The sequence below is a fragment of the Struthio camelus genome, chromosome 1 (assembly GCF_040807025.1).
Source record: "Struthio camelus isolate bStrCam1 chromosome 1, bStrCam1.hap1, whole genome shotgun sequence".
Taxonomy (NCBI): Eukaryota; Metazoa; Chordata; class Aves; order Struthioniformes; family Struthionidae; genus Struthio; species Struthio camelus.
In genome coordinates, this window is record NC_090942.1 from 204,155,304 (window position 1) to 204,679,597 (window position 524,294).

General features: G+C 40.8%; 6 protein-coding genes, 1 long non-coding RNA gene and 1 other non-coding gene across 20 annotated transcripts; 4 read left to right on the forward strand and 4 right to left on the reverse strand.

Moving 5' to 3' along the window:
* The first annotated feature begins 2,644 nt into the window (after positions 1 to 2,644).
* PSPC1 (paraspeckle component 1) lies at positions 2,645 to 66,228 on the forward strand. 5 transcript variants are annotated; one of them, XR_011138702.1, is made up of 11 exons: positions 2,719 to 3,210; positions 4,971 to 5,272; positions 7,930 to 8,025; positions 9,053 to 9,249; positions 14,600 to 14,684; positions 15,371 to 15,479; positions 34,292 to 34,349; positions 38,220 to 38,389; positions 62,175 to 62,281; positions 64,901 to 65,020; positions 65,304 to 66,228. XR_011138702.1 is itself a non-coding variant. In XM_068930291.1 (9 exons), the coding sequence occupies exons 1-9, from the start codon at positions 2,839 to 2,841 to the stop codon at positions 42,367 to 42,369; spliced, it is 1,575 nt and encodes a 524-aa protein (XP_068786392.1). In that variant the 5' UTR covers positions 2,645 to 2,838; the 3' UTR covers positions 42,370 to 43,091. The 5 variants fall into 5 exon arrangements, 1 of the variants encoding a protein (XP_068786392.1); XR_011138701.1 differs by having other exon boundaries at positions 64,901 to 66,228; XM_068930291.1 differs by lacking the exons at positions 62,175 to 62,281; positions 64,901 to 65,020; positions 65,304 to 66,228 and adding an exon at positions 42,184 to 43,091 and having other exon boundaries at positions 2,645 to 3,210.
* A 3,688-nt stretch (positions 66,229 to 69,916) lies between these two features.
* Positions 69,917 to 95,132, reverse strand: MPHOSPH8 (M-phase phosphoprotein 8). 4 transcript variants are annotated; one of them, XM_068930287.1, is made up of 14 exons: positions 94,831 to 95,132; positions 90,207 to 90,362; positions 88,431 to 89,285; positions 84,885 to 84,981; positions 83,513 to 83,764; positions 82,874 to 82,999; positions 82,699 to 82,787; positions 81,365 to 81,505; positions 80,444 to 80,530; positions 78,454 to 78,608; positions 75,867 to 76,021; positions 74,272 to 74,399; positions 73,584 to 73,667; positions 69,917 to 72,699 (listed from the first exon to the last, which is right to left on the reverse strand). In XM_068930287.1, the coding sequence occupies exons 1-14, from the start codon at positions 95,074 to 95,076 to the stop codon at positions 72,658 to 72,660; spliced, it is 2,613 nt and encodes an 870-aa protein (XP_068786388.1). In that variant the 5' UTR covers positions 95,077 to 95,132; the 3' UTR covers positions 69,917 to 72,657. The 4 variants fall into 4 exon arrangements, with proteins under 4 accessions (XP_068786388.1, XP_068786389.1, XP_068786391.1 ...); XM_068930288.1 differs by lacking the exon at positions 83,513 to 83,764; XM_068930290.1 differs by lacking the exons at positions 82,874 to 82,999; positions 83,513 to 83,764.
* A 1,936-nt stretch (positions 95,133 to 97,068) lies between these two features.
* PARP4 (poly(ADP-ribose) polymerase family member 4) lies at positions 97,069 to 149,605 on the reverse strand. Of its 2 annotated transcripts, XM_068930293.1 has the most exons (36): positions 149,349 to 149,438; positions 148,825 to 149,003; positions 143,970 to 144,102; positions 141,072 to 141,267; positions 139,915 to 140,038; positions 138,661 to 138,739; positions 137,609 to 137,722; positions 136,678 to 136,827; positions 135,240 to 135,377; positions 132,942 to 133,115; positions 130,841 to 131,001; positions 128,109 to 128,246; positions 126,802 to 126,900; positions 126,401 to 126,584; positions 125,498 to 125,651; positions 124,850 to 124,974; positions 123,008 to 123,139; positions 122,737 to 122,823; positions 122,081 to 122,245; positions 121,137 to 121,183; positions 119,610 to 119,691; positions 119,024 to 119,161; positions 116,960 to 117,152; positions 116,655 to 116,725; positions 115,703 to 115,890; positions 113,751 to 113,850; positions 109,604 to 109,774; positions 109,102 to 109,182; positions 107,330 to 107,410; positions 106,411 to 106,506; positions 104,170 to 104,319; positions 102,212 to 102,889; positions 101,625 to 101,723; positions 99,344 to 99,446; positions 98,314 to 98,446; positions 97,069 to 97,696 (listed from the first exon to the last, which is right to left on the reverse strand). In XM_068930293.1, the coding sequence occupies exons 3-36, from the start codon at positions 144,093 to 144,095 to the stop codon at positions 97,546 to 97,548; spliced, it is 4,908 nt and encodes a 1,635-aa protein (XP_068786394.1). In that variant the 5' UTR covers positions 144,096 to 144,102; positions 148,825 to 149,003; positions 149,349 to 149,438; the 3' UTR covers positions 97,069 to 97,545. The 2 variants fall into 2 exon arrangements, with proteins under 2 accessions (XP_068786394.1, XP_068786393.1); XM_068930292.1 differs by lacking the exon at positions 148,825 to 149,003 and having other exon boundaries at positions 149,349 to 149,605.
* CENPJ (centromere protein J) lies at positions 149,529 to 166,179 on the forward strand. The gene is made up of 17 exons (XM_068930294.1): positions 149,529 to 149,665; positions 151,272 to 151,784; positions 152,536 to 152,659; positions 153,403 to 153,705; positions 154,852 to 154,999; positions 156,006 to 156,111; positions 156,408 to 158,019; positions 159,522 to 159,654; positions 160,537 to 160,702; positions 161,707 to 161,943; positions 162,591 to 162,690; positions 163,723 to 163,820; positions 164,445 to 164,543; positions 164,655 to 164,795; positions 164,945 to 165,029; positions 165,124 to 165,244; positions 165,849 to 166,179. Exons 2-17 carry the CDS (start codon positions 151,395 to 151,397, stop codon positions 166,039 to 166,041), a joined length of 4,056 nt encoding a protein of 1,351 aa, XP_068786395.1. The 5' UTR covers positions 149,529 to 149,665; positions 151,272 to 151,394; the 3' UTR covers positions 166,042 to 166,179.
* A 1,019-nt stretch (positions 166,180 to 167,198) lies between these two features.
* RNF17 (ring finger protein 17) lies at positions 167,199 to 224,326 on the reverse strand. Its single transcript, XM_068930295.1, has 38 exons — positions 224,241 to 224,326; positions 223,542 to 223,633; positions 222,756 to 222,847; positions 221,964 to 222,028; positions 220,818 to 220,873; positions 219,269 to 219,368; positions 216,894 to 216,974; positions 215,219 to 215,319; positions 214,208 to 214,379; positions 212,384 to 212,460; positions 210,344 to 210,418; positions 208,449 to 208,738; positions 205,150 to 205,227; positions 202,796 to 202,957; positions 201,393 to 201,582; positions 200,812 to 200,983; positions 199,285 to 199,475; positions 198,070 to 198,208; positions 197,528 to 197,681; positions 196,534 to 196,649; positions 194,038 to 194,158; positions 193,184 to 193,301; positions 188,289 to 188,510; positions 187,310 to 187,460; positions 184,493 to 184,611; positions 183,622 to 183,712; positions 182,630 to 182,745; positions 182,003 to 182,310; positions 180,647 to 180,810; positions 179,693 to 179,812; positions 178,550 to 178,630; positions 177,587 to 177,712; positions 173,399 to 173,509; positions 171,498 to 171,654; positions 170,387 to 170,522; positions 168,847 to 169,036; positions 168,335 to 168,436; positions 167,199 to 167,353 (listed from the first exon to the last, which is right to left on the reverse strand). Exons 2-37 carry the CDS (start codon positions 223,619 to 223,621, stop codon positions 168,338 to 168,340), a joined length of 4,821 nt encoding a protein of 1,606 aa, XP_068786396.1. The 5' UTR covers positions 223,622 to 223,633; positions 224,241 to 224,326; the 3' UTR covers positions 167,199 to 167,353; positions 168,335 to 168,337.
* A 59,788-nt stretch (positions 224,327 to 284,114) lies between these two features.
* LOC104149896 (uncharacterized) lies at positions 284,115 to 309,395 on the reverse strand. The gene is made up of 3 exons (XR_695421.2): positions 309,048 to 309,395; positions 308,705 to 308,951; positions 284,115 to 289,192 (listed from the first exon to the last, which is right to left on the reverse strand). It is a non-coding gene; the product is annotated as an uncharacterized lncRNA (long non-coding RNA).
* Positions 309,396 to 330,373: 20,978 nt separating this feature from the next.
* TRNAV-AAC (transfer RNA valine (anticodon AAC)) lies at positions 330,374 to 330,446 on the forward strand. Its single transcript has one exon. It is a non-coding gene; the product is annotated as a tRNA-Val (tRNA).
* A 93,132-nt stretch (positions 330,447 to 423,578) lies between these two features.
* On the forward strand, positions 423,579 to 488,332 carry ARHGAP20 (Rho GTPase activating protein 20). 5 transcript variants are annotated; one of them, XM_068930297.1, is made up of 15 exons: positions 423,579 to 423,730; positions 433,776 to 433,861; positions 454,769 to 454,939; positions 460,395 to 460,544; positions 462,344 to 462,385; positions 463,324 to 463,408; positions 465,948 to 466,025; positions 470,023 to 470,089; positions 472,063 to 472,245; positions 477,140 to 477,318; positions 480,255 to 480,416; positions 481,842 to 481,951; positions 482,996 to 483,185; positions 484,552 to 484,666; positions 486,266 to 488,332. In XM_068930297.1, exons 1-15 carry the CDS (start codon positions 423,629 to 423,631, stop codon positions 487,324 to 487,326), a joined length of 2,781 nt encoding a protein of 926 aa, XP_068786398.1. In that variant the 5' UTR covers positions 423,579 to 423,628; the 3' UTR covers positions 487,327 to 488,332. The 5 variants fall into 5 exon arrangements, with proteins under 5 accessions (XP_068786398.1, XP_068786399.1, XP_068786400.1 ...); XM_009683789.2 differs by lacking the exon at positions 423,579 to 423,730 and adding an exon at positions 433,179 to 433,249; XM_068930298.1 differs by lacking the exon at positions 472,063 to 472,245.
* Positions 488,333 to 524,294: the final 35,962 nt, after the last annotated feature.

The window sequence follows — 524,294 nt, forward strand, 5'->3', positions numbered from 1 at the left end:
CAGAACTTCTCCTGTGATATGAGTTATAGTTATTAAGTCAGAACAATTTAAATTGATGTTCTTAACAGAAGGAAAGGATTGGAACATCAATTTTGAGGGAACCATTTTAGCTCACTCCAAAACTGTTTTCCTTAACGGGTGTCAGTGGTAAGGAATAGGGATCGTCATGCCACAAAGACTTTGGGCAGTTAGGTAGGAGGTGAACTGTCTGTGACTGTGATGATGAACGAGCAAGGGCAAAGTGTTAGATGATACAATGAGAATGAAGGTGAAAGAGTGACTAAATGGAGCAGAATTCAGGTTCTTTTAGTATGGCACCCTAAAATGTTTGACTGTAGAGCGTGTGCAAGTAGTTCCTGTTTGGCAGAGTTTAAAAACAGAATGCAAGTATGTGCGTATGCTGTGACTGTGACTAGGCAAGTTAAGGATGCACAGGTGAGCATCTGTGTTAAATAAGCATTTCTGTTTTTCTCATGTCTATTTATCATTTTCTTGTTTCTGAAAGTTGGAATTTTATAAAACTAGTGCGAGATAATATTCAGTCTTTTTAATTAAGCTTTTTATCCGTTGAATTCCTAGAGTTCCTTTTCTTTAAACGCAACAGAAATATTTCTTCTAGCAATCAGTAATGATTTGCTATGGAGACATTGCTGTAGCTAAGGAAAGGTAAAAATGTGATGGAATGTATAGGCACTCCTTTGTTCCTTCTGTCCGCTTCTTATAATATATAGGAAATCATGGTTGCATATTTAAATAGTTGTAACTTTTATTACTAGCATGATTTGGAAGGCTGTGCCTGGAAATCTTGGCAATTTTATTACACAGTGGTGGCAATAACTACTATGCATCTCCCTTTTTTCACTTACGTAGCTTTTGCTTTCTACCATGTATAGTCCCGTCATTATTCCTAACATTTCTTCCACTCCTTTTACTTTCTTATTTAAAAAAACTATGGTTTGCCATAAGTTGGTCCCTTTTTTATATAACATTCATTATTGAATCTCAAATATATTACAAACTGCTCTTTGGACAGTCCAGGTGATAAAGCTGTAAGGAAGGGGTCCATCCTGCTTCTCTCCCTGCGTATCTCCAACACAGCCCAACTTCCTGCCTTTGCTTGGAGTAACGACCTTTCTTCTCCAGTCTATATTTTCTGATTTTCAGAGGTTGAAATCTTTGTTCATTTCAATACCCTATACCCAGGAGTCTCTACTTCAGGAACAGGTAGTCTGAGAAAGTGACTCATGCTGTCTGGGGAAGTTATGGTTTCTCCAGATCCTGGTTATGCGCTTAGAGATAACAGGAAGGGGATTGAGATCTTTCTTGTACCTCAAATGAGGAAAAAAAAAAAATTAAAAGAACTTATAGTATTCCCCAAAGGACGTAGAAATTCGAGCAACAGGTTGACACCTGTTTTGGAATTAACTTCTTGAACATCCTACTTGATGTTGCTTTTTCAAAGAACGGTCCCTGCCCTGCACTAGCTAACATAATTGTTAAGCATATGAGACTCTCTGGGCTTTTTCAGTGCCATAGTTTTATTAATAAATTATACCATTATTTTATCCTGCAGCCTTGCTCTGTTATCCATGGAGTTCCCTTGCTTGATGCCATCCTACATGGGCACCTGAAGCAGATGGGCTACTGCAGTAACGGGAGCTAAGGAACTGACTATTTCATCAGGGTTTCTGTGAGGCCCCAGGCAGGCTAATGGGCTCTTCGTCTGAGATAGTGCGCAGCAGCCTAGTTACCTGTTGCGCACGGATCAAGCCAAGCTACTGTGTCTGACAGGCAAGCAGGTGCCAAACTGTAGTTCTAGCTGTAAGAGGGCGCGCAGGAATAAGCAAATGTCTGAGTTCACAGCTCTCAGAAGCGAGTCGTCACCTTTGTAACAAAGCTGTTGGCCTGTAAGAAATTGTTCTAGCAGCCAATGTAACAAAGTCCGTTCCCACACAGATTCGTCTCCCCCATCTAACTGGGTGAAGTCCTTTCTTGCAGGGTCCCCAGGCCCCCCTCTGTGGCCTTTCCAGTGCTGGGACCCCTCATCCCCTGTGCAGTCAGTCCGTCTCCTGCCGCATCCCAGCTGTCTCTCACGCTATCTGTGCCTCCCCCTCCGGCAATAACCACAGGTCCCCCCGGCCGCTGCTGGCTTGGGGTGGGCACGCGTGCTGATTGCCTGTCAGGGCTGAGCTCTGCCTGCCCTCTCCTCAGGGGAGACCCAAGCAGGGCGTTCGTTTAACCCGGCAGGGATCGTAACGAGGCCTGCAGGGGCCAAGCGCTTGAGAGACCACTGGTCTCTCGGCTAGGGCTGAACTCCGCGGCTCTTCGCGTGGGCGGCCGAGGCCCCGCGGGAACCGAGCTGCCAGAAGGGCAGAAGCAGCCAAGCTTCCGGGCGGGGAAGTCCCTAGCGCTCTCGGACAGTGACACCCCGGCTAAGCATCTGTCTCCGCGCACGCAAGGACTCTTCCCCGGCGGTTTGGAGGAGGCTCAGCCGCAGCCAGGCGCTGAGAGAGAGCAGCGCCGCCCGGAGGAAGGCGGGACGCTCGCTCCGCCGCCCCCGCCCCCCGCCCCGGCCGCGCGGGCGGGCGGGCGCGCCCGCGCATGCGCACGCCGCCCCCTTGCCCCAGCAACCGGCCGGGGGGACGCTACTGCGCAGGAGTAGGGGCTGGGAAGGGAGCGCGGCCGTTGGCGGGCGGGGCTTTGCTCAGGGACGTTACAACTCGTCGGGGTTGGTAGCGGCGCCATTTTGAATTGGCTGCGGGTCGGAGGCGGTGGTTGCTGAGCTCGGCTCCGCGTCCCTCGAGAAAAGCAGCGAGAAAGAAGGAGCGAGGTCTGAATATGGCAGCGAATAGAAACTTGAAGCAAGTGCGGATCGAGAATAGCTCCCCAGCGACGCCGCTGGGCATGGTGGGGGGTGGTGGCAGCCTGAAGGGACTGCGGGGCCTAGAAACGGAGAGCGAGGCAGCGGCGGCCATGGCGGTCGTGCCGGGCAAAGAAGCTGGCGATGAAGAGCAGGAGGTCGGCTTCACTATCGACATCAAAAGCTTTCTCAAACCCGGGGAGAAGAGCTATACACAGCGGTGCCGGCTGTTCGTGGGGAACCTGCCTACCGACATCACCGAAGAAGACTTCAAGCGCCTCTTCGAGCGCTACGGGGAACCCAGCGAGGTCTTCATCAACCGCGACCGTGGCTTTGGTTTCATCCGCCTGGTGAGGGTCCGCGCGAGCTTGGGTGGCCGCCCCGTAACCCAGGGGCTGCCTTTGTAAGTGGGAGACTCCTGGCCCCGACGCCGCCCGCCTTTCCCCGCCGGACGGGTGTAAAAAGGACAGTAACTGCCCCGCATACTCTTCCTCTCTTTGCCACTAATGCAGTTTCCTTAGCTTCCTCTTCCTCCCCCCTTTTCCTTCCATGCATCCACGCAGCACGCCTGCATTTTCAGCAGCCTTCCCAGCCCCTGGCGTTTAGGCTTCCCCCTCGCTACTCGGCCTCTGCGCTGGTTTCAGGTTCTGTCCACCAGTTACCGTCTGCGTGCTGGTGCCATGGGTACTCCTGCAGCCTGTTACTTTTGAATGATGGTAGATGGAAGATGTGTTTGCGCGATCTCCTTTGCGTAAGGATGTCGCGTAGTGTAATAAAGGTTATCGTTAAGCACGTTTAATTGGTAGCTTGTTACAGTATTTTAGGACTGGAAATTTTCCTTTGTGCTGAAGTAAATTTCATCCCGTACGGTTCATTATGAATACAGATTTTGGCGTATGATGAAAACACGTTAGTTAATTTTAGAAATCTTTCAGTAAAGACTGTACAGTATTTCTTTAAAATACTGCTGCTCAGACATCCTGAAAACTAAGGATATGCAATTTAAATATTGGGAACTTAAGTTGATCAAATTAGTGGTGTCTCGGTGAGAAGTAAGTGACTAGATTTTTGTGCAGTTCGATCGATATTAACTCAAGTTGAGCACGCGAAAAGGGGAAACATTCTAAAAGCTTGAGATAACTGCGTTTGTCAGTTTAACGTGCAGGATTATTTTTCATGACTGCCATATTGAGAATGCACTGATTGATACTGTTACAATAGCTTTACAGTGCTTTGGGTGTCCATAACTATGATTTTTGATATACTATACTCCTTAGTTTTTGTGTTTGGTTGTCATTTTAATAATGACTTCTGTAATGTTGCTGTACGTTTTCCCTTAACAATCCTCGAATTTTTTTTTTTTTTTTTGGAGAAAGTGCAGCAGGTTTACATGTATTATTCAGATGTGTGTATAATGACACAGAGAACATGGCAGTGATCTAAAGAACCGTTTCCCTAAATATAAAGGGTTGCAGGTATCAACCTAAGTGAAAATCTCTGAAATAAAAGGGCAGTTATTAAGGAAGACTCTCATGGGTCTGTGTGCAGAAAGCACATAAATGAATACAAAAGCCAAGAAGGATATTAGAGCAAATTATTTGTTGATGAAGTTGGAGTTACACCGCCATTAAGTGTTCATCCAACAGTAATGAATGTGATAATGGCAAAATAGTCATTCATTTAAAAAAAAAAAAAAAAAAAAGCTCCTGTAGTGTAATCTTTGAAAACACTGCTTCTTACTATACAGAGATAAGGATGCAGGAGATAGACGTTGGAGTAGATAGATGTGAAAAAGCATGACGTTCTCAGCTCTACTGCAAGTGCTTTGTGAAGCAGCACATACCAAATTAACATTGAGGAAGAAAAGTAAGTTCTCAAATGTGCAGTTAAAGTTTGTGCCTAAGGCATATTTCAGAGTAAATCATATTGGGAACACGAAGGTACGTTTTTGAAATCGGTGGACAGAAACTGTAAAAAAGGAAGTCAAATGACCCTAATGCTAATATGCTCAAGGTTTTTTTAAAAAGCTGTTTTCCTCAGGGGAGTGGGAAACTGATTTCTGTTGTCTTTGAAAACAGAATATGTAAAATATATTTATATTTTGGAAAAGGAATCTAGGACACTGGCTGAAATAGCAAAGGCAGAACTTGATGGTACTATTTTGAAGAGCAGACCACTTCGAATTCGATTTGCTACACATGGAGCTGCCTTAACAGTCAAGAATCTTTCACCTGTGGTTTCTAATGAGCTGCTGGAACAAGCATTCTCTCAATTTGGCCCAGTGGAAAGAGCTGTTGTTGTAGTAGATGATCGTGGCAGAGCTACAGGAAAAGGTTTCGTAGAGTTTGCAGCAAAACCTCCAGCACGGAAAGCTCTGGAAAGATGCAGTGATGGGGCATTCTTGCTAACAACGTAAGTTCACAGGTTTTTGTTTGAATTTGTGTGTGTATTTTTTATGTGAAGAAAAGCAGCATTTGTTAGCGTTCCTCACTTTTATTTTCAAATAATGGAAGCCACGAGGTGAGAAATTAAGGTGATTTACGTGAATACCCAAAGTACTCCTAATTTTTTGGTGAGGAAGAACAGCCTTTTTTAGTTGACTAGCTGTAAGTCTTGCAATTACTGTATGGAAGTCTGACGGCAAAATTATTTCCTGTTAACTTTTACTTCTCTATATAGTAAGACTTTTCCTATTTTAATTGATTTTACTATTTTGGTTATTTTAGTAAGAATGTGGCGAAACAAATTATATTCCTCTGCCACTTGGTGAAACTGTGCACTGAATTACTGATGATATTTCCGTGGACTCAGGAATGTTTTTGCTTTTTTCTCTGTTCTTAAAGTTGTACTTGTGGATTGAAAGGATAGATTTTATATATTTTTATATATATAATATTTATATTATATATATGCACACACGTATATATTTGAAAAAGAAGGCTTAGATTCTGCAGAAGTTGATGGCAGAGATCTTTGGAAAACTCTATATTTCTAGGCCAAGCCAGCTTGTGAGTTACAGCATTTATCTATATCTCATTTCTGTAATTGCTGAAGACAGTTGTCAGTGTTAACAGCTGTACTTTCATGTATTCGCTAGTGACATTTTCAAATGCTTTCTTAAAGACTGTGTGAAATGATAGATGTGCAAGAATATATTTCATTTTTATGGTTTTTTTCCTCACTTGGGAAAACAAGGATGTGGTCCCACAGCATTGAAGATGATCTGAATGCTTGCTGCCATCGTATTGGGGAAGTCTCAGTTCTCCTTCCCTTCCTGCCATGACTATGCTGTTGATATTTTTCCCCCTTGAAAACTGTATTAGATACTTCTGTAAACCACCTGAGCTTACTAAAACAGCAGAAAACTATTCAGCTGTTCTTGTTGGTTTCATATTCTGGCTATTCTGGCAAGTGAAAGTGCTTGCTAACACAGGCATTCCAAATATCAGGCAGAGGAGAAGATAAACCAGGAGAAATTTTTCCCCGGAGGAGATTGCAGGTGCGGAGAGGAACTCCTCTTTCTGATGCTAACGAGCTTTTAAGTCTGGTCTGTCACTGAACTGCATTATCTGGATGGGTAGCTACATAGTAAATTTAATCTGAGTAAGTCTCTGCTACTGTCAAAAGGTACCAACAATTTGCTCTTATCCGCTGAGTTTTCTTGGCCTTAGTGTTTGAGTGGCAGCATGGTGAGCCAAACCAGGTAACTGATCTAGTTCAGTGAACACTACAGTGTTACATGAGTGCTATTCTTGGCCTGAGGGATGTGGCAGGGGAAAAAGAAGCTAGGATGTTAGGGAGGAGGGTTTTCTTGTTTTATCAGCTGCATAGATTTGTTGGATTGAAGTGACTATCTAACCATGGCCCAAGTGAACAAAAGGCAGTTGATTGTAGTCTTGCTTAGGAGGCTGACACGTTCCTTAATGAACAGTTGCAGGCATAATTGGTGCGATTTTGCTACCATGATATTTTCTTTGATAGTTTGCTTCAGAGCCTAAGATTTTACATTTTTAGATTAAATCCCTTTACCTAAATAGATTTGATTCACATATTAAAAGACTTTTTCCTATCAAACCCAGGCATTTGAAGCATTAATTTGGAGAGGTAATTGTTTTTTTTAATCGCAAACATACTAATTCTCCAGTTTAGTTGTGTTTAAACGCCAGAACTATTAGCACTTGTCATACAGATCGTTTTAGGAGCAGTAATTGCTAAGTTGTGATCTGTGATTCCGGACTTCATTTTTTTAATCTTCTTTGATGCCCAAAGGTTTCTTTCTCAGCTGTCCACATTATTAAAATGTTTTGAGGGCCTCTATTGATGGCCTTTCTTCCTGTGGAAAAGATCTGCAAGGTGATATAAAGGTGTGGAATGCTGTAATTAAGCTTTTGGTCAGTACTTGCCCCTCTGATTACTTCAAAAACACCTTCCTTCAGTTCTCTTTTTCTGAAGATGAATTAGGATACGGATTTGTGAGAGTATGGTAGTTTGCAGAATGGGTTAAAATAACCTAAGCAGAAATGATTTTCTGATGACCAGAAAATTAATGCCAAATTATCAGATTGTTTTTATTTGTAGAATAATTTTCAAAAGTCACTGTCCCTTTTCCATGTAAATATGAACAGAATAGGTGTTGGTCTGTTTTGGGTTTGTTTGGTGCTGCCCAGTCTCATTGAGGCCCCAAATGGCATTGCCTCAGTAATGAAAGTAAAAAGATAGTTCCTTCCTAAATATTTTGTAATTATTTGTAGAAGGTTTTGAGATTTTGTTTGTATGTTATTTAAATGTCAGCAGATTATACTTATAACAGCAGGTAGAATTATATCGTGGAAGAAAACGATGTTTTCTAGGCAAAGTAGCTCGTCCTGAATGTGAAACGCGATCATTTCTGAAGCTAATTTTTAGCATCAGATTTGTAGGAATGTTACGATTTAAGAAGGAATGGTAAGACTCGGGAATTGTAAATGCCATATATTGTTACTTTTCTGGAGTACTTACTGGGAAGACTAAGGTAACTTTGTAAACTGTTCCATTTATGAATCAGTTATTCAATTGAAATTATCTTCCAGAACGCCTCGACCTGTTGTTGTAGAACCAATGGAGCAATTTGATGATGAAGATGGGCTCCCAGAGAAGCTAATGCAGAAAACACAACAATACCACAAGTAAGTTTGGTTTAGCTTTATTTCATAAAACATGATTTATATTACTTGGCTGGTTTAGTAAATATACGCTATTTTGAGTCTGTGTGATAGAAGCAGACACAGTGTTTTGTATGTTATGCTGTCCTGTGTCCAAGGACTAAATAGGACCTTATCAAGATTTCCTAATCAAAATTATTGAATTATTAAAATTCAAACTCGTATTGTTGGTTTAACATTTACTAAAGTATTTAGATTTTTGGCATCCACTGAAATCAGTTGGAGCTTGGTGTTGGGTAAACATCGCCTTTTGTAGATTAAGAGTATGGTTTGATCCTGCAGAGATTTGTATACCCACAGGTTATTATCCTGTGATTAGCCCCTTAATTTTTTGTAAAGTCAATGAGATCTAAGTCTTTGTAGCTTCCAGGCTTCAGATACAATTTTGTTGAGTATGTTAAGAGAAACTGAGCTTTGAGCATGAAGTGAAAGAGGTGGTCGCCTAATCTGATTAGAGAAAATAAATATTTAATGTGACAATTTGATTGCTATTTAAAAGTCGTGTTACTTGAAGCTAAAATGATTATTGTGATATGCTTGTGGAATACCAAATTTTAAAAATCTTTGTTCTTAGTTTAGAACGTTAGTGTTGAAATGTTAAATAAAATGTTGACTTTTTTTGAGAGGTTCTAATATTTTGAATTGTCTAAGTTTTATTTGTTTGAACAATTTGCTTTATGAATTGATCATTTGCTCTAGAAGGCTGAATATAGTTAGTCTGGTATCACAGCTTTTAAGTATTTGTATCAATGAAAAATGAGTTTCTGTCTTAAGCATATTGAATGGGTTTTTATTTGGGCAGTTTCTCTGCCAGTTGTCTTAATGGCTAAATCTAACATTAAGCTTTGACCAGCTGGTTCAGAACGTTATCTGACAGTTTGATTTGCAGTCGGAACTATACTTGAAGTGATTGTTTAGAAATGCTTTGCCTGCTACAGCTATTGATCCAAATGCATGCTTCTGTACATTTTAACTGCGAAATTTTTCTTAGGGAAAGAGAACAGCCTCCACGTTTTGCTCAACCTGGAACATTTGAGTTTGAGTATGCTTCACGCTGGAAGGCTCTTGACGAAATGGAAAAGCAACAGCGTGAGCAGGTTGACAGGAACATTAGAGAAGCCAAAGAGAAACTAGAAGCAGAAATGGAAGCAGCTAGACACGAGCATCAGCTAATGCTGATGAGGCAAGGTAAAAATGAGATAATCTATTAGTTTAAAGTTTGTTTTGTCACACATTTTCTTCATGTAGCATATTGAGCTGTATGTTAAACTAGCAATTTTGGTAGACTACTTTTAATAAAATGCATAGAACTAAGAAAAAGGAAAGTAATATTTCACCTTAAGCATACTCCTTGATTATTTGCAGATACGGATTAAGAAACAGATACCTATAAAAGAAATTGTGGGAAAAGGGAGACTTCCCAAGGTTATTTTCTTCACTTGAAAGTTTGTCTAGTGCGAGTAGTTTATGTAAAAAGATTGAATGGTAACTTCATATTCATCAGTAAAATTTGCTTTCCGTTTTCAGTGTTGCGTATGGTACTAGATTGGACTAAGCAGAATTTGTGGGCTCTGTGCAGGAAAAATGGAAAAATAGCTGGTACTTCTTATGGCTGTTTTGTGTACCTCACGCACAACTTCAAGTATCCCGACAGCTAATTATATAGAATTTTTTTCTTTGAAATCCAACTGAAAATTCTGATGTGGGTATATAGTTATATGTAAAAATAACTCAAAGGCATTTTGTCACTAATTTAATTTGTTAATTGAAATTGTAAAATCCTATGTCCTTCTGTAATTGTTTGGACACCTTCTCTGCCTCTGGCTGCTGTTTTTCCCCCATCCTCCCCCCGACTCCAGTTTTGGGGCAAAGAAATCCCACTAGCAATTGCTTTCACCCCCTCCCTTTGAGAATGGAACTGGGTGGAGTTTGTTTCTTGGACGGAGAGGAAAGTGGCAGGGCAAGTATTTACTCCCTTGTGCTTGTTAGCCTCCTCTGCAGAACACTGTAAACGTGTAATTATTGCTTTTCACACTGCTCCCCGCTCAAAACCATTGAGTTATACTTTAGTTACCCCTGTGCGACTTCAGGAATTGCAGGACTTTTGAGTGGATAATGCTTAAATATATTGCAGATCTATCAGAAGGGAATCTCAAGGCTCTTTGCACAAATGAGGCACTGAAAGTTTTTATAATTTGTTAAAAGAAATCTTAATTTAAGGGAAACTATTAGATTGTAGTACTGTACAGTACTTAGTGTGATAGGTTGAGTAAGAGTACCTGGTCATTTTGAAAGGGATTTGAAATTCTTGAGATTCTAGGGAATTAGATGGGTTTCAAGCCTTAAACCCAGGTAACTGATATATAAACTTTGTTGCAATTATTTCATTTTACTTAATGTTTAATTTTTAAGAAAGAACATGCAGATAGTGCAGCTTTTCTCTAAGATTGGTTTATTTTGTGTGTGTTTTTTTTTTTCTGATGACTTGTTTTATGTATTGAGAATCTCCATATTGGCCAGATTAAGGTGGTATAAAATTAGCTCGGTGGCCTCAAAGAACCTAAATGTGTAGGTTACATTGTTTGCCCAGTTATTCTGAATGTAAACCTACATTTTTAAATTTTTTAAAGTCTATTTAAAAATATTTTTTAACTGGAGAAGAGTTTACAAAACATTTCATTTTTTATTTTTTAAATGAAATATATAAATCTACTGCAGATGCAAGTTGTCACTGGAAAAAAGTTTACTTTCTTTTTTTTAAATAGATATGCTTGCTCTTTGTCAGAAACCCTAGGGTTTATATAAGATCTTGTACTGAACTACAGAGCAAACACTAAAAATAAATCAACTGTTCTGAAATGACCGATAGTTATTGTAGCACTTAGACTTTCAACTGTTGAGTTTCTTAATTTATCTTTTAATTGAGGAAAATGTTAAAGCGCTTCATTTCGAAGTGGGCCATGTGTATCTTGTAGATGAGGAATACAAATGTTACTGTAATGTAACAACAGTACATATTATACATAGTACAGTCCTTTCCCTTCCCATTTACCCAGTTTCTCTCTCTCTCTCTCTCTCTCTCTCTCTCTCTCTCTCTCTCTCTCTCTCACACACACACACACACACACACACACACACACACACACACACACACACACACTCTTAAATATATGTTGTTTGTGAAGTTGGTTAGCTACTGAAAATACAAGTTGAATATGTTTATCATTGACTTAACTAATTGGTAATATTTGATAGTAGAAATGATTCAGTACCAGAATTGATATGGTTACTTTCTTAGAATTTCTTTAGCTGTCAAAGGGAGGATTAAGGATTATTTTCTGTTAAATTATCATGTCTTAATCACATTTTAAACTGAGACAAGAAAACAATGACCTATTTTATTAAGATAAAAAAAGTCTTAATGGTGAAGCATGGGAGAACAGCTTAGATATGCCCTGTGGATAATAGGGGTTCTTTTAGGGACAACAGGAAAAACGGTATCCCTTTTTTGAGCATCTGTTAACGTCTGCTTTGATACGGAGTTGGAAGAGTATTCCTTCTCTTAAAGAACCATTAGAATAAGGACATTTTCGGTGCTGATACTGAGAGTGAAGAAACATGCTTCTCATTAATACGGGAAGAGGTTTTTTCTTTTTTCCCCTCCCTTTTTGGTTGGGAGAATACTTCCTCTGATACAAGTAACTTGAATTTTGCTCAGATACTCAGTGTTCTGCTTATTCATCTGCTGATTTTCAGCTTGCCAAGCTCTAGGGGTCAGTAAACAGATATATCTCTGTTTAGTTTTCCCTTATCAACTTTCTGGCTTCAGTGTATATGAAAACAAGTTAATTTCTCCTGTCTTTAGTTTTTAGTTTCAGGCATTAGCTGCTTCTGAATCTTGCTCGTGTGAACAGTGTTTCTGGGTCTGGGTAGTTCACAACATGCGAAGAAGATTTATTACATTGACGCCTTTTAAGAAAACATCAATGAAACTTTAAGCATCAGAAGCTAGTATGAATATTTCTGTGTACCTGATGCGTAAGACACAGATTTCAAAGTGTTTTGAAGTAGTTAACTTGAAAATGAAATGTAAAACTGCCATATGCTGAGTGTCAGGAGCTAAAAAGAAGATAGGAAGGATGTATTATAGTTTACATACTCCTGATGAAAGGGGCGGGGGGGGGGGAAGTTTTTATAGAAATTGTTTTCCCTGATTTAGAGAAACGAGATCATGTTGGCTTAACTACTCGTGTTTTCATGATATGATGTTATTACCGAAGGTAGATACTTCATTCTTTTGATAGGTATAATTTTTCACTCCTAACTGTAATATTTTGAGAGAATGAGTCAGAAGTTATTTGTAAAGCAGAATACATATTTCCAGAAATAAGTAAATTGGCATAATATTTCTAGTCTACATATTGCTGAAATGCTTCAGAATTTTGTAAATATTTACTCATAATAGGTGATTAAATAGTTTATTAAAGTAGTGGAAAACTTGACCAAATTTAATCAGAAACTTATTCTTTGTGAGCCATGTAGAAACTTGGCATTTGTTTTCCATTTTTAGAACCTGAAAATCAGTTAAAACAACCTAAAAATTCTTTTTGAACTTGGTATTCCTACTTGTAGGATTAACTCTCGAGGTGAGAGTACACTTTCACCTGCACTCTTTGCTCTGCAGAACATTGAGTATAAGATCAAAAACATGCCTTTTTAAACATAGGAAGGTGCCGAAGCTAGCATGCTGCGCATGTAATGCTCTCTGTCTGTTTTCCTTTTCACAGGTGTCTATTTTAGTGCTGTTCCCTTCTATTCAAAGAAGGGGCATGTGTGCAACACATGTCAGTCCAAAATTACCAGCACTGCACGTGTCTTAATATGAGTGGCTCTGTGCACAGCCTGAACCTCTTCATCTGTATTTTTATTTGGCTAGCAAGGCTTTGTGTTAACATGGTCACATGGTACTGAACTGTAAATGGGCATGTCGAGCTTTAAAGTAGTGACAGTTCTAGGACAGGCAATAATTATTATACCATGAAAATGTTCGGAAGGAACTGAAAAAAATAGGACGATACACCTTAGAATAAAGGGGAGGAAGTGATAAATTCATAGCAATAAGTGACAGAGAGGAAATCCTGTTTTCATGTATGACACAAGAAAAAGGACATGCTACATAATGCTGAAAGGGGATAAAGGCAGAACTGTTAAGGAAAGCTCTTGTCCTATGTGTTTGTGGTGCTGCCCAAGTGAAAGGATAACAGCTGTGGCCAACTCCGCTAAATAAAGCGCTGTTGAAAAGAAACAGCCTCAGATTTTGTGATCTGAGTGAAGATTCAATGTAATCGTTATTCTGTTGGTGAATGCTCCCCAACTCTTCCGCAAAATTAACAAGCCTGCAGAATTTGCTTAAGAAAGGACTTGTATTGTCAATAAGGAAACTATTACCTAATAAAAATCTTGTAATCTTATTTGTTAGAAAGTAAAATAAATGCATGATATTTTTTTACTTTACTATCCGAAAACTACAATGACCGGTAAATTCTAACAAACTTAAATTGTAATAGTATGTGATGATGCGAGTTTGAAGAAAGTAATGTGCGCAGCCAATAAAAATGCATTAGAGAGGCTAAATGCATAGAGAAGTGTGTGTAGTAGTCTAAAGCATAAAAGGCATAAGGTAGAGTGGCATGGTGGAACTTTCCTCCTGCTGTCCATAAATAACGCCATGTTGCCAAAGTCTTGTGAAGACAGAGAAGGCAAACAGTTGGTTGTTTTTTTTTTTTTTATAACGAAAGTCAGAATTAATATTCTTCAAAGAAATATACGTTTCCAGGAAGAAATCAATAATGTAACTGGTCGGAAACAAATGCAACTAAAAGTAATGACTGTTAATTGGGCCCTGCTTTTCAAGAGCATCTTTAAGTGCTTTTAAAGGGGATAGGGTCATTCTCTATGGCAGCATTAAAGATTTTGTTAGTTGGAAGTCACTTTATAATCACAGCCACGTAATAAATCTCTGCAGAAGCTCAGATTGCATGAAGTTTATTTTTCTCTGAAGTTTATTTAACCGTTTTCTGAAGTATGCCATGCAGTAGCCTGCACTGGCTAATGGAGAAAATAAGTCATGTATCTTGTACTAGTTTTCTTGCTAGTGTGACTTTACCTATGCACAGCACTATGATAAAATTGATGCTTTGCCCTAGATTGAAAAGTAAGACATAACAAAAGTGATTCAGTCTTTTCTCTCGTTTTATTTTTGTCTGCTTCAATTTTCTGCCCCATACCCTGCTTTGGAAGTTGCAGTCTTGTGCCTTTCCGTGCATGTGTGAACCTTCTTCGATCCAGTGTGTTTTGTCATACGCCTATCCTACCTAGTTCCTTTCCATAAAGCTAAATAACGTCAGTTAAATGCATTAAGAAATCTCTTCAGTTTCAAATTTGAATCTCAGAACTGTAACGGTAATAGCGATTTTTGTTGTGTTGCCACATTGCTAATTGACAGCTTTTGTCTTTATTACATTTTCAATGCTTTCAGATCTCATGCGGCGCCAAGAAGAATTGAGGCGTTTGGAAGAACTTCGGAATCAAGAACTTCAGAAACGCAAACAGATACAATTGAGGTATTTTTGTCTTGTACTATGCAAAGGTGTGACAGTGTTTTAGACGTGTAACTGCTGCAGGCTTGCTTGAATTCAGATATTCTAGTTTGCAGAGCTTACTTTTGATATCAATTATAAACATTTCTGCTATTTAAAAGTGGTTTTTAAAAGCATAATGAAGGTATGATGTTTCCGTCAAATTTCTTGACCAGAAATCACTTAAACTAATATGAAAGAACGGTTTCAAAGATTCTTGGTAGTTGGTTTTCGTTTATTTCAACTCTGTTAGGCCTGCTGTGAATATTTGAACTTTATACATAGCTTTCAAACGTCTTAACATTAAAATGTTATGTTCATGTTTATTATGATGAGGTATTTTAAACTTGTATAGGAAGTCTCATTGTAGTAGATATGAACATGTTTCTAACATTCATGGGCAGTGATCTGGGGTTGGAACATTGTGGCTTTTGGCAGTATTGAAATGTTTTAATCCAAAGCTGCCCCCCCCGAGTATTTCAACCTACTTACCAGTGTGTATCCAGAAATGACAGGAAGAGAATTATTAATATTCTGAATAGCATGCCGTACGCTGTATAAAACTTCAAACAGTAGTTCTGTTAATATGCTTGATGCAATGCCTCAAGACCCAATAAAAGCCTGAAGAGGTCAGGAATCTAAATGATTGTATTTTCTGAAACGTTTTCTAGACATGAAGAAGAACATCGACGTCGTGAAGAAGAGATGTTGCGCCAGAGGGAACAGGAGGAATTAAGGCGACAGCAGGAGGGAGGATTTAAGCCGAATTTCATGGACAATGTAAGTAGAATTCTATCTGATTAAAGTCTAAATTATAAAAAAAATATTTTCTTTGGTAATGTTTTAATGTATATTCTAGGAGAAGCTTATTGAGCTGCCTTTCTCTTTTTTAGTGTTTTCCTTCAGGTTTCCATCATTTTCTTAGTGGAGTAGCACAAAAGTTAGCGGTGTAGTTTATTTTCTTACATCGTGGCATCACTTTTTTTTTTCTCCCTACAAGCTGGTGATGCATGATTTCAGCTATGTAAAGGTGTTCAGATAATTATTTGTCTTTTTTATTCAGGAAACTAAATTGCTACTTCTGTCCAAGAAAATCATAGGATTTCCTACGTAGGAGGTCATGTGAAAAGATTTATGTCCACATGAGGATGTCGCCAGGTTTCACTGAAGGTTTATATTTTAAACCAATTTAAACTGAAAAAAAGCTTGCTTGAGTTAGTTTGGTTTGTACTTAATTTATTAAGGATAATAAACTTCAAAAGCAAACTGGGCAGTGTCAGCAATGATCCTGCTGCAAAACTAAGTGAGGAAAATCTCTCGATCATTACTAAAGATAATTTACAAAGAAGAAAAATTTGGCCTCTATTATTTAATTTCTACATTATTTATATTAGTACTTTAGGTATCTTCTGCCCCTGAAGACTCATCCTGAAGATCTAGCAAAATGGTGGTATCAGAGGAGTCAGCTTCTAAATTTTCATGTTGATCTATTTTGGTGTAAAGGGTATGATTTTTTTTTTTTTTTTTCATAATAACCAAATGGGCGCATCCTGTGTATTGCAAATGCTTCAGTAGAAAGATACCTTTTACTGTTAAATCTCTTTTTAGGGAGGAAGGGATGAATAAGCTATACACACAAGGCTTTTTAATACTGTTGTACTAACTTTAGCTGTTGTAAGGAGTTTTGCTCCCCTTTAGAAGTACAACTTTATGCATGAAAGAATTAAAAATAAGCTCTCGGTTTTTCAGCTACTTTCTGATTATTTTGTGGGACCAATACTTATTGTACATTTTGTACCATTACACATTCTGTAGGGTTGAGAAAAACTTAGCAAGTATGTTCTAAGACATGCTAGCACGAGTTAGAATATAAAAAAATTTCTTGTTCTTGGCAGTGATTTTTTTCTACCACCCCATATCCCTTAGAGTTTGTAGTAAAGATATGTAGGGGCAGAAAGTTTCCTTTGTGATATTAGTCCCTGCTATCAGTTGATTTTGCTGATGACTTTTGCTGATTGCTTGCAGTAGAAAAGTCAGTCATTTACTTCTGTATGTGCTTACACTGTGAAAAACAAAGCTTCTGAATGTGCATTTTCTTTGAGGTGATAAAGATCAAGAAATAAAAGCTCATAATGCCTGTTAGTACATACCAGCATATTATTAAACTGTAAGTAATATTTTCTGAAATAGCATCTTAACAACTGATGTAATTTAAAAATACCGTTTACTGATGGTGACTTCTCTAGTACCAAATTTGAAACTTCAGTTCATCTTAATATCCTCATACAATCTTTTGGGTTGACCAAACTTCCTGACCATATAAACCGCGTGTGAAAATTATCCTTTGGCTAGGAGCCATGAGAGCCATGCTACTCACTTCAGTGAGCTGTGGGGAAGGGAAGCTGGGGAGCCAGCCCAGAGGGATGGAATGGCAGGAGCTCTCAAATTCCATTGCTCTGTTACAGGATATCGATGGCCTATACCCTGCAGCTTGGGTGCTTGGAAAACTAGATAATGTTGGCTATAGCAGCTTTTACTGGTTTGCTTCTTGCAGCTGTCTGGAGTAAGGTTACTTAGGTTGCTTGAACTGCTTGCCACAGTTTGGCCATCCTGGGGCTTATCTACGCAGTTAAATTCCTAAGCCTGGGTGAGTAGACGGTGTTCACGCTGGTGTGCTGGACATGGCGAAAATGTAATGTAAGAGGGGAAGAGGTATGGTTCAAGTGGAAAGCACTTCAATCATTATGCAAAATTGTTGTGACTTCTATATGATGAAATTTTGGGGGGAAAAGTAAAGGTGGAAGATTTCAGAATGGTTTGGAAGCGTTTAAGTAGCTCTCCTACCAAGTTGCGTTATTGGAATTTTATGTTCATCTGTAACTCACAATACACTGCAAGAATATATAGATGCAGTTGTGTAGTGACGGCCCTACCAAAACTGGTATAAGGTATATATAGGAATATATAGTGTAGCTGCTATTGAATTTTTTAATGTCAAGTGAACTTGAAATGGCGTATCCAACAATTTAAATTATCTGTTCTCTCTAGTCTTCTCCAGGATTTTTAGTATTCTCGTCATGTGTTGACTTCTGTTTTACTTTTAATGTTTTCTGCACTTTAAAAGAGGAAGAATTAAAAATGGAAGTGATATATTTCTTCTTTTAGCAACAATTTCTAATAAAAGCAGCTCTGAAACTCTTAAGCATGGCATATAATTTAATAAGCATTCATTATGACATCTTTAGTTAACTACTTAAGTTGTGATGTGCAATTGGAAGTTTGACAACATCTCTGCATTTTGGAGCAGACTAGAAATGTAAACCATTTCTGGATGCATCTTAATTTTCAGTTCAGTGGAACTTTTTTTACACAATTAAAGTGTTTGATTCATTATTACTAATACTTTTTTACTGCAAAGCTTCCATCTGCCAGTTTTTCCTAGTCTTATATTACCATTGTACATACAGGGAAAGAAGTTACTTCTCCGTTTTAAAAGTTTAAACGTTGCCTCTCTAGTAAAACTCTGCTTTATGATACTAATGGATATTTTTTTTACCATGTGAGGACTTGGTATGATCTTAATTTTGGAAAGTCCCTGTAATGTTTTATACTCTTCTGCCAACCACATATGTAGAAAAAAATAATTTTTTCTAATACTTGTTTTTGTTTCTTAAAAGCTTTGAAAACTAAGCTTCCTTCACTTATATCCTATCCTTTTTTTTTTACTGTTCACTGTAAAAGGAGGACATAAATGGTAAGTGCAATGGCAACCAGAATCAGATTCCCAGGCTTCCAAGTTTAAGTTTCTTCCTGTATCTTTTTCTTAGCTTGTTAAAACTTGGATATTTTAGTATGATTTGAGAAATGTCATTCACATTTACAAAAAAAAAAAAAAAACCCAACAAAAAAAGCGCCTAGTAAACACACTTGAATCAGTTACTGGTTTTCTTGGTTTAGTTACAGTGGACAAAAATGTTTGCTGTATGAGGAATTTATTTTCCTGAAGCTGTTTTTGAAGATCCTGTTCATGGTGATGCTGCATATTCAAAACATTTGATTGTACTGATGCTAATCTAATGGGCAGACTAGTGAATGCCCGAACAATTTATTATGGTAATTGTGTGATCTCTGGTAGAGAATTGTCGCTGAACTTCATGTTGCTCAGAGTTTTCCCTTGTTTTCTGGAGTTAGTTGAAATCTGCTGGTATAGCTCAATATTCCAAGTTCCAAGTTAGCTTAGTGAGCAAGCTTTTTTCCTGTAATGTTTTGATAATGGTAATTTTACATACATATATTTTTTGCTGAAAGAGAAACTTACCGATAGTGATTCCAAGCAGTATTTTATCTATCAACGGCACAAGTATCTTTTTAACTGCAAGTATAATCCTCTTAAGTGCTAGTAGTATGTTAACTATTTAAACTGTACAGTGGTTAGTAGCCAATTGTGAATGGCTTACACAGATTTACAGTACTAATTTTGAATTAATCTTTATACCAAATCATTCATTCCAGTATATGGGAGTTATTTTTAATTCGTGTCAGTGACTTAGAGGAATGAAAAGTGAATGATTTGGATTTAGTGGTATTAACATTCTTTTAATTTGTCTCTAAAAGAAATCAAAATATGCAGGAATCGTTTTCTTGGAGTTTTATGATGCACAGATTTATTTCTGTAGTAACACTGTAAAATAGGTGGGTACTGTACTAAATTAAAATAATATAATTACTGTTATACAATATTGCCTTTGCAGTTCTTATTCATGGTTTAAAAAGGGGATGAGACTTTTGGTCCCTGTTTCTGGGGCCCCTCCCCCCCCCCCCCAAACACACACACTCTCCAAAATAATATTGTCCCCTTTTCCAAATGTAATTTGGACTCTGAGGAACTATTTCTTGATAGTTCATGAGTTTGCACTTGTGAATGATTTCTGTTCTTTCAAGTTAGACTATTTCTTAAACATATCTACGTTGCTTTTATCTCTTAATATTTTTAAAAGTTAAGTGTAGATGTCCGTTTTACTTGCTAAAATAAAGCTCCGGTGTTCAGTTATGTTGCGTAAGTATCAGCCTAAGATGGCAGCCGCTAAAGCATTGGAAATTGCTTGAACAGCAGAGATGGTAGTGAACTCAAAGCGGAAGCTGGAGGGCGGATAGGGGCATGAGGATTTAAAAAAATGAGACAAACCCAAAACAACACTGAAGCATTCATAGGTTCAGCGATACTAAAAACTTATTTGGAAGAAAAAAACCCAACTCTATCTTCATTCTACCTTTTTTTTTCTGCTCTTCTTTGGAGGAGAAGTTTATAAATGCAGCTTCCCCTTTCTTTACTATTTTGAGCCTACTGAGGCACATCTCATCTCTTACTTGTACATTCAAGTACCATGGGCTAAGTAGTAGACATCTTTTTTGAAAAGAGAAGAGAATCGCTTATATTTCCTTAGACTGCTGTAATCCAGTGATTTGTTTTTGCACTTCCTGACTCTAGCTGAATAGAACTGTCTTTTAGACTTCTGATTCTATTACGCTCCAAAAGCCCCAGTTATATAAGAACTTCGAGTTCTCAGTGAATGCACTCTTCTTTCTTGTCTTATTCAAAGCAGTTAAGGAAATTTTCCAGTAATAAATTCATTAATTAAAAATCTCCAAAGATCTTTTCAAATTTGACCTGTTTTCCACTACTGATAACTTTTGGTTATTTTCTTTATCCTGACAGCCTAGTGCACTTCATGTGGCTGATTGCAGTGTAATCTCTGAGGTTGTATGAATGTAGCTAGTCTGTGTTCCTTAACAAACTCCTGTAAAGTTAAACAAGCTGCCTGATAAAACCTCTTTTGAAGAGTTTGGGAAAGATGAATTGCCTCCCTATTGCAATCTAGCATATATGTTTGTGGAAAAAATAAGTAGTTAATGTTTGACACCTTAAAAGACTTCTTAAGGTAAAAGCAGCTTGGAGAAAGGCAATTCATTAAATGCAGAACTAAAAAAACCCCTGTTTTCCTGCAGTGTGTTCACTTCAGTGATCAAGCTTCTTCCTATTCATAAAGCAACATAGATTAGGAGATTGTATATAGGCAGTCTGTGTTTTTGTGTGTTGTCTTGGTTTTGGCAGTAGCATTATTTTTTATTTTTGCAAATTGCAGTGATGCCTATTGTTAGGCAGATGCTTAAATCTTGGTCTTGCATTTCCTTTGTGCCCCAAACAGCATTTGAAACACTAAAGTTGGTGTCTTGGAGAAGAATTATAATGCCTTAACAGGCTTTAAAATATTCCCGTTATATTTTCAGAAGCTAAATAAAATAATTTTGAGACTTGGAAGCATAATAAAGGCCAGAAATAACTCAGCTGTCATATATGCTTTTAGTATAAAAAGACACTGCATGAAAATTATCTTTAACCGTCTTTGTATAGAATATTGTGCGATGTATACATTTTGCATACCAAAGCTATTTGTGAAGTCAGATAACTTTTTGGATATAATCAGCATTTGTGTTATGACCATTTTAAGATGGTTCATAATTGACTTCTTAGATTGTTTTGATTGTATGAAGGATGGTATAAAGGTAATTTTTCAGTAAAGGAGCAAATATCGTTACAGCGTTACCTTCATTTGTAACTTTCCGTTTCAGCGTGTGTGAACTGTGAATAGTTAGCGTAAAGGATTACAGCTTTCCTTAATTTAAGCCCTAATGTAGATATTTAGGAGACACTGTAAAATTTTGATCTTTTAACTCTGTTGCAATCAAATTTTAATGTCTGTACAAACGGCTTCGGAACTTACTGTGGTTTCTTTATATGAAATTGCAAACAGGATAAGTAACTGCTTGTAAATAATTTTTGTGTCCTTCGATGTGTTGCAAGATTTGCATAAATCTCTAGTATGAATTCAAGTGTTGTGGTACTACGCATTCCCAGATTTGTTCTGTTTCACAATAATTGATTCTAGCACCTGTTTTTTAGATTGTCTGGTTTTGTTGATAAATTAACTTTCTTTCAGTAAAACTGATGAGTCAAGAAACGATAAGAATATGCTTCTGAAGATATTTCACATGCAATGGCAAAATTGCCATCAGCTCTTGGCAGCCTTAGTAGTTTCATGAGGCCTCAGATATAGGGGATGCCATTTTTGTTGACTTATTTATGGAAAGACTTCAGGTGCATTTGATGTGCTTGTTTATAGAGTACTGCATTTGTTTACTTAGTTTGTCCTGCTTTACTGATTTTATAGATGCAAATGAAAGTTTGTTCCCTCTTAAAAAGCAGATTTAATATAACTGTAGTTCCTTTCCGTAGTTTAATGTAACTTCTGAATGTTGTTATAGCTGACAAGCTAAAAATGAGCCACCTAACTTTAATCAAACTTCCACAGATGCCAAGTTGTTAATTTTTTTCCCCCTCTTTTCTGACAAGTAAGAATGAGGCTTCTATAAATAAATGAGAAAGCTTTTGTTAAATAACTGTTTTGTTGATAAATGCTCTACATATTTTAAAGAAGCTAAAATTAATACTTGCCCTAATCATTTTCATTTTCTTTTCCTCAGCTACTGGAATTAAGTTTTGACTTGGAGTTTGTACATGTATTTACCCAGGCTAAGAAGAGATTTAACTTTTGAGTCCTAGATGTCTGCTTGGTACCTATTTTGGACTCATCCACCTGTCTGAATCCTGAGATCTTACTTGGTAGCACTGAGAGTTGCAGCCAAGATAAGCTCCTGTACTTAGAAATTGTTACCTTTCTTCAAAGTGTCCTGGTCTTTAAAAAAAAAAAAAAAAAGATAAAACACTCAAGGAGTGATAAGTGAGTCCATAGACAGTATTTTTTTTGATGTGAAGAATCCTGTCAATGGATCTGTTTGAATTAGTGTGAGGAGATCTTATTTTTAGATCTGATTTCTTTCTCCGAAGATGCAATGCCTTCTAAGTAGTTTTGTCTGTCTTGGTGTGAACTGTAAGCTTCTGGCCTTTTGATCAGTCTCTAATGCTCTACACCAGTAGCTTGAAGTATGAAATTTTTAACAGTGGACATGCGGTAAACTCTGGGACCTAGAAATGAGTCTACCTTAATGAGGTGGTCTGGCGTTTGATACCAAGCTCAGTGCTATTCCTTGATTAAAATATTGAAAGTTTTTTCTCTTGAATCTTTGACAAGCCTCATTTGTGTAATGCTGTAGATGTCAAGTAGACTTATCTGAGTACCAGGACTGCTACTTGTTTTGGGTTATTAAATCCTCCATGAGAATATGGTATTTAATTCTGATAGGTCTGTCTCCCACTGAGTGTTTTGTTAGGTATCATTTTAATTTTTCAGGGTTTTCATGATATTAGCTTAATTAGCTTCTTTTAACAAGCAGTGTTATTTGCAGAGCGGGGGAAGTATTTGAGACAACTTTCTGTACTGCTTTTTTTGTAACTGTTCACATGGGGAGCTTGGTGGATGGAAACTCCTCTTTAAAGTTTTATAGGAGTGAACTGAATTCATTAAAGGTTAAAAGTTTTTTCAACTGTTAAGATTTCCTGCAGTGGCTAATGGCTCATTAATTTGTGTGAGATGAAGGTGTGATTTATATTACCATGCCTAGATCTCACTGCTTTTACTAGTGTAACTGAATGCAGTTGTGTTGATTATTCTGTTAATGGCAAATCCTAGGGCTGTTAGCTGGTAAGCATCCCTTCTAAATGTTTTCATACAAAAATATCTACTGACAAAGACAATCTAAGGTCAAAATTATGTTCTTCAAGCTTTGTTTCTCTTCTGTATGGAATGTTGAAGTTTTTATAAAAAATTTGCTCGTTTGAATTACTTCCTCGTTCCCCCTCCTCCTTTGTTAGTATCTGAATTATTTAATATTTGCTTATCTTTATGTGAACTTGCATGTTTTTTTTAGGTAAGAATCAGTAAGTCTTGTTTGTTCCTGTTGCAGTCTAATTCCCACTGTGTCCCTAACATGATTCTGACCTTTGGGTCTGTAGCACCTGTATAAAAAAAAGTTTTTGTTGTTAAATATCTTTTGCTGGAAGCAGACACTGTAGCTTAAGAGTTCCTGTATGTGGGCTTGAAACAAGGGTTTTAACTAGAAAGCAGTGCTTTTCTTATTCCATTTGGATTTGTTCAAATGACCAGCTGCTTAAAGCTTTGGTTTAAAAATACTAAAATTTGCTTCATGCATTGCCTTTTATATTTGAATACAACGGTTCTGATTCAGAAAAAATTAGGGACTTTCTTCATTCAAGACTACTTAATCTCCCTCCTGTGTCATAGTGAATGGCTTCCAGGTGGTTTAGTAGTGCTGACTGGAAAGCTATGGAGCAATGAGAGGGAGTGTCATTTTCATGCCAGGAAGTTTCATTGGTGCTCCTTTGTGTATGTTCTGCATTTATAAGTGCTGTGTGTTTGGACTGGCCAGAATTGTGTTAGGGAAGTACCTAAGCATTGAACTTAAACATTCTGAACTTAAACAGCATTGGTGACTTGTGTGCAAAAGACTGGATATATTTATGTTAGAAGTTTCTTCTACAGGATCTTTTTGTAGTGGTGAGAATGTACCTTCCTCTTCGTTTGAAAGTTTGGCTTTCAGTTCCGTTTTGGCAAACACCTGCGTGTTCTAACCACTTGGTAACTCAGGTCAGTTACAGAATAGCAACTACAATTGCATTTAATATTTTTCAGTTGTTACAATTTAATAACTATATATAGAATTTTCTTGGTAGTGAAAAATGTTAATTTAAGAGAATCTAGAAAATAATCATATTTCGTTTACTGTCATTATAAGTAGTGCTGCTGTTAGAGCAATTTAAGTTGATGTAGCAAGGTTGTTGTATTTGATGTGCCATTGAAGAAATGGTTGCATTTTTACATAAACGCAGACCTTACGATAAGCCTTCTTTGGCTTCCAAGTAAATGTTCATGTCTTGTCCACTTCATCTCATACTTGATTGTGAAGTTGAAGATAACGCTTTTTGAAACATCTAATGTTCATTTTGTTAGTTTGAATATTTACTTCGGCTTGTTTCATGTGCAAAAAAAGCTATATGTGCCAAATCTAAAATGTTACATTGCTTTCTAATGCCCAATTTTTAGTTAAGTATTTTACGATGTTACTTCTGCGTGATAGCCGGTACAGTTAGCTTGTTTGTTACCGGTTAGATAGCCCTTCAGCTCTACACCCACCGAGGGGTGAATTGTGGAGCGTATCTTAAATGAAATCATTTGGAACTTGTTCTTGTGAAAGTACGTGGATGCTTCCGCGAATGTAACATTTCTCCTTTGGTATTTAAGTATTCTCATGCCATTCCTTTAGCTAAAGTAAAAGCAGAATGACTCTAAGATGAGCTTCCACATAAAATCCTCTAGTATGCTTCCAAAAATGAGAATATATTGTGAATGTAGTGTGAATAGAGTGTGAACTTTGAAGATATGGTGGACATTGCTTTGAGAAAATAGTTTTACAGGTAAGTAAACAGTACAGTGCCTGAAATTGATTTTTCAGTTGATTGAAAAAATACATACATTATGTTCAGCTACTGAGCTGCATTTAACTTGTGTTTTTTCATTACTGTCATTCATAAAATGAAGCTAATACGGAACAGGAAAAGTGTTTTCAAATTTTGGTTCTGTGGATCTTGAACAGATCTTGACTCCTGGTGAGCCAAGTTCATTGACAGAATGTTTTAGTGAGGAAGTGACTATCAAGAGTTATTGTATATATTTCTTATTTAAATTTTAAATGATTTGCATATTTGTGAAGCTGTTCATCTCTTCTAAGCATCTCTGTCCCCTGAAAAGTTTTAAGTATTTCCAAATTCTGTCATAAAACTTTGCTTCTCCAGTGTTTAATCTTCATTGTGAGTGATAGTCAATAAGATCGAGGGGAAGTTTTGACTAGATTAAATACCTCTCTTGATTGCTATCAAATAGTCAATAATGGTGGGGTCTGAAAAAAATTCTTTCCTTGTAAAAGAAGCTACTCTGAGGGAGCACTTGATCTGCATAGCCATAGACAGCAAAGGGAGTTGGCAAGGTTTTTTTTTTTTTTTTTTAAACTGAGCAGATGAGATGATGATGATTGATTACAGCATGAAAGTAAAATGTTAGAATTTTATTCTTAGCTGCTGTTGTTAATATGCAGTGGTTTGAAGCCAGATTTTGCCATCGGTATACATTAATTTTTTGGCTGGTGGATAATGTTTTCTGCAGGTTGTGAGAAAATGGAAAAACTACAGTTAATTCACCTTTTTATTGAGTTTTATTCTGTGGTACTTTATACGAAGGGAAGTGAGAAGTGGTGAGAAAACCTCAGAAATTAATAATATCTTGAGGCAGTACTTTAAACAGTATTTCTCAAAATGCAGAGAAGCATCAATTAACTACAAGACTAAAATTAATTTTGCAGAAAAGACAAATTTCAGTAGGGAACAAAGTTCTATATTCAACAGAGTAGACTCTACCATAAATCTTTGCTAATCTTACGCTCTTTTCTACTGTAGCAGTTTTATAGATTGTCATTTGAATTTTTGGCCCATAATAAAGTGTTCTCAAAGTATGAGTTTTGTGTATAATGAAGCTGTAATAGCTATGAAATTTTTTTTCGTCTTTCTGTATAGGTGTATCTCACAGAATTAGGCTTTCCTCTTACCTGATACAAAGTCTAAAGAAAGCACATAAGCTTTTGCAGTAAAAATGAATTTTTTGTTTTTATTCAAGTTGTTGAGACTTCCGATTTTTCTGTCGAAGATTGCAGTTGTCAGGCTTTGTTTCTGAGGTCACTAGAAAAAAACTTTTAGAAAAGTCTGTTATAGGCATATAGACAACTTCTGTAGTAGTAATGACCACTTTTTAATATTGGAGATGAATGTTACTGCATGCTGACCTGTGACTGAATTCTTAATTGTCTCCCTGATAAAATTTCACAAGTGCCTTTTCGTGAATGTCTTTAAAAAAAAAAAAAAAAAAAAAAAAAGCTTTATATTACTACTTTCTTTCTGGCTTGGATAGTTAAGCATTCTGTTCGCTTGCTCTGAGATAAAGAACAGTGATGACTGTCCATGTTTTTTTCTGTTTTGAAGTTAACTTGTCTTCTCTAGTTTATTTGCCATATTTCATATACTTCAGAGAGGTGACTGTATTCTGCTTCTCACAAGGTAGCAGTGAGAACATTTCTCCATTACGTAACAATGCGGGTATTTTGGTCTGTTTACATAATCTAGTTTCTAACCCTTCTTTAATCTCTAAGCTAAAATTTTGAAAAGATCACTTGTTGACAATTAGTTGAGTGAAGAGGTACTGTCAGTGAATTATTACAAATAAGTTTCATGCTAAGATACTAGCTGTTTTCAGTTGACTCTTGAAAGAGTTTCATCCAGCTCTTAAGTCATCTTCTTGCATCAGTTTTTTTCTACAAGATTCTTCAATTTTCTGTGCTCTGATTGTGATTCAGTAGCTGAAAAACACTTCCAAACTAACTGGGATAAGCCCAGTATGCCCAAAATATGGAATTCGATTCCAGAGTAGCAGTAGTCTTTGGGAGCCTTGACTGTCATGAAAAACAAATTATTTCCTCTTTCTCTGATGGTATTTTAGTCCACACTTTTGTGTAAATAAACTGTACCTCTGATCTAGTTTTACGTTTTGATTGTGAAAAATATATATACAAAAAATTTATATACATCTGCTAAGATGTTATAAGGTTGCTCTTTTACAGAATAAACGCGAATGTTTTGACTTTAAAAAGAAATAAGAGAAAGAGGGACATGTGAAATACAAGTAAAAATGTGATTGAGCTAATGGTTCTTATGCGTTACAAAGAAGATGTAAGAACGTGTGGACTAGTGTCTCTTATAAACAGAAGTTGTATTTGGAAGGTATGAAATTTAATTTTTCTTGGCCAAGACACAAGAACAGCAAGTATGCTATATTAATAAATTCAGCTGTCCTGTGTTGGATTAGATTTTGAGGACAATTTGAAAAATTTTAAAAGTTGTATGAAAACTAGTCTTTAAAAAAAGCCTTCAGCAGTATCTTTGAGGCAATAGCAATAGAAGGATTCTTCATTCTTGAATGTTTCCAGTACTTGTAATCAGATTGCATTATAATAAGACTTTCACCGCGATAGATGACTAACTTTGAGTGTTAACATGTACTTGTGACTCTCAAGTATTTGATTAATGAAGTTGTACAATTGAGTAGGGTCCTATCCATTTTCTTAATTTTGTATAAAATGAACTAGTGTATGTTACAAGGCATGTTAAGACTGACATTTTAAATACAATACTGTGTTAGTTGTCTTGCACGTTACCAACTTAAACTTAAAACTTTCCTTTGCAATAATATTCACAAGCTCAAAAGTTTCTAATACTTATGCATTGGCTTTACGATACAGTCTGTATATGCTTTTAAGGAATAAATTCAGCTTAAAGAAGAGTTAGTTTTTGGCCTATGCTAACTCCTTTCGGTTTCTCTAAGGGGTTTAGATGCTGAGGTCTTCTCTTGGCAACAGAGGGCTCTGCAAAAGGTATAGAAGGGAAGTAAGGGAAGGTCCTACGAACGCTGAAGACCTTTCTTAACGTTACCCAAACAAAAAGCAAAGGACAAAGACATGCAACGTGGAAGTTTTTCACAAATTAAAGCTTAGTAGGGGAATAAACTGTATAAATGCTTGGTTTAAACAAGTAATTCTTGTACCTTTTTTTTGTTCATTCATTTTTAAAGACATTTCCCAATTTTAATAATCACATTACTTTAGAGTATTATTGAAATTATGGGATTATTTAAGAAATGCACAGAATTAGTAATAAAAATTTTTTCCATAAGGGAAATCATAATTTTTGGTCGACAACTGTAATTACCATTGTAACTACCATTAGGAATGCTTTTCCAATAAATGCTAAAAGTGTATGTATGTATACATACACAAATGTGCATATATATATATATATATTTATATGTAAAAATGTATTGGAATATATATCTGTGCCTATTTCATGTAATGTATATTGCTGTTCTTTGAGTCTTGCAATATTGGTATTTTTAGCAGTGTAACTTAATCAGCGAGTCAGCTTCATCAGTTCTGTTCATGACCTGAATCATCAAGGAGGAAATTGGCTTAAACTATCTTCTCTAGCCTTATTGGAATGTCTTTCTTAAAGACCAAGTCCTGTTGACAACTTATTAAACCTAATGAAAATTCTTGTCATAATATTTGCTCTGTGAAAATAGGACTAAATAGCCTCACATATATTTTAGCAGTTGCTTAGTTTAATGTGTTTGCCCACTAAATTTTGTGTGATACAGGAGAACTCCTTTTTTTGAACTGCTCCTGCATGGGAACCGTCATTTGGTTCACAGACTGTAGAGTAGTTTAGGTTGGAAGGACTTTCAGGAGTCATCCAGTACAACTCTTTTAACTTGAAGAGGGTCTAACTGTAGCTCAGGTTACTCAGGGAGATGTGTGGAAATCTTGTATTTTGAAATTAGATCAGTATTTTTCATTTACAGTTATTTAAAGTTACTACCTCTGGGATAATTGGAACTATTTTTGGTTACTGTAACTTCAGAGATTTTACATACAGGTCCTGATCTGTGAGTAAAAGCTGAAGGTGAAAGGTAAGAAGGGGAAGGAGAAGGCTTTTTTACTTCAACTCCTAACTGGCAGCTTAACTTTTAATGAGCTAGTCATTGGAGTGAACTGGTAGAAATTCTGAGGAAAACATGCATAGTATATACTCACAAATATCCCATATATTCTATTTTTGGGTGCCCAGCGAGTGATTTTTAACGGCTTCAATGATTAATGTCTTTAAAATGTAGCCCTCTTTCAGTTAACTACAATTCTGTGTAAATCAGTAGCTGATAGTTGCCATTCTGTTCTGTCAGTCCATGATGGAAGGGAAAAATTTATGATTGCAGAAAACTATGCCAGAATTACTTCCTGGAAAGACGTTTGGAAATAGTTCTTCTTACTTGGAAGAACTTAATGACGTAAGCCAGACTTAGAAGAAAACAATACATTCGAGTAAGAGGTACAGAAATGTCTTACCTATTTTGTCAAATGTGAAGTTTGCCAGAGAGCAAGTTCAGATTCCACCTAATGAGAACAGGTAAGAAAATCAGTAGTATGAGTTAATATTTTGTGGTGAACACAACTGTGATAACTGTGTAGTTATTTATGAAGTTGCTGATTTTTGATGTGCAAATATGGCTGATATGGGAAATATGTTTTAATGAGGTTTTTTTGGATGCTGTATCTTATTTTGGTCACCATGTTTTAGATGAAAGGTGAGTGGCTAATTTCACATGAATCAGAAATTGCATTTCTTGGCCACAGACACTTGAAGGGCACTATATCATCTGTCTTCTGATATCAACAGATATTTCCGTTGGTATCTTTTTCATGTGCTAAGTTATCCAATGATAAATATTCCATTTCATATAAATCTTTTGACAGTTTTGTTACAATGAAAACTGTGTTATTTGGAGACAAGGTTTTAAATTTCTTTAGACTGCTTAAATTACAAGGCATGTTCCCAGGAAAAAAAGTAATGTCAGTTCGTCAAAACAGTGTCAGTAATCTCGGTTAAAAGAGGTGGTCAGTTTTGTCACTACTTCTGTTTTCATTTTCAATGTGAGAGGAATGGCGTCTGATGAAAGCTCTCCTGTATCTCATCCAGGTTCCTTTTCAAAACTGATAAATTTCATGATGTTATGGAAAGTGGATTTAAGAACGTACTGATATCTTTCAAAGATTAGAAGAATCATCCTAGCAGTTTTCTGTTTACCTAGACTATTGATATCAATGGTGATTGAAATGTAAGAGCATTGCTGTGCATGGTATATACTGAATGCTCAAGAAATCTCATATACAATGCTTGTAGAAGGGCAGAATCTATGATATATTAAATATAGAATATATATGTAATTTGAAAACAGGGAATGCTCAATATTTCCATGCAGATCTAGTTTCTACCGTTGACATTAAAAGGAATTGAGAATGTGAGGAAATCTCACTTATTTTTAATACTGCACCTAAAATAACTAGCAAGTACAGTGCCGTAGTTGCATTTCGGTCAGATTTTCTAAAAGCAAATTATTCATGTAAATACAACCGTTTTGAGGTTTGTTGGTATTACTGAGTTCTAAAGTCTATTATTAGAATCATGCAAAAGAAGTCGCAGGAAATTTGTGTTTTGCATTGTGTGAAGAGTTGTCCTTTGACAATAGTGTTTGCTTTCCTGTGATCCCGTTGTCCTTTCTAGGATTTTCCTGAAGTTTATATTACACTTTACTACACACCCTTTGTCTTTCATGGTCTACTTTTCCCCCTGTAATTGTATATCATCCGTTTTTCTTGTTCTCTTCCAGTTTGAGTCCTTTTACCAGATACTGTGTGACTTCAGAGGTTCTTAACTGCCTCCATACCTATTTCTCTAGTAACAGTTTAACCCTCCTCTCTCTAGCTACTCAGTTTTAACTCCTTGTTATGAGTACTTATGGGTGGCTTCAGGAGAAGGGTTGAAGCAGGCCACTACTCAAAAGAAGAATGGGCTAGTGAGAAAAGAAGCCCTGAGATGATCCATGTCTCATTGTTATGCTCTACAAAGAGTTTGAGTATCAAAGAACAGAGCTTTCAGGTGGGCTAGAATATCAACCAGCTGTGACTCGGCTGCTTCGTCATAACTGCTTATTGATATTCCCTTCTTTTTGATATTTTAGACATGCCGTAGAATGGTGGACTTAACTGCAGTAACTTGTTCATACACACATAGTAAAAAGTCGTCTAGGTCATGATCTGTCTGGGTTAGGACTGAGTTTTTGTCACCACCTGGGCTCCTTCGAATACGAAATTCTGTAAATGATCTTATCTAAATATATTTTTACAGTTACTGTGTCAAGTGTTTAATTACGTTCATGATGCATGCTGTCAGTTGACATTTGAAGCTGAGTATTTCCTCTGATAGGGGATTTATCTTATATGTGTTAATTCACTGTTAAGTTTATAGATGAAGAACTTCCCCATGCCGAAAATTCATCAGGATCCTCTTCCTATTGCTCCAATTTGTAGCAGAGTAATAGTTTTCGGTAGGTGTGTTGACAGATTAATAGACGGCAGAGATCATAAGTGACTTCAGTGGATCTTCAGTCTAAAGCTCAAGTGTTTTTTACATGGTAATAAGTCAACCCCAAAGTTAAAGATACAAAGTGGCAAATACTTACTTGGAGCTTTTTTGTTACAAAGATTAAACTAGCCAAAAAAAAAAAAAAAATTCTGCAGCCCTCCATCCCGCTCACTTCCCTTTTACCTCCCATTTGTTGTACTCAGTGTTAATTGAAGACTTGTAGCATTTCTGGCAAACTGAGAAATTAAGGGTGTATTAAAGCTTCTGTCCTTCACAAAGAAAACTAGTTAAAATTCTAGTAATTAGCTACTTCTGTAGCTCTGTATTTAATATTCTTGTCTAACTGGTTTCGTACTTGGCAGTGCCTTGTATAGCACACTTCACGTAAAGTACTGTACGGTGGAATCCGAGATACTTAAATTCTTGTGTTGTGTGTTGCAAGAATTGGGAGTGTCCCAAACTAGATTATGGGCAGTAATTCAAAGTCCGATACGTTCAGCTGTAGCTAAAGAGTATCCCATGTCTGTTTATGGCTTCTCTGAGGTAATTTGTTTATACACACACAAACGCTTGCACATCCACACGATGGATGTAAATAGCCATGGTATCGTTCTACCACGTTTGGCTAAGGATTGGTATTAGAGATGAAATACCACATTTTTTCCTTCTAATCTCCTCACGTCAGGGCTGATGTATAATAGACTGACATCAACAAAGTTGTATACTAATTTTTGTGACGAGCTGGTATCAATTTGTGGATCTGATTGCCCCTTACGAGGATACTGATACTACTTAAATGCTAGTAGACATTGCTCTGAAAGGTTTGACAAAGTTGCATGGTTCTGTGGGTTATGAAGGTTTAAGGTGGGTTGTAGGATCAGAAGAGGAGGTCCTTAAAACGTTCATAAATTGGCTTTCGCAGCTGGACCTTAAAAGCTGCCTCTGGCTTTTAGTTACGAGCCTAACTTTTCTTCTCTTCATTAAATGGCATTTCATATGAAATGGTGTTTAATCATTATTCTTATATTAAATACATTTACTGGGATAATATGATTTACCAGAAACAAACCAATTGACCCGAGAACTTTTTTCATATACGTTATGACAGTTTCCTATACCAGGACATTTTTACAAAACTGTTGACTCTCTTCTGTCAAATACTGATGATTGCCGCTTTAAATGTGCGAAGGTAGAAGACTCAGATTTGTCATCCAAAACACGACTGAATGAAAAAGGACCTTTTTGAAACTGTAGAAATACTATGTATGCATTTTGACGTGATTAATATTTCAGTTTAAAATTTGCTTTTTGCAAGACTGATTCAGTTGCTCAGGATAACGGAATTTGTTTCAAAGGGCATCTCAATTAATACTCTTAAATCGTAAGTGGAATGATTTTCAGAAAAGCAGGTAATATTTTTTTCTTTTCATGTATGGTTATTGTCAAGATGCATGTGAGTGCACTTGAGGGTGGAATATACTTTGGCCTTCTTGCAGAAGATTTTTAATGAAGAAAAATGTTACTTATTTTTGGTATAAATTTGATTCATTTTTCATTTTGAACTGTAAAATTTGTTCTGTCGTACTCTTGATGTAAATAGCAATATTAAAATCATCTGGAATTTTAGTTTTCTGTGATAGGTGTACTTTGTTCTCCCCTAAGTGATATTTGCCACTCTGGTACTACCTTTAGTTTTGAGTATTGTTTCGTTGCAGGGCGTGGTTCACGATCAGTGACATCAGAAATTTTTTTTTCTGGTGGCTGATTGAGAATCAGTTGAATCTGGATCAGTTTGGCATGTCATTGTATTTGTCTGTTTAGCATAAATGCATGTTACATGGTTACATGCATGTTACATAATGCATTTTTATGCTAGCTGCAAGAAGATGGTCGATATCTGATCTGGCATAACAATAGCATGGTATAAGCGATTCATCAAAAAATGTACCACCACTGAGTTAACAGTCACAATTATTTGAACAAAGTTGAACTGTCAGATTGGGTTCATATGCCATAGTAATCAACAGAAGCATTTTTGAGACATAAAACCAGATTGACTGTATTATTGAACCACGGCCATTAGGCAACATGGTAATAAGATCTCTTTCTTTACGCTTTAATACGTAAATATACTGCTTTTTATTAATGAAAATACTGAGTGAAGGTGGATTTATGTGCAGTTGATCACATTACTATTTGGAGACTTTAGACAGCTGCATCTGATAAATGGAACTTGTGATTGATATTATCTTCCTTTAGCATTGTGCGAAAATGCACAACATTGAACTTGCTACTGCATTCCATTTTATAAAACCAGGGGAATATATATAACTTTATTCCTTATACAGTTTTGTGATCAGTGGAAACATTTAAAATTTTTAAACATTTAAAATTTTTAAAACTTTTTATTTTCGTGGAGTAAATGGGAATGTGTAAGTTCTGAGAATGCTAGGTTGACCATGAAAACTATGTTTACTTTCAGAGAGAACAGGAAATGAGAATGGGTGATATGGGTCCTCGTGGAGCAATAAACATGGGAGGTAGGGATCTGAAGGAAAAAGGCTTCTGTAATTTAAAATTTCGTTTCTTTGGGACTGTACATGTTACTCATGGGTACTATTCATCTGTGACAAGTACTGATTAAAAGGAATAAAGAGTTTTGTATTAGGAAATACAAAATCTCACCCATTTTGCTTCCAAACAGCTTTTTGTTTGTTTTTTTCCCCCAGGGAGTATCGTTGTATTTTATTTTTAGTATACATGGGAGGAAGAAATGCACAAGTTAGAAGTAAAAAGGCAAGAAGGAGGATACTCTTCAATTTATCTGATAGAAGACTACTTTCTTTTTGTTTAAGAAGTGTTCAGGGTTATTTTGGGGGGCTACCTGATCAGAAGAAGCGAGACTGTAATTGCATGCAGTGAAATGATTTAGAACTTAAAATAGGTCAGTTTTTGTTGACATACTCAACAAAAGATTAATGAATAACGGGATTGGTATTTTAGTTTATTGCAAGTCTGTACTTGTGACTATTCTCAGTTCACTTTTGTGATTTATCGTATTGTCACTGCTAAAAACTGTTACTGCAAAGTCTCAAAAAGTACGTTCTTAATAATTAGCACTTGCTGCATATATTCAGACTGAAACAATTAGTATTTTTTTGTTTAACCAGAATATCTGCTTTTAAACAAAACTAAACGTGGAATATTTCTTAAAAAACAATCTTATTAAACAGTGTTAGCTGTCAAAATAAGTCATTAGGAAGCTTCCTAATACTTACAAAAGAACTTGCAGACTTAAGACAAGTTAGTATCATTCTTGTGTATTATAAATTTGAACGTATATACAAAGTTTATTAAATGTTATGGCTTAACTTATACATTAATGTATTTGTTCTGTCCAGGTTTTGAATGCCTTACTCGCTTTGATGCGTTCACCAACAGCAACACATTTACAAATGTGTAGAACTGAATTATTTTTCTTTTGGAAAATATTTTTAAAAGCTTTAAAAATCACTTTAAAGGAAGACGTTGTGAAGGTCACATAATCTAGAAATGATATTCTGAAGCATACATTTTGACTGATAATTTTTACTTTATAGTTTTATTTTTGCCTATTGTTTTCATGCCTTCTACTTGAAAGTTCCATTTAATTGGGAAACTTTTAAAATATATTGTGAAAACTTCTAATGCTAATTTTCCAGATCTACAACATACGCTTTTTGCATATGGATTTTAAACCTTTCTAAACGCCTGTGTACGCATAGCAGTCAGTTCACAGCCCTTCACTTTTCTTACTAGTTTTTAATGCTTAATATTTACGTCCATTGTAGTCTTGTTTTATAAGGCTTCAGATATGACTTTTTTGGTTTAAACTTATTAACAGTGACTGCTTTTAGAAATAAATGTGCAATTCCAAAAGAACTTACAGTAACAGCTAATTGCCTTTTTAAAAGGGGAAAATATCATAGCAAGTAGGTAAAGATGTGCTTTTTCCACAGCATACAAATTTTAGGTTACTTTGCTGTAGAGTTTTTTTTTTTTTTTTTAAAGCCCAATAGAAAGCACTGATGTAACAGTAGACCTTTAAACAGTAATCCTTTAATTGTTTGCCCTAATGTATCTTTCTCTCTTACTATTGCTATTGGAACTGTAACTTTATTTTTAACTGGCCTTTACACGTGCTACTTGCAACTTTTATCTGGGACAGTGGGGAACTGGGTTGTCTTCAGTAGTTGAAGAATCTTCATGATAGGGTTATTGGAAAGCAAGGCGCACCTTTGTGCTGCATTTAAGTAGTGTAGAGTTGACTTGTGCAAAAGCACTCACCTGTACGTTGTTTGCAGCAAGCAAGTTCTGAAAGGATACATGAGCCACATGATAGCTTTTGACTGGATCTGCAGTGCTGGGTCCAGCTAATAAGCCTTTCTGTAACGTAGAGAAGAATGACTTTATGGGAATTCTCTCCTTTGAGGATTGACTGTGGCTTATTACCAGCTGTGCCAGACCTTGACGTGTGCAACTTGGGTATTTAGAGAGCATGCAACTTTGTCATGGTTAAAGGGTAATTGTACATTAATTGCATGTGGCCAGCTTGGGCTATGCCAAGTTTAATTAGTGCCCTGGTAAGCATGCTATAGATAGTAGAGCATGGAGTGGTTTTAGTTAATTGCAGCACCAGCACTGAGCACTGGCATCATGATAGTCGTGCTGGGTATCTTTAGCCTCTGAAAACAAAGGTCGCTTATGTTGGCAGTTCTGTACTCCTCTTCCTTTCCTTCCATATTTAGTCCTTAAATGGATGGCACTAAAAACTAGTTCTATGGCATACTCAGCAGTAGTTTTCTCTTGGATTGCAGAACCTGCTTCTACCTGCTCCATGAACTAATCTGGCTTATGGGTATGTAAGAAGCGCATACAAAGGCCTTAACTCTGGCGCAGTGGTGTAGGGAGAGGTCTTGGAGAAGCATCTTGGGGCCAAACTCGGACGAGTTTTGCTTTTTGAAAACCATAGGGCTTTTCCATCTCTAATATAGTTGTGAAACACCTGACGCATGCCACTGTGGTTGCATGAATTATTTTTGCTAGACAACTTGCATTTGGCACTAATGTAGATGATCAGGCCAAAGTCTCCAATTTTAGCAGCAATATCTTGGGTGTAGTGATTCACTGACTGCTGTGATACTTGTGCTCAGTCCAGGTTATAAAGATGGATTTTTGCATACATGCAGATGGTCAAAGAACTGTATTTGGGCTAAATGACCTGCTTACAATGATGCTTGTTTTTATATTTGCTACTGGAAAAGTTGTTATGATGAGGGGTTGATTTTTGGAATGGAGAAGATGAATAAGTTTTAGTCTGGCAATGTATCTGTTATTTCTTGATTGGGCTCAGGTGTTGCCATGACTTAAAACATGGGCTAGTTTCCAAAGGCACACTTTCTTCTGTTACCAAATTTTGGATGCACACTCTTCTTTGAATAGAATGGATTATCAATGTGGAAAAACAGTGCATCACCACCAGTCTTAAGGTTGATGAAATCTTACAATAGCAGACATTAATATGATTTATATAATCAGATCTCTTCTTTTATGGCAACATTATAAAGCATTACAAGTGCAATTTTACTTACCTGTTGAGTGTATTAGTGGGTACTGGCGGAGTGATGTTTCCTGGCAGAAACATGTTTCGCTGTTAAATATTGTAGCTAAATGATCTCTTCAAAGGATGTTTTTGAATTTTTTTTTTACCTCCTACTGTGAATCATAATTTTGGAGGAGGCTATGTTCCTTTTTCAAATGCCATTTTCAATGATACAAAACCTTTCCTTAATCTTCTGATATTTTTACTATAATAAATCAGATGTAAATGCTAGATTTCTTTCTGCCCTGTTACAAATCATGTAAAGTTGAGTAGTGCCACTCTTTGCTATTGCTTTTAGACATTAGACTAATATCCTGTAACACAGTATACACCTAACATTAGTATTGGAGGAACAGTTCTTGAAAATGTGTTCTTAATATGATGTTATAGTCTTGAAAGAGACAGGTTGCCTTTATAGCTATCAGTTATTGCAAGTTCAACTCAAGTTTTTTCTAATTTGTGATGTGTACAGTATATATTTATTGGATGAATGTTTACATTCCTGTGCAAAAAACAATAGAGCTATATTTAGCTGCAAAATTCATGATTCTCAAATAGAGAAGGCAGATTATATAATGCAAAATAAAGGGGTTAATGAATCTGTTTAAAAGCAGATGATTGAGATAAATGTACAGTCTCAAAGAACAGAATTTTTCATATTTCAAGTGTTGGAAGTCTTGTACATTTGGCTTTTTAAATGCTGTAAATTGTTTGTTTATTCTTGTAAAATTCAGATAGGACAGCTCTAAGTATAGATTGTTTTGCATAGATGCGTTTAGCCCAGCACCTGCTGGTAACCAAGGCCCTCCTCCAATGATGGGTATGAATATGAACAACAGAGGAACTTTACCTGGCCCTGCAATGGGTCCTGGTCCTTCCATGGGACCAGAAGGAGCTGCAAATATGGGAACACCAATGATGCCAGATAATGGAGCAGTGGTAACGTATCACAAATTTAATTACTTTGAATAGCTGTCATGTTTCATGGCACATGTTTGTTACCAAAGATATTTTCACACTTAGTAAGGGTGTGTTGTGTATTTTGAGTCTGTTAAATGTAATTGGTAAGACTTGCTTGTTCACGGAAATTGTTTACAACACAGAAGGGAAATCTTTGTTTTATGTTAGAAGAAAATTGTGAAAATCCTACCCCCTCAGGAACGGGGGGTGAGTTCTTTGGTCAGTAACCAGACTCTTTAAACTGAGAGTGGAAGGTACAATGATTCTGGTGAAATTTTGTATGTATTATTTGTTGTGAAAAACTGTTACTGATGCAAGGAAATCACTTCTGTGAAATGTAGAAAGAACGATATACCAGAGTAACCTGTAAATTGAGGTATTCACTTTTTTTCCTCTTTTGTGAAATTAAATTGTGTATATTAGCCTGTTTTTCTAATAATCAGATGATCAGTTGGATGTTGGAAACTGTGTAGTGTGAAGATATCTTTGTGTAAACTACCAATTTTTTAAAGTGATTTTAGTGTTCATGTTTTTTCTTTCTAGCTGTGCATTGAACACACCAGTAGAGATTGTGACAGTAATTACACCCCTTAAGAGAATAAGTATGCCAACAACTGTTAGGGATAATGGCTATATCAACATAAGAAAAACAATATTGCCTGGTTGTCAAGGGCAAGTAGGAATATGCTGTTGACATTTGGAACTTATTTATCAAGAGCAGATATGCTATTGGTCTGCAGTCAAAGCGCTAGCTATTTTCACTCTATTCTCATAGCCATTCATTTTTCCTATCTGTAATGTCTTATGTAGAGAAACAACTATGTCATTTTTTAATACCTGATTTTTACATGTTCTCAGTATTCTTGTGTAATAGATATCTGAGATGTTCTGGTGATAGAGTGATATAAAGGAGTATGTGGTGTAAACGGTGATTCCATTATAGTTTTACTGGAACCACTGTAGCATTGTATAGATTACATTTCTTTTGTATACCCTTCTCAAAAGAAGAAAGAACAGAATCAGTCAGTGACTGAGTGGCCCATATTATGAAGTGTTGGTAAAATCCTTTGTTCCTTGGAGGAAACTGAGATTTTGGTTGAGTGCAAAATATATGCTGAATCTGGTCTTTATCGGTTAGAAGAGAGGATCTCACCTCACATCATAGGAACCAGCTCGTTTTATCAGTTGAATCATTTCTCCCAAAGGGGCTGGGGAAGAAGTACTGTTGTCAGAGATGCTTTTTGCTAGAAACTGTTGTGTTACTGCATTGTGTCACTTCTGAACCTGCCCCTTCTCCTCCCCAAGATATTTCTTGTTAAGTTTTTTTTCTACTTAGAAAAAGAAATAATAGGGAAAATTGCTGGTGCAGTTTTACAAGACTGAAGGTTGGAGAACTTTATTTTGATGTTCTCACGTCCCCTCTGGAACATTCTCGTGTGAATAGTTATGAGGAAAGAACATGGGATCTTACATCTCAAACTGTTGTTTTTCTACAAAAAGTCATTTCAGGTATGGAAACACAGGAAACGTACTGACGTTTCAAATGGCTGGATAGAGTGATAAGCATGTCCAAAAAGACCACAAATAATTCGACTTGCATTTTCTTCCTGCGTGTCACTGAAGGACAAATTGAATAGATGCTTTTTTTCATTTTGCACTTTCAAGGTTTTGAATTTGAGGAGGGCAGGCCTCTAGAGAAAGGCATGCCCTTCTTGTATTTTTGCTGTTTTTGGAAAGATACCGTTAAATCCTTTGAGGACTCTCCTAAAATGCTATTGAACTAAATTTTTGTTTCTGTTGAGAGAAAATAGACAACAGGAGTTATAGTCAGTGAAGAAATGTAGTTTTCTTTCTCTCTCTCTCTCTCTCTCTCTCTCTCTCTCTCTCTTTTTGTTTTTATATTGGATATTCTCTTGCATTTCTTCTTAGTGTTACTTTTATTTTTGCTATTAGAATATGGTCCTGCCACTGCTATCTTTTGAGATGCAAAGTGTCTTTGAATTTAACATTTTGAAAAATTACTTTTTTCATACTTTATTGTAGATAGTTATTGACTGCTGTTTTCTTTTTGGGGGGGAGAGAGAGAGGTCCTTGGTGAAAATAGTTGTCCTTTGCCCAGATGTTAAACTGAAAATTTATAGGAGTATGTAATTAGCTATTTATTGAAATTTGTTCATATCTGTTGCTAGCAAGCTGGCATGAGCTGGACAATTCTTAGCTGTCCACAGTGCTGCAGTTTTTAAGGTAGTTTGGGGCAATAGTAGATCTTTATGCTGCTGCTGCAGTATCTGTTTTAAAACAATACATTTCTCTAGACAATGTTAACATTTTAATGATATGTATATTAAACACTCATGGTCTAAATTGCATATAATTATTTCTATATAGATGTAATAAAATGCTGCTTTAAAAAAATACATATTATATGTGTATATATATTTTTATATATATATATGTATTAGCAGACTTTAGAGCTGTTGAGCTCTGGAATTATACTTTCAGAAGAATTCTCCTCTGATTCGGGCATATAAATAAAGTGGTAGTTTTTCCTTTTCTTGTTAAACTCTGAATACCTGGGTAGTTAATGTAGATCTCTGTACAGAAGGAATTTCTTTTGAAAGTATAGCTGTTCTGAACAGCTTAATGATGGCTTACTTGAAGACCTATCTGCACTATATGTGTGTCTTTAGTAGCTGATGTTATGTTGAGGTAATGTTTTAGCCTTTATCATGTGGGGTTTTGTTTATAAACACTTGCAAAAGTGCTGAACGATAACTACTCCAGTGCATATATGCTGTTTTGAGTCTTAATTGTTATAGCGAATGTATATGTAAGCACATTTAATGTCAGGCATAGAACTAAGGAAAATCAGAAATGTGGAACAACTGGATTTTTCATCTCTTATCGATATTTCAGGTTAAGCTTTAGGTATTTACCAAGATATTTTTTTAAACTAAGTGTAGTCCAATTATTAAATAGCCAGTTTCTGCAGATAAAGCATTTCCGTCCGTATTATCTATAGTCAACCTTTTGTATGACATTTTAGGAATATTTAACTAGACTTCTAAAATTCAATTGAGATGAATATAAGCAGTGATAAAATTAATAATTTGACTATACTTAATTTAAAAAAGTACCTTGATAAATAACAACCTGAAAACTTAAATAGCCAAGTTCTGCAGATAAAGCATGTCAGTCCATATTACCTGTAGTCAACCTTTTGTATGGCATTTTAGGTATATTTAACTGGACTTTTAAAATCCAATTCAAATGAATATAATGAGTGATAAAATTAATTTTTCAGGTTATATTGCTATTAAATAGACATGTGGTCTGCAGAAAGACAAAAGCTACAAATTAATTTTTTTTCTAACTTGACAGTATTTCTGTGTCAATTCAGTTAATGGGGAAGCATTGTAGTAGGTAGGTAAGGCAGAAGAGGACTTAGGTATAAAATTGTTGTTTGCTGTCTCTTCTGTTACATACAGAATAAGTATTGCTTTGTGTTCAGATATACCTGAAGGGATGAAGTTACATTCAACACCAGAGTTGGTCTTGTTCTTAAATTTTTAATTTGTTTTACAAAGTTGGAGCATAATATTAGCAGTCTTTAATTTTCAGCTCCTTTTCAATAATAACTAATTGAATTGCTCCTTTCTTCCCTCTATGTGTGATCCTGATTCTGCTGGACTATCTGCTGAACTTCATGACAACATCACTTGTGGTTTTTGTTGTAACTTACATTTGGCATGTTCCAAATGGACTGATACTAGCATAATGAGAGATTCCCTCAAGGAGGTCCATCACAGATGGGTTCACCTCTGGTTAGTAGAACGGGCTCTGAAACTCCTCAGCCGCCAATGAGTGGTGTAGGTGCCGTGAGTGGTGGACCTGGTGGCTTTGGTAGAGGAAACCCAGGGGGCAACTTTGAAGGACCTAACAAGCGTCGCAGATATTAAAACTTACTTCATTCCTTACTGTTTAGAAATTCCAGTAAAAAATATACGGTGGTATGCCTTTATAATTTTAGCTGTTACCTGGAAACGGTTTTATTGTTATTGTAGTCTTTAAAGCAGTTTCTTTTGTAAAACTTTTTTGTATTCAGTCATAGGCTTTGTAGCATAGAGCAGAAGTGATGCAGATCATTATGTAAGGCAATGTGTTTGTGACTCTAGCAAAATAACAATATGTGACTATGCTGTAAAACATGCAGTTATCTGATTACAATAAAATATAAAAATCACTTGAAAGGATTTTGGAAATGTTATTACTAATACTGGGCTAGAGTAATTTTATCCTGAATTGTAAATGGTATCATTTTCATTCTTAGTATGTAGTTTCTCCTATGTGTCAAGAAAATTCTATTCTTAATAGTGAATCTGTTCAGCTAGAACTGCATGTTGCAGTACATATTATGAACAATTTACACGGCAACTTCTTAAAATTTGCTTTGACTTTTGAAGAGCATCAGATTTTATACAGAGTGCTCTCTTAAGGGTACTGTGTTCCGGTATCTCAGTCTCCCTTTGCAAACTTAGTCACAAGAGGCTTATAAGCAGGGTCCATTCAGTATTCAAATTATTTGAAAATTTAACTTTGAAAAAAACTTCAGTAAAGGAATCTGTATGTATGTTTTATTCATAACCGAATGAATGGATTTAAGTAAACTATATACAACATACTTCAGTGTGTTCTACTGATCATTAAGGTATCCTGCCATCGCAAGGGAGGAAATACCTATGCTAGCTGGTTTTAAAGCCTTCCGCTGTCTAATGCATTATCATAAGTATATGTTTTTCCCATGCCTGGCTTGAACAGAAACAAGTCTGTTATCAGTGGTTAATTGTTCACTTCAAAGGCAAATGTGTGTTTTCCAGTTGAAATAATTGTTCACTTAGAGTATTAATGTACATTTAGAAGGAGCTGAGCATAAGTATTCTTGATAAATGGTTTGTAGAATGATAAATTTAGAAAAACACACCATTTCTGGTACAGTAACTCAGACTGGACTTGCTGACTGAGTGATGTGATAAAACTAATGATAAAGCTATTAGGAAGCTTATTGAGATTCAAATTTTGTCAATGATGGAAGATGATGGAAAAGGCCTATTAGTTCTAATCCTCTAATGACAAGAAAGTATGCATATTATTGGTTACTGTTGCTTTTTTTTTCCTGCACAAAATAATTACAATGTGTTAGTTTTTTTTGTTTCTCACTCACATTTTCACAAACAGAACTTATTAAAATTTGTCAGCATAAATTGTGATGCTAAATTGATTCAAAACCGATTTGCTATAACAATGTACCCTAATTATATCAGAACAATTATATAGCTTAAAGCATGGGATGCAAGCTGCGGAGTGTATGTATTCGTTTTTAATATACATCTGTGGTAGTCTTGTTGAATTTAATTGTGAACAAATGGGTAACAGGAGAAATAGAGGCATTGCTGGCATTCTGGAAGTACAGTATTTGAACTGTCAGTGTTGTATGGCGTAAGTTAGCGATCCAGATAGAATTAGAGTTGCTACATGTGTAGGTCCTCACCTATCTTTTCCTAGACTCTTAACTTGTAATGCTTCTGTTTTTTTGCTCAGTGATTTGATATAGTTGTCTCATTTTATCGTTTGTAATGCAATAGTACGGTAGATTTAAAGTTTGAAGTACTGGTTGCCCTACCTGATATTTGTAGCATTTTACAATACTCATTCTTCCAAGAAAGCCACAACTGGTTTTACTGAGCATGCGATCCCTAACACTTGAGAAAATAGCTGGTTTTCTCATTAAGGGCAAAGGTTCGCACATAGCTACTACTTAAGCTTTCTAATTTGGTGTTATGCGCTCAGTTAAAAAATACAGTTTACGTCAGTATGAGTTGGGGTGCCTAAATATTAGATTACTTGTGTTCCATCTTTTCAGACGTTGTTTTGAACACAACATTTTCATTGGGATTGAGAAAGATAGAACTGTTGTGATTTATTTAGTAGTTATACACTGTAAAGCTGTAAGGGGAACATGTTGAAAAAAATGTAATTTCAGTTAGGTTCCAGTGGTCTGTTTTTTGTATGGCTCCCCCCCTCGGCCCCCACTCCAAAGGAGAAGACTCGTTCAGGCCTTTTAGGTAACTCTCTTGTATTTGTCCAGGTATACACCTGGTTCTCTCATCTCTGTAGTATCTGAATGTTTCAGAAGTTCCTTAAATATACAGTATCTGTTGAAAATGGTTCATTCTTTCCTTGCCAGCTTCATGGTATTTTAAGTGCATGTTTTTTACTGCATTTTTTTCTACCAAGCAGAAGTTTGTATTTTTTTCCTGAAGGTTGTTGTAGAGTTTAATTAATGTTAGTGATTTTCATTCCACAGTCTCTCTAAAACTATTCAACTTGGATAGTTCTAGTGATGCTAGCAGGGATTTATCTTCTGTCCTTATTACAGAACGTTACCTAATCTTTTTTGGAAAAAAATCCATGAACAAAGCCATTAAGTCCTTAAAAAGGCCAAGTACTGAAATGTTGAATTTGGACAAGGTTTAAAGATCTCATAAAGAATTCCTTTTGTTGCTGATGACAGACTGCCAAATTCTGGTCACAATAGAAGTTTTCTTAGGGCTGCCTGGTTGTGTTTATATTTGTATATAGCTCAGTAGTAAGACAGAGCTATGTTTTCTTGTCTGTGGGGGTAACTGGTCCTGGGTATGTAGTGAATGTATAGTACTATTAGGAAAGGAATGATCCTAACTTATTTCTTAAAAATGATAGGTAGATGCAGCTAAAAAGCTTCTTTTGCTTCAAGATACTGCTCACATGCAGGTAATGATTTTCTTTTCTTATTCCTCATCTGTTTTACTATCTTTCCCCCACCCCGTGTACATGTGTACTTAAGCTGTACACTCTCTCCCCGTCCTGGCTGACTAGGAAGCAGAGTGAGGTCCTGACTAATCTTCCTACGCGCTGTTGTAATACACATAATTGTTAATAGCAAAGGATATGAAATTGGTAACTATTGTGAGATTGCTTTTTGGTGATCCTTACTGAGATTTTAGGATATTCCTCAAATTTCTGGGCAAAATACTTGATTTTCATGTGAGACACTGTCTTAGTACTTCCATATTGTAAAGTTTTAATGTTCTACTTTAAAAAAAAAAAAAAACCAAAAACAGAAAAACAAAAACAAAAAACCCCATAGAGCATATCTATGTTTTACATTTTTATAGAAACAAAATAGAAAGACTACTTCATGCTGGAGTCATGAAAATTAATCTCTGCACGAGTTTTAATCAGCCTCTGGTTCATGAGCTCTTGGTGGTCACTATAATAGCAGAAGGTAGCTTCCAAAATATAAAATTAAAAAATGCATGTATTCATGTTTAAACGATGGGAAATAAGTAAATGTTCAGAGCGGTCCCTATATAATAAGGTAATGGACAAAACTATGCAAATGCATTTTTCTTTTGTAAACGTTATGTGGACCATCAATTTAAAGCCTTTAAGAAACTTTTATAATACTATTTAGAAAAGTATTAGGTCTTTGCTTTTTTTTTTTTTTTTTTTTTCCCCCATAATGGCTGCTTGCTGTTGAGACAGGAGGGAAGTGGTGGGAGCACTTGAAATACTGTGAACATTGTTACTTCTGTACAGTGATATTTTCCAAATGGTCCGAGGTCCAGCATGCATAACTGCATTTGCGTTTGTCATGTTGGTTATTTAAAAGGAAGCTATCTGGCACTTAAACAAAAACTATTTTGGTTGTTAGTTCATTTCTGTGTAGTTCCTTCTGTCCGGGTTCCTAATCAGAGAAAGAATATTGATAACTTGTTGGTGATCCAGGCACACTAAACTATAGTCTTTTTCTAAGAATACTTAAAATATAGTGTGTATTATCTAAAAGAAAATTCCTGATCTTAAGATATTTTACTGTCTATATCTCTGTTTTAGACTGAAATCCAGTTGGACCTAAAGATAAAATAAATGGGAGACGAAAGGTTTGAACCTCCTTTTTCTTGTATTAGAACAAAACGATGAAACAGAAAATGGCAGGAACACAATATGACCTAAATAAGTTTAATCAGAATGCAATAGGATTTCATCATATGCATTCTTTGAGTAGAATTCTGATCTAAATCATATTGTTATATTTTAAAAAGCTATACCAAACTTTTTGTGTTTTACGCTTTTAATTCTGTTTTTTTTGGCAGTTAAAAATAGAATCATTTGCAATTATAGATTCTTTTAATAAATTTATTACAAGAGTGCATCAACTTTTATGAAGTACTGATTGTTAAACAGTTACATACTGCCTGGAGATGACTTGGGTGAAATAACTTATCTAATTGGAGATTTTCAGATAAAAAAACAAAAAAAAATTCCTTAAGCTTCTCAAAGACAGAACATGCTTTGAGGTTGGAGGTCCAGCAAATAGCAAATGAGTTTTGTGCTCTGATGGCACTAGGCTTATTTTACTTAAGCAAGTGGCAGAAAGCAGTTTTTTGTCATGCATCTTAATTCAGTGTATCTTTTTTTTTGTATAGCAAGGTGAATGAAAATTCTTCCCTTCTCCGTTAAGTTGAAATAAAATATAAATTGATGAAATAAAATCTTGAATGATTTTAAAGCAGGGAAAGCTAGGTAGTGGCTGATGGAGTCAGCTTAGGTTGGACCGCAGAGATATGGAGAGACTCTCATTCCCTTTCCTGAAACTTGGAATAGTGCGTATATCCATAGATAGTTCTATGCAGTCTGCATCCATCATGTCTAGTTAGCTTGTACTTGGGCCTGCACTGTGGGACTTGAGATATCCAGCAGACTTTTCAGATGCTATTTGTGTTCTCAGGTATCCTGAATTTATTAATTTGGGTGCTATGCTATGCAAACATGTGGAGCCATCTTGGAATTCAGTACATTGCTTGAACTGTTTGCTCATTTGAGGTTAATATTTCCTCCTGTTAAAACTTCCTGATCCTTGAACATACTATTTGCAGAGAGACAGTGGCCTGTGGAAAATGCAGGGACTGGACATTACTCTTTTAGATTATTGGCTATTTTGTAGCATCTTAGTGGCAGCTTGGGACTTCATCTTAAAAGCATTTGTTTTTAATGAAATCCATTTGATGCAATAGGAGGACTTAATAAACAATAAAAGTATCGGGTAAAAGAACCTGCAGTACATTGCAGGTACTTTTTTATCTTTGTCTGAAACTTGTGTTTTAGAGGAGGTGAAATAAACTGAATGTTGAATTTTCTGGAAAACGGTACTCCTGAAACAAGCCCTCAATGTGTTCATTTTCAGTGGGATAGATTTAATAGGTCTTTTCCATCTTAAACTTCCTTAAGCTATAAAGAAAATTAATATAACTGAAATTTGGAGGTATTCACATTGCGTAATTTCAGCATGACTTCTAAAGTCAGGCAGATAAGTTAGATGTCCATTTTAGTAAACAGGAAGGAGGTGAGTTTCTTCAGAAAAGCAGTTTAGAACAGGTACTGTTTTTTCTAATTGAATAAACCATTCAGAGTTTAAGTTGAGAGATAAGTATAGCCTCCTTACGGGTAAAAAAATCACTTTAAAACTGCTTTCACTTAACGATTCTATTTTTACATCCAGTCATACTAAAAGAAAAAAATCCTTGTAGATATGGATAAACTTGCTGTGTAGTTCCTCAAATCGGGAACAAAATGCTGTTCATAGGTATGAGATTCAAAAGGACCTTAATCGTGTTGCTGCATACACATGTGTTGATGTGGTTTTTTTACTTTGCTTTGGTACATGGCTTGTTTAGAGCTTCTATTGTTCCTAGTTTTATTAGTGCTTTTATATCTATTTTTTGTAGAGCAACATATAGCTGTATAAGTTGTTTGAATTGACATGCTTACTTATTGTATGTAGAACATCAGTGCTTCACTTAAAAGAAGTGCAGTGAGAATAAAGATATTGTTCTTGCCTTTAATTTTGAAGTAAAAAAGATTGCACAGAACCTTGAACCAGGAATAAGCGTCCTGTGTGTAAACTGAAAAAAGTGGGAGGAAAAAAAAATAAAGTAACGTAATAAAAATGGGAGGATTGTGGTTTAATTTTGTATCTACACCAAATGTACAAAAATAACTTGAAAAGCTGTCATACATCTAAACCACTGAAACAATGAAACTATTTTTAATGAAAAAGAAATACCAGTTATTGAATTTTTGTAAGTTTCAGATTTAGTGTTGTGCACATTGTCAAAGAAGGTCAAAGTAACCAACTGAATAACTGAAATGGGTTAAGTATCCGAAGAGAATTTAAACGTTCACTGGGCGTGGGGGGGGATTGTAGTTGAAGGATAACTTTCTTTTATGTAGGACTTAATTTTTGTGGCTGAATACAGCAGTTGTATACAGTGTGCACTTCATGTTTTTGTAAATACGAAATACCTGATTTTAAGGTGATGTGCTTCTTGTCTAACCTTTTGTAGACTTAAAAACTTACTTACAAATTTATGTATTGCAGCCAGAGAAGTGACAAACAGAAGATTACAAGAATATAATAATGAGACATTTTTTCTCTTCCGCCTCCCCCCCCCCCCCCCCCCCACACACACACACACACACTGGACAGGGTTAGGATATTTTCATGAGCCTGTTCTTGCCTTAATTTCACTATAATCAATTTTTTATTTTTAATTATGTGAGAGGGGAAAGTGGCTTTATTCTCCGTAAATATTTCAGAGAACTAAAGAAAAAAAAAGTTTTTGCCATACTAAATAACCATATATACCTAACCAAGGCGGAAAGAGGAATTATAATAAATCTCTTAAAAACATGTAAAAATAGCCAGGAATATTTGTTATAAATCTTTTTATAGGTGACTGCTCTTGCTGTTCTGAGCATTTTAATGTGCTTCCTTGATTTTTTTATTTAGTTTCATAATGGTTACCATAGTTATTTGATTAGGTAGATACAATATTTAGTTTAAAAAAATAAATGCTTCCCTCTGGGTGAAATAACCTATTTACAATTATTAAAACTGTTAAGCAAGGTTAATGCTCATGCTGTGATTATAGACACCTGATAGTTGAAACTAACCTTCTAAACTTTTTTATCCTGTATAATTCATGTTGGTACTGTCTTTTTTCTACTTCTTCAAAAAAAAAAAAATTATTCTACAGTACTGTTGCTAAGCTTGAAATACGTTTATCTAGTGTAAAATTGAGGGGCAAAAACTCCAAAACTGTAAGCCAGCTACTGCAGTGGTGTAGAATGCAGTCTCAGTGAAGTGCAAGCTGAAAATGATCTTTTAAAGTTGCTTCTGTTTTAAATATTTGTATGTTTATGGGAAATCCTGAACAAATTTGAAATCTGAAAACGTAAATATTGTTTAGGTAGCATAGCTTAATCTGTGTGTGTGTGTGTATATAAAAAAATAATAGTTCAGTACATATATTGCTGCAGATAAGGATGATTCTTCCTTTGCCTTCCTTGCTGCTGTTCCTGCTGCCTGCCTGCTTTGTGCCACTCTTGCATCTCTGTGCCCCTGCAAATGAGCAGGGTCAGAGAAACCCGCTGAAAATTGCACATCCTGCTTATTTCATTGTGGAGGGACTGAACAGCAGGGGGTGGGCACTAGAGCAAGACTCTCTAACTGCGCAGGTGTAGGCCAATTTGTGCTGTATCTACGTACTCTGAAGAGAACGTAACCTTATATATGTTCTCAGTAAGTGAGTTTAAAGGCCTTTCCAGTCTGAATAGCCCAGTTCCATTTTACATTTAGTAATGCTTGCCTAAGAAGGCAAGAATTTGAAGTACTGAAGAATTAACTTACTACTGAAATGTTTTACTATATTATATTGCATGTGAGCTTGATCCATCTCTTCACTTTCTGCAGTTTTTTAGAAGGTGATATGTAAGCCAGTAATACATGGAAAATAGTGTTCTTCACAACTACTCCAGGAAAGATAATCTGCACAGTTGCTTTAGCGAAGCAAATGTATTCACGTCGTATTTTTTCTTTGAAGAAAATGCATAAAATGTAGTTCCAAAGATGGGAAATGCTGTATTTTAAAAAATGCTAACGTTCTTCATTGTTTGATACAATAGCACTGCGTTGTTCCTTTTATTACTGTAAGCACTTAAGGGAAGAAGCATGTGAAAGGTAAGCTGCAGCTTCAGTTTTAAACAACTTTGGATCAAAAGCCTTTTCCAGAAGTGACAGTGTAATAAAACAATAGTTGATCTTCTGTTTTGTTGCATTGTGGGGCATGAGGCTTCTAGAAGTTCTGGCACTGTGTGAGTAACTGTGCCACATCTGAAATTTTCAGAACCAGAGTTGTGCCAAATAATGGAAATAAAGTTTCTGAGTTAGTATGTGGAGAATGTAATTATCACATTTCAGAAACTAAACATTCAGAGTTATGAAATTATAAACTGATTGTGATATATCGAATTACTGGTTTGTAAGTGAAAATTATGTCAAGTTGCTTGGTATTAAGGGCTGGCTATGCTTTTAGAGCCGCCATGGTATAAGAGTCGATTGTGACTGTGTTATCCTTTGCATAGCTTTTGTAATGTTACTTAGGTTGATGCATGTTTCACCTCATTAATTCTTAAATCGCAGTTGTGTGTATCTCATGGTTTATTCACCCTCACTTTTGAGTGCAAAAATCTCTCTAGAAGGGAGATACTAGGACGTTTTTATCTGTTATGTAACTGTCACGTTTAGGAGTCTCTCTATGGCTCCTTAGTTTTGTGTTCACTGTGCATGTTCTGTGCAAAAGATGTTTTTCCCGCCACTTACAGAGAGAAAGAATATCGAGCCATTAAAATGGGTTTATTAGGAAAGTAAACGGAAGTGCTGAAGATACCTAATACTATTTCTAAAATGACCATGGCTCAGGAGAACGAAATCACGTGATACATCTTTCTGCATGATTACATGTAGATTTTATTCCACTTTTGGGCCATTTCAGTATTAATGTTAATATATTTTTTTCTCAGTTAAATCTTGATAGGTAATGTTCTGTTTTTAATACACACACATATATAAGTAAACTAATAAAAAGCATTTGAAGATATTTACTCTGAATGATACTAAGTCTCCAAATTGTATTCAACATAACATAATTTCATCATTTTTAAAGTGAAAGTTAAAAACTGTCCTGAGTGGGAGTAATACAATCCACTGTGTTTAAAAAAAATTTCTGTGCAGAATTTGTGGAGGAATGTTGCTCTTGTTTGAGTTGCATTGTGTTAATGGGCATGTGGTTGTTTACTCTTTAAAGTGGGAAAATTGTGTAAAATTTTTCATTCTAAAGACTTAAAAATGCCATTTGTCTGAATGAATTAGGTCTAACAGCTGGATAAAATTATGTCAACATCTCAACCAATAGGATTGGTTAGATTAGGCATGTGCTTTATTGTGGCTAATGCTGTGCAGTAAGAGTATATGAAATGAGACAATTCCGGTGATGACAGTTACTGAAGACTGATGCTATGTTTTGCTTTTAAGCCCAGTTAGATAAAAGCTGATCTTAGTTCAGCCTTATTCTTACTACCTTTGAACTGAACTCTTTTTTTTTCTTCTTCCAGTTATCTATAAACCTGAATTTCCTAGGTGACTGATACTTTTGGGGAAATAAACGCTAATTTTAAAACTCTGCCCGCAACCCTGATACTATATTTGTGTTTGTACTTTATTGCTGTAATAGTTGCAGAGGTATTACTTTCGGGATAATTGTTTAAAAATCAGGTATCTTCAAAACTGCCTCGTGTCAAGGAAGCTGAATGGTGTATCTTTCGAGAAAGAGGGAAGACTTTTTTTTTCTTAGTAGAAATTTTAGATATTTGAAATATTAGAGCTCTAAATACTTCACTGGACTGCACTGGAGTATGTGGAATCCTATAACCTTCGGTTAGTATAATGGTGAAAGTTCAGCATTTTCTCCCCTTCCCCAAAACTTTAGAAGAAGCAGAATGAGGAAGTAATGTGATATACTGACTAAAGTTTTGGGCTGAATCTTGCCTCTTTGAAGACTGTCACTGACCTGTGGGTATCCTGATCCATCCCCTTTAGAATTTCATTTCCTATTTTTTATTCAGAGATGTCCCGTTATTGTAAATGGCTCTAACATTTCCTGATGATACGAGCTGTATAAAACTTTATTCAGGGGATTGTAATATTAAGCCTGACAGAAATAGGTTAGAGGAAAGAGATGATGTCAGATGCACAGTAAAAACCGTTCTTCTTCTGATTCTGCAAGTCATCGTATCTCCCCACGTGTGTTTCGTTAGTATATGAATATTGTTGTATGTTTTAATGTGTTGTGAGGTTAAAAAGGATTTTCAGCACTTCATGCTGAGAAAAAGTCTTGTATCAATTCTGGTGTAATTTCATTTCAAAGTTTCTCAGTAGTCCAAATAAATACACAACAATTAAGTGACTGGATACAGTAGAAATCTCTTTTAGATGAGTGTCCTTCCTTGACTCGTGGGCATGTGGAGATACTAATTTCGAAAAATAAAAGTAAAGGTGCCCTTCATGGATTTACAGATGTGGGAGATCCTAACCTGGAAAAGCACGAAGATTTGACCTCATTTTTCAGTTTCTCTAACTCCTTTTCTTGTAAAATTTGTGGAAGCTACCATTAGAACTAAAAACCTCAAGTATGACTCTTGATAAACTTTATCTAAAATTCTTGACTATTGTTTCAGAGTTCTGCTATAAATTAAACTGATTTAATGTAAATGTGTAAATAAAATACATGCTTTAATGGACAAAAATAAGTCTGAAATTCTATGTTTCATTAAGGAATGGAGAACAAGAATAGTAACAACGTGGAATTGGCTAGATTTCTCTCTAGATTTGTCTACGTAAGCTAAAAGGAACGGAGATGGAAGTCTGTGGATGAGTTGCAAGCAAATGCTGAAAATACTGCTGGAAGAAAAAAAAAAGTTCACACGTGGGATTTGATTTTGATTCTTTTACTTCTTCCAATATAGACGTGTACATTCAGTCATGAGTTTAGAGAGCTCCTATTGAAAAACAAATGCATCGCAACCCTGGTCTTGCTCTAATGGCAGGAATGTTTTGTCTTTGCAACAGTAGCCCTGACAGTGTCAGACAAGAGCAGAACTATGAGGATTTACGTTTAGGAAGAGTGTTATTCTCTTGCCAAAGTGATAAATTTGAGTAATGAATAATTTAGCAGTCAGCACCTTAGGTAGCTTGTCTGTTGATTGGATATATATACAGCTATAATTTTTTCCAGTTCTTTGAATCAAGTAATGCCTTTGGTTATTTCAGGAGTCACTTTTCCAGCCTCAATTGTGATGTTCATTTTCCAAGGGCACTTAAAGTTTTCCTTATCTCCTCCTCTGTTTAGAGAATTTCAGTCACACAGTGGTAACTACTGTAATTTGCAGGATGGGGGTGATAGAGTTACGGAGTACTTGAATTGGCCCTTGCTCATGTCAGCTGCGGGCTACTTGGCTTACACCTCCTTGTTCAATCGTTGCAGTATACTCCCAGATGTTACCTTTTATGAATTATAAATACGGTGTTCCCAAGGTGCTGATCTGAGCAAGCTTGAATAGGAGCTTAGGAATATTATATCCAAATTTTTAAAAAATACAAAGCCGTTAGACTTGCACTATCAACAACACAAATTCATTTGATATTTCATAGTGCTATACTAAGAAAATGGCTATGTTGGATGACTGTTTTGGTCTCCCGAGTTACTAATTTTCTAATGAAGAAGCTATCCCAGTTCTACCTTTGTCTCCAGGTGCTCAATTTGAGCTTTAAACTGTTTGGCTCTTTGAATTTGTTTTAGTTCACACAATGTGGTGTGAACTAGAATCACTCAAGCTTATGGATAAATAAGCCCTATGACAGCACAACATGCAGTCACATGCTGACCAGATGGAAGATTTTGTAGAATCAAGAGAAATTGACCAAAATAGATTTTAAATACAACCAAAGTACAATTAAGAGGAAGCAGGAACAAAAGTTGAGCAGGATAGGAGAGCTAACTGTAAGCTCTTTGGTGCTCTTCCATTAAAAATAGTAGAAGAGTCTGATAACAGGTAAATGTTCTTTCTGCCTTTCAAAGAAATTGATATATCAAACAGTACGCAGAACTTTGTATTTGAAATGTGGACTTCATCTGAGAAACATGGAGCTTCTTTTCAAGACATAGTAATGCATCTTTGTCTGTAGCATCTTAGAATGGATGTTTTTTCTTTTGTACATCAGAAACAGGTAACTATGAAGCAACAGTTTCTATATTTTAGTCTATTCCTCAGCACTTTCTCATTAATGTGTTACCTACAAATTTGTCACCTGACACGTACCTGTAACTTATTTATACATGTACGTTTTAAAATATGTGAGCATTTTAGTATGGGCTTTCATCATAAAGTCTGAATGAACCCTGTGTATGATTAAAACTAATGTTAACGGTCAGTCTGATTCAGAATAGCTTAGTCTTGAAGATGATGCCGGTTGATGTGACTTGCATATCTTCCATACGTAAGATGACAACAAAAGGAACTTCCCTATTTCTTACCATGTGGTCTTAACCTGGTCCTGTGCAGAAGTGTTTGCATTATTGAAGACCTTTGTAGTTTGCTTTCACATGAAGGAAGTTTTAGCTAACTGGAGTGTCTTTCAGGAATTAAAAAAGGGATAATTTTAGTAGCAGTCCTAAAAACATCGAGATATCTAGCAGTTCAATCTGTTATCCAAACTTGAAAATACTGCTAGTATCTTGCTTTACTTCAGTCCTCTTTATTACACACTAGCAGGTACTTCCTTCGTTCCACTAATATGAGAGCTCAGGCTTTGGTTCGTTTGTTTGACGTTCATTTAGAACTATTTCACATTGGGGAGGAAGAATGACTTTTTATCCGATAGGAATTTGCCACTTCCTGTTCAAATTAAAACGGGAAAAGTAAGATGGTAACTAGGAAGTGGAGATAAATCTTTAGTGGAGGGTCAGTAATACGTTCGGTTGTACAAGGACAAAGACAATGTCTGAGTCCCAGCTTGCCAGACGGTAAATTTTGCATAATAATAGGAAGTTGAGAACGTCTGCTCTAGTGTTAGTCAAATTCACAGAATATTCTGCCTTAAAAACCTATCACAGGTTCCTTGGTGTTACTATGCACAAATTTAGCCCGGGTCTGACTAATAATTTGCGTAGACTAGGCAAGTGCAGGCTTTCTTTGCTGTAAAGACTAGATATGTCATTGAAACGCACAGGTAAATTACTTCATGTCTACAAAAGTTAAGTTTTCATGAGAAATGTTACCTTTATTCAACATTATCTTGTCTTTTTTTTTTTTTTTTTTTTTTTTTTTTTTGTAAACAGGTCTTATTTCAATGGACCAGTACAGGATAGAGCATTTGCAGGCTACACTGCAAATTATTAATGCTGTGTTTTCATCTTTATTGTGAATACAGCTTCCATTACCTAACTCTTTCCACTCCAGTGCAAGATCCTGTTTTTTCTACCAATTATGACTTCATTATAATAGTTGCTATTTACTATAATAGAAGTAGCTGTTTTGTATTTGTCATGGTGAAGCAATCGGAGAAATGAAGTCAGTATTCACCCAATAGAATTGAGCATAGAAAATGAATTATTTAATTGCAAATAACAATTATCAAATCTAAATAAACTTTTAACTTTATTGATCTATATATGTTAACGTACAAAGCTATTATGTGCTTAACTACTGAATGCTTCCTGACCAAGAAAGATGTATATGTTGTTCAGTACTGCTGTATGTTACGTTTTCGAATGAAGCACTTCAAAGATGAAAGTTCTTTGAGTGAAACTTGAGCTGTTGATCTTTACGTAGACCATACGACCACAAGCTGCCCTTCCCTTTCCCCCAGCACAATCATATGGCTTAAGAAGTTTTAGCCCCACAAAGATTTTTCAATTCTGCTGTCATTATTTTGGAAGAGGAAGTTAGGACACTGGCCTTACTTGGCACCTGCTGCAAAAATGACAGGTAAGGAGTCTTACAAGAGGGAATGGGGAGCATTGCATAAAGTTGTATAAAGCAGCATTGCTAGTGCTTATTTTGGAAGTAAATGCTCTTTACATCAGTCTTATGATTCCTTAGTAACACAGTTTTTATGCATTAAAGGGAAAGCTGGGTTATGCACAATCCCGGAAGTTTCAAGGGAAACTACCATTTCTTTTTCCCAGTTTTTGGAAGTTCAAAAATATCCTCAAACTGCTGAGGTAATCACATCTCAACTGTATGCAGGTATTCTTCTGTAATACAAAGTCCGTGGTGATTTTTCAGTAGTGTTAAAAATACGTGAAAACCATCTCATAGGCTTTGCCTATTCACATCTTTTGCTGCTTTAAAAACTTTTAATTATTTCTAAACTAAAATTGATAGTAAAACTATCAATTTTATGTCTCTAAATTTTTCTTAGTGGTGCTCTCATCTCGAACTGCATAGTTGTAAACTTGTTTGCGCAGTGCATAGCACAGTAATATCCTGCCTTTTGACTCTGTGTTAGTAGGACTAGAGTAATACAGACACTACTTGGATTTGTGCTAGCTGTGCTGATTCAACTATGCGTAATTTTCAGCAGACTCTGTTAAATTTGTTCCAGGTTGTGTGTGTGTAAACACAGGCTATAAATGTCTGATTAGATGAACTCTGTGTAAAGTTTCTGGAAAGTGACTTAAACAGGCTTATGAAATGCTGACTGTGACTTTAATGCTGGGTGATACAATGGTTTTGGATCCTTTTGATCTGTCAGATTTCTTTTTTTTTCTTTTTTTTTTCTTTTTTTTTTTTTTTAGTTAACTAGTTAAGTCCCATGCATTTGTCACTGTTTCTAGGTGAAAGATGATGAGGTTTAGGGGTTTTCCCTTGCTGCTTCAGCAAATTACTTCATAGCTGTTCATGATAAGGTAAAATACCATAAAATACTCATGAACTTAGCAACTGTGTAAAACGGTATGTGACTTCTGAATGGAGAAAACTGTATTATTACTTTGATTTTGTTTTCAGACCTCTCGGTATGAACGCAGTCATTGAGAGTAGAAATCTGAACATCAGAAGGAACCTTCTGCTGTATTAATGCCAACAGATAACAAAATGGATAATTATGGAAATCACTTGCTTATTAGCTGGCTATTCTGGCTCTCAATTTGACAGGGGGTGTTAGTGAGCGATATAGAGAGTGGGCCAGTAATCCAAATGTGTGACTGAGTTGCTGTTTCATGTAAGAGTATTTTATTGAATATGTATGACTACAACCTCATAATTATTGCATTATACACAAATTTACAATTTTGTTAATTTCATTCCGTTGTGGAATAGAAATCTGGGTGGTAGTTGAGAACTTGGTTCCTTTCTGTTGATCACATCCAAAGCTCTTGGAAATCATCGAGAGTCCTTAATTTCTGCTAAGAAAAAAATTGAACTTCCTTTCATATTAAATGCACAATCTTACATCTAAGAAAGCAATGACCCACCCCCAGTCTACTTTCATGACGTTTACAATGTACTTATCAATTTCAGTGTCTTCAAATTTGTGTCTGTCTTAAGCTGCATACATAGGTGCAATCCTTGCAGTTTCTCTTCAGATATTTTCAAACATATGCATCATCCCCCAAATAGTTAAGAAATAATTCAACTTCTGTATGAGTGAAGTCTTGTATTACAGGCAAAATAGAAGAAATGTGTCCCTTGAACATAATATTGTCACTGGTACTTTTTTGTTGTCTAGTCAGCACTAACTGCCCCTATTTCTTATTTTTGGAGATCTGATTACTATGTTCACATTCCTCATTCTGTTCAAGGTGCTTACTTCAGATATGTTATCGCTTGTAAACTGAAAAACATAAAATAGATGTAAAAATTTTTAGTCTTTTTCAAGGAAAATGAATGCCTTGTTGGCTAAGTTCCTGTTGTCCTTTGTTTCTAGGACCTTAATTTTGCTTTGTGAGCCTAATTTTGGTAGTGTTTATTTTTTTCCTCAGATGTTTGTGTGTACATATCCTTCAAGGAAAATTTTGTAAACATAGGATTGGAAAATAGTATTTTGGAGTTCTTCTCCTGTGATTGCTGGCAGCCACGCAATGATGTCCACTTGATACTTGATCGCTTAATCTCTGATGGTTTTATTGTTGCTAATGTACACTTTTGGCTTCAGCAGGGTCTACTTGTGATTAAGGTGAGCAAGGTTCAGCCAGACTTGAGTAAAGACTAAGAGAAAAAGGAAGAGGACTTTGATCCTCTCCTCCAAAAAGATTGTTTGACCATTTAAAAATGTTTAGCACTGTATCTTCTGTTAGTACTTTGATGGTCACCGTTGTTATCTGTTACCTTTTAATAGGAAGTCCTGAACAAATGCAGATAGGAACACAGCTCTGCAGATCATCTGTCTTGGGGGTTCCCTTTGTTAACCTCTGGTAAATGACCACAAGGGATTGTGTGTTATCCTGAGAGCAACTCGGAACTGGAATTCGTCCTTTCTATGTGACGGATAGTGGGCATGCTACTCGCAAAGTGATACGTATTCCTGCTGATGCACAATGCCCTATGGTCCACTTCAGTGGAAGTCCAAATTTACCTATGCTGCTGTTCTATGTCACTAGGTAATTTTTTAAGTAGACATAAAGTAAAGGGGAAAATGAGGGTATTATGAAGGGAAAGCTCTTTGTTACAATAGCCAGCAAAGGGTTTACCCTGTTAATTAAAAAAGGGCGGGGGGTGAGCTACCTGTTTTCTCAGTCAAGACAGTGAAGCTGCACAGCTATGTATGCTCTGAGAAGGAAGCAACAGTATCAGCATGCGAGATAAATGTAAAAGGTGCTTCAGTGTCACAGATTGTCATGGCTTTCTGTTTCTGCTGGGTATGTTGCTCTGGCAGTCTGGAGCTTGTCTCTCATACCAATTTTGTATCGGGAAGATGGGGAATACTATGCTAAGCTGAATGTGTATAACTTGTGAGTTAGGATAGCTTGTACTGAAGAGCTTGATTTTCCTTTTTCTTTGACAATGGCACAGTATATGCATAGTACTGTATTGCTTCATCTTATGTGCTTGCAAAGCAGTGCATCTGTTCTTTTCAGAATATGCATGTTTATCATGCTATCAGCCATTTAGAATATTTCAGATTCATTTTACCAGGAACCTAATCCACTTACTGAGCTTTAATTATTTTTTAGAATAATTAAAAGCTTTATTTGAATGAAGAAGATTCAGTGTCTGTTACTTGAAAATAACTGTTTGGCTGTGTTTCTGCTCACTCTCATGATTTCCTTTCTCAGCATTAGCTGCCAGGTTATGTTCAGGTCTAAGAGTAATTGCTGTTAATTAAAGTGTTTCATGACACTTTTAGGGTAGAGTGACTGGAATGATCTTTCATTTCCTGTGGGGATAGAATTTTGAAGAAACAGTCCAGCAGTGGATATGTATTCTTAAAAATCACTCTATATAATCTTTTTGTAAATAGTGATGGTAAATGGAGTAATCAGTAACACTACCATATGATCTTGCTGGCTGGTTTTAGGGGTCATTTTCAAAAACATAGCAAGCAGATTTATTTGGGAGTTTAGCTACAACTTTGTCACTTGCATCTTCATTTTAGTTGCGAAGAATGTGGCTCGCTGCATTCTCTTCACTAAGTCTGAGTGGCCAAGAAAGAGAAAACACTATGTACTGGCTGTTAACAGAAGCTGGAGAGACTGTTAAGTTATTTGGGGGAGTTCAGCCTTGCAGTTTGTTGTTGGGGGGGTGTGTGTCTAACATTAGATTTTTGCATCATATTGAAATGCAGACTGAATATTTGGCAGTTTGTCATTGTGGTTTCCTTTTAAGAAGCATACGTTTAATTTTCAGTCACTGAAGTAATTTCCCCGTTTGGAGGTGATGTCTCTGGTCTCTGTCCGCATTGTAACTCTGTCCAGACATCAATTCTAGCCTGATCTCGAGTTTGACAGTCATATCTATGGTGATGCTGTACCTGACCTGTTAACTGATTTTAATAGTAGGGGCTTGCTTATAAAGGATAGTAGGCTGTGGTCTGTAATACCTGTTTTTAATAAGAAAGTATTCATCCAGCGGAAAGTCTGTATTATGGAATAGATAATAGAATTTTTGAAGTTGGGTACTTCCAACTTTGCAAAGTTCAGTAGTTGGTGAAGCAAGCTACCCCATGGAAAAACAAACAAAAGTGTGGAAGGGAAGTAAAAGGGAGAATTGATGAACTTATTGCAACTTTTAATAGGACTCGGTCATTAAATTGAATTGCGCCAACTCTGAAATCATATTTAGTCTGAGCTGCTAGCTTCAGACATTCTTCAGCGGTATCTTATAAGGTGAATGTTGCCCTTGTTTTAAAGTGTGGAATAATTTGCACGTGTCACTTCTGAGTTGCTTTTTGAGGCTGTTTGTTAAGTGAAGCTAGCCTAATAGGTGCAACTCGTGTATGGCTTTCCAAAGTAATTCTTGCAATAACAGATACCTTGCAAGATATGCCAGCAGTTTCTGAACTTCGAGCTGGACCTCAGGATGCTGGTAAATGTTTTATCAAAGAGCATACAGAGCTGCTCTTGTGCTGCTGTTGTGATCAGAGGCTCTCCAGTCAGTCTTCGACGTCTTTAGGGTTCCTTAGCTATGCAGCATGTTTCTGTTTCCCCAGCCTGAGTCATGGGTTGGGTTAAACCTATCAAACATTGCAGTACTTGCATATTATTTTAAGTTTGAGGTACGTGTGGAGACGCAATTTTTAATCAAGGGAGGAGGGAGGGAATGTGTATGTGTAAGTGAGAGTTGTTTTGAAGCCTAAATGACTGGGAGAGGGAGCTACTGAAGTTTAAACACTTCTGAATTACTATTTTGCATGTAGAATCTGGAAGAAGATGCTCAGAGTTATCACTATGTAGAGCTCTGAATATATTTACAATAGTTTTAATATATATATTAATAAAAGTAGGAAAAGAATTATGCTCTGACTTGTTCAAAGTTGTAACCACATTTACTGCAAATGCAAGGAAATTATTACAGAAGATTTAAAATGGCAAATGTCTTTGATATCAATTTCTAATACTTTTTAGCTTTTAGTATTGAAATATATTTTAGTGCATGTAATTCTGCTCTAAGATGTTATTATACAATAGGACATTTTACTCAATTTGTATCTCATGTAATTCGGTTGTATTGCTTTTTTATAGGTAGTTTACCTACCTATTTTAAGTATGAGGAGAGTCTATTTCTGCTTTCATACCTTCAAGACAAGTGCAGTGAGAATAGTTATCTCACATTTCATTAATAACACTGTGTGATGTGCAGGGATCCCAATTATTTCAGTAGCAAAGCATGAGAGGGATGATACTTTTGGTCTTGTGTATCGGCAGACCTAGCAGAAAACAGTCTTGTTTGAGTATGTGTGTTTTAAACACCCTCCAATGAGAAGATGAAACTTAGGACGAGTGCCAGGAGTGTCCACAGAACAGACCTGCACTTACTGCACTTCAAGCTGAAATAAGAAAATGTAGGAACTTGTTATGGTTCTTGAACCAACTAGTTGTTAAACATAGGGGAGTGAGATTCAATTTAAAATCTTCAGAGTAGAGAATTCTACATACATGCAACTACATGGTAAGAATGACTAGAGAATAAATGGATTTGTCTGATACTGTAAAGTCTCACTAAGACTTATTTCCCTGTTAAAAAGTGGGTATTTGAAAAAAGAAGCTGTTGTATTTTCCAGTTTGTTTAAAATGTTCTGCTTGTTTACTGTCTCTTTATTTTTTAGGTTACTATTACAATATTAAAATGCAGATGAAGACAGGCTTGTGCAGAATCCTTCTGCTGCCTTATGAGTACATAAAGGAAAGATCCTAAACCAAGTTTTAGTATAAGGTATGTATTAGGATATTTAGCTTTTTTCAGCAATTACTGAAATTAGGAATCTACCTTTTGTTCACATTTGCCATTTGATTATATACTTGAGCTAATACTTGCTTTCAGATAATAACGTCTGTTCTTTGCATAGTTCCTGTCATACATTAATGTTTTCGAAGTACTTGAAGTATGTGTACACAGCCTTTTGCAGACAGCTCAAAATCTGGCTAGCCCTAATGCCTCTTATCCCCAAAAGCCATATGCTACACTAATGCAGCTATGCCCAAGCTAATGGATTTTCTTGATGCCTTGCGTTGAGAATCCAGTTTGTATGAACACCATTGTAGTTTCCAGATCTGAACCATCTTTGGGATTAGCAGGGAGGCACTGTGGGAAGAATCTGACTCTTGGTCTGAAAAGCTGTTTACTCTGTAAAACCTGGGATGGAATTCAGTTGCGTTGCACATAGGGATTTAGTGAAATCTACCCTAGGTGTTGGCAGCGTCTGTGTGGGACTGACAGATACAAGTTTTAATAGGAGATTGATACAATTTGGTTTAGTAGTTCTAAATTTCCAAAACATCAGTTACTTTCATAAAGTACAAATCATTTGAAATACTGATGGGATTTAATTTAGATTTGCAAGTTGTACTGATACAATGAGGAATTTGGGTAAGCTCTCTTTTGTGTTCATGTTTGGCCTAGTGATCATCATATGAGAGCTGTCTCTATTTCTCTATTTACTGTTAACACATCTATAATCAAGGTATAGTCTGTAATACTCAGTACATCCTTCTTTGCTATCAGAAGGGTTCTTTTCTTCATTTTTTACCGATTTCCAAGTCAGCTGGCAAATTAAGTGTGGGAAGCAGTAAAACCTGCGAGAAGTATAAACATTGCAGGGTCCTTATTCATTCTATAGAAAAGCATAGGAAGAAAAGGGCAAAAATGAGAAAGATTTTTTTGTGCAATAATATATCTCAAACTGTACTGTGAATTACAACTAATAGTGGAAAATTTTGTATGTGGTCTTTGATTCTCAATACGAAATAATTCCAGATTACTACCTGAGAGAGGTAGAATTAGATAATTACGCTCCCCACAGAAGCTCTGTCTCCTTTTTGTACCTCTTTCTACCTGCAGTATCTTGTTATATCTGTCACTTAAGTAGCACTGCTCTGTAAATGATTTTTCAGTTTCCTCCATGTGTGGCTCAGATAAAGAGTTGGAGCTCTCCTCCCTAGTGTTCAGGTGCACCCCAGTAACTTGCTGCATGCCCGAGTGCCTGCTGCTGGCTACTGGAAGTCACGTTGTCTCTCCTGAGCCCTGTAGTACTAACTCCCATCTCACCCCTGCAGTGGAAACTGGGGGCACATACTTCTTACCCATTAAAGATGGTGGTGCTGAGGAGCCAGGATAACTGGCAGGCGCTATGGGTTTGCTTTGCTCATTGCTAAGGGGTTCCTTGTTATTTTCTAGTTGCTGCAAAATTGTAATATAACAAAACTAAAAACATTGATTCACAAGGTCTAAAGCAGACAATACAGCTAAAACTCCCCCTTACCCCCCTGCAAACAATGAAGTGGTAGTAGGAAAAGCACTTGATTTATGTATACTAAGTTTAAATCATGAGAGGTCTTTCTGTCCAGCTGACCATTTGTCTCGACCGAGTAGCTGTTAGGAATTCAATGGTTTTGCTGATCCCTACATATCAGACTGCAGCCGTGCAAAAGAGCTATTTGAGAGCCTCCACGGAGAAGGTTAGCTTAGTCATTGTTTGGCAAGCTTCCCGGGAGTGACAGAATTTTTCTCCCCTCACTTCTTCTGTTTCCTTCCTGTGAAGGGAAGAGAGGATGGCCAGGGTGACTTGCAGATACAAGTGTTTCTTTGATGAGCTAAATAATGACTCTTTGTCTCAATGGAGTAATAAAATCCTTTCCTCCTTTCCCCCACTATTCATTTGCATGTGCACACTTCATGTTACAGTCCCAGACTGTAGTGTGAACCTGCCTAGCAAACCCCAACACCCTACTTAAATTGCAATAAAAGTTGAGAAAAGATGAGATTGAAATGTGACTGGATTGGATTGTACCTGGGACATACTGTGCAAATGCAAACTGTACGACTTTGCAAAAGACTGTGGGAGAGTGAGCCAAGTCAGTCAAAATTACACCTGCTCAGTTTGGTCTTTCTCAACCTTTCGATGAGCAACGTTTTGAAGAGATGAATGCTGGCTTCAATATAGGTGTCATTACTTTACCTTCTTCAACTTTAGAAATAAATTTGCATACAGTTTTGTTATACCAGAAAGTCTACTGGGCTCTGATTTAATTTTTAGTGAAGTTAAAATGTTCTGTCAGTCTTTCTGCTGCTGAAATACCTAAAATGTAGTAGAGAATTCTAGACAACTGCTTGACAGTGCTATTTAGAAAAGCATAAGCATTTCCCACCTATTGATCTATCCGACTGTATTTGCTAGTATTTTTGCAAGTTTCTCTCTAGTTTGCTATTTGCTGCAGATCAGTTACAGAAATACTTTCTCAGGCAGTTTTTTTTTTTTTTTTAATCACCGAGTATCTCTTGTAACTCTTCACCCTGAATCTTACTTCCTGAAAATGTTGTTCTACCTTGCATTAGGTTTTAATGAAAGCTACTGGTGGCTGTACGGCCTTGAAAACGGAAGATAACTTTCTGCTATACCACGAGATTGTGTGCAAAAATTTGTTCTTCAAGTCAGAATTAAAAGAACCGTCTGGGGTGAGAATATATGTTTTTAGTCATAGAACATATACAGCAGCTGGGATTTTTGTGATGAAACCTGTGTCCTGGGTACTAGATTAGCAATCCATTTGAGTTTGTTTGCCTTATTTGTCTGTGCAACATCTGTGTTTTTTCCTTCATTGTTCTCTATGCCCTTGGACACTCAAGTAATCCTATTATCCACTAAAACTGTAATTAAATCTGTGGCGCCTAGCTGAACAGCAGAGGGGGATGAATTCATAAGTCTCACTTAAGCTGTATTTTTTTTTTTTTTGGACAGTTTTAGTAGTCCTGCAGACCTGAGCAAATAGGGCCAAAGAATTATTTGGGAAATGTAAAATGATGGGAGAGTAATCATCAGCATGGAGACTTATCAGTACCGATCTGTTTACCTGGTTTGCTCCCCCCACCAACCACCCTAGATTGAAAAAGAAGCACTGGGAAAATCTCATGATATTCAAGATACCTTTTCCTCTCTGAGGAGGAGACAAGTTACATTTACAACAACGGTGGTGATATCCAGGGTTAAGCAAAGTCAAGCATTTTATAACAAAACTGATGTGAGACAACTTTGATGTCTAACTTAGGTTTTGACTCCTGCTACAGTCTAGACTGTACTAGTAGGTTGCTTTAATTTTCAGGTCTTCAGTACTGGTTTCTGGGAAATGGCATTGTTAAAAGGATTTAAATTAGTACATGCTACAACTGGAGTCAAGGTAAATGATGCATTAAAATACTGTTTCTAGGTTAAATTTTTTTTGATTAATAAACATTATTGGAGGTACGTAAGAAAATATTTTAAAGCACTAATATATAACAAAAGAAGAGAAAGTACAGTGCTTCTTGTATTTAAACAAAAAAACAATACTCTGGATTTTGTTTAAGCTGCAGTACCAAGTTTAAAATGGAACAGTAATAGTAGTTACTCAGTGAATTTAGAAGAACTCTGAGATGATGTTAACCAACTGGGACATTAAAGCTGCAGTGAGATTTCACTCTCTATGCAGTTAAGTTTCATACTTGCATGTTATGATAAAAATGATGCTTTTTGTCTTAATGTGGCCAAAGAAAAGACGAACAATGAAAAACAATGAAATGAAAATTAATTTTGATGCATAAGATTTTAACACTGTACTGTAACATATCACCAGTGTAACTATATATTTTTTAGGGTTTCTGTTTCTAATAAAACTATTTCAAATTAATTTGTGAATTACAGGGTGTTTGTTTTGCCTTCTCCAAAATCTGAAAAGGCAGCCTACATGAATAGAGGGACTGTCAGCAACCTCATGAAGGTCAGCAAAGGGAAATGTAAAGCCCTACACTGGGGACAGCGTAACTTCGTGCAGTAATGTAGTCTGGGCCCAGACGGGCTAGGAAGCAGCTTTGCAGAAAAGGATCTGGGTGTCCTGATGGAGAGCAAGTTGAAGGTGGCCAACCATGTCATGGGCAGTATTAGCAAGAGTGTAGCCAAGCAGGTTTAAGGGAAGTGATCTTTCCTCTCTTCTCGTCACTTCTGAGACTGCAGCTGGAGCACTGTGTCCAGTGTTGGGCTCTTTGGGACAAGAAGGGTGTATGGAAGTGAGTCCAGTGGAGGCGACTGAGATGACAATGGGCTGGAGCATATCACCTAAGTGGGGAGAGAGAGCTGCGTCTAGTTCAGTTTGTAAAACAGAAAGGTGGGCATGGGTGGGAAAATCTTACCGCTGTCTTCTACTACCTAATGGGAGGGTGTAGAGAAGAGGAAGCCAGGCTCATCTTGGAGGTGCTCAGACAGGGTAAAGGGTGACAAGATGCAAATTGAAACAAGGGAAATTCTGCTCTTAGGAGAGCATGTGGGGACTGCAACAAGTTACTTGGAGAGTTTGTGGAACTTCCACTCAAAGCTCAACAAGCCCCTGCATAACCTGAAGGTAGCACTGATATCCTTCAGGAGGTTCTCTCCAAACTTTTTTTATGAATATGTACACTGGGAATGAGGAAGTCTTCTACAATTTTCTGTGTATTCAGGATACAGAGAAGGCAGAGTTATTGAATGCTGCCTTTGCTTCAGTCTTCACTGCTAAGGCCAGCCCTCAGGAATTCCAGACCCTGGAGACAAGAGAGGAAGTCTGGAGAAAGGAAGACTCTCCCTTGGTGGAGGAGGATCAGGTTAGAGATCTTTTGTCCAAACTTGACATCCATAAATCCATGGGCCCTGACGGGATGCATCTGCAAGTGCTGCGGGAGCTGGCGGATGTTATTGCTAGGCCACTCTCCACCATCTTGGAAAGGTCCTGGAGATCAGGAGAGGTGCCTGAGGACTGGAAGAAAGCCAATGTCACCCCAGTCTTCCAGAAGGGCAAGAAGGAGGAGCCAGGAAACAACAGGCCTGTCAGCCTCACCTCCATCCCTGGAAAGGTGATGGAACAGCTCCTCCTGGAGGTCATCACTAAGCATGTGGAGGACAAGAAGGTGATCAGGAGTAGTCAGCACGGATTCACCAAAGGGAAATCATGCTTGACCAATCTGATAGCCTTCTATGACGGAATGACTGGCTGGGTAGATGAAGGGAGAGCAGTGGATGTTGCCTGCCTGGACTTGAGCAAGGCTTTGGACACTGTCTCCCATCACATCCTCCTAGGTAAGCTCAGGAAGTGTGGGTTGGAGGAGTGGCCAGTGAGGTGGCTTGAGAACTGGCTGGATGGCCGAGCTCAGAGGGTTGTGGTGAATGGCGCAGAGTCAAGTTGGAGGCCTGTGGCTAGCGGTGTCCCCCAGGGGTCAGTCCTGGGTCCAGTCTTGTTCAATGTATTCATCAATGACCTGGAGGAAGGGACAGCGTGCACCCTCAGCAAGTTGGCTGATGATACTAAACTGGGGGGCCAGGGGGTGACTGACACACCAGAAGGTTGTGCTGCCATTCAGAGGGAGCTGGAGAGGCTGGAGAGGTGGGCGGAGAGGAACCTCCTGAAGGTCAACCAAGGCAAGTGCAGGGTCCTGCCCCTGGGGAGGAATAACCCCATGCACCAGTACAGGCTGGGGGTTCACCTGCTGGAAAGCAGCTCTGCAGAGGACGTGGGAGTCCTGGTGGACAACAAGTTAAGCGTGAGCCAGCAGTGTGCCCTTGTGGCCAAGAAGGCCAATGGTCTCCTGGGGTGCATTAGGCAGAGTGTTGCCAGCAGGTGGAGGGAGGGGATCCTGCCCCTCTACTCAGCCCCTGTGAGGCCTCACCTGGAGTGCTGTGTCCAATTCTGGGCTCCCCAGTACAAGAGAGACATGGCACTCCTGGAGAAAGTCCAGTGGAGGGCTACAAAGATGATTAGAGGGCTGGAGCCCCTCTCCTCTGAAGAAAGACTGCAAGAGCTGGGCCTGTTTAGCCTGGAGAAGAGAAGACTGAGAGGGGATCTCATCAATGTGTACAAATATCTGAAGGGGGAGTGTCAAGAGGATGAGGCCAGCCTCTTCTCCGTGGTGCCCAGCAACAGGACAAGAGGCAACGGGCAGAAACTGAACCACAGGAAGTTCCATCTGAACCTGAGAAAAAACTTCTTCACTGTGAGGGTGACTGAGCATTGGAACAGGTTGCCCAGAGAGGTGGTAGAGTCTCCTTCCCTGGAGACATTCAAAAGCCGTCTGGATGTGATCCTGGGCAATATGCTCTAGCTGCCCCTCCAGGCACTAGGTCATCTCTAGAGGTTCATTCTGACCTCACCCATTCTGTGTTTCATAGCAGTGCTGTAAAATACCTGAGCCTTTGAAGTCTCTCACTAAGGCAAAAAGAGCATTTGCAGTCAACGCTGAGCTAAGTGGAACAGTGACTGTCCTCTGTTCCTCACTTATTGCTGCCCCCTCCCCTTTTTTTTTCCCAGGAGGTTTTTTTTTTTTCCCCCCCACCCTTCTTTCCTTGTTGTCAGCATGTTCTGCTTTTTTTTGGTAAGAAAAGGAAGGAAGAGGTAAAGTCTCTCTTTTTTTTTTCCCCCCCCTTAATTTTCACTGCTAACTCAGTCCTCTTTAAATGTGTACTTCATGCTGTCTGGACCACTGATGTCTTTCTTTTGTCTGTTTTTTCATAATTTTTTCCCTAAGCTGTTTGGTTGGGGGGGGGGGTGGTGGAAATCAGTGATTATAGGCAGGTTCAGGATCCAAAAAACATTTTCCTCTGTATGAAGGACATCATAAAGGAAAACTATACCTTGGCACAGTGGCAGGATTCACAGCTTGCCATTCATGCCCATACTGCACCTGCAGCTTAAAAAAAAAGGTGTTCTTCATAGTTCTTTCACATTCTGGGCTATAAAGAATAAGACCTCATTACAGCACTCTCTCCAGAAGGAAGAGCTAACCCCCACCCCCTGCTTCCCAGTCCTGCACGTGTTCCTGCGGCATGGTGCAACAATAGAGCCTACTTTTTTTGAAAGACCCTATGGGATTTCAACAGCTATCTGTACTCTGGGGTAGTTGCCTAAGGCCATTATCAACATTTATAAGCTGAGATCATCCCTGTATCTTTCCTAAAAAAGTGACACTGAAGTACCTGCATGATGCCATTCCTACAGCAGCTCCATCTATGCTCCCATGATAGACAGACAGCTGTCTGGACGACTGACCCAAGGGGAAGAGATTTTATACTGGATATTTTCCAATACTTTAAGGAAAGGGAGATGTTGAAATCAGAACCATGAAAGTTGGAAACAGCCGTTTTAAAATCATTAGTACAGCTAGAAGACTGATTTTTGTGTCCCTTCTCAGTATTTCACCTTACTGAAAACATCTACAACACTAATGGAGCAGGATTGATATTAACATAGCAGAAAAAGATCCATTCCTAGAATGCCCAAGACTTATCTTAAAGATAATATCATAAAGTAGTTTGGCCCAAAGTCTAAAAAATAAATAAATAAAAATGGCTCCCAGTAAAGGTGTGTAGACTAGAATTTATTAGGACAGTCCTCAGATACTTCAAACAATCCTAACTGGTTGAGACTGCTGCTGCAGACTGTACTGTCTCAGGGACTCATTAACTTTTCCGGTTATGTCTTGAAACAGCTTTCTTCCATCCAGAGTGATCATAAAACATCTCCTCCTTTTTAAAACGGGTGCTCAAAGCCCAAAAAGCCTGTGAGAAAGTCAGCTAGCACCATCCACCAACTCCCAGTATCTCTGAAGCAAGCCAGGAACGCAAGTACTGAATGCAAGCCTTCAGAACAATTTATTGCCATGGCAGTTTATAGTTACCCCAGCTGCCTTGCTCTGCTGATAGCAGCGAGAAGAAACTGAGTAAATACTTCAGAAGTATTTCTCCAGAGTGCCTAAAGAATTGGCTTTTATTGTAGCTACTTTCTCTTCTTTCTTTGACCACCAAAACTTTTTCTTAGCAGTTGGGTAAGAACATGTAGTAAATTAGACACAACAGCTTCAAACACCTTTTCAGTAAGCCTTTTATGCATCTTCTGCAGGGATCTTTGTATCACCAACCAAAGAGAGAGATGGCTGTAAAAACCATCCCTTAAATAAGAGCATCATGAACTCAATTTTAGTCCTCTTGCTCGTAAAATTCCTCCCTCTCTTCCTCAAGCCTCAAATACAACCTGTGACAAACTAGTTACTATGACAACTCTTGGAGCATTACTTAATTTTTTAGGTTAGACTGTACAACAGTATCTAAATAGCCGCTAAATTATTGTATGGACATTTGTTCAAAAACCTTCTGTTCCCACCTTTTACAGTCCTTGAACAACTCAAACTTATCACTGAGGTGTACTATACACAATTTATCGCACATACACTATACTGTTAAATGTACAATGCAGGAATAACTGAGGAATGGGTAATCACAATACATGAAAACTGTCACTCCAATATATGAAAACATTTAAGAATATACCCTATCCTTATTTATCTTTCAGGATTATTTCATGATACCTAAGTTTAAAAATTCATGAACAGTGACTACAAAGAAATGCAGCTACACAAAACTCCCAAGTGCTGGTAGTGAACATACCTGATTCTCAACCAGTGCTCGTTCTTGAATCTCAGGTGTTTAGGCTTTAGCAAAACAATGAGGTATTTAGCATATTTCAAAAGAGGTGTTGGTAACAAGTCTGTTCAAAACCAGACTTGTTAATATCAATACTGTTTAAGCAAAAAGATAGGCAGCTATTTTAAATGGAAGTAGAAGTGAGTATTTATATGTCATGTTGCTGTTCTAGTTTTATTTAGCTTAATGTGACATTCCACAAAATAGAAATAGTGTGCTTAGTTATTGTAATTTGGCATCTCTTAATACGAAAGTTTTAAACTTCTAAGAACCAAAAATTAAAAATTGGTTCATTGAACTTTACATTGAAAAGTCACAGTTTTTAAAAGGATACATAATACATTTGCACCATTTTGATGGTGAACACTCAAATGCAGTAAGAATCTATCCACAATAGTTTTGTTAACAATATAGGCACATAGCGGCATGTAAACTACACCTGGCAACCAGAACAGCAAAGGCACAATCTGGATTTTTTTTTTTTTTTTTTTTTTTTTTTACTTTTCAAGAGGTTGTTTAATTTACAAACAAAAAAAAAAATTTCTATACTTCATGCAGAAGTTTTACATTTGTATTTTATAGCACAGAACCGTTACAGAACTGCTGTCAGCTGATAAAATAGGTCAGTTAAATTAAAAAAAAGATAGCAGCTCTTTGCACTGAGGAACTGAATATTTGAATTCGAGGGCAATACACGTTCTTATCTGTCAGGTTTAGAATATCTGAAATCCTCTGTGTATCTTTTTGTCTACAAAAAGCATTGCCTGCACATTTAAAGTAGGTACAAGTTTTCTGGTTTACTGTTTTCAGCTTGTATTTGTTCTCCCATCTGTCACTTGACTAAGTACTCAGAAGTTAAGATAACTGTAGAACTATCAGTTGCTTCTCTAATACAAAAGTAGTTTTAAAACACTGATATAACTAGGATTCCCACTGTGATCCTCTAAGAATCAAGCCTATTCAGATCTTTTTGTTCATGCCTGCAAACAGACTTAACTGTGGCTGTCTAAAGGGAATCACTAAGCATAACTGCTTTCTCACAGTAGAAAACGCTTCAAAGCGGAACACAGCCCCTAGCAACTCAGAGTCAAGTCTAATGCCGTAACTTCAAACGGTAGCTCTGCCCACAGCTCTAAGAACATGACAGTTTTGCATTTTACATAGAAACATTGCAGTTAGGACAAGTAGAAAATTTTAGTTTACAAATGGAAAAGATTTTTCTATTAAAAAAGACATTTCATGTAGTTACGTTAAATAGTTCTTATATGCACCATTCCACATTGTGGAAAAGCTGAAATACGCAGTCTGGACTCCACAAGTTAAAGAAAAACAGAATTATATGTATTGGCACAAATACTTACATCTACATCTGTACAAAGTAAAAAAGAGAAAAACACCACCCAAAAAACTGACAACCCTGTCCCACCAGTGTAGCATGTTCACCTGCTCCCCAGCACATACTTTCCTATATGACTGCCAATGAAGGACAGTGAGATGGGACTTAGTCTCAAGAGTGTGGTGCCAAAAAGTTCCAAACTGCTTTGTCAGTCTCTAAACATAGGAATCAGAAGTATATCAAAAAAAAGTCAGTCTGTTCAACACGCTTGCAACTTTGAGGTCACTGCAACTGCACTCTGTAGGCTCCTATTAGCAGCTTTACCTGTAAAAGCAAACAAAGGTTGCATATAAAAACTGTTCTCACGTACCTGTGTTAAAAACCTCTGCCAGCCTAAGAATAGCACGAGAAAAGGTTGCTAGTGGCTGAGCAAGCAAAAGTTGCTTACAATCTGTACCCACTAAACAGACAGACAGGCTTGGGAAAAAAATTCAAATACATACGTTAGTGGAAGGTGTTTAAACAGTTGACTCCCACTCTGGAGACATACATGTACACTTCTATTCGCATATGTATACTGATGACTTAGTATTACTTAAAAAGTGTTCAAGTACAGTAAAAAAATTTAAGAGTAGGGGAAGTCTTAATTCAGAAGATCTAGAGAATTTACAGGTATTTCTTCTGTGAATAGTGCTACCACAACAGGACCTGTTAAATCATCTTTTAACATCTCTTGGGACTACTGCCAAAATTATCTGAACGCATACAACATGGTTATGCAGACTATTTAAAAGCATACTGCGTTTTTTAAGTAAGTGCTTCCAAGTTCTTCTAATCACAGAAGCAGAGTGTCTGCTGCTACATGCAGAAGGACAACTGACACTCCATGCATCTGTTAGTTGTTAAATTTGCAATACAGACAGAAAGAATTTTCAACTATAACATTACTTTATCTTGGCTCAATAACTGCTCCCGCTACAGCAGGAACATGTTTACTTAAGATGGCACTAACATTCTCCTCAGTAGTGCTCCTATCTGAGTTCTGCCAACCTCACCAGACAGAACCTTAACTAACGGGAACAGGGTTGAGGAGAAAGTGAGAAATCCTAAGTAGTTTTACATTTACAACATACAACTAGAAGCACTTAAGACTACGGAGGAGTTACTGCACAACAAATTAACATACGTATTTTGAGAGCAGTTTGTACCTTGGCAGTAGGAGCTTCTGCCAACCGTATAAAAAGCTTGTTAAGGCCTGCAGTAGGGCTGAAGGAATAAATAAAGTGACTATCCTAAAAGAAAAAAAGAAAGAAAAGGAGCAAGTTAATGACAGGATGTGGCCAAACATGCTATATGAGCAGACTCTAGAACATGGCATTCAACCTACGCATTTTTGAAAAAAAAGTCCTGAATACTGTAAAGACCCTTTGGTGCAACCACAGAGAAAAATAAGAGGACTTTAAAAAGTGTGCATAATGATGCATTTAACAGAAAAAATATAAATAGAAATCACTAGAAATATGAGGAAGGTTGTTAAAACAATACAAAGTACTTACACTGAAATAACTTGGGTCAAAAATTTGAGAGGCTAGGTGAATTTGAGAAGTAAAAGAGCTTTTAAATTCAGAAATCTCATCTGCCTGCTCATACCTTAAATTCTGATGTCCCTGCCTTTTAAGGCATAATTTTTTAAATGGAATCCGATATCTGCAAGCTTTGCAGTTCCGCTGTATATAAAAAGAAAAAAATCAAGCTTCATGTAACACCCCCACCCCCAATGTGACAAGCAAATGCTGCAATATTACAATTACAATACTCAAAATCCAGGAAGCCAGGTTGTTCTATAAAGATTTTATAAAGCAGTTTATACTCAATTAGTTATATGGGAAGATTTACCAAAAATACAGGAAGCTGGAATTTATCATTTAAAACCACAGCTTGCACACTGCATGGTCCACAGAGTCGAGCAATGACTTCTTTACCAAAGAAATTTGAATGGAAAACAAACAGAAGAATTCCAGATCCTAGGAAGGGAAGACAAGTAAGTCATATGACCCTGAAAGAAGACCCAGAATTTAGAACAATTTCTGAAGACAACCTACACAGGTACTGTAGCCCCTTGTCATTTCTGAAGAGCTGGAATTTTTTTCAAAATTACACAGCACTGCACACTACATACTAAAGGCAATGCACTGGACACTTTCAAATCTTTTTTTTTTTTTTTTTTTTTAGCATAAATATTGAACTTGATGCAGCATCAAAGCAATAACGCAGTTCAGAACTACCAGAACTCCAGTCTCCCAACCCAGGCTCAGAGCGCAACTGCCTTTGTCACTAAGTTAAGGTCTTCCAACAGCAGGAACAGTTTTATGTGGCTACTAGATGAAAAAGCAAAACGGATATAGCAATTCTCATGTGTACTTCACCTCCATGTTTATAGGTTTGTCTAGAGAGAGTTGTAAAATTTAATGTAGTCTGGGCTGTGTTTTCTCTTGGGAAGGGAAACTGAATCTCAACAATTACAGATTTTAGGAACTGAAATTTAACGAGCAAGAATCTTCAATACCCTTAAATACCTCAAGTTTCTCTTAACCCATGAACAAATATAATGTTCCTTAATTCTATAAAGCATATTTAATCAAGAATTGGAAAACACTGAAACTCATACTCCAGTTCCTAAATAGAAAAATGGACCAACTCAACCACTTACAACCTTTAAGCCACAATTCAGTCACAGTAATGTATTATTTAGAGAAAAATCAGTATCAGTAGATAATGATTCTCCTTCCCTGATAAACTCAAAAGGCAAAAAAACCATCCCCCAAAGCTGAGCAGAGATTGCTATCCAGATTCCTGACAGAATGAGGAAACGTTCCAAAACGTCCTGAAAACACGATTCACAGCTTTTCACAGGGGCCTAAGGACAAAACGGAGCTGACTGTCTCCGAACAGCAAACTGACACTGGCTTGTTTTTTACAGTACTTCTAGACTGCCTTTGTAAGAAGTACTGTAAGATTGCCCTTACAGTACTTCTGTACTGTAGAAGTATAGTAAGAGTAAGAGCGCCCTTACTATACTCCCAGGACAGCAGCGTGTTAGGTACCGTACACAAAGAGGATGATCCACTACTTTCTTTTTGGAGCATGCTCTTAATTAAGATTTTTCAAAATTGTTCTTTTTAAGGTAAACCACTCCTTTCCTATAATACTTGTCATATAGCCAGTATAACCCATAAACAGCAGAAGGTGCCCTGTGTGACAGCACCAACTCTTGGAGGTGGGGAAGCAACACACAAAACCCACTCACGATGCATCAAAACTTTGCTCCTCTTCTCCCTAAAACAGTACCTCCCACTATCAACTCCTACAATCCACAGTCTTTGATTATAAACAGCACCCTCAATGTATAAATATTGGAAAGGCAGACAAGAAGTTTCCAAACACACTATTCTTTCTACTTTTTTTTTTTTTTTTTTTTTTTTTGGAACTACCTTCTGGCACATTTTGTGGGGGTTTATAGTTAAAATCCGTAGAAAAGTCTGGCCCTTCACAGAGACGATGACATGCGATTGGGAAGACTGGCTCCAGCAAAGCAAGACGAGCTTCAAAATAATCCCTGATGGTATCTTCGGCTACTCTTGAGAGCCTAAACAAGCAAACAAGTGAGGCTTGTACTTCATATACTAAAATTACTTTACCAGACAGAGATTTAACGAGAGCTGAAGCAAAAAAGGATTCCAGATTACCTGTTTTAGATTCCTGATTTCAGGAGTGAATGCCTTCATCATTAGCATTTATGCATAGATGAACCCCAGGTCCTGATACTTTATTAATAAAACATTTTATCAGTGATCTGTTTGTGAAATTCATCTATCAGGTCCACGAAAATAAAAGTCTGAGACAAGCGCACTGCAGCAGATTCCAAAAATTCTCACTAGCCACAGGCTTTGAAAACTGTATGTAGAAAGGTGTCCCTGAAACATTGATCTGTACAGTCAGACTGATTCTGCTGTATTGCAACACAGATTCTGCTGCACAGAAATAGACAGCTGCCTCCCCAGCATGGCTGCTGCGCTGACCTGACTGCAAGTACAATGTATAAATAAAAATAAATAAATAAATAAATAAAACATTGTATAATTTTACTGATGATACTAAGCTGGCAGAAATGCAATTCCCAATTAAACTCTACTAAAATGCAGTTTAAAAGCAGTTTAAAAGTAGCAACACTATCATTAAAAAGCCAATGGCCAGATGGAGCCAAATTAAAGGGTGGTTTTTTTTTTTGTTTTTTTGAATTTGAGCAGGCAACTTAGCCTTCAAAAGAGAGTCCACATCTAACCAATAGTAACTGTCACTTTTACAAGCAGGTTTATGAAGTAATCCTTTTAGGAAGGCTTTTTTCATACAAACAGGTTTTAAACGCTTTTTCAAGGCAAAGGTTGTAACTGGAACTCTGGAGGCCCTGACTCTCAGCTTTATAGCTTTTTCAGCTATTTTTCAGAGCGTTCTTCCCTTTTATGCTAGTTGAGATTATCATCTCCGGAACCTAAAACTGAAGTGTTTGAGCTGAAAGAAACCACAAGAACTGTCATATCAAAGCCAGCTTGGAACGCCTATCTACTTTTATTTCCAGATGCTAGAGGAAACAGTATAAACAATATGGGAAGTTATAAAAGTTGTCTTTTTCTTGGTACAGTGTCCTGGTTTCCGGCAGTCACTGCTCTTCAGACATCCAAAATCAGAGTGCACTCAGATCATACCTCTCTTCTGGCCTGCTTAATCCCTTCTGAACTCCGCTATGTATTTGAGTTAAACTTTCTACAGTTGCAAGATCCATAATTCAATTGTTTTGTGCAAAAATATTTTTGCCTCAAGCCTGTCACTTAATCATTTAACTGGACGGAGGACTTCTAAAGTATTCTCTTTTTTTACATTGTGATCTTTCAGTCTGTTCCAAGGTGACATGTTCCGCCTCACTTAGCCTATCCCTACGAAAGCTACTCACTTCCATTATCTCCGATCATCTTTACCTTCCCTTCCAGCTTTTTTCCCCTTCAAACGCTTCATTTGTGTTTGAAACACGGCGACTGCAATGGCACGTGTTATTTAAGAAACATGGGCACCATGGATTTACATTTTATTTTCAGTTCCTCTCCTACTATATTATTTTCCTTTTTGACTGACAAGAAGCACGGAACTGATGTTTTCAGATAATTATTCATATTATGAGTTCAAGATCTTCCAAAGCTCATTCTTCAGGATAGTCAAAACTGAAGATGACAGATTTTGAACAGGCAATGAACTGGAAAAGGCATCAAATAGTAAAGGGAAGCGCTAAGATCATCTTTAAATACTTATCCAAGTTTAGAAACTCTTGGTTAAGATCTTCTGACCTAATAGGTTAGCTCATGAGTATACTTTTAAATTGATATTTAAGGAGGAGCTTACTCTTCCTCCTCATCTATTTTTGTCTCCCTTTGGCATCCAATCAATTCAGTGTATTTTACATGATCATACCACATGAACACTCCATATTCTACCTACACTGCACAGCTCTTAAGTCATTCTATTGAACGATTAAGATTTTTACTTCCATCATTTACTGTCTTGAAAGCTTCACCTCTCTGGCATGATGTTCTTGAACCCTCAGCTCAAAACTGAGTAAATAGTCAACAGCATCTAAATTTTATCTCCTATCTTCAGACTTTTCATGTTTTTTTTTTTTTTGGGGGGGGGGAGGGAAGAAAATTCCTCATCGATTTTTAATGCTTTTAGGCAAATTGCTTTATTTAGTGAGTTCTTAATAAGAATTTACATTGAACTGTCTTGTGTCTATGCACTTCAAAAATTTTCCTGTTTGCTGTATTTCTAGTTTGAAGAATGTCTTTCACTTCCAGCAATTCCCCTTTTCACCTTTCCATTTCACATCACTTCTTAGTTAGCTTCCTGCCCTTAGATCTGTGTTCTTTTCTGACATCACCCCTTTCCCCCCCCATGACTTAAACCAAAACTGACACGTCCAATATTTCAAACTTTACCAGAACACACACAAAATTCAAAATACAGTTTACTTACGTTTCCAGATGACTCTTGAGCTGCTCATATACCAGTACATTATTACACTGTTTAGCAAAATGAAGTGCATTGTTTTGATGCTTTGACAAAATGTTACAGTCCGCTCCACTTTCAATCATAAGTCGCACAATATCAGAATTTCCTCTTTTACAGGCCTGTGCAGAAAGTGAGTACAATGGGGAAGAATGGACAACAACAACAATCCCTTTAAAATAAAACCAAAACGTTGAAGAAAGCAGAATAGTTGAAGTGAATTTAAAAAAAAAAATATCCACAATTAGTTACAGTTCAGAAAAGACGTCTTAAAGCATTCACCCTTTAAAAGCTAACAGAACTTGGAACTTAGGATCACACTGCAGAAATATTTTATTTTTATCCAGGCAATACTACACACCGGATTCCACAGAAGTATCAACATTCAGGGTTCCCAAATGCACTTAATGAGAAAAAAATGTAAAGTCAAAAAGGGAAGAACAACAACAAAACAAAAAATCTATAAAGACGACTGTATTCTGCTAGTCTATAGAAACTACAAAGTTTCTTACGACTGTTAACCAAAATAAATGGGTTTCTGTAAAGTATTCAGAATGACTAAAGTAACACTTTAAAGTGTCTGTTTCTAGAAGTCTCAGTTCAAATGCGACTTCAGATGTACAGTAAGTTAAGACAACGTGCCCCAAGCTATTATTTAAACGTTAGTTACTGTACCAACAGCGTTAAGCGTCCACGGCTTTTAGTGTTGTCTGCAAGAATTTCAAGGCATCTCAACTGAGGTCTTGACAATGGTACAGGAAAGCCTAAAGAAATCCTTGCTTTGAGGAACGCAAGTACTCTTGGCTGCTCGTTTTCAAGTAGGTAATTCAAAAGAATTAGAAAAACGCACAACAGAGATTTCTGTCTTCATGAGGCCTTGCAGAAGGTAACTGGCCATTTGTTTCACATGTGAACTTTCAGCTGTGCTTTCTATCCATAATCTTAAAAGTAAATAAAAAAATCCTCATAGAAAGGAATAAAGCGTCACAACTTTTTTAAAGTAAGATCCAACACATAAGGTTTTATAAAAGTGACTTGATAAACACACTTAACACTTGACCAGTAAGTTACTGGAAACAAAGACCCTGTCCTTCGCACCTGCACAGCAAAACAAGTATCCAGAATAAATAATTGCAGGCAGCCCATTAGCGGTATGTATAGCCATGCATTAAACATGAAAAACACGCCTTCAAAACCTGCAAAGCTCAAAAGAGAGGTTCATGGAGGTAGCCAGAAATCTGAAAAATCTGGGCTAAAGTGACTGAGCCCAGTCACCACAAGCCTATCATGACTGTTCTTTACAGAAGATGTGAATTCCCTAGGCTTGCTAAGCCTTGCGGAAGGGAAGAGAGAACCGCCACCGTTACCATCTTGGACAGAAAATTTTTTGTAATGTCTTTTGCAGTAAGTTTATCAGGAAGGGGAATTTTAATATCAGATAATTCCACCAAAAATTAGAAACCAGTAAGAAGAACAAAGACTCTTTTAAAGGTCTTGACATTTTCCCAGTAGAACAAAATACAGTGTTCTTTCTTTTAGGGTGTGTGTACGGAGAGCACAGAAGAGTCTCTTCATCCCAGGATCCCAGTAAGAGATCCAATTTACAATCACAGCATCTCCCAGGTGAGAGATGCTCCCTTCTGGAGTTTTTTGTGTTCCTGCTAACAAACAGATTATCTTAGTTTTAAGACCACACCCCAGACCCAGACAGTGGAAGAAGATGATGAACTACATTTAACACTGTGTTGACGGCATGTGGAGCCACTGCTTGAAGTAGTATGTTAAAAGATGGATCAATGCACCGGCTGGAAAAACTAAGAGTAATTTTCTATTTCAAACGTAGCACACGTTCCCTGACTAAACCAACTCTGGAAATGAGCCTATGTCTTCAGCCCTCCATTAGCTTGTCAAAGGCCAAGTATTATCTATTATTAAACCACGTCAGGACTGAATTTACCTTCATTAAGGCAGTTTCACCACTGCTCTGCTGCATGTTCACATATGCCCCAGCTTCCAGAAGAATAGCTACTGTGGTTAGAAAATTCTTAAAAAACAAAATCACAACACAAGTAAGTATAGAATATTTTGTGTTTTGGTTTCAGAACATAAGAAAACCTTTATTTAACATCCATCAGTAAAATCCAAAACACGAGCCATGACACAATTAACGTTGTTCTCTCCTATTGCTCATAAAGAGCAATTTATACTCAGGCAAGTAGATGGCCTGGAGTATCTACAGTTCTTACTTTTTTCTAAATCCCGTAATAAGAAACACCCCCGGAAGAAGACAGGTCTGCCCTAATCACCAAACTGGAATTAAGCTCCCTTTCGGCCTTCTATTTCCTGTACTCCTAAGAGCAAATGAGTCAACTTGAACAACAAAAGTGCGCTCCGTGAAACATCCTTTAAATCAGTAGTCAAGTTAGTCTTAATTTGAGAGAAGGGCTTGCCACCGTCTCTATCGCCCTACTCTCAAGTATTAAACCCTGCTTAATGAGAGATTTGCTCTCAAAGTCTCCCCAGCTCAGATCCTGTGTAGCCAGAGAACGTAATAAACAATTCTAAAGACCTTCAGCCCCCAAGATAGGCATAAGTTCAGAATTACCATTTGCCTCATGTTTCCTTCTAGCTAGCCCTATGATAGTCCCTCCTCAGGGCAGGGTTTTGGGATCACCTACAGGATGTCTCTAAACTTTTTTTTTTACGCTACAGTAACCACAGCCATCTAAATTATGCAGTTTAGGTCACCCTGCTGCGCCCAGCTGCCTACATTTTAGGCGTTATCCAAAGGGCAGAGTGAGGGTGGGATCTAAATTCGTTACCAGTTTTACATGCAAATACGACAGCCAAGAACTATAAATATGATGAAGAAACCAACCTTTTCAGCTGCATGTATCAATGCAGTTGTTCCATTCTTCTGTCTACCATTTACTTTAGCTCCTTTTCTGATTAGGACCCGGAGAAGGTCATCATGCCCACCTGCAGCAGCAAGCATTACTAGGGTCATTCCACTTGAGTCCTGCAACAACAATTGCCATAAATCAAAGCTGCAGAACAAATTGCAAACGCGTCAAGAGATTTCACCAAAAAACAAACAAAAAAGGTCCAAACAAAAGAATTCACACATACATAACGACAAGACACTGACAATCTATCAGCTCCTACTTCTCTTCTTCTACAGGCCTTACTGTGAGCCCCATAACCCACAAAACATTTAATATTCTGAAGAGCAGAGCAACAAGAAAGATCAGAATGGTATTTGAGGGTGGGAAAACCACAAGACTGTAGAAGAACTGGCAGCCGTCCAAGAAAAGAAAACAAAACAAAAACCCACAAAAACGTCTCCATTCCTTGATCCCTAATGAAGACAATAGCTCAAATTTATTTAAAAACAAAACACCCCAAGACAACTTATATTCAGGTACTCTACATTCAGAAACAAAAGGGTTTTTTTCATTTTTGTGGGCTTAAGTCAGCTACTATCACAAAGCTGCTTTCAGATTTAATCCAAGTATAAATATGAAGAGATCTCCGAGTGGCCAGTCTCCTCATTCTTGCATTTTCCACCAGATACTACAGTTCAAAAATCACGTACTTGCCTCAGTAATTCACTTGACACCTTTACTGCTACCCAACAGAAGTTTTAGCATGATTTATGGTCAAAATGTTACATAACATAAGTAAACAAGATCACCAGTTAAAATGCAAGTGTAAGATTTTAATTCTCAGAATTTCCTTTGAAAGGATCTCAAAAGATCCTTGAAAGAAAAAAACAATTAGAGCACAGCGCAGATGAAGCAGCAGCAGAAATCAAATTTCAAATGGAGTGAAGCGGTCCCGTCAGCCAAACAGAACATTCTATTTCTGTTTGCTTGTATAGATATTTTTCTATTTTAGTCACTTGACCTGCCAGATTTCATCATACCTCATACCATGTAGAGTCCTACATTTAATATTCAGTTAAATCCACCAGGCAACTCTGTTGCTAATCTGGCTATTGGGATACTTTTGTCAAGCTTTACTTTTTCTTTAGAAGAAATGAGGAACAAATATTGAAACCTCAAATTCTACTCTGCCTTTTCTCTTGTGCTTATGTTCACAAGGTGAGACAGGAATCTGCTACTTGCAAGGGAGGGGAAAATCTTTTAAAATATTCTAAATTTGTGTTGTATTTTTTCAATAATTTGCCCCCCCCCCCCCCAGAAGAATTACCTCTTGATCTAGATTGTATTCTTCATTTGACGAAAGAGCCATCTTCACTGTCATATAATCTCCATTTTTAACAGCATCCCTCAGGAGAGCTGTAAAATAAATTTAATAAAGATATAGGATATTTCTCTTCGAAATGACAGATAAGAAATATCCCTTCCTCCCAGCAACTACTCACTACTTGATATCGGTTCTGTTGAGACATGATTCTCATCTTCTCCATCAAGATGCTTCTGAAAGTCTTCTAGTGTCAGCCATTCTAACTGCATGTCCATACCCAAACTCAAGACTTGTTGCTTGCCATCTATCATATATTTGATTTTATAGAAGAAAACCATAAAATAAGTAACAAGTAACTAATAAATTGCCAACTCATTCACTGCTTGCCACTCCTTCAATGATCGGCAGTGCGACCTTTTTTTTTTTTTTTTTTTTTTTTTCATTCAAATTAACTCCGAAATTCAGTGCGGAATGGCTCCAAATAATGAAGGCTACATTACAGAGAGACATAAAATGCAAGTTAAAAAAAATGGGGGAGGGGAGGGTGCAACTGCCAACAGTAAGTTTTTGCTTGAAACCACCCATTCATTTGGTCTAAGAAACTAGGCTGAAGCGTTCACAAATGATGAACGCTCCATTACTGTAACAGGAAAAACATAGTGCATACTATGAAAAATTATCAGCGAAATTTAAATAAAAACATTGTTTGAGCCTCCCATGAGACAAGAACTGGAGCACCAAAAGACGTAACTAGGAGCGGAGAAAAAAATTAAATGCAAGTGCTCAAATTTCCCTTAGGTTTGTCACTACTGCTCACCAGAGTTCTCCTCCATTTGACACACATCCACTACTTCTCGATCACCTTCTGCAGCAATGTAAGTCCATGTATCTGTCTCGTCTCTTATACTCCTCCTTTCCTTGTACACCTTGCTGTCTTTTGATTTTAATTCTTCCACAAATTTATAGTCTAGACAAGATTCTTCTCTTTTACGGTTATTCTCAGAATATTCATTTTTTTCCTCTGAAGCTACATTAAACAAGTCAAATGCACTTTTGATGTCCTTATAGCCTAGAATATAGTTTAAAGACAGATACCAAGAGTGATTATTTGAGTCACTATTGCATCATGAAGTCTGAGTAAGTGACTAGAGTCCATTTTAAAAAGCCTACTCCCTTTTCAGAGGTTAATCATTGTTTAAGCACGGCAATAAGCTTAATAGCATAAACCAAAATTAGAGAGAGCTAGTTTGCCTTCGGCTACCTTGGCAACTCTTGAGTTGATTGCGGTGAACACAGTACTATCTTCTCTTTAAAAGAAAAATATTAATTTAGAATTATGCATAAATCAATACTTTGAAAATATCATTCAATATTTCTGATGAATGTACAAAGGACACATGCTATGTAAAGAACAATAAGTATTCAGTCTGTTTGTCGATTCTTTTTTTAAGCATTGTAAATATCTATTCTACTTCAAGTGAAAGATTTTTCCGTAATAGCAGCCATTTGGCACACCATAGTTCTTCCTACACCCATTCATAATCAAAAAGTGGAGTTACCTAGTCTCCCCCTCAATTCATCATCAGAGTAGTAAAAAAATGTATCCTGAATAAAACCACCCAGAATTTTGCTGAGATCAGGAGTGGTAACGTTAATATTGCACTATACTACTTAGAATTGAAGTAACAGGCACACAACCTAGACGTTTTTCTTCACATTTCAGAGCATCTTGTTTTGGTGATACTGTAAGGCTTACACAATATAACTCATCCTCGTGGCTAAAGCAAGAGGCAAGAAACCCACCTCAAGGGAAACCACCACCTTCTCTAAACATACATAGTGCAAATTCATTGCATTGTCAATACACCACTGAAAATGGTCAAGAGTTAGATGAATTCCTCCAAAAAGATTATCATCACCAGCATAACGTGGAAGCATAGTTGACAATACCAAATGAAAAAGGGCAAGATCTTGAGTTGTCTATGAAAACTCGAGATTACTTTCATGCTTCATACTCTTAACATACCAACAAAGCCATTAAATAGCAGACTTCTGCTTGCTAAAAATAAAAGCAGAAATTGATGTTTCTGATGTGCATTACAGAAACACACAATTCTGCTCTGGTGGAAATAAGAGGAGTATGCCCCAAATGGCCTTTCCCTTCTCTCTTTTAAGCAACTGGCACTTACTTTTTAGGCCCTTTTGTTCTCTTCTGCTCTTCTCTTCCTTCTCAGACTCTTTTTTTTGTGATTTTTCTTTTGTTTCATTTTTCTTTACTTCTTTCTCCTGTCATAAAAAAAAAAAAATTAAAGTGGTGGAGGAAAAAAAGAACCTCCTTTTACCACTCAAATGAGACCATACACTTAGAATTAGCACTACTCAAAACTGCACGTAACACTTGCGGACACGCCCAAAAATTAAACTGGTCACAGTGGAGTTATTCTGTGAAGGCTTCTCAAGTAAGAGAACAGATGCCATTTCTAAAATAAAAGGATAAGGCTTCAATTCTTACTTTCACAGCATCTCAGCCATGCAAGGTGCTTTATGGCATGAGATGCAGATATACCAAAACCAGCTTACATTTAAAATTAGACTACATCACAACTCGCCAAACTGAGAACAAAAAACCTGCAAAGACAAAAAACAACAGGAAACCTATTCTACTTAACAACACAGGTCTTAAACGTTAGTTGTAGCTTCATTTGTGAGTAGTTAGCAGGTAGAAACTAATACTCTCTGTTAGTGGCATTCTCTTTACTGTAACTGAGATAACTGAACTCCCATCATACTAAGGCTACAAAATAAGGAAGTATGAATAAATATCTGAAATATTTAAGTGACTGCAAGTATTTATTTACTGGAAGAAAATTTAAAATTATGAACTTAATTTATTTGTTCTGAAAGCTTAACCTGAATAGAACAGAAATACCGAAGAGTTCTTAGCACCTTCATAGCATTGTACTCAAAGTAGTTATGACAACACTGGCTTCAACTGTAACTGAGAACACTAGATATTTGTACACATAAGGTTCTAGGTTTCCCAACTTACACATGAAGAAAATCGTGGCAACAGTAATTTCTTAAAAAGGGACAATCACAAAAAAAAAAATCCACCAAAAATATTGCACCCACACAAAAGACTGAATTTAGCAATATCCAGTATTACAAGAGGACTTCATGGCAGATATGGAGATATAATCAAATCCACCAGAATAAAACTCAACTACCTCCACCAAAGGCTGCCCTTCTCCTCCTATGAGCCTCTCTCTACATTCAGCTCGCACATTCTGGGACATGGCTTTGTGTCAGCCCGACACTACCTTCTATGTGCAATTGCATGGACTTTGTGAAAAACCACCATCAAAAGAAACCCCCAAAAGACCTACAGACTATTAATTTAACCTTAAATGTTACCATTTTCTAGACACAGGACAAACTTGAATTAAAACTGAAAAAGTTAATATAACATAACATGTTAGCAGAACTGAGACATTTAATCCTTCTCCTCCCTCCCCATCCAAAACCCCAGCTTTTGATCACTAACATGGTTAACGAGTAGCACAGATAGCTGTTATTCCCTGTACATGCTCAGTAATTAGGAGGAGATAAAAATTCACCAAAGGGATTACCAGATACTTACTAAACAGAAGAGCTGCTAAAAACAGTAATCTTGAATTCTATTCCAGATTTTAGATATCAATTAGATTCATAACATACCCTACATGTTTATTTTTGGAGCCAAATCAAAGAGAAAGCTTCAACATATGGAATAACTTCAAACAGAGAATGTTATATTATAAATTGACATGACAGTATTCTGTGATCAGCTAAATAAGGAAGGACGTGTAGTTGAAACACGTGAAATGATAATACCTGGAATAAATAATCTATTTGGGAAAATAACTTAGTGAAGTTAAAATAAAACAAAAAAAACCCCACCATACAAAAACAAAACACTCCTAAGGCCCCCACCAACCCACCCACATAACGAGTCCACAGCTGCTCTGCAGAATAACCAGTTACAGAAAACTTTGTTCGAGTTTCCTACAGAAATCGAGCAAAGAGCAGACTGTCTTCTGCTTCCCTGGCACATCCAATCTACAGCAGCTCCAGGAATGCAACCATAAGAAAGACCTACAGCTTACTGACGGTGCTGTGCTCGCTGAAAAGTCACAAGCAGACACATTTTCATCTGATTTTTTTCATGTTTGGGGAGACAGGATTTTTATATCGCTGGTAAATAAAACAGAACTCCAAAGATGCAGAAATCAGTGATTATAATCAGATATTTCTAATGAATACTATTGCCTCAAACCATGATAAAAATACTTGGAATAAGAAAAGGCCATGCAATTTCAGGAATTAATATACTCGGGAGAGTTATTTAAATAACTTTTTGAGACGTGGCTATGCCTCATAGCTATTGCTTAGCCTTGTTTACAAGAGCTTTCACCATTAAGCTCCAGCAAAATAATATTTTACGGAGTAATTCTGGAGTACAACTACATGTAACATTTCTATTCTCTATCCAAAAATCAATTTGCTTATGCTTAACGTGGCCTACTCTATACATACAACAGTCTTAAGCAGAGGACCACAGCTGAACCTACAGAAATGAAACACTTGCTGCCATGGAAGTATGACCTCAGGAAAGCAGAATGCAATCTAGTAAGTTTCAAGGTATTTTGGCTGCAATCCTGTTATAAATCAGAAAGTGGTTTCCTCTGTGCAGCCAACAAAATTTTTGAAACTGCAAACTGTATTAGGGCATTTTCAAGCAGCTGAAAATTTTTTTTTCCCCCCGAAAGTATCTTTTCCTCAGAAATATTCTAGAAATATTGCTTCAATTTTTTCCATACCTACACATTTTTTTTTCTTTTACCACCCCATTTTTCTGAAAACAATATTGTCCTCAGTGGATAAAGATAAGAAATACGCTAACCAGTGACTGGATTACTTAGAGCCTATACGACATTTGTAATCAATACAGAATCAAGTCATGAAACTAAGCATCTTGTATATACACCACAGAAATTCTGGCAAGACAAGCCACCTGCACAGTTACCTGGGAGACCTGAGTTCAGAAGCAATTTCAGCATTCCAGTTCTTAGGTAGGTGCTGACTGATTGACTTTTGAGAAAGATCAAGTGTTCGTCTTACCTCAGAAGTGCACTTCGCTGTGCAACGCTGGATGAATAGTCGCTAGAAGAATGAATGCCTTACCGTACAAGCAGACTATACAAGTGGAAAGAAGTCAAACTGAAGCATTTGTGGAAGGCAGGGGAAACAAGAGGCTAAAAGTAACAGTACATATTTGCAGAACCAGTAAATTTCATGTTGAGTAAATAAACATAACAAGCAGGATAAATTCTTACTTTTCTGGACACTTGGAAAAAAACTGATTATATATAAGCTTGGTTTTGGAATACAACTTTAAGATCACCTCTGATAATGTGCCTCTTTCCTTCAATACCTTGTATCCACTCAGATCACATTTAAAGACACTCTTCTCTCCTAAGGTGTTCCCTCCTTCATAGTGTTCAGAATCCAGAAATTTTTCAGTCTCTCCCCACAGACTGCACAGGGGGTCTTACCTTTCTTTTCTTTCTCATAAACTTTCCAACTTGTATTTTTCTCTTAGAAACCAGAAACAGCAGCCTACGTCCCTCAAGTATCTGCCTGAGGTAAACATCCACCTTTCCTCCCCTGCTCCCTGATGCGTTGACATTGCTTACCTCCCCAGCTGAATCGGTTGATTTGCGTCCTCTTTCATCAGTGCCCAATTTTAAGCCTTTCTGCACCAGTGCAGGAACAGGTGACACTTTCTCCACCTCCGCAGCAACTATTTTTACTTTTTCTTGACTTTTTTGCCTTTTGTGCATGCTTTTCTTCTCTAAATAGGTATCCTTAGTCTCCACTTTTCTACCTTCCTCTTTATAATCTTCAACTTTCTGAAGTTTTTTCTTCTTTCTTTTAACCTTAACTTCAATACTATCATCTTCATTACTTGCTGATCCATCAAGATGCCTATCAGATATTGAATCCTTCTCAGCAATTTCTTGTTCCAGCCTCTCCTTTCCACTTTTTACCTTTTGCTTCTCCCCTTTATTTTCAGAATATAAGTCTGAATTTTCATTATCAGCTCCTTGAGAAAATGCATCATCTAAAGTACTTGATTCCGAGTCAAACTGAAGGTCTCCATGCTTCTCCTTCCGTGATTTTTTATTTTCTTTAGAGTCCTCTTTAGATTTTAGTTTTAAATCTTTAGTTTCTCCCTTCTTTTTCTTGACTTCTTTAGTGTCTTCTTTCTTTTGCTTCTTTGGATCTTTTGAATCCTCCCTGCTTTCTGAAGTCCTTTTTTTCGGTTTTGAATCCGAAACCAAACTATCTGAAGAATTTTCACGTTCTATTCTGGGTTTTTCTTTGAGTTTTGCAGACTTAGACTTTTTCTTCCTCAGATCATCTGGGCTTCTATCCTCTCCATCTTTCGACTTTTTCTTTTTCTTCTTTGGTGAAACATCTTCTTTTGTTTCACTTTGCCAGTCACTGTCAGATTCTGCTTCAAACACATCATCATTTAGAGAAAGTTTCTATAATGTAGGGAAAAAAAAAAAGATTTATTTCCCCATTAAGCCGTATAACTTAAGTGTAAACAAAAATGAAACCCACAGAGATTATGATTACAAGTAGTGAGGATGAGGGGAAAAAGTCAACGTCTTTAAACACTGCAAACATCATTCTTCATTGCCAAATTGTAGAATTGTAATGTTTATGAATTGCATCTCATTTACCTAAATCACACTAGTAACTGCTTGAAACAGAATCAACACATGAGCAAACTAGATCAACCAGACTCCCAGAGCCAGATACCGGAAAAGAACTCAATCTGACTCTCTTCGACATCAAAACCAATTAACTTGATTTTGAAAAATTATCTACAGCTTTCCCAGAAGTTGGGTACAAGCTTTCAAAAAAAGATTCTTAATCATGATTTTGAAGCTAATCGAACAGTTCTTTAAAAAAAAAAAAAAAAAGGCTACATGCTTTACTCTTGCAATTAATTTTTTTTCCTTTACTCCCGCCTCATCTAATTCAAGATTTAACAAGCAAAAGCCATCATCTTCTTCCATATGAAGCAGAAAGGGGAACTGAGCAAAGCATCCAGCTTCAGGAATACAACAATGTATGTGTGGAAAGGGAAAGGCGGCTGCTTATGTTGTTGGAACACCAATAAAAATGATCATCTATTACTTACATAGTCCCATTAAACACCAAAATAAAGGTGAGATGGATTTAGAGTCTGTAAGTGAACTCGTCAATTCAAACAAATTCCCTAAACACAGAGCAGCAGAAATACTCAGTTTCACCTGAAGCACAAAACACTTTCAGACTGGAGAGATTTAAATCTTCCCTAATTCCATATCCAGTGCCGTCCTTTCTCCCTCCTGCCATTACCAGAGCCTAGATGGGGAAGATGCCTTCAATATACAATACCAAAAGGTGAAACACACCTGTATGTCCTTTTTAACAGGTTTAGGCTTATTGTCCACAATTTTTTTTCTGAATTCAAGCAGCACTTCTTTGCAGTCTTCCAAATGAATCTCTGGTTCCCAGGTATCATCATCAGAGGTGTATCCCTTCCATCGTACTTTGTAGAGAATTTTACCCTGTAAAAACGACGACAAGAGCAGCAACATTTCATACACACAACACAGCACAGTATTGCTCTGTCTACTCATTCTTGTGGATCTCGGTGGATAAATCACTTGACATATATGAGAATGAATTTTAATGAGTTCAACCTGAAGTCGACATAAGAATTTCTTCCATTATTTCTATCAGCATCATGTACTGAACTAGAGAGGTGTTAAAACACTTCAGAAGTCAGTGGTTTTATCCAAAATATTTGTAGTATCTGAAATTTCTTCAGAAAAAGCAGCAGCAGTGAACAGATCATACAGCCCCAGTCATTTTAGCAATAGATTTTTTGACAGCTGCAAAACTAAATGTTAATATTTTTAACTTTTAATATTACTGCTATAAAAATTTCAAGATTGAATTGCTTCTTTTTGCTGAAAAGTTATGCAAAATCTAACGATCAATAATGCAGTCATACCATTCATTTGATTTTATAATGGAATTTGTAACTTAGGCTAGATTTGTAGTCAGTGCAGCTCCTGATAAACTGAAATACCAACAGTCAGGAAAAAAACGGGGTCCTTCAACTAAATCTTGACAAAACCCGAATTTCTGTGTTTCAACAGAGTTGCTCTTGATGATTTCAGTAAAGATTACATACCACAGCCCTAGGCCAGTTATTTCAATGGTATTTAACCTCCCTATAGGAAAAAATGTAACTTTTATTCTCTCTCTCCCGTTTTTTCACTAGGTTAGAAAGTCTTTTACCATTAAAAAACAAAAGAAAACAAAACCTAAAAATTTCTACCAAATCACCTCTTGCCCTTTTCCTGAATAATTTAAGTAGTCTGCATTCTTACGTCTCTCAGCACAGACTCATTTTCCTGCTGAGAGACAATTCTTATTAGCTTGGACTCAACGTAATCCTAACTTTGCCAGACAAGTTGCAACTCACAGCCTTCTGCACCAAGCTTGACTGAAAAGCACTGGCAGACACGTCCTATGAAATCAGTGTGGCCATCTTTAATGATTAAACCTGCAGTCTCACTAAACAGACATATGACAAAAACCAACACCAAACTTAACAAAATCCCCTTTCCACATAAACACATACTGAATACCAGGCAGCATAACCATTCCTTAACTTATTTTCTGAAGGGAAGTCTATAATCAGCAAATGTACTAAGCAAAGCACCTTTGGGGATGCAAAACAGCAGTCTGTCCGTCTTTCAGAAACGGGCTCATAATGCTCCCAAAGATCCTATGCTGTTAATCAAGCTTGGAGAAGGGAATCCTCAGAAGCACTGCCATTTACCAAATATATTTTCACAATTGTATATTTTTGCCAGAGTACCGTTAACCGCTTTCCAAGGTCTTATATATGCCACTCAACTTCAGGAAGCAAGCTGATTACAATCTTTATTAGCATTTTACTTCACAGCCACATAAATAAGTAGCCTATATTCAAACACAGTAGTATACTTCCCCTGTTGCAATTTAACTTAACCACATGCTTCTGATTCAGCATCAAACCACGTTCATCTGTCTGCCTTTCTTTCTTTTAACGGGGTCCCTCATCATATTAGCAACTAGTAACCCTCTTACTACAATCGCAGAACAATTTCCGTCGCAAGAGATCTCTGGAAGCCAACAAGCACAATCCCCTGTTCAATGCAGGTCCAACCAACCACATTAGGCTGCTCAGCCATTTGCCAAGTCAAGTTTCAAGGATCTCCAAGGATGGATGTTGCATAGCTCCTCCAGACCATCCTCACAGCAAGAAATATTTTCCTAGTACCTAATCAGATTTCCCTATGTTCCAGCTTGTGTCCGCTATCTCTTACCCTTTCGCTGTTCACCTCTGAGAAGGGTCTGACTCTGTCCACTCTACTCCCTCCCATTAAGTAGGGTAGGCAGTGCTATGGTCAGCCCTGAGCCTTCTCTCCTCAAGTGGAACAAACCCAGCTCTCTCAGCCTCTCCTTGTACGTCCTGTGCTCTAGCCTCCTTATCATCTTCACGGCCCTTTGCTGGATCCACTCCAGTAGGTCCAGGTCTTGTCCTGGAGAGACTAAAACTGGACACAGCCCTCCAGATGCTGTCTCACCAGTGCTGAGTAGAGGTGAAGAAATATCCCCCTCGATCCACTGGCTACGCTCTCGGATGAAGCTGCAAAAACTCTTTGCTGCAAAAACCGCTGAATTGTGTTCAACTTAACTTGTTCATGCGGTGCCCCATGTCCTTTTCTGCAAAGCTGCTTCCTAGTCAGTCAGCCCCTCGCCTGCCCCACAGTACAGGGTTGCTCCAGTCCAGATGCAGGACTTCTGAGTTAGCTACACAGTTATCATTACACCTTTGTAACTCCGGTACAAAGGAAGTCAGAAGTCCTTTTTAATTAATTGAGAAAGCTGGCTAAAATAAAGTCTAATGTAAATGTAAGTCTTTCAGTTTACATTACATTTAAGAAACCAAAGTGAGACTATTCAGCTGTTGAATGACTGTGTTCAGTACACACATGAATGATACAAAATTGCAGCTTATCAAAGAGAATTAAATGAAAAAAAGAGATTGATGTTCATCATACTAAAGATGCAGGGACTTTCACTCATCTGCCAAAATTATTTTACACATATCATTATTTGTTCTGTCACTTACAAACGGTAGAATATTTTAAAACATTTTTATACTGCTGTAGTTCCTATGAGAGTTAGTCATGGCCCAAATCAACTCTTACAGAAAGAGGATACCGCCACGTAATTAAAGAGTAAAATTAAGGTTACCTGCTTATACGCTATGCCACAATTTGTCTTGGAGCCTGTTATTGTAGAAGAATTTTTGAACAGTACAAGCAGCTTTCTAGGCATACAAAAGAGGAACATTCCCAAACTTTTGTTGCCAACTGTCTTAAAGAGGACACCTCAACGTTTCATCCATCAGTAGGTCCAACTTCCCAGCCCAATCCCATTCTGGGAGCACTGGCTCTCTCCACCAGCTCCAGCAGCGTCAGGGCAGGGAATAACAACAGCTTCTCCGGGCAGCGCCGTACAACTGGCCGTACACTCAAGTCAGCCCTGTCCAGCACAGCCGACCTGCTCAGGCCACATATCCTGCTTGGAAACCTGCAAGCTGGGAACCTCCTGTTAAACGCAGACTACGTTAAACGTATGCTACTGAATATAACTTTTTTTCAGTTCCGCATACCCAACAGTATATAGCTCAGGACCTGCTACAGAATAAGCTGTTTACAGGAAGAAGGTGGCAGAAAAAGGGAGTAGGAGATGCCTGTCAGCACATAAAACTTTCTGGTTTTTTTTAGAAAAAGAAAGGACTGTATTCCAAGTACACCGATGTTCTTTAGAAGCGCGTGCAGTGGTTTGACTCTCCAATACACACGTTTTACGCTCCATCCTTGTAACGGAAGGGTACTATTGCATTTAAGCCTGACTTACTATTTGGATCAACGACTTGTAGACAAAACTACAAATATTATCTCTGAAGCATAACATTCTTAAGGCATCAGTACACAATCTAACTGTGACAGCATCGTGAACATATAAAAAAATTCTTGGTCCAAAGGTTCTCTGACCTGAGTTTCAAAATCTTGATACACTAAGCAGGCAGACTTCTATACCACCATGTGTTTGACTGAAGCCTAAAGTCACACTAATAAATTAGTTAAAATAAACAACTTGCAAACACAGACTCATTTGTTATTTTTTGCATTTGAAGTTTATGAAGTTTTAGAAAAATTTCAACCAATTCAGGCTGCTTTCAAAGAAGGAAGAGAACAACGTATGATCTTTCTCTCTGAAGAAAGAGAGGAGGGGCAATATAGTTAGTTATTTTAACTGAAAGAAAGTCTCTCTGCCTATAAGGCTTTCACAGATTTTATATGCCAGTATCGTTTCTCAGTAAATATACTTTTAAACTACTTCAAGTTCTTCACTACATTCAAGCCTGCACATTTCAGCACTCTAAGCCTACATCAAAACATAATCATAGGTCAGGCAGAAGAGCAAAGAGTAGTTTAACACTACAAGGAAAAAGAAAAAGGAGGAAAGATATTTTAAATATGTCTTACCTCAAGTTAAAAAAAAAAAAAGCTTCCTTGCATAGCTGCTACCGTTTTAAGTTACAGTTATAACGGAACTGCACTTTTCGCGTGTTTTTGGTGAAGTAAAGAAGAAACGGGCAGGAAAAGCTGCCTGAAACATCACTCGCTACCTGTGCAGCCTGCAAAGCCTGGCTGCAGAGAAAGCGAGGGAGAGCACCACGCGACCAAGCCCACCGGGCCGGCCCTGCTGCCAGCGCAGGCAGGCGGCCGCCCCGGCCCGCCGCGCTCCCGGGCGCCTTCCCGGCGGCAGGGCAGCCCGAGCGCCGGGAGCCGCCGGCCCCGCCGGGCCGCAGGGCTGCGCGCCAGCCCGCCCAGGCACCCGGCCCCGCCGCGGGGAGGGCGGCCGTGACAGGCGGCGGCGGCGGCGCCACCGCCGCGCACTCACCCCCTCGGTCTTCACGTCCAGGATCTTCTCCACCTCGAACACGTCCTCCTCCTCCTCCTCGCTCTCGCCGCCGGCCGCCGCGCCCGCCGCCTTGCCAGACCCGCCGCCGCCGCCGTCTTCCTCCTCGTCCTCCTCGTCCTCGGCCGCAGCCGCCGTCTCCTCCTCTTCCGCCGCCCCCTCCAGCCTGGCCGCTGCTGCCGCCGCCGCCGCCGCCGCCTCTGCGCCTCTCTCGGCCGCCGCCGCCATCTTGGGCCGAATTTCAAACGACAACGGGGAAAAGCGGCTGCGACATCCACCGCCGGGCGAGGAGGCGGCGGGGCGGCCGCCGCAGCCAATCGGCGCCCCGCCAGCCCGTGACGCACGGAGGCGGGGCCCAAGCCTAGGGGCCTCCGTGCCCTCAGCCTGGCAGCTGGGTGCGGCCAATGAGCGGCGCTGGCGGCGGGGCCGTGACAGGGGGCGGCCGCCGCGTCTGCAGCCGCCGCCGGGCGGGCGGGGGCGGCGGTCAGCGCCGGGCCCCGCGCGGCGGCTCCCGGGGGCCCCCGGCCCGCCCTTCCCGAGTGCGAGCGATCGCTGAGGAGCGGCCCGGCTGCCCGCTCCCGCCCGCACCCCTGGCGCAACGCGCGGCGGGCAGGGCCCCCCCTGGGGACAGGAAGCCCTTCGCGGCAGCCACGTACTGTTTCAGTTTCTGGGGCAGTGGCCCGTCGCCGGGGAGAGGAGGGCACTCAGCCCTAACGGCGTAGCGAAAGCAGGGTTTTGTATTCGCACTGTTGACCTTTCTGCCAAGAGATGGAAGTGCCCAGACGAGGTTGCCTTGCCCAAATGAAAAGACAGAGCGCGTTTGATTATCCAGGCACAGAGATACTCTTCAGCTGCAGAGGCACGAGGGTTTGGGGAGACGCACAAAAGACACGTATATAAACGCCTCAGGAAGAGCTAGGCGGTCCCACTGGCAAACGGGCTTTCTCACTAGGGAAATAAAAAACCCCTTTGAATATCATAGTATTTTGCATCTTAAAAACAGGTGTGCCTGCCTATGGGAAATTATTTTGTGTAATACACACGAGGAAAAAGAATAACCTTTTTTTGTGAGAAAAAGCAAAGAAACCCCATCCTAGTTGCTTGTTTAACTGCCTTTCCTAGTGCTAGAGGGTTAACGTATCCCAGAAACTGTTTCTTACAGAACGCGCATCACTTAAATGAAAGTCAGGCTTCAGTATGAACGTATGCACTCTGAAAGCGCCTGTACAGGCTGCATTGCTACAACAGTGAAAATGCAAGGTGTCACTATTTAAGTAATTTAACGGCAATGAAGGGGAAAAAAAAATCTTTCATTCAGATTTTTGCCAATGCTCCCTTTCTAAGGTGACTCAGTCATCAGTTGACCAAAGACTTAACAGCAGATTTAGAAGCTGGTCTATCATTGTATAAATTCAGGAGTCTTTCTAGGTCTTAAGACACAGATATCCTCTTCCTTTTCAAAAAAAGTGCAATGCAACTCTTTCATTATTTACAGATGTGAAAACAAGGATTCAAAGCATTGTAGAATAGAAGGATCTCAGGATCTCTTCTTAGCAACTGCCTGTACTTACGCAGGATCAAGTTTATCTACTCCACCCACTGGAGATATTAAGCAATGCTTAACTTCTCATGAAAACACCTATGAAGGAGATTGCAGTTTGTTGCTCTATTATTGCTGGAAACCACTTCATGTTTCCTAGGGCAAGGTAACATGCTACCCATGGTGGCTGTTGAATCTGCTGCTTGAGTATTTTCAAGAAATGGTTGGACAAACAACAGAAGAGTATGCGCCGTACACACTTGATCCGGCCTCAGTGCCTGCAATTGTACCAAGTCCCTAGCTGAAGTTCCTCAGACCACAAAGTACCAGGCTATCATTCTGCACAGCTGTTAATCTAGAAGATATTCAGATGTCCATTTAAACACCTGGCAAGAAGTACATTAAATTAAATCACTTTTACTGTAGTTTTGTTACTAGGCTTCAGTATTTGGCCCGGTTTGAAATAACGTTAGTCAGTCAGCTTTTTTCTTGGGATAAAATCAGAATACAGAGTAACAGCAGAATAGAGAGGGACCCCGTTCATTCTCCAGAACTGACCTATGTATTCACAAAATTGACCTATGACTGGTAAGAAAAGCAGTGCAGGAGAAAAGTAACTGTTCTGCTGTTTATATTTCAAGGCATCCTGAATGAGTTACAAAACCAATTGAAAACACTGATACGTTACAAAGACATTTATTACTTCTTCCTTAACGACATTCTAATACCTGTCCAAACATGCACTGCAGTATTTTTCAATTGAGTTGCTATTACATTACACTTTATTTACACAGTACCATTACTGAAGTATATAAGAGTTTGGAAGAAATCAAGACATCCAAGACATTATAAAAGCACTAATAATGTGCAGTGCACCACAGAGATTAATGTCAAATAATTAATTCAGGTATTCAACGGAGTTACAGATAAGTTTACTCCTACTAAAATACTACATACATACAATTAAGACTTATTAGAAAATTCCTTATCTCCATACCTTTAATTGAAGCCTAACGAAAATTATTGTTCAACAATAATAGAGGATCAAATGTCTTCATTTAAAACATTTTATGCAATATTGCAAGGAAAGCTAACTGCTGTTTAATCTTAAAGAATTGTGATGTGATTAAATATTTTAATAAGATAGAGAATTGATGCTAGTTAAACTGGATACCCAATATGTTCTTGGTGGCAGAATCCCAGTCCTTCCCAAGTTCAAGTCGATAGCAAATAGCTGGAAACCGTCTGTCCACTCTTCTTACCCACTCTACTGCTTTCTTGATCAACTCAAAAGCCCAATGAACAACACTGTGGGTCGAAATAAAGCTTTATTATAATAAAAATCTTGTAAATCCCCCAAAGAAGCAAAAAGACATTTTCTTCTAACTACAGTCATTTGAAAGAGAAAATTATCTAGAGCACAACAAGCCAGCCTGTATATAATATCTGATATAGAAAAATCTGTTCCTCCCCTCGCCTGCCTGCCCCCTGCCCCCCCCCCCCCCGGATCTTTTCGGCAGCTTCCACATGGAAAGTATGTAGACTTATGAAAGACTACAAAGGGTAAGGTTCAACAGACACAAGTTACATTAAGGAAAAGTCTGATAGACTTTTTTCTTCCTAATTTCCAAAATAAGTGTAGTTAAACACTGGCACAAATTGCCCAGAAAAGTGGTGGAATCTCCATCCTTAAAAGTATCCCAAACTCAGCTGGGCAAGATCCTGAACATTTTGCAAACATTTTGTAAAGCATTCCCTCCTTCATCCATCCTCTTAGAAGAGGCCATATGCCACCAATATCATTAATATTTTCCATTCCCTTTTCTAAGCCATATGCTGTAGCATAGTCATTGACTTTCCATAATAATCTTCTGTATGTTGAAATATTAGTACATTAAATTATGAGACCATATTCAAAAGCACACCTTGAGGTTGATAAATCATCCAGTTTCATCAGTGATTTGAAGACTATCCCTTTCAGTTGCTGCGAGCAACGTATGAACTGTAGCACAAGAAGAGTAGCAATCAACTGCAGTATCTTTTCTTTTCCATTGTGACCTAAGGAACAAGAGAAGGGAAGTAGTATTCCTATTTAAAAGATCTCCTCAGCAGAAAAAGTACTTTCCACAAAGTACTCTGTAGCATTTTAACACAGAAGTTGTCCTGATACTGCTTAATTGTTTGACTATACCATCACTACTATCACCAGTATTCACATTACTGATTTGGAAGACATGCTCCTGGCTTTCAAACTTAAACTTGGTAACGCTCTCTTGGGATTTCTGCAGTTTGTGTTTGCTTTGGTTGTAATCTCCTTTGATTTTAAGGCATACAATAATGGAAAACTTGTAAGACTTTTGTCCTTTGATGAAGCATTGCGTCCTCTAATAACTCTGAAAGAAAACTTTATTTAAAAAAAAAAACCAAAACAACAAAACTATCTGCTGACAGCAAAGAGCTACAACATACAGAATGGAACTGCAGGCAAAGTGTGTATAAGCAGAATGTATACTGCATGCTGGAGACAGTGGTGGAGGAACAGAATTATATAAATACTATTCATAGTATTTGAAGTGTGAAAAGCAGACGCAGTCTCAGTCTCTCTCCTAGGAGAGACTTTCCTTCCTTTTTCTTATCCAATTAGACTTTAATACTTTAATATAGCAGATACAGTAACTGAGACAAAAGAACCTCTACCACTGTGCCAGTTATCTCACATCCTCCCCATATTCCTACCGGAGATGTCCTTAGCAATCGGGACACTATATTGTCAGAGAAGTTGAGAAGAAATTGTATTATTAAAACTAGATCCTTGTGGAACAATTTAAGTTAGAGATCCATTTAAATTCTGGGCATACCTTAGCAAAAGTTCCTCTAGACATACAGCGTAATTACACCTAAAAATATGAAAAGTGATGCAATTTACTGATTTTTAAATGAGAGAGAATTATTTACCAAGTGACTGAATGCCTTTTCCAATAAGGAAGTCATTAATTAAATAATCAACATCAAATTTCAAGATTTTTCCCAACTGTGGACTGAGATTCCAAGAGCCATCCTATGGAATAAACAAAGATATGGATAAGCCAAGATTCACGACACTCAAAACGTATTTGATAGGAATAAAATAACAGACAGAAAAATTATTCAAAAATAATCAAAAAGCTTACAAAAACTCACAAGCTGAAATCCACACGATCAACTTAAGTGATTCAAATATTAAACGTCAAAAGCATTTGATACATTGAAAGTTTGCAATTGACCTGGATTGCTATAGCTAGCCTGTCTTGTAAAAAACCCTCAGAGTCATTCACAAATCACTCACATACAAAGTAAGCACAATGACAACATTAACCTAGTCAAAATTCATTTCAGGCAAATTCTTTCTGAAAAACTATTTTTAAAAGGTGCTCAAAAATGAGCATTCCTCTAATCCCAAATGAACAGTAAAAGAGCTCTGCTAGAAATACAGTCTCTATGAAATTATTGTTTACTATTCATGTTGTTAAACACAACATTACCAAAATCAATCCTATTTTATCTGACTTCCCCTTTCAAAAAAATCAGAGAACTCTGATGGATTAAAATTATTTGCTAAACAGTTCGCTCATCTCAAACCAGAGGGAAGTCAGGCTTTCAACAGGATTCAACTACTTCTTCAACTACTTATTATTTAATGTCAAATACTTAATAGGTTCAGCCTTCTGGAACTCTGTCCTATCAGCTTAATCTGCAGGCATAAATAATTTACAGATTCATTTAAGGTATTTTAAAAATAATATATGATTTAAAATACCTATTTAGGTACTATACATCTAATTATCTAAAAAGTGAGATTCTATTGGAATATTATACCTAACTAGCGTAAAAAAAAACTATAGCTTATTGGAAACTTTTTTTCTTTCTAAAGCTCAACAATAGGCAATTCTGTTGAAAAGGACAGGAAATCTTGAGGCGTGCTTTGGGAGTTGAATCCCACAAGAGTTGGTCACATGAATATTACTTAGTATCTTTCTGCGTGGCATGTGGTAATAGTTCAGTATTTAGAAGTTATTTGATGGAATCTCCTGTCAGAAATACAGGACAAACATGTGCATCTTCTTGATGCAGTAATTCCCTACTTTCACATTGAAACCTTATACGTAAAATAAAGCAAAGATAATTACTCACGGCGGAAGCAGAGCATTGTGTTTAAAAAAAAAAAAAAAAGACAAAAAGGACAAAAAGGCATGAGGACACACATACTAGATGTCCTCTCTTGCACAAAGGTACTGGAAGATGAGGCAGCTGGAAGCCTTTATTGGATCTGGTGCATAGGGGACACTCAGAGCACAAGGGAATTCAACAAACCACTAGGTGCCTCTGCCCAGAAGTGACAGGAGTCTCCACTGAAGGCATCCCATGGCAGCTTCTTCAGTTGGATCAGATAATACTCCCCTAAACTTCCTTCTGTTTATTACTTACAGATATTTACTGTATAACCTACTCTCTGATTATTGCTCACCTCCTCACTGCATACCCCTGATTTGGTAAGCTTGAGAAATTGGCAGGTGGTCAGTTATGCAAAATGGGGACTTCTCCCACCACAAGGGGTATACCGAAACAGCAAGGCAAAAGTTCGCTTGCTAACGTTACCTGCTTGGCCCAAGCACACATTTGTGCTGTGATTCCTACGTGCAGGATTCTTGATAGTACCGTTTAATTCCGGTCTCCTAGCAGCTGATCTGATTGCCCACTGGAAAGGGGGTCCTGCTGCAACATCGCTCAGTCCAGTCACCTAAAGCCCAGCTACTTCTTACTTTCTTGCATAATGTGCAATATTTGCTATCGCTCAGTAATGAAATCTCAGAGACATGTACTCTGGAGATGCATTTACTTACTTAGCACTTCCTTAGTACTTGGACTTAGCTTCCACCAAGTGTTCTTACACTTGCCTCAGGAAGTCCTCAAGCTCCAAACTGATGGAGGCTGTAAGAAGCTTCTGAAGATGCATCACACTACGTGTTGGCCCTGATTTTACACTGTTCCTTAAGCATCCGTTTTTGGGTTGCCCACGATAGCAACAAAAGTTAGCATGATTTTGATCTCATCACGCACTTTGCGAAATCAGTTTATAAAGCACAGGAAAAAAAAAAGGCATTTAAAAAATGTTTATCTCAGGACAGGACTGAAATAAAGATAATTTTTCCTTCTACTTGTATCTTATTTTTAAGAAAAGCACAAATGGTTACTGTACCTGATTTTGGAGGTCAAAAATTTCATTCCAGTTTACAGAAGCAAAGGGTTTTTGTTTAATGAACTCTTTCTGGGTTGTTATAGAACACTCTACTTTTTCCTGAACAAACATAAGAAGAAATTATTTTTTATGAATTATCTTTATGTATAAGTTTTATTTATATTTAAATAGCTATAGGTATATATTATCTATATATTATAAAATACTATATTATTTATAAATTTTTATAAATAATAAAATCTAATTCTATCACTATCCATGCAGCTACTACTTCATGACACAAAGTAGTTCCCATTTAAAAGTTGCCTATTAATATTATCGTGCTGGTAAGGAACGGGTGGCAGATTTCAGACCATATATTTATCACTTTAAAAAGAACAGTTAAAAAAAAAGTCTGTATTTCAAGTTCAGAATTCTTGAACTGGAAAGCACCCTTACTACCTGCTTTATAGTGGTTTTTTTTTGGCTGTATATCCATGAATCTTGAAATACAAATATTTAAGGCACCTCTTAGCTTAATGTAAGCTGGATCTCAGTACAACATGTGTAGCATCCTCCATATAAAAGAATCCTAATAAAAGACTTACGACATCCTTAACTCCTCCAGTAAATCCTTCTTCAGCAGCCGTAACACCATGCCAAACTACTGCACTTTGTGGACTCCCTAGTGGGAGCAGTGCCCCTGGTAACGATGCTATTCCACAAGCTTGTAAAAGAGGAAATCTGGGAATAACTAGTTTTTCAAAATTAGTCTTTTCAGAAGTTGTGCCTGGAGGAGTAGGTGAACTAAATATTCCAGAACTCTGTACCTGAGCAACAGGAAAATAACGATGCTGTTCAGAAAATGGAGGAAGACTTGGAGGAGAAGAGAGAGAGAGAAGCTTAGGGGCATCCAGAGAACGGTGTGACTTCTTCTTATGTGATCTTCTACAAGTCTGAGCAGTTTTTGCTTTGGCCTCAGATTCAAAAACAAATAAGGAGAAAGCTTCACCAGCATGCAGATGATGAACGTCATCTGGCGAAGATGACCTTGTTCCTGAAGATCTCCCCTTTGTGAAGTCATCAAAAAAACCCAAATTTGTCTCAAAATTGAGACTATCAAGTTCAGGAACATTTGCAAAGCTCTGTCCTCCCATCATTTTTGGTGAGATGCTCTCTTGAAAAACAAGAACTTCTTTTTCGGCCTGAAATTCAAAGCTTTTAGGTTCATCCCTCCCACTTATGAAAGCATTTGAACAAACATCAGCTCCTTCTGCAAAACAAACCTGTTTAGGGAATTTACAAGGAAACAAAATAATTCTAGAGTTAGTGGCACATTTTCCTCTTTTTAATCAAAACTGTATTTATTATGCACAGTATAATTATACTGTCATTCATAGGTTCAGAAGGAAAGTAAAATACCAGTTAAACTAAAAAATTCTTATCACAGTCTACCTTACATTGGCCAAATGTGGAGTAACATTTGTCTCTGACAAAACATGAGCAGGGAGTTATTTCACATTATTTACACAAAAATGACGAAAATGACAATCATCAGCATCATGATGATTAGGAGCCAAAAGAAGTTCCATTGCACAATGCCATTGAACATATACAGAGGATAGATCTACACGTATACAGAGGACAGATCTACACAAAGTGAAACATGGATACTGCTTACGCTGACTCAAGCTGGGAAGTCCACATGATGTACAGCAATTCTGGTACATGTACCAGACGAGGTACAGCAGCCACTGCCTACAAGCTAGTGAGCCTGGGCTATATTGCCACCATAAGCCAATGTAGATGTCTATACACTCTACTCCCTGGGAATTCTTGGGCCAGAAGACAGGGAAAAATCGCTTTATATGAGTTCATCTAAGTTATAATAGCCACACCCAGGGACAGTTCTATGTAGTCGACAATCTCAATACATTACAGACTCCAGTTAAGACTATGTTCCTCAGTCATTTTAAGTGTACATCATCTTCACGCACAACATAATTTAGTAGACAAACAGTGATTCGAGTCACCTGCGTAAAATTTGTAGATGTAAAACTTTAACTCATTATGACTCCACAGGCTGACAAAATTATACCTGCTGGATAACTGATTCAGCCATCTCTTGTGGTTTCCATAGTCAAGAGCGATCATAGCCAGCAAACATCCTAGTTTCTTTGTTCAACTTTCTCTTATTGCCTCCCATCTCCCCATGGGGTCCCTTATTAAAGGGTTCTTTGTAATTCCTCCTTTCCCCAAAGTAAGCCTGCCTTTCCACATTTCATTTACTCTGGGCTACAGATTCTCAACAGAAACTGTCCCATTGCACATCAGCAATATTTCCCCTTCTTTCAGTCATGCTTACCTCCCATCTCCAGTTATCTCTTTGCTTTGGCTGTGTCCCCCTGCTAGTGGGGACTTAGTTATGGAGCAAAAGCTTGATCTTCCTTAAAAACTGAACGGACTTCATGAATTACTACTAAATGTTATCACATACAGTACAGCACCACAACTGGATAACAAACCAAAAAAGTTACCAATAAGAACACAAATCAAATGTAGTTACCGGGCTGCCAAAGCCGTAACTTTCGGAAAACAAGAAGCCAGATTCTGTTGATTTTTCCTCCCAATCCATGTAAGGTAAAAAATCTACATCTTCCTGAGCTATAATTTCCAGGACGTTTGGAACATCAGCAGAACAAATTTCATTAGCATCCTAAATTAAAACAGATAAAAGTTACTAACTAGAAAACTCTCTTCAGTTTTTAATTCTTAGATGTGATAGCTGTTATGCCAGAAATTTCCCTCCTGAGATGGTGTATTTTTTCCTTTGTAAGTTGGAAATAGGTTGAAAACAAGGAATAGACAGCTGAAGCAGTACACTAAAAATACTCTGTGTATGCAAATATACAGTACATGTAACTTTATACTCTTGACTATATTCAGGGACAACATATTCTTGATAAATAGATTCACATAAAATATGAAGGTGGACCTTAATGTCAAGGGTACATACTCGTACATACAAATTGTTCAAATCCAGGTTGGTAATACTCAAAATCTAAATCTTACACAGTACTTTTTGTCAGTATCCTGTAAGTGCACTTTAAAAGAAAGTAAATGTAAGCATTATTATAGTTGCTCTTAAAATATGTTGCATTCTGTAAAATCACATAAAACAACACATTACACAGCATAATACAGTACCATGCTGAACGGGCCAGTTTAGATATTTCTCTGTGTTATGCATAGAGGCTTCTGCCCTAAAAGGTTTGCAATGGTTTCTCACATTGGATCAAAAAGGTCATCCTAGATTAGCGATGAGATTACAGCTATTATATTTCCAGACATAATTCAAATATAGAACATTTGTAGAAGTCTATTCTCTGAGAAACATCATATATGTAAGGGGAAACTCAATTTTCTAAATAATTTATAAAAAAAAAAAATCTAAAAATCAGAAGGACAAATAATCATCTGTTGACACTGGTAAACAACTGCTTTACGAAATCACACAAATATTCTCTTCATAATCTGCAAGATTTTTTTACCTCTTAATATTCCTTGTGGTACACTACAGGCTAGGATATTTAAATTGACTCAGCTGGGTTCCCTTCTTCTCACTACTGTGAAGGCTCTGAAAGCGTCACTGAAATTCACCATTACTAAGCAGACGTCACGCACGTCAACTTTGTCAAAATCGGCAGGTAACGACAGCAGTGATCTTTGCTTGCTTTATCCCAGTTTTCTATTATAGCACTCTAAATATAACATTCAGATACTGTGATTTAAATTTTTCTTGAAAAGCGATATTATTCATCAGTCTGCGAGAGGTCATATAGCTAATGGTATCTGCAATAGTGACTATGGATCCCCCTACGGTCAGTGGTGAGAAAAAGATCTGAGGATCTCTGAGCATCTGTTAGATATCTAACTTCAGGACGAGATGAATCAAGCTCTTGAAACATGTATTTATTTCCACTATGAAAGAAAGACAAACATGAATGATTTACTGCTAAATGTATACACACACATTTGTGAGATCAATTCCCATTCTCTGGGCCACATCTTATGCTTACTCTTACTGACCATCTAACTTATTATGATATTGCTTTCCATTTGAAAACTCTTTATGCAACCTCTGGAATTTCAAGATTACTATTACACGTATTTCTTTCCTTTTGCCGAAAAGCTTATGTTTTTCCTACCACTGTTCTAATGATGAAAACAATACAAAGAGTTCCGTAGGTTATCGTAGCATTAGAAGATACATTTTTCAAGGTCTTAATTTCCTTGTGACTTCCACCCTGACACAGGCTCCCTCGGAATGACTTTTGCCAATACAAAATCCATTTCTTCAGCAATCCACAGCCAGAGCGGCTACCTTGCTATATTTTGACATCTTTACTTTTTTTTAAATGAGGAAGGGTTGTTCTGTGGCTCACACACCAAGGAGGATCAAAGACTCTCAGCCTTGCCCTTGACCTGTCTGCAGCGCTGTAACGAAATACAGCCTCCTGTGGCAAATCACAACTGGAACACATAGATTGGCAAGGCTTGACTGTAACATGAGAACAAGCAAGATAAGAGATGGAAAAGATATTTCAAAAGGAAAATAACTTGCTGTGCTGCAAAAGAAACCAAAACCATTGCAAAAAAAAAAAAAATCATAGTTTCAGCTCTACTGTAAAAAGTGAACATTGTTCAGCAAAAGGAAAGACTCTTTTTGATGTCTATAAGGGTACAGAATTTAGAATCTTGTGAAAGAGAATCCAGTGGGAACAAGATATTTTAAAACAACACATACCCTTTTCTCAACTGCAACAAAACTTGTAAACTGGGTTATAATTGAGTTCTCCAAGCTGAGATGAATAATCATGTTTTTCAAGATTTGTTTCTTCATCTAGATTAAATATTAAATGAAAAAAAAGATACGATCAGCTAAAAGAAATACTGATGTCAAAACTGAACACGTACCTATAAACACACTTACACACTTTAAACAGGGAGATGTAAAAGGAAGAACTTGTATGAATATACTAGCCTGCCTAACATTCTACTCCCTCTAACTTTCCCTACTCCCTCACTCAGCTTTGGGCAGGAACATGCATTTTCTCCAATTATAGACTTCTTTTGGTTCTATGCTTCTCATAGTGGAACAGGAAGCTGTATCAACAATTCTTATAAGAAGCACTGGTCTGAAGTCTCAAATAAACTAAGATGGCGACAAAATTAATTTTGTAAATTTTCAGCCAGCTAAAAGCCAATTTTTAAGAGATCATCAAATCCTTAAGGCTATCTGTAAAACAGAGGTCATTATCTTCCATCTTACATAAAAACTAAGAGCTCTCGTTGGACTAAAACATTTCAGTCTTCAAGAAACTAAAGCATTACCATGTCACAGGGAAAGAAGAGCCAACAAAAGCCTGCAATGACAGAGCGCAGATTAGGAAAAGTATGCGCATGTTATCCCAATAGAGGATGTTCTTACAATGGGGAGGAAGACAGACTGGCCCAAAATTCTTCCAAATCATACTTGGGAGGGAAAAATATATTACTATATGGTGATTTTAACCTTAAAATGGTATTGCAACTTTCTAGTTATGTTTAGCAAAGCAAAAAACCAAAAAAACCTCAACCAAACAAAAAAACCCACACCTTCTCTATTCCACTGAATCATTTGCTACCTCACATTTTAAATGTATACTTTTTCTTTCAGATCAAACCTCATGTTCTGTTTCATTTTCATGAAGAATCCCATCTTCATAGTCCCTAATGAAAGCTCTTGCTGTGAGTTTGTGCAGCACCTAGAAAAGGAACAAAGGTGATGTTGAAAGAGTAGCAATTGTTTTTTTTTAAACTCTTCCTTTTATTTACGAGGTCCAGCTTCATGCAGTTAGCTTCTATATTTACCCAGCATCCCATTTTCTAAGTGACAAGCTACATTTTCCATTTAAAAAACAATCACAACCTGCACCTAAGGTCGTTTTAATTTACTTAACTTTAGCTAAACTAAAAGATACTCACATCTTCACTATCACTTAGATAGCTGAGGACAGGTAAATGAATCCTGCCCATAAAAACACAGAATTTGGAGGGAGGGGGAAAATGAAGTGAGCCCAGAACGCTTAACTCAAAGTCTACCACAATCAAATCATTTTTGACCTGAGGGGTGGTATGAACAAAGAGGAAATACTGAATTGTATTAACTAACAACTACTTTTTGATACTGAACCTGTCTTTCATATAAAAGGAAAACAATTTCAGTCTCTGTAGTACGTTAAAGCTAACAGAGAACGTGCACTGTGGAGGTAACATGATATAGTCCAGCTATACTCCAATACCAATCGCCTGGACATTTCTACGGGCTCTTTTTTGGAAGAACATGACAGATGCTGAAGAGAGCCACTTCTGAAGGAAACCCCATATGCAGTAGTTTCTTTTGCCAATTCATCTCAAAAAGTAACGGGTAGGAATTCTCAGAGTCCACCAAAAGCATAAAGGATTAACAATGTCTTTCTGGGTCTAATTTTTATTTTTGCCTGTTCAAATAACAGCTTTCAAAAAATTTTATTTTTTTTTTAATTTTTTAAATTGCACCTGGAATTTACAGAAAACTCAAAGAAGAAAACACAATTCTGGGGACACAAGGTACCCTGGAGAAAGGGAGTCTGACCTGTATCTGAAGGTACAATACATGAATTAAGAGGAAAAGAAAAAAGAAAAAATTGTTATGGAGTTTTGAAACATACAAATACATTGCCTCTGCCTGCTGGTTTCACTTGTCCGTACAAGGGCTCGTCCATGGAAACCACCACAGCAGCTTCCAAAGTGGATTACATTAAGTAAGGAACAATGTCATTTCTATTTCAAAACAAATCCGCTTTCCTGAGTGGGCACAGGGTGAGAGTCATACCAAAATTATTACCAAAGGACATCTGTTAGAATAAAGAAGTGGTTCTTTCAAACTGTACCTTTTCAAGATGGGTGCTGTACTTTCCTATGTACAAAGATTCTGAAGTTACTTCACTGTTACCGAAGCAGCAGAAAGGCTAGTAACACTTTTAAGTCCCTTTTCCCCTACATTTCTAGGGATAGCAGACTGGGGACAAGATGTTCCATATAACAACAATTTAAGACTGGAAAGGGAATGCTACAGCTGCTTCTTCACAGAGGTCACCTAAAGAACAACAGTCAACCCAAGGGTAAAGCTGGAGCCCAAACGACTTGCCAGAATAAGAAGAAGCACATTCCTATTCTCATGCTGAGAAGCATGAGTTTTTGATTAGAAAGCGCAGAGAAAGGTGAGACTTCTCCTATGTAAAAAGGTTTCCTTTTGCAAGTCTGAAGGCTGAAGGACTGTTCATCAGAAGCAAAAAAGTTCAAGAGCTGCTGAAGACAGGGGTATTCAATCCTTTCAGAAGGGCACAAAAGTATGCAGTAGTTTAAAGCAGCTTGTCTCAGTATGGCATGTACAAATAATGTTGGCCAAACTCACTGTTCCCGTTGTCTTCTGTAGTTCAGTAGTTGATACCATTGTTTGTAGCTCTTCATCCTTTATTACTGTGCTTAAAGTGGCCTAAAAGGAAAAAAAAAAAAAACAAAAAAAACCCAAACTGTTTCCTTCTCTCTCTCTCTCTTATTTTGTATTATTTGCACATATGCATGTTATTCTGCTTCCAGAAGTGTGACTATAACTCAAATCTGTGAGTCTCTGGATGTCTAGGTTTAAAAACATTTCTCCCTTACAGCAAGGGGATAGTCACAAATAAAGAAATCCTGTCTGATATGCCGGTAACGATCACATATTGAAGATACTCCTCCTCTAGTGAGGACTAATAACGGTATTTAAGCAGTTACTTAATTAGATTTAGCAGTGAAAATAAGGAAGGTAAGTGCATTTCACATAAAGGGTACCTAATACAATATAACAAGATTGCAAAAGACCCCTTATATGTGAATTTCTATCCAGTAAAGAGAATGTGTATCCCAGTCTTTACCTGAGTACAGTGAGGGACGAATCCATAGACAAGAAGCCTCTCATTGTTAAATAAAGACTGTATTTGAGCAGGAGCTTGCATTGGCTCTGGTGCATTTGTATCAAACTGTTGCCATTTAATAGAAACAGAACTGCATCCTGGAGAAAATATTCTAGATACCTGGCTCTGTATCTGTGTAAAGACACAAAACAAATTAACTCAGCTTTCAAAATAAAATAATCTTTCAGTACAAAAATAATGCATTTTCCCATGTGAATGGAACTATTTTTTTCCTCTCTTTTTCCTTGCAAGTAAAACAAACCAGACACTACTGGTGAAAATGAACCTAACATTTGGAGGTAATAAGGATGCTTACTCAGCCATTATTGCACTGGCTTCTGGAATAACAAGATTCCTTTTAAGTGAAAACTGAAACGTGAAATACAAGGTATTCATCAAGGTTGCCAAGAAGGCTAGGGAATATGGCATACAATATAACACCATCTCCTAAGTGTCAGCTCAGATATATGAGCAGTACTGTACATCTCACAGAATCACAGAATGGCCATGGTTGGAAGGGACCTGTGGAGATCATCTAGTCCAACCCCCCTGCTCAAGCAGGGTCCTCTAGAGCACATTGCCCAGGATCGCGTCCAGGCAGGTTTTGAATATCTCCAGCGAAGGAGACTCCACTAGCTCTCTGGGCAGCCTGGGCCAGTGCTCGGTCACCCTCACAGCACAGAAGGTTTTTCCTCATGTTCAGACGGAACTTCCTGTGTTGCCGTTTGTGTCCGTTGCCTCTTGTCCTGTCACTGGGCACCACGGAGAAGAGTCTGGCCCCATCCTCTCGACACCCTCCCTTCAGATACTCGTACACATTGATGAGATTCCCCCCCCACCTCAGTCTTCTCTTCTCCAGGCTAAACAGGCCCAGCTCCCTCAGCCTTTCCTCATAAGAGAGGTGCTCCAGTCCCCTAATCATCTTCGTAGCCCTCCACTGGACTTTCTCCAGGAGTGCCATGTCTGTCTTGTCCTGGGGAGCCCAGAATTGGACACAGTACTCCAGGTGAGGCCTCCCCAGGGCTGAGGAGAGGGGCAGGATCACCTCCCTCCACCTGCTGGCAACACTCTGCCTAATGCACCCCAGGAGACCATTGGCCCTACCAGCGCATTGCTGGCTCATGGTCAACTTGTTGTCCACCAGCACTCCCAGCTCCTTCTCTGCAGAGCTACTTTCCAACAGGTCAGGCCCCAGCCTGTACTGGTGCATGGGGTTATTCCTCCCGAGGTGCAGGACCCTGCACTTGCCTTTGTTGAACTTCAGGAGGTTCCTCTGCACCCACCTCTCCAGCCTCTCCAGCTCCCTCTGAATGGCAGCACAGTCTTCTGCTGTGTCAGTAACTCTCCCCTCCCCCCCCCCCCCCCCCGGTTTAGTATCATCAGCCAACTTGCTGAGGGTGCACGCTGTCCCTTCATCCAGGTCATCGATGAATACATTGAACAGGACTCTGGACCCAGGACTGACCCCTGGGGGACACCGCTAGCTCCAGGCCTCCAGCTAGACTCTGTGCCACTGAACACAACCCTCAGAGCTCAGCCATCCAGCCAGTTCTCAATTCACCTCACTGTCCACTCATCCAACCCACACTTCCTGAGCTTACCTAGGAGGATGTGATGGGAGACAGTGTCCAAAGCCTTGCTGAAGTCCAGGGAGACAACATCCACTGCTCTGCCCTCATCTACCCAGCCACTCATTCCATCAGAGAGGCTATCACATTGGTCAAGCAGGATTTCCCTTTGGTGAATCCGTGCTGACTACTCCGGATCACCTTCTTGTCCTCCATGTGCTTAGTGACAACCTCCAGGATGAGCTCTTCCATCACTTTTTTCCAGGGATGGAGGTGAGGCTGACAGGCCGGTAGTTTCCTGGCTCCTCCTTCTTGCCCTTCTGGAAGACTGGGGTGACAATGGCTTTCTTCCAGTCCTCAGGCACCTCTCCTGTTCTCCAGGACCTTTCCAAGATGATGGAGAGTGGCCTAGCAATGATGTCCACCAGCTCCCTCAGCACTCGTGGGTGCATCCCATCAGGGCCCATGAACTTGTGGATGTCAAGTTTGCTTAAGTGATTCCCACCCCCACACCCCACAGGAAAGTCTTTCTCCAGACCGTCTCCTAGTCTTCCTTTTGTTACTACTGTATTTAAAGAAAACTTTTGATACAGCCTTAATACATGACTTGCGTCTTAGGCAAATCCTGTGCCTTAGTTGTTGTTCGTTGGCACCCGATAGTCATTTATAACAGATGGTTCAGACCTGAACATTGTTATTCACAAGGATGTTGGCTTTCTTCCTGTCCTCAGGCACCTCTCCTGATCTCCAGGACCTTTCCAAGATGATGGAGAGTGGCCTAGCAATGATGTCCACCAGCTCCCTCAGCACTCATAGGTGCATCCCGTCGGGGCCCATGGATTTATAGATGTCAGGTTTGGACAAATGATCTCTAACCTGATCCTCCTCCACCAAGGGAGAGTCTTCCTTTCTCCAGACTTTGTCTTGTCCCCAGGGTCTGGAATTCCCGAGGACTGGCCTTAGCAGTACAGACTGAAGCAAAGAGGCATTCAGGAACTCTGCCTTCTCTGTATCCTTCGTCACCAGGGCACCCGCCCCATTCAGCAGCGGGCCCACGTTTTCCCTAGTCTTCCTTGGGGATGTACTGATGTATTTGAAGAAGCCCTTCAAAAGTGTCCTTGACATCCCTTGCCAGATTTAATTCCAACTGGGCCTTAGCCTTCCTTGTCGCATCCCTGCACGCTCTGACAACGTCCCTGTATTCCTCCCAAGTGGCCTGTCCCCTTTTCCACATTCTGTGTACTTCCTTCTTCTGAGTTTTGCCAGGAGTTCCTTGCTCATCCATGCAGGTCTCCTGCCCGCTTTGCTGGACTTCTTACTCAGAAGGATGCACCAATCTTGAGCCTGGAGGGAGTGATGCTTGAATATTAAGCAGCTCTCTTGGACCCCCCTTCCATGAGATTCCTCCAAGTAGGTTCCTGAAGAGGCCAAAGTTAGCTCTCCTGAAGTCCAGGGTGGCGATCCTGCTTACTGCCCTGCTCCCTCCTCGTAGGATCCTGAACTCCACCATCTCATGGTCACTGCAGCCAAGGCTGCCCCCAACCTTCATATCTCCAACCAGACCTTCTTTGTTTGTTAGTACCACTGCCTGCTCTGGATAGTTCTGCATATATCACTCAAATGACAGCCAGAATAGCAAGAGGGAAAATCTTATGGGCTGATCCTTCCCCGCTAGCCAAAAACTGAAGTACAGGCCAGATACCAGCCCCGCTGCTGCCCATTCTCTACTAACATTGTCCTAGAAGTGGGCAGACTTGATGCATGAGGTAGAGCTGTAGAAATATAACTATACAGAGAGCCTGAAAAGCATTACACATGGGGTCCTGGATTATTTGAAAATTACAGACGCATCAAGAGTTAACCATCAGAAGTTACAGAACATGATTACTACAGTCTTCATCACTATAGCAAGGGCAATGTTGTAGGTAGACTGTGAGACACAACAGAAGTGAAGCACTGTTTTTCCATTCAGGTACAATTTATATATTATATATTTTGACAGTTCATAGTCTTTTTCCAAGTTGGTGTTACTGTGCTAATCAAAAACAGTACAGGAGATCTCTTATCAAGAACAGAAAAAAAATAGAATAAGTCATGGCTTCTTCCTTGCTTTCTTTAACACACTGAATGCCCATTCTGAATGAGAAGGTGGGTCAACTGCAGTGGCAAATTCCCTCCCCTATCACAGAACCTAGGGTGTTCTACAGCTCTCATCTGTCTTCCTAGCAACACGTGTTCCTGCTAAAAACAAGGAACAAACTTGAAACCTTAATAATACTCAGACTAAACACTTCCCTTTCTCACTTACTATGCACTTACATTTAAAATAAAATAAAATTTAATAGACAAGCATCCTTCTTTCCACCTTCTATGAAATGCATCATCTTAAATTATGCTAATGTAATACTAAAGCCACATGAACCCACGGAAAGTAGTAATTTTCATTTTGGGTTACTGAAGATATTCAGTATCAGATATTGATACAGCTGATATATTGATAATGATCACATAATGAAGATTTTCAGGATTTAGAAAAGTACCTTTTTCTCCCAGTTATACTTCGATTTTGGGTCAAAGTACTCAAATGCTCCAGCACCATACCGGGACAAAGATCTCAGCATGTGACGATTTGCTGTGGAACTAATAACATGAGAAGTTTTCTTCATGCAATTACTGAGTTAAATTTGTCATCTATTTCCAAATATTTTACTTGGATTAGTGCTGCAAGTTTTATGAACTTTCTAAATTCCATTCCCTTTTCAGGATACAGACCAACCAAAAGCAACTGGGCCAATGAACGGCCTGCTGTTGTCACCAATTTCCTAACAACATTTGAGGGAATTACATGGCAGAGCAGCGTTGTGCAGGTAAATTAACTTAGGTTCAAACACCTATAAGGCTGCATCAAAATGATTCTAGTCTTAAATTAATTAACCCTAATCTCAGCAGAACTATTTAGTGAGAACACAGGGAAGTCCAGTATCAACTTGGCAATGTTACTGTCTGGGCAACATGGATGTAACTGATATGGTAACACTTATTAGCCTGATAGAATAGTAAGCTCTGCTCACTAACAGTCTGACCACTATCAAGCTACTTGGTGGGCATAAAGACAAATGAGAGTTTTATAGAGGATTTAAAGGAGAACAATTAAGTAGATGAGAATTCTTGTGGGTGAGAAACTGCTCAGTACACCTCAAATCTTTCTCAAACAGGTAAGAGATTCACTCCTGGCCAGGGTCACACTACGGTCATCATGAAACCTTGGGAAATTCTCCCCACCAAAACCCCTCAAGGCAAAATAAATACAATGCAACTGTATTTATTCTCAGAACACATACTATCTTGGGCTTAAAAAGGTTTACTGCCCTCCTAAAAAAAATCTTTTTCCAGATTTTGCTGCTTTGTACAACACTGTAAAGTGTAAGTCTTGCACTACTTAAAGATTTTTTTTTCGTTTACCCAAAAGAATTATTAGAGATAAAACTGAATTCCAGTGAGGTTTTACCTGCTCCTTTGATCTCTGAGGAGGAGAACTCATTGTAACACAGATAACATCTTATACTCATATACCAGAGTTACCCCATATACCAGAGTTTATACCAGATGTTCCCAAACTTCACTCCTCCTTATACTACCATCACTGTGAAAGAGCTAGGCTATACAACAGGGGTGGCAGCTGCTCCTGCTCCCCATCTCTGGGCAGGCAGTGCACGTGTAAAGCAGAAATCGTGCTTCCCTTCTGCTGTCTCCACTTGAGAGGAAGCGTGAAGTTGGCTGCTCAGGAAAGTGTTGACTGTACTGGAACAGTCATATCCTGTCTTGCCTGGTGAAAGGCAAAGACTATTTTTGGGTAGAAGAGGTTTATTTTCACATCATTTTGAAGTAGGCTGCATTCTAGTAGTGACACGTGTACCATAGGTTTGGGAGTCCCGACAGGTATCTAATGTTTACATTGGTAAGCTACTGTCATTTCTCTTTAAGTCATTACCTTACCAAACAAATGAAAAATTAAATCATAAAATTATAAAACTTTATATTGTAGTACTATTATTTAAGCTATAATTCTGTTACAATAAATATCATAAAATTATATTATGCAACTATCTTAATGTTATACTGAAATTGTACTATTAAAATAGACTATCCCAAAACATGAAATTCAGAGTTTTAAGATATTTACTCAGACACTCTCCAATTATATTCCTTAAAAAAATAAAGTTGTTATCATAAAGAAAGCTAAGAATAGGTAAGACTACTTGCACATAAGATTAACTTTAATGTAGGCATCTTTCCTTTGAAAGACCTGATGTATTTTTCATTTCAGTTATAAAATGTACACAACAACTTCTGCATTTAATCTAAGTATACGTGTATATTTAATACAGTACACTCTGGCATCTGATAGTTCTCAACTCATTAACCTCTCACTTCAAATAAAGCATCGGTGATTTTTAAACACAATGCAACTGCTAGCTAACTTTTTACTTACCCAACACCACATGTAAATAACCTGGTATGCTGGACATTATCTTTCACAATCTGGAATGTCATACTCTCATTCTGAATGTGTCCATCAGATATAACAAGAATGTTACGCTGCCCTTGAGAAGGAAAAAGTAGACTAAAGTAACGTAAGGCCTTCCATAAATCAGTGTTTCCCAGTGTTGCAGTAGCAGACTGAAAAGTAAAGTAACACAATTTTAGCTTGAACTTCATTACCTTTTCTAAAAGAACAGATAATGCATAGTTTGATCTTTATTTCATTATACATGCCTTCTGGTTTCCAAATACAAATGATTAATTCTTACATTTTATTCTGTTCCTGCTCTTTTATAAATATTATTACTAGAGATAGAGCTTAAGGTCCCTCTAGTCCTGTACCTTCTCCGGCTTAGGCAAAAAGATGATTTAGTTGCAGATGAGGAGCCTGTATTTGGCAATGAGAAGACAGAGTACTAACCAAAAACTGCTGTCCTAAATAGTTCATATCTGATCTTTTGGAGTCAAAAGCATTTTTCTTTTCAGTAAGAGTGCTTCAGCCTAAGTGCCATCTTCGCTTACAAACTATGGATTTCCAGAAGGAAGTCTATCACTTCTTCTCTTCTGCTTTAAGCAGGCAATGGGGAGGCATGAAAGTTAAAAAGGTATATTTAAAGGGAAACACTGAAAAACGTCCTAACACTGATATCTACTAAGCTTCAAAATAACCACTTAATTAGTCACTTAAAAAAAAAAAAAAATCAAACTGGAATTAATATTCAGATATGGCTGTTCTTGTTATTAGGGCAAACAGATTTCAAATAGACTAAAATATAGAAGAAATTCAAGATGCTGGCCTAGAAAAAAACAGAAAGGAGGAAAATTTGCATAAGTGTTTCACAACGGTGAGTATTCCTTGCAGAGAATTGTTCATTAGAATACAGCCAAACTAATTTACTTACTGTAATAAACGCCTTCAGTGATGCCAAATCATTCAAGATGTTCTTTGAAAATGAAGAAAATTCTGTGAAATCTGTGAATAATGATTGATATTAAAAGCATTAAAATATTAAGCATGTGGCAACATTATGGAAATAAAAGTTTAAGTTTTATAATTAGACTATCAGAGTAGAAGTGTTCCGTATGACTAGGTGTTCCAGATTGCATTTCAGTGTACTATGTTGGTCTCATGATAACGATGAGCATAAAGTTAAATTAAGACACGAAAGTAAAAGGCGGTTCTCATTCAAAAAGGAAACAAACTCACTTGTACCAAATTTGACAACATTCACTCTTTGTCTTAAAGAAAATTGTTCCAAAGCATGTAAAGCAATCTGCTTCGCTTGCAGTAGGGCTGAACCTGCCATGGAATTGGAGCAATCTAAGCAAATAATAATTTCATTGGACGGATGCACTTCTTCAGACGTTACAAACTCTGGCTGGAATACAAGCATGCAAGCCTGAGGAGAGAGAAGCAAGATCATCATTGCAGTGGATGAGTATTACTTACTTCATTCAAAGTGTATGCAAGTATTTTCTTATGGAATTAGAACGGAATATAACCATATATCAAAGTTTTAGCAAATATATTTCATTTATTCTTAATTCTTGAAAAGTGCAACTTCCCTGTTTTTTAACCTGTATCCCTGTTCTCACATGAAAAACTGGAGAAGGAATGTTGTGGGTTTTTTTGTTCCTACCCAATTTATTCTTTTGCAATCAGTGCTGGATTCACTTCTCCAAGCAAAAAAGTCTCAGATCTTACGTTTTACAGTCATCACTGCCACCATCAGCTTGTGACAAGGTATTAGAACTAAAAAATATGTGTAGCAGAAAAGTATATACTGCCCCCTCCATGAGCAGAGAGGCTATAAAAAAAACTAAACGCCTTGAAAAAGCGGAACAATAACATGCTTGAAGGCGTGAAAGGGTCTCCAATAGGAAGGAAAGCTTTGCAGTCTAGAAACACAAATAAGAATTCCTTTCTTTCTCCTCATCTCAGGGCAATATCAATATCATTATAGTCATCAGAAAGGAACCCCTGAACTAATCCCTTTGAACAAGCAACTCTGATTAAAAGAGGGGGGGGAAAAAAAAAAGACATAACTATCAAAGAAAACAATCTAATCTGTCATTTTACATGTTTTAATCAATTTCAGTACTGTATTAACAGGACTGGTAACAGCAAGACTTTCCATTTCACCTCTGTAGCATTTTGTCTTATTTAAGAAAAAACTTTGATAAGCAGCAGCTGAAAATAGCTAGAAGTGCCACGAGCTCCGCTCTTACCCTAGAGATGAAGAGCTGTGGTCACACAAAATTGCAGGGGAATGAGGTAATTTCTAATAATGTGGAATCACATATTTAAAGATATTCTGTTAAGCTTTAAACTTATTTCTCAGGCAAGGAGTTACTGCCAGTAAAGACAAAAGAAGGCTGAGCTGATCCATTCTTCCCTCCCTAACCTTTCATTAATGTCTCCCAGGGCTGATAATGGGCTCTTCATGACATGGTCACAGCTGCATCCACATCTGCTTCTGGCTAATCTGAGGCTGCAGAACTGCTCTCTAGGTCTATTTTACTTGTTAGAGAAAAAGATTAGATTTAAATGCCTTTACAAATAATCACTGCAACAGTAAGAACTTCACCAGAACGTGAAATCATCTAGGAAGGCTAAGTCCCTTAAAATAAAACACTGACAGATTCTATAAACATTTGTGTGTGTGTTGTAAACGTAGCCCTGCAAAATTTAGATTTTGAATCTTTTTTTTTTTTTTTCTCCTTTTTTTCCTTCTTTTTTTCTTTCTGATCTCTTATACATTTTCTATATAATGGTCTGGAAAATAAAATAGCTTAAAATGCTGCATATTTTTAGATCAGTATAGCGACTGCATGACTCTGAAGCTACTTAGTTCCAGCCTCAGCCATGCAACATCTAAATCAAACACTGTAGTTGCATCTCTATGACATACCAACTGCAGCACAACAATTAGAGAGAAAAAAAATTGGCGTTTTAACAGAAACATGACTAGACACAGAGTGTTCAAAATACACCTCAACATTTACTCTATTACAAGACAAAGGATAAAATAAAAGGGACAAGACTCTATGCGACTGAAATGAAAAACTCATTTTTGGAGAATACTCAGCTTGGGTGGGGGGGGTGGAAATCAAACTGAACATTGCCTATGATGTGAAATTGTTCATCTTTCACCCATCAAAAAATAAACTGTTTCTATTATATTTTAACATTGTCAGTATTATCTCAGGAACAATATAATAGTTTATGCTTTTATCATTGGAACTTGGGTCATGCCCACAATTACTGTACCTCACTCTTTTTGTTGGGATGCTTCTCTACCCACATTCGGGGCAGATAGACTTGAGAAATCCAGATTTCTAGAGCAAAGCCACTAACGTCCAAGGAGCTGTTCTCCACAGTCTTAATTACAGCCTTACAATCTGTTTTCTAGAAAAGAAAAAAAAAGTAATTAGCATATTTATTTAGCAATAATAGTACAGTAAAGGGTAATTACTTGTACAAAACAGCGTTTTAAAACAAGCTTGTGATTTGTGAGGACAGGGAATGAAGACAGCACATTTAATTGGAAATCCCAAAGGTTTTTGCTAAAAAGGTTATACAAAGTTCATGAGGTGCAGTTTCTATTTACATATTATATTCTTTAACATATCATTCACTTCCTTGAATATATTTTAATATACAAGGTTTCAAGGTATTTTAAAGCTTCAAGCACAAGAGAAGTTTTTATCTGAGACAGGAACAACCAGTCTGCAGAATGAACCCTCTGTACAAACCAGACCGATCTAGTGCACACCCTTCGTAGCATAAAACGTCCATTTTAAATGCACAGCAAAACTGCTAAGGCAGAGGCATAGTTATAGTGAAATTAATTCACCTTTATTTTAAGTTCATGTGTCCAACTGTGTATGCATTCAATACTGTATGGCATCTCAATAGACATGTCCAAGGAGAATCCACTAGATAAAGAGAAAAGAAGTGATCAAATGGCATTCCAGAGAAGAAGATATTTAAACTGCACGTCATGACATCTCTGTGACAATGAGCTGTTTCCTGTCTTTTTTAACTCTTTGGAGAGAGGTGCTGAATACTGAACTACTTAGACAAATTTCTGTCCCTAGGATACTCAAAAAATAACCTTGCTGATTCACCTTTAAAGGCCAGAAGGGATCAACAGGTCATTTGACATGATTTCTATAACACACTAGCATTTTAACCAATTATTTCTTCATTTAGCCAAATGTTTTATTTGTCTAAAGCATGACTTCCTAACAGATAACCAACGTGGATTTCAGAGAAAGCAAGTTCATCAGTTCCCTTTGCTACCTGTTCCAGTCCTCACTGTTAAAGTGCACACCTTTTCTTCCTCATTCAGATTTCAGTCATCGGTTCCTGTCAGGTTATTTTGTAGCCAGATAAAAAGCAGTTTGTCAGATGGTATTTTCTGTCCCCGAGACACCTGATCGCCTTCCCCACACAATATCTATTCTTAAGTGTTTCCCAGTTTTTCCAGTTGAATTTTTCCTTCATATCAATTAAAAATTGTATTATAATCATAAATTATATAATTGCAATTATATTACAATTGTAAATATCTTTTCTATAGCTAGATGCCTACTATACAAACTGGTTAATGTATTCCTGATACAGGCAGAAACAGCATCAAACCTTTAGCAGAGCAGTACAATATTTCTATTAACAAGCAGTAAATATACTGAACAAAACTAAGATAATAGGAAACACCATTTCAAGATTAAATAAAACTTGAGAAATTTTTTAACAGATGTGATTTTGTGCATGCTTTGCAGATAGAAGAGAAAAACTAGGACATGCTCATGAGAAGCCCTTTTCATGTTTTTTTAAAACTGAAAAGCCAGTTCCTTGAAGAGCAGCTGTCTCTTTGGCATATTTACTGTTATTGCTGCCTGCATGGCTTTCGGTTTTGGTTGGGAATGGCTATCTGCGAAGTGTTACTGAAAACAGAATTATAATAATCAGTTTCCAAGAAGTATTACTTTACCAGTAACATCATAGTTTCAAATGACTGTGAACTTTTACTTAAAATGCAAATGCAAAGACTAAAATATTAAGTGCAATGAAATTGAAAATATGAAGATCCTGCAGGCTCACTAGGTTACGTGACTTGGGAATTTATACAAAATCCTTAGTAACAGAAATGCTTCTGAAACATTTAGTGAAGAAAAGAATGATGCTTAATTAAAAATTATTCCCCTATTATATTAGCTAAGTATAACAATAGAGGAGAATAAGAAGTGAAATTACATTAATCTCTTGATAATGCAACGTAACATCACAAATTCCATACAAATAGAAAAAAAATTAAACTATGTTTTAATTTAATGAACTAAAGTATTGACAATAAAGCAGATTGAAAGCAACTTACTTCTTTTGTGTATCTACTTGTTTAACACAAACCTTTTTCACTGTATCCTACAAAATAAAAAAGAAGAACTTTTAAACTGCCTCACTTACACAATACTTGTATGCCACTCTACTTTTTTTTAATTACATTGCTAAGTTGGGATTGCATGGAACCCTCTCTACTTCATTTATTCATATCGATGTTATCTGAGCATAACAGTAGCTAAAATTCAGATGAACCTGCATATGCTTCTCTCCCACAATTAAACTGTAGAACTCGGTATAACACAGCTTTGAAGTAGAAGGCATGATTGTTGAACAGTCAGAAATCTGATACAGGTGTATGATTTCACAGGTGCTAGCATCACAAAGAACCATCTCTGGCTCTTTGCCAGCCTTTAAACACAGAGATGACCTCCCCTCCCACCTGGACAACTCTGGAGCCATCAAGGGCATCCAAGGAAACAGATGGGCAACTTTGTCCATGAAACGGAACGATAACAGCAGAGCGTTGGACAGATGCTCAACTGTTGTTTCATGATGGAGATACACTGTCTACTTTCTTACAAATAAATACATTCTACATGTCTGCAAACATCTTGCGAAGAAGGAACAGCAGCAGAGAAATCTCAGATAATGCAAAACAAAATACAACATCTAACTATAATATGTTTCAACTCAAGTCAACTTTCTAAGTACCACAGGTGTCAACAAAAATCCTCAGAGATAGTTAGAGGCCTTCTACCAATTGCAGCACTCCTGCTTGAGTTTGTGCTCACATTGCCTTTTGACACCCTTGTTATGACAAGAAAGGTTACAAGCAATCATCTTCAATAAGAGATTAAAAGGAAAATAACGATGATCGTACAAAAGCCTCTTGTGTAACTACAATCCGCTAGGCGCAGAACTTCTGCTTCAAAACAAAAAGACACTGAAGATGCTATTTTAAGACTACTTTTAACAAACCTGTGTTTTTTCATTTAATGCTTTGTCCTGTTGCCATGGTGACAGAGAAGCCGGCAAATGAAAGGCGATGCAACCATTGTGAAAATTCAGTTCAGTGACATAGGAGATTTTGATGAGAACTGTAGAGTTGGGAGGTAAGTTTCCAACACTTATTACAAAAACATCCTAAAAAAAAAAAAAATAGGGAGCGGGGAGGGGGCAGAAGGGAGGCTAGTTTTAATTACATCGTTAAAGCCTGCATTTTCCACCTCCAAAAATTTAATTGCTGGTACGCCGAGACCAAATGCTGGCACTGAAAACACTATTTGAAATGATAAACTCTTAACAGTTCATTAAGATTTCTGGGCAAAACTGATCAATAACAACTTTAAAAAATTCTTTTTTTAAAAAAGTTTTGTTTTCTTTACAAAGAAAAGCTCAAGAAAGAGAAAAATCTTATATAAGCTGTAGGACATACTGAAAGAAAAAAAACACTAGTTTTTAAAAATGTTCACATGTACAATCTGAATAAGTTCCAGTAAAACAGACCTTCCCAATAAAAACATGATTCTGTACAGATTCCAATGGCAATATTCACACATGTCCAGATAATCTTTCTGTAATATGACCATTACAATGTTTTCATATAGGTAAACAAACCACCATATGCAACATACCGGTGCATCCTGGTCCATTAGATAAGCTCCATCACCCTGACTGATAGCTTTGCTATATTCCCTATGGGCTTGTTTCTTTTCTTTAACCTGTGAAAGATTGTTCCAAAATAAGTTATTTCATCTATATATAAAAAACACTTAGCCAATCTTATTTCAAATGACATGACTACCTTGAAATCCAGTCAAGCGGTAACAACAAAGAACTTGAGAAAAAACAAAATTAAGTGCTTTCAAATCTTGAGATTGAATGCAAAGTGCAGTAACATTTTACCTCTCCAATGATGTGTCTTCCATTGATAAAAGCTTCAAATCCACACACAGCAGCTTTATCATCCAAAGGAAAGACATATTTAGCTTCAATTGGACTACTATTTTGATTGGTGTAAGTCTGAAACATCACTACCTGAAATAAATAATTCTTTCATAATTCTGTAATGTTAAAATATGATAAAAACAGCAATACTTCTAGTGTAACATCGTAACTACTTCGCACTGCAAAATTTCAAAAAGTATCCCCTAATTGGAAGACTTATGTGTACATTAGAAACGTAAGGTAAAACATTCACCAGTGCTTGAGAAACAGGTACATCCAGAAACATGCAAGGGACTGTGGAACTTCAATCTCTAAATCATTAATCAAATCTCTTCCAGAAGAAAAGTCAACCATGGCCTTCTAAAGGTTATTTGGTGTACTGGCAGAGCTAGAGCTGTCAAGCTACTCTTTACAAAAGAACAGTCCACATTAAAAAGCCACCACAGCAATATCTCTGAAATATATTCAAGCCCCTAAAGACTAAACAAGAGGGAAGAGTAAACCCCTACAAAAAATTGCTCTATTTTTAAGATATACTGAAAGGGACATTTGGAAAAACCTATATTACTTCCATATGTATAGTATCCATCTTCTAATGACAGAATTTCTGCCTCTGAAGTAGCAGACTGTCCGGCTTTCTTCCTGCATCTGTTCTGCTCGCTTCCTGTGCATCCTAACAGGTGCCTTTGCTGGCACCTTTTCTGTCCCTTGTCATCAGACGACTTTTGATTTACGCTCTGTTCTTCAGCCTTATGCATTGTTTTCTGCTTTGGCGGACTGGATCATTGAACAGACGCTACTGGATAGTAATTTACTTCTGTAGAAAACCAGACTGAAAAAAAGATAATCTTTCATGAGAAGAATGGTTGCTCAAAGGAACCAGACTGACTGGACAGCAGTCGCGAGTGTCAGAATAACTGAAGCACAGGTTCATCTGAAGGTAATTGTTTGAAATCTTTTTTTTTTCCTCCCTTTTTTTCCCCATTTTCTTTATTAAGGCTTTAGCAACAAAAAGCAACATAATTTGCTTCTAAGAAGCTACTTTGGCACTGGAAAACCCTGACAACAATTTCTTGAGCAGGGAGACGCACATGCCAGAGTTCAGTAGAACCAGGGCTTTAGCACGATTGAGACCACTCTATACAGAAGTCGGTTGCAATGGGAAAAAAGTAGAATTATACTGCAGGATAGGAAAAGACCCATGACTTGATGTGCCAAAATGTGTTTGTAGGGCATATATATAAAAAAAAAATACATATATAAATAAAAATAATAAGGTGAGCCTTTAACTTTGCCTCACTAACTTTTATTAGCTAATTTTCAGGTTAGAATAGCAAGCTCTTTTTACTTGAGGCAGCTAATTTAGGTTGTCTAACCAAAAGTTAAAAACAAACCATAGAAATGTAATTCCAGAGACCTTTAATTGTTCCAGGCATTTCTCACTGGTTTCTAATTCAGTTAGCCAACAGATTATCAAGAAAGTCTTCCATAGAGAAGTGAATGTGTAGGCTGCTGCAAAAAGTTTATTTTCAGTGGTGACTGGATGACATGTGGGCAGGAAAAAAAAAAAAACCCTCTGAAAAATAAAGTCAAGCCTTTCATTGACCAAGGAGTTTTTGGCATTTGTTTGACTTTGCTTCTCTAAAAATAAAATCTGCTTTCTCTCAGTTTCACAACTTATCTTCATTTAGAGATAGAATTGCCATTTTTTATTTTTACAATAACTAAAACGCTATATAACAACTGGAATAATATGTCAGGCCTCCATAACGGAAAAGGACAGTAAGTAGCGTACTCTACCTGTGCCACCAAGTCTATTATCCTCCCCTTGATGTTAACACTTTTCAGAGGGACACGATTTCCCACTTTGTCCTGAAGACCAGTTTTTATAGCATTCATAAGATTTGCGCTTGGTAAGGCATAGCCTAAACAAATAATTTAAAAAGATTAAAAAGTTATGTTTTGAAATACGTATCTGGAAAGGAGGTCTGAAACTAATCCTGTCCATCAATGGCTCACATTTATCCATGCAGTTCAGAACATACAAATTAAAAGTAATACTCAGTTTCTGTTAGAAGTACTTGTGTTTTATTGCTACCTAAGCATGATCTTACAGATCTTTAGGATCTTATAAAGTCTTTGCTTAGAATCTTTTATTTGAATTATTTAGGACTATCTGATGATTTATGCAAAAGCATTTCCTGCTAGGTCTCTTGAAAGACACTCCGACAAAAGGACTTGCAACAGCTGTCGTAATTACGCCTACAGGAAATCTGTTAAACAGATGCTACACAGGTGCTACATGGTCATGTCTAAATTGGCAACATCTGCAAATCAATTGCAAATTATTTTTTATTAAAATGTTAGTGTCATATAAGTACTCTAGAAAGGGTTCTGGTAAATATTTAGGGTATTCTTGAAGCAAATCAAGCTATAAACATTTCTTACTCTCATTCTGTAAAGGATGTGACACTGGCTGATCTTGCTCCGCTTCCACCCCAGTTCCAGGCTGAAATGGTTTTATTTGGTCTTCAGCAACACAAAACTTAACAACATACCTAATTTTAACCTGATTGGTTTTATACACAACAAATTCGTCATCCTAGTAGAAAGAAAGAAAGATATTTTACAAGAAAAACAAAGCCATAGATATTATTCCACAAAAACCGCAAACTGATTAAGAGGTGAACCTAAATGGCACCTCATCTTGGTGCCAGGTTTTTCCACTCCATTAAGCACTCTAACACCCACATTCGCATCTGTTCTATCTTCTCATTTTGTATTCTCCACAGTCCCTCCTCTCTCTAAAGCACATCCTTGCCTTAAGAAAATTAACAAAAAGAAGAAACCTCCAATCCAAACTTCGATGGATATCTAATCAGCAACTATATTTGTGTACTGGTACAGCTATCATCCCTGCCTTACAGCACAGACTTTAATAATGACAGGGACTACAGCAGTTGGGTTCACTCACAAAACAATGAACCTTCCATGGTGGTTACTTCTTATTTCATATAATGTAGGATATTATTTCCAAATAATAATTCCAATATCAAAGATCAGACATTTCTACAATGATTCAGATATAATTAAATGGAGAAGGTTAATATTATTTTTTATTATTTTTTCTTGCAAGAATTTTAAATCTCTTTACAAATAGTAATAAAGAGAGCCTTAGAAGTTTTTTAGGCACTTTACAGATAGTAAGACAGATAAAGTGATTTTACGCACTACTATCTAGGTTCAGTGGCTGAACTCAGAAAAAGGTTACATTCGTTCTACTATCTGTCACTGGTACAACACATCCAAACTTGGTGTCTTTTCAGTTACGCAATACTGTAGAATCAGTACCTCAAAATCTGAAGAGACACCTGCTGTTTTACGGACTCCATGCACACTGTCATAACCTGATGGTGCACTATTTAATGAAAAATTTCGTTGACATAAATCTAAGCAGGAGCCAAGCGCCACATCACAAACTGCCAGGAGTCGAGTTCCATCCATTACACTGGGTGAAGAATACTTAATACTGGCACTATATGTAAAGACAGATCATAGACATTTTATTAAAACTGATGTAAATTTGAAAGTCATAAAAGCTAAGGAATTTACAAGTATTTCTGGAAAAAAGGACAGGAATAAATTTTATGATTAAATTACCTTATAGGTATTAAACATTGTTATCTACTTAACTTGTAAAGTCAAAAGTATACAGAAAAGACAAAATAAAAAGATACCATGATTATTCAGACCTAATAGAATCACTGAAGTAAATGCCACTGCCCAGATTCCCAGTGTCAGTTCTTTCCAGGCCATGATCTTCAACGACCACTTTTGGCATAAGGAGTCCTCTAGAGAGAGAGAGAGAGAGAGAAAAACAACCCACAAGCGAGGCTCAAGACATTTGATACTTTTTGTATATAGTATTTGGGCTAATTCACATTGTGCAATAATGAATCACACAGGACTAAAACAAAATACACTTTACAGAAACCATCCACAGAGAGTCAAGAAAGCCTATTCATCAAAAAATAAAACCCAAGGCAATATTAATCATCAAGACTGATTATATAAGCAATAAAGACCGTTTGCTTCTTCTATGTTTAGCAGAACGTGTCTAAGTAAAAGAACGAGTTTTAAAGGCAGAACGAGGGGGGAATGATACTTGGAAACTTTTCCACCGTTTGATTTGCAAACATATTAGTGTGGAGATACCATCCTCAGACTTTTTGTAAGACATTTGATTTACTGACTGATGCCCACACAAACCTTTTATATAAAAGGAATGTAAAAAACCAAAATATTTAACTAAGTTCAACAGTTTGGTAATCTACAGTTAAAATCTGCAGCGTGAGGAAAACAGAATGCTAATACGATTTTTGAAATAAATTTAGTTTTGATGCTATCATACATCAGACAAGCTTTTTTTTTTTTTTTTTTTTAAAAACATTCTTAGATTTTCAGTGTCTGGTATTCATCCTGTACACGCTATGATGGAGATTTAAATACAAATTAGGCTATTTTAGGATATATTATTTTAGCTATGAACATTACCACCATGTTTGGGTGAACCCATGGAATTCAATCATAGAACAAGACGTTATATTACTCCAGAAAATCAACGGGCATATTTTTAAATAATCATAAAGTGGTCATGGAGAAATAACATATAGAGGTAGAAGGAGGATATCATCCATGGAATTTGTTCCCAAAATACAGGATAAATTATCGACACAGCCATTATTCTCCCTACTCTCTCCATTTTGTAATCCTTCATGTGGATTTAAAGCTATGCTCCTCATTGTCGTATCCAAGTGCTGCATCTGAAGTCTAACCCACTTAGAGAGTAATTAAATTCAACATTACAAAAGACTGATTTTCCTTCTAGAGGTCTGTAGAGGTATACAGATGTATCTATATAAATGTTAACAGTAAACAATTAGGTAAAACATAATGTAAAAGGGCTTTATAAAAAAAACAATTTATAAAGTCAAAATATATTTAAGAAAATAATTAATCCTGTTTCAACTTCATAAAAAAAGGGAATGTAAATTTTTACCTGCAAAGAATTCCCACAAAGTTGCGCACAGGTGATGCATGGAATAGGGACTGAATATTTCCAAGACTGCTCAGAAATTCTGCTGTTTCACCTATTCTGCCAACCTTATAAACTTGTAAAATTCTCACTGGACAGTCACTGCAAGAAATTTGAAATCATCTTTGAGATCATATGACTTAGAAAGTGCATTCAAGATCAAGCTACTGCTAAGAGATAAAGGCTTATTGTAAATCTCAAAGTAGCATTCAATCTTTATTTTTTTTTGCAACTGTTAGGGAAAAAAAGAAAATAACAGAGCATTTACTGAAATCACTGGAGATATTAAAAACCTAGTGACTAAAATCAAGTGCCATTTAGACATTTTGAGATAAATCAAAAATGTTTTTTCATGCTTACATTCCAATGGAATTACCTTATTGATATTTTGGGACCTAAATTCAAAGACGTAACATATAAAACTCCATATAGTATCTCTATGTGGCTCAGAGTCCCTTAGCATCTGGTTTTTCTTTTTTTTTTTTTTTAAACAAGTAGATGTACCTTGCACTAAAAATGCTACTGAGAATACTCAGATTACTCACTATCTTGGCTAAACTAAACATCCTGGCATCCTGGTAGTAACTTAGACCTCCCAATTAAGAAATACACCTGAGAGGAAAAAAAAAAATTTAAGTTACAATCCCACCTTCAACAAGATGTATGCATTTTACATACCATAGTTACTGGACAGAGCAGTCACCAGGATTCATGTCCTTCCCCTCCTGTGACTACCCTAAACACCAGAGCTAGATTCTCTCTCTCTTACCTTCATCCTCACCAGCTGAATGCTCTTCTTAGCTATGGTATAAAGGCCTGGGAGGGGAACAGCACAGTCACCACCTTTCCTCTGGTTAAGGACTCTGGTATGTACACATGCTCGGAACGTACTTCTTCAGGTGACAGACTGTGGACTAAGGACTGAGCCGCTTAACAGCGTCAAGGCAGCCATAACTTCAGAAATACTCAGAAGATGATTTTTAGGATTCTGGGATTCTTGACCGTGACAGTGACGTACTTTGGGATTTACAAAGCAATTTAGACGAGGGCTTATGCATTACAATGGTTAGATACCAAAAGTAGATATTATTGGGAAATTAAAAGCATAAAATTTTGTTTACATATCAAATAGTTATGCTTTTAAGGCCCAGTGAACTTCAGACAGACTAGAGTTCCTAAGTGCTAAAATAATATTGGTAAATAGCATTTGCGCTTTTCCGTATTCTTGAATACTTTACTCAAACTGGTGGCTTCTGTTGTTAAGGATTGCAGATATTTTATGTCCTAATTTATGAAGCTGCTTTATAATTTTTTTTTTTTTTGAAATCACTTAGAATCTGGTCCTTCAACATGTTTCTACTGCAGTTAAATTTTTTTTCAAAACTAAGATTAAAAAAAAAAAAAAAAAAGGATTGCAAACGCAGAGACTGAAAATGATCAAATACGCCCCAGTTCTTGCAAAGTAATTATGCTTTGTTGTTTAAAAGTAAAGTTAAAAATTTCTGGAAAAAACCTGTGCTTATTAGTTGGATGATTTATATGGTACATAGTACAGTCTCAAGGCCCAAGTTAGCTAAGAGAGGTGACTATCCCCAAAGAGTAGTCCAGTGGGTTTGGATAACAGCTAGTTCACAGAAAGCTTATTCAATTGGTTCTATCGAAGACAAAGAAGATGGAATTGAGTCATAAACTATTCTTCTATTAATTTTAAATGACTTAAATATAAACAAAATGTCATCAACTGCTCACAACTACTGAACTTTGCTGAAGCCAAAGTTTTCACGTTCCAAACACTGTTCTCTTTCCATACTTGATCAGTACAGACTTGGGTGCAACTGGTTAGTAACCAGTATTTGCTAGGTATGTTTAGGCCTGAGCAAAGGCCCAAGCTGTTTAACAATGCAATTACTCAGCAGGAACAAACCTGAACTGACTATATAAGTGTAACTGAAGGCCACATCGTTCTTCTCTGCATTAGCGATCTAGTCACTGGTTATTTCATTTCTAGAACCATTAATCTCTCAAAGCATCCCTTTAACGTTCTTTCACCATATTTACCCATTTTTAATTATTTAAAAAAGACAGAGGTCAGTTAGAACCTAGTTAGAAGTCAAGGTCAAGAACATTTTAACGTTCTAAAATCATAGGCACATCTGCAGAAGATATATTTCCAAGAATATATGATGTTTACATAACTGGAAACCATTTGGAAAGGAACAGGAAGTTCTGTAAATATTCAAAAGGTGACCAAGTATTCCCTCGCACCCCCTGTCATCAGGGTCTTCTAATAACACACAGATAACTTGTTTTAACTCAGCAGAACTCTAAATTTTACTTTTAGGTTTACTTTTAAGTTATTTTATGAAATACTTGAAAATAAACACTGAAAGGCAGAGAAAACAAGCCTAAAGTCTCTATATCCTATCTTACTAGCTTCTATAAATAGACTGCTTTTCAAAATTAAAAAATCAACAATGCCATTATTTTCAGTTTTGTGAATTTACTTCCATTTGGTTCTATTACAGGTTATGGTAAATATGTTTGTTCTGCAGTCCCACTAGCTCTAGAGAGAACATCATAGTCATATCAATCAGCATGCACAGTAACAAAACCTGAAACTTCAGTCCATTTTAGAGGTATATTGTGCACTATCCCTTGAATGTTACAGAATCATTGAATAACTACTAAGCACTCACTTGTGATTATTTTTTAACAGTTGTTCTTTAATATTGAGAAATTCATAACTCCCTGCGTCAACAGCTTCAATCTTGCACCTTAGAGCCTGGTATTTGGCCAAAGATGATGGGTTTGGGCATGACAGATTTGTTTCACGTATATTAAGCATGTCTCGGATTAGCTAGAAAATAATGATAGAAGTTACACTTCTTGCATGATTAACACATATGAATGAACAATAAACATTAAGTTTTTTCAGTGAATTCTGTTGCAAATGAATACTTGGTACATTTTTAATTAAGGAAATGCACAGAACTAAGACTGAATTATATAAAGTTATACTGTACTGTCACTAAAGCGGAATACGCATAAGAACGCTGGTTGGCTATCATTTTCATTTTGCTTACAAGGCAATCCTTTCTTATTAGAATCTGTCATATATTATCACTGGCACCACTATCTAGTTAGGGCAATAGAACAAGGCACCCAAGTAATTTTCACAGACCAGGAGAAAAGAGTAATAAAGCTTTAATACTACATTTCCCTAAGTCATGGAAAAGGTTTATGAGACTTAATTTCTGATATCAGGAATACTTCAAGGTTAAAGACACTATTAACATTTACTTTTTTAGCTCAGTAGGGAGCCTCCCTCTCTTTACCCTTCCCACTTTGTAGTTTGTAACTCACTGAAGACGGACATTTTGGTATGTTTTGCAAAAACAAAGAGGTATCTCTAGCAGATTCTATGCAATTTACATTAAAAATGTGATACAAGGAAGAAATTCAAGTTTGCTCTAGTTACAAGTGTGATATAGCTGACAGAGCCCTGAGCGCATCTCACTTCACCCAAGGGTCTAGCTGCTTGGGCTCAGGGCCAGCTTGGATGGTGCAGCTGTCAGGCCTTGAAAGAGTTATGAGCAGCCCCTGCAGGGGCATGACCCACCTTCACCCAGGAGCTGCATTTAAGCTCAGGCTCTTGTCCTTGGTCTCTGGCTGAGCTATGTTGCAGATACGCCTGCAACCGGCCTGGAACCCCCCCAATTCTAATTCTGATCCTGCAGACTTGACTTCCTGGCTTGTCCTTGGACCTCCCAGACAAGGCCATAACAACGAAGCAATCCTGACTGCTGTCTGACCGTGGTTACTGCCATCGGCAGCCACTATCACCTGCTCTCCTTTTCGTGTTTGGTACTGTGCCCTTGCTGGGGAGGTAACTGTCCTGGCCTTCCTCACCTTCACTCCTGGCTCACCTGCCCGTACTACTCCTGGACAGCTGCTGGGTGTAAGGGCTGTCTATGTGCACACTCTGCGCACTTTGGCACCTATCCCCTGGGCAGTCTGAGAATTTTACCAGCTAGTCTCTGCGAAGACGAGACAGCAGACTGATGTGCAACAGAGCAATTGAACTCCTACCTGACTGAACTCCTCGTCAGCGGAAAAATGAACTAATAGCACAGGAGACCAGAGGGGGGAGTGGTGGTAGGAGATTTTCCTAGGCAGGTCAGGTAGGTGTGTTTACACCAAACTGACAAGACACTATTTGTATGTTTAGATGTGGCAATTAACTTTTTGCACAGAGAATCCAAGCAGTACGGGGGACTCTCCCACATGGTCTGTGCTGTAGATGTAGGAACTGACCAAACTGTACATTGATAGATGATTTTAAACGGCCTCTTGAAACTGTTCCTGCCTGTGTAGTAGAGGTCACACAGAACAGCCTTCTGTACATTGATAAAATAGTTCAGATATGTTTTGTATTAGCTTAATATTATCAATAGAAACTGATTATGTGTATGCTGGAGTGGTTACTCGGGCCAGTTGGATTATAAGAATTCACTAGAACAGTGCTGTGAATCTCACTTGGTCTAGCTGAAGATGCCATCATAAAAATTGCAAAGGAGACTCCTGTCACCATCCAGATCTTGACTGGTCTTCCTGTTCAACAGGTTCAATTCCCCATCATGAGCGTTACTCTATGTAAGAGATTCTAATAAAGTAGTTTTTCAAACTAACACTCTGCGACTGGCTGCACAAAAATCCTGTCAACTTATCTAGTGAGCATGTTTAAAACTGATACAGCACAGCACAGATCGGGAATTACGGGCAATCTAGAAAAGTTACCTGACAAAGGTCCTGTTTACTAGATAGCAGCTTTTTGGAAACATTATAGTCTGTTCCAGTTTTGTGACGTATAACTTGATAAAATTCCTTTATCATAACTTGCAGTGCCACCTCATCTGCTCCCTCATCCAGTGCATTCTTTATCTGGAGTAAAATACCTTCCGCTTTGCTCACCTTTAAAAGAAGAGATTATTAAACCAAAAACCATCACAAAACTGCAGAAAAACCACAAATAAATAAATATTGAAAATGGATCATTTAATTCCACATTGAAATTTCACTTCAACTTTTTTGTTAGTGCAATAGTGACAAAATATTTTCTTATACTAGGGTATGAAATTTAAAACCTGGCGATTATTCTTGCAAAGTACCTCAGTAGAGCTAAGAGCCAGTAAAATAACCTCCACAAAATAAAATGGAATATGAATTAGATCAAAAGATCATGTTCTTTAACTTCTTATTGATTCACATTGTCAGCTCTAGTGCATTGATGAAATAACTACAGAAATTAGAGGATATGAAATTTCTAAGTGCACTAATTTATCCTAAAATATATAAAACAGAGCAGAAATCCTATTTATAACATGCAGCCTCCAGATCACATGAAAGTAATGATTCATTATACACTTTGTCCAGATAGACAGGATACACATTTGTTATTTGTATACTGCTTCTCAGCTGAAATTTTTCACAGAAAAAAATTGATCTTGTCAGGGCAGAAGGGAAAAGGTAAAGTGCTCTTTAATTTACATGAGCCACAGGCAACAGGCAGTAAAATGCTGGTATTAGAGGCTGCATAACAAAGTCTTACTGCAGTTCCAAGGCTGGTCTCTGTCTTGCAAAAGCCTTTGGAAAAAGGATGGAGAGTTAATCCAACTGAACAGGAATTCACTTAATTATTGCGTTTCAAAAATCTAGAGTTCTTTTTCTTCCTGCACAAAAGCTATTTCTCTTAAAATTAAATATTAACAGGAAAAGTTAGTGAAAACAGTTTTATCATATCCTTACAGGCATGTGCTTTGGAATAGAGAATCTTTTAGGTCTATGATTCAGCTCTTGCAAAAGCTATCAATGATTGAACACTATCTATCAAATTTGGTTTGTTCACCTACCCGAAACACGTTAGGAGTCTTGATATCCAAATAATCGCACCTCGTAAAAAGCATTCACCACAAAAAACATTTCCTTTTTGTCTTTGCTGATTTATGAAACACACTCATTACTATCTCCGAGTACATACATAAAATATCTCTAATGCACTACTTACTCACCAGCGCCTTTTGCAGATGTATATTCCACTTCAAGAAGTGGAAGGGATATTCTCCTACCATACATCTACTGCTGAAGAGCATCAAAACTGAGTTTTATAGAATAAGGTAAGGGCAAGGACACACTAGAAATGAGTAACTTTTACTGGCAAAGCTCTTCCAATTTAAAGCCAACATATTCTCCACCTAACTTCGCCTTCAGCAGTAACAGAGATGAGCAAAAGTGCCTTCTTAAACAGCCAGGCCTTAATCATATGAATAAATGTTAACCACTTAGGTGTCTAGGGAGGAAAGCAAAACTACTGAAGTATGTGGACAAGTGTAATTAAACGAACCCTAGAGTTAACAGAGCGGTGGATAGTCAGTTAGTCTCAATAACAGCTGTAATATCCAAAGGTCTTCAAGAATAGCCCTGTACTAATTACATGTCTCATCTGATAATACAGACATGGACCACAATTAGAACTATTTTTCCATTACTAGATAATGTCTGGCTGAAATATGATTGAAACATACCAGCAGGGGACAATAACCTACTATTATGTACACTTCTGGCATATGAAAATAAAGGACTGTGTTCTTATATGCCTCAATTTATCTCACAGAAGGGTTCCTCCCATAAGAATTGTGTAAATCGCTATAAAATGGAAAAGCCTGCCATCTGCTCTAGGGAATACTGCATGTTTTCAGGGTTGTGATTCTCAAAATTTGAGATCCAAATTTCTGAAGCATGGATATTTGGAGTCTCCTTCCCTGGAGATATTCAAAAGCCGTCTGGACTGCAATCCTGTGCAACGTGCTCTAGGTGACCCTGCATGAGCAGGGGGGTTGGACTAGATGATCTCCAGAGGTCCCTTCCAAGCTCAACCATTCTGCGATTCTGTAATATGCTTAAGTATAGTACTATCAAGTACAATTCCAATCCCAATATGTGAAACACAGCATATTTGTTTGCTGGGAAAACAAATGAACTTACTTACAGTAATTTTTTAATCTATTTGTTCCCACAGAGTAGCAAGAATTAACTTACATCATTGAGGCTTATGTTTTTTACTGGTTCAAGTAGTAAACTATCCAGGTGGCCAAGAGCTTCTGCCCAGATCAGTTCCACAAAATTGCTAACTTCTTGGCATAAAGCACTTGAATTTATGGCTTCTTCTACAAGCAACTGTAGTAAAACAAACACAATTCATTGAAAAGACAAAGATACAAGTCCCTTAAGTTCTTGCACAGATAAATAATCTTTCCTATAAGCAATATAGTACCCAACACACATTTCAGGCTTAGTATGATTTCTTCAGTCTCATCAACTTAAGGAGAAGATTTGTCTTCTGAGTGTAGAGCATAGCAGGCACATGGCCATGGCCTGCTTGAAAGCTGAGACGTAGTGTCTTGGAGAAGACAGAAGTTGATTTGCTTGAGACATTTTTATCCGTACCCTGTAGTATCAGAGGTACGGATATAACAGGCTACAGATCTCAACCATTTCCTTTTTTGCACAGCTGGTAATAGAACAGATGGATTGAAAATGGCCATTCTTTTTTAACATCTGTAACAGATGACTGTTGTATGTCTAGTTCAGAAAGTCCCAGTGGGAAAGACGTTACTTTTGTGAAAACAAAAATTGAAGCAGCAAAGCTGCAGAATAGACAGGCCATGAAAAACAGTGCAATTCATACATCCAAAAGAGTTGTGAAAACATAGATTTTTCTCATGTAAATTTGAGGAACACTTCAAGTTGAACACTTCAGTTTTTTCCAACTGTTCTTCAACCCCAGTAGCTGCCATTAAACTTGATATTTTCAATAGTTATCACACCAGTTTGGATACTCTATATTACTTGCCTATAGGGCATCTACCACATGGCTTCTGAGATTACTAGAGGACATATACAGGCTGGACATAATCTAGGTGCCAGTTGTGCTCTAAAATGCAAGTTAACCGTGGTAGAAGAGAAAAGCAGATCGCTTTTAAGTTTTTCCCATTCACTTTCTCACTTTCTGTGACGCTACAACTAGTTTAAAGAGCAGTAAATGTTGCCTGAAATACAATTCTGGAAGCAGAATCCAAGTCCTGTCGCCATTGATGGGAGCCCCTGTACTGATTTCACTGAGATGTGCATCAAGCCTATGAAGCCTTGCATTGCGTGCCAAATAGTTATGACAGTCTAAGTTATACATGACACAGCAGTTGCAGTTGCTACATTAGAACATCGCTGTTCAGGTATCCCATTAACTTTGATAATGCACCTACTATATGACTATATATGCTTTTAATGTGGTTACGCACTTGTAGCGTTCGGTATTCAAAAACAAACAAAAAAACCAACATATTTACATATAAACACAGTCTCCCTTAACCTATGATTGTATCACCGCAATCTAGACGATCTTTACCACAGTCAGAAAGCTGAAAACTAAAATAAATAACGAGGGACAGAAAAGTGTGAACGTGGAAATCGTACTAGCCTTTTGCAATTTTGTAGAAGCTAAAGATTCTGCTTCAGGTGGAAAAGTTTCTCTTAATAGGAAGCCCTGGCTCTTCAGGTCTGCAATGAAAGTCTCATAGTTTTCTCTTATTTCTCCAGCAGTCTTACTTATTATGAATTGTTTATTGTTCTGTAATTCAAGAGAGTAAAATTAGTCAGAGAAACTATACACAGACGTATAGAGTGAATTTTACAGCCCACTGCTCTAACAGTTGACAAACCCACACTTAACTTTTGGATTCTGATTTAACAGGCTTCCAGTAAGACAGTGCTTTTGTGAGGGTTCGTGGGACAAGAAGAACAAACACAAGGCTGTACTCACAAACCCCATAGTGACAAGACAGGTTCTTCTAAACATACGCTGGAATAAATTATTCCACCGACGGAACTAGAACTGATAAACAAACAACTCAAATCTATAAATCATGATTTCTTGTCCCTGATACAGCTCCTTTGACTTGAATCTAACATTGCTACAATGACACTGACTGTACTGTGCACACATAGCTTGTATTCAGAGAAATGTGTTTAGGGTGCCCTCAAGAACAGCCTTGCTATCTGTCAAACGTATGTCCAGAATATCACTCTCTATAGCATTTTAGCCCTTAAACATGTCATTATACAGTTTAGCTATTACCAGGAACATGTATGTGAATATATGAAGCAGGCACATTCAGAACCATGCTGTACTGCTGCCTAGTACTAAACTAGCTCTTCTGACAGTGCTGCAGACATACACAGAAGAGTTAACGTGAATCAAATTTATTATGATAAAGCTAGCAGAATGCCTTCCCATTATTTATATGTAAGAATCAGACTACAAATACGAATGAAAGACATCTGGAGCTCTGGGACAGGTGTGTTCAACGTGCAGAAAGAAGCAAACATGTAATGTCAATAGTGGCTCATACCTTAGATCCATTTGATGCACTAAAGTGTGCACACACTTGAAACGGAAACTCACACTGTTCTTTGGAACACTGTAATTCAACAACTACAACATCTTTGCTGCTCTTGGAGTAAATCTGAATGGAGAGATAAATAACACACCCGCACCACCACAGTTTATTGTTTCAGTATGTTGCATCCACATGATTCTGCACCATGTATTCCTCCTTGCTCTATTCATTTTTCAACCCATTTAGAACCACCACAATCTATGACCAGCTATGAAAACAAGTAAAATTATTATTTGTATCACAATAACAAGCAGAAGCTCCTCTCAGGCTTCACTGTACTGACTGCTGTACAATTCAATCTATTTTGATTGAGAGAGGGGATCTCATCAATGTATACAAGTATCTGAAGGGAGGGTGTCGAGAGGATGGGGCCAGATTCTTCTTCGTGGTGCCCAGTGACAGGACAAGAGGCAACGGACACAAACGGCAACACAGGAAGTTCCGTCTGAACAGGAGGAGAAACTTCTTTCCTGTGAGGGTGACAGAGCAGTGGCCCAGGCTGCCCAGAGAGCTAGTGGAGTCTCCTTCCCTGGAGATATTCAAAACCTGTCTGGACGCGATCCTGGGCGATGTGCTCTAGAGGACCCTGCCGGAGCAGAGGGGTTGGACTAGATGATCTCCACAGGTCCCTTCCAACCTCACCCGTTCTGTGATTCTGATTCTATTTTTGTGTTTTGATAGTCCTCTTTTTAATAACAATGTTTTCTATTTAAACTAGATTTAACATCTATCAACCACAGTAACAATATATATTGTCAGAAGCATATCTATTATTCTACTGCAATGCTTTGGTTGGAACACAACAGTAAACAGAAGAGTTCTGTTTGATTTGAATTAGGCTACACTGAAAGACAATATTAAAATACTTTTCAGTACTTCTCTTTGTATTGCAGCACATGGTAACATAAAAGAGTTGCTGATGCGTATAAAACTGTAAACCTTTTATTCATCTACTGATCCTCCCACATTCTCCCACCTTTTCTCACAGTAAGAGAAAGGCTTACTTTTTCAAGGACATCGTATTTTGCAACTTCAAAATCTTGAGGAAAAAAAGGAATATCTTGATCATTTTCTGTGCAAAATCTGGAATCAGAGCAATTAGTTTCCTTTAACGTTTAAAAACATCCATCACCAGTAAAAACAGCATTGTCATAAGCTGCAGCATCACACCAAAGAAAGAACTAATATAAGAAGATAAATGTATTTTTTAGTAACAAAATAACAACAAAAATAGCTTTGAAAAATAAAATCCCACCCAGACAAGCTGCTGACTTGCACTAGTAGGCCAGACTGCCTAGTGTGAACCTGAAGATGAAGACTACATTTCAATCTTCATCCTCTTAAAAAAAAAAAACCAAAAAACAAAAAAACACCACTATGAAAGCAATAAAATTTATGGATTTTCATTGCCTGATAGCACATTAATTTTCTAACAGTTGCTTCTAGTTTGGGTCAGCTAGCTGTGCTGTCCCTAGGCTAATCCCTCCTTCATTCCTGACTTTCATATTAGGATATACACTTGTAGTTACGTCCTTCAGCGTCAAGACTTTTAAACGAGGTAAGTACAACTTCTATTATATGTATTCTGAGAGAATAATTAAATACCTATCCTCTCCTTGACAGCAGTCTCTGAAAGTAAAAGCTGCATTTTATTAATACATAAAAAAAAAAAAATCTATCAGTATTGGAGCTCATTTTGTTCCTCTAATTCAATAATAAATAATACTAACGCTCTTTCTCTATTAGGTAAGAGTGGTCTCGATGATCTTGATTTTCCGCTCTCCTAGGAGTTCAGTAGGAGAGAGATGTGCTCAGCACTTCTCAGAATAATGAGCCAAACTGGACTGCAAACAAAAATCTATATGAACAACTAAAAGAAAAAAAAGAATCGTGACCATGAACAATGCTCCAATCATGAAACCCAGGAAGCTTCGGCAATGCCTGATGCCTCCTGAGTTTGTGGAAACTCTGCACATACTAGGGATCTGCACTGTGGGTATACACTGAAATGGAAAAATGTAAAATCGATTTCCAGGGTAAGATTCAAAGGGAAAATAAAGGAGAAGTCAGTATAAATTCATACACACAGAGTACCAAAAATGGAGAATGGAGAACTTTTTCCCTCCACTACATTATTGCTAAGATAATGAACCATCTCTAGAAGTCACTGAAACAGATTCCAAAGCGGATTTTTGTTCTTTTACAGAAACATCAACATAGTTACATCAAAATACACCTTTAATTTTATCTTATTTTACCTAAGAGTTCTCACTTCGGACTCAGTTTTGCTCTCACTTTCTTCAACAATAATAGGATTGAAGTCATTGTTTTCATTTTTCTCAGTAGCATTTTTATCCTCAGAAGATGACAGGTCTTCCATGCCTGCAATCAAAACCTTTATTTATTTGGCATAATGTCTAGTTTCTTTGATATAACATATGAATAGTTTAAAAAAAAAGAAGAAAAGAAAAAAGAAAAGCCAATACAGCTACTTAATCATAAGTATTTTACACATTTAAACAAGTTAACAGCTACTGAGCCACATTTAATTCAGACATAAAAGTGGGCAGGATATAGAGTCAACTACTGGAGGGTAACTGTCCCAAATCCTTTACTGCTAGAGTGCTCCCTGGGGGTTTGCTCCTTGCCAAACAATACTTCTCTAGGCAATACAAGAGCCTATTCCCACCAGGCACTCTGTATGCAGTCGCCCTGATTTTTGTGACAAGGAAAGGAGAAAGGATTTGGGCATGTAGCTGAAACCTGCTCTGTGCCACTTGGACACAGCACCAGAGGACAATCCATGGCAAATTTTTTGTTTTGTTTTGCTTAAAAACAAAACAAAACAAAACAAGAAACCTCACCTTTTCTAGATACAGTCTATGGAGGCAGCTTCACTTCTAGCTTAAAACTGCTACAAAAAGGAACTACCCAGTTTCAGTCCTGCATGCCCATGGCCTCTACTGTGGAAAAAGAGATTTGTCTAACAGTAATGCAATGACAGACGAAAGTGCAAATGCTGGGTTCCTGATCCTCAATCTTCTATTTAGTTCAGAAAATTATACTGATTCATGACATAAGCACGTTCATTAAATACTGTTTTGTGTCGAAAGGAATTACTTTTTAAAATACTTAAAGGAAAGGCTAGCACCCTACGAAACTCAAGAGACGGCACTCCATTAAGAGATGCAGAAGTAAAAAGAAATAAAAAGGACAGTTAGTGGAAAAAGATAAGAATAAAACATTAATAATTTTCAGGACAATAATTTCTTTTCAGAAAATTTCTTATAACAACTTTGTCGCTAGTATACATGGTGGCTGATTATTAAATGCTAATTCTAAATACTCACCTTCTAAAACATTATTTTCCAAAATAAGTGATACATGAATAAATCACGTCAATAAACAAACTTACCATGACTATCTAGGTTTTGGTTAAAAGTGTGGTCTTGTAACTTAATGTCCTCATAGGCACCAACGTGCAGAAGTTTCCCCTTTTCAACAGATTTCCATATGAAATCTGCACATACAACAGGGAGCTGATACTTCTGAATAATTTTTAGATGATGAGAGCTGAGGATATTGACAGTATCCACAACAACATGCGTACACTAAAAGACAAGTTACAGTTACAGTCATTAAACACACATAACTACAATATTAACACAAATAATGTTTATTTGTGATTCATACTGGTAAAATCCTAGAGTTCAAATGAAACATTAAAAAAAAAAAACAAAAAACACACGCACACAACCTTTTTGGGCCATATTGTAACTGAAACATCTAATTTAGGAACATGGTACCTCTTCTCTTCCTCCACTGTCAAAAGGGAGAGCAGGACTCCTTCAGATGTCCACAATTCAGCTCAGCTAAAATATGGATAACTTCAGTGTGTTAATCTCTCTATAGTGACTACAGAGATATGAGGGTGATCAGACGCCTAATGTTCTGTAGAGCTTTTAGTAGCACACAGGAGGTCTAACAATGGGCCAACCTCTACTATGGCAAATATGGGATAAACCCAGACCAAAGACTTCTCTTACCTCAAAGAGTAAGGAGGAAGAATATACAAAAAAAGGGAAGAGGGCTGAATAATGGTAATTTGTTTTGGTAGCCTGATAAAGGATCTTATACTGTTTTACTGGAATCACATATGGTAATTTGTTTTGGTAGCCTGATAAAGGATCTTATACTGTTTTACTGGAATCACATACATGATGTAAGTTAAAGCTCTCCTCATAGGTCAATGACCCAATTGACCCAGATCAATGAAAGGTCATAACATCAGAATGACATTAGATCTATTTTACTTGAAACCAATGTTATAAAAGCATATATTTTCATTTGTCATATATAACAAAGTACAGCTTTAGAAAGAAAGAGCTCTTCCCAAATACAATGTTTCTCAGCACTGAGTGCAGATACATGCTGAGGTTCCCATCTGCAGATAGGGTGAAATGCTTGCTTACTCATAATTGAGTTTCTGAAGCTGGGGTAAGGTCTGTCCTGAATAGGCCAGCCATTTATTAGTGGTCCTGAGTATCTCAGAGCTCACAATTTCTAGATACTGATATTTTAACTTTGCATTATATTTATAAAGATTTTTCGAGATACATATTTCAATTAAGACATGTTTGTATTGCATAATACACATCTGTTAATTCACTTGCTATATTTAGGAATTCTTTTTTTTTTTTAGCAATTGTTTTTCCAAGTTCTTTTTTTTTTTTTTTTTTTTTTAAATGAGGAAATTTCCTTGACTCTCTTTTTCCCCCCAGCTCACACTTAGAGGTCAGCAGTATGAAGGGATGAATGCGAACCTTATTTTGACGCATCACTGTGCCGCGGCTCTGGTGGTGTAAAGAACCATGGGCTGGACAATAAATAACTCTTACAGCGCAAAGAAATCTGTCAAGTCTCTGGAATACTATTCCTAAATTGGGTATGTTATTTTTCACTGTCTCTCCTAAACAGATGTGCATTGTCAAGAGTTGCCAGGAAACAGCTGTGCTCCGAGTAAGGTGATGATGCACCTGCAATACTCCTTTTCTTCACGCACTCCTTTTCTTTTATTCAAAGTCAGCTCCCTATGTTACGCATAATTTAAATTGTAGACTCTCGAGGACAGCATCTACAGCTTTTGCTGTTTGTAAAGTGACAACCATCCATGGAAGCTGTATGTACACCAGCAGGTTTTAAAGTAACATGTTTAATTTTATATTAGGAAAAGTTACACGTAAGTGACAGGGAGAAATTAGCTCCCTTGATCATACTCTTCTCAAAACTAAGAAGAAAAAAAAAGATAAAACAAGAAATAAAATCATAACAATGCACTTCCTTCTCCCAAGGGGGATCAGAAGCAAGCACTCTAATATGACAATATAAATGAGCTTGCCATAAGTTATGAGTTATGAGGGAAAAAATAAATGTTACTTTCAAGTGTCAGAAGCGATAAGATGCTGAGTATTTTTATGCTACCCCTTCACTAAGAAGTTACATAATCCACTCCCTGTCACTGGCAAGTGAATATCTATATTGTTATGGCACTGGCATATTCCTTGACATACTTCTGGCCTCAACCAATGTGCATCTCTCCAGTTTCCAGCATGGTTTGGGAGACAGATCATCACCGTGACCATTCCCAATAGGCAGTTTGGATATGAACACTTGGTCCTGAGGGCCAAGAGAGTTCACTAGCACAGATGTGGGCCAAGCCATACCATAGTCACAGACGGGGCCACAGACCCTGGAAACCCAAGTCGTGTTTAATATACTAATATAAACTTAGCCTACTGGTTTCATTGTTGCAATGCAACATGCATGCCATGCAAGCAGGCTCCTTGATTGGTCCATGCTGCATGTTGAATATGTATTTAAAATATAAAGCCGGATTTAAAATAGAAAGCTGCAATATCACAGCCATCTATTTTCACTCAGGAAACAAATGTTTTCATTAATACAAACAACAACATAACTAAAGCCCAATTCATGATGCATGTCCTTATTCAGTGTTTCCTCTCCCTGACGATAAGAAAAGAAAAATAGCATGGCAGTTTTATCCAGGACAGAAACCTCCTGGTTCTTTCGTGGAGAGAAAATATTGCTCTTAATTTTGTATGTGACATTTCAATACTGCAGAGCCAGATGCATTAAAAAGGAAAACAGAATTATTTCTACTGAAATATTAAACAGAGAAATAATCCCTATAGTTCTTATGATTTCTCTAGAAGCGGTAAGACTAACAGTCTACCACACATAACAGTATTTGATATTTTCCTACAGAGATCTTGGAAATGAATCTGAAACATACCTTGTGATCAAGCACAAAATGAATTACTCCACCATTTTCGTTAATGCATGTTTTCAGTCTATTCTTCTCCCGAATAGGTAAGTGCTTCACTTTTAAAAAAAACACACAGTTTGCAAAGATTGTCATCACGCTCCTGTTAAAAAAGGAAATTGTTTTTTTGGCTGAAAAGAACTTTCATTCCTATTTTCCATCTAAGTAATCTCCCACCAAATATACTCTTTTCAACTCTAGAAAATACCAAAACAAATCCCATTTTATTAGCATGGAAATCGAACCGTTCTTTATTTGTTTTATTCATTTTTTTTTTAAATGACGTGGAAAATTTAGCGTGCCCTACGTTTTCAGTAAAGTCATGGCATGAACCAATTGCCAAACTCATGTCTTGATCTCTTGCTGCTAATAGCCATTGTTAGAAATGTGGAATTATCTTATTTTAGACTAGAACAATCTTTCTGTTCCCCTTTCAGACAATACCCTATAAAACAACTCTCTTCTTCAAGACCGTAAACTGTTTCTCATGTTTCCACTCGCAGATGTATATAATCTGTAAACACAAAGAAACCATTTAAAAATGATTTTGCAAAACTGATCCAGATTAAACCCAATACAGCAAAAAACAACAAAACAAAAGGTTAGTCTTAATCCAGATCCGTTTTCCGATTTGATTCGCCCTGTAAATTTGCCTTGGGCAAAGATCTACATTGGAAGACAGGAGGGGTAGCGTAGCAGTGGAAGCGAGTAGTCAGGGGAGGGGTGGAGGTAGGCAAACAGCTTCTTTTCTTAGTAGTGCCTGCCTACAATGTCTGTAAAACAACTTCAGTGAAAATTGGCTACGTGTTATTTGTGACAAACTACGCTGAGATATGGGAGGCTGGGAAAGTTTTATTTAATCAGGAGTAGAATTTACGATAACCAAATGTAAAGGCAGTGTCTGACTTAAGGCATTAAAACGTATCCTCATTATATACCTATTTTCCTGGCTGCTTGTGCGTGCAAAGTTATTATTTTAAAAATGGATGGAAACATTAAAAAGAATTGTAGTGTAAGTGAGAACACTTTATGACCACTGAGCTCTATATGTATCACTTAAAGGCTCTCCTGGAGACCCCCGTGACATGCTGCGGACCTTAAGCGGCACATGAGCGTTAAGTGCAAGCTAGCCTTAGCCTGGGTGGTTAATAGAGGCTCACACCTATGTCCCCATTAGACATATCGGAAGCGCAGCGCTCAGTTTAGTTTTCTCTGAAAGGCATTCAGATTGCACATCTCAAAACCACTTTGAGACCTTCATCAATATAAGGCAATTGGTGACAACCAGAAGATTTGGCTTAAAACCGTATTTCTGCTCCAAGCCAAATTGCTAATGCAGATGGACCCTACAGTAACTAGCATTGAAGAGAACATATGCCTTTAAAATAAAATATTCTGGTCAGAAATCCTTTTTACCAGTAATTCGCTGGCTAACCATTGAGTCCATATCTCAGCCAGAAGGTTAGTATCAAAGTTACTTGTAAAGACTGTGTTTACTCAGACTTCTCATATTTCTGGAAAAGTTACTTGATGATGAAAATTTTTCACCATGGCTTAAGACCAAATATTTGTAACTGCGAGATGACTGGACAAAAATGACAATCCAGAATATCTGCCTTCTCCAAATTCATCCTGTACTCACAGAACGAGGCAGAACAAATAAGAAATTGCTCCTTAAAAAACAAAGACAACGCAAAAGGAAAGTATTTCTTGCGTTGGCCAAAAATGTCTGACATTAAGTGCCCTCTGTTTTGGACAGGCCACTGAGAAGAAAAAAAAAAAAAAAAAAAAAGAGCTTTCTCCAACTTGACACGTGCACTGCAAATACTGATTAAGCCTCTACCCTCCAAATCCTAGAAATAAAAAACAATTTCATTAAAGATTGAAGAAAGAAAGCAGAAGGAATTCAAAAAGTTTATTTCCATTTTCCACCATACATTTTTCCACACTAAGTGTAGGCGTACGCGAGCAAACATTTATTAGAACAGTTTCCTTAACAATTTCTAACTAAAAACTAAGCCTACACGTGAATTACCCAGTAGGTTCTCCTGAGTTAAAAAGCAGCATTGGTCAAATTGCACCAATAGCTCAACAAAGCTTTTACATCAACTCTGCAGAAAGATTCAGCTATAGCGTGTAGAAAAAAAACAAACAAAAAACCCAGTAACATTGCAGAGGAAGTATTTAGGTGGCATTGCACAAGTCCAGAGCAGATGATTAGTATAAGGTTTCAGATAAATGAATGAACCTGTAGTAATTTAGGAGTGGGATTACAATTGAGGACTGAGTATATTTTCTTACTCTGTGGCATGATTGCTTTTCAATGAATGCAAGTAAAATCATTTTTCAATGCAGTAAATAAAGCAATACTCTTCCCAGCTACTGTGGAATAACTAAGCAATGAGCGGAAGAATAGGAAGGAGTTTGTCTAAGGCAGAGAGCAATATAATTTGAATTTTGGGTTTCAGGAAAGCCTGGAAAAACCAATACCATCAGACATGATTTTATACATACCTGTACAATTTGATCTTGAAAAGGTAATCTGTAAGAAAGGCCCAAACCATCTACTACACTAAACATCTGAGAGAACTGGCGACCCTGTAGTTCTAATACATACATTTAGACCAGGCAGGCGGCAATTCAAAGATCAAAGGGCACACGAAGGCGCTATAAACCTGTATTTTGTGGCTCTTGTTTTCTGTTGTCTGGAATTAGCAATCCTTTTGGCATAAAAGTACAGACAGAAAAACACATCTTCTTTATATATTTTAACTAAGAGGTTTTCACAAGATACCGTGGTATCTGAGGTGATAAAGGTCTTACAAGCCAGCCTTCATGTAATTCAGCTCTGTTGGAAACTATAACTTTAAGGAGCTCTACTGTGTGGTGTAAGCTGCTTTTATCAACTTTATTTTGAATCTTGCCACAAATAAAATACATTAATTTGAGGGATATGCAAGGGTTAATGGGCCGTTCCCAAAGGTTTCCCTTAATAATCACAGAATGGACCTGGGCACTGCCTCCCTTTCTACTCCCAGACCTCTGCATGCACTGATTTTCTCAGTCTGCTCCCTAAAGCAGATTCAGGCCACTTCAAAAGTTTCATCAGAAGTTGTCTCCACAGAAAATAATGAATTCCATTTGCATAGCCTAAACAAAAAGATTATTAAAAGACAATAAAATTAATTACAAGCATCAGTCCTGCCAGCACATCTATATCTCACTTTAAAACATCCGAAACAACTGAAACTGGTAGCTACATGTGGCATAAAGACTCCACAATGTTATTTTACATTACATTTTGCTTATGAAAATTATGCTGCTTGCTACACACTGAGGAGAAATTGTTGAGAGAGCTGACCTGTAAATAAACCATACATCAGCCAGCAAGCAGAGAGGAATGCGTAAACTTGAGGGAAGGGCGGATTAATTTCCTCCGAGTTTGTTTGCAAAGAAACCCGCCCATCCTTCTGTACCGCCAACATTACAGGCATTAAATGATCCTTGATCCCACTCCTCTCTTTACATTCTGAGCAACACAAACCACGTACGCTCATCCGCTGAGGCGGCTCCCCTCCCCTCAAGGGTCTTCTTGCCTCCCCAACAGTGCGATACAACTGGAGAGACAGGAGGGCGTTGTGAGAGAGGAAGGACTAGGACACACTCATTCCTCAAACACTGTAAAAAGCCCAAAGGGGCAGCAACACTGATTGTGACCCAGTCAAATAAACCAAACCAAGCCAAGCTGAGTCTACCACACAGCTAGAGGCAATAACCCTCTCCAAACTTGCAAGAATGAGGAAACTGCCACTGAAAAGGGCAAGTGAACTTTGGAATTCCTCACAGAGTACAGGAAATCGAGTTGAAACCTGTTCAGAGTCTACTACCAGGAGCTTTTCTCTCCCCTAAGCAAACAGGATTTTATTCTCTTCCACTGTTGATGAACACTACCACTGAATACTAGTCTCTCTTCTATTCTTCTGAGAATTCAGAAAAGTTTCTGAGAATTAAACTTTTCAAGGAATTTTATCAAAGCCTTTGGCTTTAAGCTTTTTGAGCTATAAAACTCTCAAACTTCAAAATCAGAATAGGAGACCATTCTATTGATCCTGCATGTTGAAAATTAATTAGCAGCTGATAGACACTTTCTAAACTGGAAAGTGTGTTGCTGCAGCACCAGATAAGAAAATTATGTAAAGGAAAACTGTTGACAATCACTGCTAGCTTAACTCCTACAATTTTAATTTGTGTCAGTGGAGATCAGTAAAGCTTTATTTGCCTCAAAGGAATTTCCCACAAGTAAGTGAGGTTGTACTTCCTGGTTAAACTGTGATCTTGGGATCAGCATTAGCATCAGATTACATTTATAGCATGAAGAGGGAGCCAAAGAGAAATTTCTATCATCTAAAAATAGTTCATGCGTAACCTGGAATCCTGTAAGGCCTTCAGCACGCAGAAATATTGAAAACAAACCTCTACTGTAGTTTCCAAATAAAGGAATTAAAAGTGATGCCGGGCTTTAAAAAGCCACAGGTAGAAATCCTCGTCATTTCTATCACAGCAGTTTCACACTCCTAATGCAGATTCTATTTTTAGGACAATCACGTAGAAAATATACTCCTAACTGGAAAAAGGAAAGTGCAGGGAAGATGATTTAAAGTTTAGGAGAAAGAATCACGTGGAATTATAGAAAGAAGAAACAGCTGAAATTAAAACCAGTACTCAGCAATTGGAAGGGCTGCCACAGGTACGTACAGCCTAGAGCAGAGTTTTGTACTCGCCCACGATAGGAAAGAGCAAAACCAGGTCACAACCTGCTACACACCGTGAGCTTTTCGTGCGTGATGCTGTGCCTTTTACTAGAGTTTAGAGGAAACCGCTCATTTTGGAGTGTGTGTAGGAGTGGGACGCTCAACAGGACAGCGCACATCCAAAACGCAAAACGTCAGAAAGCCAAGGTTACGCTCTTTGCCCGTTTGTCTTTCCACTCCTCGCTTACTGCGGCTATATAAAGATTAAAAGCGCATCAGAAACTGCTATAAAAGCAAAGAAAAGGCCCAAGCCGCACCCCCACAGGAAAACCCCACCCCTGCAAGGCTTGCGGACCGCTCACTAGGCAGGAACAGCAATTTTTTGCGGCGGTTGCCCGTGGATCCTGCGCGGAAGTGGCCGTTAGCCTCCGAGGCTTTCCAGGCCGCCTCGGGGGGCCGGGCCGGGCCGGGCCGGGGCGCGGCGCGAAACTCGACGCCCGCCGCGGCTTCGCGGCGACGCCGTGCGAAGAGCAAACCCGCGCTCCCACAGGGCCGCGACACCGGAGGGAGCCGGGGGGGAAAAGCGAGGCGCATCTACCTGCGAGGCCACCCCGGGAGCGAGGGGCAGGTCGAGGTGCCGGAAAGAAACCGTCCTAGCCCGATCCGCGCCGCCTCCAGCCGCGCCGAGCAGGAACAGGAGCGCGGGCGCGGCGGCGGTGGAGGCGGTAGATACCGTTGAAGCCTATCAACGGCCTTTCGGCTGCTGAGGCTCGTGGGAGCTGTAGTTCGAACGCCGCAGGGCCGCCTCGCAGCTGGGCGGGCAGGGCCGCGGCTTGGGACAACAACTCCCAGCATGCCTGGCGCGGGGCGTCGTCGTTCAGCCTGTGGCGCCGGGAGGCTGTGCGATGGCGGCAGGTTTGTAAGAGACGAGGAGGGCCGGGGCCGGGGCCGGGGCCGGAGCGACGCGGTGTCGGCGGCAGCGGCGAGCGGGGGTGCGAGGAACGGGGCTGCCGCTGCCGCCTCGGCATCTGCGAGGGGCCGCGGGTCGTTGCTGCCCCGGGGCGGGGGGAACGGCGGGCCGGCCTCTGTGAGGGCGCCGCGGCGCTGGGGTGTCCCCGGGCGAAGGGAGATGCCGCTGGCCTTGACGCCCCGGCAGCACGCAGAAAGGCTGCGCTCGTCTCCCCGCCGCCGAGGAGGACTCTGCCGGCTTTTGGAGGGTCCCTTCTTCTCCTCCCCCCCCCCCCCCCCCCCCCCCCCGGGAAGAGGGCAGTTCAGCTTCAGCTTTTGGTCTGCACAAAGGGGCTGCTGCCCTTAAACTTTAGGAGGAGCTTTAAATAGATCGCACCTTTGTCAGAAAGGAGTTCTGCTTCACGTACGTTTTAGGAGGCTTGTCTTTAGGCTCTAGAAATCTGCTGGGCAGTGATCTAACACGAGTTTTCAGTGTGTTGTCGCAGAATGAAGTTGAAGACCGTTCGTTCAAGGCAATATTGTTGTCTCTCTTAGATATAGGCCGCTCTGCTGCTTCTCATGCTGTTGTCTCTGTGAAACTTTGCTAAAAGCTTAAGCCCTTTTACAGTTTCTGCATGTGTGGAATTGCATGTGGAAAATTAAACAAGAGCTGGCATGGGACTGGTCTCTTGGGAATGAGGAAACTTTAAAAAGTTGTTTCCTGATCAGCAGCACTGTTGACAACTGATTTCCTCTGATTGAATGCCCTCTGTTCCCTAATTTCGTCTTCCATCTATGTTCCTTATGACGCACCGTACGCACAGGCAGAGAGTTAATTGCTCTCAGACTAGTTTGAGGTAGCAGTGCTGAGGGGCCAGACTGTTGTTGCCACATGAGCAACAGCAGTTCAGTCTCTGGCCTTAGAGGGGACATCGCTTTGGGTTTCTTAGCTACCTGAATTTGTTACTACTTCATGAAACCTGTAGGAATTTGATCGTCACTGACACTTTTATAGTCTTGAAACTTTTCCTGTGGATTGAAAAAAAAGATGGTGGGAAGAGGAGGAAGAGCTTATTAGGCAGTGTGGTTCTAGAGCTTCCATGAGAAACCAAGGAAAGCGTGAAAGTGATGATAAAGTGCTGCTCTGAAATATACAATCAGTAAAAGGATTGTATTTAGACAGACTTTAAACATTACACTAATATGAAGGTCCTGTGAGGGCAATACCTTTTTCAGCGCCTCGAAACATTTCTCTCTCCTTTTCTTGTGGATGCTCTTCAAAAGCTCTGAACCCATTCCTGTACTATTGAATAGAACAGAATATTGTGTAGAGCTTTATAACATTTGAGATGTTATGATGTTATTTATTTGAATGCAGTTAATATCAAAGTTGAAAAGTTACATTGTGTTGACATCCTGTATAGAAAGTGTGCTAGTGGTCCAAACTGATTTTATTGCCCAAGAGAAAAACAGATAATGACTCAGTATATTAAGTTAGCTATAAGAGAGTAAATTTCTGTTTGAGAATCTATTACTGTAGAATTCTAATTCTGTTTATCTGTTTAATTTCTAGGCACTAAAAGAAGATAATCATCCATACTAAACACCTGGAACTTTGAAAATTTTACTGTCGTAACACTAGATAATGTTATATTGTTATGTTATTTGGTGATGCAACTTTAAAGTGGAATACAAGATGCCAGCTGTTGAAGATCTAAGTACTGAATCAAACTTCATTGCACATTGGATGTCTGACACTTCCCGTGCTGGAGTCTTACTAGATCCTAATTTTCCTAGGCTGAAAATCAACAAAGAAAGTGTGTTATCTGGACATGAAAACATCACAGCTTTCCTTGCAGAAGTGCAGCATCTTTCAAACAGCTGCTCTCTAAGTGAGGACTCCTTGTGTGAAGAACAAATACTGGAAGCTGGCAGCTCTTGTAGACTTCAGCAGCAAACCACTGAAACATCTTTTTCAGCAGCAGCATATAATTTAGAAGCCTCTCAAACAGAACTTGTCCATGGTGAAGTAAATGGTCGGAATAAATCAGATTACAATGATCCACTCTTACAAAAGCTTGAACAGGTAAAAGCTTGACGTACACCAAGTAAAATTTACTTTGCTCCAAGTATCCAAGACTTGGGGACCCAAGGGCCTGGATATATGACTCTACGATTGATTTTTTTTCCCACCCCCCCCTTCCTCCTGGAAGTGATCCTGCTAGTTAAGTCACTGTAGTTGGTTGTATGTCTGCTTGTAGCTCTCCCCAGTTGCCAGATATATGTTAGCTGAAAAAGTTAAGAGACGCTTTAATAAATCTTCCTATTAGGGATCAAGAACTTGCTGACATCTTCGTCCCATCTGCTAGAATTATTTCAGCACAAATCCCGACATCTGTTCATTCAAATGGAGAGAGAGAAAAAAAAAAAAAAAAAAGATAATCTCTAAGAGTAGAATGTCACACAATCCTATAAGCTGTTTCTCTTTTACATGTTAGGAAAATATATTCACTTTCCCAGGTCAGCAGCATCCAACAGTGGCTAAATAATGGATATTAGTTGGTTCTAATGTTGATATCTGAAGAGGAATTGTTAAGTGTTATGTCTAGTAGAATTGTTAGGCAAGGTGGAAATAGTATGTGCGTTCATAGATGGAAAAAATGACAGTTTTGTTCAGGATAGCACTTCATAGTTTTTAGATTTTTCATTTTTTTCATGTTGTACTTACCTAATGGAGCATCTTTAAAACAGGAAATACCTGTTATTTTGATGATGCTTATTCTGAGATATATCTAAGTAAACTTACCTTCAAACACATTTATTTTTTGCATGAAAAGCTGAAGGAATTGCAGCAACAGAAACAGGAACAGCTAAAGAAACAACAGATGGAACAACTTCAAAAGCTTATGGAAGAGCAGCAGAAGCTACTTAGCATGGTATCTGGCCAGAAGGCAGTTCTTGGTAAGTTGAGAAATAAAGCAGATGAGTTACCTTGAGTAAATTGTAGAGTTCAATCTCATTTTCCAGTAAAAATGAGAAAGTGTATTTGATGTTCTTCTATCTTAAAACTACTTGGTTAGTCAAAGATAAGTGGTGCATCATTTCAGTGTTTGATTATGTTCCTTCTACAGTAGCACCCAAATATCCTATTGTTATAAAATGCCAAATATAACTGTAACTTAATCAACCTGCGTTATGGGAGCCCTTGTTTCAAAGAACATAGTCTAAATATAAAAGATAGTATAAAATAGTTGCTCTCCTCTCTGATTAGCTGTTTCTAACAATATTTTTGATTGCTTTAAGCTGGCATTGTATCCAAAAGAAGTGATCCTTCCTTATTTGTGATTGTGGAGCACAAATTGTTCAGATGATGAACTGGACTGGGAAGCTGATCTTTGTTTCAGAAAAACCAACCGACTGACCAAAAAAAACCCCAACCAACCAAAACCAAACACTTGTAACCTGGATCAGTTTTCCAGTCTAATTTGTTATGTGCAAAGGGAGAGGACAGCACTGGAGTGGAAAAAACAGTCAACTGAGCAGGGGCGCTTTCATTTGCTGGGAGTATCAGTCTGTGCTGACTTAAATGACTCTCTCTCTTTCGCTCTGCCTACCTGAGTAAGCTCTTCAGTGCCATTTCTTTTCTTTTTGCAACAGTAGTGATATAATACAAATACAATGACACACTTTTTTTTAATTTCAAGGCTCTCCTCTAGTAGCTGAAGGTCAAAACCTAAGATCTGAACATTCAGTGGGCTTGACAGCTTTGCACCAGTTTCCATCATCTGTGTATCAGAACTGCAGTGAAGACAGAGCTTTTGCTCTGAATAATGTTTCTTCACGTACACAGGACAGTGGATTTTTACAAACGTTAAACAACAAGGAATGCATCTCATCTTTCAAGAGCACTCTTTCAGCAGTCTCTGCCTGTGAGAAACAATGCCTGGGTGTGCCTCTGAAAATGAGGAATTTCTTGAGAAACAATGAGGAAGACAACTATACCACTGGTTAGTCATTTGTTGAAAGATGCACCCTTTTAAGATAACTTGGTGTTGTGTGGTTTTTTTTTTCCCGCAGATAGTTACTGAGCGTAATAATTGCTACCATTTATTGTTTTTAGGCAAACATTGGTAAATATTTCATCAATTGATGTACTGTCAGCTTGTAGGCCTCGGAATGTTCCTGTTGATGCCCATTTGAGTTTTGTTAAAAGTGGCACGCAGAAAAATCAGGTTCTTTTGTTCATATAAAGTGTTTATCTGTTTTAGGAAAAGCTATAATCGTTACTGTTAAAAGCCTATATATGATAAAGACTGGGAAAATGATAAATAACGACAAATCTTGGATAGCTGGGTTGTTCGTAAGTTGGGCTGAATTGCACATACGTTTTCATATGGTGAACGGAAAATAACAATCTATCCAGGAATAGAGAATGTCTTCTGATCACCTCTATAGTGAGGATCAGTAACTAAACTGGAAATAGGGGTCAAGATGGCTGTGAGTTGACAACGAGATCCCACTGTGTAACTAGAAGTTACTTATACGTCAGGAACAATGCACTAGAGTTCTTCACCTTTCCTGCTCTCCTCAGTTTTACTATTGGCACCAGAGTGACTATTATGCTGCTATGACTGGGATGCTGTTTTCAGTTTTAATTTAGCAATTTGATATGGTTGCTGAAAACTTGTTTCAGATAAAAGGTATGAGATTGCATTTCATCCTACTTTATAGCTTCTTTAAAACTTGTAATCAGAAGGGTTGGTTAAGAGGATGTAAAAAGATTAATTGATCTTAATTTATATGTACGTACATGGGAAACAAACTTGATAAGAGAGCTCTTCTGTACAGTAGACAAAGGTAAAGTAACTGAACAAATTTGGATTTAAGTCATAAATTAACAACAGCAAAGAAGATTGAACAATTATAGTGAGGTACTAAGATCTGTGGAAAATGTAAATGCAAAATTGGATGTTCCTCCAACAAGAGAGCTTCAATTCAAATAAGAATCAATTTGGGGAAATCTTAGGACTATTTTATGTCCTATGACCACAATGCTCCCTTCTGGTTTTAATCTCATCTCAATGCTTTGTAAAAGTAGAGCCAAAAACTGATTTTATGTTAGAAAAAAAATACAGTTTCCTGTCATTTCATAGGAAAAAACATAAGGTATCCAGAACAAAAGATGGAAAAATCCATGGAGAACAAAGACTGTCACACTGATCACGCATGTGTTGCAAGTGCAGATTTCTCAGAAAACGTGAATGGAGAAAAACACTTACGGGTGACCAATACAGAGGAACGGTAATTAAGACAATTGTTATGCATAGTTTTTATCAAATAGGTAACACTAGTTTGACTGATTTCTGGGTCCTGATTAAAGAGTCTAATATTCTCAATTTGTATAGCTTTCCCAACCAAAGATTTCACTTTGCTAGATACTGTAGAGACCAGTGGTAAGAGAGACTCTGGCTTGAAATCACCTGTGCTGTGAAAGACATGGCATAAAGAGGTGTGTGCATGTGCAGCAAGAGGTAATGATAGTTTAGAAGCACTTTTTAGTATAGGCTTAGTATATAAACAGTTACAATTACTGCTCTCAGCCTGATTAATTACAACCTCCTCCTCACTGTTAGGTGGCAAAAGAAGTGATGTGAAGGAAGAGTGTAAGGCTATGACTTTTTAGTGTATTACCAGGAGTTATGTTAGTGCAAGCATCTGTAGATGGTCCAGAAGTAATAACAGTGCTCGGAGGAGAAGCCTTCTCATGTATAGTAATCGCTTTATTCCTGGAGTTGGTGGAATAAAAATAGTGGTGGGCATTGTTTTAAAGCTCTACCTTAGCTGCCTGATCATCAAAAAGCTAAGAAATATTTGTTCCAGACAGTGAAGGAGTAGGAGTATCTAATCAAAGGGAGAGATAAGGAATGTTCTCTCAGTGGCATTACTGTGAATCAGTGTTAAGGCTATATTGTATAAATTGGCAGTATGACTAGGACCTGAGTGAAAGTTTGATGGTTCAGGCAGAAGAAGAATGGGTTGTTGAGAAAAGCAATGAAAGAAGAAACAACTTGCCTATAGTATCTTCTGCATACATGTTGTTCATTATAGCAGGGATTTGATAAACCACTTCTTGGAAGATAAACAGACAGTGGTATAATGCATTTCTTGGGTTAACTTGCCACTTAATGTCTAAGTATTCATAATTTCTCATCTTTTGTGTAATTAGATCTTAGGTCTTTGAATAGCAATGATGTTACATTTTTATATAAAGTAACTGCATTTAAGACTTGGTTCTAAATTACACCAGACCTATCAAAGCTGGGATTCAGGAGAAGAAACAGACGTTTGAAGAATTCCTGGAAGAACAGATACAACTAGAAGAACAGCGTCTGAAGCAAAATCGAGAGTTACAGGTTCTTTTTTTTTTTTTTTTTTAATTTTATTGCTCTTTATATATTGTGACAAAGTGTTATAGGTATTTTGCAAATGTACAAGGCACGTTCTAGTGTCTAAAAGCTAACATGGAGTGCAATGTTCAAATTTTTCAAAACAACAAACCCTAATTATTTCATTTGTTTCAGAGATCTTTAGAAATCCAGTAGAAACATCTTATATAAATGTGCATATGTGCGGTTATTTGAAGAAATCTTAATCTGTGTAAGGGGCTTTTAACAGTTTGTCTTTGTTCCTTTTCCTTACCCCCTTACAGGAGACAAATAGATCAACCATTCAAAAACCAGTGATCAAACGACCCTTCCTGAAAAGAGGAGAAGGCTTAACAAGGTTTACTAACGCCAAATCTAAGATAACAAAACTTAGAGAAAGCAACCTAAAACCTCAACAAAGTGCTTCAGAGGACAGAAATGTTAAAGTAGACCGATCACAAATACAGAAAAAAACTGTGCCTCTTGGTAAAGAACTGGTTTCTGAGAACTCTTTTGCACTATGTAAAAAATATAACCAGTCTGTTAAAGCAAAGCGTGGTCCTATTCAGAAGACCCTGGTACTCAGGAATCACAATGGAAAAAATATCTTTCCATTAGAAACGAGAGTGCAAACAGGAAAGAATCTTCATGGACAGATGAGAGATTCTTTCCCATCAGAAATGAACAAAATAGAAAATAAAGAGAACATCATGGAATTTGCTCAATCTGTTCACACTGGCAGCAGAATCAGAAACAAATTACCTGACACAGAAAAGTCTCGTGAGCTGACCAGTGCCTTTTCTAATTCTAAATGTTCTATAAGACACCCTGTGAAAGAGCCAGAACTGTCTTTTGAAGTTTCATTTCAGAATAAATTGGAAAACTGGGAAAAAGAAAAGGAAAAAGAAAATCTAGAATTAGATGAGTTCTTGTTTCTAGAACAAGCTGCAGATGAAATATCTTTCTCCAGTAATTCCTCATTTGTGCAAAGGATCTTAGATCAAGATCAGCAGACTTTAAAAGGACGTAGAATGTCATCTACCCCTATCAAGGCAAAACAACAGCAAGTAAATGCACTGGCTATTACACTTAAAAATAAGAAAAATAAAAAGGCAAACTCTGACACACAGGGAAATAAAAATGACAGAGCAGTTATGCATACAGTATCAACTTCAGGAACAGCTCTTAGATTGAAGGATCAGCTCAATAAAGCAGATGATAGTATAATATTTTCGGCTTCTTCCGTGACAGCAAACCCTGCTTTAAAAAGTACTCAATGGATTGTAAATGAAGATAAGGATGAAGGAAACAGTGATATTACTACAGATTCTGAGAAAGAATCTGAGACCACATTAAAATGCGAAAGTGAAGATGCTAATACATCCCTTATGAGCCATAGAGAAAGCGATCCGGAATTTTTTGGTTATGGAGGCTCTGTTACAGACATTAGCAAAGAAAGAAAAAATGGAGATGCTGACCTTGACTTATCAGACAAAGACTGCAGTGTCCTGTCAAAGCCAAGAAAAGCTTCAGACCATCAGAGAAGTGTGCCTTGTACAAATAGGAGCAGGTTTGAGTTTGATGATGAAAGAACATGGAGTGATCTTGATGAAAATTATGTTCAGAATGATTTACCTGAAAAACATACAACTGAAATGCACCTACAGACAGACTTTTCCTGTAAAAATATCTTTGTCTCAGATAAAACAATAAAGAGAAAAGTTGCCTCAAAGAGGGGAGATGAATTGTCTAAACAGCCTACAGTGGATGGCGAATCAAATGGACCTCCTGTATCAAACCTGATGATGAAACTGTTTCCTTCACTGAAACCAAAACAGAAGACAGGCTGTCATTCAGAACATGAAATCAAATCAAATGTGGAGCAGGAGCCAGGAGGTGAGAAAACAGTGTCTGGTAGGAAGTATTGAAGACGAGGTGTATTCAGTCTTGCCTTCTACGATTTAAGATATAATTTGACATTACACCAAAGGGTGTAAGTATGCACTTCTGCTGAAGGGAATGGCCACCTTCTTATCCTTCATCTCCTCTCCCAGTTGCACATCTGCTGTTTCTCCTTGTGTCAAATATAGCAGTTGTGCAGCTTGCAGGATGAGTAAGATCAGTGAATGCTTATTTATATATAAATAAAATTATTTTCTTTCTGAAGGCTAGCTTTCTCTCAGATCAGCACACTGTACAAACTTAATCTGAAGCTGCTTGATCACCGGTTCCAAATCAAGGGAAACGACAAAGGGATGCATAAAATGAAGCAGGATCTCCCTTTTCAGTGGCAGAGTGTATTTACACCACATTAGGGTAATGCCATGCACTGTTAGCTTAGTTTATTCCACTTATAACATAGGAGTAGGTGGCAGCCCTTCCTCTGTTTTCAGCCAACAGCACAATAGAGAACGCGCATGGAATATGGGAAACTTAGGTTGGTTTTCCTGCTCTGCCCAAGCCAATTTCAACTTTTTTAACTATAAGGTTATAGTCTGGGGAAGGACTCTCTTGGAAACCTTCTGTTGAAGCTGTTGCAGCTGTGAGATTGTTAAAAATGTTGTTCAGTGGGAGCATGACAGCATAGCCTAGCGTTGAAATCATTTCTCTGGGAGGAAGTCCTTCCTCTAGGAGGTGCAGAAATCTTGATTTCAAGCTTTGCTCTAAAGAATGTTAAGGATTTTTTTTTTTTTTATGAAAAGTTCATGAAAACTGCTGTTTTATATTCTGCTTATGTGTTGTGGAGAACTGATTTTGTAGGGCTGTCTAAAGATGCCTACTAGATCTTGTTTGCAGGGATAAGAGGGGTAGGTATTTACTGAATCTCAGCAGCATTTAAGGGTGGATGTGGCAACTAGCTATGCACACTATCAAGACTTAGGCACTTCTCTCGCATACTCAGCAGCAGACCATTAAAACTCTAGGAAAGTTAAGTAGCGACTGAACAGGAAACTGAGGTGGCAGAGTAGCCCACAAATCCTCTGGCTCTGCAATGGCTTTCACCTCAGTGATGCATGTGAGCTGATTTTTTGGGAATAAAACTTGGTAAAGCTATATGCCTGTAATCTCTCCCGTTTGATTCTTGGTTGTAACTCTGTCCTTATCGTACTTTCACTTTAATTTCTCTAGCTTGACATAAAAACCTGCTTCAAATTCCAATTCCTAACGTATATTTAGGTTTAGATAATAAATACATGCTCTCTATTCAAGGTGCCTAACTTAATAGTGCAGGGTGCTTTAAAAAATTGTCACTTTCTGTGTTATTGTAATATTAGATCTTTTTTGCATATTGCTAGTAAAATCAAATTATACTATTTTTGAAGATAATGTGTGATAGTTGTTTACTTGAATCTTTATATGAATACTGCTTCTATAACTTGGATCTTGTCCTTTGCTAGGAAACACTGTTCCGTCCCAGATACTGAGAAAGAGACTCATTGAACTGGAAACTGAAATTGAGAGATTCAGAGCTGAAAACGCAAGTCTAACTAAACTCCGGGAAGAGAGAGAGCATGCCTTGGCAAATCTCAGGTCATTTTTAATTGAAAATACTCTTGTGTGTTCACTTAGATAACGTGTTCCAGACTGTCATATTCTGTTCCTACCTAGATAGTGTTACAGTAACATAGATATCTAATTGGTGTGTTTCAGTAACGGTGGTGACGTAGGTCAAGCAACTGGTGGTTCTCTGTATAGATATTAAACTGTAATTGTTACTCATACATGAAGTCCTAATCTAGGAATAATATTAAGAACCCCTCTTGGTTTAATGTGATATCCTTCGAGGCTATATGTGACAGTATTTTTCTTCTGTATATTTTGTTCTAAATGGTAACATAGTCTTACATTGATTTTTGCAGAGCTAATGTTCATGATTGATACTCTTCTTTTAGAGTGGATGTTTGTGTATAAAAACTGGGCATGTCTTGATTTGAACTGGAGAATTTACAAGTGACAAATAGAACAGAGTAATTATCTCTGGTGACTTACACACAGAACATTTTTTCCTGAAAACTAAAGTCACTTTCATTTTGTTTTGGAAATAGCATCATGTTGCTGGCTAATGTTTAATTTGTGACCTGCTGCTGTTAGCAGATTCTTTTTCACAATACTTTTTTTGGAAAGATGTTCTGTGGTTTTAAGGAACGTTGGCAGATACTAGCTAAAGCTTTGCTAAATTCAGGATGACTTTTGTGAGCAGAAGATAGCAATTGCCGGACTTCGAGCACTGGCTGTGTCACAGTTCTTACGTCTTAACAAGTAGTATTGTTTATAGTAAAGTCTTCCTGGGGGTAAAAAGATCGTGGTTTTAAATCAATTACCACCAAATTCAGTGTCTTTAATTTTCTCACTTCAAACCCAGATTTGAGGTAGATTTGGGCTAAAACAAAAGGAATTGTTTTATAATTACAGGAAAGAAATTGCAGACTTTCAGCAGCAGAAAGCCCAAGAACTGGCAGAAATAGAAGAATATAAAAAGAAAGAAATGAAGAAACTGCAAAAAGAACGTAAAGTTTTTGAAAAATATACTACAGAAGCTAGAGCAATCCCAGATAAAAAAGAACGCGATGAAATTCAGGTACAAAAACGTTAATTCGTATTCTTCTAGTCGATGTGGGGAAAAACCTAAATTCATTTAAAGGAGGCTGAGAACTAAATTCAAACTTAAAACTTAATTTGGAGGATTGTAAGAATTTTAGTCTTTATAATATCATGCCTGAGGGTTTTAAGGCAAAAAAAACCCCCAATGAGCAATTTTTTTTTTCCCTGCTTCCATATTAGGAAGTGCTCATAACTATAGCAGAATGGTCTGAACTCTGACAGAAAATTACTCTAGTTAATATTAAGTTGCAAGTTTTTACTCATGGTAGTGGATCAAAATACAAAATAAAACTGTATTCAGGTGTGTTTCTGCAAATGACTTTTCCATAGAAAATAGTTATCTTCTACAATTTTCAGAGTTATGCTTTGTGATTACTTGTCGGTCTTTAAATGTCCGAGATGCAAGAAACCAGATCTGCTTGCCTCATGATTGTCAGGATGTGTAGTAATTGAGATATACAGTCAAGTCGTATTAAACATCCCATGTGGATTTCCCCTTTCCCCATACAGTTATTCGTTGAATTTCCTAACTTGCTTCAATCTGTTGAAGTAATGTCACTTGCTAAATGATCGGGCTAGACAGATTCATATGTGTTTTATAGGACTGTGGCCTCCCTATTCTCCCATGCCAAGATTTTTGAAGGATCTTCTCTAGGTAGCCTTAAAGTTATTTCACAGTTCTGACTCGTGTGTGTATGTGTGCTGGCCAGTCTCTGAGGTGCAAAGGATGCTGACAGGGGCATAAGGCACTTCGTGTGATTGAAGCTGAGATGATATAAAGTTGTTAGTCTAGAGTAAGTGATACCTCTTTCAGGGATGAAAACATCTCCTACCCTTCACCTTCTATCATTAAGCAGACCTTACCTGTCTTTTGTCACTGTCTCTTAGACTTCTTCTTTGTGCTTGTAAATTATTAAATATTAAAATCCTTTTGTATATTAAAATGCACCTTTTGAAATTTCAAACATGCATTTTTCTAAGGCTTTAAAGCAGCAGATTGCAGAGTTACAGGAAGATATAAAACGAAAAGAGACAAAATGGTTAACTACTCATCGACGCCTTAGAGATCAAATAGAAGCTTTAGTAAATGAGAATTTTGAGCTAAAACAAGAAATCAAAATTATGGAGAAGTTTCGTCTAGAAGCCTGGAAGAAAGCTGAAGGTGCTGGAAACAAGAGGAAACTTGAAAATTTGGGGATAAAAAGAGCAGAATCTGTCGTAAGTTATTAATCTCAGGCGTTTTAAATTGGTCTATGTGAATACTGCGCATTGTGGATTATGCACTTGGAATCTAATAGACACAACCTAGGTGTTTCCTTTAATTAAATAATCTTGGGGCTCTACTAGTGGTGACACAGACACAGAATTTTGTTTATGTCCAGTTCTGTCCAAACGTAAACGTTCGCTATGTGCAGCTTCCATTCTCTTTAGGAACTTACCTACTTAAAAATGATGCAATTATATGAGAAAATTAATGAACGGGATCTAACCTGAGAACATTTGCACCCGAAGTGTGATCCAGGGAAGCCAGCCGGTTCACCACTGCTTAGTTAGCTTTGAAACTAAATGCAACTGGTGTTAACTATTACTCTGGATTACTTGCACCAAATTAACATTCTGTAGTTGTTGGTATTAAGATAGCAGTCAGCGGAAGACTTCCAAAATATACCTTGGGCTATATTATAGAGCCCATATATAGTCAGCCCTGCTGCTGACTAAACCTCAAAAGTGTATAGTTCGTGTAGGAAGCTTCCAGTAAATTTCCTATCAGACGGTGTATGTTGGTAAGTTTTATTGCAAGCATGTGAATGGTTATGAATAAATGTCACATAAACCACCACTAACTCTTAGTAACTTCCTTCTAGTGTCTGCCCAGTAGAGGCCAGAAAAGTCAAACTCCGCCTCCAATTCTTCCAGCACAAAAGTGCAGCAAGATAAATGACAAAAGTTATTCACAGGCAAAAGGTATAAATGTTTGTTTAATCACAGAGTTCTCTTAACCCTTTTGAAGAAAGTAATGGGATTTTTGTTTGTGTTAGAGTGCATCACCAACTAAAAAGTAGATTGAGAATAGCTGAAATGGACTTGAGCATACGGATAAATGCATTGCAGGGTAAGATTATGGAGAAAGCTGTGGTGATGCCATTGGTGGAATGCAAGTGCTTCTGATCATGTTGGTGGCTTGGGCCATACCAGAAGCTGCGTTCTGTAATCTAAAATGGCATTCATCTCTGAAGTTCTCCTAGCAATGGGCGTCAATCAGGTGACTATGTTAATAGCATCAGAACTGCTGCCTCTCTCCAGAGCCTTCTGTTAACAGCGTCCGTAAGCATACGGACAATGCCATAGCAATGGACAGTACTGCTGTTCTTTGGTTTCTTCTTTTCACAGTTACGAACCAATGCTGTTGGCAGCTGTACCCCTTCATAATGAATAATCAAATATGGAGAGTACTGGAGGGTACTTCTCTGACACCTCTCCTGTTAGGATGCTAAAGACAAACAACCATTATGTTATCTGTTAGAGGAGTGCACTCCAAAATTGAAGCCCTCGCTGGTTTTATTTTGGCAATCTTTCTAGCATGCTTGGAGAGGCATGGGAAAAGTCTGCCAATCAGTTCCTGTTAAAAGGTTACATTAGACTTGCTTTATTCGTTGCAAGGTATAACTAATAAAAACATTTAGTTATCTAGATTGTTAGAAAAAAACCTTCTTTGTAAATCTGTCTAAATAAAACAATAGAGAAGGTGCAAGTATTATGGCTCTTGCAATGCTTCTTCAGTTGTAGCTTCTCGCTGATATACAAAGCAGTAATACACCTGAAGGAGCTGGCTTATGCTGATTCTTTTCATAAATGTACTGCTTTCAATTTCTGCTGCGCATAATAAATGTACGTATCCTGTACAGCATGACCTCATGTATATTTATGTTAATTTTTTCACTTCAATTATAGCTTGTTTTACTGTACAAATTAACTTTATTACATATATCTGAGTAGGAAAGCTTCCTAGAATACCTAAGTCAGCACCTGCTAATGAGAGAAGCAACTCTGAAACAATGATGGCACTAGAAGATTCTTCTAGGACTTTTATGGAAGTAAGTCCTGTATCTTGATTTGATTCTAAAGGAAAAAAAACCGGTAGTACAGTTTACTTTAATTAGTATCTGGAGAGTGACTTGTGAAACTGTTGACTCATCCTTATGTTCTTTAACAGCAATGTCATTATCAAAGCAGGAAATAATTATGCAGTAATCAGTACAGAATGTTTTACTTGTGTCTAGTATTCATAACCTTCTCTGGTTGAGGAAAGAAAATAAAATGATAAGCCCCCACCCCTTTGAATTTTGAAAAAGGTTTTTACTTCCAAGAGAGGGAAAAAGCTAGATATTTATATGTTCCATGTAGGGGAAAAAAACAAAACAGAACAGTTTTATGAAACTTCATCAATTGTTTCGTACCTTGATAAGGATGACTGGTTAGCTGGGCACTGTGCTGAAATGCTACAATGAATTCCCTTTTAATCCAGAAAAAACTGACCACAGATGACAAATTATAGCTGAGCCCGAGTTTAATCTTATTTACATTATACTATGCATTGCATAAAACCTAACTTATGCCTTTCTAGACTTCTTCCCCTCATATTCCTGTCAGCCCAGAAAAAGCCGTATAAAGACAAGGCTTGATTTCAGTTTATGCCTGAATTACTGTTGTCATTTCAGGGCACCTCACCTAACGAAACTCTTGTTTCACTACCATCTGTACCTCCATATACAGGCAGTGAAGAGATGGAGAAAGAAATCGCGTATCCTGATGGAAAGGTAAAGTGAGAGCTTCGTACTCTGAAATTCTACATGATAGCTGTTCTGAAAGCTTGATGGGTATGTGAATCTGATGGCTAAGTATTGACTTCTCTGTAACCTACTCTTTAGGTTGAAAGGGTTTTAAAAAATGGTTGTCACCTCATATTTTTCCCCAATGGGACATGGAAAAAAGTGAGTTCTGATGGGAAGACCATAACTACAACCTTCTTTAATGGGGATGTGATGCAGGTTATGCCTGATCAAACAGTGGTATGTATGCTTATCTATCTTTTGCATTTCCTTTATAAATATGTATTTGTGTGCGTGCGTGCGTGTGTGTGCGCATGAACACGCGCACACACACACACGTATATTTAACATTTGTGGCCAGATATATTAACATGAACTATTTTCTGCAGATCTATTATTATGCCGATGCTAAGACAACGCATACTACATACTCTGATGGCTTAGAGGTCTTGCAATTTTCAAATGGGCAAATAGGTAAAGAAACTACCCAACCTAACCAACCCACCACATTGTCCATATAGATACTTGTATATGCATATAATAAGCATATTGTCTCAAAACTTTTCAGAGAAGCATTATCCTGATGGCAGGAAAGAGATTACGTTCCCTGATCAAACTATCAAAAACTTGTTTCTGGATGGGCAAGAAGAAAGTATCTTTCCAGATGGTACTATTGTTCGTGTTCAGCGGTAAGCTTTACCTTAAAAGGTACCCTGGACCGTTGTTTGATGAGAAAGTAGTATTTCATAGCTAACGGATACATTTTATAGTGATATTTCTGTCTACTTCTCAGACCTTATGTTCAAATGTACTGTACTGTGAACATGTATTTGCTCCTGATATTTTAAGTATTCCTTTTTTGTAGCTTGCAGGAGACACAGAACAGAGTATCTATGCATGTTTTCTCATGCTTTAATCTGAAAGATTTTCCTGAGTTGTGCGTAATTGCAGAGAACACTTAAGAGTGCCGTTTGGGTGCCTCAAGCAGGTCTAACCTCCAAACATTGAGTTTTACATTTTCCCTGGGCTGCTACAGCATTAGATTTAGTGCAGAGAAAATGAGGTAGATAGATAGACACCTGAAATATAGCAAAGTCATGCTAGTTTCTCAGAAACATGCTTTTGTGTACCAACTAGCAGGGATCTTTAACAAAACAAAAATATAATACCTGTGGAAATCCTGAAGTTCTTCCTTCAGTTAGGCTTGTGTATTTAATGTTTGTCCTGAGAGTCAACTTTAGTTTGTGAATTAAAGTATTTTAAAAAATATTAATAAAAATGTATTTAATGCAGTGATGGAAGCAAAACTATAGAGTTTAATAATGGCCAGCGAGAACTGCACACATCACAGTTCAAGAGACGGGAGTATCCAGATGGCACTGTGAAGACTGTGTATATGAATGGACACCAGGAAACAAAGTATGTCTCTGGGAGAGTAAGAGTAAAGGACAAGGACGGTAATATTATCATGGACACTAAGCTGTAGTTGGTGCAAAAACTACTGGAAGTGTTAGCAGCAAAAATAAATGTACATTTCTGTAAACAAAAAGAAAACCCCCTTTAAACTGAAAGTTGTGTATATGTTGTTTATAATTTTCCTGAAATAAATTTATTTTTCAGTGGATGTTACTCTTTTTTTTTTTTTTTTAATATAAATTCTTCAGTCTTGCCTCCTGTTCTACTTTTAGGAAGCAGTTTATCACAGAATGGTTGAGGTTGGAAGGGACCACTGGAGATCATTTCCCCCCCCCCCCCCCAGAAGGTACTCAAATGAAACTGTTATCCTTTTGAAGATACTTCTAACAAATACTAAGACTTACATGAATGGAAGTGTTCCTGTTTGGAAGTATCTGAAGAAACAACATAGATAGAGTTTTAAAATAATAGCATGTATTGCTAATCAAGGAAGGGATTGACTGCAGGCACTGGTGAACACAGAAAATGGTGTTTGTAGTGAAATAACTTACATTTCACTGGACCTTACTGTCATCCTTCTATTTTCAGTCTATGTGCCGTTCCCCCTCCTGCTATTCCAAACAGGAGGTCAGACTAGCCCTCAAACATACCCAAATAAGGAAACGCAAAGTGGACAGCAACCTTGCCCAAGACTTGAGGATCAAGTAAGCAAGACTGAAGTAAAATACTCATCCCATAGTAACATGGTTTCCCTAGAAGGTGTAAGAGACCTGTTCAAAACCTAGCGTGTTGTAATGAGGGTTCATGCCTTGTCCTCCTTGTTACAGGCAAGGAGTCCTGCACTTAGGTGCTTGTGAAGAAGCAGGGGTGAGTGCTATGAAGATCTGTAACAAAACGACTGAGTAGCTGAAACCAGTTCTGTTTAAAAGGAGCGTCACCTTCCCCTTATACAAGGTTAAGATTTGAATTTTGCTACACTGATTTCCTGTACTGTCTTCCTACCTAATCTAGACAACATTCTCCATGAGGAGACTGCAGAGGCTGAGCTCTATAGTAAAGGATGTACTACACATCCAAAAAACCTTACTGACTATACCAGTAAAAAACCCTAAACTTTCAGATGCATGTTCAGCAAGCTACTGTTTATTCTAACACCTTCCAAATGAATGCTGCATCTCTGGAAGTGGGGAGGAAGTGAAAGGACACACAAAATACATTAATCTGAACTTTACTGAAAACAAAAAACAAAGCACCAATACAAGTGCATTCCAGGAGGGGGCATGGGGCGGGGGGAAGAAAAGAAAAAGCAACAACCCTCCCCGCCCCTGGTTTCCGTTCCTGATTAAGATACTGGTACTGGAGAAGTCTGTCGCCAAAAACACCTGAAACACAAACTAGAGTTACATCACAGGAATATGACTATCACCTTCCCTTCTAAAAGGAGATAACAAACAAGTGTGCCCAGCATTAGCTCTTATATCTATTTAGTGCTCTACATTTATTCCCTCTATTCCTATAAAAAGGATTTCACAAGAGAAAGAGATTTAAGGCTCTAAGTCAAGAATGCCTGAAATGTAAATTGACTTTTCCTATTTCAAGATTCAGAAATCTAGGGAGTATTATCTATAAAAGCAGATCAGAAGAGAGCTTATTAAAGGGAAGGGAAAAGTAGTACACAAAGTAGCGCTGGGCAAAAAGTTTGAGGATCACATCACTATCAGTCCTCAGTATTTTTTGTAGCCACTATATGCTGTGGCTATTTAATTTCATTACATTTTTCCATGTTTGACCAGATGTATGGACATCAGTTAATCATCATGGTATCATGGATCTCAGCCTGCGAACTACTGGCACAGAACATGGAGAGCAAATGCTGATAAGGAACAAATTGTTATGACTGTGGGTAGCAGACATTGCCAATCATTTCCAATTTATCTTTTTCAACGATTAGCAGCAAAAGCTCTTCCTGTTACATTGCCTGAACTTCTCTTTGTTTCAGTTCCTGGTGGTTCTTAAAACTATATACTGTGGGCTTCAGTAATTTGCAATTAAAAAATTTCTCTGCAAAATAACAGCTTTTTGGAATAGTGGGAGTATACACAGCAGGGATCATGGTTAAAAAAAATCCAGTTAAAATGTTTAATATTTATCCTTTAGTGTCCCTGCCCCCACAGGATTTAAACTCATTTTAAAATCAGAAAGCTTGCAAACGTCTAAACAAAACAAAGAAAGCTCTCATGAGTAAAGACATCCAGTTGTAGTAAATCTATATTACAGTGACAATTTAGTCCTTTGCTTAAAACTGCTGATATAATGGCCCTTCATAATGCTATGAATTCGTAGTTCTTATTCACTGTACTTACGCATTACTCATCCAGATCTGCAAATCCCATTTCTATTAGTTTCATATGTACTAGGTTTTGGTCATCTTCAAACAAAGAAATGGTAACCTCTGGTGAAACAGCCTGAAAACCAGGAGTTGACACTTTTCAGAAGCGTGACAAAAAACAGGTTCAAATCTCAAAAGCTAACCAGTATTAAAGTTCACTCTACCAGCTATATTCTCAGCCCAAGTTAGAACTGTGAACATAAAGAATTATTTCTCTTTGTAGCAGAAGGAAACTGGTTTTAAGAAAGAAGAATGCTCAGAAACTTTTCGCTTGTGGGATTAAAAGAAGAGCCACATGATTTTCTCTCTTCATCAGTGGTACCTTCATGGTGAAAGGTTCACTTTTCTTTTTTCCTTCAAATTAATATGGTTCACAGTAAAACAAACACTCAGAAATTATACTAAGACTGCTAATAAGAATTTTGGGCCAAGCAAGAGCTGAAAGACAAAAAAAAAAAAAAAAAAAAAAAAAAAAGGATTTCTCACAAGTATAGAAGCAGAGAGCTGTTTTCCTTCAACACACTCCATCATAGCCCACAATGCTTCCATGCTCCATTCTGGGCAATAAGGAATTCTTTTCTTGTTTTTATCATATACAGGAGGTCTAAATCCAGCCAGCAGAGCTCGTACTGCCTGAACAGGATAATGCAGCAGATGAGAAGGTATCTGACGCAATCTAAAACAAAATGAAACATTTGCCTCGAACTATCTGTCAAGCTAAACCGTTCATAAGGACAGAAGGATAGCTTAATGATTAATGCAGTAAAGCTAAGGTCTAGAAACTGGAATTAGAATAACTGCTCTACAAAAACTTGCTGGTATCATACTGAACAATTCGGTTAGGCCTAGGCTCTCTAGAGTAATTCAGCATGGTAACAGTCAAGAGGCAGACAAGTATCCTACAGAACCCTCAGAGCGTTAGGCACCCCAGCTTCGCTTACAGTGCCTGGGGAGGAGATCCAAGTGCCTGCCACAGATTTGAGTAAGGAATGCAAAATCAAATCATGCAAGGTAACCAGGGGACACAATGCAGGCTCCAAATCTGTTGTGTCTAGAAAACGACAGGGACCTTTGCAGTCAGAAGCGTTCATTCCTCCAAGCATCCTAGTCAAATTACTAAAAAGAGGTAGTTTAATATTATCTGCCACTTCTCTCTCTGTCCATCGAAGAAGCAAGGGGTAGAAGCAGAGCAGGAAGTGCAATCCTGTTTTTAAAAAAAAAAAAAAAAAAAAAAAGCCCTCTCCCCAGCACCCTAGTAGTTTGGGAAGTAGGTACTCGGTTCAAATCTAAATGTTGCTCATGTTACACAAGGGCCTGTAGATACTTCAATGCTCTTGAAAGCAAGTCTCTATGATTAAGTAGTAGTTATACAAATGAAAGAGCTGCAACAGAGAAAATTTAGAGAAGCTTAGGCAACCCAAAAGCCTGAGCGTTTGAGACGCTTACCTGGCGTTTGCGGGCTGAGGAGCAGTTCCCAGACTGGCTCAGCACCAGACAGAACAGGAATTTGATCTTCTCTTTTCCACACAAGCAGCAGGGGGTGTGGCCCACTAAAACCCTTATCTTATTCCCCAGCTGTCTCCTGTGCAGCCTGTACCTTGTTGACATGTGTGCCAAGTAGTCTCACAGGATCAGACGATGCCTGCACCTGCAGGGTTCTGTCCCTATTTTGTGTAAACTTCTCAGGTGCAAAAGCAGATTATAAACCCAAGCCTACTTCACAGGTTGTGAAGCACGTACCCTGAAGATGATGGAGCAGTCAGATATTATCATAATGGGTCACAGAACCCGAGAAAGGGAGGCAGGTACAACCTACCTCTGCAGACAGAAACTCATTTAACCTACCTCTGCAGACAGAAACTCATTTAACCAGCCAACCAGCTTTCTCTCCAACTGAAATTTAATACTGAATTATTATTTATAATATATCTATAATTATATGCACAACTATACAGTATATATAGCTTTATAAGTGAATATTATATACATTAGGTAAGTTTATATATTTATATACTCATATATTTACCTGCTGGCTGGGACAACTGAAAAATTACCATAGTCAACAAATTGAATGAGGACCTTAACAGGGTCAAATTCTTTAACAGCGAGGAGCTTTGCTCTATACCATAAACCATCATTGTATTCAACAAGGCAAGGCATTTCTGTAAAAATAAAAAAAAAAACAACACCCACCAACGTATACTCACAATGCAATGCAAACTGGATGACCTTTAAAATCAGTTTTATTGCATAACTGATACTTCAAACTTTTACTACTTCATATTGCTATTTTATGCTACGCATCCTCCAATTCTCTCGGCACTCCAATTCACAATCATTACTATGCAATTTAAGTCAAGTTTCTGCACCTCAAATGGCAACTGTGAGACTTAACAGAAAATTGCTTGGTAAAGATGGAACCAACCCATTTAACACCTAAACTCTTACTTTGACTCATTCACATATTCCAGTTCGTAAACAGATCAATCTATAAAGAGCTGTCTGATAGAGACAGTCTTGAGGAAAAAAGGCAGATATTGTCTAAAAGCTCACGTAGAATTCTCCTCGTTGGTAGAATCAAGACCTAGCAACAACTAGCTTCCTCACAAAGCTCTAGACCCAGAAGTTTTATATTGCTGTAGGCCTAGCAATTGTGGATAAGAGAATGAAAGTCCTTCTTTCACCTAAATTGAGAAATCCAGAATTGAAGGGAACTCTCTAGGGTTCACGTAATTTTAAGGTTTCGGTTACATGACTTTCTGTACACAAACTTTTGTCTTTTGAGTATTTAGTACCAAGACTGACATAGAGCTTCAGTGAGAGTCACCTTAAGGGAGGAATTTATTATTGTCATAAAAGTATATCAGCAGCTGCAATGTGAACACAGTTCATAAGCGTCATCAGGCATCACAGAAATGAGAGTTCTTTCCATCATCTTCTAGCGGAACCAGACGAGACAGAAGTCTCAATTTCATGCAAAGTAGGAACATATGAGAAGAGTGGGATTATTTCTTACTCTCCAAGTAAACTCTATTTAAAGATGCACAGAAACATAATTATTCCTATTCCACAAAAATAATTTTAGCCTTTTTGTACAACCACATGGAAGAACAGGGGAAATAAACACACTAATATACCTTTTCTGAAGTTTGTTAGAGGAGGAAGAGAATCCACATTTTTATTGCACCACTTCAGGGCTTCATCAAGGCTCTCCAATACAGAGTTGTTGCTGGCATCCCTCTCTGCGTTAGACTGCTTTTTAAGGCTCTTGGAAGGATCAAGGCAAATATATACCTATTCAGAAAAAAGGCTCTCATGTTATAATTTTTGCAGACTTCTTGTAACTTTCAAATTTTATCAGTGATCAAAGAGTATTAGAAAGATACTTGTTCCCATCTTGGGAAGATTCAGCATGGCCTCTCTCCCCTACCTCTTCTTTCCTCAACCTATTACGAATAATTTCACATTTACACCAACATTTTTTCCCAAATAAAAGAGGGTCACTATAACACCACATCTCATAATGTTAAAGAGTAAGAATGCAAGAAATATACATATTAGAGAGCATATCCATATTCAGATATGGATATTCAGAGCTGTGACCAATCAGGATTCCTCCCTTGTGCTACCTGGTAAATATTCGTGCTTCATAATGGCAAACCCAAAGACTAATTTTAAAATTAATGACTGAAGAAACAAACTTTCTGACATTCCATTCACCAAGTTTGTAATTCGGTCATCAGCAGGTCAAGGAAATGAAAGCTTAAACATCACATATAAAATGTAATATTTAGATTTTAGCTTACCTACCCGGAAAGCTTTTCTAACTGGAATTAAAATCTTTATCTTTTTTACACAGCCATTTTAGTATACTATGATATTCCACTAACAGCCCAACGAATGAATGAGTAGATTCTTTTTGTAAGTTACAATCATGACTCACCAGCAGTAAATAAAATTAGCTTTAATTTTCTAATTTTCTATATAATATTTATCAAGCCACAAGTCTATCATGCAACTGCTACTTAAAGCTACAGGAGTCAAAAGCAGGATCTAGCACTTCTCGGCATTCATCCTGATCAAAAGCAAAAGAGTTCAAATCTTTTACACAAAAGGAACCCAAAGTTTTGATTGTACCATTTCTCCAGTAAGAGAGGAAAGAGAACAGACAACCTAAAAGTCCTTCACTAAGGTGAACAAACACTTCTGTCTCGTACGTTCAGAACAGATGAATATGTTCAGTGTACATTGTTTTTGGAGATATATGTTTTTCTTTAAGGAAATTAGCGTGGTAAATTTATGTTAGACCACAATGCTGCATTTAAAACAATCACGTGAGTACCATAAAACCAATTATTTGGTTAACATATTTACCAGAACAACAAACTCTCGAGTAGTTCAACATAACTTAAAAAGACCTTAGATTTTGTGGCACTATCAGCTTCTTACTGCTTCCTGCTTTCAGACTTGATTCAACACTCAAAGTCTGCATATGAATCTTTTAATCAATCAGCATTACATTCAGTTCTTTGTCTAGGAGACTACTAGAGAGAAGTTGTTTGGGTTTGTATTAATAAAAAAAAAAAAAAAAAACCAATGCTGAATCAGTAATCAAAGACAAATAACTCCATTATAATAGCCAGAAAACGTTCACATTTCTATGCACATTCCAGTAATTTAGTTTTTGGAGAATACAGAAAAGTATTGCAATTGTGACAAGTAAAAATCTAATGACCTCTTTTCTTATCATACAAGATGAATAAATACCATAAGTGATTCCAAAAATTCAATTTTTAGGGGAATGTGAAGTATTAATTTCTCTGCTTGCAGGAAGAAAAACTATATTTGAAATATCCTCATTTGTATTAACTAACAGCTGCACTATGCAACCATCAGTATCAAGAAATAAGTAGCATTTTGCAACCTTACTGATGCTTCTTTATCTTGCCTACAACTGTTAGCCATAATTTCGTGTTAACTAGCCTGACAAGACTCTAATATTCCTTTCTACAATATTTGAGACATTTATCAAACATACCTCTCTAGGGGACACAAGATGGGTAACTCTGACAGGAAAAGTATCTCCTGGAACAGGCAGTGATGGCAACGTATACGGAGGCAAAACAGGAACATCTCCTTCAAGTAATTCCTAGACCAAGACAGACTTTAGTCAACCATCACATTTAGTAATAAACTACAAATTGACCTTTTAATCACTTCTGATGAGAGGAATCATCTAATAACGTACACAATGTATCATCGATAGAAAAGAATATGTATTAATTTTTCTTTGGATTGTTATTAGGTTTTAAAACAAGTTTTAGCTAAAAGAACAGAACTATTTAATAAACACTGAAATGGTCCTAATGTGCTGACATGCTAACTTCTTTGCTACTAATGCAAAAATGACTGAAATATCTATTCCTTTTAAAGAGATAAAGTACTTAGAAAGAAAACTTAGAATACTTAGGAAGAAAAACTAAAGTAAAAGCAATTAACTAGCATAGATTAACCTGAATGCCCCATTTTCCTGCAGCTCACCAGAGAAAAAAATTGTATCTTTGGCGAAAGACAGAGTAATTTAACTTCTTATCCACAAGAATTATCACTCCTTTTAAAACATAACAGATTTTGCGAAGTACAGATAGGTATTGTTTCACTAACATAACATGCTGCAATGTATCTGCTTCTAGCACCAGATACTTCCCAGTTTCAGTTCTACATGCCATTAACTCATTTGGTTCACAACAAAATAAACCTTAGTGCATTAAATGATGTCCTTATAATGATGTGTCTGCACAGCACACAGCTCAGCTGGGTCCTAGCTCATGACTACAGCTCCTAATCTCTCTGGTACTTTAATACAACACATTACAAAAGTTACCAATCTCTCCAAAATAAAGGATGTCTTTATGTATCTATTTAATGAACAGACTTCATTACATCCAGAACTTGATTCAGAAAAATAAAGAAACATGAAAGCAACCAGAAAACATATAACTGCAAAATGAACCAATAAATTCCAACCTGTATTTTTTGTAGCACCTGACACGGGAGAGAATACAAGAATCTTTATGTTCCACAGCCTTAACAGGAAAAAGTACCTGTTCTATCGAAAATATTCTATCCTAATAGTTAAAGAAAGACTTGATTAATGATGTACTACTAGTAAAGAAAGATGTCTGAACAGCCCCTTGTTTGGCTGTATTCTAGATACATACACCAAACTAAAGAGCAGAATTCTGCAAAACGCTCAAACACTGTGACAGGCAATCTGATTACAACTGACTGCAAACAATCAACTGAAATTTCAGCTTGTTCCCAACAGTGCACTGCAGCTAGGTCAGGTGGATACCTATCTCAGTCAGCTCTTGTGTACGTTTTTGAAAGAAAGAACTGCATCAGTAGTCTTGCCGTTATTATTGTTAGCAATCTTTTCTTATGGTCAATAGATCAGTTACTGTTATCTATTACTGTTATCTGCTGTTTTCTACTATCAGTCTACCGTTAATCTACCATACTTTGGCATAGACGGTCCGGTTTTGGAGAGCAACGCTAAAGGACGTCTACCAGTTCCACCAAGACACATTTAAGAGTCACCTATGCCAAACAGTTGTTCCCCATCCTTTCTGCCTTTGTATCTCATCTTTAAAAATGTAAAAATGGCCTATATTAACTGCTCTTTATTATGTTTGGAAAGGCACAGCAGAAATTATACAATATAATTTACACATTGCAAAATTCAGTATACTTAGGCAACTCAGGAGATCAAATACTCTCACCTTTCAGCATGAAAAAAATTAATTCAAAGTAAGTGGTAGGCTTCAGTGCAGTGTGTTATGTTGTACTTCTGCAACATATAAAAAGCTTTGTTTATGAACAGCCTACCTGACCCTACCCAGCAATGTGAGGCATTTAAAGATATTTTTAAGATCATGAAGGCTGAAGAGATATCCTGGCAAGTCTTAAACCCTGCATTTCCCTGGAAAGGACAGGGTATCTAGTCTTTACGCTCATATTACCAAAAGGAAAGCATAAATGCCTTCTAGGAGTTCGCAGAATGCTTTTCCACTAGTCCTGCTGCACTGATGTCAACATCAGAGAGACAGCATGTCTTCCTGATGTCAAAGATGGTGGGACTTAAGACCCGCACAGCTGGCCTTTAACTTATGTTCATAATCATTTGACATTTCCCCTCCAAATAGGCTTGTCTTGTTGCACTCTTGACAGGGAAGCAACAACGTAGGGTATCTGGCAGGTCTTTTAGTTATACAGATCATTGGTTTTAGAGGAAATTAACTGCCTATTGAAAAATGGGGAATAGGGACAGGACAAGTCAGCCTTCATGCAGTTTAAGTGCTAAATCATACAGAAATCTCAGTGCTTGAATCTGTAATGAAGCATGCCGTACAGCACCATCAACAACACTATTTGCTCTCCTCATTTAGGATGAAAATCCATGCCAATGGCTACAGTATCAGTGCCTGAGAAATCTGCCCTCTTTATGCTGCTGCTGCTTCTGCCTGAATGGTAACACTGGACTGAAAGATTTCTCTCTCTGCTTGAAAAGATAGTGATCTCTGTCTAGAAACGTTGACAAAATCTGGGACAGCTCCTGGTGATGCTGGAAGCGTTCAGATTGGCAAGTCAGTAACAACAAAGATGGCTTTGCATCAAGTCTTCTCAGCACTGTCTTTGGTGTAATTTAGAAGGCAGATGACCTTGGCTTATATAGCTGACTGACTAGTCAAAACAAAACAAAAAAAAAAAAAAAAAAAGGTCTTGTCACCTCAAGGGGGAATTGAGAAAGTATGGCCATTTGCTCAGACAAAGATATAGCAGCAATGTGTTAATCAACTTGAGAAAGAATAAAGCTTAAACTGTAAGTTTCAAGTACCCCACAGTAAAGGCGTTTGTCTGGAATTCAGTTAAAGATATAAGTAGTCGATGTAAGGAATTTTGAATTGATTTTGGTTCAGACGGATGGAAACAGCTTGCAGCCAACTGCTGTAGAAAAAGTAGTTCTAAATATCTGTGAAAAAAAGCTTTTGTTAGTCAAGCCTGAGCTAAGAACGAGCAGATTAAACCCTTGCCTGTCAAATGAAGCAAGTCACCCAAGCCTTAATATGTGAGCACAAGGAAGCCTATGGCTACCTGGTTCTGACTCACAGTCACATAAAAACACCCCTCTCCTCCCCCACAAACCACAGTGACTCTCAAAACAATCCAAACAAAAAAAAATACCACAGTATAGCGGTCTTACGTATATATATGTGTACTTAGAATGAGATCCGTTGTTGTAAGCTCATCCAGAACCCTTGGGGTTCAGATGCCCTCTCCAATATCCTGCTGCCTATTAAGGAGCTTTCTGCGTGAGGATGGAGCTAGGATTATCATACAGTAACTAGCACCTGATAACACTACAGTCTTTAACTGACCTATGCAGCTCAACAGAAGGGTGCCTCAAGGCAGCAGAATAGCGGCCCTGCACAAGCAGCTTAGTACCGCTATTAACAGAACTACAACAGCCACGGGAATGGAACACAGCACTTACCAAACCACTTACCTAAAAACACAGATCTGAAGTAATGAAATAAAGTCACAAAACTATAAAGTAGTAAAATACATAATGATTATGCTTTATATAACAACCACTTCCTTTAGTCAATGTAGAATATTGTCTGGCCTTGTTTAGCCTCTACAACTAAACCCAGAGAGAGGTATTATCCACCTGAAATTTAAGTGTACCTGATCTGAACGAGCTAGGTCAGAAAGAAACAGCAGTCCCTTACCGAAGTCACGAAGAAATAGCCTTTCCAATAATTTGTGTTTAAATGCTTTTCTGACACTAACTGCTAATCTGTTCAAGTGATAAAAATATTACTGTATTATCATCCTTCTTAAAGTAAGTTTTAGATGAGCACAGAAAATAATTACACTTTAAACAGAAGCGCAGACAAAACTCTGTTTTCAGAAAGGAGCTCAAGAACAAACTCTTGGCAATTCACCATTCCATACAATTTTAACAACACATTGTATCTATACTTTTTATGCTAGGGAGCTGTGTATTTAGTCTTACTGCTATTTACATTGCAAAACTGTATAGAAACATAAAAAGAAATAACAAATCAGCAGAGATCACAACAAGCAACCGAGTATGCTTTTTTAATTTCAGAACAATTACAACAGCAAAAAAAAAAAAAAAAAAAAAGAAAAGAAAACTCACCAGCTTTGACATGTCCTGACAACCTTCAACAAGACAGTACTTTTGGTACGCCATGAGGTAAGAAAGTGACATTCCATCAATATACAGGCTGATGGACAATTTGCCCCATGGATTATCTGGTAGTTCCTACTTGCACAAGACAAAATAAGATTGTAACAGTAAAAGTGTGACTGAGGTTTTAAAAACAACGGCCAGAAAATTCAAACCTGTGGTTCCTATAGGTGCCATAACGATAGGTATGGTACGATACTTTTTGGACCATATAGTAACCATAGGTATCATTAACTGTAGGTACCGTTAGGTACCATTAAGGAGACAAAACCAGTAAGAATGGCTAGTAAGATTAATTACGACACAAATTGGAGTATGACTGCACGTATCTCCGGAACGGCAGTGATGACTACCCAGTCTAACACCGAAACATTCTCTCATGCTTGCTCCCTCAAAGTTAAACCCTCTTCTTTCACAATTTATCATCATAAACTAAATTACCTGAAATCACAAGTTTTCAGGAGACAGATATTCATGTTTCCCTATAGCATAATATATTAATTTAAGCAAGCCCATACCTATTTTCCCCCAATTTTAACCAGTTAAAATTGGATTCTGAAGAATTTCTAATGTAAGTGGCTTGTAGATTGCAAATTGGCCGATTCGGTGACACAGAATACAAACAATAGCAAAAAGCTTTAACACTTTTAAAGGACACATCTAAGGCCTGATATCTATGACAAAGGTAAAGTCAAAGGAGAAATAACTTCAGCCTTTGAGCCCCCTTCCCCCTCAAGGGCAGTATAAAGATTGAGGAGCAGATTAAACATTTTGTCCAGGAAATCTATTTATTGTTACACTACTTGATCTAGTATTCATAATGTAAGTTTAAAAAAAAAAAAAAGGCAAAAAGAAGAAGAAAAATGGCAAGACAGTAAGGATCATTCTTCATCTATGAAAGAATTAAGCTACCTGAACATGTATTTCAACCTCTTCATCAGTAAGTAGCTCTTGAAGGAGATCTATTGCATCCTGCTGCCAAAAATTTCCAATCTATTTGGTGAGAGGAAAAGACAAACCCCCAAAACAGTAAGATGCTAACAAGGAATACTCTTTTATTCTTAAAACTGTAAGATGAAAATATGTGCTTGTCATTGAAAAATTTAACACTGAAAACACACATCACTAATTTGATTTGTCTACAGCAAACAATCCACGATTTGGTACATTGGACCTTACTGTTTGACAAAGCTGATTAGCAATTCTTAAATTTGAAGACATTGAGAAAGAGGTGCTACTTGCCAAGCCTAACTATTACTATATACATAATCATGCGTACAATTACATGAAAACATAAACCAAACATACAGAATTACACTTGAAGATAACAGAGAGCAGAAAACACACGATACTTCAAATGTTTTCCTTGCAATATCTGTCTCCCAACCTGTAGGCCCGTAATCCCATCTTTCTTAACCGATCAACTACAGTGGTTATAGCAACAAGTAACAATTTTCCTTAAAATAATCTAGCAGTTTTGTTAACTTAAATTCAAACTGGCATTTTTTTAATGTAAGTAAGGTGTGATAAAACGTGAAGATGCTACTTAGGTATCAACTACTTACTGAGATTATTAGCAATAAACTCTAAAACAATTCAGGCGTATTAGTTGAACCTAACAGAGTGTTTCCTGCACAGCTGGAGGTCAGAATGATAGAAACACTTTTGTAGGACATCAAGATTTACATTTTTCTGGGCATTTTGTATCAAGAAACACAGTCCACACGTCTTGTTGCTGCTACCGTAAAAGCAGCAGTCACTTCAGAACACCACCCTGCCAGCTAGTGCTGTGTCCTCGCTAACATTTCATTCTCAAGTAGTCTTTCTCCTGTTTTTGAAATACAGTCGCTTCATAAAGCAATCTGGCATTTTCTGCCTAAAGACTGCTTTGCTGAAATGATCCTGATCAGCTATTGTCTGAGTTCTCATAGATTTGTCTGCAAACACAAGCAAAAATACCAGGAAATACCCACAAATAACTCTCAACCTTTATAAGACTAAAAAGCGTATCAGTTTGAAAACTACTAGAAAGACTTCACGTTTAGCGTTACTCACTGGTACTGTCTTGTAGAGCTGACATGGTATGCAAAATGGAGGAATATCAGTATATAGGGCAGTTGGATACAGATGACACTGGGGGATTTTCTCAATAGAACCGCGGTCTATGTACTGCACCTACATGAAAAAATGGTTTCCAAAAATAATTCCTTTTTTTTTTTTTTTTTTTAAATCAAGTTTTTCATAGAAAGGGTTCATTTACAGAATTGATTTTTCTGGAGAAATAAAATGGTTTGCTGCTATGTATGAGATATGACAAAGCAGAAATGAGGAGGGAATTAAAGAATTGGTACGGATTAGAAGTCCAGCCTCTGAACTTACCCTCCAAAAGATCCTACCTTATGCGCAAAAAGCTACAGTAGTTTAACACTAATATGTGAAGGAAATACTGATTTTGTGAACGGGGGAGTGTCAGACTTAGAAACTTGCATTCAGAGAGCACAACCAGACTCAAGAGGTTAGGTAAGACTACCTGCTAATAAAAAAAAAAGTTGTTTTTTGTACCTGAGCAGCAGAAAGAGCTAAAACAGATAATGACTGCTTATAGGGTAGTGGTGGTGGTGGTGGTGGAGGGGGTGGGGGGAAGCTAAACCAAAATACTTTCAAGGCATTCCACATATGATCACAATGAAAGTTTTTTTTTTTTTTTTTCAAAAGGGATTACTTAGAGGTGATCAAGAGTGTTTGTTTTTTCTATTTAGGATCATTTATCATCAACAGAAGAACTACAGAAAAATTATGACAAATGAAATAGGCAGACAGAATTCCCCTTTAAAATAAATGTAAAATCAGAACAGAAAATGATTATAGTTTTAAGCAGAATGAGTATCTGGACAGTCAGGTCATTCATATGACAAAAGGAATGATCACAATTTTTTTTTTAAACACATACAGGTGCACACATGCATGCATGCACACATACATATATGCAAGATCTATAATCAAACTTACCTGGAGTGTACCACCACCAAGTTCTGTAACTTTACCTCGATACCACATGGTATCTGACCCTCTTATAACACAAGCCTCTCCCTTCTTCCAACAGTAGGGTTCCAGAAGACCAAGGCATTTGAAGTTACATTGTATTTCAGTCATCAATTTGTTGAGCTCATTTGCTGAAAAAGAGTTTTGTAAGTGTAAATTTAAAACAGTCTAAAACATACTAGCGCAAATTTTAATCACCTGAAGGACAGCAGACTCGGATGAAGATATGTATAATGATAAAAGTACTTGGGCCACTCCAACAAACGTTTCTCAACACTGGTGCGATTAGGTTGGTTCGACTCCTAGTATTAGCAAACAAGTTATTACTTGAACAAGAATTTAGTTGTATAGGCAATAGTGAAGCCATCGGTAATTCTGGATTTGAATCTCTGAAAAGAAGGATCTAAAAGTTTTGCAACTGACATCTTGACAGCAGTAATGCACGAGTCTCTGACAACAGCAGCCATCACCAAGACAACAGATGCCCAAAGACAGCCACGAGGCAACACAAGACAGGTTTCCAGAAAACCTTCTTCTGATATGGGTATAGGCTACAGCAACTACCACAAGAGCAATACAGTCTTGGGTGGGAGGGATTACTGTATTTTTTTCAAATCTTTATGATATGATTTAATAGTTAGATATATTTATAGAGTAGAGTGAAAGAAAGATTGCTTTCATAGCAAAACGTTCTTCTGCAGCACAATGCATTATCAAGGTACAGAAGACGTGGCATCTGTCAGATGAAACTGTGCTCTTTTCGAACATTTTGAAATAGAAAATGTAAAGACATACAAAATCTATTATACTAAAAAAGAAAACTAGGCACTGAGCTCACACTGAAGACAGAAAAAAAAAGTGATACTCAAGAACTAACCTAGCTTTTGAGAATGCATAAGATGTATGATGATTATAACTAAAACGTATCACAATCTCAACACTACAAAATAAAGCACTTGCTGCTCTACCCAATACTGCTCAGAAAAGCAAGGCAAGTAACTTGCTTGCCTGAGTGTTTTGGGTTTCCTGATTTATTGTTGGGAGTGGATGGACAGAACAGTTTATTTTGATCTTTTTAAAAGCAAGTCATCACCTTGTGGGGATTTTTTTTTTCTTTTTTCCAAAAGCCGTTGAATTTCTACATAGTTGGACAAAAGCAAGCAGACAAAAAGCATGCGCACGCACACACATACACACAAGCCAAAGTCCTCAGCATATCTAAAGAACAGCACTCCCAAACAGGAATCTTAGAGAAGAATGTTTTGACATTACCACAGTTATTGGATTCATAAACACAGATATGTTTCCTTTATGAAATCTTACCTAATGACACTGGTATCACATAAATAGTTCCATCATGTCCAACACAACTTACTACAGCTTGAAAAATTTTCATTCCAGGTATAACAGGAGGTTTATATACTTCATCCACTCCTGCCTGAAGCAGTGGTTTCTCTGTGTTGTTTGATTCATGCTCTCTCTCAGAAACGGTGACGTCCTTCTCTGGAGCAGGACTGTTTAGTGAACATGAAGTTTCTGAATTACAATCATCTGATTGCGAGTTCTCTTGTTCTAAAGGTACTTTGAGAGGTTCCTTGGGGACTGGGCCAGCTGCATCAGCTTTATCAGTTCTAGCAGATTCAATCAAATCATATCAACTTATCAAAAGATGAACAACTTGAAAAGTGGAAAAGAAGAAAGTAACAAGTAAAAAGAAAAAAACAACAAACCACAGAGACGGCAAATGGTTGTTAAAATACTGTCAGACATCTCATGCACTGACTTAAAGAACTGAAACATGCAATGAATACAATATTTTACTCAAGTAAGTCCACTTAAAATGGTGTTTTGTTTCTATGTATGCTGTAGAGGACAACTCAAGTTTTCCTTTTACTTATCAGCTTACCACAATTTGAATCTGAGTCTGAAAGAATATAAAAGTGTCCGAACCTTCTGTTTCTAAAAGCCAAACCCTTTTTAATAAGATGTTCTGAAATATCAATGAATTGTCCTGCTTCATCTTTGCAAAGAATTTTCACAGGCAACGGACAAACCACATCACTTTCCTGGTAAAAAAATCAGAGCCATACAACATGTTACAATACACATTTTCTCTGAACTACTGGCATATTTTTCGCTTTATTTGTACTGACTATAAATAAGACTCTGTTGAACAACTTATGTCAGATCAGAAGATGCAAAATTTACTTAATTTGTATTACAGTTCCCATCATCTAACCAACTGTTCTAAATATGACATGGGGAAAACAAACAAACAAACAAAAAAAAACGACCGGACTAAAACCTTGCTTCTTCCCTTAGCTGTTCTCTTTGAAAGAACTGCTAAATACTTGTTTTCCTCTACCAGGAACATTAAATCCACTCATAGGTAACCTTGCTCATCAGCGCTTTTATTTCCAGACACACTGTAAAACATCATGATGTAGCAGCTGCAAACAAATACTGAACAAATCACATCCTCATAATAATTAAGTTTTGTTTACTGATGGAAGAAGTCTATCATAAATGATGTTCTTACAGCACTGGACCTAAAACGGACCTGTTATTTCAGTTTCTGAGGCTTGAAAACTAGTACAGTAGCTGCTGACGTTAATTCTCACCAAGAACGTTAGCATCTTGCTGAAAAGCTCATCTGTCCATAAGAGATATCACCACCCAGGGAACCCAAGTATTTTGAAACTATGCTTCAGTAACTAGGTATATGCCAGATTTTCTTTTCACATTGTGTAGCCAAGCTCTAATGCTCCAACGAGTAACAAAAATCAAGTAGAAAAAAAAGAAAGCATTTTTTCCATTATAGCAAACAGCAACCTGAAGTTCCATTCATATCGTTTGAAGAATGAAAGTATTTTGCAAAATTAAATTAATGGAAAAACAACCTAACAGAAATTTCATGAATACTGCAGTTTTTAATTACAAACCTGTATAATTATTTTTGCTTGTGCCCCAGTTAGGTAATAGGATACACATTCACACACTGTTGCTGTCCACTGCATGCTTCCACCTGTTGGTCTGACAGGAAACAAATTAAGATGTCCTTTAGCACAGGAGAACTGGGCTTTACTGACCATATTCTAAGCTTACATGGAAAACCTACCCTTTATTAAGGCTCCAATGTTTTTTGAAATTGCCTGTACTGCCAGTGAAAAAAGACAATCTGTATTACAGCTAACAGTAAAAAGAAATGGTTATTTGGCTCTGGATCGCTATGACAGGAAGAATTCACAAATATGAAAATAAACTTTCAAATTCTGGGAGGATCGTGAATTCTATAAGTAAGTTTTAAGAGAACCATGGAAAATCTTAGTTCACTTGCAAATTGGGCGTTCTATATTCATTTAGGGAACAGGTATTGTAACATGCTTGTTTTTCTTTCCAGTATAGACAGCACACAAACAAATACAACAGTCAACAGTTCTCTATCTCTTTTCTATAGTCTGGAAAAGAGAGACCTCCGCTTTATTTTCATGAGATCCAATTCATCTTAAGTTCCGTGTCAAAGAAAAAAGCATTCAGGGAAATCAGGAAATCCTATGCCATCTGTTCAGTGTTTTATAATTCATCCTACGCAAATTTTTTTCTTTCTGTTTCAAAGTTTGTGCTTTACTGGGACGTAGCGTAACCCTAGGAAAAAGCCTTTTCAAAAAATGACAGCTGTCACCCAATTTCTTCTTTACACAAAGAGCAAACCATATCTAGCTCTCAGGTCATCAGTGCTAACCCAAGAAAATAGTAAATTATGTCGATTACTAGGTTTCTGATACTGCTATTTCAATATAAGGGAAAGGCTACCTTATATCTACCAAGGAACATTCTATTGCTAATGTTCTCATTCTCTGCATATTTTCCTCAAGTTTTCTTAGACAGCTGACATCCACTGTTTTTACAGCTCCGGAATCATACAACATTACCTGTTACAGACAGGAAACACAATGAAACAAACAAAAAAAAAACCCTCTTAACATTATCTGCAATAAATGATATTCAATGCCTGCTTGAATAGATAAAACAAAATATAGACAAATATTATAGCAGCATTCATAATGGAGTGAAGTTAGCAAGTGAATGTCACGCAAAGATTGCCACCAGCCTCTGCACTGAAGTACTTCATACAACACAAATGACAACCACAGAGTACTGAGAGGCTGAAACACACAAAATGTGTTCAGAGAGGGTTAAACAAATTCACAGAGAATAAGTTTGCCAGGTTACCAAACAGGACAGTAGAGTTGTACCTTCAAGTCCGAAATGTCACAACTCTCACTGCTGGAAACTGGGCAACTATGGAAGAAGAAAGTCACTCTGTATCTGCCTTCATATTATAAGCTTTCCCTAAGCATCTACTATAGATGCTATTGAAAACAGACTACTGGGATTAATGGATCTTTGTCTGACCCAGTAGAGTAGCTTCTTGTGCAACAGGAAGAAGAATGAACCAGCAGAACTGCTGGCCTGAAAAGCCAAATCCAAGCCCTCTTCAGTCAGGTAAGATTAGCACCGATGTTTACACTCCTTGCAATCATGACACTGACATTATCTAAAAATATCGCTTTTCTCAAGTACGTGAGCACCTGGAACGGTAAGGGCAATAACATGGGCCCACTGTTCACTGAAAGAGAACCATAATACAGAAGGGCATATTTGGGATCCCAAAAGCTCAGTTGGAAACATCTTGACTCCTATTAAGATAACTACTTTAAGAAAACAAACAAAACCAAACAATAACAACAATCACCACCACCACCTAAATACTTCACTAGGCACTTTTACTGCTGGCGGTACTAAGAATCTCCTTCCCCTTCATGGACACACATGCCAGTCCTCCCCTGCAAAATAACTAACCCTGCCCAATAAGCTGCCCAAAGAGGAAAGAAGAAAAAAAAGAAAAAAAAAAAGAAAGGAAAAGAAATTCAAGCAAAAGCTTCAAGAAACTGTTTCAAAAGGTAGGCCACTAAAAACATAGCAGGAAACGCAGACAAAGACCTAGCTTACTATGCACAAAGTAAAAGAACACCAAAGGAAACAACGAAGCTTTGCTAAGAAATCAGATGGCAGCAAAGTGACAAAATTCCTAAGGTGATGTCCAACAGACAAGAAAATGCTATCTAAGGAGAGCTGGATGTAAAAAGCACAGGAAAATAACATATATGACTGACAACGCAATAGCTGATGTGCACCTACTGGAGTGTACATTTGGAACTTAATAATAGTGACACCTTCTGCAGTTCTCCTTGTAGGACTGTGCACGCATCTAAGCGGCTATTTGAAAAAAGAAACTTCTTTTCCCCTACGTTGGTTATGTTGGTGCATATAAATTTGCAAACCCAGAAACGCTGAAACAGCTTTTTTCCCCACTTCCTAAACAGTAACAGATATCCTAGCCTGAATTGCTACTATTATTTCATCTATGTCTATACTAGAGCTTTGTCGAACTATACCATGAACAACAACAATCTCTTTCAAACCTTTAAGGCCTGAAAGAAATTTAAGCACAGTCAAACAGAAATATAGGATCATTGAGGTTGGAAGGAACCTCTAGAGATCACCTAGTCCAACTTCCTTGCTCAAAGCAGGGTCAACTACAGTACGGGTTGCTCTGGGCTGTGTTCAGTCAGGTTTTGAGTATCGCCAAGGATGGAAACTACAACTTCTCTAAGCAATCCACTCACTACCAGCATTAAATCAACTTTACGGGAAAGAAGTTTTTATCTTGAAACACAGTTTCCTATATTTCAGTTTGTGCCTATTTGCCTCTTCTCCAGTCCCTGGGCACCACTGAGAACAGTCTGGCTCTGTTTTCTTTACTCCTTCCCATCATGTATTTATACACAATGGTAAGATCCCCACCTGAACCTTCTCTCCTCCAAGCTAAACAGTCCCAGCTCTAAGCCTCTCTTCCTATGACAGATGTGCCTGTCCCTTAGTCACCTTCAGGACTCTTTGTTGCTAAAGAGAAACAATCGTAATCAAGACGTGGATTACCTGTATGACTAAAAAGCCACTCTTACTTTTGAGTTAAGTAGTTATCTACTCATCAAATGCCTGTTCCCTATGCTCCTTTTCAAGTGAGTACAACAAAATGCACACTTAAAGCAGCACTGTGTGATAGATGTAACACTTTAGCCAGTAACTTATTTGGCACAGCGCATCAAAATCAGCTAGAGTTCAAGGAACAACGTTAACTAGAAGTGTTCCTGTGGTGGTGGACTTAGTTCAATCAACCCTCTCTCTCTCAGCAAGGATCATTAGGCTTGGCCAACTGCCAACTCGAGGATCATACTGCATCTGAAATCTGAGCCAAGCTGTTAGACTACAGCTTGGAAATCTGTGCCATGTTGCACTGTGTACTGTAAACACACACAAAGTCTATCTCGTGAGCCTTCCCGAACTATCAAGGGCCCTGCTAAATACATTTTGAGTTTTGTTAAGATAGTAGTATTCCTTACAGCAAGGTATAATGTAACTGAAAATAAACTCTGCACAAAAGTATAAGGCTATATGAGAAAACATTAACACAAAAACAGGAACTGAAGATTTGTGATTATTTTCTCGATGAATCTTTAAAAACTTTATAAATAAAAGTATGAATCTTCTTATGATAACGTTTACCTCTGCAGTTGTTTCAGAGACAATTCTGTTTATCTGACCTCTTTGCCACTGTTGCCAGTCTTGTACATAAGCAGCACAATGCATACCAGTTTCCCATTTCACAGACTCTGGCTGTGATTCTTCATAGACAGTAGCCATCTTCTCCTGTAATCTAACATTCAAAAATACATTTTTCCAATAGTGAGATTTTACCCAACGAGTAAAGGATTTATTTCGTTAATTACTGCTCAGCTGGCATACAGAAGATTTTAATAACTGTTTAATAGACACTTATTATTGTAGCCTTTCCTTATGGCACGTCAGAAATACATGAAATGGAGCTTCATAACAGATGCAATCCAATTAGAATTGCTGAATTAATCTGAGCGGCCCTGACTCTTCTGTGTGGCAGTATCTGACTGATACTCTTTATTATTTTCTCTTGACAATGTGAGAGAACGTGAGCCTCATTTAGCGCCCTGGCTAATTTAACGGGACTCCAGGTCAGTACATGCAAGGAAGTAAAAACCAAAGGAGAAATAAGAGGCAGAAAATAAGTAACTTGCACTAAACAATGATATTTATATTTGTCTCCAAGTAGTATTACTTAAAGTTTGTCTTTCAAGTACCAAAGGAAGGTTGGCATATTATATTCAGAAGTTGCTTTCAAGCTTGCCTAAGAGCGTATTAGAATCATGGAAAAAGAAATAAATTGACTAAAGTTCTGTGACTTAGGATGCTGGTATTATTTAATCAGACTTCAAACGAAGGAATGGAGAAGAGACTAACGAGCAGAAAGATTTAGTCTTACAGGACACCACAACGTAGTGCAAATCTGTCTTTTGTTCCTCTACTTCCCTCAAAGCAAGACAATTCAACAGAATTCAGAACAGTGCCCCGCTGCCAAATGCCATCTGAAACAGATTTTTCTAACCATATTTCTTCATCAATTTTTAGTAAGAGTGCCTTAACTCTAGACAAGTTCTTTGAATTAAAGTACCTTTTCAGTAAACTTTCTGATGACAGCCATTGTACAAAAATTTTGCTAGGGGACACAACATGACTAATTCTCACTTGTAGCTCTTTCTTCGAAAGTGATCTGAAATCCACTTCCTCCAGAAGTTCCAGGTTTACGGGATTTAAATTTTCCAGGGTTTCGGGAATTTCTTCTAGAGGAGCATCCCATATTTCACTGGGCCCTATAGCAGTACTTTCAATATATCTGTAAGGAATGTCAAATAATTAGGATTGAAAGTTTACATGTTATCAAAGTGAAAAGAAGTTCTATGATTGTTAATTCCAACATGATAGGGGAAGAAGGAAAAAGTGAAGCACAAGTAACCTGGGAAAGCAGAAAAAAATCCAAAAGTCAAAACCATTTTAAAATGCTGCATCTGAAGCAGTCATGATAGTAATTTATTTTCATTCTCCTTCAGTAGGTACTGTAGCATATTCTACTGTCAGAGGAGAGTACTAAGCAATATAGGCTGCCAGAGAGAAGTAAACCTGGTAAGAATGGGACCGCTTGCCTGGCTTAAAAGACATCAAATTACTAGTGTCAAGTTTCTGGAACGCTATATTGCCTTCGAGTGAAATTTGCAACATTCTCCTTCCAAGATGTGTGAATATCCCTTTCAGAAGTAAACATTTAGTCAGTGAAACATTTATCCTTCTAGCATTCCCTGAAGTTATGTGTAGAAATACAGTGCAACATCCTAGAGTCAGCTCCTTCCTAGTTAGAGTACAAAATGAGGTATAGCCACATTAATACCTTAATGCAAACGTACTTAAATTGTGTGAACTGGATAGAATAAAGCACAACAGTAATCAAGACCTGGTCGATACCTATCAATTCATTTTATTGAGTGTCAAAATGAACTGTGCTAACTAGAGACAGGAGAGATTACAGCTTGAAAGTCATCTATCAGTGCTTCCTGGAAATCTCAGACTAAATCTGACAGCGAGCATGAGTTTAACTGCTCGCCATTTCTGGGCCTCTGGGAAGAAACTCCCTTTTATTTCCCCCTCAGAGATCCACCTTACCTCTTCCTTCAACTGAAGCAAACAAACTACTCTCAGAGAGAAAATTCTGGAACGTTTAAGTGTTGAATCAATCACTATGTACCGCTATACGATTATTTATGCAACTCTTCCTGACACAGGTATCTGGAAATCATTGAGTAAACAGCTAACTTTGAGAACCAGGTAAGAAATGAACACGATAGCGCATAAATATGCTTGGTTTGTGTACAACTAGTCTGAACTACGAAATGGGCTCTGTACAGAGGCAATCTGCCACACAGAGCTCTCACAAATGAAAGACACGTCACATGTCTTATATGCCCTCTCTCTAGTAACTCCAGTATAGCATTATCATTGCAGATCCGTTAGAAGAACAATCGGTTTGGAACGAGCTTCAGACTTCAAGGTTTCCTTCTTGAATTCCGTACGTGCCACCTTCCATTCCAAAGTAAGAGTAAGGTTACTGGTGTTTGCCACCACGTGCAATTACTGTCACTTCTCAGCGAGTAAGCCTCCCTGGAGCGCTGTGCTCACCTAGTCATATTGCCTCATACGTGCTTAGAGCTGGCCTGGGTATCCCTAAACAGTACTACATGTGGAAGGGTAAGCATATCCCAAATGCAATTCCAGCTGTTCTAACAGTAAGTTTAAGTTATTCTTCCATCTCTTTCCTTCTTGCGCATGCCTGTCTTCACAAATAGGAAGTTCAGTGAGAAGAAGAGAAAATGCAATAAATGAGCTATGGAGCGCTAGAGAGATCTATGCACGCTGGAAAACAACAGAAACTACAAATAAAAGAACTGGAACCTCATTCCAGCTAAAAGGATTGGAAAAAAAAATCCACACTACTTAAATTGTAAGCGTTACACAGTGACTTATATAAAAGCAACATATTCATTTGTCTGCAGGCCACAGGCAGACATCTAAGTATAGCTGAGTTGCAACAGAAGATATCCTAGTGACAACAACAGAACATTTCAATTTGGCTTTGAAGGTTTAATAAAGCTGCCTGACTTCACAAGGTGTAAACAAAATTGTAAGCAGTACAAAAAAAAAAAAAGAGTATTACTAGAGCGTAGTTATATTCCTGAATTAAGACAGGAAAAATCTATCCATTTACTTCTGAAAAAAAAACCCAAAACATCTATTTCTATTCCTCAGCAGAAATTCAGTTTTCCCTTCTCAAAATAAAACTTTCTATTTAACAATCTTTTCATTCAGATCAGTAATAACAAGTTATTAATAAAAAAAACTGATTTTCATGCATATAATCCATGGGTTATTTGTTGAAGATAGCGAGGTAGATGCAGCAGCTTTATCTCCTCATCTCCCCCAGCAGGCTTCCCAACTTTTCTCGTTTCGTCTGTCACCTTCCCAATAGTCCCTGTAGCTCTGATTCCTCATTGCCAATTATGTGAGTGTTTGTTTTCAAGTCACAGTACTTCCAAGGAGATGATGTATCTCAGGTGCAGGTTACACTTTAAAAATGATATTTATTTTCTTACCATGAGGGAATGGAGCCTTATAACAACCAGTTTGGAAAGATTTGATACTTTGTGAGTATGATGCAGAAGTTTCATCTCCAACTTTTGAATCAAATAAGTTTCAAAACTATCATGTCAATCAACATTTAGTTTTTAGACAATTAAATTATGCTGAACAGCAGTGTTACATAGACTGTTACTTATTTCAGGTGATGAACGCGTGACAAGTGGGCTAAACTTCCTCACTTCCTCCAGGCTCAAGATCAGTGCATCCCTCTGAGGAAGAAGCCCAGCAAAGCGGGCAGGAGACCTGCATGGAGGAGCAAGGAACTCCTGGCAAAACTCCAGCAGAAGAAGGAAGTACACAGAATGTGGAAAAGGGGACAGGCCACTTGGGAGGAATACAGGGACGTTGTCAGAGCGTGCAGGGATGCGACAAGGAAGGCTAAGGCCCAGTTGGAATTAGATCTGGCAAGGGATGTCAAGGACAACAAGAAGGGCTTCTACAAATACTTCAATAGCAAAAGGAAGACTAGGGAAAACGTCAGCCCGCTGCTGAAAGGGGCGGGTGCCCTGGTGACAAAGGATACAGAGAAGGCAGAGTTACTGAATGCTGCCTTTGCTTCAGTCTTCACTGCTAAGGCCAGTCCTGAGGAATTCCAGACCTTGGAGAAAAGAGAGGAAGGCTGGAGAAAGGAAGACTCTCCCTTGGTGGAGGAGGATCAGGTTAGAGATCTTTTGTCCAAACCTGACATCCATAAATCCATGGGCCCCGATGGGATGCACCCACGAGTGCTGAGGGAGCTGGCGGGTGTTATTGCTAGGCCACTCTCCATCATCTTGGAAAGGTCCTGGAGATCAGGAGAGGTGCCTGAGGACAGGAAGAAAGCCAATGTCACCCCAGTCTTCCAAAAGGGCAAGAAGGAGGAGCCAGGAAACGACAGGCCTGTCAGCCTCACCTCCATCCCTGCAAAGCTGATGAAACAGCTCCTCCTGAAGGTCCTCACTAAGCATCTGGAGGACAAGAAGGTGATCCGGAGTAGTCACCATGGATTCACCCAAGGGAAATCATGCTTGACCAATCTGATAGCCTTCTATGATGGAATGACTGGCTGGGTAGATGAAGGGAGAGCAGTGGATGTTGTCTACCTGGACTTGAGCAAGGCTTTGGACACTGTCTCCCATCACATCCTCCTAGGTAAGCTCAGGAAGTGTGGGCTAGACGAGTGGACAGGGAGGTGGATTGAGAACTGGCTGCATGGCAGAGTTTAGAGGGTTGTGGTGAACGGCGCAGAGTCAAGTTGGAGGCCTGTGGCTAGTGGTGTCCCCCAGGGGGCAGTCCTGGGTCCAGTCTTGTTCAATGTATTCATCAATGACCTGGAGGAAGGGACAGAGTGCACCCTCAGCAAGTTGACTGATGATAACAAACTGGGGGGAGAGGCTAACACACCAGAAGACTGTGCTGCCATTCAGAGGGAGCTGGAGAGGCTGGAGAGGTGGGCGGAGAGGAACCTCCTGAAGGTCAACAAAGGCAAGTGCAAGGTCCTGCACCTCGGGAGGAATAACCCCATGCAGCAGTACAGGCTGGGGGTTGACCTGTTGGAAAGCAGCTCTGCAGAGAAGGACCTGGAAGTGCTGGTGGACAACAAATTGAGCATGAGCCAGCAGTGTGCCCTTGTGGCCAAGAAGGCCAATGGTATCCTGGGGTGCATTAGGCAGAGTGTTGCCAGCAGGTGGAGGGAGGGGATCCTCCCCTTCTACTCAGCCCTGGGGAGGCCTCACCTGGAGTGCTGGGCCCAGTGCTGGGCTCCCCAGGACAAGAGAGACATGGCACTCCTGGAGAGAGTCCAGTGGAGGGCTACCAAGATGATTAGAGGGCTGGAGCATCTCTCCTAGGAAGAAAGACTGCAAGAGCTGGGCCTGTTCAGCCTGGAGAAGAGAAGATTGAGAGGGGATCTCATCAACGTGTACAAGTATCTGAAAGGGGAGTGTCAAGAGGATGAGGCCAGCCTCTTCTCCGTGGTGCCCAGCAACAGGACAAGAGGCAACGGGCAGAAACTGAACCACAGGCAGTTCCACCTGAACCTGAGAAAAAACTTCTTCACTGTGAGGGTGACAGAGCATTGGAACAGGTTGCCCAGAGAGGTAGTGGAGTCTCCTTCGCTGGAGATATTCAAAAGCCGTCTGGATGTGATCCTGGGCAATATGCTCTAGGTGACCCTGCTTGAGCAGGGAGGTTGGACTAGATGATCTCCCGAGGTCCCTTCCAACCTAAACCATTCTGTGATTCTGTGAAACCAGCCCTTTAAGGTGAAATACTAAAGCCCATAGTTTTGCTACACAAATTCCAGTATTTCCAGATACTTTATATTATGCGCAGCATATTTACCCAGGTATGTAGGATGCTAGTTCTTCTTTAACTAATTGGCAGTTAATACTAGAGCATCTTCCAGGAACAGCAGAGGAATCAAAGAGTTCAACAGATAAAGAGTTATTTTCTAAAATTTCTGTGAATGAAGAATATAAACATAATTAGCACCAATCAATGCTAGTAAAAGGACTGTTAATGGCTCTGGAGACAAGGTAAATAGTTAGGAAGAGGCTGAACTTCGTAAAATTTTATCTGATTTATAAAATAATTTGATCTTGAGTATCAGTAGTCTAGAGGCTTAACTTTGCACACCTCTATAAAATTTAAAGATATCAATTATGGTATGAACATCTTGTTTATTCACTATATTTATGTACAAAAAACAACTGCTGCATGTAATTTCATTTATTAGATGGGTCATCATTCCACAGCTGTAGAAAAATAACAACCTACATATTAACAATAAATGGAGTGAGGAAAAGAACTACTAAGGCACATGTGTGTTATTGAACTTCATTTCTGGGGGATGTTTAAGAGCAGCAGTAGTCACATTCATATCTCTCAACGAAGTCAGGGAGACTGAAGGACGATCAGCACCCTTAGAAACAAGCCACTTTTAATAAACCAATTAATACTGGTGTGGCCTGTAGCAGAAAAGATAGAAATAGCTTTTTGTCAGAGGTTGTATCTGTTACATCTCCTCCAGTTCCTTTTATGTTTGGATATTCTCATTCCAGGCTACCTGTCACAAGTATGAATGTAAATACTATTTATGAATGTAAATACTATTTAAGATATGAAAGCGCACATTTTTATTTTTGAATTAATTAAAGAATATTTAAATAAAGACTGATACACTCTTGATAACTTACTAACAACCGAACATAGCATAAATTTATCTTCAGTCATTTCTTCAAACCTTTCCTTGGCTGCTCTGGTCCACTCACTTGCTCCTTTATAAGGCTCAATGTAAGCCAGCTTGCTCCTGATTGCCTAAAGAATAATTCAAATTACATATCTACCATCACAAATTACATATCAAGACTATCCCTTTACAGCCAAATCACAGCCTTTGTTGCACGCCCGTGCAGGACAGCCAGACAGCATGACCTTGGCTTGTTTCCACGTTATGAGCCCTTGATCTGATTTAAGATGTTCTCCACGTGGTCTCTTCACAGCCTGCAGCAGGGCAAGAACCTCAAATTCAGATTATGTTCTCACTGAAATAGAAAGAGCTTTACTCCTCCCTGACTCCCTTTATGTTTAGGTATAGAACTGGCTGCAAAAGTCAAGAATGACTACTGCAGAAAGGTGAAAAAGAAAACCCTCATCTGGTTTTGCTGATCTGAATGTAATATACAGACTCAAACCATCGAAGGTTAAACGCGATTATACCACTATATAAGTCTGAAAGACTACAAACAGACAACTCAACTCCACAGTAACTATGTCAGAAAATTCCCGACAAAGTTTGGAAAGGTATTAATTAGGATACACAAAAAAGACACACAGGAAACCAAATAAAATGAAGTACTTTGAAATAAAGATGTAAAAAAAAAATTATATATACATATATCTGTAGTGTGTATGTGTATATATATATATATATATAAAAAAATCTTGTTTTAAATAAATTGTCAGGTCAAAAGTAAGAAGAGTAGCAAGAACAGTAGCAGAAGAGTGTCTTGTGGGGGACAAGAGAGAAAAGAAATAGAGTAATACGAGTATTTTGTACAGATATTCTTAGGATACAAGCAGTCAGGAACAGGAAAATGAGGTGGGCTGACGAGTTAAGACAACCTTTGAAAAAAAAGGGGCCATGGATGCTAAGGCCAACTCACATTACGCAGCTCTGCCCTTTCAAGTCTTGGCAAGAATTCTGCACTACCCACGTGTGTTAAAATGGCTGTAAAATGGCCTGAAAGAAGTCCAACTATTCTTGCAACAATCTAACTCAAATTTCTTACCAAAGAACCTGCATTTGAGGCAATACAATATATGATCATGTGATGAAGATTTGTCAATGCTTACACGCAACAGGATAGACTTGCAAAAGCAACCTCAACTCTGATACCTTCTTACCTCCAGAACACTTAATTTTGCAGTCTTGCGTTCATTCATATTTCAAACCCTTCAGAATTTTAAACCCTTCATAAATTATTCTTTTTGAAAAATGAGAAGGTATGAAAATATAGCAATACATAAGCACACCGAGTCCTGGAGATCTTTCTGCTACTTGAATTTAAAGAACTAATAGCAATAGAAAGTTATTTCTTATGCAAATCTCAGGTTTAAACACATCGCCAAAGTGTTTCATAGTAAACTACAGATAACAGAACAACACTGAAATTTGACAGCTGACTGGTTCAGGGTTTTGTAAATCATTCTCCAGCAGCTATATATCCTTCTGCTCCTGTACTCTTTAGTTCTTTCTCCTTTACGCTGAAAGTGAGGAGACTGAGCACTGTGCGTGACAAACTCCTAACAGATTTTTCTGATATATACTTGGCCAATAATAAACAATCAATTGGAAAGGTGGGATAATGCACATCAAGTCAACGCCCTTATTCATTAATCAGTCTGACAGGAAGCATCACACTGCAACTGCAAGAACCCTTTACTATTTTCAGTGCTTTTCTTCTCCCTTGCTGGCAAAAACAGCCTAATGATTTTGGCTGAAACTTTCCCCAGAAAGATCTGTTCAAAATATAAGCAAGTAAAGCCCATTTTCAGTAAGTGGTATTGGTTAACCTTAGTTGTAATAATCACTATTTGTGGTGCCTACAGGTTTTTAAAAAAAAAAAAAAATTAGTTTCGAGTAATTATAGTTGCCAACTAGAACCATCTAGTGCACAGCTGAAAAAACATATTTTTTCTGCTTATGTGTATTTTGGACAAAAAAATACTTTGCCATTTCCTTTCCCGTTCAGATCTTCCCCTTGTCCAAAATACTTCTGCAAGTTAAGAAAACCCCAAACTCAAAATGCCTTTAAAAAAACCCCCACAAAAACAAAAACAAAGCACCCTCAAAGAGCATTATTAGATCACTGTTTGAAAGCTAAGGAACGTAAAAATTAATTAGGCTATCTATGGAATAGGAGAAAGTATTAAAAAAAAATAAAAAAATAAAAAACCCCACCCTAGATTTCTAGATTTCATTCAAAACTGAGTAACACCACAAAATCACAGTTTTTAACTTGCACCCAAAACACATTTCAAATGCCTCATCGTAAATCCATCTGAAAAGAAACTGTAAATAACCTCTTACTTGCTTTTTATTTACTTCAGAATGTGCACAATCTTCCCTTTCCCCTTACATCCCTTGAGAGTCTATTTTCAATGTTTATTATGGGACAGCAGTAACTCACCTTTTCTGGAAAGCTCAAAAATTCCTTTCTAACTTTGCATATGTCTTTAAGAGTTATCCTAGCGACGTTACCAAAATCAACATATTTTACCACAACTTCCTGATGACTTGGCAGCCCTTCAAGAAAAACAACCCACAAACCATAACATTAGACCAGCTTTGAAGTTACTAAAACAGAGAATAAATATTGGATACAAGTTAAACAAAGTGTCCCAGTTTCAAAGCAAAATCCACATTTACACCCTGTAAGCATGAAAGGTCACATTTTGAAATATTTTATAACCCAATTCAAAACTACATTCTTTAAAAGCCAGCTCTGTGGGATTCCTGAAATGATAAAAAGTTAACATTTTGGTCTGCTACCATCTTGTCATTTTATGAGAGAGACATTGACCTGTTAAATACATGCCAAGTATACAAGAAAGCCCACACACAGGCTTGTGAAATACACCACACTACTCATAATGGCAACTCAAGATGTCACCACAGTTCTCATTTAAAAAAAAAAAAAAAACACACACTTTTGGAATTGCTACAGGTATAACGGGTTGCTACCTATCCCTGGAATTTAAGTGCTGCGGGAATTTCGTTTGATTCTCTTCTACACAGGTTACACTCAGAGACTGGATACAGAAGATAGATTTGTACATTGAAATTGTAATAAGTAAAATGATATTATTAACAAAAATTATATAATGGAATTTCAATAGCACATAGAAAATAAAAAGTACTGGCTCTAAGTTCTTTATATATTATATACATACATACATCTATATATATGTATGTAAAACAATCCATTAATAGCAAAATAAGAGAATGTAACATCTACTAGTGTGATGAAATTTATGAAGCTAGCTGTTGCTATAAAAATTCCCAATAATCACTGTTTGTTATTATTCATATCCAGTGTGCGACTCTGATATAGTGCCATTACAACTTGACATTTTAGTGGGGGGGGGGGGGGGGGGGAAGGAGGGAGAATATCAATACTTCACCTATAATCTGTGCTCTGCACCAAATTCCATCTTTGTATTTTGCAATACAGGCTTGCCCTTCAACTGGACAGACAATTTCCAAATCTTCCCTATCCTCATGTTTGTATATCTCCTCAATTTTCTTTGGAAGAGCTAAAAAGTCCAGGCTATCCATCTAAAAAAAAGAAAAACAAACCTCCTCTAATACACATACATTGGGCTAAGAACATTCTGTATTTTCGTAATAACTTTTTTAAACGGATGTTTTATCTAGTAGTGCACTTCCTTGTCATCTTCTAAAACTGAGTGGTAGTTATGACATGTAAAGTGAATTAAAGAGCCTAACAATTAACATTGCCCTGTTCAATCATCACACTAAACAGTAAGACTACGTAACCACATAGGAATTAAGCATTTAACAAAACTGTGACCAAAAATTAAGTTTTTAGAAATTTGCTGAAAATTAACAGAAACTTGAGGTCATTTAGTGTGGATTCTAAATAGTTCAACATTTAGATAAAATTCTGTACAAATATTTCAATATAACTTGTTTCTAAACTTACCAATTGGAGATAGAAATCACTAGGACTATTAACATGACAGACTACAACAGAGACTTCTGCTGTTTCTTGTGGTATTTTAGGTGGACTATACTGCAAGACTACATTCTTTTCTAACTCACTGGGAAGCTGTGATCTAAACCTGAAATAAACAAAAAGATTTTGAATAAATTCTGCCAAAATTAACTAAGCAGGAAGCCTTTCATATCCAGATGTGAAATTTCCCACTAAAAATGCAAAACAGTCTCTTAAAATTAAGATGATCCACATTTGCACGAATAGTTTGAACTTCCCTTCTTGCAGTCTGTGCAAACAATTTTCTCTACTCTAGTGCTTCTCCCTTCACAAATGTACCACAGCAGCTGGTCTTAAAACAGATTCTGTCATTTGGAAAGCAGTACTATGCATTTAAATTGTTTAAAAAAATTAAAGCAAAAGGCTGGAACTCATTACATTGACAAAACCATTTTGAGATTTCCTTTCTTTCACTTACGAGAAAGAGAGTGACTACCAGAGGAACAAAGACACAGTAAATTATTTCTCACTGATCTCTCCAAAATGAGTAAATATTTACAAATATAAATAAATAAGCTGCTCTGCGTGCAGCAGAATGAACCTGAATTTCTTACAGATTTGCATACCATACCCCTGCACCCAAATGCCAAATCAAATACCCGTGTTCTTCTCTCTCTCTCCACCTGTGGGCCTCCACTGATCCCTCCAGAGCAGCTCTCTCTTCTGTCCTGATGCCAAAAACTAGCTCCCCTCCCAGCCCATCTTTAGTTCTCTTATTTGCTGAGCTACGTGTATCAGGTCACGCGCTAGTTCACAGCCACATGCGTTGACTTAGCCTGGTTGTCACCAGCCAAACCAAACAGATAAAGGCCGATTTGTGCATGCTTTTCTGTTGGTGGGGGGCACTAACAGTTTCGCCCTTCACCTTCTTGCTATTAATCTCGCCAAACCTATACAGGAACTTAATTTCTGTCATTTTCTAAAATGAGTTAAGATCTGTTATCCAAATAAAGCCTCGAGTAGTGAAAATGAATACGCAACAATGTTTATTAGGAAAGGTGTAAAAAGTTAGGTTCATGTATTTCTGAAGATTTAATCTGAACCACAGCAAAAACAATTTACTTGGTAAACTTCTTCACTTTAAAAGTATTATGCAATTATCATTGATGGCATAAGAGCATAAACGAAAAGGAAAACACATACCTTGCTAAGTCTAAAAAAACTAACGCATCCTTGAGAGACACTGGCATGTTACTGCTTATTTTGTTGGATGGAGGTTTTTTCAGATCAACAATGAGCACACCATCCTCCTCTCTAAATATGCTCATTAAAACAACTTTATTATTTACCATTTTTAAAAATTCTGTCTTTGCTTCCTGTCCCCAACCTTCACTCTGTTAAGCAGAAACAAAAAAGTTATTCAAGAGGTATGGGACTTCCAGATCACGGACCAGAGGGAGGGGGAGCACATTAGCACCTATACAGGTGAAATACTGAACCTACTTCAGAGCCCTATTAGATTGTCTAGTCCATAGCTTGGACAGCACAAGACAGTATTCTTTGTAATGGGTTTACGAATTATTTTAACTGTATAAAATTGAGTCAGAGCAAAGGGTTGTATTTTGTACCATCCTTTCCTTAAACTAAATACTCAAAATTTCAACCGTTCTAATCTTCCTGATAGACAGACTAGAATTGTCACATGCAGTTTCATCTCACTGCTTACATTTTTGCTCTCCTAAGCTGTCTGAAAGTTTAGTCTTTTCCCCTTTGTATCCTTAAACAAATGTACAACGTACTATAGTTGTTCACTCAACTTACACGTTCCTTCTCTCCGCAACGCCCTTTGTGCCCTTTTATCTACCTTGCAACGGCTTGTCTAAATTTAATTCTCTTGCATCAAATGAATGCATTTCTCATGTGGTACTTCACATCTGTGGTTTCTAGGTTTGAAAATCCAAGCCCACACAGGTGGACGTTTTATCCATAACCGTGAAGACTGTTCCAGATCTGTCCTTTTTAAAGCTATTTCAGATAATATCAGACTAGTAAAAGATACCAGCAGTTATATTGCCAGAAATATACAGCTGTATTGAATATATGCATTCACCTGTGAATGTCGCAAAAATAAAAATAACCCAGTAAATAAGAGAGAACACTGGAAGAAAAAAGCTGCAATTTATGTCCTTTCCTAGGGGAATAAAGGCTGAAAGATTTTTTTATTTCGTTTTATACTAAACGAAGAAAATGAAAAGACACTTTTCAATATAGGGCACAAGATTTTAAGTAATAAAGGACAGCCCCAACAGGCTCCCTGGAAAATTAAAGCCATTATTTCGCTATTTGGATTATTTTTGAAAGCTGCTATTTGCATGAAGCTATCAGACAGCCATAACATAAGAACATCAGTTCTATCATTTGTCTTTGAACTCAACAAAACAACATCTCTAGAAAAAAAGTACTGAGATTTGAACCTGCAGTGTAACGCTGTAAACACTGAGGTTTTTTAAAGACAGGCGTCTGTAAGCTTGTCTGCTTTCCAACTAAAGCAATACCAATCATCTTTTAAGAGAGCTGATTTAATATATTTATATACACTCTATTCTCCTCTTGGGGTTTTTCTGTTTATCCTAGAAGAAGATTATTGTAAATGATGTATTCAAAATTCTTTAACATGCATTCTCAGCAGAAAAAAAATCTCACAAAATAGCAGAAACAGCTTTTACTTACTGCATTTTTGGGAACAATATCCTTCAATGAACACAGTACTGCTAAAGGAGGAATAGCTGCAAGTTGTGCCTCAATATGCTGATCAGGCTTTCTTACAAACAAACAAACGTCATCTGCGTCAATAATTTGCAAAGTAGTAGTTTCAGGCCTTTCAACAGGAACGTATCTATTGCTAGTGGGAACAAAAGCAGCACTAGTTTGAAAGAGCAAAACCAAACATTATTCAATAAAGTGGCATAACGTCATGAGACTAAAACAGATCTAGAAAGTTCAGTGCCTGAATAAAATGCATTTCTTGTTCTTAAACATTCAGGACTCACCTGTTACCTTTCGGCAACATAAGTTTAACTTAAAACATTTTAACATGTGAAGGTTAGCTCATTTGTGTATTTATATACACCTCCACTTGTCCTGTGAGAGACACGTTATGCAAAGAATACCAGTATCATCCGGATATCTGGTTATCAGCTTGTGTGAAACTTATTTACTAATTAAGGATTCATTGCTTAGTAAAGATGCTCTTGAGAAAGAACAGTCAAAGGACAACAACTGCAGACAAACAACACTCTCTGTAAACATACCTTGAAAAAATTAGAACTTCAGAACTCCCCAAATCTATCAGGAACACTTCCATCACTGCAATATCACAAACTTTGTATCTTACTGGACTACAAGGCTTCCTCACATTTTTAGTTGTTAGGGGAACTAGTTCGGTGATAGTTCCACGGCACCACGTTCCAGTTTCTTTGCTCTTAATAAAAGTTCTAGCACCTACAGAAAAGTAAATGCAAACCAGACTAAATTCAGAATTTACAGATACCCTGCATTTTAAGCACTGCTATTACAGTTCTAATGGTCCACTGTTTTCACTCTTTTGCACAGGTAAAAAGAGTGCTACCTCTACAATAAAGAGGACAAAGACATTAAAAACCTTGTCTTGATATCCAGTAGAAGTTCTCTCCCCACATTCACTTACACAATGTCTGTACAGCTAGGAAATGGTTGGCTTGCATTAAAAAATATTTCTGGTAAACTCTCTATACCTATTACTGAAACACTCAAACCCACGAAAGCCTAGTTTATTTGCAAAGAGTTCAGTCAAGTTCACATAAAAAAAGATCCTTTATGAAAAAGAGCTTAAAAACTTCTGCAGTGATCTGAACCAGGAAAACTATTGTACATTGAACATTTAGCGATCCACAGAACAGGTGACCTCAGCAGGCACAGGCCTGTGCTGTGCTGCACAGAACCCTTGGTCGCAGAATCAGCTGGGCCAGCTAACTAATGGAGGAGCCTGTTGGCAGCTTCCGCTTGGCACCAGTGATTATACCACCTGTGTCCTAGTCAGAGCTCTAAAAGTGAAGCAACATGTTCTCATGTGAACATCCTTTTGCTTGACAGTATGAATGCAGTTGTTTTCCTCTAAGAAAAACCTGCAAGACCTCTAAAGACTGAAAAGCTGGTGAACCTCACCATGGACAGGATCTACGCAGTACGCCATGTCCCGATCGAGAAGTCTGCCCGATTCTTTATCATCTTGGACTTCCCCCATCAGAAGGGATACAAGATTTTAATTGCTAATCTTGTATTCCACTTCTGTCTCTGAATATTCTGATTAAGCGTAGTACTATATTGTAAAGATCTGAATGGTCATTTTTTCTTACTGAAATCTGGAAAGAACCAGCACCTGTTTCATACACAACCAGCCCAACATCAGAACATTTAGAACTAAATATTCCACAAGTTCCACACTTCTGCGCAGCATAATCTAGCTCAAATTTAGTCTCCAAATTTTGCAAAAAATGTATTACTAGAATAGAAGTACTGACACGTTCCAAGGTAATATTCAACTTCTATATCATAATCTGAGTAGACAGTATTTTTATCCGTTTTCTAAATACCTTCTAGAAGCGAGTACTAAGGAAGAAATACTGCAAGATGGCTATTTTAAGCTAATGTAGGCCTTTAGAAATGACTAATTTACCTAGTTCCAAAACATCTGAAGGTGAGAGGTAGGAACTCATACTACGACAAAAGTTCTTCAATTTCTTCTCCAGAAAAACTGCTACTTTCTTCTGTGAGTATCTCCGAACATAGAAGTGGCATGGATTTATAACGTGGCTTACAAACACTAGTTCTGTCGAGCCTGAACAAGACATAAACAGATGTCAAACACAGCCCAAGTGACACCAATAGATACTATTACACACATATGATTAGGTTTACGCTGCATCAGCCATGATGACGCTTCTCATTAGCTCAACTAGTTTAATCTCACAGCAGTCTGCTCCCACTTGTTTCAAACTAACTACCGTGTTTAATCTTCTGATTATATCCTCTCTTTTGAGCAAAGAGCAAGATCTACCTACCTCCCTTGAGCCACCTTACAAAACAAAAAGCTCACTGTCTCACTGCCTATAAAGTAGGCTCCTGAACTACGGCGGGTAATTCATAGCTTGTATTCTATTTAAGCCGAGAAGCAAGAAAGCAAATTAGAGAGCTTAAGTGAAACATCTACCTTTAAAAATTGGAATTATAAACACTTTTGCATAGTTATTCAGTGCTATTGCATGAAGACCAAGAAACATCCAAAAGCTAGCTAACAGACAACCCTCCAAAAAAAGGTACTTTTCACTAAGCATCCATATTATTTGTACTGCATGTATCTCCCTTGATTTGGGATCCAAAATGTGGGGGTCCTCTTTTGAAGCTAGTCACCGCGGTAGATGGGTCAGAAGGGTTCAGAAGTTCAATGTCTCAATTCCTACAGAAGTATTTTAAACCACAAAGCTTTCTGCAAAGCATCAACACTGCAAGGCTGCTGCAACCTGTACTAGATCCCGTGTCAGATCTAAGTGACCGACCTGGACAAAGCAGACAGATTTGCAGCATCCTACAGCATAATTATCTTTGTGCTCATCTCTGAACTAGTACTGACCGTGCGCAGAAGACGGCATAAAATATTTGGCACTCAAGGCATTCTGAGCATGTACACAAGACCGTGCTTGGGAGCTTAGGAAACTGAGGTTAAGATTATTCTTAGGCATCTCCAGTGGTTAAGATGGTGTCCGAGTATGTAAGTCTAAATGACTCCTAAGATTTAAGCTACAGGTATACACAAACTCTTCCGGCTCACCCCTGCTGGAGGCCACCATCTCCAATGATCTGCTGATTCAGGTAGTCTGTCTTAAGTAAACTAGGAAAAGCATGTATTAACAGCTTCTTCAATAGATCAGTAGAATCTGATATCTCCAGCACAAGAGACAGTGACAGGAGCTGTGGCAGTTCTGGATCACTGGATCCAGATGGATCCGCAAAAGATGGCTGAAGTCTGTTTGCATTTAGGCAGTACAAATATGTTTCTTAAAATAATCTCCACCCTACCCCCCACAACAAACCACAAATGCCTGAAAAGGATTTGAAAGATTTATCAAAAATGCATTTGTCTGATAACTAACCCTACTAGCAGGAGGGAATGAAAGACTTGTTCCATCATACTTTAAATCACAGTTTCCATAATCCAAAAAGAGCTAATATTGGACAAAATATGTAGTTTGGCATACTGCTGACAAATACAGTCACAGCACGATCATTCTATCACTCTTATCAATGAACAACTGTTCCAAGCACTGCACAAATTTTGCCTACAGAATCTGTGGAGGAAATAAGTTACTTCCTCAAATTACGCTCTCCCTTTCATACTCGTGTTTACTCATAATTCAGAATCTCAAACAGGTGGAGGGAGAATAAGACAATAGTTCAAAATTCAGTGTATAGGTTACTGACCTACAAATTGGGTTGCACTGGCCACTGACAGCACTGGTATTATTAGGTCAAATATTTACCAGTTGTTGAGAAACACTACCAACGTCGAGTTTCTGAAAGTTGCCTGGGAATTCCTGTATTGCAACTTCACATTAAGCGGTTTTATGGCAAATCAAAGACTGTACCTACATTAGCAAGGAGTGCACAACAATGAGTGGATTTGCACAGCAAACAGCTGGTGTCAAGAAAGACATCCACACTATAAGCACCTCGCAGACTAGTTTTATCTGGAAGGAATTCAGTTTACACGTCCTAAGACTGCTCCTACAGATGAGCCAAAACATGCTAACTAGGAAAGATCAGGGTATCTGCTTCATAATACATTCCTAATCCCAACTAGAATGCTAACGTATGTGTTCAACTCTCTAACTAATTTCAGTGCCTTCTCTAACAGCTCCTTAGAAAATGGCTCTCTTCAACATCAGGTCTTAGTCACGCCCAGTTAAATTAAAAAATTGCAACAAGCAACTACCACCACAAACTAAACATTTACCAGAAAGGAAAACCACTAACCGACTTTGTGTTCAAAAGGTGTTTTCTTCTTGAAGAGTTTCTTCCTCTGTTCATCTTCAGGACGTTCTTTAGGAAGTTCTGTTTGTTTATTGTTTTAAAAGAAGTTTAATGAATTAGGTTAGTTAATGTATCTATACATATAGGCAAATACAGTAAAGAAATTATGGATTCTGTAAAGGGTACTGAGGAGGAAAAAAATTTTCATACCTGAAATAGACGCACACTCAGTGAAACATGCATATGGCCAGCCCATGTGCTAATTCCAAGATTAACCAAATTACCATAAAAAACGTAAGATTCAGGACATGCAAAACTTTTATTACATTCCAGTTTGAAAGAATTTTGTTCTGACAGAAAACATGTTGTGAAGTCCACTGGAATTTTGGAATAAGCTATTTTAGACAGCTGTACCTAAGCTCTGAAATTTACATTACGTAAATTTCTTTCTGTGAATGAAATCTGAATTGATCATCAATTCTCCAGGTTATCCTTTTATTTTCTCTAAAAACAGGTACTGCGTGAGCTGTTTAGTATGCTAGTACCTCATTTATTCTCAAAAACAGCCACGGATGATTATGAAATTGATTCAGCTACTTTGAGGCTCATACAACTTGAGAACATCTAACTTCCCCAAAGCATTCTTGAACTTATTCTTCCCCTATTCTGAGCTCATCTGTGGTGCTCAATGGCACTGCTGAAAAGTAAGATAATCGGACATCACCAATATTTCTTGTGTTATGGTATGGTGATAAAGCTCAAGTATTTGTCCTCAAGGTGGAGAGGTATAAACCAGTACTCTGGTTCCAAAGGGAGAATTTTGGTTATTCATACTAGCGTTTTAGCTTGAAGGTGCAAGGATGTAATTTTATTAAGAACAACACTTTGAAGTGACTACCACAGAAGTATTTTCCTAGTGATACAAACATATATCTAGAGGTAAAAGCAAGAACACAATTTAATAGCGTACAACGTCCTGAGAAGATTCCTGAAAAAGAAAAGGAGACACAAAAACGAAACTGGGAATAAGCACTGGATCAACACCAATGCAGGGAGCCCTTATCACTCCTGCTTTGGCATGGTAAAGCTGATGAAGGCAACAGACAGTCAATTTCATGTAATTCTACTATTACACCATTAAGAAGAGTTGTCAGAGTGCAGGGAAAACAAAGCTTATGTTTCCATTTCTGAAACCTTCGAGGAATATGATGAGTTGAACAGATCATTGCTGTTCTGCTGTGGAGGAGCATGCCTTTGTGTATTTCAGAAGAGAATGTTTGAGAAAGGTAAGCCTCAAAGAAATGATGAAGAGGATATTTTCTTCTCGAGTTTCTCTTTCCAGGTCTAGGTTCAGAGAAAGTCATCTTGGTCACCAGTAACTGTATTTCTGAACGTGAACCTTTTATCCTCAGTAAGCTTATACCTGGCAATCTTACACTCTGGAATTCAAGCCTAACCCCCAAAAGATTAAGCCCCCAACAGGTAAAACAATCTTTTTTGCTCTTTTACCTAGCCTAGAACATGAAGGACCTGCATTCAGCACATATTCAATGCTCCTCCATCTAATAGGGTCCTGTAATTAAATGCCTAGTTCCTTTCTTCAAGGGTCAAATTTCTCTGCCTGCTGCGTTTGTCCAACTCCAGTAGTGAGGCTAGTGTCAGGGCCCTGAAGTTTAAACTTTTTACAACAACAAACATACTCACTGCCCTGTTTCTCCTGACTATTGAAGAGAGCTTGACAACACCAAGTTCTAAGCAAAGTGGTCTGAAAGAAGACACGCTACCATGCCTGAACAGAAGCAGAAATTAAGGCCAGGCAAGTGATGCAGCATAGTCTAAACACGAAGCAAAGAAACAAAATGGAACTCCAACCACTAATAAGATTGATCAATAAAGAAAAATCAAGTTTCAAAAGTGGTCATAAAGTCAGAGCTACGGTCTACCAGCAAAACTTTGTCATTTACTAGTGGCAAATGAAAGGAACTGTGTTAGGTCCTTGATGCAGACCAAAAGGAAGAACAGGTAATCTGCTGTGCAGGAACTGCCCAGGCAGTCCCCAAACTTGAGCACGTGATATACATATCTCTCACTCTCTCTCTCTCTCTCTCTCTCTCTCTATATATATATGTACTTAGAATGGAATATATGTATATTCCATGTGTAAAAGCACTTGGAGAAACACGTTGGCTTGCCAACATTGAATTTTGTGAACCATTACCGTTTGTTATTCAACGTCAACAATTCTTTGTATAGTCTTGGTAAAAAAGCTGAAATAGAGTTAGCGGAAAGAGAGCTGCAGGCAGCATGAATACAAAATAATTTAAAAACTAAGATGTTAAGGTCAGTTGAACAGCAATGGAAGATTAACTAGCTTATGATGCATGCCTCTGTAAAATTCAGAAGTTGTTTAAAAAAGGAAAGTACAGTATTGGTAGGGAAATCTGGTAATTTCCTAAAAGGCAATTTGAAAATAAAAACAGATTCTAAGACTTCAGCTAAATAGAGCCTTAGACACCTCCAAAAATGGAGGTTCCACAACATCTCTTGGCAAACTGCGTCAGTGTTAGATCACCCTCAGGGTAAAATTTTTTTCCTAAGTAATTTTCCATCTTCCAACTTGTGTCTGTTGCCTCTTCTCCTATCAGTGTACCTCCTAGAAAAGTCTGACTCCAACTTCTCTCTATACACCAAACAGATAGCTGTAGACAGCCATAAAGTTCCCCTTTATGCCTCCTCCTCTTAAGGTTGAGGCCAAGTTCCTTCATCCTTTTCTCACACTTCATGTGCTCCAGCCCCCAGTCAGCTTAACTGACTCTGCTGGAACGTGCTCCAGTAGACCTGTGACTTTCAGTACTGCAGGGTCCAAAACTGGACACAGCACCCCAATGCAGTCTCACAGAGCCTAAGATCACTTCCATGGACCTGCTAGCTACACTCTACTAACATAGTCCAGAGAAGAACTGAGAAGCTGAAGAACTTACTGTTGTTGCTAGTTAAGGTAAGATAACGCTAGAAACTCCAGGAAGGATTGTAACAACTAAGATAGTCAGAGAGACTTATCCAAGACGACACAGAAACTTATGATGACACCCACTTCAGAAAAGTTGTAAGAAAGTTCTCACTAAGCTAAGCTAAGGGAAGAAAAAAAAAGAAACTACAGAAGTCCAAAGCAAGAGAGAGTGGAATGTAGGAGTCATGAAAGAGCCTGTACGAGTGCCGAGTTTGACTACAAACATGCTATTGATAAAGGACATGACGACTGACAACTCAATATTGAAAGCATCAGGTGTTAAGCAACTTACCTTCCTCATCATCTTCAATTATTTCTTCTATTATGACATCAGGGCTCGACAGAGTCTTGGGCAGAACAGGATTATTCTGATGATGTATCATAGTAAGCAACTCTTGTACTTGTGTATTTTTCACTTCTTCATGAAGACCAAGTTTTGCAAGAGCCTTTATTTTCCTTTCTCTGTTAAATACTGGAAAGGTATTGTCTACAGAAAAATGAGTATCACAGCCTGAAATTTCTTCTTTATCAGCAGGCCTAGGAGTGTGTTGTCCACTGTCTTCACTGTATTTGGGAAAACATCTATTTGGAGACAGGAATTAATAGAATCAGGTTTGTTTTCAGAGAAGCACACAAGTCAAAGCATTTTTTTTTCCCTTTTAAGAAGAGATCACAATGCTATGAAAATACCTCATAAAAACTAGCTAGGACAGCAGAAGTTATTTTAGTAGTTTCAATATTTACTGAAAGAGATTCAATAAAAAAGGGATATTTCTCAAAAAATTGTCTGATGTTGTTGAATACCAAGACAACAAAATCAGAAAACTACTTCTGAATACTAAACAGGAGAAAAAAAAAAAAGGCGACTCCTGGAACGGATCCTTCCCAATTTAACATTGTTCTCTTTTAACTTTTTTTTTTTTTTTTTTAAAAGATACCACTTTATACTATAGACTATGCACTACAGTACTTTGTACTACACTGTACTTTATACTTTACTTTATATTGAAAGAGAGATTTTTTTTTTACAGCGTGCTTTCAAGATTATCAAATTTGGGTTATTCCGAACTGTAATATATGACACCGTGGGAGATTCCTGACACCATAAACACAAAAGAGCAGCGCAGGTTATTCAGGCCTTTGTACATAAACAGATTTTCCTTAAAGCACTTTTAACACTTTTGCCAATGTAATAATAAATCTCAGATAAAGAGAGGGCCACTCGTTCTTTGAGAAATTATGCCTCAATCTAAACAAAAGATTCCAAGAATCATCTGCAAGCTGCTACAAAACAGTATGCAGAATTTGGTTCATCACCTCTCTCTAGAGGAAATCCTCCTTTTATCCTTGGGCAGAGATGAGTACAAACATGAGCTGCCCCTGCTTAAATGACCAAATAGCGCCTCTAAGTACAAACAAACTATTTGAAAAACATTAGTAATGTGACAGTCTGTGTTAAAAACAAAGGCATGTTAGATACTGTTGTACTGACAGTTACTCTGTACTATAATCCTCAGGATTTCCAAGTATTATCACAGTATGCAACAATCCTTTTATCAGATTACTAGTGATAACAATAGGCCTCCATTCCCTTTTAAGAGTAATTCCATTCCATTTTATTTTCTCAAGTATTTGCCAAAGACTGCAGGAAAAGTAAAGGGGTCTGATAAAATAAAAGGCAATTGTAATTTTAAAATACAAGTCAGGGTTTTTTCTGGTTCAGGTTCATCCTAAGTCAGTCCTTTTGACTTTTGCCATAATCAGCATTTAGATTGCGAAGCAGAAATACTATAAATTTCAGTATTTGCTGCAGATTTTGCAGATGTGTTTACACTTGCACGAAGCACTTTCATATATTGAAATTATAAACATCTCTGTTTTATCATTAAATGCCAAAGCTAGAATAACATCCATCATTAAAAAAAAGCCTAAGTACATAACTTAAAAGGTGCAGTGAAAATAGTTGGGTGAAACACAAGTAAAACTGGGACGTTACCACTGAAACACTGATCGGTTTAACTTGAATGCCGACCAAAATGCCAACATCTGAAGTTCTGCTTTGGTTTGTTGTCATACTCTTAGAAGCATACACAGATTTTTTTTTTAAATTTAATCTCCAATAAATATTTAAGCATCAGAGGACTAGCGAAATTACTGTACCCATCCTCTTTATTTAAAAATGCTTACTTTGCTGTTTTTCCCCATTCAATCTTCCCCATATTTTTTAACAAAGATGCAATCTCATCAGTATTCACGAAGAAACTAGAGAAAAGGTAAGAAACGTTATGAAAGTCACTATGATGATCTAAATCACTTTATGAGATATGTATCATTTTTTTAGGACAAAATTCCTGTACTACATGAAAAGGCAAAAAAAAAAAAAGTTAATTAGCTATTTCATTCCTTCACTTGTGGATGACAAAAGCACTAAAAATTAGCATGTTAACAACCTATTAACAACAGACTTGGTTGTTTATTTATCTTCATATCTGTACTTAAAAACTCTCCTAGCTCCCCCCCCCACAGTACTGCAATATTTATTTATCGCGTTCTCATCAATAACCAGTTTAATTCCATCAATTTTTCCTCACAGAGAAAAAATCCTTCCAACAATCCTAAAGATCATAATTGAAACCCAAAACATATATATTCTTTTTCTGTTCTGTTTATCGTTACACTAATAAACAGCTCTATTTCCTTTCCCAAACAAAGCTAGAAGCATCTTTCAAGTACTTTTACAATAATTAGCCTAGCAGGACAGTAAATATGATTCTATTCAATCAAATTGTTAGCTTTGCTGACTGTCTAGTCATCACTAACAATTCATTAAAACTGAACCATATGTAGTACTGAACAGCCCACCTTCTCTGAAGCATTTCTGCTCTTTTTCCTCAAGAATACACCTATCCCTTCTTCTTTGGTATTTTATGCCTATGGAATCTGTCCGGTTTTTCGCACCTTACCAGTTGTAATTTTTTCATCTTCAGTGTTATTTTGGAGCTGCACCAGCATACAAGGTCTATATACTCATCCTTTATCGAGTCTCCTTTATTCCTCTTCTAACAATCTATTTTTCGTTTTCAGGTCCTTAAAAGGTCTTCCTGTGCAATTATTTTTGACTTTGCATTATGTTTTTTGCTTTCCCTTAGGGTGGGAGATTTTGCCACTGCATTTAATTAAAAATTTCTCTGAAATTCTCCTTTACCACTCACATTACCTTTAAATGAGGCCCTACCCACCAATTCACAGAGTTTATTAAAGGATGCGGTTAAAAATTCCCTTACTCTTATTCTGATTCCTCCTTTTACATGTTTCTTGCGCTCAAAGTATGAAAGATTAAGGAGTCAAGTAGTAATCTTTCAGCTTCATTCCTCTGTGTCAGTCAGAATTCAATGTAATGCAGCCCCTCCTCTCCTGGCATGGCTCCATTTCTTTAAACAAAATGGGTTCCCCAACGTGTTCCAATAACCTAACGGACTACACATCACGCTCTTTCAACAGACGTTCAGGCAAGAAACAACCATCCCTAGCACCAGCTCTTGCTCCGTCATAAGCAAACCCGTAACCTGACAGCATCCTTATTCTTTCCCTCAAATTATCATTTCTGAGCGTACCCAATACACACTACATGCATACTATATACACTGCAGTCCTCTGACAAGCCCTCCTACCAAACTGCAGAGCGTCAGCTGAATCACAGCTGTGACACACTTTCCTGCTCATTTCCTAACATTCAGGTACAGAAATTTTATGTTTGCAATTTTCTAAGGAAGGCAAGACGGTAAGCGGAGTTTCCAGGAACAACTTCTCAGATACCTGTGCCACAAAAAGCATTTAAGTTGTTTAAGTCTTTGTTGAAGATGAGAAATGGATTTTTTTTAAAAGGCTTAAGCTGCTACTTCCTCAGTTTATTTCCACTTGGAAGGGAAGGGGAGAAAGTTTAAAAATGTTACGAGTCTGCCAAACATTTTTCAGATGTAGGTGTATTTCTTTTCAGATAGCAGTAAATGGTATGTAGAACACTGTCTTTCCTCTCTGACTTCTCACATAAAGGACACTGCTTTTAACAATATGCTTATAAATACCCGAACTAGTAAAATGTTTTGATGCACTGCAAGTGAAGCAGTTTGATTTGTGCTGTCTAACTCTTAAATGGACAGCTTTTATCATTGAGATAACCAGCGCATCCATTTACCTTCCCACATACCTCCGGCTCCAGTCATTTACCTTAGAGATGTTTTTTCCTTCAAACTATTCACTCTTGAGAGCTCATCCTCAACCGTCAATTTTAGATTACGAATAATCTGAAATTAAGAAGTGAAGTCTTAGCTCCTTTTATACCAAAAGCAGATTATGCAGCCATCTATTATCTACAATATGACAAAATCAGAATATGACATTTTGAACTCCACAGAAAAATAAAAATTTACTCATTTACAGCTGATCATAATTAAGGTCACAGTAAGTCCATTCCTTCTCAATATGCCTTCTTACATTGCTTAACACCTAAAACTTGCGGTTTTTGTAAGCATAGCATGTAACTAGAAGTAGAAGCTGTTTAGCCTGGAGAAGACTGAGGGGGCATCTTATCAGTGTGTATAAATATCTTAAGGGAGGGTGTCAAGAAGATGGGGACAGACTCTTCTCTGTGGTGCTCAGTGACAGGATGAGACGCAACAGGTACAAACTGAAACACAGGAAGTTCCATCTGAACAGGAGGAAAAACTTCTTGACTGTTGACGGTAACAGAGCACTGGAACACGTTGCCCAGAGAGGCTGTGGAGTCTCCATCCTTGGAGATATTCAAAAACCATCTGGATAGGGTCCTGTGCAACATGCTCTAGGTGACCCTGCTTGAGTAGGGAGGGTCCTTATTCCAACCTCAGCAATTCTGTGATTCTATGAACTAGAAGCACGAATAGGATTCTGCTTTTGCAGGAACAGCCACTGAGAGGGTAACTTCTACACAAGAGGGTAAGCTCAACCTGAACCAGGCTATGGGAAGACAGGGTGGGTGGGTGCCAGCTGCTGATGGTCACACTGGGTAATTAAGCAAATTCCAAGGGTGGGGGGGGGGAAGGAGGAACCAGACTTCGATCCGTGACCAGATGAGGGAGACTAGGTTTCTTCACATGCAAAGTGACAACTGGATTCAGGGAACATGACAGTTTAAAACCAAATTGCATGGAAGAATGGCTAGGGACTAGTTATTTATTTTATTTCACAACACAATTACAAAGGCTCCTAATGAAATAATCAGGTAGCAGGTCTAGAAAGAACAAAGGGAGCTACTCCCTATATATACCTCATTTTTAATACTAACCTGTGGAACTTGTTGCCACTGTAGTATGTGTATACACACATACAGCACCACCAGTAGTTTAAGGAGTTCAAGGACATGTTACCCCAGTTTATGACAGAGTGGGTCAATCGCTACTCAACGAAATGGCCCTGACATAACCTCAAATTACAGAATTCCTGACCTGGACCATGCTCCCTAACTGCCCAGGTTCTGAGCTTCATCCTCCAAGCATCTTTCCCTGCCTGCTGTCAGAGATGGGAGACTTCATTACACGGACTTATGGTGTGATACAGCACAGCAGGTATTATGTGTTTCTCTGAGCAGCAGATATGATGTGGAGGAGGTACTAAAGACCCGGGACAAGCAGGCTCAGGTGCGCATGACTACTAAATCTGGAGTAGTTTGATGAGGTTAGAGAACTCTGGAATGGGAAAGACTTGAGAGACTTTCAAAGTCCTAAAATCACTGCCCTTTCGCTGGCACTGTTTCACTGTATTACATTTTCCCTGTCCTCCCTTTCCATTTGTTGTTTCATAGAGCAAGCTCTTTAGGGGCAAGGATCATCTTTTTGTTACCGGTCAGTCACCAGGCCCTAATTTGCGACCAAAAATAAATTTAGACCTGGGGGAAAAAAAATATAGAATACTTTACTGCAAAAGTCTCATAAAGAAAGATGGATCACTAACTTTCAACAAATATTTGAATGTACGAGTTACAAAAGTTATTTCACAGTGCAAAAACTTAACTACCTGAGCCAGATCACAGTAGGTTCTTACAGAAGGTGTAATTTTTAATTCCTTTGCAATCCTAACAGCACCAATCAAGCAATTTTTCTTCTCTTCAAGGTACTGTTTAGCCTTTGCAACTTCTGCACTGTAACTGTCAATATTCATCAATAATTCTGCATACAATTTCCTTTTCCTGCATTAAAAACAACATTACTTGTCAGAATGTAATAAACACTCAGCAGTGCAGATTCAAACTGCAACTGTAAAACACAATTGCCACAGTTCTACCACAACACAAAGTGGATGCATCTCAAACTGAAGTATGGTTTTCCTGATACCGTGGAAACATGGAAGCTGATATAAAAATCAGGTCAACCAAAAAATTTAACAGAGTTCATAATAAAGAGCCATAGCCTTTGGAGAAACATTTTTTTTGTTTTTTATTACATGTTTTAAAAAAAAAATCTCTCTTCCAATCCAGCCTCCAGATATTTCCATACACATTAAACTGCAGACCAAAAGGCTGAATTCTGTAATTTAGTCTATTAAGATACCAGACCTCCCTTTTAGAGGCTCTTTTGGCATACATAAACATATACATAAATTTGAGGATACAAATATTATTGAAAATGAAGAAATAAAAAGGTTCTTGGGCTTTTATAAGCCTAAAAAAAACTTTCAGAAAGTTGATTCTGTAAGTTATTCTTGTTCTGAAACTGATCATTCGGTTAATGGTACTATCAATGGTACCTTCCGAATCAAGCTATTTCAGGAAACAGACATGAATAAGACTACTTAAAAATTTTTTTTAAGTAACAGAGAAAACACATGCTAGCTTCCTCCAGCCATACAAAGTAGCTCCAAGAACTAACACACCATTATGAATGGGCAAAAAAGCTGTACAAAGATTAAAAGACAGGTATTATTAAATACTGCTATAGAAGTCTGCATTTCAGCTGAATTGGAAAGAATTTACTGATAAAAATAACTCACTCCCCCTTCCACCACCAACCCTACAAACCAGAACGTTACCTGGACTGGAGAGAAGTAATAAGTTCATCAAATATTCTATCTGCAATTTCTGCCACTTTGTCTCCTTCCTGTTTCACTTTCAATTCCAAGTATTTCAGCACCTATTACATTCAATAGTGAGTAAACATTCACTTAACTCATTGTTCTCACATGAGTATTTCTGGTTTAATTCAGAACAGAAAAAATTAATCAATGAACTAAAAGAGTGACAAATACTCCAGTAGAAGAAGTGACAGTAAACCTCAGTGTGGTCGGTCTTGACTAACAAAAAAAACCCCAAACAAAAAGACCCACGATTCCAGGTTTCAACCTTCAGTTTTCAGAACACCGACTGTCAGTAGAACTACTATTCTTTGCACAATCAGCCCTCACCATGAACTGAATTATAGCAATAGAGAGTAACTATAAAGATACAATAGGGGAAAAATTATAGCTCACCCATCCTTTTGTTTTCTATAACCTCAAATCAGCTCACACTCTCTGGATCATGTCAACCAAAGTCTTTAGGTCTAACAGGCAAGAGATGCATCTTTCTGTCTTGGGCTCATGGCCTCACCTTCCTTATTGGACATTCTAACATAGCAGTGTGCATAGGTGATTATCAAGCTAAGATTCCTACTGTATTTTAAACTCATTGTGAGCAGTAAGGAAACAAAAGATTTTCCCTCTTGTTAAGCTTCAGTTCTCTGTTGCTAGAGTGACATTTGATAAAGAGATTGTAAAAAAAAAAAAAAAAAAAAAAAAAAAAAAAAGCCCTCAGCAATACAACACTGGATTGGCGATACTCAGCTTCTGCTGAAAAGCTTGTTGGAAGACCAGTTGTGTGCATGAGTTAGAAAAACGGCAAAAATGCAAGGTTTTTACAAGACGACAGATCAGCCATTGCAGCAAGACAAACTGGAGAGGGGTGGAAAACAGGGTTTAAGGGCAACACTTCATGCAACACTTATTAGAATGAATTTGCTTTAGGTTTTTGGACCATAAAACACTGCTGTGTCTGGATAACTTAGAATACATGCAAAAATTTCAATAAACGGCAAAGATGTAAGCTTTTCCTTAGCACACTTGATATACATAAGAATTAAAGCTGAAACAAACTATCAATATGAAGAAGTTCATAGAGTATCTAGTAACACCTTTTTGTTAACAGCATTACCTAGTTATTTTAGGATTTTTCCTACGTTAACTTCTGCATAGAAAAATGCCTGACTTTACATCACCTGTTTTTTTTTTTTTTTTTTTTTTTAAATAAGAGAAATAGTACCCCTGTTGCCCACAGATAATTTCTTTTCCATCTTTAGATCCAAAAGGAGGCACAGGAAAACTAGAGAGTTAGCTTAGTTGTTAGAGGAAAAAAGAATGCTGCACTTCACCCCGATGCAAGGAAACAAACTAGTACTTAAAGGCTGGCTTATATACAGTTCTGTTGAAGTTACTGGGTCCACTCATATGTTTAAGTAAAGCATAGGCTCATGTACTTTGCACAGTCTGGATCTTAATGCTGCAACTTCCACAAAAATAATGCAAAGAGTTAAAGGACAGAACAGACATCACTGCAAAGCCAGTAAGAGCGTGAACATGTTATGCTTGACTGAAACTTTTTGTTATGAGTAGTCACACAAAAACATTTACTACTTTTTAGTAGTAAAAGTTTATTCAATTTATTTCTACCTACCTCATCCGCATCTTTTAAGTGGCTGAGATTACAAACAGCTATCCACAAAGCTTCATCAATATCTTCCATAGTTTTGCTGTCCTGGTGAAAAATTTGTCAAAGAATAAGAAGTCACTTCTATGATGAGACGATAAGATAGGCTATAATCATTTGCCATTTCTAATTAACAGAAAAGCACCTGAAGTGAGTGACTCTGATGATCTGTGTAAGGCTCTGAGTAGCTCTACAGCAGGAAACAGGCCCAGAACATTGGCTCACATGAATTACACTTTTAGATCGAGAGTATTTTCATTACAGTATCTCTGAAATAAGGATTCTAAATTATTTTTTCTGTTAAATGCATACATTTATTTACACTAATTAAAAGAAAAAAAGTAAATAAACTACTCAAGAACTGCATTTGGGGAATAATAAAAAAACTGCAGTAAGACAAAAAACACACAATAATCTTCTAGCTTCATGCTGATGAAGGAAAAGATAGAAACAGTTTGGTTTAAAATCAGCATAGAAGTGAATGTACATACAGAAGTGACTTACTCTGTCACTGGCATTACTAAAAACAGTGTTAAGAGTGCTGGTGTTCTGCTAAAAACAAATAAAAAACAAAAAAGGTCACCAGTTAGGGATGTCCCAAAAAGTAATCAGAGGGCAACAGGTGGAGGTTAGGGTCGGTGATGCTTAAGCCTGTCAAAGCCTGTCGCTACCAGGCAATCAGTTTAGTTTGCCAAAAGGCAACTTAACTAACATCCAAACTTCCTCAAGTACTTAAGGGTTCCTCATGGTTTAGCAGAACAATTACACAGGAGAGAACTTAAAGCTTGACTTTGAAAACATGAAACAGTTTTGCCTCTGACCAAACACTAGCATAAGTGAAAGGAGGTAGCAGCTCCCTGCAGCTACTGCTGCAGCTACTGCTGCTTTTGCACCATGATTAGGTGGTTTTCTGGGAGAGATGAATTAAGTCACAAGCATCATTTTAGAGATCATGGAGTTTAATAAAGAGGTCTGCTGTCACTGTCATCTCTAAGAGCTTTCTGACTAATGTATCTGAACATCTCACACAAACTATGTCTCTGCCTCAGAAGCAAAAAAAAAAAAACCGAAGAAAACCCTCCTGCTCTTATGACTTATGTTAACTGTGTCAGGAATATCTCCCTACGTCAACCATTCCCACCCTATTTAGAGCGGCTGTAAAGAGAAGTAATAGGTAAAAACACCTGGGAACAACACAGCTCCCTCCCTGCTTCGTGGTTCTCACTATGATCAGCAGCACAGAAATAAATACCCTTTCAAAATTCAAAGTACGTGGATATATATTCAATGATAAAAAATAAATGACATTGCCAAAAATATAGTAGTCACTAGGTAAAGAATAAAAAAGATTGAAAAAGCCAAACGAAACAAAAGCAAGTACCAGTTTATCAAGTTTAGAATTAATTTAATCTCAATAAATGTGGTTTTTCAAAGAATGAGCTCAAAAGAGGAGAAAAAAAAAAGTAGTTCAATAGCTTTCCCCAGAAAAGAAAACTTTCAGTCAACAGAAGGGGTGACTACCACCAAAATATTACTTAAGACTGCAAACTCAAACGTAGAAGATGACCTCAGGCTATTTTGTTAAAAATTTTGTAAATGGTAATACATTATAGTTTGAGATAACATCTTATGGCTTATTGCAAAAAATTTTTTCAGGAACGTTCAGAAAAGAAAACCATTTTTAAACTTTAATGGGCACCATAACAAAACTACATTAGGAACTATTACAGAAATTTACAAATTATGCATCTTTGAAGGTAACTGCATAGAACAATCTTCAAGCAAGGAAACAGGACTGGCAGGAGATACATCATTCAGTCCAGTTTTTTTTTTTGTCATTTTAAGACACCAACAAAACTAGTTCACCTGGCCTAGGACTTGAAATTCATTCAGAAAGATCAGGTGAGAAAACTCTTAGGAGAATTTTTTACGAGATACCCACTTGTCCAATAACCTAATCTAAGTGCATTATTGCCCTGAGAAACTGCCTAACTACGCTGAGGACATGCATTGCATAAGTCTTGCAATTCTTCACCTTGAATGAAAAGAAAAAAAAAGCTAATATTATGAAGCCTCAGATGTCTTTCTGAAAATCTAAATTCAAAATATGTACTTTCACAGCCAGCTGAACACGTTAGCCCTCCTTGGCTTATGATCTGGTTTGGTCTGTGTTCATTTTGTCAGTTAGTCTATTAACACTGTAGCTGTTGACACATCAATTTCATGATAAGATACACATAATCAGTAAAGCTTCAGGGTTCTGACTGTACCTTAACAGAGTATTAACTATGCATATACAGAAATAATACATGAGAATATAACGAAATTCAACATTAACACACCATGTCTACCGGTGGAGCTAGAACTGGTTTGTACTTCAGCCCACCATCTGAAGAAGTCGGATGCTGAACGTTTTTCTCTTTGGCATCGTGACTGAAGGGCCTGCAAAATGAAACTGTAAGATAAAACCCTACACACTGTAAGTAGCAAACTTCCAAAAACTGCTTTACACGCAATTTCAGTATTTCCAAAATCTGTCCTTAAACACGTGAACGTGCCTACTTCTAAAACAATTAAGACTTTAAAGGTGAAACACTACAGATACCTCATTTTTTGAAAGGTTTCCTCCTTTCTATTAGTATAATCTTAAAATTCACCTTTAGCCAATGGCTATACACCCGGCAATTCTAGCAAGGCAGAACAAAACCTTGGGAGGCAGTAGTGATTTTTTACCCTTCCTGAGAGCAAAACGCACAAATATTAGTACTTCAGGATTAATTTCTTATTTGCTTTCCAAGCAGTTTCTTTCAGACACCCCGTAACGTATTGATTAGGCTGTTAATTTTAGAGTATGTGACACATCATGTTACAACAATATCGTTAAACAAAACTGTTGTACAAAAACATTACAAACTGACAATCTGTTAGGCAGGCTCTTACATTTTATGCTACTGTCACCTATCCCTGCTCTTCTGCAAAGCACAGAGACCTAAACAGCTATTAAGATTTTCACAGCAACAGTCTGCGTGAATCTGTAGTTACAGGAAGGAGACACTGTGTTGTTCTTCCCGTGGTCAAGTTTGTTGTTTCTGATGGACTGTGAGAAAATTCAGAAAATAGTACTGCAGAGGCTAACAGCCGTACATGAAATCCTGAGTTTATATTTTACTTTGAACAACTTCAACATGACTTCATGCACCTATCTCAGAAGAGATAGTCTTTATACCTCCCTTACACAATTAGACTAGATCCATAAAAATTACTGGGGCCTATTCCCATTTATATCAACAGGAATTTCCATGGCAAGAGCAGTGATATAGACAGACGAAAGTCATCCCCTTTAAGATTAACCTTCTTCAAATTCATGTAGGCTAGACAAGTTAAGTGAGAGCAAGCAGTAACGTAGTTTAGATATGACCTTAACATAGAAAGTTTACCGGCATGAAATCTTTACAGTCATGATTGGTTATTTAAGTGGAAGATAAGGGGGGGAGAAGAAGCGCTTCAGTGATATAGCCCTTACTCTCATTGCCTGGTATTTCATCAATTCTCTACCGTGCCTCTGATCAGGGAATTTCCACAAACAGGGTTTAAAACCTTGAGTTCCAAATACTTTCAAGTCAAACCATATCTATTTCTTTTTGCCTTCGTGAAATCTTTTTTTTCAGATGTTAGAAAACCAGAAGGCCTTGAGCACTTGTCTGTCGTCCTCAAGAAAGCCGTGTTCTGGCTGCACTGGAAAGCCACAGTGACAACATATTAAAGTTCAGATTACATGAAGAAATTGATTAAGAATCAGAGTAGGTCAAAACAGCCAGAAATATGTTTGGTCAGGTCCCCCGACTCTGACATTGAAATACATTGAAAATAGGTGGGTTAATAAAGGTTTACCTTGTCAACTTTGGTGCATTTCTACTGTGCAGTCCAAGCGTAAAATCAACTTTGGTCTAAATTCAGAGGGAAAAAGCAAAGCAAAGTTCAACTGCAGGATGAAATTCTAGTCCCAGTAAAAGTCTTCATTCAAGCCTGTTTTCACCTTCAGTCCCTCCCCATTTTTCAATGGGACCAAGCTTCAAAGCAACTGCTGTTTATTTGAGCAACTAGATGTTTAAGAAAACAGTTTCCAGGTCAAATTATGTACCCATCAGAACATCCTTCTAGCAAATGGAAAGCGTTCCTAGTAAAAGCAACACTCATTTCCCGTGTTTGCTCTTAGTATTTTTCACACTATAACGTAAAACTGATGCAGGCTTCTAATGTTATCGTATTAATGAACTTCATCATCACTTTTCTATATAGTTTAGTGCCATGGCTTAATTCTCCTGACAATTTCACTTTTTTGTATTTTACAGTAAAAGCCAAACCTGAATTTCATAACATAAATGTCAGACTGGTCACACCATATCTTTTGCATACATTTAAAAATATTAATTAAAAAAAAAAATGCAGTTAACATTCCTCCAAAATATGCGTTTCCTTTGAGCAAACAGCATCAGCGAGCCACAATGCAGAAAGGATTCACAAGCAGTGCATCTTTTTTTAAATGAAGGAACAGACAGAACTACACTCATAAGGTATGGACAACTGCGCAAAGGGAAAACTATTGTTTTTCATCTTTTTATTAGGAAGTTGAAAGGGGAGAATTTTTTTTTAAATGTACACATAATTTTTTGCCTGTGTACGTGAAGAGGAGGTGGTGGAACGGAGTTGACAAAAACAGGCATTAGAGAGAACACAAAAATAAAATTTCTAAAACCAGAGTTTGGACATCAGATGGGCACTACATAATCATGTTGCACTGCCAGAAATGCTAACGAAGAGTAGCTGGGAAGCAGGAGGCGCTAAAGATGCTATCTCCAACAGCATTTCCTGAACAATAACTTCAAATCTGTCCACCTACAACACACAAGGGAGAGGGGGAAAAAGAGGAACTGAGCTTGCTTTAGTCGCTTTCACCGAGAAGGCAGAAGATTTCGTAATATCATTATTTCAGACCATCACAAGGAATACTGAACAGAAATCTTCAGGTTGATTTACCTGAAGCTGAGAGAAATCTAAAAAGTCAGCTTCTTCATCCTTTTCAGGACGCTCTTCCTGTGACTCTGTAAAAGCAAGCATACCAAGCATTCGGCTGAAAATTGTAACTGGAGGGCATATTAACCAATGAGACAAAAAGCAAGAATACATGATCAGTAGTCAGGATATAGTACAGGATCACCAGTCTCCTATGCAGTCTTAATGAAGTAAAAAATGTGGACATTGACTTTTATGATGACAGCATTTAAAAGCTAGGAATAGAAGTTGAGATAAGTATAAGTAAATTTTCTTAAATCCCAGAAGACTTTCATATCTCTTTAGTAATTAGATTATCATCTGCATGATTAGCTGTATGATACTGCTCCTACGTTCAGGACAGGATGAACATATGACAGGGAAAGCAAAAAGGCAGAAGAAAACACATTCAAAATATACCGATATAGTACAGAAGAAAAAAACCCAATTCTTTTGTAATACCTCAATAAACGCTATTTACTTAACAGAATTTTGAGAGAGTTGGAGAAAGATATTCAAGCAAAAAAAGCCTAAGTAAATGAATTTTTTTTAAAAAGGAAAATAAACATTTCAGTAGCTTCAAAAAGAGAAAAAACCAGGAGGGGGGAAGAGAAGGGTCTTGGTTGTTTTTGTTAACTGCCAGGGAGGTAGGAAACAAACAATGCATTAATCAAATCCGACAGCTTAGCTATTGTCTTTGAGAGACAAACTAAAACATGAATAATAATAAATACTGCACATCACAAAATTTCTGGAAATAAAAGCCAAAAGTCTCACCTTTCGTACTCACAGCTTTCAACATATGACAGGAATCACTCCTTCTGTGATTTCGTTCTGTAAAATCCTTTTCTAATACCTTAAGATGTTGCCTTCAGAAGGAAAAGTAAAGTTTAAAGATAATAATCAAGTACAAACTCTACTGCTTTTCAGCTCTCTTAGAACTGTGTCCACTTTTTATGAAATGACATTACATAGATGGAATGTGCAGTTAATGAAATGCACACCATGCACGTGCTCACAAACAAATCACACTTTACCCTCTTCTACTGGAAGCAAAGACAAAGGAATTTACCTCTATGATACTAAAGCTGGCACACGCGAACGCATTAATGTAGCGCTTTTAGGTTAATATAGAGTTGTTGGGTACGTAGAACCAGCAGCACTAGAAAAATTACTACATAACAGTTAATGTCACATCCATTCTGTACAGTTATTGAACTAAAACCAGACTAAATAAATTAAGTGATTTAATTTTTTATTTACTTGTAAAATATACATTTGGATCAATTTGAGATGTTAGTAACCTAAGAACTTATATTTGACGATATCCCAAGACGCATTTAAAATGTCTTTCCCCTTAACCTACCCAAAATACTATACCTTCACAGATATACTACTACATATATAGATGTGTTACACACATACGTAGTAAATAAAAATGGTCTCACCCATGACGCTGCACAATATAAACATTATTTTCTATTATTTCCTCAGTACCATTCCTTGGTATTTGGTTAGATCTTATGAATTAAAATCACTAGCGTAACCTAAACATTCACATACTTTTTATCTTTTGCTTTTCTTCTATTCACTTCTTCTTCATTATTGTCATCCACTGAGAAGAATCCTTTGTTCCTACTCATCGTGGAATCAGACTTTCAAAAAAAAGATGACAAACTCACTTTAACACACATTTCTTCACTTGAGCAAATACTGCAGTTTACACCACTTGGCAAATATTAAAGAGAAAAAAAAAGACGGACAAGCCGTATCAAATACACATCCGTATTGGCTCTGAAAAGCCAATCCTTTGAAGATTACACAACAAAAATGGCCTTCTTTACTATCCAGCTACTCCACTAAGTAGTTCTCCACCCCTTAACCTTACCACTACCAGGCATGGCACGAGGTACTATCACACGCTTTCAAACCACATTCCTCCTTATACAGCCACAATATGATTATTTGCCTTTTCTGCAGAGTAACAGCATAGGTTCATGCTCAGCTTGTGACCCACCACGTATACTGACCCCAGTTCCCCTTCTGAAGACCTGCTACTGGGCCACTCGTATTCCCGTATTTCTGCCCGCGCAGCAGCTTGTTCTTCTCCCTTCCCCCACCCCCTGCTCCTCGCCGGGAGCCCTGCTCTTCCCTAGCCGCGGGCATCCAGGGCACCCTTGTCAGGGCGAGAGCCCAGGGGAAGCCCTGGGCGCCCGTCGTGCCGCAAGGCAGCCGGTAAAGAGGCTGCGAACAAGGACATACCGAGAGGACCAGGCGAAGAGAGCAGGGAGCGCAACCGCCCCTCCGCGCGCGTCACACGACAACCCCGCGGCAGGCGCCTTCGCCGCGCCAGCACGCGCCACAGCGGCCACCGCGCGCCCTCCCCGCCAGCCGCCAATCAGCGAGCGCCTCCCTCAGCCCTGGCTCCCATCGCAGCCAATCAGGGCGAGGTGTAGCCGCGGAGGGCGGCTGTTGCTGCAGCGCGCCGGTTGCTCTCGTTCCCGCGCGCGCGCGTGCGTGTTGAGGCTCGTCACGGCGAGCCTCCAACGGCCGTCGAGGCGTGGCGGCGTAGCCCTGCCCGAGTCCTCCCCTCACCCGCTCGGAGAGCAGGAGCTGTGTCTAAAGGCGCAGGTGCTTTCGTGGCTAGCGCTCAGTAAGTCATGATTCAAGGTTACTTTATTCCACAGGCACTCTCAAAACGTGCAGAACAACTAAGAGTAGAAGAGTAGTTTTTGCGGTGTTTCACCTGTTGTAAACTTACCACAGCATCCTCCAGAATTCTATTTAAATCACCTAAGGTAAAATTCAGTTAAATCCACTAATTTTACCTTGCAGCTTTTAGGCACCTTTCTTGCAAAACCACAAGCGAGGCCAGTTTTGCCAAGAGGTAAGTTTCCTAGGAAAGCTTAGTTTATTCATATTTTTGTACTGATCACAGTAAAACTAGTTTCTGCTCAAAATGTGTAATCTTGAAAGAAGTTGATGTCTTAAGCCTTTGTTTTAAATACATTAACTATTTTTTTGGGCTAGGATTTTGACTCGGATAATTAAGCAGAGTTCCAAAGTTCACATGAACTCTTTAGGTGCTCTTAACTACAGAGCAATACCGGAGTGGTGTGGCCAATGCAAACAATGTTAAGCGGGTTGAGAAAAGAGTTGGAGGAGAAGGCAACAGTCCTGTCTGCTCAAAGGACAGAGGAGGAATTTCAGGAGGAGTAATGTGGAAGAAAGGATGAGGAAAGGAGCCTGTAAAGTTCAAAAATTCACCAGTTCTGTGGAAAGAGGTCCTCAGCTACTTTCTGTAAAAGACCCAAGTCAGGCAAAGTGGGATTGTTTTAATTACCTGTGCTTGAATATGTTTTGTAACATGATTTGGTTGCGAAGGACAGAACTTTCTAGTTTTTCTTGGATCATAGTCCTCCTAAAGGTGATTCTGCTGGTAAATTGTTTTCCCCAGAAGCCCTTTGCATTAACTAGGACCTGATTATAGTCATCTCTATAAGATGCTTGTGGAAATCGGTTGTCAAATTTTACAGCTGTGCCTTGCCCAGCCTGGCTTGCTTTGAGGTGGTTTGGCCTGCAGGAAGTTTGTTTCTTATAGGTAGTTTAGTAAGGCTGAGGACTGCTAGGACACCGGGAGGGATTTCTGTGAAAATATCTTTGAATGGAGATCCTCCAAATGGTGACTGAACCAGCAGTTTAAACCTATAGTATATCCTGAACCGCAGAGAGTGCATCACTGAGACTAACAGGCAACTCCCTCTGTTTTCATCTATGACAAGCACATCAAAAAAGATGCTATTTGACTTTTGAGTTAAGATTTCAAAGTATCATCCCTTCCTGCACAACTCCAAGTGCAAGCTGCTGCCTCATTCTCCTTCCCCAAGACTTTTTACCTCCTCTTCAAGATCCACTGGCAAGGGAACCTACGTTTGTCCTAGGATTGCCAACCCTGCATCTCTAATACACAGATGGCATCTTTGACATCTAGACTCAAAATCTGGACTCCCTTATTCATTTCTGTGATTCAGTAGCTATCACCTATTCATCAAGCTGTTTCTAAACACAGATAGCTTATAAAGTACAATATAAAAAATACACAATCTGGAACACACCTTCATAGGCAAAACCAGAAACTACCGATATACCCATAGCACATCAAAAAGGCTGTGATGCAAAAACAGGCTCTTAGATACTGTCAGATTTGTTCTGGGGTGAATACTGTGTTATGGAAATTGTTCGACCCTAGGTTTCCGAGGAGCAGAGTCTCACATACATCTAAGAAGTGAATTTAATTGTTTATTTAAATGATGGTGCAGCAAAGTAACAGCTCAAGCTGGGTGCCTCTGGGGAGGGACCGCAAACAAAGAAATTTGGGGATAATTATACTCCTTACAGTCTTATTTCTCTGCCTGCCCATAACAGTCTCTTCCAGTCGTCTTTACTGAGTAGTCGGTGGTCTCTTTCCTCTTGATTGGTTCATATCTATATCCCAGGATGGTTGCTATGTTCCTGCTTCATAGTGCCTTATCTTATCCGAAGGGTAACTGTTACCTCTGTCCCTTGTGTTCCGTATCTTTGAGGGTTGGTTCTAGCTGGTTTTGCAGTCACATCCTTAGCAATGTCTCTCAAGCTCACTTACAATTCAGTCTTGCAACCTGCATGTTTCATCTACTTTAGGCACTAGTGCTAAGCTGGGCTAGAGCTAAATTAGCTCCCTTTTCTAACAACTGTGGAATTCCATCTCGGTGATCTAAAGAGCGCCTTTGCCCTATGAGGCTGCTGCTCTGGGAACGTAGATGAAAAGTTAGAACAAACCACATGTGAACTTACTTTGATACAAAAAGACCCACACTTGCTGATCGTACACCCCTGGTTGCCATATCCCAGCCTTACCAGGATGGTATTATGAAATTCAGTAGTGGGAGAAGAGTCTGTTTGGAAATTTCCCCATGGCCCCTATCACTGACCTCAAAGAGCCCTCCAGGCTCTATAGCTTTATTATTGGAAGAAAAGCTTTGGTGGATTAATGTATTTGATGGGACTAACTGGGACTGAACAATAAATATGACAGCTGCCAGTGGAATTCCACAGCCACTACAAAAAATGTCATACTACAGCAGAATCGTTAACAATTCTAGACCGCTTGTACGTGCCTCACCAAAAATATTGTGTCATTTCATCCCCAGGATGCCTTTGAGAAAACCCTGTTAGTGAGACTAAAGATCACTACCTACCAGATTTGCTCATACAACTTTCAGTTACTGGTAATATATTTTTCAAAGAAGAGCTAGAAAATATTTTCAAAAGACAGGCCTGGGAACTGAAATTCATGTTTTTTTCCCTGACTTTAAAAGCATACACTCAATTTAGATACTGTTTCTGTGGCACATTATCACTTTCCTCATCTTCAGCCTAACTCATGTTCCGCAGGTGATAAATGAACTATCTCTCTGTCCTGTAAGAGGGTAACCCCCTCTCTCCTGTCCTATCAGTATGGTTGTCTTTTTTCTCAGATTAACCAGTCTAACTGGTTATCACAATGAAGTTAAAGTCTCAGGAGTTTTCTCAACTTGTATTTAGCTTTGAAAAGTTCTGCCTATATTTCAAAGCTGAGGAAAGGTTTGTACACCCAGAATTTTGTGTTGTAATATTTTGTATTAATTTCTAGTTGAAAAAACCCACCTCTTCTTATGAGCATTACTTAAGAACATGCTGACAGTGAATAATGGCTGAGGGGTAGGATGTAGAGAAGTTGATGAGAGACCTCTTCAGATGTATCAGAGGAAGAAAGGGAATGGTAAGAGGGATTATTTGGGTTAAAGGTCCTAATGCAATTTTCAACCAGCAGTGTCTAGGACTGTCCAGAAGGTAGCTTAGTGAGCTCTTTGATAAGAAGCCTAATTAGCACTTTTGTGAGAAGATAGCTCATCCTTGCTTTTCTTTACGCTTTAGCTGCATTTAATAAGTGAACAAACGATAACAACAAACGCTCATTTTAGTTACTAGTCTCTGTTTATGCATTTGTTAAAACTTTATAAAAATCTCTACAGCTACACGTTCTATAATTCTTTGTAATTTGTGGGAGAGGCATAGAGAATAGAAGATGTACTTATATGTTATGCTATATATCATACACATGATATTTTTGTTTGTAGCTATATCAATGCATGCATAAATAATAAATAAACAAAGAAGCATACACTGCACCCCTTCAGTTTTGTGTTCCTATCACTCTGAAAAACTGAAAAGAAAAATGGCAGCCTGCTGTATGATTTCAACAAAAGCAACAGGGATTGTCCAGAAAAGAATGAAAATCTTCTATCTGTGTCATTAGCTATTTAGAGAACGTTTCATTTTTTTCCTAATTTTATGTGATAGTATTTAAAATGCAATGTCGAAAGTGATCAGAACCTTTCCAGATAGGAACCACAAGATGGCAGCATGTATTAGCCGTAGGTGGACTCACTGATCCTGCTCGCTTTTGCTCACACAAGCAACCTCACCCGTTTCAGTAGCTTTGTCTGTAGCAGAAAGCGTGCTATTTTAGAAAGTTAATACCGAATAATCTGTTGATTTTGGTGTGAACAATATAGTTGTCTTTAAAAATCATTGCCAAATGAGGGTGGAAAATACATATGTATTATCTATACTATCTTTCCAGCTAGGAACATGTAACAATTATTATTTCTTCAAATGTGTCCTTTTTTTGTCATCCTCTATATTTTGCCCTCTATCAGCAAGGATTTATGTTTTCATGGTCTAGTGGCTGAATGAACTAAAACTGGCTGGTGGGTCAGTGTTTAGATTGTAGATTCTGCAAATACATGTCTTGGTTTCCTGGTACATAATTGCTATTGCATTTTTTCTGTAGTGTGACCATGTGATAGATGCTAGATAGAAAAAAAAAAATTTTCCCTAAACGTTACGGCAGGGATTGCACATGTGTTTAGACAAGGAGATAGGCTTCTAGTGTTACTGCAGGAAGGGCCAAATGCAATGACTCAGAAAACTTTGTGGACAGGGGATGTACAACTTTATTGAAAGTATGATTTGATCAATGATTGCAAAGCATGAACAATTAAACGATCTAGTTTGTGAAGTTTGCATTACACAAGTTAAGCAAGCAATCTCAGCATGGTGTGGTGGTCTAGCAGATACTGATATCTGGGGGAGCTATTGTACTTAATTCCTCACAAACAGTTTCTTACTCGTAATGTTTGTATTTATCTTTCTGAAATGCCCCAGACTTAGGTCACATATACTGCAAAGGGGATCAGAGTTTTCAAGATCATCAATTTTTTTAAGCCAATATGTACGTATTAATGATTTCTAAAATAACCCAATCTCCGTAGTTTCAGCTCTAACACTTCATTTGGTGTGTTTTTCAGTGAACTTTCTATCATTGTGAGGCAGTTAACTTTTACAACTGCAGTCACTCACATAAAAATACTGTTTAGTGACCTGCAGATAAAACATTGCTTTCATCACAGTACCTAAAATGACTTTTCATGACCAGTGTAAGTTGATCTAAACCTGTGCTGCTGCTGAAAGTGGAGGGTCCTGCCCTTTTTTTCTCGTCACAGGTGTGTGACCTTTTCCTTGTGTTATCACAATTTTTTCTGGAGCCATACAGTCAGCTGGATCAATATGCTGCTGTTACATAACCGTTTAGCTCCCTCATCACTCATACAGAGGACCTTTTATCCTTCCATTTAACAATGCACAGTGAGTGGCTGCTCTTAGAGGGACATTTTCTCATAGGGGTGATGTCAGCTGAAGTCCTTCTCCTGCATGTCTCTCTACCTTCAGGTAGTCCTTTCTGTCTCCTCTGGTGTGCTGGAACAACTGTTTGTGAGGGCATACAATGTACTAGGCCAGAAAACCGATCCACGTTAAAATGATGAAGTGCTGTTGTTTGCTACAGTTCACCATGCAGTCCCCACAAACAGCTGAACCACCACAGCTGAGGGAGTGGTGGGGAGCAGAAATAAATGGCTTGGGGAGGGAGGAGGGTGAGAATAATTTTCACCTCGAGAATAAGTGGAAGGCTGTTCAATATCAGGAAAATTATGCTACACTCCCAGAAATTGCCTTCCAGAAGATGTCACTGCAGTTGCATATAAGCAATTCTTACTACATGGTATTTCTTTGTATATAAATTGACCTGACTAAGTAACTGGTAAGCCTTGTCTTACTGGGTGCTTATATTCAGTAGCTAATATTTATCTAATCTTGTAATGAAGTTAATTATAGGGTATGTCAGATACTTCTCACACACTCTGCAGCTGTATTAAAAACAGCAAACCACTTGTAAGTGTAATGGTGGACAGAGTTTGATTCTAGGCGCTTTTGTGGCAACTGTGTTGAATTTATGCTACTTTTGTTAAAGAATCTTTCTTCTGCCCTAAGGACAGTGCAAGAAATTTGCTGGGTCTGTCTTCAGGTATATTAATAGTAAAAACAGGACATGAAAATTCATGTGTTGAAATGCTTGCTATTTAAAATGTTGTTGTAATTTTTATAAGATACCTTTAAAACTCAAATCAAGCTTTCGTCCTTTAAAATTCCTCTTGTAAGTTTCTTACTGTGAACACGACACAGTACTTTTTATTTTAACAACAGCATTTTTACTTTGTAGGGAAATAGGAGCCTTGGAAGGAGGTTGGAAGTCTCTTTGTCCATTGTATTCAGATGCTGAATTTGGGAGCCTGATAGAGGCAAGACTGCCACAGCTCCTTGTCTCCAGGCCCAGCCAGTAGTGACGCTAAGCATGTATACCCAATTTTATTCCAGTACCGAAAAGACTAAGATGCGCTTTGACCAGCATGTCTTTCCTTAAACCAGCAGAAAACCCTTTTCTGACTTTGTCTTTCAGTCTCTGAGACACGATATGACTTACCTAAGAAAGGCCGTTTAATATCGGCACAGATGGGACCCTAGTACAAAAATGAGTGTCAAAGAGAGACACTGCTGTATCCTGTGGGGTGTTACTGAAGCTTCTGCGTAGGCGCTGAAATTTGCATTCTGTCATCTGCTGGATTTGGATCTTGGGGGTCTTTCATTTATGTTTGTACGTATGTAGATGTATGTATGAAAGATGTTGACACCTTTCTAAAATTCATGTTGTAGCTCAGCCACAGTTAGGCTCACTGAAAATGAAATTCTGCCTCTGGGCAAACCAAGCAGTCTCTTTTGTCTTTAAAATCTTTAAGAAACTTTATTTCACAGTAAGAATCGCAACTGAGATTCTTCTTCATGAAATGTTCCTTTTAGTCTAAATGCTTGGGACATAAGTTTTTGTTTAGTTAGCACAACAGAAACAAAAAGTTTTTGTAGGTTGTTAGGGTGTAAACACATAGGTGAGAGGAACGTACTGGTTAGTGGTCTTGTCATTTGTTTTTGTGCTATCATACAAAGTAACTTTAAGCTCATCCTTTATTGTTTAGATGATTTTTAAATATAGCTATACAAATGCTAAAGGTACATGGAGGCTTTAGGAAACTGCTTGAACCTAAGGAGTAGCAATATTTGAATACGTGTTAACCCAGCACTGGGAAATGCTGGGCAATAGGCAACGCTTTTTGGAAACAAGTTCTTCAGCTGAGTACATGTTTGTATATTCCAGAATGACTATAAACTCTCCAGGAAAAAACTAAAGCATGGCAAATATTTGCTCTGTGTGAAACTGCTTTCAGAAACCAAATGAGATGATAGACAATATGAACAATGATTCTATAACCTATGGAGCGTAATAGCGCAGAAAGTAGTATAATGCACCAATAATGCAAAGACTGCATGCAGTTTTGACTGCCATATTTCTGCTCATGCATGGAAGAACAAACTCTAGTTATGTTTTATGGAGCTTGTTTGCAAGACAGTAAAGACATGGTAACCTGGGCAACCAGAGTCCCTGGTAAGCTTTACGGTCCAAAGTGAAGATTGCATTCTCATTTATTCGTATATTACTGTCCAAACTAACTGAGTCCAAGGTAGTTACATATTGTAACCACATCCCTCACTGTACTATAGTTATTATTCAGAGACAAAGATGGAAACTATTTGCCAGGCGAAATCGGAGGTTGTGTAGGCAAAGGCTTAGGAAAAGCATAACCACTCTGGAAAGCAAGCACTGGTCTCTTCTTGCATCTGTAAAGGCTACATATGAAAAACAGAGAGAGAAGGAGGTTTGGCTCAGGTCCAATAGCACAGCTTTATATGCAAAGGCTGTGGATAGCCGCAATGCTGATGCGGAAATGATCTCTGAAATGCACAGAGAAGACGTTTCTTCTTTCTGTTCTCCTTCAAGGTCCTTCTGAGTCAACAGCTGTGCGCTATATCCTACAATAGATGTTAAGATAAATACAATGATCTAGTCCTTTGATTAAGAGAACTCCCAACAAACATATTTTCATGACTGGAATAGTAATGTTAATTTCATTTGTTAGAAAAAGAAAGAATATGATTTTCATTTCACTGGCTTGACTGTTTTTTTAAAAAGGCATGCTCCTGATCTTGAACTGTGATTATAAACTTGTGAGTTTTACTTTTGTTTCTAGTTAGTTTTTGGCCAATTTCCCATTTCTGTTTTCATATTGCAAAGTCTGAGGGCAGACATGTCTGGGGAACTGCCAGTTAAAAGACTTGGAGTGAGAATGGGTAAATAAGTCATATACCATGGGAAAGTCGAAATGCCATCAGTCTCAGTGCACTTGTCTCCATCTGCTAGAGGTGAGAATCATCAGCTATTGCATGTTATATGTCTTCTCCTCTATTTCACCTTTGGACAGATTTTAGTAGTTTCTATCTCAACAATCAGTGGTGCTAGAGCTAGTGCTGTACAGCATCTTACATACCTAGTTTTCAAACAGAAACCGTCTTAATTTTTCATTGTTTATGATTTTAGGAGATTGACTGTTAGAAAATCAGTATGCTGTTAGGGCATAAAAGGAGCCTTTCCTTAATGTCAGGAGCATCTCTAAGAACAATCTGAGCAAATTTAATAAGTGATTTAATCTCTTGAAGCAACTGCAAGTTTAAAAAGCTTTGAAATTAAAACCCATCTGTATTTTCCAGATTCTGAGTTCAGGATTCATTTGGCGAAATGCGCTTGCAATTCTTAATTTCTTAGTTCTTATTTTCTTCAATAAATATAATTATTTCCTTATTCATGTCTGAGTGCTTTGGAAAAGAAGCAAATTTACTAGAAGGTTTAATTTACTTTCATAGGAATAATAACCTTCTCTAAACCCTCTGCTTTCCAGGAATTCCACCTATGTGAGATGAAAATGAAAGCAGCAGCAGTATTCTTCCAGTGTCTGTCCACAAATCAAGCTCCAACAGTTCAAGATGCAAATATGAAGCAAGATTCTTCTCACAGCAGACTGCTCAAAATATGATTTACCAAATGTGTCCTTATAAGCTTCTCAGCTATCCCACTGCGCTCCTCAGCTTTGGCCTCCTTTGCTGGATCTCTGCGTAAGGCAAGACCACTGTCATCTTTGTCATTTATAACCAATGCATAGGGAATAGTTGATTTCCTGAGAAGGCATTTGGAGGATTTGCTAGTTAGGATTCCTCCTAATGTGTTAAAAATAGAGACTGAGGAAGGCAAAGTATAGACTATTCCTATGGTTAAAAGGCTGTGTCTAATGATTATGAGCTTGGATATTGAAACTTAGGAAATAGGAGTTTAGTACCTTAATCCTCCACTAAATCCTTGTATGACCTTGAGCTGCTCAGTTATTCTGTCATCAGTTCCTCTTGTCTGTTTTAGCTGTTTTGTGATGTTTTTGTCCAAAACCTGAGACAAAGGAGATGCACAATTATTAGGAGCTGTAATAGCTGTGAGAAATACCACGTACCTCCAGCTCTGAATTCAGTTACTCTACCGATAAAATTGAAGTGATGCTGTTTGAAAGGAACAGTATTACGTCCCTGTGGCACAGCCATTCCAATCCCTGGCATCGTAATTACTATTAAATTAATTCTGCTCATGTTAGGAAAGACATTTAAGTGTTTTAGTAGAAGGTACTATGTGTTTTGAGGTTTTTGTGTTGTTCGTGTGTAAAGAAAATGAACAAGAGTGATTGAATCAATGACAAATGGGGAATCTGAATGTAAAGGAACTGCTAAGCAAGTAGGGCACGTTCTCAGGATTGAGGCTATTTTAATTTTAAATCTATGACTCTCTACCTAGAGTGTAATATTAAAAATCCAAGAAATGCTATGTTTGTTGTCCCAAAAAAGCTGCCTCTTGTACCTGCTGTTTCCAGAAATGTCTTTTGTGTCATTCATTTTTTTGGACACGTGCCTGCTATTTGAGAAGGTATAAAGTGTGGCTACTGTGTGTGCAGCATATGAGAATTCATGCACCCAGAGCTTTTGTCAAATCTGAAAAAAGACCTCCGTTTTACATTTCAGTTCCTTTCAAAATACAAGAAAATATCAGCAACAGAAAGTCTTTCTATTTAACTTGGCTGGTATAGCTATCTGCTTCCGTTTTTACATACTTATCTGTCTTTCTTTTTTTTTTTTTTGTGAATAGAAATTGAAGTACATGGTTAATAACTTTTGTTGATTAAAAAAACCCTATTATTTAATACATTCATATAATGCTGATCATAAAATTGATGTTGATAACTGCAGTATGGTACATGAAAGGAAAAATGGCTCTAAACCACTTACAGGATCATACTCTTGTTCTTTGCATTTGCAAGTAGATACAAAGATCATCATGAATGGTGAGAAATATGCAGAGATTTCCATAGGAAAAGGCTTAAATGGGCTAAGGATGGATGTGACTAACAAATGATGAAGTGTTTTCCATGAGAATGCAGTCAGGTATGATTGTTCATTCCTTTCCAATAGCATTAGAACTGGAAGCACCTGATGAAATGGTCAAGTGACAGGTTTAAATTAAGTATGAAGTAATACTTTTGGAAACAATCCATAACTTAATAATGCAAATTAATTCCTACGGAAGTATAAATGTATTAAAATACAATCGGTCAGTTTTATGGTTCATGAATTAGACAAGACAAACTTATTAAACAGGGTGATGCAGACATGTTCTCTAGCTTTGTTGGTCCCTAAATGCTGATAGGTAGAGAGTATACTGAGGGAAGCACCATTGCACACTTGCCTATTTTTGTATATTTTCTCTAAATGTCCACTTTTGGTCACAGTGAGAGATAAGGCCACTTTTCTCAAATTATCTTTTGATATGAACCAGTGTTTTTTGCTTTTATTTCCATGTTAGTAGTGTTCTGACCCAAACAAAGCAACGAAGGTCTAATGCAAAGTTAAGATCGTAGAGTAATAATGTGATATAGTGTCTCTCTTTTTAGAGAAGTAAATTCAGCTGTAGCACAAGATGATTCACTTTATATGTACAAGTAAAATCTGTACACACGTACTTATTCCAGGTGTGTGATTAGTTGCTCATCCGTGGTTTAAATCCAGTTTATGATACCAATGAGTAGACTTGTCATCTATTTGATAGTATCAGTAGAATACATTTTGAGTCCTAGTGTATCCCCTGACTGGAACAGTATCCCAATTGACTGATACATTAACTCTAGCAAAAATGACACTGTTTGATTTGAAATTGGGAAAAACCTTCTTTGACATGAAAATATAATTCTTACAATATAGGCTGAGGGCCTGCTAATGAAGTGCAGTGGGCAATCTTAAGGATTAAAGCAAAGGCTTACATTTCCAATAATAGGTGTTCTGGCACCTTACTAAGTGCAGGCAAGAGTTTGTGAATACTTATAATGTGTCTCAGATTCATACCATTTCAGAGACTATTTAATGAAAGTTTATGAAATATATTAAAGGACAAAGAAAAAGAACTCGAACATTTGCCAGTGTCTGTCTTCTGTGAAGGAAGGGCTTTGCTGGAATTTCTCTCCATGTCACTCTCTCCCGTTTCTTCACGCTTGTCAAACTGAAATAAGGAGTGGAAGCTCTTCCCTCTAAATCACATATATTCCAAGAATCACTGGAGTCCTAAATGGCTAATATGAAGCCTATTCTTCTAAACTGAACAACATACACAGTCAGAAAGGAGCAGCAGAGCAGTGGCTGAAAGAAGGAGAAAAACAAGTTGAAACTTTTCAAGCAGACTTTGATTAAAATCATGGAAAATGTTAGGATAGTATCAGAAGTACTAGAAATTTTCCCGAGTGTATTTCCATGTATTTACGTAGGGAAACTCAGTCGCATTTCAGGCAAAGTTGATTGATTCAAACTTGGGCAGTTATTTTCAGTCTTTCCAAACAGGTCACCAAGAGTCCTGGCAACGTATTTTGACCCCCCAAATCAAATTGCTCGTATCCTGTAGTTGCTAATGGATCCAGGAAATAGCCTACAGTTGGCTGAAAGGGTATAGCAGCTTTTTTTAAAGTGGAAATTATTTCACTTTTGAAAAACATCCATCTCATGTGAGGTTGTGAATGGAGTTTGCAGTAGGGGAGTGTCATTAATATATGAGAAGTAAGATTAGTTCAACAGTTTCTGAATATGGACTGTAGGGAGATTACTTGAGCATGTAAAAGAAAAGAACTATGGTGTGTGTGAAAGTATAGGAAGGAAGAAAGGACTAAGGAGGGAAAACTTGATTAAAAAAAAAAAAAAAGTATTAATCCCTGCCCAAAATAACTCTGCTGAAATACCTACCATTTACAAGATTTTGCTAAATAGTAGGTATTATCACACAGAATTTCCTAGGTCGAATAAAGATACCTTCATGGTTCTTATAAGGCTATTCATTGCTCCCTCTCCTTTTAAAATATATTTAAATCATAGACTCATTCAGGTTGGAAAGGCCTCAGGAGGTCTTTAGTCCAAGTTCCTGTTCAAAGCAGGGTCAGCTAGGTTGCTTGTGGCTTTGTTCAGTCAGGTCCTGAAAACCTCCAAGGACAGAGATCCCATAGTATCTTTGGGCAACCTATTCTAGTGCTCAATTATCCTTATAGTAAATGTTCTTTCCTTATATCTGGTAAGAACCTCCTTTCTTTGAGTTTATGACCATGATTTCTTGCTGTCCATCCATGTATTTCAGTCAAGAGCCTGGTTTCATCTTCTCTGTAATCTCATAGGCGCTGGCAGGCTCCTGTTATCGCCCCAGGGCCATCTCTTCTCTGGGCTGAACAAGCCCAGCTCCCTCAGCCTCTCTTCACATGTGCTCCAGCCTCCGACAATCTTCGTAGCCCTCCTCTGGACTCACTTGAGTTTATAAGCATCCTTCATGTTCTGGAGGTCCAAAACTGGTCACAGTATTCCAGATACAGTCTTAGGAGTGCCGTGTAAAGGGAATCACTATCCTTGATCTACCAGCTATGTTCTTGTGAATACAGCCCAGGATGGTGTTAGCTTTCATTGTTGCTAGGAAACTTTGCTGACTCGTATTTAGCCGCATGTCATACAGGTTCCCCGCATTCTTTTTAACAGAGCTGCTCTCTGGCCAGGCAGCCCCACCAATGCAAATTGGTGCAGTGGGTTAGTCTATCCCAGCTTGCAGGACTTTGCATTTGTCCTTGTTCAATGTCATGCCCATTCTTCTGTCCTATTCAGATTCCTCCAAATGTCAGTCCTGCCTCAGGTATATTGATTGCAGCCCTCAGCTTGTCACCCACAGACTTGATAGCCAGCACTCCATCTTCTCTTCCAAGTCTTTGTTAATGATATTGAACAGAACAGGTTCAGGATAGAGTGAGATGGGGGAACAGCACTTGTAGCTGACCTCTACATAGAGGCTGAACTATTCACCACTGCTCTTTGACCCTGATGATCTAAGCATTTTTTGACACATCTAGTAGTTGACCCATCTAGACTGTGATGTCCAGACTTGGATACAAGGGTGCTGTGGGAGACTATGTTGAAAGCCTTGCTAAAGTCGAGGTAGATTACATCCACTGCTTTCCTCCCATCTACAGATGTAGTCATTTCATCACAGAAGACAATCGGGTTGGTCAAGCACTTATTTACCCTTTGTAAATTCATACTGGCTCTACACTATCACCTTTTTCTCCGTTATGTTCCTGGAAATAGCTTGCAAAAGGACTCACCCCATGATTTTCCTTTGGGCTAAAGTGAGGATGAGTGCCCTGTAGGTGCCTACATTGTCCTTTCCCCTTTTTGACGGAGGGTGCAACTTTTGGCGTTCTCCAGTCATCAGGGACCGCCCCCTCAATCTCCATGACATTTCACAGGTGATAGAGAAACAGTGTCATGCAGTGTGCTGAGCCAGCTCTCTCAGCATCCCCAGGGGCATCTCCCCTGGACCCAGGGAGATGCATGGGTCGAGATTTCACAAGATATCCCTGACTCAATCCTCTTCACTACTGGCAGTTAGTTCTTCTCCTTGAACCATGGCTCTAGGCACAAAGGCCTGAGAGACCTTATCGGTGAAGACTGAGGCAGAGAAGACTTTGAGCACCTTAGCCTCATCTCTGTCTGCCGGCACTAAATCACATGTCCCGTTCATCGGTGGAGGGGGCGCGTTTTCCTTGTTTATTGTTTTCTACTTATATAGCAGTAGAAACTCTTCTTAGCGCTGATAAGAGCTAGTAAGTTTTGGTATATATTCTGGCTGATGAGAGCATTAGATCTGCCAGGTTTGCCGTAGTAATATTAAAAAGTACAGCATCAAAAGGAGTACCAACTTATATGCAGAATCTTGTTAAACCGTGCTGCCCTCTATTATAACAGTTACCTCAGTAAGGTTGGGAAGAAATGACGATGGCAAAAAAGCAATATAGTTTCACTGGATTTTCCTGGAAGATTCCCAAAGACATCACAAGAAAAAGTTTTGTAAGTTACCACATGTTGTGTCTGGCTAACTTCTTCCTCTTGTCTTGAGTTGACACCCTCCAAAGACGGCCAGGACTAGAAGAAGTCTGAACAGAAATGACTATGCAAGAACAATATTTTTCCAGATGGGGCTGGTTCTCTGCAAACAACAACAGCCCTGTTTTATCTCCCTTTCTTGTGAATAAGCTGAGAAGAATGACATGGGACCCAGAAAAGTGGAGCTCTCTGCTACTTGTGATAAGAACTATCATGTCTGCAATCATAGCAAGCATTTGCTGTGTCACGTCAAGAATCAGTTGATACGCACATGGATTCACAGATCATCTCACCATCCTTTTATAAGTAGTGAAGAGGAACAGGCACTTTCAGAATACCAATCTATGCACTTTAAACTAGATATTTAAAGCAAACAGATGAATCACACTGAAAAGTGCCTATTTTTGTCCATTGACTGTAAAGAGAACTTAGACTAGCTGAGAGACATCTGCGTTACAACTGTCTAAATTTAGCTGAGATGAATCCTACCCAAATGATTCTCCCATCTAATGATGTACCTAGAAGAATTTTCTCTTCTCTCCAACCTGCATAAGTTCTTTTGCATTCTGTCTATGCACACTAGCAATATACTGGTTTGGGATTTACTAACGCTTTCAAACATGACTGAGAAAAGCCCAAGGTACAGTTGTTTACTACAAGTGAAGCCTTGAAGACGTGTACAGAAGTGCCTAGTGTGCTTTAAATCTCAATTCCTAGGAAAAAGCAGAGGTTTCTATGCTTTTTCAGCAACTGACTTTTCAAAATCGAAATAATTCAACCAAAATGGTAAAAAAAATCTGACTACAAGGAACGTACTTCTTGTTAGGATACCTACCTTCTATAAGAGCAGCTAAAAGTGCATTTTTCATGCAGCTGCGTTGAAGAGAGCATTCCCATGCTCCTGAAGTCATATGCTTTTTATCCCTCCTAATGACAGGCTTCAGAACCATTGCTCTGGTATCAAAATTCACGGAATATCATCTTTTGACAGATCCACATAAAACTTTTTTTTTTTTTTCACAAACAAAAGGGATTGTGCTGCTATTACTAATACTTCTCTTGATGCAGTTTACCAACTATGGCCTACACTGTAAATTTATTTGCAAATTGCTGTAAATTGAATTAATATAACTGCAGTTCCAGAGGCAGTCCATTAAAGTAACAACATTAGCTAAAATTACATGTCAGCCTTTTGCCAGGTTTTGCAAAGATGATACAAGTTAATTCAATCAGCTTGGCTTTTACTTATTTTCTTTGTTTCTTTGTTTTATTTTTTCTGTTTGTGATTTTTACTTTAATACAAAATTTTAAGGCAAACAATAAATAAAAGTGTCATTGACAGGAAAAGCATGTTTGGGGTTTTCTGATAAAATATAGCATTCACTTTCTGATTATTCAAGTGGCAGGTTATGTAAACATTTCTATTTCTGATCCTTTTAAGGCTTTTGTCTCTTGTCGACTAAATATTTTGTGGGGAAAACACGATCCTCAAGTCGGCAATCTGCCTAGGATTTCAGAATGGCATGAAAATAAATAATTACACATGATGAAAACATTTAGGATATTACATTGCAATCATTTCATATCACGGGCAGACGTATTTCAGGAAGAAAAACAGCATTACATAAAGTCTAGTGGTACAGTAAACAAAGGGATTTAAAGACTGTTGGATATTGCTGTCTGTTCTTTCCCTAGGATAAAGTATCAACTGTGATATTTTAAAATTAATTAATTTATTTTTTCTCCACAACAGAGAAACCTGCAGGTGGCTGACAATAAATAATAAGACTTTGGCAATCTGTAATAGCAGTTATTGGAAAGTGTAAGCTAGAGGAAACAGAGGACTTAATTTCGTAGGATTTCCCTCCAAAATCACCTGAATTCGTAAACATTTTGCCTTGATCGCCTAGTCATTAAGAGGAACAGTGCTAATCGGTTGCAGGTTCCAGGCCTGACTAACATATAGTCGTCTTAATATTCACAATTCCCTTCAGAATCCGAATATAGCTGTTATTGCCCCTTTATTTATTACTTTCATCCTTGCTCTAATTAAAAGGATAGTACTAATCTGAACTTCTACCTGGGAAGAAAGGTTGAGTTTTAGTGCTGTATCAAAGGAAGAAGTGACCTGGCTGCAGCCCAAAGGCCTGGGAAGGAGAAATTGAAAATGATCATTAGACTGCAAGGTGGCCTCATTTAATGTCTGCACTAAAAATGGCTTAGACCTGTCCGTCTAGTACAAGACTGTGGCATCAGCAATTTCATAAACCAGTTCCTGTGCACCTACGTAGGTGGCAACAGAAACTTTTGGTAGATAATGCCTCAGTTTACTCCTTTTTATACGTTTAAATATTTCTCTCCCTCTGATCTCCTAAGCGGGATCTACTCAATGAAATAAGCAACACAAGACCTTTTTAAACAAAGTTCAAGAGATATTGCTACATGCTTGGTTTCTGTCAGTTCTTGTGCTTGAAATCCTTGAAATGAGGAGTGCCACATCCATGCATCTTCTAGTGTGAACTTCCTTTTATAGCAAAGGAGTCCCCTTGGCTTCTGCCATTCAGGAAACTACGTGATCACTGCATATCACAGAACACGTGATGCAAGGACTGTGTTCCACATTGATCTTAGCCTGAGTTAGTTTGGGAGAGTGAAAGTAGAGTGAGAGTGAACATGAGCAGAAACTTTTTTCTGGAAAGAAACAGGAACTGCCTCGTCAGTAAGAATTCATATACAGGTATGAATCCAGGTAATTCACGAGAAGTTTTTTGTACTGATTTGCAACAAGCACATGAGGACACACAGGAGCATCTGAAAAAGACTGCCACTAGACAGAACATGTGGGATCATCTCACCATCCTTTTCTAATTAGTCCCAGAGGATAAATGTCACAGAGGAGAGAGGGCAAAGGCGGGGGGATGTGTTACTTCTTTAGAGCAAAGCATTTGCCTTTCCTAGAAGCTTGTAGCACAATTAACTGCCCCCAGCAAGGCTTCTTGCCTTTCTTTGGAGTGAATCTTAATGTATTGTCTTGCATAATCATAGCGTATAATATCTGTAGTCTTCTGTGTTATTGTTGAAGACAAGGCCCGAGAGAGCCATCCCTGTTAAATAAAACCTGTGCGTTTTATTTCCCTGTGGAGGGAAGATTTTATCCCAAGACCGTTTCTGACACATTCTCCCATTTTGTCATGGATGTCCTCAGCCGAGATGTGTAACTATCAAAGCCAGCATACATTCATCTATCTGTCAATACAAACATGCGTATGACTGGGCCTGCAGCTATCCTATGAAAGGGTTTAGAAGTTGCATACTTACCTTAGAAGTTGCAAACTAAATATAAGTCCATAATGACAAGTTACTGTGAGCAAGGCGAGTGTCATCTGAAAGATACTGGGTGCACTTTTCCTGTTGGGCAGGCCTCACCTCTCGATTGCTCAAGTTTTGGGGAAGCATATCGGGAGAAAGTTGGACTGGTTGGAGAGAGTCCCAAGGAAAGTACCCAGACTGATCAGGGGACAGGAAAACACGGCCGATGAAAAGAAGAGTGGAGGGGGTTGTTCAGAGGTGTAAACAACAGGAAAGATGTGATATCTTGAAGTATAAAAGGTATCAGAAAGGAAGAAGTCAACATGCTGTCCATGTTGACTGAAGCAGGAACGATAATGGACGTTAGCTGAAAGAAAGAATATTTAGGTTAAATACTACAAGAAAGCGTTCTAAGCTTTAGCATAAATAAGCACTCAGGGAGGCTGTTCATATTTAAAAACTACCGAACCTCTTAAGAATAGATTAGACAAGCATCTCAGGAGTGCTATTTGATGCTGGCTTAGGGTAAGGGGATGGACGAGATGACCATATAATGTTCCTTCTTTACCTATTGTCTATGGTTTTATGGTAGTTATTTACGCTATCCATCTTGAATCTTAGTAAAAACTCACAGGAACAGGCATTTATAAGAACAGCCTTACACGATCAGACCAAAAATTGAATTAAGCCACTAAATCAGCACTACTCGGTGCCTTGCTGAAGTGCCTGTATGCTAGTGCGTGCAGCATGGGGAACAAACAGGAGGAATTACAAGTTCGTGTGCAGTTGCAGGGCTGTGATCTCACTGGGATCACAGTAACGTGATGGGATAACTCTCATGACTGGAGTGCTGTAGCAGTTGGATACAACTCTTTAGGAAGGACAAGCAGGAGGGGGAGTTGCCGTTTATGTGAGAGAGCAGCTGGAATACATGGGGCTTTGCCTAGGGATGGATGATCCAGCTGAGATCTTATGGGCTACAATTAGAGGGCAGACATGAGCGACAAGGTCGATCTCTGCAACAGGTTGCATGATCAGGAAGAAGTAGATACTACCTTCTTCAGATAACTGGAAGAAGTCTCATGTTCACAGGCCCTGGTCCTCATGGGGGTAACCATCCCGATACCTGCTGGAAGAGCAACAGAAGCAATCCAGGATGTTTCTGGGGACCGTTGATGATAACTTCGTGACGCAGGTGATCGAGGAGCCAATGAGGGGTGATGCTTTGCTGGACCTTGTACTTACAAATGAGGAAGAACTGCTCAGGGATGTGAAGGTTGGGGGCAGCCTCGGCTGCAGGAACCAAGTGATGGTGGAGTTCAGGATCCTGAGAGAAGCAAGGAAAGCAAAAAGGATCACAGCCATGGACTTCAGGACAGCCTGTTAGGAATCTGCTTGGAAGAACCACAAGGGATAGGGTCATGGAGGGAAGAGGGTTGAGGAGACCTGGTTGATTTTTCAAGCCTCACCTCCTTCAAGCTCAAGAGTGGTCCATCCCCATGTGCAGTTAATCAAGCAAAGGTGACAGGAGGCCTACATAGATGAACAAGGGGCTCCTGACTAAACTCAGACGTACAGAGGAAGCATACAAGAGGTGGAAGCAGGGACAGGCGAGTAGTATAGATACACTATCTGAGCACACAGGGATGGGGTTAGAAAAGCCAAAACTCACTTGGACTTGAATCTGGGGAGGGAAGAGAAGGGCACCAAGAAGAGCTTCTGCTCTTCTGCAGAAGTATATGCTGCAAAAGGAAGACTGCGGAAAATGTTGGCCTACTGCTGAATGGGTTAGGGGGGCTGGTGACGAATAACATGGAAAAAGTTGAGGTATACAATGCCTTCTTCGCCTTGGTCTTTACTAGTAAGATTTGCCTTCAGATATCCCAGGCCCCTTAAGACCCATGGGAAAGTCTATAGCAAGGAACAGTTATCCTCGGCAGAGGAGGATCAGGCTAGGAAATACTTAAGCAGACTGGACATGTGCTAAGTCCATGAGACCTGATGGGATTCACCCATGAGTACTGAGGGAGTTGCCTGATGTCATTGTGAGGCCTCTCTCAATGATCTCTGAAAGGTCATGGTGATCAGGGACAAATAATCCTGGAAATCATTTCCAAACATATTAAGGACAGGAATGTAATTGGGAGAAGTCAGTGTGGATTTACAAGGGGGAAGTTATGCTTAACCAACCTGATAGTGATAAGATGACTAACTTGGTGGATGAGAGCAGAGCAGTGGGTGTTTTTTACCTTGACTTCAGAAGGCTTTTGCTGCTGTCTTCCATAACATCCTCACTGACAAACTCATGAAGTATGGACTAGATAAGTGGACAGTAAAGTGGACTGAAAACTGACCGAACTTCCAGGCTCAGAAGGTTGTGATGAACAGCACAAAGTCTGGCTGGAGGCTAGTTATTAGCGGTGTCCATCACGGGTTGATACTGGGGCCAACACTGTTTAACATCTTCATTAATGACCTTGACAATGGGGCAGAGTGCACCCTCAGGAAGTTTGCAGAGAACACAAAACTGGGAGGAGTGGTTAATATACCAGGTGGTTGTGCTGCCATTCAAAGGAACTTCAAAAGGCTGGAGAAATAGGCTGAGAGGCACCTCATGAAGTTCAACAAAGGGAAATTCCAAGTCTTGCACCTGGGGAGGAGTAGCCTCGTGCACCAGTGCAGCCTGAAGGCCGACCTTCTGGAAATCAGCTTTGAAGAAAAAGATCTGGGGGTTCTGGTGGACAATAGGTTGAACATGAACCTCATTGCGCCTCTGCAGCACAGGTGGCCAGCAGCATCCTGGGCTGCACTGGGAGGAGAGAGGTGATCTTTCCTGTCTACTTAGCCCTGGTAAGACCACATCTGGAGTGTTGTGGCCAGTTCTGGGCTTCCCAGTACAAGAGAAGCACGGACATCCTGGAATAAGTCTAGCAAAGGGCCAGGAAGGGGACTAAGGGATCAGAGCATCTGACATAAGGAGAGAAGCTCAGAGAGCTGGGATTGTTCAGGTGAGTGAAGAGAAAGCGGCCCGGGGGATTTTATCACTGTGTATAAATACCTGATGGGAGGGAGTAAAGAAGGTGGAGCCACACTCTTCTCAGTGGTGCCCAGTGGCAGGTCAAGACGCAGTGGGAACAAATTGGAATACAGGAAATTGCATTTCAAGATGAGAAAAAACTTTTTGCCTGTGAAGGTGATCAAACACTGGAACAGGTTTCCCAGAGAGGTTGTGGAGTCTTCATCCTTGGAGATATTCAAAACCCAACTGGATGTGGCCCTGAGCAACCTGCTGTGGTTGACCCTGCTTTGAGTAGGGGCGTTGGACTAGACAGTCTCCAGAGGTCCCTTCTAACTTCAATGAATCTGTGATTCTGTGACTCAGTAGTAAACAATGGATGCATGGAGAAACAGTATAGGGACTCGGTAGGTTAGACATTATTCGTATTTAATAGTCATTAGTAGATCTTCTCTCCATACATCTGTTTAATCATTTTGGACCCTCTTTATGCATATGATCTCTCTGGCACCCTCTGGTAATGAATTCTGCAATTTGGTCAGGCTTGACATAGTTCGTGGGGCCAGGACTATAAAATAGGACAGTGAATTTCCCCAAGCGCAACGCTCTTATCTGCTCCTATGAGTAGGAAGGTTGCACAGGGTGTATGACTTTCTGTTGTAATTAAACACTGAGGTTGTTATATGTCCAGTTGCATTTATAATTTGTGAAGAAAATCTGTTCCACTGTAAGCCACTATTGTATTTTGTTCTCTTTTAATTTCTATACTTCTTTCCCTTTCCTGTCTTTGAAAGTTTTCTCTCTTATTTTTGTAACATCTCCCTCCATGATGCTGCTCTCAGCTCCTAAAACAGCTGTTTTCACTCCAATGCCTACCCCATCTGAGCCACTAATACTGGTTCTTGATTAGATAGTTCTGATTCCAGAATGACATTTTTCGGCTTTAAAGCTAATATTCCAGCAAAGGAGGAATTGGTGTTCTTGAGTAGATACTGTTGGATAGACTTGCCTCATGTTTGTAGGGCTCTCTGCAACAAGGAGAGGTTAAATGCTTTAAAAAAAAGGTGGTAGATGAAATTATTGAGGGCTTTATATTTATCTATGGCTATGTAAGTGTATCACACAATCTCACACTATTGAAAGCCTTCCTGCATAGCCATGTGAATTAAAATAATAGAAAGCAAAGACTAATACTAGAGCATTTTTATACTTTGACTTTATAAGCCATGTTTTGAGCTACAGTCTCAGAAAACTACTGTTTAAACTTTCCCCAAACCATGCAAAATGAATGAAAGTCAACCAATTGATTTTCAATAATGTTAAAAAAAAATGTACTTTTAAAAATGCTCGAGATGCTTGAGTTACTAAAGCTGTTTTTTTTTTTTTACTACTATGGTTACTGCTGTCACTATCAAAAATAACAAAGCTTTGTTACTGGTCCTGATCCAGTAGAAGTAAAGATTGTTTTTGTGTGAAAGAAAAAACCTGGTTGAGGATTAACTTCAGTTATATTGGATGCCATCCACATTGTTTTTTAAAATGAGTTGCCATTATGAACTTAATTTCTTGCTTTTTTCTTAACCTAATACAGAACAGTATCACACTAGACTACTTAAAATATACAAATCTTACCTTATTTCTCAAAGGACATTTTGGGGCAAATATTTCCTGGGTACTGTTTTTTTTTTTTTTTTAATTCAATGAATTGGGTTTTCAGATAATTTTGAATTACTTAGAAAAACAAAAATAAGGTGTGAAATAGAGCAAGACAGAGAAATTACATTGTTAGCAAGTTTGGATTTTGCATAAGTGCAATTCATTAAGTGAAAGGTGTATAACTGGCTGCGGAAGTTAAATCCACCAGTTTGGTCTTTGGCTTGGTCACATTGCTTTAGCCACAGCTCTCCTGGCCCTGTGTAATTCAGGTGATTTTGTTCCATAAGAAACTGTAAGTTTCCCTATCTGTCCCTGCATTATTGTCTCAGCTGACTGTTTTTGGTGTTGTGGGTTAGGCTGCAGGTGTGACAGCAGACCTTCTACTTCTCCCTGCTTGTTACAACCAGATCTGCTCATTGTACTCACTTTGAGGCCAATGGTAAAAATAGGCAGAAGGGCTTGTCTATATGGGAAAGGAATTCCTCAATAAAACTGAGTGTGAGTTTCAAACACTGCACTTAAATGTTGATACGATCCACTCGCAAAGTTAAAATGTCCATAGAGGCAGCTTTGAAGAAAGAGGCTTAGTTAGCACAAGCTACAAAATCAGAGCAACTGTGATCAGGAGTGTTTCCTGAGAAGAGCTTTTCCTGCGTTGCATTGACAAGGAGGTGAGGTGCATGCGCAGCAGCCAAAACTGGACACAGCATCACCAGATCATTGCCTCCTCCCTTCTTTTTGTTTCCCTCATCCCTTCATGAGTCTGCTGAGCTGAAATTAGAAAGATGAAGAGCGTGCAGGGAGCACAGCCTTCCTGCATGTCACAGAGTTCAAGCAGATGGATCTTTCCCAGCAAAAGACTCATAGAAGGACTGGAGTAAATATCCTGCCATGTCTGTATGGAGGAGGTCAGAGAGCATCCCTCTCCATCTTCACTGTGACAGCCTTCTCTGTGGGAGCTCTGCTGCTTGGACTGAGCTGGCCTGCTCTGCTGGAAGGAGAAGGTGAGAAGGTGAGAGCATGCACAGATCAGACAAGTGTGAGCACTCACCATCAGAGCTGCTAAAGCTCACACAGGAGGTACTTGCTATGCTCATGCTGTTCACAAAGGTGCACTGTGTACATGGAGAAAACTAATGTGCGCAAGGCCCTGGTGAAGACAAGACTTTTTAGGCTAACTGGGAGGTAGAGTAGGGTGAGAGGGATCAGCACTGAGAATTAACTCACTTTTTTTTCTTTAACAGTATTATATTTTTTTAAACCTGTGAAAATAAGGCATCCTGCTAAGTCTCTGTGGAGAAACAAAAGTTAGAGACTTTTGAACGATTGCCCCTTTGACAGCCTTTCCTCTGTGATCTGGCTTAAATGGAGTCACGTCATCATACACTATGGTAGAGTGCTTAGAGCACTCACAGCTCATTACAGGAAAGGTAACTGGCATACGAGGATAATTTTAATACTTTTTAAAGAGGTATTCCCTTACTTGTGCATATACATCAAATCAAATATAAAATAAAATAAAATAAAATAAAATAAATGTTTAACATTGATGTTCCATTTAAAAAAACAGAAAAAAAACTTTACATACTTTACATACTGTGACAATATCAAACATGCAAGGATGGACTGGGTAAGGAGAATAACACTGCTATCGCCAAAAGGTTTTAGATTACTTTTGCCTGTTCTAACAAGAGATTTCCTATATTTTATTCTTTATAATATCTTTTGCCATCTTACATAACTCATGTGACACTGTTTAATTCTTTGTAAAAATGAACACAGGGAGAAAGAGAAAGGTTCAGCAACAAAAATAAATAAGTAGATGATTCAGTATAAATCCTTGCAATGTCAAGCATGGAACATTAAGTAATAACCATAGCAGCGTAAAGAAATTAAATCCAAATGGAATAGCTTACTTTTTGCTGTATGAAGATGAAAAAGTTTTTGAAACATCGGGTCTACCAAAGGCTAGGTAACAGCCAACTAGCCACTCAGGAGGTAACAACTTCTCTTTAACAAGGGTGCAGTGCACAAAGATGCACAAAATATTGTTAAAGCAAGGCTGTGCAGAACCCCAGTCCACTGGGCACAGATTCTTTCTGCGCTTGTGCTATTAATGTAAAACTGCAGCTTTGTAAGTGAGAGGAGAATTTGTCTCCAGCAGTTTAACATGTATTTTATATCCATAAGACCAGCAGATTTCTGATGAGTGGATTTATGTGCCTAGTTTAATATCTTGTAGTAGGCTTCTCAGTGGACTGCTATCTATGGTCTCACTGCTCTTGCAATCTCAATATTTAACATTTAAAAAGTGTTCTCTGTACACTGAGAATTTAGAACAAAACCTATTATCAATGAGATAAATTAGGTAGTTGGTTGGTTGAGTGTCAACATGCAAGAAAAATACAGTCTAACAAATGAGCTATATTGAATACATATACAACTGGGCAAAGCTAAGGAATGATATGTAGTCTTGCTAGCAAAATCTCTAGTGACTTTGCAGTGATCAAAAACTAAACTGAATCTGCAGTTTTGCCATTTGGTGTGAGGGACTCTTCCTCCTAGGGTGCTGGAATGGACATCTTAAAAATAATGAGAGAGATGAACAGAGTGGGAAAAAGAAAATGCAGGAGGAAAAGAAAAGAATCTTCTTTATGCAGAGCTATTCTCTTCATTAAGTAAAATATTTTTATAAACTGTGCTTGGAAGACATTCTTTGTTCCTGTTTCATCTCTTTACTAACAAGTGATGAGGGAGAGGTTTCTAAGAATGCTAGAACTGCATGGACTGTATACATACCTGCTAGTGGTCCAAAAGCTTCGAAATAATTCCATCAAGATCTGAATGGTCACTGGAAATGATTTATTAAAGCATTTTTATAAATACTATACTTTCTGATTACTTGTATTATTATTTCTGTGTATGTTGAATTGCAGATATCAATAACTTGACTTTCTTCAAAAAGGTCATTTTTAAGTCAAAGATTGTGATACTATACGTGATAAAGAACAGGTAATGCTTATTTCTTGATGTTATATTAATATAAATCATCGTCTATTGTAATTACATTTTTACCAAGCAGGACTAATTGGCACAGATCAGACTGTACAAGAGACATACACTTTATTTGAGAAAACAAATTACTGTCCAAAGTTCCTGGTTTTCTGATGTTAAGATGTTGGTGTGCCTGAACTCTGGTATCTATGCATCCTGCTGACCTAAGTCGTGAAGCAGTCTTCCTAAATGTTCTGACACTGCCCAGTCATTGGATAAGTGAGATTTTTTATGAGACTAGAAATAGCTTGGCTGGAGTTTCTTCCTCTTCTTATTTGCCTCTTTGCCTCATCCATAAATAGCCATCCTCTTCTCGTTTGTTCTTTATAAATAATGTGGTTTCTTATCTTCTGTTGCTAGTGGTTAACATCAACAGAGAAAATGCTTTTGTACAGTTGCATGTGGGAAATACACTTGCGATGTGTGATTTTGAGGGTGACAGAGCACTGGAACAGGTTGCCCAGGGAGGTTGTGGAGTCTCCTTCCCTGGAGATATTCAAAAGCTGCCTGGATGCGATCCTGGGCAATATGCTCTAGAGGACCCTGCTTGAGCAGGGGGGTTGGACTCGATGATCTCCAGAGGTCCGTATTCCAACCTCAACCATTCTGTGATTCTGTGATTTTCTTTAACTGAATGGTGTCAAGCCACTGGCCTTAGGAGAAGAGTAAAGTGGAAATCAGGCTGTCCCAAGTATACTCTAGGTCAATACATTTAACACAAATACTTTGTTTTTGAAAGTTATTGCAGTAATTTTGATATCTTTTGACTTTGTTAGTAGTTATGGTGAGCATGGTAAGTGTAAACATGCCTGAATTAAGAAACTACTTATTCATGAAAAATTGTTGTGTTATTATTCTTGGCTGTCTTTTGTGTTAGCTGTTAATTGCTGTGAGTGCTAATAGCCTTTAGGACTGCATCTAGTCTTGCTTTAAAGACTGTAAATTAAAGAAAATCTATCACATTTATAAGCAAGTTTTTAAATACAGTTAACCGTTTCCACCTTATTTTTAGGCCAGAGTCTCCAGTTTCAGTTTCTGCCTGTTGAATCTCATTTCTTTCCTCTGCTGCCTTAATGATCCATCTGCTTTCAGAGGTTTCTCTACTGCATAGGTATCTAGAGACTCATCAAGCTCTGTGTTCACCTTGCATTAGGTGAACTGAATAGACCAAGCTTTTTCTTCCACAATAACAAAAGCTCTTTCTGGGCATGCAACTGTGTTTGTAATTGTCTTCTGAACCTCTTTGTCCATGTGACATGAGAAATGACAAAATGCCGTGTACTGAATGATTACCGCTTCTCCGCTCCTAGCGTCAGTTAATGCACTATAAGATAGCATTTTTGCTCTCAGATATTTTACAGGGGGAAGAGAAAAGTGGTATGACAGACCATCTTTGAGGAAAACCTTACCAGTAGAGCTTCTCTAATTGTCCATGTGCCCACAACTTCTTCATAGTTTCTCCCAAGTATTTTGGGCAAAAAGACCAGAGTTTTTGGAGTGATTGTGCTGCAGAGCAAGAATCAATATTTTTGTGTTTAACTTCTTTTCTGCTTGCTCTTTTCATTTTCTGCTTACCATTTTGGGAATGTCTTTCTGCAAGCCCACTTCAAATTTTCAGGGTCATTTACAGAGGTACTGAACACCAGGGAAAGTGTCAGTTTATCTATAGATCTGAGAAAAGCCCAAGACATTCTATTGTCTGAAATGTTAGAGCAGGATGAGCTGCTTTCTTCTTAAAATATAATCATTTTTACATTGGGTTAAATACCCAAGATGTCTTTCTTACGAAATGTTCCCGCAATAATTCAGAAATCATTGTTGGGGCCAATTCTCTGCTTTACTACTTTTGTTGTAGATTATCACAACTCCATTAAGGTAAGTGAAGTCAAACTGGTATAAAATTGGTGTGGTGGAATGGAAGATCAGACCCCCTCTGAGTGCACTGATTGTTTTGCTATAATATGCTGTGACTGGAGTACTCTGTTCTGACATTTGGCGATGATAATGTAACTGTGAAAATGTCATGTTCATTATCAAGATGTGAATGTCGGCATCCTTTGACCTCAGAGCACTGTAAAGACTGGTAACTATAAAAAAAGCTATTGTGTTTTCCTTCTCCATTTGTCTTCTGAGCAGAGTTTCTGCTGCTTTGGGAAGAGCACTGACATTTATTTGAGAACTTATTGGCAGCACAAAATCGTATTCTGAAAACAACGATATAGAAACTTGCTGAGAGATGCTGGCAGCTAAATATTTTCAACAGTGTTGCTTTTCAGAAGATCTCTTTGGAGAGATGTTTTGTAGAAAATGGGTGTTACAGAAGAGATATGAGCAATATAGATAATTGTACAGCCTTCTTCATGCTCATGAAATTCTTTACTTCTGAAAGACTACACTCTGAGTCTAGACAGGAGTGAATGTGAGAAAGATTATGTGTTCTTTATATGGTAACTTTTCTGGCAAGTGACTGACTTGTACAACCTCTAGAAAAACTGCTCTATTGCAAATGCTAATGCAGTCTGTGACCTTTGCATAATAAGAACATTGATAGTGGATTTTCCAATGATACACTCATTAATAAAGCATAGGGAATGGAGCTGGTACAGTGGCAGTGAGGAAGATATCGTTAGTCAGTATCTTTAATCATCTCTTCTGGATGACCGAACGGCTTCATATACATTTATCTTTGAAGTATGGACTGGAATTATGCATCAGACCTCTACAACCTCATTAATATCCCAGTAAAGCTTAATATGCTTTTCAAGATGATATTAGACACCTTTCTACCTGACCTAACATCTGAGATGCCACAAGTGCTGAAGTCTAGCATAGATAGGAAATACTTAGTAGGATATGCAGTTTTCTGTGAGGATGAAGGATTATGCCTTACGGAATGTTTTCTAGAGTTCTGTCCACTTTTGAATCTCAATGGCAACAAAATCCACTTAGAACGGGATAAGAATTAATTAGTTTTCATGGAAGTTTGCTGGACTCTCATGATCTGCTAATTTGTACTGAATTTTCCCAACAAGAAGCAGATTATTGACTGTCTGTACCTGGCAAGCAAGCCACTCTGCTGCTGGGAACAGTGCTGGCATTCTTACCAGAAAAAGGTAAAATGTGAGATTTGCTGTAGGAATGTGAGAGATAGATAGATAGCATGTATTTAGACTGGACTTGGAAGCATTAGCAGTAGTACTGTTTGTAATGTGTACAACAGAATCCTCCTCAGACAGCATTTACCTTGAGGGGAGCACTGGGCTTTGCAAGGTTCAAGAAGGATCCAAAAAATAAGGCAGCAAATGAAGGAAATAGCGTCCTGCCATCATTATACTCGGTTATGCTTCATTTAGATGAGAAAGAAGCCGTTGCTAGACGCATCAGAAATCCTGCTAGTATGTCACAATTTGTTGTGATTTCTCAAATTTACAGGACAGCGTACTGTGTGAAACAAACTTTACTTTTACAAGCTCATTAGGAAAAAAACCGAAGAAGGCAAACAAGGGGTTAATCCCTTCTCTGTAGACGAGGCTAAATTGTTAATTCTCTAGTTACTTAATTCACAAGTTCACTGATTCATTAACTTGATAATTTGTTAATTTGCGTGCTTAGGAGCAAAACAGTTACTTAATTGATGGTGAGAATGCTCATCCTTCCTCCTCCATCACAATGCTGCTGGCATCCCCGAACTGCCCTGGGAAACACGAGAGCCTCAGCACTTTGGCTGCTGGTGGATCTGCTTCAAAGGCTGTTTGGGTGAGCTGACATACTGATACCTTCCAGCTCGGACGTTTGATCTATATCAGCCCTATTGGTCATTTCAGTCACTGGGCAAGGATTTGCTTAATTCCAAAGAGTTTCAATCTTATCAGGTGTTAACAAGCATTTACTCATACAACTGCAAGGATAGCAGACCTCATTCTTTTAGTCCTTGAGTGTCTGGGGTAGATGTTGCTCTCGCTTTAGCCTAATGGCTCTACATCAGACCTTAGCATGAGCCGTGTGTTAGGCCCACACCCTGAGAAGGAGATCAGTGAGCAGTCACATGGTATCATTGAAATAGCCTGAAAATGTAAGTATTAATCTGCAAAGCCCTGAATAGTTCATTTCTTCCAACTGTATAAATGTGTGAGAAGGCTGAACTCAGCCACACTGCTTTTGTAAAAAGACATTTGATGCTGTTTTTGAAATGTGGATCTGAGATTCTTGGTAGAGAGTTCTCTGTTCTCATAGTCACTTCACTTCTTACTTCACTAGACTTTTCTGGTGACTTCTTGGCAGTATAAGGCCTAGACAGTCATTTAGATGTTTCCTGGAAGAACTTACTTTTAGAGAGAACTTTAAGTTTAGGAGTGTACTGAGTAATTTTCTGAGGCTGGGGATGTTGATGGTGATTTCTGTGTTGAACAATGTATAAAGGCATAATTATTGCTTTTAGAATTAGCGTAGATATTGCCAGTTTGTTGGCAGTGTGGCATACACATTATGTTTTAATGAAATAAATGTTGCCACGGGCATACACTAAAAATATGTATTACCTGTTGACCCTCTAAAGACTGAAATTCAGCTTATAATGGGGAAAAAGTTCCGAAGTAAAGAACACAAGAACTGTGCAAGAGATTTCAGATGGTGTGGAATTTGCTCTGAATTTCTCTGAGTAGCACCTACTACTTTAGTTTCATGTTTCACGTATCTATAGTGATAGAAGTAAGATTGCTGAAAATCTGTGTTGTTTGGAAATAAAACTGTCAAAAAGTGAAAAAAAATAAGGCAGTATGGTTGCCTGGGGAGTGTGACCATGGAAGCACAGCCAGGCTGCACTAGTGGGACACTACCATCCATACTGCCTTGCTTTCAGAGTATACGTGAGAACATCATGAGATGCTTGAACCTCAGATCTAAAAAAACATGGGCTCATCTTGACCCTTCAACCTGTGTGTACCTATGGCATATCTACAAAGCACTTGCATAATTTCTTAACCCTAACTTTTTTGGGAGCTGTCGTCAGCTCCCTGGATGAACCCTGCCTTAACAGAGCTGGAGATAAAATCACTCTGTTGCTTGCATGGTATGCCAGGCTCCCCGCAGGCACTCTCTTCACTGTTTAGAAGGGCTAAAAAGACAGAGAAGTCACAGCTGAACATTAACCATGCAGGAAGCTGGTCTTGTCACAGCCTTTCTCATCCTCCCCTTTCCCTGTCTCCTACTTTCTTAACGAGAGTCAGTCTATGTTCTACAGTCTCTACTAACGATCCTAAACCCTAAGTACCCTGTTGTGGGTCCATTTACATTCACACCTGAATTTCCACGAGGAAGGGAGAGGAGAAAGCCCTGCCCTTCACAAGTATTCTTCAGATCATCCACTTTAAGGGAGTAGAAACTCACATTACTTATGCCATGGAGTCCTTGAGAGGAAAGGAGCTAAGAAGATTTTTGAGGATACCTAGGGCAGATGCATATTTGAGGAAGAAAAAACCCCAACTCTCCAAACCAAAGACTTTCTACTTCCAAAGCCAGCTACCCAAAGGTCCAGTGCTGAAAGGGCTGCTTAGCAAATCGCATCTTGCAAGGACTAGCTGGGCAATAGTAGAACCCAAGAACACACCCAAAGTCCTCAGGGAGGATTTGAGGTTGCTGTTTGTGCTCTATGAAGTCTTCATTACAGGATCCTGAAGGGCCTGAGAGAGAGGTGCAGCAGCCTTTCCTCAGTAAGAGAGTCCTTGTGAGGGAACTAACAGCCATACAGACATGTCTAAAAGCTGAAGAAGAAGACCATGCAATCAAGAAAAACAGTTGATGATTGTAATTATTTATAAATTTACAGCTGGCACCCACATGGCCTTTCTATCATTAAATGTAATAAAATTCTCCCCACTATGTTTGTCAGGATTTAACCAGTTCTCCCCACAGTGCAACTTTCAGCCCACAGCATTTCTCACAGATGTCCTCTAATAAGCGTGGAGCACCCACTCATTCTTCAGCGCTTCTTGCATGAAGACTAATCCCTTTCATAAAGTATATAGGAAAATACAAACTGGAAGGCTTTCTTAACTCAGCTTTACCAACAGACTCTTCTCACTGGAGAAAGTCCATTACTTTTAACTTCACCTGAAAGCACTGGCCTCTGCTGCTCATTTTGCAATGCTTACATCTCTCCTTATGTTTCTCTGAAACATCAGGACACAGTATGGGAGCATCTTCTTGTACAGATAGGGTCCTGGTAGCCTGTACAACGCATCTTTGTGAAGCATGTTTTTGTGTACTCACTTGGTAGAAAAGGAGAGATGTATTTAATCACCCCCTTTTCTTGCGTCTTTTGGTTAAGCTTTTCTTGTAGCATCCCTAAATGTCAAATTATGGCACTACTTATTTTACAGATGAATGAGAGAAAATTAACAGTTCATTATGAAACAGTTTAGGAGAAATCATGCTGTCTTTGATGAGACCACCTGACTATTCTTGAAAAAACAGAACATTCTGTGTTACGAAGGAATAGTCTGGATCAGATTGCAGTCTAGACCTAGTAAACCATGTGCTGAAAAACACTTGCTTTCACTTTACTCAAAAGGGAATTTTGCCCAAGTTAAGACTTCAGTTTCAGGATGGGTGTTTATTATCTCTTGCAGTTGCCTTTACCAGGCACAGGGTTTGGAAATTACAGTGACACAGCCTCTGGGAAGTGACATGAGATGTATTAACCATAGAACCATAGAAAAACATCTCGTGGGAATTAAACAGTAGAGAAAAACAGTGAGAAAATGTACCGTCAGGAGCAATCCTGAACTGGCAAAAAGATGAATACCATCACACATCTTTCTAAATTTTACTATTTTGTTTGTTCAAGCTTGTATATGCACAAAAAGCTTTGCTGGATTAAAAGGACTTGTGATAAATCTGAGAATCAGTGTCTCACAAGCTACTAGGACTGGAAGTGTTCCTGTTGTGCTGCTTACTATATTTGAAGGATTATGTTACAGGAATAGGAAGAACAAATTTTCTTAGTTGGATAAACTGTAAGATATGAAAGATTAAAAAAATATATTCATCAGACCATAAGAACAGCTGTACTATGTCTGGCCAAGGCCCATCAAACGCTGCTAAACCTAACAGGTCAAGAGCAGATGTTTAGGTAAGAACATAAGAAATGAGCAGCATTCAGTGATGCTTTGCCAGAATGTTTTCCCAACCTCAAGATGTTTGTGTTTCAAGGACTTCTTGAGCAAAGGGTTTTAAAAACCCTTTAAATATTCATTTTGTAGACCTCTGTTAACTTTTTTCTATGAGCTGGTCCAGATGCTATTTTAAGCTGTGTAACTTTGTAGTATCCACAATATCCTGTGAGAAAAGGTCATTTACCTGCACAATTTGTGAAGAAGTATCTACCTTTCTTAGTTTTGTTTGCCACTTCAACTTTCTTTCAGGCCGTATGTAATTCATTATTCACTTTTTCTATGCTTTCTGGATTTAATGAAACTTTATTGCACTCTGACATCCTCCTATCAACTTAGCTGTTCCCCATGTAGAAGCTATTCTATGCTTTTGGCCCATTCTTTCTGCACTTTTTGCTATCTTTTCTGTTTTTCCTACCATTTTGATATGGAGGGGTAAGAGTTTCCTGCAGTGTTCAGGATGTGGTTGCTCCATTGGCCTGTACTGTGACCTGTGATGCTTTCCTTTCTGTCTTCCAGTATTTTTTAAATAATGATCTGTATTTTTGACAAGGTTATCGAGCTACTGATAACCCCATGACCTCAATCCTGAGCGGCAATTATTAGCTCAGAGTTCAGCATCATAAGTATGCAGTAGGGATTTTTCTCCTCTGTATAATGTTAGATTTTCCTTCACTGAACTTGATCTGCCATTTTGTTCCTCAGTCGCTCAGTGTTATGGCCATTCTGTGTTTCTGTAGTCAGCTCGCTGGTTATAGAGATGCCAGCACGCTCATATGCATATTATCTCTCTATTTACAGATATGGTGAACAGTGTGGCCTGAAGCATAGATTCATAGTGACCTCCCAGTACAGTGAAAAATGAATAACTATGCCCACCCTTTATTTTCTAGCTTTATCTGTTTAGTCATTTGAGGACCTTTCCTCTTGCCCGTTTCCATTTACTTCTTTAAGACCCTTTCACAGTAAGCTTTGCCAGATGTGTTTTGGAAGTGAAAGTAGATTATATCAAATCTGTAGTCTTTGTCCACATATTCTTTCAAAGAATAATAAGAGAATTACAACAGATTTGTAAGACTCAACCTCTCTATGAAGCTCAATACCTGCTAATTCTATTCCTTAGAATAGTTGTTACCAATTTCCCCAGTATAGATGTCAAAGTTACTTGTTCATAGTTCCCCAGATCTCTTTTAGAAATCTTCTGTAAAAACTAGTGTCACTTTCCTGAGGTTGCCTTGAGTAGTTGTCTATAGTAGTTTGGCTTTTTCATCCTTGAGAGTACATTTAGAAATCATGAGTTCCTGCCATCTTGTCCTGACCGTTTGTTCCGTTTCCTTCTTTTTGTCCTATAACTGCTTGCATTGACACTTCAGGTTGAATTAATGAGGCAATACAAGCTAAATTCTGCTTCTTTTGTAAAGAATGGAAGCAGACTAGTTTCCCAGCTGCTCTCAGATGAGTGGCAGTGGTCACTGATGTTTGAACTATAATGAAGGAAACTGAAAGGCATCCTTCCCACCAGTTTTTTTAGATGTCTAATTTGGGACAATTTTCTACCTCCATATCATAGAAAGAAAGTGGGTGTAAGTAGGAGATAAATAGAGGATATCTGTCACATGGCTTTATTAAAATATAGTATCAATTTGTAGGAAAAGTAATTGTCATGCATAACTGTACTGATGCAGTGTCTGCTTATAGAGTATTTTGCTTTTGATAAAATCCTCCAGAGTTAAGACCCATGGAAGATGTAGAAAGTGATGCATTTATTCTCACAGCCCCAAGGAGATGCATGTTTGCTGCTCTGCATGGGTGTTTTCGGGATGCATTATCTCAACTGTATATCTAGGAATCTGGCTTTGTTCTCACTTGCTTCTCAGCATCTCTCTCACCAAAACATAAATAAGGCCTTTCCTGTTTCCTTTATTTAGATGACAAGTGCAGGAATATCTTCTTCCCCTAAGGGATCTGATTGTGATCTTAGGCTGTACAGCTTATTTGAATCTTCTCTTCATGCAGCAGAAGTCCCGTTATATTTTCTCATTAACCAGAAGACCTTTTTAAATCAGAAGTACTCAGAACAGTTGCGATGATGTACATGATAGGTAACTAAGTTCCAGCTATGAAAACAAAAGGTCCCGTTAATGGTGTATCTCCACAGTGGAACCTTGTTTAGGAATGCGGAAGTGGCTGCAGAGCCACAGTGTCTTGTTGACTTTGGCAAGGAGAGATGGACTAGAGCTTTCCTTTCTCTGAGAGAGAGAACTATAATACAGAAGAGATGAAACTCCTCTGAGGTAGTAATAGCTGAGATACATATAAGAGTGGTCATTCTAAATGTTCACATGGTATCAAGAAAAGCTTTGGTGGAATAAGAATTGTTATGTTGCAGAATCACTTCTGAAAGGAAGCAGGAGGAACATGAAGACCTGCAACATTTCCAATTGTCTGCCTATAATGCTACAAAAACTTACTGAAAAAGTAAATAAGAAAATGTAAATACAATCTTCTAGCTATAAGGAGGCAGACTTGGTTGTCCAGTTAGTGTCCTCCCTCTCTCACTACAATGATTCTTGCCCAAGTCATTACCTATCCTATTATTCATGACCTAAAATTGGTCCAAAAGCTGAATATAGGTCACATCAAGACAGAAAATGAGAAATTCTGGCAATATGAGGACTTTTTTTTTTTTTTTAAATGGGTAAAGCTAGTTCCAATCTTATTCAACTGTTAGCAGATGGAAATACACTCCCATTCCTGGCAAGTTATTTTAGGAGGCTCTCTGAGTAAATGCATATGGGGGTGGTAGTTATGATGCTGTTCTAAAAAAATCACTTATAAGTCAAGCTTTATATATTATAAGCTATTATGAACAGCTGTGAAAACATGTATTTATTTTGACTATTTGCCTTAACTTCAAAATTTGTAACTGGAATGAGAAATCACAGGGTGTACCCTTTCTAATCCCCTTTATAAGGATTTGTGTGCAAGGCTCCTTTACACCTGTGGATTCCAGAGCTATAACTAATGCATTAAAAGTCTGATCCAAATCTCACTGAAAGTGCGGAGTGACTTTGGCTTTAGTGGGCTTTCCAATGAACAGTGTCTAGCTCTGGTTCAAACCACGGAGAACAGTCTGGCCCCATCCTCTTGACACTCTCCCTTCAGATACTTGTACACATTGATGAGATCCCCTCTCAGTCTTCTCTTCTCCAGGATGAACAGGCCCAGCTCTCTTAGCCTTTCCTCATAGCAGAGATGCTCCAGTCTCTTCATCATCTTAGTAGTCCTCTGATGGACTTGCTTCAGGAGCTCCATGTCTCTCTTGTCCTGGGGAGCCCAGCACTGGACACAGTACTCCAGATGTGGCCTCGCCAGGGCTGAGTAGAGGGGCAGGATCACCTCCTTCCACCTGCTGGCAACACTCTGCCTAAGGCAGCCCAGGATACCATTGGCCTTCTTGGCCACAAGGGCACATTGCTGGCTCATGGTCAACTTGTTGTCCACCAGGACTCCCTGGTCCTTCCCTACAGAGCTGCTTTCCAGCAGGTCAGGCCCCAGCCTGTCCTGGTGCATGGGGTTACTCTTCTTCAGGGGCAGGACATTTGCAACTTTGCAGCATTGCAACTCTGTCTACTTGGGTTTAAACTGAAGTGGAAATGGCAGCATGAGAGGTCTAACATCTGGATGGCAAAGGAGTTTAGGAAGATGCTGAGCTCTCAGACTGTGCTGGCTTGGGTATGTACAGAAATACAGATGCCAAGGGGACTTGAGGTCCAACCCATCCAACTAGGAGGTCTTGGCAATGATAGAGAGTAGAGCTTTCTTACTTGCTTCTTGGATTCAGAGACATAAGCTTCCTCCAAGGTTCCAATGTGGGTACTTCTGCATGTGGTTGTTTTTGTGTTTCCCTCATGTAGTCTAGTATCTACTTTACCCCTTTGTTTAGCAAAGGAAGGAAAGAATTGTTTTAAAATCCAAGGTGGGACTGTAGAATAATTCAGGACTAGTATAGTAGGAATTACTCATTCTTAAGTTGTTTAAGAGTTTGTTTTGAGGCAAATTCAAGAGCACCTTTCAGGAAACACAGCAACCTGAAAATTCAGATCATCAGAAGAACTTCATACCATAAAAACTGAGGAACTGAAGGTTAAAATGTAGAGCTGAGCTGTTCCGTGCAACTGACTTCATCATTTACAAATCAAAAGGGGAAAGTTGTCTTCTGCCTGTATTTCCTGGGACTTTACAGGGAGCTTCATGGGGTAAAAAGCTAATGGATGGGGCTTCTCAGAAACGCTTGCTGTTGCTGGAGTAATTGACCCTTCTGATGCTACACGGTTCCCCATTGAGTGCTGAACAATTGCAGGCTTTACTCAGTTTTTCTGATCCCTTTCATGGGAAGGGCGATCTCCCTTTTAAAGAGACACACGCTCTTGGTATCCATGGCTATGAGATACTGATCTCTCTAATTATAAAGCACTGTGAATCCCTGCTTACATTTTGCCACTCAATAGGAAAGAGTTTATACTGCTTAGCTATGACATCTGAAATTAAATCTTCTCCAAACACTGACTATAATGGACTCCAAGGAGGGTTGATTATATCTACACTATGCTTACTTTAAGCTCATTAAGTTACAATTAAAATGGCATCTATGAATTCTGTTGAAAAAAAAAATTGCCTTTAAGGTTGCTATGGGCTATTATGAAATAATTAAATTTTGCATTGTAGGATATAGTGTCTAGTTTGGAGAAATCATGATTTTTAAAACTACTAAAAATTAGTCCGATGAAATAGTGCCTTCATTTTCTTCAACAGTAATGAAATAGCTGCACATGCATCAGGAAGAATATTTTCATGTTTATATTAACTTATGAGGAACAACTATTCCACTCTGCTATATAAATTTTATTCCAGAAGTCTAGCATGAGAGACTGACCTTTTTATGAAGAAGTTCCACCACCAGCACTATTTGTGATAGTAGACATAGGAAAACTCATGAGGTTGGAGATGGGCCTTTTCTTTCCTCGTATATATGAATATGAGCAAATTGTCCTCTTCTTTCTCTGAGAGACTGCTAAAACCTGAATACGGAAAGGCTTTGCCCTTGCAATGGCTACTGCAACAGAAGACAAAAGTAGGCATTTTGTAGAGGCCAGGCCAATCCTGATAACACTGGGTGGGGAATGTGAGAGGCAGAAAATCCACATCACACCTTATAAGCAAGCAGTCGTACCAGCAGTGCTTTCAAAGTTTTGCAGTAACAAAGCCCTTCCACATTTGGTAACTCTGCTGAGTCCCTGCCTTGTCTGACTGTGCCTGTACTGAAGACTCAAGTTCAAGTTTTCCTTAAGGCCTTGTACAGGTGTGTAACAGGTCAGAATTAGTCTGTATCTTCTTAGGAAGTAAGATAGGTACCAAAATGGAGAAATGTTTAAGCTGCAAAACAAGCACTTGTATTTAGTCAAAAGATGGAGTACTTCCATATTATTTTCTTTAGGACTTTGTGTTGCATTCACTGTACAGACCAGGCACGAAATGCAAAAGGATTAAGGATGACCATGCAGTCTGAATCTTGAAATATCCTATCTTTCAATCATAATTTATGCAACAACTTTAGGCACCTTGACTTCAAAGAATGGGGTGAGAAGGGCCTAGATTACAGGTCTTGCTTATACATCTCCCACTTAGATTTCCCACCTACACTGAGCATGGAGTGGGACAGGAACCACAGGTTCTCCTTTCACAAAGAAGTGCTTTCTTGCTAATTAAGACTTCCACTCTTTATAGTATGACCCTGCTCTGCAGCAGGGGTGGGGAGTGTCTCCACCATGGAGTACTCTCTGGCCTGATCTTAAAAGGCTTTTGTTGTTTCATATGACTGACTCCTGCTCTCTTCTTGTTCGGTGTCTGGGAAGGCCAAATTATGCAAAGTGGTGCCTGGGCTTCTTATATAATCAATGATAAAATGTAAATGCCTCACTCAGCTGCTTATAATCCCTCTTTGAATATGCCTTGACCTCTCCATTTACTATATAGGAAGCCTTACTAAGCGATGGCAAGTTTTGAGGGATCTGAAGCCAACCTTGTTAAAATATCACCTTATTTATGAGCGGAGGCACTAGTGTGAACAGCTGGTAATGTTGGGACTTAATGCAATATCTGCCTGTTGCAGATCTGCAGGAAGCATCATAATCCCAGACTTGAATGTGGCTGCTTTGAGAGTTACACATATCACATTCATTTATTTTCTAAGACAGATACTTGTATCTGATTTTAGGTAATCCTTAAATGAGAACAACTTTTTGGAGAAGTATGTAAATCCAAAAAAAAAATCACATATTCAGCGATACATATTTCATTGCATTGAAATAAATATTCAAGAATTTTTAGGCTTTTTGAATTTCCTTTCTTATAGTTACACTTGGTGTTTCACATTGAGGAGTTTTTAACTGTTCTCTTACATCAGTGAACCTCATTTTTACAAACTGGATACAGCTAATAGTTAGTCTTCTCCTTTTTCACATTATTTATAGCCAAATGGACAAAATTCTGCATTTAGAATACTTCAAGTTTAAACTGTGTCTGGATTCATGATGAACTGGATCATTCTAACTTTTTCCAGTGTTTTTCTATTTTTTCAAATAAAAACACCTGATGAAATTTCTCATGAAGATGACTGGAAAATCTACTTAATACCTCCATGTTCCATAATTACTGTCAACACAGTCATGAAAATAGTCTCCTCTTATCAAATGTGGCTTCAATCATAGGAAGTATTTTTATTTTCCAACCTAATCCTTGCTTGAAAACAGTTTCTCTTTAAGCTCATTTATAAATCAAGCATACTTTGCACATTTTTTCCATGACCTTGAAATAGAGAATTTAGTGTTTTGAGATGAAGATTAAAATTAGCAAAATATATTAGGTCTGAGAGCCACTGTTGATAATACAGCCTCCAATGGCCAGAATTATCCATAACTAGTAATAATGTTACCTCCTCCAAATTCTGAATAAAGTACTGAAACGCTTGTGATTGATTGAATTGTTCCACACTTTTATTCACCAACATTTCTGAATACTATGAACTCTCTTTTCCAGAAGCATCGTGAACTAGTGTTTTTTCAGTGCTTGCAAGATAAGAACATTTATTTATTTATTTATTTATTTATTTATTTATTTATTTTACAAATTTCATTGATTTCTGAATTTTTGATTTTTTTGGTTTTGAGTGCTTTGATTTGTCTGAATTGCTTCATGCATGGCAGTGAAATGCCACTTGAATATCCAGTTGCTTTTTCAAAAGGGGAAGAGTGTGCAAGTATCTCAACTAGATTTGGTTCACCATTTGTTAAGAATGTATGGTTCTTGATGTAACAAAATCAATTTCAGACGTTAATTTTGTGAACATCTTTGATTTTGCTATTCCTGGAACTCAGGTACTTTTTTATTTCAATAAGATATGGCTATTTAACTGTAATTGCCAATGTTGTCTCAGAACTCTTTCATCTAAAGAAAAATAAAAGTATTTCTCCTTGCCCAAATCATCCTTCAGTAGATCTGTAATATCATGACTGAGTGAGTTCATTCTTTTTTAGCTGTATTCCTGCTGCATTATTTGATGCATTCAATACTTTTATTACCAGATCTTCAGAGAGTGACATAGCAGAGGACAACATCATTGTTTCTTTCATGCCAGCCTTGTCAGATATCTGCTTTCCATACTGAACAACAGAGCATACCACTCGATAGTTTATTAAATAGCAATGTTGTTTTTAGCCCATTTTGATTGGCATACAGTTAAAATGCAGTAGGAACTTTGGAGAGAATTAGAAGCTGATTTAAAATATAAATTCATCCTTTCTCCCAAAATACTGTAACATCACATAATGTTAGTTAAGCAGGTTGTCTCCTAAACATGCTGTTCAAATAATGAGAATTCTTCTTTCTTCCACTTTGAAAAACAATTTTTGTGTGATGCCTTTCAAAATGGCATTTAACAGTAAACCACTCTACCAATTCCTTTCTTTTTAATATTGCTTTGCTCTTTCATTCAATCATTCCATGCTTGATTATGTATCATTTTTGAAATTTGGTTTTACTTTTTTACGTCTAGGCCTCACCATTATGAAGCCAAACAACTTAATAAGGGTCATAGTGTAGTTGTATGACATTCCACACTTCTTAACATATCTTAAGCACTTTTAATTGCATTAATCAATTTACATTTCCAGGACTTAAATAATAAAATCACACCTGTTGAGGGAGTCCACCAGCTTGCTTCTGAAGTTAGGTGCAAGTGAAGCTCAGCATGAACATGGCACACAGAAGCAGACTCTGGGTTGTGTGAAATGTTCCACCAGAGTATTCATTCCTTCATGCAAAGAAGCTTTGTATAGGTATGTTATGAAATCAATCTTTTTATAATGAGAAGTGCTGTAGATATTATTGTTGATACCTACCCAAGTCTCTCTCAGTGCTAGTGGTGCTGGTCTTGCATTATAGCTGGCCTAGATGTCTGTTGCAGGGAATGAGAGTATTTGGGCTTTTGTAGCAATGAAGATCTGTAGATGTACAGAACCTGCCTTGTTCTCTCCTATTTCTTCCATTTCTTTCTGTCTCATATGCTTTATACCTCATTTAGTCCTTGTTTTCCATTTAATTTCTTGTGAAGTTCCTCCTGTCTTTCCAGCACTTTTCATCTGTATCTGACTTTAGATGTCATTCTACTTCTGCAGTCATCTTGCTCAACCATCTCTCTCAAAATAAGCTTTCTAGATCATTAAACATTGCTAATGGCCATTGTATTTTTTTGTTGATCTTGACAAAAGTAAAGTCTCTAAGTAAGTATAAATAGTTAAATCAGAATGCAAATAAATACAGATTCAGTAAATGCCAAGTCTTGGGATTAAATATATGGTACTGAGCTTGCAAATAATCCAGCAAGTTTCTGATGCATTGCATTAGTGTAATTCTAGCTAAATTCCCCTACTTTAAATAGTGAATGATGTAAATGTAACTAACTAATCAGCATCAGGAATTCCTCAGAGCTGATGTTAGCAAGGGACTTTCACTAATTTGAGAAAGAGATGTCTATAAGCTATGCAAAACCATTTTGATTATGTTTGTTATTATGACTGAAATAAATAGACCTATTATCCCAAAGCCTTTTAAAAAATGTTATTGCACACAGGCAATACTGAAGGAGACTTCTGTGAAGTAACAGAAACTTTAAATGCGTTCCTATCCAAAGGCAAATTTAGCTCTGAGACGTGAAACACAACTCCCTTGGACTGTTGTCTATGACAGCAGTAGAACACCTTTTATTCTTACACTATAAAGTACACAGATGGCCCACGTCGATGTCAATGCAATCACCTTTTTTGCTTAACATAGAAGGGAACAGATGATAGAAGTTTAATGTAAAATAGGAAAGTGCCATATAAGAAAGTGCTAGAGAGAGATCTGTTAATTTCTCTCACCTCCAAGTCTGCAATAGCCTCAGTGTGCAAAATGCGGAGCCCTCTGACCTGCAGGATTACCACGTGTGGCCTGCTGGAGAGCCTAGGGTCCGTGAAACAGTAAGCTGGGAGGCACTGAGTTCAAAGGGAGTTTGACATATTATAGCACAAGAATAGGGTAATCTTCAAAACTGCAGTAATAGAAATGAAATAAACTGTAATAGTCCAAGATGCAGGGCCATGTAGTTAGGAAGTAATAGAAAAAAATCTTCTACAGTAACATAGGAATTCACCACTAACAAAGAACAGACCAGAAAAAAGAGCTGGGTTATTTAGAGCTGGATGAAATTAGCAGTGATCATGGGATCACTATAAGCGACAACTGTGTTTTGGCCATGAAATACACCAATATATTTCTATGATGAACAAGGGAAGATGTTTCAATTGGATGTAATGTCATCAATAAGAGCTCCTCTGGGACGCTGTGCTCTGTTTGCGCCATGAATGCTCAAGGAAGAGTGAGTCGGGGTGGAAGGGATACAGATAAGGGTTGTTAATCTGATGGAGGTGCTAGAGGGGAAGTTATTTGAGAGAAGATTAAAAGACTTTGATTTCTCCTCCTAGTGAGCTGAAGTTAGAAAGTGGACATTATTACTCTCTATACTTTTAATAGAAGGTGGCAGAAGGGATGAGAAGGCAGGAAATGAAAGGGTTACATAAATGCTAGAGAAGAAATAGAACTACTTAAATGATAAGGACAATTTTGGTACAAGATCTAGAGTTGTCTTGAAAATTCTCAGTCACATTGACACAGGTTTTTTTTTGCCACAGAAAGGACCCTTGAGACTGTAATTCAGTTTTGCAGTAATGGCAGAGTGGATTCCACAGGAGGAGAGCAGGACAGTGTGAACACCAGAAGACTGCAGGGGCGATATTGGGACCTGTGAAGGGTCAGGGGGAAGCCATATGGGTGAAGGGAGGGCAGGACACTTCTTGAGCGGCTGTGGCAGGTAGGGCTGACAAAAGTTTTAGGGGATACCTTCAGTCACATAGTTGGCCCGTGTCTTCCTAGGAGGCACTGGTTAAGCTGGGGGACTGGGAAGGCTAATTGTAGTTTGAGGGGGTATCTTGGATGTGGTGATGGAAGACATCAATTTCTCTGTGTTGTGAAAAGCTTTGCATGTTGATGGGGAATTTTTTACTCTCCGCTCAAGGGGGAAGGAGAACCCTAGCCCATCCCACTGTCACAGAATCACAGAATCACAGGATGGTTGAGGTTGGATTAGGGACCTCTGGAGATCATCTAGTCCGACCCCCTTACTCAAGCAGGGTCCTCTAGAGCACATTGCCCAGGATCGCGTCCAGACGGCTTTTGAATATCTCCAGGGAAGGAGACTCCACAACCTCCCTGGGCAACCTGGGCCGGTGCTTTGTCACCCTCACAGGAAAGAAGTTTTTCCTTGTGTTCAGATGGAACTTCCTGTGTTTCAGTTTCTGCCCATTGCCTCTTGTCCTGTCACTGGGCACCACGAAGAAGAGTCTGGCCCCATCCTCTTGACACTCTCCCTTCAGATACTCGTACACATTGATGAGATCCCCTCTCAGTTTTCTCTTCTCCAGGATGAACAGGCCCAGCTCTTTCAGCCTTTCTTCAGAGGAGAGAGGCTCCAGTCCCTTCATCATCTTTGTAGCCCTCCGCTGGACTCTCCCCAGGAGCTCCATGTCTCTCTTGTCCTGGGGAGCCCAGCACTGGACACAGTACTCCAGATGTGGCCTCGCCAGGGCTGAGTAGAGGGGGAGGATCACCTCCTTCCACCTGCTGGCAACACTCTGCCTAAGGCAGCCCAGGAGACCATTGGGCTTCTTGGCCACAAGGGCACATTGCTGGCTCATGGTCAACTTGTTGTCCACCAGGACTCCCCGGTCCTTCCCTACAGAGCTGCTTTCCAGCAGGTCAGGCCCCAGCCTGTCCTGGTGCATGGGGTTATTCCTCCCGAGGTGCAGGACCCTGCACTTGCCTTTGTTGAACTTCAGGAGGTTCCTCTCCGCCCAGCTCTCTAGCCTGTCCAGCTCCCTCTGAATGGCAGCATAGCCTTCTGGTGGGTCAGCCACTCCTCTCAGTTTGTTATCATCAGCACACTTGCTGAGGGTGCATGCTGTCCCTTCATCCAGGTCATCGATGAATACACTGAACGGGACTCTGGAGCCAGTGTTGACCCCTGGGGGACACCGCTAGCTCCAGGCCTCCAGCTAGACTCTGTGCCACTGAACACAACCCTCAGAGCTCAGCCATCCAGCCAGTTCTCAATCCACCTCACCGTCCACTCATCTAGCCCACACTTCCTGAGTTTACCTAGGAGGATGTGATGGGAGACAGTGTCCAAAGCCTTGCTGGGAAGTCCAGGTAGACAACATCCACTGCTCTGCCCTCATCTACCCAGCCACTCATTCCATCAGAGAGGCTATCACATTGGTCAAGCATGATTTCCCTTTGGTGAATCCGTGCTGACTACTCCGGATCACCTTCTTGTCCTCCATGTGCTTAGTGACAACCTCCAGGATGAGCTCTTCCATCACTTTTTTCCAGGGATGGAGGTGAGGCTGACAGGCCTGTCGTTTCCTGGCTCCTCCTTCTTGCCCTTCTGGAAGACTGGGGTGACATTGGCTTTCTTCCAGTCCTCAGGCACCTCTCCTGTTCTCCAGGACCTTTCCAAGATGATGGAGAGTGGCCTAGCAATGATGTCCACCAGCTCCCTCAGCACTCGTGGGTGCATCCCATCAGGACCCATGGATTTATGGATGTCAAGTTTGGACAAAAGATCTCTAACCTGATCCCCCTCCACCAAGGGAGAGTCTTCCTTTCTCCAGACGTTCTGTCTTGTCCCCAGGGTCTGGAATTCCTGAGGACTGGCCTTAGCAGTGAAGACTGAAGCAAAGGCGGCATTCAGGAACTCTGCCTTCTCTATATCATTTGTTACCAGGGCACCCGTCCCATTCAGCAGCGGGCTGACATTTTCCGTAGTCTTCCTTTTGCTATTGACGTATTTGAAGAAGCCAGGGATTCATGAACCCTTCCCTCTCACTTCAGCTATCTATCTTCCCTCTATCCTACTGCAAGAAAAAATTTAAGTGAGAAATGAGAAGAATATTTCATTCATCACAGAAGGGAGATTCTGGATCAAGAGTGATGGAGACAACATACCTAACAAATTTAAAGGTGAAACTTGCTCACTTCATGAGGGTCTTTATAGAGCATTTACTGCAAAGTGAGACAAGATCCATTTGCCTAGGTCATCCTTTGTAGTCCTGTATTTCTATGAAAAAAATACTCATAAGTTCTGTCTTCTGTTGCTTTAAGTGAGTGTTGTATGCTCAAAAATACAGGACGGGGAAAGCACTGCTGACTTCTATACACATCAGTGGTTTGTACAGAAAAATCAAAAGGCCTGGGCAGCAGAAGGGGTGCCCTGGAAACTAAAGCAGTTTTATGAGGAGGAGTTCTGACCCTCTTTGTGGTCTTCTCTCTTGCCTTACTACAGATCTGACTTGAATACTGGACTCTTCTCTATAAAGTTAAGCAGGAATGAGGTAGCAGTGTTGAATAAGGTGATGCTACCTCGACGTAGGTTTTCTGTTCCCACTATAGGAAAGGGATGGAAAACTCAGTCTTTCACAAAATCACTTTTACTTTTCACCAAATTACTCCAAAATACCAATATGGTTTTATGCCCTTTCGGATGAAGAGGTACTGAAAACATCCTTCATACACAAATCACTGCAAGTTGGATTATACAGGAATCACAAAGTGCTGAAAATGCAGGGTGATTTTGTGCGTGAAGGTAAATATTAACAGCACGTAACTGAACAACAACCTTCAGTCAAGTCTGTCATCTTTATCTGCATCATTAAATAAAATGCCTTTTGTCAGAAAGAAGGCTTTGGCTGAGTGGTCATGATTAAAGCTTTTGACATCTATTCTGATGAATAGCTACCCTAAATTTTCAAGAGACAGCTCTTTTCTCCTGTCAGACATAATTCTTCCAGAAACAACAAATGTGCTTTGAGTATATGCTGTGGAGGGAGGTCAGCTGTGATGTGAAATAGCAAAATCTGCTAAAGCTGGACTTGCCTTCCCTGTCATGCCAGAAATAGAGGTTTGTCATCTGCAACCTTCAGAAAAGACTCTTTGAAAGAGGCTTTCAGATTGCTTTGATAAGCAGGCCTTCTCCTGTCCCATTTAATGTACCTGTCCAAGTGTAGACTAAGCGTCTCTTAAGACAAGAGCAAGAGCTGCACTGAGTTTTGAAGCATTCAGTCTTTCCTAAGCCAGAAAGCTTTCCACAAGGCAATCGGTGTTGGCAAGAAGTACAGCCTCCACCCGAAAGCTATTCTTTGTACAATTCAGCATGCTGTTGGACTCTTTTCAAGGCAGCATATACAGTTTCACTTGGAATGAGTAAATCAAGGTCAATCCATCACGACCATAACCAATCAACAGTGGATTTTCAGGCAGGGAGATGGGCTGGGTGGTTACAGTGTAGCACCTCAACCCACAAACGTTACACAGATGTACATCAACATAATTGTTTTGTTTTGCTTTTTTGAAATGAAGAGAGAGGATAAAGATTGTGCAGAAATTCCAGGTCTTCCTTCTTGTTTATGAATGCAGTCAACAGACCTGCTTTAAATTAAGGAACTAGTCCTTCCCTTCTGCTGTCAAGGATTAATGTCAGCATGAATGAGGCTAGAGTGAGTGTCTCTCCCAGATCAACAACTGGGAGGTGAATCAAATCCATGAGTACTTTGAACTCTAGTGAAATATCACTAGATATCTTACCTTTCTTTCTTTGAACACTGAGAAAGAAACCAATCTGATTATGTGCTGCACATCAGGGAAACACATTCAGATGCAAATGGAGATGTGTGGCCAGTCTGAAACTGTTTTTTAGAACGGTAAAGCATCCATATCACGAAATTCAGGTCAATATGAAACAGCAGTGCTCAACACCTCTGAAGAAACCAAGGCCAAGTCATTTTAAACTGAGCACCTGTCGAAGTGAATGAAGTTTATGAAAACTGGTGGCTAGTTTGAAAATGCGTACATCAGTGATTTTCCCATGTACAGACTGAAACTAATAAAGTGCTTGGTATGCCAGAAGGAATTTAACTAGTCTAGGAAGTTAGCTGGTTCTTTCTCCCTGCTTTTATTTTTTCTCTCTCTCATGGGCATAATTTTTAATCTTTCTCTGTGAGGAAAATGTAAACATGAAGGTAATCCCGTGAAGGCCTCTCCGTTTTCAAGGTAACTTTGTCCCTGTTAGCAGGAGACACATACTAAGTAGGATACATAGTATCTGTAGTTATTTAAGCATATATGTCAGCATAAAGCATGTATATGCTCACATGACAAATACCAGTCCTGTAGAGGATTTTTCTGCTGAAGAGTAGAGATTAGATTTCTGTTGCTAAAGGGAAAATTATGGTGTACGATGCAAGCAACTTCCAGCATTCAGGGCTAGTACATGAAGATTAGCCTTTGAAGGAGAAAGTCAAGCACCTTATGTTTTCTCACATGGCAAGGAGCAGAGCAGGAGGATGGACATCATAGCTTTTCTCCTGTGCTGCAAAAAGCATTTAAAATAAATGGAAACATGTATAATAGGCTGGGAGAACAGCTTGTGGTACAGTATGACAGGCCCCACTGTTATCTGTGGGTGGACAGTAAGAACAAAGCGATATGTTTTGTTAGAGTGGTTGCAGAAGTGCTATAAAACAGCCAGAAAAACATCTTGCAGAAGTGCTGTAAAACAGCCAAAAAACCATCTTTTATCTTTTTGGATAGCAAAGACTAGTGCAAAAGGTTCCTATTATAAGACGCCAGTTCTTCATGTAATCCTACCTCTCAATCCATGCTCTTTGCTGAAGTCATGAGAAATTAATGCTGACCACAGCTGTGCACCAATACAATGTGCTGATTATTCATACTCTGGGAACTTGTCTGCACTCAAAGTTCAGCCACTAGGATGACCATCTTGATGCAAAGTCTTTGTGAAGAAAACAACTTGCAGTACTGTCATGTGGACGATGCTTACCTGAGGGAGTTGCAGTGACACAGTTGCAGTTGTGGTTACAAACTCAGAGCAGATAAGCCTTCAGACAAGAGATGAGTTATAGGCACAAGTGGCCTCCGTTCATGGAGCTGCCAGCTTTCAAAAACTGGGTTTTGTGCTGATTGGGACATCTGCAGTGTGTGGTTCCTGCGCATTGCACATTGATGCCCCATCAGACAGCATTAGCCTCTTTCATCTTAACAAATGTAAATATCTGTGGTTATGAGGAAGGAATTATGTGGCCAAGCCCATCCCCCGTGCTGATTCTGCGATCCCTGACTAACCGTACCCCCTTTCAGCTGGCAGCCTTCCAGCCTCCCGGTGTCCTGCTTTCTGGGGCGGCAGTTGCACTAGCACAATTCCGCGTAGGCATCTTTATCTGGCACGGTGTGTTTTGAAGCTCGTTTTACATTAACTTGCACCACGCTCCCTCAATCAGCAGCATGCAAGACAAAGAAACATATGGGCCTTTATCATTGTCATTACTGTAATGATGATTACCCAGAGAAAAAGGGAAGATAGTTAAGGGCAAAATGTAAATGACAAGATTCTTATATTAACATGCCATTCCAATCAAATAATCTGGTTTAAGTAATTGCATTATGATTACTCAGAAGGTATTCATTTTAAGATCCAGAAATTTAAATTTATGTAAGGTTAAAGCCCTACAGCAACTGTGTTAATGCTGCAAATCATATCATATTGTCTGGACTGGATATGACAGATTCTTTGTAGAATGTTTGCTTTGCAGTGAAAGTAGGTTTATATTTGGTGTATGAGAAGCTGAAATCAATCTCTTTGTCTAAATTAGGAATTTTTCTTTTGCTTTTTTAAATTTCAAAGACAAGATATATTGAAACATCTATGGTAAACTTTTCTAAGGATTAATTTATTCTATGTGAAAAAGAAAACAGTTTTTCATGAACAATTTCTATATAAATGTGTAACAGTTAATGATAATCAATACTTTGCCTAATGTACCAACATCTATGTAAACCATACAGACTAGCTAAGGAATTTTCCTTTTATGCTTAAATGATACGTAGCGTAACATTGCACAATAGCTGAATGAGTCTAATTCAGCATTGCTCTGCTATTTTTGAAATACCTATTTACTCACAGCACAGAACAGAAGCTGATTTTAGTAGCAGACTCCAAAATGCAGTTCAGAGCTGCATAATTAATTTCATTTATTGCTGCAAATTGCATGTATGGTTTCATCTGCCTTTACTAGTTTATGTTAGATGGATTATTTGAAAAGGGGCTTCCTTTTAATTTTACTCAGCTTCTTCTGAAGCCTCATTCTCAAATATGTCCAGCCAGCTTGATCTGCTGACAGCTTCAGGGTAGTCCTCATTCCCAGTGACTACCTTTCAAAAAGTATTTGGTATGAGATATGGTGAGATCATCGGTTCAGTGCACCTGCTAAGGTTACATGAACCCCTCCCTCACTTGTAGGCAGAAGGTCTTCCCCCGTCATTGTCGCTGTCACTGTAATCCTCCGTAGCCCCTGCATCCAAGGACACCTGCATCTCTTTATCTCATTAAGCTCCAAGTCTCTGCTGATCTTGCTCGCTCCTCTGGAACTCCGCTGTTTTCCCCTGGAGCTGTTTATTTACTTCTGTAAAACTTTTTGGATACAGTTTACATATAAAATGGTAGACAATATAAGGCTATTGCATGAAGTTTGGGCTTACTTTGCATCCACAGCTGGTAATAATAGAAACTTTGAAACATTGTCCAGTTGATTGAGATACTGCATGAATAAAGAGCTGCAATTTCATATACAGTCTCCACATTTTTTAATAGAAAGCTGTAACATGTCTTTCAGTGCAGTGTCATTAAAAAAAACACATGCTGCAGTTTTGTTTGGCAGGAAACAATGGGCACTAACAGCCCGGTGACCAGCATTTGGCAAGTACCATGTCCAGAACACATATTTGCTGGGTAAACAAGCTATATAGCACTAGAAAAGTGCTGATTTGATGGTGCAAAGACTGCAAATATCTTCTCATGTAGAAAGCATGTGGCGCCTTTCTCATAAACCCTACAGGTAGAGTATGTGTCATTCTTTAATGCTGCTATGGGGAAAATTGCAAAATGGAAAAAATACTAATAAGCTTTTCCAGACGGCAGTATAAAAATATTATTGCTTCTGCTACCATGTCTGCTATTTATTATATCTCCTTTTACCTAAGCATAGCTTAATAGTATCATAAGTTTCCCTCAGTTCAGTTCTGTTGGAAATGCCTAGGACAGAAATATGGAGAAGGTCTAATGTACAGGGTAGCTCGAGAGTATACTTTAATTCTAGAATTTTGTATTAAAATGCTAGGATTTTTTTGTGGCCGCTTACCTGGTTCTGACATTTTCAAGAATTTTTGGGAGGTTTGATTCTAATTTCCGTAGTTGCTATTCTTCCAGTCTTGACATCAATTGTATAGTCAGTTATTCAAGGAGAGGAGAGGGAAAGGGAAGGGAAGGGGAAGAGAAAGAGAGGGAAGGGGAGAATTGGGGTGGGCAGAGGCCCCAGGGCAGTCTGCAGCCTGGATCCAGCATGGCAGAGGAATTATCCTCATTGCCTGTGGGCTGCAGGCTTCTGCCAGCTTTCCCAGGTGTCTCTCAGCCACATTCTCTCTATTCCTGGAAATATATTCATTGGGCATCCAAAACGGAGCCATGCTCTGCCGTGTGGCAGGTCCACGTGTGAATCCAACCATGTCAAGGGTGTACAGTTGTTTTTTAGGTCACATAGCAAGGATTTCTGACAAGTCCTGCCATGGGACCCAGATGTTTGTAGCATCTGCTCCAGATTTGGGTCTTTGTGGACTGAGTGAAGCACTGTCTTGCAGGACATAGACTATTAACTTTTTAAGGAGTGACATTTCTGGATAACAGGGTAGTGGTACCTTAGCTGAGGCTTCTGCCAAAGGGAGTTTCTGGGCCCTCTACTCATGAAAACAGGTTGTGAACATATTGCAAACGTAAAGAGTGGCCCAAAACGTGCCAGTAATTGCTTTTGTAACAAGACACTAACCCAGATCAGTACTACCCAGAAAAGGGGTGTCGGTTTGCTGGAAACTCTGTGAATAAAATTAATCCTGGGGAGAGTCAGCGAAACCCTTTGGACACATTTTGGAGTCACACCCAGGAACTGAGCCTGAATTGTTATGGCTTTTATAGAGCCTTTTTATCATTAGGAGGAGAATTTTCTTCACAGATATTGGCATGGGAACAGCTGAACAGGGGCTAAATTCAGGGTGACTGGGTACTGTTTCAGAAGGGTAGGTTAAAATCAGAGTTAACATTTTGCCATAATGCCATATGGCATATAAATGCCATATAAAAGGCTTATAAGGTGGGTAGCTTAAGATAGTGGATACAATTTTCTGCTGCTGTTAGTTACGGCTCTGTGGACTCTTTGCCAAGAAGAAAATGCTCTGTGGGCTCTGAGGAGTCGAGGACTAGTGCCATGCGGCGCCCTGGGAGGAATGAAGTTGTTGCTCACGCTGTACAGAAAGAATCAGAGAGTGCTGGCTGGTGTCACCCCGTGGAGTGAACGGGATGGCTAAGGAAGGAGTTCTGGCCAACAATAAGGGGTCTGCTTGTACATGTTCAAGTTTTGTAATCTGTGAGGTTGGTTATTGAAGAGTGCAAAGAGAATCCGCCTATTTTGAATTAGTCTGTTACACACTGAAAGAAGCAATATCCTGAGTAAGGCTTGCTCCCCCCTGCTCTGTTATTGGTGAGTACATGTCATTACAAAAACTGACTGGAATTCTTTTTTCCTAAGTTTATGGGCCTTTGCTCTTTGTTGTATGTATTTGGCATTAATGGTTCTGAACTGAGTCATTACTGAGTCTGACAACTGGCTCGTGCAAGTTCCTGGCTTGCTTCCTCTTGAACATTATGAATTCCTGGGTCAGATCTTGAGAAAGTTTCCGAGAGACCAGCTTCTAGGAATCTAGTCTTTCATCTGTCCCAGAAATGGTAAAGAGATGTCTGACATTTCCAACAACCCTCCTTCCATAGTGGCTTGAAATCTGTGTGCTCCTAGGCCGGTGAGTTGCCTCCTGCCTCTCCTGCTTCCATCAGTCCCATAATCCTCTAATATAGCAACCAGATGATGTGGTAATGGTATGTGTAATACAGAGGGGCTAGATATAGAGCTGTTAATTAAAGAGTTAAGGGAGAAAAGAAGGATGGCTTTTATTCGCTTAAAGAAAAGGAAATTAAACTGCCAGCTGTGTGTGGCATTTGTGTCTATGTCTGACCACAACCATAAAGGAAGCTGGAAGCAAGTGATGTCCAGCTGCAGAGTAGTCTGAATTAGTCCTACTTCAGCTGAAATGTTAAAGGTACAGTTCTCATGACTTGCAAGATACACTCTTTCTTAGATTTGCTAGTAGGATTTTTCTCTTTTGCATAGCAGCGTGATTTTTTTCTCTCACCTGCACCTTGACCTGATATTTCACTGCTGTTCAGCTAGCTGTTTCTCCTCCTGTGTTTGTGGAGTTGATTATTCTAGTGCAAGTATAGTGCCCTGAACTTGTCCATCTTGATCTGCATTCTCATTTTTGCAGCTTTTCTGCCAGCTAGTCACTGTCATTTTGAATCCTAGTCCTGTTCTCCAACACATGAGCAGTGCCTCCTAGTTCTGCGTGATCCTGCAGATTTAGTAGCCACGTTCTCTTCCTGAATATCCGTATCATTACTGAAATGCCGAATAGAACCAGATACTGAGAGATCCATATGAAACTTCACTTCAGTGTTCTCAGTGTTAAAAAGGAAATGTACATAACAACTCCTTAGTAAACTTTATGCAGCAAATTTCATGTAAACCCCTGGTTGCTTATGGCAAAGTCATGAGAGACTGGAAAAGGCTTTCTGGAAGTCAAGAGATAAAGATATCAGTTGTTTCTTCCCTGTTCACAGTGCCTGTTACATTATGACGGAAAGAAGATAAATGGCCATAACTACATTGACCCTCAAATTATTTTTGACTTGCTCTGGCAGGGGGAGCTTAATGTAATATTTAAGCCAGTTCAGTAAGAAGATCCAAGTGCTTTTGCAAAAATTAGCACGCAACAGGATTTCAAAAAAAAGGGAGAGCATAACATTTAAATAATGAAATCCTTTCTTTAAATGGACAATTTGGTGTTGCTTATTCTTTTCTTAAAATCCTATGTGATAGCCAGAAAGAGCTTATGACATTACCAGCTTGTTCACATAATTTTCCTGTGCCCTAGCATGAGTTAGGAGCTGAGTAAAACCCATCATTTTGACTAAGGACTGCCGGCTTTCCAAGCTGGCTCTCTGCCAGAAGTGATACGATGATGTTTGCACAACCCTCAGATTTGGGTGCTGCCCCTGAGGGAGAGGGAGGAAGCCAGACTTTCCCTCCTCCAAAATGCAGCAGCAGAAGCCTTTCCCCTTCAGCTCATGTACATACCTCCTCTCAGCCTGTCTTTTCATAGATGGGCCCAGCAGTATTTTTTCAGAAAGCTTGGAATTTCTTAAGATTGTGGTTGAGAAGATCCTGCTTTGGGTTTACATGGGATTAAGAGCATCTTATGTGTTTACAGCAACCCTTAAATGAAAATTTATAGTTGAACGCCCTGAACCTGCAGCAGCCCAATGTATTTTGTTTCTCTTTTGTCTAGTCTCAGTCTGGATTCAATATGATTCCATATATTCATCATAGTTCTAAATTTCCATAAAATATGATTGCTAATATTCATAATTGTTTGGAATATAAGGTCCAGTGTTTGAAAAGGCTTTGCAATGATATATTTTCTTTGAATTTCAGGTAGAAAATAACGTTTTATCCCTCTGTGGGTTAGTGATTTGCTAATATTTCATCAAATACTGCAGTTATATTTAGCTGATTCTGTTAAGGGTTCAGTGTGTGATGCCTCCAACTGGTTAACTCCACGGGATATTTTCAAAGCTGGAAAGTCTTGATAGTGATAGTAGCAAGCAGGTCAAAAATCTTTCCTGAGTTGAAGATTAAGAAATGCTTGTGAGGGAAAGGATTTGAATCCAAATAACTCTCCAAGGTTGGCCTAGGATCTAACAGTCAGATCTTCCTCCACGGAATCAAGCTACAAACATAATAAAAATAAGATCCTCATTCATTAGGCTGCAAAGCATATAAGCAATGCCAAAGAGAATCTGGAGGAAACGCACTGAGCTGCTTATCTGAACTGCTGTAAGCATATTTTTGTGTGATGCTCCTATAAATATCATTGTAAGTGGTGACACTAAATTTCTACTGCTATAAAAGTTTCCTTCCTTCTCTCTGAGAATCAGAACTCTCTGTGGTCCCTAAGCAGATTAATGACTGTACAATAGCCGTTATACCAAGTGCCTTATTTAAGTGCCTGATGGCCTTGCAGAACTGGAATGGGATTTACAAAGAAGGCATGAAGGGTGTGCACTTTAGGACCTCTTCTGAGTTATAGATACACATTACATGGGACTTCTATGGGAAATTTACTGATCTGCACCCTCCAAAAATGTTGTGGGTCCGGACAAACTTTCATTTGAGGACAGATTATAGAGACAGAAGACCAGTTTCTGCCTCATTTTGCTATGTGTAATTTCATTTAGCAACCTTAAAATAGAACATATTTTGGCCTGATATTTGTAGTAAAAGGAAAAGAATAATAGGAGATGTGAGAATGACAAACTGTTGTAATCTAAAGGGTAGTACTCGTTGAACATCTATACTCTTAAGCACGTGGGTCTAGCACTGGAGGAAAGAGGTAAGGAATGGAAATGTTCCCATAGCTATGTATTCTGAAATGGAAGCCAAAAGCAGGCTTAAAATCTCTATCCTAACATATTTTTTTGTAGGCTCTATGTCAGCTGAAGGAAGAGGAATGTGAATTAGAGCGATCCTGAAGCTATTCATACTTTGTGTGGGAAAAGACACATTCATGATCACCATTACCAAAACCTCCTCCTTCAGGATCTAAGCCAGTCATAGGCACAAAAGAACAGCAGAGCAGAGCTTTGGAGCAGAAGACAGGACATGTATCCCTTGCAGCAATATACCTGCTGCCACACCCTGTGAGGAAAATTTGGTGTCAAAGCTAAACAGCTTTACATACAGCTACAGCCAACAGTCTGCTATGGGGTAGAGTTCTAGTGAGCTGCTTTTGTGCCTAATCTGTGCAGTTCCCTTGGCTGGATGAAGCTTTAGCCTCAGATGCCTAAAGGTGAGTGTGCGCATGTGTGTTAGAGGTCTAACTGCCCTTATGATTCAGTTGATCCAGGATAGCTCTGAACTTTCACTCCCACACCTTTTGGCGGGTCTGCGCAAATACAGTTCATTGGAGACCGTATTCTGCAATGTATACTTCTGCATGGTGCTGTTTATCCAGCTGGGGTCAGAAGGGGAGAAGACTGCCATATATTAAGTAATATTCACAGTAAGCAATTGAAGGGTTGTCGGCTCTCTGCTGTGGGAGCACACCTGGGTCTCTCATTCAGGGTAGGGTACATCTCTATTTGTAAAAGAAACAAGATAGGGAACATTTCTGCGTACCGGAACTTGACTGTTTTTAAAGCTAAATGGTTAGAGCATTCCCTGGCACACTTGTGCCAGGGATTCAGGTGTCACCACAAATGAGTGACCATGTCTGTTAAATAGTCTGGGTGTATCCAGCCCACTTTGGAGTGTTAAAGCTTAGTTCTCATCTTAGTTCTGGCTTAGTTCGCTTAGTTAGTTTAGCTGAGCTTAGTTCTGGCTTTGGTGCCAAGAGGTAGTCCAATATATATTTAATTTACCAATGGAGAGGTTATATGGGATTGTTACTCCATCCCAGAAGCCAGATCTATCGTTTGTGGTGCTGCACACAGAAAATCATGCCCTGCTGTTTCTACTTCTCACTGGGGGACTCTGCTTAGACCGTGTACAAACTGTACAGGTATCTATGTGCCATGCTGTTGAGATGATGGTGTGGGTGCTGGTACATGCTTCGCCGTCTCCTGAGGTCCTGCTGCACATTGCTCAGCTTCAGCAAAAGCACATCCCACAAGCCATCATTGTCTGCTGAGGGGTATGTGATCCTGTAATCCCCATGAGGGCTTCTGGTGATGGTGTCGGTGAGTATACCGACATTGCCAGTGTTTCTGTCTGCCAGAGGGAAGTGCTGCCAGCCCTGTCCCTGCTTGAAGAGGGCAAGGTTAATGAAACATGAGTTTCATGTACTCATTCCATGGCAATCACAGTATCCATGGACCCTTCCTGGTCACTGACAGGAGCTTGCAGGGTCGGGGGTAATGCACGTTCCTCCTGTGGCTGAGAAGATGAGCTGTCCCTGCAGAGGGGAACAAGCCTCTCATTAGGGGCACTGCATGTGGCTTTCTTCCATGACAGCCAGTGACTGCCAAGCCAAGGAAGAAGCTCCTATCACCAGCCTGTCTCCTTGCTACAAAATTGGTGGCTGATGGAAGAAACTGAACCATGGTCCATTCTGCCACATGATGTTCAGATATAAGAGGCCTCTTACCACAGTTCCGCCAGTGTCGGGAATCCAAATGCCTCTCCAAGCAAAAAAAGTCCATGCTGACCCTATTGCCACCTTGTCTCACTCTGGGAGCCTGGGACTCTGTGGAGTCTCAGGCCTTGCCAGCTGCAGTTCATAGCCTTGGGAAGCAGAGGCTGGAGGCTGTGGCAGGCCTCATGCAGAGCGAGGCAGGCAGACTGGGAATAGGGTGGGATAGACTGGAGAGAGGTACTGCCAACGGGCAGAACAAGCAGGACAGATGGGCGCCACAGCAGCCCTGAGCTTCCTGCAATGTCACTGTGACCAGATGTGCCCCTTCTTCTGGGACTGTAAGTGGGAGTTGTCACCGAGCGCAGCACAGAGGAGGCTGAAAGGTTGCAGAATCAGACATGGGTCTTTCATCATTCGCAGGAGATGATTTAGAAATCATGTTTTTCCATAGATTTGCATTGCACGTGACTTCTTTTATTGTCTTTTTCAGTTGTGACCAAGCCACTAGTGTTAGATGACTTTTAATTGTTAAAATCAGAAAATAATAAAATAACAAAAATTTCATTTGCAAGAATTATGTTTTGAAAATACTGTTGTGTCCTGGTTCTGCTATTTTTGATATTGCTGTGCTTCCCCAGGATCCTTGTTACAGTTCAGATCATCCTTTCTAAAGAAGCGATATTTGTTTTAGAAATGAAAACTTGAAAAACATTTGAAAAAAAAATCAGCAGGTTTCTCAGAAGACAGTCTCTTGAATAGGGTGACTCTGTAGGAGGTCTGTATAGCTATTCTAGCTCCAGCGCTTGTAAAATGGACACCAACACAAATTGCCCAGCATGTTGGTTTTCTCAGACTCAGACACTCTGTACCTGAAGTGAAACACTGGAAAACGTCCATCATGTTGCATAATAAATATAATGTGGCCTTAGGGGATGTCTTGATAGAGCTGGAAATCATAGCACAAGGGAAAATAACAAATGTATAATGTATGCTTTGAGTAAATGAATACTCATCTGTGCTTGAAATGAGTTAAATGTATTTTCTTTTGTCACAGCTATCTTGACTGCTGGAGTAGTACAGAATATTTATCTTTCTAGTTAGAACAACATATCTAGCTACTTTTTTGGTATTTTAAAGTAATTGCATGAGGTGTTACGTGAAACCAAACACTAGAGCCTATACTGTGGTTAGCGTAGGTGTCAGCAAACAGAGAAATAGGGCAAAAGGAGATGGGTCAGGAAGCTTTACAGCACATCCTTTCTGTGTCTTTGCCTCTCTCCCCGTGTCTGACATGGGGTGGGTGTGCAATGTGGAGCTCCTGGTACAAAAGGGCAGCATTGTGGCTTCTCAGGACACACCAGGGTGACCCTAATAGCGGGAAAAAGGCATTGAAGCATTGAAGCCTAAAGTTAGGAGAAACAAGCACAGTAACCTTCTTCCATACCAGTCTGGGTGGTTCCTTGCAATGGGTTTATACTAACACAGTTGTGAACCTGCGGTTAAATTGGCCAGGTTTGCCTCTGTGACTTGTCAACATAAGGGGAAGCTGCTAATGCAGTTTCTGCCAGTGAGCTGATATATTTGTTCTAGTAAAAGTTCCATCTTTCAAAAATTATAATTAGAATACATAAAACACTGATACGTATTTATCCCGAAGGAATTCATTTAAAGACAATGTTATTGTGTTAGAGCCAAGTACTTTGACTGAACTGGTATACGCAGTTCTTCAAAGAGGCACTTTGACTATGGCTTTGTTCACAGGAAGGTTGGTATTCTGCCACATTGCTGGGTACAGGAAGATTCAGTCACAAGCATAAGAAGATTTATCTGTTTCTATAATCCTTCTTCCTTGTTTAGCTATCGAGGTCATTGCAGATGGATGACTATGCTATAGCCCTCAACAGAAAGAAATGCCTCTTAGAGAAGGAAACCAAAAATAGACAAAAGTTGAAAATAATAGAAGATATAAATAATTACAGGGGATGACAAATGACTTTTTTTATTCAGGTATAATTTCCCACCTATATTAAACTAGCTTTTTCTTTTACTTTCCACCATATCTATTTTTTGAAGCACGCAGCACTTTCAGAACTAATTAAAATTAAGAAACCTGGAAAGCTGGAAAACAAGCTGCTTTTGACTTGCTTTCTTTTGTCGATGTGGCTGCCTACGATGAAGCAGCAGCTGGACAGACACTGATAGGCTGTACGTGAAACACAGAAACAGAGACAAAAAGAGTTACCTTTGGAGGACTGGAGTCCAGAATTGCAAACTCCAAGCATATTTCTTTTTGATGTGATTAATGGCACACTAAATATGCTGCATGAACTGATCAAGAGTTGATAAGTGATAAAATGTTCTTTGGTGGATTATCAGAGCCACTGCCTAAATATGTGACTGTTAATGCAAGGCAACCCTTGAGAGAAATAACTAAATGACTGTGTGTGCTGCTCAGGGAAGACTCGAGCTTTTCTTCCTCATCACCTTTGACTTTTCCGAATAAGCTGCTGGCATGGTACTCGCTGAGGCCTCGCTTGAGCTTGCAATGACAGCGCTCCGCTGGATCTTCTCTGCCTCTTCCCAATGCGTTATTACAATTACTGGGACAAAGAAACTGCCTGAGTACCGTCTGTCATAACCACTGTCCTGCTGGCCTCAGTAGATGCTGATCTTTACCATGGCAACAGTAATGTTGCCTCTATTGCTTTCAACCTTTTCATATTCTTGCTGTGCTTTCTCTTGATTCTCTGACACATGCTGTCACTTAGTAAATAATAAAGCTGTCAATGGTATCAACAACTGATCTTTTAATATGAGAAAAAAAGGTCTGACAAGAGCAAAGGGGATGCCATATTTCTAGTGGCAGGTTAATTTATTCAAAGTACTCTGAAAACTATTTCCATTTCTATTATGTGCAGATGATACCCAGCAAGGCCAGTGTCTGCCAGATGAGATTCAGGCTGCAGGAGGATTCAGCCTGCAGGAATTCTGGTAGGTAAATGATTTAGCTAAAAGTTAAGCTAATAGCTACAAGCTGTTTGCTAAATATCAGGAGCCAGGACCTGAAGGCGTAAGTGGAATTACTGTTTATTTAATTAAGGTATGAATCAAATCTTCACTTCCTGATTCATATTCCTAGGTGATCTCAGCAAATAGATAAGCTGTTTCAGAGAAGCCCAGCTCTGCGGCAGGCTTTCCTGCGGAGCACCGCATATCCGCTGCTCATTCCCACTCGATCCTGGGTGCCGTTTTGGGCTGAAGCATGCACCACAGTTCTTGTTTTAAAGATTGCTTTTCAGATTTGGGGTTAATGGCAAGTGAAACTCAAATATAATTTACTGAGGAACAGAGTGAGAAACCGATTTTTACATGGATCACTTCAAGGCCTTCCAAAACGTTCCTCATCTGCTACAAGCCGGTGTGTTAGCGAACAATGGACCGGAAACAACGCACTAGAGCAAATTTTTTACTTTGTCTCATTGGAACTGTAGCTGTACCTTTTACTTAGTTTTTATGAGTTGTCAGTGATTTTGGGTCTCTCTGTCTTTGGTGGTCAGCAAACACTTACAGGATCTAATTCACAAAGGGGAGGGTTCATCGCTTTCCGAAAAGGAGGTGTCTTTAAGAGACCTTAAATGAGATACCTTCAAAATGAGGCATTGAAACCACTAGTTACTTAAAACAAACTAGAAAAACATGCTCAGGAGATGCCACCCCATTTGATAGCGTTTATATATCATTGGAAGATTAACAGGGGATTTTTCTGGAGACTAGATTGCAATCATTAGGAAAATAAAGTAGTTATTTCTGATTCTCAGAGGAAGACCTGGGTAGCCCTCATCGATATTTTAACTTCCCTTTGGTGAGTTTTCTTTGTCGCCAAGGAGGGCAAACACACTGGCTTTCAATCACAGTTAAAGGGAAAACATAGATTACATTTTAAAACAATGTGTATTTTGTTTACTTCTGTAAAATGTTTTTGTAGCCAAGAAGTTATTCGGGCAAGAATAATATGGAAAATGAGGCCATCCACAAACAAATCAGATAGATAGAATCATTTTAAACAAATTGTTAGTAATCTTTTTGCTTCAAAGCATAGACCCATCATAGAGCGTAGGAAGACTGCTCCTCTATAGGCAAGGGAGAGTATTTCATCATTCAGTTTCCTCTGAAGCGTGAGGTAATGAATTAAATTGGATTGATTTGCTCCACTGCATCAGTCTTTATGTTTGTGTGATAGACAAAGATTGTGCGTAGCAAACCACACATTTAAAAATCAATTTGAGGATTTAAAATAAGTATATTCACCTTTATTCTCTTCTATGTGCGCTGTGACTCTCTCTCTCTGCAGACAGTCTTAAACAATGTGCAGCACTTCCCAGCCATTTCTCCTTACTAATGCGCCTCTATTTAGCCTAAGTTCAGTCTGCAGCACGCGCAGTGTCTCAGGGACGTAGCCTGAGATCAGGCATTACAGCAGCTCTGGTGAATCTGGATTCAGTTCTTCCCTGCTCATCCAAACCTTTCTTTATTCTACATCTCAACAAGGCAGAATTGCTGTTTGTTTCTTATTCCTGTTAGTGGCTTTTGACACTCACAGAATCATGGGTAGGAAATGCAGAGGCATGGCTCAGGCTATACTGTCTGATCCTGTACGTCTTTCAATATGCTTTTGCCATCCACCCACCATAATGCTCTGTATGTCCTAACTGGTCTCCCACCCAAATCCCAGATGACATTTTTTTTGCATGCCTATTGGCAGAGACATTGTTATTTTGGTTCCATTTATGGCAGTGAAAAATTCTGGCTTCAGCTACATTGGTTTCTGAGGACATTCATGATTAATTTTTCTTTTGCTTTAGGTACTGCTTGGGTTGAAAGGTGAGTTAACTCATTCAGATGAGGAGGAGATGCAGATGCATGCCCTTGTCTTCCTCTCAGCTGCTCTCCACTTCTACCAGAGGAAACACTACAGCTGGGAATGCACCTGTTCCCAGAGGCTTGACATCACTTTACCTCTCAGAGCATATTACTTCAGTTTTAGAGGACCAGTGCTGCCCCTGGTCTGACAAACCTTTTATTTCACAAACCCTATAACCGCTGACTAGACACAACATGATCTTGCTAGCTGAGAGATCTCTGCGTCCTCTCTGCTTCTGCTGTCTCAAACTCACTACTTGGGACCCTCACCCACGGGAGGGTCTCACATATAGCAGATTGAAACAGCAAACAAACAAAAGCTCAGGTTTTCAAAGGTGATTTACAAACCTATTATCTAATTCTTCCTGAAAGGTTTATAGAGGTCTAGGATTTGACATTTGAAAATTGTGCACATCACGACTATAACCAAACATGAGCCGACAGACCTCTTGCTGTTGGCCATATTTTTAACTTCGTGGTTACCTGTGTTTTTGTTTTAAGAATAGATTGATGGCAGAGCCTAAGCAAGAACACCTCTGAACGTATGTGAAGAGGAACACTGAAATCCCATAGTCAAATTGCTGTGGAAGACAATAATACTGGTCAGTTAAAGGAGGCATTAAAGGATTTTAATTTAAAGATATGATAAACTTGCCACCAGCACTCTGTTGTTCAAAGCACACACATTAATATCTCCTATATTCAGTGATAATTCCCAAGGTCATGGTATGATAGATGGGAATTTATCATGAACTTGTGGTGACAAGTTTGGTTTCTCCTGACAATATCCAGAGTTTAGGACAAGACAAACCTGTCATAAGAGATGGAGAGCAGCAGTTAGAAGTGGGGCTTCTGGGAATTGATATTTAATTTGTTTCTTCAAGATGATACTTCTATGCCATATATGAGCAAAATACTATGAAAAAAGTCATCTTTAATTACAGTAACTTACTAAACTTTAATGAAAAATTATGTTTTATTTAACTGCTCCTATGAAGTTTATGCTGCATTTATTCAAGGTAATTTTCCTGTGCCCTCCTTGATCTAGGGAATGATCTCTTCCAAATTGCAGGATGGTTAATCTAAAAGAGAAGAGATCAAAGCATTCCTTTTAATTGCTTTAAAGTGACATGAGAAAACAATTAAGTCTGTTCCTCCTCTTCTTTATTTTTTTAAACTGTCATTTTAAGGATTTTGCAAGCTATTTTCCAACTGATATATGCATGAAATTCCAGTTGATAATTATATAAATCGCTGGCGTCCGTTATGAGGAGAATACAGCTCTGTGTTGCACATATACTGTTGGGTTCATCTCAGCTATCATCTAGCCATCTGAAAGTTATGGTCTGGTGTAAACTAGTCATGAAGATTTTCTCTGTTCTCAGTGGGGTCAGATGGGCACCTTCAGTGAGCGAATCATCCCATTATAAGATAGGTCTCTGATTTTACCTGGAATGTTTTTTCCTTTAGTTTTCCGCAAAAGGTAATGACAGATGTATCAGTTGGATTGACTCAGCAGAGCTCCTACTTCAAAACACTGCTTACAGGAGGTTGTAGTAGGACCATGGGCCCCTGACTTCTGGGTTCCTAAATTGGAGACTGCCCTTGGCGCAAGACAGGTGAGCTAGTGGGAAAGTAGAGAGATTTCTAGCCGGTTCCCACTGAAACAGAACTTGAATCCAGCCATCTTTGGGGATGTTTTAATTTCAATAAACTGATAAATTTTGAAGAAAAGTTGTTCAATCAGAACTTTTTAATATATAGCTTTAATGACGTGAATGGATTGGATTTTAGGATATTTGGATTCAGTTTCTACTTTTGCGGCTGCGAGACTTGATGACTTACTCCACCTCTGTGTTTTATTCACCCTTCTGTTCTTTATCTGAGCTGTCAGATAGGATGTTCTTTCTTCTGTGATCTCTTCCACTGTGCTAGCCCAATGAAGTCTCAAGCTGTCATGGAGTCTCTAGGTACTATCACAGTGTAAACAATAATAATATACATTTATTAAGCCAGTCTGTTGCTACATTGTATCATTTGTTGTACAGGCTGCTAGAAACATCTCCCTTTCATACCTAATCAAGTATTCGTTTAAAATGAACTTCAGTGTAATTCTATACGTTATTTCTTTATTACAGAAAAGCTATATTTTTAACCTACCTCCATCACTGTTATCTGAATATTTTTAGTAAACTTACTTTTCTTACAGGTACATGTGCACTTGCATGAGCGACATTATAATACCTAACACTTATGCATCCTCTGCAGATTGAAAATGCAGCCAAACCCTAAAATCACATGTCAGTAGGAGCCAGTGAAATGAGTAGAACTTCAGCAGCCCAAATGTGGCAAATTAATGCAATGCAATGCTTAAAAATGAATTATTATTATGAATTATAATGAATTATTCTGGGGGGTGACCTGCTGGAGAGCAGCTTTTGCAGAAAAAGACCTGGGGTGTTCACGAACAACAAGTTGACCATGAGCCAGCCGTGTGCCCTTGCAGCAAAGAAGGCCAATAGTATCAGGGAGTGTACTCAGAGGAGCGTTGCCAGCAGGTTGAAAGAGGTGATCAGAGATGTAGGCGACCCTCTACTCAGCCCTGGTGAGACCACATTTGGAGTGCTGTGGCCAGTTTGGGGCTCCCCAAAGTTTTACTCTCAGTAAAAGAGACATATGGACCTACTGGACCAAGTCCAATGAAAGGCCACAAAGAAGATTAAGGGACTGGAGCATCTGACATACTAGGAAAGGCTCAGAGAGCTGGGAGTGTTGAGCCTGGAGAAGAGAAGGCTCGGGGGGGGTCTTATCACTGTGTATAAGTATCTGACGGAAGGATGTAAAGGAAATGGAGCCACACTCTTCTCAGTGGTGCCCAGTGACAGAAGAGGCAATGGTCATAGACTGGAATACAAGATATTCCATTTCAAAATAAGAAAAAACCTTTTTCCTGTGAAGGTGATTAAACACTGGACAGGTTTCCCAGAGAGGTTGTGGAGTCTTCTTCCTTGGAGATATTCAAAACCCAACTGGATGTGGCCCTGAGCAACCTGCTGTGGTTGACCCTGCTTTGAGTAGGGGCGTTGGACTAGGCGATCCTCAGAGGTCTCTTCCAAAGTCGACTGTTCTGCCATTCTGTGATTATTGTTATCTCATCTGCTCTGTAAATACAGTGGAAAAATGGTATTTGTGCATTATTATATGGTTATTGCATTCACCTCTAGGTATTCTACCTAAATTCAAGCATAAGTAAGAACCCTAAAGTCTCTTCCAGCTATGTTTTCAGTCCGTTAACATCCTTAACAAAATACCTTTCAAAAGTGGAAAGAGTTTTTTATTTGAAGCGTTTTCTCCAGGCTAAGTGAGGCTCAATAATGACATAAAATGGACATGCAGAACAAATGCAACCTAATTATTTATTTGTAGTTAATATTCTCTGCTCACATTAAGGCTGTGAAGCAAATAAAAATTCTATTACAGATGGAATTCCCCTACTAGAGGAGAATTCCATTAACGATAATCTCTAATGATAAGAACTGATGCTAGTGTTAGTCCAGTGCCTTGGAGATAATAATTATTATGAATTCTTTTTCTTATATTTCACTTGCTTTGTACATAATTGCTTCACTAAAATAGGCTAGTTCTGTCCTGTTGCACGTGAGACTCATAGTGCTCTTCCACTGTTTTACACTGGAGTAATTCCACTACTAATATGAATTCACTCTTACTTTGTACTGCCTATATGAAAGGAAAGGTAGGCCCTCTTCCTGAACTTCAAGGAATGTCATTGAAACTGTTTCTCCCTTAGTTTAAAGAGCTATTTAATTCCTCATCAGTGATCGAAAAACCTGTGCTTTGTTCCAGTTGTGCAACTTTGACTGCAGTGAAGGAGGCTAGCAGTCACACAAAATTTAGTCCAAGGTGCATTCTGCAACCAGGATATGATGTGTCTTCTCACTTGCACAATAAAATGCAGCCCATTGCAGTATGAAATACTTTTGAGACTTTTTTAAGAAAATGAGAATGTATTTGACTGCTGTGTAGCACTAAATTTGCAGATTTCTAATAGCTCACTTAGGAGAAACTTAAAGAATGAGTAGGTGTTATGTAGCTTAGGGCACAGTCTGACTGTCCTCCAGCTCGGCCTGATCAGCCTGAATCCTTTCTGGGCACGTCAGTAGAAGTAACTTCTCTTCATGCATGTATGAGACTTTTCTGTGCTACTCTCTTACAGGCCTCATAGGTGAGGATGTGCCCTTCTGATACTGCTTTAATTAGTACCCCTTTAATCCTCTATTTATGTGAAAATACATACATGTTTCTGCATATATGTTTTATAACTTCAAAATCACTAGACAGACCCATTGTTCTATTGCAAAGTAAAGGAAAGTAAAACTAATATTGACAGTAATTTCTGTGGTCTGATCCAACCCATTACTCCGTGAAAGTGTCCCTCTGCCTCTCCAAGAGCCTTGTGGACAGCGGGGACTCCACACGGACACATGAGCCTGTCTGATGGATCAGCACCTCGACTTGCTACAACTAGCAGCAACAGGGCAAACTTGAAGGTCAGGGTAGATACACTGTTGGTTGCTTAATCTTGTCCCCATGGAAACCAAAATCAAAATTCATTTGATTTCAGTGATTCTTCCCTTACCTGTATTTCTGTTTATTTAATATACAGAAGGGGCCATTCTCTAGTCTGACGTTTTCATAACATAAGTCGTAGGATTTTGCTGGCTTAATTTATGTCTGATTCTAGAGCATATTTCTTAGAGAAACAATCAATCATCTCAATTTTAAAATATTTATAGATGAAGACTTGACTGTAACCCCAGGGAACTGTCCCAATGTTTAATTGGCTATGCGTTTAGCTTCAGCTTCCAGCCACGGGATCTCATTACACGTGGGGTTTTTTTTTCAGCATAATGAAACAAATAGAAAAAACTGTCAAAGAACCCCACTAAGAAATTTCTGGAGGATTTCAAAAATTATCATCAAATCTATCTAAAATGCCTTTCTTGGTAAACTGAGAGATTATGCTCCTATCAGTGTGGCTGGTTTTAGTCTACATAATACATGGTATGTTGATATTGTGTGGCTATATTTTGTTTAAAATGTCATGCAGTCCCAAGTCAACTTGCTTACAGAGGTCTGCTGTTATTACATGAACACCATTCTTTTTATCATCCAAATATATAATCCCACCAAAAAAAAAATTCATTCAGCTGTTTCATCAAATCTGTTTTCTATAAATCCACATTAATTGTCACAGATTGCGTTAACTTCTTTCATTCTATATTAACTGAGTATAGGTCATATGCCTTTTTATTTTTCTGGGGATGAATGTCAAGCTGACAAGCTTGTAAGAAAACAGGTCATATTAGCACAACACTATTTCTCTGAATGTCAAGACCTTTTAAATGACCCTAGGCCTTTTAATGACCACATTTTTTGAAAACTGAATCAAAAAATTCAGCATGAACGATCCAGAAAACTCCTGGGGTTTCTCCTTCAAACTCTTGAGTGGAATTTATGTAGATATACTTACATAAATGGTTAACTTTAATAACTGCTGATTGACATTATCCCTTGTTGCTCCTGAAATGAATGCATTTTGTGATTACTTGATATTAATCCATTCTTTTGTATTTTTCACAGGAAAGAATAGAAACATTTATTGAACAATTTTGCTTAGTCTTCATAATTGCCCAAGACACATATATAGTACAGGAATTTTGTTATTTTTAAAGTTTATATTATTCCTGAGAAACTTAAAACTCAGCATATTATTTGTAAGTCTGAAGCTCCTGGAGTTGTCTTTGTGGCTCTGCTTTCTTGTTTCAGTTTTCTAAAACGTCTAGCTTCAAATTTAAATACACTTATTTGCATTGCTGCCATCATCCTTTCTTTCACTTTCTCTCTAACCTAAGCCGATCTGCTGACCAGCCGAGCCTTATGTCTAATTATGGCACTGTGGCTGTTTGGGCACCTAGTACATTGTTCTAAACATCTCTCAGTGATTATTCATGTGTTTCTGCTTAAATTCGTTTTCATAACTGATTGAGCTGGTAACACCTTTTTGCTTTGTGAATCCAGCCCTTTCAACGTGCCAGATTTAGTGGTCAAGACATTTGCTATAACAACCATAATCAATCCACAAGCACTTTTTCTGAAGCAGCTGCTCAGATTGGAGCACCCCTTTTTATAATCAGCTTTATTTTCTGTGTCAAGATGGAGTCTAATATAGAATTATTCCACGTTCTTCCGTGAGTTAAACTGACAAATATATTTTTAGAAATCTTAAGTATCACTTCACAGTGGCAGCATAAAAAATTGAGCATATGTCACTCAAATGAAAGGCACCATCAGAACACTATTTTATTCCCGCTATATGAATTATAACGGGTTTTTGCAGAGCTAGTATGTAGCAGATAACAGCTACTGACCCTTCATATATGCTTTGTATGTTAGAATATGCGTTTCTAAATGCAGATTATTTGCTTTTGAGCTATCAAAGCTAAAGGGACAGGTAGTGCCACTTTTTGACACAAATAGTGGATTTTATCTGACCAAATGTAACATACCCCTGTAGATGTGTGTGTCTGCTCTAGTTATCGTGTCTCCATTTGCAGTCAACAATGAGGCGCATTCAGGTCAAAGTCTTTTCCATCTGAATCTGAAGTGGGTTAGAGGGATCATGCCTTAAGAGCACCTTGTTTGTGCCCTTGGCCGCTGAAGGAACTACGTGAGGGAGTCTGAACTTAACAGAGATGAATCTCGTCTGGAGTGTCACTTGTCTTTTTGAAGGGCTTGATCTTTCCCACCTAATTGTATCTAGTATGCAGGTGCCTAATGGGGAAATTACACTGATATAACTGAGCCATACTAGGATGGAGTTTTGCTGCTTTAACTGTACCAAGGTATTTGAAGCACAGTAATTTCTGTGCATGCACTGAAGAAGTGGCAGGTTGTACTTTGGCACGTGATAAAAATAGGCTTCTACCAACATTGTGACTAGCTACATCAGTACAGCCTAGACTTTATATTAGAGTTTGAGATTATGTCTTCACTGCGATACAAGATGAGCTTTTGCCTGAGATGTTAATTAACAAAGACAGTCTATTATCAAAAAAGTAAATCCTCAACCCCTACCCTTCTTTCTGGGAAAAGGACTTTTTAAGATTAGAATTAATTAACTAACTCTATCTGAAATTCCTACGAAGAGAAGTCAATTTGCAGTTTTTATTAGTTTGTCAGGTCAAGATAGAGCACTTCAGAATTAGTCTCTCCTAATTAATTTGCATAATAAAGGCGATTGCTTCATTAAGAGAAAGTCTATATGTGCAGTGAGTTTGCAGACCATAGGCCTGGGCAGGCCTTCTTCACTAGCAAGAGTATGTGACGCGCCACTAGAGGGGCGTCCGGGATTCTTTCGTATTCCGGGATTAGTTGCACTGAACTCGAGAGATCATCTTTTGTCAGATGTAAGAATTTATTAGATCTAAGCGGTTCTACACATATGACGGACACTGGACAACACTAAACCATTAACAGCAGACAATCTACAAATATAACAAAGCTAAGCAGTATAGTAAAGAATTAAAACCAGAACAGACTACACATATCAGAGCTCTATGGTTAAGCCACGGAAGCACAGTACAATGACTGCTCTCGGATGCACGGTATAATGACCGCTCTCGCCCTTTCCTTGTCCTTATGGGCCACCCCTCCGGTATAGTTTTCCCCGGATTGTTCTCACCACGCTCGAGCTGCGCCAAGAGGATTCAGGTTCTCTCTGGCAGTTGGCATCAGGGGCGTCCCCGCTGATGGGTGGGTTGTCGGGTCCGCAGGCCCGCTGACGGTGAGTCCGAGTCCACACAGAGGTATGTGGCTTACTTACTTTTATCCTTCCCGGGCTTAGTTCATTAATCAGTGCCAGACCATAGCTGGACAATGGAACAGATGGTCTTGGGTGGTAACAGTATGGATGCCAACAGGATGGTCAACAGAATGCAGTATGCACATTGAACAGCCATCAGTACGAAATTCCAAGGTATCTAGATGCTTACAGTGTGAGTCTGCGGTGTCACTTCTCCTTTGCTGACTCGGTTTGCTCTGCACTCATGAGGCTACGGCAACTCCGCAGTGTGGTGGCTCTGGCCGTGGTGCACCCGGGGTTCCTAAACTCTTGGGGAGCCCCCCAGAGCAAACCCCTCTTCTACGGGCTGCACCATCCTGAGTCCCACGCTTGCCTGTGTGCCGCCTATCAGAGTGACAGCAGGAAAAACAACACTGTGGATGTAAGTGTGAGTATTTTTTATTGCTGATATAGAGTCTATTCAGATTAGTAGACAGGTATTCAGTGATTTCCGTGGGCAATAAGCACTATAAGGTGTAAAGGGTTCCACGATCCAAATCTAGACTTCCTATTATTAAGAGGTTTTGAGTGAGGTTCTCTTATCTGTGTATGAGTAAGTTTTTCAAATCTACACAGAGACACACAGTACTTTTCACACAGTGCTCCATTCCGTGTAGCTAAAAAATGTACTCGTTTTCATACCCATTAGTTTTATAACTTTCCTTCTGCTTGGCTTGGCTTGGCTATCCAAAGGTACAAGGCTGTAATTTCACTTCCTGAGCCACTACAGCCTATCTTTGCTCAAAGGGCATTTTCTGTTCCTAATCCTTTTGTTCATGGCACTTTTCAATATACTACATGGTTCCAATATATCACATGGTGTTCACTCTTCAAAGCGCTCAAGTCTGGTGAAAAAGCCCTACTGTTAATTGTTAAAGTTACAGCTAGTCTTCATATTTCAGCTTCCCATATTGGCTGTCGTCAGACAATAAAATCCTGCCTGTTCTTTTCACCTACTTCGACAAAGCAGGCTATCATGTAACACGTGGAGTGATAATTGGGTTAGACGTTCCAAAATTTGCAGTCCTGTAGGTGGATTCTTTCTAAAGACTTTGATCTTTATGGAGCAGCACTATGAGATGGCACAGTTTGTTCCTCATAGAGTATTTGAGATAATAAATAATTCAAGGACAGCTCAGGGCCTATAGCTATGCCCCCTTTTCTAATCCCATTGAAATCAATGGGGCTGCTTGTTGAAGGAAAGTTTACTTTCTTTGGTAGACTGTGACGGCTTTGAATCTTTGAAGGAGTGCCTCCTCCAGACTAAATTTCTCCATGTTCCCCTGCTGTGCTCCTAGTCTCCATTTTCAGTTGGCTTCTCATAATCTGACTTCCTTGCACTCTATTCCTCAATACCATGCCTCTGCAATTGCTCCCTTATTTCTTTCCCTTTTTCTCTGACTGCTTCTTGTCCCATAGTTCATTTTCCTGCTGGAGCCCTTGCTCCAGTCAGTCAGATATCTGTCTCTTCTTGTCTTGTACAAGAAGAAAAGAAGAAAAAGTGACTGACGACAGAGCAAGGAGAGCTGCCTTGTGTGAGCAGGACGTCGACTGGGATGCAGGGACAGGGCCTAGAGGGGAGAAGGGACTGAAATGAAGGATGCATTTTAAGCTATGAGCATATAACTTACAGAGTTGGACCCAGCAAGTAAATGTTGCACATAATAGCTCAGTATATGCCCTGAAGAAAAGCGTGGCACTGGACAGGGCAGGAAATGCTGAGGAGGGCAAGACCTTCTTTTCTGTACCTGCTTTTCTCTACTAGGTTATACTGGTGGGGAACGGCAGAGCTGGACATGCAGAAATTAACAGTTGCGGTATTCCTGAGAGCAGACTTACATGGCCGCTCAAGCTATTTTGAAATTTTAGAAATTTCAGTTGGAATTCAGCATTATGAATTTCAATGAATTCAGAATTTAGAATTATGAATTTCAATGAGTTTAGAAATTACCCTTACTTGCTTTCATGGTCAGTCTTGCAGTAACCACCAGTATTGTCTTAAGAAAAGAGTGAAGACTAAATCACAATTGATGTGATCCACTTGCTGTGGACAAGTAATAACCTACTAATGTCTAGTTGTTAAATCATTTTGTTTTCCTAAGGTTCAAATGCTTTACAGAAGTGGTCACGTAAATCCGTTCGCACAGAAGAGGCCCAAGACGCAGGGAAGTGAAGTGACACTTGTAAAGCCCCCAACTTGTCCCAGAGAGAAACTCATCTCCAGAGTCTCAGACCAGGGTCCCATTCGCATTGCTCTGCCTTACAGCCCATCTTGTTTATTTATTTGGCAGTCTTAGCAGACCTTTTTATATTTTCTTGTCCTCTCCTATAAATACTGGGCTTTTTACTACCTTCTTTTTACTGTTGCTTGTGCTGCCTCTGAGTCCAATGAAAATAGATTTGAAAGCAACTTCTTGTAGCTTCCTAGATCACTGTCATCACCTCCCTGCTTTCCCAAACGAGGAACTAAAGGAAATGGCTTTAGATGTCTTTTCCTTAGCTGCTACGAAAAAATGTCAGGAATGCCACTGAGCTGTCTATGATCACAGACTTCTTACGTGGGCCCCCATTGAGAAAAATTTTCAGCAGTGTGATTTCTTTAAGAGTATAGTTGTTTAAGTAAATATCTCAGCTAGTATGAAACTTACCTGCTCGGTACCAAGTGACATATAACACAGCTAAGAACTTTATCTGCAAGCCTTCATTTTCCTAAAATTCAAGGTTGATGCAACTGGACATATAAATTGAAAAACTTCCGTTACATAAATAAAGAACCATATTGTTAATGCAGGGGCATTTGTATTTTAAAAGCACCTGGATTTCAAAAATGTGTTTCATAAAAATAACATTAAAGCTCATCCCATTGCCACTGAGCCTGGCAAGGCATAGTGAGAAAAACAATTATTTCTTTCTTTCATAAATTTACTTTTGGGATAGAGTGTTCCTGTTGCAACTAGTGCACCACAATTTAGGACAGAAAGTGAAAATAAGGACTTCTTGTCCTGTAGGGAGGATCTGAGTTGGAGAATTACAGTGAACTGAGACTGGAATTACCCAGACAACATCAACTTCTCTGTTCTCTTCTGTTCTAAAGTTCTCACCAGCACGTACCTCCTAGGAGTGAATTCTTCAACATGACCAATGTGTAATACGCTTTTGCTCTCCTTTCAGTTGAAGAAATTTCTTCTATTGATGATTTAATTTTGAATGTTTAAGAAGATATGTAACTATGTATATGTGTGGCTCTCTCTTTATATTAGAGAAGACGAGGTCAGAGGAATGTCCTCTGGATTTGGAGCAGCAGCAGTGGGACTGGGGATGTCCTTAGTTCCAATATAGATGCATTTCAGAGTTTAGTGCTGTCTTCCAAGGAGATTCTGTCTTCTGTACAGAGAAGTTTTAATTATTGCTGTAGTAATCTTCATCATGCTGTAGCAATGAGATGTTAACCAGAGACTACATCTAGAAGTAGCCATAAGCTGCAATGGGCTTTAGAGGCTGGCCTGGGATCTTGAATTCAGGTTTATTACTCTAGGGGAGCCTTGGAGAGGCAGTGTGGTGCAGCGAGGATAGGCTGATTTCTTTTTAAGGGTTAGTGTGCATGAGGGTACCTCAGACATGAAGCTGCTTGTACTAACTGGAGTCTTCAAAGTCCTGAAAGATTCACATCCAAATTACTGTATATTCGACATAGTTTATTAACAATATTGTTAGTATGGTTACCACAATCCAGCAAGGAGATAACAAAGTTGTGGAAACCAGCGGCCAGAACATAACTTGCAGGGAAGGGAATCCTCTAGCCAACCACAGACAGCTAAGTGATTTGGGACCTCTAATGCTTTCTTGTTTTCAGGGAACCAAGTTTTCATTTTCTGCAACACAATATGATCATACTGAGTTACTGGAAAAATCAGGATGGAATATATTTTAACTTTAGCAAGGAATTTACTATTGATATCACATGGTTTTCTCCATGGAAACTAGAAAAATGCAAACTAGATGGAACCAAAAAATGAACAATCATCCTTATATTTCCTTATGAAAATACTTTACATGTATCAAATAACTTTGCTACTTGGATGGAAGTAAACAACTGCTTAAGAGAAGTGTTGGTAGAAATCACAAATCCAGAATCCTTTCAGTGCTAATGCTACATCTGCAGCGCATGGCGGGACGGGAGAGTTTGGCAAAGACTTCGTATATCTGGAAGAGCATACGTGGAAACATGCTGCACAGAGCCAAGTGTCAAGCAGCACACTTCAACTTACTTTAAAAGGCTTCACATTTCCAAATACTGCAGTAAGTTCAAACCTCAGAGCTGAAATTGTTGCTCATACTGTGCTCAAAGTCATTTTTTCTGAAAGACGAAAGGCATCGTTCAGATTTGGGAAATTTCTTGAATTAGCTTAAGCAGTTTTGAAAGCTGAAACTATATCACTGCAGAAAGCTCTGCAGCAGTTAGATCAAATTCAGTCTTCCTGATAAAACTCAACATCTAATTTCCGCTGAGAGGGATAGATGGGAGAAATGGGAATGTTCAGCTGTGATGAATTAATCTATCAGATTGTCTTGTTGTCTGTAGCAGAGTTTTCTAAGTGCTTTCTCTGATCATATTTTCAGTATTCCAAGAGAAAGATCTTCTGTAAGTTTCCTTGACATGCTGTTGCAGTGTAATAAGCTTTCCAAATAATTAATGTTTGCTAATATTCAGCCTCCATTTTTCTTTCCACATTTGTCTGGTGATGATCCTGGCTGTATGAACTACAGCCTGAGCTTACACTGAACTTCAATGCCATAAATAGAGCTGGTCAAAATACAGCATTCCTTACTATGAGACATTTTGTCACGGCGGTATTTGTCTTTGTTCTGAATTTGAACTCTGGAAATTCTGAACCTACCTTACTGTATGCAATATATAACATTAAATTAATTGTAGATTATTTTGAAACATCTCATTTTTGCCTGTAAATTGAACATTTTCCTGTTGACGTTGTAATGAAACAGTGTCATGCTCTGAATAAGAAAAAAGGGCAAGCACTGTATACCATTTTGAGGTGCAACTGTTTTCAGTATTGCTGTGTTTCACCCATATTTTGGAAACACTGTTCCTGCACTTACTTTTCTATCTGTAGCTCTGAATCTGTAGCTAATCATACAACAAAAGTGAAGATAGATCCAATCCCTCTGACTTATACTTCTGTTAATCAATAATAGCTTCACTAAAGCCAATGCAGTAATAAACACAAGTGATTGGTGAATTGAAGTCTGGGTCCTTAAAGCCAGAAGCTAAGCTCTGGTTATAAGGATGCAGGAATATCCTGAGTTATGCATTAGCACAGAAGGTAGATCATGGCTTGGAGGGATGACGGACACAGAGGTCTGGCATCTCTGCCTGTAGAAAAAGCTGCTGGGGTGATGGAGGCGTAAGAGTTGGTCTCAGCTATACGTGAAAAGTCCATTGCACTGGATTGCTGTAGTTGATGCATTGTATAATGTGTGTGTATATATATATCTATATAAAAAAATCTATTTTTCTTAGATGTCTTGTGTTATGATGAAAGCACATACTTCATCCCTTTATTTTACTAAATTTCAGTAGGTTAGGCAATCTGCTAACATTGACTCTTGTGTGTTAGAGTACAGTAAAAACCTGTTTCATCCAGATAGGTGACCCAAGAGAGAACCATTTACAGTTCAGCAAGTAACATTTTGTTCAGCATTTTGAAATCCATGATGAAATATGAGATGGGCAGAATGGAGACCACCTATCTCACATCTATGCTTTCTGCTGTCTGAGGGATACCCACTGATAGTCAGCCTAACAGTTAAGGAGCTGTACAATCTAGTTGTTAAGTGGAAGGAATAGCATTCAAGTACTAATATACAATCTTAAATGGTTTTCAAAATTGCAAGGAAAATTATCAGTATCTGGAGATTTTCTCATTGACATAACACTATATTTGTACTTAACTTCATGTTAAATAGGGAAGGGAATATTCGCACTCATTCTTGTGACAACAGAATGAAATCTACCTCCCACTACGTTCAGTGACAGTTTTGCCAGTGACTTCCATAAGATCAGGGTTGATACCCACAGTCATTTATACAGAAAACATCTACCTGTGAGGTCTAATTTACATGATGGCCTGTAACGAATTCCCTAAGTCCCCTTTTAACTGATGAGTCCAACATTCATATGGAGATCATTGTGTGAAGCACATTATTTGTATTTCATTAAGTTAGACTGAGCTGTCTTCATCTGAGAACGTTGCAAACATCTGCTTCCAGAAAGCATTATTACTGCTTGTTTGTACGGGACTAACCATGTGCCAGCTGCTTTACCAGCAGATAGGAGCCCAGTCCTGGTTCCAAAAAGTTTGCAAACTAAATAATCTGCTTGAGGAAAGAGGGGGAATAAGGTGAATGAGTGCCCTTGAGATGAAGAGTTTCCCATGGTCCCATGAGATCTCTGATTCTTGCAGTGATAGCAGAAAACCTAACTTGTTGAATATCGACTACCCCTGCCCAGGCTGAAGAATGCCAGGAGTATCCTCATCCAAAATTAGCCACTTGAAGGATAGCCTAAGCATGTTGTTTGGTCTCTGCCTCTAGTCACCGGAGAGAAACAGGCACTTCCAGAAGATGATTCATCCTATCCTGAAATAAATGTTAACAATGGAGGAGGAAGGAAAAGTTTAGGTTCCTTCTCTAATCAGTTGAGTGCTTCTCCCTTCATTAATATAGAAGGGACCTAACAACTAGCTTAGCTAGAGGCCAAAGGTTTATACAACTGAAGTCAGAGGAGATGAATCCTATCCCGAAACCTCATCCTGTGAGCAGCCCTCTTGTTCCTACAGGAGCAGAAGCAGCAAAAGGGGCCCAAAATTCAAATAGTGATCCTGCTCAGTGCAAGATAAGAGGGAATATAAAAGCTAAGAGAGGGAAACACATTCTATTAAAGATCTCTTTTAGCCTCTGAAGCCTGTTGCTGGAATGAATGTGATTCAGCAGCCCCAGAGAGGTGCAGGGATTTACTTCCCACTGATGCTTGGAGGGAGGGTGAAGATAAAGCATTCACTGCAGTGTGTGCCTGGAATGATTCTGCTGCTCCGAAGTAGAGATTGGGAGATCCTGGCTGGGTTCATCAGCAGATCTCATGTCCCAGCACACACTACTTTTGCAGCTTAGACTCAGGTGCTGCTCACAGGCTGCATGTGTGCTGTGCACTGTGCTGCTGCACTCGGCGCTGCAGGAGAGGCAGCACCAGGAGAGGGAAATCTGGGAACAGGGTTCGACATGCCTCACGTTTCCATGAGTATAGACTTCTGGAGCCTCCTATTTCTCCGTGGGCAGCTGCCTCTGACACATTTAACATGTGAGCTTCTCTTTTAGCGGGAACATTTAGTGGAACTGAGCCTCTGGCACCCACTGCCACCCACGTGGAGGAAGCACAGCTCTCGCTTCGCTGCGACATATGGCAGGAAACATCACACAGCAAGAACATTAAAATAAACATGTTGGGGACAAAACAGATACGAAAGAAACGTGGGAGTACAGCCCTATTCTAGTGTGAAAGAGGATTTTAGAAGTAACAAAAAAAAACAGGCACTCGTATCAAAAACATTTTAGATGCATATCCTGAGCATGTAAAGATTAATATGCAGAGAGCTACCACCGTGGGGAAGTTAGCCTGGGCAAGGCTCTCACTAGAGCCAGGTGGACCTGGTTACTGTTTGTGTAAGAACAGTGTGAGGGGTGGCCCATCCATTGGGACTCAGATGTTGACAGCATGTGCTCTTGTCAAGCTGGCAGATGACACCAAACTGAGAGACCTATTGATATACTTAAGGACAGGCAGGGCTGTCATCCAGAGGGACCTAGGCAGGCTGGAGGAATGGGCTGACAGAAACCTAATGAAATTCATCAGGGACAAGTGCAAAGTCTTGCACAAGGGAAGTAAACACCCTTGCAATGAGACAGGCTGGGAACTGATTCCCTGCTCTGTGCAAAAGGCCTAGAGGGTGTTGGTGGATTGAACAAAGCTGTGAGCAACCTAGTTTGACGCCAGAGCTGATCCTGATGCGAGCAGGGGGTTGGACTAGAGACCCCCCCTGAGGTCCCTCCCAACCTGTATTGTCCTGCAATGCTATAATCACAGTCTCTCAGCCTCCTTGGCCTCAAGTGATTATCGAACAGAAATACAATCTGTCACTCATGAGACTCCAGGGCACACTGAATGCAGACTGCCCGCGCTGGCCCATGCGAGTGGGTGTTTTCTGACTAAGAACCAGGATGTTTGTGTGGAGCACTGGGAGACTGATGTGAACTGTTCACTGCAAATATCTTCCTATGAAGGAGAGATTCCCAAGGGGAGGGTGACCTTGACTGATCCAATTAAATAGTTTAATTTGCTATTTGAATCAAAGCTGAGTAAGACTGATCACTGAAGAAGACTCTCTGAGTTTGTCTGTAATTTTAGAAAAGTCACTAAAGCCGCTACCTTCAGTAAGAATAATCATATGTTTAAGGTATTGTATGTGCTGTTTGTTGTCTGAAGGCTGATTCTTCTTTAGTCAACCTAGTTTTCTGCCTGTGAAGCTTCAGTGACCTGTTGAGGTTTATTTTTGGTTACCACCACAAGTACTGAGAGTGAAATGAAGCTTTTTGCATAAAAGAAGCTTGTTTGTTCTGTATTTCTAGGCATGCTGACCACCACATTAGGGAAGCACACAGATATGCCCCAGATCAACAGTGATCATGAAAATCTGTGGTTATTAGCACATCAACACATCCCCTGCACTGACTGTGGCGGCCTGTAACTGCTCTTGTTCTGTGGGTTGTCACAGGACTTGCCAGTTACGGCCATGCTCTGTGCACTTGATCAACGGCAGCAAGCATTAACCTTTCCACCAGGTCCTCTATCTGCTGAGAGGACACTTTCCCTTGTATCTTCTCAAATTGTATATCCAAGTCTGTAGGAAGCCTGAGAAAGGAGATCTGACCTTAAAAGGATATCAGTGTTCAAGGACTGTACACACTTCTTTTGCAAAACATGAAAAACTAGGGGAACTTGAAGTTCCTTTTTCAGGAAAAGCTCAGTAATATTTTGCTGCATTTGAGTCAAATGCAAAAGACCATTTTTCTCACATCTTGACTAACACATAACTTGACAATTTTTTTGGAGACTGTTGTCAGAACACATGGCAAATATCAAACAGGTAATTACGGGATAGGAGCAGTGGGTGACTAGCACATATTTTAAACTATGTAATTTATCTCTTATTTATCAGAGTATTACATTCACGTTTGCTGCACTGAGATTCAGATTTTCCACCAGCCGCTTACAAAGGTCAGACAGAGTTCCCTGTAATTCGGGAGCAGGCCAAGCAGCGGAAGAGCCTGCACATCAGGTTGAGTGGGCTGTGACTCTCCATGGCCCAAAGGCACCTCACTGGTGTCCAGCCGGTGCTCAGTGACCACTGCACTCCGGTCATTGAGCCCTGCAGCATTGCTGCAGGCAATTGCTTTCCTCTGCAGTAAGGAGACTCTGAATATTTTCAGCTCACAAAATCTTTGCACAGCCTCAAATTCTCCTGCTCTTTTTCTGCCTTACCTCTTAGTTTTCAAAGCAAATTCTTTCCTGTAACATCCCAACGCTTCAGGCTCTTCAGGGAAGAGGCTGCATCAACAGCAAACAAGAAACATGACCCTGGCCATGGAACGTAACTTACTGTGAAATCTTCCTGTAAACACTGTCTCAAAACACTTGAAAACAAGTTGTCTAGCAAAAATGGAACCAAATTATGTACCTCTCTTACAGAGCACCTGAATTTAGTACACTAACTCTTAAATAAAGGCAGAAGAAAGCTTCATTGAAGAGTCTGCAAACTCTCTACATTTTCTATTATGGTTTTCTCTGGCCGTGAATTAAAGGTCAAGGAGCTAAACTCATTGACTGTGAAAGAGGATCTGGTATACTTTTAGACAACAGGTGCATGCTGGAGATGGGCATGTTACTAAAAATTTCACTATACCTTGTATTTCTAGAAAGCAACATTTGTAGAAACCTGGCAGCTCCAAAATGTACTCACAATGCTCTTTCTTATCAAGGCAACTTAAATGTCCACAAACTCAAAAGGAAGCTGGTAGAGGTAGATGGATTTTATGTCCTTTCATGCTGACTCAGGATTTAATCCTTCCAATATTTGATCATTCACAGAATCACAGAATGGTTGATGTTAGAAGGAACCCCTGGAGATCATCTAGTCCAACCCCCCTGCTCAAGCAGGGTCCTCTATAGTAAATTGCCCAGGACCCTGACCAGACAGCTTCTGAATATCTCCAGGGAAGGAGGCTCCACTACCTCTCTGGGTAAATTGTTCCAGTATTTGACCACCTTCACAGGAAAAAAAAAAATTCTTATCTTTAAATGGAATTTTGTGTAAAGCAGTTTGTGCCCATTTCCTCTCCTGTCACTGGGCACCACGGAGAAGAGTCTGGCCCCATCCTCTCGACACCCTCCCTTCAGATACTTGCACACATTGATGAGATCCCCTCTCAGTCTTCTCTTCTCCAGGATGAACAGGCCCAGCTCTCTCAGGCTTTCCTCATAGCAGGGATGCTCCACTCTCTTCATCATCTTAGTAGCCCTCCGCTGGACTCTCCCCAGGAGCTCCATGTCTCTCTTGTCCTGGGGAGCCCAGAATTGGACACAGTACTCCAGGTGAGGCCTCCCCAGGGCTGAGTAGAGGGGCAGGATCCCCTCCCTCGACCTGCTGGCAACACTCTGCCTAATGTAGCCCAGGAGACCATTGGGCTTCTTGGCCACAAGGGCACATTGCTGACTCATGCTCAACTTGTTGTCCACCAGGACTCCCCGGTCCTTCTCTATAGAGCTGCAGGTCAACCCCCAGCATGTCTTGGTGCATGGGGTTATTCCTCCCCAGGGGCAGGACCCTGCACTTCATGAGGTTCCTCTCCACCCAGCTCTCCAGCCTCTCCAGGTCCCTCTGAATGGCAGCACAGCCCTCTGGGGGATCAGCCACTCCTCCCAGTTTGTTATCATCAGCCAACTTGCTGGGAGTGCACTCTTTCCCTTCATCCAGGTCATCGATGAACAAGTTAAACAAGACTGGACCCAGTACTGACCCCTGGGGGACACTGCTAGCTCGAGGCCTCCAACTAGACTCAGATCATTATCTTCCTTTTATTCCTTGCTTTGGAGACTTGAAGTCTCTTCTCCTTCAGACTTTGGGAAATTAGATTGCCTTGAATTTAATTAACTTTGAAAACTGAGCTTTTGCAAGGGGACCACCTCTTTGCAAATACTGTGTAGTGTTCTGTATTTCAGTGGTACCTTTCTTTCCAAAAGCTGTTTTTCTCCCAAGGATCAGTAATGTTCTAATCAGAAGTCAGTGTGTTTATGGGGGTTAGTGGAAGAAGCAGCTGTACATTATTGGTAGAAAAGAGTCAGACCTCAAAATCAGGCTGAAATTCAATGTAGCGTATAAAAAGGGACTATAGGTCTGGCTGACAAAGACTTTTAATTCTTACGTCCATTTAGTCCTTGCTTTCTATCAAGAGTTCAAAGTGTTGCTTTTTTTTGTGTAAGTAATAGCAAGAGGTGGGCATGGACCTGGCTCATGTGCAGAGAGCTCTGTGCATATTGCCATCGTGTCATGCAGCTGGACGTATGTGCCAGGACAGGCAGTGCTAATAGAGGAAAGAAAGTCTCATAACTTATAGGGAATGAATTCAGTCCTTTCTGAATTCTTTATCTTAAACACTTACCATGTAAAGGAAATCAATATGGTTACTTTGGTACAAAAAGATATAAACCTAGTGCATTATGAAGAGTAGCTATGACAACGGTTAGGATGATGGTGAGTGAAGATAATTCTCCCATTGTGCTGAACGAGACTATCTAACTATTTTTTGTATTTCCTGTCTGTCTCTATCACTTGTATATTTTTTTATATTTGGAACAATCTCTTTGGGGCTTTTTTGTTCAGTTTTCTACAGAGTCTAGCACAATGCATGACTAGTGCTCCCAGGCCCTAACTGGTGATTACTGCTATTGCTGCTGTTACTAGGAATATCGTCTCGTGTCTGTACTCACAGTCTGTGACGAACTGGACAAGAGCTACTGTTCTGAATTTTGTTCAAGGAACTGGGCTTCAGCATTTCCCCTGAAATGAAAAATCCCCCAAATTTCACTTCAGGGACTATTAAATTATTTTGTTTCTGTGGTGCCACTTTGATTCATTTTGTTTTTCCTTTAATACTATAGTTCAGTATTAAACATACTACAGCTTATTTAACATTAAATGCCGTGCACTGTATAACACATTATTAGCTCACTGTTTTATTACACTAAGCAATCAAACTGAAATGTATCAAAACAACTCACTTGAAAGGAAAAACTTTGACACACAGTCACAGTGAAGTGCTTTCCTGTATCTAAACAAAATCTCCAGCCTTTTTTCTGTTGAAAAACTTCATGGGAATGGACACATTTCATTGAATGAAAGCACCACTTACAGGTGCAGCTTTCAGGAGAAGGAGCTAAAACCAAACAAAAATATTTTGAGCAGCTTTTTGTGAAACCTTGGAATAACATACAATAACAATCCTAGGTAAAAAAGCAGGAGCTACTCACCCTCGAAAAGGCACTGCCTGATGCAAAGCAGAAATAAGAGGGACTGCGGCTGCCCTGGCTGCCCTCGGTGCCCTGCTGCCGCGTGGGGCAGTGGGACAGGCCCTGGCAGTGAGCTCCTGCTGGTACCGGCCCTGGACGCTGCCGGCCCCCACAGCGCCAGGACACCGCTGTAGGGTGGGGAACGGCAACGCTCCATGCCACCAGGATGCTACCAAATGGCAATACTCCATGCCACCAAATGCTGAATAGGGACTGAATGGGTCAGCACATCAACTGAGAAAAAAGGCTAGTAAACAAATGAATTTATATTTCACATGGTTAGCCATAAACCATGTCAAAGAGAATATAAGCAATAATCAGCTTGCTGGAAAGCAGGAAACCATCCTCCATAAAACCACTCTGCAATAAAAAGGGTTATTAAAATTCATATTAGCTCTTTGCCATTACAGATGAAATATCCCATAGCACTTTTCAAGGAGAGAGGAATATCCCTAGCCCCTTTTCTATCTGAGAAGGCTGAAGTGTTTTTAAGACTATCGGAGGCAGGTGGCAGAGCTAAGGGTGACAGTCAGAGACCCACACAGGTGCATGGCCATCCTGGAAAATGGAAAAATATGTCAAGCATGTGAGGATGCATCCTCCAGGCCTGGGTCAGTGTCTCCTGAACTGAGGCTCTCCCTATATGACTCAGGGCTGCCGTGTGCCTTTCCATATTATTGCCTCTGCCATGGGTAGCAGGGCTGGAAGCCTCCTCTGAATTTTTGGCTGGTTGAACAATCGCTTGTGCAGAGGCTACCTCACAGCAAAGGGAAGAGCAGTCTTGAGGCTATGGCAAACTGGGGTCAAGAGACACAACAGCTCTGTCCTCCATGTGGCACATAGAGGTGGTGTGTGCAGATGCGATGTCCTTGGCCACCAAGACTTACCACCGTTAGATAGTTGGTTCAGAGTAAGGTGCAACTTTGCAGACTGAGAGTGTTGTGACATTGTGCAGACTGGGGCCAAGAGCCCATGAAACGGTCAGCAGAAGGAGCAGAAATGGCTGGCAGGAGATCCCTGGTTTTTGCCTTTATCTTTATTTTTTTCTTGGTGGGAAAAATATGTGACTGTAAACAAACATTTTGAGGGATTTTAAAAGGTTAGGGACTTTCAGCTGATCAGAACTCTTGGACTGGATCCCTTAAAACACAAGGATCTCTAGACCAGAGAGTACCTGGCCATGAACGAAGGGTTACCATGTACCCCAGTCAAATTTATGTTGCACATTTTGAGTCACAAAGCGCACCTACTCTGTCATTTTTGGTAAATGGCTGCACTGAACCGTGTCTTGGTTACAAAGACTTCTGTGAGCATACCCACTTCTACACTGGGCGCCTGAAATCCATCTTTCTTGTCCTGCTTTTTCCCAGGGACAAACTCAAACCCATCCCAGACTGGCACAGAAATTAAATGTGAAGAGATATTTGAAAAGATTCCAGTCTAGACAGAAAATATAAGACATCAAGTGGAATAAAGAATGCTAGAGAAATTGAATTGGACTCCTGCTTGAAGGCAAAACCATCTGCCAGCTGGGGCTGGGATGGAGTTTTTCTCCCTATGATACAGCTTTGCGGAGTTGTCCAGGTGCATTACATGGCATGCTTTTGACTCCTCCTGATGCCAGAAGCAGGATGCTGGAGCAGATGAACCCCTGGCCTTTTCTGGCAAAGCAATGTCTGTATAAGCATGTAATTTGAAAAGCAATGAATTATCTCTTTAGGGCTCCCTAGTAAATAAAATCAATTGCTATTCATTATGTACTTCTGTATTTACTTGGAAGGGTATTTTCCTTCCAAAGTACAAAAGTACTAATGCTAGCAGCTTTCTCTTATTGACTATCCCTGCTATAATAGATTATGATTAAGAGCCTGCTCAATTATTTTTACTGTTTATTTACACTTTCTGTCAATCCCCTCTAGTCCACCTCTTTAGTCCATTCTTTTCTACATTCAAGCTAACCGTATATGATGTAATTTGCCCACACAACTTTGTCACTATCTCTATTTTGGTAACTTGCGATAACCTTTCTATGGCTACATAAATTGAATTCTGTACCTTTGTTGAGTAATTGCTCACTGTGGAAGTTAGCTGGTGAAATTTGTATCAGACTGTTGGTCTTAAAATCGTGAGGCACCTTATATGTAGCTGGCATTTCATCACATATTGCTGACCTTCCATCTTCTGTTCAGGTTCCCATCGCTGTTGCTCTGCTGTATTATTCTGGATGTCCAGCTGCCGCTCAAATTCAGACTTAAAATTGAGTTACTCTGGTTGTCTCTCAAACTTCTTCTCTTCTCATACCCTGTGAAAGGACACCAAGCAAGCTAAAGCTTTAAAGTGAATATGCATAAACATTTTCTGTAAGGTAAGTACTGCATAAGAAACACATAGGACTTACCTACTCAAATGACTGGCTGATCTCCCCATATGCAGGAAGATTTCCTTTGATTTTCTTCTGCTCCCTTCTTTCTCTCTTTTTCGATGTTTCTCTCCCTGTGGCTGCAAGTTTACCAAACGTCATGTGCCTAACCACCTCTTCTTCCTCCTCCCACCTGCAGCCAGACTATTCACAGCTGCTCTCTTACTTGCCTGTGAAAAATACAGGGGACTCTGCTCACTTGCCCGCCGACAGTAAGATTTTCAGAGTAGGATCCCTGATCTGTATCTGTTGTGCGTGAAGCACTGTAACAATTCTGTAAAGTTGCAATGAAAAATCACAATGACTTTAATCCTATTGAATTTCAATTGCCATCTACTAGATTGGGCTTGTTTATCTTCTTGGTACCAAATCCAGAGATCTTTGAAAATAATGGAAGATTTTTCATGGAATATAGGCTATGGTTTAAGCTTTCTAAATGACATTAAGAAGGTACTAATTTTCAATCTTTTTTTTCTCTGAGTGGAAGAGATGAAATGTTACTATCTTTGTGAGGTTTGATACTTACTCTTCTCTGAAAACGTTTCCCTGAAATGTGCTCCCTGAAAACGTTTCTACAACAAGACTATGAAGCCTAGCAGCATTTATTGGGAACCTACACGATGAAGAACAGGAACGGATTTTTGTATTTTTTTTTTTGTATTTTGAACGGATTTTGGAACAAACCCCTTCAGCTTTCCATCTACACAACTTCTAGATGCCATACAATTTATTATAAAACCAACTGATGCTGACACTTTTTTCATTCAGCTCTTACACATAGAAAGGTTACATTTGCATGAAAGTACATTTACATTTTCCTATTTACAGAACTCTAAGCAGCAACAAAAATGCCTTGTTGGTTATTAACCTCTGTCTTCCATATGTGATATGTAAGGCTCTAATGGAATTACTTTTAATGGGAGTCTTACAATTAAAGTGCTGTAAAATGCTTGAAAAATCTGAAGGTGGATTTGTAGAAACATGGAATATACCTAGCAGCAGCGTAAGAGTGAGAGGACGAGGACACTTGTTTTATATATATTTTTGTATTATTTACCTTTCTGTCTGCAAGATTCTGTCTCAGTGTGGCGGGGCAATGGGATTGGGGTATAAAAGAGCTGCCCAAATTAGGGTTTCACCCCAGGTAAATTATGAGCATCTGCCATTATTCACCCTCAAAGCTACAGACACGGGGTCATGGTGGATGTGGCTGTTGCACTAATATGCTTCGTCAACTCCATGGGTTACCAGCTGGTAAGGGCTCCATATACAGCGAGCCACAAGCTACTACAAGTGAAGTCTGCTCCCTCTTCTTGCCCCTCTTCTGCTAGGAAGAAAGTGAGGCCTCTAAATATTTCTCTGAGTGCCTAAGTGAGGCCTGTAGTCTACCTAGGCTCCCTCTACAATCAGTGGAGAGGCAGAGGGCTCTGCTGAAGGCAATTCAAATTCTAGGTGGCTGAATTTGCTGGGTGCCTCAGGCAGATGGCATGAATCTGGACCTGAATGCAACTAGGAATCTACTTTATTGCCTCATATTCCTGCTTCCAATTCCAGTGCCAAATATACTGTGTTGAATGGCTGTGTTCTCCTGGGGTGCATATGGTACAATTGACTTCAGAGGCACAGTAAAAATACACGTGGGCTTGAACAAAAAATCTGGAGCCAAACATTTATGCATATGGAGAGAGTCCAGCGGAGGGCTACCAAGATGATGAGAGGGCTGGAGCATCTCTCCTATGAAGAAAGATTGCAAGAGCTGGGCCTGTTCAGCCTGGAGAAGAGAAGATTGAGAGGGGATCTCATCAACGTGTACAAGTATCTGAAGGGGGAGTGTCAAGAGGATGAGGCCAGCCTCTTCTCCGTGGTGCCCAGCGACAGGACAAGAGGCAATGGGCAGAAACTGAACCACAGGCAGTTCCACCTGAACCTGAGAAAAAACTTCTTCACTGTGAGGGTGACAGAGCATTGGAACAGGTTGCCCAGAGAGGTGGTGGAGTCTCCTTCGCTGGAGATATTCAAAACCCGTCTGGATGTGATCCTGGGCAATATGCTCTAGGTGACCCTGCTTGAGCAGGGAGGTTGGACTAGATGATCTCCAGAGGTCCCTTCCAACCTAAACGATTCTGTGTGATTCTGTGTGAAATCTGTATCCAGAGTTGGACCACTGGATCTAATGGCTTAAATAAGCCAACTCTTCACCTGAATTCAGGTCCATAAGTAGGAACCTAGTGATTTCAGAGAAGCTCCAGGGGCCTGTAGACTTCTTTTGATATGAAGTGAGGCTCTGTCCTTCCTTTTACAAAAAATACACATAAATGAATTAGAAATTCTCTTGCTGATTAACATTGCTCTCGTTTTCATTTGTTCACTCATTTGTCCACTTTTTTTTTTTTGGTCTAAGTTTGCAACCACATACAAACATTAATCATAAATCCTTTATACTCTTATTGTCTGCCACTGTCCTGGTCATCCCATACTGTCCTGGTCTAACTCATGTTGTCAGTTGCTTGAGGCATGATATATCATTTCACTAGTTCTGCAAAGTGCTATGCTGGCCTATTGGCCTTTAGGTAGGACAAACACAATAGAAATGAAGCAACTGGCTTACATTAGGGATTAGCTCACAGTTTAAGAAACCTGCACATTGGCACCTACATGGAGGTGCCTACATGTGTCTAAGCTCTGTTAAAATCAGCAGAGATCCAGAGTGGAATTAAATTGCCTGAAGTTAGGTGCCTATTGCTGTTTTAAGTGCCCTGGGGTATCGAAGAGATCTGCCTGAGGCTGGCAGATGTTACAGGGGATCTGTGGAAGACCTCTGTCATCCAGGATAGCAGCTGGAGGTGGAAGACTTAAGAGCAGCTCAAATGACACAAGGTGCTTTTCTCTAGGCAATGGAGTCCAGTGCCTGGTCACTGCAGTCAGCAGAGTTCAGACAACCACGTTGGTAGTTATCTATTTTACAGTGAGCTGAATGTCTCTCTAGCCTCCCTAACTGAACTGATTAGATCTCCGCTGACAACACTGGGAGCTGAAATACCTAGTGCACACGTAGACATCTAAAATTAGCCATGTTAGTCTGTGAGCTGAATCCTACTTGGTGAGTTCAAAACATAGCCATGCCAGACCTGGCTTACCATATCCATTGTCAGGTTTGCTAGTCAGCACCAGAATGTTTTGCTTTGAGGTTTGATTTTATCCAGAGTAACAAGTGAAAAATGTGCTGTGGGTCTATATATAATTGCTGTTAATTCCTCATTTGTTCTCAGCTGGGATATGGCTGCTGCTGCTGTTTGTTCTTTATTCCAAGAAACCTCAGAAAATAGTTTTCCTTCTTGCTCTCTCCCCATACATCAGACACCTGTGTTTTTCTCCTCTTTGGCTCTGTTTTCCCCTTTCTCTCATATACACAAATGCCCATTATTATTTTAATTTGGTATATTCTGTGTCAATAATTATCAGGTGCTCATACTGACTGGGGCTATAGATTACCTGCACTAGCAGAGTGGCACCCAACACGTTAAAATACTGTTGGGCTGTCAGGGGAAGATGCTGGCTGGCAAAGAGCAGGTTCGCTAAACAAAAGTGCACTGCAACATCTGATGGAGATCTGCGGAGACAATTAATCCACAGCCATTTTATGCTAAACCTCTTTTTTCAAAACATGCACTTTTCAAAGGAACACTCAGACAGATGGAGAAGAAAGGCTACGAAAGCCTGCGGTATTTACTCTAGTGCTGCAGACACAGCTTCCTACCTGGCAATATTGCTGTATCACTGAATGTATTTTTCAGTTTACCGTTTGTTAAACAAAAACAGAGGCTGTTTTATTTAGCAGCTCATTCCATGGAGCTTTTTCTTCACAAGGCCTATAGACACTGTTGATGTCCTGGGCAGCATTTTCTCTGCCTCACAGAAAATTGCTCTAATGTAAAAGGCTAGGTACAAGCTATTCCAGAGAACATAATAGCTGTTGTGCTTGCTCACACGGGCACACCACTATCACTATAATAGTCTTGAAAGCTTCTTAATAGGTAATGCAGACCAAACACAAACGTGTTAGATCTCCCTGTGTTATCGTTACAGAACACCCTGATCAAAAAGTAAGTTGCAATGAGTGAGAATGGGATCAAAATTCCACGTTCTGCACATTTATGCTATATCAGATATTTTTGCCTTTATACAAATAATTCCCCTCGCATGTCATCTGGGCACATGAATATTGTGGATTTCATGCAGATGTGTGAAGGCTTGATTCATTTCTATATAACTGGATTTCTTTTCAGCTGCTAATGTGAGGAGGGAATTATGTTTGTGTACATACACCCTGCTTAGCATATGGTCCACAGCCAGCAGCAGCGAACGCTTTCCAGCTGTTGTGTTGTCCAGGACTGCTCCCTGAGATTATTCGGTCTCTTCATAGTCTGAATGTTTTTCCTATAAAGCTCATCCATAAAGGGGTGAAAAACCTGGCTGCTTGCAACGGATGCAGCAGTAGGTAGCAAGATTAAAAAAACTCTCCATAATGTAACAAGCAATTAGTTGCTTGTAGGTACCCTCTGTTACACTAGTGTGAATGTGGAGAAACTCTGTTGACCTCCACAGCATCTATTTTTAACCTTGTGCCTGTATAAGGAAGGCAGGAAGAACTCTGTGTTTGATGCTGGATTTGTAACTTGAAAAACTGAGTCCTTAGTCCACTGTGAGCGGCAGCAGCAGATTGTCTTATTCCTTCCCTCCTTGTCTACTGTAACCCCACGGTTACACGAGTGTATGGTGAGAGCATGGGCTAGTTTTCCAGTTTTTTACCTCTTTTCCCAGTACACAATGACTGCTCCCAGAAACCAGGATGGTAGTTTTTCTCCTGCAGAACTGTAGCAACTGAAAAACAAAGTGAAGCCATGAGGCAGTTTCTCTTGTGTCAGTGCCTGGTCATTTCATCGTAGCAAAATGCAGTCACTACCAGTCCAGATCAGATGCTAAGTGGTGACCCAAAACCATAATGCTGGCTTCCCCAGTGTCTTCATCCCGAGATCTAGTACATAATGCTATGCATCATTTGTAGGTTCAGCAAAACAAGTTTCCCCTTCTTATTTATAATGTTTTTAATGGTAGTTGGGGATTCAGTAAATCCCCTGGCATCCCACAGCCTACAGCTGCCTGTTATGACTAACTCAACTCTGGTACGGCTCTCACTGGCTTCCCTTGTGCATTACTTTGTTTAAGTTGGAGAGTTATATTACTTCTTACTGGCCTAAGTTTACATCTTCAGAACACCATACGCTGGCTGGGACCAATCCAATTTATTCCTTACTGACAGAAAAATGGGAGGGACTGTCACTCGCTAGTCTCAGTATGAAATGTGATTTAATGCTGACTCTTGCCAAAAATGCAAAGCCAAGCAGGAGTAATACAGAATGGAGACGTTATAAAGATCATGGCAGCTGGGAAAGTTTTACATTTTGCTCAGCTTTTTTCAGACATTAGACGATTCTATTTTCTTTATAGTCTTCAAACAGCCTGAGTGAATTCTCATTCTTGTTGCATTTAACTTTCTAGAATCTAACATTTGCAAAGTCGGAAAGCCAATATGCTTGGTTGTTATTAAAGGAGTAGGTTTAGCAGACTGTGGTACTGGAGCATCCCTTGTCCTCTGTGCTCCTGGATTACAAATTAGGTAAGGTCATAAGTGAGCGTGAGTTTCAAATCGTCTCCTTTATCATCAGAATGCATTTGTCCACCCCTTAAACACACGTCCTAGGAAGGGGACCTCCTGCAGAAGGCTGAGTGTCTCCTGTATGGTCCAGGGCACACTTGATTCGCATAGACACCAATTACTTTCTGACTTAAATGGGAAAGGAGGATTTGAGGAAGTTCTTCAGATCGGAAATAAGATATAGATGCTAACTTACAGAATTGCTTTATTCTTGTCCGCTACTGAGAAAAATCACTCTTAGTAAAGCATAAACTTAGTATTGAAATAAGGTAGTGTACATTTACAGTACATACTTGTACTACCTAAAAAATAATCTGTAGGCAACTTTAGATTCTGGTAGCTAACTGCATCAAATTCCCAACTATGTTACTCCACTTTTTATAACGTACACATCTTAAATTTTGTATATACACTATTATTGGCCTTACGTTAATTTACATGATTTTGTTTATCTGATAGTTGAATATATGAAAATAAAAGTGGTATGATGTGCCACTCTTACAGGTTTTGTCTAAACCCTGTAGATACCTGGATTCTGCTGTCGACTTTTACGTCTGGTTAAGTGAGATAACCACATTGCTGGTACGGTAAACCACAGACACTGTTTTGCTGCAACATTTTTTTTGTCACAGCAACTTGCTTACATAGCAGTATTGAGCTGATGGAGAAAACTTAACTAGAACTACCCTTCTGTGAGGCGAGAGGAAGGCTGTCCCCATGCACAGACTGCAGGCAGTTCCTGCAGCATGCATGTAGACTTCCGTAGAGGCCCCTGAACTATTCCTGCCTTGAGTGAGCGCTGTTGTTAACAGCCCTTCACCTCCTCTGCACCAAGTTTTCACAATATGCAAAAGAGGCTTACGAACAATATTTCCGCTTTCCTATCTGCTGAAACACAACTTCGCAAAGGGGCCTGGAGGGCTGTACTCCATGTGCAGCTGCTACAAACTGTTCGGTTTGCAGCAAGCCTAACTTTGTTTTCATCAACAGCAGTACAAATCACATGGCAGAGCAAGAGTTTAAAACATCGCAGTACATAAAACATATGCTAGCAAGGAGTTCTTCAGTCGAAATGTTCTCTTTCAGAACTTTCTTCTCTCTCAGATACCCTAAAGACCTTTTTCAGCCATCTGAAACTCACAGTTGTTTAAGAGCTGGAAAGAGAATTTCTGCCTACTGAGAAATACAGGGAGGATGTTTAAAGCATAGTAACTTCATAGCTAGTAGTCACTGGATATGAAATTGGGAAGAAGGAAGAGCGCAGCTGATTTTTACTTTGTTTTCCACAAAAAAAGTGTGCCAAAGACGTTATAGCTTTGAAGTAAACCACCGCCATACAGAATCTGTACAAGGCTGAATATTGATTCAAGTGAATTTTTTCCCCTCATTCCTATTTGTATATTTAATTTTAGAGATTGATTAAAGATATGGTTATTACTGGAAAGACTGAGGTTCAATAAGTGGTGTTCTGTTGTATTTGGTGCACTCATGTAGGCAGGCCAAATTCAGTTCTCGGCACTACTGCGATTTCCTCGGAGACCAGCATCAGGCTGAAGTTGATGTTTAGTGTCTTTGCCGTCTGCTGGAGTTCAACACTCAGCTGTGGACACAAACCCACACGCAGAGCCAGCGAGCTATTTAACCTAGGAGTGTGACCTCAGGTTATAGTCAGTAGGGGTGAGGTTCCCCTGTGTAGATACTTCCAGTGTGGGCATCTCCATCAGAGTTAGTCACTCTCCATAGTCAGGATAGACAGGTAGACATGTTTAAGCACTTCCTTAAGGGAGTGAACTGTGCTGAAGATCTGATGGGAATTAGGGTGCCTCTCTGCCTGCCAGCTGGTTTGCAGAGGAGCCTTGATGGGAGCTAGATGCTGTCCTACTGTGTGCCCAGAAACCTACGCTTGGTCACAGAAGGAACTCTGCTATGCAAAATACAAAATCAGCTGTCTTTAGGAGCCCTATTTATTTGTTTATTCATTTATTTACCACCTAAAGTGTAGAGGTCCCTCTGCTGGGCTTTGTTGGACTATACCCTGTCTATGTTTTATATGAAATTAAACTATGGTGCATCTAGTCTGTTGAATAGGCTGGCTTCCTGTTTCTCTCCTGAGCTTTGCTCTTTTGTTTGTCCAAAATGCCAGCATGCTAATTTATGCCTAGGAATAATGCTTGGAGCAAAGGAAGTCATTCCCTCTGACAGGAAATCAACACACAAGTGAAACATAGAATTATAGAATAGCTGAGGCTGGAAGGGATCTCTGCAGATTGCCTAGTCTAACCGCCCGTTCAAAGCAGGGTCAAATACAGCAGGTTGATCAAGGCCTTGTCCAGTTGAGTTTTGAATATTTCCAAGGATGGAGACTTCAAAACCTCTCTGGGCAACCTGTTCCACTGTTAGATCTCCTTCACAGGAAAAAAGTTTGTTTTTTTTTTTAATGTTTAAACAGAATTTCCTGTATTTCTGTTTGTGCCCATTGCTTTTTGTCCTGTCACTGGGCATCACTGAGGAGAGTCTGGCCCTATCTTCTTTATTACTTCCCATCAGGTATTTATACACACTGATAAGGTCCCCCTGATGCTTCCCTTCTCTGGGCTGAACAATCCCAGCTCTCTTAGCCTCTCCTCATACGAGAGATGCTCCAATCCCTTCATCATCTTTGTGGCTCCTTTGTTGAGCTTATTCCAGTAAGTCCATGTCTCTTTTGTAGTAGAGAACTCAGTGCTGGACACAGAATCCTATGGCCTCATCAGGGCTGAGCAGTGGGGAAGGATCACCTCCCTTATCCTGCTGACAGTGCTCTGCCTAATGCAGCCCAGAAATCTGTTGGCCTTCTTTGTTGCAAGGGTACATTGCTGGCTCATCGTCAACTTATAGTCCACCAGGACCTCCAGGTCCTTCTATCTAAAGCTGGTTTCCAGCCAGTTTGTCCCAGTGTGTCCTGGTGCATGGGACTGATTAGTCCTCCCTAGGTGCAGAACTTTTGTCATTTCCTTTTGTTGAACTTCATGAGGTTCCTGTTGGCCCATTTCTCCAAGCTGTTGAAGTTGCTCTGAATGGCAGCACAATGATCTCATCTACTGACCACTCCTTTCAGTTTTGTATTCTCTGCACACTTGCTGAGGTTGCGCTCTGCCCCACTGGCAAGGTCATGAGTGAAGATGTTAAACAGTATTGGCTCCGGTATCAACCCCCGGGTATACAGCACTGGCCTCTAGCAGGATTTAACGCCGCTCATCACAATCCTCTGAGCATGGCAGTTCAGCCAGTTTTCAGTCCACATCACTGTCAGTATGTCTGGCCCATACTTCATCAGTTTGCCGGTGAAGATGTTATGGAAGACACTGTTGAAAGCCTCGCTGAAGTCAAACTAAACAGCATCCACTACTCCTCTCTATTCCACAGAGCCGGTCAGCTCATTGCAGAAGGGACAGATGTAGGCACTGTTCCCTGCGTTGCATAGATGCAGACCCTATAACATTCCTTGCAAGTCATGTGCAAAGCGGACACAGGCAGTTAGTCCAGAGGCAGCTGCTCCCAAATAGTGTAAATGGGAACTAATCCAGACCACTTCATCCAGGGGCTTGGACACCAAAAGCAATATAGGCATATCTTAAAGTATAAGACTCTCTGGGTCTCAGCAGAATGTTTCTGGATGTTGCCTGTAGCCCTAAGTGACTTATTTGCATATAGAGGTGCTAGAACTTCCTTGCTTTGCTGGGATTCACAGGGCAAGACTGACCACTTAGGAAGCAAATCAGACATTACAATACTCAATTAGCAAAACACACCTAACTTCAGATATCTCAAAGTAAATACTATAGATTTAATTTTTCCAGGACAGAGACTGCTTAAGTACAAATGACCCAACACCATAAAGCATGATTTCTTGAGAAAGCTGCATGTTAGCAGCTTTATAAAAGAGACATCAATACCTCATACTGGGTGCATGTTTGAAGTGCAGTGGTCCCATGGGAGCCTGTGTTGGACTCGGTATCATTCAATATTTTAAGTAAAGGCTTAGAGGTTCAAATTGGGAGCACTCCTATCCAATTTGTAAATGACTCCGAGCCAGGAAGGACTGCAACTACTTTGCACAAGGGAGTTAGAATTCAACATGATAAACTAAGGAAATGGTCTGAAATTTATATAAGCAGCCTCCGTCGCAGCAAAATTAAAGACAAGAAATCTATCTATACTATTTACTTTGAGATATCTAAGGTTAGGTGCATTTTGCTATTTGAGTATTGTACTGTCATCAGAATTATGAAAGATAACACCTACGAAGGAAAAATCAAATATACAAAGGCAACATGGAAGTTATCTGGTTATGCTACTGAACTGCAGTCAAAAACATGGGGGAATCTACTGGATCACTTAATAAACATATGCCAACAGCAAACAGCAGTCTCACTTTGGGATGGATTAGTAGACAATCCAGGAGAGACTTGGGAGGGAAATACCATATTCTCCTATTTCTCAATGGATAGCTTCACCTGGAACACCAGGCTCAGTTTTGGGTACCACATCTTAAATAGATTAGAGAGCACCCCAAGAAAAGTACCTGAACTAAGATGAAGTTTGACAACATCACAGAATCACAGAATGGTTGAGGTTGGAAGGGACCTCTGGAGATTGTCTAGTCCAATCCCCTTACTCAAGCTGGGCCATCTAGAGCACATTGCCCAGGATCGCGTCCAGGCAGGTTTTGAATATCTCCAGCGAAGGAGACTCCACTAGCTCTCTGGACAACCTGGGCCAGTGCTCGGTCACCCTCACAGGAAAGAAGTTTCTCCTCCTGTTCAGACGGAACTTCCTGTGTTGCCGTTTGTGCCCGTTGCCTCTTGTCCTGTCACTGGGCACCACGGAGAAGAGTCTGGCCCCATCCTCTCGACATCCTCCCTTCAGATACTTGTACACATTGATGAGATCCCCTCTCAGTTTTCTCTTCTCCAGGATGAACAGGCCCAGCTCTTTCAGCCTTTCTTCAGAGGAGAGAGGCTCCAGTCCCTTCATCATCTTTGTAGCCCTCCGCTGGACTCTCCCCAGGAGCTCCATGTCTCTCTTGTCCTGGGGAGCCCAGCACTGGACACAGTACTCCAGATGTGGCCTCCCCAGGGCTGAGTAGAGGGGCAGGATCCCCTCCCTCCACCTGCTGGCAACACTCTGCCTAATGTAGCCCAGGAGACCATTGGGCTTCTTGGCCACAAGGGCGCATTGCTGGTTCATGGTCAACCTGTTGTCCACCAGGACTCCCAGGTCCTTCTCTGCAGAGCTGCTTTCCAGCAGGTCAACCCCCAGCCTGTACTGGTGCATGGGGTTATTCCTCCCGAGGTGCAGGACCCTGCACTTGCCTTGGTTGAACTTCATGAGGTTCCTCTCCGCCCAGCTCTCCAGCCTGTCCAGCTCCCTCTGAAAGGCAGCACAGCCTTCTGGTGGGTCAGCCACTCCTCCCAGTTTGTTATCATCAGCACACTTGCTGAGGGTGCACGCTGTCCCTTCCTCCAGGTCATTGATGAATATATTGAACAAGACTGGACCCAGGACTGACCCCCCCCTCTCTGGGGGACACCACCTAGCTACCAGCCTCCAGCTAAACTCTGTGCCACTGACCCCAACCCTCTGAACTCTGCCATCCAGCCAGTTCTCAATCCACCTCACCGTCCACTCATCCAACCCACACTTCCTGAGTTTACCTAGGAGGATGTGATGGGAGACAGTGTCCAAAGCCTTGCTGGGAAGTCCAGGTAGACGACATCCACTGCTCTGCCCTCATCTCTCCAGCCAGTCATTCCAATAAGAGAAGGCTTTCAGATTGGTCAAGCATGATTTCCCTTTGGTGAATCCATGCTGAGGACTCCTGAAACTTACCTGGCCGGGGAGACACAACATGACTGCAAAGGTTAAACTAAATGGGTAGCTTACTCTTGGAAAAAAATAAGTCAGAGAAGGTACAGAATAACAGTCTTTTACTGCACATGAGGATTTTAAAAACTGGGCTATGCTTGACTGTTCCCCAGACATTGACAGTAAAATGAGAAATAATCAATTTAACCTGCAGAGCAGTACATTAAGTTTGGGTACTAGGAAAGCTTTTCTAACTGCAAGGATGGCACTGGAACGAGTTATGAACTGAGGCTATAAAACTCTGTTGTTTGACATTTAAGAACGGCTTGGACAAACATCTTTTCTTTTGTGCAGGCATACTTGATCCTGTCTCAGGACAGATGAACTGACTACTCCAAGCCCCTGTCACACCTACGTTTTGACAATTCCTTGAAGATTTGAAAAAGTAAAAAGTATCTGTGTTTTCTGGACAAAGTTGAGGCTTTTAAAATGTACAGCTCCTAGATACTATATAAAAGAAATAGATAAGAGCAAATTCAAATTATCATACAAAACCCTGAGGGCAACTGAATTCTCTTTGCAAAATGAGGGAATAGGTTTTAATTTCCACATTTCTCTTCACTTCCTGGGTGCTGTTCAATAGATATGAAAAGGTCCAAATGTATTTTCTGTGGCCTGTTACAAAGACAGATTTGAAGTTCAGTTTTATATAAGTAAATTTAGTAAGGGAATTAGGAGAACATATTTTTCCCCCTGTGTTTTCAGTCCAACTAAGAGTAGAAATTACAAGAAATCTCATGAGAAAAGCTGTTTGATGGGGTTTCTGGGACAACACAGAGGTATTTAGGAGAAGATTTGCAGCTTTAAAAGATTTTTTCTTACTTGAACTCAGCCTAAATTATATTCTAATTTTTTCCTAATGTTGAAGTATAGACAGGAGAAATTATTTTCCACTGAGTATTTCATGTTATGATAGAAAAGGATGTAATGGTTTCCTTTTATTTTCCAGCATCTTATAGGATTGTAATATCACATCTAAACTGAGAAAATATCTCAGTTTCTGAAAGAGGAAATTGGTACAACTGCCAATTTTTAATCCACCAGTGCTAGCAGCCAACAAAAGCTTTCCATAAAAATTCTTTTCATGTTTACATTTATTGAATGGAGTATATCCAACCAGCAACATACCAGCTACTTCTCTAGAAATTTGTAGGAAAGGAAATAAATTAAATTGTATTAGGACCAGGCTGGGTATGCAATCTGAAGAGCTTGGGTATCTGGAGACTAATTTTTCTCAAAACAGTTAATTTCACAAACATTTTTGAGATTCCATTTTGTATATGATTTGAGAGAGTGAGTTAGAGTGCCTCAGAGCTTAGAGAGGCATTACTTTTGACACACTACAGAATGAATAGTGTACCCATTGGAATATAAAATTATTCTCTGTTTGGAAGCATACTTGGCCCATGATTCATAAAAATACCAATGTGTTACTACATGTTATGTGAATTTTGAAAATTACCTTTATACTGCCCCTACCACGTAAGGGCTGTTTCTTGTCTTTAAGGTACACATAAGAATTACAGGGTTTTGAAACAATAATTGTATTAGTCTTGACAGTAGCTTTAGCAAGGTGCAATGGCAAAGGTCAGACTCTCTTGGCCTTTATAAAGATTTCTGACTGAGGTAGTGCTGGGGTGGTTATTTTCCAATTCAAGAGACCATAGGATGCTCTCAGGTCAAAAATTCCTCTCTGACTGATGGATACATTATGCGTATAAGCAAATCATGGCCTTACAGGGTTTTCCGGCTAAAGCTAGGTCTACACAACCTTAGATAATAATCGTGACTCTATTTTGTACAGGAAAAGTCTCCAAATCACATTTTTGTGAAATACAAAATCTACTGCAATTTATAATTGCTTCCTGCAGTATTGCCAATAATCTCTTAATAAAATAGGCCAAATCCTGAAATCTTCCCTCTGTCTGTATTCATCCCCTAGGAGAACCTACTTCAATGAAATTAGGGTCTTTTTTCTACAACAGGGCTTGGAACTTTAGCCGAAATCATACATTCATGAAATACAGTGCATCCCTTCATGCAAAGAGCTCATGGATGAAAGCAGTCCTATATTTCAGATAAATTACGAATTTAGAGTTTTGGCTGTTTGAATAAACAAAATGGAAAGATTATAATAAAATACTTGGAAAAAACAATGGAAGAGGAATAAGTGAAGGTACTAGTTTTGTAAGCCCTGGGCTTTTCCTGCCACATGCAAAGAATTGATGGAGTGTAAGACTTTAGCAAACAAATCCAGGTAGCTCATGATTTGACATGTGGATTAGGAGAAACATGAGGCTAGATGCAGAAATTTACAACATTGGGTACAGATAGCAACAGTCTCAGATAAAGCAATGAAATGTCGAAAACTTGGTGCTTCTGAAGTTCTGGAATCAAGTTAGCCTGGGGATTAGTTTGCATTGCCAGAGGACTTTGGCCCAGTGGCTAGTGATTGTTCAAGTCAGATGGAATTTTTAGCAGTGTTTTCAGTAAGGAGACACCAACTTTTATTCAGCAGAAACTTGCAGAATGCATGAAAGGCAAACAGCGGGTACTATGCACTACAGATCGTACAAGAGATGCTGATGGGTTTTAATCTACTTCAAGTAACTATTCACATTTCCGTAACGTATAACCAGAGTCTAGTTATCTGACTTTGCTCTTGGCATCCTGATGCACATACCAGTCACTGTGAATGTCAAAACAGAGCCTATATCTTCCTTTTACAAGCTATGATCCTCCAGCCAAGGAGACGAGGGGGAACTGGCATTGCCTGGCAGAGGGAGAAAGCCTATGATACAAAGCTGAGCAGCTCTGGCTCTGTGCTAGGGATAGCAATGGCACACGCCAGATTGCTACGAGACTACTTACCTTTCTTGAGAGGATCTCAAAGAGATCTGGCAAAGATTGATGTTCCTGTTCCTGTTCCTGTGCAGGGTACATGCTGGTGGGGCCAGTCTGCAGAGCAACGCTGTGCAGAAGAAGGAAATAGTGAGCAGGTGGTCTGAAAGCGTGTCCCTCAGCTGTTCCACCTTCTCTAGGAGGCTTCAGGGATTGGATCTGAGAAAACACTGCTTAATTATCTCATCAGACTCCCTGAAGCTGGAAGTAATTGGGGTTTTAATTCACTTTTCATAGTATGCTTTGTTTTTATGAATCTTGTGTGGAACACTCACTATGTAAATAAATTATATTTGCACTCCTTTTCCTCTTTTCTCCACACTGGACTCATTTAATACTCACTTGACTTGTATCTTAGAAGCAAATAATCACAGACCGGAAAGACCAGAGCTCTTTAGTTTAAACAAATCCCTTATTCTGGAGCTGAAAATTTAGTTTAGTCTCAGCAAAATAATAAGCATTAGCAGTCTTTGGAGGCATTTTTATTAATATATTAAAAAGCTTATTAAATCATTACTGCCTGGCTGCCTTAGTGTCTAAAGGCTGCCTAAAGATATAAGGTTAATTCAATATAGCGGTCAGGTATCCGCAGCTGGGCTTAAGTGAAATTTGACGCACATCTCCAGGGAGCAGTGAAATACTGGGCAGAGATATCTCAGCTAATGATGACTGAGATAGTGCAGATACTGAGAGCAAGACAACTACCTAAGCATGGCCATATTATTGCATGACGGGGCTCTCTAAAGTAGGGGATTGCTGGCAGTATGTTTGCAAGGCAACCTCTTGAGGCTGAAGTACGTTGACCGAAATGTCTTACTGTCAGGGTAATTCTGCCGTAGCTCTAAGTCACTACCCCTCTGGGATTTAGTTGAGCATCCAAAGTTTACTGCTGCATAAGGTCTACCTATCCTTCTGCTGACATTTCCAACTGCTTTTATGGAAATGGCACCTACTGTCCGTGTCCACCACTCTGACATGACAGTTCACACATTAACCCACCCACCTCCATGTGAGCAGACGAGCAGAGGACTGCAGTGGCCGAAGTGCAGACACAGGCCGTGTCCCCAGTCCTTGCTGCAGGAGCAGTAATTGCCTTCAGCCTGACTGGAGTCATGGCCAGGAAGCAAAAGGTTGCACCATAGTACATAGACTCCTTGGGGCCCTGAGAGTTGCCCTAAAGGGCCCATCTCTTAAGACAGATATCCCACACTCTTTTTTGAATTTGCTGGTAGCCTTTATTCAGCCTAGTGTTAATCCAGTTTTATGTGATTTATGTCCATCCAGCCCTTTGCTAGCTGTGAATCAAGAGAACACAAAGAACCAAGGGATAAAAATATGGGAAAATTTTTCTTCTACCAAGGCTTTATGGATTTTCCTCCAATAGCGTTAAGCTTTTATTTGAGGAAAGGCAGATAAATCCTGGTGACAAACAAGGCAGGTAGATTTAACGTGCACTGAAGCACTTTTGAGGAGTTACTTCTAGAGGGGGCTAGAGTACTCTGCAAAAGGTAGGGATGTTATGTAGCTGATTAGGTAGGAAAAGAAGAATCATCTGTAGGGATGTGAGTCAGTCCTGCAATAAAGACTGAATTGTAACTTTGGGTTGTGACCTAAATGTGATGGGACGAAAGTGCTCTATTCCATCCAGATGTGTTACATGTATATCTCCTGCAAATCCTACCATTTCACAACGCAGTACAGAATATTTAACAGGTACAAAACATGTCTACTCCCCTCCATGCACAGCTTAAACATGCGGGATAGTATTTTCAAAGACTTCAGCAATAGCTAAGGGGTATATTCAGGAAAGAGCGCTGGTGTTACACTGTGGGGCACTACCATGCCCAGCTTTCAGGCGCCTGGATCTAGCAGGATCCTCAGCCCTGTATGCTGTGGCTGGGCTCCCAATGTAATGCAATGGAAGGGTTAGTACCTGGGAATGGGGCCACAGAGCCAATCCAGACAGTCAGGATGAGAAAATGGCAGAAAGAGGGATTTAGGGCCTTTTGATTGTCTTATCCTGGTCTTTGATGGGTCCCTAGACTACAGGGCTGCTTGATTTTGTCCGAGAGTAGGTGGAATTAAGGCAGGTCTTGTAAAGACATCTAGCCTCCATGTACAAACCATCCAGGAGAGACTGCGTCAGGCTTTAGTTAGGAGATGTCTCGGTGATGTCCTTTTTCTGCCTCATCTGGAGCTAGTTCTTGAACAAATGACTCCAATATTTAAAAAAAAAGTATTGTAGTCTCTGGGCTACAATACCTACAAAGCTACCAGTCTGTAAGGAGATGCCAGTCGATATTGTGTCAGACTATTAAATACCCATTGATGATAGACAGCATGGTATTTGGAGTAGTCACCTGCAAAGTCAGAGATCCAGCTTTCCAGCCCTGATTCAACAAGTGTTGAAGTATTTTATACACAAAGTGGAAGAGTTTCAAAAGTAGAAAGACAGATAAAACCATTGCAGAATGTCTTAGACTTCACTGCAGAAAATGGTAAACAGTTAAGTCAAAACCTCTACTTTGAAAGCAGCACTAGGATATGATTTGCACTTGAGCAGCCTAGGCTAATGCTGCATCCAGCCCCCTCTAACTCCTTATTATCCTACTTCTTATCCTTACTAATCAAAACATCAGTTGCTCATGCAACTGCTTTCACTGTTATTGCTGAGCAACACCAGAGGGCAAAGCCAGCAGTAGATTATTTGTTTACCTTTTCCCTATGTAAAACACTAAGGTTTCTTCTACATGATACATGCAGGCTGGAGGGCTGGAGAGACAAAACAGGATATTGCTCTCTTGCTCTGAATTGGTTACGTGTCCAGATTTCCTCTGAGCTCTCATCTGTTGCCTCTCAAATAATCTATACTGTGGATGGGCCTCAAACATTTCTTTCTTTAGTGGTTGTGGGGAGTGCCAAAAGAAGAATCGTGTAATAGGAGTGCTCTCCATTCTTACATAGCTACCTTGCTTCAATGCAAAGAAAAAATGATTAAAATGCTCCCTTAACTATGAACTCTTTACTTGTTCTTATGATTATAATCCTTATATAATCATGTACCAAGAGGTACGTTAAAAGGAAACTAGGCTTGCAAGGTTAAACACTTGGAAGTTAGGAAACACCAGAATAAAAGTTATTAGAGTGATCTTCATTCCATCTTCTTTGCCCATACATTATGGTGTAGGATTTAATTCATTTAATAAGAAGAACTCCTGCCTCATTTCCTATATTTTTACAAAAACAGCAAGAACAGAAATTCCATCCTGTGGCACAGGGTCTTGTGCAGTTTATCAGCTGAGTTAGGCCATTTGTGTTAGAAGTAGAAATCTGCTGTTCAACTTCACCTAAAGGAAGAAGGCGGTCACCGCATGAGTCTGGGCAATGGAATGAGAGGAGACACAGATTTTACCTGTGGGTCTTACAGCCGGCACCACGGCTGTATCCCAGGATCCCCCAAGCCCTCCCCAGCCTGTCCCTGGCCAAATTCAGCTCCAACAGCTCCAGCTCCACATCAGGACCTCTTTTCCTCGGGCTGGCTTTCTCTCACCTACGTCCTGTTGTCCTTACTACCCCTTCTTCTCCCAGCCTTGCTCCCTGCTGCCCTCCCTGGCTCTACCCCTCACTCTGCAGCACTCAGTCTAGTGTGGCTCCTCGTGTGCCCCCTTGCATTGGCACTAGCTGGGCACCATTGCTGGCAGAGGAAAAAGCTGCCTCCGTCCCACTTCTGGTACTCATCCCTGTGGTGGATGCAGGAGTAATCACAGAGAAAGTCCTGCTGGAGCATGCTTACGACAAATGTGGAGCTTTTTGGAGAATTTAGCTGCTAAGTTCTGCCAAAGTGAACAGTAGTTTTCAGAGGGTCAAAACTGCATTAGCACTGGGAATTTCTGTAGTATCAGTACAAGGTGGCTGAGACCAGTCTGCTCCAGCACAGGAGACTGCTAACGCACCAGAATGAAGCATTTTAATATGCGAAAAACAAATTCTCTGCCTCTTTTTAAACAAATTGTTTCTAAATTGTTTTTGTTAAAAATTTCCAAAGAAAAGCAACCCAAGAGAGATACCAAGGACTCAAAGTTTCAAGATAGGTGAAAAAAGTTTGAAAAAGTTTTAAGCAACTGAAAAATAAGGCCTTATGATGGCAAGTCTGAGGATATCTTTAATGGTATGTCCTGCCACCTGTGCTGCCTGTCATAACAAGAGCCTGTTTCATCCCTTCTGCATTTCTGACAAGTTGTGTACGGACCATTTCTGCAGTCAGGGTGAAATGCAACCACCTCCAAGATGGCCTTGCAGCCCTGGGCAGAGCAGTACTTCATATCAGGAAATGAAGAAAGATAAATTCAGCAAATCTATCTTTAGAGTAAATATTAGGTAGGCAGAAGTTAAATGTTCAATTGGGATGCGGTTAAGATTCCAGCCCTCTAAGTAAAACAAGTACAATCAACTTAAAATGACAAAAGAAACTTTTTACTTCTCTTATTTTGTCCAAAAATATTAAAAAGTATCAGAGATAATAACTCAAACTTGTAAAATTCTCCTTTACAAAGAAAAGAAAATCTCATAACAGCTGTAGCTGAGACAATACTTTTGACTTATCACATTTCTGAGATAATTAAACTAAATATTCAGACTGCATATATGCCTCTAGGCAAATACTTAATCATCTACTTTTTTGTTTTTGTTGTAAGGGTAGTTATTTATGGTAATTTGCCAGTGATGAGTGGAAAGCAATACTGCTAATCTTTGTCTTGCTTTACTGTTCTGCTGGGCACGCTGGAATGCAGATAACACACTCTAGTATATTAATGGTGTGAAGGGATTTATGGTTACTGTTCTCACTGATGCTAATGGAGATAATGTACATTCATAAATCCCCCACGCTTGCAAATGACAGCATGTTCACTAACAGCAGACCTGACTAGCAAATATTGAGAAATATGCAATTATTCTCCTAATTTAGTACAGGCTCATTCCCTAGAGAACCTATGTGAGCTGAAGATGCTTTGGTAAATATAACCAAATTATGGAATATGGCAAAAGGTTTCTGTATCCCATTCAAATTCCACAACAGGAGGCTAAAATCCTAACCTGACATCCCATCACAAAGGTATTCTTTGTGATCTAGGCAATGGAGGAACAGTGAGGACAATCAGATCTCCATGGCAGCAGTGCCACCAACTGCTATTAGGTTACTCCCAGCTGATAGTGGAGTGTGAGCAGATCCTTGCTGTGCGCTTAGCTGTATGTTAGCTCTCACATACCTCTCCTACCCCACCAAAGATGCTCACAGAGGGTAAGGACTGCATGCTAATCCAAATTGTGGCTCAGGTCAGCTGACATTGCAGTTCCAACCTAAACAAGAGTAAAAAAGGGATGAAGCTACACTGGACATTCCCAGATGGAAGCACAGTACTGATGCCCTACAGTTTAGGCCCTGATGCCCCGGGCTGAAAGGAGCTCTAGTAGCATCAGAGCCACTGCACACGAGCGGTGTAGTTAATTTCACAGGACCACAGACATGCTGGTGGGCAGGGACATCTGGAGGTCTCTAGTCCAGTCTCCTTAGAGTGGTACTGTCAACAACAGAAGAGCAAGTCAACAGTGGCCTTGTCCAGTCAAGTCTTGAAAACCTCCAAAGACGAGGATTCCCAGCCTCTGGTTAAGTGGTTCCAGTACTGCACTACCCTCCAGAGGAAGGATTTTTCCTAACATCCAACCTGGACTTCCAAAGCTGTGATCTGTGGCCTGTCTGCCACTACCAAGAAGAATTTGACTCCATCCTCTTTGCAATCGCCTCTTCAAGCAGTTGTAGGCTAAGATTCGTTAGATCCTTCCCCTTAGCCTTCTCTCTACCAGACAAAGCAAGCCCAAAGTCTTCAGCTTCTCTTTGCAGGCTATGAGCTCTAGGCCCCTGTCCATCTTAGTAGCCCTTAACAGGACACTCTCCAGTTTTGCAATATCCTTCTTTAACTAGGGGCCCAAAATTTGTCATAATGCAGCAATCTAATACATTCTTTTTACTGCATCAGATTTACTGACACACTGGAATTTGGTATGACTGTCAGTGCAATATGACATCTGATTTTTATTGTGTATGTGATGTGAAATCATTTTATGCATGTATGTATCGATTGTGCATGGTGGCACACCCTGCTTAAGGCCTTCTAGGTTAAGATGGTCCTGGAGCACAGTCGCAGCAGATATTGGGGCCTCTAGGACACCTTGGGAGATGGGAGTGGAGCTCAGTTAGACAAAACCCAGACAAACCTGGATTATAACTGGCATACACAAGATGACCAGACTACTGTGAAACTCACTGATTAGCAAGAATTTGAAGCTTGCCTTCTCTTCAAGAAAATAACCAGATCAGCAAACATCTTTGACTCGAGCACTGAACAATCTTTTTACCAACCTTTGTTAAAGTCTGTAAGTTTTGTACAAGCAAGCCTAATTAGCTTCTTAAATATGGAGTTTTGTATGCTAATCACAGAATGGTTTAGGTTGGAAGGGACATCTGGATGTCATCTAGTCCAACCGCCCTGATCAAGCAGGGTCAGCTAGAGAGTGCTGCCCAGGATCCCGTCCAGATAGCTTTTGAATATCTCCAGGGAAGGAGACTCCACAGCCTCTCTGGGCAACCTGTGCTAGTGCTCAGTTACCCTCACAGGAAAACAATTTTTCCTCATATTCAGCTGGAACTTCCTGTGTTTCAGCTTATGCCCATTGCCTCTTGTCCTGTTGTTGGGCACCACTGAGAAGAGTGGGGACATCAGCAGTTTCCGTAGTGTAGTGGTTATCACGTTCGCCTAACACGCGAAAGGTCCTCGGTTCGAAACCGGGCGGAAACATGAGCTTTCCAGCAAGGCTTTTGGTCCTGTCTCCCATCACATCCTCATAGATAAACTCAGGAAGTGTGGGTTGGATGAGTGGACAGGGAGGTGGATTGAGAACTGGCTGGATGGCAGAGTTCAGAGGGTTGGGGTCAGTGGCACAGAGTTTAGCTGGAGGCTGGTAGCTAGGTGGTGTCCCCCAGAGAGGGGGGGGTCAGTCCTGGGTCCAGTCTTGTTCAATATATTCATCAATGACCTGGAGGAAGGGACAGCGTGCACCCTCAGCAAGTGTGCTGATGATAACAAACTGGGAGGAGTGGCTGACCCACCAGAAGGCTGTGCTGCCATTCAGAGGGAGCTGGAGAAGCTGGAGAGCTGGGCGGAGAGGAACCTCATGAAGTTCAACCAAGGCAAGTGCAGGGTCCTGCACCTCGGGAGGAATAACCCCATGCAGCAGTACAGGCTGGGGGTTGACCTGCTGGAAAGCAGCTCTGCAGGGAAGGACCTGGGAGTGCTGGTGGACAACAGGTTGACCATGAACCAGCAATGCGCCCTTGTGGCCGAGAAGGTCAATGGTCTCCTGGGCTACATTAGGCAGAGTGTTGCCAGCAGGTGGAAGGAGGTGATCCTGCCCCTCTACTCAGCCCTGGGGAGGCCACATCTGGAGTACTGTGTCCAGTGCTGGGCTCCCCAGGACAAGAGAGACATGGAGCTCCTGGGGAGAGTCCAGCGGAGGGCTACAAAGATGAAGGGACTGGAGCCTCTCTCCTCTGAAGAAAGGCTGAAAGAGCTGGGCCTGTTCATCCTGGAGAAGAGAAAACTGAGAGGGGATCTCATCAATGTGTACAAGTATCTGAAGGGAGGGTGTCGAGAGGATGGGGCCAGCCTCTTCTCCGTGGTGCCCAGTGACAGGACAAGAGGCAACAGGCACAAATGGCAACACAGGAAGTTCCGTCTGAACAGGAGGAGAAACTTCTTTCCTGTGAGGGTGACAGAGCATTGGAACAGGTTGTCCAGAGAGGTAGTGGAGTCTCCTTCGCTGGAGATATTCAAAACCTGCCTGGACGCGATCCTGGGCAATGTGCTCTAGATGGCCCGGCTTGAGTAAGGGGATTGGACTAGACAATCTCCAGAGGTCCCTTCCAACCTCAACCATTCTGTGATTCTGTGATTCTCTTGACACCTTCCCTTCAGATACTTGTACACATTGATGAGATCCCCTCTCAGTTTTCTCTTCTCCAGGATGAACAGGCCCAGCTCTTTCAGCCTTTCTTCAGAGGAGAGAGGCTCCAGTCCCTTCATCTTTGTAGCCCTCCGCTGGACTCTCCCCAGGAGCTCCATGTCTCTCTTGTACTGGGGAGCCCAGCACTGGACACAGTACTCCAGATGTGGCCTCCCCAGGGCTGAGTAGAGGGGCAGGATCCCCTCCCTCGACCTGCTGGCAACACTCTGCCTAATGTAGCCCAGGAGACCATTGGCCTTCTTGGCCACAAGGGCGCATTGCTGGTTCATGGTCAACCTGTTGTCCACCAGCACTCCCAGGTCCTTCCCTACAGAGCTGCTTTCCAGCAGGTCAACCCCCAGCCTGTACTGGTGCATGGGGTTATTCCTCCCGAGGTGCAGGAATAACCTACCTTTGTTGAACTTCATGTGGTTCCTCTCTGCCCAACTCTCCAGCCTGTCCAGCTCCCTCTGAATGGCAGCATAGCCCTCTCACATCCCAGCCACTCCTCCCAGTTTGTTATCATCAGTCAACTTGCTGGGAGTGCACTCTTTCCCTTCCTCCAGGTCATCGATGAATACAGTGAACAAGATTGGACGCAGTGTTGACCCCTGGGGGACAATGCTAGCTCCAGGCCTCCGACTAGACTCTATGCTCTCTACTTGAACAAAAAGTTGTTGTTCAGGGTTGTCTTTGGAAGGAAAACTATTCTGTTGACACTGCAGAGAGAGCTGAAAGTAATTGTTTTAAATGTATGAATTAATTAGCATTTTGATATCACTCGCCACTGAATATCCAAACCTTTGCATCCACCAAATAGTTTGCTAGACCTTTTGCAGATATGGTAAGAAGAAGGTATTTTCAACATTTGGTCCCAAAGCAAACTTCTTCAGTGCTGCTGGAAATGCAGAGTTTTCTTGGCAAAAATAAAGAAATGTTCTCTGAGCAAAATTAGGATCCTTTGGCATAACAATGTACTCCAGCTGTCAGCTTACAGAAAATTTATGACATCTAAGGAAAAAAATTGAAATGAGAAAGGAAACCTGAGGCATCTAGCACCATGTATGGGATTTGCTTATGGGTTTTGCTTGGAGGATGATGGACTTCTCCCCCAACTCCATTGCACAGTTCATGTATTATTCATACTGAACCTATTTTTAAAGCCAGATGAGATTAAGGGTAGCTCTGTACTTTTCCAGTGGCCCACCTGCATACATCCATCTCTTCACTTGCCAAGACACTACTGTGGGATACAAAAAAGCAATCACACATTAAGCTCTGTGATTCATACTTTTTGGGTAGTTCTATAGTCTCTGTTGCACATGGTTATTTGCTCATGAAGAAAACTATGGCCAGTACCTATGTGCACTACAGATAACTTTGGGTAGAATGAAAAGTTAAAAGTTTGAGAGTTGGCCAGGTCTAAGCTTATCTGGGTAATGAGCTCCCTTCACAGTCATGGGATAGAAATAGATGCCTTCAGAGGGTGACTCCCCCTAACTGTTTTGTAGATGAGCCTATTTGTTCTTGAACCCCCAGGGAGCCTCCCTAACTCTCCTAGGTGACAGCTAACTGAAGTGGCTGAAGTTAGGTCTGATGGATCTCGCTTCTAGAGCTTAAACTGAGATATCAGTCCCTTGTAACTCAGTACTCTGTAAGGTGTAGACACTTGTGATTGATTCTTTGTACGTTTTTTCACACACACCTCTGGCTTTTCCCCTTATTTCTCCCTTATCCAGGCCCAGGCTTAGTTTTATCTGGTAGAGATCAGAGCCAAATGTTTGTGGGTGACAATGAATAGGGACTGCTGCTGAAAGTGCAATCATAAAACTGCATCACTAGAAAGAAAAAATGGATATTAAAATTTGCATTTATGAAATGTTTGCCAAACAGTAATTTATTAGATAAGTATCACTGGTCCAATTTTCCTGATAATACTTTGTTTATATCATCCAGCATTCCTTCACTTACTGCTGTGATATAGCACTTATTTCTTTAAGACTATTCCAGAAAATAAGAAGACCATATTAAGTACTAACAGCACCTCTGGAACACAAAACACTGCATAAATACTTTGAATTCATTAGCCTTTAAAAACATAAAATAAATCATGAACTAATCAAATTCATCATTGAAACTTACTTGTAAAACATACGTATTTTTGAATCCAGTTTATCAAAATATCCTCCTTATTAGACCAACCTTTTCCAGTGATTCTCTTCTAATCTTAGAGACACAGCAACAGATTGTAGTAATTGTATTCCTAAAATGAAGTAAAAGTATCATTAGAATATTAACAGTATAAACATATGTCTTCACACATGTATTTTATTACCTGTGCAGATTTGCAGTTGGCAAAGTGATACAGTTAAAGACATCAATAAGAGAAGAAAAACTCTCACTATCAGTCACATATCTGGAGAACCAATTATTCTTTTGACCAGTGATGTCATCTTCCTAGTATGAAGTGTTGAGGGGGGCCAAGGGATAAAGCAATAACTCATCTCGTAATCTTTATAATTTTTCAGTGGTCTGTTTTGTAAGATTTGTAATTGTTTTTGCTGTACATGTGCCTGAAACAGATGTAAAAGCACAGAATCACAGAATCACAGAATTGTTTAGGTTGGAAGGGACCTCTGGAGATCATCTAGTCCAACCTCCCTGCTCAAGCAGGGTCACCTAGAGCATATTGCCCAGGATCACATCCAGACGGGTTTTGAATATCTCCAGCGAAGGAGACTCCACCACCTCTCTGGGCAACCTGTTCCAATGCTCTGTCACCCTCACAGTGAAGAAGTTTTTTCTCAGGTTCAGGTGGAACTTCCTGTGGTTCAGTTTCTGCCCATTGCCTCTTGTCCTGTTGCTGGGCACCACGGAGAAGAGGCTGGCCTCATCCTCTTGACACTCCCCCTTCAGATACTTGTACACGTTGATGAGATCCCCTCTCAATCTTCTCTTCTCCAGGCTGAACAGGCCCAGCTCTCGCAGTCTTTCTTCATAGGAGAGATGCTCCAGCCCTCTAATCATCTTGGTAGCCCTCCGCTGGACTCTCTCCAGGAGTGCCATGTCTCTCTTGTACTGGGGAGCCCAGCACTGGACACAGTACTCCAGGTGAGGCCTCCCCAGGGCTGAATAGAGGGGCAGGATCACCTCCCTCCACCTGCTGGCAACACTCTGCCTAATGCACCCTAGGATCCCATTGGCCTTCTTGGCCACAAAGGCACACTGCTGGCTCATGTTTAACTTGTTGTCCACCAGCACTCCCAGGTCCTTCTCTGCAGAGCTACTTTCCAGCGGGTCAACCCCCAGCCTGTCCTGGTGCATGGGATTATTCCTGCCTAGGTGCAGGACCTTGCACTTGCCTTTGTTGACCTTCAGGAGGTTCCTCTCCGCCCACCTCTCCAGCCTGTCCAGGTCCCTCTGAATGGCAGCACAGTCTTCTGGTGTGTTAGCCTCTCCCCCCAGTTTAGTATCATCAGCAAACTTGCTGAGGGTGCACTCTGTCCCTTCCTCCAGGTTATTGATGAATATATTGAACAAGACTGGGCCCAGGACTGACCCCTGGGGGACACCACTAGCCTCAGGCCTCCAACTTGACTCTGCGCCATTCACCACAACCCTCTGAGCTCGGCCATCCAGCCAGTTCTCAAGCCACCTCACCGTCCACTCATCTAGCCCACACTTCCTGAGCTTACCTAGGAGGATGTGATGGGAGACAGTGTCAAAAGCCTTGCTGAAGTCCAGGCAGGCAACATCCACTGCTCTGCCCTCATCTACCCAGCCAGTCATTCTGTCATAGAAGGCTATCAGATTGGTCAAGCATGATTTCCCTTTGGTGAATCCATGCTGACTACTCCTGATCACCTTCTTGTCCTCCAGATGCTTAGTGAGGACCTCCAGGAGGAGCTGTTCCATCACCTTTCCCGGGATGGAGGTGAGGCTGACAGGCCTGTCGTTTCCTGGCTCCTCCTTCTTGCCCTTTTTGAAGACTGGCGTGACATTGGCTTTCTTCCAGTCCTCAGGCACCTCTCCTGATCTCCAGGACCTTTCCAAGATGATGGAGAGTGGCCTAGCGATAACATCCGCCAGCTCCCTCAGCACTCGTGGGTGCATCCCATCGGGGCCCATGGATTTGTGGATGTCAAGTTTGGACAAAAGATCTCTAACCTGATCCTCCTCCACCAAGGGAGAGTCTTCCTTTCTCCAGCCTTCCTCTCTTTTCTCCAAGGTCTGGAATTCCTCAGGACTGGCCTTAGCAGTGAAGACAGAAGCAAAGAAGGCATTCAGTAACTCTGCCTTCTCTGTATCCTTTGTCACCAGGGCACCCGCCCCTTTCAGCAGCGGGCCCACGTTTTCCCTAGTCTTCCTTTTGCTCTTGATGTATTTGAAGAAGGCCTTCTTGTTGTCCTTGACATCCCTTGCCAGATTTAATTCCAAATGGGCCTTAGCCTTCCTTGTCGCATCCCTGCACGCTCTGACAACGTCCCTGTATTCCTCCCAAGTGGCCTGTCCCCTTTGCCACATTCTGTGTACTTCCTTCTTCTGCTGGAGTTTGGCCAGGAGTTCCTTGCTCATCCATGCAGGTCTCCTGCCCGCTTTGCTGGACTTCTTCCTCAGAGGGATGCACTGATCCTGAGCCTGGAGGAAGTGACGCTTGAATATTAACCAGCTCTCTTGGACCCCTCTTCCTTCTAGGGCCCTACCCCAGGAGATTCCCCTAAGTAGGTCCCTGAAGAGGCCAAAGTCAGCTCTCCCGAAGTCCAGTGTTGCAATCCTACTCATTGCCCTGCTCCCTCCTCGCAGGATCCTGAACTCCACCATCTCATGGTCACTGCAGCCAAGGCTGCCCCCAACCTTCACATCTCCAACTAGACCTTCTTTGTTCGTTAGTACAAGGTCTAGCATTGCACCTCTCCTCGTTGGCGTCTCCACCACCTGGGTCAAGAAATTATCATCAATGCTTTGCAGGAACCTCTTTGACTGTTTGTGCCTAGCTGTGCTGTCTTCCCAACAGATGTCAGGGTGGTTGAAGTCTCCCATGAGAACCAGGGCCTGTGATCGTGAGGCTTCTTCCAGCTGTCTGTAGAAGGCCTCATCGATGACTTCTTCCTGATCAGGTGGCCTGTAGTAAACCCCCACAACAGTGTCACCCATGGTACCCTGCCCTTTAATCCTTACCCATAGGCTCTCCACTTGCTCTTCATCCACCCCGAGGCAGAGCTCCATACATTCTAGTTGCTCCCTCACATAAAGAGCAACTCCACCACCTCGCCTTCCTGGCCTGTCTTTCCTAAAAAGCACATAGCCATCCATGACAGCATCCCAGTCATGTGAACTATCCCACCATGTCTCTGTCACTGCAATGAGATCATGGCCCTGCGACCGCACACAGATCTCTAACTCTTCCTGCTTATTCCCCATGCTGCGTGCATTGGTATACAGGCATTTGAGAGAGCCAGTCAAGCACGCAGGCTTCCCAGAAGAGGTGCAAGAGGATCCTCCATAGCCATGTTGCATGCTGTCTCCCCTGGTTGTATGCACCCGCTGGAGGCATCCTGACTTGAACGGTGTTTTACTGACTCCCCTGCCACTATACCACTCCCCTTCCCCCATCTTGCCTAGTTTAAAGCCCTCTGTACCAGGCTGGCCAATCTGTTGGCAAAGACGCGCGTGCCCCGCTTGGTAAGGTGGATCCCGTCTCTCCCCATCAGCTGTTGATCTTCAAACAGGGTCCCATGGTCATAGAAACCAAAGCCCTGTTGCCAACACCAGCGGCGCAGCCAGCTGTTAACTTGGAAAATTCGTCTACTCCTCCTCCTGTCCTTTCCCCTCACAGGCAAGATTGAGGAGAAAACCACCTGGGCTCCCAGACCCTTCACCACCATTCCCAGAGCTCTGAAGTCCCATTTGATGGTTTCCAGTTTGCCTTTCGTGTCATTAGCACCCACATGGAAGATCAGCAGAGGGTAGTAGTCTGCTGCATGGACAAGCCTTGGCAGTCTTTCCACGACATCTCTTATTCGAGCCCCTGGCAGGCAGCAAACCTCTCTGGACAAGAGATCAGGTCGGCAGATAGGTGCCTCTGTCCCCTGCAGCAGGGAGTCACCCACAACAATCACTCGCCGTTTCTTCCGGGGGTTCCTGCACGGCACAGGGTCTGCCAGGCCAGTTGCCTCCCTTGGAGCCATGCCCAGCTCCTCCTCGGCTTGGAGGGCGCTAAACTTGTTCTTCAAGGGTAAGTCTTGAGGAGGAGCAAGAGCCTTTCTCCTTCTACGAGAGGTCACCAGCTTCCAGCCCTCTTCAACAGCGTTATGATGCACCTTTACACATGGTGCTGAGCCCTCTGACACCTCCGCTGCAGTGGGGGCAGGGGACTCCCGGAGCTGAACAGTCTCCGAGAACACCCTGTCAATCTCCCGCTCATCCTCTCGGATGCTACGCAGCCTACTAACCTCCTCCCGTAACTCCTTTATCTGGTGACGCAATTGGTCAACCACAGCACACCTCACACAGGAGAGCTGTCTGTCAGCCCAGGCCTCGCGGAGAGGCCCCAGGCACTGCCTGCAGCCTGACACCTGCAGAGCTGCATCTGCTGTCTGAGGGTCTGTCTGGGTTGAGGCCTCAGACACAGCCAATGCAGCACCTCCCGCAGCCACTGGGGAACGTGCTCTGCGGTGTGTCATGACCATGCCCCGGGGAAGGACACACCACTGTGCAAAATGGAGAGATGCCTTCTTTGCCTTCTGGCGCCCTTCTGCGCGAACTGCTGCGCAAACTGCTGCGTCTGTTCACTGCCTCTGTTGGCTGCGCTCTGGGAGCTGCGCTCTAGGCCTGGCTCTTATATAGGCCTCTGCCTAGCAGTGACTCACAAGGGTGCTTGACCCACCCAATCAGGAGCCACCTGAAACAAAAGCCCCAACTCCCTCTGACCACATTTTAGGAAAAAAACATTTTAGCACATTTTAGGAAAAAAAAAACAGCAAAAACTCTTGGAGGAATTTCACTGGTTTCAGGAGGATGCATTCTAGCAATTGCACTTGTCCTGAAGTGAGCTAGTCTGGCCAGTCACTTTGGCAGGACCCCAGGTGTGATTGTGCCACTTCACATACAGCCCAATGAGTCAGTGAGTGGGACTGAGACTACAGTGCACATGGGTGTGTAATATAGTCTTCAGTGAGAATACAGCATGAGAATATAGAACGTGTGTGACTTCTAGAAGGTAATATGATTATTAAAAAAGAAATGCCTTCTCTGTCCTGCTTGCCATGTGCACCCCTAATACCAGTGGCATACATCACCATGCAAAAAGAGAACAAAGTCATCCAAAAAAACCTTGCATGGCTCAATAGAAACATTGAAGAAAACGTGCAGTCAAATGTCCAGGTTTGCAGATGATACTAAAGTCTTTTAGGTGGTCAAATGAAAAGCTGATAGAGAAGAATTCCAGAAAGATCTCACAAAAAAATGAGTAAGCACAAAGTTCGACAGAAGAGCTTTGATGAGATAAATATAAGGCAATGTACCTAGGAAAAAAGAATCCAAACCATGCTTATATAATGCTGGGCTTAGAAATGGTGGTTACAAACTGGGCAAGAGAACTTGGAATCCTTGCTGGCCATTCTCCAAAATCATTGGCTCCGTGTTTAGTGGCACCTAAAGAAGCCAAAAAAATGTTGGGAATCATCAGGAAGGGTATTGAGAAAAAGACATCACGTTGCCACTATGCAATGCTTTGCCCCCTTAGGAAATCTTGGTGCACCCATATTATGAATAATGGCTGCTGTTCTGGTCTGTGCATCTGAAGAGGGACATAATGCAGTCGGAAAAGGTACAGGGAAGGGCAACTAAAACAGTCAAGAGGGCAAGAGAGACTAAAAGGGCTGGGACTGTTCAATATGGAGAGGAGAGGAGAGGAGAAGGCTGAGAGGAGGTATGGTCAAGGTTACAGGATTATAAAGGCAGTGGATAAGAATAACCATTACTCATCAGATTCCACAAATAATAGGGGGTGCTCATTTAAACTAGTAAGGAAGTGGTTTAAAACAGATCTAATTTTTAATTCTGAATCTGTTAGTTTTAACTAACAGATGCAGAAAGTGCATCTTCACAAGAGGGTAGTGAATTTTTAGAGTTTGCTGCCCAAGCAGGTTGTAGAGTTACTTAGCAACAGCAAATTCAAACAGGGATTAGGCAGGTTCATGAACAACAGGTCCAAAACAAGTACTAAAGGAAAAAGACAGGTATGTAGTCTCCGATATCCCTAATCCAGATTAAAGAATGACAGCAGATGCGGGGAAAGTATGATGAGAAAGACCACAAAAAGTAGCCAGGCTCATGTACTCTTGAAATAGCTTCTCCTACTGCCTTATTGTTGTACCTTATTGTTGTGATAAGGTACTGTTCTCATCCATCTCCATGTACAAAATACAGATACTTTTATTTATTAAGCTTTATTCTCACTACGAAACTCATAGCATAGCACACTTTAAAAAGATCCTAATATGGAAAAAGAAGTAGTGCTTTTTAAAAGTATCCTGGTTTCCAATCTTACCCCAGAGCTGAGGGTTATGTGGAGAAGAGTTCACTTTCTAATGAAAGGAGACATGCCAACCATATATAAGTCAGGATCAACACAAAAGGGGGAAACCTGGAACAGATATATCTATCCCTCAGGTAGAAGTCTGCGATCTGAAGCCCATAGTGGTAATGGCAACGCTGACCGCATGTGGGAGTCAGAACTGTGTCAGTTGTGATCATAGCTGTCATACAGTTGGTGGAACATAATATCCTTCAGTGTTTTCTGTTGAACAGAACTTTTCTTCCCTAGGACTTTGTGTTGATAAGAAAACAAAACAAGAAATTCGAATTTTCTCCTCCTGTGCCCTTCCTTCCCTGCCCTGGCATTTTCTCTGTTGTGTCCTGTGCAGCCCATGCCTCTGTCTCTCCATCCCAAGGCACTTCCAGACATGCTGTGGGGTACATGTGAAGATCAGGCTTGTGACTCGAAAATTTCTATATGTCCAGACAAACAACCAACATGTTCTCTATGAGTGCAAGCCACAGAAACTGCTCACAGCCTGGACCTCAGCTGTGGGCTGTAGGTTGGCCATTCCTGCTCCAGCAACCTGTCCACCTCAATTGAATTTCTTCAAGGCATGCTTTGCCTTCATCGGTACAAATCCCAGAAGCAGACCTGGCACCTACACCCCACAAACTCACCTACACCCCCTACACTCACCTAGGTGTTATTAAAAATCAAGATTGGTACCTTTAGGTACCTGTGAGAAATCTTCCCTTAAAACACTTTCTGAACTTAAATTTTTTTTTCCCTTTGGAAAATGGAAAATCCCACAAGATTCCTCCCGTCCCAGGTGCTCACTGATTTCTACTGGAAAACAAGTCAATGCCTGGATTAATCGGTGGATGGTGTCACTTGATGTAATGCTGTTGAGAACCAGATGTTATTTGCACACACTTACGCACTTTTAATGCTGTATGTGTAGTATTAATGCATGAAAGCTGCATATATAGACATTTCCCAGTCTTTCCTACTAAACACTGACTGAATCAGTCAGCTGTCCTGGAAACCTCTAAGTACCACTATTAAAGAATTTTCATATAGAGAAAAATCCAGGCACTAGCGGCTTGATCTGAGATTGTTCACAATGTGTGTGTGTGTAAAAGAGCGTGTATGTGACACAGCTTATTGCTGTGAATATACATTTGGTGGACAAAATCGGGTGGCATGGGTTTGCAATAGGTGCAAATTTGCTCTACACTATGCAGATTTTAGTTAAACAATAGCTTTTTGCCATTTTTTTCTTTCATGCATTGATTGAAATTTGTTAAATTGCTATTAGAAAGCACAACATGGCAAACAATTTTTATGAGTCTATATCCAAGAAGATTTTATGATAAAGGAGAAAGAAAATGAAATGTAGACATTCTGTTAAAATAGGCTGCTTATTTACTGTAAGCCACCTTAGACTGTTAGGAGATCTGATAAAATTCATGGGAGTAGAAAACCATTAGGGACCCTGAAAAGGTCAAAATATGTTTGTCTTATAGGAGACACCCATCTTGTCTTGACTCCTTAAATCTTGATGGTAAAGAAAGCTATGGCTGACAGTTCCTATCCTGGAGGTCAAGAAAACTGGAGAATGTCTACTAGGTTAGAAGGCACAGGAACAGTGTTAATGCAGAGCCTGGCTTTTCTCTGTAATTTCTCTGCAACAGAGGCCACTTCTAAAATGACACTATTAGCATCAAAACACAGGCACTTTAGAGGAATTTAAAGTGTTCTGGGGGAAAAAAAACACTTCAATTCATGTTCTGAAGCAGTCACTGCTTTTCTGACTTAAACGACAAGAGTTCTCTGTCTTTGGGAGGGAAATTGCAATGAAGGGCCTTGAGGAACCACCTCTTCAAGAGGTTTTAATGAGAAAGCCTGTTGCTTCTTATAGGTGCTCCTGAAATGCTAACTGAGGCAGATCTTTTCTCATTGCTTGTCTCTCTGTGATTTCTGAGCATCACAGAAGAAACCATGACTCAGAGCACCATGGTGGTTCCCTGATGGTTTGGAGTCTCTTCTTAAATCTCTGGAGGCAGACTCTGTCCTTGGGCTGCTGAGAAGCTTGTCACAAACATGCATTGAACTGATCCAGCCAGTCACTGAACACTCTGGACTAAGTCAGCAATGAATTTAAGTACAAAACTGTTTCATTTGCCAAAATTATTCAAGTGCTTAGGCCTACAATTGAACCTCTTCCTGGACTAAGCCAATGTGCCCTGCTTTTGGTAGACTCCATCCTAAGTTCTTATAAGAAGGACCAGTGTCCCTAACAAGCATCGTGTTTTGGCTGTTCTAACATATGTGGGGAGGAGATTTTGCTAGAGATGGGGGGCCTCAGGGGAATGTGAATTCTGGGTCCTCCTAAGCCTCCTGAGCCTAAGGGAACGAACTGAGTGCTCTGTCTCCTCAAGGGAGACTTAATTGTGGGGCTGTAGTCATCATAGCGGGGGGGGGGGGTGTGTGTCTTTCCTCCTTCGAGTGAAGCCAGGCTCCTCTACAGCCAGGAGCCCAGGATAAATCAGTTTGTCATTAAGGTGCTCAGCAGAGTGGCAGGTCCCAGGGCTTTATACCAGGTTTTTTTGATCACTCTCAAAACTTATGCACAATGCTTGAAGAGAAGGTACCAAAATGCAGTTCTGGATCTCATCCTTCATTCACCTGGATTTCCAGGCTGAGTGAGCAGATCATCTTCAGAATAGCTTTCATCTGGTCCTTTTCTGATATCAGCAGTGGTAGTCCCACGCTACACTGAAGTCTTTTGCCTGTCTATTGGCACATTTTCCTTCATCATGAAAGCATTGATTACCCCGACCTGGAAGAAACACTGCTTTGAGAGCAGCATGTCCTCAGTGACAGGTATGTGTCAAGCAGGGGCAGAACCAGCCTCCTCAGCGTCCCTGACATTATTTAATGGCAGGAGTTGAATGTTGCCCAAATGTATCTTTCCCAGCCCTCCTTTGGCTCCTCTGCCAAGGACGCAAATGCCACATCCAGGGCTGTGTCGACCCCTCCAAACTGCCATTCATCTCAATTGAATGCATTTCAGTCTGCTGCCTTAAAAGTTTAATAAAGGTAATGACAGTCTTATGCTGCAGGCCATCCATGTGAGTCAGGAAAGAGGGCTCTGATCTTGTAAATTGCTTTGTAAATTGTATCTCTCAGTTGATGTTAGTTGATTTGTTTTAATTTTCCTCGGCAGCTGTCAGCTGGTACCAGATGAGGGAGACCAGTTCAGACCAGATTGACCAAAGGTTTTCGAGCCAGCATGGCAAATCTGGAGCGATTTCTCTTTTTTGCAGTTACAGCAGCAACAAGTTAGCTCCAGAGCCAGCGCTTCACAGTCTCTTGTGACTATCACAGATATAAAAATCATGTGACGTTGCTTGGTAACACTCAAATGTAAGTATTGTACATGTCCCAAGGACTGCACTGTATTTAATCAAAAGTAACAAATACTATATAAACACACCAAATTCAGGGGCATGTGTTATTAATTGAAAAGAGCAAGGGTAATAGTACTGCTCATAAATTTGAAGTTCTCTATATATTAAATAGGAATTGCTGAAAACATAATGCTTACCATATAATCTGTAAAAGTGGAAAAAATATGATTCATTGGCTGTTGATAAATCAAAGAAATTAAACCTATGGAGTAAAACCAGGGCACAGTGAAAGCAGTCCGTCAGAATCAAACAAAACAGTATCCAAATTAACACAGGCAAGATCCAGACTCAGGCTATAGTTGCGGATCAAAACATTCTTCTGCATATAAACATCCTGCCATGAGGGCTGATCAACATCTCACATTAGTAATACTATATTCCCTGAGAAGGGATTTCAGGGCACACATCAGCACAAAAGATGTTAAGTTCAAAGCCAACAATAAGAAAACAATTAGAAACAGACATCTCCTACTCAAGGTCTCCACCAAGAATGGCAAGCTTTTTTATTAGCGCAATAATCCCCGCAGTGGCAAGGAGAGCTCTCAGAGAAGTCACAGAAGAGACAAAACAGTCTGGAAAAATTAGAATAACAATATACTAGCGGATAGTATTTTATATGTGCATAGTGGGAAACAAAAAACAGAGAAAGCATAACATAACAATAAAAAAATAAAAAGATGCAGACTTTAAACTTCAGAAAAATGGGCTTCAGTTTATATTAGGTATTTTTACATTGTTGTTATACTAAAATTGGAAGACTTCACAGTCTTTACTGTATTTATGAACATTAAACTCTTCCGACAAAGGGATTATTTTCATTTGACATATGGGGACATGAGACCTTACCCAGGTAACCTGTGAGGAGGCAGTGAATCGAAACGGTTCTTTCCAGTGTGAGGCCAACCTTGGACCACACTTCCTTTATTACAGTTTTTCTCTACTTTCATATCATCATATGTATATGTTATGCATACCATAACAGTATATAAGTTATGGTAGCTAAAATGGATGTATATTGCTGTTGTAATCTATCAGGAAAGCCTATGTCTTTCTGCTACTGAGCATCTTTTAAAATGAGGCTACATTTGCACTTCTACTTCAGGGGCTCCTTTTCCCTACCCAGATTTGATTCTGCTCTTAGATTTTTGCTGCAGCAGTTAGAAAAAACATCCCATAGTTACTGTGATAGCATTAATCATAAAATGTTAAAATAAACATTACTTTTAGCATTAAAATAAAGCTATGCAATGGCTGTGCTGCGGGATAATGCGCTTCTGCCTTCCCTCTTTCTGTTTCCTCACAGCTGCTCCATCAAGCGAAGGGTTTTATGTGTGCTACCACAGAATCCCCCCCATATAGCTATTGCTGTTGTTATTTCATATCACTCTGCAATTAGTTTATCTTCTCCAGTATTTACTATTCCAGTGATTTTTTTGTTTCCTTGGCAAATTTAATCTCACATGAATTGATCCTGAGAAAGCACCAAAGACAGCCATTTGCTCAGAGGTTTCCTGTGCAGCAATATAATGCAGTCAGAAAGAAGCGGGAGGCCACCGCAGATCACCTAACCACAGGCATGACCTTCCTGGCAGGGCTGGCTGCAGAGGGACAAGTTTGCCCCATGTGGGAAACAGCGCAAGGATCTCTACTATCAGCACTTCTGCTGAAATAAATAGGAAAAGTAATTGCACAGGAAGTTTATTTGGGAATGATCAGTCATCATCAAATATTCTGCACCTTTCATATCAAAGCATGCTTTGATGTGCTGTGTCATAAAAATACTGGAAAACTTTGGCTAAGATCTAATAGCAAATTTTTATTGTTCAGAATTAGTCCTTCAAAAATATAAAACAAGATGGAACTGAGGCAGAAGAGGAGATATTTATCGTAGCAGAGTGTATCTCCACAGCATGTTCATCACATGGACACCGTGCCTACCACTAATGGCCTGTGTTACATGCAGCCCTCCTCTCCAGTGCTCAACAGCGGGAGAGACACTTAGGCAGGAAATGGAAAGAGTGGGTGACAGAGGATCCCTCTGCCCTTTATGTCACAGCATAAGCCTTTTCTTAATTTCATTTGAGAAAACATAAATCTCCCTGGAGTACACAGTCAGCATGAGCAGACAGCTAGCCGCGGAGTGCAGTCTTTAGTTTGGGGAAGGGGTGATACAGAGATTGCCTTTGGGTAAAATCAACTTCCCCCTCTTGAACTGCTCAAATCTTTGGCAGCTCTTAGGAACATAAACCAAGTAATTTTGTAACTGTGCCTTATTAAAAACAAGTTACAGAGTAAAAAAAAAAGTTTAAAACATTGATAGGAGTGGTGATGAATTCCAGACCTGGGCCTGAGCGGCAGGTGGTGAGCAGGAACCTTCTGAGGAGCTGCGCACAGGAAAATCGCTTAGGGGACTATCTGTGGAGTCATATCTGTTAGCAATAATTTCTCCAGCAATTCTCTGAGGCTGTGAAATAAATACGGGCTCCAATAAAATAGATGGTGCTTGCATTAAACGATGACTGTGTTCAGAGAGAGTTTGCACTGTTTCAAGAGGGCCGTGAGGTGAACAAAAAGAAGTGAAACGTAACCTGGAGGGTACTCTGCAGTTATGAAGCTACATTTGGATCGATTGAATGGATGAGGAGAGAAAAAAAAAGATGTAGGTCCCCTACTTTGGACTGTGCATGTGTTACTCTTAAATTCTGCAAAGACATGTACCAAGCATGAGAGATACGGGCGTTTTCATCTTTCACTGACTGCACTCAGAACTAAGCCCATCCAGTGAATTCAGTGAATTCCATCATTATTAAGGTAAGATTTTTCCAGGGACCCTATATCCAAGGAAGTCAGCTTGCTATAACTTCAAAGCATAAAGCACAGACTTTAGCTCAGAGTGTAGGTTCTGGGTTCATGCCCAGGGTTACCTGAGATGCTGGTTTCCACACAGAGGCTTAATGCTTCACCTGCTACTCTGTGAAACAGAGGCCTATGAAAGGAATTGACATGTTCTGAATGAATCATATCTAGATAATAATACTAAGCAGCATTATCTCCTTTTAACACAAATGTTTAGACAAAGTCTGGTCTCCTAAAGATTCTCTCTGTTACGGGGGAAAAACAAATGCTCATATAGTGAGGTTTTAATGTTGGACCATTCTGTTTACTTAGTCAGAGTAGAGAAGTTCTGTTTCTCTGAACACAGAAGGAATCAAATAGCTATTGGCCCTTTCTTTGCTCTCGGTTTCAGGTCTCTGTCAGTCAGCCCTCAGACCTAAAGATCTCCCATTTAGCTTGTTCTGCGACCCATAACCTTCCACCTTTCTTTCACATACAAATAAACCTTCAGGAAAAATAACCAGTTAAATTTCTTCATTAACAGGTCATTTTGTTTTAGACAGTTGTGCTGTAGAAGCTACTATTATTTCAGCTATTTGAGTTCATAATGGAGCATAACCGCTTCTTGCAAGTATCATCAGTGGATGTTAGCAGTTTGCATTCCATCCATAACAATGATTCACTATAAATGACTAAAATAACTCTAATGAATCAGCCATAAACTTTGTCATTAGACAAGACGTTTATGCTGGACACCAAACCCAGAAGAAACCCCTAAACAACCACAGAAGTCAATCACCCCATCATAAACGAGAGTAAATCCCTGATTAAGCAAATACGGTGAAATCTTTTGGGAGTGTCCTCAAAATGAGCCCAATTCTGTCTGAACAGTAGATTTCAACTAGGATGAAAATTCATATATAGTTGTTCCTCTTTCTAGAGCGGTCTTAAACAAATCTTGAAATATGGGGCACTGCTAATTTTGAGGGTGGAAATCTGAGAACCTTGTCCATATGCAGTACATTTCATCTTTAAACTATTTTCACTCTTCTGTAGTTATTTTGCCAGTGACATTCCTTTCTATCCTAATTTCTCTCCCTTCTCCCATTACATAAACATACTGTCACATTATTATAGAGCTTTCCTGAGTATTGGACTCATGGTAGACAATAAAATGGAAGCATTAGTCTCCTTTTTCTCTCTGCCCTTTCCTTTTTACCAAAGATAAATTAAACTCTACAAGAAAAAAAAAAAGGTTTTTCAGAGCCATTTTTAGATGCTATGACTGGTTCACTGTTTCCAATTGGAAAAATGATTTTTTAAGAGAAGTCAGCATCTGTTTGTGTGCTTTGGGATTTAAAATGGATACGTTGAAGAAACTGCTATGAATCAAAGTGCCCTAGCTGTTGCATGGGGGAGCAGCAGAAGAAAGCCAATGCAAGGCACCCACTGCCTGAGACTGACAAAGTGCTCTGTGACTCAAGGAGAGCTGCTATGGACTGCCTAGGGCTGTAACTCTTAGGATGGCTGTTGCAGATGAAATGTAAAATTCCCCTTTACAAGGTAATCCTTATAACTCAGGTCTGGTTTATTCATTTGATGATAATTTGCACTGAAGGGTCAGTGCGTTAGTGCTATGTAGAGCAGAGGAGGTCATTGTGAAGGTCATGCCTGGTTCACAGTGCTGGGTGATGGGGTTCATCAGGATCCACCAACAACATAGGCTAAAACATGTGTTGCTAAAGTGTCAGCATGACACGTTCCTGCTAAGGGCATCATCATCTCTGATGCTGGTGCAGTTGGGCCACCTAGGTTCACATAGTGCTGTAAATTTAAAAGTAGTTTGTGCCCAAGGCAAGGCTGGTCACCCCTGCATGATAGCATAAGAAAGAGCATTGAATGTAAGATAAACAAAGACAGAACTCCCGGCCAGAAGAGCCCACATCCTCCGCCAAACCTTTGGACCAAGCCCTTTACCAGGCTCCCACCAGGCTACTCCTCCGTGGGAGCGTGACATTCACGTGCCTAGATGTACAACTGTGCAGCAGAGAGGAGTACACACCGGAGGCTACCTTTAGATCAGCACCATAAATATTCTTAAATAAATGTGTGGTAAATAAGGGGATCGTAGAGACCTGGAAAATGGGGACAGTACAAAAGTATACAAGAAGGGAAAAGAGTGAGGATTCAGGAAGGAAAACAGGGTTGTTCACGTGAAGAGAAATAGTTTGGAGACAAAAGCATGTGGATGAGAGACAGCTGGAAGAAGACAGAGTATAAGCCTCCTATAGGAAGCAAGGGGGATGCTGGGAAGGGCACAGACTGAATATCTTTGTAATGCATGGTACCAAAGAAAGTCAGGCTACATCTCTCGTAGTAAATTAAACAGGCCAGGGAACATTCCTGGGGGCTGCAACTTGACTATCTATACTGATGAATAGCTAGAGTGTCTCTGGCACAGTTTTGGCCAACACACTCTCCCAACAACCAGCAGTGTTCAAGAGTGGGCTGCCCAGGCCAGACTCCATTTGCAATGGGTAGTTTGCAAATGGCCACAGTTTTAGAGGCTAAGAGCTCTGCATGCGAGTCATGCTGGGCCAGCTGGCCCCAACACTAGAGCGCAGTCCCAGCATATTTAATTTAGTAGTATAGCTAAAGCCCTTTTATACACGACCTGTGGATTGGGGCTGTCTCAAGGCCGTGTCAACAGGTCCTGGGCATGACTGAGCCACCTGCACACGAGAAATATATTGCCCCGCTTTACTAGACAGACAATATAGAGTCCAGTCTGGCTGCTGATGTGACACAGACTCAAGCTAATCTTTGTAATGTGAAAGCCAGGTCTCACTGGGCAGAGAGCGAAGCCCTAGGCAGAGCATGCACAGCAGGTCTGGTCCTTTGCACCTGCTGCCTTTGCACAGAGCACTGCTGGCTGTGCTTGCAGTAGATGCAGCACCAAAATGATGGCACATAGGCTTGGGGACTTCCAAAGCAGAAGTCCTACTTCAAAGGCCCTAGGTCTCACAATGGCACCATTAGAATTAACTGAAGAGGATGAGTTGGAAAACAGAAGGACAAAGACTGCAAGATGATAGATGAGATAATCAAAGCCCAGCATGAGAGTGTATTCACAGAGATAAGGAGAGACTCAGAATAGCCCAGAGCCACTGAAGCATACACAGCGGAGCCATGCAATATGGACAAGAACATAAAGCTCATCAGAGAGCCTTGCGGTGGCCAGCCACAATTGCATAATGCTGATAAACATAGTATTTTAGAGGATCCAGTCAAGAGACATTAGGGGGTTAGGCAGAATACTCTGAAAAGCTTACGATTTGGGGAAGGCAGAAGGCAAGGTGTTCACTGCAGATGTTTTGTAGGGGAAGTGACGGGTCGTCAGAGGGCTTCTGAGGAACAAAAAGAAAAGAGAAACAAGAATTTGTCTGTTGATGATGAAGAGGGAGGGTTTTCTCTATAACAGCAGTTGTCTGCAATAGCAGTTTGCTACTGCAGAAACTATTCTGTTCCTACAGTAACACATAACCATTTGTTTATCCCTCCCCTCCTCTCTTCCTTACTTCCCTCCTTCCCTTCTTCCTTCCTTCCCTCCAGACACATACAAACTGGAACACTGCAGGTCTAAGACAAGCAGATGGCAGTCAGAAAAAGCTGTTCAAGCCGCCTGGCCCAGAGGTACCACTACAGATCTATTCAGAGCAAGGTCTATTTTGGGCTTGGCCCCCTCCTTGGCACAGTCCTGAGCTCCTCCTGTGTCTCTGCCAAACTGTGGGCTGAGTCTCCTTTTTTGACAGAACTGGCACATGTTGTTCTTCATTCACAATCTGTTTTCTAGAGTCATTTTTACAGCAAATAGCCAAAGAAAACATTTTATTGTATAACAAGACAGCCTAGAAATAGTGAAATGAAGGTAAGAAAGGCATTAGGAATGAAATAGGAATGAAATTAACCATTAAAAAGAGAGCAGGTTGGCTTGTGCCTTTGTGCTATTTCTACCACTCCTGCTACTGCATTGTCAGGTCCTGGCATAGCACCGTGCCCGGAGCTCTAGCCCTTGGTGCTGACCGCAAAATAAGCACTCACTTTAGAAAGCTTTTGTAGTTTTCTAAATCATCTCTCCCTAAAGAAAATGTACTAAGAAGTTACCCAGACAGTCAGGTTTTTTCACTCCACTGGTGCTGCAAACCTGGGATGCCAAGCCCTGGACTGGCTGTGCCTAATGCCTGCTGATTCCACCATGCTCTCAAACGCTGGTTAAATGCAATGGAAACAAGCCCACCTCCAGCCTCCAAGCAAGGCGTGCAGGCAAAAGCCACCATCTAAGAAAGGCACCTGCTATGCTGCCGGTTTGAATGAGCAGCATCCACTCAACTGCTGATACCTGTATTTCCAGCATAGAGCTTTCTAACAGCCCTACTTAAAACAGAAGCATCAGTTCCATATTCTTCTTCCTAAAAACATACCATCAGCTGTTCCTCTAGATGCTTTTTTTTTTCTCTGCCATCAGACTGCATTGCTCCCACACCTCACAGATGCTCCTCAGAGTGCTTGCTTCGCACTGGCAGCTTCTCCTACAGCAGCAGCAATAGAGCAGACAGGTCATCCTGTGAATCCAGGGGCCGTGTCTGTTGCAGCACATGGGACATGGAGGCCAACACTGAAGTAACAGGATACTGCATTGAAATGGCTCATTGGGAATGCCTTCTGGCCCATGCTCGCTCCTGAACCATGCCCAGCAATTGTTTGGGCAGGTTAGCTGGCTTGGGCCAAAGTAGTGTTGAGACTGCGCTACCAGTTTAACAGTGTAGACAGTCTGGGGATGTTCCCATGCATGGTTTTACTTTCTTCCTTCAGATATTAACCAGGCTGTCTAGTCAAGTGAAAGAGAAAGCTGCTCATTCTCCTCCCTGAGTAATACGTCACACTGAGGTTGCGTTGTGCCAGGGCTTCAGGTCTCTCAGAGTGGAGTGGCTCCAAGTTTCCTAGCCTTAGCCATCTGAAAGTTCTGGCCATCAGAAAAACAAAGGTGCCTACAATGAAAGTAAGCAATAACATAATGAGAGAGAACATGTTTCCCCCTCAGCTTGTTCATTCATACAGATCTTCATTCTGCAGAAGAGAGCAGTTCCAGCACACCCTCCTGGGAAACACTTTATCTCTCACTTTAGTTTCTCCACTCCACTGTGAAAAATGATTAACACCAAATTTACCTCTCTGTCATGATGAAAGGAAGTGCAATAGTGGCTTATTTCTCATTTCTTGTAATGTTATGTGGATGAATACATACATGCAAGGAGAGCAGGAAAAGGATCAAGTGAATGAAATCAGTTCAAAACATTTAAAGGCTGCGTATATAAATACAAAGAAAGAAAAAATATAAGAAAAAGAATGTCTTTCTAGGATCAACTTCATATTTAGCCTCTGAAAGGCATACAGCAATACCTTCTGACTCAGTCTCAGCAGTGCTGGCCTGAGTCCTTGGCAGTCCCACAAAGAAATGCCCACTTCAGGCAGCCACACTGCATGTCGCATCCAAAGCAAGCATGGGTATGTTGGACCTACACCACATAACATTTTAATTTAGTTGAGTTGGCTAATGCAGACAAAAACGGCTTTGTTGGAATTTCTCCAAACAGGTTTTGTGCTTATCTCTATCAGGAGCATATCTGGTCTTTGTGTTCTCAGAAAGCGCTGGCTGAGAGCAGCTAGCAAATGACCTTTCGGGTAATGTTATACTCCTGGGCTTTTTAGACTGCCTAAAGCTTGTCATATGTTGTGAATGATTTCCTTTCACTGGTCTGTTAGAAGCCACCAGCATGCTTGGTTTGCCCAGCTTGGCTTATGAAAGACACTTTCCTAATAACTCTCGCCTAACTGCAGAACCCAGGACAAGTTTCAGCTGCAGCTGCATAACACGGTATTGGATAAAAACAACTGCCATTAAAGTTATGGGATCCATTTTGCCATATAACAGCAATTATTTTTCGCTTAAAACTTATCATCCCTTCCCTTCTACACCCATAAATATTTTTCTTCATAAATGTATATGCAGACACAGTACTGATTTTTATGTAGGCCTCTTCTAATGCACACATCAAAAGAACCAAAATTAAGGTCAGATATTCACATTCATGTGTTTGTAGGGAAAGAATAAAGCAAAATGAGGTGAGTACTTAGCAATGAGCAATGTACACGTTAAACATAACATGTTTTGTTACACATTGACCTTCGGTAGATGGGAACTGTCAAGAAGCTTTTAAATTCCGATGAACTGAAGAATTACAAATAGAAATAGCTTTCCTGTGAGTATGTCGTTAGGAATTCAAAGTTCACAGTTTTGCCCACGGACAGGGTGATATATGTCAGAAGTCATGTGGCATACTCTCTAGTTCATTAAAAGAATAACAAAATTTAAATCTTTTTGCAATCATAAAAAACTACTTCTCACCTGAATCACCACTATAGAAGCTCATGAATGTCTTCAGCTGAATTACATTTAAAATTCAAAATATTGTTACAGTAAAATCATTTACAATCATGTTTGACACATCAGTGCACCAATATTATCAGCCTTACTGTATATGTCATGAATTTCATCCATATATTCCTTCACCTCTCTTTTTTTCTTTTTATTCCTGTAGCTATTAAATAATGAATAAAAAGTACAAAAGCATCTAAGAAAGTGGAAACAACCATTTTGATCTCTTGGGATGATGTATACTTACCTATATTTTTCCCACAGCTGAAAGAATTTACATTCTTTTGATTTTCTGTCTTACGGCGCTCAGCTCTGAATGATCAGGTTGGGTTTACTTGTGGCTACAGGTGGCCTACAGGGAACCATATCCCACCATCCTCTCCTTCCTAGCAGTTACATGAATAATCTAACTGATGATAACAGAACTATTCCAACAGACAAGTGCTAGTCAGCAGAAGTAAAGATGATAGAGCTGGATTTATAATTGAGTACAATTTATATCAAATTATGTGCACTCCATAAAGCACTGGAATGACTGTAATCTGTTTTAATTATATAGGTAGTGCTGTGAGAGAATCTAGGGAAAAATGTCCTGTCCTCAGTAGCTGCATTAAACTGAACCGTCTTCATATAAAAGGTTATTTAACAATATAATCAATAGCTGACCTTATTTTCTAACTTCAGATATTGCAATTGTAGTCTCTGCAAAACTACTCCAAACCAATAAAATACATTTTAAAACATCTTTACTTGTGTAATTCAAACCTGAAGTGATTCTTCCTTAACTTCAAACTCTACATACATTTCTCACTGGAAATCTTCTCAGATAAGTCTCTTCTTTGACCATTCTTTTTATTGCTAACTTATAAATTCCGGAAAGCAAGATACTGTATCTAAATGTTAACATGACCTTAACTCTAGGCTCCCACAGGACATTAGAATACTTATTTCTGTGGAGAAAATAATATAGAGGTATAGGAAAGAAGAAAGAGCTAACATAACAGCTAATGCCATACTTGTGGAGTAAGAAAAACAAGAGAAGGTAGACCATAAAATGCCACTCTGGCCACAATGAAAGCTGTCCCATTCCTCAGCCAGCTTGCCTCGGGTTGCATAGAGCACTGCAGTGTGGCACTGAAGCGCTGCAAAACTGGTGGGTCACAGTTTTGATGCTCCACAATATGGAGCATCCCCATGTCACCACCAAACCACCCCACTGCAGGCCAGAGTCAGAAGCAGGCAAAGCTCTCTGTAGTTGGGATGAGCTGCTGTTGGCCTAATTAATCTATGGCTGAGCTTCCCCAGAGTAACAGAAGCAGCTGCCATTGTATGATTTAAGACTCCTTAGCAGAACAGAGGAGGTACAGAAAGCCAAAGAAAGTGTCCTTGAAAAGACAGAATATTATGGCTGAGGCAGGAAACGCAGCTGTGGAGGTAAGTGGAAGCGTTATCTGACTCAAAGACAGAAAAGGAAAAGTTGTAAAGGTAACAAAACCCAAGAACCTGCCAAAACTTGCAGGTGGTCTGAAATGCGAGGAGCAGAACCTGCCCAGACCTTGGCAGCAGGCTGCCCCCCGGGCTCCTACGGCTCACAGGCACCCAGGTGCCACCTGGTGAGATCCTGTGAACAGGGGTTACATGTCACTGCCTAGCTTTGCATGATTGCGTGTGTATCCAGCCAAGCTTGTCTGCTTGGGGATGGACTGTCTTTGCCTCAGCTGCTGGCTGCCTGATTGCCTATTACATTGATTTATGACTTTGGCAACATCACCAGAGGCTGGGCACATGGATGGAGATGCTTATGCTCAGTGCCTTGTTCTGCATCTGTCCCACGGGCACCACAAACACAGGCATTTTCCTACCTGTATAATCTTTTCTAGGATCTTACCATTAGTTATTATATTCTGGCACCTCATGGTAGTCACTGGTGTTATCTGCTACACGTGCAGTGTAATGCAGTATTGACCTTTTGTTAGCAGTGTCCTCATGTAGCCCTTTGGCTGGCCAATTAGCAGAAGGCCTGAGAGCAACATATGTAAGGTCCCTTTCAACTAAATATTATCCTGACTCCAGCTTTTTCTTGCAAAGATTATGGGAATGAAATGCATCTCCTCTAGATGCTCTTAAAAGGCAGAAATTTCCCAGTCTGCAACTCTGCAAGACTGAAAAACAACCACAGCATAAACAGGATAGCTCCAGCCCTTGTCTCTTTGCTTGCCTAGGAATCTGTGCCTGACGCAATGCAACCTCAGTTAGTAGCTGTTCATAAACTAGGGAAAATGCAGCATGCAAATGAAGAACATAGTAAATCCTATTTTTTTAATCTGACCCTGACATTACTAGTATTAGTTGGTTTCTGTTCTCTGTCTGTTGGTGAGAACATCCCACAGATCCCTTCATCGTACCCTTTCCACCTTCTTCTGCTGCTGTCCTCCATCTCCACTTGGGCTAGGAAGTTGCAGTGTACATATCTCTCCGGAGCTTTCATTCTACCCAAAATTTTCTTTTTACTGAAGGGCTTGGCAGAGAGTGCTCCGTTACTGAGCTCTTCTGCTTTCTTCCTTGATGGCTCTTGAAATGACTTACACAATCTGGGTTGTGTCTTGCAGTAAAATCTGCATAGCTTCTCTTGGTCATGCCCCTGCAAGAAGGATTCAGGAATAAGTAAGAGCCCTGATCAGAATCCCAGCTGTGGAAAAGATGTTTTTTCTCACCCAGTGAAAGCTTTCCTCTTGGGGAGCTACTGTGTCCCAAAATCTGAGTGCATGTGAGGTTACGGGGGTTTCCCAGGTTATTATAGACTTGCATAGCCTAGATCACAAACAAGACAAGCTGAAGGTGAGCACCAGCTAGTAAGCAAATCACAAAAGGAAACAAGAGAAGTGAGGAGGAGGGCTTGGCTATGCTTCCGTGTCTGGGGAGAAGGAGGGGATGGGGTGTGGTGGCACCCATAGAATCCAATGGGTATACCTGATGTCTCTTGGCCTGACACACGGCCGACCCCGCCTGGCTACACCTATTGGCCGACGATTTTCTGCCTAGCGACTGGACAGTGATTGGAGGAAACAGCTAGCCCTCAAATCACATGTGAGCGGAGCAAGTGGCACCTGTTCGTCAAAGAACATTCGAGAACATGCCGGAATCATCTTGAACCTGCCAGAGCCACCACGTAATAGTATGACCACACTCCCAAATCACGGCTATAAGTAACCACTTTGGGCTTCCAAACCTTGAGATCCCCTCATTGGACGCAGCCGATCTGCTGAAGTGATGAACTCCCCTCAGATCAGGATGCCACCCAAGGAATTCCCACCGGGATTTAAATCTCCCTCCGCGTGGTTGCATGCGTGTTTCGGTGCACCTGTTGGACGGTTATTGTCCAATCTACAGAAGCAAAGCTTCGTTGTTAAAGGGGACTGAGATTGCCCAACTCACGGAAGTGATAGCTTCCTTGCCCTTTATTGCTTTTCTCTTCTGAGAGTAGCTACTTTCCCTTCTTTCGTCTGTTATTTTGTTTCTGTTCCTTTCCTTGTGCCATAACATATAATATATGTAAATTGTTGACATATGTAAATAGTTTGATAAATGCGTTTACTAGTTAATTACTTGATTTATTACCAAATCCATTCATTAATAGTGGAAATGCCTATTCTGACATCCAAATCTGTTATCTGTTATGTTTCAATAAACTGTTTAATGATGCCTTTAACCTGGTTCGGTACTCAGTCCTTCCGTGACATGGGGCAGCAGCAAAGGCAGACGAGGATAAAGGTGGGAACCCCTGGCCTGACCAGTGTTGCTCTGAGGCAGCACTTCTCTTTCCTTCCTGGGAGAACGAGAGCTCTTCATCTGCCAGAGCTTTTGGGCACAAAACTCCTCCACGTGATAGAGAAGAAAGCAGCTCCCATGCAAGCGCTGGGGACTAGATGAAGTGACAGGTGCCACTCCTGCACCCCAGACATACCTCCTTCTTCCACAGGAGGAACACATGAGGACAACAATATCCCCAAATGGCTACATGTCAGCCCTAGAGATTCTGCTTATCTCGATCCCTGGATGTCTTTGCTCCTTCCTCTAGCATGCATGAACACATCCACATCTTCCAACATGTGCAGCCACCCTGCCCACCCACTTTAAACATCACTCCACAGAAATGTCAGGATGGCATTGCTGAGTTTACGTCCAGCACTTCAGAGTAGAGTTTCTGTACCTTGCTGTCCTGCACCAAGGTGCTGTGCTGTCACTGGGAGACAGAAAAAAGGGATTGGCTGAATCTTGAAAGCATCCTGCTAATCATTTGCAAGGCTGGTGAAAACACATTAACAGCCTATTGTCTAAAAAAAAAAGGCAATTACTCTATGTCTGGCTGTATGCACAGGAGACAGTAAAAAGTTCCCAGATGCATTTCATCTCACAAAAGATGAAGATCTTATATTTTGTCTTTCATCTTGGGAGATGCCATCTGTGCCTCTGCTTTGGTCCTGAAACGGTTTATCTGATGCTTTCAAGATCAGGCAGTTCCTCTTTCAGCCCAGGACTAGATTGCTGTTCTCACACCTCTGCTTTCTCTGATGAATTATTTGTTTTTATGAACACATCTAATGAGTGCCATTGTGCTGAGTTTTAGCCTGGGTTTGTGCATGCAGTGTAACAGCCACAATGAAGCTGAACAAGCAGATTCACAGCAAAACAGGATACCTAGGACTGTGGGCAGTGGGCATCCCTGAAAGAATTAGAACGAGCCTCACACTGGGTGAGTGAGCAAATGTTAAACTGCTGGGAAGCAAAATGAATTTAATGAAAGAAAGCAGCTTCTTGTTTTGGATAGCAGTGGCTGCCAGCTTTCATCGTACCTGTCTGACAGTCAAGTCCTGCAGCCAACACCTCACATGCCAGGTATTTCCCAGTTTCTTCACCCCAGCTCTTGACCATGCTTCCTGGAGCCATCGCTATTTTGTCTGGCTCCTAACTGGTGTTCCCCCTTGAGAGGTGGATGCCATTTCCAAGCCTACTTCCACGGACAGTTGAGCAAAATTTGGCCTCTCTCAAACAAGGTTTATTAGTAGTCCTTATATAAAGCCTTATAAGTATTCCTTATAGCTGCCAGAGCAGGAGGTAAGGGTCTTGCAGCAACCATACAGTCTTTCAAGTTGCCTTTCGTAAGAGTTGTTCTTGCCTGTGTCAAAGCTATACTCTGTCTCAGCACTCCTGAATTGTGCTTGAGTTAAAACCTTAAATTGAAGAGCTAGAAGCAGAGTGATGCTCTTGGGAAAGAAAAAATGTCAAAGGCATAAAACAATGATTTTTCCTAAATCTTTTCCATGCATTTGCCTTCAGTGTAGTGCTTCATTTATCTCTTCATACAATCTGAAGTAGATTAACATTGGAATGGAAACTTGTGTAACATATTTTCTAATACAGAAAAAAGCAACTTGCTTACCCTGGTACTTGTCATATCAATGTGCATGTCATCCAGAGAAAATGTCAATAACTGGGACCTGCAATTTCATCAGAGGGAATGAAATTAAAGTGAGCAAATGTAATTATAGCTAATTTCCATTCTCTGGAAGAATACGCTATTGAAGGTTGTCGTAGGCGAAAAAATAGCTTAAACTGTGAACACTAACAGGCGGCAGATCGTTGAGTGTATGTGTGTGGGTGAATGTCCAAAAATGAACTTTTGAACTCTCAAGCAGAAGTCTGGTGCTTGCTAGCCGCAACCAGGATGGGCTGGTTGTAAACTCCGGTAACACATGATCTAAGGAAAAGTGGCATGACCTGAATCCTCTAACTGATAAAGAGACGTGAGGCAGAATCCCCAGCTAGGATCGTGCACTGAGCTTCAGCTCATGGGCTATTTAGATTGGGAAAAATGGGGACTTGGGTTTCTGGAGAGAAGAGGTGGCGCAAAAAAAGAAGGGTTCCTGAAAAGAAGCAGTAGTCTTGGAAGGAAGAAGATGCAAGACCTCACAGGAGGTGAGATCCTCCAGGAATATCCCAGAGATCAGGGAGGTATGTGGAGACGAATGCTAGGGGGTGCCTGTGCACCTTGGCTGGTAACACCTGAGGCTAGTAGCTACAAGCAGTGGCACAGCGGGAACCAACCCAAATTTCTGCCTGACTGTCCCAGGCCATCAGTGACCTCCCTGCAGAGAAGGAACGTCAAGGCCTAGGGAACGTAGAGCTGGGCAGGGAGTGGGTGAATGAGAGCGTGAGCTAAGCAAGGAGGGTAAGAGCTGGAATTGTGCTAGTTCTTAAATAGGCCCCAGTATCCAGATCCTCTGTGGGTTATCATTTACTTTGTCTCACCTGTGACAGAGGTGTAATTAAACCTTGTACGAAATACAGAGGACTCCGTAGATGAATAATGCAAGGAGGTTTTATTAAAACAGGCATCTGTGGAACAGAAAGTGGAGAATGTCTGACTGGACATTTTCTTTTATAAATTTGGGGTTTTTTGAAATGGGAAACAGTTGGCCCGACAGCTGCCTGTTATTTGACTATATAAGATTTGCAAAGTGAGGTGAGCATGTTTGGAATATGTTTTTGCTAAACTATTAAAAAGAAGTTGGCAAGGGAAGAGACACTTAACATTACTTTTTGAAAGTGTACAGATTTTGTTTTCTACATCTGAAGACATTTTTATCCTGAAAAAGTCTTGTCTGAGTCTATAGCAAGTTGTATGGCAAACAAATAAAAGGAGAACAAAGAAAGATAATTCTGGGTTGCAAAAAATAGGTATGTGAATTTGGTTTAATTCTGACATTTCAGAGGAAGTAAGCTGCTCCCATGAAAAGCATCACCCTACTTTTTTCTGAGCAGCCTTACAACTGCAGTCCCTGTAGAATCTGGAAAGATTCTTATTCATTTTGAGATGTCTTGAAAAGACCTTGTCAGGCATGTGAGAAGATATTCCACGCCTCAGAAAACTCACAAACTTGGCAAAGGAGTAGACCACAGGTAGCTAGCTACGACAAATGGGAAGGATACAGGGAATGATCGTGGCTAGCAAAAGACTATGAGACTCTGGAAATGGAGGGCTATGCAAGTGTAAACCTCTAGCAACACAAAGTAAGAGCCCAGCAGCCCACCCACTGTACATTAGCTCTGCCACTTGGAGCTGGCAGGAGCCACTGGGAAAGGTTTCCCTGTGGTTCATGATAAATAAACATGATGAAGCTCTATGAGCTTGTGCCAATGTTTGCCTTGTGCTGAATTACAGCATCTGTTTGCAGGAACTCCGAATGCCTCAGTGGCAGTAGGTGCAGCAGGACAACCCAGCAAAGGGATGAGCTGGAACAGCTCGGCTGTGGTGCTGCTCGAATAGGGCAAAGCAGGACAAACATTTAATTAGCTGCTTCAAGGGTGCCTCATTTCATCACTGAATTTCGCAAGATATCTGGAGGGGGACGTATTCCTGCACTGCTGTGCAGTGCCACCTGCACTTTTCATCTCTGGGGCATCCTGGGAGGTCTTGGAGGGAAGTATCAGAGCAAATGTGACCTGGAGGTTACTTTTAATGATGGAGGGTGGCTTGTACGGACTGGGGTTAAAGTTTTGAGTAATGCACTACAGCTCCTATTTATGGCATTTGATCTAAGCCATCCTTTTGATGTAGCAGAGGAAAAGAAGAGTGAAATAGTTATTTTAAAAATTGGTTACTATCACCCAATTTAACTATCTGCTTGATGTTCTTTTTCTTTTCTCCATTCAAAAAACTATGCCTTGTTAAGCCAGAGGATCTGTGTTTGTAGGTGAGGGAGATTAGATCATTGAGAACCAGAAAGTTCAGTTAAACTTTCCCAGGTTTCTAGGTGGTTCAAACAGAGTTTTATTAGTGACCCCAGAAATATGTCCTTTTCCCTTTTGCTGTTGATTAGAAGGGTTGGAAGAAGGGTTACCTAAAATAAAGATCTTGTTGCTGGCTTTATGTGTAATTTAGTCTTGTAGTTCCTGGTTCTGAGGAACTTTTCAGGTGAAGTTCATTGACTCTTCATGACTTGGAAGCCCCAAGACACCTCTGGAAAGCTCCAATTTGGCAGTAATGAACTTAGGAATTTTTCCATTTTGGTCAATAATTTCTCCTCTCTCCTCCTCCATCTATTCTCACGGCAGGGCTTATGCCAGACAAACAGCACTGCTTTTCAAACAACTCAACCTCATAGAAGGAAGTAAGCTGTCATTTATTTTTTATCTTGCTCAAATAACTCATACTCTGAATGACTAATTTACTCTGTGCCTGGAGAAGGACAGGAAATATCAGGGGAATGCAAATAAGTAGATAGATTTTGAAAAGCCAGCCTTCAGACAGGATAGTTTTCTTCGTTTAAAATAAAGTCCATTCCCCCTTTCTCCTCTCACTTCCTAAGTCCGGAGAACCCAGAGCTCATCTCCAAAGTCAAAATGTTTTCCCCCAGCCGTGTGCCAGAGCAAGCCTCGTGCACTGTGCTCCTCCTAAAACACCACGTAAGTGCCACCAAATTGGTGCACAGGCTCTGCACAGCCCTCTGGTTTCCACTCCAATGCAGAGTGGTCGCAGCAAATCTGCCAGGCTGGTGTTCTTGACAGCTTGAGAAATGCACGTTGCTTGGAGGGAGGGAGCCTGCAAACCTGCAGCAACTAATATACACCGTAATAAGCTGGATGAATGGCCTGCTGATTAAAGCCCTGCCCAGCCCTGTGGGAGGCTGGGCTTGACACTGTGCTGGAAGGAGCCTCTTGCTGCTCCGCAGGAGCCTTCTGTGTGATCTGCCTTCCCAAGATGTCATGTCCAGAAATGTCAGCGGAGAAACGAACACTGATTTTTCTGGCACTACGATGCCAGTTCCACTTGTACTGCCTCGTATCACAGCACGACTGGGCATATGATAGACAGGACTGGTGGAAAAAGCTATTTTCTCCTGACACTTCCGAGGCCCGAGTAAGCTCATGTCACTCTGGCCAGCTAGCACAGTGCCAGCTCCTCAGATAAAAATCAAGCACTGTGATAGTGGGCCTTGAATAGCCCTTAAAAGGCATCACAGAATGCAAGAAAATTAAGGTGCTTTGTAGCTTTTACTTGCTTAGAAAGCTCTTGTTGTAGGGAATTTTCTCTCTCCCATAAGCTGCCCAGCTTCCACAGTGGGTATAATATCTCCCCATTCAAATGCATAGAATATCTTGCAGTCTTTCCTTCTAACAGACTCTGCCGTATTTCATCACAGTCAGCTTCAATGCCTGTACCTGCCCTGAAGGCAGGATCTTGTTCCCTTTCACACTTTGAGCTCAGAAATTCACTCACTCCTCACTCCTAGCTCTGCAGAGTGTATCGTCCTGGCAGCAATACTGGCTTTCTTTTTACACTAGTTGCATACTGGAGTGATTCTACTGCATTCAGTAGTTCAACCTGAATTTACTTTCATTTCTGTGAGAGAAAAATTGTCCCTTAATTTCTGAAAATGCTGTATCTGTTTATTGGTTTGCATATAGTGCCAAAATTCAGCAATTAAAGGTATCAGTCATTTTACCTATCCCTATATCTGTATCTAGGTGTACCCATGCACACACATATCCATATCTGAGTAGGATGCATTTAACTCCGGGCTTTTATGTACCTACCCGTACAAGAGCAAAGCCCCCCTCACTTCCTTCCACCCTCACCGCCTCTCCCTTGGCACAGGGGGAGGATCATTTCCACGACCCCGTGGCGTGCCGCGCGGGAAGCACATACGCGGGAGCAGCCTGCTGGGCATGGTGGGGCAGCTGTGCTTCCCTTCACTGCCTGCTCAGCCCCAGGCTCTTTGCAGGGGCTGCTGGGGAAAGCAAGTGATGGGGTAACGAAACGAGGAGTTTTGCCCTGAACTAAGACTTGTTTTCCAGAGGCTGTCCCTGTGCCCACAGAGCCAGTTGTCGAGCGTCCTGGACTGTGGTTCCCTCTCTCAGGGAGCCCTGAGTCAATGTGCTCTTCACCGCCTCTGAGCATCCTGTGGGAAAACTGCGATGGAGCAGGATACCCATCAGAGTTATAGACATTCATCCCTCCACAGGGAGGCTCTGGCTGTGGAATATACTGGCACATATATATGTATTTTATTGCAGCTGGCACCTCTGATTGATGGAGAAGTCTCCTGCTGACATGTCACAGTGTTTGTGACAGGCACAACGTGAGCATCCCAATGCAATAGTTAAAAGCAGTTTATACCCGTATTTAGTTCTGCTTTAACACCCGAAAGGTAACTTAATTTTTTTTAATATTGAAACAAAATACAGTTCGTATTTACACATGCAGGTGCAGTTCTCCTGAAGCTTAAAACTGCATTAAAATGGGAGAGAAAGTTGGTTCCTGAAGTAACAACCATGTCAATCAGAAATTTGTTCTGATTGCCAAGATTGCTGGGGCTGCCTCTGAGTTTGTGCATTAACTACCTGTTCTCTAAAAGTTACAAAGGACACCCTTTCCCAGAAGAATACCAGCAAACTAAATTTATGCTGGCTGATTTCTTCTTACAGCTGTTCTTTCCTCAGCAAACCAACATGAATTAGAATCAAAATTCCACCAAAAAGGCAACCCTGGGATTGCGCTGTTCTGTTGCATATATTGGAGCAGACGTCCCTGATGCCCTCTAAGAGTGTAAGGACATGATTTTCAGTGGAGCTGAATCCTTAATTCTAAAAAAAAAAAGCACAGCACAACAGCTCTGATCTTCATGAAATAGAGCAGGAAACAGATTCCAGTTTGCACAGCCTATCTGAAAGCTGTCCGCCAAACACAAAATACAGTCCCTTGGTATTACTAGCAGAGTAGATGATAAGAAAAAATAAGTCAATTTTATAAAAAAAAATTTGATCATTCCAAGCTAATGGACAGTTGAATTTTGTAAGCCTATTATGGTATTTTGGCTTCAGCAATTCCTGCTCTGATTCAGTAACCCTCTTTTGGGTGACACGTTTAAACATCTAGGTAAATAATACATATGATCTCAATATGCGAAAACATTAATACTTTTCTGATCCTACAAAAGGGACAGGTATTTCCTTTTTTCCATGTTTCTGATCTGGCATTAAAAGACGGCACCAGCAGTTGCAGTGGCTGCACTAACAGATCTCAAAGCATAGTACAGAAGAGCACAGTAAATTTATTTCCATCGTAATGGAAATGGGGGGATGAAGCAGCTGAGGTTTCAAAGTCCTGAAAGTAAAGCATGGTGTATGCCTGCTGCTACTTGATGAGGGAGACCCAGTGACAAAGGACACAGAAGAAGCTGAGGTACCCTGTGCCTTCTCTGCCTTGGTCTTTGCTGGAGTGCAGGTGTCTGAGCTGAGTGGCAGAGTTTGGGAGAGAAGAGTACTATCAGCAGTAGAGGAAGACTGAAGTTAGGGACAGCTTCAGTGATCTGGACGTATAAAAGTTCCTGTAACAGGTATTTGAGGGTGCTGAGAGAGCTGGCTGGTGCCATTGCAAGGATTCTTTTGATCTTCTTTGAATGACTGTGGCAATTGAGGGAGGTTCTTGACTGGAAAAAGGCAGATGTCTCTCCCATGTTCAAGAAGGGCAAGAAGGAGGATCCAGGGCATTGCAGGCAGGTCAGTGTCAGTTTCCACGGAGATTACGGAACAATTCTTCATGGAAGACATGTACAACATGTGAAGGACAAGAAGGTGACTGGGATCACCCAGCATAGATTTACCAAGAGGGAGCTGAGGGAGCTCATCTTGTTCAGCCTTCAGGAGAGAAGGCCTGAGGGGCATCTAACTGAATCTCTAGCTACCTAGTGAGGGGTTAGAAAACATGGAGTCAGACTCCCCTTCAAGGTGCACAGTGAAAGGCACGAGGCAATGGTGACAACTTGCAACAGGGGTAATTCTGATTCTCTGTGAGGAAACCATTCTTCTCAGTGAGGGTGGTCAACCATCAGAACAGGGGCCCAGAGAGGCACTGCAATCTCCATCCTTGGAGATTTTCACAATTTATCTTAGAGTCTGGTGGACCAGGTGACATCCTGAAACCCCTTCCAGCCTGAATTACTCAGAGATCCCACAGTTCTGAGTTCAGGCTTCCAAGCTCTAGATCTAGTTCTGATCATGAGTCCACACACAGACGTTTCAGGAGTTTACCAGACGACGTTAGAGAAAATGTTTCCTTTTGTTTACCAACTCGAGCACTAATGACTTTACTGGTAATATGGTCTATCTCCATTTTCTCAGTAGCGCAGAAATTTAGTGATCTGTTTTGGGTCACTTGGCAAATGTTGCCACCAGGAAGTAGAGTATAATGCTGTGACTGTGTCACATGGAGTTTCCTTGTCAGCTGTTAATCCTGCTTCATTTTTCAGGCAAAGTGTACTCCCTGAATAACAGTTCCTTTATTTACTTTTCTTTTCCATCTGAGTGGATGATGTAGGATCACGTGGAGATTCCTATGGAGTTTTATATTCTGTCTGTTGACATTAATGGACAAAAACCAAATGACATAGAAGGAAGGGCTACTTTTTGCTCTGTATTTTGCTCAGTTGCTGGTTTCTTCAGCAGTAAAAATTGCTTGGGAAAACAAAAGTATGCAGGAAGCTGGAGGGGTTGTAGGCAGTAGGCCCTTTTACCCTTAAAAATTTGGGCTGTCAATATTTCTGTAGCCTGATGTTTAAAAGATTTTAATAATAGAGCCAATATAGTTACTTTAAAAAGTTTGACACAGCTGGATTGCCTAGTAAGGCAGCCACTTAACAGATATTTGCCCTTTCATTTAAAGAGTGAATTGATGATGCTGGCTTTGAAAACAGGCTTTGAAAATATTATGGATCTGTAGAAGCATGGATCCAACACCACTTGGAAAACCCCACGTCACGGGGACGCGCCGTGCTGAAGGCTGTCCGGCCTGCTCGCCATCGGCACGGCTCTGTGAGCGCAACAGCGAACCCCGTCGTCGCGCGCCGTCTCCCTTCCTCCGGCCCCCACCTCCAAAATTCAACTGACAAATCGCTAGAACTGACCGTGCGCAGCCTGACTTGGCTCGTGTATACCCAGGCCCCGCGGGCAGCCCCAGCGCCGCCTGTCCCTGCCCACCCCGGGGCTCCCCACACCCGGCCCGGCCCCAGCTCAGCCCCGCCGGGGCGGCAGGCGCTGCCCCGTGGCGCCGCGGTGGTGCCGGCTCCAGCCCCGCCACGGCCCTGCCCCTGCCCGGCCACCGGCCGCCCCGTCCTGTCCCATCCCGGCGGCGGTGCCCGACACCCGCCAGTCCGGGGCTGGGGCTCTGCCCCCGGGGCGCTGCGCCCTCGTGCCGGAGGTGGGGATGGGCCCTGGCGGCCAGCACCGGCCCGGCCCGGCCTCGCCGGCAGCCCCCAGCCTGCGCGGGGCCATGACGATACGGAAATAACTGTGCGGGTGAAGGAGTGCAGCCGGTGTCTGACATCCAGAAGCGTCCGCAGCGCCGTCTCCCCGCAGGCGAGAGCTCCCCCGGGACTCCCCGGCCGCGCGCAGCTGCCACGGGCACGGGCGACACGCGCAGAAGGGACGGTCGTCTCCAGCCAGCAGGGCTGAACGGGATCTAGACCAGGCCTGGACTCTGGGCCGTGAGCTGATCCGAGATGTTGTTTTATTTGAGTAACAGCTGAGCACAGTCTCCTTTTCCTACAGCGTTCTGGCCAAAGCGGAGTGGACAGTTAACTTTCAAGAGAGCCAGATTCCCAAAGCTGAAAATATTTATCAGAAAACATGACTGTAAGGGAAAACCGACCTGGAAGAATGTGAGCAATGTTTGGCAATGAAAAACATGTTACTAGATGTCCTAAAATCACAATCCCAGAAATACATTAGATGTCTAAATAAGTTAAAAAAGCAGCGTGATTTAGAAAGGAAGAGAAGGAGAGAAAAAACAAGAAAGAATGGGAGTTGATCTGCCTAATTTAGACACTTGTCTGCATGCAAATAAAGCAGTCAGGTTCATTCCCTTGAATGAAACTATTTCTCACCACTGACTGGGTGAGAAACTTAGGCATCTTGTTCAGGAGGACTTCTTGATTTACTGCCAATTAGATGCTTCACTTAGGCACCTAACTGGATCCCATCACTGGATAAATAGTAGATGGATAAAAAAGGCCAAAAAAAGAGGGAGATTATACCAATGAAGATGTAAGTAGTGAGGAGAATTACAGGAGACCCTAAAGGAACTGGTGAAGAGTTGACAACAAGGAGGATGACTGCCTTATTGACTTTAAAAAGTTTTGGGGAGGGCATTGGTATGGTTCTGGAGAAATGTTCACATGATCAGTAATAACAGCGTGCACGTGCTCAACAACCATTTTTTTTTCATTTAGATTATATACTTGCCTTATATAGTTATGATGAATTATTTTCTATCCCACAGTAACTGAAAGGGATATTAAGTATAACTACTAATTCAAAGCAATTCAAAATCACAGATCCTATAGCTTACATCCAAAAGGTTTTCTGAGATGCACTGGGAGAGTAAACGCTACTTTTTAATAAATCTTGGAAAATAGGGGAGGTTCCAGCATATGTCCAGAAGGATAAGGTTGTAGCAGTGCTTAAAAAGGGGAAATAAACACCCAAAGTAAGACAATTTGACTAACATGACATGTTATGACATGACATGACATATCCTGTCCTGTCCTGTCCTGTCCTGTCCTCTTGGACATCTGCCTTTTTCTTGCAGTCTCCAAACACAAAATAAGGGATACAGTAGTATCAGTGAAAATCACGTAGACAATATCATTTCTGTCCAATATTGTTAGCCATACTAGTTACTGTTCCACAGGACCAGTGGCTCAGAAAATTAAGAAGTGACCTAAGGGGTTGTCTGTATCTTGCAGTAGTGCTCCTGCGTGGGAAGGTGGTATTCAGTACCTTGTTAATCACCTTCCTAGAATATTTCTAGTCCTGTAGTAAATGCAAAGTACGTTGAGATAGTCTTAGTCCAGTTACATCATTATAGGTGATCCTGGAATTTTAAGGACCTGAAGTCTGGAAGAAGGTTGTCTTGGATTCATATGATTTCTTTTTTACTGCCTTAAAGCTGGTTAATCCTGCTTTTCCAACCCATCAGTGGCGGACAGAAAGACAGCAGGTTCTCCCCTCTTCACAGAAAGTGGCCACGTGTGAGATGACTGAGAAAACTGCCTAGCTGGGTATGGGATTTGAGACACTTGGGCTCTTCCATGTGTTGGCTGTGCCTACCACGCAAGCTAAATCTGCTCCCCGTAGTCCTGTATGCTCTCTCTACATTGCTGCATGCCCCTGGGGGAGAGCGGGGCAGCAGCCTGCCCCACCAGTGAGCCGGGCTCAAAGCAGGGGTTTCCAGCAGTGCCGGCCTGGCACTGACCGGCTGCAAGCAACGTGCCAAGCTCAGGCTTCGTGGCGCGAGCTGGGTACACCGACAACTTCCAGCCACAGAAGGAAAATGCTCTGTGCTGTGGTCAAACAGGCAACGTGAACCACCTCTTTTTTTCAGTCATATGACTAAAATCAATCCTATGAACAGAAGGCTTATTGAGTGAATGTTTATTTTCTTACTTAGCAAAACAAGAGCGTAACAAGTGACCGCAGTTTTCTTTTAGGAATATAAAATGGGTCCAAGGGGATTCATAACCACTTAAATCCCTTTCTTCTAGGATACCACTTCAATGTCACAGGATACAACTTTAAAATAAGCTTAATTTTACATGTGTTTGTTAACATATATTATGTCGTATCAGCAGTGCTACACTAGCTAAAATGGCTGAAGTTCAGTATTTTGAGGAACATTCTTTTCTGGATGCCTTTGGTATCAACTTCTTTCCAAACAAATGTTGCATTGGTCGTTTCTTAACAGCTTTTGAGTGTGTGTGTGTGCGTGTGTGCATGTTTTGTATATTTAGATCCTATTTTGTACTTTGCATCCATTTTTAGAAAGTAAATATACAGTTTAATCCAAACATTTCCGTATTCTCAACAGAGACATTTTTATAGTGATTTGAACAATTTTCTCAAGAGAAAGAACAGTGTTAAGACTGTTTTATGTTAGAGCTTTCAAACATGTTGTTTAACTTACTTTTAAGTGTCAGAAATTTATTCTTTAAATAAAAGAGAGCTACAAAACCTCAGTGGGGACTAGACAAGTACTTAAGTGTACTGTTTACATTTCACCTGTTTCCATTGCGCATGTTGTAAGGAATTTACACAGGCTTTCCAGTAGCTGTGTTTTATGTCTTGAGGTGCCATGTGCCAGTATGACACTGGCTTGAAAGCTCCAACTTGCAAAGCAATTATTGTGATGTTTGTAGAAAAAAAGCCAAAGTGTCTATAAATGACTGCCTGTACTAAAAAAGCCACAACTGTGCATTTCAGCTATCTTGAGTAGGCAACCTGATAGCAGGTTACTAATGGGATAAAAAGTAGGAAGTGCCTTCCAAGAAAATGCTTTTGGGTCTGGCTGACCTCTAGGCATAAATGACTGAGATTCACCACTGTGTGCTCTCTTTCCCAAGGCTGTAGAGGGATCTCTCAGCCTTTTTACAGGGTAGCGAAGCCCCTAGAACTTGTTTAATATTCTCCAGATATTCCTTCATTAGCTAGAGCTTGTAAGACCACAGCTTATGACAGTGACAAATTTTTTCTGGACCTCCACAGTAAACAACCTGACGTTTTCCCTCATGGCTGGGAGAAGTTCCACAAAATCACTCTACATATACACCATGCAGTCCTAAAAACTGCAACGTCTAGGAGTGGTCTGGGGAAGCAGCAATACAAGATGGAGTGTGCTGAAGATCGGCCACATTGTGCAGAGGGGTCTGGCACCCGCCGAGCCAGTGGTGCAGGAGCTCTGCTGCACCACGGCTGGGGTTCATGGGCTCATGGAGGCATCGCCTAGCACGGTGCTTGCCCTGGACTGCCCTGCCGACAGCACGGAGGGATACGAAGGACATCTGTGGAGGAAGTCTGAAGTGATGAAACACATAATTTTAGGTGTCTAAATTAAGTGTTTCAACTTTCTTGGGATGACTCTGGGCAAGGATAGCCTTATTTTCAGGCAAAATGTAGGGAGCTGTCTATGTTTTGCCAGCACATGTAAGAAATATTTTGACAGTAAATCCCATGATTTCTCACGTATGGGAATTAGTGCTTTCCGGTACTGAAGCTGAGGGCCAGAACCAGTGAGCTGTTTGTAGGTCTTCACTGGTTCAGGACTGCAGTTCCCATCTCCAGATTGAAAGGCTCTTTCACAATCTTGATGACTTCCATTTTATTTTCCATGGCACATTAAATTAAGAGAAGGTTCTCGTGCTTTTATTCTTATTGAAAAATGTCATTCTTCACATGCAGTCCCCATGGAATTATTTGCTTCCTTGTGGTGTTTGAAGTCTAATACAGACTCTGTTCTGATGTGACGCTGCTGAATGAATGTAGGCGTATTACATGTAGAGCTAATTCTCCTGTTATGCTAGTTCTAGTTTTAATCTAGCTGACCTGCAGCTATGATCTGGCAAGGGGTATGAGTGTCTTTTTTTTTTTTTTTTGCTTCCTTTCGAGAGGAAGAAAGTCTCTTAACATCCTAGTCCCAGTGTAGAAACTGCAATGAAATAAAAGGACGTTTATTTCTGCTGACTCCACAGATATCCTCTTCGAGCTACACATCACCCTTGCAAACTCCATGTGCCATTTAGTTTTCGACATTATTAATGAATTTTATCTGGCTTTGGAAAAAATGATACAGATATTTATGCTTACTTCCATATTGCCACTGCTGAGGTTTGCAGGCAGGAACCACGCAGATGCCTAAGACTGGGCTTCTAGCAGAGTACTTACTATATCATTTGCCTAATATAGGCCAAAACCTGATGACTTTTGCAGCGTAATACAAACTCCTTCTCCCCATGTCCTGCCCCCGGGAAAGCCAAGAGTGGAAAGGAATGAGAGATTCTGATTTTTTTTTTTTTTTAATCTGGCTAGTCTTATCAATGATAGGTTATTTTAAAAATACAGTTGTGGTAAAGATTAAATTTGCCAGACAGTGTGTCTCCAGGTCATTCTGTAGTTAAGCATGAAATTAAACTGAATTTACTAGAAAGTTTCACTGGAAAAATGTTTTTCTGGTTAGGACTTACATAAGCAGAGGACAAGATGCCGTATCTCTTTCATCCTAGGGCTCATTGCATTCCTTCAAATATGCAAAGCATATATTTAGTACCCTCCTTGGCTTGAGAGATTTGAATCCTCCTCAAAGACAGCTGTCTGTAAAGTGTAAGGTATGCACAGTTCAGTGGAAGCCAGCAAGGACATGTTCATTCTTGTTGTTAACTATATTTGACTAGCACGGGGAGTAGAGGACAATGGTCCTTCTCTCCTCCGAAGCATCTCAGCTGCTTTAGAGAGCAGTTTGGGAGCTCCTGCGCAGGGGGACAGAGAGCTCCCCCTCTAGGATATCCTGTGGACAGGGCTCTTGTGTGAAGGAAGGGTGAAGGTCCTTCAAGTCTTAGCCTTGACTCCCAAGTGAGTGCATCTGGTCTTGAGTCCCACATCTTTCAGCAGGGGAGGACTGTGCTCTGATTGCTATGCCCGACGGTACTGCAACGCAAGGCACTCTCAGTACCTCCATTTAGGGCTCTTTTGCACTCTCTCAGATGCTTATGTATGTGTGCAGCCATGGGTAAGGACTTGACGAAGACTCTCTGACACTCACCTGGCTCCATGCCTTGATCCTGAGGTTGTTTTGTAACTTTGGCAGATGGGAAAAATAAGGGTGACTAACTCATGACTGACTGCTGTCGCTTCCTCCTTTCGTCTCCTCCTGCCCCCTCTTGCCAAAGCGTATCCCCTCAGCTGGCTAAATGTCCGGAGCATTTTCCTATGGGACTGGCACTGCAGCTCACTGTGCCTCTAGGAAGACAGGGGAACTCAGTCTACTTGTTTCCTAGAAGGGGAGGTAAATTGGTGCCTTTCTCAACAGATTTATTAGTCTAGGTCTCACCTTGCTGCTGTTCCTTATGTTCCCTCCCCCTCCTAACCCGAAGAAACAATTTCTCTGCAACCAAATGCAATATTTCAGGTTAATCAAAACAAAGAAATTCCTTTCTTGTTGCATTTGCTGACACTGAGAACATGTTATTCGTACAGCCCTACCTTGTCTTGATTAGACTGCTGCACTGAGGAAGGATTTCAAAGTTACGTCAGTGGAACCAAAGTGTTATTGCTGAGCATTTACTCATCAACCTACACAATGAAATATTTAACTGTGTAGTCTGTTCCTGCTGTGTGAAGTTTATGGACATCACCATGATGTTAAAAAATGAGCAGAGGAAAATCTGCATGCTGCATAATGTGCTTGCCTTGTGAGCACTGCAGTATGCGTTTCCACACGCTGACCAGCACCCAATGTCCACAGCCACCACTGAGTAGGGAAAGAAGATGCAGAACCAGCAGAAGAAGTAGTCCTAACTGGAGTGGCAAAGGCATGAAAAGGAAAAATACAAATTGTAGCAGGTGGGTAGTGCTGGCTACTCAACCCCTCAATGTGACTGAAATGTGGGACTTCACTACTTTTAGGGAATTTTCTCCTCCTTATGCGCATGCGAAGACTGCTTTATTTCATTCCTCCTGGAAGGAAAACACCCTTAAAAACAATTCCTTAGACAGAAAGCACTTGAATCTGTCAGTTAGGGTGGAATGTGAAGCTAAGCAGCATTTTTTCCTTCCCTTGCTTCCACCCTTGACTCTTGCCTGTCCTCATTCCCCTATACTTTTGCTGACCCTGTAGCTGCGCTCCAACAACGGAAGTGCAGGAGCACCTCGCCCGCCTACCGGGCTGTGCTAGGGCTCTTCTGTGGCAAAAGCCCACAGTGCTGGCGCACTTCGCTTTAGAGGTGGAGGCCACGATGGCAGGTCTGGGCAGCAGAAAGCAGTCAGCCAACCAGGAGAGCTACATGGTGCTGCAAAGGCTCTGGGATTTCTCCTTCAGGCTCCTCTCTCCTAGGGGCATGGATGTGTCTGTGCTCGAGGGGCTCCAATCTCCTTCTTCAAAGGGACAGCCTGTTCGGGCAAGGTCTTCTCCACCTAATTTCTCTGGTCCCTCTCCTTTGCACCTTTTGGCTGAGGTGCCTACAAGAAGCAGCACTGTAGGTGCAGGTCAGCCCAAGAGCAACCACCCGATGATGCTGTGCTCACTGGTGATGTTCTGGGAAAGCCAGCAGAGCCCAGGAATAGCACTGTGTGTGGAGAATCTGTGATGGGGTCCTGCATCTGGGCACCATAACCTTTGTGCTGCCTAGCTGCAAGCCAGGGAGTGAAGGAACGTGAGCCGCACTTCAGTGACACCCTTCTCAGAGAAACTGCTCTCCATTCACCTAGCAACTTTTAAAGGGCAAAGTGATAATACCTATATGAAAAATTGCAAGCTGGATTATAGTTGGGTAAGCATAGCTGACTCCAGATGGGGGAGCAAGCCACTTTTCACACCTATGTAACTCCACTGACTTTAATGGAGACACTTCTGATTTATAGCCATGTAAGTGGAACAAGAATCAGACCTAATATGTCTTTATTTCCTCCCTTTGGACCTCTCTGGGTATAAATCAGTACTACCCACTGAAGTCAGTGCAGCTGAACTTCACACTGAGATGAACCACAGCTTGGTACTGTTAATCACCATTTATATCAGTTGATATAATCCTTTCTCTGGAAAATGATTTTACCCTATCAGCTCTCTATCCTGTCCCAAAAATACTCAAGAAAATATAAAACCTATGGCCCTGGAATGGCAGAAAGAACCACAACCCAAAAGAAAAAAAAAAGAATAAATAAAATCTGTGCCAAGAACTTTGGCTCACCCACAGCTGCCACCACCAAAAGAGAGGACTTTAAACCAACCACCTTCAGCAAAAAACTCACTTAGAATTAACCTAAGCAAATGGCATAAAACCCTTAGGAAAAATCAAAAAGAAACATAGAAGAAACAATATTCCAGCCCTAATATAAACTCTTCATAAGCAATTTTTAAAATGGTCCCTTTTCTTGTTCTGCAGAGATGATGAGCTATAAAGCTCACTGCCATGGTAATTACTAAAATAGGGCCTATTATATTTTTGTCTGATATAAAAATGACACACATAAACAGGGTGGAGGTGATGAAGTCATCTGCAGTTGGCCACAAACATATCCCCCATATTGAGCGCAGAGAAAAACTGGGGAGCCAGCAGTGTCATTTGACTGGAATCCACAAAAACGAATAACTGCCAAAACACAAAATAGTGAAAGAGCTCATTTCGGTTGCATTAGATACAAACACTAGTATACAGGGCTGTAGAAATAGAGAAATTAGCCTAGACAACACATTTTCTGTGCACCAGATGATAATACATAAGCCACATAGAATAAAAACAAACACAGAGATAGGTCTTACAAGAAAATAGTCAAGGTAGGAAACACAAAATCTGAGGTAATGGCTCCATTTTGGTTATAATTTTTAGGTCGCTGTGGTTATTAAATCAAATGAGAGTCTACTGTAGGCTTGCTTTGTTCCTGCAACACCCTTGTCATATGTATGTCATTAAAACTTACCAAGTAGAGATAAAGCCTGATGCCGAAGAGCCCTTTTAAGCATGTGTTTCATTTAACCGTATCTCTGGGAATGCCTTTCAGTTTACATCAAAGTTCTGCTTTGACCTGCTGAGGTGAATAATGAGGGGCAGGAAAGTATTTTTAACTCAGCATCAGGAACTGTAGGCAAATTCCAGAAGGAAGATGTAGTGCAGCACACCGGGGGAACAGCAACACCAGTGTATAAAAAGGGTGAGCGAACTGGTCTGGGCTTGCATGTGCCTGGCCAGAGGCGGGGAGCTGGCTGGGCAGTGACCGTCCTGAACAGCTCCCCAGAATGGGATACCCCATGGAGAGCAAGAAGAGCAGTTTAATTTCTTGGTGGGGGTTTGACACAAGGCCCAAAGAGGAGTTGGGCTGAGGCCACTAAAGCCCTGGGAGAGACGACAGCTGCTGTGGTGGGCCTGAGGGGACAGGATGGGAACTCAGCAGATAAATTGCCAAGTGGTTTAACTTTGTAGGGGCATGTGAGTCTTATTAGATCTTTCTTTTTTTCTTACTCCCGCCCGCCTTTTTTTTTATTTTCATGGAGAAGCTCAAGAACAAGAACAGACAGTGCTAGGGAGGCTACACATTGCCCATGTTACATGTGCCCGCTTCCCCATGACAGAGACGGCAGCTCTGGCATCCCAGCTACACTGCTGGTTGGGAAAGGACTGTCTATGCAGTTGGTAGCTGGAAGCGACCCACTTTTAGCTCAGCAAAAACGGCCACCTAAAGCCAAACTTCTAATTTCATATTTAAATGTCTGAATATGTCACCTGAAAAAGCTCCCTTGGGGCTGCCTGCTACGCAGCATCCCAGGAAATGAGATTTAAGTGTTTTCAGTAGGAATTATCAAATTAGTGTGAATTTAAGTGTCTAATTCTTGGCACCCAAGTTTTGAAAATCTGGGAAAAGCCTAAGCTTTCCGATCTAATGCATTATGGAGAGTTCTCTGTTTCAGACAACTTTCTTTTCTGATGTGGCTAATTTGGATAATGTCATATATTTCATTTTAATTTGTGAGACACTTTTGGGTGCTAAGTATTACTTGCTATTAATATGAAACTAAAATGCTGGAAATATTTTTAATAAAATATTATGAGTAGAAAAGGACAAAATGTGGAGTGGGGAGAGAGACGGTGTAGAGGTTACATTTTTAACAACACAAAAACGGAAACTGTTGAGTATATGTAGTTTGTATTATATTTATAATTAGACAAATCAAATGAAATGCAGACAAACTTTTCAAGGAACCCACTGTGTGAGTCTAGCAGAACTTACAAGTACCTGCATTTCTCATCCTCTGACATCCTAGAGATTTGGGGATTCGTTGATATACGGCTACTGACTCCAGCTAATTCTCCTTCATGGGCTTTATTTCAGTAAGATGAGTAGCACTGAATTCAGTCTAGTCATAAATCTTATTCTGGTAATTCAGATATAAGTGATGATGCTTTGTCAGCACTATCTGCAAAAAACCCACAGCACATCCTATGTGGCCTGGTCAGTGCTGCTCCAGTGCATGCCCCTGGCTCCAGCCCCAGCTGCCACCTGAACCCTGCTCTTATGCAGCAAGCAAGCATCTGGGCAGGAATCCCTATGCACAAAACAGAGAGGCAACCACTGGTCTCAGCACTGAGCTGTGTTTTCACCTTTAGAGAAGCATTAAATTACAGTATGATTTTCAGCATGAAAAATGAAGTTCCTTACCTGTCTGCTCAGGCAGGTGGTTATTGACCTGCCTTTCGGGAATACATGGGCCAAGCTGAAATGTTCCCCCGGGTTAAAGGGGAAGGACTGTGGTCTGCCCTGATCCCCACGGCCGGGGCTGCTGCATGGCAGCATGACCTGGTCCCCAGGCCGTACTCCCCATGGCAAGGACCTCTGCAGTGGCGGCATTTATTTCCCTCGAGCTCTGCCCTTGCTGCAGATCCCAGTTGTGTCCTACACCAGCTAGGAATCAAGCTCCCAAATTCAACTATTTGATTTGCTTGCTGGAAAGTAGCTCAGACCTTCCTGACTGCATCATTTTTTTGCATGGAGAATCCCTTCACCAGGTCACACAGGAGCAGATACAGCCCCCACGAGCTGGGAGGCGACAGGGAGCAAATCTCTCCCTAGCACTGCCGCATGATGAGGCTGTGTCCTTCCTGGGCCATGTGGTGACATAAGGTGTCAGCACACCTGTCCTCCCTCCCTACTGCTCCAGCTGCAGCAGCACTGCAGCTGCTGAAGAGCTGCAGGACACCGTGGTGGCCTGAGCACTGCTCTCCAGCTACCCCCTGTCATACTGGAAACCAAACGTTTTTATTCTGAAGGATCTGGCAGTAATAGAAACTTCTGAAGGAGATTAAGTGAAGTAAAAACTGTCCTTAATATATAAACACCACTCACCATGCCCTCATCTGCCCCACTGCACAGTTCTTCCAATGTCCTGTCAGAAAAATCCTTGCCAAAAATGGCAAAGTAAAAAAAGACAGTTGAAAGAGGGAACCCACAAATCACAGAATCACAGAATGGCCAAGGTTGGAAGGCACCTCTGGAGATCATCGAGTCCAACCCCCCTGCTCAAGCAGGGTCCTCTAGAGCGTATTGCCCAGGATCGCGTCCAGGCAGGTTTTGAATATCTCCAGGGAAGGAGACTCCACTACCTCTCTGGACAACCTGGGCCAGTGCTCTATCACCTTCACAGGAAAGAAGGTTTTCCTCAGATTCAAATGGAACTTCCTGTGGTTCAGTTTCTGCCCGTTGCCTCTTGTCCTGTCACTGGGCACCACGAAGAAGAGGCTGGCCCCATCCTCTCGACACCCTCCCTTCAGATACTTGTACACATTGATGAGATCCCCTCTCAGTTTTCTCTTCTCCAGGATGAACAGGCCCAGCTCTTTCAGCCTTTCTTCAGAGGAGAGAGGCTCCAGTCCCTTCATCATCTTTGTAGCCCTCCGCTGGACTCTCCCCAGGAGCTCCATGTCTCTCTTGTCCTGGGGAGCCCAGCACTGGACACAGTACTCCAGATGTGGCCTCCCCAGGGCTGAGTAGAGGGGCAGGATCCCCTCCCTCCACCTGCTGGCAACACTCTGCCTAATGTAGCCCAGGAGACCATTGGCCTTCTTGGCCACAAGGGCACATTGCTGGCTCATGGTCAACTTGTTGTCCACCAGCACTCCCCGGTCCTTCTCTGCAGAGCTCCTTTCCAGCAGGTCAACCCCCAGCGTGTCTTGGTGCATGGGGTTATTCCTCCTGAGGTGCAGGACCTTGCACTTGCCTTTGTTGATCTGAGGCAGAATGTGTCCTGAGGATATGTCAAGGACTCAGTAAGTTTTGTCCACCTTTTGTTCTTAATTTTACATGAAAGATGCTCAGATATGACAGTCATGAGGGGCGGTGTGATTGAAGTAGCTAGTGACTTATTCAAGCGGCTTGGCGGGAAACTGTGTGATCTAAGACGAGGTTAAGTAATAGGGGCTCCTTCTGATATCCAGTCCCTGATGAATATGTAGGATTCCTCCCATCTAACTTTAGTCATCCAAAAATGTACGTCTCACGTGCCCTGCTCTTCTGTGGTCCATGGGTGGATGTAAATGTTGCTGCAACAGTTAGAGCAGGGGTGAGTCATCCCACCTCTCCAAGGCAGGGAGGAATTGCTCTCTGGGGGTGCCTCTCTCCCTCCTGGTCTAGTAAGAAAGTCCAGATCATCAACTTGAAAATTTACCTTGGACAAAGGAGGCAACTAGTTTTTTGACAGTTCACATTAGATGAGTCAAACCTCACCTTTGCTGTGTTTAGCTCAGATAAGGATAGCGCAAGCACTAAGGAGTTAATATTTACAGTAAGCTGAAAATGAAGGGTTCCAAGATGAAAAATACTGCAAAAGTTTTAAATACGATTACACAAAGGAACTGGTCCGTAAATATGACAGCAGACTTTCTCATTTGTGGTTGGATCAGGCTAAAAAGATTTTGACGGATAATCTTTTTTCGAAAAAAAAGAAAAGACCAACACACAACAAATTTCTTTTCTTTGATGAGATGTGAGATTACATTCCTTTTAACTTCAAATTTTATGATATGCTGTCACAGCAAAATGGTGATGAATCTTCTGAGACAAACTATTACCAGCTGTTGATAAAACTGTGATCACCCAAGACTTGTCCGAGCTGAATGCTGTACATCTGTGGAACCAGATTTAAGACAAAGGGACTGTTACTTTTTTCCAAGTCAGGACTCCTGCTTTACTGATGGGCTTTGCTGGGGTACAAGGAGAATTAACCTAATTTAACCTAACCTACCTGTTTTCTGAAACTTAGTTGGGGTTCACCTAAATTTTTAAGTCAAATGTAACACTTAATATTTCACATTTTTCTTTGAATATTTTTGCCCTGCATTTTTCTTTGAAGTCTCATGAGTACAAGCAAACTTGTTTTCCGTCATGCTTTCCAGGGTCACATGGGGGGATTTTGTGGACCCTTTAATACCTGTTCAGTACAACTAAGGCAGAAGGAGGAGGCGTTTGAAAGGAGGCCGTCCCTTTGCGGAGCACTTTCCTGTTGTGGGGCTGCACGGGGGCTTGGTGAACGATGGTGACGTGGGGAGGCAGAGCAGTGTCACCAGCTAGGCTTTCCAGAGGCCTGCGAGGAGTAAAATAGCATATTGCTGACACCCAACCAAACCTTGCACCTCTGCTCTTGGGCAGGGTAGTACCTAGAAACTTAATGACTGCTCTGTGCAGAAGAAACTGCGCAGGTGCTCACGGCACTCATATCCATGGGGCACAGGACAAGAAGCCCAGAGGAGGGCAGTTGGAGCTGGGCGCACAGCATTTTTTGGCTGCAAGGGCAGTGTTTGGAATAGGTTGCCTGGGGATGTCCTGGCATGTCCATCACTGTGAGTCTTTATCAATGGGTTAGAGGACTGTGTTGGGAGTGGTGGTTCCTGCCATAGGGCAGTAGGGTAGACTAGCAGGGAGCAGGGACCGCAGATGCCTGGAAAATATATTACTATAAAATGCCTCATGTGGTCAAGAAAACAACTTTTTTAGGGTCAGTAAAGCATCCTTCTCCTCCACTGGGGCCGTTGTAGCTGTGGATAATAAAAACACCATAACCAAGTAAATGACTGTGTTTGATTTTATTAAAAATTGCTGGACTGAGAGGACAATGTGAGACATAAAGGGCTGTAGTGTAATCAGTTCAATTTTCCATTTAAGTTGCACCAAAACTCATTTATTTTGTTAGCAGAAAATAAAAAAAAAATGCATTGCTCTTTGAGTCTCTGCCAGCAGTGATACCATGTTTCTTTTCCCATTATTTTGGAATAATATTCTCCTCACTTATTGCTCTGAAGTTCTACTACCACAGCTATATTTTTGAGCTGTGTAGGAGTCACAGATTTCTACATACAGGTTAAATACTTGAGGATTTCTTCTCAAGGAATAAGTGCTGGAGACTTTTACTTAGAAGTAATGGTAAGCTGAAAGTCTTTTAAAAAAGTTAGGAGTTCAAGAAAAACTAACATATAAAACTGCCATAAGCCAATTCATTCCATGACTGGGAAACAAAAGCAGCCTATATGCTAACATTTCTACGTTCATTTTTTAATATTTGTGAGCAGCAATCATGTTTGCAAAACACTTTTTGCTAGCAGACAGTTCATTAACAGAAGTAAAGGTGTGTGTGTTGTGAGTTCATTGAGCCTGGACCAGCCTTTAATAAACTAGACCATTGTGTGCAGAAGATCTTTCACTTCTCTGTGTTGGTAAATGCTTTCTGACAAGGGAAGTTCTCAAGGCAGCGCATCAGAAATGCATCCCACCAGATCTGTTTTAAGGAAAAAAGGCAAAGCAGGGAGTCCAAAGTGCATCTAAGTGATTGCTGCCTGCTGAAATTTATTCAAACCTCTCTGGTCTGGAAAAGAGGTTAGACATGTGATGAGAACAAGCTGTTCAGTCATTACTGATTTTTTGGCCAGATCAGTAATAATATAAAAATTCTGCCATATTGCATATAATCGTATCTAGTCAACCTGTGAAGGCATGTGTGCTGTGCTTATCACTCTGGCATTAGAGTGCTTCAAGGCAGAAAGCAATTGTAGTGTTGTCGCCAGAAGGGCCTCAGAGTGCAGGGCAGGATATGTAGGGAGAGATAATACCTTTAATTAGACCAACAGACAGAGTTGGCAAAAAGAAAGGTGGTGAGACCATCCTTTCCTCAAAGCTGAAAAGGGGCTGGTGTCTTCCTGTCTCGTTTCTCCTCTTTGTAACATCTTCTGCTCTCCCCAGACGCCTTTTTTTCTAATTGTTAGCTGATTCATATAATCAAACCAAAGTCAGAACAGTTGTTCTGAACCGGCATCAGCCCCTTTTTCTGTGTCAGTACTAAAGAAAGGTCTGTTTTCCTTAAGGCTTGTTTTTTTTTTCCAAAGGTTGCTATTTGTTTAAAAAGGGTATTACCTCTCCCTTCATTTGCCCTAGTGGAGAAAGCCATTTCAGGCCGGAGATCAAGCCACGGAGCAATATGAAATTAAAATAACAATATAGAGCAATACTCTATTCAATAGCTTGATGTAGTATGCTGTGCTTTTGTCCCCTAGCTCTACTTGCCGTGCTCCTGACCTTGCAGACAGCAGCAGGCAGCTCCCCACTTGCTGGGAGAGGCTAGCTTCACCATTGGAGAGAGATATATATATGCAGGTTTATCCGAGCTGCTCCACGCAGGCCGAGGAGGGGCCAGCTGGGTTTATTTTCCCACACTCAGCTCTGTGCAAAAGTGGCTCCACAGCATGTGTGGAGCTGGAAGGAGCCGACCTCCATTTCTCCAAGCTGCTCTGGAGGAAAGTCGGTGCTGCACACTCAGAAGCTCCCTGGCAGGGAGGACCCCTGTTTGGGCTCAGCGCCGTGCAGAAGGGCGGGCAGGGCTGGCGGCCCTGGCGTGGTTCGGTGGGGCTGGTCATGCTGGCGAGCACGGGGCGCCGACACCGCGTCTGGCCCCGCACGAGCTAACTCTGGTCCAGAGGCAGCAGCGTTATCCGAGTGTCTCCAGGAGTCACATCACCAACCACCTAGATTCATGGGCACTCACACTGTTATAGACAGATTTATTTTAGTAACCAGATTGTGCAAGTACTTTCTTTAGGAATTCCTCTTCTTTTTCTGTTGTCAACCTTCAGTGGGTTTTTTTTGCTCTTTCAGCTGTTCCTTAGGCTTTATTTACACAGTTTTTCTTGCAGTTTGAAACACGGGTGTAAGGGAATAGCTTTTAGGAAAACAGCCTGTGCTCTCATTTTGATACAGTTGTAGTCACATGAAAGTAATAACCAAACACAGTAGTGTAGTTCTGAACACAGGTACACTGATGTGCAAAGTGGAGGCCGCCTAATCCTTCAGCTGCAGCTAATCTCTGCCAGGACAGCTATATGAGAGGGAGCCTTATCCCTGACTGATAGAGCTGAGATAGTAAAAGGTAGCAATTTCTATTTATGTACACAGGCCGAATGGTGCTTTTACAAGGATAGCTTATTTTATCTGGGGAGAATGGGTGGCAAAGAAAGAAGAGCGTATAGATCCACCTGCTATAGATCCAGCATGTATAGAGGTAGTAGTTTAACAGCAGAGTGCTTTTAATGCTGGCCTAGCCAGTGAGAGCTGAATGAATGAATCAATGAATTTGCTCACAGCACTAACAAGTGACATTTCTTCCAGAAATACTGCCCTGAGCATCAAGCGCTTCAGGTCGCATGGCAGAGAAATGCCCATAGGACTGCAATAGCACCCATTACCATGGGAACAGCATCCAGCCTGAGGACCGCTTTTTCCAGAGTGTTTGGGAAGTTCCCGCATTTCATAGACACTGTGGAAAAAGGGGTCCTCAGGCTGGATGCTGTTCCCATGGTGATGGGTGCCTGGGAAGTTCCCATGTATCACAGACACTTCTGCAAAAATGCATGAGTAACTCAAAGGATACTGCTCCCTGTGTAACTGCATGTGGAATTTCATCTACTTTTATAAAGGACGTGTGTATCTGACAGAAATACCATTTTTTATTGCAGTGGGTGTTATATGCCTACCTGGTTTCTGTTATTATTCCCTTTGAGGTTTAAGCTCTGTTCATCAGTGTTGTAAGACAGAATACCATTTGTTTGTCTATTTCTTTATCCAGTTCATCTATTTCCTTAAGCATCTGTTTTCCAAATGTACACCTCTTGCTCTGCACTGGGAACTGGGCCAAAATTAGGTATGAATTTTGATAGATATGTTACATCTAGAACTCTAATTTCAGAAAGGTTTGAACCTAGACTTGAAGGCTTGGCCATCTCTAATCAAAACAGTATTTTGACGAGACATGGCCGAATTCTGACTGTGTTTATATATCTGGGAGAGGAGGGGTGGTTCTCGTGAAGCTCTGGGAGCTATGCAAGAATGGATTCAATTCCCTCTTCCACACAGTTTTGGTAACCTTAGCAGAATGTTTTGCCTCAGTTTCCCCACCAAACTGCTGAGTAATTCTTAATATCAAATACTCATTGCACAGATATCGAGAGACTTCATTCATTACTGTCGTCACAGTACTTTGAGTACAAGGTGCTCTGGGCATGAATAGCAGTGTTTTGATGCCTGCCTGTGTTTTAGGCACAGAACGTAAATGGCACTCCTATTGGTACAGCCACCCGAGTACGTTACGTCCTCCTGCTTCCATTTCCGTGTTGTTGCAGCTAGGAATGCCAAGATTCGGCGCAATTCTTCACGGACTGCCAAAGAAACAAATTATTATGCACTACAAAATGAAACTGGCATTTTAAATTTAAAACACATGACATCAGCATTACATATGGAACCAGATACCATCAAATCACATGCCACCTCATAAATATTCAGGCTGGTGGGGCAAAAGAAATGAGCAGTGGATTGCTGGCCAAGAATGCTCCCCAGGGTGTATCGCTTTGTAAAAGACTTTTGAGTAGTAGGAGTGTACAGTCCGTTTTGAATAACCCACGAGGAGCTGCCTCCACGTTGCTTGCGGGTTTCGTCTGGAGACTGCAGGAGCGCACCTGTGTGCGTCAGAGCACCGGTGCGGATGTGTGCATCCCGACACAACGGCCGCGTGAGGGGACACAAGCAAAGAAAGAGCAGCAGCCGCCAGCTCGGGGCAGCAGCAGCCACAGCCCGGGCCGTGGAACTGCCTGTGTCCGCTCCTGGGTGTCCCAGCCTCGGGCCGACGCACACATACACCTCTTTGCGCTTCTTCTCCTGCCTAGATGCCTCTGAGAATTTCCAAAAGTCGACAAAACTTCTCCTTGCGAAAGTTATGTAATGTTTGAAAGGATTATCATCTCCCGTTTTGCAGCAGTCGAACTGAAGACACAAAGTGGGTGACAGGGCTAATGTTTCATGTAAGACCGTGGCAGAAACAGGAGTAATACCTAGAAGGAACAGAGTCCTTTTGAAATCTTGCTGGAGAGTGTTGCTGTGCAGGGTAGCAGCACTGAGCACGCTCAAGTGGTCCTATGCAGCAACGCCTGCGATATGTGCTGGAGGACAAGGGGTTTTCACATTCACCTTGCCTGGAAAGCAGAAAGCTCGCACATGAGCTTGAAGCTGTGGTTTGATTCCCTGGAATTGGCCACCAGTGAAAAAAGTCCCCACAAAGCAACTTTTGGATATTTGAAAACTAGTATAAGTAAACTTAACATCAGATCAAAATAAAATCAAAATAAAGCTCACAGATTTTTCCTTTTTTTTGGTGGTATCGGAAAAAAATTTAATCTTCAGAGATAGACCTCATCCAGACTCCAGAATAGGTTAGTACTTTAGAAATGTGATTCTCTCATTATCCCCCTGCACAATCTCTGTAAGAAACTCTATTTAAATCACATTTACATAATTATAAGAATAGACTATTCTCCTCTTAATATCCATCCATCCTTAATTTATTAGAGGTTCACCAAATATTTGCCCTTTCTTTTTGAAGGTAAAAGGAATATGAATTCAGACAAGTCTTATAGCATAACTTAATGCTAAGCTTATGAAAGATCTGGACAGCATACTCTTTACAAGGCACTAAAAAAACTACTTCTCAGGGCAAGGGGGGAGCTCTTCCAGCGTTTCTATAAATATCTGCATGTTGAAAGCAATATGCTGTAATAATAAAGATTTCCTGATTTTTACACAGCACCCTTCACTTGTGAAAGGCAGTTCCCCAAAGTAAAAGAAGATAAGTAGACGTAGCAGAGCACTTATGAGAGAGATAACAGATTAGGATTTTCTTTACTCCTTGCAAGATCTCTATGAACCCCCTACTGCAAGCCATGCAAGGAAACAGGTATTCCTCGTCATGGAAGACAGTTCCAGATAGCATGTGCCCCTTGGAGTAACACTCCCACTAATTCCAGTGTCCACTGGAAAGAGGGAGAGAGAGACAGCAGAAGTGACCTTCAGCTGAAGGACCTCATTATGGAGTGCTGGCAGGGCTGTGTCACTCTTGCACCGATTTTGGCTACTAAGAGGAAACCAGGAAACCTTTAAGGGAGCTTTGCAATGAACAAAGCTGCATAATCTCGCCAGCCTAACATCCAAGGGTACGTGATGCATTTCTGACAGCTTGAACTTTGGATGGTGAATGGAGCTGTGCAAAAGGGAAGAGTGTGATTCAGGTTAAAATTTAATGGCACAAAAAATGTTTGATTTCACTTTGAATGTTCTTGCTGGAATTTTACAAGCATTTCTACCATCTATCTGTATGGCTAAAGAATAAAGTGCTACCTGATTCTGCAGCAGCAGGCAGGAGACCCCTTAACGAAGCAGGGCTCTGTTTGAGTAGGATCTTTATGTGGGTTTGATGGTGATGCTTATCTACAGAATTAAATAAACAGCATTTTGCATATTGATTAGTTTCTGAAATTGTGAAATTTATATCCAGACCCTGTTTGAAATCTGGGTTAGCCCTAAGAGGATTTTAGAGTACCACCCTGGAGAAACAGAATCCGTCAGGTTCTCATGGTCATGGGCTGGGGCATACACAGCTGTATACTGTGGGGGCTGTAGGGAAAGGCAAGGTGGAGATGATCTTCTAGGCATTACCCACAATGTAAATTCTCCACAGATGAATGTGTAGCACACAGCAGAAGATGCCTCAGTTGAAAAAATAATAGCTTGAGCTCTGTGAACTGATGTGGTTGTGACGTGTCCTCCAGGCATGCGCACCTGGTGAGGACTCCCAGTGGTTTCTGCACCACCCAAAAGACACGTCACTTGCCTGTAGTTGTGCACCCTAGTGAGCTTGTGGAAGGGTCTCCTCTCTCACAAAAAGGAGGAAGGGTGGGAGCAGTGGCACTGAGGTGACCTGGGCTGAGCTGGCACTGGGCTGCTGCTCCATGGGAGCTCACTGTTAGCCGCAGAGCTGTCGCTTTCTGCACAGCCTCAGCCTGGGGAAGGCCAGTTTTCATTTCACTTTTTATAAACAGAAAATTTCCAACTGTAACAATTATGGAGAATATCTGGAAAACATGACCTGCAAAGGGTCAAAAACCAGAAGGTAGGGAACAAGGACCCATTATTCATAATTTTTATGATAGTTAAAGTCAACCTATTGAGGGGGTGATGCAGGGAAGGTGGCTGATTTGTGATGTTTGAACAGCTGGAGCTGGCAGAGCTGGGAGTGGGGCCATCCACACCCCTCAGGGCGGCCAGTCACACCTGGCCCATATTTTGGAAGATTTCTGCCCCACCACAACAGCCCCCCCCCCCCCCATATATAAAAATGTGCATATATGTGTATATAAAATATTTTTATACATACCTATACATACTTATATATATATACCTACAGACACTTTTAGGTACAGAAGGTCAAAGACAATGGCAGATGAGCTGGTAGCTGAGAACAGTGCCAGCATGCTCTATACTTGTGCATGAGCCCAATTTGCGCTCTTTTCCTATTATTTCACCTCAGCATGAGCGTAGGTGAATAGTAGGTATGGGGGAAGAACAGACTCCTTATAATCATCTTGCTGCCTCTTTGAAATAGGATGGAAGATGTGCAGAAACCACACATCAGATGAATATTTTGGAGTTGTTCCTTGGACAACACCGTTTGCAGCCCATCCCTCAGGTAGGATGCTTTCTGGAAGTGCTCACTTACTCATAGCTGATAAAAATAAGGTCATTTAGGTGTATAGGAACAAACATGAGAAAAACAAGCACTAAACTCATTTTAGGCATAGCAAGGCAAAAAATTAAACTCTTTTCATTTACATTTTATCTTTCAATTTATTTGTAGTTTGCTTGCAAGTCCTGGAAGAGTTTCTGTTTTCTGCTTCCTACTTCCCAATCTCATTTTTCTACTGAAAATATTTTCCCTTCTGTTTCAACTGTACAACAAACTTCTGAATAGGCAGAGCAATTATAAAGACAAAGCGGGAAGCTGCCAATAGCTAGGGTGCTGTGTGAATGCACAAATTAAAAAAAAAAAGGGAAAGAATACCAGAGATATTTTTCTTCTGCTTTGTTTTCAGTTATACTGAGTAGTGGTTTTATTTGCAGCAAGGGACAGTAAGTAATTTCCACACAGAGAAGCAGTAAGTTTTAAATTGACAATGCCCTTGTAAGCACTCCATTGCATTTCTAGCCTATTCGTTTAGTACAAATCAAGGGAAAGGAGAAGACTCATTTATACCTGTGGCATTCGATTAGAATTACCTTTTCTTGAAGTATCTAGCCTGCACTTTATATATTTACTGACATGCAAAGAACTCATTTCCTTGGTGAGCCAAACCAGCATCAACGGGCATGAAGGATTACTTGTCAAACAGACTTTGGACCTAAAAAATTTTGAGCAAGACTGGTATGCTTGGTCAACTGTCAGGGATGCAACTGAACAGAAACATCCTGAGGACTAGCCCAAATCAGCTATCTGCTTGGTGAACGCGTAGCCCTATTTGCATTCGATGAATGCTTTTGGGCAAGTGGCACCCCTCCAAGCCCGGGGGCATCCAGTGCGTTGGCCAGGCTGCGGAGCAGGGGGCTGCAGGGGATACACCAGAGTAAGAAGCTGCTGTGCAGAGGAGGGGGCTGACAGCGCGGCTGGGAACGGGGCCCTGTGACGATGGGGCTGCAGCCTCGGACCGTGGGGGCTGAGCTGCTGGGCTGCGCGTAGTGGCATGAAGAGGCAGGGAGGAGAGATCAGTGTTTATTCAGCATTAACTGTTGTTTAATTTCTGCTCTCTGATGAGCGCAGATTCCTTTAGAAGGTGTTTAGAGGGCTGCCTTACTGGCCGTGGGCCAATATAATACTGAAGGGGCTTCTTAGGGCTACGCAATTACAACCATACTAACGTAAATGTGATTCTGTTATTGTGTTTTTATTATACTGTTTTTGGCTGCTGAGTATTTGGGACTGCTGTGGAAGGTGAATGTTATGATCTGTTTTCATCTAAAGTGTCTTGCAAGCTCTTGTTTAGCTTGTCAGCTGGCACGCTGCAAATCAGCTGCATATTCGGAGCTGAATGGTCTCTCTGCTCTGGCCTGTGCTTGTTTTACCCATCCATGGATAGCAGTTACCTAGACAGGATCACTTTTCTCCTGTCATATGACATGTGGTCACCAATTTTCCTTTTGCTTCTGCACAGGGCTGGTTAGCTCTGCGTTTCCTTTTGAATTACTGAAGTAACATGCAAGTAGCCTCGATATCAGAAAAGACAGATCACTAAAATTGATGAAGGAGATGTGACTCAGGCCAACTGATTTAATTTAGCCTGCCTATCACAGTAGTTGCTACTTTGGGGCTGACTTTAGATGTGACTCATTTTGTACTATTACTTGCAAATGAACTACCTTGAAAATATTTTGATAGGATATCTCAAATAATTGGCAGCATTTTTGTTAAAGCTCTATCCTCTGAGTGCCAGCTAACCTTTGCAAACACAGTTCAGAGGAAGGTGGGGGCAGAGAGGAAAAATATTAGTTTTGTCAAAGCTAAAATATATGTCACCAGCTGACACTAAATTATAGCTCTGCCTGACCAGCTCCATGCAGTGGTTCTCCTTGTGAGGACTCCTTTTGCCATAGAAACGGACAGTCTTCCACAAGATGCTCTTCTGCAGAAGAACACTCTGTTCATCCCGGGAGGCTGGAATCAGTTTGTTGTGTGAGATCAGAACAGAGCACTTCTCAAAACAAAATGGTTTCCAGGTGAATGTAACTGAAATTTCAAAATGTGATGATGAAGATGATCTGCAGGCAGCTGTAGCCGGTGTCCAGTGGATTTAGCTGCTGCTCTGATGTTCCTGGAGCAGTGCTGATTGGTGCCACATCAAGATCTGATACCCTGACTTTCAGTAATCTTCATCATCCTATTTTGCAATCTCAGTTGGTGTTTCACAGCTCCTTAAATGTAATGAAACAACTGTAAGCTGTGAGTGGCTGATTGCAGGCAGCTTTTCCAAGGGACACCTTGCCCACTCAGTGCGCGGCACGTTGCAAGGCCACAGATGGCTGGCCGTTTGCTTGCACTCTTTCAGGGCAGGTTCTTTTTTTTTTTTTGTTTTGATAGTGTTAGAATTTAATAAAGGAGAGTGGGAGAACAAAATATCTAGTCTGATATTTGGTAATCCACTGGCCAGCCAGAAAATGGTGAAGAGTTGAAAGCAGTTTAATAAACAGATCTCACCACACAGTGTGTCTGCAGGGTTCGCATGGCTGGAAAGTAGTTTTTATTTTCCATAACCATTTCCCTCAACTGTTCCCAGCCTTCCAACATCTCAGTTGTTTAGGAATCATAACATGTGGGTTGCTTGGGTAACCAAAGTCTGTCTGACCACCTATATCCAGCTGTCTGGGAGACACCATGTTCCAGGACGTGGATCAATCCTGGAAAGAAATCTTGGCCAGATCTGGCCTAGTTTCATTGTCACACGCTCCAGCAAGGTGCACGCAGTGAACTGAGAGCGGTGCACGCAGCTTGCTTGTGCTGTGACGCGAGGAGGCAATTCACACTGAGGTTTGCGGCCGGGGCAAATCTATGGGACAGCAACATTTAACATTTACGCTCTTGTGCAGCACAAAAGAGTGTACTGGCTGTTTCCAATAATCATGAGCCCCTAGCATGAACATCTTGCTCTCCTGGGTAGCACTGTCATGTTGTCTGTTATTTGGTCCAGGCTGATGGTTGGGGAGCACCTCCCCTGCAGAGAAGAATAAGCTGGACCCGCCAGGCTTTCGGAAGACCTTTCTGGAGAAGAGCTGATAGGTGTATCCAGCTCAATCTGTTGCAATCTCCTCAGGGTGCTGGCTTTAGTCACAGTTTCTTTTTATTCCTGTAGTGTTTTTGAAACCATAAATGTGATTTTAAGTCAGAACTCTGCATACTGTGCTAAGGATGCATGTTCAAGCTTGAAATGAATTATTATAGCACACAGGGCACAAGTGCAGATGGTGGGGAGCTGTATATGGAAGCATCCTATGACCTAACGGTGGGTGGCTGTTAGCAAGTTAATGCCCCAGGAAAAGCTCAAGGCTTCTTCATTTTTCTTTTCAGTTCTCTTTGCCTGAAAAGTATTTTTGAAACAAACGTAGAAAGGAGACAGCCCGTGTTTTGTCATTGATTTACCAGACTGAGTGAGAGGAAGGGTCGGTGGATACTGCCTGTGCAAGCTGGCAATCCAGGACGTGGCTTTCCCAGACCTGCTGAGTCAGGGAGGCTCTCAGACACCCCTCAAAGAGCAAAGGCAGTCCTGGGCACCTGAAGAAACTGACAGTTTCTCATAAATGACTGTTTCTCCTCGTTCCTGCAATCCTTTCAAGCTAATGAAACACTTGATGTCCTAAAAATCTTCATATAAGTAATGGGGTTTCTCAGACTCCAAAACAATCCTTCCTAATTTGAAGCCAGCTGCTCCTCAAATTGTTCTCACACTGTTGTATCCACCTGCTCCTTCTTCTTGTGGGGCACACTAACATTAGCCCTCAGAACGGATTTTTGGTGCTTTAATTTTGATTTTGACATGTCCTTATTTGTTTTTTGAGAGATGGGATTGATATTCTCGAAAAAAATGTGGTATTTTTTCACCGTTGGAAAGTACATAGGCATTTGCTACAGGTATTAGAAGAGTATTAGAAGATGTGTCCTTGGAGATACTGACAACGAAGCTATGTAAAACAGCAGGCTGTGTATCACAGAAGTAACCCTGCTCTAGAAGAGGAGAAGAGATAGCAGATTTCCTCCCGAGAGGTCACTGTGCTTCCTTCTGGAAGTGGCAGAGTTTGGTTACAGCTCAGACGAACCTGCAGGAAAGCTTCCTGATTGTGCTACTGCTTTACTCCTCTGACCACCACATTTTCAATGTGCATAGGTTTGCCTCTGTCCTCTCTGAGAGCCTTTCCAGATCTCTGCCTGGTTCTCTAATTCTTCACCCTACCTCCAAGCAGACCCTGTCCTCCCTGCAGTCATTCAAGTCATTTCCTTTCAACAGCTCTGTTAGGTAAGGAAGTGTTAGCCTCATCTGAGAGAGAGGGAGCACGGATTCTGTATGAGTTGCCCAAGACTTTCTGAAACACCTCTCATTGAGTAGGGAACTGAATCCTGGTAAATCCTTAGGTAATACCTAAATCACTGGATCCTGCTGCTTCTCTGAGCTCCTGGACAGTGCTCAAAAATGAGGTTTCTTCAAAATCAGTGGGAAAAGGCATAAAACTGAAAAAGGGCTCCCTGAAGTCACTAGGAGCTTAATTTAAGATTTCAGTGGAACCATAGCCTTATTCAGTGAGATCAGTAATAATTAGTACGTCTGTATACAGCTGATCCTAGAGTCACTGCATGATTTTCTTAATTTATGCTGGATTGCTAAAGCACAGCTGAATTTACGAAAAGAAATTCCCATCTTTGTTACCAGAGAGCTACATAGTCCCTGCTTAGGAAGATAGCAGTGCAGTGTGGCACTGGATAACCTTGCAGCATGTCCTTGTAACCTATTTAACCCTGCAATGTATATCCCCAGATATATCACACATCATGTTAGAGTACTGTGTTATTGTTCCACCTCAAAACTATTGCTGTTTCATTACTCGCAGGTTGAATGCCTGCAAAAATTTGGCACAGTGCATGGCCTTTTTTCCTGACAGATGCAAAACTAGTTGCACGTGTCCTTTCCCCACAAAGCGTGGGCAGTCTTACAAAGACAAAAGTAAGCAGATGAATGGTGTACTAGGAACATTGTTTTTTAAAATCTCTGTCGTCTTTCCTACTATAGAATGCTAAACTCTAAGGTACGATGAAGAGCAAGGCTCAGCTTCGGAGCTGAGGGAAGAGGGAATGAGCTGGCTTCCCAGGTGCTTTACTGGAGCCCTAGTGGTTTTCAGGATTGCTTTGCCAGGATGTATTTTCACGTAGGTATCTTCATGTATGTTTTGAGCTGTAAATTCTGATTTGGTGACTGTATACTGGAAAGTTTCAGCCTGTCCCTTGAAGATACTGCACCAAAAATCTTTTACTCTCTCTGATTTTCATAACTGATGTCATCCTAGTCCCTCTTAATTAATATGATCACTTGTGTCGTGCTGCCGCTTTCACAATTATTCCTATAACCATTATTAGAAGCATGATGAATCATTTGTCTTCCCCTGGAAATGTACTTGAATCTTCTGCAGACTTAAGTCCATCTTCTCTCTTCCAGTCCAAAAATCTGCATATATCTCTGCTGTTCTGCTTGGCTGGAAAGTTTTACTGAGTTCAGGACTGATCTGCTCTAAGCATGGGTTCGAAGAGTTGTTACAACATGTTCTTTTAAAAATAATCATTTCTGCCGCTTTCTCCAAAAAGACATGCAGTGATAACAAAAAAAATGCGAGCTCCTTGCTCTGGATGTCTGTACTGCAGTAGCGTTTCAGCAATACAGCCTGAGGGCCCATTGTAGTAGGTACTGTATAAGCACAGGGCAGATGGTCCTAATCCAAAGTGCTTACAATCTAATTGCCATGTCTATGTTTTCATTAGCATGTGGGCACTTTTCCCAGTCCATGATGCATGGCTGTATTTAAGTTTGGCCAGCTGATCTAACTAACCACACCGGTGCTTATCTGCTCTGGTTTCTCATTGCAACTGCTAGCAATACTGGCCCCAACTTCTAGAGCTCTGTTCACAGCCCCTTCGCTGCCACTTGGCCTACTTGGAGGATCCCCTCCTGCAGAGGGACCTGCAAAGCTGCCATACAAATCTTCTGTATCATTGACTTGTGCCGCTTTTCAACGTGTCCACCTGTGACCAGGGAGGCAGGTGGCATCCATGAGTGTGGCCCCTGCTGCGCTTATTTGACCCTGTTAATACCTATGTCAGGGCATGCAGACTAGCTAGAAAAACATTTTTTCTCTCCTGTTACTGTCACCGGTATGTCCCTTCACAGAATGGTTGAGGTTGGAAGAGACCTCTGGAGATCATCTAATCCAATTCCCCTGCTCAAGCACATTGCCCAGGACCCTGTCCAGATGGCTTTTGAATATCTGCAAGGATGGAGACTCCACAACCTCTTCGGGCAGCCTGTTCCAGTGCTCTATCACCTTCACAGGAAAGAAGTTTTTCCTTATGTTCAAAGCTTCCTATGTTTCAGTTTGTGCCCATTGCCTCTTGTCCTATCGCTAGGCACCACTGAGAAGAGGTGGGCCTCATCCTTCCTACACCCTCCCTTCTGATACTTAAACACGCTGATAAGTTCCCCCGTCAGTCTTCTCTTCTCCAGGCTAAACAGGCCCTTCATCATCTTAGCAGCCCTTTGCTGGACTCTCTCCAGGAGCTCCATATCTCTCTTGTACTGGGGAGCCCAGCACTGGACACAGTACTCCAGGTGAGGCCTCCCCAGGGCTGAGTAGAGGGAAGGATCACCTCCCTCCACCTGCTGGCAACACTCTGCCTAATGCTCCCTAGGATACCATTGGCCTTCTTGGCCACAGGGGTGCATTGCTGGCTCATGCTTAACTTGTTGTCCACCAGGACTCCCAGGTCCTTCCCTACAGAGCTGCTTTCCAGCAGGTCAACCCCCAGCCTGTCCTGGTGCATGGGGTTATTCCTCCCGAAGGGCAGGACCCTGCACTTGCCTTTGTTGAACTTCAGGAGGTTCCTCTCCTCCCAGCTCCCCATCCTGTCCAGGTCCCTTAGAACGGCAGCACAGCCTTCTGGTGTGTCAGCCACTCCTCCCAGGTTAGTATCATCAGCCAACTTGCTGAGGGTACACTCTGTCCCTTTATCCAGGTCACTGATGAACAAGTTGAACAGTACTAGACCCAGTACTGACCCCTGGGGGACATTGCACCACTGATCACAACCCTCTGAGCTCTGCCATCCAGCCAGTTTTCAACCTACCTCACTATCCACTCATCTAGCCTGCACTTCCTGTGCTTGGCTATGAGGATGTGATGGGAGACAGTGTCAAAAACCTTATGGAAGTCAAGGTAGACAACATCCACTGCTTTCTCCTCCTCTGTCTAGCCAGTCATTCCATCATAGATGGCTGTCAGGTTGGTCAAGCATGATTTCCCCTTGGTGAATCCATGCTGACTACTCCTGATCACCTTCTTATCCTTCATATGCTTGGAGATGGTGTCCAGGATGACCTAGTCCATCACCTTTCCAGGGATGGAGGTGAGGCTGACTGGCCTGTAGTTCAGTCTGGTAGTCTTCCCCAGAAACACATATGTTACTGTAAGCAATGGTAGCAATAGATGATAAACGAACCTATGTCTACCTAAAAGGCATGTTCTGTATCAATTGGAGAATAAGAATAGCTGCCCAAGGCTCGTTTTCCCCCTTATGTGTTTTCTTCCTGCTATGAGAGATGCCCTGTTTATCTCTTGTTTTTCACGCTTCTGATTTACCTTCTCTGAAAATATCTGCAAGTAGTTATGCGGTGCTAATATATATCCACCAAGGGATGCTGTGAAGTTTTTAAATGGCAATTGGGTGTTTGGCAGGCAAAGGCAAATTGCTGTGTCTTTCCATGAGCTCACACAGCACATAAGGGTGAACAAGGGATTTTCTAAACTGCAAAATCCCAGTGCTGCTGTCATTCAGCAACGCTGGAAACATACACTGAACAGCTCCTATTTTTACTGGAAGTATTTCACTGGGTTTGAAAAACAAAATACCATCCAGTTTCTCAGCCCCAGAGGTGGAATTCTCCAGATCAGGGTTGAGTGGCTCTGGAAGATGCTATGGTTGGGGAAGTTTGCACTGTTGTGCTGTGTAGATAAAATTCACCCTAGAATATGGAATTTAGGACGTTTGGTGCCTAGCCCTTGTATTTTCCCTTTTTACTGAGCTGAATTGCACTCTGCAGGGACAGAAATGGACATTCTTCAGAGCCTTCATTCTGGTACTTTAAGAAAAAAATCACACTACAAATACATAGGAATAAATAACTTCTCTGTGTTGCATACACCGGGAACATACTGCCACATAGATTATCATGTACCTGCTGTAACTTGTGCTACTGAATATCATAAACACTCAATCACAGCCAGGGCCAACAGATAGGAAAATGTGATACATGTTGATCTTTCAGATGCTTTCTGGTTGTATATGTTTCCACGCTGAGTGATTTCTCTTTATTTTTAACCTATACTGAAATACACTTTAGAGGAGTCTGAGCAGAAGGCTGTATTTCAGTGGTTGTGGCTGGAATAGCTTTATGTTGCTGCTGAGTACATGTTTATGTTGAGGATAGTGACACATAAGATTCATTCCTACAATGAACTACATCCAAATGAGTGCCATGCACATAAAGCCAGAAGGATTATGCATTTTGCATAAGGTTAAACATGCACATATCTGTGTAGAAACAGGACCTCAAGTCACACACTGCATAGAGCTTTGTAGTTTCAAAATGCCCTCCAGACTTCACTGCGAGTCGCTGAACTAGTGGACTCTGTCCCTACTCAGATCCAGCCAGAAGCTTCTCAGATGTGGTTCAGATGCACATAGCGCCAGGGAACAACCTGCTCCAGGAGCCTCGGCGCAGGTTTCGCGTCCACCATCGCATGAGCTGAGCTGATTTTACACAGGAGAGGGCAGTATCCTGGAGAGTGCAACTCCTTTATTGTCAAGGTCAAAGGAAAATTTTTTATTGCTTCCAAAAAGCTCAGTTGCAGGACTACACCCAGTAGCCAGTTTGCTACAGCTTTACTATCTGCACAAAGTTACACCTGCTTCACCAATTTCTGAAAAGGATCTGTACAGAGTAACAAGCTGAATGGGGGAAGCTTACGGAGAAACCTTTGCTTTCTGCAGTGGGGAAACGGTGAGAAGGGTTAATTCTTGAGGCTTGCCTAACAGTGACTTCTCAGAAAGAGGAAAAAAAAAGAACCTATTTTGTCTGTTTGGGGTTTTTTTTGTTTTTTTGTTTTTGGAAATGCAATCTGGTACATAATGTTCCTAGTTATCAGTCTCTGATATTCTCTGTTGCTTCATCTACTCAAAATATCATCACTTTCTGAAGTCTGGCTTGAAATGCTCTTTTCAGAGTACCTCATTTTGCTACGTACAAATGCGTCTGTGGCCTTACCCAAAATTTTTAAAGAATACCATGAATATTTATTATTCAAGACAGAGCAATAAAGTTTCTCTTTAGTGACTAAACACTAATTTCCACATACGTATCTTGGCACTAGAAAGCCATTTTATTCAGATTAAATATTTCATGTCTGTTGCAATTCATCAAAACATGTAAGCATGTTCTTAACTTCAGGTGCACGGCTACTCCTGCAGATGCTTAGCAAAATACATCAGGATGCGCTGATGTCCTGAAGGCAATTCAAATTTAGGGCTGAGTATGCCTTTGCTACTTGAATCGAAAATAAAAGAAGCGTAGTTCATAGTTTTTAGCTTTGAAAATGAGTCGCTGTGCAGGTGCTTTTAGCAGGCAGGGAGTTGAAGGCACTGGAAGATCTGATGCCGAGTGCCACGGACAGCAGCGCTGGTATACAATCCCATAGTATGCAAGCTGTAGTATCACTGGCACGTACTGCCAAACCCTGCGCTGCAGCGTTTCCAAGGAGATGTTACATCATGTCACTAGCTCGTAGGAGTTTGAAACTGGCTCCATCTGACATGTCATTTAATATTTCCATTAATAGAGCTTTGTGAAACCGCCAATAGATGGACAAACTTCTCTCCAGCTCTAAAGCAGAGACCAATAAGTATCCTTGCATGCTGAAGAGAGCTTTGGTGTTCACATGTTAAAGGATGTCCAAAAAAAAGGCAGAAAGTGGAGGAAGGAGCTTCAAAAATGCTGCAAGGTGAGAGAGATAATTTGCAATGATAGACTTCGGCAGACTCCTTGGGTTGCTGGGGTCAGGAATGAGAGCGCAGAGAGTTAGAAAAATCTTCAGTGAAACAAAGAAGCTTGCCAAAAACTTGTGTCTGTCAAAATGGAAATGTTTTGTGAAGTTAGCACTGTGGTCGTTATTTGTTTTGGAGGCAAAAATGGGAAATCATTGACCTTTTCTGCATGAAACTTGCAGTTTTTTCTTTTTCAACAGTGACATCCCATACAATAGTGAATGAGCACAAAAAATACAAGAGACATTTCCAGGGTAGATTAGGGTTAGAGATTAGAGAAGGAAACTCCTCTCCTTAGCTCACAGGGAAGAGGCTAGTGGAGAAACAGTGCTAACTTTCACCCCCTGAGATGCTCATTTGTTCCCTCGCCTGTACTCTTCTGTCGCAAAGCATGAATATGTCAGCAATAGTTTCACTAGGCAGTAGTGGCGTTTTAACCTCAAACCCTATAAATTACCAATAAGCACTAAGAACCCTCTTATCAGTTGTTACATTACCTCCCTCTGGAGCAGTTTGGCACAGAAGAGGTAATCAGCTAAACTTGCAGCCAGAGAGATTTAATTTTCAAGCTTTCCAATTATAAGGATAATTAAAGGTTTTTAAGTCAAGGTCAGAGAAACGTCTGCCAGGGGTGGCCTGGAGGTGTTGCATTCCATCTCAGAGCAGGGGTTTGGATAGCATTTTCTCCCAAGGTGCTTTCCAGCCCTGTGCTTTTATGCTTTCTGATTCAATAGGAGTAATGCTGCCTACTCTGTGCTGAGCACAGCAAACTGCTTCATCAGCTGTGCTATAGGAGGCTTTTTCAGAAGAAGGCAGGAAGCCCTTCAGGTGTTAGGACTTCAAAACTGAAAGCAAATATAATCTTGCATTGTAAATGCCAGAGCTGAGTATCTTCTTATCTGTGCCAGCTTTGCTCTTGTGTCACCCCATTGACTTAAATTTCACTCTCACTTTTTGCTGGTGGAAACAAGGAGCAGGACTATTATGCCGGAGTGTGGCTACCTTTAGTAAACCCTTGCACGCTTGTGTCTTTTGGCCTCAGGAGAGGCTTTCATGTGAACTGCAGTCACTCTCTAATGAGCGATGTAGGTCAAACCTGATAAATTTGTTTACAGGATTAGTGGACAAGGAAGAAACAGTAGGCATGGTTTATCCAGCTGTCAGGGGTGCATTTAATACTGCATTGCACGAGAGATTGATTCACCAGGTCAGAAAGCATGGCATAAAATAGCCAGGAAAATGCTGAAAGGGATTTAAAAATGGCTTAAGGGCAGAGAATAGGCAATGTCATTGAGGAGAAAAAAAAGCGAGTTATCCTTTTTACTGGGCCTTTTTTACTGCCAGTCACCTTGAAGAAGGAGCTGGGAAAACAGCAAAGGGGGGAGAATGTTATCATTTTAGAGGTTACCAAAGGGTACAAACCCAGATTTGAGATACCCTCTTGTAGCTCGTCTTTGACCTAAGCGGCAAGCACCAGTTCACATCAGCTGCTGATTTGACCCAGGAAGCAGGCCATGTTTATGCACACAGGAGTCTGTTTCTGGGTGAACCTGGCCTTCCTGCTTGCATACAAGGAGCAATAGAACAAGTAAGATTTTCCGCTTAGCTCTCACACCTTCTCTGCTGGTTTGTCTGTTGCTTGGAAAAGACATTTAAGACCCTGTTTCCAACTCACCCAAAAAACAGATCTTCCTTCTGGTGACGTCAGGGCATGGCAATGCTCAAGGGCTTCTCTTGCTTCTCTTTGCCACCTCTTTGGCCAGGCCAGGTAGTGCTGAAGCCGTAAGCCACAACAGTTTGGGAAGACTTTACAGAATGAATAACGCAAAGAACACCAACTCCTCTTCATCTCTCGAAACGTTTTAGCAAAAAGAGTTAGAATGTGACACTTTGAACATTCCCTGGCCGTAGCCCTCTATGAGGAGTTCTGACTCCTTCCTGGCTTGAAAAAAATCACAGCCAAGAAAGGTGCAAATGTGGATTCCCCAGCAGTGCCACCTTGCCTCATTTTTATCTTTCCTGTTACCACTTTCAGATAAACTTCTCTACATGATGATTAGGAGGCCCTATTTGCCAAGATAACACTGCTTTTGGAAACTTTTTTTATCCTATGTCTTCCTGGCTTTTAGATTTAACACATTTTTCTTTCCTCAGCTATACGCTAAGTAACATCAAAGTGCAATGAGAGAGAGTAATTTAAAAAATAGCTTAAAACAGCCAAGAGTTATAAAAATAACAAATCCTGTGGGTTGCATCCAAAAGACTTTCTATCATGCTGACTGATCAGAAAGCTCACTTAATTGTCTGTATGCAAATTTTGTGTCACCAATCCCTGACATTCAGAAATCTTGAAGTTTTTAAACTTAAATATTCACATCATTTTATTTGCCTTTTGGCTGATTTTGTTACCGCCAAGCTATAAGGAACTGTAGAAGTCTTTTTTTTTTTCAAAATTAAGAAAATACACAAGTTTCAGTTTCAGAATCTCCTTTTTTAAATATTAACACATTTCTACAAGCAATTGGACTCACTCTCACTGTTTGGTGGCTGCTGGGTTTTTACTTGACCAACAGTGTGAAATGGACTGGACTTGGTAGGAAAAATAGGCCATGCAACATAACTTTTTCAGGGCTGCATCCATTACGCTTTAACGTCCTTCAAGAGCATTATCAGCTCTACCACTGTCCTCATCTTCCATGAACAAGAAAGCATGATGGGGCTGCATCCACAAGCCTTTTGGTTGCTACCTAAAGTTGCTAATCCAGAGGACGCTGGGCTCCCTAGGATGTTCACCCAAAATGCATGGTGACAGTAGAGTCAGACCATGGGAGCTGGTGAAGGGTAGCCACTTCCATCAGAGCCTTCCCTGGCAGAGGTATGGGATCTGGTTTGGGACCAGATGATCTCACCACCAGCATGGGATGGCATCTTAAACAAGGGCAGATTGAACTCCGAGGATGGACTTGCTGGACTGGGAATTACAGAGTCTGTAGCCACATACTGGGTTTTGTTTCTCACAGCATGTTCTTCAGTAAAGGTCAGCTAATGTTTCTCTCTCTCTCTCTGCTGGCTTCTGTTTTACACTCTGTTGTTTTCAGGCCTTTTGCCAGAATCTGGCAGTGCAGAGGCGTGTGATCGCGTCTGAAAGCCACCCAGTCCCTTCCTCTAGCACTTGCTGTGCTTTGTGGCAGAATCCAGTATTCTCCAGGAAAATAAAATGCTGCATATATTTCCATCTCTACAGGCTGATGTGCTGTATGTTTGCAAGATTTTAAAAAATATTTAACACCGCAGTGAGATGGCTTCAGTAAATTGCTGCTGGCCATTGCAGAGCTGTGTGCATTCTTTCCCTAGGTGAGCCTTCCAGGCTCCACAGCATCTAAAATTTCATGGATGGGAAAAGAAAGTTTCTTTCCCTGCAAAGATCTACTGTTGACCGCAGGCAGGCGTTACAGTGCGTTACGATGCAGCCAAGAGGGGAGAGCTGGCAGCTGGGTTCATGGGCTCTCGGGGAGGGAGCAGAAGTGGAGGCACGGCGTGGCCGTTGCTTTTGATGACAAGGATTTGATGAGTCCTGATGCTATAGGACAGGGGAGACTTAATTTTTGAGGATAAAGCCTGCCCAAGGTGTTGCTAAATGCAACCTATATGTTGATTGTTAAACAGTACTGGGAGCTGATCAGTTTAGCTCTCAGATTTTCCTGTAGCAGAAGACCAATACTTTAGCCCACAGTGAAAAGACGTTTACAGAAGGAAGCAGTGGCAGTAGCAGTTACATTGTCCATAGCTAAACTCTCTTTAAAGTTTATCACCCTCATTTCAGAGGATTTAGTTAAATCAGAGATCCATTTGACCAAATAAGCCAATATCTTAAAGCTTAAAAGGTAATGTAAAAGTGATATAGCTGTGGTATCAATTCTAAAACCAAATATGAACGTGGCTATAACTGAGCTTTGTGTATATTGTTATTGTTTAAAAATTACAGTCAGGCCAGGCTTTCCTTGATTAAGAGCAGCCAGATGGACACTATAAATCAGTTTGAAAACTCTGTGCCAAACTCCATGCTCTGACAGATTCATACAGCTCCATTTAATGTCACAAAAGGGATTTGTGCAAATGGAGCCCAGATCAGAATTTGGCCTTTTACGTTTGTTTAGATTAAGAAATTTGGACAGTAAAAGCCCGATTATATTCTGGCTAGCAGACTAGGTATTACCACACTCTGACTAGTGGGAAGCCCAGACAGATGGCTACATGAATCACAGTGGGGCAGGCCTGATTATATTGATATTTTCCATGTGATAAAGCTGAGGGACATCGTGCCATATGGTGGAATATGGTTGAGGGACCCTCAACAGCTGAGCAGGATGTGAGCTTTTTCATATGCAAGTGTCATAGTAAAACACTCACTCCTGCGATGACATGGAAAGACAAGGCAGGGGAGGCTTTCTGGGACAGCACTGGAGCAGCAGCATCTTGTGAGGGTGGGGCAGTAAAACAAAAAAGAGCTCACATGCCATAGGTGTCTCGGTTGCAAGTGTGAATCATGAGATGTTTAGTAGCCTAAGGGGTGGTGAAGATGCCAGCCTTGCATAACTCAGCTCCACAGCCTGTGGCAACACAGCCTTCGGTGAAGACCATTTTTCAGGGTGGCCTCCCAGCGAAAGGGTGTGTGGGTCTGCTGGGGAAAACGGAGACCCCCTGCTGAATTTCAGGTGCTTTGATTTGAGCATAGCTTTGATTTGTGGGTGCAAACCAAACTGCAGAAGATATGAGCACTGCAAATGACTGGGGCCTTTTGTGGCCAGAAAAGCAGCAGTTGTACAGGGCTGGCCAGCACTGCTCAGAGCTAGGAGGGCAAGCAGCTCTCAGTGTGCCACGGGACATAAGCGTGTCAGGATGCAGGGCAACAGGGAGGGAGAAAGTGAATGATTTGGATGCAGATGAAAAAAGAAGGAAGAAAGATAAATTTTGCATGGAGGAGAAGGAAAATCAGCAGCTTTTATGGAGCAGACAGCCTGCAGAAAGTGTGAAAGAAGCAAGAGAACGGTGCTACCGGTGGAGAATAGATTTGTCTACCCTCTGTTTCCAAATGGTTGCTGTTGTTTTGCTGGACCTCATAGCTACTTTTTGCATGCTACCCTGGAATAGAAACAGCCAATGGTTTACAGCTCTACGTTCTTCTGTGAGCTGCAGAAAAAAATAAAGGAAATTGCATAAAAGGAGTGGATTTCCACAAGCTGTTTTTTTAAGTGAACTTGTGAATCAAGATCATTTAGAGCCACTTCACCTTCGTAACTTGTTGACTGAGGTTGTTGGTCTGACGGTTTCCATTCTGTAAGTAAGTTTGTTTGCAGAATATCACATTTTTAAAAAAAGATTCTACCTGAAAGCAAGGAAATTTACTCTTCAAAGGCAATCAAAGGAGACAGTGATTTTATTTTTTCGGACCTAATTAATTGAAAATAATGGATACAAAAGAGCTGTCTTTGGAACAGCCTTCAGCACAGGTTGCTGCCTGGTGCTGGGGCTTTGGCGGTGGGCTAGCAGAGCTCTCCTACAAACGGGGCCTGGGACCAGCTGTGGGCCTGCCCTGGGGCTGATGTCAGGGCTGTAAGGCTCAACGCCACTTCCGAAAACACGGTGCCCACCAAAAGGCTCACCAGGAATAGCTCTGCCCTCAGCATACCTGCTTGGGCCAGTCACCTCAGCCATGAAACCAGAGTGCAGCACTTAAAAATACCCTCAGCAGCTTAGAAAGCATTTAGCAGCAGGCCTTTGGTTAAAGAGCCGAGCGAGGGGCCGGTGTCCAGCATGCGCCGGATGGCAGAGAGGGAGCGGGTGCCTGAGAGCGAGCCTGGGGCAGACTGAGGGGAGAAGTGCGTGGGTCTGGATCGCAGTTTGGCTGGCTTTGGCCAGAAAGGATGTTTTATTTAAGGGGCTTGCAGGGAAACTGCAAGAGTTTAAATGGGGAAGTATTGCAGAAGTTGTTTGTGTCTGGTAGCGGATAAAACAGGGAAATGAGGAATGGCTTTTCTTTTGTTTGGGTTCTGTGGTTTGCTTGCTGAAGCCTATGGCTGGCTGTATATTTAGCAGCTCTAGAAAATACGGCTAGACACATCAGCAACCAAGTGGAAAAGTACTGGAGAGAAAGCCTACGAGGGCAGCCTGGCCGTTACGGCATGGCCCTGCCGAGCACAGGAGCTTCGGACAGCCCTTGGCCGAGGAGCGCCCCTGCGTCACATCCCATCGTTTCGCTGACGGCCAACGTGGCTCCTCTCAGTTCAGGGCCATCTGCGAGCGGAGGTTTTGTTCCTGGGAACAAAAGCGCTTCCAGAGTATCTGCGGTATTGATTCCTGGTCCCCATCCTCAAAAGCCTCAACACTAGCCCTGCAGGCAAAAAAGGAAAGGGAACATTGGAAAGCCAAGTTTAACCCTTTTAACAGGTAAAATATCAATAACTTGAACTGTAGGGAACTAACAATATAGATAACTCTAGCTAGAAATAAATATTTTCAGACCAAGTGCCTAACTTTACACATACTCGTGTGTAACTGTGCATTCAGGTAGCAGCTCCCGTTGACTGGTCTCCAGCAGCATAATTCCAGAGTGCAACCACTGTTTCTGCCTTTTCCATGACAGTAGGCTTTTCCATAAAGGCTGCTTTGACTGCAGGTGCTGCTAGTATAGTAGCAATTTTTGTTTCTTCACAACAGAGTTACGCTCTGCTATTTCACTTTAAGAAGAGGAGAGGCTTGTAACTTCTTGCAATGAAGTCATCACCCAATAACATAATCAATTCTCTATTGCATGCAGAAGAAATAGTTAATGTCCCTGTTTTGTGATTAGGACATAAAATGGACAGATTACACAAAAGAGGAACTCTGGCCTTTCGCATGGGGAAAGAGCTGTGTGCAGTAAGTGATGGCCTTTTGAGTTAGCACACAGCTTTGTCAAGAAATATGGGATGCATTTGCACGGACATAAAAGTGCCAGGGCTTGACTGACCTCTCGCTATAACTATTTAATAAGAGAGACCTAAGGGCATGGAAGTGGTATGGAGCAATCTCACTACGTTTGTGAGGTGTAGTTGCATGGCATGTTATAGAGCATGAAAGGTAGGAATGATTAACCGTGGTTGTCAAAAAAACAGGATTTAGGGTGAGAAAAGGAAATTGATATCAGATTTAATGTCTGAGGCATTTCATGGAATGACTTTAACAACATATCATCGGGTCAACATATGATTTCTTACTTAAAGAGGAAATGTTCATCTCTTAGATACGCCAACAAGAGGGATGGATGCTGGTGGAAACAAGAAAAAAGGCCTGTTTGCCACATCTGGTTTCCTGGAAAATGTCTTTATTTTCAGTAGTTTATGGCTTCTATCTTCTCTGCATAATCCTGCACTGCTTGGTTAAGACATACGTCCAGACAAACCCTGAATTCAGAGGCAAAGCCATCAAATCACTTGACAGCAATGACACAGCAAGTGGCCAAGCAAGGAGTAGGTGTCAGAAGCCCTGATGTCCAGTTCCTGCTGCAACCACCTGCCTCGGTGAAGCGTTGCTGCTCCAAGCCTGGTCCCTGCTCTTGCAAACGCCAGGGAAAGTGTGCAGCTAAATGAGATGTTCTTCTCTCAAACCTCTTCTGAGCTCAGCAGTTACATAGGTGAAAAAGAGGAAGTAAAAGAATTTTGACTTCTGCTTCATGGGAAAGATGGAGAAGGGCTGGGGAGTCAGATAGAGGCAGAGCTCGAGGAGGGAGGGGGAAATAAAGAGTATCCAGAAATCTGGGCAACACTGGCCATAAGGAGAGAAAGAGATCCTCTCTGAGAGCAGGTGACAGAAAGTAGGTCAGTGACTGGGGATAGGTACTCAGCGGACTTAAACACATTCTTAGCTGCTGGGGCCTCCATGAAAAACATTTACCTGCAGGGATCATGAAAGACAGAGCACCCTGGTCAACAGAACTGAAATTATTTCTTGAAAGTGATGTGGATTTGCTGCTTCGTTTGAGTTGCTATGACTGTAGTATAATAACGTAATGTGTGCAATGACTGAATGGCAATTATCCAGTTTCAAAACAGAAGTCACTTTCGTAACTATCATGGATCCTCTTTGTCCACTAATTATGTAATAAATAATAACTTCCCATCACAGTGTATTGAAGCACAGCAAAGGAGTCCATCCACTCTGTGAGTCCAGCTTGCAAAGTGCAGCCTCTGATGTTTAATTTTTAAGCTATTCTTATCCAAGGATTGTAGTGGCCATTTCCCAGTTGGACTGCTCTCCTGCTTGCATTGATTTGTGAACTGGCCTAATCTCAAAATTGTGGAGAGAAAGTTATGTGGCTCTATTCAGACCACACCATTTGAATTTTACAATTTCAATCATCTCTTTTCCATTAGGGCTGCAAGAGGGTTGGATGTGCAGTCTCTTCACAACTGGAAGTCAAGACAATGTGTTTGGCTCCCATTACAACTTTCCGTGGTGCAGCAGAGCAGGAAGAATATAGGAGCGCTTGGCGAGGGCCTGGTGTGGGAACTCGGTGCACAGTGCCATAGTGCTCTTGTAGGTGGCCAGAACAGTCAGCTGAAAACTGACTGAGGAAATTAGAGCAGATGGTGGGCAGAAAACTAATGAAACTGTCCAGGCAGGTGTATGTGTGCGTGAATGCAAATACACGCGAGAGGTTCAGCTTGAAGAGCCAGAAATACATACCAGCAAACCCTCTGGGATAAACAGAAAAGATTGTAGTGCCTTAGATTTGTCCTAGAGGAGTCTCTCCCTCGATGTCACAGGGAAAATAAATCTGTTGTTATTGTTTTATGGTGATCAAGAGAAAAATTTGTTGATGTGCCACTATAATTATCCAGAAAGCCTGAGTTAGTATAATGTGACACTGAGTTTTGCTGGGTAAAGAGAGAAGAGATCAGAAACGCATAAATACAACATATTAAATAACAATCACACCTAAAAGGGCAATGCAAGGGAGTCCACGGTCCCTCACTGTGGGAAGCTCACTGTGGACAAGTGCACGCAGAGGTCACATTTGAAATCACTCTTCCAGTGCATAAAAACAACCAAAAGCCCCAGGGAAAGACATTTTTCTGCAGTTTTGCACACAAATATTGACTGTTTTCTTTTCCACATTTGCATATCCATCCCATGACCTTGTATTCACAGTTTCAACACACAGAATCTCCCCCTAAAATATCAGGCCCCACTGCCAGTTTCTTTTCTTTACGTGACAAGTAATAATAATCACAATCACCTGGTCAAAAGCCATGTTAAGCAGCAGAAAGCTTGTGAAAGGTGTTTGATTTTACTTTTTTCTTTCAGACAGTCTTACCTTATAAAAGTAATTTTTACTCCCTCAGTAGTTTCTAGAGCACCTCTCTTACAGAAATATGGGATTGGACGTTACCTTGTGAGATCATTTCTTCCAAAAGCTGTCACTGAGCCAGGACCAAGCTCGTCCCCAGCATCCCTGGCAGATGTTTGTCCAATCTGTTCCCACAAATCTCCCTGGGTGGTGACTCCATGGCATTGCTGGGAGGGTTGCAGAATAAGAACTAAGATTCACATCTATTGGAACACTTGTGCAATATTTTACTAGAACGCTCGATGTTTTGGTTCTTTCTGAAGAAGATCCAAGATGAGGCACCAGAACGTACACAGATTTTTGGAGCTTCTACCTGTGTAGTCGAATTTTACCAGTTAGACCCTGTTCTAGGAAGCTTAACTAAACTGATTTTCAGAATCCAAAACATTTTGGATTGCTTAGCTAGGTATGAAAAATTGCACTGCTCTGCTTCAGTTGGGTTTTTTTGTTGTTGCTTTTTTTACGATGGGCTTAGTCCCGAATTGAGCCTGGATGCAAGGTCAGATTTCCCTCAGACTGAGTCTGATTCTCCTCAATTACTTTCCTTTCTCCTGGGCATCGCCTCCTCATTTTCAGCTGGATACTGCTGTTTCCCACTCTGCTACTTCCAATTATACCACTGTGAGCTGAACTCATTTCTTTCAGTGTTACGGTTTCAGATCAGAAAATAGTCCTTAGAAAGTTTAGTGACTCAACAGCTTTCCACAGGATAACGTAATTTAGGGACATAATCAGAATTCCAGATCTCTGACATATGGAAAAATTGTAACCCACTCACAGGTAACTCACTGACTTCACATCTCTGTTAAGTTCAAAGTCTGCCCGTCGAGTCATGCGTGGAATAGTGGCTAGAGTGAAATTCAGTTTCAGTGCAAGTGTAGGAAAAAGAATTGAAAATATTTCTGGGCAAAATTTACAAAATTGCCGACTGGTACAAAGCTGTTGTCCTTGTCTGCAGGAAGACTGACGTAAAACATTGGCTTAGCATGGACTTGTCTACAGCGAAAATCCCACAACGAGGAAAACAAACGCACCATTTTAGCCCCTATGGTTGGTGTGATTATTGTGCAGGTACTGTACAGCACAGCTCTATCCCCTTCTTGTCAAGTGGAGGCTACAAACTATAAATCAAGTAATATTCTCTCTGACATCTTGGCTATGATAGTACCAGATCAAAAGATTTTTATCTTGATCAGCATAAAGTAGTTACAGCTTGTGTCTTTTGAGAAAAAAGTCACAGCTGGAATTTGATGTCAGCTTTAAAATTTCTTTCTCCTTAAATCAAAACCTGTTCATGATGGTGATTTAATTCAACCTTTCTCCTGTCCTTACCACCAGCTGCTCAGAGATGCCTACTCAGCTTTCAGCTAGTAAAATAAATCTTTCTAGGAAGTCCCACCAGTGTTTTGATGCTATCAAGGCAAAAATAGAGACTCTGTTTGAAGACATTCAACTTCAGTCATATTAGAAATACAAGCCACCCCCTCCCAAACAACCAATTCATTTTTGTCTTACGTACCGAACGCATGTCTTTCATCTCCGCAAGCACAGTTGTAAGATTTCCAAGGACAAAATGTATACACACACACACCTCTGTGTTCATAGATACATTAAAAATATAATTTATTTACTTGTCCCTGACAGTTCTCTATTAGGCATATACAAGTTTATTTTCAAACGTGGCCTCTCTGCAGTTAGTAGTAAACCAGGCAGTCACAGGAGTAACTGGGTCCACTCAAAGTGACCAAAAATCCTACAAAGATGGAATTTCTGAGTGGGGATAATATATTTAAACCTCAAAAACTTCCAGGCATATGCAGTCTGCATTTTAGGAAACGTACATAAACCTGAAAAAGGATCAGATAGGCATAGCAAAAATGTATCTCCCCACTTTCACTCCACATGAATGTAAAGTTAAGGTTGAAAATGTAATTAAAAAAATTGTATTAAACTTTTCCTTTGGAATTTTCAAATTTCTCCACGTCCAAATGTTCTGTAGAGGGAGGTCAACCTAACCGAGCCACGTGGGGCTGAGGCTGGGCTGCTGAGCTGGGTGGGCTGGTGGGTGGTCGAGTGCCAGGTGATGGGGACCCACTGTCGCCCGGGCAAGGGTCCTGCGGCCAGCAGGCTCCCAGGACAGGCAGCGCGGGAGCACATATGAGAGAGGTCAGCCAGCAGGTAATATGGACTATCTTGCTCCCCTGGGGAATCTGATTGATAGCTGTAAAGAAATAAAGATTTTGTGTCAATCACCCTTTTTCTCATTACTACAGATTTGGAAAAAGAACTTTTAAAATGGAAGTAAAAAGAAAAGCTGAAAGAAACTAGTGCAGCAAATCTCCCCCGAATCTTTCCCCCTGCCCCAAGCACTGTTTTTTCACACGTTCTTCATTGGCTGGGATTTGAATTACTGTTTAAAAGATATGGCTCTATGCTAAATTGTGGTAAACCATGGCACAGTGGTAAACCACAGCTCTGAGAATAGAAAGTTCTTGAAACCATTATTGCATTGGCATTGCTAGTGCATTTTACAAGTATTAGATCTGTGATGCAAGTTATGAGAGAAATTTTTTTGGTTTGCTAAAGTAATAAACATCTGGGAGGAAAGGATGACCTTCTCACTAAGAATTAATGATAAAATAAACAAATAGACTAAACCACATGGAAAAATAACATAGCTTTGCCACATATGTGCTCTACATTATAGTAAATGTATATATGCATAAAAAATGATTAGGTAGGTATGAAACAAATGTTTCTTCCCCCCTTCTGTCTATATTAATGTAACATTAAGATTGAAAATATGATCATGAAACATCAAGAGAGCAACGGAATTATGTGCAATAAACCACATATGTTTCTAAATAAAAGATCTTGCCAGACAGTCTTGATTACATTTTATGATGGAGTTTTACCATTACTGGACAAAGAGAATGACGTAAAGGAAATATTCTGTGATTTTAGTAAAGCAAATGATAGAGTATCTCACACAAAAGAATAATAATCAAAATTGGCCTGGAAATGAACATTGTCACATGGATTGAAAACTGGCTGGAGAACTGCAAACAAAGTGCTATGAAGGATAACCAAACATCTAGCAAAGGAACCTTAGAAGGGACCAGAGATACCAGCCTTTGATTCATTCTTTCTTAAAAACTGGGTCTAGCAGCTAAGCCTTAGGGTAGCCAACCCTTGGGCTTGGGACAATATACTGCCTAGAACAATTTATCTAACCTACAGTGTACTTTCTGCTGCCAGCTATCCCCAAAGTCCCCTCAGGCGTAGGCAGGAAGTGAGCACTATTGAGAATAAATGACTAATGCTAGCAGATCTTCAGAAAGATGAATGAAAAATAAACTGGGATGAAACACGGGAAAATACATTTTTTACGCCCCAGAAAATACTCCTTGCTGTAGGTAACTGTGGAAGGCAAAGAAGAAGTGATTATACTGAAAGAAAACTCTAACCTTGAAATCAAGCAAAATCAAAGTTCGCAGAGGTTTTCAGGTATCACCATCCCGTTTGTCCCTTGTGCAGGACAGCTAAGATACTAGTCACACTATATCACCCACAATTATTCTACTGAGCTGCATTTCACTTTTCTCTTTACATTTTCTACAGTACTGTGAGGATATCAACTTGTACTCCTGTAAGTCTCTGGTACCACTCAGAAATGAACATTAATACTTTATTGGTCAATATGAAAATGTTCACCACAGCTGATGTAATACTGCAGTCTGGGACCTGCACATTTATAAATGCTTTATGGAGGGTGCTGAGTGGCATTTCAGCCAGGAAAGCTCCTGGTTCAGATCCACTGTCAGCAATTCTGACTTGACAACAGCAACAAGTAGCAGATAAAATGATACCTGCTCCACATCAGTCAATATCTATACCAGAAAGTAAGTCAGATTTATAATAGATGTCTTTCCAGGATGTCATTTAGTTATTAATTTAGCAGCAGGATACTATTATTCCCTAACAAAAAGGTATTTATTCTACTGTCATATTTAATAGTATTTAAAGCACTGAGTAAAAGAAGTAGCTTTTAGTAATCAGCCCACTCTGATTGCTAGCCTTTTGGTGCAACTCCCTGGAACAGTAAGTCACTGTTATCCCTATTGTTATGCACATTATTCATTAGTTAATGCATATATGCCGATTATATACCAATCCTTATATGCTAATTAAGCAATTGCAAAGCAATTGCAAAAGCCACCAAAGCCACAGACTGGCAAGCTAAGCTCACCTTAGTTCGCCCTGTCTGTAACACGGTATAAAGAAATATCTGGCTTTGGTTAGGCATCAAATCAATATATATTATCTGAAAATATCTGCCACCCTCCCTGCGTGCAGTCCAGGGTATATGGAGCTGGGTGCAGTACGGCCCTGCAGCTGCGAGTGCCTCCAGATCGAGCCCTGGGCACCTTTCTTGGCACTAGCGCCAGTTCCCTGGGGGCCACCCCACGGAACAGGGGATGGACCTGGGCTACGGCAGGGTGCTGGGGTGGCTGTGGCGGCGAGAGAGAAGAGCTAGCAGCTTTGTATTTCCAGCTGCTTTGAAAAGCAAGGGGAGGCAGGCACAGGCTGCACTATTCTGGCATATTTTTGTGATTTAGCAGGTTAATGAATTTGCAAGTGATCTTGATCTGCTGGACTGCGTGATTAGCCAGAGTTTAAAAGATGGGCTCTTAACACTGTCACTTAAAGTGCTGACATATTAATTCTTTGGATCAAGACTTATTACATGCTACAGCACAAGCAAGACTTACTTGGCATAGGAGCTGTTTATATGCACTGAAAATTACCACGCAATTTAGAGATGCACCAAATTTTCCTATAAAAGCCTGAAAGACTACAACACAACTTTGCCTTTACACTCAGGCCTCCTTCCACTTAGCTAGTACTGGAAAAGGGCCTAAAATGAAAGGGATCTTCATTTAACGTAAGGAGCCCTTTACGTTCCTGGAGTGGGCTACAAGGGCCTTACAGCAAATGGGAAGTAGGCGCTGTTTTGGACAACAGCGATACTGTAGTGCTTTGGGACCAATGCTGCAGAGTAGTCAGGACTTTGGAATTTGCAGTGTAAACTATTCACAAGATGGGATAGAGGATTTTTATTATTCTGCCAATAGAAACTTTTGAACTAAAAAGAATGGGGAAGCTCTTAAACTGACGCAATTCAGAGAGGTTCCACTGATATCGCTGGAGGTATATGAACATATATCAACTTCTGGCTCAATTTCCTTTTCAAAAGCAGTGTTACTCTAGAGTCTTCATTAACATTAGATTATAATCTCCTATAAAAGAAATATGATTTATGAGCATCTGGCATGTTAATGCAGAAGAAGAGCTTGCATGGAATATTTTAAATGCATTTGCATTCAGGTGGAGGAGAAGGAGAGGTAAGCTAGGCAGTGACTGACAACTTAGTATGTGAAATAACATTCATTTGGCAGCTTTTTACTTTTCCTCATCGATCCAATGAGGTGATTGTGGAATTATGGCATCCAAATAACATTGCAAAGCATTAAATGAAGCATGGGGCCAGAAAATATTTTCATATAAGTGGATAATGTAACATCAGTGTCAGTGCAACCTTTTGAACATAGCAGAAATATTCTGAGGACATAAAAATATGTGTCATTATGCCATACTGCAAAGCATAAAAAATCCTGCAAACTCTAGATTATACATTTATATTCATTTTAATTTCAGTTCATCGAACCGGATTTTTTGCTGCCTTGGTTACCAAAACTGGCCTACTAAGCACATGACTTGGCCAAAACCCATAATTCACTCGTTTTCTTGACAGGCCTCTCAGGATCAACGTTTTCCACTGTCCTGTAAGTCTTCTAGCCAACAGCAAACCTCTTCTGCGCAGAATTAAGCGGTGAACCTTGAATGGCAGCAGAATCAGGGTGACAGTCCTGATTACTATTTCATCATTCTATTTAATAAATGCACAGCCATCTTCGTGACACTAATTGTAGCCTATATTTTGAATTTTTGTGGCCTTGTATGCATCCCCACAGCAAACTATGCTTTGACATCTGCAAATACATAAGATGTGAAGCTAGCAGACTTGCATTTCATCCCAAGAAGACGGTACAGGGGCATCTAATAGTGATTAACTATGCAACTTGATTTATTTTTCCTGAGGCCCGCCATTAGCATATATCTTTAGTACTTTCTCCAGTCTTTTAATTAAATGGATAGATCCTGATCCTGTGCTGCCTCCTGTTACATTAAAATAATTTTAAGTTTTTTTTTTTTTTTACATTATGTGATAAAAGCTTGTGTCCACAAGCACAAAAGAGCACAGAGAGACAGCGACAGATGGGGAGCCTGAATAATACCTGTCCCGGCTGCTCCTGGGCCACCACAGGGGAGCTCAGCCCGGCGAGGGCTCGTCCCCGCAAGCACAGGGGAGCGCAGAGGCCCAGGGGCAGATGGGGGAACCCGAATTACCGACTCAGAGGAACGGACACCCTGTTGTGGGAAACTGGAGGGAAAAGGGGGATAAAAGGGGCTGGTTGCATGCAAACGGGGTGGTCAGTACGCTTGCCCAGCTGTGCCCTGAGCCTGATCAGTGCAGTCTGTCCTATCTTCTCGCTAAATGCCTTTCAAACTGCTTTCCTGGGTGAGGACCCTGCTCCGAGTGCTGGTGCGTGCGCGGAGGCCTGAGTGCCAGTGTGCGCGTGTGTGTGGTGTGTGTAGCAGCAGCTGGAGCAGGGCTGTGGGCCCCGGGGGCTCATAGGCTCAGGTGCCAGCAACTGGGGAGACTGGGCGTCCAGGGGCAGCTACTGGGTGGCTAGACAAAGCCCAGCTACTGGAGGGATGGAATTGTACGTGGGTGTATATATATTTGTCCCACACTTGGACCTTCCCCCTGATCAGCCCGAGAGGGGAACAGGGTGAGGCTGTCAGCGCTGCTTGTGTGAGTGCTGCCAGCGTCAGTCTGTGCTGACCTGTGTGACCAGCCGTGTACATATATATTTGTATATGTGTTGTATACATGCATTTGTGGGGGGACCTACTGGGGATACACGCTCAGCCTTGCACCTGGCTGGACCTGGGGACGTGGAGCTGCAGCAGCCTCACCCCGTCGGGTGACCGGGTCTGGCCTCTTTACCTAACACTCATGTTCAGTTGTGCTGCAGTGTGTACTAATGGTATACTGCTAACTCTAATTTAAAGTGACCAGCTATCAGACTCCAAGCCTAAGGGTCCTCCGGAGAGCCAGCTCTCACTGACAGCTACATCCTCTAAGTGCAATATTTAAAGGTATCTGAAAGAAAAAAGTCATGTTCCTTTAAGAAAAAAGCATGACTTTCAGTGAAATCATTTTAGCATGTCTCCCATTAATTAGGATTTTTTCCACACTCTACCCTTGTAACAGTTATAGTTAATGCATACACAGTATTTACCCAGCTATTTTTAGATTCGAGGAAGATCCAGTCGTTCACTTGCCAAGCTTATGCTGTTTCCTGCTCCCAAGACAAAGTCAGGCAAAGCAGCCAAGAGGTGAACTACGGTCAACTGTGAACAGTGCACAGGTAATAATATCAGCAACAGTAAGCCAACAAAAATGGTGATGATGACTGTTATATATTCAGCCCATATACCACAAAGGACTGTACCTGTAGCACTCGTGGCTTCTTCTTTTCCCATCTTGCTGCACGTGCCGTTCCTTGCAGCAGCATCCCTGCGGCTGTCAGCTCTGTGCCTACTCTTCCTCCCACGCTACCCTTCCCACCCCCATCTCTTGGCTTCTGATCCTCCCTCTCACTGCTCCTGTGCTCAAAATCCTGAATATTCACAGAGATGTGCTTTTTCACTCTTCCAGTGTGCTGGAGGAAATTTTTTTCAAAACAGGTTAGCAAGTTTTTTGAGTGTCTTTTTTTTTCCCACGTTGTGATCTGTAAAAGTTTAATTCTAAACAAAGTTTACAGGTAATCTGATAAGTTTCTGTTTTGAAGAGGATGAGAGCTGCTACAGCAGTGAAAGTTTTTTCTCAAATTTGAATCCTGAAGTAATTCAAGCTCAAAATTATCCTAGTTCAGGTTTCCACCCAAATGTATGGACTTCAGTAGCAATCAACTTTCTGTAAATTTAAAAATAATGACCATTTAGGATGAGACAGTGTTTTGCTTGATAACAAAGACCAATATCCTGCTGATTCAGCCAAAATGCTAGGTCATAGCTTTCATATTGAGAAATGAGTATGAATATCTGCTGGAATCTTATCTAAACTTATACTATTCTGATATTTTAATAACTTTATTTTCTGGCTTCAGCATTTATAATGACACTTAGGAAACATGAAACTAATACATTTTTCCTTGCTAAATGGCTTTCTGCCATCATGGAGAATAATGAATGTTTTCGTAAAATATTAACGATGGGCTGCCAACTTTCCCATACCCCTCCAGACAATTACACCTTTCTTCAGTTAATAAAAAAGCAGAGAAACATTTGTTCTGGAAGTGGGGTGTGAAAGAAAGAGAAACGTGCCACGCTCACATGGTCCTTGCAAATGGAATGCATCCAGCTTTGGACAGCACAATTCAGACAGGATATGTACCAATTGGAAAGAATTCGGAGGAGCACAAGATTGATAGGAGCTCTAGAAATTATGAACTACAAGGAAAAACTGAAGGATTTAATCTAGAAAAGAGGATTGTGGGGAGACAGTGACCAAATATGTAAAAGGTAGCTCTAAAGAGGAAAGAATAAACTCTTTTAATATTGTTGTAGTAGGCTTAACTGAAGAGAAAGTAATTTCAATCGGATATCAGGAAAAATAGTTTATAATTGTAAGGACAACGCAGTGCAGGAACAGGCTGACAAGGGAGGCTGTGAATCCTCTCGCTGGAAATTTCTAAGAACAAGTTATCTAGGTGTCTTTTAGGAAAGACATCGGTAAAGCTGATTGGTAAGTGAGTTTCTCTGATCTCCTGAGGTCCTTCCTAGATCTGTTTTTTATGATTACAACGTTGGTGTCAGGAAAAGTTTGGATGCATCCTGAACTCATTGTTTTTCCTCTTAAAATGGCGTGATATTGCAGCTGGTACTTGAGAGGCAGAGGGGACCCTGTGCAGAGCGGTGAGGGAGTTCGGCAGCTAGCACACGGACCTCTCGGACCAGCTCCACGCTGATGGTGGATTTCCAGGAATTAGACCACCTTTCACTGCAGCACAAGTCAATGCAGTCAAGCTGCGTTTGGAGTATGACACTCCTCAATGCCCACATCAGCCAGCAGATCCACAAGCTGGAACCCAGGAATTTCAGTCCCCATCGAATGGACCGTTCAATCTGTAAACCACTAGCAGTATGGTAAGAGCTTGAGACAATCAGGAGACCCCAATCCTCTCTTGATGTAGGGTGGTAAAGTTTGGGCTCCCATCATGGTTTATAGAAGCCAGGGATATGGCCATCAGATTATACTGAGTAATTCAACACCGTATACAAGAAAAATACAGCTATTTCTGCTTGAAGACCCAGTCAGCGGGAGGATGTCTAGCTCATTTCTTATTCATCTGAGTCACTTTTAAAAGCATCCCACTCTTGCAGTGAAGTATTTTGCAATGTGTTGTGGAAGGACAACTAAAAATCTTGCCCATAATTTTTTTATGTCTGTCATTCACAGCTTGACAGTCCCACAGGTTGTTAGAAAAAGAGACTCCTCTATGGTGCATGGAAAATAGTAAATCTAAGGGGGGATCAGAAGTGCAATACAATCCATCAGTGTGTTAAAAACTGACAAAAAATATGGCCCTCTGGGTTCTTAAACACACTCACAGTAAAAGCTGTCTAGGTTGTGAATTAGAGAGAGTGAAACTGATGCCTGAAATGGATCCAGAGCAAGGATGATAATGCGATAACTTTTATGGATGATTGCATGTTACACTTGAAAGGGTCCCCTGTTCAAGGGAGATTCCTTCATCTTTCCTTAAGAGCCAATGTCAACAGTCTCCTTTCTGTTTCCAATAAATTTAAGTCCCATCAGCCATAAAACAAAAATGCTGTATTCTTAAGGTAACCCCAATAACTTCCCATTCTAACATTCCTGTTACGAATGTAGAATTCTCACAGGGCACATATATGCCAACCTTACTCATGTTATGCAATTTATTGCTCCGTGCCTCAGTCCACTGAAGTGAGAATCAGGCTGTCGACATGGCCAACATTTTGTAGAGCTCCAGGGAATCTGCTAGCAAAACCTGGCTATACCAAAAAAGAAAAAAGTATAGGTTATTTATGAGCTGTATGCAGACAATAGCCTTCTCAACAGCAATTTTCGGACAAGCACCGATAACATGCCCTCATCACATTTTAGGTGATAGGATGTTTTTTCTCAAGTATGCTTTGACGAATAGAAACCACCCCACTGCTGAGCATCATTGTGAGTGCTGTGGATGGTGGGTCTTCCAGGAGTCAAGTAATGTGATGGGTGTACAGTAAGATTTAAGAAAGTTCAAGCTCATACTCAAGAGGTGTGTCCTCTGCACATATTTGAATATGCAGTGTGTGTTTCCTAAAAATTCACATCGCTTCTTCCACTGGCTCCTGTATTTTGTATTCATGACTACATTGCGGATACTGCTGTAAGTATTTGCATCACTACCCATCTAGCTGAGAGCACAAGTTAAACAGCTCCAGGTGCAAGTGCACAGATTTACTTCAGATATGTTGCCCACAAAAGAAGAGATTAAGCCTTATCTTAAAATAAATGCAATCCTTTCATGTGTAATACTTACCTCCCATGCCAGATCTCTCCTGGATGAATATCCATGACTTTTACTGACTTTTAACTTTGCCTCACAATTTGCAGTTGAAAGCTTGGTAATGACAGTAAGAAATCTTCAGTGCTGAGAAACCAAAAATAAATAATCTTAAAAGTGTATTAATATGAACAAAGGAAATAATGCATAAAAGTCAAAAGTAAGATATGAATAAAACAGGGAAAATGTGAATGCGAGCAGAATATGAACGTCACTCCCTTATGGGTGGTGTTGATATCAGGCCATACGCATGTTGTGGTGTTTATGCTGGCCCTATTTGTTCACAAGAATTGTACTGGTTTAACTACACTGATTACAAAATCAAGCTTAGTCAAACCAGAGCAACGTTTGCATGCAGGAAACGTGGCCCTTCACTGGCAAAATTCTCTTTGATATACTGGACTGAATTTCACACAGCCTACGTAATACAGCTCAAAAGGATATTAAAAATTGGTAGAATCATTACAGGAGTGGTTCCTATGCAAGGCCGGATTGTGACAACTTTTCCGCATATCGGGTGAGCAGGTGGGTCTATGGGAGGACAGCTCTAGCTGGCCCATAGCACTGAAATCTACACCTGAAACCCTAGCCTACATAAAATGCAGAGCCAAGAGCACTTCACAGAGCATGGCTGGGATGGAAAGAAATGCACACAGTGAGGATATCATGTGAAGCACCTGACACTGAGACTCTCCCAGTACTTTTGCTGCAATTTTGTGCAATACCCCATTTGTGCTGTACAGTTGCTAAGTGGGATGCACACTCATCACAACTGCTGGAAAGACTCTGTGTTCTGCAAACTCCGACTCCACATTCAAACTGGGCCATCCAAATTTTGGGGGGAAGAGCCGGTACATTTTTGTTTATTTGACAAGCTTTAACAGAACAACACAAGTGAGCTGTTTCTCAGTATTTACAGAGTCTCTGAGCATCCAGCACAAAAGACTCTGCAAATTTTTGAGCTTGGGGATGGACAGAACGTGGTGTCTCCTGTTAATGTGAACCTGTATGCAAAAAAGTGTTAATAACTGCTGCAACATGAATCCCAGAAGGTTTGTGAATTCCACTTACCAGTTGCACACATAGCATTTAACAATTATGTCTGTTAGCAAACTACCACGAAAACAGGAGAATGGGGCTTAGCATCTGGACTTTCTTCTGTCTCCCCCTTGGGGACCATGGAGCACGGAAGATGTTCTTAGCTTACCAGAGCCTTTCTGGCATGGAGCAGCAGCAAATACTGTGAAGATGAGCAATGAGGGATTCACACCACAGGGGAACCTTCTGCTGGTAAATATCTGGTGCTAAATCTCCTGTGCTGAATTTCAGAAGAAAGAGAGAATGCCTTTAGTCAGCATTCCCAAGGGATGCTCTAATTTACAACTCCAAGCTGAGGATAAAGTGAAGCTGTTAAAGTCATCTACCCAATTCTTCTTCTCCAATTTTTCTTCTCAGCTCAGCTTTTCGCCATCTGAACAGTTCCAGCCTGTCCACAATATAGTCCTCCGCAAGCCCTATTTTTAACTGCTTATAATACATGAGCAGCATTAGATTCTCGGTATTAGGTTATTAGAACAGAAAGTTGGTGCATCAGATGTCACTGTAAATATACTTGCCTATAATTTCCAGTTCTGTTTGACTGTATGGCTTTAATTGCATGAGGCATTTATGCACGAGTTTCATAAAATTAGTATGCGGGCAGACTTCTTTTGGGGGCAGATTTGGTAGAATCATATTTATTCAGCGCATCTTGGTAAGTTAAGTAATGCTCACTCGCTTCTAGCCTAACAAACTTCCTTGGCTATCATGATTTTCTTGGAAGCAAAAGTCTGCTAGTGCTAACGTGTTTTGAAAGCTCATAAAAACTGGAAGTAGCTACAGCCTGTGTATCTAGCATTTATTAACAGTTCACTGTGGGGTTTCCTAATGTGGCAGATTTACAGGGTCATATTTCCATCTTGGATGGGTTTGCCCTTGAGTAATTCTCCTGTGTCTTGTGCACAAACATGATTTTTCCTACAACACCTATATATTTCTATATCCCAATCCCCTCTCTATCCCTACAGTATTTTGTCTTCAGACAACACTGTGGCCAAGGCAACAGAAATAAAATCTTTCTGTTAACATACACGTTCTTTTCTGAGCCTTGTACGTCTTTTCTAGCGTAGGGCTCAAGTAGCATTTTAGCCGATATTGGTGATAGATGGTGCAGTGTAAGGAAGGTTTGATGCAATTATATACCTCAGCTTTTCATTGTTCAGATTGATACAAGTCTGAAAGACCCAGGCTAATGTGAAAACCTAGACAGTGTTGGTTTTGTGAGAGGAAGAGACTCCCAGTAGGGTTTCCAGTGCCCTGGCCTACATCTGAGAGGATCTATTACTGAACCTCAGCACTGTCCTGCAGTGCTCCGACACTGTCCTGTCCAGCTCAGGCACAGAGCCCTCTTCGCTATTCTCCTCAGGCCAGGGAAAACTCATTAGCTGCACTGCAGTTCCTGCACCATCGCACAGTGATGCACTGGAGTTGCCGAGCCACGCTGGGTACGGGGCTTCAGAGTGGGGCTGGGCTCAAGTGGATAACCAGAAGCAGTGAGAGAGCAGTAGGGAGGCTGGGGCTGGCCATGAGCTCTTGCCCTGCACACTGAGGGATGAATGGGACTGAGCTGCCTTTGGCAGTACTAGCCCCATTCCCATGCCTGGCTCTGCCCCAGGGCCCTCGGGACTTTCTGCGGCCCTGGCTGGTTTTGTCTGCAGCCTGGACAAGAGAGTTAAACAGATTTGGTGGTTTTCCATTCAGGAATCCATGCACAGATACTTAGGACTGTCACGCAGAAACTGCACTTGAGAGATGTTGCACAGGTTGCAATCACATCCCATGAATAGTTTCTGCACTGCACACCATGGAGCCACCAGTCTTTTGAAAGGTCTTCAAAAACCCAAACTCAAATCAAAAAACAAGTAAGTTGTGATCTGCCAGAAATAAACCATCAGTTAAGCTCGGAGCAGTCCTTGGGGAAAATCTATTTTTCCTCTTTCCCATTTTTGGCAGTTCTTGACAGGTTTGTTTATTTATTTTTACCCTTTGAGATTAATCACTGCAAGGTGTGGGACCTTCTAGCTGCCAGTTCTACACCAGAGGTCTTTTTATAGGTACTGTGCTCCAGGCTGCCTGTAACATTGCTATTGTATCCTGCATGTTCACTCTGTGGCTGCTCTGTCATTTGGCTGCAATGCTGTTTGTGCTGCAGCAGGGGAAGCATGGCTTGTAAACTCGTGTTTCCTCTGAGTCACTTCTGAGAGCCGTACGTCTCCAGGACAAAACATCCCGTTTGCTCTTCTGGCAGAGCAGGTTAACAAAAGGTATGTGAAAGTTAGTATAAGGGAAGTACTACAACTAAATAAAATTTTATGTCTGTGTGTTTGCATATGCATTTGTGAGACACAGAGAAGAAAGCTTCTTCTCTAATCTTACTTATCTAGTAACTGGATTTTAATCTATTTATCTTAGTGAGTAGGTGAAAGAGTCAGCATTCAATAAATATCATAGGAAATGTGCCTATGTAATTAGATAAAAGAATGCATCTAAGCATGTGCAAGCTTTTAGGAAAGCTTATGTAACATTTCCTTTGCAAAATAAATATATACTTAAAGTCTAATTTCCAAAACATCACCAAGAATATCATTACTTGCAAATGTTTCTGGGGAAGAGGTTGCCAAATTGCTAAATATATTCCAGGCTTTGAATAGACATTTAGTACAGTTTCCTTTCTACTCTAATAAATCTTTTCTTAGCCATATCACAGGAGCTCTGAGAGAGCTGTATCAGGACCATTTCCCATTGTGTTGGGTACTGTGTAGTAATAGGCAGGTCCTTGCCTCAAAAGTTCACAGCCTTGGGTCCAGAGCCAGAGAAAATCTCCAACTGTGCTTTTTTCCAGCTTGCCTAAAAATAAGCATGTAGGCAGATAATTTTATACCTTCATCCCCAAATCTCTCTGCTTCCTCTGCATGCTGGTATTGCCATCACAGACCCTCTGCAGCACACAGCACCCCACAGTGAGGCTCATTCACTCAGAGCAGTCCCAGGGCTGTAGGGCGCAAGGTTGGCTGCCTGCTCTGCTCACAGCCAGTCTGGAGGATGCTCTGCTGTGTAGACCCAGCTTTGCCAGACTGGAACCATGGTGGAGCAAGAGACAACAGGGAGACGAACCAAATGGATGTGAGGAGGACAGGCAAACATGCAAGAGAGTTGAACAAGGTCTGTCTGCACAATAAGCAGGAGTCACAGCTTGCCACCTAACTTGACACGCAGCTGGCTCCAAGGCTGTTCCTAGCTGCAAAAATCAGCTGACAACAAGATTTTTGATTTTTGGAGACTCGTGCTTTAAAACTTCAGAAGGTTTTTACATGCTGGTTTGCTTTTGTGATGTCTGGCCATCTGCTTGTAAATTAGCGCAGGTACCGAGAATGCGTCATTTCAGGTCTTCAATGCTTCAAATGAAAGATGGTAAAATTCAGTGAACAGGAAATGGTATAACTCATGAAATGTTAATATACATAATACATATAAACCACTGCCCTAACTATCCATTTCTCTCTCTTTCTTAAGGATATTAGGGGCAGCCTGCTGGGCTTTCTGAGACCTGACAAACAGGAACGATGTTAGCCAAGAGCCATCTCCCAGTAGCCTAATGGCCAAAGACATGAAGATCAGGCTTTTGTAGGTCAGGGATGTGGAGGTGGCATGGGGTAAGGAGGAAAAGTTAACAGCTGGATACTGGAAAATACAGTACTTCTGCATGAGGAGGCAGAAGCACTCATATTGCAGCTCAGGCTTTAATATTTCATCTTTCCTTTACTTATGTGATTCCACTGACTTGCAGAAATAAGGGTGCAAGGAGAGGGCAGCTGCCCATACCTATTTAAACAAAGAGATCACTGAAGCGCTATCCCATGCAAATGTTGGGCCTAAATAACTTATCAAGATGGCCACATAACATTGAACCAAATATCAAGAGCAGCCTCCACCAAGTTATGGAAGCAGCACATGTATTTCTGCATCTGGGAGGTAAACCAGGCTGGGAACTGATCCAGATGAAAACTAACCATATTGAACCTCGATCAGTTCCCCATTCCGTTCATCATAGGGATGTAGAAACTTCTGGCAGAAGGAAAGGAGTAGAAATGAAAAGCTGCACATAAGACAGCAGAATGTCTTTTTTTGTGCCTTTTTTGTGGTCAACAAAGGAGAAAAATGCATGTAGAACATGTGACAGCTGGAAAGGCTGGAGATAAAAATATCTCTCCTCAAGTGTAGGAAGGATAAGAAAGAACCTCCTAGGTGATCAGGAGTGCTGCCTTGCTGCTGAAGATACTGTATTTAATGAATATATACTGTAATGTATAAACACTACAGCTGTATCAGACTGCCACCTTTCAAGTAGCTATGCCTTTTGCTTCTGGTTGGCTGGGCTATTCCACAACCTTGCTGTTCTCTCAATTAGCACACTTTCTTCCAATTTCCAGCTGAGATTTATTTATAGCCTATTTACACCTATTTGCTTCTGAGCCAACACGATCCATTAGCTTAACTGGTGGTTCTTCCTCCTTATTGTTCCCTGCTTTCCTAGAGCACAATGGCACCTCTCAGCCTCCGGTGGGCTGCTCTGAGCAAACTCCGAGCCTCCTTGCTGCAGCAGCCTCCCTCTCCTCGTGCACCCGTGACCTCCTCGCACCTGTGGTGGTTGGGCACTCAAATGGGTGACGGGATGGCCCAGGAGGCTGGGTGCTCAAACAGGTGACGGGATGGCCCAGGAGGTCTCTGGAAGGGACGGTGTCTCTGTCCTTATCTGCCTCCTCGGGGTGGCAGGGTAATGCAGGGATCATGCAACACCCACCCTAAACCTGGGACCACGAAACACCCACCCGAATCTTAGGACTGCGCAGGCCCCCACATCTTCAGGGCCACTGCAGGGCCCCCTTGGGCAGAGATGGGGCAGGCCCCACCTCTGGAGGTCCCACTGGGACCCCTCGAGGCCATGGAGGCCTTCCACCTCTAGGGGTCCTGCCAGGGCCCCCTCGGGACCGGGCAGGCCCCACCTCTGGAGGTCCCACTGGGACCCCTCGGGGCCGTGGAGGCCCCCCACCTCTGGGGGTCCTGCCAGGGCCCCCTCGGGACCGGGCAGGCCCCACCTCTGCGGGTCCCGTCGGGGTCGGGCAGACCGCTGCCCCCCCCCCCAGCACTGCCGACCAGGTCCGCGCCCCCCCCCGCCGCTGCCCCCTCCCCGCCCGCCGGCTGCCGCGCGCGCAGGCGCAGGGTGGGGGCGCGCGCGGCCCCCTCCCCGACACGAGCGCCCCCCCGCCCAACCGCCCTCGACCGGCGGCGCATGCGCATCACCTCCCTCCCCCCCCCCCCCGCCTCCACAGCCCCCCAGCTCCGCAGAGCTAGGCGCGAACCAGCGGGGAAGAGGGGCGGGGCCGGCGGGAAAGGGGGCGGGGCCGGCGGGGGGCGGGGCGCGGCCCGGCGCGCCCTGTCCATGGTGCGGGCGGCGGCGGCGGCGCGGGCGTCCCCGCGGCGGCAGGGCTGCGGCGCGGGGCTGCATGGACGTGATGTCCCCGCAACAGGAGCACCTGGGGCCGGGCCGCTCGTCCTCCCTGAGCGGCGAGAGCAGGGTCTTCGCCGCCGCCGCCGACAGCAAGAAGGTAAGGCCGCCGCGGGCAAGGCGCCCCCGCGGCTGAGGCAGCGCCGCCGCCGCCACCCCGGGCACCCCGGCGGCGCCGGTGCGGAGGGGCGCGGCGGCAGCGGGGGGGGCTGCCGCGGGTGGGGGCGCCCGCCGGGGGGCTGTGCCCCGGGGGCTGGGGGCGCCGGCAACGCTGCGCCGACGTCGGGGCAGCTCGGGAAGGGTTCGCTGGACGGGGGCTCACCGGGGCTGAGGGGCTTCGCTAGCCGGGTGTCCCGGGGGGAATTAAGGCGGCTTTGCCGCACGGGCGCCCTGGGGAGCTGGAGGGACGTGCGAGGGAGCCGGGCTGGTGTGCTGAACCGACGCCCCGGGGAGCTAAGGGGGGTTTGCAGCGCGGGTGGCCGGGGGCAGCTAGGGAAGGGTTTGCTGCGTGGATGGCCGGGGGGGTTTGCTGGGTGCTCGCATGCACGCTTTGGGCAGGAGAAGTGCCGCGCGCTCCCTGGGTGTTTCGCAACAGAGAGGAAAAGCATGTCAGCCCGTCTTCGGACCCGGCTGTGAAATCTGTTTGGTGCCTAGAATAGGCTTTCAGCATCTGACACGAGATCAAGTGCAAAATGCTCACTTCTGCATACGGCCAAGTACTTGCTTCTGCTATGTGCTTTACTGTATCGAATGAGCTGTAAAAACCATATTTTTTCCCACCGTGTAAAATAGGAACTCTTTTTCCTCCTTAGTTTAGCCAAGTGCTATAGCGTTTTTCTACCCAAAGTAGAGCTGCGTACCTTCCTACCTCATGAGTTTTGCCTCTCAGGGCCGTTAAAATCTGTGCATCCGTCTTGTCTTTAGAGGAGTACGATGCTATTGAGTGCCAAATACATTGGCAGGTTCAGAATGACTGGCCAGGTTACCGTGTCCTTTGTTAAATCTGTCCTACCCTGATGACATGATTTAGGATCCCTGGTAGTAGAGGGATGAGCTTGTGTCCAGCCCTGCTGCTGAGTGGGGCTGGGGTTTGCTGACCAGGGGACTGCGGGGCAGACGGGAGCCTGGTCTTCCTCCACCTGCTGAAGCAGCAGTTTGGGCTGGAAAGCTGGGCTGTGCGTTTCCGTGGGAAGCGTCCGTGTGTGCTGTGTCCCGCCAAGGTGCGTGGCACTCTGACCTGACCACAGCCTGGAGACCTCTTCTCATGGCAGCAGCTCTCAGTGCTCAGATAACTGAAGTGATTCCTCGGAGTGCGTTTGGCCAAGACTTCTACCATGCTTTTATTGTGTTGCGCTTAGTACCGGATAGGTTTCTGAGGAGGGAGTGTGATACACCCACTCAGAGTGGTGGCATACCTTCTGCTGGCTAGCCAGCCAACGTGGTGGAGTAGATAAGTGCTGTGATCTAACCTGTGGCAGCTGAATATATGGCTTTGTGTTTTCTTCTATCATTTCTGTGATTATTGCTGAAGACAGAGTACCTTATACCTTGCAACGTGGCGAAGTCCTAATGTCAGATGCCCACTTGAAATGAGAAGGGGTGCTCAAATGCTATGAAGCTGAAAATACTTTGTTACGAGCTCTACTTAATGATTCAGCATTCTGAGGACACATATTAATAGTAGCGCTTGTGTTTCCTGCTCCTGTTCCAAACAGCCCAATCCTAGGAACGCAGACCTTGTTTTTGCCAGTGCTGACAAGGGAGAGGGGATATTACTTTTTACAGACGCTGGCAGCCCTTTTGGAATTCCTCAGTGTGGAGACACATGCACCGGGGGTCCGTGTGGATATCTTCCCGCAGAGGAGCAGCGTGAGGCCTGGCTGCTCCGTACAGCAGATGGGAGCTGTGCACCCCGCGCAAAGCCAACACGGGCAGCCACCAACATCCAGCTGTCCATCAGCCTAACATCCTGCTGCTTGCCCACGTTCTTGCTGTTCCCTTGAGTCTGTTGGCACGCCATCTCCCTGTCGTATCTGGGGGAGAAGATTCTCGCCTTTATGCTTGTTCAGCAGTGCGCTAGTCCTAATTTTGCCTGGAGTTGGAACTCAGTGACATTTTGGGATTTTTTTTAACTACGTAGGTCCTGCAGACTCCATGTATATCTCTTTTTTTTGTTGTTTGTTTTTTTACATGATGCAAAAGCATCGTATTTTTTACAATAGAAGAAGTCTTTCTTATTACAGTGGGAGATTACACTGCCTATAATGGTTGAGTGCAGCTGTATGGGAGAAGATGTTGACAAGAAATCAAAATGTTGATATCAGTGACAACAAGAACACAGCGTAGCGAGTTGAAAGATATTGTTCCACATATGTATTTAACACTGTTTTACCTTCTGATGCAAATCCCCCCAAATATGGGATGATAAGCGATCACTGAACCTTTCTCTCTTCTTATTATTCTGACTATACCTTTTTCAAATTAAGTTTATTTGGGTGAGCTTTGTTACATTGCTCTGTGGTTGTCTGATCTCCTATTTTATCTTCCACTTGGCTGTCCAAGCAAAGTTCCAGGATCATTTACTCAATAACATCACAGGACCAAAAGACAGAAATTGTCAAGGACTTACATCCTGTATTTTGGGTGACCGTTCCAATTATTTTCACGGACTCATTTCTTCTCCTTTTCTTTACAAGCAAAGTGGTTCTAACTACCAACCTACCTCACCGACGCTGGGAGGTTCTCTCTGCTAAATGTTTATATGGCATTCAAGACTCCCTGCTAAAAGGTGACCTGGAAGTGTAGTGTATTAGTTAATGTTTTTGGAAAATTCCACATTCCCCGCTTTACTGAACTTACCAGAGTCACTGCACTTGGTTGGCCTACACAAGTTTTGTACTGCCTGTTTAGTTTAGTAACCAATACCAGTAAATTGATGCAACCTGAATGGGTTGAAGTAACGTGAGCAAGAGCAATTATACTGATAGAGGTTATTTCTACAAATTTATCAAAGCAAACTATTCAGTATAGACATCTTTTATGCCAGTGTAACTGCGTCAGCACTAGCAGCTGCAGTCATTTAACTGTATTTGTGAGTTTCTGGTGTTTCACTTCTCTCTTCTTGGAGGAGTTCAATAAATGCTGAATATTTTACACAAAACAATATTTGGTAACATGAGCTGTCACTGTTAGGTTTTTTTGCTGCCTCCTTGAAGATTTCAAGTGACTGCTTACAACTTTCGTGAGACTCAGCAATGTTTTATTTTTAATGCATAAAATGCATATAACAACCTAACCATTTGTCCATGAGAAGATGCTAGTCCTCTGTGTAAGTATGCATCATTCTTGCGCACTAAGGAAAATAGTATCTGTGGTTTGAGACTTAGAATGTGGAAGCCCGTGAATGTAGAAATGCACTTCCCTGTGCTTCGGCTCACAAAGGCAAACAGCGAAAGGAGAGTTCCTGGGTTCCAGAACAGGTTACCGAGTGCCCAAGATTCACGCAAATTAGCAGTATTGGAAGAGTAAAGGTAGTTGTACGTAATCCTCATCCCTTTATCTGTCTGACTCTGCAAAGTTGAGAATCAGGTGTGTTTGCCATTGTACTTGATGACCCCTTGATCTCATGTTTTATTTTTAAGGTTTTATTTTTAAGGTTTTATTTTTAATTTTAATTAATTTTTTTTTTAATTTTGAATGTTTTAAGCTCCTTAAAGCAGATATCGTGCCTTTCTGTGAGTCCCTGTCCTGTTACTATGATGCTGGCTGAGGAGCTGGAGGCTTCTGTCGAAATCATTCCCGGTACTGCCTGGAATTTTTGCTTTCCAGGAGCACTTCTAGCATCATTTAGCAAAGTGGTGGACAATTCCTGTTGTCCTGCAGACATATGCTGTGGCAATTTTATCTCTGATGAGGACTGATAGATCCCCTATTTTAATGATGGCATCCGTATAAATGGTCCTTAAGGTGGAATCACCTCCCCAGGCTGTGCTGACTTGTGATAACTTATTGTTGTAACGGGCCTCGTGATGCTGCTTTAATTAAGATCCAGAATTAGCAATCCCTCCTCTGTCTGTCCGTGAGAGAACCTGGAAGTTATGCATAAAATAATGTATTCTAGTTCATAAGTCTCCTGATCTTGTTTTTTTTGGTACCTCATGGTGGCAGTAGGAAAGGCAGGAACTTAGCACGTGATATGGGATCTGGTAGTCATGAACTGCATATGTCAAATTGTTGTCTTGATGCTTAAGACTTAATGCTGCTTGAAGCATCCGTGTGTGGTGGATACCAGTGAAGACTGCTCTCTCTGTCCCCTGCAAACTGCTTCTGGGACAGCCCTGCTGTGCAGAAAGCCGAGCAGGGCTCCGTCCATGTGTTGCCGTTCCTGCTTTGTGTGAGGTTGAAAGGACCCTTTGACTCCATCGAAGCCGCCACAACCAGCATTGCTGGTCTGAGCATTGTGGATGCGGTGCAGCTGGCACAAGGACCCACAGGCTTAATGTTCTCCACTTCCCTCCTCCACGTGCTTGGTAACCTTCCATTGCTCCAACTTTCAGTGTCAATGGGTGAGATCTTTCTCACACGTCAGGGCTTCCAAAGAATTTGTAACCTTTGGGAGAGAGCTGGTAGAACATCTTTGACGTATAGTTTCTTTCATCAGCTTTTCTTTCTGCTCTGAGTTAGCCTTTAGTCTCTGTCCTTGCTGTGCTCCCTAGCAGCTGTTGTTTCATGATTACATGTTTTTTCTTCCACTCTGTTGGTAGCTCTTTCCTTGTGTGCCCCTGTAATTGTTTTCTCCTTGGCTATCCATCCAAAAATGGCTTTCTTTTTAGGGAAGTCCTGGTAAGTAAAAGTATTCTGCCAGGATAAACGTAAAGTACATAGTTTTGTCACCTGCTTGGCCTTTAAGGTAAGTAGGCTTGCTGTGGGACCTAGGTATCTCTAAGGCACACAGACACATGCTCTGCTGTGTGAACCAGCGGTTCAAATGCAGCCGTCTTCTCACCCTGTTTGTAAGGGCTCAAGAATGTTATAGGTCAATATAGGGCCACTTCTTGCTCTATCAAAGAATAAGAGATTCTTATTATTTCTAGTGTTTTTAAACAATTACACACCGTACGTCTAACAAACATGAGATAATAGCATGTAGGAAAAAAGGATTTATTGCCTCTTGTTGTAGGTAGCCTAGTGATAACATGGGAAAGAGTAATGCACAATTGTCTTGGAAAATTAGCTGTTAGGTGATGAGAATTGATATGTTTTTTTTTAATTGCTGGTAAAGCAGTTAGTTGAACTTTGCCATGCCGATTTCTGTAAAGGTTTGTGTTCTGCGCTTTGGTTCATGGCTAGCTAAACCAGAAATCTGTGTCACAGATATGTTTTGTTGCTCCGACAACAAGAACGGAGTTTGCATGTATTAAATCCCTCATGGTTATTAACTTAGATACTTTTATAGAGTAGGCTTTGTTAAAATCAGACTTCCTTTTATTAAAAAAATAAGGCAGTGAGGGAGAGAGCTTAGCTGCTTCAGTGAAATCCTCGGCTCAAAGGTATTGGTATGTCTGAGTGGTGTCCCTGTCACCCAGTTAAACAACCCAGGCACATGTCTCAGCCTTGACCCACTTCTGGGGCAAGCCTGTAAATCAGGGGCCTGAAATCCTTTCGTCTTTGGGGAGGCTTTTAGCAAGGGTGTCAGCACATTGCTGAGATGGCATTTCTGCTGCATTCACCTGTTAGGAACTGATTACTTTTTTTCAGCTATTTCATGTATGAATCTCTGAATGGCCATCAAGTAATACAGTTTTCTCACTCTAGGCTCAAACCATTCACTAAGAAGAAAATTGTTCCATATGTTATTAGGCTTATAAGTTTGTCTCTTCCCTGTGCTTTCTTCAGACAGCAAGGATGGGATTCAGATAGATGAACTGTGCACTCAATGTGTCCATTGCTCTCTGTTGGCTATAAAAGGAGCATAGAGCAAATAACTCAGGTGTGCAAGTCTGAAGTTGGTTGAGGGAAAATGCTCCTGCACGTGTCTGTAGCATCGGTCAAGCACAATAACCTGGCAGTCTAGGCACAGTGCTCCTGGGGAAGCGCAGCAGGGTGCCTCCATTAGCCAGCCTGCTTCTACCTCATGCACCTTTGCAGTAATTGCAGTAGGGTGTCTACTTATTGCACAGATTTTTGCTTCTATGGATGCTTGTAAAACATTATAAGCACAGTACCATTTACATCTGGAATTTTAGTTATTTTTCATCACAAAAGAAATAGTAAGTACCCGCAATCTTTTAATGAGTTCTTTACTTGTATTCTGCCTTTCCAAGCATAGTATAGTTAAGTGATATGCACAAATAACAAGAGTGCTTTATCTTCAGTTCGATTTTTTTTGAAGACATTACTTAGATGCTGTTGTATGTTATCTTTTTCACAGAAAGGGGATTAAGATCATAACTCAGCAATACATTTGTTTATATAGATGCATTTAATGGCAGTATCCACTTCAACTATTAACCAAAATTAGTTCAATGCTGGCATTCAGAAATAATTTCTTCCTATAGCCAATGGCTTGCGAGACACTTGTGGAAGTTTTACTGTAATCCAGCTCTCCATTAGAGTTCTGATTCACGGGTATAGGCAGCATAATTTCAGTGATGGTTTGCAAGGTTACTGTTCTCAGCATGATGGGCTGACTTGTTCATAGAACGCTTACCGTCACAGTTTACAAAGCAGCATTTGAAAGTGTAAGTCCGATCATTATCTGGTGTAGATGCATTCTTTTGAAGTCTTTAGCACTATGTCTATTTTTACCAGATGAGAAACTAGCCAAATACTAAAGTATACCATCAGTTCAACAACTGCAAGAGCAAAACTTTATGCTGCAGATTTGTTTCTGATAAAAAAGAAATCAAGACAACCATCATCAGAATTGCAGAAAGTATGAAGTCAAACCTGAAGTGCGGGCAGGGGGGAACCCGACACTTGGAAAGCAAGGAAGACGAAGATGACTCCAATTTCTTCTACCTGATACAAGATTATTGTCTTTACATTGGCACACTGTAAACATTCAATATGGATACTGATTTTATGATACGTTTCACATGGATGTGACTCAGCCTGCAAGTACAAGGATTTCTCTTTGTTGACCTTTCTTATAATTACACAAAAAATAGGAGGTTATGATGTGGGGCACATGTTGAAAGCTACTTCTGTGTGTCCCATGCTTAAATAATTGATCATTGCATCTCCTTTTGCTCCCAAACATCTGCTTTTACTGCAGCTGTCCAGGATATATCTGGTCTTCTCCATGCTGCCAGGGGTGATGTCCTTGCAGTGAAACTAAGGATAGCAGACATGAGGGTCCACCTTAGCTAAAGAGGAATTTGTCCTATTCCATCTGAAATTGGATCAATTCCAGTCGTCATGGTTGCCTCTTATTTTCTCTTCTCCAACTCTATACGTGACAAAATAAAAGCAAAAAACCTCTTATCCTATCTATATCTCTAGTCCATATCTCTGTATGAGATTTTTATTTGCATAGAGCTGATCTGACTCACTTGGATTTTGATATTAAAATTCTCCTTTCCAAACCTCATCAATGATCTTTATATGTTTTAAGGCTCTCTTTTTGTAAGCTTTGTTTAATAGTTTAGATCTGTATCAACAGGTTGCCCAGAGAGGCTGTGGAGTCTCCATTCTTGCAGATATGCAGACCTTGACTGGAGATGACCCTGAGCGGCAGCCTGGCTCTGAGCAAGGGGTTGGGCCAGAGACCTCCAGAGGTTCCCTCCAACCTGAGTTATTCTACGATTCTGTGCTAGTCATTTGACGTCTCATTAAACTTGCTGTAGTCCTCTTTGTCTTAGTCCTTGAATATTTAAGTCAAGCCCAGAATCTCACTGCCACAGGCACTATTCAGCGCTGCTAACCCAAGAATGAAAAAAGTTGCCAACCAAGAATGGAAAAAGTTGTCCTAATTGAGAGAGATTTAAAAATGCTCCATTTTTTTTTTTGTTCTTCAGTGGCTTTCTTTTCAGACCTGAGCGGTCAAAGGATTTAAGATCTCTTTGAAAATATAACCAAACCTCCATTGTATTCACAAGAATTGACATGTCTCGTTTTAACCACCCCTGAAAGCCACCTACCCAATAATGAGACCAGCAACAAATTTTTAATTGAGAGTTGATGCTTTATATAAGCTTGTATAGAAACTGCCAGTTGGGTGAAATCTGCAGCCTGCCTTCTGTAGCATGTTAGACTACGTTGTTACACAGGTCGCTCTTTGTATTTGTATTAGTAGATTTACTGCTTTTTAAAATGGTTAAACGCTTCTCAGATTTGCCAATACTAAAACAAACTGATTCTGTTCACTAGAAAATTTCAGCAAAGTGAATATTTTCTTTCCTTTCTTGCTGAAAACTGTGAAAAAATGGCGTCTGCTTTAGTTATCAATCTGTTATTATCCAGTTAATTTCAGATTGGATAGAAGACATCTAAATGGTCCCAGCCCTGATTTATCAATCTTGATAAGGTTATTTTTGATGGAAGAAAGAGGAAGGAGGGGATAGCTTTTAAAGGCAAATTCAAATTACACGGCTGCATTTATAAGTCATTGTACCACAGATGTAACTGAGGATCTGACAAAATAAACAAGCATGCTCTTCCCTCAGAAATAAAGAGAGAAGCAAAAAAAAAAAAAAAAGAAAACCAAAAAAACCCGCAGTAACAAGTGCACTCTGGTACACACTTGTCAAAAGCAAATAAAACATGTAGTACTGTATAATTTCTTTTTCCAAAGTGGTGCATACTGTGCACCTGCCCAAACAAGATTTGTGCCACATCCGGAATATAAATTGGCAGAAGAATCAGTTCTTCCCTAACATACATGTTCCCTGCATTCAGTGGTTATTTTTAGTAGAAAGGGAGAAAATCTTGCTTTGTGATTGGCAGAAATCAGTCCTTTTATGACAGTCAAGGGGTTCATTTGTTTGTATTTTCTCAGTGGTTACCAGGCTAGTGCAGTGACAGCTCTAGCGCTGGATACTGTCATGGCCAGGTGTCAAAAGGAGTTCAACCCCAGTCCTTTTGTTCACCAGTATATTCTGAAAAATATCTGAGCTAAATAGCATAATAACCATTATCCCGGTGGAGGGTCTGTGAGAGAGGAGGTCATCCACCTTTCCAGCAGGTTGCACAACCAGTTGCTGGAGAGCAGCTCCAAAGTTAGGGACTGGACTCCTTTTCCCTGTTTCTGGCTGCAGGAGGGAGAGAAAGCAGTGGTGAATGCACTGGTTTTCAAGGAAATGTGTGTTTCTGTGTCCCATGGGTGCTTTTGAAAACTTCTATCTCTGGGTAAAACAATGTTGTTTGCTCAGTATTTTTATTGTAGTATCACTCCATGGGAATCCACGCTCCCTTGATGACTACTGGCATTTTTCTCTCTTCCCTGTGCTTTTTTTTTTTTGTCTGCTATATTCCCTGTCTTTGAGTGTTTTCTTTTTCCCATTCTCTTCCTAGTTTTCCTGTGCCCTCTGAGAACTTCCTTGTCTCTGGCTTTCCTATCTTGTCCCATACATGATCTGGAAGGAAAAAAATATCACTATTGACTACTGAGAGACAAGAGGTAATGCTCCAGTTAACTTAATAGGGAAGGAAACTGCCATTACATTTTCAGAGTTCCAAAGATTTAGAAAAAAATATGGCCATTAGGCACATAAAGTTAGGTGTGTAGAATCCAGACCTGAATTTATTTTAGGTATCAGACCTGACACAGAAATGTATCAAGTATTTGAAATTTGACCCACCAGCTGGATTTTTGACATACTTAAAATGCAATACATTTGTGGGGGCCAAAAAGCGGTTGAGAAAAAGCTTGAGAGGTTTTCGTTGCAGGTATGGATTACCTCAGGCATCACTGTATGGACACATTAGCAATTTGTTTTCTATATCACTAACTTTCTGGCCATGCTCCTGTTTTTCTCAGTGTGTGGTATTTTGCAACCATTTTCCACCTCCAGGGTTGTTGTTGGTGATAATTCACCCTCTTTCCTATGGTCTGAAATTGGATTCTGGGTGCGACAAGTCTGTATGCAATCAGTTATTGTTCAGAATCTCACCTATGATTTCATTTTGTTTCTCTTTCCAATCAGAAAATGAAGAGTTTGGCCCAAAGACGCCAGTCTGCACCATCTTTGATCTTTGTCAAAGCACTTAACAGGTCTAGATCTGTCTCAAGGTGAGTCAGTGAGTTTTACTGGCTGTACTGTTTTGCAGTTTCTTAGCCCAAAACTGGAGCTGTTTTTGAGTTGTCGTCCACATCAGGTTATAAACCGCACTTCAGGCAGTTATGCTGAGAAGGAGGGGCTGTTCACTTCTCGGTAGCTGCACAGCTATGACACCTGCTGAGAGATGTGACACATCCAGCAGAGCCTGTGGTTGGTCTCCTAGAAGGGAGTTCCTGTGCTCTTCCTCTGTACTGCCACTCTAAGCTGTTGATCTAAGCGGGCCAGCAGAGCTGCTCCTCAATTTGCAGCCAGGCATGCACCGTTTGGGTTGCTTAACTCTAGTTATTTTATGTCTATCTGTGATTGTCTGCTGGAGAGATGGCATGGGCAGAAAAAAAAAAGATGCATGTTTCCCACTTTTCGCCTTGTACACTCATGCAATGCCAGGCCTAATTTCGGTGTGGTTATTGTGGGATTTCACTATTTAGTTTGAGCTAAGTTTCTGTCACAAAGTGCTGCATAGCTCAGCATGGTACAGTCCCTCAAGCATGGAACCAGATGCTGGTTTAGGACAATGGTGTGGGCCAGGACTCAGTGGTCACAGCCCCCTGCATTCCAGCATGGTCACTTTGTGGGGCTGAGTATGAGAATGTGTGTAAGTATGAAGGATTCAATCTTGTTGTCTTCGTCTTCTGCCATGATCCCCTCTCTTTCTGCCCCAATGTAAAGCCACTATATGGTTTGATATTTCAGTGGAGCTATTCCATTGTCCAGCTCCAGCCCATGATCTACAACTTGAACCACTTTGCATAGATAACTTTCATCTTCTTGTGCTACAGTTCTTTAGACTTTAAACTTGCAAAATATAAATGTTTACCAAAAAGTGAACCATCTGGTAGTCTGTTAGTGCTTCCAACTGTGTAGAGTTCTTTACTAAGAAACATTATTGAGGGAAATTGAAGTATAGCTTGGTAAGGAATATTTTTTTCTTACACTGTGCTGTGTTAAGTAGTCAGTATGTGGGCTTTGGAAAGTTCTCTGTGTTTGATCTAACTAATACTGGATTTCATATTTGTCATCGTGCAGAATTCCAGTTTTTCGGAAACCTGTGAAAGTATTCTGAGAAAACATCAGTGTTGCAAAATAGGAAAGAGAAATTATTTGGAACTACTTGCAGGTCATTTTTACTGACTATGACATAAAAGAGGAAACTTAGAAATGAATTCCTAAAGGGGTTTGCCCCTTTTTGTGTAGTCGAGTGGCCTGAGCATAGGACTGAGAGCCAGGAACATGTGTTCTAGTCCTGGCTCTAAAGTTTCCTCTGTGGCCTCTCTCTGACTTTGTTTCCAGGTCTCTAAAAGAAGATGAATAGCTATTTTGTAACCCCTTCATGAGAATGCTGAAATTTTTTAGATTGTTTATACTACCATATCTGTATTTCATTTACTATTCTTTCTTCATTGTATTTGTAACTATGTTAATAGCTGTGATAGCACCTTTTGGGCATAGATCCCACGTTCAGAACTGAAGTTCTAAAATTAGAGAAAGATGAATTATTCCTATGGGGAGTAGCAATAACTGGAATACACAGCACGAGAGATGGGATCCCTCAACCCTTGGACTTCAGGGTTTCCTACAGTTTATACACCTGTGTGTCCATAATGTCTCCCCGTCAAGCTGTCTTAACACCTGCTCCTCCATACAACGAAACTGAACTATATTCAAAGCTTGTATGTCAAGGCTTCAGTCGTTTGCCTGCTAGGTTTCAGAAAAGAGCATTTTTCCTCACTTCTACATTTTCTTGTTTTATTGGCTGCTCCATAAGTATCAGAGATTGGCCATAGCTGGAGAAGGGAGAGCTTTACTCTCCACAGAGTAGGGTAATGCTCACATGTAACATTTCGCCTAATAGTTTTACACTCTTTCTTAGGTGTAAATATGTCTTACTGGTAGAGTTCAGGTTAGAATTCTTTCCAGATTTGATGTGTGGAAGGATTTTTTGTGAAGTCAGTTGGCAAAAACTTTGTGATGGAGAGGACTGAAGAAGGGGAAATGTTGCCTTATTTTGCAGGAAGGGCATGCTTCCCGTGGCAGGGACTGACTCTGGCAATTTCAGGATTGCTTGATGCTGCCTCAGTCACATCTGTCCTCTGCTTGTGGTGTGCAACAAGTTAGGCCCTGCCGTTCTTTTGAACTGAAGTCTATGGCCTTCATGTAAGGGTATCTGGTGGAGTTTGAGGACTCAGGGAACCAGAGCAGATGATTTTGTAGCTTCAAAGTCTATCACTAAAAAGGTAACTTTGGATGATGTGGTGTTTATTATTGTTCACAGCAGCAGTAATTCTCACCTATGCTGAACTTCCTTGTTTGGCTGTGCAAAATGCATTCCTCTTCATCGCTAAACTGATGGATGAGTTTGAACTTTCCACTTGGTTTGTTGTGTAAATGCTTAACTCTTGTGAAGTGCTTTCTCTTAAGGCAAGCTAAAGAGCAATAAACTGACTTCTCATGTTTTCTAATCTTCTCCAAATGTTTTATCTCAGAGCTGTCTCAGCTCTTAGTTCCCTTTCTTGTAGACCCAGCCAGCCTGCGCAATTCATTATTCTCCTCTGGCAGTGAACCTTAATACTGAGACTCCAGAACACTGACTTGTTAATGGTTGATTAATGACTTGTAGATAATAAAGTTCCTATGCAAAGTTAGCAAACATCTGTGAGGGATTTATATGAATCCTCTCACCTCAGCAGCTGGCTCACCTCAATATTTGTTGAAATTAATGAACAAGTGCAAAGTTTAAAAGGGCAGGAAATACTTAGAAGCACAAGTCAGTTTGTATTTTTATACCACTTTATATGTCAGGTGTCCATGGATTATATACAGGGCACCTTCATAAAATGTGGAGGCAGCCATTTCAGGCACACCTACCTTTGAGCAGTTTGATGGTATTTGTTCAAAGAAACCATTGTGACGTCTGGAGATGGCTATTCCAGCACTCAGAGGATTGGGTTTTTTAATGGTAACGTTGCTGTAGCTGTGGTGGGATAAGGATGTAAGCGAGACAAGATTTGCAGGGAGATGTAGTATCTTTTATTAAACAAATTGGTCGAGCTGGAAAAAGGAGATACTCTTGTGCTGTCGTGCTCTTCGTCAGTCCTGAAAGAGAAGCACATCTGAAGGACATCTTGTGTGCTTTGAAGCATGTTTTTTTCCCTAGCTATGTCATTTGATTTAAAGAAAATTAAACCTTTCTTATGAATCTTACCATTCCATGCAGGTCACATAACAGCAATTGCAGATATTTGGCCTGCAGAAGAATTCTGAGATGACTGCATATAGTACGGTGGTGTTGTACAGATGTGTAACCCTGCTGTTGCTGTTATGCCTTTCTCACTTGAGTGTAACTGCAGACAGCAGAGGAATTGCTTCTGATTTACATAGGATATTATGGTGGAATTTGGGCCCTTACTTCCAACAGATGAAATATGCAGACTACCTTTTGCCTCCTATTTTGCTTCTCTTCCTTTTCTTGCTACAATTTATCTTTCCTCACAAAGTAGTGATGGATAAGCATGTAAGGACTGTTTCACATCGTCAGATGTCCTTTTTGGAAGCAAAGTTATTCTTGAAATACATTGAAAAAGTAAGCTTTTGATATTTTTCTGGGCTGATATTTGATACAGGAAAAAGTTTGATAGTTAACTCTGTTAATATGTATGAAATCAGCAAAGGGTTTAGGTTAGTTATATTTGGCTGTGGACCTGTTGTGCAGTTATAATTTTCCTCCTGTTTTTTCTTAGTACCCTTTAATGAAAACTGCGCAACTTCCTTAATGATATACTTGAGTGCAACAAAAATTATGGGCTTGAAACAGAAATTGCTGAGGCGGTGATTTAAGTGTCAGGTCTTGTCATCTTGGAATAACTGGCAGGTAATATTAAAGATTTGTTTCAAGTCAAATTGCTCTGCTGTCCCTCATAACAATTTTCTTGTGTGACAGAGCACCAGCTACCAAGTTTCTGCTCCATGTAGATGGACTTCTTTCCCAATCTAGGATCCCTCACAGGGCCAGTCAAATTCTGTATTGCTGACACTGGCAGTTTCCCTTTTCCTAAGGCACACCTCACCAGATCTCTGAAAGCGATATTTTTAGAAGTTTGCACAGTTTTTACATGCTGAAACTTATTGATACACTTTCGTAATCCTGAGTCTTCATGATCGTTTATAAATATTCTTCTCTACGTAGTAAAGTTGTTAAAATTTCGATAATGAAATTGTTCTTTATTACCGTGTTAATTGTGTTTATAATATAATTGGTGTAAGCTAGGAGGAAGGGTTGTTTTAAAAAAAAACAAGCATCATTTTTAGAAGATTTTTTGAAGAAATCTTTAATGAACATTAGAAGGAAATACCTAAGAGAACAACCCCAAACCTTGTATTATTTGTATTATTTGGATTTTACAGTTGAAGATGTTAAGGTAAAAAAGAGAGGATTTCAGAAACTTCTAAGGTGTTTTTTCCTCTCCTGTAAATAGAGTGAAAGTTCCAGTCTTCACGGAGAAGCTGCTCTTTCCTTTCCTAATTCACAGTAAATGATTCGGGCATGTTATCTTTGAAGAGTCCAATGCCAAATGCTAAATATCCCCGATAACAAAGATCATACGTGTAATCTAGTAATATATTCCACTTGGCTCTAGTCAAATACAACGTATTCCCAAAGTCATGGGCACTGTGTTTGCATGGTTTTAGTCAGAAGGTATGTGGATGAACCATGCTATGTGACTAGATGAAGAAAAATATAGAGATTTTTAATAAATGTAAATTGCCAGAAGGCCTTAGCTGTCTCTTTTTCACAGACAAGAGGGGTATTTGGTGTTTTAGACAAATCTGATTGTGTAGAGGAAGGGGATAAAAGTTTGTTGTGAATAACTAACTTGTTAAGTACATATCTCAGTTGTGATCGTTTTGCTTGTTCTTCACTAGTTTCCACGGCAGCGAATAATTTTGCCTAGCAGAACAATTTTTGCCAGGCGTGCTTCTTTGGGGATGCTTAACACCTCGCACAGCTATTACAGAGGGCTTTGTCCTGCTCCCCCTGCCATCAAATGTGGAGTGCCTTCGTCCCCGTCGCATCCCAAAGTATTTTTTTTAGCACGTAAAAGAGGCCCAGACGAACACGCAGGCCCACGTGCCCCGCGGCCGTGCCGGCTTGGGCCGTCCCTGTTGCTCTGAGCCGCTGCGGCTGAAGGAGGCCCTGCCCCGGGCCTGCCCCGCCGCCACCGCAGCTCCGTGCCACCGCCATGGCCTTGCCTGCGCCCGTGGCCGCCGCAGCGGGGGGTGGTGACTCCGGCGAGCGGCTGAGCGCCGCCCCAGAGGAAAAGACTGTGAGGTCTGAAGCGCAGGGATCACCTTTTAGCCCAGTTTTTACACAGCACTTAGCAGTTGCCATCGCCACGCAGCCCCCATTCGCCGTGATGAAATCTGTCGGGGCAGAGCGGAGCCCTCGGCTGGGGCCGCCAGCAGCCCGCGGGCCCGGCGCCCGCCCGGCTGGGGGCAGCCATGCCCCCCGCGTGTGCCTCCTCGCCCCAGGCACAGCCATGAAATCGTGCAGCGAAATCCCTCGCACCCTGGCAGCTAAATCTGACGGGGCTTGTGATGCCTGCCTGATGATGCCTGCCATTTTGTGTGCGCACGCGTGTGTGCGTTACATGTATAGTCAGTGTGGGTTTTTACCTCCAAAGTGGTTATATACAACTACTAGTGGTGGCGTGGAGGGAGAGGGGCTCACAACCAGGGCAGGAGGCAGTTTGGCAAAACACTGTCCCCAGCTCATTTCGTTTAAAATGAAGTCATCGCCTTTGGGGAGGGGGCAGTCCTTCGGCGACTGCAAAATGGAAGGTGAAGGGTGAGGCTAAGCGGGTGACGAGTCACTTTAAAAATGGCGCTGGGGGAGATGAGGGAAGGTTTAAGGCCTCTAAGGCAGACGTGGTTGGTGCTGCTCCCTCCCAGCAGCCGCCCCGGTGCCCCGTTTGTGAAACGGAGGTGCCTGCGGAGCGGGGCTGAGGGGCGCTCGCCCCTGCGCCGCCCCCTGCGCCTCTGCGGACGCAGAAAGGGCCACCTAGGGCCAGCTGCCACCGCGGAACAGCTATGGGACGAACGTCTCATACTGTAAGTAATAGCGATGGAGTAAGATACTGTCGTGGCCTGAATGAGGTATCAAAAATGCTACTGTACCCCGAACTGCCAGGAGTGGGGAAGCCCCATAGAGAGAATTACTTAATCTGGCCTCCTCCCCGGGCGACTGGTGCTGTTGCAAAATTGTGTCAGGGTAGTTAACGCGCAGGTGCGCAGCTGAAAAAACACCTCTAAATCCCCCTTGTCCAGCGCCCTTGGCCACCCAAGTGGCATGGTCACAAGTGACTAAGGCTCTCAGTCTCCTTAGTTTGCCGTAGGAGGACGCGTGCGGTGGGAGAGGGCTCACGGGGGCAGTCTTCCGAAGCTGCGGGGCTCGCGATTTCTCACAAAAAGTTTAATGGCTGCCAATATTGCCAAAGCGTTTCCCCAGGTAAAAACCAAGCTAGCGGCACGCGAGAGGTAGCCTTGTATTCTGCATTCACAGTTTTAGAGTCTCTTGTCCAAGAGACTTCAAATATACTCAAGAATATAGAAGAGAATATAGAAGAGCCTTTTCAGGAAAGACAGAAAAGGCGCAAAGAACATAAAATAGGATTTCCCAACGGGAAGATTTAACTACTAGCAGTGCTTTCAATTTTACCTTGACCTGTGATATTTGGTAGCTTTTTCCGTTAATGCTCCTGCTCCAGGAGTCATCTGGTTATAAAAGTCACAATTTCATTAGAAATTAAGTTCCTAGTTATCAAGATGGAGAGAAAATCTTGTTCCTAAAGACTCAGCCAGTGAAGCAAATGAAATGTCCTTCACTTCTGGGTTGAATTTTTAAATTATGCTTATTTAACCTCAACATTTCTGATCAGTTTTTTTCCTGAAATTTTCCGTTTCGTGAAAAGTTTCGATGACGTAACATTTTCTCTTTAATCTGCATGGGCATGAGTCTCTGTATCAGAATTTTCTCAGATTTCTCCTCTCAGTATGTCAAGTTTCTATATATAAGGCAAGGAAATGCAGAATTTGCATAAAAATACTGGAAAATGTTAAAAAGACGAAAATATTTTGTATCAAAGTGCTCTTCCTTTTCATGTAACGGCACATAATTAAAATAACTTATAGTAATATGGTGCAAGTTGTGATTTTGATACTATTTCTAATTCATGCTTCATTTAAGTTAATTATGACACTGGAGTTGTTTCCTTAAACCATGTACTTGAACGTAAAAGCTATTTTTATGTAGTAATAGCTGGGGATAAAATTTTATTAACTGTTAACAAGGAACAAAGTGAACTTTTTGAGGTCTCAAAGGGCCTTTTAACTCGGAGATTGGCATTCCTGTCCTCCTGCTGTGTTTTTTTGTTTTGTTTTGTGTGTGAGCATGTGTGTGTATATGTGCATATGTTTGTTTTTGATAAAACACATCAGTTCTTCATTTATTACATACAAACTGGCTTATAGTGATGTTTGTACATCTGGAGATTGAAATGAGCTGAGGCTCTCAGACTTAGAGATATGCTCTCCTTTTTATTAAAAGGAAAGGACTAGAAGTAGAAAGAAGGAAGGCTTGGAAGCAGGGTTTTGGAGGGATTGAAGTTTAAATGAGGGATTAATTTTACAATAAATGACTGATAGTTTAACACTAGCCCTTTAAGCCGATTCTGCTTTGGGTAGAGTTGTGACAGTTTTAAGACAAAAGCAGCATGGGGCACTTCTCATCAGGATGAGTTCAGAGCTCGAGTTATCCAGATATCTCGCTGTCTACATGTACTTTTGGATTAAGCCCTTTGGGGGGCTTTCTGGATTAGGCCTTGAGGTTTGGCAAAATGCAGCCTTTGTCCAGCCATTGTGTATCCCTGATTTTAGACAATAAAATCTCCGCCAAATGACAGTCTGGCCAAGCAGTTTAGACAGTGGCATACCTGAGGAAATCACAGGACCGACTCAGTCAGTGTTGCTAGTGGTCGTTTATCTTGTGTAAACAAGCAGAAAGCCTCTAATGATGTGCAGGCTGATGTGCGGCCTTTGGTGCTCTCACCCCTGACAAGGGCCAGGATTAAACACGCATTGCACTCTCCTGACTAATACAGCATTGCTTCCTCATGGCACACAAAACTGCTTGGGAGGAGCTTTAGTCACACCACAGGTATAACAATCCATCTTAAGATTTCTTTTGTGCTCGTGTCTTAAGTGTTTGAGTACCAGGGGCTAGATCCAATAAAGGATAATGAACCCCAAGAGCAAGACGTGGGACGATTTTAGTTGCCTGAATCTAAAACCTGTGACTCAAAAAGCATCATTTCAGTAGCTGGCAGACCTCCCAAGGGCCTCCATTCTTTAGACGTCTAATTTTCCTACTAACAAGAAAGCTCCACAAATACCTAGAGCTGTGCTTTTGCACATTGCAGTACAGCATGTCTGTTGACAACGTTAAACAGGTCTGTGTCAGAAAACCAAACTGCTGAGAAGCTTGATCCAGTAGTTGATCCAGTAGTCCTCAGACGCTTTTTAACCTGCCCTGTCAGGTTAAACAGCAGTTTAACAGCCGTTTACAAAAGCAGTTGCAAATGTTGCTCTTTTAACTGGCTCAGTCCACTTTTCTGGAGTGTTTTTTAGAGATTTGTTTAGGGCAGTGGTTTCCAAATACACAACAGCAGAGCTGAGGTGGGAGGGAATCTAGTCCATGGGGTATTTTGGTGAGGAGAGACCTGGTTAGTGTTGCAACCGAGGTCGGTGCCGTCTAGCAAACTTCGCGTAAGCTATGCTAGGTCATTTCTAGCCTGCTCCTGAAGGGCCCCACAAACCACCACTGCTCTTTGAGAAACTGCTTGCCTAGAAGTTAGCATGCTTTAGATGGAAACGGGTCACCTGGGTTCAGTTCTCTGCCTCCTCATCAGATAGCTAATTGTCCGTATCCCAGAAAAGTGATGCAACTAATAAGCCAGTGCATATCAGGAGGAGTGGAGGCTTTCTTCTCTCTCCCACACTTGAAGCTGGGCCACTATGCAGAAAGGCATGAAATATTCCTGGGGCCAAAAAGTTTACATTCACAGGAGGGAGCTGGGCTCTGTAGCTCAATGGTAATAGTACTTACCTGGCAGGGGAAAACCTGCGTCTGTTGCCAGGATTATTTTTGCATGTCACCTGCTGATGCACCCTTGTTCAGCATTTCCTGTCACCCAGCTCAACGTGGCTATATGCACTAACACGAGCATGCTGGTTTGGATCCCATGCCCTCTGTAGGGAGCCAATATTTTGAACGTAGATTGCATTTGGTGGGTCTAGGTATCTAAGCACATCCTAAGGGCATCCTGGGTTTTCATACTAGGATTATTCATTAAATGCAGAAAAGCCTCTCATGGTGAAGATCCTCATCTGAATGAATAATTGCAGCTGAGGTGTTTTCACCCACTTTCTTTCCGTTTCTTGTGTCCAAGATAGGGATTTTGGAGTGCATCTGGTTTGTCAGCGCTCCTCCGGAAACTTGGTCTGCCCCTGAGCACATCTGATTAAGAGCGACATCACACGCATTCCCCTCAGTTTTGCTGTCCAAGAGCAGAACAGGTTTCTCGGCGTGTGGTGTGTCAAGTGTGATGTGCATTTTTACAAGGAAGTCACTAATCAGATACAGTCAAACTCTTCCGGTAAATCAAACAGTCCAATAAAGGTGGAAGAAAAATGCTATCAAGTAAAAGGCTCTTGTGCTTCCCCACTCTCCAGGCTCCCCTTCCCTGCAGCCAGCTTGCCTGTGCCCACTTCTCACTTGTGTGAAGTAATTACCATCAGGTGCAGGGATGTGGGGAACCCTGTAACAGCTTTTGCCCCAGCTCAGATCGCTGGTGGATGAGAAGGCTCTGACTAGCCTGTCTGAGGAGCTCTGCACAGAGATTCATTGAATATGAAGGCAGTTAGTTTTAAGGGAGTAAACAGGTGCATGTGGCTGAAACTAATTTGTCTTCTGGCTGTTCATAAGGAATCTGGGTCATTACTCATGCAATAGCTGGCCACGGCAGGCATATCAAGTAATCCCTTCACTGTAATAGGATAATTCATGTACTGTAGTACTAGTATCAAAATATGATTTAAAGCCCTTGAGGCAAACGAAAGACAGATTTGTTCCTGTTACAGCTGGGGACAGGTGCAGTGAAGTGACAATCCTGTCTTCCATGGGGTCCTGCAGCTTCAGAGCCCATGTCGGTCATCCCGACATGGTCCCGGAAGTGGTCATTAAGAGCTTAAGCCAATGCAAGGGCTGGCCAGATCCTCCACTGAAGTCTTCAGTGGACTCTTCAGTTTACACCAGAGTCCTCAGCTGTGGGTTTGCAGTCAAGGCTGAGCAGCCATAGGCTTCAATGGGAGCTGCAGCTTGTGTGAGGATGAAGCTTATCTTTTAGCAACGGTACTTGCAGCATTTGTAGGTCAGTTTATACGTAATTATTTTGTTTATAATCAGTAAGTTTTCTCCTGAAAGGGGGGAATCATACAAAAGGTCCCCCAAATTATTAGCTGATAGAATTTACATTTGTTTTCCCTGGCCAGATTTTTTAAGTCTTTCACTGTTTTGAATGCGTTTGTTTTTCTGAAGTCATTGCTGCCTAGGTGTAGATTATACCCATGTGGCATGAGTTGAGGAGAAGAGCCTTGCTGAATCATTTCTTGAAGAATGGGAAAATCAGAGGCAAAAGGAGGATAAGTGTTGAGCAAGAAGACTTTGAGAGACCATGAGCAGCCCACCTGGTATTACCTGATAATTGTGTGAGGTGACTGGCAGGCAATAAACTTTTGAGCAGTCACGTAGAAACTGCTGTTTCCCTATTAAAACGATTCAGTCATACAAGTGCCTTTCTACAGCCTTGTGTAACATGTAGGTGCAGACAATAGGGCAGGCAGATATTTATGCACGAGCTCACTAACAGCCATAAATGATAGGCCAGGAGGGATTTCTAAAGATTCCCACACCAAGCTTTTCACCTCAGTGCACCTTAGTTTGAAAAGACCTGTTACTGCAGAGATCTGCAGCATGTGCTGGCTGTTTTCACTAACCCAGAATTTCTGGCAATTACTTGACCTGCATTGATTGAACCCTGGTAGTTTAGTTTGCAAGAAGACATTTGAAATATACTTTTGCAAGAAGGGCTAATTTTGTCCCTGAGGTAACTCAAAATCAGTTGAGTTGAACTAAGTCTTTAAACGTCCCAAATGTGATAGCTGCTTCACAAAAAATTAAGGTAAGACAAAAACCTCATCCCATCAGTCCACTAAAATAACGCTGGATGCTTCTAGGGGGCATGGGCAAAGCTGGGATCCCAGAGTGCTCCCACTCGTGCCCCTGGGAATGAGTGGGAAAGAGCCAATGTGGAACTGGCAAAGGAGACCTCTGCCTCCAGACTCCTTGTAAGCCACAAGAAGCTCCAGAAAGCCCATAAAACTGTGATGCAGAACTGCACTACTAAGTGATGGTGAGATGGGGTGTTAAGTTCTGGGCTTTTCTTTGGCCTCTGCTCATCCTTCTCTTCCCCTCCCCCCAAAGGTCACTTTTTTGTGACAAGGAAAGAGAAGGAACCAATAAATGTTTGTCTAGGTAAATAACGTCCGGAATGGTGCACCTGTAATGGCAGTGCAACTCAAAGTGCTGCTATTATGTTACTCAGTAAAAGTGAATGGGATATGCAGTGGGGAACAGAGGATCAATTCTTGCAAAGGCCAGAAAAGATTTTATCGACTTCTACATGAATATGACTTCTGAATATGCCCACTCCTAAACTTTTTCCCCCGTTAAAACCTCTTGGACTTGTTGATCTCTAATAAGCAGGGCTGGAGAACACCCACACTGAAAGTGCATTGCAGTAGGGTTTAAAGAACTTGTGCTAAATTCTTTTGTGGTGAAAATAGGCAAAATACATCTGAAATGTGTGATACGAATTTATACCAGTAGAGAATTTTGTCTTTGTGCTAAATTTTCAAAGTAAACACCTTGCAGCTGTTTGTTAATACAAAACAAAAAACCTTGGAAGTAAACCAAACCACAGGCATGTTTCCTGTCTCCAGTCACCACACTGTCGTACATATTTGCTCTGCGGAGAATGTTGTCCTTTTGTCTATGTAGAAATGTAGAAATTACTTAAGTCATTTTGTTTTTAGTTTTTAGTCAAGCTGCCAAGCCTCCGTTCTGAAATGTATGAGGATATTTTTCGTAAATCACACGTGTTATCCTAAAGGCTATGTGGTATTTTATTGAAAGACTTAATTATTTACTGATTTTTAGAAGACTACAAAAAATATGTGCCTGTATGCCTTGACACCTTAGACATTGGTGTAGCTCATATTGATTCATCATAATCATTTTAATTGCTTTTAATAAGATTTTGACATCATGTGCAGATGATTTCAAATAAAAAAATCTATTTTTAGAATCATACAATTCTTTAGGTTGAAATACTTTGTCAATATATTTTGAATTAAAATGTATATGCTGGTACTGGTAATAAATTAATGCAAATAGTGGAACCTGACCCACTCCATTGAGTTTTAGAAGCAGAGAGCAATTTTAGTGATTGCCTAAGTGGAAGTGATAGCCTTGATTGCTCCCCTAAAATGTAGATTTATCTGTCTGAGTAAAAATTGCTCACACATGCTTTTAATACTCATCTTCCTTCCTTTGTCCAGGCTTGTGATTTCCCTGCCTGTGCTGCAAGGTAGGAGGATGATATGCATTTTGATCCAAACTCTCTGTGAGCCTGTTGAGACTTACTATATCAGCTTGAGCGCAGAGCTTTCTGTTGCAGCTTGCTCAGGTCCAGCTGCTTGCACAGGTAGAGTGCGGCTTGTCCTGTGCTAGAGGCTGGGAACAGGGACCAGGCTGTGTATGTGGCAGAGGGCTTTCTGTGAAAGCCACAGCCACGGTCATAGTCCATAAAGGAAAACACAGGGGGCGAGGGGTGGAAGATTGGCTCTTATTTGTGCAAGTATGTTTCTTGAAAAAAGAAATTGCACATCAGTAAAACACATTTATCAAGTAGTAGTAGGCATTTTAACAAGCAGAAAAAAAAAATGCTGTTTAAAATACAGAGCAGATCTCTTTTGTTTCATTGTGCAAAAACTACTGTCCGTGATAGCAATGACTTAGGAAACTTTAATGGAGTGCTGCACAAAATCGGCTTGCTATTTTTGGAATGCTGCACTGTTTTCATAAAGTGCTGCTCCAACTATGTAAGATTTACCATAGGTAACTGAAAGCAAACATGCCCAGCATCTTCAGAGAGAAGCTCCCTTAGCCATAGCAGGGATCAAGCTGACAGAAGACTCACAAACAGCTTGACTCTCCGTGTGATTAAAAGAGTTTTATGCTCATCTATCCAAGCCCCTTCTGTAAATAGTCCATTTAAGATTACAACAGCATAGTAACATTTTGTCAGTGCTTTTCTTACCTAGCATCTTCCTGGAAAACACTGTCTAAAAACTAATCCTTTTTGTGCTTACTTTCACCCTCCAGGCATAATTATTATTTATTATAATAAAGTGCTGCATAAACTTGGATGAGATGCATAGTTCAAATCATGAAAAGCTGAAGTGGGAAAAAGCACCAAAGATAATGAACATGTGGATGACTAACCAAATGCTGCTGGTCTTGGCTGAGAGGCAGCGACAGAAGTGAGCGCTTAGCACCTTTGAAAATGCAGATTTTTTTTTTTTTTTTAAATTCAACTGTCTAAACAGGGCTCTGAGCCTGCAGACTGTTCCGTGTGGGAGAGCCTCACTCAGGGCGAGCGGAGCTGTGAGTGGCCTCACTCAGCCCTGAAGCCGGGGGATCTTGGCGTGGCCTTGCCAAATGGCTAGTGGGGACAGGACTGGCTGGGCAGAGCAGCTAATGGGAACAGGTGTAGCTGTCAGCCTCTGTGTTTTCAGCATCTTACTGCAACCATAAATGGTGTGTGAATCTGTGTCAAGCCAGGAGCCATTTCACACAGATTCTCTAGCTAGATATCATTAACATGCAAAACCATGTAATATTTCCCAGTTACTCCTTACCATCTAATTTGTTTCTTCAGCTGGTTTGAGCAAATGAGAAAGTACCTAAGCTGATCTTTGATTCACCCACAGCAATTCTTCAAAGATAAAGTTTCTTGCTAATAAGTATCAGAAATACATCTGCTGTGTGTAAAGCAATTGTACCTTCCCCCCATCTTTCTAGTATGGGGAGTCAGTTTTTTTAAGGCAGGTGCTTTAGTGAGCTATCAGCATGACAGAAAATAAAGTCATCAGGAACACGAACAGGACTATCTCTGTTGGCTTGTGTTCGCTCCAAAAAATGGTGATTTGGTTTTAGTGTACAAGAAATGCTCTGCTTTTGTTTAATTTCCCCTTTTTTTTTCACGGCCATAAAGTAATGATATATTATCCTGATATTGTCAGGTTGGTCAGAATATGAGTGCAAGACATGTCTAAGCTATCATTTATGATAAAATTAGATAAGTGTTGAGGTGCTGAAATGTTAACATTGCAAGTGAGCGCAGTATGCACAGCCGTGGAACGTGGATTAGTAGTCACTGCTGTGTTACAAGCATGGTTATTTTTCCGTTCTTGTCTTGAGGGAGACAGGGCTGCAATCCAAACTGGAGCGCTTTTCTTTTGGTTGGCTAAAGAATTGTTCTCAATACCTTAATAAGTTTGATAACCTGAATGCAAAATACCCTCTAGCCACATGATATGGGTTATATGTCTATGCATTAAAGGATTTCCAGGAGTAAACCATCTTGGCTTCTAAGCCCCCATGAGCAGTGTCTGACTCATTAGCAAAAATGTGATGCAAGTTTCTATTAAGCTGACATTGCAGTTACTCCTCACAGGAAGTTTTATGAGCTGAAGGATCTTGAAAGGAGGCGTAGAACCTAAGTGCAAACATTGTTACCTGGTTTCCAGTCAGGGTAGAAGATTTCCAAAGCTCTACCGGCAAAATGGTGAGAGCTTGACTTTTCTAGATCAGGGTTGCTCTGGGGGTATCTCTGCTGGCCACAAATTGGATCATCCTGGTCATCCCTGACAGACGTACCCATTTTGGCAAAAAATCATAATGTTAGGCTGGGCTGTAGACGTTTCTTACTGTTCAGATAGCTACTGTTTTCACTAGCCTTGAGGGTGTGAATAGCTTCTGCTTCTCTCAGCGGGTTGCTCTAACCCAGTGTGGTGACTCATTGATGATAAAGTAAATGCTTTGCTGAGAGAGACTGAAGTTAAAAGTTTGTTTGTTTTATTTTTCCTAAAGATAATTTACTGGTTCCTCAGAGCCTTCCTAACCTGGCCTTTGAGATATACAAGATAAGTCTGTGCTTTCTGAACATGGCTAGGACAGTTGTCACATGCTTTGCTTGGTGGCCCCTGTAAAGGGGCTAGTTTATAAGGCTGGTTTATGCCATAAGCTGTATGCTCTACGTGTGTAGGCGCAAAACTGGAAGAAACTCCTGGGCCCTTACATGGGCTTCAGCACTGGCACAACCATGCAATAGTTTTTCTTAAGGTATCTATGTGTGAAATGAGTTTAGGCTGAGTTGTTCACTGTGATAACAATTTAGAAAGGTATAATATATGTGTTAAAGTTTGATAGAGAGCTCATGTAGCCTCTCGTGCGGCTGGGCTAACTCGGACTTCACCTTTTGAATAGTTACCATTTTACTGCTCTACTGATTAAATGGTGCTTTTTCTCACCTACCTCTTGTGAAGGGCTTCAGCAGTTAAAGAGCAAAGTATTATTTTATTTCAATAAATCCCATTCATGCAGAGAGTGTTGGTGTCTGCATCAGTAGAGGAGATTGACTTCTGTGGATGCGGAAGATATCATCAGCAGAGGGAAGTGCAGGCAGAAAACAATAACCTAAACAACTTAATAAGTTTTAGGGTGGAGCATGAGCACTCTGTGAGAGGGATGTTATATAGCTGAGATACCTGCAATAGCTCATGTCAGCCTCGGTACCTTGGAACACATTGTTCCCCTGAGGCATCTTACAGTTTCATCTAAGTCATAGATAGGCTTAAATCATCATCCACTGAAACCAGTGCAAAGCTTCCCATTGGTATAAACAATATTTGGATCATGGACGTAGTAACAAATTAATATGGGCTGTTAGACTCTCTTTTGAAGAGTATACTAGTTTATTTCATTGTTTTCACTACAAATAGACATTAAAGCTAATGTCCCCATTGCAGTAAAGATTAAAATAAACATCTTGGGGATCACACCATTAAGATATCTGTTTTATTCAAAAACCCCAAGGAGGCTCTGCAGGGGGAAGAACATGTATTATTTGTGCTTTTGTGGTTTCTAGTAAATACAGCATTGATGAAGTGAGTACTGATGTGTTTGCTTTCATGCTGAATGCACTGGGGATGTATTTGTCAATGTCTGGCTGACTGCTGATAGCTTTCAACTTCATATGTTACACCTACAAAATTGAAGAGTTCTTTTAAATCACTCTGTACGGATGTCTATTTTGATAATTTGAAAAATAATAGAGGTTACAAACTAGGCTGTGGAAATGCCAGAAGAAAAACTCCAATTACCTTTTTACTGATTTCAACCAGTATAGTGATTTTAATCTATGCCTGAAAAACTTAAAAATAGTTCTGTACATGTCTCCAAATTACAGAACTAACTTCTTGGTTAAAACCATGCATAGAAACTTCAGACTCAAAAATAGTATTTTCAGAAAGAAATATGCACTTGAGAACGGAGAGTTACAATTGCAGTGCCATCTCAATCTTAGTATTAGCATTGCTTCTGCACAAAATGGAACATGACTGATTGTTCACTTTGCAGGATATCTGCCCTTCAGAATTCAGTTCACATTTTCTTTTTCTCAAGAAACAAGAATGATGGATTTTTTTTCTGCCAAACTGGAAAGGTGACTGTTATTTTGTGGCTTTAACTTATATCTTAATCATAGGATCACTTTTAGGGGAACACAGAAGAGGTAGAGAAGGTCCTAGATCACTGACTGAGATTTTTTTTTTTATGGTATCAGAAATCACATTGGCTTAAGTACTGATTTTTGTGTAAATCTATTAAAAGGAATTTTCAGAGTATTTGAGCGCTTAGCACTTTTCAGAATAAGTCCCATTTAGTAGCCTGAAAAATCAGTGAGCCATTAAAAACTGAATTCCCAAATTACCTCTCTTACGTAAAACTCTAGGCCTGAGGGTATAGCTGATCTGCATTTTCTTCATTGTAACAAAACTTCAGTTTCATTTATGTCTTGTAACAGTAGCACATTAATTGTGAGGATCAAAATGTACTTTCCAACAGACATTTTTGTCACTGTTGGTGAATTTTCTCCCGTGCTCCTTAATCACGGGATTTTAGTAGGTTCTGGCTGAATTAATGGCTTTGATTTTTTTTTAGCTTTGTTTCAAAGGAAGAAAAGATTGTCACTTTTTTTTTTTTTTTTTTTTTGGATAAAGGTTGTTAGGTAAACTCCATTAAAGCATGAGGGAGTGCTAGAGTTCAAATGACAGAGATATGTGGAGGGCAGTGGATCGAAAGGAAGATTTCATTCAAATAACTTATCTATGTTGTTACATCTTCTAGTTCTGACGCCAAGTTTATTTTGCTTGACTTCTATTATTAATAAACCCTCTGGACCTTCCTTTGCTTACCTGAATAACACAGATTTTGCTTAGTTTAATTTGTGAAGTTCCCAGACTTACAAACCAGGATGTAGAAAATGTGCAAACAGGAGTGATCAAATTGAGTTGGAGACATATGAGCCTGAACCTACAGGGGCATCACTAGGGTCAGGCCCTGCAGTATGATTTTTATAAATGTTTCCACTGATTTGGTGATAGCAATAAAACGGGAAGGACTTTGTTCTAACCATTGTTGATATTGGTTTTGAATAGAAGTGGATATTTCCTCCACTTAACCTTGAGGTAAAGGCCCTGCATGGGTTTCACTTAGGTAGGTTGGTCGTCATTGCTGAGATGTTTCTGTGTCAAGTGGGAGGGAGTTTATGAAATTGAATCCCCACTACCAATCAACCATTCGTGAGCTAGTGAATTGGTGAATTCCCAATTTTATGCAAAAATTGAGGGGAAAGAGAGGTGCTTACTGTTCCCCCTACTCATGTTGCTGGCCGCATAGCATATTCACCCTGTGGTATTGAGGCAAAACTCCTCTTTCTGCTTTAATGCCCACACTCCTGAGTACCCCTGCTGCTTAGGAAAGATCAAATAACTTTAAGTTTGTGTTATTCATTCTGAAAGGCATTCCTTCTCCTTTCTCTCTTACCTGAAGAAGTAGGTAATTAAAAACAAAAGAGAAACTTCCAATTAAGTTGAGGAATTCTTTCAAAAATTCAGGCTCCCAGTCAGAACAAGGAAACCAAGGCCAAAAAGGGGGGATCTCTTCAACAGGTGGAGATCGTCATCAGCTCCTTATGGATCAGTGAAAGTGTCTCCTGCTAATATAGGCCAATCTCAGAGCTTATCCTTTCTCTGCCAGCTGTCAGGATTTCCTAAATCGACTGAGTAATCCAGCCACAGGCATCAAGGGGCTATGCGTGGAGGGGAGGGTGGCGAATCAGCAGGATCTAAGTTAGAGGCAGGAAGGTTTGTAACCTTCATTGAAGATTTTGTCCGCTCTCTTGTTGTCTTTGACATCTCTCCCATGTGTTTTGTGACCCTCATTTTATAGGTATGTTTCCTCTCCCAGCAAAGTCATTAAAAGTTAGTCATCCATTACAGTGGGAACGGGAATAAACTGTAATTTTGCAACTGTTCGTTCAGCCTTTCTTTGCCTTGTTCGCTTTGTTGGTAGAGGAATCATAAGTCACGCAGCGTGAGATGATTATCTTGTCCAGAGATGCTTGTGCAGGAGTCAGTGGGGGCATAAGGAGGGAGTACCTCTGAGAATCAAGCCTTTTGTGCTGTGCCTTGCCTTCTATGAAATGGCAACAGGACTGGGGACCTGAGGACAATTAGAGCTTGTCAAATACCCACCACCTCTGAGAAATTTGGTAAGACTGTGCAAAAAATGGATTTTCCAGCTCAATTGCTGACCTAAAAAATGAGTAAAGAGGGAAGATGCAGCCAAATTTTATCTTCATTTTTCTTTTTTACCCAGGGAAAAATAACTAAGTAAATACACTTCAAAAAATTGAGTCGAATACAACATCCGTTCAACCTAAAGGAAACGTTTCATTTCGAGGCACCCATAGGGAAAGCAAATAATTGGAAAGTTGCCTATACAGAGTCACTAGAAAAGGTGCTGGTGGATCTTGGTTTTAATTCAGAAGCTCATCAGTCAAGATGCACTCAACCTATAGGAGACCAGGTCCAGTTTTTTCATCTGTCTGGGAGGATTTGAACTCCCATCTCTCGTTTTCCAAGGCAGACCTTGCCCTACAACCAGTTCCTAGAAGGTGCCAGGGGAGGAGTGTGCACCCCTCAGACCCTCACAGTCATTCAGTTCTGCTCAATATAAATAGACGTTTGCTAGAGCAAGGATCAAAAAGAAAGGATATCCTGTCTGGGTGAGTGAGCTGACCATTACGATAGAGAAAATCTGTCATTTCTGTTTCAGTAATGATTTAACTATTTTATATTGTGCAGAACAGTTAGATAAGGAGGGACTGAGGGAATCCTGTCCCTAGTATCAGTAACCCCAACTCCTGCTGGCTGCGATCTACTCAATACCTCCTTAGAAAAGATCAGCATCTTCCAGGAGAGCCTGAATGTATCTATAAACGTAAGTCTGTATTTAGAAAGTGTTGACGAGCTGACGATCTTGAACGCTTAAAATACTACCTTGGCAGGACCTTTAAAATGGTATCTTGTAATAAGGCTATGATGAGAATAAGTGCAAGGAGGAAATAATTAAGACATGGCTAATGAAATAGTTTAGAGACAAGCTGTCAAATTTCTGTAGTTTAGTGCTTGTGTCAGGACTGGCCAAATTTCTTCACCCTATGAGCCACAGACCAAAATCTTCATATATGCAAGAGCCACAAGGCACGCATTACATGCTTCAGGAAGTTGAAGGCAATACACAACAGCTTCACGTCTCCACCGCGGGGCAGGATGGTTTGGGCTGTGTTGAGCATATAACGCGGTCATCAGCGTTGGCCCCAGCAGGGGCTCATTTACTCGCTTGCTCCCGTTTGGGATTTGGATGATCCAGCAGCCCCCACACACCACAGCTGCATACCAGCACAGCCCTGCTCCAGCCACACAGCGCCGCCCTGCATGGGAGCTGACTTCAGTGCTTGCTAGATGTGTGCCTCGAGAGAGGGGCTGAGCAGCCTTTTTCCATGTTGCTTCTAGCACATGGTCTGTCTCCTACAAGGTTCAGTTGCACCTTATGTTTGTCTTTTTTTCGGAATAATTTTTACAAATTGCGCTTAACACCTAATACGAGTCCCCTTCTGACAAAGGGGCGCGTGCAGATATTTCTTTATCGTGCATGTGTCCTCTCTCTTTACGGAGAGCCTACAAAAGGTGCAATGTTTTCTCTAAGAATCTATGCAAATGGAGAAAAATGCAAATAGACAAAATGGAGAGGGCTATATTAAATTATTGTCATTTGATAAAAGCTGTCCATATGCTTGGGCTGTAACAGATTCAGTGAAGAAAGTCATTAAAAGATTTTGAGTTGGACTCAAACTGTGGATTTATATTCAGTGTCTCTCTAACCTTTTACTAAAATCTGGCCCAATAAGTTGCCTTTTTCCAATGGGTGTGGAAAGTCACTGCCTGGCTCTTCCTCACTGGCAATCAGCTGATTTGCTTTCCTTTATTTCCTTTTGCAGGGAAGGCTGTTTCTCCCCCATCAGCCCGGAAGCATGTCCCCTTGTGCAGTCCTTTATGTGCCACAACAGAATGTTTATCCTCGATGGCCATGTGCAGCTGAAGACAGGCCTACAAACCCAGGAACGACACCTTTTCCTTTTCACAGACCTTCTGGTTGTTGCCAAGTCCAAGTGAGTATGGCATCCAGGCAATACTTCCATTGAGGAGCCCTTTTTCTTGGCAGAGCGTAACACGGACTTTCTTAATGCTTTTTCAGAAATAAATGTTTGCTAAATTGTAGGTTAGCCTTTTATTTGGTCAATGGAAGTTAGGTGCCTGACTTCCATAGGTGCTCTTGAAAACCCCGTAGCCTCTGTAGGAAGCCCAAGCAGCAACGTATTAGAGCAGTAACAGATAGTCTTGAATATATTGCTTGATTTTTATAATGTTTCCTACCTTGGGAATGCAAATGTCATGGAAAAGACTCATCAGTGTTGAATTGTCCCCTTTGTGCTGCCTTGAACTGGGTGTTCTGGTTTAGCCAGTCAGCCCATGGTATGTATACCATCAGTATGTGTACCACTGGTGGCTGTGTCACATAGAGGTTACAGGCTTCACTGCTTGTCTGGAAGTTGCTTTGATACACTCCGGTGGAGAGGAGCTGTACAGAAATAGAGATTGCAAGCATTACCACAGTGACCATTTCTGTAGGTTGTACAGGGGTGTGTGGGGAAAGGGAGGGGAAGCGGTGCTGAGCAGTCTGGGTAGTGTTTGTGTGTAATCAGGCTTGCTGCTGAGCTCTGATTATTCACTCTACCATTCACAATTAAATCAGATTTACAGGCTGTATCTAGCATGCCAGCTTCATGCAGTATTTGTGGTTTAAGGCAATTTTAGAGGGTGCTTTCACTTGTTGTTATGGGTTAAAGGGAAATAATAGTAAAAAATCCTGATGTAGCTTCATTCTGTTAGGCACAGTGTTTGTAGTTTCACAGGGTGGGTAATCTCAATGTGAATCATGGGCTTTTGCAATATGTCTTTTTGCTTAAGCAACTCTCTCTGAGGCTGCCGGGAAAAGCCAGTATAAATCTGTGTTTTCTGTAGAAATCTGAGCTGCGTCCATTTGAATCACATACAATAAACATAACCCCCCCCCCAGCTGAACTCTTTCACTTTATATGGTGTGACAACATAGAGGATATTTAACCCAAAACATGTTCCACTACTGGTGAGGTGGTGAACAAAAGGATCTTTACGGTTGGTGAAATCCTACTATTTTACCAGCAGTAGTAGTATAGTTACTGTATTTATTTATGTTTGTGTCTGGCTTTACGGTGGGACTCACCTCACCAAATTTTAGCTTTCAAACATTAGATATTTACACCTGATTAATTTTCTAGGCTCCTTTTATAGCCACTGAGAGAAAAAACAGGACCTTGCTGTGGCCAACTCACCTTGTCCTAAAAAGGTGTCGAGGGTGGGTGAAGAGAGCCATGCTCTGGAGAGGTCTCTCACTTTGTCCACTGACTATACAGGGGGCATAGCCTGACCAGCTTAGGCATAAACTCCTGAATTTTAGAAGAGTAAAGTCAGGTGAGATGAATCCCTCCCTCTACGAGCCCTGGTCAGCACACTGATCAAAAGCAATGTTACAGCCCAGGCTAAGCTGCATGTTACTGCAGGTTTGATTGGGACCCAGTGGGACTATTTGCATAGGAAAGCACCACTCTGTGTAACCACCCTAAAATCTCATTCCTAGGGAGTAATGATGTCTCTTACAGCCCTTGATTTAATGTGAAGGAGAGTCTGCAATTTCTGAAGAAGGCAGAACAGGACAAATTGTGCTTGTGAAAAAAGAGGGGGAAAACAAGTCTTTACTAGAAATGGTAAAAGGAGTATTTTGAATGATACTACTTTGCATATTTTAAAGAACTGATTGGGTTGTTTTCTCTACAGCTGCCTGTATCAGAGCTGTTGCTAATGAATACTTTTTAAAAATCAGCATTTTTGAAAGTTATCATGTAAGAAAATACCATTGCTGATTCCTAGAGGAGAAATCTGAGTGGTATGCATTGCTATTCAGCAGGAACTATTGATTATTACTGACTTTTGAATAGCTGATGCGGAGTAAAGACAGCAGGTCACCAGGGTAATATCTAGACTGAGTTAATGATGCAGTTGAATCTGACTTACCTTCAGAGCTACTCCTTGTGAAGGTGCTAAAAATTTGTAACACTCTTTTGTGTTAAGTGATTGTTCGATTTGGGACATGTGTGTGCCTAAAGAGACTTCTTTTTAGGGATCCCCTAATCTTGTAACGTGTGTGTAGGCTCAGCTGTAGGTAGCCAGTCACTGTACAAAAGGAGCTCATTTATAATTAGACTTCATATTATCAGCAAATGGGTAGGAATTTTTTTTTTTTAGAGAGTAACAAGTACCCTGCATCCTCTGAGCTTGCTGAATAAACTTCTGTAGGGTGCTGAGCTCCTGCTGAAAGGCAATGAATTGGCATTGCTCCCATTGCAATTTGCGGATGGTAAGCCCTCTCCACAACCGATCTGTGTACTCTGGACAAGATGCCTGTAGGTTCATTTTCTGATGCTTTCTAATCATTTCTGAAATGTAGACTGTTACCTTGTCAGTTCATCCATTAGCCCATCTTATGAAAAATAAGATTAATATTCACATGCTGTGCTTCTCTCTTTACTGCCCCTTTCTCTACTCCCTTCATGTGAGGGTTAAATCATAAATGAGTTGGTTGAAAGAATTTTTCTCACTAAACTAATGTTAAATATGTACAGTTTTATGCTATTTTCTGTTTACTGGTTAGATTTCTTACAGATAGCATGTATTTTAATGTGGCACTAGTTGCAAGTAAATATTTCAAGGATCTGTCCGTTGATCAAAATTTCTCACATATGTTTCTGTATAGGATGCACAGAGAAATGGCTTCCTCATTCTCTTTCTTAGTATATACATTCATACACATACCTTTTAAATTTATTTTCCCAATGTGGCTGGACTTAGAGATTAATGATTGAGTAAAGAAATAGAATTACGGAAGCAATCTCCCAATGGATCTATTAATGCTTTTGTTAGAGGGTCCTATTAAGGAGATTAGCAAATCTAGTGAGAAGTTAATCTTCCATCTGTTACAGCCACAAGGTATCCAATTGCCACTTACAGAAAGCAAAAAGAACTGAATTTACTCTGTGGGGTAGTAGCATTTGGGATTTATCAATATCTACACCACTGACGTTCATGACTTTTCTGTTGATTTCAGTGAGATCTGGAAGTTGCCAGTGTAACAGTTGGGGCAGGGACTTACTACCTGAAAAACAAAATAAAATAATCCTTGTTAGATTGTTAGTCGTTCCATTTTTAAATGTTCAGTTTTGCCGCTTCCTTAGCCAGTGATGATATATTCATTTCTAGAGATTGTGCTTTGGTACTTAAATAGAAGACCCACTTTTCACAGATGCTGAGAACCCATGGATTGCATAAAGGCAGATAAAGACAAAATTATACTTTAGGCTCTTTAGATGTTAATGGAAGCTAGTGTTTCAGTGCCTCTGGAAACCAGGCCACTTGAATATTGATAATAGCTGAGAGCTGTGAGTAGGCAAATACGGTAAGAATATACATTCAGTGTGACTGAGAGAACATCTTTGTGCTTCTGCCAACACCTTGCCAACACCCGCTACTGGCACTGTAGGGGTCCAGCTTTATGAACTGTAAATGTTAAAGTGAAACAGCATGTAGAGAGTTCATCGTACTAGATAATGGAAGGAAGAAGGTGAGGAGGAAAGGAGGCTAGACAGACTGATTCCCAGCATAACTGTAGTCCTATCAGTGGAGTCAGTCCCGGCATGCATTTATTAACATTTATCTTTAGCTAATTACAACATTAATTAACACTTCCATTTAGCTAATTACAACTCATGTCTATTTTTGTTAATCTGCATTTTTACAGTTTGTTCTACGATCAATCTGTTATAGTTATTTCTGTATTTTTGACAGATTTTACCTGCAACATCACAAACATCAGCATGATTTGTTCATGAACATATTGAAATGCTCTCCTATATTTTAAGTTTCTCTTTGATGGAGAAACAAAACAAAATAAATGAAAGAGAGATAAAATATACAGCTGACCGTGGTATAATTTTAAAAATATATGAATTTGACACTTTATTTTATGACATTTGGTAGTGATCTAACATAAGTGCACCTTTTTGCCAGTGTCAGTTGTGATATGCACACCTCGTCCTTTTTTTGCCCACCGCTGTAAATGTTGCTAGGTTATCGCTGGTGCCACAGCTGTTAGCACAGTGTCAGCTGAAAATCTCAGATCTGTCAGGTACTGTAAATTCATCCAAGTCCTCTTTCAAGCCACAAGGTTCAAGTACTTTCATGTTTCAGATTGAAATAGTTCAGACTGTCCTAAATCAAATACCTTTTAAATGAGATTAATCTCGAAGAAGGTAGTCCAGGTGCACCAAAGCTCTAAGAAACTGCTTACCTCGCGTATTTATTTATAGGGCACTAATCACCAGAGTATCTGGTGCTGTCCCCAGCCACATTTGCAATACTGTGATGAGCGGACGTGCTCTTGTTTGCAGTCCTTGGATTAGAAGGGCAGAACATTTTCAAGGAAGGGCCATTTTTCCTTCAGGCTTTCCCTGCTGGCCCAGGAGAATCAGAGTTTAACACTTGAAGGCCATCTGGCAATTCAGTCTGCAAGGCCTCTAGTGCAAACCTGCCTTGAAGTAACTGGCTGTTGCCTTGCTACAGAGTTGAACTGACTTTGAGATTTTAATTGCTTCTCACATAGCACAGGTGCTGCAGATCCCGTGAAGAAAGGAGTCTTATCATGAGAAATTAAGTGGAAGCAAAGACTTGAAATAAAAAAGTAAAAATCTGTAAATATGACTTTTACTATATGTTAATGTTCAATAGGATAAAATATAGGAAAGGACAAATTTAAAAAAATTGAGAATTTATGTAATATACCGTCCTTGTAGATGAGTAGATGTTTTGAGAATATAGGAAGTCCTGGTTCATTGTCCAAGTGATGTGGGCCAAAAGTTACCGTGTGGTTAGTTTGTGGACCCTCTAGGTGATCTGTGCTGTAGTGGGCACGTGGCAGTTTAGTGTTTGTTCTTTCTTCAGGATGGCTTCACTCGGTCTGGCCTGATTGTAACTACTCAGAATCAACCTCGTTGTTGACCTTGGGGCTGAGCAGTCAAACTGTACTACAGACTCCTCAACAGCATTAAAGTCACTCCAAGGAGATCGCAGCCCGAGTCACAATCTTTGCCTCATTGGGAGGGGACTCCAAACATGGGCAGAAGTTTTGCAAGAAGGAGGATGTCCAGGGATGCCACAAGCAATCTGTTTATCCCACAAGTAATATATCTGTTGACCTATTTGGATCAGAAGTTGTTATATTTAAATATGCATTATATTTAAATATACTATTATATTTAAACATAAATAAAACATTAATCTCTTTAACAAAGAGATTAATCCATCACCTCCAATGCAACTTTCAGATGAGCCCTAAGGAAGAAGATATTGTGAGTTGTTTAACCTGCCTTGCTATGTTTTTGTGTGTGTGACATACCTGTGAATTTCTGCTGACAGGTCGCATTCTCATTTCAAACTAAAGTGCCAAGCACGTCTCTGTGAGATGTGGACAGCGTTTTGTACGGAAGAAGTCTGTGAGGGCAGCACAGACCCGGAAAGGTCCTTTGTTTTGGGCTGGCCCACCACAAACTGTGTGGTGAATTTCAGGTAAGGACTGAGATAAGTTTTATTTAACGAGTTACCCAAGTTTACCAAGGCAGACAGGTAATGAGACAAATTCATTTCAGCACCAATGAATACAAGCCTGGGAAGTAAAAACTTACTGTTTTTTAAACCAACTCCTCATACTGCTGTGAGCAAGTCACCCTCTGTGCTTTGTATTCGTCTCTCTAGAAATGTGGTAGTGATATTCACCTATATCACTTAAAAATTTGAGAAAGTAGGTGATTTGGCAAAGCACTGGCTGTGCTGCAAATTTGCTTAGTGGGAATTCCCTTTTTTCTTTTTTGTTTTTCAGTATAATTGGACAAACAGCTTGGTTAATTCATAAGATGAACTAGAAAGAGTAAACAGCCAAGATAACGAGAGGATCAGAGACCCTTGTAGGACACTTTTAAGCAAAAGAGCTTGTATTGGATGTAGCACAAAATGTACAGTGAAATACTGGCTTTGTCCTACTTCTTTTCTTAATTAAATTATGCCAGAGAAAATGTCAAAATTCCTCCTAAAGCAGAGTCTCTGAATTTTAATGGAGAAAAAGATTTTTGGTCTGGTTCTTTGCAGTGTTGGCTGTAAGACACATAAGGGTGATAGAGGTAATTTCAGTCATTAGTCTAATTTTAGTCTCAGCAGGAGGGCTTTGTCATCACTTTAGATAAGGGAGGGCACCATCCCCCTTAAATCCCAGGTGGTCAGCCTCAGTAATTTGGCCCGGTCTTGGAAAATGCATTTGCCTCTTTACCAACAGAGAGCAAAAGATGAGGCGTACAGCTTAATTTGTATGTCATATTGCCCATATCCAATGAGAATGCTACACACAAACTGGTCTTTACTGAGCTGGTTGTGCTCTTTATGTTTTTTTTCACTCAGTAGTCCTGAAACCAAGCTGAAATTTTCTGTCAATTTTCAGTTGAACTCCTGCCAATGAACATGAGCTTTGATCTAGTGACAGCAGCTGATCCTTTATAGCTATCAAAAATATTTGGATATGAAAGGAATAGCTTCAAGCCAAAGAGAATCAAGGTTTTTATAGAAGTGAAGTGATTTTATGTCTGGAGGTAAATAGAAAAACTAAAATGCCGTGTATGAGTCCATAGGTAGCGTACCAGACAATTGAAGCATCCGAAGCAGAATCAGAGTTCTAATGTTTATGAAGTGTGTACCCCTGAAGCAGCATCATTCAGCAGGTTTGTGGTTCCCTAAGTACCTGCTCTGAAAGTATGAAAAACCTGATTTGTAGTAGCAGTAGTGGGAATAGCAGTTACGTCATCTGGGGCAAGATTTAGCTCAAGAAAGTTGAAGCAAAATTAGATGAGATTGCTGACATGGTTCTATTATTAGCTTTGTTTAGCTGAATGTTTTTTTATCCTTGAAAGTGTATAAATGAGATAAGTCTTAAAAAATCAAAACTTAAATATTTATAAGTGAAGTGAGGCCTTTTTTTTTAATTGTGGTGCACAGGAGCTTCCCTGAACCAAGTAAGAAATAAGAAGAAAGAGAAACTGAACAGTGGAAATTGCAAGAGCTCTATATACCCGAGGAAATAGCTTTAAACTTTTGAATTAAGCTCTTCTTTTAAAGCATCCTGCTCTTTTACTTGGACGTTAGTTTAAGAGCTCAATCTGTAAATAGATATTTCATACAAATCTGCAAAACTCTTTCAGTTTTTATATGTATTTGTGGAAATTTCAACCAAAAAGCAGTCCATTCCACCATGATTTGTACAAGGGCTGTTTTGGTACTAGAACGCTGGCTAATTTGTCCCTATTTTTCTATAATCCTTGCAGGTCTGCTGAACAAAAGGAAACATGGCTTTCTTTTTTGCAAAGGTACTTTATTATGGAGTCTTTGAACACATAGAAAACAGTCCAAGTGACCTAGACCAGTGATTCCCTGCTCGTTCCTATCTGGTGCTTAGGACTGGCTGTATCCTAATATGAATGGAGAACAGTGGATCTAATTTTGGTCTTAAAAAAGCAAATGTTCTCCAAAACCTACCCCAGGCCAGAGGGCATGGTGGAAGCATCCGTGTAAATAGATCTGTCTCATTTCAACCAGATTAGACAGAGAACTGCTAGTGGTGGTTTCTAATTCACCGTTCTTCGGTTCTTTGAATTGTTTTGTACAATGGGCTGTAACTCATTGCACTAGGAGGCTAGAGTGCAGCCTAAGGCATCACAACAATAGGTAGTTTTTCTCAATTTTTTGTTTAAACATGTCCTTTCTTTGCTGCAGCCCATTCTTCATACTTAGGCCTCCTTATATAACCCCTCCTGTGCAACAGCTCTACTCTAGAGCTGTTACTCCTAAGTAATTGCCAGGATCTCAAGTAATCACTGACTTATCCTACAAATTTGGTACAAATGCGCTGCTCCAGGATGTAAATTCTCTGTTTTAGACAACCTTCCCAGGGCTAGTGGGGAAATGAGGTACAGCTCCCCAGGCCCAACCTTGGCTGATAAATTCCTGATTAAGATTAAAATTGCAGTGAAGTCAACATGTAGATTTTAAATCTAGTTTCTCTGCTGCTTACACTGATTTCTGCAGTGTATGAGCTTTAATATAGTAGGGCATTAATGGAGTCTGGGTCAGCATCCCTTTCAGATACTGCTAGATACTTTGTTTTCCCTGAAGCTCCTTCTGCGGAGAGGACGCTGTAAACAATCTGCTTCTTACCCAGTGACTGCTTGATCACTATTTAAACATCAGTCTTACTATTTATGTTTATAAGATTAAAATTTTACTTGTTTTGTACTTGTTTTGTCAGCCGAATAAGAGAAGAGAAGGAAAAAGACTATCCTAAAAGTATTCCTCTGAAGATAATTGCAAAAGATGTTGGAACTTGTGCATATGTAAGTGGTCCTGAGCTGAACTCTCGGTCTAAATCTGAATCACCTATGAGTGCTTGTCACCTATAAGTTGCAATATCTTTTGTTGTTTATAATGATTGTAAATCAGTAAAGCTGTGTATATGATCACGCGGAAATTGCCTTAAACATGTTTTTTTATCAGTTAACTGATATTGATAAATTCATAGGCAGGTAAATTAATATGATAATGAAAGATTATCCATGGGCGCATTTGCACCTTGTTTCCTATGACATTTTAAACCAATTTAAATGAAATTCTTGTAGGTAGGCAGCTCCCTAGAGATGCACTTCACTGATAAACCATTCAATCTCCCTCTGCTTCTTATACGTTTATCCTTTCTTTCAAAATGTTTTTTTTTTTAAATCTATATTTCGTGCTAAGAAACCTCAAGAGCACTTGCAAAGGCATGAGATGTTTTCACAGAAGTTAGACCTTATTAGAGGTTTTTATCCAGTGGTTAATCTCCACTTAGAATTCTGTACTTGCATTGACCTAATAATAAATGGTTCCTCCTTTTTTCAGAATATCATTATTTAGGTAAAAGATAGTAGTGAGAATGACCAAGTTGCTAAGAGAAATGTTAGTAAATAATAATAATAACTGTGTCCTGTGATCTACGGTCCTTCAAATGAAAGTCCTTCATTTGAAGGACTGCAGATCAAGATGCACTCAGGTGTTTCTGAGTAAATGTCTATAAATCGTATGTGCACTCCGATGTTCCATTATTGTACCAGGGCCTTTTTGTTTCTCTTTTTTCCTTAGCTAAAAATAAGCTCTTGTGCCAAATTTGGTTTCCTGATACTGACATTCCTAGAAGTTACATGCTGTAGCCTCGCTATTATCAGCAATAAAGCAACAATAAAGCAGTGGAGGAGCAAATCGAAGCTTTGTGGTCCAAATAGTTCTTATGGCACTGTGGTCCCTGTGCTACAGCAGCTGGAGATGCCCAAGAATTGTTTCATTTCTGGAAGATGGGGGAAGAGTGAACATGAGGCTTAAACATTTTATTATATTCTAGCCAAGAGCAAAGCTTATGCAAATGTGCTGACCTACTCCTGAGAGCCAGATGTCATTGCTTTTGGCAAACGTTAAATTTTTCATGGTATGAGCATTCAGTTATGTCCTGAAGCAAAACGTACGGTATTCTCACCTATTTCCTCTGATTGCCATAGCATCTTGTTACCATCAGGGGCTTAAACAAAAGTACAACTCAGATGTTTTCTAAGTGCAAAATGTCGTGGTGGTGTTTCACCTGAACGCCCAATGGCCAAATGGTATAAAATTGCTATGCTACATATGGTGGCAGGGTTTGTTGAACCAGTCCTGGAACTCACACACAACGTGTGCGTTCTGGCTCTGCCATCCAGCCTTCCTGGGCCATGGGACATGTCTAGGCCGTTCTTTGCAAGCATGCACGTGTTTGTCCAGCCAGTGCTCTAGGCTGGCTGCAGATCAGCTCCAATCCAAAAGCTGTGTAGTCTTGTTAGCAGAGCCAGACTACCCTGCCCCCAGGAGGGCACTCTAGACTTTGCCACTTGTTTTGCCTCTGCAAGGTGATGGCAGTAGTGCTGTCACATCCCAGCCATGCTAAGGATGAGTTTGTGAATACTGACAGTGTCTTTGAAATGCGGCACCCTGCATGACAACAACATGAGGTGACAACGAAGAGGGTGTTTCTCTGCGCAGGCATAATACTGGTGCCAGGCACCAGGTGTCAAAATCTCATGGTGGAAAGACTGTTTTGTGGAAAGTGGCAGTTCCTCCAATATGCTGCATGTCATAGAGGCGGTCAAACTTGGCCACCTCATCCTTGCTGTTGAGTCGGTGTAGCTGTTTAGGACCCATCGTTTCTAGTGTCCTCCACGCTGCCAACGAGCGGATTCTGGAGAATGCTGAAGCAGCAGCATTTTGACTGAATGAAAGATTACCAAGAGGAAGTGTTCCTGGTATTAAGCCAAATCTGGCTTTGAGAAGTCTATATAAATGAAGTGGCGAAAGATACAGAGATGAACAACCTATATGTGATATTTTCTTACCAGGGAGATCTTCAATACAAAAAGAAGGAAAAATTAATAACAATTCGAGAACTTCTTATTCCACTGAACAAACTAATGGAAACATTTAGTTTTTTTCAAAGGAGACTTCCATGTGTTTAAATTAATCAAACCATTAGATTTCCCTTACACAGGATCTAAAGTGCAATTAGTATCTTGTGTCTTTTGTGCATATTTTAATGCAGAGGTCTTGTCCCTAGTAATCATGGTACTCTGCCCTTCTGTGGAGCTACTGGAGAAGGGGGGAGCAGCTGTAAAAAGCATATGATGAGGCACAGGAACCAAACCTCCTTCTCAGATAGCTGGCTCTTTCTCTCTATAGTATAATTTATTTATCAAACAAGATTTTAGTAATATGCTTTCAATTTTTTAATCATTGAATTATGCAAGGCTATTGCACTTCAGATACTCTTTGCAAATCTGTATTTGTAATGCCACTTTTCCCTTCTCCTTTTTTTGTTCACAGTCAAAGACCCTAACTGTAACCAATGTTGATACAGCAAATGATGTAATTCTCATGGCCCTGCAGCAGCTGGGAATTACCGTAAGTACTTGCACTGGTTTTAATGAGTCTTTTCTTAGCCGCTTTTACTGAAAAAATCTTCTCTTGCACTTTTTCAAAATTTTAGTACATGGACATTATTTGAAAAACCTTTATCTTAGCAGTGCTGTTGAAATGAAACAGAGGTGGCTATTTAATATATAGACCTCCAGAGATCATCAAATGCCTTGGAATTGTTGAATAAGCCTCTCATCCCTGTAAGGGTTCAGTCATCTTTGAAATTGCTGTTAAATCTATTTTGCTGATGCCTAAGAGAAGATATCTTGACAAAAGAAGTGAGAGTTTGTCACAGCTCCTTTTGCATGCTTTGATGTGAACAGGGAACCTATTAGACTGATATTTTTCCTTGTTTGTTTCAAAATTTGCAAATATGTGTGATCAGTTGTGTCCCCAGATTATAAATGCAACCACTGCTCTTGAGCGTCCACATCAGACAACTCTAAATATCCATGGATCTTTAGCATCACATGAGATATGAATGTCACTGAGTGATCTCACAGAAATTGAATGCACTTAGTTTAAGCAATGGCATGAAACTTTTGGTAAAAGGTCTTTAGGTGAGCTAAGATAATGCAGGATAGTGCACTAAGTAGATGCAGTGATTCCTAGTAGATCAAGTAGTGCCTGAACTGGCACCCTTTGCCCTAAACCAGAAAAGGAAGTGCCTCACATGCTAAAACGAATCAGTGCCAGGGACAAGAATTCAGCTTCCCTCATTTCTTTCCTCTCATTTCACAATGTGGCTCTAACCAACACTAATGGTCATAGAAGCTCCCGGATGACAACTTTTTAACTGGCCTGTCAGCCTGCTGTTTGGGTAACGAGTATTTTTTCAGATGTCTTGATCTTGGTACATATGTTTATCTTGATGCATGGAATCTGACAAGTCTTTCCTTACCACAGCCCTGTGTGTGAAGAGTCAAATATGACCAAGTGCCACTCTTGCGCTTCCCTGGGGCTTCAAGAGACCCCCAGCGAAAGTTAGAGCAACCTCAGAATTTGCATTTTCTTGCATTCATTGTCCCTAATTTGTACTGGCTTTTAGTACATCCAGGGGGCTGTTCTGCTAGCTCGGCATCTCCTCAGCACAGCATTTTCTGCCTATCCAACTTGAAATGTTTTAGACTTCCTGTACTATACCAGGGCTGGGGCTCTGGCCATCAGCTGAAGATTCTGCAATCTGTCCAGTAAAAGTAACTCTGGAGTTAATAGAGGGACTGCAAGGCGAAGAGGATAAGATGTGAGTTAAAATCCAGCCCATTGTCTCCTCCGATTTGTATTGCAAATTGAAGAGACTGTGCTATGTTACAACTGCAAGTCTTTTTTAAGATATGTTTCATTTTTACCCCTTTTATGAGTGTCATTTGCACTTCCTCATTTTGCATACAGAAAAATCAGGAAAATGGTAGTACTGAAAAAGAATATTTTGCTTGGGATGAGCAGGAGGAGGAACTGGTTAGGTTTCAGCTTTGCATTCTTTTGTACGTATCACAGCCATCCCTTTCCTCCACTTGGTATTTTTATTTTGAGTGGAAAAAGAATTGAAAGCAATCTGAAAGATGTAAAATCTTGCATCCTGAGTTATTTGACCAAGTAATATACTCCATTTTTTGCTGCATCTTCATGGCATAAAGCCTTTCTCATTAGATGCATGTCAGAAGAGTAACAATAAAATCAGACAAGCTAAATAAATTAAGCTGCAGCTTGCATATCAGTCAGACTCACCCAGCCCCCTCCTAGGATTGTTCCAACCACGAGGAAGCTTTTCCTTATGCGCCACCTCGAGGGTGGTTTTTTTTTTTTTTTTTTTTTTTATGTTCAGGGAGAACCACTTGAAAGGAACTCTATGACTTTTCAATGGCAATTATAAAAACTACATTTCACATGTTATGTGATTAATGGGGCTATTACTTTGCCTGAGTTCACCCCATTTTAACGCATCAGGGTTTTTTCTCTGTAGTTTTTCTGGTAAAATGGCAACTAATTCTAGCAAAATGGCATCGATCATCTGTTCCAAATTATCCAGGGGGACAGAAAGAAGGGCTTTGGGTTTCCCAGCTCCATAAGTACAGTTGCTGATTTTTCTGGGACAGTGACATTGCTGCTGACAAATGGCCTCATCAAGCCCATAAAGGACAACACTTGCAATTGGGAGATGGTCAATCCGCCCCCTGAAACTGCGCCTCCCAGCTCTTCCCCTTCCCCTGTCTCCCCTTCACAGCAACTAACCCTTTCATATATATATTTGAAAGGAAAAGTAAATACCTTTTCTTGTGCTCCTCAGCTGTATTTATTTGCTCCTGGCTGCCTGCCCTGAGGCTCCAGAGATGTCTCCATAGCCTATTTATTTTCCTTCTGCCTCCCGCTAGCTAACTTAACAGCAGTGCTAATATGGCCCAGAGAGCTCTGTCAGTCAGAGAGCAATCCGTGAAGGCTTTATGGGGTGTATCAGCATTATACCAGATGTGTGCAGCAAATACACAGAGTCTCAAGAGCTTTGGGGACATTGGGTGAAAGTCCAGGCAATGCAGATAGTAGGCAAATCTGTTTAGAAGGAGGTAGGATTTAATTTTAGAGCTAAATAAATACTATCAATAGGTATTGATCATCTTTTGCAGTCAGAAAACTTTCAGACTTTAATTCTCCTTACTTTAGCACTGTCACTGAACTGGTATTTAAAATTTAATAGATCATTTTTTACACAGTGTATTTATCCACTTCCTGTCACCCTTTGTCCTGAGAGTGACTTGTGTTGAGTGTCATTTTTTTTTAATCCCTCCTTCAGTTAAACTGCATACATTTATGGTAAAGGCAATATTTAGAATTTACTTTTAAATCAATGGTTTTACATAGCATTTTCCAGAGATGTTCTTGTTCTCCAGTCCCCTGGAAATTATCTCCTCTGATGTAAATTTTATCCCCTCCATGCTAAATTTTAAAGGGGGCTCTGCAACCTTACCGCACCCGCAGGAGCTGCCAAGCCCTTCCAGGCAGAAGGGCTGCAGAGCTGCCGTTTGCTGCCCTACAAGGTGACTTTGGGGCAGTTTTCAGTGCTGTGGCCTGCCGGGGCCGTCTAGCGTAGGCTCAGCCCACCGGCACTGCCCGTTCTGCCTGCTGTGCCCTGCGCAGCAGCGCCAGGATGCTCTTGGCCAGTGGGGTCAGCTCTTCCCGCTGGCCAGGGACGGAGGGGAGATGGGAGAAACAGGTCTGCTCTGTGACTGTGGCTGCAGTCTGAGCCCGGAGAGTGGCTGTGCTGTGCCACAGCAATCCCTGAGGCTGTGCTTATGCTGATACGCAAGGACCGGGCTGCGGGGTCACCTCTTGCATGACTGCTGACCATCTGCCGCCCGCTCTGCGGCAGGCATCCACTCATGCTACTTACTCCTAATGCCTCCGAGGGGTCAGACTTGCCTCTTCTCCAGGCTAGGTGTACGTAGAGCCTGTGGGGAGGTGCAGGATGCAGCAGAGCTGGGAGCCGGGAGCAGGACCCAGTGCTAGAGGTACCTTCCTTGCTGGAGGTGCCTGATTTCCAGGCTCGGGGAGGTGGCAAGCATTGGGGGTGAACCAGCTCAGCTGCATTGCAGGGTGCTGTCAGCACAGCTAGTGCGTCTGTCTGGCTGTGAAGGCAGCCCTAATGCCCCGCAGGCTGTGGCCGTGGCCCCTCTGCTTCCTGGAGCAGGGAAGAACTGGTGCAAATTGCCCCCTTTTCCTACTGAAAGAGATGGACCCTGTAGCAAGCTGCATGGAGGGTCCTAGAAATGAGGGGCTCCAGCCGTTCCTGCTGTTCAGGCCGGGCCCTGGTCACTCCTACCACGTCGCGTATTCAGAGAGGATTCAAAAGCAAATCTGGGCGCTGCAAAAGTAAAGGGGATTCCTTTGCTCCCAGTGGCAAGGTGCAGATTATCATATCGTTGCGAGAAACCTAATGCAAAGCCCTTCTTAACGGCTGGCCAACTTATTCTTAATTTTGGTTTTAAAGGGCTCTGAAAAAGACTACAAGCTATGGGTGATTTCAGGAAGAGAAGATGCTCCTTACCCTCTTATTGGTGAGTTCTTTAAATGGTTTTACTTTTCAGCATTCACCCGTTAATTTTTAGTGCTGAAGAAAGCAAGAAATACAGAGAAATGCAGTTTCCTGTTTTGTTTGGTTTTGTTTTTTTCTGGTTTTCTCTTACTTCCCTGTCACGCAAGTTTGCCTGTTTAGGGAGCTAGTCAGACACTAATCCTTTTTTTTTTTTTTTTTTTTTGAAAGGCAGTTGTGTCTGTTGTGTCATATCCACTACGAGTTTGAGAAAGTTCGTTTATTTCTGCATCAATGTTGTTATTTTCAGTTGCACGAGTCTCAGTCTTTCTACAGGACCAGCACCTCCACTCACTCACCTCCTCTCTTGGAGCTAGTCCAGCTATACCATATTTCTGCCTACGTTTCCATAGCATTGTTTACTCCTTTCTCCTCCTCAGCGAAACTCAGCATAATTTTGAGAAAAGTTCTGATTTTCAGCAACTGGACATAACTGATTCAAGAAGTACTTTCCAGTCCTGTATTTCTCTTACTGGCTGACAGTTCCCCTCCGAATAAGAGCAGAATATTGCTTATTCACATTATAAAATTCTTTTCAAAACATCCCCTCACCAGGAATCAGCCCAAAGCTCAGAAGTGATTGGACTGAGTGATTTGATTTTGGCCCATCATTCACTGAGAACAAATCCCTTTCCGTTATTAAGAGCCTTTTGCTGTAGAAGCCCTGCATTACTTGTGCTATATAAAAGTTCATAGATGATTAGGGCAAGAAAAATTTGTGGATTTTCTGTTTTCCTCTTGCAAATCTAACTCCAGTAAATCCTAACATTCCTTCTCAAAGCAGCCTTAGCTACAAATGCTTTGCTGGAGTCAGACAACATTAATATTTATAAAATGTCTAACTTGTGCACCTTATAGACAATACAAGCTGTTCTGTCTCTGAAACATACCAGACTTTGTCTTTTAGACTATTATGTGTAGCTTATTCAGATAAAATCACAACTGTGGTTTTAAATATAGCATCAGAGAATTCCAAAATGGGAAAGACCTTTCTAATTGACTGACACTCTCTCACTGCAAATTCAAGTTGCAGTCTCTGGAAGAGAAGAATCTGATATTAAAATGATGCTGCACTGGATATTCACACACAGTTTATTGGATAAGGCCCCAGCTTTTATCATAAGTGCACATCGGAATCAGAATTTTGACTGTTTCAGCTTCACACTACTTCTAATGTCTAATAATGATTCTTTCACTATCAATGTGCATTTTAAGGCAAGTCTATGGGTAGGTTAACGAAAACATCGTAACATTGCACCCACATTTAATCTATTTCAGTGGCCGCGTCTGTAGACAGGTCCAAAAATATCTTTCTAGTGGCAGTTTTGAAAGCTTTTCCAGAAATGAATTGCCTCTGTATAGTCCCTGAAGATGCTGGTTAATGCAGAGCATAATTCATTTGCATTAGCCCTGTGATTAACATTTTCTTCCTGTTTCAGCCTCAGACAGGAACTGTTATTGCATCTTTTTTGACTGAATTATTGGCTATTCCACTTTCCATGGATAGAGAGGGAAGATCATGTTCGTACCGGATTTTTAGCATGCTCACCAAAAATTTGACAAAAATCTCATTTCTTGTGAGAACCATAAGGGCAACCAGTACCCAAACCCTGAGCATCTCAAGTAAAACAATAGAGCAAGTAAACATTAAATTCAGAAATAGTCATTTGAATCTTTCTGATGGACTTTTATGTGATACAGCCGTAATGGGTCTGATTTTTTCTTTACGTCTGTTAAACTACCCTGAACACAGTAACTCCATATTTACCAGTGTACAATTTTTATGCCAGCATAAATATGCATAAAAGCATCAGTTCTGAGGTTGCTGAGAAAGTGCTGTGGGTCAGTGTGTGAAGTCTGCTTTTCCTCCAAGGTAGATGGAGTTTTGCAAGTCTCCAGTCAATCCAACACAGATTATGATGATTTCTCTTTGAACAGGACATGAATATCCCTTTGGAATTAAAATGAGCCACATTCGAGACGCTATGCCCCACGGATCAAAGCACTGTGCCTGCCCCAGGCAGCTGCAGGGGTCCTTCCTGACGGAGCAGCTGCCCCAGGAGCTGCAGTGCCAATTCGTGCTGAAGCCAAGTCGCCTGGCCGTGTGCCAGCAGCTGAGCGGTACGTCGCTCTCCCCACACAAGCCCCATTCACCCAGTGCATGTCTAAGGCTGGGTCTGCTATAGAAAGCAAACATGTGCCGGGAGAGGAGGGAAGCGATGAGAAGTATGCGGATGCACTTTTCTGTGATTCAGCTGCCTAGAGGTTTTTCTAGGGTTGCTCTTCCCAATTTGTGTGTGCTGTTGTATGCATGCAAATTTTGTAAGTTAAATTTTTACAAACTGCATGTCAAATGGTTGTTTTAAAACCAGCAAAGAAAGACTAGAGCTCTTCCCTACAATTTTTTAAGTCTGTTAGCTGAGCTTCTCTCCCTAGTCTTGCCTTGTTCTATAGCAAGGCCGGGTAGTTTTACAGGTCGGGATTCAAGGCTTGACTTTGCCGCAGAGCTCCCCGTAATGCTTGTCAGCGTTCTTTATCTCAGCAAGGTACTGACATCTCCACACCTACTTCATTGGGACCCCCTCACATGGCAAAGCCTCCACGTGTATTTGAGTACCTTGATGAACTGAGCAAATGCGACCTCTTTGTTTCAGTTCTCTTTTGACTGAGATGAGGATAATACTTTCTCCTGCCTTTGGCCTTAATCCTGCAAAAATATGAGCACCTGCTGTCTGTTTTGCACTCTGATATCAATGACAATGACAATTCACTGCTCATGGGTAAATCAAATCAGTACATCTGTACAGGCTTGGGACCTTAGAGGGTAAACTGTGTAGGGCAAGGATTCTTCCCATGGTGTGTTTTCCTTGAACTTTACGCACTAACACACTACGCTCACTTAGGAACTCTGCCATACTTCACCATTAATGACTATAATAATAAAAATAACATATCCACATTCTGTTATTCTGTGCCTCCCCAACAGCAAAGATCTCCCACAATGTATGAATAGAATCAATTTGTAATGTTTTTAGAAATTAAATATAACAAGGCTATATCAGTATCTATTACAAATTATTCTGGAAACTGATTACATTTTATATAAATTAATTTCCTTTCCAAGCTCCTTTATCCCCCCTTCCCCAATAATGTGCATCATACATTACTTCATGGCATATTTTAAGAATGAGGCAATCTAGCGAAGGGGTGTAATTAGGTTTACAGGCCCTGCTTGGCAGCTGACATTGACTGGCAAGGGAAAATAGAAATGCAAATCAGCCTGTAAAGCTCTAATACAGATGTGTTGTGCTATGCAAATTGCAGGAGGGAAAGCTTGGCTGCTTTGGGGCAGCATGCTTGCGATCCTTAAGGACTAGAGTAAGCAGGAGGAAAAGAGACTATTAATCCATTCACCCTTTCTGCTTTCATCCTTGGTTGACAGAACATTTTAAAATGATGTATAGGTCTGGCTGCTTGTAAACCAAGTTGCCTTGCATATATTACTGTTCACTGTGCTCCTCCTAGCTCCTTCTCACCTGTTTTGGTTTTGGAAAATGGAGATGGGCGTCTGTGTACAGGCCAAGGCTGTGATTTGATTTTAGGCTTATCTTTACATCAGCAAGCCAAAATCTGTGTTGTTGTTAGGTAACCACTATGCACAACACCACATAAAAGGCGAATGTATAGAGGAGGAGTCAGTAACCCCACATTTTGCTGCCAAATGTGCTGTGTAACCCTCCCTCCCATCACTTCCCTGCAGCCCTCTCTCCCAGAGAAATCTATCCCATACTGAGACAAAAGAGGGATTATCTGGTCCTTGTGAAGCGATTGATGTTCTACTGGCTCATCTTATTACTGTATAAGTTATCTGAACGCTGAGATTTTTGTGTTCATTTTTCCTTAAAAAAAGATAAAATCATAAACTTGGGAACAGAATTTCAGCAGTCTCCACTAAAAACTCTCAGCTGATATTCGTAACTATCTCTTACTGTAACCCGAATCAAGACATGGCATTTACAGGTGGCAAGGTTAGAAGTGTAACATTTCTAACCAGGTGTTGCCCTGGCAAGGATCAAACATTTCTGTGGCCAAACAGTTCCTGCGTCAATGAGCCATTCTGTCCTCCTTCTCCTCCCATGGCTTTGTCATAACCTACCCTGAAGCACTGCAGCCCCCGTGGCACTGGTATTGGCATGCTGGTTACCCTGTCTTTCGGGGTTGCAGTAAGACACAGCTGCCCAGGCTGCCCCGTGGTTAGGCAGTGCTGTAGGTGTTGAGAGGCAGACATGACTGGCAACTGCCTGTCATGTGAAGTAAGTTGCTGTGTGGACTCCAACTACGCTGTCGTAGTTGCATCAGCTGTCCTGGCAGGATGGTTAAAAAAAAGTACAGCAGGATTTACTGTGTAGAAGAACTGAAATGCTTCTGTTGACCCTTCTGCAGCCTTTTGGCTACCTCACAGTTAAACATAGCCGTTAAGTAATGCTCATTAGCATATGTCTGAAAAGCATTGTAAATACTCATTTGCTTAAAGTTTAACTGGAAAGAACCAACTGCTGTCAATGGCTAGTCTATCATCCAAAATGTTACTTAATCATCCGTTGAAAGAGAAAGCAAAGTTTTAACAGGTTGGTCTCAATACAGAAAGGAGGTCTTTGAAAACTGCTTGACAGTTAGGGATTTGGTCATAAAAGATGCTCTGTTGTTAAAGAGATCTGAGGTGTGTAGAAGACTCGGAACGCTTTGTGAGAAGAGGAGCTATCCACTCGCATGGCTAGGGCACCATCTATGAATAGAAACTGCCTGTATATAAAATACAAGTAGAACTGATCCTGAGGCAGATGGGAATTACTCTTGGGCCACTGTTGTGAGCTCTGAGCATGATCTGCAACCAAAGCAATATTACTTTTTTCTGATTCTGGCCCGGAATAATCCATAGGAGCAAGGCCCTGAGGGCAACACTGCTGTTCCAGTATGGAAGCGCGGTCTTCTGCATAGCAATAGCCTATCTCGGTCATGGCTGGATGGAGGTTGGAAAGTGTTGTAACTTTGCACACGTTCAAGAAAAGAAAGTGTATATTTTCTTCCTCTCATCTGCTCTGTAGCTCAAAACTTCTTAATCCTTGTGCTTTGTGTAACACCGAAGTGGCTTTCCTATCTTTAGGGCCTTTCTGTAAGAAAAGGATGAATTCTCCTGCTGTTCAGCAAGTGTTAATTTGGTAAGTGATAGGGCATTTCATTGGTTTATGTTAGTTGCTGGTTTCTATCCTGGTATGTTAAAGAATACTGATAAAGATTTCCCTCCTATCCCAGAAGAGAGCTGCATTTGATCAAAATCACCCTTCTCACATTGCCATTTTAGGCCTCGGCTCTTAAGACTGGAGCAAACAGTGAGAGACTAATAAATGTTTCTAATTTTAAGACTCAATTTTTTTCCATTTCTGCTATTCTTTTTTCTCCAGAATAGCATCTCTCCTGAATTTTTACTTTCACAGAGATCTATAGGGTTGCCAAAACAGAACACATATATATTTTTGCCATTGTGTGAATAGCACTCCAAGTGAAGTAAACCATAGTCACATGCTAATATCTTGTTCATCTGTAAGAAAAATTGTGGTTTTGTAAGTTATAGGTTAGCTATGTTCTTCCAAAACATGACATATCAAGTAAAGCCTAGGACATTGCCAAGATTGTATTTCATGAAGCTTTGGACTGCTTAAATGTATATCCTTCTTATTATTTTTTATGAAAAGAATTTTTCATTAGCCTTTAGCACTCATATGCTCACATTTTGAGTTGAACTGTAATTTTTCATCCTGTAAACCTGTAATGAAAAGACTTCCACCCACTCCCAAAGGGAGCATGATCTCCTAGAATGGCACAGTGTAAAACAAAAATCACTATTTGGGCTAGAAAATGTGTGTAGTAAAGTACAGGAGAGAAAAATCTAGTATTATACTGCAATCCTTATTTCTATCATTACCCTCTGCCCTTCAGGACGATAGAAGGCAGAGTGTTTGACCAGCTGGAAGAACTAGCTAATAGAAAGGTGCACAGGGTAGGTGAGCAACTCAGTCAAAGCTGATTGGCTTTGAAGACATCTAGAAAAGGAAAAATATATTTGGATACATTTTTCCCATTTAATATTTTCTTCACAAGCAGTCTCACCGACCACAGTACCTTGTGCTGTTCAGTAAGCGTTACACTGGCTGATGTTGAGAGGTGTGACGGAAAGAAACTCCCTTCTGCATCCTAATACCAATATTTCTTTATGCATTGCAAATAAGACTTTCAGTTAGTGATGCTCTTCAGCACTTTCACTGTTATGATATCTCATGAAATCTATTAAACTGAAGGAAGAAAACCCCAACCCATCAGTGTGTTGGCAGCATGCTGAAATGCCATCTGGAAGGCACTGAGTAAAGGGCAGGCACCGTCTCTGAGCCATGGTCAGCAAATGCTTGGAGTGAGTGCACTGATGATAGGCTTGCTCCATGGAGAAGAGAGCAAAGGCTGCAACTTTTCCTGAAATGTCTTACCCCATTAGTGGATTCTCTGGTGCTACTTGTGGAAAGAGCTAGTGCTCTGCCACATCGCCAGTGGAGCTAGATGCTAGCGAGCCAAGGTGAGGGCAATGGGCTTTATTCATTAATTTTCCCAAGATCTGTGGTTTTGTGCCTGTGGATGGGAAAGGAGTCATTCAGTACAGTCCAGCCCCATGTGAAGTCAGCGGGCTGAGGGTCTCCATCCTGTACTTAGAGGTAAGTGCTCACACTGTGATCTGGTAGTGCAGTGCAGATCTTTGTGATCCTCTTAAGAGCGTGGGTAAGGTGGTGCACTCTCCACACGTGCACACATACACAGTATGCACATGGTGGATTTGACTGAACTGAATGCCAAGAAGTTGGTTGAGTTCAAGACATTTTTCCTTTGAAACCATAGCAACCACTACAAAACAAATAGTGGAATTAGAATTGAAATATATTTTTTCTAATAAACACCTCTCTTTCCCCAGACTTAAGCCAAAAGTCTTTTAAAAGGAAAAGATCTATCATAAATTGGGCTTTTTGGCGTGGCCCAGGCACTCACTTGGACAACGCACCCCTCTCCTCAACATCTGCTGCTCCTGGGAAGCTCTTTGGCCTCTTGCTAACAGCCATCTGTGAGGATGACAACCTGCCCAAACCTCTCTTGGTGAGTCCCAGACTCTGGGCAGGCTCTTACAGTGGTGGAATTTCTGTGTGTAGTAAATGAGAACGTGTGATGCTGTGTAAATGGGATGCTGAAATTACCCAAGCAGAGAAACCAGAGGAAATATCATCTGTGGTTCTCAGCAAGCACTTTGATTTTTAACATGTGCTATGGTCAGGCCTGATTAATACGATATAGCTTGTACATGTATGTGGTCAGTCTGCTGCTCGGGAGTGTTTCTTCTTTATAACCCGCGCTATAAGGCCGGTTCCCTAATCCTCGCTTATGCAGTATGAATAAACTCCATGTTCACACATACTTTTTAAACCACTCCCAAGATCCCGGACTCTAAGAACATGGCATTTGCTGTCCCATATAGACGGCCCACCCTTGCATACAAACGACGCCAGCCCTTAAGCAGACAATGTTAGAGTTCCCCTCCAAGGCATCCAGGGCGAGGAAGCACTCTGGGTCCTCGTTTTTGATCTGACATCACCATCGCAAAGCGGTTGGGTTGGCTGGAGGCTGCAGGAGTTCCTCAGCATTTTTTCATGCTGTTTCAAAGGAGCTCCCATGCTAGGGGTCTCTCAAAGCTGCTTCTCCCGGCAACCCGGAAACATGAGAAAGAGCCCATTCCTAGGGAGCCTGTCCTGGTAACTGTCTTATTGTTGAGGCAGCAACTGAAATATTTACTCTGTGGGAGGGAATAGTGCTCGACGTGAGCCCTGCAGAACAGGGACCCTCATCCTAAGAGCCAGACTTTCAGCTGAAATAACTTGGCAGACCTCTGCTGAAATCAATCGGGTTACATCAATTTACAGTAAAAGGTGGTTTGTCTCCTAAGCTTCAGTTTGATATGCTGCTTCATCATTGCCTGAGTATTGATCATACCAGGACTTTTAAGTCTTTTAATAGTGTGGCTTTGCTTTTTTTTCTCTTTTGAGAGGGGAAGTGTATATTTTTTTTATGTAGGTTATTTAAATAAGCCCTGCAGAGGTGGATTCTGTAATAACCTGGTCTCTCTCTCTCTCTCCATTTGAGAGATGAGCCAATGCTGCACTTTGGAAATATCTCCAGAAGTTAAATGTGAGGGAGCTTTTTTGAAAAAAAGTAAAGATATTAAGTACAGAATCACAACTTGGTAGACTTTGTGGTTTGAGTCTTAAACACTGTGACCTTGCCACAAAATATAACTTCTAATTCCAAGCAGCATCTCTGGAGAATGGAATACTGCACTTGAGGTACTGTGTGGGATTTACCTTCAAGAGAAGGAAGATATCAGGGATTAATGCTGCAGGCATGTTTGATATTTCTGCTTAAAAGCTTCAAACTTGTTTTCACAATTAAAGTGCTCTCTTTTAGCCATTACCACACTGAAATGTCCTACACCATCAACTTCATTCATATAATTTCTATGGATTCACTGCTTTAAGAGAATCTTCCCACTTTTTGTTCAAAATATATTTTAAAAGTGTTAAATCATGTACTGAGGTTTGCACTGTAGAATTTAGCCCATTTTGGCAGCAGAGTTTCTAAACCTCTGCAAAGAAAATGGAAATGCTAACATAAGTCCTGTTGTCATGAATGGTGCTCTCCTAAAGTGTATGCACATACATGGGTGGCTGGCTTTCAACTTCTGCAAAAGCAAGAAAGAAACATTCAGGAAGTAAATTTAAAAAAATAGTTTCCATTAGACATATTTGCATTGCTGTGTGTCAGGAGGACCCACCTTACAGCCCAGCCTCTGAATGTAGCCAAAAGCCATTGCCTAGCCACTGCTGTTAGAATAACTTGGTTTAATGATAACAGATTCTACTCCAGCATCCCTTTTCTTGCCATCTCTTTAGATAGTTTGGTCCAGAGGCCACAGCATGTGTGCACATAATTATAGACACTCTGTCTGCACACGTTTCCCCCTAGGAAGAGACAAACATGACAAATACCATGTTACTTGGAGCGACTGCTCCTGTGGAGAGCCTCTGAGGTGATCAGCATATATAAGAACCTACCCAAAGGAAACTGCAGAGAATTAAGCAGCTGGAAAATATCATGTACATATTACTTCAGGAGAGGTCTCTGATTTCAGTCTTTCCTTTTCTGCTGATTTTCCTCTCTCATTTATTTGAAGAATTCAGGCCCTCCTGTTATTTTAAAAAGATAGGGAGAAATCTGCTTGTTTGCCCTTCTCTTTTAAATATCTCATGTCGAAATTTGTCTACCTGTTTACTCCTGTGCAGCCTCATTGACTTCAGAGGAGCCAAAAGCTGAGTTTTGGCCCTTTCTGGGTGCCCTCCCAAGGAGTAGCACCTTGCCCCAGAAGGGGTCCCGCTGCATCTCTGAACAGCTTGCGGAGTGCAGTATCGCTCACAAGAAGCAAAGGTGGTGAAATCTGACTCTGATCTGATGTAAAAGCACAGATAGATATTAAGACAAGAAGCACTTACCAGCTTGGATAAAATCGCAGGGTTTTCAGACTACAGACTGATCAGCTGGAACAGACGTCTTGGTCTAGGGTCTGTGATAATATTGAGCACATTGATGAGTACTAAGGATTTTATATTGTCCTGTGAAGTGGCAGCTGGCTAAAGCCTCTGTCAGATGCAGGGCACTGCATTAGGTAGACTGCTAGCCTCTTCCTGTACCACTATGTTTATATATTTAAATAACTTGACTAATACTTGCACAGTACCTGGAAGAGATCATGCACTAGCTTAGTGCTGAGCGGTGATAACACCACATTTATGAAGCGATGTTTTCCAAAATCAGTGCTTTACCGTTAGATTTGGCATGGCCTGGAGAGTAAGCTAAGACTTGTGTTTAATTTGTGAGCCTTAGGGCTCAAAGGTTTTCACCTGTGACAGAAATGGTGAAACAACATTTTAATGGTTCTAGACAATTAAATCTGTTTCTGAGAAAGCCTCCCTGCCTTTTCTGTTTAGGACATGCTTTCCCTCCTATACCAAGAGGGCCCTTCCACTGAGGGTATTTTCAGACGCTCAGGAAGTGCAAAAACCTGCAAAGAGCTCAAGGAGAAGCTTGATTCAGGAGCTGAAGTGGACTTAGCCTGTGAATCCATATTTGTGACAGCATCTTTGTTTAAGGTATGTGAAGAACATTCCTTTTCCCCCTTTGGGTGAGACCAGCACAGATTTCAGGCACAAACAAGTAGGGCATTTACCCAGGGATAGGTCCAGAGAGGAGCTGGTAGGCTGAATTAAGAAGAATGGGCTAACATATTAAAATTATGAGGATCCCTGAAAGAGATTACCACTGAGTCAGGATGAGGATGAGAACTAGCCAGTTTACTCTCTTCAATAGGAATTAGGGATTTTGTTTTGCTCTCAGCTTTTCTGAGCTTTTCTCTATATCTCTTCTTAAAGTCAATAAAATACTAGAAAGGACACTTTGCAGGCCTGTCCCCTTATTCATCAATAATACCTTACACTACAGACCTTTGCCATTATACGAAGCTGTCCAAAATATTTAGATTAACTTTTCCATGAGTTATCTTTTCTTACAGATTTGTATGTTAATGATAATGTTGCTTGTGCAAAAAAATCACAAGCCTTCAGCAAGGCATCAGCTCAGGAGAAGGATCAGTATATTTCTCTGCAGATTTTATTACAGTGCATCTTGATTACATGTAACTTGTCCTTAAAAGAAATTGTAATCTCCTTTTTTAAGCAAGCCCTGCTTGGGTGGAATTTTTTTGTAACAGAAGGCTATTCCTCTTGCTGCCATGTGAGAGGTTTTTGTTGGTGAGACTTACACATACGCATTCCTGCTGGTGGGTTTCGGGCTGGCCAGCTGCACCATGCAGACTGCTCATTTGCAATACTCATCCCACAATACCAGTTTAATTGAGGGGTTTACCACACTGAAGAGCACGTAGGCAGTTACCACGTAATAGCAAATGTATTATTCGTGCACACCATGGCTTCCCTTACTCTAGCCTCTTTGTGTAGATGGGATTTGAGCTTCTTCCCAAGTTGCAACATCTTCCCAGTAATGGTTGAAGCATTAAGAGACAGAAACAGGGAGACTATCCCTGACTAGTATAAATACTCCATTACCAGAAGGATTTGTGGTCAGTGGAAGAAGGCAGGGATGCCTTCTCTCGGAGGGCTCGTGGTCTGGTGCTGTTGAAGTTTGCCAGCTGAGGAGAAGAAACAGGGGCTACAGATGAAGTCAATGATGACTAAAGGCAGACGTTATACAGCATCAAAATAACTGGCTCCACTGCATGTTTTTTGGTTCAATAATAGCAGACAAAGTATCCAAATACCTCCATTTTGACAGGAAAGGGTGAGGACAAGGCAGGAAAATATTCACTTTAAACATAATCCAAAAGACTTCCTTATCTCAAATGATTTGCTGCTTGTTTTGGTTGCTTTGTGGATCAAAATTCTTGTCAGCTAGTGCTGTTCCATCAATACATCCTCTTGTAGCTGCATAGCTTTTTCCTATTCCCTCCTACGCTCCAGAACAGCTGTTTACATATTTTGTTCTTCTTTTCTCTGGATCAGGATTTTCTTCGCAACATCCCAGGCAGCATTTTGTCATCCCAGCTCTGTGATAAGTGGGTCTCTGTGATGGATCAGGGGAATAATGAAGAGAAGATAAAAAGCATCCAAAGGTAGAATTACTTGTATTCTCTATATTGTCCTCTTATACATACATACATACATATATATATATAAAATCTGTATACATCTCTCTATATATATCCCAGAGTGCAGAATCCCAAACCTTCAACTTACAGTCTGTAATTAAAAAAACACAACATTTAAATAGATGTGTAAAACATCCTTGTATATGCAAGTACATTTAAACTGATGTATATATTTAGGAGATTTCCTGTATGGGGCAATTTTCTGATTCTCTTTGGTCATGATTTCTGCGTTTTGTAGATGCCAGTAAATAGAGTTTATCATTTCCTTTTATGAGAAAATATTTATAATATTTATAATTGTGCTGTCCAAGATCTGGATTTCTGCCTGATACTAGAAATAAAGTAAAATCATCCACGGGAAACTTTTGGATCCTAGGAGAAAGGGTAGCTGCAATCACTTCCTCACACTTCCCCCCCCCCCCCCGCCATTCATCTCAAATTTTAGTGACCATTTTGAAGCCAAGATGGAATCGTAAATGAAACACTGGAACATAGCGACAAGGGAAGCCTCCACCCTTGCAGGTGATAAATAGAGAAAGTGGGCAAAGTTTATATCATGGGAAACAGAGTTTTGTACACAAACAGGAGGAAGAACTAGCTGACCTCATGCATACTTACATACACACATACTTATGCCAACTAGATAGTATATAGTGAAAACTGCACTGTTTGGTAAAATGAATACTGAATTACCAGGCAACTGAGGAGAAATACAATTTAATCTCATACACTGAACTGGGTTCATTAATTTGACAAAGTGTAATTGTAATGATTTCCTAATGTATTTGTGTCATCCCAGGAAACTATTCAGAGATGTGCCATAGTGAGGGAAAGCAGCTGAGTAAGAACACCTTTCTGACATACTCCCTGCTTTAATTAGTAGACCATGTTACTCTGAAAATGTATTTCTGCATTTTCATCATCTTCTGACTTGTGTATATGCTATATTCAAGTTTGTATTCAAGTCCAGTCTCTAATTTGGGGACTTACGTTTGAATATGTTTTCAGGTTAATAGAGCAGCTCCCCAGAGCTAATGTTGTTCTCTTACGTTACATCTTTGGAGTACTGCACGGTATAGAAATGCGATCTGAAGAGAACCAGATGAATGCATTTAATCTAGCTATCTGCATTGCACCTAGCCTGCTCTGGCCTCCTGTTTCCTCCACTCCTGATACGGAAAGTGAATTCACAAAAAAGGTAGGAGAAACTGCGATGTAGTTAAAAAAGAAAAATAACTTCCTTCTGCTCAACCAGATTGTTGGTTGCAAATGTAAGGACAGTCAGTATCCCTGCAGATCAGTACTTCTCCTCTTAACAGGGCCCCAGAAATGCTCATTGATCCATTGTCATAATCCTCCTGGGAGAGTGGAAGACAGATCATAAAGAAATGCCCAATGTACTAGCAAAATACTTTTGTCATAAAAGAGATCTCCAATTACGGTCACCTTGGAACAGGACAGAGCAGAAACAGAGAAGATGTATACAAGGAGGCCATCAGTATTTGCACCCTAGTCAAGGATCCCAAGGGACATAGATGAGAGAGTGGACTGCAAAAGGCAGCAGGGAAGGAAATAAGGAGGGATGAATACCATCTTCCAGCTCCTCCTCTGCTGAAGAAGATGGAATTTGGTGTGGTTTGGAAATGTGTGGTAAAGATAACTCTAGATACGGGGTGTGACAGCAAAGATGGTCAAATGCTCATTAGAAAAATACAGCTATTCCATCTTAATTCCCAGCAGTGAGAAGGTAAGGGGCAAGGTAAAATCATATTCAAGGCAAAAATGTGTGGCACTGCGTTTAGAAGGGGAAAACAAATTCATCCACAGCAGTCCTACCATCCTTGCGTGGCTAGTACTGAGCATTTCAGTTGGGCCTGGCCGTTCTCCTAAGGCTTGGGATGTCCAGAGAGGAGCTCCTGGCTGCTGGGAGGTGAGGGCAGCCCATCGCCACAGCCCATGGCCTTCCCTTGCAAAGTGACTGACCATGAAAACCAGCCAGCTGGCTGCCCACTCCCTTCCCTCGCCAGCAGGGAGGCTGGTGGTGGTAGGAAGCTAGGCTGCTGTAGGGCAGCACGGCTAGGAAGGACGGTGTGGTGCAGCCATCAAGCTGAGGACCTGAGGAAGGTCTCACTCAGTAGTAAGAGCAGAAGAAGGGGTTTTCACTATGATCAGAGAAGAAAATGCCAGCGGGGCACTAATAAACTCACCCCTGGCTCCAGTGGAGGGATGCGCTGCCACTCTGTGAGTTATCACAGGAGCACTGCAGAAGGAGCAGCACCTGTGCACAGGTCCCTCAGGTGTCGTGAGAGAAGCCATCTTGCTCTTCTGGCTCCCAGGGGTGACTGTGCAGAGGACATTCCTGAGCACCCCACTGGGCATGCTTGAAGGAGCACGCAAAAGCCCCAGACTGGGCCACCACGCTGCAGTGGGGAAGGGTATGCCATGGGGCAGCCTTTCCATTGGGACAGTTTAAAAAAGGAGCATAGTGAGTGGGCAGTGAGTTTCCCCTGGATATGATAGCGGAAGATCTGACGAGACATCTCTCTCACACTGCTTTGTTGCAGATTTCTAGTCTGGTGCAGTTCCTCACTGAGAATTGCTGCAGGATTTTTGGAGAGGAAATTACCTCCCTCTTTGGAGAAATACTGATGACATGCAAGAACAGAGAGAATGGCTCAGGTAATACAGATTGATGTCTGAATCCCGTTAAACAGCTAAACCCAGCCACGCAAAAGATCAGGCATATTCCATTAGAAGGATGCTGTTTTCCCTTCATGTGGTGTACCCAAATAAGCACTTCTTGCTATTTTTTCCCCTTCCCCAAAATATTGGTGACAGTCAGTGATTCAGCTTTTCATGGCCTAGACCATCCTACAAAATGCTCTTCCAAAGAATCCCTTGCTCCTTTTCCAGTCATCTGAGCTGCTATGTTAAAAATAAAAGGAGAAAAGAAAGAAAAGAAAAGAAAAGAGAATCCTCAGAAGTTTTCCTCTCAAATATAGATTTTTTCCCCCATGATTATGTTTTTCCAGAATATCAGAAAGTCAGAGACCAGCAATGGATTTGATAAAGATGTCACCCCATCATATTAGAGTTGAAAACATCTATTCTTTATTACCAAAAGACAGAGGTCTCCCGGTTTTTGATGGGATTTGCAGATTTTGTGCCCAGCACAGAAAAATCATGGAATTTGGGGGCTGAAAATGTGTCACTGACTAGTTCATAATATGCAAAGTGTTTCAGAATATCACTAATCCCCTTTTCCTCTCCAGTCTTGTGTCAGTATCTGTTCTTACTGGAGGTTGATATCTCCCCTTAAAATATTTCTAAAACAACATTTCTATAAAATAAATTTTGTCATGGCTGGCCTACCCTGGCAGTGGTAATGACACCTGGTAAAGTCAGATTGACTCAGTGTGATTGTCCCAAACTCCTCATGCACTGTCTCCAGTGAAATCTGGTGAAATGTGGCTTCCCCCCCAACACCAGTGGAAGCACATGGCATCTGCTGACTCACTGTGCTGGGATAGAGCTTAGCCCCCCAATAGGTTACAGTATCCTGTCAAGTTTTCAGGCGTGCCCTGAGCCGTGGTAACTGCCCATACATTAATTCAGTCTGCTGCAAATGTGAGATAATTTAAGTTAGTTCACCCCAGAGCAAAAGAGATTTAATGTAAGTGAAATTATTGCATATATAGAACAGGGCACAGGTGCGCACTACTCATTTGAAATGAGTTGACTGTTTAAACTCATGTTTATGTACTGGGAGATGAGAGCTGTCTTCACAGTGCTGTTGTTTAAAATATTGTAATTTCTGGAACACGGTAAAAGTGTATGAAGTGTGCCCTGTTTTCTTCATTTGCTTAAAAGAAGGGAAAAAAGATTAAATGAACATTCCAAGATTCAATAACAAAAAGAAACATGCAATAAGTTACTAATTTAATATTCTATGTGTAAATTATTGTTTACGGTGGGATTACTAATGGTGCTGCAGAAAGTCCTGACTTAAAAACAAAGAAAACAAACCCCCAAAATCTCACCCTTTTTTGTCCCCATCATCCTATATTTCTTAATTGAACTGCAATTTAACTCATTTCAGTTTTTCCATTTCAAAATTAGAAGGTAATTTTTTTCTGAAATTGTGGGCATTTCTGCTTGAAGGATCTTTAAAGCAGAAGTGTTCCCCGAAAAGAACGGATACTTTCCAAACAAAATGCGACTGCCTGTCAGCAGGGTTCTTCGGTTACTGATATACTAACACTTGTTTTATCCTTGCAGATGTTGCTTCCCTCCATCTGAATGACTCTTCCTATGACAGTCTGGAAAATGAGCCGAATGATGAAGCTGACTCCTCATCTAGTGACTGGATTAAGAACCGAGATCAGGATAACAGGAGCAGGGAGTCTGTCTTTACTCTGAGCGATGGTGATTCGGAGCAAACAGAAGTGGATGAAATCCAAAACAAAACCAAATCAAAACAGTTGACAGTTTCTGCTGATGTGCACTGTAAGTTTTCATCGCAAGAAAACTCAGAGAATGAATCTCTCTGCTCCAGTGCTTTGGGCTTGTCTTCAGCAACTACCTCAGGTGCTCTTAAAACCCTGAGGAGGCACAGGCGCTCCTCAGAGCCTGCAATTGGCCTTCTGGCCTCTGGTTTCACCTGCCTTGGTGAAGGTCATGAGCAGGCAGCGCGTAAAGCCAGCTGTGACGTTGTGCTGTCTCACGAAGATGAAGACTATCTCTGCCAGCTTCGTTCTTTACAGATGGAAGGGCAAAAGCTTATCAATCAAAGTTTGATTATAGGGATTAATGTCAGTAAAAGTGACAACACAAGCCAAAACATTGAAAAGAAAGACCTGTCCCGTTGCCTCCTGCCTCCATCCCCAGAGGGATTCAATATTTGCTCAGGATTTAGCTCTTCTAGCCTTTCTTCTCCTGGGACGTCTCCATCTGTATCGTCGATGAGCTCCCTGGACAGTGCTTTCTCTCAGTTTTCAGACCAATCTGTATTTACCCCAACTGAAACCTCTTCCCCTTTGGATAGCACTTTCCAATTGCTAAAGAAACATGAAGACACTGCTGCCGAAGCAGTTCATGACTATTTGGGTAAGCCCACTGGGGTGCCAGCACCTCCAAAACCTACTGACGCATTGGTTGAGGGGGGCTTGATGGAGACCAACCGCAGGCCAGCACCTCTGAAAGCTACTGAAGCAGTGGATGGCTATTTGCTTAAATCTGACATTCAGCCATTACCACTGAAAGTCACAGGAAGAGACAGACTTCATGATCCAAGATCAAAGAGGAGGTCTAGAAGAGCATTGCAGCAATCCAAAGTTTGAAGAGACTGACCAAAGCTTTTTTTGCAGAGGAATCTTACGCTTAAAATAAACACCATAAAAAATGCCTTTGGTGTTAATGTGTGTTCATTTTAAGTTTAATATCCAGGTTGTTTAAATTTAATTGAGCAGGCCCAAAATTCGTGGGTTTTCTTTTCTTTAGGGAATTGTTAAAGTAATTTTCCCACATAAAGTTTTGCAAGAATATTGTGAGAATAACAAAAATTGTTAAAAAACAAGAAAACAGAAACCTCGCTAGAATCTGAAAAGGTCCCAGGAAATAGTTAAGAGAAGTACCCTGTTCACTGACCCTGTCAGGGCAGCAGAGTGCTTGCTGGGACCCTTCCCTTGACCACTCGTGTGTTGAGCCTTGCAGATGTGAGTCCCAGTCCTTTGTGGTTTTGATGTAGTGTGCAAAGTCAGCATAGATCTCATAACTGTGGTATTATACTACTGGTCTGAAACTGATAGTTATTACTTTCATTGTCCTCCAAGGAATAAGTGTATTGTTTTCTGTATGTTTATACAGTATGTTCGATAGGTGTAGTTATTTCTTTCACACTGCAAAAGAAAGAAAAAAATGAGCTCATAAATATGTAAAGTTAAATGCTGAAGCTTGTAGCTAACACCTCCCAACTCTGCGTGTCTCATTTATTGTGCTTTGTCAGCTGTTCTATTCATGTTTAAGTTGTGAATAGTTTCTTAACATTGCTGTAAATGGCATTATATATTATTGCAAGCAGAACACAAGTGATTTTATTACGCAGCATCTAAAACATCATATAATATATTAAAAGTAATGCGTTATCTAAATGCTTTGAGTTTGTATAATATATCCTGAAAAATTTTGCTATTATATATGTTATGGAAGAAAAATGTGTATTTTTGTACTTGCAAAAACTGCTGCTAATTTTACGAGTTCTGTTTTGTTGTTACAGCACTGGTATTGATGTGTATGCATTCAATGCTCTATATTAAATATTATTTGTTATGTCATAAATTCAATTTATATTCCGTGTAATGGTTTTTTAGGTGTCAGTTCTACAGGCTATTGCAGAAGCAAAAGTCCCGGTGATGCCACTGCATCCCGGTCCCGGTGATGCCACTGCATGAGAAAGGACTGCAGCATTTCTCCTGCTCTTTGGGTGGCATCATTCATATTGTATGTCGTCATTTGTTGACTTTTGTAACGTTTCAGTCATATGTAACAAGAATTCCTAACCCTTTGCTCCTCATTTAGAGGGAGGAAGGTGTTTTCAGCTAATGAGATGGAGTCTATAGTATGGAGGTACAGAGAGAGCTTTTCAAGTAACAGAAATTAGGCTTGGAGGGGAGCAAGACTAATTCTTTAGTATTAGCAGGGTTATAGACAAGTCAAGAAGGAATGCCAGTGTTAAATGAACATGTGAGTACCTGTGCACACGCGCTGTGCTTCTGAAATTGCATTGATTCGTTAATGAGCTTTCCATTTGCAAAAGCCCTCCATCACGCCAGCTAATACTGGCCAATACTGGAGTTTCACACTCTGTTTTATTTAACTACACCCTGGTAATAGTACCTATGCTCCTAAATTGCTAAGCATTTCTGAAAAATGTAAACACTGTCTACTGCTCTAAGCAGTTTCCAAGTATTATCAGTGTTAAAGAGTTTTAGCTTTGTCTCAGAGAGAATGAATAGTCTCCAAGAGATTCAGAGCTGTGTTTTACAAAGCTAGAGATATCCTTCCTTGAAAATACAGGATCAGAGGCTTACTGTTTTGGGGTCTGATCCTCAAAATGGTTGTATCTGTGAACAAAGCTGCATCTGTAGAGACCCATGTAACTCAATAGAACATCATGCACTTAGAACGAAACTAGCATGTATGATTGTTTGCAAGCTCCAATAGTTCATTGCGATTTGTTCTTATATTTTTCAGATTCAGCTGTCATTAATGAAAATGTTGATACACAAAATCTGATCTGTAATAGTCACCTTCCAAAGGTAAATTCCTTTATATGTATTTTGGGTCTTGTTACCTAAGAGCCCTACGTATTCACCTCCTTTAAAACAAAAAATGAAGCTATTTTGAAATAAAACAGCTATTCTGCATTTCTTTTCAAAGCGGTGAACAGCATATTGCAATGCTAAGCTGCCAAGATTACATCAAGTAGCAAATGCTGATTCATTGCAACAATAATAAAGCTTTAGAAGAATCTCTAGTCTCTACTATATAAATGTTCTGTCCTACAAATGATATCTTCCAGCAAGTCATTTATCTCTGCTAGTCTGAAGTAAAAGTATATCCAAGAGTGCTTCAATGTGAAACAAATTATGTGTCTGCTTTTGAGCTGTAGCTAATGCTAGAGTGCTCTCAGATTTAAACATATGGTGAACAAGCTGGATGTAGATTCAGTACAATTTAAAATGCACTTCTGTCTTGTAAGACATACACCCTGCTATTGCAGAAGGCATGCTGTGACAGCCACAAAGAAGAGCGCTAATGGGGACCATCACTGCCTACAGCTCTATACTGAAGGAATTAAATGCTGCTAAAACCTGAAATAAATTATACCAAACATTTTCAGAGTCTCAGATGCAACTCTGAAGACTCCAATACAGCAGCAGCTTTGGGTTTGCTCTAACTAGGAAGGGAACGATTAACGTACTGGAGACCCCTGCCTCTCTCTTTCCCATGGGCACCCTCAGAGCCTGGGGAAGGGGTCTCTGGGGTGGGGCATATTAAAAAAAAGTTTTGTAGCTCATGACTTTTTTTTAATGAGCCTGCTGATGGCCTGTGAGAAGGTTTTGGGTTAAGGGTGGCCCCTCGGGCTCGCGGCTGAGAACTGCTGTCCTGCCCAGGTGTGCATGGGGCTCCCCAAGTGCCAGGGTCCCAGCCCAGCCGCATGGGGCACCGCGTCCTCCCCTGCTGCCTGCCTGTCGCGGCTGCTGTGGAGGGTGGCTGCTTTGGACTAGATGCCTGAGCTTGAAGTGGCATGTCATAGGTGAGATATTTCTAAAACCTTTTCCTCTTTGCTGGAGCAAGAAAGAGAAAAAAGCCTGTAAAATAAATGACTGACTTAGGGAAGAAACAGCGACAATGACTCCTCATTCACTGCTGTCAAACACACAAAATGAAGTAAAATGACAAATTACCTCTCTCACTTGCTCGTTCTGTCCCACAGGAGTTCATGATCTTATCACTGTTGAGCATCCCGCCTCTAGATCACAAGTACTAACCAGCTTTCCTTTCAGGAGGCTTCAGAGATTAACTTAATTTAACTTTAGAGCAATTTGTTCTCAACCTGCTTTGAAAGTTGCTGGGGGGGGGGGTGCTTTTTCAGTTCTGTCTGTTGATCTCATAAGTGCTATTACTTCTTCCCTGCAAGCTTTATCTCTCCAGTACAACCCAATTTGAGACAAGAGAAGACATGTGCCATTTATTCTTCACTTAAACTAGTTTATAGAATTCAAGCAAAACAGATTAGAGGGCCTCGGGCTGAAGTGTGACCTTTAAACTGAAGGTGTCCCTTTGTCCAGGCCTCCAAACTGCCAGACTCTTGTTAATTCTTGCTGGTCCAATTCCTTTCCTGTTCTGGGGACATAATCTAGCTCCAGGACCTCGTGGTCTACATTTTATTTCCAGCTTTGCTACCAATCTGCTTTGTGGCACTGGGCAAACTTATCTACCTCTGTTCCTTGTTTCCAGTCTCACCGCTGGTCTTGTCTCCGTGTATCATAAGAGCCTGGGACAGGGTCCGGCTGCTTATGGTGTTTGTGCAGCACCCAGCACTGTGCAGAGATACCATCTGAGTGGGACCTTGACAACAGCACTGCTGCACAAAGGGCAGGATGAAACCTGACAGTTCTGGTTTTATTACAACTGTAATGACTTCTGCATAAGATGATAAATTTGCTAACGATGATGCTCAGGAGCAGAGACTCGTTATTTAACTTTCTATCACATTTGCAGCCCCAACCCATGCCCATGTCTGGAGCAAGCAAAGGAACAGAAGTTGCTGCTTCAGTTGAGTTCTTCCAATCCCAAACAGCTGTTCCCAGCTGCTTAATCAGATGTGAAGGAGATCTGCTTTTATAGCAGGGGTATCTCTCTTCTGCTTGGCTAATGAACTTTGCTCGCGGGGAGGAGATGCAGTGACCTTCTGTCCTTTAGGTGACTTCTGAGCTGAAGTCCTCTGCTTCCAAATGAATATGGGAAATAAAGTTTTAATTTTTTACTGCTCCAAACCAACCCAGAGCTTATGTAAGTTGTGTATAGCTAAACCACCACCTGGCAAAGGTGATTAAAGATAGTGGTGTGCTGGTGACACACAGCTAAGACTAGAGCATGTGTGAAGACAGCAGCCGTGTCAGTCATCTGCGGACCCCCATGCGCCATCTCCACTCACCTTTGCATTGAGGGTCCTCCATGGGAATTCCAAGAAGCAGCTGAAGGAGCCCCTTGAACCCACACGTAATCACCTGGTCTCAGGCATGGGAGCATCTCGCAGCACAGGGCTGAATGCAGAGCACCCTCTTCTAGAGTCAGACCCTCCTGCGAGGAGCTGGAGGTTGAAACCAATTGCTACCAGTTAGACAAAAGGTCTCTGGCTGCAAGTCCTCCTATGGGCCTTTATACACAGAAGAATCTGCATGCTGTTGCTCAAGACAGCCTGTGTGCCCTAGGACTGGACCGTTGCCCAGGCCAGAGCCTCCGCTCAGCAGTGCCATGGCTGTGAGCCGTCTGCTGAGTCCTCTGGCTAGCAGATGAGTTTGAACTGCCGCTCCCACGGGGTCTGTAAAGTGCTGAACTGTGCAACCAGGTATTTCTGTCTGGGTGCCCCTCTAGCAGATCTCGCTGCACTTGGAAAAGCCGTCATTAGACATTGCTTTTCTGCAGAGCATTCAGTGGACTCTGAGCTGAGGAATGGGGAAGCTGATGTTGTGGCACGTTGGCATGTTTTGCTGGCTGGCCCCACAGCAGGAACAGCCAAGTGGCTCCGTCTCTTTTTGTCCAGCTCAGTGAACACATTGGCAACAGTATTGTGTGCTCACGGGTTTGTCTGAGGCAGATGTCCAATCTCCAAAGCCAGCACTGACTGTTTGAACCCTTGCAGAGGGCCAGTGCCAGACCTGGTCACCATTCCCCAGATCTGGGATCTGCTCAAGCAGGGCTGACCAGCAGCCCATGCCCCAAGTGTCTGTCCCCCGCATTCAGGTACTATTCTTCTGGGGAGATGCCAACACTTGGGACAGGTGGCTTTCAACTAGGTACAGGACTAGTTGCTGCACGGTGTGGCACAACTCCGGGTTGCTGGGAGGTGGGGGTGAGAGCTGTTGACCAAATACCCTCATCGTCCTCCCTTGGATGTGATTTCCATACATGCCAGCAGCAGGGATTCGACAGTAGACTGACACTTCTGTGGCTCCCTTTCCCACCCCTTCTCCAAGCCACCCCTCTCCTGAGGCAGTCAGTAGCAGCACGCCAGAGTAATGGCACCAAGCCTTCCAGGCACCCAAGACACGCAGGAGGCATCAGCCTGTCTGTGCCTGGCATGGTCAGTGCTTTTGGGGACCACACACACGCACATGCACACACACACACACACACTCCTGTGAGGTTGACATGACCCAGACAGTTGTGGGCCAACTTGTGCATCTGCAATACAAGCAAGACATCTACAGTGTGTTGGACCTATCATCCACCTCTCACTGGCATCCATAAAAACATAGCAGAACAGGATAATTCAGGTGGGGAGGGACCTTCAAGGGGACTCCTGGTCAACCTCCTGCTCACAGTAGGGTCAGCTGGAGGTCAGATCAGGTTCCTCAGGGATGCACCCAGCTAGGGTCTTGAGAACCTCTGCGGACAGAGACTGCACAACCCCTTGGGCAACCTATGCCATTTCCTGACTGACCTCATGGGAGAAAAGTTTCTCATTATATCCAGTCTGAACCTCTCTTGTTCCAGGTTATGCCCATTATCTCTCATCCTCCCACCACGCACCACCATGAAGAGCCTGGCTCCATCGCCTCTATGACCTCCCTCTAGGTGCTGGGGGCTGCTGTCAGGCGCCCCTGAAGCTGTCTCCACTCCAGGCTGGACAAGCCCAGCTTCCCCAGCCTCTCCTCACAGGGCAAGTGCTCCATCCTCAACCATGTCAGTGGCCCTCCCCTGAACTCATTTGTTCATTGATGCCTTTCTTCCATTAATGGGCCCAAAATTGGACGCAGTATCTAGTATGTGGTCTAACGAGTGCTGAGCAGCGGCAATAGTCCCTTCCTTGATCTCTGGCTCTGCCCCCGTTCATACAGCCCAGGGTGCTGTTGGCTGCTTTTGCTGCCAGGGTATGCTGCTGGCTCATCTCCAGCTCACTGAGACTCTCAAGGCTTTTTCATCCGCAAGTGTGAACTTTTGTGAGCTACTGTGAAATACTCTTTCTCCTTAGGCTTTGAATTTTCACCTAGAATAATTACTGTTAGAAAATAGTTTTCTGGTAGTTTCCGGTACTGAAATTGCCATGTTGAAATAGAAATAGAGTGTAATATCTCTTCTCTGTTTAGTTTTACCTCTATGGCATGTTTACTGTGCTTGCTGATTACAGTGTATCCAAACACTGTCCTGCAGGGCAAGAGCAAGTAAGGAAGGTGCTTGCCTGTCTTCTGTTTGATACCGATCCCATCCGCCCCCTGCTACTGACTGAGATGTGAGCCCAGAGGAGGTAAGATGAGGTTTCCAAGGGGCACAAAGTACTTCACTGGAGAAATGCAGCAAGTACAATATAAAAAGTATCTTCAGGGGAAAATGTGTCTGGGTGGTGCCTATCGGATTTGTGGCAGCAACTCATTCCCTCCCTGTGCCAAAGGAAACAAGAACATGTCAGTGCATCACATCAGTTATCACCTGGGAAATACAGTGACTCGACCAGACAAAGGAAATTTTTGTATATCCAACACAGATTCTCTTTCCAGAATACCTCAAACTTATGCACACAAATAAGGAAGTGCCATGAGGACAGCATGATGGGGGAAGCTCTTGACATTTTTTCTGGAAAATCAGCATGTTTGAGAGCCTCCCTGAAGTGCCTGTACACTAACACATGCAGCGTGGGGAACAAACAAGGAGTTAGAAGTTTGTGTGCAGTTGCAGGGCTGCGATCTCACTGGGAGGACAGACAGGTGCCCAAATAGCTCACGCAACTGGAGTGCTGTGATGGATGGAGGGATACTGGGTCTTTAGGAAGGACAGGCTGGGAAGGCATAGAGGGAAGAGTTGCCCTGCATGTGAGAGAGCAGTGGGATCATGTGGAGCTTTGTCTTGGGATGAATTATGAGGCAGCTGAGAGGAGGGCAGATCAATGTGGGCAGCATTGTGGCAGGTGCTTGCTACAGACCACCTGATCAGGAGGAAGTAGGTGAGGCCTTCTTCAGACAAATGGAAGAAACCTCACATTGGCAGGCCTTGGTCCTCGTGGGGGATTTTAACCACGCCAACATCTGCTGGAGGGACGGCGCAGCAGGGCACGAGCAATCCAGGAGGCTTCCGGAGTCCACCGGTGACAGCTTCATGACACAGGTGATGGAGGACCCAATGAGGAGGGGAGACGCTTTGGTGGACCTCATCCAAATAAAGAGGATCTAGTTGAGGATGTGAAGGTTGGGGGCAACTTTGGCTGCACAGACCGTAAGATGGTGGAGTTCAGGATCCTGTGAGGAAGGAGCAAGGCAAAAAGCAGGATCACAACCCTGGAATTCAGGAGAGCAGACTTTGGCCTGATCAGGGATCTGCTTGGAAGAATCCCATGGGACAGAGTCCTAGAGAGAAGAGGGTTTCGGGAGAGCTGGTTGACTTTCAAAGACCATCTCCTCCAAGCTCAAGATCGGTCTGTTCCGATGCACAGGAAGTCAAGCAAAGGTGGCAGGAGGCCTGCACAGTTGACCAAGGAGCTCCTGACTAAACTCAAACATAACAAGGAAGCATATACAAGGTGGAAGCAGGGACAGGCGACCCAGGCGGAACACAGACACTGTCCAAGCGTGCAGGTTTGGGGTTAGAAAAAACAAAACTCTCCTGGAGTTGAATCAGGGGAAGGAGGCGAAGGGCGCCAAGAAGGGCTTTTACAAGTACATCAGCTGCAAAAGGAAGACTAGGGAAAATGTGGGCCTGCTGCTGAACGGGGCGGGGGACCTGCTGACAAAGGACACAGAAAAGGCGGAGGATACTCGGTGCCTTCTTTGCCTTGGTCTTTACAGGTAAGGCTTGCCTGCAGGAATTCCAGGCCTCCGAGACCCACAGGAAAGCCTGGAACAAGGACGATTTCTCCTTGTTGGAGAAGGAGCAGGTCAGGGAACACAAACAACTGGATATCCACCAGCTTGTGGGCCCTGAGAGGATCCACTACAAATGCTGAGGGAGCTGGCTGTCATTGCAAGATTTCCTTTTATATCAGGAACAAACAGGATGATATGCATTTCCCCACAGCATTTATTGTCTCCCCATACCTTGCATTCAAAATATGTGAATACTCCCAGGAAGATAACCTAGGTGACCCCACTGGACAGCCTCATTCACACGCAGCATTTGAAGAGCCATCTAGAGGAGAACCCAAGGCCTTGGCTGCACTCAGGCTGTCTCACCCGCCAAGGGCTGAGTGTGGGAAGAGGAGAGCGCAAGCAGCCCTGTTAAGCCTCATCTTTGGCATCCGTGCAAGGCCACTTCCCCTTGGAATAGGCCTTCGCTCCTGCCAAGTATAAAAGGCGGTGAAGCATGATGTCTGCCGGCTAAGTGGAGCTCTAAATAAATATTAAGGGAACTGAGCCAGCTTGCTTTCATTCACAGAAGCACTTGCATGATTGCACTTATTCTCAAGATTAGTTAATAACATCTCTGCATTGAGGCCACTATGAAGACAAACTAAAAGTGACCCATTAGTGTCCAAAGGGAAACACTGCTTGGTTTAAGGTGCTGAGTATTTCTGTTAGGACACAGTTGCCACACAGGTCCTAAAGGTTTTGGGCATCATTTGTGTTTTATAAATATACAATGATGTGCTGTGCAACGCTTTTTCTTAATACTAGGTTTGCTCTAGGCCTTATTTTGTCTAGATTTTTTAGTGGCTTGGCTGTAAATGTCAACAGTTCCTAGAGGACAAGTAGTCTGGTAGTTACTGCCAGTTGTGCTAAGTTAAATATTTCAGAATTTAGCTATTCAATGACCCTATGTAAGAGAGGTGTTTCCAATATAGAAATTATTTCTCTGCACTTGATCCTCGTGTCACATACGATTTCAGTCAAACTGCTATAAATTCAGGCTTTCAAATGCAGCTGTAACTCTGACTTTACCGTGTAAGGAAAGGCTGTCGTCCTGCTCCTCGTCTGTATGGAGAGCTCCTGCATTTCCCTGCCAAAGGGGCTGAGATGGACAAGGGGAGTGGAGGAGCATTTATAAGCCGAAGGTGGAAGAGAGACGGTCTCATGTTGCCTATGTGCACAGCCAAGGCTGAGCTATCCCAGCTGATGGTTTAAATAACGAATCCACACAATGAATGTTTACAAAGCAAGAGCTGCCCGTGGGATGTGCTCTGCTAGGTTTGGTGACTGAAGTCCAACTGCCAGTGGCACAAAGACCCCGCTTGGCAGGAGTGCCAGAGGGGAGCGATCAGTCCGTGGCCCCAGGGGAAACGCACAGGATGAGCCAAGGAGGAACCCCCTCCTCAGAGCACTGCGTGGGGCAAGGGCTCACACTGGTGAGGGACTCACAGTGGGCTGCAAATGGAAGAGCATGCAGGGACTGTGCAGAACTCACTGCAGGGTGCTTTAAGGGGGGGTGTGGGAATGTGCAAGCCTGACCATGAGATGTTTAGGGTAAGGAGCAGAGGTGGGGAAAGGGGGGATTGAGGTGGACTAGGAAGAAACAAATGTGAGAAAATAAAGGGAAAAGGGGATAAAAGGGGCCAGTCCTGGGTAAAGAGCTGGCTGGTCAGCGTGCTCGTCTGACCGGGCCCTGCGCTTGGTCACCATAGCCTATCCGATATTCTTATTAAATTCTGTTTCTAACTATCTTCTGTGTGGGTGCACTCTCTGATCTGAGCCTGTGGGTGAGAGCACTAGCAAACTTCAAGCCGGACTCATCAGCAAGCAGGGTAAGAGAGCCGAGTGCCAGTGACTGGAGCGGGACCATGAACCTCAGGGGCTCGACAGTCCAGGACCCAGCACCTGGAGAAACTGGGCTCTGCTGCCAGCTACTGGATAGACTGGGTGGCTGAGGCCAGCTACTGGAGAGACCCATTTTGTGCATATATATTCCTATTTTGTGAGTATATATCTCACTAGTGGACATCAATCCTGATCAGCTGGAGAGAACAGGATTTGGTCACCCACGCTGTTCACGTGTGTGAGCACTGCGTGCGTGTCCACGTGGATGCCAGTAAAGGTACTGCTCTGTCTGCGTTCATCCGTGGCCAGCTGTGCGGGCATGCATATGTGCACATGCACATGTATACCTACTGGTAATACACACTCGGTCCCTCCTCTGGCTGGACCTGGGGACCCAGAGCTGCAGCAGCCTTGTGTATATTGGACTGGGACAGGGGGAATCCACCTGAGCCCCAACGCCCTCCGGATTTGGCTACCTTATAACCTAGTCAATAGTTTTGAATGAGAAATTTCTTTTAAATACTAGGTGTTGATTTACACAAAAGATGCAGTGTAAAATGTTTGGAAAGAGCTTAAGGCCAAAGAGAGATGACCCCAAAGAGGGATGATCCATCCCTGGATGGATCCAGCTGGAGCAGCCAAAGGGCTCTGTGGCCGTTTGCTACAGGGAGCAGCTCATGTGGATCACCTGCCTTGCAACAGGCAATATCAGCTTGGTTAACTCAAGCTATCTACTTAAAATAATTTACACAAGTCCACCAGTTTGGTCTGAAACCCATTTGTGAGCACTCGGATGAACTATTGCCCTGGCAGGGCTGAGGGGAGCCAACCTGGCTGTGAGCACGGCAGGAGGAGGTGGCCTGGGGCCAGGTCTCATATGGACACAGCTGCTTGTGAAACCTGCATCTGAAGCCACCGTCCCATTTTCACAAGCACCTTTGGCTGCAGGAACCTGGTGTGACCAGATAGCCAAGGCAATACTTGCCCCTAAGCCATTTTTCAAGCAGAACTCCGAGGGTCGAAGCCATGAGGACTGGTTGGCACCTGAAGATGCACATAGCTACTTAGATCCACCTGAACATTTCCGTGGTCTTGCTATCCTTCTCCTTAAATAGCTAAATACTTTCAGAAATGTGGCCAGAGGCAAAAGCTGGTGCTTTAAAAATATTTCTCCTATAAATTTTTCACCTGTAATTTATTTTTCTAAGAGGTATTCAAGCTCTGAAAAAGTTTTCATTGCCCACAAGAAACCTTTCTGTGTATAAACATCTGAATGACGTCATACTTTTTCATGCAGAGACAGTGTTAGGAGTTTGGAAGGTGTTTAGGCTTGGGCTTAGCTTGAATGTGTGAATAGTCCCAGGGAAGTCCAGTAAGATTGTGTATGTGCTTAAATTCCTTACTGGACTGGAGCTCAGGTACCTAGTTTCTAAACAAATTAGAAACCATACCAGATGTTCCTGCATTGCTGGAAAAATTGCTCCCTATCAAGTTTCCATCTTCAATTTTAATTTATATTACAGAGATCTATCGTTTCACGAAGTAGAGATTTTGAATATATTTTTTCACTGTGGCAAAAACTAAGTAAAACTATTCAGTACTTCTGCATTCTGTCTAGATTTTTAAAAAAGAAGCATTTGTGCAATACCATGTTGGGCAAAGCCAAAGTCTGAATTTTTTGCATTTTTTTACCTTGGGATATGAGTTTACAGTATGTTTGTCTGAGGCATATAAATTCAGCTGCGTAGTAATTAGTTTATTACACAGCAACTGCAGGCTCCAACTTTGCCAAGAATTTTTATAATGTAAATTCTTCGCTTTTCTCACCTTCAGAAAGTCCATAAAAGCCACAGCTCTGCAAATGGGTCTCTGTGAACAAAATCTTAACCCTGCCTTGCGGTCAGGAGGACCATGCAGTGTGGGCACAGAGGAGGTCCAGTTGAAAATGAATTGTTAGGCTAGGCCTACCATTCCAAGATATTTATATCTTTAATACAGGCTGTATATAAAATTACTTAGCTTTCAGTTAGGAATGCATAGACTCTAATCTTATAAAGTGATGAATGCTCTCCAACCTGATTTTCCTTCATGGTTGGCACAGAATCAGGCCCTGAAAGCTATATAACAGAAGCAGCAAAAGCAGGTAGTTTATTGCAACAACTCCATTTGCTCCAACTGAGCAAATAAGTTCTACCTCTGATATGCTAGTGCCAGGAAATGAATTATGTGTTTGCTGGGCTGAAATATCCTTCTTCCGACCGGAGCATGTCTGTGCCCTGCGCTGGGCTCAGCTGGCATTGTTGGACCCTCTTCCCACCGTGCATCTGCTTGGCTCGTGGGGGCTGCAGGGGGCTGGTGGCCAACAAGCCGAGATTTCCACAGCGTAGCACAGTGCTGGAAGTGTTCACGCAGCCCCGTGTGCTGGGGCCCCTCCAGGGTACCAGGGAAGAGAAGGAGGGACCAGAGCAACCCAGGCCCACGCAGAAGTGGGAAAGGCCTTTGAGGATGCAGACCACATCTCAGTGAGTGAAATAAGCACTGCCAGAACACAGGCCACTTGACATGTGTGAGGCATCTACCTTAGGCTGAGGATAATAAATGCCCTAGAAGCGCCTATTGCTCCTTGTGACTATAAAGGAAAGCCAAGATACTCTAGACAGCCATAAAGATTGCTTCCAACACAAGTAACTGCTGTATAACCAAAGATCTGGTGGATCTAAAAATGGTGTGTGTGTCCAAGAGGAGATCAGAAGCTGAGGCCCTACCCTGGAGGCTGAGAGTTAGTTAGACCATATAGGCATGCCTGCGGTCCTGGATGAGCCAGGGAGGCTGCTATCAGCAATAAGAGTACCAAAAGACAGTTTGGAGCTGCTGATCTACCATAACATAGTCTTGTTAATCACGTGATTTTGCAAGTCTGGCTCACATGAATTTACTAAAAAAATTAATCTTCCTCACCACACCTAACAGTCTTGTGTGATTTTGTCTTGATTTGTAAGTTTTATGTACATTATTTCGCCCTCATTTCACATTTCAATGTACATTTTCTTAGCTGTCTGGTTAGGTGCTTAGATGCCTGTGCCAATTTGCTGCCATTAGAAAACTGGGCTAACGGTGTTACTTGAATGGAAACCACAGCTGCTAAGCTACCATTTAACATTGCGACTGAGCTTTCATCCATCAGTGTTTGGCCCAGTTCTACCTCTTTCATCCCAGCCTGCAGGTTATAAATAGTGCACTTTCCCTTCTGATCTCACATAATTTTGCGAGCTTTGTTATGTATTTCATACTTCATTCCAATAGTACAGCAGAACTGTTACTTATAGGTTATATGACAATAGTGGGTTTGTAAATCATTTTTTGCAAAAAGACATGCTCTTCATGGTCTCCTTCCAGGCAGCTCTTGTGAAGCGCCACTGTGCCGAGGCTGAGCCTTGCCCCTCGCTCTGGAACAAGCACCGGCAAACATCCAGGCAGGTCTGAGGTTCTTCAGGACTTTTTACTGTTGGCAACATTTTTCTTCCACCTTCTCTAGGCTCCTTTTTGATAGACTTGTTGTGGCATCCACCTCCCTTGAACTGCTGGAGGACCAGCTCCACAAAGTGAATGAACTGGGAGGACACTGGGATTGGAAGAGAAGAGCAGATGTCCTCCATGCTGGGCTCCCTCTGGACTGCGTAAGCTTCTACTGACTGCCAGCATTGCTCCATGTGGTGCGAGTGAGACAGATCCAACTGGATACCTCTAAATGCCGAGTTAAAGCAGTGGCACCACAGAAAGGTTTTGCTAGGAATAGCTACATGGTTAGACTTATACCAAAGCGAAGCAGAGCTGAGCTGGGGCTACAGTTTATACTGGCCTTAGCACCAGATCCGATTTCCCTGAGTAAAACAGAGTGGAAAACAGAAAACACTGTTTTTCTGCAGCACTGCTAACACGGCTTTTGCCCACCTAGAAATATTTCACAGGGTACAACTACTAGAGCAACAACAGGAGGCATCCCCCAGTGCACATGCTGCTCCTGAGACTTGCTCATATGGCCTTGGCCCTGGGATGTTCAGCAACTAGAGTTGAGGCCATGAGGAAGAGGAGGATGTGCCATTTGCTGCTGAGCCCAGTGGGCTCACCCTGGCTGTCTGTGCCCCCACAGACCCAGGGGACTGGCACCTCTCTGCTCTTCAAGTCTGGGTCCCCAGCCAGGCTATGGCAAGGTATGCTTGTGTGGAATATTTTTCCAGGAAGGGGAGGGAAAGTGCTGCCTATTGCTCTACTGCCTTCTTCTAGCCTCTTTTCTCAAACCATTTCGTAGTCCTACAGGAAAGACAGCCAAGGGTTGCAGCATAGGCCAGAGCACTTTGGACAAATGAATCATACTCGTGAACGAAGTTGCATAAGGAAAGATCCACAAATGGCTTGGCTGAGAAGCTGAACTTCCTTTTAGGCTTTCAGACACCAGTCCCACAGGGTCAAGGTTAAGCCTCCTGGAAGCAAAGCGGGGGGCTGGAACTGGTCACAGCTGCAGGAGGAGAGCACAACTCATTAACTGAGAAACAATGCTGAAAGGGCTGCTGCTTTCCACTCAAGGCACTAGTTTGCCATGCAAGCATCCATCTCTCTTCATCTCGATTTTGACTCTTTGCTACCTTTCGAGAACTTGAGAAACCCTTACCCCCAACTTTGCACTTACGCTGCAAAGACCCCACACGGTCACTTGGCCCACGGAGAGGAGAGCTCTGGAGAACAGGGCAAAGGTAAGTTCCACCTCCTAATAGTTGTATATAGCCCTACTGAGTAGGTCGAAGACAGATGTGATCAGGGGCACCTAAGCCTGGATCCACTTCCAGGACAAACACTGATTTACTTCCAGAATCCTTAAGGCATCCCAAGAGTCCTTTCATTACTTATTTGCAGTAGAGAAAGAGTTAAAAGCCATTTTATTTTGAGCTATTTTCTGAAAAAAGAAATAATCTCACTGCAGGTGGCCGTTCGTGCAGTGGCAGAACATCAGACTGTGAGCCAGAACACACAGACTCCGTCCATGGCTCTGCCCAGCTTTGCCATGAGATCTGGGGTGCTTTGTTACCTTTTCTAGGACTGTTTCCCAGGACGTACTTTAGATGTGGGGTTTATGTAAGGGGGGAATGGGTAGATCCAGGACAGCACTTACTTTGCATGTACATTTTCAGTATTAATGCAGCACTTCCCCTCGGTAAGTGCATGCGCTTCCGGTGTAGTCAACAGAGAGAAGCAGATGCCTTAGAGGGAGTCCAAGAAAGACCCTCTCTGCCTATATTTAGGCACCTAAGTTAGGAAGACACAGGCTCTTTCCGAACAGCTTTAAAACCACTTCTCTGCATGCCTATATAGGGAACGCAGGCACTAACTGTAGGATAAATGATGCATTAATCACCTAAAGTCATGAATAAGAAACATTCCTAATTCATTGGTGAGACTAGATCCTACTCTCTGTTTTTTAGTGAGAAACTGACTCTTAGCGTATGGATAATCTACCTCTCTTCCGTGAGTGTCCGTCATTAACAGCTGTGTAAATCAGCACGCCAGTAAACCATCAGTCCCTGATAATTCCTGCATTTCCAGTGACAAAGGTCCCAGATATCAAACTTGTTATCTCCACCGAAACAATTCATAGTCCTTTTGCTATTATCACTCTGCTATTTTTATATCGGTCTTTAATGCTTTAATCTTCTGCCTAGGTGACAGCAGAAGAACTCAAATCCACAAAGCTGCTTGTTTCAGATTTAGTTGTTTGGGGTTCAGTTTCAGCAGGCAGGTCCATGGGGAGAAACACATTTAATTTTATCATGAATTTCCATACATTTGCAAGTCAAAATGAAAATGAAAATGTCTCACATCCTACACTGCCATACTGAAAAGGGACTTTAGGAGGGAACAGGTTTAGCACACTGACTCCTGAGTAGAGAAAGCCGCTTCTCTCCATGTCACGAGCGGCACGTTACCACTGACGTCAGCAGAGCCAGGATGGCCGTCCAGGTGCTCGAGAGCTTTCCTCTAATGGGTCTTTGAGGGCAACCAGTGAACCTAAGAAAACGCATCAGGTTTGAGGCAGGAGCCTGAATTACTTCGATTTATTTTTCTCTCAGCAGACCTGATTATAAAATAGGTCAGCCCAAATGTTATGGATGCAGCCTGTTCCCTTGCTGATGTTTGATTTCAACTTTTTTTAATGTAGGTGTTATTGATTACAAGGAACTGACAAAAACGTGTATCTAAGATTTTTTTTTGCAATGTCAGGTTAGCTATTTCCAAAGGAAAAAAGCATTTCTTAGAGTGATCTTTTTAAACAGAAAAACAAGCCCTACTTAGCAAGGAGATGACCTTATTCTTTAAAACAAATAAACAGGCAAAACAACAACAAAAAGAGCAAGCAAAAGAATGTGGTAAAAGCTTGGAAAACTCATGATTTTTAATTATGCAGTTGCCCCACAGGCCCAGGGCTGGGACAGAGCCAGGCCTACTCTCACTGTGCCCGGTTTCAGCATCTCGTCTGACTGAATTGCAGGAAGCCCCTTTCATCACAGCCCTGGTATCCGTTATTTTGGCTCTGGGTGACTCCTGGGCAGCGCAGGGGTCAGCACCTTCCTCCCCACGCACTGCTCTGTGCGGTAAAGCCAGCCCCACCGCATCAGCAGGCAGGTTGCTCCCAGAAGCGAAAACAGAGATTTTCCTCCCTGCAGGTCTCACCGAGGGAGGGGTGAGTGAGGGGTGATTTCCCCGAGGGGCAACAGTAGTCGTTGGAGGCAGGATTTCTCTACTGTGCCCAGGAGGTGCCCTGGGATGATGGGCTGTGCCTGGAAACACCGGTGGAGAAGCACAGGCATGGCTCTGCCTGTCACCGCCGGAGATGAAGGAAGAAGAAATGAACTGATCAGCTCTAGATCAAATGAGAGAGTCCTGCAGTGCCCAGCTGCTTTCAAGGGTGGGGACAAAGCACTGCTCTCGGTGCTCTTTCTGCTCCTGCAGCGGCCACCAGATGGGCAGAGAGCAAGTGGGGGCCAGACAGCGGTCATCGTGGTGCAGGGACATGTCCACAGCTCCAGCCCTCCCACCCTGCACGGCCATGGTTTTAGTGGGCTCATTAGGCAGAAGGAAGCTCAACGGGGCTGAAAGGTGGAAAGAGCATTTGGAAGCGTTTGCTGTGTGTCAAGGGCTTGTTGTTGCTTTTCACATGAGGGCGACATTGCACTGATGGGGTCTGAGATGTTGCTTGGACTCCCTCCGCATCCCAAACATCTCTCCACAGAAGGAGATTTAAGCACACTTGGAGGTCTCTATTTCCAAGGGGCTGGTTTTTGCTGTAAGTTTGCACTTGACTGGTGTGACAATTTGTATGCATGAAAACTCTAGGATTTTGAACGCTCTGGCAAACTGCTGATCTCCATTAGGAAGAAGGTAATAACCCATTTAAAGCTACCTCTGCTCAGCATATTGGATGTCTGTTTTGCAGACGCAGCCTGGAGTATCCCTTTTCCTCTCCTCTCCTCTCCTCTCCTCTCCTCTCCTCTCCTCTGGTTCAGCATGGTTCAGAGCTGGATGCTGGATGACAGGAGAGGGGAGGAGGGCTGGCAGCGTCTCCCTGCGCGGGATGGGCAGCGTGCATAATAGCAGAAATCGCTCACTGTGGTGAGAGATGGTGAGCTTGCTAGCCTTTTAGGTCCCTGTTATAGCCACCTTTACAAACATACATGCCTTAGGAGATGGCCACCACAGCCCTGTCAATGATACTACCCTCAGCACTGGTGTCCTGGAGCATCTGGCCCTGTGCAAAAGCAGAGCACTACAGAGGGAATTGAGACTACCTAATTTTACCTTACAGTTAAGAACGCAGATGCAGAGCAAGAGAAGAGAAAAGACAGAGCAGACAAATAGAAGAGGGTCATCGTATCTTAGAAGAGGTCTCCAAGGTAAGGCCCCTCTAGCCCCATAGCCTATCGCTAATAGCGGTGAAAAGCCAGATCTGCAGATGAGCAGATGGTGATACTTCCCTGATATGCTCCTCTACCTTCCCACGGTGCACACTTTGGGACCCAAATAGAGGGAGTATTTCCTTGTGTGTGAATTAGGCAACAGGCCATCTGGGTTCACGTAAACTTTTGGCATCTTGGACCTCCTGCAGCCATGAGGTCACAACTGAGCCCTACTTGCATGAAAAAGGCATTCCCAGGGCTTTGCTTTAAACTTGCCACCTAAAAAAAAGTGCTGATGAAGAGCTGGCTGAAATCAGCACCAAAGTGTCCCCACATGCCAGGAATCAGGAAATCCCTGCGATCCAGCTGTAGGCGGGTCTTAGCCCAGGTACTGCAGGGCATCATCTTCCTCAAGAGCCTGGATCACATAAAGTGTGCTGCTTTTACTGAGATTGACACTTCACATCTCTCTAGTTTTAAATACAGAATTTTTTACTGGTCATGGTTGTATGGGAGAAGTTTTCATTTGTCTGAAAATTGGGAAGTGGATGTGTTATACAGGTGATGTTCAGCCTTATATAAAAATTGGCCCAGAGGGTGTCACCTGAATCCCTCAGAGGCCCTCATTTGTGGATTTACCAAGTGCAATTGGTCTTAACTGCAGTCTTTGAACACCAATGTGTGTGTATGAAGAGCTATATAGGCATATGTGTATGTGTGTGTTCATGCGTGCATAGACGAAGAGCGTGCTCAGCGTCACTTACTGTTTCCTCTCCCTTGCAAAGGTTCATGCATGCATTTGCAAGCCCTGGAGGCTGTCGCCCCCCTCCTGCCGCCCGAACGCGTGCACACACGCTCTGCACCGCTAACAAGCAGCAGGACAAGCCGCGGGCTGCGATGTGCTGGCCCAGGCTGCTGAAGAACCACCGCTGGCTATGGGAAACGGCATCAAAGAAAGCAGGCTGGGCTTGCAAACAGCCAGAAAAGGGGACTGTATTCTTCAGAGAGCTTATCTGCAATAAATGATTCAGCTCGCTTTCGCTGTGAGGCTGAATTAAGTACAGAGCGTTAAGCGCTCCGAGTTTCCCAAATAAAGAGCACTATTCACTCCAAGCACAAAGAAATATTATTTACAATCATTAATTAACTTCCATACAAAGACGCAGCCATTACTTTCAGTTCTGAGAAAGATCGAAAGGAGAATGTGAGCACAGAGCTGTTGTTATTATTTCCCTTCAGCTTTCTCTCTCTCCCAAAACACACGCTAGCTGCAGGCTGAGCTTGTCTCGCTACGTCATTTTTGTCAATACCGTTTCTGTACTGGAGCACAGACAGGCCAGGCGTTACAACGGGGGGAGATACTCCATGAAAACCACTGCCTTCTTCGCCCCCTCGTGCTGGGGGTGTGCTGGGGTCCACGCTGAAAGCTCCTTGCTGAGACCCTCTCAGCTCGTGACTCGAGTGGTTTTGATAACAGGAAAGTATCCAGGCCCCCCAGCCCACGTACAAAGTGGATTGTATAAATTGGCATTCCCTGGACAGTATGAGCAGCTTGAAAGGACTCAGATTGCTCTGCATAAACCTTAAAGAGGGAGAGATGAATTTGCCTTTGGGAATTAGGTTAACAGTCTGAATGCTCCATCTACCTAGGCAAGATTAGAGTTTTTCAGCCTTTAATGAGCCTCTATGCTAATCAGCTCTCTGAAGTCTCTCATTTGAAGTACCAAGCTTTAGGATAAGCAGAAATAAAAATTCTTGGCAATATCATCAATTATTATTACTGCTGCAGCAGCGAATGGATGGTAGATCTTTGCAAGCCAAAAGGGAGATACGATGCTTGCGCCCAGTGGTTACACAGCCCGTCTTCAGCTGTTGCACTGCGCTCTTTGCACATGATTATGTTTCAGAACAAAAAAAAAAAAGGGGTGGAGATTTTTGGGCAAAATATTATTCTGTTGGAAGATAAAGTTTTAAATTAAATTGAAACATTTCCTAAATACATGTGATTTTTGCTTGCTTGCTTTTCTTTAAGAAGTACTGAAGCCCTGCTCCCTCTATCTGCACCAGCCTACGCTGAGCTTAGAGACACACCGCTGACTGTGGGGAAGGCCAGGAGATCTAAGGTGCCGTTTTTTAATTGTAGAAATAGCTGTCCAGGATACATTTGGAGAAAAAGGCCTAACGTTCTACCCTGAGTCCAAGACAATCAGCTAAACCCCCAGCTCTGCAGCACAGGCAGCTCTCCCACCCATGATGTTCTGCTGCTCTCAAGGCTGAACCTCCTCCGGCTGATTTTTTGTTATTACTCCAGTTTCACCGGATCATTTTGATTTTAGACTCTCTTAGACTCCTAAATTTAGGCGTCTCCATGTCGGTGTGTACATGTGTGCCTGGTGTCCCGGTTCCCACTGCAGTCAGCGCAGTCAGTTGAACATAGAGAGCGATTAAGCTGACGACTGCTGGTGTTAGAGAGCGATTTGGAGGGTGAGATACGTTGCGTAAACATGGGCCCCTGGTGCCATTTGCAATGCCCTAACATATTGCACATGCTTGTGCAGGGCCAGCAGTTCCTGCAGAGGATGTGCAGGATCCCTCATCCCCTGGGGGAACATCACCTGGGGACCAGGCAGTGTCTGTGGTGTATAAGATGACACTAGACACCCACATTTTGGCAGCCAGGTCCTTCCCCAGCTATTTGTTCTAGGGGGTTTGAGTTTCTCTCTGGACTCTACTAACTGCATTGACTGGATCCCCATGAACTATAGTGGGATCACAGGGACCTCACAGTCACGTGGACACCTATGTTTACACCCCTAAATTTACATCTAAAGAGTCCAGATCCAGCCTGATTCTCAGCTCATGCTTCCTTTCAACTTGCTGGTGTTTGCAAATGTCTTCTTGGCTCCACCAACCAGGAGGTCAGGAGGCACCACGGAGAATGGGGCAGGGCAGGACAGCCATGGGTGGCTGTCAGCTGTAGGTGATCACTCTTGGAAAGTAGCTTTTTACCTATACCATATTTGTCCTGTTCCTTGTAAGCATGCCGTGTTGTTTGGCATCAGAGGTCAAGAATAGAGCATCTGCTTCCTCCAGCTTCCTATATCTAGATTTCCTCTCAGAGCAAGAAATTAAGGAGAAAGAAACACAACTGGCAGAACAGGCAGAAGAGCTAGCCAAGAAACATGTTTTACAATAGATAGTTCTTAATTTAATATAAATATATATTTTTATTTCTATATATGATTGAAAAGACAAAGTTTGTGAAGGCAAACAGGAGTGTGCATACGAGGCGGGAAAGTGCTGGGTGGGCTTACTCGGGGAGGCCTGCGCTGCTCATGCAATCCTCATTACTCCCTGTCTCCTGGCTCTTCTTGTGAACATTTTGCCAGGACAGTGGTTCAGGCTTTATTAATTCTTTCTGTCTAGTGAGGGGAACTCTTCCTCTTTAATTAGGCCGCTAAGGCTCTGTTGGTCTCGGCAGCTAATGAGGCACCGTGCAGAATCTAAGAGGGCAACAACAGTGAGCATCTCCTTGCATCAGAGAAAGCAGCTGAGACAAGGAGAGCATCATATTGAAGAGGAGAGCAAGCTCATCTCGCAGCATGCCAAAACGTCAAGGCCAGTGCTCTCCGCTCAGCAGCTTCCATTATGAACCCTTATCAGAAGGGTCATTTTCATTAACGGAGAGGGAAGACAACCCAAATCCCAGTGAGGACGGGGGTGGTGGGACGGGGCAGATCCTGCGCAGCTCCACTGCCTCTCCTGAAATGAGACCCACAGTCCTGATTCCTGAGCTGACTCCAGGCAAAACGCCCCTGCAGGTAAAGGAGCTGAACACCGAGATCCAGCCCACATTTTTCTTTGAAGCAGTGCTTACTTTAAAGCAGTTCATTACACAGCCTTGGACCCCAACAGAGCTTGGCAAAAACGAACGCTTCTCAGTGCTCTCAAGGCTATGCTCAGACATCAGTAAAGGGGCCCTGGTGCTAACCTGCAGCAGGAATAGGACAATTGTCTCTTAATGTGCCTTTTTGAGATGACGCTTTATTTTTCTTTCCTATTTCAGAGTTCCTTTTGCCTAGATATTGTCCAAAGGCTGACAGAGGAAGGGTGTCTGCAAAGACACTACTCAGCAGCTCCCTACCCAGGATTATGCGCCTTGCAGGTAAGGGGAAAGGCAAAGGGAGAGGAAGAAAGTGAAATGAAGGAAAGTAAAAAAAAAAAAAAGAAAAAGGACAGGGAAGAGGAAGGGGAAAAGGAAGGGGAAGAAAGGGAAAGGGGAAGGGAAGGGGAGAAAGCTGGCACAGCAGCTGATGTGGTACTGAGGTGCCAGAGCAAACAGCCAGCAATAGAGATACAACTGCTCACTCACTGTAATAGCTGAAAGTGTTGTTCTTCTAAAGGAAGATAATGCTAGGGAAGTGTCAAATTCTCTTATAGCGTGCCCTTAATAACCATGTCAATCCAATTTATTCATATTTCTCAGATCCTTTCCTTCTCTCTTTCGAAAAACGGCACTGGCTTCTGGCTGGAAAATTAACCAAGTGAACCTTGGGCTTGATCTCTCTCTGCCATAGGCTGAAGAGAAAATTGAACTGTGATTCTTCAGTCTGTCTCCTCATTAGGCCAAGAGTATATTTCACTCTCCTGGTGTGGCTGCAGGACTCTCTGTAGCCCTAATTGTCGTCTGTGCTCATTCCGTCCGGGAAGCAGTTCGGTGGTTCAGGGAACAGCGGGCAAAGGGGCAGGTGCCTATTTCCCAGCTCCCACAGCAGTCTATTGATTTCACTGGGGCAGACTTTTTTAATCGTTTTTAGTTTAAACTGGGACTAAAGCCAGCTGGCTACCATGTGTACCACAGAGATGATATTCACCTAGCAGAGAGGTCTTTCCTAACACAACTCCTTAACAGGCAAGGGAAATACTGTGAAGACCAGACATTCAGAAAAGGGGAAAGACCTCGGTTAAAATACTTGGCTAGAGGACACGAAAATTTTGCAGGATAGACCAGAGAGTAACAGCAGGAGAGCCCAGGGTTCACAACAAGGTGTGTGCAGTAATGGAATGGATACAAACTGCAACACAAATGAGCTAAAGTTGTTGAAGATGCCATGCAGTGGAGATCTGGTGACAACCATGGAATAACATATGCATTTGTAATTCCCACATTTTTCAGACCAGCCTGTCATAGCCAAGCCACAGATTTGCTTGTGGGCCACCCTGTACATCTTCGTACTGAAATCCTGCTTAAGGAAATGCTGCAAACCAGGTGTCTGTCATGCACCACAGCCTCAGGGAGCCCCAACCATGCACGGACCACAGAGTAGGGATATGACGTTCACAACTACCTGGGAACTGACCCTCATGATACGGGAAATCCTCAGGGCCAAATGTTTACTCACAAAATGGCACATGTGGTTGTGTCAACAGACACCTGGTTTGCAGCATTTCCTTAGGCAGGATTTTCAGTACGAAGGGTGGCCCACAAGAAAATCTGAGGCTAGCTGAACAACGTACACGTTCAATATTGAACTACATCTCCCAAAGGAGAGCTATTTAGACCTTAATGTTCAACTAGTAAATGCGTAAAAATGCATTTTTTTTTTTAGTTCTGCCCACATTAGAGAAAAAATAGGAGCATTGTAGGTAGTTTCCAAATGCAGTTTTTTCTTTCTTCTCCCCACAGAACCACTTTTTTTACAGGTAGATCGGGCACGTACATTAAGCCTATCTGTGCCTGAATTTTAGGTTTCTAACTGCAGGAGAAGGGGATGAACCACTCTCCTAAAGCCTGGGTGAGATTTCAACCACCCAAGAGTTAGTCTGGAATTAGTGTTAGGTTTCCTCTAAACCTGAAGGAGCATTCAGAGGGCGTCTCCTCCCATTCCAAGCTGTTCTTTGTGGTGAAAAGAGTGCCCTCTTTTCCATACTCTGCAAAAGGAGCCTTGACTCCCAATTTAGTCCTCTCAGCCATCTGACCGTCAAGTGGCTGGAGGTACATCAGACGAGCCCGACCACGACACCAGCGTTCCCATGCAGTCAATGGAGATTGCACTCAGGTGCCTCCAGAGGACAATTTAACCAGCTGCATTAGATACTACTCCTTCTCATCCAAGGTTCACAGAGCTGATGGAAAAACACCTGTTTGTGGGACCCAGTTCACTTACTCCTTAAAGTGAATTGCTGACTTCTGTTGAAAAGGTGACCCTGCTCCACACTATGTGCATGCAATTTGCCGTAGACTATCATTAGTAGTGATGAATCGAAACAGTGGCTGGATGACAGCCTGGAAGCCCCCGCATCCATTCGGTGCCAGCTCCCCTACCATATTTGGGTTCCCTCTTTTTTCTTGTCCCTTTGGGCCCATGACTCTTGTGTTTATGGCTGCCCAGGACTTCAACAGGAACAGTGAAGCATATCCTGCCCTTAGCCTGGGGGCTGAGGATGAGAGCTATGGTTCAAGTTGCTTTAGGTTGAAATGCCCTGGAGCTGAGGTCTCCCACTTCAGGAACAGATTAGATGTAACATGCAGGCTGTGACGTTAGAGGGAGGCACTGCTATCAGCTCAATCTGAGGAAGCTTTATGCATAGATGGAGTCTTTTTAGGCTTTTTCGGAGTTATAGGCAGCCCCCTGAACTGCAGTACCACTTGGGTGAGAGAGCAGGACCCAGAGAACGGCACTTTGATCATTCACAGACTCCTACTTCACACGGTAGGAAACTGAAGTTCAGGTGGGGAGACAGCTCCTGAATTCAGCATCATGATGCACAGGACTAGACAGCAAACTAAATAACTCTCTAGGATTTAGGTGGAATTTAGATGCCTGGTGGATAAAATCCCATTTTGGGTGGGATTTAGAAGGATCTGCTCTAGCCATAGTTATCTATAGTTCAACTGTGTGAGGTGCACTGAAGGGAAGTCACAAACCCTCTAGAAGTGACCTACACGTAGGAGGGGTGTGAAGCAGGAGGATTTATTGCACTTTGCACATCCCATGGTCTGCCAGAGGCCTGTTTGCCAGGAATACGCTGCAGCCCATCCTTTGGCAGAGCAGCTGCCACTGATGAAGTAAACCCAGCACACGCATTTCCAAGGGAAAATGCTTTGCACTGATCAGGTGGCTCTTTTGTGCAGAGATGCTCTAGAGCCTCCTCAAGCTGTCTCGGTGTGACCTCCCGACAGTCTCGTAGAGGTAAGGCCCGTGGCAGGGGACATTTCTCACGGAGAAACCTGGCATGAGCACTGGAGATCAGATTTTCTCAGCTTCAACCATTCTGGGCACACACAAAAACTCCATTGTTCTACTGAGCTTCTGAGGCAGAGAACAAGCTATGATTTTTAAGTATAACTGCCTGCAAGAGCTATTAATTCTATTTTTACCCTTCCTGTAACAAAAGCTTTCCAATAATGTCATCATTACCCATCACCGTTACCCACTAAATACTTTTAATAACACAGTTACTGTATTACCCCTTTTACTACCTGGTTGCTATCTGATGTTTGGCCTGACAAATAATTGCCACGTTTCTATTTCCAACTCTGTTGTACTTATGGGCACGCTCTCTCTGGACATCTTCTAAGACCATTTCCAAAGACAGAAACAGTCTCTGCTGTGGAAGGGGTTGTCTTAACATGGGTAACCAGAAATCAGCACGAGAACACACTCACTTCCCAAACTAAGCAAAAACGAACATTGTACAAGATAAGACATTATGGGTCAGTTTGGGTGGATCTTCACATTGCATCTGAAGGGCAAAGATTAAGTAGAGAGGACATCTTAAAACAGCTGGCTGCATAGTCCCCCATAAAGCTGGAATTAGTAAAGATTTTCAGCATTGAAACCCACCAAATATAAAATGTAAAACCACCCTAAACCACTCCCAAGCACAGCAGACCCCAAGAGAGCAGATAAATAGTCAGTTATGAAGCACTAGGCTGGGTCTAAGCGGGCTATCACCTTTTATCAATTAAAAAAAAAAGGGTTGGGGGGGGCGGGGAACGGCTCCAATATTCAGGTTTCAGGAAAGGAAATGAACCAAACTCTGTAAAGACTCATTACAGCAGTTGTCACTCTGCATTGCCCTTATGGACTTTGCTAGATGGAAGGTGTTCAAGGGGCAAAAAGACATCACTTCACTGATGCTGCAACAGCTGAGGAGGTTTGTACCACTGAAGGCTCTTCAGAAAAGTCCCTGGGATCCTGAAGTTGCTTGATGGGGGTGGTGGTGAAAAGAAGGTTCATCTTCATCATGGCAAAAATCCTCAGATGCAGAGCCAGGGGTGATTAAAAATTTCTCTAATCTTCCCACTCTAATTTCCTTAATTTCCCAAGACAATTGATAGCATCTGAGTATTTGTATACTTCATGCAGACTGACAGTAAAACAAAAAAAACAGCTTCCCACCCAAGATTCATATTATTCCTCCTCTTTCCAGGAATGTATTGAAAAATGTTGGATAATTATAGGCTAGCTGAAAGATCATGCCTTGAAATAACTTTCCTTAGAACTCTGTTTTTTACAGACAATCTCTTTAGCCTTCCAGGCGTATCCCACCCATACCAACCTCTTCACCAGAAGCAAGGTACATCTTGTCCAGCAAAGACCAAAAGGAAACAGATCTTGCCAGATCAAATGCAAAACCAGCCAATACATCTCTGCAATGTGTCCTTATGATGGAATTACCAAAAGCCATGGGTAACCGTCATGGTCATCCAAAACGCTCTCACGGAAGTTATGTGGGTGAAAACTAAATGACCATTAGTCACCAGAACTGACTCCCTTGGATAACTGACAAAGACCCATAAGTATCCAGGTATCAGCAAGAGAGCTGTTTTCACAGAAGAACATTTCTGACTGTCATCTTCTGATTCTCAGAGAGACTTACAAAGTCCTTCAAAAGATGAAAGCTGGAACTAAAATTCATGATTTCTTTAGATACTTAATATTCTGGATGTATTAGACACATTGGCTGTATAGTGCATTACAATCTTCTCCCGTTACCTGCCTTCTGACCATTTTGGCTCACAGATGGTAATTACCTGCTCTTTTATCTCGTTGTCATGGTGGCTAACATCAGATCATCTCTGTGCATCCGGATCTTCTTCTTGGTCCCACAGATTTCAACTACCTTTTTTCTTTCAAGTTGTCTAATTGAATAACATAAATTGTTTAGAGTAAAAGCCATTGCTGTTAATCATGTTTTAGCTCGAATTTTGTTGCTTTGGCCTGATGAAAGGACTCCAAAAACAGGGCTACTTTTCTACCTAGGTGGTCCAATAACAATTATTTATTCTCCTGGTTAGCACTGAATGCTGAAGAGACCTTTCAGCATTTTTCTTTCCCCAGGACACAAGTGTTGCCTTCTAAGGCAGCATGACCCTGTGGAGGACGCACAGCTCACATCAGTGCATGCAGGCTAGGGCATGTTGGCTCACTTGCGTTACACTAAACTCTCTAGTTTAAGAACAACCCTCGAACCAACCCTTCAACTAAATCCCTGCTCTGGGAACTGCATTTAAAAAACAGTAATAACAACCGTTTTATAGCCCAAGACCCTCCAAATGGGTGGGGGACCAAAGTACTGTTTTGAGTTTAGGGTAAATTTTATAATTATTGACATACTATTTCCTCACGCTGTTGAAACGTGGTAACGTGATACACACTCAAATGTAAGCAACCCTTTTTCTCTACAAATTGTCTGAAGGTCAACTGACTTCTACGAGTAGATTTCTGGCCTAAAATTCATTCCTTTAAATCAATTCTAACTATTCTTCTCTCTAATATTGTTATCACATAACTGCTCAAGCCGCCTTGCATCAGGCCCCTGATGGTCTATAGGTACATCCAAGTACCTGCCGTGGCTCATACTCCCAGCAGTGCTGAAGGCAGCGTCCAGCACGGTGCCACGTCTCATCGTTACCCTCAACGCAAGCCAAGGATGGACAAGGAGTGGGTTCCCATTGACAGCAAGGGGTTCCCTGCCTCTGGACATCCGGCCTGCCTCCGGCGCCTTCCCTGGCCCACGGCCGCTCTTCCTGGGCTCCTTAATCGACACAGACCCTTTGCTGGGCAGGCTCAGCTCCCTTCTCTACCTCTTTTTTCTCTTCTGTATTCTTTTGTCTATTTTTATTTATTTATTTATTTTATTTATTTTTATCTATTATTCTTTTTTCTATTTTATCTACTCTCTGTTTTTATTAATGGTGAAAGTGCAATCTTTTTTCCATAGATCAAACTGAGAAAGTGTCCCAGGCTGGCAATACCTCTGGTATTAGACTTGATCAAAAAAAAAAAAAATCATGATAAATGTTTTATAATGTACCAGGAATTATTCAACAGGTTAAATCAAAATAGCATCCAAGTATTTCTTTGTTTGGACAGTTCATTGGAAAAATTCCAAAACCTAAGGGGTAAATTATGTAGGATGTATTTGAAAATGCACTAGATTTCAGTAAAGTCAACTTCAGAAAAAGAAAACTGAATATATTTGACAATAAACTTATCAGATATACTAGAAATTTTGAGTTTATGCTGCTACATAATGAAGCATGCTGTTGTCTAACCAACTATCCTGGCTTTACAGGCCTGTGTTTGCCATTTAGCAAAGCAATGCAATGCTAAAAAACATCTCTCAGAGCTTGTACTGTGGAGACACTCAAAGTCAATTGCAATAATTACCAGATTTGGTAAATGTTATGAACACACTTGCTAGAATTAAATAGCGTCATGTGCAGACCAACAGAACTGATTTTCTGCCTATGCATTTTAAATGAACAGCTTTTACTATGTGAAGGACAAAATGAAAGGAAAAATACTCATATTTCCTGTTTTTTCCAGAAAAAGAGTTTTACACAGCACTTTATTTCACATTATCCACAAGAGAAAGAAGCGATATTTGTGAAATTTTGAAGCCTGAAATTCTCATAGCAATCTGGAAGTCAAAAAGCTCTCAGCCATGACCTTGAGAAGCTACCAGCAACGGGGAGTTTTAAAAAAGCGCTAGTATTAAGGTTATAAAATTAGACAAAGAGCACATTGACATTACAGATGACATCAGCGCTACTAATAACGTGGGAGAAAACAGAGAAAGCAGGATAAAGATTTTTGTTGCTTCATCCCTTCAAGAGTAATTATGATAATTTTTTTTTTTTAAGGAGGCTATCAAAGTTAATAGCAATTTAGGAGAAAGCAGTGTCTGGCAGAGACAGCGCACAAAGGATATAGTGCTGTATGAAGCTACTCAGACACTACGTTTTTAAGCAGTCACTAATTAAATTGTCTCTCGCTGTAAGTTCAGCCACCCGATATATTTTCAGCACTTTACGGAATGAGCTTTGGCCAAAGTCGCGGAGGGGAGACGCGCGGGCTCCGGGTGCTGCTCCGCGCCGAAACAGCCAGTGCCACCGCGGCAAGAGCTACCGGCACTGGGAAACGCTCCCGCGACTTGGCGTTCTCGCCCCTTTGGGTGGTGTTTTTCCCTCCGGATTCGCAGCTGACCCGGGAAATGAGAGGCATGGTCAGAAAACACACCCATTTCAACCGCCCTCTTACAGCCCCCTGCACCGCGCTCTGCTCCAGCGTTGCCCAAGGGATATAGCCTTGAATTCACTTTTTAAAGTTTTCACAGCTATTAGCAGATTCAAGAGGGGTCAAAAACAGTAATAAAAACAATGTAGCACTGAAGTCCTGAGCTGTTCTCACTGTCTTTTCCCGTTTTCTCTATCGCCAGAGTTTCTCGAGAAGCCTTTTGGGAGGGGAGTTGCTGGAGGCGCTGGGAGGCTGCCGGCTGGCTCCCCGCTCCCACGTGCTCCCTGGCTCCACCTGGACGCTTGGCCGATTTGTGGGGTGCGAACTCCCTCCCCAAAGGCCCTGCTGACCTCTTCCCACTATATTACGACTGTCAGTTTCCCTGTTTTTTTACTTCTACCGCCAGGCTTACCCAAGAGGGTTGCCAGACATCACAGTTACTCAGAAAGCACTTCCATAAGAAGCACTTTCACAAGGAGAAATCCGGAGAATTTAACGATTACTGAAACTAGCAAGAAGTTTGCATTTAATACAAACGTTGATTTTTTGTGCGGTAAAAAGGAAACATTTGCAGGATACTCAGTGTCTCTCTGACAACCTTTTAACACACTAAAACGTGCATAAACCCAGCAGATAAAAGAGCAAAGCAGATGTACTCACTGCACGAGTGGAAGCACTGGAATTTGAGTAAGGAGTTGCAGATGACGGAGCAGTCGATAAATCTGCAGCTCTCCAAGGGCAGCAGCATAGGGAGCGAAAGAGGATGACAGCGTATGGGAGCCAAACGCAGGGAACAGCAGGGCCTGGCGAGATATTTTATGTTTACATATAAATAATCAGAGTGCTCTGGAAGGAATATCACTGTGTTTTCACTCCTGATTAGTACTGTAACTTGTACCAAACGTAATTTGTTTCAACATTTCTGTTAAATCAAAACATTTGGATCTGCTTATTTTGGAGAGGTGGGAAGCAAGTTGCAAGGATCATCTAAAGACTCTTTTTCTGCCCTCAGTGGATTTGGGTCAAGTATTTACAGATTCAGATCTATTGTCAGAGCACCAGCTGCTGAAATTTGTTCCCAAGAACGAACTACTTAAATAATACATGTCTCCTTCCAGGGTTAAAGGGTGGCTAAAGACCACTTCGGTTTTCAGCATCAGGACGTTCCTGTGCATTCTTCTATGTACTCTATATCTGAAGGAGGAAAAAAAAAATCTTTAGTTCTGGTAAATAATGCCTCGTTTTGATATCCGTTAGCTGCTAACTGTGCCTGCACCATGTTATCTGGCAAGCGCTGGGGCAGTTATACTAGCAATAAGAATACTGTCATAAAAATTTACTTTACGCGTAGACCTGGGATTAATATTGCACTTGCTAGCAAAACAGTTTTGGAAATTCTTTGGCCAGGGACTAAGAACTTCTGGCCCCTGACAGTCAGAGAGCGGTTATTGTCAAAAAATTTCCAGGGTCAAGACCCATTATAGCGCCGCTTCAGCTGGAAGCGTTCATGCAGCAGAAATGTATTAAATTGATTATTTATGGTAAACACAAGTTTTATGGCAAACCAGGAGCAGCTCAGAGCTGGTCAGTTGACAGTGCTGATTTGCTGGTTATACAAGCAATGACAGACCTTAGCAAATATCCTGCAGTTACTCTGTGTTTTTATTCTAAGAATTAGAATAAAACTAAAACTAACTAATAAACTATAAAACCAGGCTCCTTTTGCCTGGTAATTGGTTTTCCCCCTTCAGTTCTGTACGATGCTGTAACAGTTTCTGATGTCTTGTGCCTCCTTTAGGCATTTTTACCTCTGAAAATAAGTAGCAGAAGAGACAAATCGGAATGGAAGAGTTTCACATTCTTCTTATTCAGAGGTAAATACTTAACAAGGCACAAACGCAGAGGAGAACAAAGGCCTCCGCTTCAGCCTGGCCGAGTAATTTCCCATCAGAGGAAAGTCCAACAGCCTCGTAGGCGGAGGCAGCTGGGAAAAAAAAAAAAGAAAGGTGTCAGTCTTCTCGTACCTCCCTCAGACGGACTGCAGGAAAAGCTTGCTTTTAGTGCTGGTGCCCTGGGTAGCTCCTGAGCTTGTCCTTTAAACCCGTCCTGCCGAAAGGGAGATGGATGGTCTCTTCCAAACATACTGCCGCAGCTTTGGTCTCTGTGAGACCTTCTTCCCCTTTCATCCCCTTCGGGCAAAGCTAACGTTTCAGAGCAAGTTCTCTTTTCAAGTATGACAAGCAAACATTTCAGGGACACAGATTTTGCTGGCTTTTTCATTGCCAGTTTTTGTTTAAGGCAAACTAACTCTTCCTTCTGCAACCAAGCATTTCAATGTGCAAGGGGTGCCTGCTGGTTCACCCGCCTGCCACCGGAGGCAACACTATAATTCATCCAAGTCCATGGTGGCCATCAAAAGGTCTGAAAATAGAGCTGGAAAGGTTAGGGAATACCAATACTTTGAGACTGGTTTTCATTACAAATCCCCAGCTTTCCAGTTTTGAACTGTAAACAGCTGGTGCCCGGCACAGCGAGGCAGGACGCAGGGCCAGGGCACCCTGCTCCTGCAGATGCCTCGGCCGCAGCACGGCCCAGGACTCAGGAGAAACAAATTAGAGAGAATAAGAGGCCTGCAGCCCTCTTCTCTCTTCCTCCCCGACACGTGCTGCAAAAAGCCAGGATCTTGCTGTACTGTCCCGTGAAAAGATCTCTCCTCTTGCTGGGAAATAGCCTTCTTTTAAATTATGAGGTCCATTTATCCATTGTAATGGTAGGACACCCTCTCTGCACCCAGGGATACAATGGCTGCAGGCAGAAACAGGACATTCAGCACTCTGTGTGCAGTTACAGTCATAGCTAGGAGAGCTGCGTATTTCCCATATTGCAGTTCAGAATAAAAACAAAACAAAAAAAACCTACAGGAAAAGATCTGACAGCAAAGTCTGAGGCTACCAACATAAAACAATTCTTTTCCTGGAAATGCAAGAGTTTTGGACATTTATCACTCAAAAGAAAAGAAAACTTCTGCACAGCAGTAACCTGCGACATGAAATTTTCACAGGTTTGTGCTTCTTTTGAACAAGAAGCCAGAAGCCCCTTGAAGCGCACACGTGCTATCTGAGGTGGCACCTGCATCTGCATCTGCTGCTTCACTGCACTGGGCTTGAACAGAGCGGCAGACAGTGACTGCCTAAGGTGAGATGGCCACTACGTTGGTTAGATGCGGATGGCCCCAAGCAGCCTCGCAGTTCTTGTTACGAGACACGATTTCCCTGTGCAGCCCCTGTCACTGTCCCTGCAGACTGGACTTGCCATAGGAAAGGTGATGGATGCAGTTTCACAGGTGGTTTAAGCAAGTCTCTTCTCTGCCTTCTGCAGCCAAGCCTGTGTGGCTGTGTGGCTATGTGGCTAATTAATCTGGCCGAAAATAATAACAACAACAATAACTTTTACCAGGACCAGCCTGCTCAACCATTTGTGTAATGACAGGAGCATTACAGCCAATGTAAGGGAGATTACAGGAATGTCTCTTGGGAAGGCAGAAAATCAAATCACTCTTTTGCATGCCAATGGAGCTGTAGATCAGCTCAACCTGGTCATGAGCACACAGTCTCCTTCTAGAACTACTTTAAGCATTAATGCTGTGGCAGGTCTAAGGGACAGTGTTGGCCCAAACCCCAGGGTTCCTGCTTTTTCAAAATATGGTTTAGTTTGAATCCCCTCCCTCAGCCCCTCCAAGAGAAACAAATTAAAATAAGCCCATAGGCTGCAAATTCCAGGGAAACCTTATTTTGGAAACACCTAAACACAGTACTTTCTGAATAAACTGTGCTGCCTGGACCTGGGAGTCCCCACCAAGCAACCTCCCATATTAACCAGCCCCAAGTCATGAGTGCATCCCTGGATTTCCACAGCCAACATCCTGGCTCTGCACCAGTTCAGGCTAGATGTGCAGCCAGCTCGGCTTCAGAGTCCCAGTACAAACCAGAGCCCCAATTGCATGGGGCAGTTCCTGGCTCCCCACTGTGGCCTCAAGCCCGGGAGCCTTCTCTGGAATCAGAGGCTCCCCAGAGTCTGAAGGCCGTTCACGGCACTGCTGCTGTTCATCTTTGCTCCTGGAGTCCCTGAGGGCCAAAACCAGATCCTACAGGGTTTGTGGCTGCAGCAGAAGCCTCCTGGCTGGCTTCCCCATGGCCTGGGTTGCCAAAAACTCTGGATCCTTGACCAAGTCGGCCAAGAACATAGGCAGCGTCTTGTAGCTGTCTGGCTTTGAATTCTTCAAGAATTCCTCAAACCTTCAGTGTTTCAATTCAACACAATAGCCAGGGTTTGAAAAAAAAATAAAAACCATTTATAGTAAAGCATTTTTTTTTATGAGAAGCTCCCATACAATGCTCAGTGTAGGCTGTTTGAATTGGAAACATGGCACTTGCTGTCAACTGAGGGAGGTCTCAATCTCCCAAGTTTCTCTGGTGGGAGAATATTCACCTTCAGGACAGTTCCCATCTTTTGCCGATGTCTGCCTCACAGGCTTCTGTGCTGATCTCCTCCTTGAAGGACAGCCCCCCACAGGGGCAGGAAACTCCAGGACAAGGGAAGCTGGCATTTCTTTTCTTCTCTATATCTGGGCAGAACACATTTTTCCTAATTTTCTAATGAAAATCAAATGAATGCGATGATCATAACAACTCAATCAGCCTGAAAGAGAAGAATGTGCTGAAATCTCCAGCAGAAATTCTCATGTTCCAGCCATCCCCTGCTGTGCTCTCCTGATAGTCATTAATTCCTGGGAACTGAACCACAACCTGAATGAACCTACTCTGTTACTCTTAGCTACCATATGACTTGTCTCTATGACACCACTTGCTTTCTTTTACAGCCATTTTCATCTGTTGTTAAACATTCCTCGGAGATGAGACCTTCTACCTTTATCCTTAGCCAAAACCTATTGTTAACTCCCTGGGTGGTACATTTCTGTAGCTCTCCTAGATCCTGGACACTCCAGCTGCATCACTCTCTGTTTTTGCTACAGCTCGCTCGCTCTCTCTACATTTCTCTCCCTACAATCAAAATTTTCTGGGAAGAGAAGGCCCTTCTTCTTCATAACTGCTGTCAGTAAAGCCACAAGCCTGTGAGCACTTACCAGATCAAAAGATAGTGATCTATACATCTATATGCAAAGCAAGACAATGATCTATACGTCTATACGCAGAGCAAGACAATTACTTGCAGAAAATGAAAATGAGCAGCTAGCACTCCTCCAGGAACTTGCTCAGATGTATTTGGATGGAGTAAGAACATCCAGCTTGTTCGGACATTTGTTTGACCCACAGCTGGATTAAAGAGAGATGCCTTTGATCAAACAACACCTGCAGCAGAAATGCCACCTATGGCCTGGCATTTCCTTTGGCTATTTGAAACTAAAGGGACAGACTTCTGCAAACCCAGAGGTCTCACACCGTCAGCTGTCAGTGGCCATTGCTCCCAGATGTAAGTCATAGTTTTGATTCCTCCTAAAGCTGGCTCAGACACCCACAGACTTCTCTGAAGAGTCTGGAAATGGTTTCTGCCTTTGCCTCAGTGCCCACACCAGTAGGACTCCGTGCTTCAGGGACTACTTCAACTTGTAATGCATCTGCTTTTGCCTGCTGTAGTTCTGGAGACATCAGGACTACAGTTATCCTTTCCCGTAGCTAAATAGTGTTAGGTTGGGTGATCACAGGCTCATCCCCACAAACACCAGAGAGCACAGAGGCACAACGGCAGGCGAGGGAGCCCCAGTAACCTCATCGAGCTGAGCTGAGCCCCTGCCCTTCTGCTCTTGGGCTGCCACAGGGGAGTGACCAGCCCCACGGCCAGGGGGACAACCCCCAGCCGAGTCAACGGGGGAGGCTGCCCAAGCATCACTGTCTACAGGGGCATTACGGGGTGCCAGAAAAGGCATTTTCAGATCTTCTACTATGAGATTTTCATCCTCATCAGCCAGAGAGGGGACTGAGGTGAGGCCATTGGCACTGTCTGTGTGTGTGCGAGTGCTGTGTTACGTCTGCACCGATCTGCGTGGCTGGTGGGCGCATGCGTACGTACGGGTATATGTGTGCTCTCATGCGCTTCAGGGAACACGCACTCAGCCACACTACCGCTTGCACCTGGGAACACGCAGCAGCAGCAGCAGCAGCCTTGCCTCTATCACACGACCAGATTTAGCAACTCCTAATAAATAGTGATAGCTCTTTTCCACTGCAGCACTGAAAGCGTGTTTCTATCATGGCTACAGACATTAAAGCTGGCTCCATAGTAATCAGCTCATACCCAGAAGCCGTCCTCGTGCTGGGCTCCTGGGCACGACTGCTTTAATTCTGTGCTGCTTCCCCGCCTGAAACTGTAATCCCCTACAGCTGTGCTGCATGGATTTACCACCTGGGGTCAGCACCAGCTGGAGAGAATGTCAGACCTTGCTCAGACAAGCTCTGAAAGAGCCAAAAGTGGGCATCTAAAAGGCTCCATTATACTAAGTGAACATTGGAATGGGTGCATCAAGTCTGTTCAAAAACCTGTTTATCCTATCTCCTCTCTAGCAGATGAGATGCATCCTACTTCCTGTAGATACCCGTGCATAGTCAGATGTATAGACCAACTATCTAAGGGTTCAGACAAGAGGGATTTTGCCGGCAGCACTGGCTGCCTGAGGTAACAGCCCTCGCAAAGGCATACGAAAGTGTCAGACCACTCCAAATAGTACTTTTGTTGCTGGGCGGAGGTCAACTGAGCTTTCAGAGCTATGGAAGGGAGCTTAAGCAATACTCCTCTGTATTTGAGGAGGCCATTACTTTAGACTGAAAACTCTCCCCGGTTACAAATGCTAAGTCACTGGTGGCCAGAAACACTTTTAATGCCTTTGGATTGGTTCCCATGAATAAACCTTTTGACTTCATAAAAAAGGAAATAGTGGCCAGTAAATTAGAAAGTAAATAATCTTAGAATTGCTTTTAATGCCTGTTATTTTACATGTGGACAACACTTCTTGTCACTCTATTGGCAGCACCAGCGAAGGCAACACAGAGAGAGAGAGAGAGAGAGAGAGAGAGAGAGAGAGAGAGAGAGAGAGAGAGAGAGAGAGAAGGAGGGAGAGAGAGATGCAGCATTACAAGCTACAGCAGTGAGTGGATGGATATACAAGGCCACCCACAGAGAAAACAGCCCCTTTCCTGGGATTCCCAAAATGCAGGAAATCCCCATTCCCCTTTCCTATCTTTTCAGATCCTCTGAGGAGGAATTATTATGAGTCATCCACAGCAGCTGCAGCCTTCCAAATGGTCTTCTGTTATTTTGTAAGTAGTGATTCACCTTAAGCCTCTCTCCTTTT

Bases quoted from the DNA above. Each gene is read 5' to 3' on its own strand.
- PSPC1 (XM_068930291.1), top strand. From the start codon at position 2,839: ATGGCAGCGAATAGAAACTTGAAGCAAGTGCGGATCGAGAATAGCTCC. The intron at 8,026-9,052 runs GTAAGTTTGGTT...AATTTTTCTTAG, and splicing joins AAAACACAACAATACCACAA to GGAAAGAGAACAGCCTCCAC. The intron at 15,480-34,291 runs GTAAGTAGAATT...GTTTACTTTCAG, and splicing joins AGCCGAATTTCATGGACAAT to AGAGAACAGGAAATGAGAAT.
- MPHOSPH8 (XM_068930287.1), bottom strand. From the start codon at position 95,076: ATGGCGGCGGCGGCCGAGAGAGGCGCAGAGGCGGCGGCGGCGGCGGCG. The intron at 89,286-90,206 runs GTGTGTTTCACC...CCTACATTATAG, and splicing joins CTGTTAAAAAGGACATACAG to AAACTTTCTCTAAATGATGA. The intron at 84,982-88,430 runs GTAAGCAATGTC...TTTTTATGACAG, and splicing joins CAACCGATTCAGCTGGGGAG to GAGAAAGAAGTAAAGAAAAA.
- PARP4 (XM_068930292.1), bottom strand. From the start codon at position 149,605: ATGCTGGGAGTTGTTGTCCCAAGCCGCGGCCCTGCCCGCCCAGCTGCG. The intron at 140,039-141,071 runs GTAAGTTTGTTT...TTTTGATTGCAG, and splicing joins CCAAAACCTAGATAGTCATG to GCATGGAAGACCTGTCATCT. The intron at 109,183-109,603 runs GTAAAGACTGGG...TTTTCCTTTTAG, and splicing joins TCGTCCCTCACTGTACTCAG to GCCACTTTAAGCACAGTAAT.
- CENPJ (XM_068930294.1), top strand. From the start codon at position 151,395: ATGCCAGCTGTTGAAGATCTAAGTACTGAATCAAACTTCATTGCACAT. The intron at 163,821-164,444 runs GTAAGTCCTGTA...TTGTCATTTCAG, and splicing joins CTTCTAGGACTTTTATGGAA to GGCACCTCACCTAACGAAAC. The intron at 165,245-165,848 runs GTAAGCTTTACC...TATTTAATGCAG, and splicing joins ACTATTGTTCGTGTTCAGCG to TGATGGAAGCAAAACTATAG.
- RNF17 (XM_068930295.1), bottom strand. From the start codon at position 223,621: ATGAGTAGGAACAAAGGATTCTTCTCAGTGGATGACAATAATGAAGAA. The intron at 194,159-196,533 runs GTGAGTTACTGC...ATTATTCTTTAG, and splicing joins TTTTGAGCTTTCCAGAAAAG to GCAATCAGGAGCAAGCTGGC. The intron at 182,311-182,629 runs GTTCGGACACTT...TGAATCTGCTAG, and splicing joins TTGGCTTTTAGAAACAGAAG to AACTGATAAAGCTGATGCAG.
- ARHGAP20 (XM_068930297.1), top strand. From the start codon at position 423,629: ATGGACGTGATGTCCCCGCAACAGGAGCACCTGGGGCCGGGCCGCTCG. The intron at 454,940-460,394 runs GTGAGTATGGCA...TTCTGCTGACAG, and splicing joins CTGGTTGTTGCCAAGTCCAA to GTCGCATTCTCATTTCAAAC. The intron at 481,952-482,995 runs GTAGAATTACTT...ATATGTTTTCAG, and splicing joins AAGATAAAAAGCATCCAAAG to GTTAATAGAGCAGCTCCCCA.